The 576,716-nt window shown below is 39.1% G+C and overlaps 2 protein-coding genes across 12 annotated transcripts; both read right to left on the bottom strand.

The window, feature by feature from the left end:
- Positions 1-26,802: 26,802 nt before the first annotated feature.
- PRDM14 (PR/SET domain 14) lies at positions 26,803-44,651 on the bottom strand. The gene is made up of 7 exons (XM_049853559.1): positions 43,967-44,651; positions 43,312-43,365; positions 43,065-43,222; positions 41,779-42,049; positions 34,851-35,053; positions 32,478-32,579; positions 26,803-27,006 (listed from the first exon to the last, which is right to left on the bottom strand). Exons 1-7 carry the CDS (start codon positions 44,649-44,651, stop codon positions 26,803-26,805), a joined length of 1,677 nt encoding a protein of 558 aa, XP_049709516.1.
- A 58,538-nt stretch (positions 44,652-103,189) lies between these two features.
- On the bottom strand, positions 103,190-422,349 carry NCOA2 (nuclear receptor coactivator 2). 11 transcript variants are annotated; one of them, XM_049853543.1, is made up of 24 exons: positions 421,502-421,813; positions 309,097-309,153; positions 252,316-252,414; positions 212,497-212,601; positions 209,762-209,934; positions 166,614-166,717; positions 161,812-161,989; positions 158,688-158,876; positions 155,649-155,750; positions 155,204-155,347; positions 151,678-151,825; positions 148,686-149,955; positions 138,452-138,662; positions 135,678-135,884; positions 133,052-133,267; positions 130,002-130,131; positions 125,911-126,076; positions 121,860-122,138; positions 120,770-120,847; positions 118,473-118,707; positions 116,410-116,587; positions 114,941-115,139; positions 112,761-112,850; positions 103,190-107,006 (listed from the first exon to the last, which is right to left on the bottom strand). In XM_049853543.1, the coding sequence occupies exons 4-24, from the start codon at positions 212,580-212,582 to the stop codon at positions 106,995-106,997; spliced, it is 4,395 nt and encodes a 1,464-aa protein (XP_049709500.1). In that variant the 5' UTR covers positions 212,583-212,601; positions 252,316-252,414; positions 309,097-309,153; positions 421,502-421,813; the 3' UTR covers positions 103,190-106,994. The 11 variants fall into 11 exon arrangements, with proteins under 11 accessions (XP_049709500.1, XP_049709504.1, XP_049709502.1 ...); XM_049853547.1 differs by lacking the exon at positions 421,502-421,813 and adding an exon at positions 421,128-421,244; XM_049853545.1 differs by lacking the exons at positions 252,316-252,414; positions 421,502-421,813 and adding an exon at positions 422,300-422,349.
- Between the last annotated feature and the right edge of the window lie 154,367 nt (positions 422,350-576,716).

The raw sequence follows: 576,716 nt of genomic DNA, 5'->3' as shown, positions 1-576,716 counted from the left end.
AAACAGATATTGCTCCAAGTTCTTGTTATACAAGATCTTATTTAATCTGCACCAAAAAAAAAAAAAAAAACCTGTGTGATAGGAATTATTATCCCCGTTTTACAAATAGGAAGCTGAGCTCAGAGAAGGTAAGTATTTTCCCCAGTCACACAATTAATTAATTGTGTTTCTGTGACTATGTTCTTAATTACCATGCCACTCTATCTGAAACAGAAGGTGGGTTCCTCGATGTGTATAAGAAGGTAGAATTTTAAATACAACAAGTTTTAAAATCTCTAAGCCTAATTACCATCCTGAGTAGTATTGTAAGGCTAATATTCTGCTTACAAAATAATTATGAGTAGGGTTGGCAGAGAGTGGGACGTACAATGAGAATGCTGACTTTGCTTTCTATGTAGTGTATAATGTGTGTAGTAGGAGGCCTGGTGGTACAGTGGTTAGGAGCTCAGCCGCTAACCAAAAGGTTGGCGGTTTGAACCCACCAGCGACTCTGTGGCAGAAAGATGAGGCAGTCTGCTTCTGTAAAGACTTACCGCCTTCGAAACCCTATGGGGCAGTTCTACTCTGTTCTGATAGGGTCAGTACAAGCCGAATTGACTCACCAGCAATGAGTATAATGTATTTAAAAACAGGCAACTGTGAACAGCAGTAAAATAACAGAAATATATTTAGTAACAGAAAAACTATCACTAACTTTCAGAGAATCTCATCCTGAAAAATACCCAAAATTTTTAACAGAATTAATTCCCGGTCATAAATATAAAACAGAAATGTTATGCTATTCCTGCTTTGATAATCAGGTACCTCAAATGGAATATAGAAAATTCCAATTCCTCTGTTCTAAGATTTTCAGCTACAGGAATTCACGGGAGCAGCAGTAACTGCTGTTTCACTTACAGGATGCTTTCAGCAATAACGTGTTGTCCTCTTTTCTTCTCCTGCTCTGCATGAAGTACAGCCTGAAATTAGAGATTTCACAATGAGCACTTCCTAGACACCAATTTAGAGCGCTGACTTAGATTTTATTCCTCCTTATCATTCTTCTTTTATCATTCTACGTGATCTTGTCAAATAAACCCTATAACACTGTATGAAAAAAATAGTTACTTTTCCCTCTGACAAACATGCAGCCCTCCTAGTATCTGGTTGCTCAGTCTTCCCCTAGTTTGGCCTGGCACAGAAATTAACTTCATTTTACAGCTCATCACACTGAACATATGCTCCGACAAATGGATTCCTATGTCCGGAGACCAGTAAAATCCCTGTCTCCCTTGGGGATTCTGCTTCAACGTTTGTTCTAGGACATTAATGGATGTCCTAAACCAGTCCATGTTTTCAAAAAACAATGACAACTCAAGGTCATACTCTTAAAATGAGGTGGGTTCAATATAATGACCAGAAAAAATTGTACATATGGAGCACACAGACATTCCTGGAGTTGTCAATCATACATATTGCTTCTTTTTCCAATATGAAATTTAATGGGGATTCTCATTCTAAGAGGCATTTTAAAAATCAACAAATCAATTTCTAGTAAGAAGCCTTTCGCATGAGTTACAGCAAATGTTTCAATCAGTATCCAGTGTCTGCTCTGAGGCACAGTAGGGAATGCCACTAGAAATGTGCACAGATGATTGGCAAAAAAATGGTCAAGATCGCATGTTCTCTCAAAACGTATGCCCTGTTTACTCAGTCATAAGGAGAAATGAAGTCCCAATACGTGCTACAACATGGACGAATCTTGAAAACATTATGCTGAGTGAAAAAATCAGTCACAAAAGAACAAATATTGTATGATCCTACTCATAGGAAATAGGCAAATGTATGGAGACCAAAGTACATCAGTGATTACCAGGGGCAGGAGAGACGGGACAAGGGAGAGTCTTTGCTTCGGGAGCACTGAGTTTCTCTTAATGATGGTGGAATCATTTGGAAACCAATAGTGGTAAAAGGTACACAAAATGATGGATGTAATCAATGTCACTGAACTGTACCTGCAAAAAAGTGGAATTGATGAATGTTTCATTATATATGTTTACCACAAAAAAATGCCCCAAGACAAAAAAAAAAAAAATTCATTATAATCTCCACCCAACTAGTTTAAACTTTAGATCACAACTCGCTGTCAGAAATTCTCTAAGCAAAATATTTTCAGTATTTTGGGGTTTCTTGTTCAGTGAACTAAATCACTCAGTAAGACTGAAGAATGGATGTATTCCAGTGTGGAGGCTGTGATTTTACAAAAGAAAAATGTGTAGAATGGAGGGGAAAAGAAATAGGAAAGAAAAATTCAATTCTGAATTTGAGGAAATGTGCCCAAAATGTTGCACGGAAGGTTATTAAAAAACAAACAGCAAAACAGGAGATTACAGCAATAATTTTTGAGTGTGAAAAGTAGGCGAATAAAAATAGATCAGCTATCAGCTCTTTTAAAAATACAGTAGAGGCGAATATTCATCTGATGACTGAATTGGAAGGATGTAAATGATTTTATCCTATTTATAGCTTTAGCTAATAATGGATAGGAATAGAAAATTATACCCCATTTACAGACAAACTTCTACTCAACATAATTATTATCATCTAGCTTTCACTGGATGTCCATATTATTTATTAAAGATCATAAAAGTACACCTGCCTGTAGATTTTTCATGTGTAATTTTCACTTGAGACAATTCAAACCAGCATGAGATTTTAAAAAATAAAAATAGTAACAAGCACATAAAAGAGAGCTTATCAAAACGAGCATTACTCAGCACCAGTTAAGCTACCCTAGATTCTTGGGTGTTCCTGACACATGAGGAGTATAATAAAAGACAAAAGCAAAATGAAACCAAATTTTAAGAAAGGAAAGAAATTGGAAAAGAAAATCTACCAGTTAAATGCTAATAAATAGAAAACACTGCAATTTGTTTTTCAGACTAACTAGAATTCAAGACCAAAGTATTAAAAGGGACAAAAGGAATATTTTATATTCATAAAATGTTCACTCCACCAAGAATATTTAACTAGTTGGGAGCCTATATGTACCTAAGAACATAGATTCAAAATATATAAAGCAAAACCAGATAGCAGGACAAAGAGCTATCAATGAACCCACAATATAGTGGATTTTAACCTATCACTCAAAAAAAAAAAGATCAAATCATATGAAAGCAAGAATGTAGACAATTAACACAATCCAATTAACAGGCTTGAGTTAAGAGATATAAATAGAATTTTTACCCAACCAACAAACATTCATCCTTTTCAAACACTCATGAAACATTTGCAAATACTAGCCCTCTTTTAGGCTAGTAAAAAACTTCAGTGCGTTCCCCAAACGAGAAGTTGTACAGGTCACGTTCATTGACTACAATCTGCTAAAATTAGAAAAAATAACCAAAAAGAACACTCCTGCTAAAAACCCATCTTTGGATTTTGAATTTTTGTTCCAAAAAATTCTTGGTTTAAAGGAGGGAATTGCAAACTGGTTAGAAATTATCAATAATTAAACACTGAATGTAGCCAAAGTAATACTCAGAGGAAACCTTATAGCGCTAAATGTTTTTATTAGAAAAAACGTGGCTGAATATCTTCTGTTTGTCTCTCTATATTTTCTCCCCCTTTGACTAGGCATTGCTGCATTTCCTATGATAGTGAAGGTTGAAAACATGGGTCCATCAATAGGAAATAGGCTAAAGAAACCATGATATATCCATACAAGAGACTAATTATGTAGCCCTAAAAAAGAATGCTCTGATTTGAAAAGGTTTTGAAGGTATTTCGATAAATGAAAAAAGTTCTTATAGAAAAAAATGGGGAGATTCCCAGAGAAAATGGCCCTTCTGGACTGCATCAAAGGAGCCCTGGTGGTGTCATGGTTACAGGTCTCAGCTGCTAACCAAAAGGTTGGCAGTTCAAATCCACCAGCCACTCTGCAGGTGAAAGATGTGGCAGTTTGCTTCTATATAGGGTGGTTATAAGTCATAATCGACTGGACAGCAGTGGGCTGAACTGCATTAAGGAGCTCCCATAGCTTGTGGCCTCCAGTTGGATTCATCCAGTGTCACAGGCCCTGATGGAGGTTCAGAAGGAAAGAGGTGCAAAGGATCAGGTTTTTACTCCCAGGCCCCTCCTTAAAGGGTTGCCTCTGTTCTTCCTTCTCAGGCCTAAGGGTGGTAAGTAAAGTTCCCCAAACCCTGCCCTCACCTTCCTCAGTAGTTCCTTTAAACTCTCATCAAACAATCCAACTTCCCACTAAGACTTTGCCTGATACGAGACTGAAAACAAATACGAGTTTCAACTCAAGAAAGTCAGAAAAAGACCCACAAAATATCCTCCCTAATTAGGAACAGTAATTAATAAAGATAAAAACAAAAACCATTTATATAATAAGCTAAAATCCCACTATACTTCATCAATAAAACACAAGACCAATAAAGGAAAACTTTAAGTCTGGCATTAAAAGAGAAAGAAAGGGCTAGAGAATGAGAATAAGGGAGAACATGAAAAACATTAGGAGCAGAAGGAAGACATAACCCAGATGCCAAGAAGTTTCTTAATTTATAAGATAATGATGTATACAACTTTATACTAGCACATTTAAGAGCAAGGTAGGTCCTAGACCTTTTGTTTTTAATGTTTATTCAAAGCAAAGTAACGAAAGAACAGGATTTCAAAATCCATGTAGAGTTAATACCAATGTCAATTGTCTGGTTTTGATAATGTTCTATGGTTATGTAAGTATTATCATTGGATCAAAAGGAGGGAAATGCAGAACAGAATATCAAAATATCATGGAATCCAGACTCTCTGGAGCCATGGAGGTTGGATGAACCCCAGGGACTACTGCCCTGAGATAATCCTTAAACCTTAAACCAAAAATATCCCCTGAAGCCTTCTTCTTTTTTTTTTTTTTTAAATAACATTTTACTGTGTTTTAGGTGAAAGTTTACACAGCAAATTAGGTTCCCATTTAACAATTTCTATATTGTTCAGTGACATTGGTTACATTTATCACGATGTGTCAGCATTCTCATTATTTCCATTCTGCTTGGTCTTTTTGGATCAATCTTGCTTCCCTGTCTCTCCTTACATTCTCATCATTGCTTTAGGGTAAGTATTGACTGTATGGTCTCATATACTTGATTATTTAAGGGAGCACAGTACTCATGGGGAATATTGTTTATTTTATAAGCCAATTTATTATTTGGATGAAAGGTGACCTCCGTGAAGTGTTCTTAAAAACAAACAACAGTTTAGCTTAACTAGTAAAGAATGTCTGGCTTGAATGTTATCGTCTTTTAAGATCTATCTGTATGGGATCACAGAAACACACAAGCCCCCATGCATCTGTCAGTTTGTTGTACTGTGGGCAAATTACCCCAGAAGCTGGACTATGTGAAGAAGAATGGGGCATTGAGATTGGAGGAAGACTTATTAACAACCTGCGTTATACAAATGACACAACCTCTCTTGCTGAAAGTGAAGAGGACTTGAAGCACTTACTGATGAAGATCAAAGATCACAGCCTTCAGTATGGATTGCACCTCAACATAAAGAAAACAGAAGTCCTCACAACTGGACCGAAAAGCAACCTCATGACAAGGATTTCATTTTACTTGGATCCACAATCAACGCCCATGGAAACAGCAATCAAGAAATCAAAAGACACATTGCATTGGGCAAATCGGCTGCAGAAGACTTCTCCAAAGTGTTGAAAAGCAAAGATGTCACATTGAGTACTAAGGTGCGCCTGACCGAAGCCATGGTGTTTTAGTAGCCTCATATGCATGCGAAAGCTGGACAATGAATAAGGAAGGTGGAAGAATTGATGACTTTTAATTGTGGTTTTGGTGAAGGATACTGAATATACTATGGACTGCCAAAAGAACAAACAAGTCTGTTTGAAAGAAGTACAACTAGAATGCTCCTTAAAAGCAAGGATGGCAAAACTACTTCTCACATACTTTGGACATATTATCAGGAGGGATCAGTCCCTGGAGAAGGACATCATGCTTGGTAAAATAGAGGGTCAGCAAAAAGAAGGAAGACCTGTAGCAAGATGGACTGACACAGTGGTTGCAACGATGGGCTGAAGCACAGCAACGATTGTGAGGATGGCACAGGACAGGGCAATGTTTCGTTCTGTTGTGCATAGGGTGGCTATGAGCTGGAGCTGACTCCACAGCACCTAGCAACAACAACAACATATAGGATTAAACTGACAACAGCAACTCGAAAGATTAGATAGGAACCTTAGGGAGCAGTGAGTTCATACTAATGGGGGAAGTACAACTCAGAAAAAGAGGGTGAGGATGGTTGCACAACTCGAAGAATGTGATCAATGTCTATGAATTGTGCATGGAGAAACTGTTGAATTAGTGTGTTTTGCTGGCATATTCTCAACAACATCAACAAAAATAAAATAAATTTTTTATATATTATATATAAGATGTTATCATGGGGAAATCAGGTGAATGGTACATGGGAACTCTTTGCACTGTTTTTGCAGCTTCTTGTTATGCTTAAAATTTTCCAAAATAAGTCATTTTAAAATTCACATAGTTTTGCAAAGTTTACAACAAGAACAGCAGATCCTTGTCCTAACTTTCTCCATTCTGGATTTCTATTGTTCTTAAGGGAACTATCAACAATTCTGATGTTGTTGTTGTTGGGTGTCGTTGAGTCAGTTCCGACTCATAGCGACCCTATGCACAACAGAATAAAACACGGCCTGGTCCTGAGCCATCCTCACAATCGTTGTTATGCTTGAGCTCATTGTTGCAGCCACTGTGTCAATCCACCTCATTGGGGGTCTTCCTCTTTCCTGCTGACCCTGTACTTTGCCAAGCACGATGTCCTTCTCTAGAGACTGATCCCTCCTGACTTCACGTCCAAAGTATGTAAGAGGCAGTCTCAACATCCTTGCTTTTAAGGAGCATTCTGGTTGCACTTCTTCCAAGACAGATTTGTTTTTTCTTTTGGCAGTCCATGGTATAGTCATACCACCAAGAAAGCAGCACCGGAAGCAGAGCGGGTCCTTTGGACCTGAGGTTCCTGCACTGAGATGTTCCCAGACCAAGCTTATGACAAGGACTTTCCTCCAGAGCCATCAGAGAGGGAAAGCCTTCCCTGGAGCTGGCACCCTGAATTCAGACTTCTAGCCTACTGGACTGTGGGAGAATAAACTTCTCTTTGTAACCCCCATGTGTCTGTCAGTTTGTCGCACTGTGGGGGCTTGTGTGTTGCTATGATGCTGGAAGCTATGCCACCGGTATTCAGATACCAGCAGGGTCACCCATGGAGGACAGGTTTCAGCTGAGCTTCCAGACTAAGACTAGGAAGAAGGACCCGGCAGTCTACTTCCGAGAAGCATTAGCCAGTGAAAACCTTACGAATAGCAGTGGAACCATTCTGATAGCTACCCGCAAATTTCTAAATAACATGTATCTATTGCTATTTCTTTCCTTTTCAGATTTAACTGTTAACTGTCTTCCCAGATTCTGTATGTATCATCCCCTTCCCCTAGCCTCACAAAATATTCCTTTCAGTTTGATCAATATTAAGTGTTTGTTATTATGGCTGTAGATACCATCTGCAGCTGAGCCAGACAATGTACTGGCTACAGCATACTTTTCCTTTCTTCTACTGTTTCTTTTAATCCCTGGAGTGAATAACTACCTTCCTTTTTGGTTGGTTGGTTGCTTGCTTGCTTGGTTTTCTACAGATTTCTTCCTCTCTCCTCTCCCCATCCCTTTGGAGATGGCTCTCTTGGAGACCTCCATTCTGCTCTGGTTTGGACCAGTTGCTCTCTAGCCCTGTGACAGTTTTCATCCCGTAATTTTTCTTACTATTAATGTTGAGTGCTCACACATCTTTGTGTTGTGTCTATCCTGTTTCCTGAATCCTGTGGTTTTCTTTTTCCTGGTTTTTGCCTTCCTTTTAGTGAAACATCTTCCAGAAGCTTCCTGAGAAAGAAAGACTATGAAGAAAATTTTTGGGAACCTTCTAATTCCTGTTAATTCTGAGGACCTCCTGCATCAAACAATTAATTTTATTCTCTCCCACTTTGTACTTATTTGCCATTTTGTTCTACTTGCTACGTGATTTTCTCAGCTTCACTTTTTCACCCTTCCGAATGTTCTATTTCTTAAAATTTCTTGTTACCGTATTAATTTCCTAGGGCTTTTTTTTCTTATGTTCCTCTTTTATAACCCCTGTTCTTTTTTTATGTTGTGCTGAAAATATACACAGCAAAACGTACACCAATTCAACAATTTCTACACGTACAGTTCAGTGACATTAATTACATTCTTTAAACTATGCAGTCGTTCTTGCCCTCTTTTTCCAAGTTATTTCTCCACCATCAACATGAACTCATTGCCCCCTAAGTTTCTTCTCTAACCTTTCGAGTTGCTGTTGTCAGTTGGATTCTATATAGATAGTTCCATATAGATAGCAGCCATCCTTTACTAATTAAGCTAAACTGTGGTTTGATTCGGAAACCTTGGTGGCGTAGTGGTTAAGTGCTACGGCTGCTAACCAAAAGGTCAGCAGTTCAAATCTACCAGGCCCTCCTTGGAAACTCTATAGGGGCAGTTCTACCCTGTCCTATAGGGTTGCTATGAGTTGTAATCAACTCGACGACAACTTTTTTTTTTTTATTGTTTGGTTTCATTAAGACTTCAGGGGATATTTTAAGATTTAAGGTTGAAAGATTATCTTAGGGCAACAGTTTGCAGGGTTCATCCAGCCTCTACGACTCTAGAAAGTCTGGATTACATGATAATTTGAAATTCTGTTACTTATTTTTCCCCTTTGATCAGAATTCTTCCACAGAATTTTTGATCAAAACATTCACTAACAGTAGCCAGGCACCATCCAGTTCTTCTGGTCTCATGACAGAGGAGACAGTTGTTTATGGAGGCCGCACATTCCATTTCCTCGTATTCCTGTTGCTCCTTCTATTCTCTATTTACCTGGAGCAACAGGGGAAGAACCATGAGGTTTTCTTGGCTGTAATCTTTACAGAAGCAGATCACCAGGCCTTTCTTCCGAGGCACCTCTGGGTGGACTCGAACCATCAATTTTTCAGTTAGCAGCCAAGCACAATAACTGTTTGCACTATCCAGGGACTCCCTACATGTATGATGTTCACATATATACTTTTTTTTTTTTAATTTACCATACCTGCTTCCAGGATTTTAAAGATAAAGGGCTTTAGATTTTACAAACTGCTTGGCTTTTTTCTTTCAAGGTTCGCCACGACTTGAGTCAATCTTTCTATAACAATGTTCTAATGAGATTTCTTCCCTTTTCTTGAATATCATCCTTCCATTTCTTTTTCAAAATTCTCCTCACTTTTGTCTTCCGTGAAGATTTCCCTCATTCTAGCTGTGTCTTGTCCCAATCCTTCTAGCTCATTAGTTGTATATGGTTGCATAGTTCACGTTCATGTTACTTGTACATCTGGTATACTTTTGTGACTATCATTATCCCTTCACTTCCAATGGACAGTAGCTGATCAGAGAGAGGTGTTTTTCATTTTAATTAATTCATTCACTTGTGGAATTTGTGAGATTTTTGTTTTCTAATTTTGTGAGGAATGGTTAGAACCAATATCCCAGAGGAAGTGAAGGTTAAGCTTAAACTTAAAGGATGTGGAGATTATCTAGGCAAAGCAAGGCGACTCAAGCAGAGGAAATCATCTACCTATACGTCTTCCCACGCCCCAGTAATACTCAGGGGATAGTCCTACTGACGATGGCTCATATGGGAGTGCGCAAGAGATGTAGGACTACTGTTGCTGTTTCTAGCTATTTCACTTGCCAAAGCAGCAGTATACAAATGACAGATTATATATCAAAGATATGTATTCAATATACAAAAAAAAAAAAAAATACATTACTCTATCACTAAAATAAGAGCTAGTTCCTTGCATTCAAGAAGTTTATGAATAGTGTGGGATACATACAGGAGAATCGTCTTGCTAGCTGCTGTAGAGTCGGCCCTGACTCACGGCAACTCCACCTGTTAGAGGAGAACTGAGCTACAGAGGATTTTCTTGGTATCATCTTCCTGAAAGCAGGTCATCAGAACTTTCTTCCACGGTGCCGCTGGCTGGATCCGAACCGCCAACCTTTTAGCTGGCCGTTGTCATTAGTTGCCCAGAGTTGATTCTGACTCACAGGGATACCGTGTGTGCATAGCAGAACTGCTCCATAGGGTTTTTCATGGGTGTGCCCTTTTGGAAGCAGATCGCCAGGCAGGTCACCAGGCCTGTCTTCTGATGGGTGGGCTCCAACATCAACTTTTTGCCTAGTAGTCCAGCATTTAACCCTTAATGCCACCCAGAGACTCTCAGTGCAAACCTTTTTGCACCACCCAGGGACCCTGAATCTAACTTAGGGAAGGTGAAAAATGACAAAAAATCACAAATGCCAGGTAAATGTTCTGCTTCAAGTTTGGACTCCTTCACTCCCTGAACCAGCTAGTGAAACAAAGACAGGATAGAGGAAATAGCTGCCTGCCTGTTCTGATGCTTTCTGTCTTGCCCTAGCAAGAATAGTGAGCCCAGACCTCTCTGTTGTCCGAGATCCACTTGGGCAAAAGGAAAAACAAAAACAAACCAGTCTCCCCATTTCGGTGTGTAAGTAGAGAGCACTGAGTTAGACCCACCCTGCAAACTCCTGGCCTCTAGCTGCAGCCTGGGCAGCTCCCTGAAGTTAGATGAGGTCGGGCTCAGGCTCCGGTTAGGGCAGCGAGCTGGGCGGGCCAGGATGCACGGGGGGCCGCCGGGTGGAGCAGGGCCGGAGTAAAGTCAAGCCTCAGGTCTCGGTCTCGGAGGGTGCGCGTGTCTCCGGCCACGCTCGCCCGCCCCCTCTAGCCCGAGGCCAACCCTCGAGGCGACTTGGCAGGTCTCACTCACCCGGGCCTGGGGGTTTCGGCGGCGGCCGCGGCGGGTAGGGACTGGGGAGGTCTGAAGGTATGGGGTTAGGGAGGGAGAGAGGAAGAGGTTAGGAAGGGGGAGACTACAGCACCCCGCGGCTGGGAGGATGGCCATCTGTCGTCACGACCATTGTCACGACCTCCCTGACACCTCCCCTCACAGGGGTGGGGCAGGCAGGGCCCTAGGCTGGGTCTGTCTTCCCTACGGCAGAAACTTCTTGGCACCACTTATCCAGGTGATACCAGTGCCCCGTTTTATCCAGGGAACCACAGAAAAATCAATTATTTGGGGGGAGAAAAGCAACAGGGTAAATCAAGAAACGAATAAGAAGTACCGCTGAAGTCCCCGCCACACACCTGGGCCCATCTAGACCTTTCCACTCGTTAGCTGTTTGGACCCATTAGTCAGCGTCCAGAAATTTATTCGACGGAAAAATAATCAGGAATGGAGGCAAATATTTATCTATATGGAAGTTTAGCAAAGCTATTTATAATACGCACAACGTGGAAGTTATTTTAACAACCAACAATAGGCGACTGATTGTAAATCATGGTACTTTCTTTTAGTGGAATTTAATGCGCACGTTTAAAGTCATGTTATGAAATATTTATGATCGACAGAAAATGTCCACTGTATACTAAGTGGGAGGAAACAGTTTCTCTTCTAAAAAGAAAACATGTAGGCATGAGCGGGATGGACCAAAAAAAGCCAAACCAAACCCACTGCCGTGGAGTTGATTCCGACTCATAGCGACCCTGGACAGAGACTGCAAAATGTTACCTCTAGGTGGCTGGATGCTGGGCGTAAAATTTCCGAAGTTATTTTGGTAAAGATAGAGAAATTTTACCTAAAAAAAAAGAAAAATCTTGCTTCTGCTTCTCTCCAAATTCTGTCGCCTCTTTTGTGATTGCCAGGTTCGAAGAAGAGGCGGAGGCGGCGGAGAGGCTCTAGCCCCCACTCCCACGTGCTTACGAGGCGGGGGTCGGGAGAGGCGGGGCGCCCACCTTCCCAGAGTCCCCGAACTCGGCTGGGGCCAGGGGGTGCGGGGGAGGGTGGACCCGGGGCCGAGGCTGGCCGAACCCTCACCCTCAGGGGGTGGGGAGGAAGGAAGGGCCGAGGTTGTGGCGTCTGCACCCCATCCGGCCCGGCGCCCTTTTCAAGGCTGCGGGCGAGCTCTGCAGGCAGCGCGTTTTCCAAAGTGTGTTAAATTTCGAAATCGATCGGAAATTACAAGGCCAATTAAATGCCCTCGGATTTAGAGCTCTGATTAGGGCTGAAAGGCTTCAAACAGCCCTTTCAGGCCCTCGGGGCTCCCTGCCACGGTGAACTTTGGCGACCTCTCCCCAGAACCCCCCCCCCCAGGCGATCCTTGAGCATGGGTGGGAGCTGCGCTGCGACCTCCTTTCGTCAGGGGCTGGAGGGTCGGGACGGTCTTAGTGACTCAGAGCAGAGAGCTGACTTCCACTCGAGACCAGAAAACGAGGAGGAGGAGAATCAGGGGTGACTGCTTGCTCCCCTCCCCAGGGACGCTGCCCCCGAGAGGACGTCTTGGTCGTCTGCCCGCCCGCCTCAGCGGCATCTGTTAGCGCATCCGGGAAGCCGCGATCATGGTCCTCAGAATCTACCGTCTTGGATCCCCTGCCAGCCCTCCCAAAACAAAAAATAAACTGGCCCGCTCTGCGATTCTTTCCGCTTCGATGCAGCATTGGAGGTTGCTAACCAATAAAAACGCCCTTCTTGAGTGTTCCAGTTCAGCTTTGCGCCCCAACTCGGCCTTTGGAAATGCGGCCAAAAAAGAAAGCCTGGACAGCGGCACAAGTTAACTGAGACCGTGCGAGTCCTGCATATTTCATTCATAGAATGTAAGAGTCAGAAGTGGCCTATTTGACAGAAAAGGAAACTGAGGCCCAGTGGATTAATAGGCCAGTCGTGGGGGGGGGGCATAAATTTCAGTGCATAATCTCCCCTTAGGTAGCCCTGAAGGAAGTCAAATAGGGCCTAGGGAAGCCTTTTACAAGAGTGTCCTACGTAATTTCCCTGTCTAGATACTAACTCCTGGGAAATTGCACTTTGGACCTGAAGAGCTTTATATAAAATCTAAATAGTTAATACTAAGTGCTAGAGAGAGAGTTGGATTCTTTCTCTTTCTTTTAATTATTTTTTGGCTTAGCTTTGTATTGTGAGCTTTTTCTAACGAGATCAAAGAATTATCTGTATGGCATCAAACTTTTTGGCTTAGCTTAATATTGTGAATTTTTTCTTAAAAACGTTTGTCAGATTAATTCTAAGCATTCTTCGAAAAACCTCAGTTTTAGTAGCCGCCCAATATGCTACTATATGGATGGGCCACAAGCCCTGTTGCTGAACATGTAGGTTGTTTTCCGTTTTCATTGTCAGAAACAGTGCTGCTAAGAACATCCTTGTTCACAAATCTTTGCATTTCTGACTCTCTTTAGAGTCGATCCCTCGAACTGGAATGGCCAGACCTTTCTAAGGCTTTTGGTATGCAGTGCCTAATTGTTTTCTAAAAGGGTTGTGCCAGTCTGTACACTCAGCAGAATGAGTGTGCCCACTTCCTTTGATTATCAGTGAGCTTGAGAAGGTTTTGAGTGCATGAAAGCTACAAGGTCTAGAGGCAGCTGGATGGGATCTCCTAGGAAACTAAACCAAACCCGTTGGCGTTAAGTCAACTCACAACAACCATATAGGACGAAGTAGAATTCCCCAATGGGGTTTCCAAGGAGCAGCTGATAACAACCATATAGGACGAAGTAGAACTCCCCAGTGGGGTTTCCAAGGAGCAGCTGGTGGACTCCAACTTTGGTTAGCAGCTGTAAATCTTAACCACTGCACCACCTGGGGATCTCCTATTAGCACCTTCTTTGACTGTACCATGCACCCATTGTGCTGGGCATCTCCAGCACCCAGTACCATGCATGTTGTTAACTGGCTGTGTTCCCACCTCGCTTATCACCCTCACCCCTGTAGGTCACCACACCCTCACCCTCACCCCTGTAGGTGGGTCTCTGGGGTTGTCATCTTTCTGTGTCATTGCCCAAAAGCCTATTCAGTGGAAAGTAGGAAGGAACGCAAACTGCTCTTGTTGTTGGTTGCCACTGAGTCCACTATGACTTATGGTGACCCCGTATGTGCAAAGTAGAACTACTCTATAGAGTTTTCAGGGCTGTGACCTTTTGGAAGCAGGTCACCAGGCTTGTCTTCTGAGGCGCCCCTAGGTGGGTTCCAATCAACAGTCCTTCAGCTAGTAGTCAAGTTCTTAACCATTCGTGCCATCCAGGGACTCCACAGAGAAACTTAGCACAAGGCAAAAGAACACCTTTTTGTTGTCTTCCCAGTCCTTGTCTTTACATAGCCGTGGGCTCCCGTGTGTTCTTTTGCTTTGCGTCCCTGTCATCCACTCTCCAGGCTATCACATACCCTGGGTGGCTGCTGTCACTCTTACTTAGGGATATTTTGGTTCCATAGTAATGACAATAAAGGGGAAGGGAGGTCAGATCTTATGTTTCTTACACTTGTCCATTTAGTTATTCATTCAACAAATATTTATTGAGCCACCTCAATTTATTGTACGCTGGGCACTGTGCTTACTGGAGACACAGAAGGAAATAACATTAATATTTATATCTAACATTTATTGAACATGTAGTTAATGCCAGGCACCGCATTAAAGGACAAGATTACATACGTGATCTTACTTAATCCTTATCACAGCCCAGTCAGATATATTTTACAGATATGGAAACTGATGCCTACAGAAATTAAAGGTCACACAGCTGGTTACGTGGTGGAGCCTAATCAAAATCCAGGCAGTCAGAACTCCAAGCTAGATTCTAGAAGGGTGGGAAGTGTTCCAGGCAGAGGGAGCATAACATGGGAAGGCCCTGAGGCAGAAAGAAGTCTGGCTAGCTAAAGAAACTAACAAAGTTAGCGTGGCTGGAGCACAGATCTGTGAGAAGAGGAGTCCCAGGATGAGACTGGAGAAGAGGAGAGACCTTGTAAATCGGTGTTAAAAGATTTTGGACTGTGAACACAAAGCTCTTAAAAGGTCTTTGAGCAAAGGAAAGAGAACCGATTTGTGTTTTGAAAAGATGCCGCTGATTGGGAAGAAAATGACTTGGAGAGAGGTGTGAATCGATACAACAACTATAATAGTCTAGATCCAGACTTTGGTGCCTTATACCTTCCAGATGAATTGTCTCCACTGGATTTGAGGTGTGACCACCAGGTTCCTGGAATGGTAGACGGTAGTGCCATTCCTAAGATAGCGACCTGGAAGAAGATCAGGTTGGTAAAGATTTTGAGCTTAGTTTTGAAAGAGTCAAATTTCAGTTGCCTCCAAGACAACTGATTACAAGTAGGAAGTCACATCAAAACTGAGGAATTGTCAGTGTACAGATGGCAAAACTGAAGCAAGCCATGTTAGTGCAGCAGACAGCTTTCCACAAGACTGTCCAGGGACAGAGTGTGTAAGGAGAAGAGAATCTAGGACACCAAGCCAAAAGGATGTTGTTAGCTGCCCTGTCGCCTGACTCATGGCAATGTTGTAAATTGCCTTGTCGCCTGACTAATGGCAGTCCCATGCACAAAGAAGGAAGGAAAGGTTGCCTGATCCTGTGCCATCTCCATGATCAATTGCAGATAGGACCATTTTGGTCAAGAGGGATTTCATGGGCTGATTTTCCAAAGTAGAGTGCCAGGCCTTTCTTCCTAGTCCATCTTAGTCTAGAAACTGCTGAAACTCGTTCAGCATCATAGCAACATGCCTACCTCCACTGACAGACGGGTGTGGCTGTGAAGGAGGTGCATTGGCCAGGAATCGAACACAGGTCTCCTGCATGGAAATCGAGAATTCTACCACTGAACCACCACCACTGCCCAACACAGGTTAGATGCTTGATAATTATTCAATGAAAGAAGGAAGGAAGGGCAGAAGGGTGAAAGGAAAGAAGAAAGGGAAGGAGAGAGAGAAAGGAAAGATAATTCTTGCCTTAAGAGAGACCACAATTGGTGGTGAAGATTTACTTTAACGAAAGGGTTTTATCTCTCTTTTGGTAAAATGGTGACAATATAGTTATTTCATAGGAGTGTGGTTGAAAGTAAATCTTTGTGAGCTCTGGATCTAATAGGCATGCTACTATAAACTGCTTTACATGAGATGAAAAATTTTAAATGGAATAAAGGCCATGAATTTGTGCTCAAAATGAAAATATACAGTTAAATCGCCCAGCACGACTGACAACATACCAATGACAGCCGGTTTCAGCATACCTGCTTTTTAGTAGTTTATCAACCAATCGTTGAGTTGAGTCTACACCCAGAGAATGCTGATGGCAGCATTAGCCATAAATAAATAAGTTAATATGAACCATAGCTAAATGAATAGACTTTTCCTGGGTGTTTTATGACCTGAAAAGAATAAAGCTTTTCATTAAAGGAATCACTTGGAAATGTGGAAACTGATACTGCCACAGTTCAGCCCTCTCTGCTCATTGATGATGGACTCGGTGTTAGTTGTGGGGGTGGGAGACGATGTCCATTTACTTTAGCAAAGATTGTTATTGAATGAAACCTTTCATGGGGGCGTTTATGAACCCACTCAGCTAAGAGCTCCAGGCTGCCTTAGCATAGTGTTTCCCTCCACCTTGACAGCTATTAGAGAATCAATACAGGTAATATGTCAGTCGGTCGTCAGCTGTCCTGTAAGCAGAAAGGTAGAGCTGAAACGGAAACTGACAGGTAGCCACTTAGAGAGAGTGTATGGGGTAAACACTGAAAAGTGAAGCTTCTCTCGGAGTGTCCAGCCCTCCCCATTAGAGTCAGCACTGGGACCAGAAAGGAAGAGATGAGAAACAAAGACTAGATGGTGGGGGAGGGTGCATTCAGAGCTTCAGAAAGGCCTTCCATCTAGGTGGTACTGCTGTTCTTGTTGTTAGTTACCCCATGTGAGCTCAGTAGAACTGCTCCACAGGGTTTTCAAGACTGTGACTTGTCCGAGGCAGCTCACCATGCCTGTCTTCAGAGGCAACGCTGGGGGGGTTCGAACCGCCAACCTTTCAGCTAGTAGCTGTGAGTGTTTAACTGTTTGTGCCACCCAGGGGCTCCCGAGTGGTACTTTTAGGGCCTGAGAATTCACATGGTCTGTTTATTTGTAGCATTTTGTCATTTTTTAAACTCCAAATTTACTAATTCTTCTTCTTTCCTAAATAGCAAACCTTCCTGAGATAGTTGCAGCTCTGGTGGCCCAGTGGTTAAGAGCTTAGCTGCTAACCAAAAAGTCAGCTATTCAAATCCCCCAGCTGCTCCTTGGAAACCCTAGGGGGCAGTTTTACTCTGCAGAGTCACTATGAGTCGGAATCCACTCAACAGCAATGGGTTTTTCTCCCCCCGAGATAATCAGAAAATAATACTTGGGTTTGGCACCTCTCCAAGCCATCTGCCTGCCTCCCCCCACCTAGTACTTATCATTAAGAATATATACTCTGACAGTGGTATAAAATATCTTTTTTTTTTTTTATTAACTTTTATTGAGCTTCAAGTGAACGTTTACAAATCAAGTCAGACTGTCACATATAAGTTTGTATACACCTTACTCCGTTCTCCCACTTGCTCTCCCCCTAATGAGTCAGCCCTTCCAGTCTCTCCTTTTGTGACAATTTTGCCAGCTTCCCACTCTCTCTATCCTCCCATCCCCCCTCCAGACAGGAGATGCCAACACAGTCTCAAGTGTCCACCTGATACAAATAACTCACTCTTCATCAGCATCTCTCTCCTACCCACTGTCCAGTCCCTTCTATGTCTGATGAGTTGTCTTCGGGGATGGTTCCTGTCCTGGGCCTACAGGAGGTTTGGGGACCATGACCGCCGGGATTCCTCTAGTCTCAGTCAGACCATTAAGTATGGTCTTTTTGTGAGAATTTGGGGTCTGCATCCCACTGATCTCCTGCTCCCTCAGGGGTTCTCTGTTGTGCTCCCTGTCAGGACAGTCATCGGTTGTGGCCGGGCACCAACTAGTTCTTCTGGTCTCAGGATGATGTAGGTCTCTGGTTCATGTGGCCCTTTCTGTCTCTTGGGCTCTTAGTTATCGTGTGACCTTGGTGTTCTTCATTCTCCTTTGATCCAGGTGGGTTGAGACCAATTGATGCATCTTAGATGGCCGTTTGTTAGCATTTAAGACCCCAGACGCCACGTTTCAAAGTGGGATGCAGAATGTTTTCATAATAGTATTATTTTGCCAATTGACTTAGAAGTCCCCTTACACCATGGTCCCCAAACCCCCGCCCTTGCTCCGCTGACCTTTGAAGCATTCAGTTTATCCCGGAAACTTCTTTGCTTTTGGTCCAGTCCAGTTGAGCTGACCTTCCATGTATTGAGTATTGTCCTTCCCTTCACCTAAAGCAGTTCTTATCTACTAACTAATCAGTAAAAAACCCTCTCCCACCCTCCCTCCCTCGTAACCACAAAAGTATGTGTTCTTCTCAGTTTATACTTAAAATATCTTTTTAAAAATAACTGGTGTTTCCCAAACTTCTGATCGCAGAAATTATCTGGGTGCTCGTTAAAATTTCAGATTCATGGTGAATGTAATTAATGCCACTGAACTGTACATTTAAAAATGACTAAAATGGCAAATTTTATGTTATGTATATTTTACCACAATAAATTTTTTTTTTTGGTTAATGGACCACAACTACCACGGCCTCCACCAGACTGAGTTCAGTACAACTAGATGGTGGCCGGCTACCACCACTGACTGCTCTGGCAGGGATCACAATAGAGGGTCCTGGACAGAGCTGGGGGAAAATGTAGAACAAAATTCTAACTCACAAAAAAAGACCAGGCTCACTGGCCTGACAGAGACTGGAGAAACCCTGAGAGTATGGCCCCCAGACACCCTTTTAGCTCAGTAATGAAGTCACTCCTGAGGCTCACCCTTTAGCCAAAGATTAGACAGGCCCATAAAACAAAGTGAGACTAAAGGGGCACACCAGCCCAGGGCAAGGACTAGAAGGCAGGAGGGGATAGGAAAACTGGTAATTGGGAACCCAAGGTCAAGAAGAGAGAGCGTTGACGTGTTGTGAGGTTGTGAACCAAGGTCGTAAAACAATATGTGTACTAACTGTTTAATGAGAAACTAGTTTTTTCTGTAAACTTTCATCTAAAGTACAATTAAAAAACAATTTTTTTTTTTTTTTTTTAATTCAATTTCTCAGGACCTCACCTCACCCAGGACTGGGATTCAGTGGTTAGAAGAGGATCCTAGGGATCTGGTGTTGAATAAGCACTCCAGATGATTCTTATTTTTAAGCGACTTTGAGAAACATGGACTTCAGTAAAGGGGCATCTTTACTACTAACCAGAAACAAACCAGTTGCCTTCCAGTCAGTTCGGACTCGACTCATAGCAACCCCATGTGCGTCAGAGTAGAACTGTGCTCCATAGGGTTTTCAACGGCCGATTTTTTGGAAGTAAATCACCATTCCTTTCTTCCAAGGCACCTCTGAGTAGACTCAAACCTTCCATCTTTTGGTTAGCACCCAAGCACATTAACTGTCTGTACCACCCAGGGACTCTTACTACCAATAAGCTCCTTCTATTTGAGCATTAAAACATTAAAAACTTGATAAATGAGTGGCTGGTTGTATTCTACATATGAATTCTTGAGCTTGCAGTATTTCATCTATTATTAGAAAGTTAGAGGCTTGGCACCATCTTGGAGGTTACAGCTGTTCTCATTTTATACCTGAAATCAGTTATCGAGCCTAGACTAGTAGACCAATTGATGAATGACATGTGGGTTGTGGGATTGGGTTTCTCAGAGAGAATTTCCCCTATTCTGCATTTAAGTACTTCTGTAAGCCGGAATCAACTCCATAGCAACAGGGCTTTTTTTGGGGGGGGGGTTAATTAACATAATTCACACAGAGATCTCTATTTTTTTAGTGTCTCTTGACATTTTATGTCTTGTTATTCAAGTAATACGCACTAAAACCACCCATTTCTTTAGTCAGAATGGGGCTGTGGATCACTCAAAGGGGCTTTGGTTTTTGCATTTGAGCATTATCTTCAGTATGGACCTTTCCAGGCCTTTCAGCCCTTCCCTTTAGCAAAAGGAAAACACTAGAATCCCATTTCAAGCCTGTTTTTGGCTGCCCAGCCATAAACCTACTTAACAAGGTTTCAGGCCCTCCTGCTAAGGTTAATAGACCTGCCTAGGGCTTCACCAGGAGGGCTTTTGTGGCTGAAGGGATTTGGTATTTAAGAATTGGGAAATAGAGATAGGCAGCTCCCTTCTAAGGGAGAACCTGAGAAAACAACCTTGGAGGACGCCTTTCCCAGTACATAGTTTCAAACTTGAATTTAAGAGAATTTGGCCCTGGCATCTTTCAATCAAGGTACCCTGGTGGTGTAACAGTTAAGAGCTCAGCTGCTAAGCAAAAGGTCAGCGGTTTGAACTAATCAGATGCTCGGAGGGAAAAAAGACCCAGTGATCTGCTCCCTTGAAGATTACAGCCTTGGAAACCCTATGGGCAGTTCTACTCTGTCATATTGGGTCCCTATGAGTCAGAACTGACTCAGTGGCATCTAACAACAACAACCTTTCACTAAGATATCTAACAACAACAACCTTTCAATCAGATAGCTTGGGAGAGTGGAATTCACCAAGAGACCTCAGGAGGGCCTTCCCTGGTTCCGGGGTCCTCGAAGCCTTGCAGCAGTCAGAGGTTGAAATCAGATCACTGTCTCAGGTCCAGAGCCTCCCACCAACAGAAGAGAAAACCATGGTTATTTACAGGAGAGGAGAGAGACGGAGTACCGAATTGGGCCAAGAACACAACCCCTTTCCAATTCCTTCCTCTCCTAAGCGGGATAGAACATTTATGGGCATTGCAAGCCCCAAGCCAAATCCTCTTAAAAGAAAAAGGAAAAATCTCTCAAAAGAAAAAAGAGGAAAAATTTCACTGCCCTTGAAGACAAGCTCAAGATGATGAGTGAGTGATTTTTGTTGTGGATTGTATTTACCTACTCAGGTCTCTTGCTGTATCTAAATAGATGAATTGATGAAGACTGGAAAAATCACATATTTGATTCTAAGATCTTATCTAATATTTTTATTAGCATTTTTCAAATACCAGATATATAGCTACTAAATAAAATACACATAGAAGCAAATGGAAGAACACCTCACATTTTTAAACAGTTTGCGAAATTCAAGAATGGGATTCTAATCCCTTTGGTATGTTTGGTCATTAACAAACTGCTTTCAATACAAAACATTGTGCTAGAAATAAATTCAAAATAAATTTTACAAATCTATAAATAAAACTTACATATTAAAACACAATTTATCCCACTTTTTTATATGAGGTTTCAAGAATTGTAAGATAATTTAAGATAAAAAAAGAATTTGACAGTGAAAAGAAAATTTTATCTTGAGACCATATGCAAAAATAAAAATAAAACTACAATCTTTTCCCTTAACATCCTCTACCCTAGTTGTAATTAGGGCTAAACACTTAACTTCAAAATAATGTATTTCATCCAAGTTACTTAAAGCCAACAAAGCAATAAGGTGAAAATTCTTCTTTGCAGCAACAATTAGAAGCACCGTGTACTTTATATTTCCTGAATAATTAACCTCCTAAAATAATGTAGAACGTTCTGGATTCTACATGAGATTCCCATACTTTTATGAGAGCTTATCAATGAGGGAGAAGTTTATCTCTATTTTATACTACTATTAACACAATTTTTCTTTCAAAATAATTTTGTTTATTCTATTTTCACATGTCAATCAACAAAAAAAGTGCTGTGATATTCTAGTTAAATATTTCTTTTGAAAGAATTCAATGTATAAATTCATTCTCCAGAAACTTGGGTAGGGGTCATAAAATAAGAGTTCCGTGAAATTACTGTCCCTAAGAAGAATCATAAAGCATTCTGAAAATACTTAAAATTACCACGAATAAAATACTGTGCAGCCTGCCATGACTGTGGGAGAAAGGCAGTTCCACAAAAAGTCAAACAGAATTACTGTATATATCCCATTGCCATTGAGTCAATTCCAACTCATAGAGACCCCATAGCACAGAGTAGAACTGCCCTATAGGGTTTCCAAAGCTGTAATCTTTACAGAAGCAGACTGCCACATCTCTCTCCCTTGGAGCAGCTGGTGGGTTCAAAGTGCCACCCAGCCTTGAGCACTTAAACACTGCACCACCAGGGCTCCTTAGAACTACCATGAGGCCAGCAATTCCATCCTAGGTATACACCCAAGAAATCCGAAAGCAGCAATGCGAACACACATGTACACCAACGTTCATTACAGCATTATTCACAATAGTTAAAAGGTAGAAATAATCTAAACGCCCAACAACAGATGGACAAACAAAATGTGGTACATACACACAATGGAATACTACTAAGCCATAAGGAGACATGCAGTCATGATCCATGCTACAACATAGATGAACCTTGAAAATCTCATGCTAAGTGAAATAAGTCAGTCACTAACAGACAAATATTGTATGATCTCACTTACATGAAAACCGTAATAGGCAAATGTTGTGGTGCTAGGCTTAAAAGAGAGCCAATTCCAGAGCAGAGCACCAAGAGGACATGGGAGCCAAGTGTGTCTTGGATCCAGGAGACAGAGAGCTGTAACACTGCTGTAACACTGAAGACGACGGCGTGACAGCGAGAAGCAGTGGCAGAGAAACGGCAGCATCAGAGATAGCAGAACCAGGAGGCTAGCAGGAAATGACGTGGTGAACTTCCCAGCCTACAGAACAAGAAGCTAAGCACCTTCAGACAGGAGGCTTGCTGGCAGAGTGGGATGCCTATGGGCACTTACTGGAGAGCTAGAGCTTCGTAACCCTTGCCCAAGCAGGGCAGAGGCCTGGCTAAGGGCCAAAGAGAAACCTGCCTTCTAGCACCGCTGGGATGGGGCTGTCCTGATGGACAAACTGTTATCTTGAGTATTTTCTGATCCTGAATTGTAACCTGTTACTTCCCTACTAAACCCCATAATAGTATGGTCTGTGAGTTCTGTTCGGTTACTGCAAGAAATTATCAAACCCAGCAGAGTAGAGTGCTGTGGGAGGGACAGATGGTGTCAGAATTAAAAAGGTTGGGGGTGGAGGCACGTCTGACCTCCACTTCATAGGAATCAGCCTTCCCTTGTGAAGTAACAGGCAGTCAGATACCGCCCCCGCACCATTTTACAAAAGTATATGGACTGAAGTTTATTAATGGTTACCTGGGGCTGGAAGGCGGAAAGGGGGAGTTTTTGTTTAGTGTTTATGGGTGGCGGCTGTACAACATGATTAATAATACCACTAAACTGTACACCTGAAAATGCTGAATTGGCAAATGTTGTGTTATAGTATTTATAACAATTAAAAAACACTGGCGCACCAAAAGATGGTCTCAAACAGTAGTTGAGACCTAATTATCATATCATGAAAGACACTTCCTCCCAAATCCCAACCTGCCCTACCCTTTGCCTGGGTACAAACCAAGCTATGACTTTATGGTCACAATATTGAGGCTACTGCAGGCCCAGTAGAGGTCCCAAGCATCTGTCTACTGATAGCTTTGTTCACTGCAACTTCCCTGAGTCCTTGAAGGACACCCTGAGGGCCCATTAAGAGCTTCCAATACCAGGGAGAGCAGTTTACTCTTTACCTAGTTATTTTTCCAGGGTTCAGATATCTGTTTTTTATACTTTTTTTAACTCCAGGGAGTGAACAGATGGTATTTATCATCAGATGTAGACTCACGTTGGCAAAATAAGGGCAGAGAATATACTTTATGAGAAAGTCTCTTCCACTGAAAAGGCTAACAGCTGCAGGGTTCTATATTTCTAACAGCAAAATGACGAGACTGTGTTCTGTTGGTAGCCTTTATTCCCAGTAAGAGAAAGACTCTGCCTTCGTCCTGAATTCTGATGCTTTCTTCTAACCAATAATTTTGTGACCTTGCCAAGTCACATAACTACTCAGTGTAACCCATCGTTAGGTTGCAGGGGCTGGGAGGATGAATCAAAGTAATGTTTCTCAAACTCCAGTGTGCATCAGAATCCTGTAGAGGGGACTTACCGATAGATTGCTGGGCCTCTCCCCCAGACTTTGGTCCAGGAAGTCTTGAGTAGGGTTATACATTTTACAATTCTATTAAGTTCCCAGGTGATGCTGATGGAGCTGGCTCAGAATGTATGCTTTTCAGAACCACTGAAATAAAGCATAGCCTGTCTATCAATAATAACATTTGCAATAATTCTTTCTTTTGCCTTCACTGACAGGCTAAGGGAGTGAAGTAGGTTCATCAAGTATCACCAGAACAGTAGTTTTATCATTTAATCTTCACAACACCCTGTGATATAATGATTACATTATTTTATGGATGAGGAAATTAAAGTTCAAAAAATTAAATGACTTGCCCAACATTATACAATGAGGAAATGGTATACAAATAAGTTTGTCTGATTCCAAAATCTATGTTTATTACATCTTACTGCTTCCAAAAGTGTTCAGCCAGCATGATTATACTCGATGAGGGCTTTTATCTCATTCTACTTTCTAAATGATGATGTTTTCTACTTTAACTGTCTTAGTATGTTTTTTGGTTTGTTTTATTTTTTAAATTATTGTAAACTGGTTCAAATTAGTTTCAGAAATGAGAGAGCTATCCATTTTAAGTAAACAAACGTAAGAAAAATTAAGGTAATTACTAAAGAAAGATGTTCCCAAACCAAAAATTAAGAAATATAAGTTGATTGGTATGACCAAAACTTCAGGAATCAGGTCCAAATAAATGTGACTGTCAGAAAAGCGCCAAAAAAAAAAAAAAAAATGACCTTCTGTTGCCACTATTCAGGTTCAAAGAACAAAGTAGTTCATTTGAACTATTCAACTAGTGAAAAAATTGGCATCAAACCAGTTCCTGATGTCTTGCTTTTTACTGTTTGAGTTTAAAAATAAAATGTTCAGATTCACAAACAGTAAGCAAACGTTTCAAGTAATGTATTTTGGACTGTCAAAGAAAGGCTACCTAATTACATGATGAGCCCCAACCTTTTCAAGAGACCATTGTTCTGTCTTAATTAGCATGAACTGAACAGCGCTAATACAACAGAGCACATTCCCATAGGATAAATTACTCAGACCAAGTCAGCTCAGCCAACAATCCCCAGAGGAAGATCTGTCACTGCCTTTCCACCAGTACTACCTCTATTCCCTAAAGGGCTCTGCCACAGCTGGGTGCCCCCTTGTTGCGGGGGTATCTGGTCCATAGTGAATGTGCTCCATATTGAGGGCCAGGGCTGTGGATCAAGGGTGAAGACAAACCCTAGGCAGTCAACAGCTGCATGGCCAGGGCTGTGACATGTCCTTAGTAGCTAGGTTGCCCATGAAGCACTTTATTCTGCTTATTCTGGTGAATATTGGAAGAATGTAGGGAAACCCTGGTGTCATAGTGGTTAAGAGCTGCAACTGCTAACCAAAAGGTCAAAAGTTCAAATCCACCAGGCACTCCTTGGAAACCCTATGAGGCAATTCTACTCTGTCCTATGGGGTCACTATGAGTCAGAATCGACTTGATGGCAATGGGTTTGGTTTTGGTTTTAGCAGGGAACAATGGGATTAGTAGAAAAATGCCATTTCTTGAGCAGGATTCACAGACTAGAGCGTAGGGGCTAGTTAAGAGTCTGGGTGTGGGACCTGGGTAGACCCAGCTTGAGTCCTCAACTTCCCCAGCAAACTCAGTGTTACCATATTATAGGGTTAATGTGAGGACTCAGCTAGAGAATGCATATAAAGGCCTTGGCTCAGTGGTAGCAAGTAGTAAACGCTCAATATACATTGCTTCTCAATACTCATGAGTCTAGCCTGTTATCTCTGTACACTAGAAAAGATAATTTCCACAAGCTTGCATTTGCCTTTTTTTTTTTAGGTGTCTGGGTAGGTGTCTCTATTTTTTTTAGACTCTCTATACTAGCATGAACCAGCTACTCAAACCAGGAATATCATTATTTTTTAGCCTACCGCAATTCTTCAGTCTTTCTCTGTTAGGTAATAATTTTTCTTTCCCGATTGGTAAAGGTCACAGATGATGGGGTGAATAACTTCCATGCCCTCTAAGTGATTTTGTCTGGTGCTACTGAACTGAAATTATTAACCAACAGTTTTCTGTATGTGGTGGGGGGGGGGGGGGTTGGCGGGGAGGGGAGTGTGAGAACCAAGGTTTTAAAATGAATTAAAAAAGAGACAGGAGATTAATTTACATTTGAATGACTTAGTTATAATACTTAAAAAGCTCTAGTTTGAATGAATTTTTAAAGAATGTGTCCTATAAGATATAGTAACAGGTGATGGCCAAAGATAATATTACAATTCAGGGCTCAAGGCAAATAGTAGAGGAAAGGGAACCTTCCCCCCTACCCCCCCAATCAAGAAATCAAGACTATTCTCTTCATCCCTGAAATGAAGGGATTGGATTGGGCCTTCCATATAAGTCTTCTAGAAGGCAGGGACTTCTACAGTCATTTTCAGGGTTTCTGTTGAGTTTTCCAGACCCTCATACATGGTTAGCAATCAGCTTTCATGGTTTCTAGGTGAATTCACCGCACCAAACTCAATTCTTATTAAAAGTTGGGAAAAACGTTTCTGCAAAAGCTGTTAAAACCAGTCAGTAAATATGGTAAATTCAACAAATTGGCCAGCTCCATTTTTCTCATCTCAATATTACTATCATTTGCTCATGACATACCCAAAACAAGAAATATAAAGAATCTTAGTCCTAATTTTCACATTGCCCCCCAAACTCCGAGGGCTAGCAGAACTCATGAAACTTCATGTGGCAGTAGAGAGCCTCTTGATCTGAGATTTTTCCACAGACACAGAGAAGCCATGATCATCATCCTTGTGTGAGCGTCGAACATGGCTATCATGGGCAGCATGGGATGCAAAACATTTGCCACAGTACTTGCACTTGAAGGGCTTCTCCCCAGAGTGCTGCCTAATATGTGTGCGGAGGATGCTGGAGGCAGTGAAAGTCTGGCAAAGAAGAGAAAAAGCAAAACTCCATGAGCTGGATAACCAACAAAACAAGGTTAACCTCATTGTTATTGGTAACTTGTGTCAACCGTAGCTCCCCAAATGATGAACCTCGGATTTTAAGGCTAAGTTGCATTTTTGGTCAACAGCAGTTTAATGAGAAAGGACTTGATTGACTGGTTTTGAGTGGCACAGATATTAGAGAGGAATCCCTGGGTAGCATAAATGGTTAGGCACCGAAAGGTTGGTGGTTCAAACTCATCCAGAGGTGCCTTGGAAGACAACCCTGGTAATCTGCTTCCAAAAGGTCACAGCCTTGAAAACACCATGGAGCAGTTCTACTCTACACATATGGGGTTGCCATGAGTTGGAATGGACCTGAGGGCAACTAACAAGAAAATAAAATTAGAGTTCTGGCTCTTCAGTGCAACCAAGATCCCTTGGGGGTCTAGTTAAAAATGCAGATTCTCAGCCTCACCTCACACAGTCTGACTCAGGAGGTCTGACATGAAACCCAGGAGCCCAAGTACCTGGAGATTCTGATACAAGCGGCCCTACAACTACACTTCAAGACAAGCTGCATTACAGCAGAAACTAATGTTGGCTGAAGTAATATTCTTTGCATAGATCAGTACCTTATTGGATTTTTTTTTTAACTTTTTATTTTGAGGTTAATTATAGATTTACATGCAGTTGTAATAAATAATGGATTCCCTGTACTCTTTGCCCAGTTTCCTCCAGTGGTAACATTTTTGAGGAAACCTGTAGGGCGAACGGAAAACAATAGGTATTGGCGAAATTGTGGAGAAACTGGAACTCTCATCCACTGGAAATGTGAAATGGTATAGCCACTGTGCAAAAAGTTTTGACAGTTCCTCAAAAAGTAGAACACAGAGCTGCCATATATCCTGGCAAACCCAGTCCTAGGTTGTTGTAGTCATCTACCCAAAAAAATCAGTGCTGCTATAACAGAAATACCACCAAGTAGATGGCTTTAATAAAGAGAAATTTATTCTCTCAGCCTGGTAGGTTACAAGTCCAAAATCAGGGTGTCAGCTCCAGGGGAAGGCTTTCTCTCTCTGTTGGCCTTATCATCAATCTTCCCCCAGACTAGGAACTTCTCTGCGCAGGGATCCCGGGTCAAAAGGACACACCCTGCTCCTGACACTGCTTTCTTGGTAGTATGAGGTCCTCCTGTCTCTCTGCTCTCTTCTTTCTTTTATATCTCAAGAGATTGCTCCAAGACACAATCCAATCTTGTAGATTGAGTCCTGCCTCACTAACACAACTGCCGCCCATTCTCCCTCATTAACATCATAGAAACGGGACTTACAAAACATAGGAAAATCACACAATACTGGGAATCATGGCCCAGCCCAACTGATACACACATTTTTGGGGGGACATAATTCAATCCATGACATAGGTATATATCCAGAAGAAGGCTGGAATGCAAACAGATACCTGTACACTAATGTTCATGATAGCATTTTTCACAATAGCCAAAAGGTGGAAACAACCAAAATGTTCATCAACAGAAGACCGAATAAATTAAATGTGGTACATATACATAATGGAATACTACTCAGCTGTACACAGAATTGAAGTCCTGATCCATGCCACAACATGGATGAACCTTAAAGACTCATGCTGAGCAAAATAATTTAGTTGCAAAAGGGCAAATACTGTATAATCTCACTTATATGTAATAAGCAAAATGTGTATAAGCCAAAGATTATTATTAGTGGCTACCAGGGCTAGGGAAAGGGGGGCGGTTTGCTTAGGGGGCAATGGGTTTATGTTAATGGTGGTGGAATGATTTGGAAAAGGAGAGTGAAAATGGTTGCACAACTTGAAGAATGTAACCCATGTTACCGAATTGTACATGTAGAAATTGTTGAGATGGCATATATTTTGCTATATATAGTTTCACCACAACTAAAAAAAAAAAAAAAATCACTATAGCACAATATCACAACCAGGATATTGACATTGATAGTCAAAACACAGAACATTTCCAACAGAAGAATCCCTCATTTTGTCCTTTTTTAGCCAAAACTACTTCCCTGCTGCTCCTACCTCCTCCTTAAACACTGGCAACTCCAAAACTGGTACTCCAATTGTGTAATATTGTCATTAAAAGAATGTTATATAAAATGAATCATACAGTATGTAACCTTTTGGGGTTTGCTTTTTTTCACTTAGCATAATTCTCTGGAGATTCATCCAGGTGGTTGTATGTATCAATAGCTCATTCCTTTTTATTGCTCAGTAGTATTTTATGACATGGATGTACCAGTCTGTTTAACCCACTGAAGAGCGTATGTGTTGTGTCCAGTTTTGAAGTGTTATGAATAAAGCTGCTGTAAACACTTGTGTACAGGTTTTTATGTGGCCATGTAAGTCTTCATTTCTCTGGGATAACGCCCAGGAGTCCAACTGGATCATTTGATAATAGCATGCTTAGTTCTAAAAGAAATTTCCATACCATTTTCCAGACTGGCTGTATCATTTTAGATTCCCAAGTATTTTGTTGTTTTCACATATCTTTTCTTGGCCATTTCTTCTCTTTCTATTATTTATAACCTTTTCCTCATTAACTTCAATACTATGCCTAACCTTTGTCCCTTTCAGGTAGTAGTATTAGAGTTACAGTCGATTGTCATGATTCGCAGTAGTCATGTTCTATGTCTCTGTGAACATTGAATCAGCAAATACTGAACCATTCATTGCTCAAGGGGTCATACAGGATTAGGTTCCTGCAAATCTCTGGTCACAACCTTTTTGTCAACCGAACAATATATAAACTTGTTTTAAGTACATTTCTGTCTAAAGACACCTTATTTAATATATATTGTTGATTTGCTAACATTGAACTCATGGCCAAAGCCCTGTAACTCCTGCCTGAACAAAGCTTATCTTAACACATATATTTTCCCTGTAATGCATATCACAGCCTTTTTGTGCTTAGGACACTAGACAATAGATACTTCAGCACTACACTTGGGGGCCATTTTAAACATTGAAGTAACCAACAAAAGCACGAAACTGCAAAAAAAAAAAAAAAAAGACACTAAATAGACCTCCGGAAAGGAGGCTCATTTACATTATGAGAGCTGAAACAAGACGGCAGGGAGTTGCCTTTTTTGACTTCAGCTGAGAGAGGCAACTTGGGAGACTCAAATTTTTGCCTCTGTGATTCCTGCCAAGCCAGACAAACTCTCCACAAAAGTACAAGAGAAAGAAAACAGTTTTATTATGGAACAAGTGTTAAACCAGAATGTGATGTGCATCACTGGTAATTCACTAAAGAGATCACAAAAACAGAAACAGATTTTATCCTTTTATATAGACAAGCTAATGCAACCCCCTTCATACAAGTTCTCAAGATAAATGACAACTGGTCCTCAAGTTAAACAGCACCCTTTGTCATCCTGAATTCACCAGGGAGTTGGGACAGCCACCTGTGTTTGCCAGTTGCCTTGGCCGAAGAAAAAAAATCAGTTTCTCCTATCTTTTTGACTGTAGGTAGGTACGCCTGTTCTCAGGTGAAATCAGAACAAGGTGATGCTCACAATGTAATGAGTGTCCTTTCCGAGGTCTATTTAAGTGTCACTTTTTTTGCAGTTTTGTGCTTCATTGGTGACTTGACTGTTTAAAATGGCTCCCAAGTGTTGTACTGAAGTATCATCTCGTGTCCTAAGCACAACTTGGAGCCCAATCCCGGCTGAAGTTAGGCTCCTGTTCTCCCAGCAAACTGGGAGACAGGGGTGCTATCTTCCTTGACTGACTACTTATCAAAGAGATGGCTTTCGGGTCCTTGAGGAAACATGCCTGGGTTATAAAATTGGCAAGAGGCTTATTTAGCCTTTACAAAGGTTAACATATACTGCAAAGAGGCAAAGAAAGAACTAAGTTTTCTAGTGTAAATGCTCTTAAGAAACGGGTGAGAGGTCTTTTTTATTTTTCAATAGGGAGAATTAAGTTTCTCTTTTTTTCGTCTAATTTGTATTTGTCCTCACAGCATGTCCAGGAATGGCTGCAAGAGCATCATAAGCACTGACTTCGGGGTTACAAATGCATTTTAGTGAGAAATACAAACCCACTGCTACTGAGTATGGACTGCATGAGAAAATGACTTAGATCTTCTGGTCCATTGACAGTGATATAAAACACCAGCTTAAACTAGTGATTTCCAATTTGGGGGATTAGGAGAGAAACATGGCAATGGAGCATCCGGGAGTATTAGCCTGCCCCAACAAGACCTTTCAGGATTGGCACATTGGCTTACTCAGTAAAATGCACAAACTGTACTTGTGCAGAATACCCAGACATGATCAATCTTATTAATCTACTTATGGTCTAGTTATATCTCCCACCTCCATTTTTCTATGCTGATTGCCTTCATTCCATTGACACACTCTTCCTTTGGATTTATTAGTTTCTCTAAGCCTGGTAGACCCAATGTTTTATTGTTCTTTGGGGTTTCAGAAGTATTCTTGACTAAGACTGCCAATATTCCTTTAACAGCTTTATTTTTAAAATGTAAACGACTCTTGGTGGTAGAAACATAGTCTATACCAGTGCTATCCAATAGGACTTCTGGGATAATGGTAATATTCTGTATCTGAGTTGTCCAATTTGGTGGTCTCTGGCTACTGAGCACTTAAAATGTGATTAGTGCAACTGAGGGGCTAAGTATTACATTTTTATTGATTTAAATAATTGCATATGGCTAATGGCTACCACCCCTGGACAGTGCCAATGTAGATCATCAAACTAGGACAAGAAGGGTTTTGTTATATATTTCTAAGATAATGGTCAAACTATTATCTCTATTCCAGCAACCCTAACTATGTGTTTCTCTTTTTTGCAACTCAATATTCTGTATAACATAGTTAGATTTGGTGCCATTTCTGCAATGGCCCTCTAGAAAGTTGAATCAGCAGCATTCTCCCAATTTTAAATCTCTATAGATTAAAAGAGTAACAATAGTAGCTACCATTTCAATAGTTCTTACAATAAGCCAGACACTGTTCCAAGTGTCTTACGTAGTATATGAACTCATATAAATTAATGACTTTGTAAGGCAAAGACTACTTATTTCTCCCGCTTTACCAATGGGGAAACGAAACACAGAAGCTACTTGCTCAAGGTTACACAGCTAGATTTAAACATCACAGGCAAGATTCGAACTTTGCCAGAGTCCACATTCTTCAATACTATGCAATATTTTCTGTGATTATCAGATCCCTGTAAATTTGGGATGTGTTTCATTACACATGTCCTAACTGCCAACTGACCAAGCTCAAGCATATTTGAGGGTGATAATGGGGACTGGAGAGATGATAACGGATTAGCCTTTACCAAGAGCTGATTATAAGCCTACCATTATGCTTCAAGCTCTTAACCATGAACACCCAATCAGGGCTCAAAAAAGAAAGGCCTGTTAGAAGGAGATTTCCATTTACCTTTGTACAATACACACACTGGTACGGTCTCTCTCCAGAGTGGATTCTCATGTGTTTGTTTAGGCTGGAAGACTGAGAGAAACACTTCCCACACGTGGAACACTAAGGCAAAAAAGAAAGAAATAATTGAAACCACATCTTCTCTGACCAAGTTAATTCAACATTTTGACAGTCTGGGTGTGAAAAACTTGGCAGAATTATTGTGTTTATGTACTGGAAGCAGGACCACCTCAAGTTAGAGGACTTGAGGTGAAGAGTCAGGTGGCATGGGTTCTGGCCCAGACCCTGTCTCTAATGTTGTGATTCTGATAATTTGCCGAACACTTTTGAGTGGAAGCTGAACAGGATTAGGGTATAAAATAAAGAGCCTATAATTAGTCCTGCTTTATCAACAAGGACTATATGACTACAGCAAATCAGTTAAACTTGGACTCTTCGTTGCCTGACTTTCCTCATGGACAAACTCCTTCTCTGTCTCCTTCAAAGGGTTGTGATTAACTTGCAAGCACTGTACAATTAATTAATTTAACAAGTATTTATCGAGTACCTACTATGTGCCCAACGCTCCACTAGAGACAAGAAGCTAAAATATCTATGGGGGTAGTGGCAAATTATGTAAACCAAAATCGTGATTCAGAGTGGCAGATAATCTAAGAATACAATGTCGAACCTACGAAAAAAGAAAAGCACTCTGGGCATCAAGTGGAAGTGTGTAGTACAGCCATATTCTGTGAACAGTTCATGCTGTTTCTCTTTACTCTTGATGCTGCTCACTCTTCTGAAATCTTTCTCGGGAGTTCTGAACCAGGCAAAGGAAAATAGGCAAAACCACTGAGAGACTGGCAGAGAAAAAATGTGTAGCCTTTGGTTTTGATACCACTTTTAAAAGTCACATTTGCTAAAAAGGAAGAACAACTTTCCTCTTGGGGGAGCGAGGTGCACATGGTTCCCACGTGTGCTTATGTGTGCAGGGGAAGCAGGTTGGTTAAGATTTTGGTTGTATTTTAAAAGTCTTTGTTAATTTTTCTGTAGTGGTTGAAGTTTTACTAATAGGGATGCTTTATCTTTATTAAAACAAAAAAATAAATATTTGAGTTAAAAGGGTAGCAATTAGAAACAACCTGTTCTTGAAAATTAAAAATAAATGAAACGAGAACAAAAACAACAAAACACTAACTAGAAATACCGTACAGGCAGTTCCTGGGTTACAAATGTCTGACTTATGGACAACTCATACTTAGGAATGGACTGCCATAAAGCCTATTATATTCAAAATTTAAGTTAAACACAGTGGTTCATAATAACGAATGTACACATTACTTTGTAAGGCTCTTGAAAACAGTGTTGTTTAGAAGTGTTTTATATGCATAAAAAAAAAGTACTATCAAGTCATTTCTGACTCATAGTGACCCCATATGGTTTCCTAGGAGCACCTGGAGGACTTGAACTGCCGACCATTTGGTTAGCAGCCAATGCATAGAAAGGTAAAATACATACTAAGACAAACATTTGACTACCAGATGCTGAATAAGAACAGTATGTGCCCGTTCTGACTTACCTACAAATTCAGTGTTGAGACAGACTTAGGAACAGATCTCATTCGTAACCTGGGAACTGCCTGTACTCCCCAGTTTTCAAGTAGGGTAAAAAAGTGACGCTAGAAGGAGTTGCTCAAGGTTGCAGCCTAGACAGCTAATTCTGACAGGGCAAGGAGTCAAACCTGAGTCCATCCATACCTAAAGGCTGTTCTTTTTGTACCAAGGCTGCCAGATACTGGTCACCAGTATCTGGACTGGCGTGAACATGGTTCCCTACGGCCATTATTGCTCTCCTTCCTTAAAAATCCTTTGCATGCCATACAGGCCTGGCATTCTTTGGACCATGACTGTGTTTCATCCTCACCTACACCTATCAACACACCTGCATGGATGATGGAACAACCTGCAGTTACCTAAAGCCACGAGCCAGGTTTTCTCCTGCCTAGAATGTCCCAACACTTCCCTCTCCCCAACCAACCTTGCCTCTGATTCAAGACAGATAGCCCAGTTTTCCTTCAAGATTCAGTGCCAAGGTCACCATTTCCATGAAGCCTTTCAAAACCCAAGTGTGCAGGTAGCAGTGGGCACTCCTTTCTTGTGTTTTCCACTCTGCCCTGTGCATCCCAGCACCTTGCACCTGTCACTGCACCTGTTCATTTTCACCTGCTTCTTCCATAGCACAGTCACCTCCTTCAGAGTTCCTGGCTCATCGGCATTGTATTCCAGCACCTAGCACCCAGGTGGCCAGCTGTATGTGTTCAGGGGTTTGGAGAAGGAGTGCAAAAATAGAGGGGAAAAGTGGCAGTCCAGGACTGCTCACCTTCCTGAGTCTTACCTTGTAAGGCCGGTGCTTCTCATGAACATGAAGGACATGGATACGGAGCCGGTCTCGCTTCTCAAAGGACCGATTGCAGAGAGAACAGGGAAACTTCCTATCACCTTTGTCCACACAGGAGGTGTATTTGAGGTGCTTATCTTTGTAATATTTGTAGGTAAATACTTTCCCACATCTTTCACATCTGTAACCTTCTTCAGACTCTGTCAAACACAGGGGGATACATGGCAGTGGCTTTTTTAAGCTACCGTCCCTCAGGCTTACTTCAAACTTTTCATTACAGAAAATGTTAAACGTATACCAAAGTAGAAATAATCGTGTGATAAACCCTAAGGTACCCCATCACTGAACTGCCACAATTCTCAACTCACAGCTAATTTTGTCTCATTTATATCATTACCACTTCCTTCATAAGGGACTCTTTGATACTGATTTATTATTTGGTTCATAGCTACCTCAGACTGTTATCTTTAAAAGATAACGACTTTTAAATGGATTGTGGTGATGGTTGTACAACATGTAATAAAATTAACATCACTGAATTGTATGCATAAAAATCCTCAAAATGGCAAAGGTTTTGTTATATACAATTTATCAAAGTAAAAACAAAACGAACAAAAAAAACTTCTTAAAAAGAATAACCAAGGGCCCAGTGTCAGTTAAGTGGGGAAAAGATAGTCTTTTTAACAAATGGTGCTGGCATAACTGGATATCCATTTGCTAAAAAATGAAATAGGACCCATACCTCACACCATGCACAAAAACTAACTTCAAGTGGATCAAAGACCTAAACATAAAGACTAAAACGATAAAGATCATGGAAGAAAAAATAGGGACAACGTTAGGAGCCCTAATACAGGGCATAAACAGAATACAAAACATTACCAAAAACGACGAAGAGAAACCAGATAACTGGGATCTCCTAAAAATCAAACACCTATGCTCATCTAAAGACTTCACCAAAAGAGTAAAAAGACCACCTACAGATTGGGAAACAATTTTCAGCTATGACATCTCCGACCAGCAACTGATCTCTAAAACACAAAATAATAAATGTTGGAGAGGCTGCGGAGAGATTGGAACTCTTATACACTGCTGGTGGGAATGTAAAATGGTACAACCACTTTGGAAATCTATCTGGTGTTTTCTTAAAGTTAGAAATAGAACTACCATACAACCCAGAAATCCCACTCCTCGGAATATACCCTAGAGAAATAAGAGCCTTTACATGAACAGATATATGCACACCCATGTTTATTGCAGCTCTGTTTATAATAGCAAAAAGCTGGAAGCAACCAAGGTGTCCATCAACGGATGAATGGTTAAATTGTGGTATATTCACACAGTGGAATACTACGCATCGATAAAGAACAGTGACGAATTTGTGAAACATTTCATAACATGGAGGAACCTGGAAGGCATTATGCTGAGTGAAATTAGTCAGTTGCAAAAGGACAAATATTGTATAAGACCACTATTATAAGATCTTGAGAAATGGTATAAACTGAGAAGAACACATACTTTTGTGGTTATGAGGAGGGAGGGAGGGTGGGAGAGGGTTCTTTACTGATTAATTAGTAGATAAGAACTACTTTAGGTGAAGAGAAGTACAATACTCAATACAGGGAAGGTCAGCTCAACTGGACTGGACCAAAAGCAAAGTTTCCAGGATAAACTGAATGCTTTGAAGGTCAGTGGAGCAAGGGTGGGGGTTTGGGAACCATGGCTTAAGGGGACTTCTAAGTCAATTGGCAAAATAATTCTATTATGAAAACATTCTGCACCCCACTTTGAAGTGTGGCGTCTGGGGTCTTAAATGCTAACAAGCGGCCATCTAAGATGCATCAATTGGTCTCAACCCACCTGGATCAAAGGAGAATGAAGATCACCAAGGTCACAGGATAACTATGAGCCCAAGAGACAGAAAGGGCTACATGAACCAGAGACTTACATCATCCTGAGACCAGAAGAACTAGATAGTGCCCGGCCACAACCGATGACTGCCCTGACAGGGAGCACAACAGAGAACCCCTGAGGGAGCAGGAGAACAGTAGGATGGCAGACCCCAAATTCTCATAAAAAGACCAGACTTAATGGTCTGACTGAGACTAGAAGAATCCCGGCGGTCATGGTCCCCACACCTTCTGTTGGCACAGGGCAGGAACCATTCCCAAAGACAACTCATCAGACATGGAAGGGACTGGACAATGGGTTGGAGAGAGATGCTGATGAAGAGTGAGCTACCTGCATCAGGTGGACACTTGAGACTGTGTTGGCATCTCCTGTCTGGAGGGGAGATGGGAGGGTGGAGAGGGTTAGAAACTGGCAAAACCGGCACGAAAGGAGAGACTGGAAGGAAGGAGCAGGCTGACTCATCATGGGGAGAGTAAGAGGGAATATGTAGTAAGGTGTGTATAAGCTTGTATGTGACAGACTGACTTGACGTGTAAACTTTCACTTAAAGCACAATAAAAATTATTAAAAAAAAAAAAGAATAACCATTGACCATACCTAAAATATTAACTCTAATTCCTTAATGTAAATATATATGCATATATTAATTTAATTATTTTAGTCATTTGTTCAAATTAGGATTCAAAGTCTACATAGGTACATGCTTGCTATGTCTCTAAAGTCTCCTAAATTCTCCTTCACTTTTCCCCCTGCAATGTATTTGCTGAAGAAACCCTTCCTCCAGTACAGCTTAGGAGCCGTTCAATTCTGCAGTTCTTGACCATTCTTGACTGGCACTTGTGGCAAGCTTACTCTGCTGACTCTCACTTTAAAAATTAGTCCCAGCCACAGCTCCAACAGTGCACCCAGGACAAGGATAACCAACCACAGCTCACTTTCAGGGCTTCTCGTGAGCTGCTCCCTTTGGAGCCCATTTACAAAATTCTAGATGCCCTCTCAGGACGAGGAAACTGAGATGTTCCTTTGTAGTTCACTTCTCTAAACTTTGGGGAAAGATTCCAGAGCTAGAATCTTCATGTATAGAGTCAGGATGAAAATGTCTCGCTTTCCCTACCTCCCTGGGTGATCATGGTGATTAATTCTAACACTTAGTGAGTTTTTATCCATGTGAGGGATATTATCACTGAATGATAGAGATGACCCAGAAAGGCCAATTTGTTATTATTGGAGGAGGGTTGGGGAGGCGGGAGGTTAGAGAAGGTGAAGCCGGCTCTAGCAAAGGAGGTTTGGGGTTATATTCACGTAGGGGGAAGGGAGGAGGACAGGCCACCTACACAAAAGCACCCCTGCCGAGTACACTCTGGATTCCAGAGGATAAAGTGGCTTTGACTATGAATGCATCACTGAGACCTTTTTGTCTGCCCCCAGGGAGGGAGAGAAGGGCCAGGAGCATATGCATCAGGACTGCAGGGAAGCTGTCCATCAGGAGCTTTGTTAGTAGACAACTACAGTCCCAGCACGTTTAACAGGTGGCTAAGGAAATAAACCATTCATTAAGTAAATAACCAGGAGGCAACCTCCAACCCAACGGAAGATCCATTGCCCTGCTGTCTATCACTTTCATTGAGGTGCTAATATTCTCAGAACCCCCCTATTGGGATGGTTTTTGCTCAGAGCTACAATCTTCATCCATCAAAAATTCCTGGCCTTTCTGCTTCCTGGGGTGGGACGAGAGGGTCTGTATTAAAGGATCAGTAATCTTTAAAATTCAAAGCACTAAAGCCCACAAAAAACTTCAGAATAAGGGTTCAATAATGAGTTAGTGGTGGAAATAGCTAAGGGTTTGACTAGCAGAGAGGCTGGCAATTTGAACCCACCCAGAGATGCCTCGGAAGACTGGCAGGTGATCTGATTCCACAGGTTACAGCCTTGAAACCCTATGGAGCAGTTTTACTCTGCACAGGAGTTTGTCATGAATTGGAGTTGACATGATGGCAACTAACAATACATTAGCTTAAGAATAGCCATGTAGGCATAAATGAAACACTGGCCCTGTTAATCAGGCTTTAGCTGTGCACATTTTTTCCTTGGGCCTTTGGAAATTTTTCTTCTCTCCCATCTCATTCAACTACAATTTTCTAGTCAAGGGATTTCTCAATATAATGCTCTCTGCTGTGTCATAAACTCGGTTTGGATATAGTTTGGGAACCATTAAGAGCTGTCCTCCCATTTCACACCTCCATCCCCCCAAAACACTTGAGGCACGCTTGCATACTCAAACAATCCATCCACATAGGGCCCAGATCCTTCCTTCTTCAATCAGACCTTAAAAGGGAAGGCTCTTTAGTGTTCGGCCCTAGCCAAAAGCTTTTGTGAAAACATTTCTTCTGAGAGCAGAGGAATTTTGATTTTCCTTTCACTTTTATCATATCCAAAATATAGCAAAATAATTCATTTGTAATTCCTCCCCCAAGAGACTAAGTTTTTTACATCTCTCTTTCCAGACACTGTCCAAATATATGCCATTTTAAAGACGCTGCAAGCACTGGCTGTAATTTGGTTCAGAATTGGAACAAGAGGAACTGTGTGCTGGGTTTTTTCCCCCACAAAGCATTGAAATCCACTCGTTGGTAACTAACAAGTATCATAAGTCCTCATTCCTGTTGCTTAGTATACGATTGTGATCTCAGTTATCTGCGTACTATTCCATGTTACTTAATCATCCTACCACTGAGCACTTAGGTTGTAATTTATCACTAATATGGATGGTGCTATAATTAAAACCCCTGCAGGCAAAATTTTTCTTTTTGGACTCTTTCCTGAAGATAAAGTTTCAGAAGAGTATTCCTGAGACTAGGAACCCTGGTGGTGCAAGGGTTAAGCACGGGGCTGCTAACCAAAGGGTGGGTGGTTCAAACTACCAGCTGCTGTTCCACAGGAGAAAAGACTTGGCGATCCGCTCCCATAAAGATGAACCAAAAAACCAAATCACTTGCTGATTCTGACTCATAGGAACCCTATAGGACAGAGGCAAGGATGGCGAGACAGCGTCTTACATACTTTGGACATGTTGTCAGGAGGGATCAGTCCCTGGAGAAGGACATCATGCTTGGCAGAGGAAAGGGTCAGCGGAAAAGAGGAAGACCCTCAACAAGGTCAATTAACACAGTGGCTGCAACAATGAGCTCAAGCATAACAATGATTTTAAGGATGGCACAGGATCGGGCAGCGTTTCGTTCTGTTCTCCATAGGGTCGCTATAAGTTGGAAACGACTCGATGGCACCTAATAACAAAAACAGGACAGAGTAGAACTGTCCCACTGGGTTTCCAAGGCTGTAAATCTTTACAGAAGCAGGCTGCCACATCTTTCTCCTGAGGAGTGGCTGGTGGGTTTGAACCACCAACCTTTTGGTTAGCAGCCCAGCACTTAACCATTGTGCCACTCTAGGAAACTCTGTCCTACAGGGTACACTATGATTTGGAATCTACTCGACAGCACACAGCATTACCGAGATATCAAAGGTTATGAACATTTACTAGCTCGATATATATCGTTAGGTAAGTTTTAAAAAGAATAATGATTACTTTTTTGAGTTATTACTCATGTATTTTTCTCAAATTCCTTTTCACTCCCCCCTACCCTCCGCGCCCCGCAGAAAAGACTGACTTTGTTTGGTGCTACGTATGAGGCAAATTTGAGCTCCTCAGACTATAGAGAAACTACCCTTTCCAGCTCTACCCACGTCCCACCCCCACGTTGGGGTAGTAGGAAGACGGCTCACCAAAACAGGCGTGATAAAAAAAAAAAAAATTTCTACCTTGGGCTTTGCAAAGGGACTGCTGTTACATGCTTCCTAATCCTTGTTGGATCTTTACATGCCTTTGGCTTCACTACTCCCAGAGTCTGGATTGCCTTCCTTTTCTCCCTGCCTTACATCCTTTATTTAATCTAAGCAGTATTTCCCCACTCAGCTGTAACGTCTTCTTTTATTCAGGACACATCCGAGCCCAAGAGCAGGGATATTGCTCTTGAGGATCATTTCCTGCCCTGAAGGGTCTTGATGGAGCAGGGAGACATGTGGCCGACAACGGCTGTAGTGTGATGAGTACCAGTTTGCTTTGACTTTAACTATTACACACATTATTCATTATTGGGTAACAATCCATCCTTCTATCCTATTGCACATATTACTGTAATTTGCATTTGTCTTGTCCCACCTACTAGATCAGTAGTTTTCAAATGTTTGTGTATGTGAAATTTACTTAAAGAGCTTATTAAAAACGAGGCTCATATCCCTAGAGAGTGGAACGGGTCCTCTAGCTCCTCGCTACCCATATGTGGTCCAGGGATCAGCAGCATCGCTGTCATCTGGATGTTTGCTAGAAATGCAGAATCTCGGGCCCCACCCCAGTCCTTGGAATTAGAATCATCATCTTAACAAGATCCCCTGTTATTCATACCTGCATTAAAACTGGAAAGTTAAGAGCTCACAGTCAGAAATACATTTTATATTTGAGACCTAGCGTACAAATACTTGTCCTTTGGAAACAAAAGCTTTACAAAACAATGCTTCCTCTTACTATTGACCTACATCAATATTTTCTATTTCACTTTACTTGTATTCTTTTTCTTTTCTAGAATGCTGGTCTCACTGATTTCCCACCCCACTAAGATGCACAGCAGACCATTTGAAAGACACTGCTCTAACTCTTTGACTTCATCAGGTGTGTTAGCCTCAGCAGAGATGAATCAAACTGGCCCACCTAAGGCAGAGTTTGCATCCACTTATTTCATTCTCTGGGAGAGGGTGAAGAGGTAGAAGGGAAGGTGAAGGTGTTTTCCTCCAGCTGGGTTATGCATCCCTGGTTAAAGACACTCTGTTTAGTCTTTTCCATTAGCCTGTGGGAGAGAGGAGCTTACAGGTGGGGAGCTGGCTACAGGAGGGTTTGAGGACATGAGCCCAGAACTTCCATGAGGAGGGCTCCAGCGGGTGAGGCAGGGAATGCACTTACCTTCAGAGGGCCCAGGTAATGGCTTGCCCTGGTCTGTGAACCGAAGTCTCAAGGGAATGTCCAAAAACTTCTCATAGCAGTCTCCATACCACACAAGGAGCTCCTGGTTCTGGTAGATCTCCTTGCAGCTCTCATAAAATATCTGCCCTTTACACTGCACGGCAACTAGGTTCTGTTCCTCGGGGAATCGGGCACAGTTGACGTAGGACATCCAGTTCCCTGCACCTCCTTTTCCATCTACAAAGTGGCTCAACTGACCATCCTCAAAGATCTAAATGAAATAAGACATGAAGTTTGGAATGTACATCTTTTGCCTACCCTATTTTTTTTATACATTTATTTATTAGAAATGAATAACCCAGATCTCATACTTGAGTTCCTATGAATTAGATTTGACACCATTACAAGTAGTATATAAATTTACTTAGGCTTAAAGGCATCTCCATCAATGATGTGACAGATTTTTAAGGATTTTTCACTTTATTACTTTCTTGATTTCCAAATCTCTGTTGTACGCAGATGTTAACTTTATAATTTTATATATTAGTTTTTAAGGGAAACAAGAGAAGATTACATTTAATTCCAACACTTACAGACAACCGATTGTGTATTTTATTCCAACCTAGTTTTCATGCATATTGATGGGTCTGTAATTTAAGTCTTTCTCCACTCTGGGCAATTCCAATGTCTCTAATGTTTCATTATGAACAACCCCACGATTAACATCTTCTACATAGTCTGAATTTCAGATTACTTTCCTAAACTATATTACTAGAAGTAGAAATTCTGTGTCAAGAGGCTTTAAACACTGGAAGGTACTTGATCCGTTCTGATAAATTGTTTTCCATACAGGTAACAAATTGTAGACCCACCAGTATGTCCTGTCCACCTTTGCTAGCTTGAAGGGTATCAGTTTTAAAACTTCTTTGCTAACTGCATAGGCAAATACATATCAAATTTTAAAATTAATTCTCTCTCCTTTGGCATATTTTCAGCCATTTGGATTTTCCTATAAATATAACACAATGCATTAATTCTTTAAATGCATATCTGTTGGCTAACCTTCATAGACTAAAATGACCTAAGAGACCAGAGAACTCATAGAATTCATGCAAAGGTGCCATCCTCAAGTAGTGAGGCCTGCCATTTCTCCCCTTTATGTTGCAAAACAGCACAAAGAGAACTAACTGATTCAGGCCGGAACATTCCCTGAGGTGCAAAGGCCAAGATTTTCCCCCACCAGCTTCCCTCCCCATTTTCAGCAGTGCCACTAGAAATATATTTACCTCCCACATCAGAGAATTGTCTCCATAGGTCTTTATTTCACTGGCGTTGATCACTTTACCTTGAAAGGGCCCAAACCTGACTCCTTTGGCAATGAGGCTACTACAGAACACACCAAAATGTGGGACTCCACCAAATATCGTCCACCGTAGGCAGAGACCTAGAGAAAAATCAAGGTGGGAAGATACAGTGAGGAAGCTGAATCTGTATTAGCTCAGGAAAAGAAATTCAAGTGCAAGTCATGCCTACCTTCTGGTAGCTGAAGCGAATCTTTATCCAGACTTTGAGGAAGAGAATTTGATCCTATAAAAAGGTAAGGTTAAGAATTTTTTTCATACTTTTCATTAATAACATTATTATGAAAGGCTTTTATAAGGCATTTCCCTCCCTAGAGGTAGCCATGTTTATCCTTTATATTTTTACATTTTTCTGCTCTTTTTAAATGAGATTTTCATACACAGTTTTTCATATGAGGCTCAGAACAACACTTGCAAGGCTGTATAATAAGCCCCCTTTGTAAATTTAAGAAACTGGAGAATCAGAGGATGGTGCTGATTTTGATTAAGGTTATGGTAAACATCTGAGCTGGGACTTCAAGTGTAAAGTGCATGAAGATGTCATTGAGATACCGTGCATCTAGATAGAATCTGATCACAGATAACAAGTGGGCTGCATGAAGCATTTCTTTCCTGACCCTCACTTCTCTCAACTCTGACCAAAGCCTACCTTGGGAGTCATGTAAAAGTGAAGCCTTAGAATTGAGCTTAGAATCTTCGGGCTCCATTTCTGTTGTTAGTACACTCCTCAACCTGTACAGACTCAGCAACAATTTGAAGTGCCTCTTCCACACTCCCACCTCTAGTACCATCCAACCCAACTACGGGGTGATTTTTTCTCCGTTTACCAGAGCTGCTTGCAGGGACCGGAAGGCCAGAAATCGCATGATGCAGGTGGACTGGATACTTCAAGCTGCGAATGGCTCCATACAGAACTAAGTGCAGGTCCTCGGCGGTGAAGTGGTAATGAGTCGACTTCCCCTCTGGGCTCAGGGGTTTGGGGACATCCTCAGACCCCTTGCTGGGGATGCAGGATAACTGGAAGGTCTTCTGATCTTCAGGTAGCAGGCAAGCATCCACAGGGGGCAGCGGGATTAAAGTTTCAGGTCCATAACACTGGCCAGTGTTGCTCTGGCCACCAATGTGGCCGAAGTCTTCACTGCTGGCTCCTGTATACTCGCTTTTCACAAAGTGTGGCACCTCCCTGGGAAGGTGGGGAATTGGGTACCACTGTGGCACCTTGCCGTATCCGGGCAGATCATAGAGCAGCTCGGGCTGTAGGGCCAGACGCGAGATCAGCAGGGGAGCTGCCGTCTCGAAGGCAAAGGGGAGCATGGCCTGGGACTCCGACACTGCAGAGTCCAGCTGCCGGAAAGATTGGTAGTCCTCCTGGGCGGTGGTAAGGGTGTTCCCGTAGTGGCCATAGGGCAGAGAAGACGTGTAGTAGGCGGCCAGGTCCTCGGGGTTGCTCTGGAAAGGCGGGTAGTACACCTTGTCCTGGGGCCCGGCCTCACACAGCGGTCGCAGAGCCATCCCGGGGCACAGAGTGCTGCTGGTCTGCGGAAAAGCAAAGAGCGGATGAGTTCGCGTCGCGGGGCGCTGCCCGCGGCCCTCCTTCTGCCTGCCGGGTGTGATCCGAAGGCAGAGCGGATTCCTTCCACCAGCTAGTCCCAGGTCGATGGGAATTGGGTAAATTCGATCTCGCGGACCCTTCCGTGCCACAAACCAAACAACAGAAACAAAAATAAACAACCAAAAAATTCCGAACGAAAATTTGCCGGGATCGTGCCCGACTCCAGGCTCTTGCTTAGTGTCGCCTTTGCCTTCCCTCTCCAAACACTCCTGGGCCAAGCACGAGTGGTTTCCAGCACCCGCTCTCTACATCTGGCCCCCACTCTGGCTCCTGCAAAACCAGTTCCAAGGTCGGCGTCAGAACTCTTTAATAGGGTGGGTCTGCGCCACCGCACCCTCCCACCCCCGGGAATGGGGCCGAGGGCTGAGAACAAGGCCGTCCGAGGACTTCGGGGCACTGGGCTCCCAGCAGGAAGGGAAGCTTGAAGGGCCCCGGGTGGGACTGCGTAGGCCGAAGCGCGCTCCCCGAGCCCCCCAGGCGGGTCCGGGGGCCCCCAAACCGGCTGCGAGGCCGATGTCTGACCCTGCAGACGCTGACTGTCGGGCCGCCCCGGGTGAAAAGCAGCGCACTATCTCAGGTTTCCCCCAGAGCTCCGCAGCCTCCGCTCCGCTCCCCATGCGGCCCAAGTCCCACCACAGCTCCCGGGTCCCTCGGAAACTCCAGGTCACTCACCTGGAGAGGGCAGGGGCCAGGTAGGACAGAGAAGCCTGGCCCGCCGGTCGCACTCCCGGCCCCGCGCCGCAGGCGTAAAGGACGGCTTTTTAATGGATACGCTGCACAAGTTAACCACGGCTAAGGAATGAAGCCCCTCAATGAGAGCAAGATCAATGAGCCCGATAAGGAAACCCACAGGGTCGTGACTCAGAAATGAAAGAACACGGGGTCAGGAGAGAGGTCAGCCACGACGAACACATCTGCTGCTCTCCTCCTGAGACTCTGAAGGCGTCCCGCTCCTGGCCTCCCCTGACCCCAGGTATCTGCGACTTCGGGTAGAAGGCCACTTAAGGAGGTAAAGCCCTGGAGAGGGCGAAACGACCACCCCAAACGAACTGCGTCAGCTAGTACCACACGCGCTTCCCAGCTGCCAGGCAGTCGACGGCCCTACAGCCCGACCGTGCGCCCGGGCCGGCACCCACCTCCGAGAGCTTCGAGGGAGCCAGCAGTCGGCGGGTCGGGCGCCCTCCAGGACCCGGCGGGACGGCGCGGGCTGGCAGGGGTAGGCTTCGGGCGCTCCCGCGGGGCCGAGACGGGTTAAGAGTGCAGGCGGGCGGGCGGGGCCACAGGGATAGGGCGGGCGAGGGTGGGGAAGAGACACGGTCCACGCAGGTGCCCAGGCCCGTCTCCTCCCCGCCCCCACTGCAGCTACTGGCCCACGCTGGATTCGCCCCTCAGCCCCAGGGGAGAGGCTCGCTTAACTCTTCTTTTGGAGAACGTTTCCAAGCCCTCCTCGGGGCCCTGGCACAGAGCGCTCGCCGCCGGCTTTCTGGGGCAGTTCCATCTTTGCCTGGTGGGGGAGAAAAGAGTCTGAGAAGTGTTACCGAGGATCCCCAGATAAGCCCCCCGGTGCATACACCGACCTTGAACAGGCCTCGTGGGGTCGCGCCCCTGCCTCTCGGCTTCGAGTTCTCCCGGGCCGAGCCCGGCCGTAGGCAGCGTCAAACCCGCCCAGGGGCCTGGTGGGCGTTTGTCCTTGACACCCGTCGGGCTGGGAAGTGGGGCCGCGCGGGTCCGAGGTAGAGGGACCTGGGCACGGCTAGCTCGGCGCCACCCTAAGCTGCCGCAGTGCGACCCGTGGGACGTCCGGGGCAGACTCCCGAGGACCCGCCCTGCGAGGCTGTCCTTCCTCGGTTGAGGCTCAGGACCTCAGATGCGGGGCTCTGAAGCCAAGGTCCAGACCCATGCCGGGCGCTCAAAGACTGCAGTTATATATATATGTATGTGTGTATATACGTTAAAGAAAAAAAAAGCCCAAAACCGAACCCGTTGCCGCAAGTGGATTCCGACTTAGCGACCTCATACTAAAGCGCCTGGTAGAACTGCCCCATAGGATTTCCAAGGAGCCGCTGCCGACCTTTTGGTTAGTAGCCGAGCTCTTAACCACTGCGCTACCAGGGCTCCAAGCCATCCTAATGGGAATGAATTGATGCCTCATTGTGGTTTTGTGGCGTTGTGCATTTTTTCATGTACTTGTTGGCCATTTGAATATCCTCTTTGGTGAAATATCTGCTGAAATTATTTGCCTATTTTTTGATTGGATTGCCTTTTGGTTGTTAAATCGTAGACGTTAAATATATATATTTCGGGTATTAGACCCTTGTCGGCTATAGGGTTCCTAAAGATATTTTCCCGATCTGTAGGTTGTCTCCTCACTTTTTTGATAAAGTCTTTTGATGAACAACAACAAAAGTGTTTAATTCTTATGAGGTCCCATTTATCTGTTTTGTCTTTTGTTGCTCCTGTTTTCATGTAATATCTGGTAATCTTATCATTAAAAACTAGGCGGGGCAGCCAAGTCTCTATGTTTTGTTCTAAGAATGTCAGGGTTGTGGTTTTCACACTAAAGCCCTGGATCCATTTTGAATGAGTTTTTGTGTGTGGTATGAGGCATGGATCCTGATTTATTCTTCTGCATGTGGAAATCCAATTTTCCCAGTGCTTTATTGAAGAGACTTGCTTCTCCGTTGAATGGACTTAGCACACTTATGGAGAACCTGTTGACAGTAGATGTATGGGTTAAAGACCACATTTTTATTCTCCTTGCTAGCAACTGAGGTGTAGAGGAAGGAGCAAGAGAAAAGAGTGCTTAGGTCCATTCACATTCAGAGAGTAGACGTATGGGTTAAAGACCATATTTGTATTCTCCTTGCTAGCAACTGAGGTAGAGAAAGGAGCAAGAGAAAAGAGTGCTTAGGTCCATTCACATTCAGAGAGTAGACGTATGGGTTAAAGACCGTATTTTTATTCTCCTTGCTAGCAACTGAGGTAGAGAAAGGAGCAAGAGAAAAGAGTGCTTAGGTCCATTCACATTCAGAGAGTAGATGTATGGGTTAAAGACCGTATTTTTATTCTCCTTGCTAGCAACTGAGGTAGAGAAAGAAGCAAGAGAAAAGAGTGCTTAGGTCCATTCACATTCAGAGATGGAAGCACTTAGGGTGGGGGAAACCCTTGTTATGCCAGGTGACCTTGGCCTGGTTCCTCACCACCTCTGGCCGCTGCTTCCTCTTTGCAAACCTGGGAGAGTAATACCTGCCCTGCAGAGGAGGAGAAGGAGGAGCCAGGCAGCCGTGCCAATCAAGGCCTCTAATCACGCGGTGGCCGCACTGCTGCCTCTCTAGGAGGTGGGAGCGGTGACCCAGAAGCCCCCGCTAGGCCACCAGCCTCCCTCTTACCTTCCCTCCCCCACCCCACCCCCAGTTTTAGGAACTTTGGCAGAGTCTTTCCCTCAACGGAAACTCTGGTTGCCTAGTGGTTAAGAGCTACAGCTGCTAACTAAAGGGTTGGCAGTTCGAATCCACCAGGTGCTCCTTAAAAACCCTCTGAGGCAGTTCTACTCTGTCATCTAGGGTCACTATGAGTAGGAATCAACTGGAGAGCAGCGGGTTTGGGCGGGTTTTCCCCCAATGTTTCCTCCTTTTCTGATGTTCCAAGTTTTAGTAACCACCATTTCCTGGCGCAAATGGTTAAGAGAGCAAGGCTACTAGCAGGAAGGAGGTGTCTCAAAGGATAGGCCTGGCAATCTGTTTCCAAAAGGTCTCAGCCTTGAAAACCCTGTGGAGCAGTTCTACTCTGCACACGTGAGGTCACCATGAGTCAGAATCAACTGCATGGCAACTAATAAAAATAACAGTAAATAAAGCAAAGAAAAACTGCCTGGCCTAAAAGAATGCAAATGAACAAAGGACTGAACCTGCTCCCACCCGGAGAATAGGGAGTCACCAGAGCCAATGGTGTTCCAGGTCAACAGAACACTTGATGCCAAGGCCTTGAAGCCTGGAGGGAGTAAGGCTGATTCACAGAGCTAAAAAGATGCCTGTGCGGAGGAGACCTCCCAGGGGAGTTCGGAAAGTCAGCAGAGGCCAGTTCTTACGGGGTTACTTGCAGGGGAAGTAAGCCTTCATTGAAGGAGCAATAGGAAGTCATTGCAGACAGTACACTTCATCCTTAAATAATTTCAGAAAGCATATCATTATCAAAAGTCAGTATTTGTTTATGGTTCTTCTGTTTTTTTTTTTTAAGGTAAAATTTACCATGTGATGAAATGCAGGCATTAAGTGTACTACAAGTTTTGACAGTTGCATAACCCAGTGTGTCCAGAATCCCAATCAAAATATAGAATGCATCACTTCAGAAAGCCCTTCAAGCCTCTTCCCAGGTAATCCCAGGTAATCCAGGTAATCTGAGTGCCCCTTCCCCTCCCAGACAACAGCACCTGTTGATCTACCCCAAAATGCTTGTTAAAGGTGATTTCTAAAATCCTCAATGAATTTGCCTTTTTTTTTTTCTTCCTAACTGGATTGAGACAGGTCAGTCTCTACTCAACATAAATATTGCCTTCAGTAAGGATTATGTCACATCTTGGGCTTTCTTTAGTCCCTGTTCTGTTTGATGGATCTCAGGAATACATAGATTCTTTCCCAGGTTTTTCCAGTCAACATTTCCAGGCAAGCTTTAGCATCTGAAGGACCTATTGATACATGCACTAGTCAGGGAAACTGGGATTGGAGTTTCCGTGTACTAACCTAAATTCTAAGTTTTTGCATATTAATCATAGAAGACAAACCACTGAATATTAAAAATTTTGCTGCTTTTTTTTTTGAGTTTTACTCTTATTTATATATTTTTTGCCCTTTCCTTTTAAGGTGCCCCTAAGATAGACAATTTTGGTCATACTGAAAGTTCCTCAAAATCATCACTTGGTACATTGTATCATTTTGTAAGACATGTACAAGAATTTGAATTATAATGAAAATGCACATTAGAAACAGGTGTCCAGTCTGCGCGGACTGAGATGATCCCTTGAGAACTGATAATGATCAGTCAAATGTGTTGTTTATACACCTCTGACCTCAGGCCTCCAGCCAGAGTTTGGCTGTCTCCAACCACAGACCTAACAGTGGCAGCCCCTGGTGATGAAAGTTTGTGGACTTTTTTTTTTCTCCCAAATCAATTCTTATGGACACAAAGATAGATCAGAGGAGAAATAGACTTTGTAAGATTTTTAGATGGTTGCCCAAGGCAGGCTTCGTGCATTGAGGGGCACCAGCCTGACAAGACCTTAAACTTGTCAGTTCTTGTATTGTGGACTCAGTGACCATTTTTTGCTGTTTTTACCCTTTTAGCCAATGACAGTCTTTATAAGACAGGACAAGGTAAAGGTAAGACTGGATGGAGAACATAATTTCACCAATAATTTTTCTGAAGATAGGTCTAATCAGAAAAGCAGAGTTTCAGTGGGTGAAATCTAATTTTCCTGAGAAAGCATTGCTGTTCAGTGTGTGGGACCTTTAATGAGATTGGAGCACCAACCTGCTATGTGACTCACCTCTGCTGTGGGCCGGGATTCTCCAATGGAAGATTCATGAGGAGACCCAGGTTCAGGGGCCTGTGCTTGGCAGGAGGTCACAGTGGAGTCTCCAGGGGATCTCCAAATTTCAGAAAGCCTTCTCCTCAAATAAAGTAAGCAAGTGAATTGTGAGAACACCCTATATACAATTCTGAAATCGCCTCTTGTCAGAGGAAATGAGTGTAGGATTTTATTTCTTATAGGATGGGCTCGAAAGTTTCTAGGCTGGGATATCAGAAGTGGAATGACTCTTTGAATTGGTTGATTTCTTACGGTAAAGGCTATAGTAAGGTGAGATTCTTATTGAAAAAGGAAGTGTCACTCAAAGCAGAAGATGTTGTGCAGTTATAATTGCATTACTGACAGGGTTATGGTTTTGGTTCTGTCTTACATAACTGATGGAAGTGGTGGTTCTGGTTCATAACAGTGGCAGCCAAAGCCATAAGAAGAAGAAAAAAAAATTATAGCCATTGTCTTAGTCTGGGTTCTCTAGAGGAGCAAAAGCAGTGACGCGTAAATATAAATATATAGATATTGACTATCTATATATTTATATATGTTATCTACAAATATATAGATATTGACTTCAAGGAAATGACTCACACAATCGTAGAGGCTGGCAACTCCCAAATCCATGGTTCATGGGGAGACCTCTGCTGGCTCATGAGGTTTCAGGGGCTGGTAAATCCAAACCTGCAAATCAGGCAGCAGTCCAGAGACTTCTGCAGGCTTACATCCCAAGAGCCAGGCAACAAGAACAGTGGAGGGCTGAGAGACAGCAAGTTTTGCTAGAACATTTCTTCATATATTAGAGGCAGGCTAAGCCCCCAAGGAAACTCCCCTTTCAAGTGATTAGCAGATCACATCATGGGAGTTGATTATATTACATTAAGGAAGAGCACCCATTCTAATGTCTGGTCACGACCACTGAGAAGCCTAGCCAAGCTGACACATAAGATTAAACACCACAGACATAAATGCTTTTAGTATTTAAACTGAGTAGAAAATAAACAAAATAAGAATATGAGATACGAATCTAGAAAAAGAGCAAGTAAATAAACTTAGTGAAATCAGAAGAATTTACCAAAAAAAAAGTAAAAATAAAAATCGACGGATTGAAAACTAAAAATAATGGAATTGATAAATAAAACCAAGAGCTGCTTCTTTGGAAAGATCAGTAGACTAGACAAACCTTTGGCAAGCATGTCCAAGGGAGACAAAGAGAAAAATATACAGCAATAGGAACGAGGAAGAAGACATAGCCATTGATGAGATAAGATTAAAATAACTATTAGACAATTCTGTGTGAACTTTTATGTTCGGTAAAGACACTTACAGATAAAGAACTTATAAAAGCCCAATTTCACTTATGTTTTGTTAAGTGTCATCAAACTGATTCTGACTCATAGCAACCCTGTGTGCAACAGAACAAAACACTGCCCAGTCCTATGCCATCTTCACAATCGTTGCTATGTTTGAGCCCATTGTTGCAGCCACTGTGTCAATCCATCTATCGAGGGTCTTCCTCTTTTTGTCTGACTCTCTACTTTACCAGGATGATATCCTTTTCCAGGGACTGGTCCCTCCTGATAACATGTCCAAGGTACATGAGGTGAACATATATATATGATACGTATATCACGTATACATTATATGGTATGTATAAAAAAACCCGTTGCCGTCTTGTCGATTCCAACTCATAGTGACCCTATAGAACAGAGTAGAACTGCCCCATAGAGTTTCCAAGGAGCGCCTGGTGGATTTGAACTGCCGACCTTTTGGTTAGCAGCCGTAGCTCTTAACCATTACGCCACCAGGGTTTCCTATGTATAGGTGCAAAAAATGCAATAAAATGAGACACTAAAATCTAGCAGTGTATTAAAAATCTATTGTAAGGAATTCTCATAAAAAGACCAGACTTAATGTTCTGACTGAGACTAGAGGGACGCCGGAGGTCATGCTCCCCAGACCTTCTGTTAGCCCAAGACAGGAACCGTTCCCAAAGCCAGCTCTGCAGACAGGGATTGGACTGGACTATGGGATAGAAAATGATACAGGTGAAGAGAGAGCTTCTTGGATCAAGTAGACACATGAGACTATGTGGGTGGCGCCTATCTGGAGGGGAGATGAGAGGGCAGAGGGGATCGGTCAGAAGCTAGCCAAGTAGACACCAAAAGAGAGAGTGGAGGGAAGGATTGTGCTGTCTCATTAGGGGTAAGCAACTAGGAGTATATAAACCCAGTGCTGTGGAGTCGAGGCATATATAGGAAGGTGTATATAAATTTTTGTATGAGAGACTGACTTGATTTGTAAACTTTCTCTTAAAGCACAATAAAAAAAAATTTTTTTTAAATGTATCATAAGGGATTATCCTCCCAATTTATGAAGGATTAACTGCCACAGGAATTGCCCTCCTACTATAAGCAATAGAAAACTGGACAAAAAATATGTATTTACTTATTTTCAGATGTTGGGCAACAGGCAGCACAAGACTGTCATCCCTAAGAGAAAGGAAATAAAAAGATCAGTGTTATGATTGCTAAGCTTAATGTCCATAGGTAGTTTCCATGCCACAGAACGGGAAACGGAACCCAGACCAAGCCTGGTGGTCTCACTGTGTTGAAGAGACAGAGGTTGGAATTTTGATGCGCTGAGGTGGTTAGAATTTGTGGGGCAGAATACCAATGAGGAGGTTGCTGCACAGAAAGGGAGAGCTGGAGAGCTGCAAAGGAACTCCTTTGAGTCTTTGGCAGAGTACTGATTTTCACGTGCATGAGAGGAAACTACCCAAGGCCAGAGAAAGAACCACTAGAAAGTAGTAGGCCAAACGATTCCTGGATCTTACACAGGGCTGGGAATACTTTCCATTCCAACCAGCCACAGTAAAAAGACACACTGGGCATGAATAGAGTTCCCAAAAGAGTATCGCCTTAGTTGAACAGATAAGTTCTCTCTAAGTTAAAGGCTGCTCTAAACCTGCCGTAACAAAGCTTAAAAGCAAGCCTCAAAAGCAAGTGTCAAGTCCCACCCCATCTGGAGTAAAGTAGAATGAAGAAAATCAAAGACACAAGAGAAAGATTAGTCCGAAGAACTAATGGACCACAACTACCACAACCTCCACTAGACTGAGTCCAGAACAACTAGATGGTGCCTAGCTACTACCACTGACTGCTCTGACAGGGGTCACAATAGAGGGTCCTAGACAGAACAGGAGAAAAATGTAGAACAAAATTCACACTCCCAGAGAAAGACCAGACTTACTTGTCTGACAGAGACTGGAAAAATCCAGAGAGTATGGCCCCCGGACACCCTTTTAACTCACTATTGAAGCCACTCCTGAGTTCACCCTTCAGCCAAAGATTATACAGGCCTATAAAACAAACAATAACACGTGTAGTTCAACTATGTATGTGAAACAAAATGGGCACACCAGCCCAAAAGCAAAGATGAGAAGGCAGAAAGGGACAAGAAAACTGGACAAATGGAAATGGGGACCCAAGGTGGAGAAAGAGTGTTGACACATCATGCGATTGGCAACCAATGTCACAAAACAATTTGTGTATTAATTGTTTAATGAGAAAATAATTTGCTCTGTAAACTTTCACCTAAAGCACAATTAAGAAAAAAAAATTGTCAAACTTATCCTGAGTAGGTGAACTGCATGCTAGAATAAAGTTCAACAATCTTTGAAGAAGCACAACAAAACCCAATATGCAAGGACATAAAATTCACAATGTCTGTATCCAATAAAAAATTAATGGTCATGCATAAAAGCAGGAAAATGTAACCCAAAACCAAAATAAAAATCAATTAGTAGAAACAGAACCAGAAATGACAGCAATGGTGGAACTGGCAAAGATGTTAAAACAGCTATTATAAATATGCTTGATGTGTTAAAGAAAGTAAAGGAAAACACGAACATGATGAGGAGAGAAATGGAAGATATACAAAGGATACACAGAAAGCCTAGAGATGAACAATATACTATCTGAAATGAAAAATACACTGGGTCAAATTAACAGCACATTAGATACTGTGGTGAACCTGAATACATGGCAATATAAGTATTCCAAAATGAAGCAAAGCAAAGAAAAAGACTGAAAAATACTGAACAGGGTATCAATTAGCTGTGGAACAATATCAAATGGTCTAATGTACAAGTAATTGGAGTCATAGAAAGACTAGCACAGCACATCATAATTAAATTGCTTAAAACTTGGGATAAAAAACATTAAATGCCATCGCAGGAAAAAAAAGATATTACTCTCAGAGGAACAAAGATAAGAATGACAGCAGACTTTCCATCAAAATCTAAGCAAACCATAAAGGTAATGCCAGGTTGCCTTTAAAATACTGCAAGAAAAACCTATCAGCCTAGAAATAAAAAAAATTTTTCAAAATGAAGGTGGAATAAAGATTTTTCAGACCACCAAAAACAGAGATAATTCACAACCAATGAACCTGCACACCAAGAAATGTTAAAGGAAGCTCTTCAGGCAGAAGTATTAAATAATTACATCAAATATAAATGGTCTAAAAAAACCAAACCAAACCAAACCCATTGCCGTCGAGTCAATCCTGACTCATAGTGACCCTTCAGGACAGTAGAAATGTCTCTATAGGGTTTCCAAGGCTGTAAGTCTTTTTTTGTGTGTGTGTGTGCTTTAAGTGAAAGTTTATAGCTCAAGTTAGTTTCTGACTTTGTTACATGACCCTAGTTGCTCTCCCTATAGTGTGACAGCACACTCCTCCTTTCCCACCTGGATTTCCTGTGTCCATTCATTCAGCTCCTGTCCCTTTCTGCCTTCTCACCTCACCTCGGGATAGGAGCTGCCAATTTAGTCCACGTATCTACTTGAGCTAAGAAGCACACTCTTCACAAGTATCATTTTATGTCTTATAGTCCAGTCTAATCTTTGTCTGAAGAATTGGCTTCAGGAATGGTTTTAGTTTTAGGCTAACAGAGAGTCCAGGGGCCATGTCTTCCAGGGTCCTTCCAGTCTCAGTCAGACCCTAAAGTCTGGTCTTTTTACTAGAATTTGAGTCCTGCACCCCACTTTTCTCCTGCTCCCTCAGGGACTCTCTGTTGTGTTCCCTGTCAGGGCAGTCATTGGTGGTAGCTGGGCACCATCTAGTTCTTCTGGTCTCAGGCTGATAGAATCTCTGGTTTATGTGGCCCTTTCTGTCTCTTGGGCTAGTATTTTCCTTGTGTCTTTGGTGTTCTTCATTCTCCTTTACTTCAGGTGGGTTGGCACTAATTGATGCATCTTAGATGGCTGCTCGCTAGCTTTTAAGACCCCAGGCGCCCAGGCTGTAAATCTTTATGGAAGCAGACTGTCACATCTTTCTCCCGCAGAGTGGCTGGTGGGTTCGAACAGCTGACCTTTCTGTTCGTAGCTGAGCACTTTAACCACTGTGCCACCAGGGCTCCTTATTCAATAACTATATCAAATATAAATGGTCTAAATATTTCAATAAAAGATGGGTTATCAGATTAGATTTCAAAACAACAACAAAATTCAATTATAGGTTATCTATAAGAAACGTTATAAGAATCATGGAGTTGTACTTGTAAAGGGCTTGAGATTTCACCTTACTTGCCAGTTAGCCTGCCACAGGTTCATGGTTGCTGGCAGAAGACATGAGGATCCTGGGTCATCTATGAAGGACATTTTATTACTTGCAAAATTAGCAATAGCCAAAATCTCAGGACTTTTGTACGGTTCAAGTCTGAATCCCCACAGGGCAATACAAAGAGGGTCAGATGACTCCAGCACATACAGTGAGCTGCACTACAGGAGTGCACAGAATTGGGACCTTTTATAATTGGCAGTTATCATTGCCTGCCCTTTGCTCTATCTTCCAAGATAGTAACCAAACCTGCCTTTTCTCTGGAGGGAGACGTTGCCTGTCTTCCAAGATTTTTTGCAATAAAAAACATCCTTGAAAGCATAGTACAGAACAGGGGGCATCCTGATTTGCTTACAAGATGTGCAGACAGACCAATGAGAATTGTCTCCCAGCACCCACATTTTGGGAATCTGATGCTTCAGAAATGCATGCAAGGGTCCTCTCAGCTCTCCAGAGGAGGGATAAAATAATCGAAAGAAAGAAGTCCAGAACACTTAAGTACTATGTTCCCAGAATCTATTGATTTTTTTTAAAAACATCATTTAAAAAATTTCAACCTACTTTATGTAAGGTAGATAAGGAAAAGTACATGTCTATTTTCACAATTTATGAATTTCATCAATTTTCTTCTTACCTTATTTCCTCTTGATCATTTGTTCTCTTTCCACAGTGCTTAAATCTACCTTTATTTTTTTTTCTCCTTTTATTTTTAATGAGATAATGTACATAAAGGATGTAACTCCGAAGATGGTTAGATCTTTTCTCTCTTTTTCTAGCCTACCTTTAACACTCCATTTCTGTATACACTCTACTTCCAGGAACTCTCTTAATCTGGCCTTAGTTCATCTGTTAGTTTGGGAATTCAAGACATATGTTAATTTTTCTTAGAGAAACTATATAAGAAACTAGCATTTGTAAACCATCTCTCTTTTTATTAGCTCTTGAAGTTTCAATAATTTGTAACATATAGAATGGATCACTCCTGTGTACATTTTTCCCTTTAAAGAGCCAGTATTTTGTTTGTTTGTTTTTAGTACAGCTACAATAGGAGGCTGTTCTAACCACCTCCTATTCACTGTGTTGATGAAAGGGGAATCCCTGTCCTAAACAGAAATTCCTGGATACCTTACACCTGAAACTGGACAGATGAGACCAACAGCAATTTATTAGTCACAAATACTCAAAGATTCAGGGAGAATCACCTGCACGTCAGTCGGGCCCACATGGGATACACTCGAGGTCAGAACGAACCAGAAAGGGCTGTGGGGGGCAAGCTTTGTAGTGACAAAAGGATGGGGTGTCCCCTCATTCCTGTGAGAGAATGTGATTGGTTTGTTTGAATAATTCCAGACTGTTAGGTTGAGGAATGGGTGGAGTGCAGCTAGTCCAGCTGATAGGGGAACTAGCCAGGTAGCTTTGCTGGGTGGAGGGCATACCTGGTGAGAACTAGAAAACTTGCAGTTAGGCCTTTGGAGCCTTGTAAGGCTCAAAGATGTCAAGGCAGCACTTGAAATTCTAGGCTTCACAATACAGGAGCCAAACCAAAAAAACCAAACCCAGTGCCGTCGAGTCAATTCTGACCCATAGCGACCCTACGGGACAGAGTAGAACTGCCCCATAGAGTTTCCAAGGAGCGCCTGGCAGATTTGAACTTCCGACCCTTTGGTTAGCACCCGTAGCACTTAACCACTACGCCACCAGGGTTTCCAATATATAGGAACCACCTTTGTTAAGAAGTCTGTATCAGGCTGGAATCGACCAGGAGAAATAAACTATTGAATGAGGAAAGTTTAATATAAAGAATTATTACCTGTAGCAGGGAATTAGAGTGACAGATGCTTGTCTAGTAAGAAGTAAAGCTCTGAAGAATACAGGAATAGCAGATACAACATACAATATGATAGGAGATATATATAAAAAAAACTTTTTAAAATTGTTCTTTAGATGAAGGTTTACAGAACAAGGTAACTTCTCATTAAACAGTTAGTACACATATTGTTTTGTAATATTGGCTACCAACCCCACAACATGTCAACACTCTCCCTTCTCAGCCTTGGGTTCTCAGTCACCAGCTTTCCTGTCCCCTCCTGCCTTCTGGGCTGGTGTGCCCCTCTAGTCTCGTTTTGTTTTACGGGCCTTTCTAACTAACCTTTGGCTGAAGGGTGAACCTCAGAAGTGACTTCATTACTGAACTAAAAGGGTGTCTGGAGGCTATGATCTCAGGGTTTCTCCAGTCTCTGTCGGGCCAGCAAGTCTGGTCTTGTTTTTGTATTAGAATTTTGTTGTACATTTTTCTCCAGCTCTGTCCGGAACCCTCTACTTTACCAAGCATGTTGTGTTTCTCCAGGCACTGGTCCCTCCTGATAACATGTCCAAAGTATGTGAGACAAAGCCTGGCCATCCTTCCTTCTGAGGAGCATTCTGGCTGTATTTCTTCCAAGACAGATTTGTTTGTTCTATTGGCAGTTTATGGTGTATTAAATATTCTTCAACAACACCATGATTCAAAGGCATCAATTCCTCGGTCTTCCTTATTTATCTTCCAGCTTTTGTATGCATATGTGGCGATTGAAAACACCATGGATCTGGTCAGGTGCACCTTAATCCTTAAAGTGACATCTCTGCTTTTGAACACTTTGAAGAGGTCTTTTGCAGCAGATTTACCCAATGCAATGCGTCTTTTGATTTCTTGACTGCTGCTTCCATGGCTGTTGATTGTGGATCCAAGTAAAATGAAATCTTTTCTCCATTTATCATGATGTTGCTTATTGGTTCAGTTGTGAGAGTTTTTGTTTTCTTTATATTGAGGTGTAATCCAAACTGAAGGCTATAGTCTTTGATTTTCATCAGTAAGTGCTTCAAGTCCTCTTTACTTTCAGCAAGCAAGGTTGTGCCATCTGCATAACACAGGTCGTTAATGAGTCTTGCTGCAATTCTGATGCCCCGTTCTTCTTCATATAGCCCAGCTTCTCGGATTTTTTTTTTTTTTTCTCGGATTATTTGCTCAGCATACACATTGAATAGGTATGGGAAAAGGATACCACCCCAATGCACACCTTTCTTGACTTTACACCACGCAGTATCCTCTTGTTCAATTTGAACGGCTGCCTCCTGGTCTATGTACAGGTTCCTCATAAGCAGAATGAAGTGTTCTGGAATTTCCATTCTTCTTAATGTTTTCCATAATTTGTTATGATCCACATAGTCGAATGCCTTTACACAGTCAATAAAACACAGGTAAACACCTTTGTGGTATTCTCTGCTTTCAGTCAGGATCCATCTGACATCAGCAATGATATCCCTTGTTCCACATCCTCTTCTGAATCTGGCTTGAATTCCTGGCAGTTCCCTGTCAATGTACTGCTGCAGCCAGTTTTGAATGATCTTAGGGAAAATTTTACTTGTGTGTAATATTAATATATTGTTCAATAATTTCCACATTCTGTTGGATCACCTTTCTTTGGAATGGGCACAAATATGGACCTCTTCCAGTCAGTTGGCCAGGTAGCTGTCTTCCAAATTTCTTGGCACACACAGGTGAGCACTTCCAGCACTGTATCTGTTTGTTGAAATATCTCAATTGGTATTCTGTCAATTCCTGAAGGCTTGTTTTTTGCCAATGCCTTCAGTGCAGCTTGGACCTCTTCCATTGGTACCATCGGTTCTTGATCATATGCTACCTCCTAAAATGGTTAGATGTCAACCACTTCTTTTGGGTACAGTGACTGTGTGTATTCCTTCCATCTTCTTTTGATGCATCCTGCGTCGTTTAATATTTTCCCTTCAATATTGCAACTTGAGGCTTGAATTTTTTCTTCAGTTCTTTCAGCTTGAGAAATGCTGAAGGTGTTCTTCCCTTTTGGTTTTCTATCTCAACGTCTTTTGCACATTTCATTATGATACTTTACTTTGTCCTCTTGAACTGTCCTTTGAAGTCTTCTTTTCAGTTCTTTTACTTCATCATGTCTTCCTTTTGCTTTAGCTACTCTGTGTTTAAGAAGAAATTTCAGAGTATCTTCTATCATCCATTCTGGTCTTCTCTTTCTTTCCTGTCTTTTTATTTACCTCTTGCTTTCTTCATTTATGATGTCCTTGATGTCATCTCATCTTCAGTCATTAGTGTTCAGTACATCAAATCTATTCTTGAGATGGTCTCTAAATTCAGGTGGGATATACTTGAGGTCATACTTTGTCTCTAGTGGACTTCTAATTTTCTTCAACTTGAACTTGCATATGAGCAATTGATGACCTGTTCCACAGTCAGCCCCTGGCCTTGTTCTGACTGATGATATTGAGCTTTTCCATCATCTCTTTCCACAGAAGTATTTGATATGATTCCTCTGTATTCCATCTGGCAAGGTCCATGTGTACAGTTGCAGTTTAGGTTGATGAAAAAAGGTATTTGCAATGAATAAGTTGTTGGTCTTACAAAATTCTATCATGGGATCCTCTGGCATCATTTCTGTCACCAAGGCTGTATTTTCCAACTACCAATCCTTCTTCTTTGTTTCCAACTTTCACATTCCAATTGCCAGTAATTACCAATGTGTCTTGATTGCATGTTTGATCAATTTCATAGTGCAGAAGTTGGCAAAAATCTTCAAGTTCTTCATCTTTGGCCTTAGTGTTAGGTGCATAAATTTGAATAATAGTCGTATTGTCTGTTCTTCCTTGTAGGCATATGGATATTATCCTACCACTGACAGCATTGTAGTTCAGCACAAATCTTGAAATATTCTTTTTGACAATGAATGTGACTCCATTCCTTTTCAATTTGTCATTCATAGCATAGTAGATCATATGGTTTAACTCTGACTCAAAATGGCCAATACCAGTTCATTTCAGCTCCCTAATTGCCAAGGATATCAATGTTTATGTGTTCCATTTAATTTTTGATGACTTCCAGTTTTCCTAGATTCATTCTTCACACATTCCATGTTCCAATTACTAATGAATGTTTGCAGCTGTTTCTTTTCATCTTAAGTCATGCCACATCAGTAAAGGAAGGTCCCAAAAGCTGGTCTCCATCTACATCATTAAGATCAACTCTACTTTGAGGAGGCAGGATTTCCCCAGTTGTATTTTGAGTGCCATCCAACCTGAGGGGATCATTTTCTGGCACTATACCAAAGAACGTTCTACTGCTGTTCATAGGGTTTTCACTGACCAATTTTTTTCAGAAGTAGACTGCCAGGTCAGTTTTCTCTAGTCTGTCCTAGTCTGGAAGCTCAGCTGAAACCTGTCCATCAAGGGCGACTCTGCTGGTATTTGAAATATCGGTGGCAAAGCTCCCAATATCACAGCAACACGCAAGCCCCCACAGCAGGACAAACCGAGAGACACGTGATAGAGATGTAATACTACATAATTTTATATCTCTACAACCCGTCTGTCAGTTTGTCCTGCTGCGGGGGCTTGCATAATTGTATGATGCTAGAAGCTATGCCACTGGATCTACTTCCAAAAATTAGTCAGTAAAAATTCTATGGATTGCAAGAACACCTTTTTTTTTTTTTTAATTAACTTTTATTGAGCTTCAAGTGAACGTTTACAAATCAAGTCAGACTGTCACATATAAGTTTATATACATCTTACTCCGTTCTCCCACTTGCTGTCCCCCTAATGAGTCAGCCCTTCCAGTCTCTCCTTTCGTGACAATTTTGCCAGCTTCCAACTCTCTCTATCCTCCCATCCCCCCTCCAGACAGGAGATGCCAACACAGTCTCAAGTGTCCACCTGATATAATTAGCTCACTCTTCATCAGTATCTCTTTCCTACCCACTGTCCAGTCCCTTTCATGTCTGATGAGTTGTCTTTGGGAATGGTTCCTGTCCTGGGCCAACAGAAGTTTTGGGGACCATGACCGCCGGGATTCCTCTAGTCTCAGTCAGACCATTAAGTTTGGTCTTTTCGTGAGAATTTGGGGTCTGCATCCCACTGATCTCCTGCTCCCTCAGGGGTTCTCTGATGTGCTCCCTGTCAGGGCAGTCATCGGTTGTAGCCGGGCACCCTCTAGTTCTTCTGGTCTCAGGATGATGTAAGTCTCTAGTTCATGTGTCCCTTTCTGTCTCTTGGGCTCTTAGTTATCGTGTGACCTTGGTGTTCTTCATTCTCCTTTGATCCAGGTGGGTTGAGACCAATTGATGCATCTTAGATGGCCGCTTGTTAGCATTTAAGACCCCAGATGCCACATTTCAAAGTGGGGTGCAGAATGTTTTCATAATAGAATTATTTTGCCAATTGACTTAGAAGTCCCCTTAAGCCATAGACCCCAAACCCCCGCCCTTGCTCCGCTGACCTTTGAAGTATTCAGTTTATCCCGGAAACTTCTTTGCCTTTGGTCCAGTCCAATCCAGTTGAGCTGACCTTCCATGTATTGAGTATTGTCCTTCCCTTCACCTAAAGCAGTTCTTATCTACTAATTAATCAGTAAAAAACCCTCTCCCACCCTCCCTCCCTCCCCCCCTCGTAACTACAAAAGTATGTGTTTTTCTCAGTTTATACTATTTCTCAAGATCTTATAATAGTGGTCTTATACAGTATTTGTCCTTTTGCCTCTGCCTAATTTCGCTCAGCATAATGCCTTCCAGGTTTCTCCATGTTATGAAATGTTTCACAGATTCGTCACTGTTCTTTATCGATGCGTAGTATTCCATTGTGTGAATATACCACAATTTATTTACCCATTCATCCGTTGATGGACACCTTGGTTGCTTCCAGCTTTTTGCTATTGTAAACAGAGCTGCAATAAACATGGGTGTGCACATATCTGTTTGTGTGAAGGCTCTTATTTCTCTAGGGTATATTCCGAGGAGTGGGATTTCTGGGTTGTATGGTAGAAGAACACCTTTTTTATAATTTATTTTATATTTGTTGTTGTCGTTGAGAATATACACAGCAGAACAGGCACCCGTTCAATAATTTCTTCACGTACAATTCAGTGATATTGATTACATTCATCAGTTGTGAAGACTCCCTCACCCTCTTTTTCTGAGTTGTTTCTCCCCCATTAACATAAGCTCACTGCCCTTAGATCTTAAAAGAGCACAATGCTCAAGGCAGACATTCTTTACTAGTTGTGTTAGTTACCTAGAGCTGCTATAACAAATACCACACCGGGATGGTTTTAACAGAGAGAAATTTATTCTCTCACAGTTTAGGAGGCTAAAAGTCTGAATTCAGGGTGCCAGCTCCAGGGGAAGGCTTTCTCTCTCTGTTGGCTCTAGGGGAAGGTCCTTGTCGTCAGTCTTCCCTGGTCGAGAAGCTTCCCAATGCAGTGCAGGAACCGGGTCCAAAGGACATGCTATTCTCCTGGTTCTTGTTTCTTGGTGGTATGAGGTCCTCCTGTCTCTCTGCTCACTTCTCTTTTATATCTCAAAAGAGATTGACTGAAGACACAGCCTAATCTTGTAGAGTGAGTCCTGCCTTATTAACATAACTGCCGGTAATCCCGTCTCATTAACATCATAGAATAGAGATACAATTTACAACAGATAGGAAAATCACATCAGATGACAAAATGGTAGACAGTCACACAATACTGGGAATCATGGCCTAGCCAAGGTGATGTATATTTTGGGGGGATGCAATTCTATCCATAACACAAGTTAAGCTAAACCAGTGTTTGGTTTTAAGAAGACTTCACGGAATATTTTTGGCTTAAGGTTTAAGGTTTAAAGATTACCTCAGGGCAGTAGATTTAGGGGTTCATCCAGCCTCTATGGCTCCAGAAAGCCTGGGCTGCATGAGAATCTGAAATTCTGTTCTGCATTTTCTCCATTTTGATCAGGATTCTTCTATAGACTTTTTGATCAAAATGTTCAGTAATGGTAGCCAGGCACTATTCAGTTCCTCTGGTCTCATGGCAAAGGAGGCAATCATGGAGGCAATCAACCTCACATTCCATTTACTGCTCCTATTCCTGACTCTCCTTTTTCCTCTGTTGCTCCAGGTGAATAAAGACCAATTGTACCTTAGATGGCCACTTACAAGATCTTAAGACCCCAGAGAGTTCAAAACAAACTAGGAGATAGAACAGAGGCATTAAATATGTTATTAGGCCAATTAATTGAAATGTCATATGAAACCATGACCCTAAACCTCCAAATCAAGAAACTAAATCCCACGAGGTATTTGGTTGTACATAAGCAGCCTCAATAGCTACTCTCTCTCTCTTTTTTTTAATATACCTATCACAGAAGATTTGCTAATTCAACTTTTTACAGGTGTACAACTTATTGACAGCAATTACCTTAATCAGCTGTGCAACCTTACCTTTGATCAATGCAATCTTTTCCTAACCACCCTTTTCCACTTCCCTCCTACCCCTGGTAACCACTAAGAAACTTCGATCTCTATACATTTGCCTTTTCTTGTCTTTTTATATAAGTGAGGTCATAAAATATTTGTCATTTTGCGATTGAGATTTCACTCAGCATGAAGTCTTCAAGCTACATGCATATTGTAGCATTATCAAGACTTCATTTCTCTTACTGGTTCAGTAGTATTCCACTGTATGTATGTACTGCATTTTGTTTATCCATTCATCCATTGATGCACATTTATGTTGTCCACCTTTTGGAAAATTACAGTAAGTCCACAAGAGCCAAAGTACAACCTTGAGTATATTCCACCAGAATTTAGACACTATCTCAAGAATAGATTTGATGCATTGAACACTGATGGCTGAAGACCAGACGAGTTGTGGAATGACATCAAGGACATCATACATAAAGAAAGCAAGAGGTCATTGAAAGACAGGAGAGAAAGAAAAGACCTAGATGGATGTCAAGAGAGACCCTGAAACTTGCTTTTGAATGTCGAGTAGCTAAAGCAAAAGGAAAAAAAAAATGATGAAGTAAAAGAGCTAAACAGAAGATTTCAAAGGGTGGCTCAAGAAGACAAAGTAAAGTATTTAATGACATGTGCAGACACCTGAGATAGAAAACCAAAAGGGAAGAACACACTCAGCATTTCTCAGGCTGAAAGAACTAAAGAAAAAATTCAAAACTTGAGTTGCAATACTGAGGGATTCTACAGGGAAAATATTAAGCAGCACAGGAAGCATCAAAAGAAGATGGAAGGAATATACAAAGTCACTACACCAAAAAGAATTGGTCGACATTTAACCACTTTAGGAGGTAACATATGATCAGGAACTGATGGTACTGAAGGAGGAAGTCTAAGCTGCATTGAAGGCATTGGCAAAAAACAAGGCTCCAGAAATTGACGGAATACCAATTGAGATGTTTCAACAAACTGATGCAGTGATAGAAGTGCTCACTTGTGTATGGCAAGAAATTTGGAAGATAGCTACCCAGCCAACCGACTGGAAGAGATCTATATTTTTGCCTATTCCCAAGAAAAGTGATCCAACCAAATGTGGAAATTATCGAACAAGATCATTAATACCACATGCAAGTAAAATTTTGCCGAAGGTCATTCAAAAGCAGCTGCTGCAGTACATCAACAGGAAACTGCCAGAAATTGAAGCTGGATTCAGAAGAGGATGTGTAACTAGGAGTATCATTAATGATGTCAGATGGATCCTGGTTGAAAGCAGAGAATACCAGAAAGATGTTTACCTGTTTTTTTTTCTTGACAATGCTAACTGCGTGGATCGTAACAAATTATGGATAACATTGTGGAGAATGGGAATTCCGGAACACTTAACTGTGGTCATGAGGAATCTGTACACGGATCAAGAAGCAGTTGTTCGAACCGAAGAAGGGGATACTGCATGATTTAAAATCAGGAAAGGTGTGCATCAGGGTTGTATCTTTTTACCATACCATCAATCTGTATGCTGAACTAATAATCCGAGAAGCTGGACTATATGAAGAAGAATGGGGCTTCTGGATTAGAGAAAGACTCATTAACAATCTGCGTTGTTACACAGGTTACAAGGTGACACAACCTTGCTTGCTGAAAATGAAGAGGACTTGAAGCACTTACTGATGAAGATCAAAGTCTACAGCCTTCAGTATGGATTACATCTCAACTTAAAACAAAAACCCCCACAACTGGACCAATAAGCAACATCATGAGGAACAGAGAAAAGATTGAGGTTGTCAAGGATTTCATTTTGCTTGGATCTACAATCAACATCCATGGAAGCAGCAGTCAGGAAGTCAAAAGATGCATTGCATTGGGCAAATCTGCTGCAAAAGACCTCTTTAAAGTGTGGAAAAGCAAAGATGTCACCTTGAGGACTAAGGTGGGCCTGACCCAAGCCATGGTGTTTTCAATCAGCTCATATGCATGCAAAAGCTGGACAATGAATAAGGAAGACTGAAGAAGAATTGATAAATTTGAATTGTGGTGTTGGCGAAGAATATTAAATATACCATGGACTGCCAAAAGAAGGAACAAATCTGTCTTGGAAGAACTACAACCAGAATGCTCCTTAGAAGCAAGGATGGCAGGACTACATCTCACAGACTTTAGACATGTTATCAGGAGAGATCAGTCCCTGGAAAAGGATATCATGCTTGGTAAAGTAGACGGTCAGGGAAAAACTGGAAGACCCTCAACAAGATGGATTGACAAAGTGACTGCAACAATGGGCTTGAGCATAGCAACAATTGTGAGGATGGCGCAGGACCAGGCAGTGTTTCGTTATGTTGTGCACAGGGTCGTGATGAGTTGGAATCGACTCGAGGGTACCTAACAACAACCACAACATTTTGTCTATTGCGAATAGTGCTGCAGTGAAAATAGTTGTACAAGTTTCTGTTTTAGTCTCTGCTTGCTTCCCTTACCTTTTATCTCTTGTAAGATAAAAGGTGGCATAGGCCATACCCCAGGGAAACTCCTTTCACATTGGATCTGGGATGTGACCTTAATAAGGGTGTTACAATCCCACCCTAATCCTCTTTAACATAAAATTACAGTCACAAAATGGAGGACAACCACACAATACTGGGAATCATGGCCTAACCAAGTTGACACATTTTGGGGGGACAAAATTTAATCCATGAAAAGCATCTTTGGTGGCCAGTTGAATGTCCTGTTTGGTGAAATGTCTATTCAAGTCCTTTGACCATTTTATGACTGGGTCATTTGTCTTTATGTTGTTAAGTTGTCAAAGTTTTAATATATTTTGTTTGTTAAATTCTTATTGGCTATATGGTTTCCAAAGATATTTTCCAGTTGGTAGCTTGTCTTTTTACTTTTTTGGTAAAGACTTTTAATGAACAAAAGTTTTTAATTTGTATGAGGTCCCATTTATTTATTTAGTCTTTTGCTGTTTGTGCTTTTGTTATTATTTAGATAACTTGTTAAAAGTTAGGCCCAACAGCATTGCGCCGCCACTTTCTTGTAAGAATGTTATGGCTTTAGTTTTCATATTTAGTTTTTAGTCCAATTTGTATTTGTTATGATGTCAATTATGCATCCTGTTTCATTTTCTGCAAGTGGAAATTCAATTATTGAAGAGACTCTTCTTTTCCCACTGAATGGACTTAGTACCTTTGTCAAAAATCATTTGACCATAAAATTCTCATAAAAAGACCAGACTTAATGGTCTGACTGAGATTAAAGGAATCCTGGTGGTCATGGTCCCCAAACCTTCTGTTGGCCCAGGACAGGAACCATTCCCGAAGACAACTCATCAGACATGGAAGGGACTGAACAATGGGTAGGAGAGAGATGCTGATGAAGAGTGAGCTACTCGTATCAGGTGGACACTTGAGATTGTGTTGGCATCTCCTGTCTGGAGGGGAGATGGGAGAGTAGAGAGGGTTAGAAACTGGCAAAATTGCCACAAAAGGAGAGACCGGAAGGGCTGACTCATTAAGGGGAGAGTAAGTGGGAGTATGGAGTAAGGTGTGTATAAGCTTATATGTGACAGACTGACTTGATTTGTAGACGTTCACTTAAAGCCCAATAAAAATTATTTAAAAAAAAAAAAAGCATATGACCATAGATGTGTGGGTTTATTTCTGAACTCTCAATTCTATTCCATTGGTCTATGTTCTGGTTGTTAAACAAGTACCAGGCTGTTTCGATCACTGTAGCTGTATAATATGTTTTAAAATCAGGAAGTGTGAGCTTTCCTGCTTTGTTTTTCTCTTTTCAACAGTCCTTTAGCTATTCAGAGCCTCTTGCCATTCCATACAAAGTTGAGGATTGGATTTTTCATTTCTATAAAAAAGGCTGTTGGAATTTTGATCAAGATTGAGTTGAATTTACGCATCACTTTGGGTAGTATGGAACCTTCATGGCCCAGTGGTTTATAGCTTGGCTGGTAACTAAAAGGTCGGCAATTTGAGTCCACCAGCTGCTCCTTGGAAACCCTACGATCAGTTCTACTCCGTCCTATAGGGGTGCTGTGAGTCGGAATTGACTGAAAGCAATGGGTTTGGTTTTTGTTTTGTTTTTTGGGTAGTATTCACATTTTAACAATATTAAGTTTGCCAGTCCATGAACATGGAACATATTTCCATTCCTTTAAGTCTTATTTAATCTCTTTCAGCAGTGTTTTATGGTTTTGATTGTATAAGTCTTTCATATCCCTGGTTAAATTTATGCCTAGGTATTTTATTCTCTTAGATGGTATTGTAAATGGAATGGTTTCTCAATTTTCCTTGCAGATTTCTCACTGCTGGTGTATGGAAACCCAATTGATTTTTGTTTGGTGGCTTCTACCCTGTAACTTTGCTAAATTCTTTTAGTAGTTCTAGAAGCTTTCTTGTGGACTCTTTGGGATTTTCCAAGTATAGGATCATGTCATCACTGAATAGAGATAATTTTACTTCTTTTCAATGTGGATACCTTTTATTTCTTTTTGGGGTCACAATAATATTGCCAGGTTATAGTGCTGGAAAACGAGCCCCCTCAGTTGGAAGGCACTCAAAATACACAGTGGTTGCAACAGTAGGCTTAAGCATATCAACAGTGGTGAAGATGGCAATGTTTTTTGTGCTGTATCAATGAGTTGCTATGAGTTGAGGCGACTCAATGGAAACTAACAACAACAAAACTATATCTATTAGCCACACTTACCCCCATGGGGTGAGACCCAGACCTTGTTTTAGAGGACTTGTCCATGGGTTGCTGAATGGCCGAGAAGTGGCTGTAGTACTACACCGTGTGGAACTTGCTGGAAATCTGCCCTCTAAGTAGGCAGGGAAAGCTCTTCACAGGGAGATGTCTCACTGGAGGGACTCCATACAAAACTGCTTGTGGGGTTGCTGGGGGAAGCTGCTAGCTGCTGAGTGCTGCTGATTGCTGTGCATAGCAGCCACAGGGCACTGGAGAAGCTGTAAGCACTACAGGAGCTGGATGCACTGAAGAAGCCATACATGATCCAAGGAAGACCACACCAGAACCAGGAAACAAAACATTTTTCCTGCAATGTCTCTCTAGTGCCTTCTACTGACAAAGCTCCAGTGCCAGCAGGGAAAGGAAAATTATTTAAAGGGCCCAGATTCATTTTCACAGAGCAGTCAAACTGGGTGATCCAGGGCTGAGAGGCAATAAATCAATAACTGGCAGAAAGTCCGACAGGTAAGTAAGTCTAGGCCTGTCATTCATGCAAACCTAGCCTTAGTTTTCTTGTTTTTAAAATGGTGGTGGAAGGGATAAGGGGTGATGTAAAGCTTAGAGATTTTTTTGTTCTAATTTTTCACTATTATTTTGAAACCAAATGAACACGGAACTCCTTCACCTTTCTTGCACTTTTATTTCTTTAGCCGTATTTTCTCATGAGCATGTGTAAGCTTTTTGAAGGCAAATGTAGGTAAAATTTTGATAAGTCTGTGTTCATTTGATCAAGGCTGTTAGAAATTTGTGTGTGTGTGTGAGTGTATTTAAGTGTGGTTGGCCTATTGTAGTAATTTGTGGCCATTTTATGGGTCTCTAGTGGAGACAAGAAATAAGGTAAAAACAGTATATCTTCCCCTGTACTCTCATTCTCTTCCTTCCAGGGACCTACTTTGATTGCCTCTGGGTCACTTCCTGATTTCCCCTCATCTCCCCAAATAAACTACTCACCTGAGGCTAAGTGCAACAATTGATAGCTATCTCTTTGAGGGAAAATTATCCTTTTTTTTTTTGCTTTCTCTTCCTTACCTTTCCATCCCTTCACATTTCATGCCTTTACTGCCATGAGTAATAATAGTACTGATATTGACAATAGTAATACAGTTGATCTTCATTACTCACAGGTTCTGCATTTCAATTCGCCTACTCGGTAATATTTATTTATAACCCCAAAATCTGTATTTGTGACACTTTTGCAGTCATTCATGGATGAGCTGTAAGGGCAAATACAAAGCAGAGGTAAGAAATTAAACAAAAAGAGAGGGAGAGAGGCTTTATTCCCCATTGAAAGAGAAGGAAGAGACCCTCACTTTTCTTAGAGCAGTATTTAGAAAACTTGTCATTAGAAGTTATTTCCCTGCCTCCTTTAAATGTATGTAATTTTTTTTAAAGGCTAAATAAGCCCTGTGCCAATTTTGCAACCGAGGAATGTTTCCCCAAAGACCTGGAAGTCATGTTTAGATAATGTAATCAGTCAAGGAAGATAGTGCTCCTGCCTTCAGCCGGTGATTGGCTCCAAGATGTGAGCTTTTTCCAGTCATAAAGATATAAGAAATTAAATTTTTCTTTGGATAACAAACACAGGTGGCTATTCCAATTATATAGGATAAAATACATATGACAAATCGTGCTGTCAAGTCCTCTAACTTGAGGACAAGTTATCTTTTATCTTGAGAACATGTATGAAAGGGGTTGTAACTGCGTGTCTACATAAAAACATAAAATCTCTTTCTGTCTTTGCAAACTCGTTAGTGAATTGCCTGTGATGCACAGCACATTCGGGTTTCACACTTATTCAATAATAAAAATGTTTTCCTTCTCTTCTATTTTTGTGAAAATTTTGTCTGGGTTGGCAAGAGATTTTGTTTTTAATGTTTTCCCAACAATGTGCAGAGTGGTGAAAAATTTGAATTGTCTGATACACACGTTTCCAGCTAAGTTCAAACAAGGGAACACTTTGCCTTCCTGTTCAGTTCTCATACTGTAAAAGAGTGTCCTTTTCTCAGTCTGCTCAGTGCAACGTTTTTGCATTTTTGTTGGTGATTTAAAATGTTTAAAATGGCTCTCAAGTGTAGTGCTGAAGTGCTGTCTAGTGATTCTAAGTGCAAGAAGGCTGTGATGTGCCTTATGGAGAAACTACAAGTATTAGATAAGCTTCGTTCAGGCTTCAGTCACAGTGCTGTTGGCTGTTAGTACAATGTTAATGGGTCAACAATATATATTAATAAGGTGTCATTAAACATACATAATACAAGGTTATCTATAGATCCGTTCCTGAAAATATTGTGACCAGAGGCTTGCAGGAACCTAACCCAATATTTCCTCCAGGAACAGTGTTCACAGCAGCTTTATAGAGCATAACTACTAGGAATAATGAGCATCAACTCTATTTAGAGTTGTCTCACTCTACTTTCACTCTGTCATTTTGTAAGACATAGATACCAAGAGCTAGGAGGATCTTGGAGGACCTCGTTGTAGGGGTAGCTCCAGGGAATTGTTTGCTAAATAGGAATCTTGTTTGCACAGGGGGAGAGTCCCCGAGTAGTTGTCTTAGTTATCTAGTGCCATTGAAACAAGTACCACAAGTGGATGGCTTTAACAAAGAAAAATTTATTCTCTCGCAGTCTAGGAGGCAAGAAGTCCAAATTCAGGGCCCCAGCTTCAGGGGAAGGCTCTCTCTCTCTCTGTGTCGGCTCTCAGGCAAAATCTTTATCATCATTCTTCCTCTGGTCTCAGAGCTTCTCAGGCACAGGGTCCCCGGGTCCAAAGGATGCACTCTGTTCCTGGTACTGCTTTTTTGGTGGTATGAGGTCCCCTGTCTCTCTTTTATGTTTTAAAAGAGATTGATTTAAAACACAACCTAATCTTGTAGATTGAGTACTGCCTCATTAACATAACTGCCACTAATGCTACCTCATTAACATAGTAGAGGTAGGATTACAACACATCGGAAAATCACATCAAATGACAAAATGGTGGACAGTCACACAGTGCTGGGAATCAAGGCCTAGCCAGGCTGATATACACTTTGGAGGAACGCAATTCAATCCATAACAGTAGTGCAAATGGTTAATGCACTCGACTGTTAATGGAAATGTTGGAGGTTTGAGTCCACCCAGAGGCACCTCAGAAGAAAGGCCTCTCACTAGCTAAAGAAACGCGATCTACTTCTGAAAAATCAGCCACTGAAAACCCTGTGGAGGACAGTTCCTCTCTGACATCCATGGGTTTGTCATGAGTCGGAATCAACTTGAGAGCAACTGACTTTTTGTTTTGAGTGGGGAAACTCTCTTTTGGTTTCTCAACACCTGCGGCTCTCAGATTAAATACCCTAAAAGGATTCTCTGCCTAATCTGAGGGTAAGGGCCATGATACTTGGTGAAGATCCTAGGAATGGCAAAGGACTAATCGTGGCAAGAACAAGTACCTTAGCAAGAACAAGTAGTTTTATTTGTTATCCACCAGTTTTGGGTTAGTTCATTGAGAAGTCTGTCACCTACCTTGGATTAAAGGGCCAAGTCTGAGGCCAGCTGTTTCTGTTGCCTTCCTCCAGAGTCTGCTTACCTTTTGGAAGGGTATGGAAGGTGGCCTTTTGTCTTAGGTGGCTATTCATAGCCCTCCAGTTCCTTTCCAAACATGGTCCCAGAGGATTTCCCTCATAGTTAATTAACGAGGCTAGTAGCAATTGATTACTTACTTGGAACATGCCTCTTTCAACTCCTAGGTCTCAGTCTTGCCCCTTTGGAAACAGATAAAATGCTCGTTTTCCCATGAAACTTTCCAATGTGAAGTAGTGACTGTGATTCCTTGTATTTCAGTTTATTTCACTTGAGAGTATTATAACTTTGGGCCCTGCTTTAATAGTTGCTTGGAGCCCTGGTGTGCAGTGGTTAAGAGCTCGGCTGCTAACCAAAAGGTCAGCAGTTCAGATCCGCCAGCTGCTCCTTGGAAACTCTTTGGGGCAGTTCTACTCTGCCCTATAGGGTCGCTACGAATGAGAATCAACTCAAAGGGTTTAATAGTTGAATATGTTTATATCTTATCTACCAGGTAGACCAGTGCATTGGTTAAGAGTTTGGCTGTTAACCAAAATGTTGGCAGTTCTAATCTACCAGGAGCTCTTTGGAAACCCTATGGGGCAGTTCTACTGTGTCCTATAGGGTCGCTATGAGTCGGAACTGACTCGATGGCAACAGGTTTGTTTTTTTGTTACCAGGTAGACTAGGAGCACATTCATTTTTGTGTGTAACTCCCTAAGTGGCTTCTTAAATATTTGTTTTGTGACTCAGTGAAGGAATGAATTACACTGGTTCCCATCATTTTCTTCCCTTCCATTTTCATCGCAGTGCCCTGCCCTCTTCCCGGTTCCACCTCTCAGACAAAAAATGCTCCTGCTCTCTTTCCCACAGTTACATGGCTGTAGCCAAGCTGCCCAGCTAGACAGAAATGCCACTTTCACTATCATGCCCACAGTGTGGCATTTTCTTAAGTTTTTGCCAAGGGGTGCCCTCACTGCCTTAAGGGAAATACAGTTATATGCGGATCTGTCAGGGCCAAGAGAAAACTGGTGAGGGAGCAGAAATAGAGGAAACAGCTTCAAGTTGGGGAAACCCACACAGAAAACCCACACAATAACCAGAGAAGCGTTGGCAGCAGTGTGCTAAAGGACCCCAGAGTGTGAGCCTGTGATAATGCTGCTTGCAGATCAAGTGTTTACATACAATACATACAATGTCCTACCTCACCCTCACCCAAGTACTGTTAGAGCCTCTGCATTTCCTTAGGCCAGACCACAGGGCAGTGGGTGGTTTTGTGAAAGAGCCCCAAGCTGGGAGTTGGAGAGCCTGGGCGGATGTTTTGGCTCCATTACCCACTAGTTGTGTCTTGTCGGCTTCCAGAAAATCAAGGGAGCCAGTGAAGGAGGGGAAACAGGCTGAACTCACTTTTGGGCACCACAGATTCTGACAACAGAGTAGAGCGTTAAGGGTGGTCGGTGTGCTGGTAGGTATTAGAAGGAAAAGAACCCCAAAGGTGCTCAGGAACTCAAGGGTCAGAACCTGGACTGCTTGGTCACCTAGCCAGGGCCTGGAGTTTTGTTTTATTCAGAGATAAAATAGATTCAGCATGAAGTGGTCTCTCTTTTGCCCAGGGTGTCTGCAGTACTGAACTGCAGTGTAGTAATAGAAACACAACACCACCTTTCTACCTTGTCTGCTACTTATGCGTGTGCTTAGCTTGTGAGGCCTGTTAGACTGTAGGTTCAGGCATGGAAGACTGGGTTTTACCACCTCTTGGTCCCTGTTCTGCACATTGCAAGTCCCTTATATATCACATGTACTTAGTACTAAATATAAGTGAATGGAATAGAACTATGTCACCCCGTAGGGCAGTTTAGAACAGGGTGGATTCAGAGAAAGCACTTACTTTTTAGGTAGTATCATTTCTGTGTCTGTTTTGTTTTTAAATTCCTCTTGGATTGTTCGAACCAAACCAAGACCCTGAGGAGAGCTTTCCTCCATGAGAAACTATTGGCGAGAGGCTGTCAGCCTGAGTGCAGGGTGTCTCTTTGGACAAGGCAAGTAGACAGTTCACATCAGGAGGAAAAAGATGGCTAGCTTTTGGGGCAAAAAGAGATCAAATATTTAAAGTGAATGTTCACCATGATCTCTGATCTAGAGTGGGCTCTTGGGAACAATCGCAGCGGTTACTCCATCTTCTGGTAGGCCATCTCAGACAGTTAGCTTAGGGTTTGGGGCCCCCCAGTGGGGAAAGCAGTATGCTTTTTATGCACAAGGTGTGTGCGTGTTTCTGATTATAAAAGTAGTTCACGGTCATTTCCAAAAGTTAGAAAAGAGTTGAAGAAGAAAAGTTACTCATCTCATCAGCTTTTTATGCATTATGTGTCAAATTAATTAAGCTAATCCTGAACACATTTGCATTTGGGGAAACATTAAAAAACTCAAGAAGCGTTTGGCAGTTGTGTTAGTACATGAAGATTGTTTGGATAAATGTCTCTTTCAACTCATATAATTGGAGCCCTGGTGGCACAGTGGTTAAGAGCTCAGCTGCTAACCAAAAGGTCAGTAGTTCAAATCCACCAGCTGCTCCTTGGAAGCTCTTTGGACCAGTTCTACTCTCCTACAGGGTTGCTAGGAAACCCTGGTGGCATAGTGGTTAAGTGCTATGGCTGCTAACCAAAGGGTCGGCAGTTCGAATCCGCCAGGTGCTCCTTGGATACTCTATGGGGCGGTTCTACTCTGTCCTATAGGGTCGCTATGAGTCGGAATCGACTCGACGGCACTGGGTTTTGAGTTTTACAGGGTTGCCATGAGTCAGAAACAACTCAATGGCGACGGTTTTTTGTTTTTTTTTTATTGTTATTGAGAGCCCTGGTGGTGCAGTGGTTAAGCACTCCGCTGCTAACCAGAAGGCCTGAGGTTCAAACCTACCAGCCACTCTGTAGGAGAAAGATGTGGCAGTTTGCTTCCGTAAAGATTACAGCCTTGGAAACCCTATGGGGCAGTTCTGCTCTGTACTATAGGGTTGCCATGAGTGGTACTCTACTTGAGGGCAATGGGTTTTTTTTGGTTTGTTGTTAGTGGTGTTAGTTATCATTGAGTCACATGGCGGCTGTGTATGAGTTGCACTGGCCGGGAATCAAACCTGGGTCTTCTGCATAGAAGGCAAGAATTCTACCATTGAATCACCAATGCTCTCTTCTTCCTATTGTTGTTCTTGATGTTAGTTGCCTTTGAGTCAATTTCAACTCATAGCAACTCCATATGTGCAGAGTAGAACTGCTCCATACGGCTTTCAAGGCTGTGACCTTTTGGAAGCAGATTGCCAAGCCTGCCTTCCAAGGCATCTCTGGGTGGGTTCAAACAGCCAACTCTTTGGCAAGTAATTGAGAGTTTAACCTTTTTCACTACCCAGAGCTATTGATTATTGCTTACTTATTATGCTTGTGGTTACCATTGTTAGTGTCTCATCAATTCTAATGTGTTTCTGTTGATTCTCTAGGGTTTCTTGATAAACGATTATCTGGCTTGTATATGACAGTCATTTTGTTTTCTCCTTTCCAATAGTTATAAGACTCCTGCACTCCTCCTCAGCCATTGAGCGTTCACTTTGTAAAGCTGTAGTAGATCCTCTTGGGCCTAGTCTGTGGTTTCCTCTCTGGAAACAAGTTTGTGCTAAGTGACCCTGCCCTTTAACCACGATTCCTTAGAGGCTTGATTCAAGGTAGTCCAATCATATTTTTCTTTTTGGATAATCTGCATTTTGGAAGAAATTAGTTCGTAAATTAGGACATTAGAGCTGAATCACGGTAATGTCAGTGCTCCAGAGGAAGTCAGTGAACTCTTCCTGCAGTTCCACCAGCTGCCCTGGCTCCTTCCATTTTTTTTATTTAAGTTGCTCAACTCCTATATCCTTCTATCAAAGCTTTTTAAAAATTTTTATTGTGCTTTAAGTGAAAGTTTACAAATCAAGTCAGCCTCTCATACAAAATTTATGAACACCTTGCTATATACTCCTAATTACTGTCCCCCTAATGAGACAGTCTGCTTCTTCACTCTCTTTTCGTGTCCATTCGGCCAGCTTCTGACCCCCTCTTCTGTCTCATCTCCCCTTCAGACAGGAGCTGCCCACATAGTCTCATGTGTCTACTTGATCCAGAAAGCCCATTCTTCACCAGTATCATTGTCTACCCCATAGTCCTGTCCAATCCCTGTCTGAAGAGTTGGCTTTGGGAATGGTTCCAGTCTTGGGCTGACAGAAGGTCTGGGGACCATGACCTCCAGGGACATTCTAGTCTCAGTCAGACCGTTAAGTCTGGTCTTTTTACAAGAATTTGGGGTCTACATCCCACTGCTCTCCTGCTCCCTAAGGGGTTTTCTTTTGTGTTCCTTGTCAGGGCAGTCATTGGTTGTAGCCGGGCACCGTCTAGTTCTTCTGGTCTCAGGCTAATGTAGTCTCTGCTTTATGTGGCCCTATCTGCCTCTTGGGCTCATAATTACCTTGTGTCTTTAGTGTTCTTCATTCTCCTTTGCTCCAGATGGGTTGACACCAGTTGATGGATTTTAGATGGCTGCTTGCTATACTAAAGCTTTTTTTTGGTGTGTGTTTATTAGCCAGAATGAATTTCAATTGCTTGGCACCAAAAGAAGCATTAATATATAAAGTCAGCTGAAAACCTGGTGGGTTTTCATGCAACATAACACACCTCCATTTAAATATTCCTTTTCCTTGGAGTCCCAGACTTTCCCAGGCATTTTTCCAGCTCGGATTTCAATACCTTCCACAGCCCTAGGCTCCATGTTCCCAATTCCCTTCCAGAGTTGCAGAGCATGGACACTACACACAATCAAAGCCCTTACTCAAATATTCTGCTTTCCCTAAACTCTCATGTATCCGGCTCCAGGGCCAACCAGTGCAGATTGTTCAGAGTGGCCCTTGACCTTTTTAGTGTCTATTTGACTGAGACTAGCGATCTACAAGGTTTATCCACAAGTGACATTTCAAGGCTGCCACAATTCAAACAAAAACAAAACCCATTGCTGTGAAGTTGATTCTGACTCTAGCAATCCTACAGGACAGAGTAGAACTGCCCCCTAGGGTTTCCAAGGAGCAGCTCGTAGATTCGAACTGCTGACCTTTTGGTTAGCAGCCAAGCTTTTAACCACTGTGCCACCAGAACGCCATAATTCAATATACCCATACTTAAATCTATGGATATATATGAGTTGGAATTGGATATATATCTATCAGATATATATCTAAGAATCGACTCGACGGCACTGGTATAGTGTATCTGTGGAACTCTATTGTCCTTGGGGTTTATCCTCCTCGAAACAGTACTTGGATGAACTCCTAACCAGGATTCTTAGTTTATTTTCAGAATTCTCTTATCTATGAAGTTGTACTCTTTCTATTCCACCTCGATTCTATACTTAAGTTCTTCCAGATTTCATCACCCCTGCGCACCGTTATCTTCAATTGTAAGATTCTTAGTTTATATAGCGTTTGGGAGAAGTTCCACTTCCACCTAAGATCCAGAAAATGGAAAAAGCACCACTCTCACCCGAACAACAAGAGAAAAATGAGGGTAACTACAAAATCATAACTTTCCTTGAACCCATTAGAGAGCTGAGGTTGCAGGCCAGCCAAGTAGACTAAAATTTAAGGAGAGACAGGCTCCCTCCTGGCAGAACACAGAAGAAGGAAATGCCAGATGCCATACAAGTAGGTAAGAAGAATTCAGATAAAACTTTTTTTTTTATATCGTATTTTAAATGAAGTTTTACAGAACAAACTAGCTTCTCATTAAACAGTTAGTACACACACCCACACATTATTTTATGTCATTGGTTACCAATCCCACAATGTCAACACTCTCCTTTGTCAACCTTGGGTTCCCTACTACCAGCTTTCCTGTCTCCTCCTGCCTTCTAGTCCTTGCCCCTGGGCTGGTGTGCCCCTTTAGTCTTGTTTTGTTTTATGGGCCTGTCTAATCTTTGGCAAAAGGGTGAACATCAGGAGTGACTTCATTACTGAGCTAAAAGCATGTCTGGGGCCATTTTCCGGGGTTTCTCCAGTCTCTGTCAGGCCAGTAAGCCTGGTCTTTTTTCTTGAGTTAGAATTTTGTTCTACATTTTTCTGTAGCTCTGTCTGGGACCCTCTGTTGTGATCCCTGTCAGAGCAGTCAGTGGTGGTAGCCAGGCACCATCTAATCAGATAAAACTTTTAAACAAATTGCTATAGGTTGAGTGTGGGCTACTCTGAGAGAATAAGACCCTTAGGAGCTACCAGCACCAGGGACGTTCAGCCCTACCTGCAGGCGCTTCTCCATGGGTCTCCACTGGGTCTTCCCGAGAAAAGTTGAATACAGGGTGGGAGGCCAGAGCAAGCTTTTCCTAGAGGTGTATACTTGGAGGAGGGAAACAGCTGCTGCTGTAGAAAAGGCAGGAAACCCTGCCTGCATCTTGAAACTTCACCTGCATCCTTCTCCTTAGTAGAAAGAAAAGGTTTAAACCCCTGGGGCAAAGGGCAGCAAACAGTTCTGCCCCCATGGCACGGGTGAACACCCACTGTGGCTGGGGGAATCCAGTTGCCGTTGAATCGACTGACTCATGGTGATCCCATGTGTGTCAGAGTAGACCTACGCTTTATAGGGTTTTCAATAGCTGGTTTTTCAGAAGTATATTGCCAGGCTTTTCTTCCAAGGCACTTGTGGGTGGACTCGAACCTCCAATCTTTCAGTTAGCAGCTGAGCAGGTTAACTGTTTGCACTACCCAAGGCTTGGGGAAGGGTAAAGGAAAAACCCTTCAGCCTTGGGGAGAGTTGGGAAACAGCCCTAGGCTCAGACCATTAAAATTCTGCTATTGCTGGGAGAGAGGCAGGGACCTCTCATAAAAGGCTCGTCAAAGATATAAGGTAAAGTTTGCCTGCCATGGAGAGCAGGGACAGGATTACTGAGAAAGCCCATCTCCGAGACATTAGGGACATAGAGCTTCCCTAAGGCTGTGGCTAGACCAGGACAACAACCCCAACTGCCTCTCATCCATAGCAAACAAGTACCAAACATCAAACAACATCAGTTTACCCTGAGGAAGGGGTAAGAGCATGGCGAGAGGCCCCCTTTCTGATGCAGGCAAACAACATCTGCTGAAAGCTGAGGGTAGAGCACTAACACTGAAAAAAACCCTCTGTCATGGATTGAATTGTGCCCCGCCCAAATATGTGTCAAATTGGCTAGGCCATGATTCCCACTAGTGTGTGGTTGTCCTCCATTTTGTGATTGTTATTTTATGTTAAGAGGATTAGGGTAGGATTGTAACACCACCCTTACTCAAGTCACCTCCCTGATCCAGTGTAAAGGGAGTTTCCCTGGGGTGTGGCCTGCACCACCTTTTATCTCTCAAGAGATGAAAGGAAAGGGAAGCTAGCAGAGAGTGGGGGACCTCATACCACCAAGAAAGCAGCACCAGGAGCGGAGCGCGTCCTTTAGGCCTGGGGTCCCTGTGCCTGAGAAGCTCCTCAACCATGGGCAGATTGAGGACAAGGACCTTTCTCCAGAGCCGACAGAGAGAGAAAGGCTTCCCGTGGAGCCGATGCCCTGAATTTGGACTTGTAACCTACCAGGCTGTGAGAAAATAAATTTCTCTTTGTTAAAACCATCGACTTGTGGTATTTCTGTTATGGCAGCACTGGATGACAAAGACACCCTCCCTCATCCCAGTCCCACCTGTAAGCACTACCTCACCGTTGGAGGAATTTAAAATTGGTGGTCCACTGACAGTAACCATAGAAAACAAAACCCGAAGCCAGCTCAAATTCTGACTAGATGAATTCAACCCCCTACGCCAATGGCCTGACACAAGAAGAAGCACGCCGTTTTCTAGGCATAAGTACTATAAATACTACTTACCTCAGTCTCTACTGTCCCATATACAATATCTATCATTCAGTCAAAACATCTGACACACACACACACACACACACACACACACACACACAAAGGAAGAAAGAGATCAAAAGACGAATCAACAGAACCAGACTCAGATTACGCATGTGTTGGAACTAACAGATGGGATTTAAAATAACTGCGATTAATATTTAAAGACTCTACTGGAGAAGGTAGGCAACATCCATAGACAGACGAACTTCAGCAGAGAGATGAAAAGTATAAGAAAGAGTCATGTGAAAATGCTGGGAAAAAAACCCGCTAACAGAGAGACCTGCAGCGGATTCATCAGTAGAGTCAACACAGCTGGAGAGAGAATCAGTGACCTTGAGGGTATTCCACATAAATTACCTAAACTAAAACACAAAGAGGAAAAAAGGAGTGAAATAAGCCAGGGATCTTAAACAAAATCACAGAAAGAACTTTTTCTTCAAAGTCTTATATTCTTTAATCTGTTGCTTTACCTGCTGCTGCCTTAGCATTCAGCTTGCTTAAAAAAGTCTACAAAAATAAGTTACCACTCTTACCTGCTTTCAACTTCCAGTGTTTTGTTGCTGTTGTTTCTGCTCCTACTGTCCTCAGCTTTGTGGGTTTATGCCTTTATAAAAATCCCTTTATTGTTTTAGCTTTAGTGGGATTGGGAGAGAGCTGAGGTAAAGTCATGAGTTCAATTCCCTATTTTTAAACTGATCTCTCCAATAGCCTATTAACTGGTTTCCCCACAGATTCTTCTTTTCACAGTAGCTAGTCTTTTAAAAACATAAATTAGATCATATTATTCCCTTGCTGAAATCTCTCCAATGGCTTCCCATTGCCCTTAGAATAAAATACAAATTCATTACCTTGGCCTGTAATAAGACCTGATATGATCTGGCTGACCCCTGTCGACTTCCCAGTCCTTGTCCGCTACTGCTCACCCTATCACGTATCTTCTGGTCTTCTTGTCCTTCAGACACCCCCAGCTGGCTTCTGTCTCATAACCTTTGCATTTGTTGGAACATCCTCCCCGCCTAGATTCTTACATGTCATGCTTCCTCACTTCTTTGTGATCTCTGATCAAATATCACCTAATTGGCAACCCTGTCTGCTATAATAGCCTCTCTCTTCCCTACCTTGATATATCTCTTTATCCTGCTTTATTTTTATTTATTTATTTTTTAAGTACCTATCATTACCTGAAATATTATTGTTCTCTCTCCCTCCTTAGACCATAACTCGTATGAGGGCAGGGACTTTGGCCATCTTGTTTACTGTTGTATTTGTTATAAATTTTAAGAGTTGATTCCTTACATTTAGGGTTGCTTCATTCTTTTTTATTGGGTCCGTATTCCTCTGAATGTATGTATTTGTTTTTACCTAACAAGGTTCCTACTTTTGGAGGTTTAGATTCTTTCCAATATTTTGCTTTCACAAACAGTGCTGCAATATAAATATTCTTGTACATAAAAATTTATGCACAAGCCTGAGCCTATCTGTAGGACAATCTTGTAGTGGAATTTCAGGCATATCTCATTTTATTACACTTCACTTTATTGCATGTCTTAGACATCCAGTGCTGCTGTAACAGAAATACCACAAGTGGATGGTTTTAACAAAAAGTTTGTTTCTTCACAATCACAATAAAGTAGGCTAAAAGTCCAAATTCAGGGTGTCAGGTCCAGGGGAAGCCTTTCTCTCCCTGTCAGCCTTCTCGTCAATCTTCCCCAGACTAGAAGCTTCTCCACACAAGGACCCCGGGTCCAAAGGACACACTTTGCTCCTGGCACTGCTTTCTTGGTTGTGTGAGGTCTCCATTCTCTGCTTGCTTCCCTTTCCTTTTATCTCTTGAGAGATAAAAGGTGGTGCAGGCCACACCCCAGGGAAACTCCCTTTACACTAGATCAGGGATGTGACCTGATAAAAAAAAAAAATTTTTTTTTTACCTGGTAAGGGTGTTACAAAACCATCCTAATCCTCTTTAACATAAAGTTACAAACACAAAATGGAGGACAACCACACAATACTGGGAATCATGGCCTAACCAAGTTGATCCACAGATTTTTGGGGGGACATAATTCAATGCATGGCATTGCACTTCGCCGATAATGTTTTTTTACCAACTGAAGGTTTGTGGCAACCCTGTGTTGAGCAATTCTATCTGTGCCATTTTTCCAACAGCATGTGCTCACTTCATGTCCTTGTGTCACATTTTGGTAATTCTTGCAATATTTCAAACTTTTTCATAGTTATTATATCTTTATGGTATCTGTGATCAGTGATCTTTGCTGTTACTATTCTAATTGTTTTGGGGCACCACAAACCGCATCCATATAAGACAGCAAATTTCATCAATAAATGTGGCATGTGTTCTGACTGCCCCACCAACAGACCCTTCCCCCATCTCTCTCCCTCTCCTCGGGCTTCCCTATTCCCTGAGACCCGACAATATTGAAATTAGGTTGATCAATAACCCTACAATGACCTTTAAGTGTTTAAGTGAAAGGAAGAGTCGTATATCCCTCACTTCAAATCGAAAGCTAGAAATGATTAAGCTTAGTGAGGAAGGTATGTCAAAAGTCGAGATAGGCCAAAAGCTAGGCCTCTTGCACCAAACAGTTAGCCCAGTTGTGAATGCAAAGGAGAAGTTCTCGAAGGAAATTAAAGTTGCTACTCCAGTGAACACATGAATGATAAGAAAGCAAAACAGTCTTATTGCTGATATGGAGAAAGTTTTAACAGTCTAGATAGAAAATCAAACCAGCCACAACATTCCCTTAAGCTGAAACCTAATCCAGAGCAAGGCCCTAACTCTCTTCAATTCGATGAAGGCTGAGAGAGGTGTGGAAGCCGCAGAAGAAAGATTTGAGGCCAGCAGAGGTTGGTTCCTGAGGTTTAAGGAAAGAAGCCGTCTCCACAACATAAAAGTGCAAAGTGAAGCGGCAAGTGCTGACGTAGAGCTGCAGCAGGTTACTGGGAAGATCCAGCTGAGACAAGTGATGAAGGGGCCGCACTAAACAGCAGGTTTCCGTGTAGAGGAAATGGCCTTACGCTGGAAGACGATGCCAGCTAGGACCTCCATAGCTAGAGAGGAGAAGTCAGTGCCCGGCTTCAAAGCTTCAAAGGCCAGGCGGACTCTCTCGTTAGGGGCTAGTGCAGATGGTGACTTTAAGTTGAAGCCGGTGCTCATTTCCCATTCTGAAAATCCTAAGGCCCTTAAGAATTATGCTAAATCTACTCTGCCTGTGCTCTATAAATGGAACAATAAAGCCTGAACGATAGCACATCTGTTTACAACGTGGTTTTCTGAATATTTTAAGCCCGTTGTTGAGAGCCACTGCTCAAAAAAAAAAAAGATTCCTTTCAAAATATTCCTGCTCATTGACAATGCACCTGGTCACCCAAGAGCTCTGATGGAGATGTACAAGGAGATTAATGTTGTTTTCATGCCTGCTAACACAACATCCATTCTGCAGCCCGTGGATCAAGGAGTAATTTTGACTTTCAAGTCTCACTATTTCAGAAATACATTTTGTAAGGCTACGGCTGCCGTACATACTGATTCCTCTGGTGCATCTGAACAAAGTAAATTGAAAACCTTCTGGAAAGAATTCACCGTTCTAGATGCCATTAAGAACATTCATGATTCATGGGAGGAGGTCAAAATATCAGCATTAACAGGAGTTTGGAAGAAATTAATTCCAAACCTCATGGATGACTCTGAGGGATTCAAGACTTCAGTGGAGGAAGCAACTGCAAATGTGGTGGAAACAGCAAGAGAACTAGAATGAGAAGCGGACCCTGAAGATGTGACTGAGCTGATGGCAATCTCAGGGTAAAACGTCAACAGATGAGTTGTTCCTTATAGATGAGTGAAGAAGGTAGTTTCTTGAGATGGAATCTACTTCTGGTGAAGATGCTGTGAATGCTGTTAAAATGACAAAAAAGGATTTAGAATATTACATACACTTAGTTGATAAAGCAGTGAAGGGTTTGAGAGAACTGACTCATATTTTGAAAGAAGTTCTACTGTGGGTAAAATGCTACAAACAGCGTCACATGCTACAAGAGAAATCCTTTGTGAAAGGAAGAGTCAATTGATGCAGAAAACTTTAGTGTTGTCTTATTTTAAGAAATTGCTACAGCCACCTCGACCTTCAGCAACCACCAACCTGATCAGTCAGCAGCCATCAACATCGAGACAAGATCCTTCACCAGCAAAAAGATTACAACTTGCTGAAGACTCAGATGATGGTTAGCATTTTTCAGCAATAAAGTATTTTTTCTAGCCTGTCTTCTGGTATTTGTGTGTTGTTAGTTATGGTTTGTATCCTGTTTATGCTGTGTATTAAGGCCTCTAACGTTGACCCTATTTTTTCTTTTTTGATCTTTATTGTTTTGGATTTTATATTTATATAATATAAAATATATATTATATATATTTATAATTTTGATCCATTTTGAATTCATTTTTGTATATGATATGAGGTATGGGTCTTGTTTCTTTTCTTTTTTTTTTTTGTGCAGGTGGACATCCAGTTTTGCCAGCACCATTTGTAAAAAAAAAAGACTGTTTTTTCCCCATTTGATGAACTTTGGGCCTTTGTCGAAGATCAGGTGACCATAGGTGGATGGATTTACATCTGGGTTCTCAATTCTATTCCATTGGTCAATGTGTCTGTCGTTGTACCAGGACCAGGCTGTTTTGACTACTGTAGCTGTATAGTAGGTTCTGAGGTCAGGTAGTGCAAATTCTCCTACTTTATTCTTCTTTTTCTGTAGTGCTTTACTTATCCAGGGCCTCTTCCCTTTCCATATAAGTTAATGATTACTTTTTCCATCTCTTTAAAGAATGCTGTTGGTATTTGGATTGGGATTGCATTGTAATTGTAGGTTGTTTTGGGTAGAATTGACATTTTCACAATGTTGAGTCTACCTATCCATGAGCATGGTATGTTTTCCCATTTATGTGGGTCTGTTTTGGTTTCTTCCAGTAGTGTTTTGTAGTTTTCTTTGTATAGGTCTTTTACATCCCTGGTTAGATTTATTCCTAAGTATTTTATTTTTTTAGGGGCTATTACAAATGGTATTGTTTTCCTGATTTCTTTCGGGTAGTTTTCTTTATTGGTGTATAAAAATCCAACTGGTTTTTGTGTGGTTACATTGTATCCTGCTACTCTGCTGAACCTTTCTATTAGTTGCAGTAGTTTTCTCACGGAGTCCTTTGGGTTTTCTATGTAATACAGACAGTTTTACTTCTTCATTATTACCAATTTAGATGCCCTTTATTTCTTTTGCTTGCCTTGTTGCTCTAGCTAGGACTTCCAGCACAATCTTAAATGCTGTTGCTATTAGGTATTGTCTAGTTTGTTCCAGCTCATAGTGACCCTGTGTACAGCAGAACAAAACACTGCCTGGTCCTGCGCCATCCTCTCAATAGTTGTTACGCTTGAGCTCCTTGTTGCAGCCACTGTGTCAATCCATTTTGCTGAGAGTCTTCCTCTATTTCACTGACCGTCTACTTTATCAAACATAATGTCCTTCACCAGGGACTGGTCCCTCCTGATAACATGTCCAAAGTATGTGAGATAGTTGTACTTCTTCCAAGACAGATTTTTTCATTCTTTTGGCCGTCCATGGTATATTCAGTATTCTTTGCCAACACCACGATTCAAAGGCTTCAATTCTTCTTTGGTCTTCCTTATTCATTGTCCAGCTTTTGTATGCATATGAGGCAGTTGAAAACACCATGGCCTGGGTCCAGTGCACCTAGGTCTTCAAGATGACATCTTTATTTTCAACACTTTAAAGAGGTCTTTTGCAGCAGCTTTGCCCAATGCAATGTGTCTTTTGATTTCTTGACTGCTGCGTCCATGGGCGTTGATTGTGGATCCAAGCAAAATGAAATCCTTGATAACTTCCATCTTTTCTCCATTTATCATGATATTGCTTATCAGTCCAGTTGTGAGAATTTTCGTTTTCTTTACATTGATGTGTAATCCATAGTGAAGGCTGTGGTCTTTGATCTTCATCAGCGCGTGTGCTTCAAGTTGTCTTTGCTTTTGGCAAGCAAATATCTCCTTGTTTTGTTCGAATGACTGCCACTTGATCTATGTACAGCTTAGTTATGAGCACAATTAAGCGGTCTGGAATTTCCATTCTTTGCAATGTTATTCATAATTTGTTATGATCACACAGTCAAATGTTTTTGCATAATCAATAAAAGACAGGTAAACATCTTCCTGGTATTCTCTGCTTTCAGCCAGGATCCATCTGACATCAGCAATGATATCCCTGGTTCCACGTTACCTTCTGAATCCAGCTTGAATTTCTGGCAGTTCCCTGTCAATGTACTGCTACAGCTGCTTTTGAATGATCTTCAGCAAAATTTTACTTGCATGTCATATTAATGATATTGTTTGATAATTTCCACATTCAGTTGGATAACCTTTCTTGGGAATAGGCATAAATATGGATGTCTTCCAGTCAGTTGGCCAGGTGACTTCCAAATTTCTTGGTATAGATGAGTGAGCACTTCCAGCTCTGCATCTATTTGTTGAAACATCTCAATTGGTATTGTGCCAATTCCTGGAGCCTTGTTTTTCACCAATGCCTGCAGCATAGCTTGGACTTCTTCCTTCAGTACCATTGATTCTTGATCGTGTGCTACTTCTTGAAATGGTTGAATGTCGACTGATTCTTTTTGGTATAGTGATTCCGTGTATTCCTTCCATGTTATTTTGATGCTTTCTACATTATTTAATATTTTCCCATAGAAACCTTCAATATTCCAACTCGAGGCTTGAATTTTTCTCCAGTTCTTTCAGCTTGAGAAATGCCGAGTGTATTCTTCCCTTTGGTTTTCTATCTCCAAGTCTTTGTACATGCCATTATAATACTTTGCCTTCTCGAACCACCCTCTGAAGTCTTCCATTCAGCTCTTTTACTTCATCATTTTTTGCTTTGCTTAAGCTACTTGTCATGGACTGAATTATGTCCCCCCAAAAATGTGTATATCAACTTGGTTAGGCCATGATTTCCAGTATTGTGTGGTTGTTTTCCATTTTGTGATTGTAATTTTACGTTGAGAGGATTTGGATGGGATTGTAACACCACCCTCACTCAGGTCATCTCCCTGACCCAAGGTAAAGGGATTTTCCCTGGGGTGTGGCCTGCACCACCTTTTATCTCTCAAGAGATAAAAGGAAAGGGAAGCAAGCAGAAAGTGGAGGCCCTCATACCGCCAAGAAAGCAACACCAGGAGCAGAGCACGTCTTTTGGGCCCAGGGTTCCTGCAACTGAGAAGCTCCTCAACCATGGGAAGATTGAGGACAAGGACCTTCTTCCAGGGCTGACAGAGAGAGAAAGTCTTCCCCTGGAGCCGACAGCGTGAATTTGGACTTGTAACCTACCAGACTGAGAAAATAAATTTTTCTTTGTTAAAGCCAGCCACTTGTGGTATTTCTGTTATGGCCGTACTAGATGACCAAGACACTACTCGATGTTCGAGAGCAAGTTTCAGAGTCTCTTCTGACATCCATTTTGGTCTTTTCTCTCTTTCTAATAACCTCTTCCTTTCTTCATGTGTAATGTCCTTGATGTCATTCCACAACTCGTCTGGTCTTCGGTCATTAGTGTTCAATGTGTCAAATCTATTCTTGAGATGGTCTCTAAATTCATGTGGGATACATTCAAGGCTGTACTTTTGCTCTGATGGACTTGCTCTAATTTTTTTCAGTTTCAACTTGAAGTCGCATATGAGCAATTGGTGGTGTGTTCCACAGTTGGCTGTAGCCTCGTTCTGACTGGTGACATTGAACTTTTCCATCCTCTCTTTCCACAGATGTAGTTGATTTGATTCCTGTGTATTCTCTCTGGTGAGGTCCATATGTATAGTTGCCGTTTATGTTGGTGAAAAAAGGTATTTGCAGTGAAGAAGTTGTTGCTCTTGCAAAATTCTATCATGCGATCTCTGGCATCGTTTCTATCACCAAGGCCATATTTTGCATCTACCAACCCTTCTTCTTTGTTTCCAGCTTTCACATTCCAATCCCAGTAATTATCAATGCATCCTGATTACATGTTTGATCAATTTCATACTGCAGAAGTTGATAAAAATCTTGAATTATTTCATCTTTGGCCTTAGTGTTTGGGGTGGAGATTTGAATAATAGTCCTATTAACTGGTCTTCTTTGTAGGCGTATGAATATTATTGTATCACTAACAACATTGTACTTCAGGATAGGTCTTGAAATGTTCTTTTTGACAATGAATGCAACACCTTCTTCTCTTATTGCTCTAGCTAGGACTTCCAGTACAATGTTAAATAGGAGCTGTGATAAAGGGCACCTTTGTCTTATTCCTGTTCTCAAGAGGAATGTTTTCAGCCTCTCTCCATTAAGAATGATGTTGGCTGTTGTTTTTATATAGATGTATTTTATTATGTTGAGGAATTTCCCTTCTATACCTATTTTATTGAAAATTTTTATCAGAAATAGGTGTTGGACTTTGTTGAATTTCTTTTCTGCATCGATTGAGATTATCATGTGATTATTTTATTTTATGTTATTTATGTTGATTGTTTTTCTAATGTTGAACCATCCTTGCATACCTGGTATGAATCCCACTTGGTTGTGGTGTATTATTTTTTTTTGATATGGTGCTGAATTCTATTGGCTAGAATTTTGCTGAGAATTTTTTCATCTATATTCATACCACATATTGGTCTGTAATTTTCTTTTTTTGTGATGTCTTTGCCTAGTTTTGGTATCACGGTTATGCTGGCTTCATAGAATGAATTCGAAAGTATCCCTTCTTTTTCTATGTCCTGAAATAGTTTGAGTAGTATTGGTGTAAGCTTTTCTCTGAATGGTAAAATTCTCCAGCGAAGCCATCTGAGCCAGGGTGTTTTTTTTTTTACCTTTTCAATCTCTTGTTATGGGTCTGTTTTCAACTTCAGTTTGTGTTAGTTTGGGTAAGTACTATGTTTCTAGAAATTTGTACATTTCCTCTAGGTTTTCAAATGTGTTAGAGTACAATTTTTCATAGTATTCTGTTATGATTCTTTTAATTTCTGTTGGGTCTGTAGTGATATTGCCCATCTCATTTCTTATTTCGGTTATTTGCTTCATCTCCGGTCAGTCTGGCCAGTGGCTTATCAATTTTGTTAATCTTTTCAGAGAACCAACCAGCTTTTCGTCTTGTTAATGCTTTCAATTGTTTTTCTGTTCTCTATTTAATTCTGCTCTCATTTTGATTAAATTCTTTCTTCTAGTGCCTGAGGGCTTCTTTTGTTGCTCTCTTTCTATTTGTTCAAGTTGTAGGGATAATTCTTTGATTTTGGCCCCTTCTTCTTTTTGTATGTGTAGATTTATTGCTATAAATTGAGCTCTGAGCACTGCTTTCGCTGTGTCCCAAAGGTTCTGATAGGAAGTGTTTTCATTCTTATTTGATTCTATGAATTTTTTTATTCCATCCTTAATTTCTTCTATAATCTAATCGTTTTTGAGCAAGGTGTTGTTCAGTTTCCATGTGTTTAATTTCTTTTCCTTGTTTTTTCTGTTATTGATTTCTAGTTTTATGGCTTTATGGTCAGAGAAGATTCTTTGTAATATTTTGATGTTTTGGATTCTGTTACGGCTTGCATTATGGCCTAATATGTGGTCTATTCTAGAAAATGTTCCACATGCATTGGAAAAGAGAGTATACTTGTCTGCTGTTGGGTGGAGTGTTCTGTATATACCTGTGAGGTCAAGTTGGTTAATTGTGGCATTTAGATCTTCCATGTCTTTATTGAGCTTCTTCCTGGATGTCCTGTCCTTCACTGAAAGTGGTGTGTTGAAGTTTCCTACTATTATTATGGACCTGGCTGTCTCACTTTTCAGTGCTGTTAGAGTTTGTTTTATGTATCTTGAAGCCCTGTCATTGGGTGCATAAATATTTAATACAGTAGTATCCTCTTGTATATTGTCCCTTTAATCATTATATAGTGTCTTTCCTTATCCTTTGTGGTGGATTTAACTTTGAAGTCTGTTTTGTCAGAAATTAGTATTGCCGCTCCTGCTCTTCTTTGATTGTTGTTTGCTTGATATATTTATTCCATCCTTTGAGTTTTAGTTTGTTTATGTCTTTAAGTCTAAGGTGTGTCTCTTGTAGGCAGCATATAGATGGATCATTTTTCGGTGCATTTAGCCTCTTTATTGGTGCATTTAGTCCATTTACATTCAGTGTGATTATGGATAGGTATGAGTTCAATACTGTCATTTTGATGTCTGTTTTTGTGTGTTGTTGACAGTTTCTTTTTTCCCTTTAATTTTTTTATGCTGAGTAAATTGTGTTTTCCTCTTTTTCATTGTTGTTAATTTTGTTTTTGCTGAGTCTTTATGTTTTTCTTGTATTTGGTTTTGATGTGTAGGATTGTTAGTCTCCTTTGTGATTACCTTATTATTTACCCCTATTTTTCTAAGTTTAAACCAAACTTTTATCTTCCTATATTGCCTATTCGATGCCCAAATAGGCTACTCGAGTGACCTAACTTGATTATTGGAGGCTTTGAAGCACTAAAGTCCTGTCACGAGATGGCTAGAGCTGTTATCAGGTATATCAGCCTAGGAGTTCATTCACTATTCTTGTATAGATTCAGCCCAGGTGTCCAGATAGTCGATCATGAAGTGTGTGGTGTGGGCTGTCACCTACGATCTTAGAGGAGCAGTGGTGATTGGTGTATGCACAGGTTTCTGGTTGCAGCAGTGAGTCACACTCTGAGCAAGGCAGGGGGATGACAACCTTCCCCCAAGTGTCTGTGAGGAAGGGACATCCCTGTCCTCTAGAGCACACAGGTGGATGGGCTCTGCAGCCATACCATAGACATCCAATGTTTTTAACTGTAAGGACTGGGAGGCACCACTTATCCTTGGACCCCTGTCGCAGGCGGCTAGGTGGCATGGGTGGAGCCACAAGTCCCGATGTGGGCAGGTGAGGACCCTGTTTAGTAGGCAGAGTGGTATCAAACGTCAAAAACCCCGCCACTCCATTGCACAGCTGAAACACTTAAAGTCAGACCTCAGGCACGTACACCTTTGCAGTATAATGACAAGATCCTAGTTGCTGAAATGGGGCCACCTGGGTCCATGCAGGGGTGAAAGACAGCCAAAGTCTGTGGGCCACTTGTGCCTGGACTGGAGCCAGTTTTGCTCTAAATTCCCAGATTAGGGGAGCTGGCAGATTATTTTTCCCCCATTTGTTAATTTGCTCCTTCTCCAAGGCAGGGAGAATAGCTCAGGGAGCGCAGTAGGACCTACCTCGGGCCCAGAGAAATCGACTGTCACCGAACCTGGCAGAGGGAGGAGGGATCAGATAGATGGGACAGAGTTCTTTCAAAAGGAGGAGCTATTAGATCAGTGAAGAAAAATTAGACAAAATCACTTATCTTTTGGCAAGAACACTGTTTTTTCGCCAATTCTGGAGGGGTACATAGATTCTGTGCTGCTGGCTCAACCCCACCGTGGTCACACTAGGGGACCGGGGTTGTGCCAATTTACTCACCTTCTTTTACTGAAGTAACCACGGCCTGAACGCTACTGCCAGCCTCCCTGCCGTTGTGCCAGGGGACCAGACATGAGGGGTGCCGCTTCCCACAGAGTCAGGTCCAGCAACTCCTCACTGCTTCTGCACTGTCTTCCTCTCCCTCCCTTGTCACTCAGTCTGATTTCTTAACTTTGCCTTTGATATTTAGGGTTCCTAGCTTGTCATGTATATAACTGATTCACTTGTTTTTTGGGGGGTCTTTGTTGTAAGAGGGACCACTGGAAGCTTCTGACTACTCTGCCATCTCGGCCCGACCCCTCACATTTTTTGTAGTATAGTTTTTCATGATCGATTTTTTAATTAAGGTATGTATACTTTTTTTTTGACATAATGCTATTACACACTGCAGTGAGATTAATTACTTTCGTGTGTGGCCTTTCTAGTCATGGTCTTGTAAATCCTACCCAGGTGATTTGGCAGGACTGTGTGAAAGGGTAATTGTCACCCACCAAGGAGACTGGTCAGTTTTACCCTAAAAGAGAGCCAATTCCAGAGCAGGGAGGAGAATCTCACCACTTCCAAGTAAAAACAGCTAGGATCCACCATGTCCTTTGGACCTGGGATCCCTGTGCTGAGGAGTTCCTGGACCCAGGAGACAGAAAGTAAGCTGTAACCTTGAAGATGGTGAGAAGTGGTGGCAGAAGAGACCTGTCAACAGAGACCTGGCAGCAGGAAAGGGCACATTGGGCTTCCTGGCTCATGCAGAGAGAAAGCTGAGTGCCTTTGGGGAGAGCCCTAGGGCCAGGCAGAGGCGTGCCTGTGAGCACAGTTGGGAAGAGGCTATCCTGACAGAAGAACTGTATCCTGAGTTTTCCTGAGACTGAATTGTAACTGATATTTCCTTCATAAGCCCCATAATTGTGAGAACTGGCTGTGAGTTCTCTGTGGCCATTGCAGTGAATTATCAAACCCAGTGGAGAGTACTGTGGGAAGGATAGTTTGTGTCAGGTTTGGTAAAAATGGCAGAGAGAGAATGATTGTCTGACCTCCACCTCATAAGAATCAACCTTGGGCTGTTGATCTTGGTTCTCCTTCCCCTTGTGGGCTTGGAGGAAGTCAGACACTGCCCCAAGTCATTTTTACACACACTTAATAGACTACAGTATAGTCTAAACATACCTTTTATATGCACTGGGAAGCCAAAAAAAAAAAAAAATTGTGTACCTCACTTTATTGTGATATTCACTTTATTGTGGTGGTCTGATGGTCTGAAACCAAACCCACAACATGTCCAAAGTATGCCTGTATTGAGCTAAATGGTCTGACTTTAATATTTTAATATATATATTTCTGGGTTTCTCTTCAGAGATATTTACCAGTTTACACTCTCATTAACAATGTGAAGAATGCCTGTTTCCTTTCCTACATCTTCACCAGCACAGCGTGTTATCAATCTTTATAATATCTGCCAATGTAATAAGTGAAAAAAAATATTAGTTTGCATTTTATGATGATGAAGTAGAGCATCCTTTCATAAAAATCATTGCATTTCCTTTCCTGTTGTCTGTTCATATGCTTTGATCATTTTTAAATTAAATTGTTGACATTTTTCTTATTGATTTGTAGGACCTTTTATATTAAAAGAAAATTAATCACTGTTACAAATTTTTTTCCTGGTTTTTCATTATGTTGCATGTGTATCTGTGCAGAAGGGTTTGATTTTTATGTAGTTGGCATTATCACTCTTTTTTTTTTTAATGGATTTTTTGTTTTGTGTCATGCTTAGAGTAAGTAGCCTTCTCCATAAGAGATGATAAGAAAAAAATTTGTTCTACTTCTTGGAAAATGTTGGACAGGCCATCTGGACCAATCTCTCTGATGAAAATGACTAAAGAAGGCTGACTAAAAATATATTTTCTTTGAAGACTTAAGATACAATAAGATCATAAAGAACTGAGGAGTAAGCAGAGCATGGAAGCTGGCTTTTTTCTTAGAGTATTTGCTGATTCAAGTCAACTTGCACTTTTGTTTCAATGATCTCACAGGGCACAAAGCACAGAAGGCAAACCAGAGAGATTACTCGTGGTGAGGCATCTAAAAGAATCCTCCCTCATACTTTACTGGAATTCTAAAAGACTATGTCCTGAAGAAGGAGAGCCTTGTGGTATAACGGTTAAGTGCTCAGCTTCTAACTGAAAGGTTGCCGGTTTGAACCCACCCAGAGGCTCTGGGGGGAAAAAGACTTGGCAATCTGCTCCCATAAAGATTATAGCCTAAAAAAACTGATGGGCATTTCTACTCTGTCACATTGGGTCGCTATGAGTTGAAAATCTACTTGACGGCATACAACATGTTCTGAATGTAAGGATGCTTCCTCACCATGCTCAAGGGACCTCAAAGGAAAGTTGCTTTGGTGCTAAGCCAAATAGATAGATGGGGAGGAGAACTAATCTGTGAGAAGTTATAACTACAAGCTGCCTCCTCTTGCCTTGATTTGTACCCAAAATTTCATTATTCTGGGTGACCCAGAAAACTTCCAGCATTTAATTTGGCTTTAGTGGTCCTAGACTGGTTGCCTAAATATCTGTCAGAAACAATACAAATCTTCTCTGGGCTGTGAGTAGCCCATGTTTAAAAATAGCTAAGCACACAAGAAAACAAAGGACCATGAGTGAGAGCCAGCAGAAATAAAATACAGCAGAAACAGACTTGTTTCATCTCAGATATTAGAACAGTAAGACCCAGATTATAACACAACTGTGCTTACTATGTTCTGATGCTTACTATGTTTAAATAAACCTTGAAAATATTGACAGGAAAAAGGAAAGTATAAAAAGGACCAGATTTGAAAAAGAACACACAGAATTTAGAGTTAAAAAAAAGATAATAAATTAAAAATAGAATAGAGGAGTCTTGCTTCCATTGGAAACCCTGGTGGCGTACTGGTTAAGTGCTACGGCTGCTAACCCAAGGGTCGGCAGTTCGGATCCACCAGGCGCTCCTTGGAAACTCTATGGGGCAGTTCTACCCCGTCCTATAGGGTCGCTATGAGTCAGAATTGACTTGATGGCACTGGGTTTTTTTGTTTTTTTTTTTGGCTTGCTTCCATTAATAGTGGATTAGCTTATGTTGGATCAATCATACTGCATATAATAATTATAAACACTGGATAAAAACAAACAAAACAACTAGCTAAAGACTGGAGCATGACCAAAAAACAGATAGAAAATGAAGGAGAATCAACATGTGGAAAATGGGAATGGCATTGGATAAGTTCCCCCTTTTATGTTTTGTTTGTTTGTTTACCTGAGGGCAGGCTCCAGCCTGGAAAGGAGGGAGCCACAGAGGGAGAGTGCTAAATTTTGCCCAACTCACTAGCAACTACTGAACTCTATATTGCATGAGGCAGATGGCCAGCAGTGCAGCTAAGGCAGTAAAACTGAACATAAATTTTAGCTGCTGCCCACTAGTGGGGAAAGATAGGCTGGTTTTTTAGCTCAGCCAAGTAAATTGCCCTGCTAAAACAAAAAATTAATACTCTTCAGGGACACCTATCAGAATACATAACCCATTGTTGTCGAGTTGATCCAACTCATAGTGACCCTGTAGCAGAGTAGAACTGCCCCACAGGGTTTCCAAGGGTGTTATCTTTACAGAAGTAGACTGCCACATCTTCCTCCTCTGAAATGGCTGGTGGGTTCCAATCACCAACCTTTTGGTTAGCAGCTGAGCCCCTAACCACTGTACCACCAGGACTTCTACTAAACACATTATACTCTATGCAAAAAGTAAGGTCGGCATTTTTATTCTATTTCTCACTCTCTTCCACCTCCATTCATAATTGTTTTATAAGCAGAATATTGCCAAAGGTAAAGGGGGCCATTTGGTTAAAGGGTCAGTTTATCAAGAGGACATAGAACTGTTATACATGGGGCTAATAATAATGTTTCAAAACCGAAAACAAAAGATGATACAATGATTAAAAAAAAAAATTTTTTTTTTTTTTTGGAGAGACAAATGTAGAATCGTAATTGGAGACAGTAACACCTGTCTCAATAACTGATAGGCAAACCAAAACCTACTGCTGTTGAATTGATTCTGACTCATAGCGACCCTATAGGACAGAGTAGAACTGCCCCAAAGGGCTTCCAAGGCTGTAAAGCTTTATGGAAGCAGGCTGCCACATCTTTCTCCCATAGAGCAGCTGGTGGGTTTGAACCACGGATCTTTTAGTTAGCAGCCAAGTGCTTTAACCATTGTACCACCAGGGCTCCTAACCAATAGACAACTAGATAAAAATCAGTATGGAACCAATTACATGCTGTTTACAAAGTTGAAAGTAAAAGGATGAATAGTACAGGTACAACATGCAAAATTAATCATGAAGCTGACGTGCCTATATTAATATCAAGCAAAGAGACACCATGTCAAGGAAGATTCTCATTGTTGTTGTGAGGTGCTGTCGAATCAGTTCTGACTCATAGCGACCCTATGCACAACAGAGCGAAACACTGCTCAGTCCTCAGCCATCCTCACAATCGTTGTTATGCTTGAGCTCATTGTTGCAGCCACTGCGTTAATCCACCTCGTTGAGGGTCTTCCTCTTTTCCGCTGACCCTGTACTCTGCCAAGCCTGATGTCCTTCTCCAGGGACTGATCCCTCCTGACAACATGTCCAAAGTATGTAAGACGCAGTCTTGCCATCCTTGCCTCTAAGGAGCATTCTGGTTGTACTTCTTCTAAGACAGATTTGTTCGTTCTTTTGGCAGTCCATGGTATATTCAATATTCTTCACCAACACCACAATTCAAACGCGTCAATTCCTCTTCGGTTTTCCTTATTCATTGTCCAGCTTTCACATGCATATGATGCCACTGAAAATACCATGGCTTGGGTCAGGCACACCTTAGTCTTCAGGGTGACATCTTTGCTCTTCAACACTTTGAAGAGGTCTTTTGCAGCAGATTTACCCAATGCAATGCGTCTTTTGATTTCTTGACTGCTGCTTCCATGGCTGTTGATTGTGGATCCAAGTAAAATGAAATCCTTGACAACTTCAATCTTTTCTCCGTTTATCATGATGTTGTTCGTTGGTCCAGTTTTGAGGGTTTTTGTTTTCTTTACGTTGAGGTGTAAACCATACTGAAGGCTGTGGTCTTCGATCTTCATTAGTAAGTGCTTCAAGTCCTCTTCACTTCAGCAAGCAAGGTTGTGTCATCTGCATAACGCAGGCTGTTAATGAGTCTTCCTCCAATCTTGATGCCCCGTTCTTCTTCATATAGTCCAGCTTCTCGTATTATTTGTTCAGCATACAGATTAAATAGGTTTGGTGAAAGAATACCTGACACACACCTTTGCTGACGTTAAACCAGTCAGTATCACCTTGTTCTGTCCGAACAACTGCCTCTTGATCTACATAAAGGTTCTTCCTGAGCACAATTAAGTGTTCTGGAATTCCCATTCTTCGCAGTATTATCCATAGCTTGTTATGATCCACACAGTCAAATGCCTTTGCATAATCAATAAAACACAGGTAAACATCCTTCTGGTATTCTCTGCTTTCAGCCAGGATCCGTCTGACATCAGCAATGATATCCCTGGTTCCATGTCCTCTTCTGAAACCGGCCTGAAATTCTGGCAGTTTCCTGTCGATATACTGCTGTAGCCGTTTTTGAATGATCTTCAGCAGAATTTTGCTTGCGTGTGATATTAATGATATTGTTGTATAATTTCCACATTTGGTTGGATCACCTTTTTTGGGAATAGGCATAAATATGGATCTCTTCCAATCAGTTGGCCAGGAAGCTGTCTTCCATATTTCTTGGCATAGACGAGTGAGCACCTCCTGCGCCGCATCTGTTTGTTGAAACATGTCAATTGATATTCCATCAATTCCTGGAGCCTTGTTTTTCGCCAATGCCTTCAGAGCAGCTTGGACTTCTTCCTTCAGTACCATTGGTTCCTGATCATATGCCACCTCTTGAAATGGTTGAATATTGACTAATTCTTTTTGGTATAATGACTCTGTGACTCTGTGTATTCCTTCCATCTTCTTTTGATGCTTCCTCCATCATTTAATATTTTCCCCACGGAATCCTTCACTATTGCAACTCGAGGCTTGAATTTTTTCTTCAGTTCTTTCAGCTTGAGAAACACTGAGCATGTTCTTCCCTTTTGGTTTTGCATCTCCAGCTCTTTGCACATGTCATTATAATACTTTATTTTGTCTTCTCGAGAGGCCCTTTGAAATCTTCTGTTCAGTTCTTTTACTTCATCAATTCTTCCTTTTGCTTTAGCTGCTCGATGCTCAAGAGCAAGTTTCAGAGTCTCCTCTGACATCCATCTTGGTCTTTTCTTTCTTTCCTGTCTTTTCAGTGACCTCTTGCTTTCTTCATGGATGACGTCCTTGATGTCATTCCACAACTCGTCTGGTCTTCGGTCACTAGTGTTCAATGCGTCAAATCTAATCTTGAGATGGTCTCTAAATTCAGGGGGAATATATTAAAAAAAAAAAAAAATTTTTTTTTTTTTATATTCAAGGTCATATTTTGGCTCTCGTGGACTTACTCTGATTTTCTTCAGTTTCAGCTTGAACTTGCATATGAGCAATTGATGGTCTGTTCCACAGTCGGCCCCTGGCCTTATTCTGACTGATGATATTGAGCTTTTCCATTGTCTCTTTTCACAGATGTAGTCAATTTGATTTCTGTGTGTTCTGTCTGGCGAGGTCCATGTGTATAGTCGCCATTTATGATGGTGAAAGAAGGTATTTGCAATGAAGAAGTCGCTGGTCTTGCAAAATTCTATCATTCGATCTCCGGCATTATTTCTATCACCAAGGCCATATTTTCCAACTACTGATCCTTCTTCTTCGTTTCCAACTTTCGCATTGCAATCACCAGTAATTATCAATGCATGTTGATTGCATGTTCGATCAATTTCAGACTGCAGCAGCTGATAAAAATCTCCTATTTCTTCATCTTTGGCCCTAGTGGTTGGTGCGTAAATTTGAATAACAGTCGTATTAACTGGTCTTCCCTGTAGGCGTATGGATGTTATCCTATCATTGACAGTGTTGTACTTCAGGATAGATCTTGAAACGTTCTTTTTGACAATGAATGCAATACCAATCCTCTTTGTCATTCCCAACATAGTAGGCTCTATGATTGTCCGATTCAAAATGGCCAATACCAGTCCATTTCAGCTCACTAATGCCTAGGATATTGATGTTTATGTGTTCCATTTCATTTTTGATGATTTCCAATTTTCCCAGGTTCATACTTCATACATTCCAGGTTCTGATTATTAATGGATGTTTGCAGGTGTTTCTTCTCATTTTGAGTCATGCCACATCAGCAAATGAAGGTCGGGAAGGCTTTACTCCATCCACGTCATTAAGGTCGACTCTACTTTGAGGAGGCAGCTCTTCCCCAGTCATCTTTTGAGTGCCTTCCAACCTGGGGGGCTCATCTTCCAGCACTATATCAGACAATGTTCCGCTGCTATTCATAAGGTTTTCACTGGCTAATGCTTCTCAGAAGTAGACTGCTGGGTCCTTCTTCCTAGTCTCTCTTAGTCTGGAAGCTCAGCTGAAACCTGTCCTCCAAGGGAGACCCTGCTGGTATCTGAATACCAGTGGCATAGCTTACAGCATCACAGGAACATGCAAGCCCCCACAGTGCGACAAACTGAGAGACACGTGGGAGCAAGGAAGATTACCAGAGATAAAATAGGGTATTTATATGTGAAGGGGTTAGTCCACATGGAGGAAATGCATATGCTTCTAATGCACGTGCTTCTGATGACAAGAAGCAAAAATTGACAGAGCTTAAAAGGGAAAAAACTCAAAATCACAACTGGAGATTTTAATTGATTGATAGAAGATGACAAGATGTGTGGGATGTTGCTGAAGGAAATGTAATAGGAAAATGTATAGCCTTGAAATGCATATATTAGAAAAGAATAAAGGTTCAAAGCATGAACTATTCATACATTCTCAAGAAGTTGGAAAGAAAAAATCTCATCAAACTAAACCCAAAGTAAGTACATGTTAAAAAAAAAAAACAACAACAAAAAAAAACTCATTGCTCTCGAGTTGATTCCAACTCACAGTCCCACAGGGTTTGCAAGGAGCACCTGGTGGATTCAAACTGCCGACCATTTGGTTAGCAGCTGTAGCTCTTAACCACACCACCACCAGGGTTGCCTAAGTACATGTTAGGAAAGAAATAAAAAATCCATGGACTAATACAGAGGACACCCTCATAGATACTGTGGATTTAAAAAAATGAGACTATTTTGAACAGTTTGCCAGACAATTCCAGTCATATGGCTTCAGTGATGAGTTTTACTGAACATTCAAAGGAGAATCTTTTCCAACCTTACCAACCTTATACAAACGTTTGCCCTCGATACCAAAGGATTTATGTTCCTACCACCATCCAGGGATGTATTCGTGGCCATTACTAAGCTCTTAAATTTTGCCCAATGGATAGATGAAATATGCCGTATATCCTTATTTTGTTTGCGTTTTATTGATTACTCATGGTGTTGTCCATCATTTTAGACTTATTAGCCGTTTTTTACTTTCATTAATTACCTGCTCATGCTGTGTTCATTTTTCTATTCTTTTTCTCACTAATTTGTATGAACTTTATTTAACATCATTGTCAAAATTGTTTGCCGAGTCTTCAGCTTTTTAAACTTTTTTTTTAAATAAAATATTCAATTTTTATGTAGTTAAATTTATTCCTCTCAATAACTTTTTTTTTTTTTTTTTAAAGAATGCATTCACTTGTCACAGAATGTAGACATATCCTTCTAATAATTTTACATCTTGTCACGTTTAGGTCCTCAATCCATCAGGAGTTTGTTAATGTTGTGAGGTAGGGAGTTAACTTGGTTGTTTTCCCCTAATATGGTCATTTGTTTCAGCATTTTTTTTTTAAAGAGAACAGATTCCTACTGATTAGAAACGTCATCTCTATAATGTATTAAACTTACATATAATATACAGAGATCTGTTTTTGAACTCTATGCGTCTGATGTTTATCAATTTCTGTACCAGTACTGTACAGCACTGATCAATCCAACTCTAAAATATTTCGTTAAAGGCTCACATTTTTTCTCCAAAACTTCTCATCTATTATTGTACGTTTTATCTTCCAAATGCACTTCTTAGATTTTGATTGGATTATAATGAATTTAGGGGATGAAACAACGGTCTTACAATACTGGGTCTTAGGTTCATGACGTGTCTCCATTTATTCAGGTCTTTTATGTCTTTCAGTAAAACTGTATAGTTTTCTTCACAAAAACCTTTCACACTTCCTGTTGGGTATAATCTTAAAGTCATGGTATTATTGTTATTGTGAATATATTTAGAAATGTTTCTGAAATTAGCATGGATGTATTGATTTTGTTGATTCAAGTCAGCTTTTTTACTTATTCCAAGAGCCCGTCAATTGATTCATTTGTTTTTCCTATAGATGGTCAAATTGGCTGAAAATGTTTTCTCTCTTCTGTTCCAGTATTAATACCCCATTTCTCAGCATTGGTAGTGAGCCTCCTTGTTTTGTTCTGACTTCAATACTTCGTAATGTTTCACTATTAAGTAAGATGTTTCAGCAGGTTTGCATCAGATAACCTTAAACTTAGGACATTTGTTTTTCCTAGCAGTTTTCTCATGCATTAGGGGCTGAAGTTTATCCTATGCAGATTTATCAAATGGTATGTTTTTTTGTGTGTTTTTTCCCCCTTTAATCTGCTGATACAGTAACACGGATTTTTCTAATCTTTCATTTTTAGAATTGTATTTAATAACATTTCATGTAGTTTCTGACTTGCACTATCAACTATCAAATATTAACAGACCAATTTATTAAACTGTCATGAATAGTTCAGTGTAATATATAGTAAGCTAGTCCACATTAGTAAGCCAGAAGCCCACATTGTCATAAATGTTCTTGGATATTTGGGAATAGGAGATGGAACCACATGGTGAAAAGAGCATTTAGGACTCAGTGGACCTAGGTTCTGCCTGTATTTGCCATTAAGTTGTTAGACAATCTTAAACAAGACATACCTCCTCTCAGCTTCAAACTGAAAATCTATAAAATGAGTATATTGGCACAAAGGAAATGATGAATGCCAAAGGTGCGTGAAAAATATACGTGTTTAAGCAGTGTGAGTAGTGTCAACTACCATGTAAATGTAAGAAATTATCAAGTTACAAGTAAGGTACTTTTAATTTAGATGCAATTATGAAGATACAATATAAACACATTAAAATCTTTAAAGCCATAAAAGTTGTGTGACAAATATATTTACAATGATGACAAAAAAAGAAAAGAAAAACCTGCTGAGGCTGCTTATGTACAACCAAAAACCTCATGGGATTTGTTTTCTTGCTTTGGAGGTTTAGGGTCATGGTTTCATGGGACATCTCAGTTAATTGGTTTAATATGTTTAGTGCCTCTGTTCTATCTTCTAGTTTGATGCGTAGTACCCGGGGTCTTAAAAACTTGCAAGCAGCCATCCAAGGCACAATTGGTCTCTATTCATCTGGAACAAGAGAGGAATTGGAGGAGGATATGGAGTGTGTGGCTGATTGCCTCCATGAACAACTGCCTTCTTTGCCACGAGACCAGAAGAACTGGGTGGTGCCCAACTACCATTACTGAACATTTTGATCAAAGACTCCATAGATGAATCCTGATCAAAAGGGGGAAAATGCAGATCAGAATTTCAAGTTCTCATGGACTTCAGACTTCCCAAAGCCCTGAGGGTTGGATGAACTCCTGAAATAACTGCCCTGAGACGATCTTTAAACCTTAAATCGAAAATATCCCCTCAAGTCTTCTTAAAACCAAACACTAGTTTAGCTTAACTAGGAGAGAATTTCTGCCTTGAGCATTGTGGTCTTTTAAGAACTATCTATATGGGATCAAATTGACAACGGCAACTCAAAAGATTAGATAGGAGCCTTAGGGGGCAGTGAATTTATGTTAATGGGGGAGGAACAACTCAGAAAAGGAGGGTGAGCATGGTTGTCCAACTCAAAGAATGTAATCAATGTCACTAAGTGTTGTATGTAGAAACTGTTGAATTGGTGTATGTTCTGCTGTGTATATTCTCAACAACGACAAAATAAATCATATAAAAAAATTTTTTCTGAAGCCATGTAAAACCCGAAGGCATTAAAATTTATTAAATGATGCAATAACAACAGAATTCTTTATTTACAATAGCATTATTTAACATCAAATAAGCAAATAGCATCAGCAAAGCAATATTAACTTGCATAAATGTATTTAAAATTTCTCTGAATATATCTACTTTTGCATAAACTGCTCACACTAGAAATACAAACATCAATGCAGGTGAACAAAGTGATGTTCAGAATCAACTCCATTTTGAAAATAAATCACAACCTGAAACACTGTAAGCTTTCTCCTGAAGAACCATAGTTAATATATTGCTTAATTTTACCCTTGTATAATCTTTTCATATACACACATCTCAGATGCAACTTCATGAGGAACTGTACAAAGAAAACCCACAAATGACAAAGGGAAAAAAAGACAGTTAAATGTTTGAAGAAATGTATCATCATCGCTATTCAAGAACATGAAGGTTAAGCGATGATGCACTTATTCAAAAATTGTACACAATTCACTATACAAATATAATACATCAGACAGCTATGTAGGAATATACAAGACTTAAAAACAGATCTAAGGCATTATGCTAGATTTTAGCATTTTGAGGTTCTTGCACATAGCTTTTACCTGTAGTAAGAAACTTAAAAGATTTTGTTTTAGTCTATAAAGAAACACCAGGGAGAAAATTCTAATTAAAATCGAAGCCACTACAGTAATTTTCTTTTGTGCAGAGAATGCTTTGCTCTTAGGCAGCATACTACCATACAAATACTAGAAAATTTTAAATTCACACCAACAATTAATGGCTTAAGTTGCATTTCAAAATTGATTGTGTATCTTTGGGTTCTGCAAGTGGACCTGTGCCACCCATTGCATGTGTTAAGCCCATATGAACTCCATTTTAAACACAGATTAAAAATTGCATTATATAAACTGCAAAAACATTGCTTTCAATGATTATAGGCCAGAAGAGATACACATGGGGGAGGGGAGGCATTTTAATCTTTGAGTCAAACGAATTCATTGTAGTAAAACAGCTCACTTCACTTTTTTACTTACCACATTACATGAACACTTAAATGAGTTTTACAACCAAGTTAATGTATGCATACTTTCACATTATGTGTTTTTCACATTTAGTAATATAAGTAAAACACTGATTATTTGTTCTATTAAACAAAAACCAAGTACTCAGTCTAACAAATTTATTGTGTACAGCATGAGAAATACTGATAATGAAGGGAATTGATTTGGCTTTTGCTTCTACAGTGATCAATATGATCAGAGGCTTCCTTCACTGACTTTTCTTCTCCTGATTAGATATAAAGCAAAATCCATTACCTGATCTGGGCCGTGAGAGAACTTATCATCTCTTTTCCTTCAAAACAGTAACGATTGTGACATCATCTACATTACCAGGAATGCAGGTTTGTAGCTCTGTCTGAACTGGGATTCATGGTAAAACACAGTGGGCAGATGGATAAACAATATAGATATTTTTGGACAGTGTTTGCTAGAGTGAAAAGGGACTAAAAACTCCAAACAAAGCAAATCCAGCTTCAACTCCATTTCTCTGTTGTGCTGTGTAAAGTCATTCTAATTCACATCTTTCTAAAAACCAATGGAAAACTGGTCAGGTTAAATCGCTATAACGTAAGTCTCATTGTACCAGTGAGGTCGTGGAGTCCGGGGCCAACATCTGCTCATTTTTCCATCACAGTCGGGCAACCCAATGGTTTGGCTGAGGAAGTAGAGCCTTTTGAGCGGGATGTGTGAACTGGTGGCCACTGAGAAGTGCTATTCCTTGGCCACCTCCCTGTATTGAGATCCCTCTCAAGTGGAAAAAATATCGAAATGCAAATTTCCAGAAAATTTCTTTAGTATGGAGCAACACTTTCAGACTGTCTATTCATCATTGATCTTTGGGTTATATCTCTTTCTATACTTCCATAATCTGTACATATAGAGAGAGATATAAATATAAATAGGGGTAGTTTGTACATTTTTCACCCTGCCACAAAATAATCAGATTTCAAGGAAAAACCTCTCTGTTCCTAAAAAGCCTGGCTAATGAGATATTACAAAATGCTTTGCTTTTTAGACATCAAAAAGACATCATCTGGAAATTTAGGTAAGAAAGTCTGTGTATCAGGGGTCGGGGAGAAATAGCTCAAAAAACATCATCGGTTTCTTAGTATTGCAGTTGTCTGAAACCGATGCAATTAATAAAAGATTATTCCCCTACCAGAGCGGGCAAGAAAAACAACCAGAAAAGTGGCCTGCTTAGTAACATGTAGTCTTTCTAAGGTTCATTAAAAAAGAATATAAACATATAAAAATCAAGAATTGGTTCCTACAGCGGCTGCATATTATATAGATTAATGATTTATGAGCAGAATCACAAGGTTTAGAAAATAAAAAGTCTTAAGTCTACAAATTAGGTCTAGTCAAAGCATTGATATCCTTTACAAAACACCTTTAGGAGACGTTGCTATGAAGATAATCTAATTTAATACTGAAGTACCTCATTTTTGAGTCAATTCCACAATATGTATACCTCACAAAAATTATACAATTAAAACACTTAAGTTCTCAACTTAAATTATTGCTTGTTTACATAGAAACTGGATTTTATGTACCTTACAAAACTTCAGCTTAGTCAGCACTGCTAAAAAACAAAATAAAAAACACACGACGGTGGTTCGATCTGTAGTGATATCTATCTGCTGTCAATTTTAAACACGCTATTATTTTCTCCTGTTTTGTAGGCCCGAGCTGCTGGGGAACAGAACAAACATGCTTCCAAAGCAGGTATCCTTAGCTTGACTGGGATCGAGTAGTAACTTTGCTCTTCTCCTTGCCAGTAAATGCATTTTTCTGAAATTATTCAGTACTTAGCAACCGGTAAGTGGCTGGCAAAATAGTTAAGGAAATAAAGGGCTTACCTGGTTTCTGCTGTGTGTGTTACTTTAAAACAATGAACGAAAGCGGGGAGAACTGTAAAGACAGAGAGGGAATGGGCACACTGAGGGCCAGGTGGGGAAGAGGAGGTGCTAGTTCAAGCTGTCTGAATCAATCTAATGGGAACTTAATCTGGATGAAAAGTATTTCTTCTTGATTCATGATCTAAGTGAACTAGTTTGGTTTTCTTTAACAAAGAACCAGAGAAACAATCCTTGTTAATATTAACAGCCCTCACAGGCTCCCTTTTGATCTGTTCAATAAATGGAAACTCTTTCCAACCTGGTCTTTAAGGTCTTCTACAAAGAGACAACTAGGGCTTTATTGTTCTTCACTTATTGGGTGTTTCTGTATATACAACGCTGTCCATGGTGCCTGCCCTGCTTCTATTCCAAATGCAGGGTTTTGCTTAAAACACCTTAGGTTTGTATTTTTTCAAAGTCTTTTCTTTCTCCCAGATGCAATTTTACTCTTTTGCAGTAGGCTGATTAGCCAGGGAAAACAAAGCAAGAAACCAGTGTCTGGAACCAAACAGGAACAGAACAAGAGCATGGTTGTTTTCCTTAAAAATACGTACATTTAAATACATTCAATCTGACATGGGTATGAAATTTGCCTGTCAACATTTACTTTGCAGGAGAGATCTAAGTTGCACTAAGGTGAATGCAGTGAACAGACTGAGCAATTGTCTGGATGTGAGCTTCAGACTGTCAAGAGAAGAGGCAGCTTCTCCTGAAGCAGCCGTGTGGACTCCACGCTGGCGCAGAGCCGAGGCCTGTCTGTGGATCTCGCTCTGGCAGAACTGGCTGGCAGGTCGGTGGGTCAGAACAAGTGGACGCAGCTCTCCAGACTGCTAAGGGTTTTGAGTAAGTGGGCCCGGTCAGCTGAAGAAAGAAGCAACCGCTACCTTCAGTGTCAGCAGTATTTCTGCAGTAAAACAGAAAGTTGTGAGATACCTCTGGCTTTTTGGAAAAACCATTATAAAGCCGATCATAAAAACATCAAAATGCTTGGCTGCTTTAATTAATGCAAATCACAAGGCTGTACCTGGATGAGTTACACTTGATTTTATGCGTGATATTCCTAAACACAAACAATGTTTCCAAAGGGACAGGAGGAGGTAAACAGATCATATATGATGTTTCTCCCAGGACACAGACAAGGCCATGCCTCAGCTACAAACAGATGGTCAGTCAGTCTTTTTGAATGGCTACTTTACTACCAGGTACATCCTAGCCCAATTTCATCCCTCCGTCTTCTCAACAAAGATAACTAAGATAGCCAACTGCCGGACTGCCCTTGTTCCTTGATAGCTTCCAATCCAGAAGTGGCCTCGACTTGCCTGGCCCCTCCTTAAAATCATCCAGTACAAGCCCACACCCTAGAAATTCCCCCTACTGAGATACTCCCAAGATTCTATGGGGTGTGTGCTCCATGGCTTCAGCAAGTGAAATAAACTTGGGTTTTGACTCCCCATGAGTTCTTGCTAGTCTCTGGCTGCTATGCGCTGACAATCTGAATTACTAAACAGCAAGGAATTTTGTAGGAGGTGTTTCCTTGGTTAGTGCAACTATATCTGTAATAGGTTTTCCTTGATTACTGACTGTGCCTAAAACAATGCTCACTCATTTAGCAAATATTAATTGAGCATCTACTATGTGCCAGGTGCTGGGGATTAAAGACACTTCTAGTCACTGCTATCACAAAACTGCCGAACAGGCAAAGAAGACAAACGATAAGTCACAATAAAATGTGATCAGAGTTATGTGAGAGGAAATAGCAGGTACTGTGGGAACACAGAACAACAGTGTCCAGGATTTAGACATTTAGACCCAGAATTCTAGCACATTAGAGAGAGAGACCTGGTGTTAGTAAGGTTAGAGAGGAAGCCAACCCCCAAATTACCTATTTCACTTTAGATTAATCTAAGATTAATTAATAACCTACCACACTCTGAAAAGAGAATTCTGGGAAAACAACTGCCAAATGGTGAATTCTAGTGGTCAAGGGCAGAATGAAGGGCATCATTCCCCTAAGCTTAAAAAATTAGGGGAGTATCTGTGATTACATTTCTTCTTAGAGAAGAAGAGCTAACGCACTTTTCTCTACATTTCAACAGCTGAATAACATATATTTCTAATGTGTGTTACTGGTAAGATTTCACATGAAAATACTCCACAGTTCTGACCAAAATGTGGAAAAACCCCTCAATACTCCAGTTATTCTGGGAAAGAAACAATCTACTGAGAAGTATTTATTTCCTGTACGACTTATGGGCTTAGAAACTTTGCGGCAGCATTCTTTACCACAGACTGACTTCAAGGAGCAGGATCAGCCGGCACCGGTCTGTTAAGAGAGAGTATCAAGCTGGCGCCGATTTCAGGGGTGATGCTGGTATCCCAGCTGTGCCACTTGGGGGTCATGGGAGATTTCTGTACCTAGCACTCCTTGGGGTTGTTGTGAGGATTAAATGAAACGATGTCCATGAAGTGTTTAAATAGTTCTGGGTGATAATAAATGCTCCATAAATGTCATCACCATTTTCGTCATCACCTATGAGCTTGATCCAGGTTATGATCAGTTTCTGTAAACACTAGTAAATGAAATCAATTGCAACTATGCTCTCTTTATGCCAGAGCCATGCTGCTGAGCAGTAAACTCGATTTTAATATATTTAAATGTATGCCAAATATAAAAGAATACTATGATTAGTCCTTGTAAAACGAAGACTCTTGATTAAGTAAAATAATTCGCCTTCTCTAGTGCTTTTGGTAAATTACAGCTAGATATACTAGCTTTGCTTAAATTAAAGCAAGGTACAATTATAATCTGGAGACAAACAGGACACAGATTCAATTAATGATGGATTCACAGTGGTTTCTAGTTCAACAAATGGTACCAGATTACCAAGAGAAATTCTGAAAACAGTCCCTGATGCCCATCAGCAGCACACCGTGTCACAGAAAGAGGAGATGCAGAAGCCGCATCTATTCAGACATCAGCAGAAAGGCTGGAAATGCAGTGTGATCTCCAGTTATCGCTCAGGGATTAGAAAGGGTCTACTCTACATGTTATTCTCTGAAGGACCAACAGGAGTGTTTATGGCAGACGGTTCTGTGACTTAACATTCACCATGAAACAAAGCGCAGACCAAATTCAAGAGAGAACTGGGAAAAAAAGAGGAAGTGGGAGGCATGTCAATGGCCTGGGCTGGATAATAACAGAGGGAGTTCTCACCACGGATCCCTGAAGGCACTTTTGATGAAGAGAACATGCTGTATTTACTGCAAGTTGCTGTTTGTGATCCTAACTCTAACCTATCTTCAGTTTGGTGAGTGCCCACCAGGCGCCAACATGTGCGTTTAGGTAAATACCATGGGGTTCTGTCAGCCCACGGGGCCCAGCACCCTGCCCTCCCAGTCAGTGGAGCCCAGGCGGAGGCTCCTGACTCTGTGGTGCTCCCAGTGTTCTTCCTCACCCTCTCTCCTTCCCTCTTCTGACTGTGCTTGCAGGTCCACCCCTGCCATCCTGCCTCGTTCTCCCTCAGCTGTACTGCTCTTGGCCACCATCTCCCCAAGTCTTGATTCCTGTTCTTAGCTAGCTTTGCGACCTTGGGTAAATTACCAATTCCTTCGAAATTCAGTCTCCTTGTCTGAAAATGCTGGGGAGGCTTAGGTATCTATGAAGCGCCTGGCACAGTCCCTGGTGCACTAGAGACCAACAAGTGTTTCGTTTCCTTTTCCTTGCTTCCTCCCCGCAAAGCTTCAGTACCCACTGCCCAATTCTGAGGACTCTTCAAAAAATGTAGCCAAATCTTTACTCTCTGTCCCACTAGCAACTGTCAACGTTCTTCTCTTCCCTTCAGGATCTGAATAAAAAGCGGCAAGGGAGTGGCAACGATGAAGGAAATACTTTATTCCTTTCTGGATTCTTCCATTGTTACCTGCATAAAACCCTTAGAAAAATCTCACAAGAGCTCAGTGGTCTATTAAGGAAGGTGGGGAGTGGTGCACAGGGGTTAAAATGGCTCTTTCTGCAGTCAGCCTGCCTGGGCTCACGTTCTGGTGCTGTGGGACCCTGGACAAGCCATTTAAACTCTCAAAGCAGCAGGTATACCATATGGCTGTCGTGTGGATTAAATGACACAACCTAAGCAAAGTTCTCAGCACAGAACCAGGCCATGGTAAATGCTCAATACAGAGTTGTTTCTGTAATTGTTTAAAAGACAAAACATGGAGTCAACAAGTGTTCTGCTTTACAGCAGGCAAGTCTTTTCTTCTTGGAGGCTCATGGGAGCAGAAGAAAGGACATACAGGCAAGTTGACTCCAGGGGTCTTGGAAGAAAAGACCTGGCCCATGCAGGGCTTCTGAGAGGCAGACCTACAAAGGGAATTTCCAGGGCGCCTGCTCTGTGGAGTGCAGGCCTAGGTTGGCATCGTCACACACTGAAGGGGGATAGGGGTGTAGATCTCATCTTGGTGGATTAAGGAAGGGTAATGCTATCCTGGGTGGCACAAATGGTTTGTGTTTGGCTACTAACTAAAAGGTTAGCAGTTTGAACCTATCCAGAAGTGCTGTGGAAGAAAGGCCTGGTGATCTACTTCTGTAAAGATTACAGCCAAGAGAACCCCATGAAGCTCCATTTACTCTGTCACACGTGGGTCACCACGAGTCAGAACTGCCCTGACGGCAATGGGTTTGTTTGTGTTTGTTTAATATGATCCCAGCCTCCCAAATGCATTTTTTTCAGAGAGATGAAGTGCTCAGAGGTTAGGCTCTCTGGCACTTTTGGGTTAAAATGGGCTGTCCTGTGGGAACCTAATTATCAGTGACGTCGTCAGTCCTTTAGGAAAGGCAACCCAGGTTTTCAGCCTCTACTTTTTGCATGTATGCCATCACTTAGTTAGGTGGCTGCTATCTGCACAGGCTCGGTGGAAAGGAGAACAGAACTGGCAGCGGAGAAGAGTCCAGCCCTCTGAGGGTGCGGCACGACCGAGAGCCGTGCGGCATTCACACTGCAATCAACGGCAGGGTTACAGTCCAAGCACATGGTCAATAAAGAAATATATTCCATTTTGTGTTTGGCTTACCTGTTGCCGTTGAGTTGATTCAGACTCATAGTGACTCTATAGGACAGAGAACTGTCCCATAGAGTATCCAAGGCTGTAATCTTTACGGAAGCAGACTGCCACAACTTTCTCCCACGAAACAGCTGGTGGGTTCAAACCACCCACCTTTTGGTTAGCAGCTGAGCACCTAACCACTGTGCCACCAGGGCTCCCCTCTGTTTGGCTTACTATGTCAGTATGTCAACTGTTTAAATGAGCTCCTGTACACTGGTGCATATGAGCCTCACTCCACATCCACAGGACTCCCACACAGCCGGCAATCTCTGCCACCCGGGACTGTGGTTCTTTACAAGAGGAACCGTGTTTAAAAAATTAGCACAATGTGTTATTAAAATCTGGATCAGATTTATGTATTACTTTCTAAACTTGAATGCTAATATTAACAAAACTTTTCATGATCTACTTTTTTAAGGAAATTCAACATCAACCCTACGTTTTCTCCACTGAGAATGACAGAGTACTTTTCAAAAGAAAACTACCAGTCTCATCTACTGCTGGTGGGATTATGAAATGGTGCAGCTGCTGTGGAAAACGGTTTGGTGGTTCCTCAAAAAGTTAAACACAGAATTACTTTATAACTCAGCAATTCCACTCCTAGGTATATATGCAGAAGAACTGAAAGCAGGAACACAGGTACTTGTACACCAGTGTTCACTTCAGTACTATTCACAATAGCCAGAAAGTGAAAACAACCAAGTGTCCATCAAGACGAATGAATACACAAAATGTGGTAGATACATACAATGGAATATTACTCCGTCATAAAAAGAAATGAAGTCCACACGATGAACCTTAAAAACATTATGCTGAGTGAAATAAATCGGTCACAAAAGGACAAATGTTGTGTGATCTCATTTATAATGAAATACCCGGAACAGTCAAATGCACAGAGATCGAAGTTCACTAGGTTTACATGGGGTGGGTGGGAGGGGGAATAAGAGGGTATTGCCTAAGCGGTACAGGGTTTTTGTTAAGGATGATGAAAAATCTGGACATAAACAGTGGTAACTGCTGTACAACGCGATGAATGGTTAATGTCAATGAACTGTACATGTAAAAATGGCTGAAATGTTTTGTTACATATATTTCACCAAAATAAAATTAAAAAAAGAAAAGAAAGGGTTACGTCCCTTCCCACACCAGCCCACTTGCCTGGCTATATGCCACACGGCTTCCAGAGCCTCCCCTGTGAGACATCTGCTGTTGGGCACACAGCTTACGGGTTCTGAGTACTCATTATTCTATTGTTCAAGAATTGGTTGAACGTGGTAATACTGCTTTCCTTAGGACAAGTGTTTAAGGTAATAAGTAAGTAATACAAGTAAGACATAAGACTGTTGCCTAAACAGAATGAAATACTAAGAAAGAATAAAACATAGACTTAAGGAATAATTCTTCACACAAAACCATTGTATGCCCGGTGAAATCAGAAGATACTGTATTACAGCTATCTAACCTCCTGGTTAATGATATATCTATGCCAATTTTGGTCCATAAAACAGTCATGGTTCACTTTGCTACCATATTCACTTATTTCTTTGCTGTTTCTTACCCGTGATGTGTCTCCTTCCTGCTTAATCATATCCATTCCAGGCAGCTGGTTTGGGAACAGGTTGCCTCCCCTCAGAGCAGGATCATTAACCTGAGGGACAAGACACGACAGCGGCTACATTCAGCAGGTGCCCAAAAGCGTACTGGGAACCAACTACCATCAATTTTCCTTTAAGTATATCCACGGGAAAAAACCCCAAACCAAACCCACTGCTGTCGAGTCAATTCCAACTCATAGCAACCCTACAGGACAGAGCAGAACTGCACCCCATAGGGCTTCCAAGGAGCAGCTGGTGGATTTTAACTGCTGATCTTTTGGTTAGCAGCCTGAGTTCTTAACGACTGTGCCACCCAGGATCCCTACTGGGAAAAGGGACTATAAAAAAGACAGCTTCATCCCTGTATCATTTCCCCCATGTATATATTTTGGGGGAAGTATGGAGAAACATGAAAATAAATACTTGTAATAGACTAGCTGCCTGCAAAATTAAATTTATTTGCATTTGGTACAGAAATCAAATTTAACAGAGAAGCTAATACTTGGAACACTTTCATGAACACAAGTCCTATGTTCAGTTAGACCAATGACTCACATCTGGGACCCTCACGTCATCTGAGGGCTCCTGGTATCTTTGCTACTCAGACAAATTATTAATCAGTGAAAGCAAGTACGAATACCCAAAATGGTGCTGGATTTTGTGACTCTATTCTGATCACGTCAACTATTCATTAGCATTTGTACACTTATCTTACAAACTACAAAATAAACATACAATGCTAACAGGAATCATTTTGTCAGAAGACAAACACTGCAGTTGTGTTCGGGGGCTTTCAAATCAACTCTGGTATTGAAAAGGTTTAAATCCTTGCAAAAGTTTTCAACCAATCTCGATTATTCAAGATGAACCAATTTACTTCTCAGTAGGCTGGATGAAGACCCATGTTAGACCAGACAATCCCATGTACACTTTCCCTAGAAAGCAAAGCAGGACTTACTAGTAGCCTGCTTTTTGTAGGAAATTCAGTATTAGTCTTATATTTTCTCCAATAAGATACCCCCCAAAATCCTTATTTATGTCTGTTTAACTAATTTACCCAAATATGCGCTTACCCATCATCATTCAGCTGCAGAAACACAAGTTATTAGTACTATACACACACACACAAATATATAATATGTATGCACAGAAATTTCTTATATTGCAAAGGGCTTTCAATTTTTTCATCTTTCACTTTAAATCACTGAAGTTTTCCGTGCATCAGTTTCTCCATATGTAAAATAAGATTCAGGGTTCCTTGCCACATTTTAACTTTGTATGAATTACTGAGGATCAGTGGTCGAATGACAAGCATTTGGTGCCCTCTGAAAAATAAGATCTTCTGTAAATACAACTTGAAAATTATTAATCTTCATTGTTACTTCCAGGTCAGCCTACCACAGATTTGAAATCCAAGGCAGGCTACCTACTATCTCAAATGCTTTGAGTCTCTTTGCCACCTAGTGAAGCTGGAGTGTCCCTTAGGGCTCGCAGAATCATTCAGTGTCACTGACAGAAAAATCACAGTATCCATAGTCCCGAGGTTAAAATCAGACGGACGGTTTCTGCGTTGCCTGTGTCAGTTGCCTCACAGTGAAGCACCGTTTAGGGTGAAATGGACGGCAGGGGACTTAACCCTTGCTTTTCGACGCTCCTTGGAAACTCTATGGGGCAGTTCTACTCTGTCCTATAGGGTCACTAGGAGTTGGAATCGACTCGATGGCACCGTTTTTTTTTTTTTTTCCCCATCTGGTTTTGCATTTAGAAAAAAAATCAGTTCTTAAACTAGAAAGCCAAAACAAAGCTACTTAAAAAGCACAATTACCATGCCCTCTTCAGATACTCAGCTTGCACATTGCTGAATTCCGCAAATAAGAGAAAAACTTAAATGACAAGAAAGTTAGGAAATATTTTTAACAATCCTTCAGCAGTTAGGAGCCCGTTCAAGTTTATTTCGTCAGTAACAAGCATTTCTGTTAATCTCACTAACATGGGTTAAATTAAGGTGGTAAGACACTCTTCAAAATAAATGTGGGAGTTGACAGCAGATGTTAAGTACATGGAAAGATACATTTAATGCAGAAATAGGCACCAAGTCCCCACCAGAAGAAAAAAGGTTGCTTCTCATTCTCTGGGAGCTCACCTGCTCGGGCCCCATGGAGGACAGTCCTGATGTAGGCACAGAGGTCACTGAGGTCATGCTGATCTGTCCTGTCATCTGGTTCATGTTGTTCATACCACTTGTATTGGTTGCCAAGGATACATTGATGTTCATATTGTTATTGTACATGCTGGTGTTTGCTTGCTGCCCAAAGTGTGGTGGAGACTGCTGTGAAAACATGCTGTAACACATGGAAAAGATGAAAACACTCAGCTGTTTAATTTACAATGACAGCATCTAAGCTCAGTGACCCTGGAATGGAACAGTCAGCAAACAGTAAGATGGTAAGGTCTGAAACAGTATGGGAAGTGGTCACTGAAGTTGTAGAGGCAACCAAGCTCTTTTCTTTTTCTTAACAACACAGTGAAGGTCTGGAAGTATACCCCTTACTTTGATGTCTACATTGGACAAGCCTTTTGTTTTCGTCTGTTTTTTTTTTTTTTTATCACATGTTTAAGAAAGCAGGGCTTTGAACTGGTTCTACCCGGTTCAATCACAGCCAAGGAAGTGTCACTGGAACAGACTCAAATTTCAAAAATTTGGGTGACTCACCATAGTACCCAGAACAGGAAAAATTATGGGTTGCAGCCTAGCTAGAAACTTAATCTCCATCTTAGAAAACAAGGGTAGCGTACGCTTTGTGGAGCAACCAAATCTCTTCCCCTCGTATTGTGAGCAGATCTGGAAACAGTGCTGCCCTGCTCAAAGATGGCAGTGCCCCACTCGGAAATGGGTGTGTCACCCTCTACAGTCCTGCCAATAACCCAACCTCACGCATCAGGGTCCTGAAAGGGCTCGCTACAACTCTTCTGGGTCTCCCATTCCAGGGCTTCAACTTGTAATTTTTCCTCTTCCGGGTATCACGGCGAATCACCCAAATTGTTAAACTTCGGGGTCTGTTGCTGTTTTGCTTTGTTGGCTGTGACTGAACCAGTTCGAAGCCTTGCAATAAAGGACGGTTTCTAGGTCGCTGCCTTTCACAGTAGCTTCTATCATAAATTGGTTGAGTGGTACCTTTTAGGGTAGTTCCTTCCCCCAGTTTTACTCCCAGTGAAAAGGTATTCTACGAACGATATTAACAAGCACCAAAATGGCCTGTTTTTACTGAGCTTTTGTAAATTCTGGTGACTTCTGCCTTAGGAACAGTAAACTGGCTTACTTAGCATTTTACTTGCTACTGCTTGCTTGAGCAAAGAAATTAAGAAAACTATAGACAAGAAGGGGCCCCGGTGGCACTGTGGTTAAGAGCTCGGCTGGTAACCAAAAGGTTGGCAGTTTGAATCTACCAGCCTCTCCTTAGAAATCCTAAGGGGCAGTTCTACTCTGTCCTATAGGGTTGCTATGAGTTGGAATTGATAGGACAGCAATGGGTATAGAAAACAGACAGGTGGTTTATACAAAGATTCCCTGGTAATCATTTATATCAAAAACACATCAAAACATGGAGTTACCTGTTTCCACCCATATTCCCCTGTGCCCACCCATTCATGTCTGAAGAGGCCTGATAGCCTGGATTAGCTGGAGACTGCTGTATCATGGGACTCTGGGTATGTGCCATTCTGGGCGACATCAGAGGACTCTGGGGAGTTGTAGCCCCAGTGAAGCCTGGATCAGGTTGCTGACTTATTCCTTAAAAACAAAAAAACAAAAATCAAAAGGAGATCGTTAGTTTTATTTAGAGATTGGGGGAAAAAATCACATTTCAAATTAAATAGACATAATTACTTTGAATCGACTCAACGGCACTGGGTAGTAGTAGTAGTAGAATTACTTTCAACTACTCGATCATGTGCTTTTTACATCCATTTTCAAAAGACCCCAAGGTGAGATAATTAATATGTATGAAGAAAAAAATCTCCCTACCTTCATACTCTATAGTAGCTAGAGGGGTATCTAGGGACCATATTAACCATCATGGCTTAAGTAAGAGAGAGAAAATACCATTCTTTTCCCTATAAAAAGTCCCACTGCCGTGGAGCTCATTTCCACTTAGAGAGACCCTGTAGAACAGAGGAGAACTGCCCCACAAGGGTTTCCAAAGCTGCAGTCTTTACAGAAGCAGACTGCCAGATCTTTCTTCCACAGAGATGCTGGAGGGCTCAAACCACTAACCCTCCAGTTAACTGCTGAGCCCTTAACCACTGCAGCACCACTGCTCCTTTCTTTTCCCTATATCCCTCCTCAAATGAAGAACGGGTCAAATATGTATGTATGTTTTCTCTTTATGACTAAAATAGTCACAGTCTTTATATTAAATTTTGACATATAATTACAATTTGATGGTTTTAAGTGGTTAAAGTTCAGTTATATATAAAGTCAACACATTTGAATAATTTTTCATTAATTAAGTTGATTCATGATGAGACAGATACATTTTTGAAAAGTAAGTAACTGCATTCATGATTAGCTTGCTTTTGTCTTCAAAAAGGGCTCTGTGGTACTTTAGTGTTACCCAAGATTAGCAAGAATAAGAAAGAAAATTCAACGTATATCAAATGGCATTTTTGCCAGAAGAATGAATGAACTTTAATCGGATTTTCTAAATCAAAAAGGAAATAGAGGAAAGGAGTTAGAAAATCAAGGAGGCAACTTCTTAGAAAATTTCAGGGATGACATTAAGTTAAGCACACTTTTACCTAGAAGATTAGAAAAACATGCATATTTACTTACTTATATTAACTATAAAAGAAAAAAATTTAAGATCACACAGAAAGAAAGTTGCAAATTATCTTTCTGTTTCTATAAAGTAAAAGGAATCTTGAATTTAGTCAACACAAAGACTTGAAAATTATTTACAGATAACTGGCACAAGGCAGGGAGAATAATTTTGAATATAACGTTAACATAAGCACTTTTATCAATAAGTCAACTAGTAATTGAAGATGACATGCACTACAAATATTGACGTTATGACATTACACACTTGGTATCTATCTCTTAAGACTGACATTAAGCAACAAATCAACATGAAGAAAACGCAGAGGTCTTCCATTGTGGTTTACATGTAGCATGTCTCAAGAATTATCTACTCATTAAAGATTTGATATAATCCTTAAAGACTTTATTTTTTAAAAGTTGTTTTATATTAAATATGTCTTTCAACATTTTATATATACTGATTCGTTTCAGTCAGACTCAGAGGCTTTCAAATATAAACAAATACAAATACATATGAGCCTGTGTTAACAGAAATTGACATAAACATAATATTCACACACACACACACGACAGATAGATACAATATACACACACACACTTACTTCGGTCATTCTTAAAGTAAGGCCTGCACTCAGAGAAAAGGTGGTACCTGAGCTGAGAGACTGGAAGGTACTGTGCTGGACCTGGGGACTCCTGACAGGCCCCAACTGTCCTCCCAGGTTTCCTATCATCCCCTGGTTAGCCAGAGTCATCTGGGAGCCATGCAAAGAGCTGTGAGAGAGGAGCTGTGACCCAGGACTGGGGGACACTGGGGAGAAAGGACTGGTGAAAGGTGGTGGGGATGTAAGTCCAGTACCGTAGTTTGGAGGAAATGGAAACTGCTGTGCATTTGCCTGGGGAATCCGGGGGTTGCTCATAGTTGCTGGTATACCACCAGAAGCCACCATGCTTGGTGTCATATTCAACCCTTGTCCTCTCATCATCAAAGTTCGTTGCTGAACTTGCTGTTGCTGATGCATTTGTCTCTGTCGAAGATGCTGGTTCAGGATTTCTCTCTGTCTCTGGGCCAGCATCTGTGCATTAATAGGTCCCTGAAATCGAAGCAATACATGGAGGAAAACACTGGGGGTACGCACAGATTTAAAAACAATCTATCACAGACTGAATAACCAACAGTACTGTCTCATGGAAAATTATTTGGAAAGAACCTCTTAAACAACTGGTGGTCGAAAATGTGAGCTTCTGAGTTCTATAAAAATGATGACTATTCGAAACCCTGTTATGGCTTTCATGGTTAAATGTATTGTCAATTAACTTTGGACTAATTTTAAGAAGACACAGTTACCTAAAGGACCTCCCATAAACACCGTTCCTTTCAAGACTGTGATATAAGCCTTGAAGATGGCAGTTAGGGTCTCATTCAAGGGACATTCAGGTCTAAAGAGAAACAAATGATTGTGTCAAAAGGTGGCTTTGAGCACTTTAGCCAAGGCTGATCAGAGGCTGGAACAAAGAGGGGAGAGTGGGGAGAAGGGCTGGTAAGAATCTAATAAAAAGGCCAGGACAGAATGGAATGGCAAGGGAAGGAGGAAATGAGGGAGGGAAGGAAGGAGGGGATAACAATGCTGCTGTTTATGGGTCCTAACAATACACAGCCAATCTTCATTATTTATGGATTCTGTTTACAAATTTGCCTACTCACTAAAATTTATTTGTAACCTCAAAATCAATACTCGTGGCATTCTCACAGTCATTCGTGGACAAGCTCTAAGGGCAAATACCAATTAGAGCTAAGAAAGAAAGGCTAATTTTCTCTGTAGAAAAAAAAAAAGAAGAGGCCCTCTCCACTTGCCAGTGTTCTTACAGCATTTATTTTAGAAAGGTTGTAATTAGAAGTCTTTCTCGGTCTCTCTGTGATGTATGTAAATCTCTGCGAAGGCTAAATATGCCTCTTGTCAATTCTGCAACCCAGGCATGTTTCCTCAAGGACCTGGAAACCATCTCTGATCTGTAATCAATCAAGGAAGACAGTGCCCCTGAGTCCCAGTTTCCCAGGGGGACAGATGCCTGATTTCAACTGGTGCTTGACTCCAAGTTGCAAATCTACCTCCAGACATAAAGATATGAAAAATTAATTTTTTTCTTTGGTAAAGGCAATTCAGAAACACAGGTGGCTATCCCAACTCCCAGGTGAATTTAGGATGAGCTATGTGTGACAAAGGGTGCTGTCAAGTCCTCTAACTTGAGGACTAGTTGTCATTTACCTTAAGAACATGTATGAAAGGGGTTGCCTGAGCTTGTCTACATAAAAGGATAAAATCTCCTTCTGTTTCGGCAATCTCTTTAGCAGACTTCCTGTGATGCATATCATACTCAGGTTTGACGCTTATTTAATAACAAAACTGATTTCTTTCTCTTCTACTTTCGTGGAGAGTTTTGTTTGGGTTGGCAGGAGACTTTAATTATGCTTCCCTAACAATGCGCAGAGTGGCAAAAAATCTGAGTCGCCCAACGGTGCATGTTTCCAGCTGAGGTTGAATAAGGCAACGTTCTGCCTCCTTGTTTTAGCTCTCATGCTGTAAACGAGTCCTTTCCGTGGTCCATTTAGTGCTACATTTTCCACATTTTTGTGCTTTTTTGCTGGCAATTCTGCTTAGTGTTCCTAAGCTCAAGAAGACTGTCATGTGCCTTATGGAGACAAGCTTTGTCAGGCATGAATTACAGTGCTGTTGGCTGTGAGATCAATGTTAATGAATCAACACTAAATTAAATAAGGTGTCTTTAAACAGAAACACACATTAAACAAGGTTATGCATTTCTCAGTTGACAAAACGTGACCACCCTTTATCTCCCCCTAGAGTCGTGGTTCGGTATTCGCTAATTCAGTGTTGGCAACAACATCACAGAACATAACTATTATGAATAACAAGAATCGCCTGTACCTGGCAATAAATGGCAGTGTTTAGGAAGGACCTACAAAAGCGACAGACTAGATGCGTAACTAGATGACACTACAGGAGGTGACCAGATCTTGCGACCTACTGCGTTACTTTACTCAGGATATTGAGGAGGAAGAACGACAAGAGAAGTTAAATGGACACAATAAAGAAACAGAGCTTGAAAGCTGAGGCTGCTTGGTGTCTGCTCTCTTACCTGTGTTGGTACTCCAGGCCTCAGAGTCAAGTTCACGTTTGAAACATTGCTGATTTGATTCATAAGTGGCTGGCGATTCTAAATACATACACATAGGAATCAATACATTTTTTAACAGAACGTATTTTATTTCTAACTACGTTTCCCAAGTAACTGCCCTGCCTAAACCCCCTATCAGCGTACTGTTGGGTATTAAAATCACATGGTCGGTAGATGAGTTACCATTTAAAGCTAGTTATCAGCTTATAACTGGGAAGTTACTTTGGACTGTTCAGAAAACAGACTTTTTTCAAGGGATCAGAAAGCGGAAGACTAGAAAAAAGACAATAATCACTCATAAAAATGAAATCAGATTTTAAAGCTTGTAATATCATTATTTACAATATTACAGAAACCTGTCTAGGCCTGATTCAACGGGCACATACTTTCCCGAGCTAAACAGGTATTCCAGAAGGCAGCATGGCTCTGCCATGGCTCAGCTAACAGTGACTATGTGCCATCAGACAGGAGTAATGACAGTAGTTTTCCAGAGTACTCTGCTCTCACTTTGGGCCAGACGCTGTGCTAGGCCCTTTAAACATAAACGTATTGCCCTATAGCTGTACAAACCCATTTTACACATGTGAAAACTGAGGCTCAAAACGCTGAAGATTTGACAGCTAGTAAATAACATCCACTGCCATCAAGTCAGTTCCGACTCATAGCAACCCTATAGGGTTTCCGAGGCCGTAAATCTCTACTGAAGCAAACTGCCACATCTTTTTCCTGCAGAGCTGCTGGTGGTTTTGAACTGCTGACCTTCTGCTTAGCAGTCAATCGCTTTAACTACTGCGCCACCAGGGCTACTAAAACCAGGAAATAGAAGGATAGACGCTCTGTGCTGAATTGAGTTAGTGGAAAAGAAAGAAAGGAAGTAAAGTCAAAAGGAGTATTCAAAGTTGGAAAAATTTTCACCCTCCAAGAGAGGGGAGAATGAGACAGCCTTCCAAACGCCAGAGAGATTGCTATGCCATCTCACATTACTCCTCCCTATGTTCTTTCCCCAGCCATCACCGCCCTCGCCTTTCCAGGTAACAGGTGAAGGCCATACCTGCTGTGCTTGGAGGCGATGCTGAAGTTGAAGTCTCAGTTGATTTGGCTGGTTCTGTACTAGGCCAGTGGGCCTGAGGCCTGGTCTGGGTTGCATTCGGAGTGTGGCATAACTGGGTCGTTGTCCCATGGTGTGAAAGTTTGGATCTTGCATGGGGGTATAGCTACCCTGGGCCATTTGTGCCTGAGACGCATACTGCTGGGGGAAAATGGGGGCCTTCTGCTCCATCATGATGTTGGTATCCTGACTTGAGAACTGTTCTGGATCTACCGCTTGGCTCTGGAGAGAAAGCCCCGAACAACACATAAATAAAACCACTAAGAACAGCAAAGTATATATCAGGTTGTCTTCATTCACTGTCATATATTTGAAGCTTGTTACACCTGACTTACCTCACAAAGGTATTTTTAGGCTGATCCCACTTTTCTCTCTAGAAACGTTATTTGTTTAATAGAGCCAGTTACACAAGGAAGGCAGCAGGTGGAGCTCTACTCCCAGCAACACTTCTTGGGGGTGGGGGGGGGCGGGAGGGAGGAGAGGAAATGGCCCATGAATACCCAATGCCTCCTACACACTCCACCAGAGACTGACCCTAGGCTTTAAGATGCAAATATCCCCTAGAAGCCTTACTTTTTTTCCTTCATTCAAAAATTTGTAGGCAAATTGTTTTGTGACATTGGTTGCAATCCCGACAATGTGTCAGTACTCTCCCCTTTTTACTCTGGGTTTTCTACGTGCATTGGCCCAGTTTTCCTGCCTTCTCACCTTTGCTTTTGGCCAGGTGTGGCCCACTTGGTCTCAGACCAAAAAGCATGTTCCTCACGCGTGTGACTTTTTTTTTGTTTTTAGTCCTGTCTAATCTTTGGCCTAAAGGTAGATTTCGGGAGTAGCTTCAGTTCTGAGTTAGCAGGGTGTCCGGGGGCCACAGACTTGCGGGTTCCTCCAGTCTCTGTCAGACCAGTAAGCCTAGTCTTTTTTAGTGAATTTCAATTTTGTTCTTCATCTTTCTCCCGCTATGACCCTCTATGGTGATCCCTGTCGGGGCAGTCAGTGTTACATTTTTTGATGGATTATTCATACCTTGTACAAATCACTTTAATTGGACAACATCCTTGAGCAGTATTGAGAGAGTCACCATCATTATCTCCACTTTACAGATAAAACCGAGGCTTGGCGTCATGAAGCAAGCTGCAAGACAGCTATTCAACTAGTAAGTAGTGGGTTCCAATGCAGGTGTGTGACTGGGGACCTGGCTCCTTACCAGTATGGTGCACTGTCCTTACCTACTTGCTTCCTGTGGCCACCAGAATTTCCCAGATGCTCCACATTTTACCACCATCCTCTTATTACCTACTAGACACACTTAATGTGTTTGTCACTTTCGACTTAGGACTGGCTTATCTTTCTGGTCTGAGTGGGAAAAATGGTCTGAGTGGGAGAGGTGCACAAAGTCCAGAACTTCTACAAGGGGAACACTTCAGATCCAGGTGGCCGTAAATGTCTATGTGGAGAGGGGAAAAGGGTGTACCTGGTTTTTCTCCTTTTCCTTCTACTACTTCCAAAAGGAACTGTGACGAGCCTGACGTTATAACGGAAGGAGGGGAGCAGCAAAAACTCTCAAGCATTTTTCAGCCTATGGGGACCATGGTCTTGGAACATCTAGCTTAACTGGCATAACACAGTTTATGAAGAGAATGTTCTACATTCTACTCTGCCGAGTAGTGTCTGGGGTCTTAAAAGCCTGTGAGCGGCCATCTAAGATGCTCCACTTGTCTTACCCCGTCGGGAGAAAGGGGGAATGAAGAAAACCAAAGATACAAGGGAAAGATTAGCCCAAACAATTAATGGAACACAAGTACCACAGCCTCCAGCAGACCGAGTCCAGCACAACTAGATGGTGCCCCGGCTACCATCACTGACTGGTTTGACAGGGATCACCATAGAGGGTCCCAGACAGAGCTGGAGAAAAATGTAGAACAAAATAAGATCAGACTTGCTGGCCTGACAGAGACTGGAGAAACTCTCAGAGTACGGCCCCCGAACACCCTTTTAGCTCAGTAATGAAGTCACTCCTGAGGCTCCCCCCTCCAACCAAAGATTACCCAAAACCAAAGATTAAACCCAGCACCAAGATGCCCATAAAACAAAACGAGACTAAAGGGGCACACCAAACCAGCCCCTAGAAGGCTGGAGAGGGCAGGAAAGCTGGTAATAGGGAACCCAAGGTAGAGAAGGGAAGAGTGCTGACGTGTGGTTGGGGCTGGTAACCAATGTCACAGAACAGTACGTGTACTAACTGCTTAATGAGAAGCTAGTTTGTTCTGTAAGCGTGCACCTAAAGTACAATTAAAAAAAAAAAAAAAGAGATGTTAAGAACAGGGAAACTGGGTGTGGGGTATATGGAACTCTCTGAACTATCATTTTCAAAATTTTTGTGTAAATCTAAAACTGTTCTAAAAAATAAAGTTAATTAAAAAAAGAGAGAAAAAAAATTTCAGCCTAGTAACTTCTTGGGCCTTCCTCAACCCAGTTACCTGTGTTACATCAGGGGGTCTATGACGGTGCTATAAATTGTGGATGGAGCCTAGGCAGGGAAACTGTTCTTTGCTGAACTGCTATGATCACACACTACAAAACTATCCCAGAATTTTAAACATGTTTTTGTTTTTTACCCATTTTAGCAGAGAGAAAAGTTAATTATGAAAATTCACAGCTATTGAGTACAAATGAAGTACACCTCTGACTCTACCTAATAATATTTCAATAATTTAATATAAAATGAAAATAATACAAATGAAAAAAGGAGACTAAAAATATTAAATGATAAAATGACACCAGTTTTGATAAAACAATGTCATAAGTCACTCGGCAACCCCAACGATCGAATTGTTAAATGTCACCTTGACACACTGAAGGATGATAGTGAATGCTAAACCTAACTCATACTAAAAGCAAAGCAAACCAGCCACATAGGAAAGTTTTAAACTCCATTTTCCTTTCTTGATTTATTTCAGGTTATAGCATGCAACCTCAAGTCATTTCTTTCCGTTCTGCTGTTCTCAATATGAACTGTCGAGTCTTAACTCCCACTTGTGTCTGCTAAGCTGTGGGAATTATGACAAGACTATTCTCAAGGCTTCAGAGAAGTCTCCAATGACTCTGCATCACCCTCTCACAGACCCTGATGACACGTCATACATCCAAGAAGTAGATCTCATTACTTTTTGATAATAATAAAGACATTTCATGCCAAGTAAAGAGGAGGACAGTAAAAAAAAGGAGTAGGCAACAGTTTTTTCTAGGTTACTCTTTATACAGTAAACCAGGATATACTGCCTCACACAAACTTCACTATATATTTATGTACATTTTAAGAATGGCCAGATTCAGATAGCACTACATAATTCCATGAGGCTATATTTGGCTATTTCTGATATTATTGCTATGAAGTACTCTCAAAGTACTCGCAAAGGAAAATAAGCATGCTAAGGTTACTTCTTTACAGTCCCCTTTATGTTTCAATGCTCCAGCATTACTGTGGGCTAGACCCACACAAAGGTAAAATCATTAATAAGCCACAACTACCTCTAAAATAACCTCTGTTAACTTATGTGTAAAGTATCCTCTTGCACAACTAGGCCAAGGATGTAAGGACAGCACAGCGATGTTAGACTACAGAAGAGCATATCGGCTCCAAGAGGAACAAGTCGTGTAGGTCAACAGGTAGAAAGGTTCTGGTCTTCGTGTCTCTGTTCCTTGTTGGGCCCCTCCTGGGAGCCAGGTCCGATACTAGGTGACTGGACTCGAGTCTCTGCTGTCCTACTCGGTAACTCAAAGCAAATGTTAAGGTCTTTCTCAGTGTTTTCCATTCCTGGGCAAATGTTTCTGGGAGACTGGCAAGGAGAGTGGGAGAAAGAAAACAGGGCCAGACTATTACGAGGTTAAAAAGTATGCTAAAAAGCAGACTGCAGATTACCTGTGAACAAAAGAAAATGGACATGTCTGTGCCCCTGAGAACGCCAGGCCTAATTAGCTTCTTCACAGCACATACCTGGCTGACCAGCTCGGGTATTCCCAAAGCTCTATCTATCTCCTCCAGGCCATCGAAGTTCCTCAAGGCCAAATATAGCTGATCCAGGAGCGCCCCCTCATCACTTGGGGACTCTGACGCAGGATGTGGACACAGCAAGTCATCAGGAGAGCTGCCAAATGGCTGCCTGTAAAGAGACAAACAGTCTTGGTCCTATGAAAAAGGAAGCTGATTAGAGAACATTTTTCCCTTAAAAACAAAAGTATCACTTGGCTTCCAGGGTCTGATTTAAACTATTGTACCAGCCCAACTTAGAGCCAAATGACAATCTAAAATAATAGATACAACTTACTCAGTGCCTAAAACAGGCAGGACACAAATCTAGGAACCCAACATGATTTTTATTTTTATAGGCAGTCGCCGGGTTACAAACATCTGACTTAAACAGAAAACTTGTACCTAAGAACGGACTGCCATAAAGCCTATTAGATTAAAAATATGAGTTAAACACATTCGGTGGCTCTAAATAACAAACACATGCACTACTTTGGGGGATAAGTGGCTAGAAAAACTGAAATAACTTTAAAAGTGGTGGTAATGCTGTTTGTTCACACAGTTCTTCTACAGAGAAAACTGCCAGAAGCAACAACAGGAGAGGGCAGTGCTGAGTCACAGAAACCTGCTTAGCAAACCCAACAGCGCACTGTCAATGGACTATGTATAAATCTGGAAGTCTTCCATTTTTGTCTTAACAGAGCTTCCATCTGTTAAGGCAACACAAAAATCCTAACTTTAGGCCTAGTTTTCCCTAGAAACTAATCTTTGAAGTTTCAAACAAAAACAACTATCATGCTGGATTTATTTTACTACGCTTGTATTATGTACATGTTTCCATGGAAATGGGTGGGTTTTTAACATTTCAAACAAACATATTTAGAAAAAGCACAATATTCACTGACACCATGAAATCAGAAATCGGAAGGTCCTTGAGAAAATTATGACCTTTAAGTGTAATGACAAGGGCTATTTACATGCTGCCCTATTCCTAAGCAACTCCAGGGGTGGAGATTACACAAGCTCTCTGGGAAGCTAGTTCAGCAGGAACCACTTACTGCCTAAGGTTCCTCTTGTGTCTTTTCTTCCACCGCCTCAGAGAGCAGTCAGAGGTTCAGCTGTGGGCATCACCTGGGGGTTTGTCAGAAGCCCAGAGTCTTGGCCCCCATCGCCCTACACCTGGTGATGCGCAATCTCCACTTGAACAAGACCCTAGAGGTAGTCGGTTCACAGTCTGAGACACACTAGTCATCTGAATACGAGTGAGCGCCGTTCTTTATCTCTTTAACCCTTTCGTGCCCAGTGGTGCATACAGCAACCATGAACTTTTTCAGCCTCTGGAGTTTACTGGGAAGCTGCTGTACTACTGGCAGCGTGTGCTGCTGCTGCAAGGCAGACGCCACTATGACTGTATGAAACCAAAGAAATGGGCGTGTACACAAATTACTGTTTTTACAGGGTACTAAATGAGGTGTCTGAAGTTTTGGAAGGAAAAACAGAAATTTTGATTTGTTACACATATGTACCAGTAGACCCCAGTGTGGACTCTGGGGGAGAATTAGTTGTACATCATATGTACCAAGGGACACTCCGCGTAGGTTTGTAGGAGGAGGCAAGAAAAAAAAACATCCATACTAAAAAAAAAAAAAAAAAAATTTTTTTTTTCTACCAAAAATTCAGACACTCAGTGATTCAGCCTGTTTCCATTAATGAAAACACATGGTAACAACAAAAAATTCAAGGCAGAAAATAACTGGGTCACCAAAGGGTTGAGACAATTAGTAAGGAGTTCCTTTCATCTTCCTTTCCCGGAGCAAAAAAGTTCTGACTCCAAACCTTTCTCACATATCCTCATGTCGCCCCCACATTCATCTTCTACTATTTTGTTTTTTCCAAACTTCACTGAATCCTCTGATTCCTTTATCACTTCCTTAAGATACAGAAAGTAATCCTGAGCCTGTCCAATGCCGACCAAGACAAAGTGTCATATCCCAGAGTAGACTCACTCTGAAACCTGTGTTTTAAAATAAAGAAGAGGCTCTGGAAGTATATTCCGCCCTTATGAGATTTCAGAAACCCTTTAGACTCGCATCATTTATGAATTTGAGAACTTATTACATGATTACAGACTTGGAATAATAATCCCTGAAGGACAAAATTTTCATTAAGGCCCACACTGAGCCTCTGGTCCCAACTCTTTACATATGAGCCTCTAGGTCAAATTTCTTCAGCAATAACTGTAAAAGTCTAAGTTTTCTCATAAGTTTACTTCATGGAAAACATTGCCTGCACCATTTAAGTTCCCACACTGCCTCTTGCTCAGGCCCCTAATGAATTTCCCTGCCCTGGGGCTTTTGCCCACCCAGCCTGGCAGAAGCATTACCATCACTTAGGTCTCAATATCACTCACTGCGTTGAGTGCCGTGTAAACAATTATGCATACAACAATTTTTATTGTGATGTTGGGTTTGTAGGAAATTAGGGTACTCTCAAAGAGGCAAACAAAAACAAAACAACTTGAGCATCCACTGAGCCACTAACAACAGGTGCTTTTTTATCCACATAGCAGAAGAGAACTGGGGTTTGGGGCCACAGCAAAGTAAAAGAGCTACCTGCGTCTGCTGGACCAAGTTGAAGGAACCTGGAAAGAGGCTGGAGTGGACCTAGATTAGCAGTGACTGCTGCTTCTGGCAGAGACAACAGCAAATCCTCTCTGGAGAAAAGCATCCTAAGTATGAACTAAGTACGAACCCCTATGAAGGATTACCAAAATATGCAGGGAAATAGGCTACCGTAAGTGAGAGTAAATTATCAGATTCAGAACCACAAGTAATTCAGGTATTAGAACTATCAGATGAAGAATAGAAAATAACTATGAATGTAACTTTTAAACAACTATAGAATTACAAAAGTGAGAAAGCAATAAGAGATAATGAAAAATGACCAACAGAACTTTTAGAAATAAAAAATACAATTGGCTTAAATACAGTTAAAGAGATAATTAGTAAACTGGAATATAGATATGAATAAATTATCCTGAACGAAATACAGAAAGACAAGAAGATGGAAAACACATGAATTAAGAGGGGAGAATGAAAAAGAATCTAACATAGAAAGATAAGGTGTAGCATGTACTTAGAGTTTCAGAAAAACTAGAGAAAATGCAGGAAAAGCAGGATGCACAGAGATAATGGCTAAACATTTTCCAGAACTGATGAATAATATGAATCCACAGATTAAAAAAAAGCACAACATATACCAAATACCAAGGAGGATAAATAAAGAGTTCACACCTACACATACTGCAGTGGGACTACAACTCAGCAAGGGCAAAGAATATTCCAAAAGCAACTAAACAGAGAATACCACTTGCAAAGAAACAAAAACAGTTAGACTGACAATAAGAAAAGCAAAAACTTCATCAAGCTTGATCAAACACCATTTCCTTGTTCAAAAAACTTTTCTAATGGCTTAACAAAAAAAGTTTGAATTCCTCAGAGTCTGGTATTTAAGATCCCACATAATCTATTTTGTTACGCATCTACTCCTTCGGCCGTATCTTCTGATACTGTTTTACACAGGCCCTATCTATACTGGCTTACAACTAGATTTTTCCCTGTTACTCCAACACATTTTGGTGCTTCTGTAACCTCGGACCTTTGGTAATACTGCTTTTGCCAGCTGGACTGGCTTCCTGTCATGTCTGTCTCCTGAAATCATACCTTCTCTTCAAGGCTTCTCTAATGATCCCAGCTGGATGATCTCCTGAAACACAGTTTATTTCTCTTTGGGCATTTATACTGCATACTACCTAATATTCTGGTTATTAATGGACATATTTTATTTTCCAACTGAACTGTAACTTCTTGAGGGCATGTCCTAGGTCTTACCAAGTTTTGGATTTCTCTCTCCCCCGACTCCCTACCTGGGAGAAAATGTCATCTGAATAAAAGAACACTGGTCAGGCACCAACTATTCAAAAGAAAAAGATTAACCTGTAGCATAGGTTTAAATCAATTTCCAGAACTAAGGAACCACTTCTGGGTGTCTGGGCTCACCTGTTTTGGCTGGCAAAAGATGCCTGGTCAATAGGCAGGATGCTCTCCGGCCACGGGGCAGTCTGATTTGGAGGAGCTTGTTGTTGGCTATACTGAGGTCCTCCCATGTTCATCTCTAATTCAGAAGGCCCTAAAGTAGGGAGAAGAAAAAGACACAGAAACCTTACAATTTGTAATCAAGGAAGTATCTTTTTTCTGCTTTGTAATATAAAGTAAAATGTTTGGTTTATGGAAAATGAAAAAGATAGAAACAATGATAACCTAGATGGAAATAATGAAATAGAATACTTGTTCTGAAATAGAAGTAAAGGAAATAAAAACTAATTGCCCATTTTAGGGATTATCTAGACTAGTGGCTCTAAACTTTTTGCTCTTAGGACCTTTTATGCTCTTTAAAGAAGCTTTTGTTTATGTGGGTTACATCTTACTGCCATTTAATGTACAGGCATTCCTCAGATTGTGAACGAGCTCTGTTCCTAAGTCTGTCTTTAAGTCGAATTTGTAAGTAAGTCAGAATGGTTAGGTATAGATTGTATCTAACATCAGGTAGTCAAATGTTTGTCTTAGTATATAGTATATAGCATACCTTTCTATGCATGAAAAAAATTAAAGAAATACTTCCAAATACACTAGAATATCTATAACATAATAGAGTAGTAATAAGGTTTTGATGCACATTACGAAGTAATACATGTTTGTTATTATGAATCACTGCATGTAGCTTGAATTTTTAATATAATAAGCTTTATGGGGTTTGGTTCATAATGACAGGTTGTACGTTAAGTTGGATGTTTGTAACCTGGGGACTGCTTGTATTAGAAATTGAGACCGAGAAATTTCGAAAAATACTCATTTAAAAGTCATAATAATAAATCCATTACAGGTTAATATAAACAAGATTTTTAAATAAAAAAATGGAAAAACCTTTAGTGAGAAGAGTGGCATTGTTTCACATTGTTGCAAATTGTGTGAATGACTGATTTTAATGGAAGAGAAGGAGAACCTCAGATTCTTGTGATACTTATTACACAGCATAATGTAGACTTGTGAGAGAATGAGAGTGAAGAAGGCAAACAATGTCTTAGTATTACTCTGAAAATGGTTTTGGTTTCACAGATTCTCTGAAAGGATCCTGGGGCCTGGACCAGACTTTTGAAAAGTGCTGATTCTAAATTTTTCCTATACTTTTAACTGCACTTCATGTTAGTTCTTCCACCAGAGCATAGGCAGGGCATATCAGAGGCCCAGAGAACTCAGATGTGTTCTTCCTTACAAGTTCTTTTCGGATGTTTAAAGCTGAAGGACGATATCAGCTGTGTTATTACTATCATCATCTGTCTACCTCATTACCAGTAGATCACTTTCTGTTGAGTTCGTGGCTTTCTGGAGTTTATTAAAATCCAGAAAAATTCAGCTACACAATAAAGCCATATTTCAAGCTTAAAAGCCAGGTGCTCTTCAGTGAAGAAGTCTGAAGATAAATTAAAATTCTGACTAACTTTGCATATAAATTTACTGATTTTAGCATTTTTCATGCAACATTCAAACTACACGAATTTATGTTTGGGAACCTCTCCATTAATTCAAAGTACATTCAATGTAGAAAGGTGATATGGATGTCCTCTCAGAAACAATAAGCCAAAAGGTGCTGAGCAATTAAGTAAATAAGAAAACTGATGCTGCTTAGGATGGGAATTCTGGATTATTCTGTCAAAACAGTCCTAACATCTTTCCGTGATTTAGCGCTTACTTACTATGTTATCTAAGTATATGAAAAAGTGTATGTTACAGATGGAATTATGTGCCCCCAAAATACATGTTATAAATCGTAACCTCTATACCTGTGCTTATTATTTCATTTGGGAATGGGCTGCCTTCGTTATGTTAATGAGGCAGGATTAGTGTAAGGTGTATCTTGAGTCAATCTCTTTTGAGATATAAAAGAAATTAAATGCAAACTAGCAAGCAGAGATGGGGGAAGAGAGATGCCAAGCCACATGAAGAACTCCCAGGAGCAGAAGCTCAGAAGAGACAAGGACCTTCCTCCAGAGCCTAGAGAGAGAGAAAGCCTTCCCCTAGAGCTGACGCCCTGAATTTGGACTTCTAGCCATCTAAACTGTGAGAAAATAAATCTCTGCTAACCGTACCCACTTGTGGTCTAAGACATTACATAAACATTAACGTATCTGAATTATGCTAATGTACGAGAGGAGAAGAAAGTTAATATGCCAATGATTAAGAAAATAATCTCAAGTATGAGTTGTACAGACCATAAATTTTTTTAATGTAACAGCTTTACTGGGATATAATTCACATACCACACAATTCACCCATTTCAAGTGTATGATTCAGTGGTTTTTTTGAATATTCAGAGTTGCATAAGCATCTCCACGATCAATTTTAGAACATTTTCATTTCCCCCAAAAGAAACCCCATACCATTAGTAGTCACTTTTCATTTCCCCGGCCCTAGGCAACTGCTAATCTACTTTTTGTCTATTCTGGACATTTCATATAAATGGAATTATACAGTATACCAGACCATTAATTTTAATAACATGTCAACTGTATCCAAACAGAATTCTAGTGACCATCACGTTTTATGAGATGTTCTAGGAGACCCTGCACTTGCAGAGAAGACCTGGGAGAGTCTAATTCAATAGTGTAGGGTGGTGGCCCGGCAACCTGCATTTTTAAACTCCTCAGATGATTCTGATGAACATCCAGGTTTAGGAAGCACTGCTCTATTGTGCAGCTGTTTCTTTGTTTTTAAAATATCATATGACCTTTGTAGTACGATGCTCTCATTCACTATCCCCAAAAGGTGAGGTCTGGTGATTTAATGACAATAAAGCATCATAAAGGACTTCTCTTACATGCCTGGAAAACCTCTGAGATTCTATGTAGAAGCTCTGGTAAAATCCCATGAGTGACAGCTTAACACAGGGGACTGCCTAAACTACAAATAAGGGGCAAAAGCCTTGAAACAACTTAAGGCACTCTAAGAAATTATGAAAATTAAAAGCACAGAGAGCACTGGAACTACCTTACCTATGTTCATGACCTGAGACTGAAGCATCTGTCTTTGGCCAGGCTGGTTGTTGGGTCTCATGGGGATGCTGGCTGTTGGGTTCCGGATCATATCTCCTTGGATTGGCTGATTCATGGCACTGGTGGTAGTAGCACAGGTGACTCTCACAGCAGAACTCTGCGGTACCCATTCTCCAGATGGTATGGTGGGCCGGGAAGGATTACTACCAATCATGCCTGCATGCAAGCCAAAGAAAACTGAGTAATGCGGTAACTGAAAACATACTCAGCACGTATGAGCACCAGATGATCATACTCTCTACAAGACAATCGTTCTGTAATACACAGTCAGCGCAATAGCTAACCCCCTCATTTGGGCAGACGTGGGCCCTTGGCTCAAAAATACGAATAAGCAATTACTACAAATTTTTCACAACGTGGACTTGCCACTCTTTGTAGCTCGGAAAAGCTGTTAAAGTTGTTCCCATATGTAGTTAGAAACAGGTGCTGTGGTGTGTGGATAACCCCAACTTCCTTCCTCAGGAAGTGAATCACATTAGCTGATATACACGTCAATGCTTTACTTTCCAAAAGGGAGGTGAAGCTAAGAGGAACAAGGTAAAAACTGATAATCAATACTCTAATTATAAACCAAATTCACAGAGAACATATTATAAAACTATGCTAGACTTCTAAATCCTAGAAATCCCCTTCAGAATGTTAGAATTTGTTAAACTTCAGAACTGACCATGGTAGCCTCTAAGGCATGTGGGAAATATAGGATCTTTCCAATATTTACTATAGTCCTTCATAGGCAAAATAAGGGAAACACTACTTCTTCAATAAACCTAGATCACCACATTTGTGATTATTCTGATCCAAAATGGGTTAGGACAGATTTGTAAATATCTTTTTATAACCAAGTTATTAGCAATCAAACGACCACACAAAGCAGTAAGGACACAGCATTGCCAAGCAGAATCAAGGGCTTATTCTATCTAGCCTGGTCCCAGGATGCTGGTAATGGTCAAACATTTACTAAGACTTGATATCCTAAAGGGGGAAATCCGAAATGAAGTCACTTCATTTTGAAGTGTTTTATGATGGATGTATACAGGTTTTGCCTTCAAATACATGGCTTACTTTCATTTACTTTAATTATGATAAACAACTAAAAATAGGGTATGCTTAACAAATAGAGAAGACATATTGTGGGTGTTTCTTGTGAAATGAGAATGTGTTATATTAGAATGATTAAGGAAAAAAAAAAAAAAAAAAAAAACCAACCCAAACCCAGTGCTGTCGAGTCGATTCCCACTCATAGAGACCCTAAAGGACAGAGTAGAACTGCTCCATAGAGTTTCCAAGGAGCTCCTGGCAGATTCAAACTGCTGACCCTTTGGTTAGCAGCCGTAGCACTTAGCCACTATGCCGCCAGGGTTTCTGAATGATTAAGGGTGAAGGGTAATTAATTCAATTGAAAAAGTTAGAACAATGTTACATATTTTAAAAACCATTTTAAGATTAGATTTGACATATACAAAGATATTATGGGAGAATAGGCATTTTATTTCTCAAAATATCTATTTCCAAAAATCTACGTAATAAGATTATGGAGAGTCCAGGAAGCAAAAAAATCACTCATAATTCAACAATATTAATGCAATTATAATGGGTATTCTTTCACTCTTTCTTTTTTTCTTGAATGGAGTATAAGCATTGTACAGTCATCACAGTCCAGACACCAGTGATATATATAGGCTGTCCAGTCTAAGCTAAAACAATACTAAGAATTACAACATCCACAAATCTAAGTTCTTTTTATAATATCTATTTTTGTCTTCTGTAAACTGCAACAACTCTTCATTAGAAAACGTAGCATACTGCTGTATCTATAATAAACAGATGTTCTAGGGTATAGGACATGGTAGCAATAATAATCATTGTTGCTATAATGATTTCCGGAAGTTTTGGGATATGTCTGCTGCTTAACAGGGATTATACTTCGGAATGTGTCTGGGCAACGTGGTAGATACTTTAAATCGTAGCAGGTCAAGGTCCAAACCAGATCACAGGCAACTTCATAAATCTTCAAAAACAGAGCCGTGGACCAGATCTAAAAGTTGCTGTGAGACTATGTATGCTACTGTTTAAAGTCCTTTATTTTTACTTAATATTCTTCTGAATAAGAATTGAATAGTGAAAATATTGAAGGTTGGTTGAATTTTAAACTTTCATTCTGAAATTTTTCAAACAAAAATCACCAATTAATAGGATGTTTTGGGGATATCAGCAGATTATCACTGAGAAATAGCAATGGACAAATCTATTTTATACATACCACTACATTTTCTAGAAAAGTAATTGGAATAAAAGCAAAATAATTCGGCCTAGGCTCTAAGATTAATGATTAGAAACTTTTTAAAAGAAATGATCACAGAATAAAATGTTCAGCCTTACTGGAATATTTTCCAGTGCTTCACTTGCCACTCTCAGTGAAAATTCGTAGAATTTTCTTACTTTCAGATGTTAGTTTCTAACATAAAAAAAATCACCTGGAAAATCTGCTAGTTTGATGTGGATGAATACATCATTATCATTGAGTTAATAACCCACCAATAAAGAAGCAGTGCATTTGAGCCCTTACCTGTGCTACTGTTCCCTAAATTTCCTTGGTTTCCTATCATCCCTTGATTAACCATCATTCCTCGCTGAGGTATCATTGCGTATGGACTACTGTTTCTTATTGGTGGGAAAGGTCCAGCACCAGTTGGGCTTTGCAATGTGATATCAAGTGGTAAATTCTGGTTTGGTAATAACCTGCCCAGTTGCCCTGGTCGTGGGTTATTAAAAGCTAAGGAGAAAACAAATGAAAAGTGAAGGTTAATATAAGATAATGGAAAAGAATAGTAGCAGTAGTAGTGTTTAGGGAAATTTTTTTCTGTAAAAGAACAATATGCTTGTCAGGGACCAAATGCCTACATAAAACACAAATTAACAGACAAAAAATATACACAGTGCCAAAAAGTAAACTCGTAATCTAATCAACACATCTCTAATTCTTGAAAATTTATGGAAGAAAAAAAAAAAAGAGAGAGACCATGTAGATACTATTTGCCATATATTTTTCTCCCTAATTTGTAAAATTCAACTGTATTTTCTAAGTGAATAGTTAATATGGTTTATTTCTGTTATATTACTTCAACATAGGTGTACTACTTTCTCATAGCTATGAAGCGATCAATATTTCTTGCATGCAGCAACAAACCCATATGCATATGTTTGGATGTTAGAATATCACGTCTTAACTGGACACTTTCCTAGGATTAAAACTAAGTTAAAAGTGGTTACTCTCATTGAGAGTAGAATTTGAAGTGTAAAGCCTGCTACTTGAAGTCAGTATTAAGTTAAAGCTTTAGGGCCTTGTTTACTCTTCTAAGTACAGTTTCTTTAAATTCCAGATACATTTAGATTTGAAAGCAACATGTAAAAAAAATTGGCATAGTGGCACTTATACAATACCTTGCAGGGGAGGGCGCAGTTGGCAAACAAACGTAGGTGTTACTTGTGCAAAAAAACAGTATTTTATGGTTAGTTCATAAGAGTTTCTTGCATACTAAGCACTATACTAGTGCACTATACTATTATAGAGACAACTAGTAATTTGATGGAAACCCTGGTGGCGTAGTGGCTAAGTGCTACAGCTGCTAACCAAAGGTTTCGCAGTTCAAATCCGCCAGGCACTCCTTGGAAGCTCTACGGGGCAGTTCTACTCTGTCCTATAGGGTTGCTATCGACTTGACGATACTGGGTTTGGTTTTTGGTTTTAGTAATTTCATAACCAAACCAAAACTAAACCCCTCGCCGTCACGGCGCTTCCAACTGATAGCGACCCTAACAGGACAGAACAGAACTGCCCCTTGACTGGTAGATTTGAACTGCTGACCTTTTGGTTAGCAGCCGAGCTCTTAACTTTTGTGCCACCAGGGCTCCAATTTGATAATAATGATATTAAATTAAAAAAAAACAAAAATATTAGAAATTATTGAGCTAAGTTATTAGATATCAAGTGCTTTATTTTCTCTGAAAAATAAAAAAAAGTCTGAAATAGCACATTAAAAAAAGTTCTTAATAATAATAGAAAAAAATATTACGAAAAAGTAGGGCTGGGAACAGAAATCATGTACACGCTTAATCATGGCCTCCTCAGGTTTCCTTACCTGGTTACCACTCAATAATCTAAATACCATCGCAACTAAACAAAACCCAGTGCCACTGAGTCAACTCCAACTCACCATTAGGAGCTACAAATAGAGAAGAAATTCTGAGTTCCCCACACAGGCCTTCACTATCTCCTTGCTTAGTGAGAATAAACTACCCAGTGTGTTTCTCCCACTTCCACTCTGTGGTCTCCCATGGTTCCCAATTAACCCTCTACTCTCTAAGAAATAAGGCAGGTTTCAGAAATAACAAGCAAAAATTCATCTTTCTTTTGTCTTACTCTTTTCAGAGTGGTTAGGAATCACTCGAGAAGAGAAAAAAATAAAGATATTCTCTGACTTGGCTGATGGCTGCCTTTTCTGGTTTGAGAACAAATGTCAGGCATTGAACAGGGAAAAATCTTCTGCTCCAGTTAACACCGAAGAGGTTATCTTTCTATAAATTATGGCCTTGGGACAGAAAAGATATTTTCTTCCACTCAAACCATTGGACAACGTTAGGGTAACATCAAGTCGGTAAACTAGATGTTCACAGTGAAGAAAGAGTTCATATTAAACCTAAAAGGGTTTAAAATAAGAAGAATGCAAAAATGATAAAAATACATTTGCTTATAAATAGATGATGTAAGGTCTTCAAGCTTCATATTAAACAGCTTAAAATATACTCAGAAGACATTTACATGATAAAGTTCCATATAAAACTATGCTTACACGAGACTCCCTAAGGGACGGGGCAAGATATTTTTAGTGCGTATAGTAGCCCTTTCACGTTTAATGATTAAACATTTAGAGAGGAATCTTATTTTTAATAGTATGTTATCCTAAAAAGTTCACATAACTCCTTGATTTTCTATTTTTTAGGTATTCAGTTACATATTTAAAACACATAAAATCTATTTTAAACTTCATTTCTGAAGGCAGTAAAAGAAAGGAAAGGAAATACGGCAATTATCTGAAGAACGCTATCAACATGGGTCAGTTTCCTTCCCCGCTGATTAAATTATCTACAAGAGTGTGTGAGAAAACCTGCTAACTAGACTACATTTTGAAATGATGCTTCAAAGGACCAGGACAGTAGATGGTGCTATTTGATCACAGAAACCTTGAAGTGACTAAGCTGTTTGCATTAGGCCTAATAATCCGTTTCCGATAGTGATTATATGCGATTTTCTTGGCATAACCATCAATATCTCATACTCACTGCTCTGTGAAATTCGCAATGCTGTTTTCTGGGCTCCAACAGGTGTGACAGGGCTGTTTTCAGCTGTGAGTTGCATGAGGTCATTGATGATGGCTTGCTTGTCGACTGATCCAGCAGGGGCGCCTGGCCTGGTGTCTGGGAAAAGCTGTGGTAACTGACTATTCTGCAAATCATCCAAAATCTCCTCCAGGTTGTCCAACTCGCTGCCAGGCTGTAGTTAACAAACAGAGAGTTTATCCAGCCCCACTCCAGGCGGGCGGCGTGGTACAACGGCACAGCTGTACGTACAGACCTAACTGGTACACACGGCTATAAAGCACCACAGGCAGGAAAAAGATGCAGATATAGACAGCATACCTCAAGCCTAACAGTTAACTCGTCATCTTTCTAAAAATTAAACTGACAAAGGGCAAGTAATTTAATCTCTTGGTTCTCAATTTCCTCATCTGTAAAAAGAGAAATGGCTGAATTGAAAGAAAGCTCTCTTCTAGCATTGTGACCCATTGGCAATTTATAAATTCCTCTTTATTTTATGCTAACCATTCAATTAATGAGTGAGTATATTCTCAATTAACTATGAGCAGATATGGCTTACAGTCCAAGTCTAGTTTTTGTGGTTAAAACTTCCTATGAAATAACAACAATAACAATTTGCATGACATCAGTATTTTAGCAAATGAACATTTCCTTTTAAGAATTTTTTTTTTTTTTTTTTGGAAAGAGCTGGGATGGGGCAAGGCGGGGTGGGGGGGCGGGGGTTGGGAAACAAAGTAAGCTTGAAGCAACCATGAGCTAGCTAAGCATTGCTTTTTCATTCTGAGTGCTTTCTTTTCCTCTTACACTTTCAGTTTCAAATGACACTGGCTTTCTCAGTCACTCACCAGCTTAGGTGACAAAATGTAGGGAAGCAGGATAAAAACTGGTTGCTCCCAATCACACCACCTATTAACCTGATATCACAAAGCCATAAAAGTGTTTCTTACGGCTTTTTTACTTTTTTTATAATTTCATTTTTAATTACCACCATAAAAATAATAAGTATCACCACTATTTCATACTTAGTACTTTTCTTTCAGGAAGCTAAAATGATTTTATAGATATTCTTCTAAGTAGAACCTATCTATGGGCCAGGTCATTAAAATCAGACAGAGCCAACCACACAAGAAAATGACTAAGTCAAATGCTAGGATTACTTTCTAGTGAAGAAAGTGGTAAGAGTGATTCTTTTGATGTGTAGGTAGAAAAACATAAGTTAGGCAGCTTCTCCAAAGTCACTGGCATGAACTTTGAATCCTTGACCACAATATTTAAATAAAAGAACCCTTTCATTTACCCTGACAATTCCAAATGAAACTGTGTACTTCTGATACTAAATTACATTTAAAGCAAAATGGAATGGCCTACACTTTTATCCTATATACATATAATTCCTATCCCCCACGTGCAGGTTGGATCTGCAAAGATTTCTGTAATATACTGCAAATGTACTATCTGTATGGGATGTCCTTTTACTGAATATATTTCTCATGTTAGGAAGGACAGACTGAAGTGACATTTTACTTGAGTCTTTGCAGAAACAACTAGCTTAGCGATAACCTGGAGATCTATTTTCCAGGACTTTGTAATGAATTGTCAGAACAAATATAAGATTTTTTATCTGGTTAGTTTAGTCACCCTGAGCTTCTAATAAGAGAAGAGCATCAAATATGGGAGATTATCTAACTCAGGTAGGAGTTAGGTTCCAAAGTGAATATCCTAAAGTACAGACAGACAAAATGACCTTTTGAACTTCTCAGGAAGGCACCTCACTAGATATCTTCTCCAAGGGCAATCCAGCTAGTTTTTCCTCCAGAGTGGGAACAGTTACTATTTCTTTGGCTGAGTCCCAAATGAAGCAGTCCATACCGCACATGCACACAAAAAAACTTGCAGCTTCATAGTCATACTATTAGAGCCACCAGGGAACCAAATACCAGCAAATCCATGTCACACAGCCCATGCTCACCCAACCAGGGCATGTACTAATTGAGATGAATGGTGGGCAAAACTGCTCACACTATTTAAAAAACCGTTTAATAACCACTTCTTCATTTTTTTCCGAATGCATATAGTTGACTCTGTGTAAGCTAAATGTACCTGTACATAATCTACCTTTATCATGTTTTACTGAATAAATGGATGCTTTCAGTATAAACGTTTATTTTCCTCCAAGGGCAGTGCCTGGAAGGTAATATGCCCTCAGTAAACACAATGAATTCCTTTAACCACCTTAACCTATAATTAATTTTTTCCCACGTTGAACTAAATTTCTCATAAGCATTCCTACAACTTCCATTAATTTCTCAGAAATAACGTTTCATTACAGCGTGTGCTAAATATCCTTATTATTTCATCATGAAATAGCTCCAAAGATCAGAAAGAAGCTCTACTAAGCTGAAGCTTATCTCTGCCTGTGAAACAAAGTTTCCCGCCTGCAACGCTGCCTTGTCTACTGTGTTTTTAAGGAGTGGCCCTCCAAGCTCAGTACATGTGTGGGGGTGAGGGAGACGGGCTGTAATAAGTTTCGTCTTGAGAAAGCTTTGCAGATTGTCTTCGATGAGAAACAACTAAAATGAACAGGTTCATATAAAAAAATAATAAAAATACAGTATTTTCCTCAACGTATGCTCTTACATTTATAACATATCCCCCCCATCCCATATATGTGTAAAACAAAGTTTTTGTTTTTATTTTTTTAACATAGATGGACAATAGTCTAGGTGTAGACTCTACCTTTCCTTTTTTTTTTTTTTTGTGCAAATAAGATTATACTTTAAACCACCCTGGATGGACAGCAGAAGTTTTAAGGACTTCTAGTGACACTTTTTTTAGTGACATAATTTATGATCCTTCCTTTCTAATTTACTCCTGTGTTTAATGAGTCTGAGTTCAATATTTTATATATATATATATACACACACACACACACATATATACACACACATGCACGGAATGTTAAAGTATATTTGGATGGTTTAATTATTCTTATTTAAGGAGGTAATTTTAAAAAATCAATCCATTATTTCCTTTGGTTTACTTTTATTTTTGAAAAGCATGTATTAAAACTTTAGAAGGAAAAAAAAAAAAGAACATGTGACAACCAGGATGAAAATACTAGTACTGATACATTGTGAAAAATATAATCAATGTCACTGAATAATTTGTGTGTAGAAATGGTTAAATGGGAACCTAATTTGTTGTATAAACTCTCACCAAAAACACAATAAAATATTATTAAAAAAAGAAAGAACAGACACAGACACACAAATGGAAGAATGCCATGTGACGACTGAGGCAGAGATTGGAATTACACTGCCACAAACCAGGGAATGCTTAGGGCTACCAGAAACTGTCATCATTGTTTGTTAAATGACGTTGAGTCAATTCAATTTGATTCCAACTCATAGTGATCCTATAAGACAGAGTAGAACTGCCCCATAGGGTTTCCAAGGAGCGGCTGGTGGATCTGAACTGTCAACCTTTTGGTCAACAGCCAAGCTCTTAACCACTGCACCACCAGGGCTCCCCAGAAGCTCTAGGAGGCAAGGAAAGGATCTTTGCCTAATAACTTCAGAGAAGGCAAAGACCTGCTAAACCCCTAATTTTGAACTTCTGGCTTCCAGAACTGTGGCAGAATAAATTTTTGTTGTTTTTCAAAAATTCATTTTCAAATTTTGATCTCAGACATTTTAAGAGTAGACCTAATTCAACTGTGAGTCAGTCTAGCTCTGACAAGTAACAAACATTTATTTGTCATAAGAAAGCCATGAAGAATCTTCTTGATGCAACTATCAAAAACAAGTGGTTCTACAGAGACCAACAGCTATGGACACTATGTGAATTCATTAAGCTTACCACCTGACAAATCCAATATGAAATTTTCCCTACTAGAGATAGTGTTGATATGCCTGTGTTTATTCCTCATCAATTTTCAAAGTACATATTTAACAATCTAATTGTTGTAAGTTTACTTTAAATGTTCTTCAGGAGGTAAAATTCAGAATGTCTATAGCCCTTGGGTTGCTCAGCAATAAAATTTTATGACTATAGCATTTTCTTCTGTATTCAAAATTAAGTTCTAGAAGGGATGGATTTGGTTACATCAAGTTTCTGACCTTCAAACATTTCCTCTCCCCAAAATTTTTAAGCTTTAATTCTCACCAAAAGTTCTTCCAGTCCCTATTCACTTTGTTAGGCACAACTCCTTTGCAAGACAAAAAGATTAATAATGTCTTCCTTTAAAATGCTTTGCCAAGATACTTCAAAATTTTGCTTAGGCATCTATTTGAATGCTCAAATTAGCCACATCGATTTGAATAGTTAAACTATTTCGGCTAGAAAATGTGTCACATTATTTGCAAAAGTTCTACAAAATGAAAATTGAACTTGATTTCTTCAATTTTTCATTATTTTTTTTTTTGCTACTTATATGAATTTTTCATGTGTCAAGTCAACTTATTCTCTGAAGGAAATATAAAGAGCACATGAATATTAACAACGTAAGCATTATAAGAAATTACAAAACAGTTTTCCAAATTTTTTAAGTGAAAGTGTAATTTACCACATTTGCCTAAAATAAAATTGTTAAAAAATGGTAATACAATTCTACCACATTTGGAGGGAAAATGCCAAGATAGCTATTGGTTTAAAATATGGTTTGCCTTTCCAATGGAGTCAAATAACAAGAAATTCTCTTCAGACTATTGCCTCACCCTCATCATAAGTGTCCCTGAAGCATTAGAAAGAACAGAAGAGTATCATTTGGTAAGGTGTCAACCATGCTCCATTGTGCAAACAAATATATAACTTAAAAGTCAGTAAACATATTGGAAATATTTTCTGTTGCTGTTTCCTGTTGGTGATGAAATCCTGTAGAAACAAACACTGTTTAAATACTCTACCCAGTAAAGCATGCCGCCTGAGGTATCACAGTGCCATCGAAGTACTTCCTGTCTCTAATAAGTTGGCAATAGGTTAAACTCGCACTAAGTTAATGGCTATTCTCTGAATCGAAATAACAAGTCTATTAACTGTGCAGTTCAGGCCCGCTTAACAGTTTGTTTTATCTTACTATACAAACAATTTATTGTACTCCCTTGAAATGAAAGAAAAGTCTTCAATAAATGGGTGTAGCACTTAACATGGGATATAAGTAATCTGTATTTGGGAATAGTGAAGGAGACCAGGAGGTGAAAGAATCACTGTTTTTTTTTTTTTTCTTTTTTTTTTATTAAAGTAAGCCATTCTAACTTTGATCTAAACTTAGGTAATGCACACTTCCTGTGGTAACTTTTCAAGTTGCAACGTTTTTGATGTTAAAGTGCTCTGAAGCAATGTTTTTGGTGGAGTTTTAAATGGAAGTGGAGGGAGGGTTAGACCAAGGACTGGGTTTCATTATGAAAAATATACTGTACGTGTGTGCGTTTGTCTATACACTGCTTTTTGATCCACCCAGCATAACAGATTTGTGCCGATTACATTCCGGGCTTTATGTTTCCCAAATGAGACAATTTTGATGCGGCAAATGTTTCTCCTAAACAACAATTAGAAACTACAAGTGACTCAAGCACTTTTTTTTTTTTAAGTTATCTTCTCTTGTCAGTGTCTTGCCTGAAGTTAGTGCAATACAGGGCTAAATATAGAACTGCCGAACAGTGTCCCCCTTCCTTGACCTTCTAACCCCTAGGGCCACAGGCCTGGGACAGAAGTTAATTTTGTCTACGAAGGAAGGGGCCACTTTCGACACTAAGCTAAGGTGTACCTGATGGGTCACCATTCTGCCCTCTAGTGTGTGCGGAAACCTGAGTGACAGTATCTGTGCCTGCCATTTTGACCTGCCACTAACTCTACTAATTCTAGTGAACCTTAAGAGATTAAAACATTTATACTTGTCAATATGGTTTTATACTTCATTTTAACCTAAGACACTGGGATTAATTTTCTGCTGAGACCCTGACTCCCCCCCACCTAATGATCTTACAGCATTACAGAATAGCTGATACACAGAGCCCAGCATGAACATCTAAATTTAAGAATTAATCACCAAAGATCTTTATATAATTTGGCTCTGTTTTCCTTGCGAAGGGCACAAAGGTTTGAAAAATTATAGCTGCCTTTTAGGAATGGTAGCAGCTGTCAAGACATCAAAGTAAAAGATACAAAGGAGCTAAGTGCTTAGAACCATGGAAGGGGACCAGCTCTAAGAGCATGTGTGGTCTCAGCTTTCCTGATTATTGCTTTCGATCCTAGACCTGCCTCTGGGTTAGCCTCTGCTGACTCGGCAGACTTCAGAGTTACAGCAAAGGGGTGCCCTCTCTTCTCTCCCTACCCACACCTAGTCCCCGAGGACAGTGACACATAAAATATCTACTTGGAAAACAAATTTCAACAACAAATTAAAGAAAATTTTAAGTAGGAAGGCCTATACAGCTTCTTTACTTCTTAGCCAGTCATGGCTTGAGGAAAGATTTTGAAGTACAGGGCACGGATTAATGGCCAAGAGGCAGAGGTGATGGTGCAGGTGAAGTCTTGAATCATTAATACCAGCCAGTCAATTGATCCCCCCAGGAACTGCCTGATGTCAAGCATTATGGCAGTAATAACTCATTTAAAAAAAAAAAATAGATAAGAATATTAAACCCAGAAATAAATACAACCATCTATGAGCACCTGAAGGAGCCCTGGTGGCACAGTGGTTAAAGTGCTCAGCTGCTAACCAAAAGATCTGCTGTTCAAAACTACCAGCTGCTCCACGAGAGAAAGATGTGGCAGCCTGCTTCCTTATTAAAGATTTACAGCCTTGGAAACCCTATAGGGCAGTTCTACCCTGTCCTATAGAGTCAACCTAAGTTGGAATCAACTTGATGGCAACAGGTTTGGTTTAGCTGATTTTTGATAAGGGATTAAAGTCCATTCAATGGGGAAAAAGTAATCTCTTTAGCAAGTGGTGCTGCCAAAGCTAGATATTTATTTGCAGAAAAACAAAACAGGACCTAACACCATATGCAAAAACTAACTAAAAATGGATCAAAGACCTAAATGTTAAAGTGAAAACCATGAAGTTCCTGGAAGATAATACAGGGACAATATTATGGGACCTAGTTTGCTTCAGTAATAGATTACCAAACACAAGTATAAATGCATGAGCAACAGAAGACAAGTTAGATAACTAGGACCTACTAAAAATTAAATATTTATGCTCATCAAAAAACTTTATCAAAAGAGTAAAAAGAGAACTTATAGATGGGAAAAAATCTTTGGGAACAATATATCTGATAAGGGTCTAATCTCTAAAATGTATATAAAAAACTTCAACTCAACAACAAAAACAACCTAATTAAAATATGGGCAAAGTACATGAACAAACACTTCACCAAAGAGAACATTCAAGCAGCCAACAAACACATGAAAAGATGCTTGCAATCACTAGCCATTAAAAAAAAAAGAGATAAAAATCAAAACTATAACAAGATACCATCCCACCCCTGCAAAAATGGCACTGATCAAAAAAACAGAAAACCACAAATGCTGGTGAGGTTGCGGGGAGATATGAACCCTGCTCCACTCTTGGCGGGGTTGTAAATCGGTTCAACCACTGTGGAAAATGGTTGGTGCTTCCTCAAAAAGCTAGAAATAGAAATTTCTATTGATTTTATGATCAGGCGTGGGGTAGAAGTAAATGATCATATGATCCAGCAATCCCACTCCTAGGTATACATACCCTAGAAAACTAAAACTACGGACACGAACAGATATGTGCACACCCATGTTCACTGCAGCATTATTCCCAATAGCAAAAAGACAGAAACAACCTAACTAACCATCAACAGATAAATGGATAAACTGTGGTACATACACAAAATGGAACAGCATTCAGGCATAAAGAATAGTGACACATTCTCAAAATATACTAAAACATGGATCAATCTGGGGGACATTATGCTGATTGCAATAAGTCAATCACAAAAGGACAAACACTGTAAGATCTCACTGTTATAAAAAGATAAGAACAGATATACATACAGAAAACATTCTTTGGAAGGAGAGGGAGGGAAAGTCACTTTCTAGATAGTAGACACTTGTTAGTTTTGGTGATGAATAAGGCAATACCATATAAGGGTGAAGTCAGCACGACTTGACCAAGGTAAAAAATGACACTAAGAAGTACACAATAATGGACGATTTTGGTAAAAGCTTACAACATATACAATTTTGCAACAACAGTAATAACAACAACAACAACAAAAAATGTGTGTGGTTAATAGATACAGATGTATGCTTATGTATGTACAGTTAAGCACACATGAATATGCAGGTACACACGCACAGGTGTTTCTGTAGGCAAGTGTATCTACGTATTTGTGTGTGTTGCATATATACTCATACATGGGGGCTACAGTTATAAATACTTTCCGGACATAACCAAAAACGTTGGAAGATCGGGTTAGTGGTTTTGAAGACTTAGGACCATACTCTTGGGGGGCAACTTGGTCATCTGGCATCACACGGCTCATAAAGATAATGTTCTACATCCTAGTTTGGTGAGTAGTGTATGGGGTCTTAAAAATTTGCAAGCAGCCATCTAAGACAGAACTATTGGTCTCTATGCATCTGGAGCAAAAGAGAAAGAAGGAAACCAAAGATTCAAAGAAGAAACGAGTGTACAGAACTAACAGTCTATATGAATCACAGCCTCATCTACCTTGAGACCAGAAGAACTAGATGGTATCTGGCCACCACTACCAACTGTTCTGACCAGAAACACAGTAGATGATGGTCCCACACAGAATAGGAGAAAAACGTGGAATAAAACTCAAACTCCTAAAAAAGATCAGGCTTACTGGACTGCTAAGAGACTAGGGGAAGCCCTGAGACTATTGCCCTGGGATACCCTTTAAACTTGGAACTCAAACTACTCCCAGGGGTCACCTATCAGTCAAAAGACAGAGTGGCTTCTCATAAAATAAAAATCACCCGTGAGTATTTTGCTCCTCTTAACAATCATCTAAATGAGACCTAATGGTCAACATTTACCCTGGAGCAAAGATGAGATGGTAAGGAGGGACAAGGAAGCCAGATTAACGGACAGAGAACAGCCAGAAGGGAAATAATGAGCATCCTGACACATTATGAAAAGTGTTACCAATGTCAGTGAATAACATGTACAGAAATTGTTAATGAGAGCCTAAATTTGCTATGTAAATTTTCTCCAAAATCACAGTTAGGGAAAAAAAAAATTTAAATGGCTTTCTGTTTTTCCTGTGATGTCATTATCTCATTCGAGTACTGTAAAGAATGATTTTTGAACATCATTTTGGCTCTTCTGGATTTTTTTTTTTTGAAATTAATTTTTTAGACCAAATTAACAAATAATATAACTTATTACTCTGGTTTTGAACTTCACACACAATGGCTCAGATATATTAACATCAAGCCAAACTTTACCTCTCCTTTCCTACTATGCATTTCCTCTTAAATATTTTTTATATTTAAATTCTTCTGCATTCAGAGTTACAGCTGAGGATAAAGAAAGGCAGAATGATCGTCATTAGTTCTGAGAAATCAGTTAAACGTTGATCTTAAAAAGAGAGAAAAGTAAACAAATAACTCATTCTGACAAAGCTCATTTTCAAGGAAGTGACTAGCTCGTATTTGAGGCATCCTCTGTATCAGTGGTCAGCAAACTATAGTCTGAGGGCCAGATCTAGCCCACCATTTGCTTTGGTGGGGCCCGTGAACTAAGAATGGGTTTCACTTATTTTTATGGTTAAAAAAAACAAAATCGAAAGAATATTTTGTGACACATGAAAATTATATAAAATTCAAGTTTCAGTGTCCATACGTAAAGTTTTATGGGAACACAGTTACACTTGCTTGTTTACATAGTGTCTGTGACTGCTTTGGCACTATGAGGGTAGAAGTGAACACTTGTGGCAGGGACCAGAGGCCTGCAGAGCCATATTAAACATTACCATTTGGCTCTTTACAGAAAAAGTCTGCCAACCTCTGTTTTATACCAGTGTCACTATTCACTAAGAACATGTCGTTTCATTGAGAATTAACTGTCTTAAGGTAAGCAAGACAAAAAAGAAGGCTTATTTTTATCTAATCGCCTGGGGCCTCAAAAGGCCCCTGTGGAGAAAATCTTTGATGAATGTGGATTAGTACTCTTGGGAGAACATATTACAAAACTTACCTGGTCACTAGGCTCAAAGGTCATCTCCTCTTTCTCAGTTTTCATAGCTATTAATTTTGTGTTACCGGCAGGGTCTGTCTTACTGTCCAGTCGCTCAAGTTTGGGGGTTATTTCTGGTAAACCAATATCTTTAGTATCATCTTTATCTAGCAAATAGCGAAGTAGTGCATTCTCTTTCTTTTTGGGGCTCACTGGCTCCTGTTTAATAGTCACTTCTGAACCCGGAGCTGTGCTGCTGGACTCCTGGCTCAACTCTTTGCCTGTGGCTTCTGCGATTAACTTAGTCAAGTCCACAGGGGAACTGCTGTCCTGCAAGAGTCTGTGCAAAATTTTATGCTTCTCCTTGAGCGATGTTCCATGTGTTGACCCAGAACCAGGCAAGCTACTTGTGGAGTCCTTGTTTGTGTCCGACAAAGAGCTGGGTAATGGTGAAGGCTCCATCTGATCCGACTTGGTGGTCAGCAGCTGCAGGAGCTTGGTCTGTCCTTTGCTGTCATGCAGTCGGTTCTGTCCGTCAGGCCTCTCACTGCTCCCAGGCTGGGGCATGTTAGAATCATTTGTTTCCTTCTGCTCCCCAGGATGGCAGCTGCTCTCTGTTTGTCCAGTTGTACCTTCAGATGGCTCCCCATAAAGTCCAAAACAGTCTTTGGAGTCTAAGCTTCCCATCTTGCTGAGCGGGGGAGGATTCATATTAACTGGGGAGTTTTGCAAATTGCCCATTTTTAGGTCCGGTGAAGCCAACGATGACCCTAATGAGACCCCGTGCCCCTCACTGAGGGCCTGAAGTGCATTGAGGGAACTGTTGGTGTAACTATGGCTATTTCCTGTGCTGCTGCAAACTCCCACAGGGGAATGCAAGCTTCCTGCAGGGGAAAACTGACTGGGTGGGATTCGAGGGCTTCCAGCCACTCCAGGGCTCATGCGATGCCTTGGTGAGAGCATGGAGTTGGGCTGTCCTGGGTTCATACCAGGGCTGCTTTGTGAGGGACTGTTCATTTTGAGTGCATAGTTACTACCCTGAGGAGTGGTTGCTTGCATGCTTGACACATGGTTCATTCCCCCAGAACCACCAAACCTGCCCATGGGCATGCCCATCTGTTCCTTTGGGCCATTTATGGGAAAATTTATATTGCTACTGAGGGTCATGTCCTGACCTGGGTTCCCACTGCACATGGCCTGATGGGCAGGGCTGCTAGAGCTAATTGGATTCAATGGCTTCCCCATAGCTTGTCCAGTCAGATCCGGATTCATTACACACACATTCTGCTCTCTGTGTAAGTGAAAAAAAAAAAAAAAAAAAATTAGTTAAAAGGAAAAATAAAAAGTTGTCAGTAATTTTTAAAAAACAAGGTGGCTTCTTTCTTTAAAAGAATAGACTACATTTAAAGGAAAGATAATACTTTGATGAAGCCATCTGCAATTATGGACAAGACTGAACATGTACAGTTTTGGGCCAAAAGGCATGTTTTTCAGCCAACTCATTACGATGTCTGAGGTTTTAGAGAGGAGCTGTGTTTAAATCTGACTACTACTACGTTGAAATTGCATTTACTAGATAAGACATTAGGGGGGTTACAATTACATGACATATCTTTCTCATTAAACAGTTTATTACCATGAATAACTGAGAGCTTGCACCACCTTAAAGAGATGACCCAAACAAGTATCGCTGTATTTAATTACTTGCCAGATTCTGATCCCTAACAATAGACACATCTGTAAGTCTGGAGTGTTCTGTTATGTATCACGTGGCTCATGATGAAAAGCAAACTTAGGGAGAAAAACATACCCCTAACTATCAGAAACTCTGCAAATTCTAGAGCCAAAAAGTTACTAAAACTGCTCAGCGTTACAGTGCCTTGTCAAACAGATTTCCACTTACTTCTCCCCGTCACTCTGCAAGTCAGGGCATGAGCCTCCAAGACAGACAACTTGGCTGGGAGGCAAGTGCAGAGTGACTTTTGTGTGTGATTTTACTCCCTTACTCCTAGACAGCTCCCATCCATCTCCTTACTAATGACTAAAAGCAGGTTTTCTAAGCTAGATGACTTTCCAAGTCCTAGGAGCTCTAATTTACAGCCTTGGCCGTCACTTGTGAGTTACCAAATGTGTTCACAAACCCAAACAAAATCGATTTCACAAATTGTCAAACATTAGCTTCAAGTTAGGTGGGTGAAATTTGGCACATCTGTAATCACTTTCAAATTGTTTCAGTTTGAGGTCAGATTTATTAGCAGCTGGCAAACAGAGCTGCCAGTTTTTTTTTTTAATTCCCAAATAAAAAAGTAAATAATTGGGGAAGGTAATAAAATGGAATTCTTTAACCAGAGCAACTTTATATATCTTCTGATAGTACCTCATAAAGTTCTATATAGCACATACACAAGTATTTATATTAACTTGAAATTTAATCACCTTCCCAGATTTGTGCTCTAAAACAATATAGTTTATGACATTTACTTTAAAAAATCAACACTCAATATTCTTTACTTTCATTTTTGATGGAAATGTTTATTACCCTTCCATTTAAAGTAGAATATCAAGAAGTTAATTTAAACCTGAAAACAAAAATCTAAAATATTCCTTCTAAGTACATAAATTTGAAAGTGTTAGAACAGACATGACACTACTGGCTTCAGTGTTCCTGCCCTGCATGTAGCCCCACTGTGCACTGATTTGTTTCCCTTCTCCAGTGTAACTGCCAGTCATGGAAGTGCAAAGCTAATCCTGGCCTTGTGCGCTTCCGGCTGCATTGTAAAAATCACGAATACTGAGGCTAAAATTCAGAGGACAGCCCTACTTGGCCAGTTATTAGGAGTTGTCTTTTAGCCAACAGTTAATGGCAATTTAACTTTATATTTACATTTTACATTACTGGGGAAGATCAACAGAAATATCTAACAAGCCTGGAAAGCTCTAGGATGATTTATTGCTGTTGTAACATTTCCTCCTAACTTGGGAAGGGAAAATGAGTTCTTAGAACTAGGATTACCTGTGAAGCATATGTAAAGATATTACAAGCTGAGGTTCGTTAGTAGTCTGAGAACGGATGAGTTTGCTCTTCGTTTGGGCAGCAACAAGAGTGCCGTCGGACAAGGAAAAACGATAGATTTGACTGAATGCCAGTCCTTGTCTTAGCACTGCAGGCAAGCAAGTAAACAGAATGCATGTTTAGAAAAAAAAAAAATGAGGGGGGAGGGCAGAGACAATAACACTAGTAAACTTCATCAAGCGTAGTATTTTCCTACCAATATGTTAAAGAGTTGTAAGTAACACTTCATGCTATTAAAACATTACAGAATTTTAAAAGCACATTTACTTTTCATTATACCAACTAATTCAATATACTGTTTTTCATGAGGTCTGGACCCTCAAACGCTGTTCTTTTCCAAATTTTCAGTACCACACCAAATTAGAGTATAAACTGTTTATTAGCTCAAAACAAGCTTTTCAATGATTTGTTTAAAATGTTAGAAACAATACAATGCATAAACATGACACCTTTAGAGTGTACAATTTGTCTTTAATTTCCCCTTAAACTAATACAAATATTACAATAAAATATATGACACTAAATGTGATATTTTCCAAATATTCATCTAGAAGTTACCTATGTTTAATCCATCATTTCACATTACTTTCTACCAATTCTGTTTCTCATTGTATAAGAGGTATTATTTCTGTGGTTAGGACAAGAGGAAGTAAAAGATAAACAATCAGAATAATCTTTTCAGAGGAAAAAAAAAAAAAGCACTAAACAGAAAACAGGAACAGTAACAGTATGAATTACTCTCAGTGACATGTAACTCGTTTATTTTAATTTCTGAATAACTTCTGGATAAAGCGTCAGGTGCTGACACTTTCAAGACAAATAATACCAGAAAATATAACACAAATCAACTAGGCTAATACGTCTCTCAAAATAATTTTAAGAATTACCTTTTAAAACAACTTAAAAAAAAAACTGTCTAACACTGTACATAAAAAAGAACATTTCAATTCAGAAAAAAAGTGGCCATAATTCAGCTTCCTCTTGCACTGTCTTAGGCCTCCCTGGATGGGCAAACAGTTAAGTGCTCAGCTATTAATCAAAATGTTGGTGGTTCAAACCCACCTAGAGGCACCTGGGAAGAAAGGCCTGCTGATCTACTTCCCAGAGGTCACACCCATGAAAACTCTATACAGTGAAGTTCTACTCTGTAACACATGGGGTCGCCGTGAGTGGGAATCAACTTGACAGTAACTGGCTTTTTCATACTGTTTTAAGAAGATTGTCATGTTTCTACCACATAATCCTCAGCACCAATTTTGTGGGCTGAGTAGCTAGCCTTAAAGCAACCAAGCACATTCGCGATGCCCCAAAATTGCTGCAAGTGTGTGCGTGTGGCGGTGGTGGTTGGGGTGGGGAGGCTATTGTACATAATACATATTCTCATTTCTCAGCAAAATTTCATTTTGGGAAATTTGTCTATGAAATCCCCTCTGCTGCTTGAGTATTTAGCTGTTACTTCCTGCTATCAATTGTTACATGAAGTTACTTGAAAGTAGCAGTATCAGAAATGAATTACCACACATATATATGTATCTTGCTTTACATAATAAATATGTTACTAAAAGTGATATAAACAGAATTTTTATAACAGGACTCATATTTACAAAGGCATAAGCATAATTTTAGAATTTTATCTGGCCTTGGCTATGATCCCTGAAGATTTTTCGTTTCCATTTTGTCTGCATCAAACATCTCTACTAAGTAGATATCTGTAAGCATGCACTTGGATGCATTTAGGAAGCTCTCCTTTTAAACAAAGCCTTCCAGCAGATTGTTTTTCAATGGAAATGATCATCCCCTTCTTACCTATTTCATAAGTTTGGTTGTCTACTTGGTGTTTTCTCTCACTGGGTCCTATCTGTTTAAACTTAGCACGGTGCCTGGTACTTCTATATATACTCTTTTGTAAGTAAATCAGGAAAATTTTTAGAATTAGAGGGCCACAGAATTAAATGCAGGGCACTGTACTAGGGACCCACAGACAGTGAACACACTTGCTCACGTTGATTTCTTATTTTTTGTTGTTATTCTTTTTATTTTAAATCAGATGTAGTGAAATGGTAGGTTAAATATTGATTTCTGCCAAATATACTATTTGTATTTTTCCAACTTAAATAAAATGCTGGGAGATGCAAATTGTTGGGTGATGTGCTTATTTCTAGGAGAATACCACATGACTAGGATAAAGAAAAAGTAAGTGAATGGGAAGAAGAGTAATTTACTATGATTCGTGCTTTTTGGTAAGTGACCCAAAAGGTATAATGCTTAAATCTACAAATACTACAAGCAAAATGCCAAGGTCACAGTGCATATTAAACAGATGATGACAAATTAAAATTATAAGACTATATTTTCAATACTTATACAGAAAAATGTGGCAAGCTGAGTTATGAGGTACACTGCACTGCCCCTAGTTCCCAACATGTGGGCTCCTCGATAATTCCCTGGGACATCTACATATCTTAACCAAGTATATACCCTGTCCCGATATAAAACGCCTATGAGAGGAGAATCATAAGATAAGGAGAAAAAAGTGCCCTCTCGTGACACTGCACTTATTAAAGCAAAGGAATTATCTTTGTTCTCGATTCATTAACACACAACTGAAAGGAACATGAGAAAAAAGTGATTCCTGGAAAGAACTCTGGGAGCAGCATAGCAGAGTGACCAGGCCAGGCTTCAGACTAGCTCCCAGCGCTGCCACCTCCTAATGGGATGATCTTGAGCCATTCATTTTACCTGGCTCAGCTTACACACCTGTATATGGAGAGTTATAATGCTGACTTCAGAGGCTTGCTGCAAGAATCAATGAGATAATGTAAGGAAGGTGCAATGTCAGATCAGACTAGCAGCTCAATAATGGCTGCTAATTATTACTGAAATATGACTCTGACGCCTTGAGTTTAATTCTGGCTGTTGTATTAATTAATTATGTGGCCTCAGACAAGTCACTTCATCTGCCTGGGCCTTCTTGGCCCAAATCTCAGTAGTCTTTGTTAGTCATTACCTTGAAGGAGGCCTTGGCTCCCATGTCACCTCTACCAATGATTCACTTGATCTTGCAATTTTCATTTCATCTTTATTTCCAAATTTTCCTCATGATTCAGATAATGTGTTTTATGATATTAGATGGTACCTTCTTATCTTGCCTCATATATCCAAAAGACTTAGACTCAAAGAAAATGACCTCTTTCCCTTTTCCTTTTGACTGTCCGCATGAAATTGTCGTTTCTTAGTTTATTACCTTCAGCACACCCTTTTATCTTACAGGTTCACCTGTTAAATTTTCCTTCAGGTGGCTGCATCTTCCAGGTCAGATGACACAGGTACATGTGAACCACAAAGGGGGTCATGAGATCCAAGTCCCCAGAGCTGTACTTCAGGAATCACTGAGAAAAAGCTTTCATAGGAAGCAATAACTTAAGTAAGATCAACTGCAAGAGAAACAGCCTTTAGGGATGCTTACCTTCATGATGATGCCGCTTAGCATAGGACACGGATTCCCCTTCGTGCTGGGCGTGGAACTTCTGAATGCACCGTCTCACCAGATCCTCCCAGCCTGGTTTCATGGCGGCCCGCATGGTGCTGGTATCCAGAGAAGTGATCTTGCCTATTAAATAACAGCAGACATTATACTCACAGACTGTTAAGTTCCTTATGGAAATAACTAGATTTAAAAGACTTAAATTTATTTATTTAGAATAGGTAGTGCAAGTTCAGAGCACCAAAGGGTATGCAGTGAAAATAAGTGTCCCCCAACTCCTGTCCTCCAGCTCCTCGATACTTCTATCCTAGAAACAATCACTATTACCAGCGTCTTCACATTCTGTCACAGATATTTCTTGCATTTATAAATATATGAGTATTCTAAAATGAGTTCTCTGGTCTTCTTTCGAAAAAAAAAAATTTACCTTGGAGATCCTGGCGAGTAGTAAAACTTTCTGATGAGGGAAGAATTGGTCTTTCCTTCATGGGAACTCTTCTTGCCACACAAATCAAGCAGGACTGCAAATCTTAAATAATACATAGTTATGTTTATCACGTTAGGCTTTTTTAGTGATACAAACAAACCAAAACACATTTATGACAGCCAAAACCAAAAACCAAACCCACCGCCGTCGAGTCAATTCTGACCCATAGCAATCCTACAGGACAGAGGAGAACTGCCTGACAGAATTTCCAAGGAGCGCCTGGTGGATTCAAACTCCCAACCTCTTGGTTAGCACTTGTAGCATTTAACCACTATGCAACCAAGGCTTCCAAAGCCGTTGTCGTTGAGTTGATTTAGACCCATAGTGATCTTACAGGACAGAGTAGAACTACCCCATACAGTTTCCAAGGAGCACCTGTGGATTTGAATTGCTGACCTTTTGGTTAGCAGCTGTAGCTCTTAACCACTACACCACTATGCTACCAGGGCACAGCCTTCTAAATCAGTAAGGGAGAGAGTGGCAAAATATCATGTGCTGTGCTGCTTGCTGGCCTTTCTGTCTCCTCACCTCAAGTGGCAAGGGGCTGGGAAGTGGAGAGCCGTGCTGTGTAGGATGGGCTGGGGAAGCCACTTCATAAAATACCTGACAAAAACCTTCCATTACTCTATAGAGAATTATCAATCTGAAACCATCTCTCCAGTGAGGTTTGAAAAAAACAATCTTTTTAGTAAATGGCTGAAAGAAACAACCAGCTGAATTCCTAATAAAATCTAAAAATAATGAAAACTAAAACCTGATGCTCTACATTGTCAAGGGTTTGCTTCTTAAGTCTTAAGTTCCCTAGGATACAGGAAAACTAGATCTAAATCTAAGACATAGGAAAAATGTACCTTTTTCCAAAGCATATAAATAACCTTACAATGGCAATATGAAATTGAAAACAAAGACTATGAAGTGAGTGTAGACCCATATTTGGAGAACATACCCCACAGTATCTGGAAAATGCAATATGTGCCATAAACAGCCCTATTACAATTTAGAATCTTGGCCATGGCTAGTTTCTCACACAGCCAACACTAAGCATTTACTCCTCTCACCCCACTTCGATGGTTTTATACATCTGTGTTTACTTCTGGAGAGCAGGAAAATGTTTTATATATCTTTGTAACACTCAAAGCATATCATACAGTCCTTTGAATTTCAATAATGTTGGATAAAAGGTTATTAAAAAATAAAGGCAGTTCTACTCCGTCCTGTAGGGTTACTATGAGTTGGAATCGACTCGAAGGCGACAGGGTTTGGTTTCGTATCTTTTTATGTCACTCATTTATGATCAATGCAACTTGAATTAGAAAAGAGTGTCTTAAAACATATTTATTAATAGCTGGTACCACAAAATTAAAATGTAATCATCATCCTCAACACAGTAAAGGCTAAATTTTTTGAGCTTCTTCTATAAGTGAGGCATCTTTTGAGCAGATTTCAGGCTATAAACTCATTTAATCTCTTAACTCCTCTATGCAGCATTATTTCCACTTAACAGAGGAGAAAACCAAAGCACAAAGTTTAGGCAACTTTCTCAACATCACACGAAACTTTGTTGGAGCCAGGATTTGAACCAGAGCAGACCAGGCTCAGAAGTCCTGCTCTTACGCTATATTGTGTTAACATACAGAATTTTAAAGACACAAAAATGTTTAAATATAAAATACAAATTCAGACATTAGCTAAGGTGTACTTTTTTAATACCGCTTTAAGAATTTGCAGCAATTGCTGTTGCAGAAAATAAAATAAAATTGTTTGACACTCCATACTGAAGCAAAGCAAACCCTGGTGGAGTAGCGGTTAAGTGCTATGGCTGCTAACCAAAAGGCTGGCAGTTCAAATCTACCAGGCGGTCCTTGGAAACTCTATGGAACAGTTCTACTCTGTCCTATAGGGTCGCTGTGAGTTGGACTGACTCAATGGCAACGGGTTTGGTTTGGTTTTTTTTACCTAAGCAAAAACTTAATTTTGAAAAGCTAAGTATCATCTATAACAGTGCTAATATTCTTTCCAATAGGATTTAAATTTAAAAAAATCTACATATTTTAAATGTAAAACACATGTCAACCATGATTCTGGCATACTCTTTAAATTCTTACAGTATTCTGATACTGGTATTAGTGATTTCACTTGAAAATAGAGTAACCCGATGCTCAGAGAAGTCAAGTAACTTGCCCAAAGTCACAGAGCTGGCCTGTCTGATTATAAACTTGTGATGTGTCCACTCCACTAGTGTTCCTTTGCCATTTCCCTTCCACTCACATACAGAATATCCTCTCATATTGCAGAGGGGGATACTCAGCTGCGTGAAATGGCTTGCTTGGAGGGATGCACAGTGATCAGCATTTCTTTAAGGGGGCCAGCCTGTAAGCTTGCAGTTTGAGCTTCCATCCATTCCCCACTCCCATCTCGATCCTCTTAAGTATTGTTTCATTGCACCACATTCAGAATCTAGTCCCCATGGACATGCTATATGGAATCCAATACTCTGAAAGTATGTGAAAAATGTTTGTACCTATGTGCATTTTTCTAGGGCTATGGCGCGCACCTTGCATTAGATTTACAAGGGCACCCAGGATCACCAAAAGGTTAACCCCCAGTGTTACAGAGTTGTACTGATATGGCAGTCACCAGCCACATGTGGCTATTTAAATTTAATAAAATTAAAAATTTAGTTGCACTAATCTTGTTTCAAGTGCTCAACAGTCACATGTGGCTCGTGGCTGCCGTATTGACAATGGAGATGTATAAAATTGTTGTCACAACAAAAAATTTCATTAGACAGTGCTGTTCTGAAGACTTAAAAAATTGAATTTATCACAAAAAGCTAATCATCATAAAGTAGGAGAGAAGAATAAAGAAACTGCCTCTAAATTTTTCTTAATGTGATCGCGAATTTTAGATTCGGTGTGAAAGATATAGTACAGGGATGCATTCACAGATACAAAACCATTCTAGAGATTTCTGCCCTACCTTCTCCTTCTTCTTTGATGGACTTTGGTTGAGAAACAGCAAAGCACTGCATAGTTTCATATTTCTGATGTGCTTCCTGGTTATCATGACCTTCCTCTTCTGAATCAGGTAAAGGTTTTACCAGCATCCGACAATTGAAGGTGTGGCTGTTCCGCCTAGGAGGCTCACCAGTCCAAGATCCCCCATTCACTGAGAAAAGCCAAAGTAATCCAATAGTATAAAAAAGTCAACATCGGATTCACTGTTGCTGAATTACCAAAATGACATAGAAAATGTTTATTTTACATCTATGTACACAGTGCTTTCATACTTTCCTAAATAATTTTATAATCCAGAGGAGGGAAAACACTTGGATTAATATTTTAACACCTGGGAAAAATTCTTGGGATTTTCAAAATGTCTTCTGCACTTCTTAGTCTTCTTCATTCTTCTGGTTCAGGCTTTGATTATCTATTATGAGGTTACTGTACTATAGTTGTCTACTTTCAGGTCTTCCTAATTTTGATTTCTCAGAAAGTTACTTCAGTTTACTTACATTCTAGTTTTAGATATGTTACCCTCTTCTAAAAAAATCTGTAAGTGGCACCAACTGCAGCATGTGTTGAGTTCTTTTGAAGAATTTGAACTTGATGTAGTCAGAGTAACAGCATGAAGTCCATTCAAACTCATAATTTAAAAACTCATTAACTGGTCTCATCTTGTCCATCTAATCAGGTCTTTCACATTCCCCAACACAACTCCCCCATCTCTTCCTCCATACCCGCCCTGCGTGGGTGTCTTTACCCCTGCCACCCTATCTAAAAGGTCAGGCTACCTCTCTTTCTTCCTTTCAAAGGTACTCATGCTCTAAGGCCGAGCTCCTCAATAAAAACAAAAACAAAAAACCAAACCCACTGCTGTCGAGTTGATTCCGACTCAGAGCTCCTCAACAGCAAATACTAAATCAATTACTCTAGGTACCCCACACTGCCTCCTCTTACAGATCTTTCTTTTCTCAAATTCTACAGAAACATTAGTGTACACTCTGTAACTCAGCTGTTGCTGAATTACTGTTACATTCTTTTTTAAAATTGTTTCATGTATATTTCCTCAACAAGACTGAAAAATCCTTGAGGATGCACTGAAAATGTCATTTATTTCTTTTCGAGTGAAAAATGATTTCACGAGTCTTCTATTTTAGTATCAAAGCTAAAATATGCAACATATTAATTCAAGAAAGATAATGAAAGAAAAGAAAGATGGCATTAAAAAATGGATTACAAAAAACAATGAAACAAAAGAATGACTGATTTTGAGAATTAAAGGTCAACTTCCTTGTTTTATAGATGACTGCTAGGACAATGAGACAGGGGATCAAAAAAAGGACCGGTCACCTAGGAAAAGCAAATGTACTTTCAAAACTCACAGAAAACACTTAAAAAGACATCTGGGCGTTATGGTGAGCCAAATGTTAACCCCATGGTCACTTGGCCAAAAAAGAATAAAAAAGGAAACAAACCCTAGAAAAGAAAAGAAAAAAAAAAAAAAAAGTAAATATCAAGGTAACTACAGGAAATCATTGTAAAATCACAGAAGGAACCACAGATAGTTTTACACATCTCTGCAGACATTTGGGATGATTTTTTTTATCACCTGCATTTTTAAAAGCTTATAGAGAATGGAGACTGTATGAAGTCATCAAAGAGGAAAGAAAGAGTTCTTATTAATTCAGGTTAATAAGTTGAAAGTAAAAAAGGGTACAGTATAAAGTAAGGCAACGAGCTCTTTAGAAAAGTGCATTAATAATAGTGAATTAATGAGTATAGGTCCTTTGAGGTGGAAGTCATAAAATTACTGAAGAAATCTAAAATATTAGTTGAAATAAGAAATTCCATTTTCTTGTTCATTTACTAGAGAGCAGAATAAAGGAATCTCACACCAGTATTCATACATATGTGTTACTGTTAGTCACTTTGAACAAAGGGTTATCGCTATCAAGAAAAAGCTAGCAATAATGAAAATTAAAAACGGCCTTTTCCTACTTGGAGCCCTGGTAACACAGTAGTTAAGCAATTTGGCTGCTAGCCAAAAGGCTGGCAGTTCGAATCCACCAGCCAGTCCTTGGAAACACTATCGGGCAGTTCTGCTCTGTCCTCTAGGGTCACTGTGAGTCGGAACTGACTCAACGGCAATGGGTTTGTTTTTTTTTTCTTTTTTGGTTTTCCTACTTACTGTGGAAACAATAAGACCAGCTATACAAACAGTTTTAAGGAAAAGAATAAGAATCTGCTAATTCAGAACTTGACCTTATTCTGTACTAAAATATGCACTTCTTTTTATCTGTGAAGACATTCTTAGCATCATCAGTTTAAGTGAGAATATTAAAAAAAGAACTACTTAATAAGTGGGAACAATACTGAAGGGCAGCAACTGCAGTGGGCCCACGCTGTGAATCACCCACTTCAAAACATGGCCCTTAATAATCACACACACTTTCGGACAACATCTTCAAAATAAGGTGAAGAAGTCAGGAAATTTGACACAGGCAGAGCGGGTAAGGAGGCAGCACCTGAAGGTGGTTAACTGCAGAGCTGCAGGAGAAATGAAAGCGCCCACTGAGGGCACTGGGGCTAATAGCATCTGAACACCTCTATACAGCACTTGTTCCTTAACATTTTAACTTGTATAAACCCACATACACACTCTTCACACGTGCAGGACTCGAACTGAGTCAAATCTCAGACTTCTCATACCCTCTACTTTTTAGGTGGTCATAGAGAAAATGGACAAAAAGAGTCAGCTGGCATTGGATAGGGTGGGAGGCAATCTGGCACCTACTTAACACAAAAATACCATGAAAACTGCTGCCACGTGAGCACTTTCCACTTGAATTATTTGTATTTTCATTTACTCTAAACATAGAATCAAAATGATCATTCAGGATCAACATCTGAAGATGTCTTTTTTTCCCATGACTTCTAATCTGAAATTCTTAATACTAAATCCTAAAAAACTGTTCAGTTACTCTTTTCCCCGACTAACATAATATAATATAGTTCTAGTTTACCTACCTCCAACAAAACAATGTGTGTGTACGGGGGAGGGGGAGGGGTGCAAGGAGGCAGACTCAGAAGACAACATTTACCTATAGGCTTTGGCAGCAGGTTTTTGACAAATTCATTGTGGTCCCCAACATGAAGGATGCTATATACACTTTTGTTCATCAGCTCTTCTTGGTTATACCTTAGGTACTGTGTCACATTCTCTGAAACAAACACCACGTTGCCTTCCAGGTTCACTACAAAGAAGAACCCATCAAGGGCCTAAGGGAAAAAGAACAAACTGTTAGAAAGGATGCTCCTAAAGTCATGTGCAATTGTGAAGGATATGATCCTTTTAAGGGAAACACACAATTCACACTTGGATAGAAAAGAGATCTCTCTCATAGTTCTCAGAAACAATTAACACATTTTGTTTTGGTGAAATAAAGACTATTCCATCTCAGTAAGGGGGAGAGAGCCTAGATCAGGGCTTCTTGTCACAAACTAAATGACAAACACTGCCTCTGTTAACTTATCGGCAGATTATTGCCAAGTGCCAGTGTACAGGCATTTATCTGTATTTTCAAATTTTCAAAATGAGACTGATGTACTCCATATGGCCAAAATCAACTTTCACATTATCAACCTAGTACAAAGTAATTTTGTTCTACAGTTTTTCGTGTTATATAACGGAAGGAAGGGGGTCAATGATAATTTATCCTCAGTTTCAGGACAAATGCCCAGACAAAAAACAGAAAATTTGACTACCTTAAAAAAAAAAAAAAAAAAAGCTGCCAGAATTTAAATGAAAAGAATCACAGGTGATCTCAGACCTTCAAAGAAACACGAATCCTTTTTTGTTTAGCGTATATGGAAAAGGGGTCTGGGAAGTATACCTCACCATAGCACAATAGTCTTTATGGGGACCTCAGGCTTCAGCTTAGATTAAGGCCAGCGTGTCCTGACACCGGAAACCCTGGTGGCTTAGTGGTTAAGTGCTACGGCTCCTAACCAAAGGGTCAGCAGTTCGAATCTGCCAGGCGCTCCTTGGAAACTCTATGGGGCAGTTCTACTCTGTCCTATAGGGTCACTATGAGTCGGAATCGACTCAACGGCACTGGGTTTGTTTGGGTCCTGACACCAAAAAAGGGGCCAGAGGTTTTGGCTTATAACTGTGAGAACTGGAAAGTCAGCCAGTTGTGCCCTTCCATATTATTTGTTTTTCAAGCTGTTAAAACGCAGGTTCCTCGATCCCCTAGATTAGGAGTACTTTTCCTGTAATGGGCTCACAGCATCACTCTTTCCTGCCATTTCAATCTAGATTGGGAGAAGATGAAGAATCTAGGATAATTTTAGGAAATAAAGATAAAAACAATAGGTGTTGAGCATGTATGCCATACCTTGAACACATTGTCTCATTTTCCTTTGAACAACCCTGGGAAGGCATACTTTATCTTTCCCAGTTTACAGAGGAGGAAATTGAGGCTCACAGAGGTTAAGTAATTTGCTTAGATCTCACAACTAGTAAGTGGCAGAACTGGAATTTGAATCCAGGTGCCCTTGACCCCGAAGCTCATGCTTTTGATTACTATGTCGCAGAGGGTTCTACTCCAATTTATACACCCACCTCCATTTTCTAATCACATTCACATTAGGGATAAAAAGGCTGGGGGTTCAGTGGGTTTTTCTTAGTTGTCCCTCCTCTCCCCTTTTGATCTTTGCTTGTCAGAGTGCTGGTTTAGGGATCAGGTGGGTGATCAGGACTAGAAAAGGCTAGATACTGGTAAGTCATACCTAGAGCCAGGGTCACCTGGCCTAGCCAGTTTACACCACACAGTTTCTTCACTGTAGTTATTATTCTAATATGAATGCTGCATGTACGTACCTACACAGCAATGGGTACGGATGGGGCATAAAGTGTTTACTTTCCCCCTAATTTGTTTTCCCCTGAAGTTTTTAACAGGCTCCAACTTTGTGGGCTATCTTTGAACACCTTCCATCTTTGATTCTATTCTCATCACAAAACTAAGTGCTCTCTCAAATTAGAACTGACCACAAAGCAACAGGGGATCGCTTTAAAAAAAAAAAAAAAAATCATACCACTTAGTTTTAAGTTGTTCTTAAATACTCAGTCAGGTTTTCTCAATGGTATAAACAATATACCCAGGGTAAAGCAAACTATAGGTAATGGCCACATACTGACACTAACCCTTGAGAAATCTTCCTTGTTTGAGTGTGTGTATGTTCACACAGGTGTCTGGCATGGGTGGGGGGAGGCAGGAAGTAAGCCAGTGATTAGTTATGTACCAAGTATCCTCTTTAAACTCACTGCTTTAGATACACATTTGACAGAGATTTTCATAATCATATTACCCATAGTTCACTTCTGAAAGTACATGTTGCTTCCTACTGCTTTGTACCATGGTAAATAAATTGATTTGTGGCATAATAAAACTCAAAGATGAAGCTGTTTTATCTCATAATGCTGTTTGTGTTTTTTTTAAAGCTCAGTATGATATGCTCTGATGAAAAAAGCTGACACTTGGTTTCGTTGCCTAGCAACCACTATGCTATGATGCAAGCATGAGTGTGCATCTATGCCTAGGAATAGCTCAACAAGAACAAGTTTTTCTTTGTTTAAATTATTACATGTAACAGGGTTAAAGATTTAAATTCAAATCATAAATCACTAAATGCAAGCATTACCGCTCTAATATCCTGCCACAGAGGTACTTGCTCAATGCACTGAATTCTCAAGAAGATTATTCTGAAATCACAAAAAGGTTGGCTTGATTTTCTGAGATAAGATCCACTGATCTAGCAATTTGATCTCTACAATTAATGAACTCATTCTTAAAGTGCCTGAGTCACAGCCTTGTGGTTGCTCCAAGCATTTCATTTTAGAAGCCTCAAAAATCTTCTCAGGAAATTTCCACCCTACTCTAATTTTTTCCCCCAGATATAGCAATGAAACACCGATATATGGAAATTTCCCAAATGTAATAATTTAATTACCATAATTTTCAAATTAATTTTCTGTCTGTAATTCAGAATTTTTCCAAAGGACATTATCTACTGTCTTTCATGTAATTCTAAAGAGTTCATCTAGTTAGAGTTTTCATTATTTGCTTCTAAGAACCAAGCAGGAAATGGCACTCTCTGGCTTCTACTGCCTTTGTTGACTATGAAAAATCAGTTTCTGAATTTTTGCTCTTTCCCTGGAAATTGTAGTTGGATGTTTTCAAGCCAGTGATTTAAGAGAAGATAAGCAAGGGCAAACACAGGGTCATTAAAAGCCTTTTGGCCATAAGGTCCAGTCCAAGCCCTGTCACTGGCTAGCTCTGAGATATCCAAGGAATGAATTTTGTCATTTGTTAATTCAAAGACCGGGTCAGTGCTTTCTGTGCCTCATCCATTAAAAATCAAATCTGTTGCTGTCGAGTCAATTCCAACGCATAGTGACCCTACAGGTCAGAGTAGAACCGCCCCACAGAGTGGCTGGTGGGCTTGAATTGCTGACCTTTTGGTTAGTAGTTGAACGCTCAACCACTGTGCCACCAGGGTTCCTTTCTGTGCCTCACCCTCCTCGAATCATGTGGCAGATCTTCAAAGAACTACATTGTCTAAAAATAAAAGTCACCTTACGCACTGACTGAAAAAAAGAGGGGTAATAAGGTTGAGAAACTATTGGTTGATCACTGTTTTAAAAATTCTGATTTCTTATGTCTCTGTGGTTGTTGCAACAAGCGAACCAATTCTCCAACAAGGACACTGCAGAGCTTTTGGCCATGTGGTACTTTTCAACCTCATCATATCACCAGCAAAGTAAATTATCCTGAGAACTGACATAAATTTATGTCTCAGGGCTCTACTGCTTCTTGCTGTATATTCACTATTTTTTTTATCTTCAGTTTTAATTTTGGAACAGGTACAGCAAAGCACTTGGTATTTAATACTGTACTGGTTAATAAAATAGGAAAGCTGGGCTTTACAAATTCTAGGCAGTAGTCTGGTCATAAAACTTCTTAAAAGTATTAAAGAACAAGCAGTTAAGACCAACCCTTATACTTATGATCCTTATCTAAAAAGTTCCTTATGCCCATTATTTTAATTTTTATCTTGATCACATATATAAACTAGTTTGAAGTAGCACTAAAAAAAAGCATCAACCTAATCTCTGGTCCTCAAATGTGGACCTGGGTATACAAGCCATCTATATAACGAATATGTAAAATTTAAGAATTCTGGTAACATGTCAAACTAATTTTGAATCAGCACAGAATTTAGTAACACTTGTAAACATGGTTTTCTAAAATGGACGCTCAACTGGCAGTTGCAGCCTGCCAGTTTATATTCTAATGCAGTTTAATTTAATCTTATATTGTTAATATTAAAATATTACACATGCACACACCACACATATATACACAAACATACACACATACACTGGAAGCAGGAGTAGGAACATTTATATACAGATAGATAGATAATGGATAGATAGATTAAAACAAAACAAAATCAGCTGCTATCAAGTTGATTCTGACTCATGGCGACGCCATGTGTGTCAGACTAAAACTGTGCTCATAGGGTTTTCAATGGCTCTGATCTTCTGGAAATAAATTGCCAGGCTTTTCTTCTGAGGTGCTTCTGGGTAGACCACCAACCTTTCATTTAGTAGCCCAGTGTTTAACTGTTTGCACCACCCAGAACTCCATAGATGGATAGACAGAAAACAGGAAATATGCTGCTAAAATACTAGTAAGCTCATGAGGTCAACAGTACTTCAACCTTAAGAATGAAAATCGAATGTGGATTATCCTAAAATTTCATTTACCTAAAAATTAAATTTAATAATGTGACTATCAATAACATATTCAAATACCGAACCAAAATGAAGGTGTGCTACCTCCAGCATCATAGGCCCCAGCGCATCCTTGTCGATGACACTCTGCCCTGTGGATGATACATCTGACTTCTGCACTTCATCTATGTTGGCAGCCGCTGCTTTCTCTGCAACAGACATTAAGGGTGAATTAAATGGCAGTGTTATTTCAAGGACAGGGTGACACAGAAACATTTTTATTGCAATGATTTTTAAAAATCTCTAGTGGGGTCAGATGTGGCTACAAAAAAGTTAGAATACACCCCCGCTACCATTGCATGAGGGGTGGGAGAGGCTGCTGGAAGCGAGGGCCAGAACATTAACTTTTCATCTGAAGAACCTGTGGCTCAGATCCCCTTGTAGGCAGCTGATGAAATGAGTTTAATGGTTTCATGCTAGTCCCTTACAGGCACTTTTTTCTAGATTACAAAACTGCTATATAACATGGCACAGTTAGTTTCTACTCAATGGATTCCCCAAACTAGGGTAACAGAAGGCCTGTTGTTCAGCACTTAGTAGAGTACACAGAGATCATACAACTGTATGCATTTAAGGAAGAAATAAAAAGGAGTCCTGACGGGCCATGGCTGCTCACATGTGGTACTCTATAATGACTGTCTGACTCTTTTACCTGTTCCATTTCTATGCACATTCAAAGTAGACAGAAAGGTTTAGTTGCTGACTTGTTTCAAGATGCTTAATGATTTAAGGCAGAGAGAAGTGGCACCCTATCAGACACCCAGAGAATTTTAATGGCTGCCCTTTGGCCCAGTACCCCCCAAAACAGTGCATAATATGTGCTCCTGGACTGGAAATGTGCAAGGAAGCTTTCAGAGCCATGATGCTGGGGAAGATATTCCATCATAGAATGGGACTATTTTGTGAAAAACCTGCAGTAGAAATAGACGCATATTCAGCATATATTTATTTACATATACACATTTAGCATAATATGTATAAACTAGTTATTTGAAGGATACCAAAAGAAGTTCAAAGTTTAACACATACATATCAACAACTTGCTAGAAATCAATGCAAAAAACAATGTGCCAATTATATATACCTGAATAAATTATATCCTTGTTTACACTGCATGTTATCAATGTAATTAAATGCAAAAAAAGAAAACAGTACATCAATTTAGCACTCAGAATAGACCTAGTTTCACGACCCTAGTATGTATGCGTATACACACACACATTTTTTTTCTTTTGGTAAAAAAGATTTTACATAGCATTTTGAAAATCTGTAAAGCCTAATTTGTAGCTAAGAGAGAACCTAGGAAATAATTAGGAATTACATGGGTTCTCCAAATACTGCCATTCTAGAGAGCTTGCATGATGTATATTTATCACTGGGAAGGGGAAGAGGGCCTGCAGTTCAAATCCAAGCTCTGCCACTTGGTAAAAGTATGGCTCAGAGTCAGCCACATCAACTTTTTAAGGCCTTGGTTTCCTTATCATAGACTGTGTGTCAAGACCGTGTGTAATAATATGTAAAACACACTTTTCTATAAAGTGGTATATAAATACAACTTAATATTACTGTATCTGTGCTGTCAGTTCTTTCTTAAGGAGTTCCAAATGTAGCAATTTCTCTGAAGAGCTTATTATAAGCAATTGTATCTCCTTCAATAAGCACTACATTCCTGATTCACCTCCTTAGACCTGAATAATTGTGACCACCTATACATTTTTTATACATAGTGATATGACTTGTTGGTAGACGTTCTAACTCAGTATCATGAGTCGACGTATTTGTTAGTTCTCACTTCATTTTGTTTTTTTTCCTGCCTTCTCTAGCTCTTCATAATTGGGTCCGTTAATGCTTGCCATACCTGCAGGCTGCGCCTCACCCCAATTTCTCAGCCAGTCCTTACCGGGCCACACAGGATTGGCTCAGACAATTATAGCATATGACTCCCCTCCCATTTTCCTAGAATCTTTTCCATTGCCAAAAAAAATGCAACTGAGGATACTCTCTTTTTTGCCACTTTACTGAAAGGGTCTGTAGGTTTCTTTTCAGTTTCTGTTCATTTTCCTACCCACTAGTCCACAGACAGAATCCTTGTGGTGCAGTTGTTAAGAGCTACAGCTGTAAACCAAAAGGTCGGCAGTTCAAATCCTCCAGCCGCATCTTGGAAATCCTATCGGACAGTTCTACTCTGAGTCAGAACTGACTCAACAGCAATGGGTTTGGGTTTTTCTGGAGTTCATAGACAGGTCCCTGCTGCTTCATCTCATTCTCAGAGGACATTTCCCTATTTCCCTGTACTGGATGTTCCTGGTATGCATCAGTGTCCATGTTCTGCCACCCTTGGCTCCCATGCTGTGGACTGCCAGGCCGTCCTGCCTGGGGCCTACCTGGATGTGGACAGGGCTCACGTGCCTCTCTGAACAGCTTTGCAGTGTGAAGGTCCCTGCGTGCCTCAGGTCTAGGGACCCAAAGGTCATTATTAACATCACATCTTAAAAACCAAGTGATAGATACTACGTATTTATGTGGTCCTACTACAGTCTTCCTTTTTTTTTTTTTTGGTCTTTAGTGTGTGGCACTCAATGTGCAGGAACACTTGTGCTGACACTCATAGAATGAGTGACACGTGGCCTTTTCTCTAACTCCTAACTACTCACAGGAGGAACATGCTCCCATCAGTAACATCTTCCAGCAGCAGCAGGGACCCTGAAATTGGAATGGTGTGTGTAAGAAGAAAGGAGTCTGTCAGAATTTGCGGTGGGAACACACAGATCGAAAAGGCCTTCTTTGCATGCAATTCTGACACGTCTTCCTAGGATGGTATCCCCATCTTCCCCATCTCCTGCCAGGAGAATCACAGTCCATGAAATAGCACACTATGTCCACCAAAAAGTAAGGCTCATGAACGGGGGGACTGTGTCTGAATACTCAATGGTTGGCACTTTCCCTGTTTCAGAGTAGGTTTTTACCAGGTATTTGTTGGCTGACTGACAGGCAAGACCCACCACTTCAACTTAAGAACAAGTGGAGTCAAGGATGGGTCAAAGAGGAACTGATGTCCCCCTCTAGCCTCATTGGCCCTCCAGGGTGCAGGGAGAAAAATAGTAGCAGACAGGCAGGGGTCAAGACTAGGAGAAAAGTTTTCTTGAGGAAACCTGGCCATAACTAACGAATCATCTTGCCTTGCCTTATTAGCTTTCATACTCTCTCTGAGTCCAAGTTCTCCTATCCTGCCACTGTTACAACTGGTGGTTCCATGCATTTTAAAGAACACACTTCAGATTAACGATGGGGAGACTGAGATATGAAGCAACAGCTGGTAACCACAAAGGCAACACTGTAATTACAGTTGATCACTAGAAAACAATTTGTCATATTAGATTCTGATACCACAATAGTGACAGCTTATTGTTTTCTGTGGTTCATAATAATGCTGTATTTTAGGTCAAAGATGTTTGTGATAATAATCCATTTGATTCTTTTAAAGACAATCGCTACGCTCTGTGAGATGTTTACACATTGAGGCTCTGGTCATCATTCTACAGACCCCAAGTTTCCAAATTTCGTGTATTAATATTCTGTGGAATTAAAAAAAACCTCAAACTTTGAAAACTCAATCAGGCAAATCCCCAAACCCTGTTAAGTCCTCAAGTCGGGGTCTAGTAATATGCTCCAACAAAGAATTTTGGAGTTTTATATTAAGGTATATAGAATCAGGGTCAAATTTACACAGTATTTTATTTTTAGGAATCTATACGTCAGATATAATCTGAGATAAGGACCTAAAATCTAAATTAGGAGATGATTTAGATCTGATAAAAGTGTTTGGACACTGCAGGCAATCCTAGATAACAATATTTATTGCTGAAAAATCATTAATAATAATAAAACATGACTTTTTAAAATCTTTATAATATTCAACTGGTAAATCTTTAAAAGGAGAAACAGAAGCAGCTAACAAAATGCAAAAGAGAAATGATAGATGTATAGATTAAAATAATAGGATTGAGAGTCCAGAAATAAACCCATGCAACTGATTTTTGACAAGCAGGCTAAGTCCATTCAACGGGGAAAAAAGAGTCTGTTCAACAGATGGTGCCAGGTCAGCTGGATCTCCACGAGCAAAAGAATCAGGTTGGACCCATATCTCGCACCCTATACAAAGATTAATACATCAAGTATCTAAATGTGAGAACTAAAGCCATAAAGCTCTAAGAAAAAAACATAAGGAATAATGCTTTGGAACCTAGTTTTTAAGAACAGATTCTTAGATATGACACCAAAAACATGAGCAACAAAAGAGAAAATAGATAAACTGGACTTCTTCAAAATTAAAAACTTTTGTCCATCAAAGGACTTTATGAACCAGTGAATCTACTGCCCTGAGATAACCTTTCAACCTTAAACCAAAAATATCCCCTGAAGGACTTCTAAGTCAATTGGCATAATAAACTCCATTATGAAAACATTCTGCATCCCACTTTGAACTGTGGTGTCTGGGGTCTTAAATGCTAACAAGCGGCCATCAAAGATGCATCAATTGGTCTCAACCCACCTGGATCAAAGGAGAATGAAGAACACCAGGGTCACATGTTAACTATGAGACCAAGACAGAAAGGGCCACATGAACTAGAGACTTACATCATCCTGAGACCAGAAGAACTAGATGGTGCCCGGCCATAATCGATGACTGCCCTGATAGGGAGCACAACAGAGAACCCCTGAGGGAGCAGGAGAACAGTGGGATGCAGACCCCAAATTCTCATAAAAAGACCAGACTTAATGGTCTGACTGAGACTAGAGGAATCCCGGCAGTCATGGTCCCCAAACCTTCTGTTGGCCCAGGACAGGAACCATTCCCAAAGCCAACTCATCAGACATGGAAGGGACTGGACAATGGGTTGGAGAGAGATGCTGATGAAGAGTGAGCTACTTGTATCAGGTGGACACTTGAGACTGTATTGGCATCTCCTGTCTGGAGGGGAGATGGGAGGGTAGAGAGGGTTAGAAACTGGAAAAACGGTCATGAAAGGAGAGACTGGAAGAAGGGAGCGGGTTGACTCATTAGGGGGAGAGTAAATGGGAGTACGTAGTAAGGTGTATATAAGCTTATATGTGACAGACTGACTTGATTTGTAAACTTTCACTTAAAGCACAATAAAAATTATTAAAAAAAAAAAAAAATCCCCTGAAGTCTTCTTAAAACCAAACAATCCCACCCAGACCCCAGTGCCGTCGAGTTGATTCCAACTCATAGTATAGCTTAACTAGTAGAAAACGTCTGCTTTGAGCATTATGCTCTTTTAAGAATAATATATATGGGATCAAATTCACAATAGAAACTCGAAAAATTAGACAGGAAGCTTAGGGGGCAGTGAGCTTATGTTAATGACGGAGGAACAGCTCTGAAAAGGAGGGTAAGAACGGCTGCACAACTGGAAGAACGTAACCAATGTCACTGTATCGTACGTCTAGAAACTGGTGTGTGTCTTACTGTGCAGTCTCAACAACAATGACAATTAAAAAAAAAAAAAGGACTTCATCAACAAAGACAACAACCTATAGACTGGGAAATAGTTTTTTGGGAGTGATATATTGGATAATGTTTTAATATCCAGAATATATAAAAGAACTCCTATAACTTAACAACAAAAAAGGCAAACAAAAAAATGGGCAAAGAACTTGAATAGACATTTCACCAAAGATATACTAATGGCCAACATGCACATGAAAAGATGCTCAACATCATTAGTCATCAGGGAAATACAAATCAAAACCACAATGAGATATCACTTCATCCCCACTACGATGGCTCTAATAAAAAAATGGAAAACAACAGATGTTGGCGAGCATGTGGAGACACTGGGACTCTTATCCACTGCTCGTGGAATTGTAAAGTGGTACAGCCACTGTGGAAAGTCTGGTGGTTCCTCCAAAAGTTAAACACAGAATTACCATATGACCCAGCAATTCCACTCCTAGGTATATACCCAAGAGAAGTAAAAGCAGGAAAACAAACAGATACTTGTACACCAATGTTCACCGCATCTCTAGTCACAGTAGGCTAAAGGTGGAAACAACCTAAATGTCCACTAACAGAAAAACGGATAAACAAAATGCGGTAGCTACAAAGAATGGAATATTATTCATTCATAAAAATAAATGAAGTCCTGACACATGCTACAACATGGATGAACCCTGAAACCATTATGCTGAAATAAGTCAGTCACAAAAGAACAAACATATGGATCCTACTTATATGAAATATCTAGAATAGGCACCAAAAAACCAAACCCACTGTCATCAAGTCGATTCCAATTCATAGCGACCCCACAGGCTTTCCAAGGCTCTAAATTTCTATGGAAGGAGACTGCCACATCTTTTTCCCTTGAAGCTGCTGGTGGTTTCAAACTGCCGACCTTTCGGTTAGCAGTCCAGTGCTTTAACCACTGCACCAATAGAGATCAAAATTTATTAATGGTTACCAGGGGCAGATGTGTGTGTGGAGGGGAGGAGGAATCATTGCTTAGGGACACTGAACTCTGTCCAAGTTGATGGAAAATTTTGTAAACAGATAATGGTGATGGTTGAACAACATGATGGAAGTAATTAATATAACTGAAATGTATATGTAAAATATGTTAAGATGGTGAATGTTTTATTACATGTATATTTACCACAATACAAAAATAAATCAATAATAATAGAGAATACTGTGGCCTTCTAAGGGTCGACATGAGGAAATCAAACAGCAACGCTTGGGTCAGTTTAGCTGCCTGAGTCTCTGTGACTCTGTGATGGGTGCCATGCCTACAACAGAAGCAGAGTGCACAATCCTGGTCACCTGAGAGCTTATGCTTCAGCTGGGAGGTATAAACAATTCAAATGAACCTAATGAAAATAACTCAGGGCAAAACAGCGGGGAATCTAACCTTAAGTTCAAAAAAGAGAGAAAAATGGCTAGACATAGTTGAGAGTATTAAATATACCATAAACTGTAATTGAATTAGATTCTGCAAGATACTAGAATGGATGACAAAAGCAATGCCTAGCAAGGTAACAGGTAGGAATGAACGTGTGGCCGAAAATCCCTGACTGGCCTTAAAAAGCAGTGTTAAGGGATATTGGCAAAAAGTCTGTCTAAGCTAGAACTCTAGGAATCCCTGACTAAAAATGAAAAACAATAACATTTCTGACAAGATCAATTTCAAAATATATTAGTGGAAGGTATGATTTGAAAGAAAACTCCAGATGAGTCTCTAGATGAACACAAGAGTACTGGTAAAAACGTTGCAATATTTACACAGATGCTATATTAAGAGAACGGGAAACTTTCACTACTCACAGAGTAAATAAATGAGAGGCAAAAGGCAAAGAATTCAGAAATATTTACTTTGGTCCTCAGTAGAATGTTGTTTTCAGAAGGAAGAGGAGCAGGAGAAGGGAGAGGATGAAGAAGAGGAAGGAGAAGGAGGAATGTGGGGGGGGGCGGGTACAGGAAAAAGAAAAGTGGTCCTTTGAGATATACTATTATGCCAACTGGACATATACTGGTATCCTGATGGAGCATTTCAATAATGGGTATACTATTTTCTACGCCAGATATAAATAAGCTTAAATCCTTAGATATATTTATACTTCTATAAGTACACCATTACTATACTAAAACATACTATTTAATATTTTAAATTAGGCAACTTTCTCAGCGGTCACAGATTATATTTACTCTTCTATATTTTGCTCCCATTAACCAACAAAATACATTCTGTTACAAAAATACCCTTCGGTAAGCTCAGTAGTGGGAAGCTTGTCCCAGAGTTTTGTATGATCAAAACCTTATGAAGTCTCATTATTACAGATGGAATTTTTAAATTGGAGAAAGAGATAAAATTTAATTTTCAGAGCACAGAAAAAGATTTCTCCTCCATGCCCTGACTCATTTCTTCCTGCTGAATTTTAACCATTACTGTATTCTTTTTAGATAAAGACTATGATATAAGAGAATAACAATGAAAACAATGATTTTATATTTTTCTTCCTCACCTCCAAAAAAGATTAAAAAAAAAAATCACAAAATAGCTACGATCTTTTAATTACACAGTTTTACAAATGCAAAACCCAGACTGGAGAGACTGTCCAAGGATGCCTCTATTATCTGTCTCTGACTGTCCCTTCCCTACTGGGTCATGTTTGGAGGTGTAATCCCTCCTGGTTCCCACCTCCCTTTGCCTGCAATCCAGAAATCCAATACCAATTAATTAGATCTCACGTTTCAAAGCAAAGAACAAAACCCCATCTCATCAGGGACCATGTTAAGATGAGTCACACCACAAACTGGGGGAAAATCATTAATATTATATTCTATATGTCTTCTTTTTTCCATAAGTAATTATTATTGATGTTTTCTTTCAGAACAAAAGGAAAAGCGACAGGAAAGCATTTGCTCTCTAGGAGTGTAAGTGAATTAAAAATACAGGGAAAAGCAGATTTTTTTTTAAAGCAGCTGGATTAAATTGCTCTTTATCGCTGGCATCTCCAAGCATAAATTTGAAAGTAAAATTCCAGTTTTCTGGTGAGAGCAGCAACAGATCAGAAACTGCGATTCAAGCAAAAAAGTAATTTATCTTAAAAAAAGAATATAACTAGTTATTTTTAACTTATGAAATGGTGCTTTGAAAAAGCACCTTTACATGTTCTTCTGAAGTACCATTTTCTGATTTGTGGTTAACTTACTAAATCTCATAATATTAGGAAGTTTTTTCTGTGTATTAGGCAACTGATCTGAGAACATAAACTCAAGGGGCCTTCCCAAAAAACACTACCAGAACAGAGTTACCAGAACAGAGTCCTAGCTCTTTGAAAGGATGGTAGTAATGGCTCAGGGGACAGCCACAGACCTGTTCGAACCTTGCCAGGAGCAGTGGCAACCACCGCTGATTACTTAGAAGCCTAAATTCTGTAAAATGTCTGCCTATTATAGGGGAAGAGTAATACTGCCATTATTGTAGGAGTTTATACATTGTCACCTTTTTTTTAATCTGAAGAGACTGCGGAGAACTTGTGGAAATTAGTCTATCTTTAAAAAGTTAGAATTGAAACAAATGTAAGTTACTCTGTAAAACTGTGCCAACTAAAAGAAAACCCATACATAGCTTATTTACACATATATAGAAATTGTTAGCATTGCCCATGCTGAGATATCCCTGAGAAGTGAAGCAATTAAGAGTTTAAAAGTTATTTTTATGTTTGGTTGAGTATGATGATAGCTGCTTTTACTGAAGCTGTGTTATTTAAAGCATTAAAACCCAGTGCTGTCGAGAATCTTTAAATAAGATGGAACTTGATACTTTTGCTCTGGTTTTATAATTAATTCCATGGCTTCAAAATGAGTAAAATCACTCACCCAGAAATCTATCAATTTTTCAGTAGACTGACGTCAAACACAAGTCTAATCATCTCCACAACAAATTTTAAGACTCTAATGGGAAAGAAAAAGGAATATATCCACAATTTCCATCTTTTTTTGCATTCAGGAGCTGGATGCTTTCAGGTGAAGTGATTGTCAAATCTAGCAGCAGTGAGACCCATGCAGAGCAAAGAAGTCACTGAAACAATGACAGGCAGTTTCTGGCCAAGCACTATAGATGAAATATTACAGGAAAAGTTATGTAGCATCTCAAAGGTTCTAGAAGGTAAAAATGAGAGAATTATGCATCTGCACCCAACTAAAATTAGAAAAGCTGCCATATGGCTCTGTGAAGCCAGCAGCACATTCTTATTCATTAGGAAGCATTCTGCTAACATAAAAACACAAGGCCCTTCCTGTGCTCTCCAAATGTGTTTATCTTTTCAACATTAATGCACCATATATCATCAAGCTGCTGAAATCTCCTGCCGCGCATATTAAAAACGCGCAGCTGCACTTTCTTTAGTAGTGGGAGGGACCTAAGCCCAAGTTGCCTCCCTCTCTCTCTGACATTGAGCCTTCTTGTTAACAATTCATGGTTCCCTTCAGCGTGGAGAAACAGCAAAATTAACCAATCTCAAGGCCATTTCCACCCAGCAAAACCCCCTCTCTCTGTGCTTCAGAGAAAGCAACATACTTGGTTTCATTTTCATCAGTGGTAAGGCATGACTACTTAAATAGCACCAACAATTATGCCACAAGCTTGAAATACTAGCTCTACTTTTAAAATTAATGTATTACACTTACCAAGAGAGAGGACAATAACCAGAATAAACTCTCAGGATGACTGACTAGAAAATGCTTTTGTTCCTAAGAACTCTCTATCATTGAACTAGCTGTCGCCAATATATAATTTTATTTAAAACCCTATTTCACATAAAAAAAAATTCACATATTACCTATTAATATTCACATATTACCTATTAATACTAAATTACTAAGTGGACAGTAGGTAACATTTCATAGTAAGCCATGCCAGTATGTAATAATTTGTCCAAAATCTCTTTGTTTTATATAACCGAAGTTCCCCATGCTTCTCAGTTCAAGTAAATGTAAGAGCTTAAATCTAAAGACATATCACAGAAGAAAAAAAAACGAGCACATGGTAAACCACGCTGACAATGAGAACCAGTTATCAAGTCCATGGAAACATGGCTTCAAAAGTACTTCCAGTTAATCAACTGAAAGGCAGCAAGTACACATCATTAAACTTATGTCAGCACTCATTCATTCAACAATGTGGTGATGGTGTGTCTCTACTTGTCTCTTCTACAACTAACAACAACTGCTTGCATCTTCTACAAGCAACAGGAGATCGGGAGATTAAGGTAGCGTATACTCCTTGTTTAAATTCTAACTCACTGGCTCAGCTAGCTGGTTATATGAGTAAGGAAATGAAAGAATCCTTATTTGTTAACAAGGCCAAAAGGTGAGACTGAGACTAGATGAAGGCAGAAAAAACATCATGAGGTATGAAACAAACGAGGAGAGAGAAGAAGCTCTAATTCAGCACTACTTTAATACTTAGGGGCAGCCTGTCAAAAGACAAAAAAAAAAAAAGTTTTGTTTCTCTCAAATACATATATTAACTCAAACAAGGCCAACAAAACTACACTATAGCTGTTCCAAAAAGCTCACTAGAGTCGTTAGCTCCCCTCCTCTGTTTCTACAACACCTTGTTCTTATCTCTAACACAAACTCCACTCACTCTAGTGTTTTGAAATTATCTGTTTTCCTATCTGTCTCTTACTGCATTGTTGGCTCCCTGGCTGCAAGAAACGCCTTTTACTGCCCAGCCCATAATGGGTGCTCAATAATGTCTGTGCTAATGTCAAACATTTTCTCAGCTGGAGCTGACATTAATACAGTCTAGTTAGGATCTATATATCACAAACGCCTCCTTAGAGCGGTCTGTTTTGCAGAACTCTAAATGGAGGATTAAGACTCTGATTTTTGAGTCACAGTATCAGGTAGATGAAGAATAAGAAAAAAGGTCAGATTATATGTACATTATAAGAGCATCCGGGTAACACCTATGGTGTCAGGTCAACAGGAAGAGCGCTTGGGAGGAAGAAGACTTACTGATGATCTTTCCACACCTGAGAGATAAAGGAGGGAAGGAGGGGGAAGCAATCCAGATTATCATGGAAAAAGTTACAACTTGCTTTACTAAAAAAAAAAAAAAAAAAAAAGGTAGTTTGTCCATTATGGAAGTTTTTTTCTTTTATTTTTTAAAGTCATACTCTGGGATTTTCCCAGCCACTCACAGGTCTTAAGAAAATAACCTTACCACGGAGAAGGTATACAAATTGTCCCATTTGCCTGGGGATCCAGTATAAAACAGTGCTTTATCAGGTTTCTTGTTCCTCTCACACAGCAAGCTGGGAGAAGCCTTGGCCTCTAAGGATAAAGTTACCAAATGAACCAGGAGAACCACCCAGAAAGTCAAAGGTCTGAAATCCCTGGAGAGGCTGGGCAAGGTTCCTGTCTTATTCAACTTTGTACACTCAATGACTAGAACAAGGCTTAACACCATGTAGACGTCCAATAAAAGTACAAAGAAGAAAGGCACAGGGAGAGGGTGAAGAAAAGGAAAGAAGGTCAGCTCTCTATTTTTCATTACCGCCTGCTTTTCCAGTCCCGCCATTAACCCTCACTGCCTTCTGGGCACTCACAAGGGTTCACTCTCAGGTCTCCAATTCACCCCAAGGGTAGATATTCATAGGGGTGCCTCACAGGGGCAAAAGCCTATAGGTGACCAACAAAGGCATTAAAAGGACTGAAAATCATCCTCCCCTTGACCTTCATCTGCCCCCTTTTCTGCCAGTCTTGTATGCACAGGACCTCTGTCCTCCCCACTGCCCACTGCTGTGACCTGTATCTTGCTTTCCGATCCATTTTTGTTTCACCCGTCAGACCTGCTTGCTTTTCCCTCCTGTTTGTCTCCCAGCTGGATATCTTTTCCTTCCAGTTTCTCTCCACAGACATAGGGCCTGATGCCATCCTATGCAGACTGCAACAGCTAGTTGTGTACAAACTCTTCTCCTTTTTCCCAACTATGATTCTAACAGAAACCCTGGTGGCATAGTGGTTAAGTGCTACAGCTGCTAACCAATAGGTTGGCAGTTCAAATCCGCCAGGTGCTCCTTGGAAACTCTACTGAGCAGTTCTACTCTGTCCTATAGGGTCGCTATGAGTCGGAATCAACTCGACGGCAGTGGGTTTGGTTTTTTGGTTATGATTCTAACAGTTCCACAGGTTAAAACGTCCCAGTTTCATTTCGCCTACCATCTACCCCAATTCTCTCACTTCTAGCCTTTGCTTGAGCAATAAGGAGGACCTCACTATCATGCTTTTTAAAAAGCAGGTGCTCCCAAATTAAAGTACCTAATGCAGGAGTGTAGGATCACCCAATTTAGAGACCTAAAAAACGTACAATTATGCTCAACTAAATAGAGAAAGCAAAGCATTGATAACAATGCTGGAACTGTGCATAAATATACGCAACACCAAGACTCTGGGCAACAAAGAAGGCAGGGAGAGACGGGCCGAGGGGAAGGCCAGCTAATTATGGATCAAAGCAATCAGACATCACAGGAACAAAAGGAAGTGACTGTAAGCCCAGTACAGCCTGCACCCAGGGGAGAGCTATCTGTGGACAGGGACTACAGGGCGCCAGGGTGTGCACTACCTACTCCAAGGGCTATGGTGGTGGCTACCAGGGTTACAGGGAACATGGGGTTCCATCTCACGAGGGACAAGCTCCAGAGCATCTTAAAAATTCATCAAAGTCTACCGTAAGTGAAAATCTCCAGTGACTAAGAATAAGGTTCAGGCTAGATCAATGTGGCAGGTTAATCACTAAGACGAAAACTAGGTAATTCCTGTGTGAACATTTAGGGAAGAAAATGTCCACAAGAGGGTAGGTCTATTCTCTCAAACACGTTTCCAGCACTGTGAACAATTACAATATGTACAGTTTACCACTTCTTGTAGCTCTGTGGCTGCTATCATTCGTTTGTTTATGCTCTGCCCAGTTCATAAAGGACTTAGGTAGCTTCATTCCCACATAATTAAACAACAAATACACATACTCATATACAAATAATAAATTTTTTTTTAATAAATATACATATGCCAGAGAAATTCAGTTTGAGGAAAGGAAACGAAGGTTATTCTCTATGGCTTCAGGAAGAAAAGACAGAGAGAAAATTTTGCAATTCTGAGACCAAGAAAAGTTAAACAGTCACAGGTCTATGTTCTTCAAAACAGAACTCTTGTGGGAGAAACTACACAAAATACTGTTATGTCACAAAGAAACCAAAAGTTATTTTATTCAAATGTCTGAAATAGTTTTAACTTAATTCACATTTTTACACATAAAAGCATGTGTTGTTTTTTTTCTCTCGATCACCTTATTTCAAAATGGGCCTGGTCTTTATGAATTTGGGCACTAGCAAGGAAGTGCAAGGACCAGGGCTGCTCAAATAGAGCAAGGTGCTGAGAGGGACACAGGTGTTATGAATTATTCACCTTCTGCACTAAGATTACCAGGCTCTCTTAAAGAAAAGAGCTGTCACCTGCAGGTGGCATCTTAAGCTATCCATACAAGGTAAAGCCTGGTAAAATTAAGGTACTGATTTGTTTGAAGGCCAAATACATGCCACCCTACGCAACAAAGAGAAAATTGATTTGTCTTTGTAGATTTTCAATATCTGTACTCAAATTTAATCTGATTGTAGAGAATGATCACTGTATTTAGAGTAAGAGATGAGATACAGTAGTAAGTGAAAAGAGAAGAAAGATTGGGTAGCATGGAGAAATAATCCTAAAGTAGATCTGATCTTGATTTGCTAAAATGTCAAGTTTCTTTAATATCACAATATTCTAGCTTCAAAAAAACCTCCTGGAAAAAGAGTTTTTGCCAATTTTCTAGTCAACAGTTATTGCATTTCACAATGACAACAGGAAAAGACTTAAATCTTTAAAAAAAAAAAAAAAAACTTTAAAGAGACCCTTTAAATACATTACAGCATAAATTCTCTCCAATTTAAGCAGGAATGGCAGTGAAACATCAACCAACCTTCCATGACTATTTGGAGTAGCAGGCAATGAAACAGCAAACAAGGGTCAACTTCACTGGGAGATGGACATGCCCCAGCCAGGCAGCAGGGCAGGCAGTGCCTCAGAAGCTCGGGCACCTGCACATCTCAAAGCCCAAGTAAGAAGAGGTGGCCACAATTTGAAAACTGAGGTTGGAAGTAAAATTAACAAAGATCAACATTCACCAAGATTCCTCAAGTAGGTATCCTGATTAACTCTTCTACAACTCAAGCCTCTCCCTTCTTTATGCCTGGACCTGTAATTCTCCAGGAAATTTTGTCAATCGAGGGGGAAAATATTGTGATACCTCTAGCAATTTTCATCCGTTATGTGGTGTCAAACGTAAGGACCATTTTAGCAGTCAAATCCACTTCCAAAAAATTCAGAAAAAACATCGTATTTAAAGGCTTACCAAAGTTCCTTGATTTTGTTCTCCTATAAAGATTATGAAAAACTTTTAACACCAGTGATCACCATGACTATGTGATGCATAAATCAAAAAGAAAACTTCTCTGGAAGTCAATTATCATCATCCATATAGATCAGGGAACATACCACAATTCAGCATCTAATTATAAATACGGAAAAGACTTAATAGCAATCAAGTTTTTTTCCTGTCAAATGAAATGATTTAAAGTAGGCTGAAGGTAGTTCTGTTTTACATGTATTAGCCATAAAAGGTTAGTTTCCCCACCATTGTACCACCATTCAAATAATGAAATAAAAATCTTCATAAAACTGATTCTTCTTACTTTGAATTTTAATTATCCTACTTAAGCTTACAGATGCTGGATGATTTAGTATTACGCTGGTATCAATCCTTCAGAAAAGTTCTACCCAATGGCATTTCGACACAGCAAGTTTAGCTTCAACAAGGATGGACAGTTTGAATTCCAGAGACTCGCTTTGGAAATTCTGCCTGCCAAGTGATGGCTTACAGGTAAGGAAGATAAAGTTGCTGAAGATGACTGATACGACAACTGTGGAAGTCCAGTTTTCAGAGCCAGAGCAAGAATGCATGGCAGCCTTTCCTCTGTAGCCTTAATGCTTGGACTAGAGAGGAAGCTGTACTCAAGCCATACGAATTCTCCTGCTTCTGAAAGGAACAGAATACTGTCTCTGATTTGCTTTTTCAAAATGTATTGTTTGTTGTTTTTTTTATTGCATCAGTGGACAGTGGGCTTCCCAGAGACCAGAACGGGGGCAGTTATCAGCTTTGTATTGCCAAGGAAAATATTTGGCTGCATATAGGGTTTCACAAGTGCAAGTTACAAGTACATGACCTCAATCTTTTCCAAGCTTATCATAATGCCATAAGGCTGTGCTGATTCAGCAAAGCAATCTATAATCGCTTGCAAAATGCCCTGCCTCACAGGGATGTTATGAAACTTAACAAGATAATGCATGTGAAGCACTTTGAGTTCCACAGAAGCGCTAAGTAACATTGTTATTCTGCATTTATAATTACAAGCATCTTCCAAAAAATAGAATCTAATAAGCCTGTTCACAAATTACAAATAAAAACTACTTTAAATAATTTAACATAAATAATTGCAAAACAAAGAAAAACCTGAATCATTGATGTTTAAAAAATAGAATGGACAGAATTCATAAAGCTAAGTGAAAAGAAATAGAATTAGGTAAGTTTCTACTAGAAGTAAATTACATCCCTTTGTCATAAAACAAACTGAATCAGAGACTTAGAAGAAAGAAGAGTATATTTTCTTAAAGTTATCTTGAGACTTTGCTACTAATGAATTAAATTTAGTAATATTTCTATGGTTTTCCAACTAGTAAGTCAAAGTTTTAAATCAGTCAATACTAACAGTAATAACATTTCTTTTCTGCAATAATCAAGGGTAACATCGAAAACAAACTTTAACTCTCATTGAGATAAAACTTGTCTACCTTACCAAATGTAAATTTTTCTTTTTTAAAAATTTTATTGTGTTTTAGGTGAAAGTTTACAGCACAAATTAGTTTCTTATTCACAACTTTACACACACAATGTTTTGTGACATTGGTTTCAATCCCTGCAATATGTCAGCACTCTCTCCCTTTCCCTTTCCATGCTGGGTTCTCTGCGTCCATTCATCTACCTTTCCTGTCCCTTCCTGCCCTTCTCATCTTTGCTTCTGGACAGGTGTTGCCCATTTGGTCTCGTATACTTGACTGAACAAAGCACATTCCTCATGTGTGTTATTCTTTTTTTTAGGCCTGTCTAACCTTTGGCTGAAAAGTGGACTTTGGGAATGGCTTCAGTTCTGAGTCAGCGGAGTGTTGGGGGCCATAGTCTCGGGGGTTCCTCCAGGCTCTGTCGGACCAGTAAGTTTGGTCTTTTATTTGTGAATGTGAATTTTGTTCTACATTTTTCTCCCTCTCTGTCTCGGACCCTCTATTGTGATTCTTGTCAGAACAGTTGTTGGTGGTAATGGGCACCATCTAGTTCTTCTGGGCTCAGGCTGGTGGAGGCCGTGGGTCATGTGGTCCATTAGTTCTCTGGACTAATATTTTCCTTGTGTCTTGGGTTTTCTTTGTTCTCCTTTGCTCTGGATAGGATGGCCACTCACAGGCTTTTAAGACTCAGATGCTACTCACCAAAGTAGGATGTAGAACACTTTCTTTACGAACTATGCTATGCCAATTGGCCTAGATGTCCCCCATCTTTTTTAAACATTAAATCCATGTCCCCCCACCAGCCCCCTTTGTTGATAGCATTGGTCCCCAAGACGGGAAAATATCCATCTCTTGTCTCTCTGGACAAGCCCGACCAGAGGAACATGATGCATTAAAATCTACTTAAATTTGGACGACTCCAGCAGAGCAGGCCAGGTTGAATTGGCATCACTAGACTCTCTGGTGTCACTGGCTTTATGAATGGCGACTCAGGCCTTCATGGTTCTGGAGGTGTCATTCCTCCAGAAAATCGTCCACGAACCTCAGGTGCTCGTTTGTACTTCTCTAACAGTGCCATAATATAATTTACCACATCATATGGAAATCGTTTGATTCATCTGTGTCTCTTCAGGATTCCCTGAGGATTGTCAAGTCCTTCACACCAGAGATTATGTTTTTCTTCTTTGCATCCCCACCACTTACCACAACTGTTGACCTATGTAGACAATAAAAGTTAGTTGCAGTGATCCACACTCTGGAGAGAACAATGGGAATAGTCCTCAGGTGGTCCGGGTATGTTATACAGGATCAGCACACAGGTAGGACAAGAGTTTTTACTTTCAAATCTTGCTCATAATTTTGTTTTACAAAAAGTAGTACTTTATGTTTTTTAAGGAAATGTGGTATTAGACAGTAGGGATACAAAGATAAAAAAAAATTCTTGCACTCAAAGAACAGAAGTCTTATGTATTTTGAGGCACACTGATTAAGCAAATGCTGCAATAGGTTCAATGGAATATCTTTTCAAAGTGTTGGGGATTATGCAAGAGAAGAAAATTAAAAAACTTACATGCATTAGCAGGTTTTATTTGTTTAGCTAGAAGACGCAGCTTTTTTGCAGAGTTATGTTCATGAAACAGCACAGATCTGGATGCTGAATGGTGAGAAACTAATTATCCAAGAGTCTGACTAAGAATGCTTTCATCAGAGACTGAACATAGCAAGAGCTGATTACTTAACTCAAAATAAACTTCCATCAACACACCAGGAACAATGCATACACCTCAAGATGTTAACAGGGCCTAATTAGTTCTCTGCAGTATAGCAGCTCAAAAGAATTTTAGAAAATGAAAATGTGAAGGTTAATGATCTTTTGTATTATCCTCTCAGGAGAAACTCAATTGCCAAGGAAATTAGACTTACAGGTCTCATAAATTCAGGTTAAGAATATGCTCTTCAGGAATAAAAACAATTTGTCAATTTTCCCAAGTTAAACCTACTGGAGAGCTTAAAAGAAAAAAAAAAAAAAAAAAACTACAATCATTTAACTACAAAGCTACGGCAAGATGGGTTATATGGATTTTGTCCTAAGTACAGCATGAGTCACTGAGTCAGGAGAGAACCTAACACACAGCTGTATCTAGATCCTTTCTTTCACTCCTCCTAATATGGGATTATTGGGATTCAGGGGTTCAGTTATAAAACCCCAAAATGATATAAATGAGGATTTAGTATAGTATGTGGAAAGTACTTAAGTTCCTCAAATGTATATGGAAAAGAAGCAATACAGGGAAATGACAGTCATCAAATACCCATAAGAAGGAAAATCAAAGAAAGTTGTAAGGAAACATTCTAAGTGATTACGTTGTAAAAAAGAAAAACTGGGGGTGGGTGGGTTCTACGAGTCAAGGATTTCTTTGGGGATGATAGTTGGGTAAGGAAGCTAAAAGAGAAGGCCCTAATAGAAAAAGATCTAATTGAGAAATTGTTAGCTACATAACTCTAGCAAAAGAAACAATATTTAATATTTCAGATCTTTCCAAATCCTGATATTGGATGCATAATCTTTCAGGTGCCTGATGAACAACTTCCCTCATCCCCACTCCTGAGAGTCAATTCAGAAAAAATTAAACTGTTTACACTTTGTGTTTTTATTTTTATTATGAAAATAGCTTTATTGTGTCCTATAGGGAAAAATTGGCAATTAGTATGTTCTTACAATTCTGAACTTTTTACAATTCTGAGTAATTATTTATTAAGCAGAAGGACATCAAGGATAAAATTGCTAATTGCTTTGAAGCCACAAAAACAGGGATCAAAAGCTCAAATGCCCACCTGGTTGGTCAGGTAATGTATTTTCACTTTAGTGCTAAGGTAGTATTGAATATACTAGACTAATGCCAAAGGAAAGGCAGTAGATTCCTGCCCACCCTTCAAACTGCACAGCTGGCTTCTCTCATACATCGCGGTACATTCACTCAGAATATCCTCTGGCAAAGGGTGCTCCTAGAAGGTTAAACTGCGTTTTCCTCTGAAATATAGTCTCTTTTGATAGAATCTAAGGAGGGGCAGAGAGGAAGAGAGAGGAGGAAGAAGGAGGAACAGGAAAAAAGGAGAACAGACAAAGTGGGATACACTTCTTTATGGAAATGAGGGGCAACCACAAGCATCTCCCTTGGGATTAAAGGAGATAAATCTAGGGGTCTCTAAAGACTAAGGAAACCCTGATGGCGTAGTGGTTAAGTGCTACGGCTGCTAACCAAAAGGTTGGCAGTTTGAATCTGCCAGGCGCTCCTTGGAAACTCTATGGGGCAGTTCTACTCTGTCCTATAGGGTCGCTATGAGTCGGAATTGACTCGACGGCAGTGGGTTTTTTTTTTTTTTTTTTTCCCTAAAGACTAAAGTGGTGCAGTGGTTAAGAACTACAGCTGCTAACTAAAAGGTCAGCAGTTCAAATCCACCAGCTGCCCCGTGAAACCCTATGGAATAGTTCTATTCTGTCCTATAGGGTTGCTTTTGAGTTGGAATTGACCACAATGGGTCTGGGTTTTGGAAAAGCTAAAGTAGGGAATATAGAAAAAGATCAAAATCAGGCCTCACTTAAATTTCAATGAATATCTGGAACAAGATTTATTATGAGTTTTTATGACTTCCCGAAAGTTTGTAACATCTCCTTTGTTACTTTTACTTTATCTGTTTTACTAGCAGTAACAATCCTTAGACAATCCCAAAGAGTTGAATATTTACTTCAGAGACAAGAAGTGCACATAGAAATCTGAACTCTGTTTTGCAATAGACCAGGGAAGAAAAATCCCAGGTAGATGTAAAGGGAGTGGTTAGAGAATGACAGGGGGATGAGAAGTAGGTAGATTGTGAAGGAAAGGTAATTCTGTCCCAGAGTCACCGAAGATTTACTCTGCTGGTTGCAGTCCACAGTAACTCCTGGCTTCCCAGACTGCTTGTACCCATTTCTGGACCACCTTACCACTCATGGGCCTGCCTCCAGGTATTCTGCTTCTGTCATGAGTCTTAACCTGTGGCTGTGTAGCAAATAGAGAACTGAAGGGGAGGGGTCCAGGGCACCCTGCCAGGACAGTGGAGCAGGAAGAAACCATGCTCCAGACCTCTCCAGAAATCCAGAATAGATTTTCCCAGGAAATACTATGGATGTGGTGATTAGCCTCTAGCCTACCCTTTACCCTGTAATAAATACCAGGCCAGTGGTTTACAGCTTTTGGGGTATGGAGGCTCTTTTTAATATTAATAACATCCATGGAGCCTAACAAGGCATTTATACTTGAAATGATATATAACAAAGGAAAAGTTACAATATATTCAGTAATACTCCTAAAATAATTTGCATCTTATTTATCACTACACCATCTCTATATATTTGAAACACAGCTGTACATGCCCCATATATTTAGAACCACTCTAGTCAGAAGCAGTATTTATTACAATAGGCTTTATGGAACTGGTCCAGGAATCTAATCACACACACACACACACACACACACACACAAAATAGCTTTGTTTTGATGTAAAATATCCTTAGTTCCAAACAATTAACTTACAAATAAATCTTAGAGGAAAAATGGTCCTAAGGCTGAAGACTCTCAGTGTTTCTCTTAAGAAAGTAAGGCAGTGGGGAAAAAATGGGCTCACTTATTTTTTCTAATTTGACATAAAACAGGAAAAAAAACCAAACCCGTTGCCGTCGAGTCAATTCCAACTGGCAAACCTATAGGACAGAGCAGAACAGCCCCATAGGGTTTCATGGCTGTAATCTTTATGGGAGCACACTGCCATATCTTTTCTCCTGCAGAGCAGTGGCTGGGTTCGAACCACCTATCTTCAGGTTAGCAGCTGAGCGCTTTAACCACTGTGTTACCAGGGCTCCTAATCTGACACAAGGAATCTACAAATAGAAGATGGTCTATCAAAAGAAAAAGTCTTTTAAAAAAATATTTTACTGTGTTTTAGGTGAAAGTTTACATACCTAGTTAGGTTCCTATATAACAATTTTTATACAAATTGTTCCATGACATTGGCTACATTTTTCACAAAGTGTCAGTGTCCTCATTATTTCCATTCTGTTTGTTCTGTTTCCATTAATCCAGCTTCCCCGACGTTCCTTACCTTCTCATCTTTGTTTTAGGCTAAATGTTGACCATTTGGTCTCATACACTGTTACCGTTTGTTTTTTTAAGGCCTGTCTAATCCTTGGCTGAAGGGAGGACCTCAGGAATGACTTCAGTACTGACTTAAAACTTTCAAGGTTTTCCCAGTTTCTGTCAGACCAGTAAGTCTGGTCTTTTGGGGGAGAGTTTGAATTTTGTTCTACATTTTTATCCAGCTCTGCCGGGACCCTCCACTGTGATTCTTGTGAGAGCAGTCGGTGATGGTAGCTGAGCACCATCTAGTTGTCTGGGCTCAGTCTGGTGGAGGCTGTGGTACTGGTGGTCTATTAGCCCTTTGGACTAATCTATCCCTTGTGTCTTCAGGCTTCATTCTTCTTTGCTCCAGCTGGGGTGGGAACAGGGGAGTATCTTAGATGGCTGCTCATAAGCTTTTAAGGCCCCAGACTCTACTCACCAAAGTAGGATGTAGAACATTTTCTTTATAAACTATGTTACACCAGTTGAGCTGGATGTCCCCTAAGACTATGGTCTCCAACCCTCAGCCCAGTAATTCGGTCCCTAAGGAAGTTCGGATGTGTTCCAAATCCATTTTAAATGAAAAAATTTTCTCTCTTGGATAAACCAATGTATTTTTATTAGGTTACCACACTGAATTGGAAATTTCTTTTGTTCAACATGACAGTAATGAGAAACACAGGGCAAAGGTACCACCACTTCAAGCAGGTATGGATATCTAAAATTTTTATTTAAATATTTAAATGAATAAATCCTTTCTTCCAGGTGTAAGTTCATATTTTACATACTGTATTTTCAGAACATAAGACACGCTCTAACATGGTCTGTTAAGTCCTTTTGGATGAAACCTGCCCCTCAGATTCCATCCCTTTACTTCTGTGCAATAACAATGAATATGGGATGGTCACCGTGATTGTCAACAAAGTCCGTTTGCCCATAATTTATTTATCACAAGGGGAGAGAACACTTTCCTAACAAAGCCAGAACTCTTGTTTATCTAGAGGTTCCATGCACAAGTAAGATGGCAGATAATACGATGAGACAACAGAATATTCACTCTGACAGAAAATATCTCATCCGTTCACATCAGGGATGAAATGAATATTCTCAAACAGGCTTGGTATCCAATTTTCTGGCTAAATACCAAGAAGCCTTTTTTGGCCTAGACAGCAGCCTTCTATTTTCTTGAGATCTTTTATCATCATTCTTCCTGACAGAAAAAGCTGAGCTGCCTTGAAAGTGTACATCATCTTCTGAAAGAGGATCTACAAAAAACTTTCTTCCTAGTAACTAAACTTCAGTGTCTCAGTGTATCTTAAATTCCAGCTGATACCATGCCCATCCAATTCACTCCTAACAACTTCTTTCACATGTTAGGCAAACTAAGAGTAAACTGCTGGATTGGATGTTTATTCTATCTTTCACTTTACTGGAAGGCTCTGGCTTGGCAGCTACACAGAGATCTGAATCTGAATCCTAGTTCCACTGCTTACCAGCTGTGTGAATCTAGACAAGTCATTTAAGCCCTAGGTTCCTCATCTGAAAACTGGAGATAATAATTAAACTTGCTGCATAGGGTGTTGTATGGATGAAGTGAGGTAATGTGTATAAACAGCAGTGCCTAGCTCACATGAAGTGCCCCACAGGTATGAGCTCTCATTTTTACTGCTGTGGAAGATCCTTTTGCCTTTGACTTCGTATATACTATAGGCTTTACATAAGGACGAATCTATGTTCTGTAGGGCCTAAAGCTTACATAATTGGAGGGAGGCACTTTAAGAATACAAATTAAGTAGAAATGTCAATATGTATACAGAACGACAAAAGAAATCCCAGCAAAATACTAGAGCTTTTTAAGAAGATTCAAATTTCTTTCTTCTGAGATCTCTTTAGATAATTACCTGAAATGCTTCCGTAGAAATGCTTCCTGGTTAAAATGCAGCTTCCCTGCAGAATACGCTATAACTCCAAGCATTCTCAGGGACCCATGCACATAAGGAGCCATGAGTTGAAGGTCTGTTAGCTTTGTGATAAATCTGCTTCTGAAAGTATACAGTGTAAATTCTTATTTATTTATTTTATTTTTTATGTCACTCATCTGGATGGCTCTTGGTTTGTAATATTAATTATTTTGATATTCTATATCTTATCTTTGCAACTGGATTGCTAGACCTAAGTTCCTGATATTTATATGTCCCTTAAATAGAAATGGACATACGGAAATTGCTAGTTTAACTGTGCAGCCCTGGCGGCTATGGAAATCCCACTGTCCATGTCAGCCTGCTATATAGCCTATAACTTTCCTCCCAATAGCAGTCTCACCACAGTCCTTTCCATGGAAAGACAGCCAATTCATTCCCACTCCTACTGAGTGCCCCACCAGGTCACAGTCACCTGTGAGGCAACCTGCCAAGCAGGACCAGCTTATAAGGGGCACCATTGTACCCTCTTATGCTCACAGAAAACGTGAATGCTCAGGTTGCACACAGAATTCAGAAGGTTTTCGTGTCTATGGGAAATTCTTTTCATCGATAACAACACCATAGCATCTGAAGGGGAAAGGATGATAAGAAATATTCATCAGAAATCAAGGAAACCAGGTTAGAAATGTATAGGTATGTAGAACACACAGGAACTTGCTTAGAGACAACTATAACCAAGAGGTGCTATTTGCTGTAGTAGTTCCTCAACCTGTGATATTTCACAGTCCTTGTTTGCAGTCTCCACAAGATTTAAGACACTTAGTGGAACCATGTCTAGCTCAACGGCACCAAAATGTCTACTCAGAGCAATATGTACACAAACTACCCAATAATGACATAGCAGTGACTACTACAAATCTTTGTTTTGATGTTGAATGTCTTGCTTTTGGAATTTCTCTGTAGAACATTTTCTCTCATAATTAACAAAGGAAAAGTTGGAGACATTCCCAGAGGTAGGTAATGGAACACTGTAGGAAGATCGCAGGCTTTCGAATCACCAACAGACTGAGGTTTCAATTCCAGTTTGACACTTACTAGTTTTCAAGGTTCTGACCTTATTATTTCTTCTGCATGTTAGTTCCTTTATCTACGCAATACAGGCAACAATACCCACCCTGAAGAGTCGTGCAGTCACAGGTAATACATGTGCACAGTGTAGAGGACAGCTGGCTTCCGCACGGGATGAAAAGGTAGCTGAAAACAGCTGCCATTTTCTAAATAGGAAATAGTTCGTTTCCTGATTAAGAAAATGTGGGTATATTCATATGCTATTCTTTTAAAGAAAAAAATATAGTGTAATAGCCTTGAATTCAGGGCACTTGGATTCTTAATGTTAGACTTTATTTAAATATTATCCTAATACAACTTCAATTTTATTCCCTATCTCCTCTGTTTTTCCAGTTACCGTATCTGTATAATAGCACTTACTGATTTGCTATACAGGTACTCCCTGGCTTATGATGTATCTGAGTTAAGACAAACCACACTTATGACCCTCAGTGTATCTGGAACACTGCATCTTCCTGGGAGGAAATTACAGGAAAATACATGCAAGGGACATGGAAAAAAAATTGCTGAGTTGTGTGAACAAGCTCCAAGCATTTGATCAGGCTAATATAATGGAAGACATCTGGGGAAAAATCATCCATATGGCAAGGGCACTGAATTTAGAATCTGATACAGATGATGTGGAACAGGTCAGAGATCACAAAGAAGGGGGAACTGACAGATCAGGGCTTGAAGGATTCTTAGGAGGAAAGGAATGCTGAAGAAGCAAGAAATAATGAGGGGGCGGAAGGAGAGAAACTGTCAAAAAAATTTTACAGTGAAACAATTAGCTGGAATTTTTTCTAAACTAAATCAGGGGCTTTAGCTGCTTGAAAACATGACCCAAACACTGATTGTCTTGCTATAGTCAATAGGCGGATTCAGGAAACAGTGATATATTACACCATGAAATACATGAAGGAAAAAAAGAGAAGGACCATACAACTTTCACTAATTTTCTGACTAGAAATGCCATTCCCATTCCCAGGGATAACCCAAATGATTCTGAACCTTCCTTAAGTGGAGTCATTACCACAACTGACAAAATGCCAATGTTGTCCAACTCTACCGTCAGAGTAAATGTTTGTGATCTGTGTATTTTTTAACACATATATGTATGCATTAAAATATATCAGTACGTTTATATGTAATGTTTCCAATTCCCAAAAACAAAGATCAGATTTATAAAGACACTAGTAATAAAAAGCAGTAATAATGAAAACTAAAAAAAAAAAAAAAAAGTGGCATTCGACTTAACATCAGAACCAACTTATCACAGAGTTGTAGGAACGGATACAGTCGTGAGTCGGGGCTATCTGTAATTATTTCTTCCTTTTTATTAGATCCAAATATCAGTTTTATTACTTCTTAAAGGCAGTCACAGTCTGAGCTGGACAACCACAGGCCTCCCTCTAAGGTGAGCGCCCAAATGAAGGGGCAGAATCTACACATCGTAAGGACAAGCCATTCTTAAGGGGTTTTAACGACTTCTTTAACTTGCCTGTTGCCTGCACCAGACTGAGAGCTCCAGAGTCAAGGGACAGTGTTTTATTCCTCTTCATACTCACTCCCATGCCTAGCATAGTATGTGGCACATAAAAGGCATTTGGTAAATGTGTCCTGAATGTAAGTACAAATTAATGAAAAATCACCATGTCTAAGTATGCCAATTATGGCATGGTTGTTGGTCGTTTCCAGACAATACCACTGGAATTTAATTCATGTGCTGCTAGATCAAAATAACATCGGAGATAATTATGGTCCTTAAACGTCTTTTTAAAAATTATTCTATTCACACCTTTTTGAAGCACCTGAAAGAAAAAAAGCCTTGAATATCTTGTTGCTTTTACATTTTCTCTATACTCTGTATTTCATTTTATACAAATACTATGTATTTCTTACAAACAAGGCATCAAGGAAAAGGATATGAAACTGACTAAGCTATGGTTCCCTCCATTCAAGAGTTACATGGTAGTAGGGTGCTCTTCTTAAATTTAAACTGTGATATTACAAGCCAAAATTAAATACATATTTTATCTAAGATGGCACACAAGTTGTATAGTTACAGATTAAAAAGTAGTTAAGGCTAAGGTGAAGAGGCGGTTAAAGGATGAACAGTTCTGTGTACTTAGAAGCATAGCTAGATGCACACAGCAGGAGACAGCCCAGAAAAATCTGCTAGGCCCAGATGACAGAGGGTCTTGATGGCCCTGTGAAGGTATTTTATCCTGTGCAAGGGATGCTCATTGAGAACAGTACTGAATAACTTCTTAAGAAGTTAATGTTGATAACACTGGGCTGGATTAGAGAGGGTAAGAGCAGGGATGAGTTTAGGTGAGAAAAGATGTTTTCAAATAGGGTGCTGAAATTAAAAATGGGAAAACAAGAGGTAGGATATCACAGAACACAGTGAGGAACTGACAGAACTTACTGACTGACTGATCAAAGAGGCAAAGAAGTTTCAAGCCTAGGTAAGCACCAAACAGGTGATGAGTACAAGCTGGTAACTGTCACTAAGACCAAGAACACAAGGACAACTCATTCTTTTTAAGAGGCAGAGGAGAAAATGAATTCAGTTTCCGATATGATAAACTTAAGGTGCCTATGAGGCACTCCTGTGAAATGAGGAAATTTCCATGTAGCTAGACATCTGGATGGGTAGCTAAATTGCAAGCTGGAGGGGAGGGGGACAGGTCCTGATATAAGTTCCTCAATGAGTATCTGTGCAATGAAAGATGTGGGAAAGGTCAAGAGCAGAGCTTTAAAGTTGACATAATTAGCACAGACATGACAGCTGAAGGTGGTAACAGATAAAACTGATCAAGGAAGGAATTTAGTTGGGGTCAAAAAAAAAAAAAAAAAAAGCCATGGGCTGGCTGAGGCAGAGAAACCAGTGAACAAGAACGAATAACGTACAGACCAAAAGCAGAAGTGTTTTGAGGAAGGGACAGTCAACAGTGACAGAAGTAAGAGACAAGTAAGCAGAATATGAATTAGAAAAAGGCTTACTAGATGTGATCAAGTCCCTGCTGATACTCCAGGGAGTGGTGTCACTAACAAGAGGGTGGTATACAGGCCAGATTTTAGTGGTTGAACAGTAAATGAGTGTAGCTTATTTAATATGCTAAAGAATTTGGCAATAAAGGGAAGATAAAAAACCTAACAGCATGGTGAGAAGAAAACCACCACTGAAGGCATCAGATTCTGAGATCTTTCTTCTCTTGGTCCCACACCACATCCTGACTTCTCTCTGTTCACTCCTATGTGAGTTTTAAGGTTAATTACACCACTGTAAGCCAAGAAAGCAAGAATTGTTTAAAAGAAACTTTTTCGATGACTCATGCTATCAGGACTTTTGATAAGTATGAATGAATAATGTACATAAAATACATATATCTATTTATAAATTACTTATATGTACCACTGTTAATATAGCTATTAAGTATTATTAGAACTCAATGTTATGGGCCTTGGCTTACCTTTTCATTTCCAGCTGAAATGCCATGGATCACCTTCCATGAACCCCCTGCAAGATCATACACTTCCCAGAGCACACTGGCCCTACCATACAGCTACATTTAGCACTGCTCTTTACTTATCCACAGCCTATCTTTCCCACTGAAGACTCCAAGCTCCATGAGGACAGCAGTCAAGTCACTTGTTCTCTGCTGTATCCCCAGGACCCAGCACAAAGGGGGGTATTCCCCAGCTATTTTCTGACTAAGGAAATGAATGTATAATTTTGACTCACCACTAAACCAAAAAACCCATTGCCGTCGAGTTGATTCCAACTCATAGGAACCCTATAGGACAGAGCAGAATTGTCCCACAGGGTTTCCAAAGAGCACCTGGTGGATTCAAACTGCTGACCTTTTTGGTAAGCAGCTGAAGTCTTAACCACTATGCAGGGTTTCCGACTCACCACTACCCACCCCTAACCAGGCGACACAAAGGAGAACTGAATTTTTACTTCCTGAGCTATCTTACTGCTATGATAATAACAACAGCAACAGCCACAGGCCTTTTGACAGTGCAAGTGTCGTTGGTAGACAGAAGAAGAGAAGAGACAGAATAATGAATGCTTTAGGATTTCAAAACAACAGTATGGGATAGTTTAAATCTTATTAAAATTTCAATCTGTTCATCAAAATATTTTAAAATCCAATTAAAAAAAATCAAGTTGAAAGCAAATCTCAGGTTACAGTTAATTTGTGTTGTTGCCGTTGTTGGGTGCCGTACAGTCAGTTGCAACTCATAGCGATGCTGTGTACAACAGAAGAGTCGGCCCCTCGCCTTCTTCCAACTGATGACATTGAGCTTTTCCATTGTCTCTTTCCACAGATGTAGTCAATTTGATTCCTGTGATTTACATCCAGTGAAGTCCATGTGTACAGTCCCCATTTATTTTGTTGAGAAAAAGACCCACCAGTGGATCCTTGATGAAGAAGTCGTTGGTCTTGCAAAATTGTATCACGCAATCTCTGGCATCGTTTCTATCACCAAGGCCATATTTTCCAACTACTGATTCTTCTTCGTTTCCAGCTTTCACATTCCAATCACCAGTAATTATCAATGCATTTGATCAATTCCAGACTGCAAAAATTGGAAAAAATCTTCAATTTCTTCACCTTTGGCCTTACAGGTTAGTGCGTAAATTTGAATAACAGTCATATTAACTGGTCTTCCTTGTAGGCATATAGGATATTATCCTATTACTGATAGCATTGTACTTCAGAATAAATCTTGTAATGTTCTTCTTGATGGTGAATGCAACGCCATTCCTCTTCAATTTGTCATTCCCAGCATAGTAGACCATATGATTGTCTAATTCAAAATGGCCAATACCAGTCCATTTCAGCTCACTAACGCCTAGGGTATTGATCTTCACATGTTCTGTTTAATTTCTGATGACTTCCAATTTTCCTAGATTCATACTCTGTACACTCCATGTTCCTGTTATTAATGGATGCTTGTAGCTATTTCCTTTCATTTTCAGTCGTGCCCTATCAGGAAATGAAGGTCTTGAAGGCTTTGAGACCTACTCCATTCACGTCATTAAGGTCGACTCTACTGTGAGAAGGCAGCTCTTCCTCAGTTGTATTTTGAGTGTCTTCCAACCTGAGGGGCTCATCTTCCGGCACTGTATCAATGTTTCACTGCTGTTCATAACGTTTTTCCATCTTCTGGCACTGTATCAGGCAATGTTTCACTGCTGTTCATAAAGTTTTTCAATGGCCAATTGGCACAGAGAGCTTTTAATCAATAAGTACTATAAGCAAAACTGTAATTCTTGTATTCTGTGAATTATCCTCCAGGGTCACATTCTTAGGAGGAGCCCTGGTGGTGCAGTCTTTAAGCACTGGGCTGCTAACCGAAAGGTCAGCGGCTTGGACCTACCAGTGCCTCCACAGGAGAAAGATGAGGCAATCTGCTCCTGTAAAGATTACAACCTTGGAAACCCTATGGGCAGTTCTATGTATGGACACTGTGAGTTGGAATCTACTTGATGGCAATGGGTTTTTCCATCTGTTTGTTTTGGTCACATTCTTAGGAAATCTCTAAGAAAGTATGATTCAAGATCTGACATGCTGATAACTCTGGAGTAAAAACTGGGCTAACAATCATAATCTCAAAGTCCAAACCTGCAGAGGCCAATTTTTACTGGACTTTGTGGTAACAGCAAAAGCTCTAAGGGTCTCTATGTTTCTTACCAACAAAGCTGAAATGAAGAACCAATAATTGTTTTCCTGGAATTATGACTTTAAAAACATGCGGGGGGCAGGGGAGGGTAGGAGGATGGGAGGATTAAAAAAATTAACCCTTACGCTTTTTAACAAAGATAAATGACACAATGATTAGCAATAGGTGAACATTTTATGATTAGAAATGGACTACAATATTTCAGAATCAGCAATAGCAATAAGAGGGGGAAAGAACTGGGAATCGACATACATACTGCCTCTATGTGCCCACCCCAAAACCACAGAAAAACACCTAACGTGTATGATCCAGGAAGGTCATGCCCTTTACCTCTTACCCCTCTGTACCTTTCATAAGGAAGGCTAATGTGGTAAAAGCCTTTAAGGAAACATTCTTTAGGGGAACAGGAAAAATAGCCAAAATGAGGCAAGATTTCTAGAACGGAGATCTCAAAGCCACTGTTGTTTTTTCTCATTTTCCCATTGATTTCAGATTTTCCTTAAGGGATCCTCCTTCCTGCCCCTCAAAATCTCTTCCCCAAACTCTTGGCTTATCGTCATGTTCAGTGCCCTTAAGAAAACCCAGCTGCTGCTGAGTTGACTCCGACTCTTGATGACCCCATGTGTGTCACAGGAGAAACGTGTTCTCTTTGGTGGCTGATTTTTCAGCAGTGACAGCCAAGCGCGTCAGCCGTCTGTACCAGCCCGGCTACTCAACAACACAGGATGTGTTAACCTAGTCTGCAGTACAGGCACTATTATTCCTCTCAATATGTCTTCTTGGAAGGAACAACTAAAAGTCCCTCGTGTAACAGTTTATTGCTGTAATATTCATCTCAGTCTGAAAGTTAACTCCAACCTGAAGCCCACAAAAACAGTCACATTTTTCTCTTCCACATTCTACAAGTACAACTGCTTAGAAAAATAGGGCTATTCTTACTCATTTGTTAAAAAAAAAAAAAAAAAAACACCTAAGAAAAACGTACTTTAAACTGACGCCAATCAGGGAATGGCAATAATAAAAAGAACAATTGAATAGTGGTATTTGTGCCCTTATATTTTTTATTATTCATGTGTTTAAAGTACTACACATTAATCTGATCTTATTCAGGCATTTCTGATCTCTGATTCAGTGAATAAACCACATATGTATTTACACACACACACATCCATACACACACAGAGAATAAATTACAAAGCCAACGGCAACCCTTACTCCCTTCTCCCTACCACAACGCAAACGTTTAACTCACTTCTCAAAAATTACATCTTTCTTCAAATTAAGAAGAGTGAATTAGACGCAAACTCCACTGCATGGAAATTTAAACATATATGGCAAAAATCTTAGATGTGAGTTACTTCAAAAACAATCTATCTAGTAATTCCGCATAGCACTAATACAAAATGTGACTGCTTTCTACCTCTGATACATTCTAATCTGATACAATATGTTTATCTAAAATTTTAAGGGAAAAATATTCCATATTAATTAAAGATCATAATAAAAATAAGTATAAAAAACTATAAAATACTCCCCCCCCACCCCCAGGATTTTAAGAGTTCACCATCCAAATTTTATTTTAAGACACTAGGACTACAGTCTAGAAAATCCAATGGGCAGTTCTACTCAGTCACATTGGATCGATAGAAGTAAAAACTGACTCAACAGCACCTAAAAACAACAATGCACTTTTAGGAGGCAAACTAAAAATATTGTGAATAATGTTTATCACAAGAAAGGTTGCAATTTGTAATACTTGTACTAGAAAAGGAATTTATTCACTCAATTATCAGAATATGAATTTCAAATTCTTCAATGTAGAGTACTACTATTCACCAAAATAAAGTACAAGGCCGGATAAAGGTAAAATATTTGATAAATATTTCACGTTAACTAAGAACAAACATTGTGCTCAGCACTACCACAGGTGTGAATGATGAGTATATAGAATCTCTGCCACGAAAGAATGTGTCATCACACAAGGGAAAGATTAGTTCACAGGACTAATAGACAACTACCACAGTCTTCACCAGAAAGAGTCCAGCACAACTAGATGCTACTTGGCTACCACCATCAACTGCTCTGACAGGGATCACAATAGAGGGTCGCAGACAGAGATGGAGAAACCCCAAGAGTATGGCCCCTGGACACCCTTTTAACTCAGTATTGAAGTCACTCTTGAGGCTCACCCTTCAGCCAAATATTAGACAGGCCCATAAAACAAACAATAACACATGTAGCTCAACCATATATACAAGGCTAGTGGGCACACCAGCCCAGGGGCGAGGACAAGAAGGCAGGAGGGAACAGGGAAGCTATCAATAGAGAACCCAAGGTGGAGAGGGGAAGAGTGTTGACATGTTGTGGTGTTGGCAACCAATGTCACAAAACAGTATGTGATTAATTGCTTAATGAGAAACTAATTTGCTCTGTAAGCCTTCACCTAAAGCACAATAAAGAAAAAAAAAAAAAAAGAATTTGTCATCAATTGGGGAAGAAAAAGAAAGGTACACGAAAAATCTGAATAAGATTAGGTAATACTAGAAATGATAAGGAGATTCAAAGTAGATGAGTCCATAATGATTGGTAGATTAAGAAGTGCTCTGTAAAAACAAGCAGTATTTGAGACAGGCCTTGAATGAATAGCAGAGGTCTAATGGAAATAGAGAAAAACAGTAAAAGAATGGAGATATTCCCGATGGGGAAGAAGGAGTATGAATAATGGTATAAAAGTGAAAAAGCACAAGAATGTGTTAGGTACAATGAGTAATCTATTTTATGGTTAGGGTATACATACTGGTAAAATGGGCTGTAAGAATATAGCAGCAGGCTAAAATCATCAGACTAAGTAAGGACTTTGGTGAAACCCCTTGGCAGTGGACCTTCTACTATCATTCAATCTAGATTCTCTGTCAACTGTGCTCTACAGGGCCTAAAATTGTTGTGATGCTCCATTCTAATGGCCTCGAGTACCCCAGTGCTGACTGGAACCTGAGGCTATCACAGCCCCGTTAGCCCAGTGCTTTGATTCCCATTTGGGCCTCTTCTCTCAGATCCTGTAGCTCGGTCACATGCCCCTCTCCCCGACTCAGTCTGTTAGGTTCCTGTCCTGATTTACCAGACTGGTATATATCTGGGCACACCATTCCATTCTGTGGAGGTACCAGGGCCATGCTAAACCTGCCATACTGTCACGGGCCTGGAATTATTGGGAAGGACTTTATGCTAAATTTGAAAGGTGATGAAGAATCACATATTAGAAGCTTCGGAGCAGAGGGACTGGAATGAACAGCAGTGGGCTTCAGGAAGCTTAATGAAATTACAGTACAAGATGGACTAGCTCTGTGGCCTGGAAGATCTGTTAGAAGGCTATTTTGTCATTCTAGGTAAGTGATCTCGAGAACCTTAACTGTACATGTGACAGTGAAAATGAGAGAAAAGGGTTGAAGATATAGTAACTAACAGTGGATTAGATACGTAGGAAGACCCAGAAAAGGTTTAATGGCTTTAAGTCTGATAACTGGGTAGCAAAAACTGTTATTTGTGGGCAGTCTATGAAAACTAGAAGATAGTTTTCCTATTAATATCTTATTCATTAGTCCAAGATACACATTTTCCATTTGTTGAGCTGGCCTGTCTGAAATTGCAATGGACCATGTAAAAACCTTCACTGAAAGATGTATGTGTGAGCATATGGCTACATACTGCTAAGCCCCATGGCCAAGGATCTGATTTAATTCAACAAGTGTTGATTGAATATTTACTAAATGCCAGGCTCTTTGTTACTTTTTGTAGATCCATAAAACACAGTCTCTGCCCCCTAAATACTCCGTTTTTAGGGAGGACATATATGCAAACAAATAATTACACTATAGCAATATGTATAACCTATGGGTGAAGCAGAAAAGAGCTAATTAACTTGCAGGGTGGGGAGGCTGGCAGAATTCTTTACGAAGTATATAACTGCTGCTAATCTAGGTTTTTCAATGATGACTCACAGTTTGCCAGAAGGATAAGACAGGAAAGAATAGAGGCAAAGAGGTAGAAAACAGCTTGGTATATCTGGTAAACTTGTTTTCAGTGTGAGCATACCATAAAATACAAGAGGGTGAGAAAGCAGGGCAGGAGGGCTATCTTTCTCCACTAGTGAAAGGAAGAGGGAATATACAAATGAATTCCTATGTCTCAGAACCTGAAGATATGTTTTTCTTGTTGCTTTTTTTGTCAACAGTACTTTGTCAAACTCAAAATCCCTGGCCATTTAAAGCAACTTCACCTCTGTTAAGCTATATCTAGCTCGGTACTCAAACTAGTACCTGTATGCCTGAGCACACATTTACCTCAACCATTGTCAAAGAGTATCCTTAGCTATAGGTTATGTATACGCCGTCCCATCAAAGAGCGCTCACGTTGGAAATATGTGGGGGAACAATCTAAAACCCTGTGTGTGCACACGCATGCATGGTCATGTGCAACCAACCTACACCGCGGGGGCTGCAATGCAAATGCAAGGAACTTGTGGGCTGGGGCAAGGGAAAGTACGGCAGGACTGGGGCACATCACAGAGGAACTTGTACACTACGGTGAGGGTTCTCCTTTTGGACTCTGTCATACAGTCTCGTGGCAGTCGCTGAAATTGACGGGGCATACCACTAGCACATTCATGTGGAGGAATGGTGCAGTATCATCCCCCTGGGCACACTGGCTGATAAAGCTATCTCTAAGCCCCAGCTGCAGAAGAGGTAGGGGCAGGTGGCATATAACAAGTACCAAGGAGGGCTGAGCAGCCAAGAAGTGTGTGGGCACTCTTCACTAAAGCTGGGGTGGGGTTAGAACAGCAGGCAATAGCTGACATCTAGGGGGCCATCCTAAGGACCTCTACCCACACGTATGCCCATAGCTGCGAACTGACAATGCTTTCAGTCGTTAGTGACAATGTCATAAAAGACCGTAAAACAAGATGCTATATTTTAAAATTTCTGTATCTTTGTGTTTGAACTTGAACATGTGTGCACATGAATATGATTCCATCCTACTCTTATCTCTGCCAGGCTCTCCATTGGTCTGTCTTTGTGGGTCTCTTACTGCCTTTCTGTCTGTTATTTCCTCCTGTTCTGTCAACTCCTTCTAGGTCCTCTCAACCGTGTTATCAAAATGCAATGAATAGTTATTAAAGAACATTAGCCTCTCTTTCTCTATTGTGGAAGGAGCCCTGGTGGCACAGTGGTTAAGTGCTCAGCTGCTAACCAAAAAGTTCACTGGTTTAAACCGACCAGCTGCTCTGCAGGTGAAAGATGTGGCAATCTGCTTCTGTAAAGATTTACAGCCTTTGAAACCCTATGGGTCGGTTCTACTCTGCCCTACAGGTTTGCTATGAGTTGGAACTGACCCGATGGCAACTGGTTTGTTTCTACTGTGGTATGTATAAATTTAACAAAACAACTGCCATTCATAATTTTCATATGTACAGTTCAGTGACATTATGTTTACCATGTTGTTCAAGCATTATCATTATTGGTTCTCAAATTTTTGTCATCACCCTTAACAAAACTCTGGGTCCTCTAAGGGTTTCTTGATACAGATAAATAAACATTTTATATTTCTCTAAGCATTTGTTTTAACATAGTTTTTTCTTGTTGTTGTTTTATTGGCTACGTGCTCCAAACCCTTCCAGGAGTCCATTGCTTTGAATGAAAAAAGACATTTCCCATTCCTAGTACAGGGTTATCTCCAGAGTCTACAGACTACGGAAGATGGCTCCAAGTCAACTCTGTTGACGATGGTTGGGGGATTCTCATTTTATGTGATCTTTTCCAAATTCCTGTATTACGTACTGTCCTACTGCCTGGAGAATAAAGCACAAATACCAAGATATGATCTTTAATGCCCTCTGTTATCTGGCTGTGATCTGCCTTTTTCAGCCTTAGATCCAATACATATTACTCTGTAGCTAAACAGTCTGACTTGCTCTTTGCATTCTGCATGTCATCACCTGCTCCTGTGCCTTTGCTCAGGCTCCTCTGTCCTCACCTTCTCATCTATTAGAATCTTACTTCTAGAGCAAGGCCCAGTTCAAACACACCCATTCTCACTTTCTCATCCAATCATTACTTATGCCTTTGTCACTTATTTAATTTTATCTTCTATTACAGTTGTTTACACACTAGTTTCCCCCCAAACAGTGAAACCTCCAAGGAAAAGAACCACTGGATTCCTCTTTAGCAAACAACAGTATGTCTTCCGTATAGTATGTGCTCAATAAAAAATTAACTGAATGAATGCTTGCTCTTGAATGAAATGAACACAGACAGATGGGTGTCAGAATTACTTCTTTTCATACCAGTACAAAGTGATCAATAAAATAAGGGGTGCTTATTTCCTATTAGAGTATGGAAGCCAGTTTAAGTCTTGAAACAAGAACTGAAAGTCATAAACTGTTAAACTACTAAAGCATTGGAATACATAAATTATTTAAATCCTCTTCTTCTAAAGGCTGCAAAAAAAACAAAAAAACAAAAAAACACAAAACTGCCATACACTTAAAAAAATAAAATAAAAAGAGCAACCTAGTAGAAGACCAAGAAATTAGAATAGGAATTCCACTCCTAACCACTAATTTTAAGGATTTCATTAACAAGCATTGTTGTTGATAGATGCCATCAAGATAGGAGCCATTAATCCACACAGAAGTGTGTAAATGTGAATTACATGCAGATCAGTAGAATGAAAATATTTTGTCTTCGTTAAAAACTGCAATATCAAGAATATGCTGCTGCTCTGAAGTTAAATCAGCAAAACAGGGAAATAAGATTTGGTTTCTTCTGAGGTGCATACAACCATAATGGTTTCAGATCTTCAAGAGTTAACTGGGGCCAGATTCTTTTCTGTGATTCACATTCTTTTATAAATATTATTATAGTATAATATTTATTTAATAAGTATTATTATCTACTTTTTTACAGATTAGGAAATGAGGGACCAGACATGTTAAGACACTTGCACATGCTCACAAAGCTGATGAATCCAGATACGGGGTTCATCTGATTTTAAATAAAGGCCATGATCTTAGTAAGTTATTATACTGATTATCGTATGCTGCCAACTGGGTTTGGGGCTTGCACTGATCTATTACATAGTCTATTCTGTTTGTTCACTTTTATATCTAGCTGGCTGACTTTGGTTATTTAATTATCATCAGCATCTTTAAGAGAAGACACGGTAAGAACAAAGTTGGCAATTAAAATTCTAACTATATGTAGTTTTTTTTTTTTTTTTTAAGTTAGAATATGTCATTGTCCTTCTCCCATTCATTCCACAAATAATCAAGAGTTTCTGCCATCACATGTATTTGACCCGCGTCATGGCATCAGTTTGAGAGAATCTGCAAGAAACCCTGAGTTAGCTAGCCTATCCTTTCTAGTGTGATGACTCTGCCATCACTCTAAGGTTTCATTACATGGAACATAAGCAATCCCTGGAAGCATCATCCCAAAAGCCTGATTTGCAGATATCCTACCCCTGGAAGTGATCAGATATCAGAGCTATTTTTCTTACTTTGCTTGGTGACAGGTATTTGGTCATGCCTAGGCTTTAGCTCTGAATAAGTAACTTTGCATCACGAAAACCTTATGAATTTAACCTGGGGTGGGGGGAGGAGAACAGGAAGGAAAAGGACGATATTTATGGGCTTTGTATGTGCGTTTAATTTTTTTCTGGTATGTGCTACAGATAGGTTGTTTCTATTACTACTGCCTTGAATTTGTAAATAATTCTGTTAGTTTATAAGTTTGTACACTGACTTGCCTACATTTACCAATACATCCAACCCGCCCTTTCCAAGTGGTGTACTGAAAAATGCTTAAAAACCAGCTTTTTTGGGGGGAAAAAAGAATATATCATAATTTTATTATATATTTCACTGGCATAAAGAATGTGTAGCACACAATTTGCAAATGATAATAAAATATACAACATTCTGTATTGTCAATTCCATATGCCCAATGATTCTCAAATAATCCTTCCACTGATTTTCTGTCAAACTCTTGTATCATAGTCAACCTATGATTAAAACTGATGAAAGAGTACATTTTCAACAAGAATGTTGGCTGAAATTTTCATTTATTGCTAATGAACAAGACAAAAGTGAAACAATGAAGATGTATGTCATATGAGGAAATTCACTTGTCAATTCGTGAATGATTTTTTTGCTGAAATGGATAATACTGGAAGGCTATTTCCTCAGGTTTTGTTTCTGGTGCTAGTCGTAACGTAACAGCTACTTGATGCGATTTATTAACCGTTTCTCCATTACCTGGTTAAGTCTAGAGTGACAGTCAACAGAATAATAAATCACGCCCTGATGTGCAGTGTTTACTAACTTCTGTGGTACAAATACCCTCTCCAGGGCTGATCTCAGTCTACAGCCATGACATCACTGAATGTAGAGTTGAGAAGAGATGTGCAGTAGCCATGATTATACATTATATCTACCATATAGGACAGCCTCTAGAGTATACATACTGGTAAAATGCAGAAAATAATTAGGAGATGTGAGGTTTTTTTTTTTTTTTTTAGTGTTCCTTACCTTTGTTTTTTATGTAATTTATTTAATTGTAAGTCTATATGATTTTTAGTAATGACTGTTTAACAAATGACTTGCAAAATTCCTGTAAATGTTAACAATTGGCTCTCAGGAGCTGACACAAGTCGACTAACATACCACTGCCCCCCACCCTCTCTTAAAATACTTTATTTTTGATACTGTCCCCAATATTTGTGGAAATTCACATGTATGAATATGGAATCCCGATGTTCTCATACTGGCATTACATATCAAAATTATATCACTAGAATAATTACAATGACAAACCAGTGTGATCTTTCAGGTCGCCTGGTTCAACCACTGATCTCCGTCCCCGTTCCCCACCCCTGTTCTAGTTTGTACCAATACAGATTTTTGAAAGATGCTTTTTCATACTTGTAGCTATTTACTAATAAAGAATTCAAAAAAAAAAAAGAAAGAAAGAAAAGTTTGAGACCAATTCTTTATTAACTGATAGTATACCCTGCATTCAAATGTATTACACTAAAGTGGCTTTAAATGATGTGTCAATGGTTTTCAAATAATAAAATTAGTTTTAAATCACTATTTTAGAAAAGCCAATGAAAGGTATGGCTACATTTAGGGTAATGGAGGAGATATCACTTTAAACACAGAGCAGGGCAAATGTTTTAGTCACTTCACACTTCAATTTTATTCTTATAAAGAAACAGAAATCACCATATATTTTCCAAAGAAATTTTTATTTAAATTTCCAGCTAAAGAGAGTGAAATACTCTAGGATACAGTAATCCAAAATTAAAACATTTGTATTTCTCACACTACCTATGGTTCTTCCGTGGAACAGAAGCGATACTAGCGTCTCCAATAGGGAAAAATGGTTACTTGATATCTATGATTCCTGTCCGTGAGTTATATAAGCCAGAAGTTTTAAACATTTGTCAGCATCACACCAAATATGAAGAAACAGCATATTTCAATATCAAAAAAGTTGTGTGATGGTTAAGCACAGACTCTGGAGCCAGACTGACTGGGTTTGAATCCCTATTCCTTCACTTAACGACCACGTGACTTTGCCAGCTACTTACCCACCTCACGTCTCAGGTTCCCACACATAAAAGAAGAAAATATACCTATCTCATGGCATGTTTTGTGGATTAAATAGGTTATGACATACAAGCACTTTAAAAAGTGCCCGGCACATAGTAAGAATGATCCAGTTTTTCACTGGTACTAAAAATTCTCAAAAAAGAAATGCTTCTGTTAGTTTTACTAACCAAGGACCAATGAATGTGGGCCAAAGGAAAACTACCATCGTGCACAGATTTCCATATTTAAATGGCAATTGCACTGTCGGCATCAAACTCTTGTGTGTACTTGCTCTGATTCTACATGGTCCATCTCTGTGCAAATGCTCTTTGGCAGGCTGGCATCTACCAAACATGTGTCTCATAAAGTGCTGTGTACAAGAGAATGCTTACTAATTTAAATAGCTGGTAATTCCCTCTCCAAATTCTTGTCTGCCACGACATTAAATATCCTTTTTTCTCTCCTTTCATTTATAGAGTACGGACACTTGAGGAGCAGCTAACGAGGGAGGCTGACTTGAGGGAAAGAGTCTATCATGCCTGGCTGACCGGCCTTAGCTTCTGACACTAGAGATTTCCTTAAAGCCAAGCCCAGGTTTCCCAAATCTGTATTCTTTAGTCTGGGACCTCAAACAATCCAGTTTAACTTCTCTAGTATAAGTATTCAGACTTAAGGTACAATGGGCATTTCTCTTGCGCCACCAAATTTATTTTTACACAAGGCTGACAACTGTGACTAAGACAGAAATTAAGTTTGGATAACAATATAAAAATTATCATTTAATTTTACTTACGCTGACTGATAGAGGAACCAGTTGGGGGGTGGGGGGAGGTAGGGCAAGGACACAGTGAAAGAGAAGGGCTCAAGCCTGACTTATGCATTGCTCTTGAACCTTTGCTGAGTGCCAGCTGTCAAGAGAAGAAAAACTGGCCCAAATAGAGCTGTCTGGTGGACTAGTATGCATGGGCTGTGCAGAGTTCTCTGGCACCAAAAACATTTTACTTTCTTCAAATGACCTGTAGAGAGGATATTAATAACCATCCCCTACCATTGATCTCACTTTCTATCTGAAAGAAGAGCTCACTGTCGAAAGATCTTAGCATACGCAAAGGAAAACAAAGTGCCATCTTCTTAATATGGGCAAGAAAATTAGTATCTACTGAAGATTTACTTGCTGGGTTGTTCACATACCTCATAAATTCTTCGACAACCACGCAACCTAGGTGTTACTGTTAAACCCTTGAAAAGGAAACTGAGTCTCAGAGAGAGAAAATGATTTTCTCTGGCTCAAAAAGCTCTTAAGTGGTAGAACCAGAATTCACACCTAGCCTCTGTTTGATTTTAAAACCCACGCTCCTTTTGAAAAAATAATTCATTAGACAAACAATATTCTTAAACTATTAGATTAGTTGAGAACTTACAAAGTGTATTTCTGCTTTTCATTTTTTCTTTTAGCATTTCACTTTTCCTTCCCTCTTCAAAATACATCGCTTTTCAAATTTTAGGAACATTATTATAAGAATGTGACTGGGTATTTATTGTTGTTGCTTCTTGGGTGGCTAGGGTACGCAGACTTATGATTCGAACTACACTTAAGGTATGGCACAGTACCAGCACGACACAGCTTAACGTGTTTTATGGTTTGAAGGGGAGGATTACCAAGGTTTTGCAAAACTTTCAAAACTTGTGGAAGGCCCTGATATTGGTAAAAATATATCTAATTATCTTAAAAAGCAAAGTACTATATAGCATGCAACGTTCACAGGCTTGTACCATTCAAAATCTTTAGAAACCTAAGACAATAAGCTTAAAGATATCTCCACTGCAATGATATCAGCAACTAGAAACAAAGCAGCATCAAAGTACTATAAAACTTTAGCCAGTTAATTCTCCTAAGAGGTCTAGGAATATTATTTTATACATTTGCTGACACTGAAAAATGAGAAAATATCAAAATTGAGATTAGAACTGTTTTTTGATAACTATTGAACCCTAAATAGAAAAGAGAGAGAGAGATGAAGACAGACTGAGATAGGCACTGAGGGAAGAAACACCTTGGTTAAATGTTATGATGATATAATTTTGACAGAGAAACCAGGAAATAAAAACTGAACTTGAGAGTGGGCTATATTAAAAAGTGTGTTGTGCATGCTATGTACATCTTTAAGTTCTTAGAAAACAGAACTATATGTGTAAAAGTGTTTTATATAGAATTTAGCTCAATAGTATATGTATCAAAATGGACAATGCAATCATGACAATATACTAACAGGTAGCTAGGATTTTAAGATAGAAGCAGGCAGATTCAGGGTCATATACCTATAACCACAAGGAAGTAACATTTTCCTAAGATCAGCCTCTTTTGAATATTATATAAAAGAGACTAAAAAAATATGAAAGCTAAGAGTGTGCATTCAAAAACAGATTACAAGAGATAATAATCTCCCTAGCCCCGAAGGAAAACAGCATACAGATACTTCAAGAGCATACACTCGCCCTCAGCACCGGAGATACTGTTCATACTTGCCTAATAAAGGTTTTTTTTTTTGGCACCACAAAGTCAAATGTGTTTTTTAAAATACTATTTTCTTAAATTTTCCTGTAGGCAATAATATCAAAGAAGAAAGGCAGAAAATGATCTCAGAAAAAAAGAAAACCCGGGAAGAGAACTGTCATGTTCTGTATTTCAACCTCACAAAAGGAGTCTGACTACAGGTTAAAGCCTTCAAATCTCTTGTCACTCAGGATATGAGTGACATTCTAATCTGGTGGCGGCTAGCTGAAGCTCAGACTTAATCAAATATGCTGACTAGTTGAAACCTGAGGTGGTTCACTTCCTTACTTCCAGTTTCCATCTTTAACAGGGTCCTCACTTGCAAATTATGGCAGCCACTTGCTATGCAAGCTATGAGAACTCCAAGGTGGGGGAGGAGAATCCGTAGGCCCTTGATTTTGTTTTACTAGATGAAAAGTTACATCACCCTGACTTACCTCAGTCTCCTTGTCTTTAGGGAATGGTTGAATTTTATACAAAGCCTATTTATAAACCACTGCAAATGATACCTGCATTCATCTTGCCCTGTGACATCATTTCCTCATCAATAATTTAAGCATAAGAAACAGATTAAAGGGACTTCTCACACATGGAAAAACAGAAACCAATTCAATGTGCCAAAATATTAATTCAGTCCTCTTACCTTGTTCTTTGATCTGACGAATCTGCTTCACAGTTTCTTTTAAGATTGCACATTTGTCGGGCTTGAAGTTAAAGTTGTCTATATCATTAAAATTTGCAAAAATCAGCTCTGCAAGCTCTTCTATATATTTATTTTCCTGTTCACGATTACGTTTCTCAGTGCTCCTTTTGGGGCTACAAAGAAGAAATACGTTTTCATTATGAATATGAAAAAGAGCTATTATGGGAAAAGACAACCACTTTACACAAACTCTAATACAAAGATAGCAAACAAAATTATATAAACATAGAAGTACTTTGGGGAAAAAAACAATTGCCCTAAGTGTTGTATATTTTTCTTAACTGAACTTATCCCAGTTTGCAATCATATATTTACATGTATGATCATTTGTTCAATGTGTTTCATGTCTCCCACTGGACTAGAAGCTCCATGATGGCAGGGACCAGGACTACTGTGCTTAATACAACTAAGAATCCTATTCATTGTTGAATAAATAAAAGGATATTTTAGAATATAAGGGAGATTACCCTTATAAGTTTGTTTGTTTATCCTTATATACTTAAAAAAAAAATTAAGAAGGGAAGTTAACATAGTTAAAATTCAATCATTTTTGCTAAAACATAAAAACAAATCTTTATAATTTCAGACTTCTTTACGGTGTTAGTAAGCAAATCAAGGAGACTTTTTAGATAATACGAAAACAATAACAACAAAAACAAAAAAACTACAGAAAAATAAGTATAGCTAGAAACAAAAGCAAAACTGATTCAGGGTCTTTGTTAGCTGTCCAAGCTGAATCATGGGCAAAATACAAACAAACAGTCCAAGTCCAACTAAAGTTTTATGAAGGTAATAGAAGTGGAAAAAATTAAGTTGGCAAAGTCCTCTCATTTGAATTTGATAAAGCAGCATACTAAAAAGATTCCTTTTGATGATAACAGCATGCAATTATTTTATCAAGTGCAGTACAGGGCTACTGAAAGTCATTCAAAACAATACAACAAATAAATGAAAATATTTAATGAAGCCACTTTCAGTTTTCTGATGTAATTATTTATGTGTAATCCTAATTTTTAAAATTTATAACAGACTTCTATCTATTCATCTCCAAGTATTAGATTTACTTTCATAATCTAATAAACCTGAGATATAATACAATTTATCCACTTTATAGCAGTTATAAGATTTGTTCAAGATCATCCAGTGACTTACTGTCAGAGCAGGGGAAAAAATTAGTTTTTCTAAGTATGATTTTACCCCCAGCTTCCATTTTATTAAGTACAGGAAAGGAGGGAGTGGCCCGAATGCTCTGAAGAACCCAGTTCCTATCCTCAGCCCTGTGGCACAAGATAATAAATACATGACAAATAGGTGAGAGAAAGCGCAGAGGGTTTACACAGGTCCCTGACAGCACCAGGGAGAGGGCTCTGAGATGTGCCCACTCAGCTCTGGCACCAGCACAAAGACTAGGGAAGAGAACAGCCCCTCCCACTGGACTAGCTTCCATTTGACCAAACCCCACTTCAGGTAAACTCCTGAGTATTAAAGGCAGCCCGACAGGCAGAAGTCTTTGGCTTACAGGGAAGTACTCAGGAACCCAGAGGCAACATAGGAGCTGGGGGTCAGGGATTTGGGGAGCACAGGCTTAAAAAGCTTGCTGTTTTGCTCAGCAACTAGAGGAGAAAGAGCATTTCAAATATTGGCTTTTGGCCTTTCTTCCTTCTCTCCTTCCCTTGATGGATTTTCACTGTCCTCTTCCCAATGTTCTCCATCTGATCTTTTTATTGGCCATTCCTTAGAAGTTGCTGCTTTTATTTAACTTTTTGAGTAATTTATACAATTTGAAGCATCAAAAGAGCAAAAAGTATCTGTTAACCTTTATTCTCTATCTGCCTAGTTCACACCCCTCAAAATGGTTAACAATTGTTACTAGGGTTTTTTAATGATCCTAAATCAATGCAATTATAGATTCTTTTCTTCCCTTTTTTTTTTTTTTACAAATAGTAACGGCCCATGCACAGTTTTGTACACCTTGCCTTTTCTCTGTAATAATATCCTTATTTTCCGTACCAACCATCACAAGCGTCCTCGTTTTTCCACAGCTGCACAGCGTTTCAGAGCACGGATATGCACTAATTCTTTGCTATTATAAATAATGCTGTAAAGTAACCATGAATTTATAATTTTAATAGATATTGTTAAATTACTCTGCTTAGAGATTATAATAATTTAAACTTTGATCCATAATATATTGAGATGGAACTTGCTTTAAAATTATTTGTTTTATTCACTGAAGAGCCATAATCTTTGTCCTCAACTCAAAAGCAAGTGGGTTTAACATACCAGGTCTTGCTCATTAAAAAATATAAAACAAATAAAAATAAAACCCAGTCTAAAATTACCAGCAAATCTTTGTACTATGGGATCTTGTTGTCTTTATAACATTCCGTGATCTAACAGAAAAGAAAATGCTAAAAAACTCATTATAGAATAAACTGGTTTTAAGAGTCAATGACACAGCAGACATCAGAAGAAACAGGCAGCTTTCTAAGGATAATGAAATCCGTAACTGATCAACATATTCAAAACATAAAGTAAATAATACATGTGTAAAGGTTTAACTGTTAAGGAAAAAAATATTTGAATTGGGAGTAAAATCAATGCTAAAACATCAAAGGAGCGTGCAGTGGCAGTCATGGATACTACTGATTCCTTTTTCTCAGTAAGAATCTAACCTGGGTCCAAGCTGGTCAGGACATTCCTTGCGCTTCCTTGTCTCTGCCCTGGATGGGTCAGAGGTATTTTCTCCCATCCCACTCATCTTGAACACATATCAGCAACTAAAAACAGAAAAAAGGAAAACAAAATGAAAAGGGCTGATGGCAATGTGTCTGATCAATTTACCAATAAGAAAAATCAGCATTTTGACTGCAGTAATTAACACACTGTTTTGATTTATAAGTGTGTATAGTTTCTAATGAAAAAACTTTTTTTTTTTCCCTTTTTATTCTGCTTAAAGGATAAGTAAATGTAAGGGCTAACATTTCAAAAACAAACAAGCCTACCTCACTGGGTCCATACCCTTTAAGCAGGAGCTGTATTTCAAGAGGACCATGACCTGTAGTCTGTTAGCCCCAGCCTTATGCCACCAGCCTCCAGTTTCAGGAACAATCTCACACCATGTGGAAACTACAGGTTTTGTGAGTGGCTCCTCCCAGTCTCTGTTTTGGGTCGGCCAATGTGAAGCCTGTGCTGCAACAGCTCATACAGGAGAGACAGCCGAAGAAGAGGCAGTGCCACTCCACTGAGCTGAATGTTTCCAAATAGAGTCTCGTGAATTTGAGACTCCCTCCTTCCCTCAGCTCTCCCACAAGGCCCCTCTAAGCAATGCCCCTTGGGTGAAGGTCTGCCTGCCTCCGGGCCCTCCCTCAGTGCCATCTCCAAAGCAGCTCCGTCAAGTGCACTGCACAGTGGCTTCCTCTCTCATATCCTGCCGTCCCTCCCCCTCCCTCGGTTGATTCTAGCTGCTATCATAAAGGTCTTAAGATGCACCCAAGAAATTAGGGGATCTTTTCTGATCCTGATGGGGAAGACCATGACTGGCTCCTATAGAGTCACTATGAGTCATTAGTAGAAACAAAATAACACTGAAGAATGCAAAGAACAAGTGAGTGATAGAGGTTTAGGCCCTAGAAGAGCTAAACAGACTAACAAAGATTTTGAGAAAACCGTAGGTGATTGTTACTTAAGGTACTTAGTAACCACTTAAAAAAGACAAAAAAACAAAACCCTTTGGCGCTGAGTCGATTCTGAATCATAGCAACCCTATAGACAGAGTAGAACTGTCCCATAGGGTTTCCAAGGAGCAGCTGGATTGGAACTATTAACCTTTTGGTTAGCAGCCGAATGCTTAAGCACTGCACCACCAGGGCCCCAGGAAGACTACGTCAACATTTCCCAATCTCTCTCAGAGCTTCACTCTTGTTACTTTCCTTTCCTTCTATCGCCCAGACTCGTAAAATCCCCATTTTCCCCCCACTCCTTTAAATTGTGTAGGAGCTTTTTTGCCTTTCCGGATTTAAAGAATCAGAGAGAAGGGCAAGTCAAGAGAAGACCAAAGGCTTAAGGGAAGACTCCAGAGAGCAAGAGGTTCATGGAGACCAAGGACCAAGAGGCAGGTGGACACAAGAAAACAACACCTAAGACTGAGCACTTCATCACTGTCATATACCAGCTGCTTCACGTGACATAATCTGAGATGCTCAGTCTCAGTCTCACTACAATTCTCTTTCCTGGCCACTACTTCAACCCAAGGGGGCAGAGGAGTTAAGTTTTTTTTTAAGAGTCAAGTTTAAGTAAGATAAAGCAGCACTGTATCAGTTGAGAGAGGTTTCATAAAATATACATTCAATTCAAGAGGTCACCAGGGAGGATATAATTCTAAGAGCTGATGCCTGAGCTTCCTGCTGGTGGGAGCAATATAACCAAAACCCAAGGTGCTGTACAATATTGGCCTGGTAATAAGTACAATGTGTGCTTAGTTACTATTCATTTAGCATTTACGAAGAGCCAAGTGGAGCCTTAGTGACACAGTAGTTAAGTGTTCGGCTGCTAACCCCAAAGGCCAGCAGTTCGAATCCACCAGCCGCTCCTTGGAAACTCTATGGGGGCAGTTCTATGCTGTTCTACAGGGACACTATGAGTCAGAATCGACTCAATGGTAACGAGTTTCATTTTTCTGTTTTTTAGGAACCAAGCAATTTTCTAATATAATTGAATCCTCTAAAACAGGCTATGAGGGGCTGTGAAGCAGAGAAACTTAGGGCCAGTATTCATGTCCAAGCTGGACCACTTGGTTAGCTGTGTGCCCTTAAGAAGTTACTTTACTCTTATGCTTTAATGATCTCATCTTTAAAACGGGGAGATAATCATCAGCACCTACAACACAGGGTTGTTGAGATTAGCAAAGGGAGTTAATTTGGATTATATGCAGGTTTACACAACTTCTACTCTTAACTGTTACAGTAAAAGGTCCCTTCGTCAAATAACCCATTTCTCCTCTAATTACACAGTCACCGGTCAGTGGGAGAATCAGCTGGATCTGGGCTGTCTGGACTTCCGTGCTTGACTATTTTCCCCTCATCCGAACTTTACTCATTTAATGAAAACTGCCTGGGGCCACTGCACGTAAGGTTGGGTGCAGAGAGGAGGATGAGGAGGAGTGCTGCTCGTAAGAACACAACAGGGTATGAGGGGAAATAAATCTGTATATAATTATTACTGCAATAAGTAAAATAGGTGAAAGGTATTCATACAAATGCTATGTACTCCTTCATAACGTAAGATCTGAGAAAGAAGGATGCTGTACTGGTGGGGACGGAACAGGTACTGAGCTGGGCCTGGAAGAAGGTGTATGATTTTAAATGGTGGGGAGGGGAGCCAGGGCATTACAGGAGAAATAAAGGGATAGAGCTTGAAGCAAAACCCTGAACACCAGAACCCTCCTCAGACAATACCTCATGAACATTCATTTTCGATATTTCTCTCTGAACCTCAAAGGCCATTGTTTCATTTACGAGTATGTAAGAAAAAAAATTACAGATTAAATCTAAGTCAGCTTTCAACAAATGGTCTAGGGAATTTTTACCCTGGAAGCAGCTTTCGATAAATCGCAAAAATTTAAGCAAATATAACTCTCACTATATGGCAAAATGCCCTATAATACAGCAGGCATATGTGATAAGTTTTGTTGATGAAAATGGCTCCTCTCCAAAGTATCACCATGTATATTAAAAAGTATAGTACCCTCAGAAAGATCAGACGGAAAGCTTTTCAAGAGACAATTAAAATAAGTGAATGTTTTACTTAAAGTCATATATATCCAGTTTTGGGATGAAACATTAGCATCATAGTCATTCACTTCTAAGTTTTACACACACACACACACACACACACACTCTCTCTCTCTCTCTAATAATTTTAACTTTGCATGGAGACAGCACTCATGTTATTTTCACAACAGGACCTAAGGGAGATAAGGAGTGGAGCAAGGAGCTTACATTTTCTGGTTTAAGTACGGTAAAGCCATTTGAGCAGATTGTTTATATTTTACTTGTACCTACTCAAGGCTGCTCACAAACCACCCTATTTGTAGTTTTAAAACATCATTAATTTCCTCTTGAAGTATGTTATTTAAGTGCCAAGTTTTCTCTTTTATTATTATGTGTTGGTAAGGCAAACATATTTCCTCAAAATCTAAAAACTTCTGCTTTATAAACATGCTGGTTTCCTTATTTGTCTGTCTTCTCCGTATGTCTTCTTTTCTGAGCAATTTTCCTGGACTATGTGTCCCCAGCACACATTTTCAACCAACCTCTGAACCACCAAAGAAAGAAAAAAAGGTGGGGGAGGGGAATACGGAGTAATTCGCAAAGTCCGGAAAAGGCAAAATGTTTTCTCTTGGCCCACGGGAAGAAAGCAAGTTGGGCGATACATACCCCACTCTAGTGAGTTCCCATCAAGCTAGGGAAGCCCAGGAAGCGCCAACACTCAGGATTCCCCATCTGAATCACTGCTACTCACCAAGGGAAAACAAAAAGATTCTGAGAAAAGAGAGAGAGACCTTAAGGTTGTAGCAGCTCCCTCGCCTCTCTCCTGCCCACGGGCAGCTGTAAATGAATTCCTTGACCAGACACGGGGTTCACGCCTGCCTCTTTCGTGGATGAACCAAATAAGAACAGTGAGAATCACTAATGAGATGCTCTAAGAGAACTGTTCTGCCCTAAGTTGGAAGAAAGACCATCTGACATTCTTTTTTTTTTTTCCTTTATCTAGCATTTATTGAATACACTGTCATATATGCAAGAATTGACTGATATTCTTAAAGTGGCAGCAAATGATAGTATTTTAAAATAGACCATGTCGGTGGGACTAGGTGTGTCAATTTTCTTTACCACTAAAAATAGGGACAAGGCAGAAGTGCCACAAATAAAAACCAGAGATACATAGGTATACATATTGATACCAACATATGAATTACTTGTAGTGTATATTAAGCTCAGGAAAATCATCTAAAGTTAACTGCACTAATAGGTGAATTTAAAGCACATTTGTAGATCAAAGCTAAAAATTAATTTCCAATGAAAAGGTAGGAAGTGGAAAATACAGAAGGGCAGCACTGAAGGCTTAGAAATTCTGTTTTGTGTCGTTGTTGTTAGGTGCCATCAAGTCGGTTCCGACTCACAGCAACCCTATGAACAGAACGAAACAGTGCCCAGTCCAGCGCCATGCTCACAATTGTTAGGCTTCAGCCCATTGTTGCAGCCACTGTGTTCTGTTTTGTAACTAGCCCTAAATTAGCAGTTTCTCACAATTTTTGCATGTTTTCGACATTTGCATGAAATTAAAATTCTTGAGCAATTCACTCTCAGTTCTGAAGCTGTTCACTGAAATCAAAAAAACTAAAGTTGATACAAGTAAATTTGGGCAGTATCTGATGGTAATTACAGTCATTAACAGCAAGCCAGTCTCCGCCAGATGTTGGGGGTTGTAAAAGGACAAAACTGGAGGAGTTTCAGTCCTGTCAGTTCTTGTTATCAATAACCAAACAATGGTCTCTGCTTTTCCTGTGACAGTACATTCTCCCTTGCATCCTTTGACAGCAACTTGTATAAGCTAGACAGTAGAGGAATGAGTTAAAGCCACTAAGATTTAACTAAAAAAAAAAAAAAATACATATATATATTATTTAAAAGCAACTACATATTCTGGGAGGGGTGAACAATGCCAGTTAAGTCTGTAGCATAATGACAGAATACAAAATAAAATGTTAAATCTTAATACGACTCAATAAACACTCTTTCTTCTTTTGTGGAATTCATCAATATAGCTTATAACAAAGTTGTTGCTTACAACCCAGTTCATACCATTAAACCTAGCTCATCATCCAGAGTTAATGTAAATGATAACATGTATTTCATCTTTTATCAATACAGGCTATCTTCCACACTCGACCTGTTAAACTGTCAGATTTATCATATGCTGAACAAATTCAGTTAAAGAAAAAATAAGGATAAAACTGTTGCTAAAGTCTAAACATAATAAGTGATTAAACATCAGATCTCTATCGCTTGCTTCAAGCAATATTTTAAAAAGTTAGACCCTCTCTGAAATTCCTTACTTTGAAATCAAATTTACAATGAAATTTGTCAAGCTAGAGAGGCCATCCAAAAAGCTGCTTAAACACCTTATCTTGTCAACGCCTACACAAGGAGGATCTGCCCTGATAAATCATCTAGTTCTTGATACGACTCCAGAAAGGCTTCTATAGTTTCCAAGGCCCTCCAGGTTCTTCATGAACTGTCTTTTCAAGAGATATATGAAGTATGTGGTGTGACTGGTAGCCTGATTCTTCATAAACTTTTTAATGCCAAGAAATACTCGAGCAATATTTAAAATGTACATAAATCTTTATTTAAATACTTTTCCATTTTTATCCTACTCAACTGTGAAAGAATAATCTTTCGTTGCTCAAAAGCCCAACTGAACAGCTAAAGCTGTATTCACTAATTTTTTATCACCGATGAAAACATTTACTCATTCTAAACTTGAAACAGTTTCTCCCTTAAAGCATACTGTGTTCTATGAGGGATCCTTTTTTTTTTTTACAAAATCAAAATTTCTGGGCCATACTCTGAAAAGTCTAAGAAAACAGAGTACCTAATGCTTGAATAAGCAACACGTACTTTTAGGTGTAGATACCTGAGAAAGGTAGAGAGTGGGTAAAACTTGGGAAGTCAGTAAGGTGATACACAGGTAAAGACGTCGAACTGACAGAAGAGGTGAAATACCTCTTTACAAACAGTGTTAACTGGACAAAATTACCCAAATCTAACATTACTTTGGCACAACCTCAACTTCTGCTAATGGTGAAATAATCTATGCTTAAATATACAGACTTGTGCAAGGATATGTTGTTGAATCATACAAACAAGGAAAAACCACACATGCAAATAAAACAAATAGAAATACATAGATTTATTAAATGCAGGGATTAGAGCATGCAGAAAAATCAAACGCTTTCTTCCCACTGGCACAACAAGTAGTACACTAACCACAGAGATAGAGTACACTACACTATATTTCAGAAATAGAATTATTTTAGCTAGTTAGACTGCTATGAAAGAAATCAACTCAATTGCAACAGGTTAGATAATATGCTATTTTTCCTGATGTGTCATTACTCTTTTTACTAGCTTATAAGAACACTTTTAATCTCATCTTTACATAGCAGGATACTGTGCCTTGGTTTTTAAATAATAAAATTTTAATTTACCTCACATATTACAAGATTTATATACAGATTCAGACTCGTAAAATGGCACACTGATTCATACAGTGACTTCAATTAAGTTGCAAAGTTTTGGGAGACTCACGTCATATAAATCTAAATAAAGAAAATTTTATTTGGAAACAAATTCTCAGTTTAACTTCACTAGTTTAGGGCAACTTACTATGCATTTGACTTTTTAAATAACTGCAGTAAGCAAGACACAAACTACTAATACTAGTACACCATTTTTCGTTCCTAAAACACTAGTAGCTTACAGTTGGGTAACGAATTAAGGAAAATAACATATTCTACAACTACTCTTCTAAGTAAGACAGCTTCAGTACCCACCTTCTCTTATGCTGCTTCTTAGTCCGCAGAACAGTAATAATAGTGAATAAACAAATATTTAAGATAAAAATTCCCTCCTCCTCAGTGTGCTCTGCTCTTAGATTTACTTTTGTATAATGGCCTTAAAGTGGTATATTAGACAGTACCTAGAAGACATATTCCATTTTCTGACTGAAAGCCAATAATACTCATGAATTTTTTAGCTGAAAGACACTTCGAGATGCCATTGGGAAGACTGTAATAAACACATTAGGCCGCAAATGGGCAGCAGCAGCTCTTTAACACATGCTGCAACAATCAAATAAATGGCTAAAATTCATGTTCAGTGGCTACACAAATATTTTGCCGTAACATTTCCATCAGCCACTTCTCTCTTAAAGAAGCAGAAGACCTCTTTAAAATCTTATCTTAGCCAAATACAGTGCGTACTATGTAAGGAGCTGGGGAGCCGTTCTAAACTATCATTACCAACAAGGGGGGAAATGTCTAGTCTGACATCAGTGGCATAAGATGGTTTCTACTTTCTGAATTCTCATAGGCTAAGTTCCTTAATATAGCCAGTCACCGGGCTGCTTATATATCCGACGACGTCACCCGGTGCTAATATGGCCAGAAATAGCGAGACTAGGCTTTAATAAGGCCTCAGATGAGAAAACACTGCGGGAAGAAGCTGCATTCCATGCATAATGTGAGCATTTTCCCTCCCCGAAAACCAGTTTTCACTGAAGGTTTAGCATTCTGGAAAGAAGCTGCCAAGCTAAGAACTACAAAGCAGTGCTTGTGTTTGAGTTTCATAACTTCTCCAGATTAAAATTCAATTATCTTTATTCTGAACCACTTCAGGAAACCCTGGTGGCGTAGTGACTAAGTGCTACAGCTGCTAACCAAAGGGTCAGCAGTTTGAATCTGCCAGGTGCTCCTTGGAAACTCTATGGGGCAGTTCTACTCTGTCCTATAGGGTCGCTATGAGTCAGAATTGACTCGATGGCAATGGGTTTGTTTTTTTTTGGTTTGGAACCATTTCAAATTTATGAGAAAAAAAAAAAAGCTTCCTAATTTATGAGGAAAACTTACTGAAATAGCAAAGACAAGTTTGTATACATAAAAAGTATTTTGATAATTCCAGTTGTTAAAAAAAAAAACCTTTTAAATAAATAAATGAGAGGCCTTTTACATAGTATAACAATATTTTTTTTGGCCAACATTATGAGTTAGGTACTTTCACATATTTTCTTGCTTAAATCCCACATTTGGATAAATTTATAAATATAATTCCCTTCATATCATAAAATATGGGTCACTTAACAGACCTGTTTCCATAGTAATTTGCCCAAGTTACACAGATAAACAATGACAGGTCAGGATTCAAACTCAGGCATAATGATACCTATCATTTATTGAGCATTTACTATCTTGACAGACATTCTCTAAGTACTCTGTATATATGGACTCCTTTAGTTCTCATAACAATCTACTACAATCCCCATTTTACTAATGAGGAAATTGAGGTACAGAAGAGGTAAAGTAACTTGACCAAAGCCACTCAGCTAGAAAGTCTGAAAGCTAGTAAGTGAATCCAGACAAATCCTGTATTCTCAATCACTGTAATTAGAACACTAAGGTTCCCCCACTTTAACTGAGACAGAAATTTATAAATCCAGGTATACTACAGAAAGCAGTAAATTTATTTTAATAGATATTGAATAGTATATAATTTGAAAGTACTTTTTTGGGCTAAAAACGCGGTACTATCAATACAAAAAGCAAAAGTTAAAAAAAAATTTTATTGTGTTTTAAGTGAAAGTTTACAAACCACGTCAGTCTCTCATACAAAAACTTATACACACCTTGCTGTATACTCTTAATTGCTCTCCACCTAATGAGACAGCACACTCCTTCCCTCCACTCTCTCTTCGCGTCCATTTGGCCAACTTCTGACCCCCTCTGCCCCCTTCTCTCCCCTCCAGAAAGGAGATGGCAGCATAGTCTCATGTATCTACTTGATCCAAGAAGCTCACTCTTCACCAGTATCATTTTTTATCCCATAGTTCAGTCCAATCCCTGTCTGAAGAGTTGGCTTAGGGCTAACAGAAGGTCTGGGGACCATGACCTCTGGGGTCCTTCTAGTCTCAATCAGACCATTAAGTTTGGCCTTCTTACAAGAATTTGAAGTTTGCATCCCACTTCTCCTGCTCCCTCAGGGGTTCTCTGTCAGGGCAGTCATTGGTTGTAGCCGAGTACCATCTAGTTCTTCTGGTCTCAGGCTGATGTAGTCGCTGGTTTATGTGGCCCTTTCTGTCTCTTGGGCTCATAATTACTTTGTGTCTTTGGTGTTCTTCATTCTCCTTTGCTCCAGGTGGGATGAGACCAATTGATGCATCTTAGATGGCCGCTTGCTAGCGTTTAAGACCCCAGACACCACTCTCCAAAGTGGGATGCAGAATGGCAAAACACTTTTTTGTGTAAAAAAATACATACTTTAGATTTGACACCAAAAGCATGAACGACAAAATAGACAAACTGGACTTCATCAAAATTAAAAGCTTTTGTGCACCAAAAGACTTTATTTATTAATAAAGTAAAGGGACTACCTACAGATTGGGAGAAAATTTTTGGGACCCAGCTATCAGATGAAGGCTTTAACTTCCAGAAAACATAAAGAACTCCTTCAAACTTAGCAGCAAAAAGGCAAACAACTCAACTAAAAAATGGACCAACGACTTGAAAAAGGCATTTCACCAAAGAAGATATACGAAAGGCCAACAAGCAAAAGATGCTCAACCTTTAAGTCATTACTCATCGGTGAGACATAAATCAAAACAAAATCACAATGAGATGCCATTTCACTACCACCAGGATAGCTGTGACCAGAAAAACGAAAGAACAATTGTTTGCGAGAATATGGAGAAACCGAGACGCTCGTCAATTGTTGATGGGACTGTAAAATGGTGCCGCTGCTGTCTGGTGGTTCCTTAAAAAAGTTAAACATAGAATTGCCATATGACCCAGTGACTCCATTCCTAGATGTATACCCAAAAGAACTGAAAGCAGGAATGCAAACAGATGCATGTACATTCCAGCACTACTCATAATAGCCAGAAGATGGAAACAACCCAAGGGTCCTTCAACAAATGAATAGATAAACAAAATGTGGTATATCCATACAATGGAATACTACTCAGTCATAAAGAGAAATGAAGTTCTGACATATACATACATGAATGAATCTTGAAAACATTATGCTAAGTGAAATAAGTCAGTCATAAAAGGACAAATATTGTACAATCTCACTTATATGAGATATCTAGAATAGGCAAAGGAATAGAGACCAAAGTTTATTACAGGTAGTCCCCAGGTTACGAATGTTTGACTTACAGACAATTCAAACTTAAGAACAAACTGCCATAAAGCCTATTATATTAAAAATTCTGCGTTCAATACAATGGTTGATAATAACAAGTGCATATACTACTTTGTGACGCTCATGAAAACACTGTGTGGTTTGGGAGTGTTTCTTAAGTGTTTTACATGCACAGAAAGGTAAAATATGTATCATATACTAAGAGAAACATTTGACTAACTGATGCTAAAGAACCGTATGTACCTATTCCATGTTACCTACATTTCAACTTAAAGACAGACTTAGAAAGGGATCATGTTCATGACCCAGGGACTGCCTGTAGAGGTTAGCAGGGGCTGGCGGAATGCGGGGGGGGGGGGGGGGGGAAGAGGGAGTCATTCTTTAGGGCACGCCGAGTTTCTGTTAAGAGAGATGGAAAAAATTTTGAAATGGACAATAGTAATGGCTGCACACTATGATGAACATAATTAATGTCACTGATTTGTACATGTAAAAAATGCTGAAATGGCAAATACTGTTATATTTTTACAACAATAATAATTGAAAAACCCAACAAATATACTTTACATAATCATTCATCCATCCATTCGACAAATAATTAATGTGCCTGGCACTGTTGCAGACCCTGGAGATAGGGCAGGAAACTAAATAAACAAAAGTCCCTGTCTTCCTGAAGGTCACATTCTACTGCAGAAAGGAAATATTCACGAAACAACAAAACCTGCTAGGAATTTTCTCTGGCATACCAAGAATGCTGAGTTTCATTCAAAACAGTAAAAGTCTTCTCTTCCTATATAATAAGAAGTGATAATTGGTTAATTTAAAGAGTCAGTTATCAAGGGCAATCAGAGAAAATACATACTATTTAATCATTTCAATTTTAAACATATAAACATACATTTTAGTGTCAGTCTCCACTGGAGTTTCATATTGTCATAAAGCAAACCTATAATCAAGACACTATATACTATTTGCGATTTTTCCTTCTTTAAAATAGAGCTAGACATTAAAAGACGCTGATAAGCAAAAAAAATATATAGGTATAGAATATTTCCAGACTTTTATTATTTTTTACAGTGTTTTAGAGATGTGTTGCCTACACCTGTTTAGCAGCATTTTTTGTCCATTTCACTTTGAGTTTTTCTGAGCAATCATCTTAGTTTTCAAAGAAACAACTCTGTCTTTCCAAAGTCATATTTAATCAGCTATATAATATTTAATTAAATTATGTAATTATAATAACAAGCACAACTGGCATAAACCAGTTTGGAAACAAGAAGCTGCCTCTTGGTAGGCACACGATGTCACCACTGGTGGGGAAGTGTGGGGTGTACTGGAGGTGCCCGTTAACCTGGTGGCAGTGTCAGTTGGTGACTTACAGAGGGGAATGTGGATCATTTGGTTATTCCAGTCTAAGAGTTCAGCAGAGGTTGGTTAAGAAAACCAGAATTAACACAAAAGCCAAACAGGACAGAGGCCATTCAATCCTTCAACAAATACTACAGAGTATCAATTAAGTGCCAAGCATAGTTATAGGGATTGGGGACTAGGGCACTGAACAAGAGACTAAGTCCCTTTGTCCAAGGTGCTTATATTCTAGTGGGAAGGGAGGGAAAGGGTAGAAGAACAAATATTTACTACATAAGATGGTGACACGAGCTATTAAGTAAATACATAAGTAAGGTTAAGGTTAATATAGACCATAACGGAGGGTGAGGAGGTAATACAGGTAATCGGGGACATCCTCTCTGATGGTTTCTTTATAATATAACCATTACAATAAAATTTATGAAAAGCTGTACACTGTAGTGGCTAAGAGCTTATCCTCTGCTGTCACTCGCAGGAATACTACATATTGGTTACATGACCTGGAGCAAGTTATTTAGTTTACATCTTTGGGTCTTGGTTTCCTCATTTGTAAAACCAGGGAAATAATAATATATAACTTTATAGGGTTGTTGAGAGTGTGAAATGTAAAGGGGTATCTGGAACTATTGTTATTATTAACATGTGAAATTAATAGCATGCAAAATGTTTATGAAATAATCTAAACTAAAAAGTTAAAAAGTCCTGCTGGTGATAAGAGTTTAAGAAGGAATAGTAATTTAGAGAAAAAAAGCTGGAAGAGAATTCACCAAAATATAAGCAGTTAAAGTGTTTGCATAGGTACACCAGGGGTGAGTTAATTTCTGCGTTTTCCAATTCTTTCTCATTAACACATCAGACTTTTATATGAGAGAAGGAAAGGAGAGGAGGAAGGAAAGGAGGGAGGGAAGAAGAGAATAGTAAATAAATCTGGCTGTGCTGCTGGAAAAAGAACAAGCAAACCAAACAGGGACTCTTTTAAATACGCAGCTCTCTGGAACTCAAATTATAATTTTACAAATTGTTTACATGCATACTTTCCAGAGGAATTATTGCATAAATTGAGGTAAACCTATGCTATACTAAGTGGCACAAGGACTTTCTAAAGTGAATGAAGTAAGAAATTTGATCCAGTTTTCCTGGTGAGTATTAGCGATGAAATTTAAAGTGTAAATTATTTACTTAGGTACATCAGAGAAAATTTCTACAACAATTTCCAAACTACTAAAACCATATGATAATAAACTTGTACCTCTCTACATTTACCCTAACTTCTTCTATATGAAAAAGATGGAAACCTGCAGTCATTTTGGACTCATTCCTTGATCCTGTAGCCCTTAACTTCAGGAACTTTGGCATGTTTTTTCTCCTACTGATGTGACTCTTTTAGAGCAGGAAAAATACCTAAATTACAAGAGCCTTCCAGCTAGGTTACTAACTAAACTTCTCTTCCTTCTTCCTCCTCTTCTTCTTACTCATCCTTCAAGTTCAGCTCAAATGTCGTTTTCTATATGACCAAAAAACCAAACCAAACCCAATGCCTTCGAGTCAATTCTGACTAATAGTGACCCTATATAGGACAGAGTAGAACTGCCCCATAGTTTCCAAGGAGTGCCTGGTGGATTCAAACTGCTGACCCTTTGGTTCGCAGCCGTAGTAGCGCTTAACCACTATGCCACCAGGGTAAGGCTTTTGGAAACCCTGGTGGCGTGGTGGTTAAAAGTTCAGCTGTTAACCAAAAGGTCAGCAGTTTGAATCCACCAGGTGCTCCTTGGAAACCCTACGGGGCAGTTCTACTGTCCTAAAGGGTCGCTAAGAGTTAGAATCAACTCGACAGCAACGGGTTTGGTTTTGGGTTATATGAAGGCTTCTAGGATTCCACTAGGAAGAATTAAAAGGTGCCTTCTACTTGTTCCCTTGCCCATGATCATAAACTTAAAATAACACTTCCTTCTCCTCCATTGTGACTAGTTGCCTTTTCCCAAGACAGTGTCTAGGGTCTGCTCTCGGCTCCCACTATCCTCAGGGGCCAGCCCGTGGGCCCTCAGCAGGCTGCACTGCTACCTCATACTCCAGTTTCTAGGGGTAAGAAACGGGGCTTAGGACACTCATTCTTTCTTCCCTTTTTTTCCATCACCACTCATTTAACTTCCAGCCATTTTTGTGATTTCTTTATCTCCAACCAAATAGGAAAACAAAGTAGGGGCAATACTTTTAAAAATGTCCCAGGAAACAAGAGGAAGGCCCAAATTAAGTGCTTGTGGTTAGAGAAAAAATAAAACATACAGGTATAATCTTTTTTTGGCAGTTTAAATTATGTTTCTTTACTATAGTAAAGGTGTCCCCTGAGTGGTATAAATAGTTAATGCGCTTGGCTGCTAACTGAGAGGTCCACCCAGAGGTGCCTCGGAAGAAAGGCCTAGCAATCCACTTCCCAAAAAATCAGCCACTGAAAACCCTATGGAGCATAGTTCTACTCTGACACACATGGGGTCAGCTTGAGTCAGAAAACAACTCAATAGTAACTGGTAAAGGTGCTAGAGTAAAACCTACATGGGAGTATTTTTCTGAAATAATCTTTGTTTATCCTTTCTCTGTTCTCTACCACTCGTCTACAGAAGTGATAAATGAACGAGGAGGAAAAACCTGGTTTGGGAAGACCTCTGAGTCATTTTTTCACCGTGTAAATTCCTACAAACTTTCTTTTGGTCAGATCATTACAATAATTCTAAACAGTATTTGCTATGAAGCAATGGTTGCCATCATAAACAGAAAAGCTGCCATTAGATCTTATAAAAATAAGCCAAATTAAGCATTTTTATTTGCAAATAGCACATACTTACAGGTATGATTTACAGAGAATTACTAGAATTTAGAAAGTTATTTAAAAGAATTCAGTAACTTGAAAAGCATTTAAAAATTACCTAGGCACGTGAAAATGTGAGCCAAAACACGTTGGCCATTTTTTTCTCTTAAACATCAGCGTTTGGCAATCATCAGAACTAACCATACTGTAAGTTTTGAGAAATTTCTATTCCAGCTTAAGTTTAAAACTTAGGGCAGGCAAACATCGGTGGGCAGAAGCACGATCCTACCGCTATCACTGCTACCGCATGGCCGAGCCCAATTCTCCGACCGAGGTTCAGAGGCCAGCGAGCTCTCTAGTTCTGGCGGACTTTATGAAGAGCCTAGAATTCCCCAGGGGAGCTGTAAATGGAGGGTTCTCTCCTCTTTATATCTCCAGATGGAAAATTATTGTGCTTTGTGTAGCTAAAAATATAATCGGACTCAAAATGGTAGTTTCTAATTACCCCTTAGGTAGTTAACATGAATTTAAACCCAAATGAGCTTAAAGTGCTTTACAAATAATTTAGCGGACTAAATAAGAACAGTCACTGAAAAGATTAAAACAAATTCTGCCTATCTTAGAATGCGTTGTTCTCTACCTCTTTTTAAAATTAGTACTAAAATCTGTTTATACTAAGAGAATAAAGAACAACTGGTTTGCAAAACCCACACCTGTGGATGAAGATCTGTAAGGCTGTTGTACCTTATTTAGCCACAACTGCCAGGGAGTAAGCATGCAGTGAAACCGTAAAGAAATTAGATAATTGCCTGAGACCCCAGAGACAGCCAACTATATTACATTCCTTTCGTCTGGTACCGAAATCAAAGGGATAATTCATTAAGCTGAAGTTCAAACTCTGGTCCAGCTGGGCGAGAATGATGCGCAGAAGGCCAGGCCAGCTCTCAGAGCCATCACCACACATCATGCATGTGTTCGTGAGCACAGACACGATTTCTTTACTATGGTGTTTTCTTCTCATTTTACTTCTTTTTTTTGGCGGGGGGTGAGCGGTTAATCATTGTAACTTTTTTTTTCTTTCTTTCATTTTAAAGAGCAGTGACTATCACTTAGAGCAAAAACACATTTGGGCCCTGGAAAATTAAGTTTTCTGTAAGGTGCAGTTTCTAACTAATATATCTCTTTTTGGTATTAAAAATATAACCTAAATCATAGGCTTTTAACTTAAAAGCCTATTTGCATTGATTTCCCTCTGATGTCTGGTTTAACTGTACTGATTATTACTCAGTAGCTACTAACGGCAAACCATGGTGCTCTATACACACTGCAATGTAAGTAAGCAAGAAACAACCTGGTATCAAGAAATGAAAGACTCAGTGAAAAGAAATAACTATGGAATTAATTAAAATGGAGAGTAATATACATGAAAAATACAAAGCGCTAATAAAGAAAAGATTACTTCTGGTTGTGGGGAGATTTAGTAAAGTTTTCATGAAGACCTGAGCTGGGCTTTGAAGAATAGATAGAATTTTCCAAAGTGAAAATGGCATGGTGGTAAGGATCTGTGAGATATTCTCAGGGCACCAAGGTCCAGGGTATAAAACTGCCAGGCCAGGCTACAGTTGCTGAAATGAGACTGGAGGTTATTATGGCCATATGACTTAAGAACTTGGGACCCTGAGTCCTCCCCTCCTCACCCAGTCTCCCTGCCCCCACCCAGGTCACTGTTAAACCCTGGTTATGGTACTGGCTTCACCCTATGCCAACACAGCCCTAGACCATGGTTCTCAAAGTGTCACCTGGAAGCTTGTCAGAAATGTATACTCTCAGGCCCCACCCAGGCCTACTGACTCAGAAACTCTGAAGGTGGGGCCCAGTACTCTGCTTAAGAAGCCCTCCCTGTGATTTCCATTGCCCGAAGCTTTAGTGAGTAATTTTCTTGGCCCATCAGTGACCTGAAATTTAATTCACAGTAATTGTCCTCCTTTCTGAGGGAGGAGTAAAGGGAGAGACGAGAAAGAATATATTTCAATCGTTCAATTCATTTAACCACCAAATATTTATTAAGTACTTACTTCATAGAGCTGCAGTCCCTGGGTGGTACAAACAGGTAATGTGCTCAGCTGCTAACTCAAAGTTTGGTGGTTCAAGTCTACCCAGAGGAGCTTTGGAAGAAAGGCCTGGCAATCTACTTTACAAAAATCAGCCACTTAAAAGCCTGTGGAGCACAGTTCTACTGTGACACACATGTGTCACAATGAACTGACGTCAGCTTGACAGCAACTGGTTTTATTTTCTATTTTTTATAGAGTTAAAACATAGAAAACTTTAAATGCTGAGGTGAGTAGGAGTTGTTGTTAGTTGCCAACTGGTTCCCTGAGTGAATCAAACTAAGGACACAATGGAAAGTTTTAAACAGTAGGCGGTAAAATCACACTTCCGTCAGAAAAGATCACCATGATAGTGGCATCAATGACGTTTCAGGCAGAACAGGGAGGAGAGGCTGGACATCGGCTAATAAAGAACCCAGCGCCGTCGATTAGCTAAGAGGATACTGCAAAAGGCCACGTATTGTATGAGTCCATTTATACACGAAACATCCAGAATGGGTAAATCCACAGAGACAGAAGATTAGTGGCTGCCAGGGGCTAACGGTAGGTAGCAGGGGAGTGGGGAGTGGCTGTCAACGGGCACAGGGTTTTCCTCTGGGGTAATGAGAACGTTCTGAAATTACACAGTGGTGATGACGAAAAATCACACAACCATACGTTTCGAAAGGGTGAATTTTATAGTATGTGAATTAAATCTCAACAAAACTGTTATTTAAAAACAACACACAACACAAAAGCTGTTAAATCTTATGTTGATAACCTGGCAAAATTGTGGAATAGATAAATGAATGGTTTGCAAGTATTCAGAAAACACACTGCGATTATTACAAGCAAGCATGACTTCTCTAGGGACATTCACCTAAACTGACTTTCCTTATTATTTTTGCTAAAGAGATTAGAGTGAAATTTTAGTTTTTATTATAAAAGTAATACATGCACATAGTAAAAAAATTGGAAAACACAAATGCTAAAGAATAAAATACAAAAAGCATATATTCCTATCACCCAGAAAATAGTCATTAACTTCTAAAAAACTTCAGCCCAGAATTTAAAAATGCACTGCACGTGCATATACAATTAAGCTCATACTCTATATACAATTTTAAAGCTACTCTTTTTTTGATAGCCTGTTTTATAAGTTAATGTTATCCACTAAGAATTTTCCATGGCATTAAAAATATGTTCTTATATGTGTAAACTTCTATGATACTGATTTTAGGAATATACCATGGTATATTTAATAAATCTTCTACAATTAATTAGTGTGTCCAATTTTACTACTGTCAATAACACTGTAATGAGTATCTTTGCATATAAATCTCGATCCACATTTCTGATTAATTACTTACAATAGAGTCTTAGAAATATAATTACTAGGTCAATGGGTGTGACCATTTTTGACGCATCTGTTTTCCGGAAAGGCAGTATTAATTTACAATCACACCAGCAGGGTATGTGAATTCTCATTTGACTACAATTCACAACAGTATTAGGTATTATGGTATTTTTTGAAACCCTTCTAATTTGAAGCTGAAAATAGTATGCCATCGTTTTATAATTTAAACTGATTAATTGTAACTGAGTATTTTAGGAGTATTTGTAGCACTTCATTCCCACTTGGGTAGCTAAAAGAATAATGCTGTTGTGGAGATGACAACAAAATGTGGGTTCCATCGGTGGTTTCCAAACTCACCTCCTAATGAATCACTCATACAATTTTTACAAATACAGGCTCTCTGGCTCCATCCAGACAATCTAAACCCGACTCCCCTATAGAAGAACCCAGAAGTCTGTATTTATAACACACAGCCCAGGTGATCAGTTGAAGCCCGCCTAGCACTGACTGGAAATTAAGAGCAGCATTTGGAACTACTGGGCTGAGTAACAATGAAGAATTAGAGTCAAGGCTGTCAGAAAAACCATTCTTTGTGTTAATTAACTGATTATTATAAACCAAAGAGAAATTCTATAGTTACATTTACTTTTTTATCAGTAACTTTAGTAAACGCACTGTTTGTCATACAAGCAGATGACACAAAACATAGCTACCGTGTTTAAGGACAAGATCGATTTTTTTTTTTTAATCTTATTAGTAGTCTAGAAAAATGGTTCTGAACCAGAATAGTGACATTTTTAGTTGACATTTTTGTATTATTAAAAAAAATGTGAAAACATACAAAGACAAGATTAAAAAATAAATAAATAAACCCTTGCAATCCTTCCACTCTACGGTAACCAGTCTTAGCGCTTTGGTGCAGATGAACCTTCTCCACATCTGGATACCACTGTACTTTTATCCTCATTCTGTCCTGTGCTGCTTTCCCTGCTGTTGTTGTTGTGTGCAGTGGGGTCCATTCTGATTCATTGCCACCCTATGGGATACAGCAGAACTACCCCATAGGGTTTCCTAGGCTGTAATCTTTACGTAGCACTTGCTAATGAAGATCAAAGACTACAGCCTTCAGTATGGATTATGCCTCAACATAAAGAAAACAAAAATCCTCACACCTGGACCAATGAGCAACATCACGATAAATGGAGAAAAGACTGAAGTTGTCAAGGATTTCATTTTACTTGGATCCACAATCAATAGCCATGGAAGTAGCAGTCAAGAAATCAAAAGACACCTTGCGTTGGGTAAATCTGCTGCAAAGGACCTCTTCCAAGTGTTGAAGAGCAAAGATGTCACCCTGAAGACTAAGGGGCGCCTGACCCAAGCCATAGTATTTTCAATGGCATCATACGCATGTGAAAGCTGGATAATGAATAAGGAAGACCGAAGAAGTGTTGACGCCTTCGAATTGTGGTGTTGATGAAGAATATTGAATATACCATGGACTGCCAAAAGGAGGAACAAATCTGTCTTGGAAGGAGTGTGGCCAGAATGCTCCTTAGAGGCAAGGATGGCGAGACTGCGTCTTACATACTTTGGACATGTCGTCAGGAGGGATCGGTCCCTGGAGAAGGACATCAGGCTTGGCGGAGTCCAGGGTCAGCGGAAAAGAGGAAGACCCTCAATGTGGTGGACTGACACAGTGGCTGCAACAATGAGCTCAAGCATAAAAACGATTGTAAACATGGCACAGGACCGTGCTGTGTTTCATTCTATTGTGCACAGGGTCGCTATGAATCGGAACCGACTAAGGGCACCTAACAACAATAACAATCTTTATGGGAGCAAATCGCCAGGTCTTTTCTTCCAAAGAGCTGCTGGTGGGTTCCAACCACTGACCTTTGAGTTCGCAGCCAAGCACTTAACCATTGTGCTACCAGGGCTCCTTCACTTCTCCTCTGCCCAACCTAGAACAATTTTACTCCATCCTACATCCCTCCCTTGCACCTTTTGAAGTCCTTATTCTGTAGTAAACAAATTCCCCTACATCCTTAACCCAGTAACAGAATATTAATCCTTCTTGGCTCTTTCGACAGGCCCTCACTTCCCTGACTGTCCTCTTCAGTATAAGCTGCTTGTTCTCTCATTACACACATTCCAGGGACAGGAGGTAGAGTAATACACTCCTCATGCCTCAAAGCTGTGATTACGTTATCATTCCATTGAGGGGTGGTCTTGTGTAAAAATCTCTGCTCCTTTGAAACTCATGCCAAAGAATACCCTCTCTCCACTCACTTGTCTGAAATTTACCCATTTGCCACGTATTCCCCTACATTTATTGAAGACTTTAGCTTCTGATTAGTTCTTCCTCTCTACCCCAAATCTGCTCATCAACCTGTGTGATTTAAAAAGTCTATGTAGATGGGCTATCCTAATACCTATCCTCATAGGTCCTTTTCCATTTCAACCCCAACAAATTTCACCTCCGCTTCACTTCAGCCACTGCCTTCTATGATCAGACCCTGAACCTTGTTATCACTCAGGATTAATCACTGTCTGAAATCTTAAAACACCTGAATGTCTTTTTGCCTACAACCTAACACGAGCTAATATCCTCCCTCTACAGTAACTGTTCTTCGATGTATAAGGAACTCTTTTTCTTCGACCCATTTTCTCACCTTCTTTCCTTCCCTACCTAGCATCGATCTCCCTTCCCAGCACCCTCAGCTCCCTTTCCTGCCTCTCCCCTCACAAAATTCTTTCTGCAACAATGCAACAATACACATTCTCCACTCCTATAAGTAAGGAGCTGGGCACTGACTGGGGGGGGGGGGGTGGGGATCACACAGCTAGGCACAAATGCCCCCGACATTTCAAGGTCTCTAAACTCCTGCCTGCCAATCCTCATCCTTGTTCTCAGGTCAGCTCCTTCTATCTATCTCCATTATCTCTAGGTTTTACCACTCTCTTCAAGCAAAATAAACATACTATCTAGCAAATGGCCTTGCCTCTTACTTCAGAGAAAATTCAAGACATTCGATTTGATTCTACTCAACTTCCCTCTTCCGACTTACAAACATACCCACCTCTATCTTCACATCATTCCTGGTGTCTCAGGATGCATGATCCCTCCTCCTGTAAACACTAACTGTTCCACGCTACCCATGACACAACCCCTTCTGCTATTCCCCGCCTCACCCGCTCTGAGACCTTGCTCCGATGATAACAGCTTCTCTTTTGCAACTTCTCAGCCTCTCTCTGCTTTAACCTACAAGCATTCTCAAGTCATTTCCATCATTAAAAAAATTGTCCTTAGAGTCTGAACACTTCTCTGGCTACAATCCAATCACACAGCTTTCCTTCACATCCAGACCTGTCCAAAGAAGTGACTGATTACCCAAAACACTTGGGGGTGTATGTTTTAGAATTCACACACACGCATACACACAATTTTAGAAAGATAATACGTGGCATATACTACATTTCATAACATCCCCAGAGGGACCTGGGCAAGCATTCTGTAATCAAATTCAATAATACTTCTGCAGTAAAATGTATGAATATTCACAACAAGCAGGACAAAGACCACATCCATTCAGGTCAGGTTTTACTCCCAAATAAATGACAAAAACCTTTCCATTTTCAGAATTCACTGAATATTGCAGAGTAGAACTGCCCCATAGGGTTTCCAAGGAGCGCTGGTGGATTCTAACTGCCAATCTTTTCGTTAGCAGCCAGAGCTCTCAGCCACTGCTCCACCAAGGAAACACAGGCCCGTTCTATTCCTGTTCCCTGCTACTCACTCCTCTATCCAAAACAATTCTATTCTTTCCATCATCACTCCATTAAATCTGCCCTCACTAGTCTCCCATGACACTCACATGCCAAGCAAAAATTTTAACCTTGTTATTAAACCTTTCCACTGTATTTATCATTGGTGTCCACGTCCCCCAAGTGATTCCTCCTTGAATCTGCCTGTTCTGTGGCTTCCCTATGTAGTGCTCCATAGGTTCTCTACTTAACCTAATTAGTCTTTTTCCATCTTTTATGGGATCATCTTCCTCTTTGGACTTAGAAGGCCTCCATCTTGGCCTGTCCCCTCCATAGTTGTGTCTTCTTTTTTTTTTTTTTTTTTTAAAAAAAAACCAGGTTTACTAAGGAAAAATTCATCCTTTTAAAGTATACAGCTCAGTGATTTTCAGTCTATTCACAGAGTTGTGTAATCATCACCAATATCTACTTCCAGAACATTTTCATCACCCCAAAAGGAAGCCCTATACCAATTAAACAGTCACATGCCCACTCCCTCAAGCCCCTGGCAACCACTCATCTACTTTCTGACTAAGGATTTGCCTATTCGGAATATTTCAAATATAATGAATCATATAATATGTGGCCTTTTGTGTCTGGCTTCTTTCATTTAGCAAAATTTTCTCATGGTTCATCCATGCTATATATAGCATGTATCAGTACTTCATTACTTTCTTATGACTGAATAATATAGGGTCTCTATGAGTCGGAACTGACTCGATGGCATTGGGTTTGGTTTTCGTTTGGTATGGATAAATGACGTTTGGTTTATCTATTCACCCACTGATGTACATTTGAGTTGTTTCTGCTTTTCAGCTATTATGAATAATGCTGCTATGAACATCTGTGTACAAGGTTTTATGTGGATATATGTTTTAAATTCTCTTGGGTATATACCTAGGAGTGGAATCACTAAGTCATATGATAACTCTATGTTTTACTTTTTTGAAGAACTGCCAAAGTGTTTTCCAAAGTAGCTTCACCATTTTATATTCCCATCAGCAACGGACAAGAGATCCAATTTCTCCACATCCTCACCAACGCTTGTTACTTTCCTTTTTTAAAAAAAAATTATAGCCATACTACTGCATATGAAGTGGTATTTGTATTCCTCTAATGACTAATGATGCTTAGCATCTGTTATGGATTGAACTGTGTCCCCCCAAAATATGTATATCAATTTCGCTAGGCCATGATTCCCAGTATTGTGTGACTGTCCACCATTTTGTCATCTGATGTGATTTTCCTGTGTCTTGTATAATCCTATCTCTATGATGGTGATGAGACAGGATTAGCAGCAGTTGTGTTAATGAGGCAGGACTCAAATCTATAAGATCGGATTGTGTCTTGAGCTAATCTCTTACGAGATATAAAAGAGAGAAGTGAGCAGAGAGACATGGTGACCTCATATCACCAAGAAAGAAGCACTGGACCATAGCGCATCCTTTGGACCCAGGGTCCCTGCACTGAGAAGCTCCTTGACCAGGGAAGACTGATGATAAGGACCTTCCCTCCAGAGCTGAAAGAGAGAGTAAGCCTTCCCCTGGAGCTGATGTCCTGAATTTGAACTTGTAGCCTACTAGACTGTGAGAGAATAAACTTCTCTTTGTTAAAGCCAACCACTTGTAGTATTTCTGTTATAGCAGCACTAGATGACTAAGACAGTATCTTTTCCTGTGCTTATTCCGCCATTTGAGTATATTCTTTGGAGAACTGTCTACTCAAATCCTTTGGCATTTTTTTAATTGCGTTTTCCAGTGATTCTCTTTTAAAATTGTGAAAAAACATGTAACATAAAATTTTCCAATTTAACTATTTCTAAGTATAGAATTCAGCATTAATTATACTCATAATGTTGTACAACTATTACCTCTACAGTGATTCTTAACACCACTTTTCAGGGTTATGAATCTCTTTGAGATTTGACCAATGCCAAAATGTTTATGCACACACACATAAAATACGGTGCACAATTCTCCTAAGAAGTCACTAACCTACTAAGAACATTTATGGTAAGCGCCATTATTGTATACCAGAGGTCCTCAACCATTGCTGCACATTTAAAAATCACCTGGGGAGCATTTAAAACATACAACAGATAACCAGGGCACCACTCCAGATCCATTAAGCCAGAGGTTTTCAAGCTGGGGTATTAGCATCACTATTTTTCTTAATAGCCCTCCAGGTAATTTTAATGTTCAATTAGGATTAAGAACTGCTGATTTATACTTGCCCTCGGTGGTATCGCTTATTCCTATGGTTTTCCAAATATTTCTTTCCAGGCATCATCTTTCAGAGCTTCCAACTACAAAATCCATCTGCCTGCAGGGTGTCTATGGACAAAACTGAGCTCACCCATTCCTTCTTCCCAACACAAAGCTGCCTGACCTGCAATACTATCCACCCACTCAACATCATATTTAATCTTTACATTCTTCCTATCAAACCAACAAGTGACTTTGCCTCTTAAATATTCTCAAGACTCCCTCCCATCACTATGCTAATCACTACTGCTTCCAGATCAGCTATTCATCATCTCTCACTGGATTGTACCACCACGAGTCTTCCTTGTTGCTGCTGTTCTTAAGTGTTGTCGACTTGATTCCAACTCATAGTGACCCTATGTACAACACAACAAAACACTGTCCTCTCCTGCACCCTCCTCATGATCATTGTTATGGTCGAGCACAATGTTGTAGCAACCGTGTCAATCCATCTCATTGAGGTCTTCCTCTGTTTTTTTTACCCTCTGCTTTACCAAGAATGATGTCCTTCTCCAGGAACTGGTCCCTCCTGAAAACATGTCCAAAGCATGTGAGATGAAGTCTCACCATCCTTGCTTCTAAGGAACATTCTGACTGTACTTCTTCAAAGACAGATTTGTTCGATCTTCTGGGAGTCCATGGTATATTCAATATTTTTCATCAACACCATAATTCAAAGGCATCAATTCTTCTTTCGTCTTCCTTATTCACTGCCCCACTTTTGCAAGTATAGGAGACTACTGACGATACCATAGCTTGGATCAGGCGCACCTTAGTCCTCAAAATAACATCTTTGGTTTTGAACACATTAAAGAGGTTTTCTGCAACAGATTTGTCCGATGCAATACGTTGTTTGATTTCTTTACTGCTGCTTCCGTGGGTGTTGACTGTGGATCCAAATAAAATGAAATCCTTGACAACTTCAATCTTTTCTCCATTTATCATGATGTTGTTTACTGGTCCAGTTGTGAGGATTTTTGTTTTATGTTGATGTGTAATTCATACCGAAGGCTGTAGTCTTTGATCTTCAACAGTAAGTACTTCAAGTCCTCTTCAATTTCTGCAAGCCAAGTTTGTGCCATCTGCATATTGCAGGTTGTTAATGAGTCTTCCTCCAATCCTGATCCCACATTCTTCAGACAGTCCAGCATCTCAGATTATTTGCTCAGCATACAAACTAAGTATGGTGAAAGGATACAACCCCGATACACACCTTTTCTGATTTTAAACCATGCAGTATCCCCTTGTTCTGTCCCAATGACTACCTCCTGGTCTAGGTATAAGTTCCTCATGAGCACAATTAAGTGTTCTGGAATTCCCATTCTTCGCAATGTTATCCTTAATTTGTTATGATCCACACAGGTGGATGCCTTTGCATGGCCAATAAAACACACTTAAACATCTTTTGGGAATTCTCTGCTTTTGGCAAGGTCCATCTGACATCAGCAGTGACACCCCTTGTTCCATGTCCTCTTCTGAATCTGGCTTGAATTTCTTACAGTTCCCTGTTGACATGCTGCTGCAACTGCTTTTGAATGATTTTCAGCAAAATTTTACTTGCATGTGATATTAATGATATTGTTCGATAATTTTTGCATTCTGTTGGATTACCTTTCTTTGGAATGGGCACAAATATGGATCTCTTCCAATCATTTAGCCAGGCAGCTGTCTTCAAAACTTCTTGGCATAGATAAGTGAGCACTTTCAGAGTTGTATCCATTTATTGAAACATCTCAATTGTATTCCGTCAAATTCCCGAAGCCTTGTTTTTCACCAATGCCTTCAGCGCAGCTTGGACTTCTTCCTTCGATACCATTGGTTCTTGATCATATGTTACCTCCTGAAATGACTGAACACTGATCAATTCTTTTTGGTACAGTGACTCTCTATATTCCTTTCATCTTCTTTTGATGCTTCCTGAATCGTTCAATATTTTGCTCATAGAATCCTTCAGTATTGCAACTTGAGATCTAGACTTTATCTTCAGATCTTTCAGCTTCAGGTATGCCTAGTATGTTTTTCCCTTTTGGTTTTCTAGCTGCAGGTCTCTGCATAATTCATTTTAATACTTTACTTTGTGTTCCTGAGCTTCTGTTTGAAATCTTCTGCTTAGCTTTTACTTCCTCATTTCTTCCATTCACTTTAGCTATGCTCTGTTTAAGAGCAAGTTTCAGGGTCTCTACCAGTTTCAGTACCTTCCAAAACCTGAGGGGCTCATCTTCTAGCACTATGTTCTGCTGCTATTCATACAGTTTTCACTGGCCAATTTTTTTTAGAAGTAAATCTCCAGGTCCTTCTTCCTAGTCTGTCTTAGTCTGGAAGCTCCACTGAAACCTGTCAACCATAGGTAACCCTGCTGGTATCTGAAAAACCAGTGGCAAAGCTTCTACCATTAGAGCAACACACAAGCCACTATAGAACAACAAACGGACAGATGAGTGCCAAACCTGTCTCCTTACTTCCAGATAATTCCCTTGTACACAATTCTTTAGTGGACCACACTACCTCCAAAAGGAAGTCTACGTTTCCTCAAATGTCACATAAGGTGTCTCATAATCTAGCCTCTGTCATTCTCCATGCTCATTTCTTGCTCATTTTTGTTTGCCCTGTTAATGCAAACTGCACATGATTCCTCACCTGTCACTGTTGTTGGCTGCTGTCAAGTCAAGCCTCAACTCACGGCAACCCTGTACACAATGGAATGAATGCTGCCTGGTCCTGTGCCAGCCCCGTAGTCAAATTGGGATTGGACTGATGGCGCATGACTGTTGTGATCCATATGGTTTTCATTTGATGATTATCAGATCCAGCTACTAAATACTATCTCTCACCTCAGTTCTTTTGCTTGCTGTATATTGAATTAGCCATATATCTTCCCCTTTCTGCCTAACTCCTCCATTTTTTAAAAACCTAGTTCAGGTTACCCTCCTCCCAAGATTAAGTATCTTCCTCTGTCTTCCAACAGCCTATATATAACTCTCCTATTAACCATGTATATCATATGTATGTATATCTTAATTATTTATGTCTTTTTCCCTACTAAATTTTAGGCTCCTTAAAGGGCAGAAACTAAATGTTTTTCATTGGTTTATCCTAGGCCTTATTAAAATGCCTGGCACACAAATACTTAATGTTCACTGAATAAATTAAGTTATAACCTGCTATGGGTATGAAGCTATTTCACCTGTAGTGCAATGGATTGCTTTTATGTGGCCGTCTTGTCATGGTTTTGTAACTACCAACAAATGACTATGTGTGACTATGCAAATGAGGTTCTTGTGGTCCACCAAGTGGATTGGATAGCTTGCTAATAAAGTAAATAAGGTGCACGGCACTCTTTTGGGGGTGGAACCATGCAAATAAGGTGTATGGAACCCTAGTGAGGGGACTGGTCAGTTTTGCCATACCACTAGGCTTAAAATGAGCCATCCCAGAGGCAGACGGAGGGGCTCTGGCTACCACCAAGAAAGAAGAGTTAGTACGGCATGTCCTATGGACCCAGGATTCCTGTGCTGAAAATCTCCTAGACCCAGGAGACAGAGAGAGAGAGCTGGTAACACTGGAGATGGTGAGAAGCAGCGGCACAGAAATGGCAGCAGTAGAACCAGGAGACTGGCAGGAGATGATGCGGTGGACTTTCTAGCTCACAAGTGAGGTAGTGCTGTTGGGTAGGAGGCTTGCTGGTAGAGCAGGGCACCTCCGGGCACATGGCAGAACTAGACTCGCTGACCCAGGGAGTGAGAGAGCTGAGAATGCTGAGCGCCTTTGGGCCGAGGCTTACTGGTGGTGTGGGGTGCCTCTGGGCACTTATCGTTAGAGCTAAAGAGCTTTGTAACACTTGCCCAAGGAGGGCAGAGGCCAGGCCTGACAGGCCGAGGGCACAGCTGAGAAGTTGTCCTGAACAAGGAACTGTATCTCAAGTTGTTCTTGATCCCGCAACGAATTATCAAACCTAGCAGAGAAGTAGAGGGTGCCGTGGAAGGGATGGCTGGTGTCAGAACTGGAAAAAACGTTGGAGAGAAGAGGTATGTTTGACCTCCGCTTCATAAGAATCAGCTTTGGGCTGATGCTGATGATGATTCTCTCTCCCCCTCGAGAAGTTAGAGGAAGTCAGTCAGATACCCCCACCACACCATTTCTGCATCATCAAAATAGGTAACATCACTGAACATTTACTATGCTATAGTATTATACCTGTATTATCTTATTTGATCCTCACAATAATCCTATGAAGTAACTATTATTATCATTCCCTGATGGCGATGAGTAATGAGTGGCACAGAAAAATTAAGCTACATGTCTAAAGTCACACACAGTCAACAGGTGGTAAAAGTAAGATTTGAATCCGAACAGTATGATGCCAGAAGCTGCATGCTTTACTTCCATCGCACTGCCTGCCTGAGGTGTTGTTACTCTCCGAGGCATCCTTTTAGCCTATAGGTCATTAATTTGTCTTCCTACCTATATGTATCTCATCTCCTCAAGTAAATATTTCCTTCCAATATTTTTTCATTTTTTTTTAATTATCATCTTAATGCATAGTTTTTAATCTTTTATATTTAAGAAAGCTTTACCATGTTACTACATAAGACTTCACAGCCATTATGGTAACTACCACAAAGACAATGAGATCCCAGTGAGGTGGAAAAAAATCAACTGTCCTAAACTGGAGAAACCAAGATTATGGTATTTAGGTGAAAATAACCAGGGGATTTTAGTTGATCACAAGCTTAATATGAATCAACCAAATACTTGATGCTAAAAATAAAATATTGAATGTACCCTTAGGCTGCAAGACAAAGCAAAACTAAAAATCTTAGGCATAAGTCAATCTCACACTGGTTAGTATTAACAGGTATGAATAATATCCCATACTCTCAACTACGGAAAATATCTTCCCAAACCTGAGCATACCAAATATGAGTGGCCTGTGATCAAGGTTCTAACAGGTAAGGGTGATGGTGGGAAGAATGCAATCTGGTTAGGAAAAGAATCGCTCTGGCGATTCTTAAGCATTCTGCGGGTGGGGTGGGGAGGTGGAGGAGTCACAACAATTTTGAGAAACTAACAATAGTTTTTATATACATTTCTTCACACAGAACCTAAATCAGAAGCACTTAACTTTGAAGAAATATGGGAACAATTCTCAATTTCCTTAAGGGCCATCAGACAGAAACATGAGATTCCATGTTGCCCCAGAGGACAGAACTAAAAGGTTCATGGGCAATTTAGCCAATCAACATATACAAAGATTTATTTAAACAAGTGGGGATTTGTATGCATACATGTGTGTATGTATGTGTTTTTAAAACTGTTTGGAGACATGAAACATACAAGGTGAGAAAAAACACCAAGTTCCTAAGGATTGAAGGGATGTCTTACAGAGTAACAAGATACACAACTTGAAAAACAAAAAATAATAATATACTAGGTGTTCAGTAACTACTAGCAATTATTAAGCACTGGATACTGTTTTAAGCACTACATTATTTTATTTCATTCTTAAAGCTCTAAGAAACAGATATTGTCCCCCATTTTACAGAGAGGGTGAAAAAAAAAAAGATTCAGAGACGTTAAATGACTTGTTCAAGTTCTCATAGCTTGTAAGTGATGGCACTAGGCTTCAAACGAAGCTTTCGCTGCAATCCCACGTGCTTTCCACAGTTCCACATGTTCCTTAATAAAAGCCACTAAATATACCCTCTCCCCACTTATCAACACGGTTAGGTTCCAAACACCAGGTCATTATGTGAGAATGGAGGATAGCCACATCAGATCACAAAACGGAGGATAACCACATCATTACATAACTACCAAATTACATCATTACATAACTGCCAAACTACTGAGAATCACAGCCTAGCCAAGGATAACTTTAACTATCACAGCCAGTGTTATTTTTGCCTTGTACCTCAGTGCTTGTTACTGCCAGACACGTGTTGTTAAAATGCAAAACAGTCAATTTCTTACTATTGTCATAAACGCAAAATATCATATAATAAGACGGCTGATAAGTGAGGAGAAGGTGTACTTCAAAATACATAACAGAAGAGCTGTCGAGGATAGCCCAATAATCTAGGGGAAACATTATCAGAAAATATGAGCATGTCATCCTCAAAGTTTGTAGAGTGTTCAGCCCTGGAGGTCTTTGGCTGTAACATTAGGAGAGGGAAGGATAGTTTAGACAAGACTGCCAGATATGGACAGCATTACCACATGTTTCTAACTGTTGACTCTCTGATGATGAACTTAAACCCCAAAAGAGGAATCAAAAGCTGATGAATGCACGATGCTATTATATGAACAAGTCAGATATTTTGTTCTAGTTTCTCAGCATCACCAAGGAAATAAGTACTGCTGCCTTTCCCTGAATTTCTTTTTGAGTTTTTACATCACTGTGATGTGTGTATTTGTGCTTCTGTTTATTTCCAGCTCTCAGACCACTATCTGGTCTCTCCCCCTCCAGGTACCAGCTGTAGCAAACAGTGAATATAGTACAGTCTTTGCCTAAACCACAAAAGGTTTAGACATTCCAAACTGTATTAAAAAAAAAAAAAACTGTATTAGGCCTCCTAAATTCTTATAAACTCAATTGTGCCCCCATTTATCTCCAGAGTCACAGCCCAGACTCTGTATTCCAGTGAAACATCTGTTCTTAGTGTCTCACAATAACTGGGTCTATTTCTCTCACTCTGATGCCCTCTCCTTACAATAATCGCTGTACAAGAAACTACTTCCCACTTCCACCTGTTATCTTGCCTCTCCCCCCATCCTAATTGTAGGTACCCTGATAAGATTTCCAACCAAGTACATTGGAAAATTATGTTTCGGAATCTAATTCCAACTGTCTTGAGGTTACCTGAGAGTTGAAATAATCTACAGGCAATGAGAAATCAGCAGGGAGATCAGATGGGGCTTCTGCAATGGGCCCTTATAGGAATTCTATTTCAACCTTGGTAAAGGCAGCTGTATGTAATTCAACAGTAGTTACTTCTAATAAACATATATTCTAGCTTATTATCTAAATGAAAGACTAAACTCTAGAAACAGTAAAGTAAAAAACAGAGAATTTAAGTCCATCTAATTTTAGATGTGAAGAAACACTAGATCCAGAGTTCCACAAATCCTGGTAAATGTCACACAGATACCGTATTCTATGTTCATACCCTCTTCCTAAGGACCTAGCATTTGCTGTTAAGAGGCAGCTATTTCTCCAGCTCCTTTTTACACAGAAGACACCACAACAGCAGCAAGAGACACTGCTCCTCCCAGCAATAGCAGCACTTGATTCAGGGTGTCTAATCTACTGGCTGTTCAGAGGTCTGTGGGGGTGGCTTAGCACAAAAGTTTTATCCAGACAACAGTTAAGTGGTGACTGGCTGAGATCCTATCCTTGGAATATATGAGAAAAAGTTGTTCAGTGGGTAGAGAGGAAGTTGAAGAGACAACAGACGCTCCAGAAGCAAATGCAGAGAGTACCTTTGCCAGTATAGTCAACAAATACAAAGTGGGTCTCAACTTTTGCTCACAGTAAATCACCTCACATGTTCAATTCTTCTAGATTTCAATAGTTAGTCTATCACATAAATATGCAGGCTTTTGATTTCGGGGAATTTGTGACCTGTGAGCTGTAACTCTATCCCTTTCCACCAATGACAGAAACCCTACTGACAGTACGCCTATTGAACTGTATCCCCTAACTTGGACCTCCAGATAACGAGCTTTATAGTCAGATAAAGCCTGATACACCTTGTGCTTTTACCATTTACTAGCTGTGCATCCTTGGGAAAAGTATGTACTTAGCCTTTCTGAGCCTCAGTTTCCACGTCTTTAAAATTTTCGAATATTTACTTCAGAAGTTTATGTGAAAATGAAATGAAATATGAATGTACATCGCCTGGGCTACAGAAATCATCCCATAAACCTTAGCTGCCTTCACTATTACTGCCATTATTATCTGAAGACTAGCTCATTGTCAGTGCTCTACAAATAGTCCTCCCTTCTCCCTTTCTCATTTATCTGTAGCAATTCAGGAACTCTTCCTCAAGATCCGGATGATGTTAAAGTGTCTGATACCTCCAAACCTGGAACTGCTGAGGGTCTGCCTCATCTACCATTTTCATTCACTCATTCAGACATTTACTGGTCACATACCATAGGATGTGGATATAAAGGTGAATGAGAAATTGTCCCAGTCCTGAAGGAATTGTCTACCATAGGAAAAAGATACACGAACAGTTAGCTGCATTATACTGTGCTATAAAGGATGCAGTCACTATGTACAGTAATCAAAGTTCTTAGGCGGTTACTAGAGCTGGGAGGTGGAGGGGGGGAATCACTCTCTAGGGAGTAGACACTTGTTATTTCTGGTAATGGAAAAGGCAATACCTAATGTGGGTGAAGTGTGCCCAACTTGACCAAGGTTAATGATGACACTAAGAAGTACACAAGAATAAAGGATGTTATTGGTACATGCGATAACACAGACAATTCTGAAACAACGGTAGTAACAACCAAAAAATACATAAGTGGTTACATTGGTAGATATGTATGCATGTATGTGTACACCAAACCAAGAAAACTCAAACCCACTGCTGTCAAGTCAATTCAGACTCATAATGACCTTATAGGGGAGGGTAGAACTGTCCCATAGGGTTTCCAAAGAGCAGCTGGTGGATTTGAACTGCCAACTTTTTGGTTATTTGTGTATATACATGGGTATGTATGGGTGTATCCATAGGCATACACACATACATGTTTGTGTGTGCTGCATATGTATTAATATACATAATAAAGTACATAGACAGCATAGTCACACATACTTCCCAGACATAACAAAATACCTTGCAGGATTGGTTTAATGGGTTTGAAGGCTTAGGATGATACTCTCGTGGGACAACTTGGTCAACTGGCACAACATAGTCTATAAAGTTTATGTTCTACATCCTAGTCTGGTAAGTAGTGTCTGGGGTCTTAAAAGCTTGAGAACGACACAGTCATCAGTCTCTACTCGTCTGGAGCAAAAAAGAAGGAAACCAAAGACTCAAAGAAGAAACTAGTCGACAGGACTAATTGCCTGTGTGAACCATGGCCGCATCTATCCTGAGACCAGAAGAACTAGATGGTGCTCAGCTACCACTGCCAATCATTCTGACCAAGGACACTATAGATGGCCCCAGATAGAATGGGAGAAAACCATAGCACAAAACTCACTCTTTTAAAAAGGCCAGACTTATTGGACTGGTAGAGACTAGAGGAACTTCCACGAGTATGGCCCTGAGATACCCTGTAGACTTTGAACTGAAACAACTCCTGGAGGTCAACTTTCAGCTAAATACCAAATTGGCTCATAAAATAAACATCACCTGTGAGTACCATGCTTCTTTAATTTAAGAAAATCTACATGAGACCAAATGATCAACATTTACCCTGAGGCAAAGATGAGAAGGTCAGGAGGGGCAAGGGAGCTAGATTAATGGAAACAGAACAAACAGAACAGAAATAACGAGAATGTTGACAGAATGTGGAAAACGTAACCAACGTCACTGAACAACATGTATAGGAACTGTTAAACGTGAACCTAATTTGCTGTGTAAACTTTCACCAAAAAACAGTAAAATATTTAATGGAAAAAAAAAAGGGGGAGGGGATGTAGTGAACATATAAGAAAGTACACAGGTAGCAGTGATAAGGAAAGTGTCCCAGAATATGTCATATGACCTAAATCTCAGAACAGGTGTTTACTAGGTACACAAGGGGAAAACGTGCAGCAGAGAGCAGAGCAAGTGCAAAGAAGGAGGCGTCCGAGCTATTCATGGTAATGCGGTTACGTCATGGGAGTAGGAGAGAACATCTTGGGGTGACGCTGGAAGGGCAGAGTAAGATTATGAAAGGGCTTTTCATGTCCTCCCAAGGAATGTGGACTTCAAATTGATTCTAATCTGAAGTTACAGATAGGAGACTATGGGTTTAGGAAATGGCTACTGTACTACTGGGCAGTGAAGGCCTAGAGAGTCTTGTAACTCCAGGGCCCGGTGAACACCTTCCCAACATTCTCTTTGCTGCCTCTGCTAAGTGTTCCCTGATTAATCCTCTCCTCACCCCCAAACACAGTCAGTTACTCTTCTGCACTGAAACATCTAACAGAATCTTAAAATGAATAGTTGCTAAATAAATGAACAGGATGATTTTAAGCATAAGAATGAAATTAGCTTTATCCACATTTAAAAAATAAACCAACATGGAGGGACTGTATCAAGAGGGACCAAAGAAAAGCAATGAAGCTATATCCCTACTTCACTTCCCTACTCAAGAAGCCAATAACAGTGATTTATTGGGGTGAAATGTTTTCTCCTATGAATACCATATTTTTAATGTAAATAACACATGCCATTTACGTTTGTTTGCCAACTACACCCTCCAAAAACAATTAGCATGGCACATTTACGACAACACCATGCAGGGGGGAGGGTGGGTGTGGTTGGCAAACAAACACAGAAGGCGCTTGTTATTTGCTTAAAATATGGTACTGACCAGAAAGAGTGAAATCACCTAGGAATAAACATGCTGTTAGCCACTAAATTTGATGAAGTACAAAGAAACTCTATCCAAAAGACCCTGATAGAGATGAGAACTCCGCTGTACGGAACTTTACACGGATGTAAAACGAAGACCGAAGAACTGATGAACTTGAATTACGGTGTTGGTGAAGAATATTGAATACACCATGGGCTGCCAGAAGAACGAACAAATCTGTCTTGGAAGAAGTACGGTCAGGATGCTCCTTAGATGCAAGGATGGCGAGATTTCATCTCATGTACTTTGGACGTTACCGGGGGGACCAGTCCTGGAGAAGGACATCATGCTTGGTAAAGTACAGGGTCAGAGAAAAAGAGGAAAACCCTTGACGATATGGACTGACACACTAGTTGCAGCCATGGGCCTCAAATATACCAATGATTCTGAGGATGGCGCAGGACCAGGCAGTGTTTTGTTCTGTTGTACACAGGGTCACTACAAGTCAGAACCAACTTGACAGCACCTAACAACAACAACTAACAAAATGGTTTATGACACATTTAAAATTAGGCTTTATATTCCAGAGGTGCTCTCAACGTCTGAAAACAAGGATCTTAATTTGGAATTTCTGTGGTTTTTATACCTGAAAGCTACATCATAACAATGCTGTGAGTGAAGAACCTTGGAAGCAACAAGGTCTCCACTTGCCAAGGAAAAGGAGAAGTAGGTAAGTAAGAAAATATGTAACAAACATCTATCAAATCCCACAACTACAAGTCTTCTCCCACACGACTCTCATGGCAATTCATTATCCATCTCCTGCAGCAATCTCTGCTTCTCCCTTCTATTGCCTTCCTATATAAAGCACATTTCTGAATTAGCAGTGAGTTAATTTTCATCAATTTATGCTTTTTTAATGGAAACCAAACACCCTTTAAGCACTCTTAAAACGTGTTTGAAATAGAACAGAAGTTCATTAAAAGTACTAAAATCATTTCAACCTTAATATAGTTCTCTCCTAGTGAAAATACCCAAAGTTCATCCTGTGATTGCAAAATAAATTAACAACTCCAGTAACAGCACCATTTGAACCAAGTATACACAGAGCCCAGACTACGGACCAGATTGCCTGGGTTTCAATTCTGCTCTACTACTTACTAGCTGTACGACCTTGGACAAGCTACTTTACCTCTCTGTGTCTCAGTTTCCTCAACTATAAAATAGAGACTTAGAATAGCATGTTGTGAGGACCAAATGAATTTTAGTGTATATGGGACCTTAGAACAATGCCTGGCACATAGGAAGTGTGACATAAAGGTGAGCTTTATGGTTGACAACCATTAACACCGCTTTTGTTTTGCTAACATAATTTTCCTCACCAAAAGAGAGGCGGAAAGTAAAAGCAAAGCCCACAAAGTGTTATCTTTAATAAATGTGTAAATATCACATATAAAAATGGACATATTCACATACAGTATTCTAAAACGGAAGTGTGAAATGTGGAAAGGCCGATTAATAAACAATTAAAAATAAGGAAAGTTCTTTGAGAACGTTGTCTGATGAAATTTCAACATAATGACTATCGTTAATTTGGATTAAGATCTAAGGACTTCTCTGACAGGGATCACAGACAGAGCAGGAGAAAAATGCAGCAGAAGAAAAACATAGAACAAAATTCAAATTCACAAGAACGACCAGATTTACTAGTCTGGCAGAGATTAGAGGAATCTCCAAGACTATGGCCCCTGGACACCCGCTAATTCAGAAGAAGCCACTCCTGAAGTTCACCTTTCAGTCAAAGATTAGACAGGCCTATAAAATAAACAATAACACACACAAGGAATGTGCTTCTTAGATCAATCACGTATGTGAATCCAAATGGGTAACACTTGCTTAAAAGCAAAGATGAGAAGGCAGAAAGGGACAGGAAAACTGGATGAATGGAAATGGGGAACCCAGAGTGGAAAGGAGGAGAATGCTGACATATTGCAGGGACTGCAACTAACGTCACAGAACAATTTGTGCATAAATTTCTGAATGAAAAACTAATTCTCTCTGTAAGTTTTCACTTAAAGCTCAATAAACGAAAATAAAAACAGTCAAAAAAACTAAGGGCTTACAGAAATAAAACAAAATATATATAATTTAAATTTAAGCCTCGCAGTACACTTTATGACTTTTATTCTAGCCAATTAATTTATTATTATAATTTTATCTGACATCTAAAATGATGAATGCAAATCACCTAGCTCTTCTATCTCAATGTAGTTTTTCTTTTCTTTTTTTTTTGGACTAGTCTTTAAGAGGAAGCAATTGACTCAAAAACCAAACCCCAAACCAAAACCCAGTGCCGTCGAGTCAATCCCAACTCATAGCAACCCTATAGGACAGAGTAGAACTATCTCATAGAGTTTCCAAGGAGCGCCTGGCCGATTCGAACTGCCGACCCTTTGGTTAGCAGCCATAGCATTTAACCACTAAGCCACCAGGGTTTCCAACTGCTTCAAAGTCAAGATTATAGTATTTGGTGTTTCTCACAAAAATCGTTAATAAAACATTTATAGTAATAACTAATATCTTTAAAATTAAGATAAAGTAAATGTGTGTTTCTGTTATACTATGTTAGTGATTATTACACAACAAACTATAACCCTGCATGTGAGCTATGAACCTGGTGAAATGAGAGTATCATAGCTACAACTAAAATCCATACCAGAAACTGCCAAGTTTGACCTCTTAATGTTAAGGACTATAGCACTTCTGAGAAAAATGGGCAAGCCAATTGATTCTAAACCTTTCTCAGCATTTTTGAGTGATAATTTTTAAAGAGTAAATCCTATAAGAGGTACTCTCGACAAATTTACTGGCTGTTACACACTTTTGCACTTCATGAATTTTATATCCCCCTGGCTTCTAGAGAATTAAACTGTGTCTAAAATATAGGCCAGCACCTTAATCCTGGCTAAACCTCCCCAAATCTTACCTTTCTCAAAAAACAAAAAAGTCCTATCAACATATTTCACTGAGTTTTAGAACACTGAATACTAAGATTACCTTCAATTCTATCTCTTCTTACCTATCTTTCCTACAAATTAAAAATTGCTCAAAGAAGCATACCCCTTCAGCCTGGCAAGATCAGACCTGATTATAATACATGTGGTTAATTATTGTGGCTGGAATTCTGAAGTGCAGCAGGATTTGCAAGCTAGTCATCTGGCTTGTTTAGACACTACCCTGGGTCTCAAAACTTGTGTCTTTTACCTTTAATATTAAGATTGAGGTTCTTCCTCACTCCCCAGTCTCCAAACGCAGACATTTTTAGATAAAACAGTATACTGATCCCTTTATGAAAGTTACTTTAAGATTGTAACAGACTGAGACTTGATGTGACAGAAAAAAACAACCTATCAGAAACAAAAACTATCCTAGCTTTGTTTTTGTTGTAGCTACGTGACGTCGAGTTGATTTTCAACTCATAGGGACCCCAGAGTAGAACTGCCCCGTAGGGTTTTCTAGGCTGTAATCTTTACATGAGCAGATCACCAGGTCTTTCTCCTGTGGAGCTACCACGTTGGTTCAAACCACCAACTTTTCAGTTAGCAGCCAAGCACTTAGCTGTTGTGCCACCAGGGCTTCTTAGAAGACAGGAAATAAACTTCTTTCTGTTACAATACAAAGGAAAAGTGAACCGACACAGTTAAAGTACCACCGAAACCTGCTCGGGTGAAAAGTCATTCACAACGTCATAAGGAAAGTACTCTCTGAAGAGCCGGAAAAGTTTTACACAAAATTCCTTTTATCCATTGAAAATTCCCATCAGGTACAGGATAATTATATTTATCAAGGCTGAGTTTCAATGCCGGGTATAAGTTATCTGGTTGGATTAAATATCTTATTTGCCTTTGTTTTCCTATAGTGTTTCACTGAGTGTCTTGTAATACTAGATGCTCGATAAAAATAACTTGAATTATTTCAAAACTCTGGAATCACTCAAAGGTTTAGAAAAGGCAGCAAAATAAAATTTAAAAACAGAAACAAAGAAAGGCTTTAAAGTTTCTATTATTCAAAATATTTAATATACGATGCTAATGCCTTTTGGAATTAAATCAGTATGTAACTGTCTTTTATGTAGGTAGACTATGACCAGGTGCCAATGTTGTGTGTGTGTTTTTGTTTTTTAAGAAAATCCCTTTTAATAAGAGTAATGACTTATTTAACCACATTGTGCTAAGATATGGTTTGTAGATATTATAAGGACGGAGAATTTCCTGTACTTAGTATAATTAAAAATTATGTTTGAGCTGCTCTCACCATCTTTTATTGGAAAAGACAGCAAGAATTAATTCTCTGCAAATTGCCTATACATTTGCATGAACAGTCTAATAGGTTTACTATCTCCTCTGTTTTCAATTTCAAAAAAGAAACATCTACAATTTAGTTCAGTTTCCAAGTCACTTATGATTTGGAAACACACACACATTCAACTTTTTTTTTTTAAGTTGAGCATATCTGTTCTACAAGTTACGTGAAAAACAAATTAGCAAGTTTACTCCTCAGGAACACACTGTACAGTAATTATCCTTTTTCAGAGAAAGCTTATGGTTATCTTTCACTAACCTCAGATTTTTAAGTACTACACCTTCCTAGGACAAGAGAAAGGTACAGACTGTTAAGAGAATTAATAGCATTAGCGTGAGCAAAAGTGGACAAGCACAGTCTGAAGATTAACTGAATGTCATTTAGCTTTCTGCATACAGTCGCATAAAGATATAATAAATCAGAAAAGTTGGGCATTATACAAAACAATGACAACCAAAAATCATTCATTCGAGGCCTCAGCCAATAAAAGAAAGGTCTATTTATCACCTAATCAAAATTTAATAATTTTAAAATGTACTGCAAGGCTCCACTTTAAGCCTGGAGTTAAAAAGGAAAAAACTAAACACAGAGATACAAATATACATCTTATATTTATTCTTTAATGATTGAGATTTGTGTCGGATTCCTGTTCTGAATTTCCGAAAACGCTTACCAAAGTATTTCTTAAAGCAGGCATGAGACAGACTGTATTTGGCCACATAAAGAAACTGTAAGTAAACCTTTAATCACTAAATAAACACAAAAGAAATAAGGAACACGAAGGAACCAATTTGGGTCGCATGGTATCCATTTGTTCCTGAGAACATTCTCACTGCCTGGCTGTCAAGCTCAGCTCTCCCCTCGACAACACACGCACATCCAATCCACAAGCACACAGAATTCCGAGAACATTACCAAATATTAAGTCAGAACACTTCTGAAACACACCTTGTAATCGTCCACAGCCTCTGCAGTTCAAGTCAGAGTTCAGCAGCAGCTTCTCTTTATCTTCAGCCAGTGATGTAAACAAAAATACCATACACCACTCTTCAAAAAACAAAAACCCACGATTAGCAGTAAATGTATTGCCTCAGAGAGAAATCTCTTGTTAGCCCAAGCCCACATACGTCTTGATGTAAACCTGAGCACATGCTGCACACCCCACCGCTTATCTCCTCTATCGTTTGTCTCTAAGGAGAGCTGACAAACTAGCCACACAAATCCTGTTTTAGCTGCTGATCAGAGAGATCCCCCTTTGACAATCCAGCATGGTGGAACACTCGAAAATTCCTCTGGCTTCTATTCTATTGCTTGCTCTAAAAAGCGGTTTCCTTTTCATTGAGATAATAGCCTTTTCTGCAGTCACATGACTCAGAAGCTACATTAGCAGAGCTTTATGATAATAGACTGAGTAAGCCTCTACCCCCTCCTGCTATTAAGGGGATGTCTTTTTCTTCTCTCTCAACACACAGTCTCAGACTCAGTCTCTCTCTCGCTCTCTCACGTGCACACACATGCACACAATGCATACACGCACTCACATACACATGTCTAAAATTACTCTTTTTGGAATTACCATAATAAATAAAATGGTATACCCTGCGATGAAAATACAAATATTTTCTGGATCTGCTGCTAAAAATAAGTACTCAAAACAAACATTCTGATGCCTGGTCTTCCTTTCACCAGGACACAGCACAGGCCCTGAATAACTCGCTGTGAGCTGTAACATGAAGTGGGGCAGTTAGGAGGAAATGCGTGCTCTTTCGCTCTCTTGAGCTTTGCCCCTCGTGACATAAATCTGGTAAGTCCGCCACAACCAACATTTTGAAGACATTATAGCTATCCACAGAGAGTGAACTAATTCTCTGAATTAGTAAAACACATTCAGCACACATTTTAACACCAAAATGTATGTGTATGCTTACTAGGAATTTATGTTCTTTAAGTAATTTTTAAGTTTTTTCAAGAAGAAAACTACTCCCATGCCTAAAACAGTCTTAAAAAAAAATTTTTTTTTAAGTTCCCTTGAGTCTTGTCAACTTAATCTATTTCTAATGAACAATCACTACTCAAAACACGTATGTAAAAACATTAGCACAGTGTTGACACACAGTGGTTGTTCAATAATTTTTTTTTTTAATGTTCCCAGTAATAGGTTGAAGCTCTGGACAAAAAGACATCAGCAGATTACATTATATACCTGTTTCATTTTTAGTTATGGTTTGTTTCATATTAAAAATGTTTTTTAATCCTCCAATCAAGTAATTTTGGGAAGGAACGTAAATGCAAAAGTGTGTTGGGAAGTTGGAGGTAGAGAGAAAGGTGGGGTGAGGAGTTGGCCCCAGAAGAGAATCAAACTGAAGCACAACACACAATCAGAAGAAAGAACGCTCAGACTATAGTATGAGACGAACAGAAAGACAGAACCTCTTCATTTGAAGTCAACAGACTAACTTAAGCTACAATCTTACATTTCTTGGTTATAATTATTGCATTGGTTTCCTCACCTCAAAAATCGAGACCATGGTAAGAGTCTTCATCTCACACAATCATTTTATATAAATCACATTATTCGTGAGTAAATCAAGCCAAAGGTATACACTTTAATACAAAAAAATCAAGAATAGTTATAGATAAGCTACACTGAAGACCAAGATGATGAGGCTATTACTGCCATACAAAAATTATCTATCCCAAAACTTGTATAACTTCTTCAGATCTCAGACTTGAACAATTCCAAAACTCTTATTTCGGTACAGTAACTCAACATATTAATAACTCATAGGATGGAGTGCATGTCTACTCACTCTGTTAAAGTCACTGAAGGAACTCTCTTTTAAGGTACTGGAAGGAACTGTAGGTACTCGGAAGACAACACTAAAAACCACGAGAGCCTAGACTGATTAGAGAGGTGTCAGTGAACATAAGGACCCAAGCAAAGAAATTCAATTAGAAAATAGAATGTGGCAGATACTAAGAAAATAAATTTTAAATACCAGCACATGACAAGGCCTGATAAAAAAGCCAAATTTAGAATTTTAAAAGTAACTAAATTTTTAAAAAAACTTTTAAAAATTATGATTTTAATAGCTACTGAAATGTGTGACTTACGCACTTAAAACTTGAAGTCAATAATCAGCTCAGGGCATCTTATGAAATTAATGTGATGATTAGCAAATATGAGAATAGGCAGTTTTAAAAACACTAACATAAAAACTGCAAAGGGCAGTTTTGTGAAATCCCTCTATCGAAGTTTGCCCTCTTTCTGCTCACAGGGTCATCAAACTTTTAGTGATCTTACAGGTCATTTCTACATAGGCTGGACAAGGTCACCAATATTCTAAAATTAATACCATGTGTCCTTTATTAGCTAAAATGGATTTTACAAGTCATTTCTCAGCCAATTCATGGGCAAGAGCAAAATGCTGTACATTCCCCCATCAAATCAATCATAGTAAGAAAAAGTCTCCTGCCAAACACATCTAAGTGAAATGTCTTGATCCAGATTCTCTGCTTACACTTCAAGATGTACTGCTGTTAGCAAATCTGTCCTTCTGTCATATCTTCTGCTGGCACAAACAAATCAGTACAATTGTCAACTTCCCCCACGTGTGCAGAAGGTAGCAGATTTTATCATTAGCGATGTTAAACTCTTTAATTTACCAAGACAGTGGTGTTTACAAAGGAATGAGACTAGATAACTTCCACAAGTTGCTTCAAGCTTTGTAATTTTATGATGGTGGTTACATGTAATGGTGGCTCGTTTCTAAATCTGAAAGACTGGGGAAGGGTAAAGCAAGGATTCAACAGAGTAAATGCTTTATTTTTTACATTGAGGTACAATTTACATTCAGTGCAATACATAGATCTTAAGGATAGTTCAAGAGTTTTGACAAATGAAAGGACCTATGTAATCTACACTCCAATGAAGATATAGAACACTTTCATCAGCCCTGAAAATTCTCTTGTTCCTGTTCTCAGGCAACCCCCACCTCCCTACCCTGCCAGCAACCACTATTTTGATTTCTACTAGTTTAGTTTTGCTTTTTCTAGAACTTCAACTAAGTGAAATCACAGAGTAGGTACTCTTTTGCGTCTGGCTTCTTTCAGCGTAACGTTTTGCGATTCATCCATGTTACTGTATATATCAATAATTTGTTCCTTTTCATTCCTGAGGGTACACTTTGCTTATCTACTCTCCTGATGAGACAACTGTGTTGTTTCCAAGGGAGTTATGGTAAGGAAAACTCTAAGATTGCCCCCAAGATTCTCCACTCCCCGATGAACATGCTCTGCATATTACCCAGGACTGTGAATATGATGGATTTTACCTCCAAGATTAGGTTATGCTATAAAGCACAACTGGCTTAAGAGACAGAGATTATCAGAATGGGCCTGACCTAATCAAATATGGCAGAAAAGGAATTCAGAGACTTGAGGCATAAGAAGGCTATGATGCACTGTTGCTAGCTTGAAGATGGAGGGAATCACATGTCAAGGAATGGGGGTGACTTCTAGGAGCTAAGAGTGGCACCCAGATGAGTCTGCAGGGAAATGGAACCTCATCCTACAGCTTCAAGATGCTGAATTCTGCCAACAACAAGAACAAGCTTAGAAGTGGCTGTCCCCCCAGAGTCTCCAGATGAGAATTCATCCCAGGTAACACATTAACACATTACTTTGAGCAGAGAACCCAGCCATGTCATTCTGGATTTCTCATCTACAGAACTGTAAGCTAATAAATGGGCGCTGTTTTTTGTGGTAATCTGTTATGCAACAATAGAAAACTAATACAAGGAGATTATACACAAACTGCTACGAATACTCATTTACAAGTCTTTTTGTAGACATATGTTTTCTTTCCTCTTGGATAAATACCTAGGAGTAGAATTGCTGGCTCATAGATATGTATATTTTTAACTTTATAAGAAAGTGCCAAAACTAACTGTTTTTCAAAGTGGCTGTACCATTTTACACTCCCACCAGGAATGTAGGAGAGTTATGGTTGTCCCACATCCCACCAACATTTGGTGTTGTCAGTCTTTTTAATTTTAGCTGAAATCCTAAATCTGCTAGGCAGCCTTCCTACCTATGGTATAATCCTCATCGATTTTCTCCTTCGCTGAGTTTCTATGAACAGTTACAACGTGTACCACCAAATTAAGCCCTGTCTTATATTCTTTGTTAGTGTACCATTAGAGCATAAACACTTGGAGGGCAGGGACCATACCTTGTATTTTTCTGCATCCTCAGCAGCACCTAACCTAGTGCTGCTTCTGTATGTCACACGGTCAAAATTCACGTACTGACGTTTCTTTTTCCTTAAAAGTGACTGCATGGCAACATGAGAAAAGCTTTTGAAAGGCCACTTTATAGGGAGGAAAAAGCATGGCCTTTGAAGTTAAGACTTTAGTTTGAATCCATACATTGGATATGTAACTCTTGACCAAGTTACTTATCTAACCTCTCCGAGTCTTAGGTTCCTGATCTGCATATACAGGGAAAATGCCTACTCTACAGCCTTACTGTGAAGATTCCATGAGTTGCATGTAAAGCAGTTAACCCAGTGCCTAGCCAGGAGGACATCAACTGATGGCAGGTTTATCAGCTCTTTCTTTGGTATCGGGTTTAGATCGGTAAAATGAAGAGGGAAACAGTATCAACAAATTATAACCATAAGTAAGAGAATATATAACATGTTAAGAGTTGGATTAAGGCAGATGGGACCATAGTTATTTTTATTCTAATTTCTGAGCTTTTTAGTAATGTTGCTTACATAATTTAAAAATATGGCAAAATGTTGATAATTTCTGAAGCTGGATGGAGCACACGTGGGAGTTCATTATACTATTCTAAATTTCCACAGTACAAATACAAAAAAGCAAATTGAACCCACTGTACCAAGAGGTGGCAAATCTTTAATCTGCAAAGGTTTCTTGATACAGTATGACCACATACTTATTCATATGATTAAGAATGAGATAAACTCTGAAGGCGACGTGTTTAACAAGTGGCAGAGTGTAGACAAATTTTAAATGATTTATAATATTAATTCACAAACCCATCAGCATTGTAATTCTAAATTATAGTTAAATATCAGATTTTTAAAGCCTGATAAAATATAATGGAATAGTCCATCTATTTGTTAATTTTTTTTGGAAATGCAATGAGAATAAATTTCATAAGTATGATAAAATTAGGTCACGTGGCCTCTGACCTCCTTCCCCAAGAGGTGAGCGAGGAAAAGAGGAAAAGTCCTATCTGTGAATATTCTACTTATATTAACTAAGGATCTCTTGCTTTGGATGCATAGAAAAATGAGCCTTAAAGAAGGCCCAACTGTGCTAACCTACCACTGAGTGCTATTTTGTTGAATTATTTCTAATAAAAGCTTATGCAAATACCAGTACATAAATGTCTATGTTACTACTGCAGTAGATTTTACCCACACAACAGAGGGCTGAGAAGAAGGACTATAGGGTGAAATCAACTTCTAAATATAACTCTGCCAAGTTACCACTTCATGAAATGAAATAACATACAAATAGCACACTATATTTCCATCTCAGCATTTGTACTTCATTCAAGATTTTGGAGGCTTCCAACTACTGAGTAAGATTCTTCCCAATTAGTGCCTAAGTAAACCACTCTAAAGTAAAGAAATTTTAAAGGATACATTTATTTTTTGAGGTCACTGGAGTACCACTAGGCAACAAGTGAAATTCTTAAGTGATCTGTGCGCCTAAATTCATGAGAACCCTATGGCCTACAAGGGTTTATACCTTACATACTTTAACCAAAAACCAAACCCATTGCCACTGAGTCAATGCCAAATCATAGCGACCCTATAGGACAGAGTAGAACGACTCCACAGGGTTTCCAAGGAACAGCAGGTGGATTCAAACTGCCAGCCTTTTGAATAGCAGCCTGAGTTCTTAGCCACTGTGCCACCAGGACTCCCTTACATATTTCAGGCTCCCAAAAATGCCTGAGGGTGAGGGAGCAAATTGTATACCAAGAGAATCTGATTCACTGATTAATCCAGCCCTTTGAGTCTGGCATTGTTCCCTAATGAAAGTTTCCGACAAGACAGACGGTCAACTAGAACCTTAAAATCTTGGGGCTAAAAAGAACGTGAGAGCTACCTAGTCCTGGGACTCTCAGAATCATCCGTATCAAACCCCCAAACTTGGAATTCTACTCCACTGTCTCTAGTTAAGACTTTTTTCAAGTACCTAACTTTCCAATAACTTACAAATTAATTAAGGAGAAAACCTCAACTATTATTTTCAAAAAACCAGTTGCCAATTAGTCGATTCCAAATCGTGGAGACTCCATGTGTGTTGGAGTAGAAATATACACCAAAGGATTTTCAATGGCTGATTTTTCGGAAGTAGATCACCAGGCCTTTCTCCCAAGGTGCCTCTGGATAGACAAGAACCTCCAACCTTTTGGTTAGCAGCCAAACACATTAACTGTTTACAGAACCCAAGTAACCAAAGCCAGAAACTAGAACATGCTGCTTCTTCAAGATTTCAGGGATAAAACAGAAGTGCTATAACCTATTACTTAACTACGAAGGCTAATGGTGCTTACACACCTTCTTGCTACCCTGAACTCTGGTGGGCTACCCAAATTTGTTCTTTAATTGTATCATAAAGGAGCACCACACAGGTAATACCAGATTAAGGTGGTTATATCTTTTTTGACAACCTGTTTTAACTAAGGTCATACTCAAAGTTTTCATGTATTTACAAACTTGGTCAATCAAATAGAATTGTCAAAGTTAGGCAAAAAGCTACTCTTTGTGAAGACGCTATGCTTTGAGGCAAATGATTAACTCTTCATCTATTCCAAACTTGCACAGGTACGAGAGGCACTTGTGACCAAAGGTGCTGAAGAACATGTGCTCTGTGTTTGCCTCTAAGGCTGGATCTCTCACAGCTTAGCGCTGCTTCTTACCACTCTGAGCCAATTCTGACTCAACTTCAAGTGTCACTTGTTAAATGCTTTTGAATGAGTTTGATAATTTCTTCCACCTTCCCCCACATCAACACTTGGTTTGTCTATTTTCGTCTCCTCTCAAAATACTGAAATATTAAGATTACTATTGAGTAAGATTCTTCCCAATTAGTGCATAAGTAAACCACTCTAAAGTAAGGAAACTTTAAAGGATACATTTATTCTTTGAGGTCACTGGAGTACCACTAGGCAACAAGTGAAATTCTTAAGTGATTTGTACGCCTGAATTCATGAGAACCCTATGGCCTATGAGGGTTTATACCTTACATACTTTAACCAAAAACCAAACGCATTGCCACTGAGTCAATGCCAAATCATAGCGCCCCTATAGGACAGGGTAGAACTATTCCACAGGGTTTCCAAGGAACAGCAGGTGGGCTAATAGAGAGTAGTAATAACTAATCATAGCAGCACTGATGTAAAAAGAGGGAAAACATCATTAAAGGAAAAAAGAAATCTTTCTTTAAACTCCACAAGCCACAAAAATATTTTATAATAATGGAAAAAATATCTTTGATGCTTGATTTGATGTCTTTCAGTTCTATTTCTCTTTTTCTTTTTAAATCCAAGATTCATTTATTTCATTCAAGAAATGTTTATTCAGTATTCTAGTGTAAGGCACTATGTCAGGTGTTGGAGATACAAAGATGAACAGAACAAAACCCCTGGCCTCCAGGGACCCGTAATCAAGGAGGGCAAACAGAAAAGTATGCAAACCTGTAAACCATGAGAAATGTCACCTGACGGTCTGGGCTCTTACAGGAGCAAAGGAGAAAGCCTAAATTTGAAAGAGAAGGACAAGCTGGACTGCATTGAGTGTGTGAGGAAGGGTGGATGCAAGTGCAAAAGCAGGGGGCCAAGAGGGCACACTTCTCACCCAGGGCTCCAAGAACTCTCTACGAACACAGCACAAAGGTCCCTAGGAGAAGGTGGCGGGAGAAGAGGCTGGAGAGGTGGGCCTGGGCCAGGCTAGGATGAGCTGCGTCTACAGAGCTAAGGAGGTTGAAATTCATCCTGTACAGGATGGGGAACCCATGAAGGGTTCAGGGCAGGTGAACAACAGGATCAGTTAAAAAAAAAAAAAAAGTTTTTTTTAAAGACAGTTTACCCTAGATAGTTGCCCTGGCTGTGGAATTCAAGAAATGACACCAGAGTGGCTACGAAGCTGGAACAGGAGTATCAGTGAGAAGTGACGAGGGTGTATGTGAGCTTACTGTGTACACGTGTATTATAACCAGCTGCCTTAGAGCTGATTCTGACTCACGGCGACCCCATGTGGGTCAGAGCAGACCTGTGCTCCAGAGGGTTTTCAATGGGTGATTTTTCAGAAGTAGGTCTCCAGGGCTTTCTTCTGAGGTACCTCTGGGTGGACTCAAACCTCTAACCTTTCAGCTAGCAGTGGAGCACATTAACAGTCTGCACCACCCAGGGACTCCTAATCTTAAAAAAGTCTAATACATACTTTACTTGGGAAATGTGAAAAATGTCCTCCTATTCGAAGTTTTGCTTTTATTTTCAACATTTCCATTATTGCCTCAACCACAGAGTATTCCTTGTCAGCTGTCAAAATGGGAAAAACTTACTTTAATTTACAAGAAGAAAACAAAACAAAATGGAAGAAAATACCTTTAGACCATAGCAGTTAGACTGAGGAATTACCTCTGGCTGATAGGAAGGGAAATAGAAGGACAATGCATGTACATGAGTGCGCACACGCACGCACACGCGCACACGCGCTCCTTAAGGAATGAGATGTATCCCCAAGTCTGTTACAGCCACGTGGTACATGTCCAAGATTTCAAGTGTTTAACTTAGTAGTCCAATAAGTGAAATCACCCCAGAATTGAGGAGTATTTTGTATTAAACTTAAAAACAGAAGACCAAAACTATGTGTCAACTAAACAAGAGAAGTTCAAGGAAAAGGTTAGAGAGCAATTTACTTATTTCGGAATTGAGAGAATGAAGAATAATCTGGAAAATACATAAGCTTTTCCTTACAGCAAGCAAGAAAATCACACACAGGTAACTAACTGTAAATAGCCCAAGCGAAGAGATGATTCTTCACATGTATTGTGGCCGCTTGCATGTTGCTGTGATGCTGGAAGCTATGTCACCAGTATTTCAAATACCAGCAGGGTCACCCATCATGATAAATGGAGAAAAGACTGAAGTTGTCAAGGATTTCATTTTACTTGGATCCACAATCGATGCCCACGGAAGCAGCAGTCAAGAAATCAAACGACGTATTATACCGGGCAAATCTGCTGCAAAAGGCCTCTTTGAAGTGCTAAAAAGCAAAGATATTACTTTGAGGAGTAAGGTGCGCCTCACCCAAGTAATGGTATTTTCAACTGCCGCATATACAAGCGAAAGCTGGACAATGAGTAAGACCAAAGAAGAACTGACACTTTTGAATTATGGTGTTGGCAAAGAATACTGACTGTACCATGTACTGCCAGAAGAATGAACAAATCTGTCTTGGAAAAGTACAGCCAGAATGCTCCTTAGAAGCAAGGATGATGAAACTTTGTCTCATGTACTTTGGACATGTTATCATGAGGGCTCAGTCCCTGGAGAAGGACATCATGCTTGGTAAAGTAGACGGTCAGCGAAAAAGAGGAAGACCTTCAACAAGATGGACTGACACAGTGGCTCCAACAGTGAGCTCATGGACAACAATGATTGTGAGGATGGCACAAGACTACTGGGTAGTGTTTCGTTTTGTAGTACACTGGGTTGCTATGAGTCAGAACTAACTCGACGGCACCTAACAACAGCAACAATAAACGATTCCTAATTTATTTGTATTTTACTGTGGAATAAAGCAATAGGCATATAGGTAGCTCCTGGGTTACAAACATCCAACTTACGACAACTCATACTTAAGAAGGGACTGCCATAAAACCTATTATATTAAAAATTAAATACAGTTTTTCATAATAATGAAAGCACATACTACTCTGTGACATTCATGAAAACATTTGGGAGTGTTTTTTAAGTGTTTTATATGCACAGAAAGGTGAAATATTTGACTAACTGATGCTAAATAAGAACCGTATGTACATGCTCTGGCTTACCTACAAATCTGACTTAAAGACATACTTAGGAACAGATCTCTTTTGTAACCTGGGAACTGCCTGCATACTAATTAAGAGACAAAAATACTCGAATCCAAAATGAGGCTCCGAGTGTCTCAAAGCTGAACTCTATCACTGGATCCCATCAAAGTTATCAAATGCTTAACACATACGCTACCGTTACTCCCTCACCCCTTGCACAGCGGACATTGCTAATTAATCACTTCTTAGGCTGTGTGTGGCCTCACAATTCTTCTCAACACAGCACTCCAGGCAATCACTATCCTCAGTAAGAGCTGGCACAAAAGATGAAGGCTGCTTGCCTCCCCAGCACTAGAGAGTGAAGAGAGAGATTTGGGTTGCACACAGAGATCTAGTAGAACCTCTGTTAACAGAGAGGAGATGTCACCGCAACACAACATAAGGAAGTTGAATTTGTTCATTTGAAGCACTTACCTTTCTTTTCTAAGCCTATCTTTTTGTTGTTATTGTTGTTAGCTGCCACTGGGTTGGCCTCCAACTCATGGTGATCCCATGCATAACGAGATCAGACCCTGTAATCCAAAGGTTTTGACTGCCAATGTTTTGGAATTAGACTGCCAAGCCTTTCTTCCTAGTCTTAGTACAGAAGCTCTGCTGAAATCGGTTCTGCATCATAGCAACATGCTACGCCGAGGAGTACTGACTGGGAATTGAAACTGGGTATCCCACATTGGAAGGTGGGAATTCTACCACTGAGCCACCACTGTCTCCTAAGCCTGTCTTTAAAAAAAAAAACAATAGGAAACTAGATCCAGCTCAGTACTAAGTGATGTGATAAAACTCCTTGGTTCTTTCTGTATCAACCTTTTATCCCTGACAGGATTGAAGAACTGAGGGGTACAATACGGGATATGTTAGCAAAATGATTTACTAATAAAGAAAACCTTCTCTATCAAGAGGGGAAGGTTTCTAGATTGGCCAGCTACTCACCACCTGTTCCTCCAATTTTGCTGCTCCCTCCCAGTTTCTAACTCAAACTACATTCCCAACCATTCCTAGAAACCAGCTGGCACGATAGGGAGCCACAGAAATAGAGGTCAGGTTTGCAAATGACAATACCCACGTTTTTCAAAGACAAGATTTAAACCAACCTGCCCTTGCTACTGAGTGGATATTGACCATAATGGAGACCAAAGTGTGGCCTTTTTATTGTTGTACACGGAAGATGCAAGACCACAGCTACCTTACCCCATCAGACCATGAAGGGTGGCATTGTTATTTTTGCTAGTTTATTTTACTTTTCCCCCTAAACAAGGTCAACTTCATTATAATAGGGCCCCATTTTTTTTTTTAGTAAACACTTCATCTTATTCAGATTACATCAGGTAAAAACCACCTGTTGTTGTGCACCCTTGAGTCAATTCTGACTCACAGCGACTCTATAGGACGAAGGAGAATTGTCCCACAGGGTTTCCAAGGCTGCAATCTTTATGGAAGCAGACTGCCACATCTTTATCCTGCAGAGCAGCTTGTGGGCATGAACCACTGACCTTTCAGTTAGGAGCAAAGCACTTTAACCATTGTGCCACCAAGGCTCCTTTGGCCACTTAACAGGGTTAAAAGTGGGGGTGGGGGGATAAAGAAATGTTATTTCATTACTTTTTAAACAAGCACATTTACCACTTACTGTGTGCCAGGTACTGGTTTAAGCTTGTTACTGATATTTACATCTATTTTCCTCACAACAACCCTGTGGGGCTAGTGTTGTTATTTCTCCCAATTTACAGATGAGAAAACTGAGGCACAGTAACGTTAGAAAGTAAAAAGGTCAGGATTTGAATGCATGCAGTTCAAGAGTCTATGCTCTTAACCACTGAACAAAGAAGAGCAGAGGCTATGGATTGCCGGCTCTGCAGGCATTATGCTTTGTTGCTAGCTGCATCCAGTCAGCTCTGACTCATGCCCCGCCCCCCACCCCACTGCAGAGTATAACTGCTCCAAAACTAGCCAAGGGCTTTGTGCATGACTTCTCATTGGTTCCTCACAAACACCATGAGGTTGGTTTAAAGTGAGGCTCAGTAAGGTCTAGTAACTTACTCAAGGGTAAAGAAAGATTACAAAACACGAGTTATTTACTTGGGGTGTATTATGTGCCTGCCACTCTGATATGTGCTTTCTCTAATCCTCCTCACAGCCCTAAGACACAGGTTACCCTCATTTTACAGCTGGAAAGTGAGGCTTAGAGAGAGGTCTGGTAGTTTAATTAAGGGCAAATTAATAAGAAATTCAAACTCAGGTCAGCTGAGTCCCCAAACTGCTATCTTTTTTCCCCCCCTGCAATGCTGCTGTAAATAAAATTTAAACAACAGCTAAACAATATGTAAGGCATTGTTAGGGTTAAGGTTTCAGAAGTTTGTAGCACATCGAGGGAGAAAGGCCAGGTATGCAAATCACTATAATTTCCATGCATTTTTTCACTAAATATTCATTGTGTGCCAAAACCTGTTCTAGATATGGTAGATACAGCAGCAAACCAAACAGATAAAAATCTTTGCCCTCCTGACCTTACAAAGAGGGACAATAAACAAGATAAATAAGGAAAAGATACAGTATGTAAGATAATGATAAAAACTAAGTAGGGAAAAAGAGCATGCAAGGGGATTAGAAAAGTGTAGGTTGTTGAAATTTCAGACAGAGTAGCAGGGACTCCTTCCCTCTCTGGGGGACCTTGGTCAGGTAGCATGCCTTCAATCACCGTGACAGCCAAAACTGCCCCTTCACCTTTCCAAATATGCCATAAGGTCACTGTCCCTCTTGAGAACCTCGTATAAATCATATCGTCTCACCATCCCCTCAAGTATTGTACAATTTGGCCTCTCTGAGAACACTGAAACCTGGTCACTCTTTTTTCAGACCTTTTTCATTTTACTTTCTTTAGCTTTTTTCTGTGCTGACCCTGTGACCTACCACCTCCCTTCTAAAATAATCTTGTCCCTTGGTTTCAATGACACTGCACTATCATGCTTCTCCCTTTTCCTACCTCCCTGACCTTTCTTCTTGTACAGGATCCACTTCTCCCTGCCACCAAACCCCCAGCCCCCCAAAATAATATGGGCATTTTTTGAATGATATCCTTGCTCTGTTCTTTTTCTATAAAGTAACTCCTTGAATATTCTATCTGCTGATGCAATTTTGATTATACTATCTACATGTTGTTGTTGTTAGGTGCCGTCGAGTCGCTTCCGACTCATATGGACCCTACGCACAACAGAATGAAATACCGCCCGGTCCGATGCCATCCTTACAATCACTGTTACACTTGAGATCATTGTCGTAGCCACTGTGTCAAACCACCTTGTTGAGGGTCTTCCTCTTTTCCGCTGACCCTGTACTTTACCAACCATGATGTCCCTCTCTCCAGGAACTGATCCCTCCTGACAACATGTCCAAAGTATGTAAGATGCAGTTTCACCATCCTTGCTTCTAATATACATGAGGCCAAATTCACACTTTTATTATCAAGATTATCACCTTAGTACCAGTACCCAATTTCTAACCCCTCATAACATTTTTCCCTAAATAAAGATGTGTCCAAAATTAAACTCTTCACCTTTCTGGAAGAACTAGACGTCACCCAGGAAATTTTCTTTAACTCCTCTTTATCTTCAACCCAATCATCTTCTAGGATCTTTAGATTCTACTTTTGCAGTTTCTCTTGATCACATCATCTTCTTTCCAATGCCTCTATAATTACCAGGATTTCCTTACCTCTTGAAAAGCTTCCCCCAGTAACTTCTCCCCAACTCAAGTATCTTCCTTAGTCAATTTATCCAGTGATCAGTAGTATCACAGTACCCTGATGTGTAACACAGAGATAGAACTTACTATATAGTACTGATTTCAGGAATAAATGCGCTATTAAATGACTACTATAATTTGTAACACGTAGGAAGTATACAAAAAATGTCAGTTCTCTTTCCTTTTCTCTTAATCTGTGTGAAATTAAACAGGGATTTGGCATTTAGGAGCATGTACAAGCTGCCTGGTTTTCTAGCTCTGTCCACCAAATGTTCCCTTAGCTATATGTTCTGAGCTCTGGACAAACTGGTCTATGCACTGTTCTCTGACCTAGCCTGGCACTTTCATGCCAACACATATATGACCTCTCCTGCTTTTATCTTCTGCCTATCTAAACCTTACTGATCCTCTAAGATTCAGCACCTCAAGGGTCAACGCCTCACGAAGTCTTTCCTAACCTTGCATACAAATGAGATCTTTCACCTCTCTTACACACCAGCAACCATCACATCACTTTAATAGGAGCTTCCAGTCAATCTGTAAGTATGTATTGAGCCCATAATACGTGCCAGGCAGTGCATAAGGAAGTTGAGAACACAAAAGTATAAAACTACTATGTCCCTGTTATATCATAGTTATTATTTTGATTGTCTATGTACTTATTTCTACTCTAAGTATATTAGAAACTTGAAAGTGGACCCGTGCTGTGATTATAAGCTCTTTGAGGCCAGAGGCTGTGTCTTACTCATCTTTGTATTCTCCATTGCACTTTGTACAATACCTTGGCACATTATATAAATATACATTTGTTAAATCTGATGGCAATCACAATAATTTTGTTACATTTCAACATTTTATTCCAGAGATTCTTAACGGGTTTCATAGAGAAAAGTTGATAATTATATAACACATGTAAGGGAACCCACTATTATTTATAAATTTTTTAGATGAAAAACTTGATATCATACAGCAATTATATGCACAAAAGTTTACGGTGAATTAAATATAAAACTAGGGATAGAAGTTAAAGTCTTAGACACTGACCTCCAAACTTAAGGGCCTAAAGAATATGTCAAAGCAGTGAATTACTAAGAGTAAAAAGCACTCAATAAAACCCTCAATCTTTATGGTAACTTTTATTACAAACTTCCGTATTTTGTTATTAAAGGAAGAACTCCCACTTAAAAATTTATGACTGGCCATCAGTATGCTACATGTAAATGTGGAATTAAAATGACTGTGTAAAGAATAAATTCACCGTACTAGGTCCCTGACTCAGTGTTAAACATAAGGCTTATTAGTCAGAGGGATAAGTCAAATATAAAATGTGAAGAAAAGCTGACAGAAGCCGACTACTCTAACTCATCACTTCGTATTCAACACTTCTACCAAGAAATAAAGCTAGAACCGTAACTCTACAATATCCTTAATAAAGTTATCTAAAACAAAATCAAGTGAAAGTCAAATATCCAGTTGCTTAGGTATGAATATATGCTCAGAGAGTGGAAATAAGTCTTAACATGTCAAAAATATTTTTTCTTGGCTCTGATACTTCCAAGTGAGTGTTAATTCTAAATCAACAAAGTAGAGTTTAACCAGGATTAAGGGGCTACCTATGCTTCGTGCTGAGCTAGGTGGTATACTTAATCATTTGCCTTAAGCAAAATGAGGGGAAAAATCATTAGTTTAACTGTTCACAACCAAAATTAGAGAGTGAACTAAAAAATTATTGAATAGGACATAACACCCATTTCTTGCTTTTTAGATACTAACAGCCATCAGTTTGCTTTTCATAAGAAAGTATCACTCATTTTGGTAGGGAATCTATTTCATTAAAAAAAAAAGAGAGAGAAAGAGACCTTTAAATGAAATTTCTGCCTTTCTAAAAAATGATTAACAACTAAAAAATATTTACAAAATAGCTTACTAAAAGAGAAGAATCACTGTAATTACTGAAACATAAACTGGTAAGTAAACAAAGCAGAGATTTTACTGGGAAATGCCACCCTATCTGGGTATCTATGATAGGTGATGAGAAAGATAAAACAGCACCTTACATAAAAGGTGACTCTTCAAAGTTAACCTCACCCCTTGCTTACGTGAGTAGGCTTTTACAGAAAAAATGAGACAATGACAAACAAAATAATGGGCATTCTCTAGTTGAGAGGGAAGAGGTTAGAATATAGCGAATCTGATGGCAATATAGTGAAACCTGAGTCCTACTTTAGTAACACACGTAAAATAAAGTTAAATAGAAAAAACATCAGTGGATACAGCAGATATTATGAAATAATTATAGTAAAAGAATTTAGCAAGGACCTCACACTTTAATACCTCCTAAATACCAAAGCTTCAAATTAAAAGAATTTTAAGCACAGCTAGTATTTACTGAGTGCTTATTAAGTGTTACGCCTAGTGTTAAGCACTTTTCACAACCCTATGAGGTAGATAGATATTCACCATATACCCATTTTACAATACGTTTAAGAGCTTGGATTCAAACTGAATCTGGTTTGGTTCTTTACTATGGTATATACTGTGTGAATTTTTATGTAACTTTAACGATTAAGCACATACCCAGGATAATGAACATGCCCACAAGTTACATAGGGAGGAATCAAATGCACTGCCCAAAACTATTCATGTGGAAGTACTTTTATAAGGAGGAGAAGGGAGAGGCACAAGGAAACCTGGGTAACTCTCGGTGAAGGCCCTTGAGCTACAGCCCAAATAGGCGCATGGCTGGGATTGCTGCAGGAGGATAACACAGGCCCACACTGAGAGCCAAACAGTGGTCTTTTAATATGCTGAATATGCAACTTTAAAATCAGTTTACCCCTACTTCCCGGAAGGAGGAGGGACGAGGGGACAGTGGATGCAAGTGCTACTTATTAAAAAGACCAAAAAAAAAAAAAAAAACCCACACCACTGTTGCCACTGGGTTGATTCTGACTCATAGTGACCCTGTATGACAGAGTAGAACTGCCCCAAAAGGTTTCCAAGGTTATAAATCTTTACAGAAGCAGACTGCCACATCTTTCTCCCACAGAGCGACTGGCAGGTTTGAACCACTGAGCTTTCAGTTAGCAGCTGAGCGATGAACCACTGGGCCACCATGGCTCCTATCTAAAAGACAACCGGTGATAAATATGGGGAGAGAGAAGAGGATCTGAGAAGACTGACTTAATTCCTGCCTTGATCCAATAGATTGTATTTCTTTTATCCTTAAGGAAGTAGTGAGCATATAGAATGCTCATTCTCATATATATGAACATTTTTAGGAAAAAAAAAAAGCCACGTTTGTCTCTTATATAGCAATATTTAAGGTAAGCCTATAGTTTTGGCATTTCCATTTGTTCCAAAAACCAAGGGTCAAACAAATTCTTGATTTTGAATTAATTAGGGCTGTCAACTACACATGAGTCCAACAAGGTTTAGCTAAAGATCTGAAATTTTTACATGATTAATTAAAAACACTACTAATATATATGTGAATATCTATGCAACAGTTATACTGAACAACTTATCTAAAAGAATCAAAATATGTTTATGTTTATATTTTTAAATGGTATGGAGCATGATATACTTTCCTTTATCTCATTTATTTTGTCCCTAAAATATATGTAGAATGCTTTCTACGTATCAAATCTTATTTTCCTAGTGAATAACGTAACACTGGAGAAGTAAGCTTCCGTGAAAAAACAAAAAAAACACATTGATGGGCTGAGCTAAAAATCAGGAAAAGAGACATGACTATTTTAACAGTGGCCTGCCAGCCATCAGCTGAGCCCCATCGGTTCAAGTCCCTCACTTCTAAAAATCGAAGGCAATTAGAGAAGAGCAGAAGAACCACAGGTGTCTCTTAGCTGCCCCCTCTCCATCTGGAGGGAGAAAATTCTTCTTAGGACACGTTAAGTTCATGCAGCAGAGCACCACAGGCATGTGTTATGATACTCCCCTCTTCCCCTAGAGGAGGTCATTACTGAGGATCAAGGCTGCATAATCAGGATGTAGAAACTATTTTAAAAGTCCTCGTAAGAAAATTAAAAACACTTCATTGATTTATAAAATATACCACAAACTAATTCTTTAAATACTTGTCAGATATTTTTATTTTAAGTGCCAACAAGCTGCAACACTCACCAAAGGGTCTTCTTAGGTTCAACTGAACATTCAGACTTACAAAACTATCCTAGCAACATCTGGCACCGGTCTAGTGAGAAGGATACAGGGCCCAAACACTGCAGGTCAGCAGGGAGGCATCCGGTACTCCTTTGTGGAAGCACATGCCCCACAAAGTACATTTGTTCAAGCAGTAGCTCAGCTCAGGTGGAAGATCTACGCTGGGTGGGTGCAGCAGCTCCCCACTTAGGAGGTTGCTCTCCACAAGAACCAATATCTCTTTTAACAAGTTTCAGGACCCAGCAAGGGGTATGCTCATTAATAAGAGCCACTGAAGTCAGGGAAACCCAAAGCTACCACTGTGTATTTATATTTCATTTATCTGTCCATTCCAGATGTGGTTTACCAATCAGGGGTCATTTTTACCATAGGCAGTGTTGCCTAGAAACATAGTTAATATATGGTCTTACCAGAATACCAAAGGAACAGAGTTAGAGAGTAAACCAAAGGTGAAATTCTCACACATTGAGAAAAGTTTTTTTTAATTCCTTTACCTATAATGGCCATAATTCCCCAAAGCTTTTAAAAATTCCAACTTCAAGCATGTGGAATTATCAATAAATACAAATCAATATGAAAAACATTACCCAATAAAAAACTGGACAAAAGATATTAACAAGTAATTCCAGAAGAAACTACAATGGTCAGTGCATAAACTCACTAATAATCAGGAACTGTATATTAAAACTACAATAAAGAATACCATTTCATATTCCTAACATTGTCAAAAATTAAAAGTCTTTTTTTAAAATGTCTTAAAATACCAAAGTTGGCCTATCCTGCAGATTGTAATGGAAACTGGAGAATAAACTGGCAATATTTATAAAGCTAAAAATCGCATACTCTACAACCCTGCAATTATCCTCCTGGGTAATATCCTACAGAAACACTCATATGTGCAAAAAGTGACATGCACAAAAATGATCACTACTGGAATGTTTGTTATCGCAAAAAACAAGACACATTCTAAACATCCATTAAGAGACGAATGGATATTATGATATGTTCATATAATACAATACTACACATTTGACTGATCTGCAACTACATGGGTATTTCAGAAAAAGAAAAAAAGTTACGTGTTAAAGGCAAGTGGTAGAACAATATGGACAATATAAAACTAAGTTTTAAAACAGAAAATGATACTAAGTACTATAAATAACTAAATACACAGAGTAGAAGTTAAAAAAGAAGGCATGATACAATAAACAAATTTAGGATAATAGTTACCTCTGAGGAACTAAAAAAGAGAGTGGTATAAATAATCCAAAGAAAACGGCTCCAAAAGGAAAGTGTTATATTTTTTAACTGGTAAAGAAGAACAATTAAAATCAAGAATAGGAGAATGGCATGTCTTGGCAGCTCTCCGTCAGAACATACTAAAGACACTGGTTATTAGATAATTTTAAGACTATTATTATTGACAGAATACCAATAGAGATTTTTCAACAAACAGATGCAACACTGGAAGCACTCACTCCTTTATGCCAAGAAATTTCGCCAACTGACTGGAAGAGATCCGTATTTGTGCCCACTCCAAACAAAGGTGATCCAACTGAATGGAAATTATTGAACAATATCATTAATATAACATGCAAGTAAAATTTTGCTAAAGATAATTCAGAAATGTTTGCAGCAGTACATCAACAGGGAACTGCCAGAAATTCAAGTTGGATTCGGAAGAGGATGTGGAATGAGGGATATCATTGCTGATGTCAAATGGATCTTGGCTGAAAGTAGAGAATACCAGAAAGATGTCTGCCTGAGCTTTACTGACTATGCAAAGCCTTCAACTGTGTAGATCATAACAAATTATGGATAACACTGTAAAGAAATTTCAGAACACCTAATTGTGCTCATGCAGAACCTGTACACAGACAAAGAGGCAGTCATTCGCACAGAACGATAAGTGGTTTAAAATCAGAAAAGGTGTGCATCAGGGTTGTATCCTTTCACCATACTTATTCAATCTGTACGCTCAGTACATAATCCAAGAAGTCAGACTACATGAGGAAGAATATGGTATCAGGACTAGAGGAAGGCTCGTTAACCGTCTGCGGTATGCAGATGACACAATCTTGCTTGCTGAAAGCAAAGAGGACCTGAAGCACTTACTGATGAAGATCAATGACTACAGCCTTCAGTATGGGTTACATCTCAACATAAAGACAACAAAAATCCCTACAACTGGACCAATAAGCAACATCACGATAAACGGAGAAAAGACTGAAGTTGTCAAGGATTTCATTTCACTTGGATCTACCATCAATGCCTATGGGAGCAGCAGTCAAGAAATCAAGTGCCATATTGCATAGGGCAAATGCGCTGTAAAAGACCTCTTTAATGTGTTAAAAAGCAAAGATGTCACTTTGAGAGCTAATGTGCACCTGATCCAAGCTATGGTATTTTCAATTGCATCATATGCATGCGAAAGCTTGACAATGATTAATGGAAGACCGCAGAATAGATGCCTTTGAATTATGGTGTTGATGAAAAATATTGAATATACCATGGACTGCCAGAAGAAATGAACAAATCTGTCTTGGAAAAAATACAGCCAGAATGTTCCTTGGTAGCAAGGATGGTAAGACTTCATCTCACACTTTGAACATGTTATCAGGAAGGACCAACACCTGGAGGGCATTATGCTTGGTATGATAGAGGGTCAGTGAAAAAGAGGAAGACCCTCCAGGAGATGGACTGACAGTGGCTCCAACAATGGGCTCCAACACAGTCACAGTTGTAAGGATGGTGCAGGACCAGGCAGTGTTTGGTTCTGTTGAATGTAGGGTCACTATCTGTTAGAACCAACTTGATGGCACCTAACAACAACAACATTCTATTTGTAATTCTTTTTTTTTCTTTTTTTAGTATTAGGCTCCCCTCCTCCAAAACAATCCTAAACCAAGTTCTGACAAGCCTTCTTCTGGACGTCAGAGTCGCTCGGTCCATCTGAAATCTCATCCCCACTGTTCTAACCCAACACAGGACTTCTCACTGTTCTCCTTCCTCTTGTCTCTTCCTTTCATCTCACCCCCATTTCATACCGTGTACCAAAAGCAAATCAGTTCACATAAGATATCACTTTGGTAATGTCATTCCTCAACTCCTGGGAGTTAAAATCTTCAATGGTAATCATGGCCAATAAAATGAAAACTCCTTATGCTAGAATTTAAAGGCCTCAACCTCTGGCTCAAACCAGTACTTCAAACTGTACTTTCTACTCCTCTATAAAAATGGCTCCCTCTAGCCAAGTTGCTCTTTTCAAAGCCTTGAATTGTTGTTGGGTGCCCTCAAGGAGGCTTCTATTCATAGTGATATTCTGTATAACAGAAGGAAATGCTGCCTGGTCCTGCACCATTCTCACAATCACTGCTTATTAAACATGACTTGCTCTTTAGTTATATTGTGTTCCTTGACTGAAATTTCACCCTATCCATCACTGCCTTCTCTCCAAGTATCCAAATCTTAGCTGTCCTCTAAGTCCTTTCCACAAGTCTTACCTCTTCCATTAAGCCCTCCCTAACCAATTTACTTTAATTTGAACTCATTCATTCATTCAATAAATATTTATTGGGTGCCTACCATGTGACAAGACACACAGCTCTGGGGGCACTCAGAGAATGCCTATGTATGCCACTCACAAATTAAATACTTCTTTGGTCTTTTTGTTAATTTGTCAATTATAAGCTTCTTAAAAGGCAAGGGACTCATTTTTATCCCACAAAGCAACTAACATAGTACTTTGTACGTGGTCAGGGTTCAATAAATATTCTCAATCAAGTTAATACCTTAAATGAACTTTGAAATGATAGCCTTATTTTTTACCCCCAAATAACTAATGCCTCTCCTTGGGATTTTCAATAATTCCAACATTTGTGTAATAGCAGCAATGGACTTGGAGTCAGAAGACCTGTGTCTGAACCTGGGCTCCACTTTTTACTACTTCTGGCCATATTACTTTCTCTTTGTGTGCATTAATCTCCACAAAATGGACACATTTACACCAGTTTTAGAAGACTTCTACAACTGTTATGATGAATTAGTAAACACAAAAGAGCAATGTTATTGTGCTATCAGAGCACTGGTCCAAAAGATATTTACTTGGCCAGGCACAAATGGTGTCAGAATCTTCACTTCAGAAAAGAAGAGCTTAAAAAAAAGATCCATTCCCTTTTTCGCTGAGGCAGCTCTCATGGTGCAAATGGTTTACAATCAACTTACTAACCTAAAGATTGACGATTCAAACCCACTTCAGTGGCCTGGCAATCTGCTTCCATAGCCAAAAAAGCCATATGGAGCAGCTCTATGCTGTAACACATGGAGCTGCCATAAGTTGGAATCAACTCGATGCATCAGGTTTGGTTTGGTTTAGGAATGATGTCTTTGACTAATACGTGAAATAAATGGGCCCACAGAAACAGTCAATTAAAATATTTTAATTATATATTTAAATAACAATCTCTTTTAAAGGTTTCAAATATTCACTTAAAAAATGTGTTTTCCTATTTATCACATAAAGCACAAAAAGTAGGTATATATAGCCCTGCCAAAGCTCTAATAAAATTGGTATTTGGAAAATAATAAATTATCAAAATTGCTAATTATAATAAATGTGATCTCAAAATTAATTTCTCATAAATGAAATCTTCATTTGACTTCTTTTTGAAGAAGATACACTGAATTTTACCAGTGATTAACTAACTGGCCTATCTGGGTTTTCCAGGGGAATCATTAAACTGTTAACATAAATAAACCCCTGCTGTTCAATCAGGTAGAGTTGCCCACATGAGAAACAGCCACTCTCAAAATCAATTAGTGGAGTCTACCTTCTGACCTTCATTTGGAGATCATATTTTAAACCACTACATGTTCTCTGGAAACCCTGGTGGCGCAGTGGTTAAGTGCTATGGCTGCTAACCAAAACGTAGAGAGTTCAAATCCACCAGGCACTCCTTGGAAACTCTATGAGGCAGTTCTACTCTGTCCTATAGGGTAGCTGTGAGTTGGAATCAACTCAATGGCAATGGGTTTGGTTTTTTTTTTTTTTTTGTATATGTTCTCTGTTCTCATTGTCTTTCTACATAAGGTCTCTCTCTCCCAATAAACAGTGCCATGAATCTCTTTGTTCTTCCGTTTCAGCTTCCTGGGATGCTCACTGCCTATTCCTAAGACACCCCCCACCAAAGGTTCTCCCACTCCTCCTAACAACAAAAAAAATTGAAATAAAAAATTTGGAGCTACTCTTACTAAAGACTTGCGTTTGCTTTTCTGTTGTACAAGGAAACCTAACAGCGTCTGTTAAAGTAAATGCGCTTACATAGTAATAAAAGCAAATGCTGTACAAAATCATGCTTGAATTCATTTATTTGAACATACACCTATGAGCAATTATTTTAAAGATAAAGAAAAACTCAATGATGAATTACCCTACCACTCTATATTTAAAAGAGCACATTGCTTTGTAAGATTTTTCAAAGCAGATTACACTAAAAAAAAAATCTATGCATTTTAGGTCATTAATTTTTGTTTGCTCTGTAATATGCAGTAAAAGGCAGGGCATATATTGAAAATAGATCTTGGCCCATTATTAAAACAATATACAGGCATAAGCCTTTTTTTTTTTTTTAAACCAAGGAAGAGTTTTCGCTTTGCTATCTTTCAAACAAGTATTCATTTCTGGTCCTAATTATAAGCAAAATGCGGTACAACAAATGACTAATTTGCCATCTCTTGTTTTCAGTTAAGAGAAAATAATAAAAAACAAATTAACGCTTAAAGAAATGGGGGCAAGATAAGCAACAGAGTACCATCAAGGAGACTGGGTATATTATTGATTTTTTTACATGTTTTAACTGACTAAACATGCCTATCATCTGTTGCCCTGTTGGAAATTTAAAATGCTACGGTTCTGTGAGGATTGCGCAATCAGCATATATTCTTTTGCTTTTGTGCTCTCCAATAGGAAAGCTGAGAAGTTCTTTTAAATTAAATGCTTAAGTACTGATTTTTAGGGGAACAAATATTCAACTTTTTAAGTTCTAAATTACTAAAAGCTGCTCTAACTGGACTTAACTATGTAGAAATCACAGTGATTAAATGCTTTCCAGAGCTAACATTCTACTGCTTTCAACATCAAAGAGTAAAACTGGAATCATGTCAGTGCTCTGCTCTGCCAAGCTTTAGGCAGAGTCAGCACCGCCCAGTGTGACTAAGTCCTTGCCACTATTGAGACAGGCAGAAGCGCCTCAGCGAACTGAATGATCAAATTGATGATGTGCTTCTGATCCCACTTGCCTACAACATTGCTCACAGCCCAGGTTTGCAAACACATACTTCTACACAGTTTGTTGTTGTTAGGTGCCGTCAGGTCAGTTCCAACTCACAGCAACCCTGTGCACAACAGAACGAAAACGCTGCCCAGCCCTGTGCCATCCTTACAATCGTTCTTATGCTTCAGCTCATTTTTGCAGCCACTGTGTCAATCCACCTTGTTGAGGGTCTTCCTCTTTTCCGCTGACCCTGTACTTTACCAAGCATGATGTCCTTCTCCAGGGACTGATCCCTCCTGACAACATGCCCAAAGTATGTAAGACACAGTCTCGCCGTCTTTGCTTCTAAAGAGCATTCTGGTTGTACTTCTTCCAAAGCAGATTTGTTCGTTCCTTTGGAAGTCCATGGTATATTCAGTATTCTTCACCAACACAATTCAAAGACGTCAATTCTTCTCTGGTCTTCCTTATTCACTGTCCAGCTTTCACATGCATATGATGTGACTGAAAATACCATGGCTTGGGTCAGGCGCACCTTAGTCTTCAAGGTGACATCTTTGCTTTTCAACGCTTTAAAGAGTTCCTTTGCAGCAGATTTGCCCAATACAATGCGTCTTTTGCTTTCTTGACTGCTGCTTCCATGGCTGTTGATTGTGGATCCAAGTAAAAGGAAATCCTTGACAACTTCAATCTTTTCTCCATTTATCATGATGTTGTTTATTGGTCCAGTTGTGAGGATTTTTGTTTTCTTGATGTTGAGGTGTAATCCATACTGAAGGCTGTGGTCTTTGATCTTCATTAGTAAGTGCTTCAAGTCCTCTTCACTTTCAGCAAGCAAGGTTGTGTAATCTGCATAACACAGGTTGTTTATGAGTCTTCCTCCAATCCTGATGCCGTGTTCTTCTTCATATAGTCCAGTGTCTCAGATTATCTGCTCAGCATACAGACTGAATAAGTATGGTGAAAGGATACAACACTGACGCACACCTTTCCTGATTTTAAACAAATCAGTATCCCCTTGTTCTGTCTGAAAAACTGCCTCTTGATCTACATACAGGTTCCTCAAGAGCACAATTGAGTGTTCTGGAATTCCCATTCTTCGTAATGTTATCCATAATTTGTTATGATACACACAGTCGAATGCCTTTGCATAGTCAATAAAACACAGGTGAACATCCTTCTGGTATTCTCTGCTTCCAGCCAGGATCCATCTGACATCAGCAATGATATCCCTGGTTCCACATCCTCTTCTGAAACCGGCCTGAATTTCTGGCAGTTCCCTGTTGATATATTGCGGCAGCCACTTCTGAATGATCTTCAGCAGAATTTTGCTTGCGTGTGATATTAATGATATTGTTCGATAATCTCCACTTTCGGTTGGATCACCTTTCTCGGGAATAGGCATAAATATGGATCTCTTCCAGTCAGCTGGCCAGGAAGCTGTCTTCCATATTTCTTGGCATAGAAGAGTGAGCACCTCCAGCAGTGCATTCATTTGCTGAAACATCTCAATTGATATTCCATCAATTCCTGAAGCCTTGTTTTTCACCAGTGCTTTCAGTGCAGCTTGGACTTCTTCCTTCAGTACCATCGGTTCCTGATCACATGCTACCTCTTTGAAATGGCTGAATGTCAACTAATTCTGTTTGGTATAATGACTCTGTATATTCCTTCCAACTTTTTTTTCTTTTATATATATATATATATAAAATAATTTTTATTGTACTTTAAGTGAAAGTTTACAAATCAAGTCACTCACTTATAAACTTATATACACCTTACTACATACTTCCAATTACTCTCCCCCTAATGAGACAGCCCGCTCCCTCCTTCCAGTCTCTCCTTTCATGACCAGTTTGTCAGCTTCTAACCCCCTCTACCGTCCCATCTCCCCTCCAGACAGGAGATGCCAACATACTCTCAAGTGTCCACCTGATCCAAGAAGCTCACTCCTCACCAGCATCCTTCTCCAGCACATTGTCCAGTCCAATCCATGTCCGAAGAGTTGGCTTTGGGAATGGTTCCTGTCCTGGGCCAACAGAAGGTTTGAGGACCATGACTGCCGGGATCCTTCCAGACTCAGTCAGACCATTAAGTCTGGTCTTTTTATGAGAATTTGGGGTCTGCATCCCACTGTTCTCCTGCTCCCTCAGGGGTTCTCTGTTGTGTTCCCTGTCAGGGCAGTCATTGGTTGTGGCCGGGCACCATCCAGTTCTTCTGGTCTCAGGGTGATGTAGTCTCTAGTTCATGTAGCCCTTTCTGTCTCTTGGGCTCATAATTACCTTGTGCCCTTGGTGTTCTTCATTCTCCTTTGATCCAAGTGGGCTGAAACTCATTGATGCATCTCAGATGGCCGCTTGCTAGCGTTTAAGACCCCAGATGCCACACTTCAAAGTGGGATGCAGTATGTTTTCTTAATAGATTTTATTTTGCCAATTGACTTAGATGTGCCCTGAAAATTATGGTCCCCAAACCCCTGCCCTTGCTTCAATGACCTTCCAAGCACTCAGTTTATTCAGGAAACTTCTTTGCTTTTGGTTTAGTCCAGTTGTGCTGACCTTTCATCTTCTTTTGATACTTCCTGCATCGTTTAATATTTTTCCCATAGAATCCTTCACTGTTGCTACTCGAGGTTTGAATTTTTTCTTCAGTTCTTTCAGCTTGAGAAACTTCGAGAATGTACTTCCCTTTTGGTTTTCTATCTCCAGCTCTTTTCATATGTCATTATAATGCTTTACTTTGTCTTCTGGAGCCACCTTTTGAAATCTTCTGTTCAGTTCTTTTACTTCATCATTTATTCCTTTTGCTTCAACTCCTCGACGTTCAAGAGCAAGTTTCAGAGTCTCCTCTGGCATGCATCTTGGTCTTTTCGTTCTTTCCTGCCTTTTCAATGACCTCTTGCTTTCTTCAGGTACAATGTTCTTGACATCACTCCACAACTCGTCTGGTCTTCGGTCATTAGTGTTCAATGTGTCAAATCTATTCTTGGTCTCTAAATTCAGGTGGGATATACTCAAGGTCATATTTTGGTTCTCGTGGACTTGCTCTGATTTTCTTCAGTTTCAGCTTGAACTTGCATATGAGCAATTGAGGTCTTCCACAGTCGGCCCCTGGCCTTGTCCTGACTGATGATATTGAGCATTTCCACCGTCTCTTTCCACAGATGTAGTCAGTTTGATTCCTGTGTGTTCCATCTGGCGAGGTCCATCAGTATAGACACCGTTTATGTTGGTGAAAAACGGTATTTGCAATGAAGAAGTTAGTCTTGCATAATTGTATCATTCAGTCTCTGGCACTGTTTCTATCACCAAGGCCGTATTTTCCAACTACCAATCCTTTATTTCCAACTTTCACATTCCAATCACTAGTAATTACCAATGCATCCTGATTGCATGTTCGATCAATTTCAGACTGTAGAAGCTAAGAAAAATCTTCAATTTCTTCATCTTTGGCCCTAGTGGTTAGTGTGTAAATTTGAATAATATAGTTGTATTAACTGGGTCTTCCTTGTAGGTATATGGATATTATCCTATCACTGACAGCACTGTACTTCAGGATAGATCTTGAAATGCTCTTTTTGACGATGAATGCAACACCATTCCTCTTCAAGTTGTTATTCCCAGCATAGTAGACTATATGATTGTCCAATTCAAAATGGCCAATACCAGTCAATTTCAGCTCACTAATGCCTAGGATATTGATGTTTATGCGTTCCGTCTCATTTTTGATGATTTCCAATTTTCCCAGAGTCATACTTCATACATTTCAGGTTCTAAATTAATGGATGTTTGCAGCTGTTTCTTCTCATTTTGAGTCGTGCCACATCAGCAAATGAAGGTCCTGAAAGCTTTACTCCATCCACATCATTAAGGTGGACCCTACTTTGAGGAGAGGGGGTAGCTCTTCCCCAGTCATCTTTTGAGTACCTTCCAACCTGGGGGGCTCATCTTCCAGCACTATATCAGACAATGTTCCGCTGTTATTCATAAGCTTTTCACTGGCGAATTCTTTTCAGAAGTAGACTGCTGGGTCCTTCTTCCTAGTCTGTCTTAGTCCAGAAGCTCAGCTGAAACCTGTCCTCCATGGGTGACCCTACTGGTTTCTGAATACTGGTGGCATAGCTTTCACCATCACATTAACACATAAGCCCCCACAATACGACAAAGCGACAGACACTTGGGGGATACAAACAGTATTCATTATGTTTTCAGATCCTTGCTACTGAATCACACTGCCTAATAAAGGAAGTTCCTTCTGAAAACCCATTAGCTTTCCACTTAAAATACTTTTCTCAGGACAAAATTATATTAAAAAAAAATTTTTTTTTTATTTCTAGTAAATTATATAGGGAGATTGGAAAATTGTACGGATTCTGCACACATGTGATTACTGAAAGAAAAGAAAAAGTATGAATTTTCAGTTAACTGATTTCAAACTTAGGAAATTTTACTTACCAACTCTCTAACAACAGAGTTTTAAAACCACATTTTTTTTGGGGGGGTGGGGGTGGTATTTCAGAATGTGTTCAAACCTGACAGAACTTGTGGCATGTGAAACCATCGAACTTTTTCAATTTTCTTTCCATTTTTAAAATGCCTGTAAACTTTCATCACCAGTATTCTGCTACAGGTACAGACATGGCTAAAATGCATTGATTCATCTTACAAGGAGGGATGTTTACAGAAATTAAGCCAAATTCAGTCAAAGCAAAGCACATGTTTCAACATGAAAACCCTTCCCCCTCCTCCGGAACTTCCTTAGGAGCATCATGTCTCTTCTACTCCTCCCTTAATTTTATCCTGTCATTTTTTAATTTATATTACCATGTGCTTCCAGTTTTTTTTTTTTTTTTTCTCCTTTGATAAGAGTAATTTTAGAAGGCTAAAGAAAATTTTTTTCTGACCACAGATGTAATACAGCAGTCTCTTAACTGGTTGGTCTAAAAGCAGAGAATCCCTTGCTCCCCCTCCTAACATCTGTCACAGGAGTCAGATTACAAATCAACGAAATGGTGAAATCAAGAGGCGAGCATGTGAAGAGAGAATAGAAGGAAAAGGAAAGACTAATGGCCAGGGCATCAGGAGAAACCGTAATACAGTTTCTAATCTTTATTTGAAGCAAACATACAAAGGCACATCATGTTAGAAATAACACTACACAAATGCTTAAGGTTAAAAAACAGAACTTTCTAATTTCCTACATAAAAATCTTCTTGGAAGGTATAAAATAATAACCCCTTTATTATTGAATCTGTAGATATTTATTAAACACTTAAAATAATCATGACACATTTACAATAAAGTTAATCTTGCAACACCAGCTTTCTTTTAAAGTCATCTCTAATTTCATCAGAAATAGTAACAGTGAAGTTACATTAAGTACAAACCAAATTATATAATGGGATGTAGGCATGTCTGCATTTTCTAAGAAAATGAAAGCTTTATCTTTGATAGTATTTTTTTAAAACTGACCTGTGAACAGCTTTTGATAAGTGTTATGAATCTTCTCTGATTATTTCAATAGACAAAAAAATTAATGAGTACCTATTATATGCTGCCAAAATATCCTCCTTAAATTTTTTAAATGATAATAGCCTAAGGCAGCCAGTAGATATCTCAGAAACCTACCAGAGTTTAAACGGTTTTAACTTATAACCTCATGCCAAAAAAATACACATCAGGGAAATACCTAAAGTAACAATAAAAACTTCTAAAAACCTAAACTTTTTTGGGTGAAGGCACTTAACAGTTCTCTAATACATAACACAAAAAACAATTCAAATCCAACTTTACCCTATTAAAATATTGAACTTTCCAATGTGTATGTAATGTATGTAACCTGATCATAACTGCTGTGAAGGGTGACAGTATATGCTAACTCTTGCCATCTGTAGGTGCTTTCTACAACTCCAGGAGGTTTTTGTTTTGTTTTTTTGAAGTGGCGGATGGTTGTTATTGTTTGGGAGTAGGAGCAAAAGTTTATAGTACTTTTTCTTACCCACTCCATCACAAAATTCTTTTACTTTATGTCACTGTTGAACAATTCAGACACTATTTACTCATCATAAATTTGCTCAACAATATCAGCTCTATCCTCAAATTCATTTCAAACTTACATTATGGATACATTCTTTCATGAGAAAACAATTTTTATTTCCATATTTAGCAAAAGGATTGAGTTCCCCAAAATAATTCTCACAACGGCGCCGTTTTTTTTAGAATGTGGCAACCATTCTAAGACTCCTTTGAGAAACCACTGGTGGCCTGCAATACAGCAATCCACAGAGCATGTACATAAGAACTATACTCAGGACGTCAGTTTTGTTTTTAATAGGTGAACTCTACTATCATTCAAGATGCTCATTCACCCCCCTCATCTTACCGCTAGTATGCACAGCTGGAACAGCGCGCACAATTCAGATTCGAGACTGAACAACATCAGGTTAAACAATTTCCGGACCAAACTGATTTACACTAGAATTAATATATATTAAAATATGTGCATATAAAAACACATTCGCATTTAATAAAAAGGTCACTTTGCCCAGCCTGTAGGTTGATCTGATGATTTTAAATTAGCAGCAAGACCAAAACCAAAAGTTCAAAAACGTGCAGAGATATGCCGTTTTCTTAGTTTTACAGTTGTCAAACTTTACTTGCCAAACTCTGTCCTTATTTATTCATAGGAAATTGCCAGTAAATTGAAATCATCGTCATAAATTCAGTATGAGAATGGAAAAGCTTCTAAGGGTAGAATATATGCCTTAAAAAGAAATAAGAAAGCATAATATATAGTTGCAGTTTAGCTCATAAAAAAACTGTATTTCTAAAAATACTATAAAAATCATATAAATTTGAATCTTGTTTTTAATATACAAGGGAAATTTAATATTTAAAAGAGCCCTCTTGAGTTGTTTTTAAACTCTTTTGGCAGTACAAATGTTCAAATACTAATTAAATGATTATATACATACATATATATATATATATATATATATATATATATATATATATATATATATACATGGAGCCTAGGTGGCAGAGAGGTTAAAGCCCCCGGCTGCTAACCGACAGGTCAGCCCACTGGTTGCTCCGAGGGAGAAAGATGTGGCAGTCTGCTTCTGTAAAGGTTTACCTTTGAAAACCTATGGGGCAGTTCTGCTCTGTCCTGTAGTGTCACTATAAGTCAAAACTGACTCAACAGTAGTAGGTTTGGTACTCAACTCCAGAACCAAGTTCAGCAGAGAAGATATTAAAAAAAAAATTCTGTATTAACGTTTCTAATTAGCAAGGACTTTCACATAGACTTAAAATCAGATTTTCCTTTCCTGGTTAATTACAGCAGCAACACAAAGACCTAGGCTCTAATTGGCAGTTCTTTCAGAGAACTAGGATGAGACAGAGGAGACAAGCAGAAGAATACATATTCTCTAATGAAAAAAAATTGCACCGAAAACCTTGTGTTATAGATGGTGGTTCTGACGTATAAACAACTTTTGAAAAATACAAAGCACATGTAGTTGGTGGTATGGCAGAACTATTTTGGCAAAAAAAGAAAAGTTCATTCTGTTCAAAATAACACTAAATTTTGTAAAAAGCTGTTTGTCAATTCTGATGTAAGGTAAAATATTGACTGAAGAGACTTTTGAAAAGACCTAAAAAAGTTCCTCCTTTTCTTAATGATACCCTAATTATCAGGGACACAGTTCCACGTTTGCTGTTAACTTTAATGGAAGAATTTCACAATACACTGAGAGAATAACAGTTTCTTCCTCCAAGATGAAAAGAGGCAGGTCACTAATGTGAAATGGTTATGCCTAAATTAAATGAAAAGAGAGAAAGAAATTAAGGAAAAAATTGGGACAGGGCCCATAACAGCACTGCAATTAAAAAGATAAGGAATGGAAATTCTCAGGAAAGACAAAAAATCCTCCAGTTTCTAAGATGAGGGACTCGCTCTTTGGGAGGAAAAAAAGATTAACAATAACAGATAGCAAACTGAGGAGATTTAAGGAGCAGACTCAAACATATCGCAGCAAAGATTTCTGAACACCAAATATTAGAGACAAGTATACATATTAGAATCAAAACAATTTTCTCAAGTTCTGACTCCCAGAAAAACATAGACATCATCCATGTCTACATGACATTTAAAAAATTACCATGTCTGGTAATTTTTCATTCTTTTACTAGCCACTAACATTCTGTCTTACATTTTGTTGCCTAATTGTACAAGTAAAATAATTTCAGATTACATAATAAAAAATATAAATATACTAAAATCAAAATACTTTGTCTTAAAACAAATCTAAGATTCTCTCTGTGTAGAACTCAGAGAGGGCTTCTCCACCTTCTGTTTCACCCCTTAGTCCTCAATCCAAACTCATATGCAAGCTTGACAATTTCTCACTTTCTGTTGCCTCAACTAAAACAGGTTTTTTTTTTCTTTTTCTTTTCTTCCCTGTTATATCATGAAAACACAAGGAAAGAAAAGGGCCAAAGGCAATTTACAAATTATTTAGCACAATATTCCTGCAAAAAAGTATAGATGGCAGAAACCAAAACCAAACCAAATCCATTGCCATTAAGTTGATTCCAACGCAGAGCCACCCTATATGACAGAGTAGAACTGCTCCAAAGGGTTTCCGAGGCTGTAAATCTTTAGGGAAGCAGACTGCCATGTCTTTCTCCAGAGAAGCAGCTAGTGGGTTCGAACCACCGACCTTTCAATTAGCAGCCAACCACTTTAATCACTGTGCCACCAGAGCTCCTATAAACGACAGAAGTCACCTAAGAGTTAGCAGCCGAGCATAGTAACCCGCTTGCAGCACCCATGGACTCCTATGCTACTTATTAGCATACATGAATAACTCCTGTGTGTAGCTAGGACTTTTCTAGGATCTGGCCTTAAAAAAAAAAAAAAAATGCTGGTGAGGGAACACAAACCCTATCCTTGGCAGTGCCTCTATAGTATACCAGGCAACCCCCCACTGCCAGGTCACATGGTTCCTGATGGGATTTAAATACATCCTCCATGTAGCTCACTAGTGCAACCAGGGGCAGGTCAAAATGCTTGCTCTAACCCTACCACATCACAGGACTGGCTCAGAAATGAGCAGATAATCCAAGCTGGGCAAGTGAGAGCCACTGGTGTGATTTTTGTCGGAGTTATCAAGAAAGAAATGCTCTCTTTACAAGAGGATCACTGGCTGCTAAAATGAGCCAGAGGTGGAGTCTTAAAAACTTGTGAGCAGCCATCCAAGGTAAAACAATTGGTCTCCAAAGGAAGATGAAAATCAGGAATAGGAAAAGGAAATGGAATGTGTGAGTAATTGCTTCCATGAACAACTGCCTCCTTTGCCATGAGACCAGAAGAACAGAATAGTGCCCAACTACCGTTACGGAATATTTTTATCAAAGATTCTATAGCAGAATCTTGATCAAAAAGGGGAAAATGCAGATTTCCATATCCTCATGGAATCCAGACTTTCTGGAGCCACTGAGGCAGGTTGAACCTCCAAAACTGTTGCCCTAAGATAATCTTTAAACCTTAAAACAAAAATATTCCCTGAAGTCTTCTTTAAACCGAACAATAAGTTAGCTTATTTAGTAAAGAATGTTTGCCTTGAACATCATGCTGTTTCGAAGAACTATCTATTTGGGATCACGCTGAAAACAGACAGACAAAAAGCTTTGGGGCCAGTGAGTTTATGTTAATGGGGGAAGAACAATTTGGAAAAGGAAGGCAAGAATCTATGTCACTGAATCATACATGTAGAAATTGTTGAATTAGTGTACGTTTTGCTGGGTATACTTTCAACAACAACTAACTAACTAACTAACTAACTAAATAAATGTGTGCATAAAAAGCTGCAAAAAAGAGCCAGAGCTGCTGATGACCTTCGCTGCCATTACATAAGTTCCTAACTGAATAAATAAGCCAACACAGAGAAAAGGAAAGACAAAAGAGAGATGGTTCAATGGTATCATTTAAGTCCTTCCATCTAGCTGTGCCTAGAGCCAACTGTAGCCTTCAACTTCCCAGTTATATGAGGCAATATTAAACTCCAGTTTTTGCTTATACTGGTTTGAGTTGGGTTTCAGACACCTGCAACCAAAAGAGTCTAGGACTACCTAACTGGTTACCTTATAACCAGGCATCAAAATTAGCGACTATACATTTCTTTCAAGTATGTGCCATTTTGCATCAACCTTTATAAAGTTTAGGGCTCAAAGAATATGCCCTATCCATCCAGATACCTTAGTGGAAGAGTACCTGGAGTAAGAGAGTTGAGCTCCTTTGGTGGGTAAAACAATGCAAGTAGGTTGCCAGAGCCAGGACAGAGTCCTGAAGCCCCTGGAGATTGCGACATCTGAAGCTTTTAATCTGTAAAGGGGGGAATAAAAATCAGCACAAGAATTAGACCAACTGAGGGAAGAGCAGACTTTTGCGGAAATCCAGGTTACTCGTTTTAATCCTTAGACACTTTTAAAGTGCACTTTTAGCTACACAACCACAGGTAAATAAAAGTTTGTTTGTTTTATAAGGAATCAGTTTAGTGGAACTGAAAAATCATGTTTGGTCATGCAGAATTCTTCCCAATTTGATATAAAACCAAACTCACTGCCTCCAAGTCAATTCTGACTCACAGCGACCCTACAGGACAAAGGAGAACAACCCCACAGGGTTTCCAAGGCTGTAAATCTTTACGGAAGCATATTGCCACATTTTTCTCCCAAATTTGATATAAGATGTAGGAATACTGACTCTTTATACCAAGTCCATCAACTTCTTCCCTATGGGTGAAATAAACTGGGGTAGAGCTATACTTTCTGGATAAAGTATTCATGAAATGTTATAAAGCTGGGTGTTGATGTAGATTTTTTTCGGGGAGGCTGGGGAAGATATCGAAATTGAGACATCATCTGTGTCCTCAGTGATCAGTATATAAAGTAAAAAGAACAGCTGATGAAGAAAAACGAAAACTGGGTTTGAGTGCCAGCATCGACATTTTCATGCTATGCAGCCTTGGGGCTTTTCCTACTAATTATTCCCCGCTGAAAACCATCCTATGCCTTACTATCAGATTCTTATTACTACAAAGGATGGTTTTCCATATCATTCACCATCAAAACACCTTTGGTGGCTTCCTACTGCATATGGAGTATTAAGAACAGGCAGCCAGTGTGGGCTCTGTGGAAAGAATGCCACACTAGAGATGGATATTTGCAAAGGGAAATGTGTGGGGTAGACAGTGGTGGTACATATATCAGCCATTCTGACTATGGAATATTCTAAGGAAGAATGGTATATATATCAGCCGTTCAGGATACGGAAGTGTTTAAAGAAGACACTAACCAAGCATGGTGAGGCGGTCATTAACATTTAAGAAAAGCTGTATTAGAAACAACAGGTATGAAAAACTTTTTTAGCTGTTGTAACTTATGCCCTTTTCCACTAGGGAGCAGTTGGTAATACAGGAAAGATTATGCTTGTGGCCTCTAGTGGATCAGGGGAAAAGGTAAGTTAAGCACAAATGGCTAGGGAGTAGTACCTGAAAAGCCTGTAAACTAGGAAATTCATCAGTCCACTGGGTTTTCTTGGATGGTAGGAGCAAAGTAAAAACACGCAACAGAGTATGTGGTCTCAGAGGAAAGAGCCATGTAGCCTCTCCCCCCATGTGTTTGCCTTAACAACACACAGCAGTACAAGGCCAAGGCACAACTCACAACACACAGGACTGAAGCCAGCACTTGCCACCTGTTTACAGTGTCAGTTTTGAAAAAGCACTAAGCCTTTAAAATTTCAGTTTTCTTACCTACAAAATGAAAATTATACAATAACACCACTATGAATCAGAATGCTCATAAAAAGACAAGTTATAATTACTTCATTACCACAGCCAAAGTTGGTTTGTTATTATTCAAAAACCTCCTAAAAATGATCATGTTCTCCTTTTAGTAAACACAACACACTAAAGAGAATGTTGTCCTTATTCTTTGACTTAAGATCTTACAGTCCTTAAGACCATCATTTTAAACATTTGATTAAAAAAACCCAACCCAATGCCGTCGAGTCGATTCCAACTCATAGCGACCGTATGGGGCAGAACAGAACTAACTGCCCCACAGAGTTTCCAAGGAGCACCTGGTGGATTCGAACTCCAAACCTTTGGTTAGCAGCCACAGCACTTAAGCACTGCACCACCAGGATTTCCAAACATTTGATACCAATACAAAATATTGAGGCTTTGTAAGAGGTAGGAGATAACCCCAAATATCTGGTAACCCCAACAAATTAAGTGTGTGCATGAATGTGTTGTTTTTTAACTCGCTTTCATGAGATTATATTTAAGAACAATGTAAAGGAAAAAAGTATATTACTCGAGCATGCTACTATAGGGTTCATAGCAATCCAAATTTACTATATTCAACTAGATGCATAAAGATTATAAATATTAATCCAGGTATATTTGTACATTATCATACAAATATCAAGCACTACAGAAACACTTGCCAACAAAATAAAACAACTACAGGGGCAACAGGAGAACACTGTTTGGATCCCATCTTTGCTACTTATTAACTACATAAAATTAGGCAGGTCATTTACTGTCTTGGTTTGTTTTTCCCAATTGTAAGATTTCCCCCTCCAAAATTCCATGATTCTTTCAATATCATTAATAATAATGTCAGCGGGGTGGCAGTGGGTCAAGTCTACTGTTAAATCCAAGTGACGGGATCTACTTCTGATGTGCAATGACTGCTCAGAGTAATCCTAGTATCCCAGTTCTATATTAATGTACCCATTATGTGCGTGTGTATGTGTGTGTGCGCACTGGTTGTGTTGCTCTGTATGTGTGTATTCACCTAAAGCTGAGTTTTCATTTTAACAAACATCCGTCAGGCCTCCACTAGCAGATGTGTTAAGAACTGGGGATAAAACTGTGGCAAGGCAGAGCCCACCCTTCAGTACGTCACAGATGAGAGGGCTCTGGCTCATGCGGATTCACCTCTAGCTCTTCCTCTAGAGAACACATTCAGTGATTTGGTGGCAATATTCTTATCTTACTTAGTTTAACCATAAACTTGAGAGCTCAGCTGCTAACCCAAAGGTTGGCAGTTTGAATCCACCAACAGCTCCTTGGAAACCGTATGGGGCAATTCGACTCTGCCCTATAGTGTAGCTATGAGTCGGGATCAACTTGATGGCAAAGGGTTTGGTTTTTGTTTTTCCCATAGATATTCTAGGCAAAAAATAGAAAACTAGTGGGGAATTTAAATTTTGTCACAGATATGTGAATACAGTTAATTTTAGGAACTACTTAAACTACTATGATTTTTAATTTCTACCCTGAAAGTAGAGATGTTCATTCGTAACAGCAAAAAGACAAATATAAAATGGTCATAGAATTTTTTTGTTTAACTGCAGAGTCAAAATGGCTGTGTAGTCTTGCAGATTTTTACATACTGAGTTCAGGAAAAAGACACAACTTGTACAGGGTCTTACAGCTACCAGCCTGGGACCAAGCCAGTGCACTACCCATTGCTCTCAAGCATGTCTGTGTCACTTGTGTCTTTTCTGATCTAAGAACCTATGCTTAATGTTTTATTTTCTAAAGGAAATGGTAGAGAAAAATCAGTAAGAGATGTTTTTATTTGTCTTTATGTTGTCTATTTAGCAAAAATTCTAAATAAAAGATTACGCTGCTCCAACAGTATTTTCTGTAATATATCAAAATGGTATTTGTTTTCTTTGTGTGGTGATATTCTGAGTTATATTTCTTTCCCTTTTTCCAACCTTACGATAAATTTTAAAATAGAATGCTCAAATGTAGTCATTTTGAATAAATGAGCAGCTGCCCCGCCTTTTTTAAATCGCCCTCTCACCTCCTTACTAAATGACTGGCAACAATGGGAACACCTCCTGACAACAGCAAGGCACACGACAAGTTCGGTGAGAGAGACTGAGGCATACTGTTGAACTCTAATGGTCACATGTATAACCCATTTGCTATGAGTTGGAATCGACTTGATGACAATGCGTTTTTGTTTGTTTGTTTATACTTTCATCCTCAGAATCTCTAGATGGTACTCCCAAGTGAGAAGGTGTGCAAAGCTTTTGTTCGGAGCAAATTTTAAAACTAAATGTCCTCTTCTCTTTCTTATTTTTCTCTTGTTCCCCTAAAAGGAGGCATGACAGGGTGTAAGCAAGAAGAGATGAGGAAGTAACCATAAAGGAAACATGTAATAAAGGAAAGAAAGAAAGTCTAGAAAATGGATTGTTCAGGTGCTGACCATCACTGTTTAAAGATCTTTAGCTCTCATGATGCTATTCCTTTGCTCTAAGAAGGCTAGAAAGGAAAGAATATGAGAAGAGGCCTCAGTTCTCTCAAAGGCCACTCTACTGCATTTCCTCCTTCTCCATTCCAAACTGCCTAATCTGATGATTTTAAATACTTTGTAGCTAATTTATGTTGTTAAGTGACTGTATGTATGTATGAGTGTGTGTGTGTGTATGTTTTATGGAAGGTGACTTCCAATGACTGTCAGGTTGTTTTGTTATTCAGGAAAGAAGCTCAGCCTCTACCCTTTAGCAGTATGAGCTACGATAAAAAACCAAACCAACCAACCAGCTGGCACCAAATCAGCTCCCCGCTCGTGGAGACCCTCTGTGTGTCAGAGCAGAACTGCACTCCACAGGGCTTTCAATGGCTGGTTTTTCTGGAAGTAGACCACCAGGCCTTTCTTCCCACCCCTGGGTAGATTCAAACCGCCAGCCTTTCAGTTAGTAGCCAAGAGCATTGTGGTGCAGTGAATTACTTAATATGGCTCTTTCAGACATGCACAGTCTTGTGACTCCCACAAAATGATTGGATGAGGATATGCATAAGGTGCTTGTGGCCCACCAAGGCTATAGGACAGGCTAACAATGCAAATAAGGTGCTTGGAAACCCTCGGGTGATGGGACCATGCAAATAAGGCATATAGAACCCTACCGAGTGGACTGGTCAGTTTTGCCATCCTAAAAAAAAACCATTGCCATCCTACTAGGCTTAAAATGAGCTCATCCCAGAGATGAGGAGGGGAGACCTCACCACCACAAAGAAGAGACGAGAGCAGAGCGTGCCCTTCAGACCTGGGGTCTCTGTATTAGAACCTCCTCGACCCAGGAGACAGAGAGACAGAAAGCTCTAACAATGGAGATGATGGAAGACGGTGAGAAGTAGCGGCAGAGAAATGGTAGAAACAGAGCCAGAAGACCAGTGTGAGATGGTACGGCTGGCTTTCCAGCTCACAGAGCAAGGTAGCTACAGAGGGCATGCTGACCACAGAGCAAGAGTGTTGAGTGCCTTTGGGCAGGAAGCTTCCTGGTGGAGCAGGGTACCCCGGGCACTTGTTGAAACCGAGCTAAAGAGCTTTGTAATACTTCCCCAAGAAGGGCAGAGGCCAGGCTGAGGGTCCAGAGGCCAAGTGGCTGAGGGGCTGAGAGGCCAAAGGCCAGAGAGAAGCCTGCCGGCAGACAGGCTGAGAAGAAGCTGTCCTGACCAAAGAACTGTTATCCTGGGTTGTTCCTGATCCTGAATTGTAACCTGTTACTTCCCTAATAAATATTTTAACTATGAGTGTGGTCTGGGAGTTCTGTATGTCCACTGCAACAAATTATCGAACCCAGCAGAAAAGTAGAGTGCCATGGGAGAGACGGCTGGTGTCAGAATTGGTAAAAAGCTTGGACAAAGATGGTTCTGTCTGACCTCCACCTCACAGGAATCTGCCTTGGGCTGATGATAATTTTCTCTCCTTCCTCTTTTTAAAAAAAAAAATAAATGTTAGAGGTCTAAAAAAATTTTTTATTTTATTTTTTTTTCCTCCTCCTAATGTTAGAGGAGGTCAGACGCCCCACATTGCCATTTTTATACGTGTAAACTTTTCTCATCACACAGAGACTCCTACCACACAAAAGGGATGGGGAAAAAATTAGGAAAAAAAGACAGACACAGCAAGAGAGTACAGTATGTGGCCTGTACAACAGGTAGAGCTCAGATGGAAACAGTTGCTGACAGTTGATCTGAAATTTTCAGAAAGGTAACTTAACCTGTCCTAGGAACAGGAATCAGAGATGAGGAAGCAGAAAAGGAAGGGAAGAGGGGGCAGAGGAGGGAATTGAGGAAGATAAAAGCTCACTTTTAAAAGTTATTTTCTATGTTGTAGGCATTGTTCTAAGTGCTTTATATTAATTTTCTTAATATAACAAAACCACATACAAGAATACATGTCAGGGAGGTAGAGAAGTGCAATCTGAACAGGAGGAATAGATTAGACTCAAGCTGGCATCAAGAATAAAGGGGCCTCAAGGTAAGCTTCACTTTAGGTGCTTAGTAAAACTGGACACTGGCTTATTTCTGTCTTATGTGCCTGCAACTGACTGCTTGTAAAAAGTATGTGGACTTATAATATCCTTACATTTCTAATAGTTTTCATATCCTCACACTTAACCATTTTGTATATCTCTTCAACTAGAGTTATTTTTCAATTTGAGAATACACCAGACTTATTTATTAACCTATAGTAAGTAGTGAGCTGAAATTGACTGGTATTGGCCATTTTGAATTGGATAATCATATAGTCTACTATTCTGGGAATGACATCTTGAAGAGGAATCGTGTTGTATTCATCATCAAAAAGAATGTTTCAAGATCTATCCTGAAGTACAACGCTGTCAGTGATAGGATAATATCCATACGCCTACAAAAAAGACCAGTTAATATGACTATTATTCAAATTTACACACCAACCACTAGGGCCAAAGATGATGAAATAGAAGATTTTTTTATCAGCTGCTGCAGTCTGAAATTGACTGAACATGCAATCAAGATGCATTGATAATTACTGGCGATTGGAATGCAAAAGTTGGAAACAAAGAAGAAGGATCACTTAGTTGGAAAATATGGCCTTGGTGATAGAAAAAATGCCGGAGATCGAATGATAGAATTTTGCAAGACCATTGACTTCTTCATTACAAATACCTTCTTTCACCAACATAAACATCACCAGATGGAACACACAGAAATCAAAATGACTACATCTGTGGAAAGAGACGGTGGAAAAGCTCAATATCATCAGTCAGGACAAGGCCAGGGGCCGACTGTGGAAGGCCATCAATTGCTCATATGCAAGTTCAAGCTGAAACTGAAGAAAATCAGAGCAAGTCCACAAGAGCCAAAATATGACTTTTGAGTATATCCGACCTCAATTCAGAGACCATCTGAAGAACAGATTTGACGCATTGAACACTAGTGACCGAACACCAGGTGAGTTGTGGAACGACATCAAGGACATTATACATGAGGAAAGCAAGAGGTCATTGAAAAGACAGGAAAGAAAGAAAAGACCAAGAAGGATGTCAGAGGAGACTCTGAAACTTGCTCTTAAATGTCGAGCAGCTAAAGCAAAAGGAAGAATTGATGAAGTAAAAGAACTGAACAGAAGACTTCAAAGGGCATCTCGAGAAGACAAAGTATTATACCGACATGTGTAAAGAGCTGGAGATGGAAAACCAAAAGGGAAAAACACTCAGCATTTTTCAAGCTGAAAGAACTGAGGAAAAAATTGAAGCCTCAAATTGCAACAGTGAAGGATTCTATGGGGGAAAATATTAAACGACACAGGAAGCATCAAAAGAAGATGGAAGGAATACACAGAGTCATTATACCAAAAAGAATTAGTGGATGTTCAACCATTTCAAGAGGTGGCATATGATCAGGAACCAACGGTACTGAAGGAAGAAGTACAAGAAATATGGAAGACAGCTTCCTGGCCAACTGACTGGAAGAGATCCATATTTATGCCTGTTCCCGAGAAAGGTGAGCCAACCGAATGTGGAAACTACAGAACAATATCATTAACGTCACACGCAAGCAAAATTTTTCTGAAGATCATTCAAAAACGGCTGCAGTGGTATATTGACAGGGAGCTGTCAGAAATTCAGGCTGGTTTCAGAAGAGGACGTGGAACCAGGGGTATCATTGCTGATGTCAGCTGGATCCTGGCTGAAAACGGAGAATACCAGAAGCATGTTTACCTGTGTTTTATTGACTATGCAAAGGCATTCAACTGTGTGGATCATAACAAATTATGGATAACATTGCGAAGAATGGGAATTCCAGAACACTTAACTGTGCTCTTGAGGAACTTTTACATAGATCAAGAGGCAGTTGTTCAGACAGAACAAGGGGATACTGAGTGGCTTAAAGTCAGGAAAGGTGTGCATCAGGGTTGTAGTATTTCACCATACTTATTCAATCTGTATGCTGAGCAAATAATCTGAGAAGCTGGACTATATGAAGAAGAACACGGCATCAGGACTGGAGGAGGACTCATTAACAACTTGACTTAAGCAGATGACACAACCTTGCTTGCTGCAAGTGAAGAGGACTTGAAGCGCTTACTAATGAAGATCAGAGACCACAACCTTCAGTATGGATTACACCTCAACATCAAGAAAAAACAAAAATCCTCACAACTGGACCAATGAGTAACATCATGATAAATGAAGAAAAGATTGAAGTTGTCAAGGATTTCATTTTCCTTGGATCCACAATCAACAGCCATGGAAGCAGGAGTCAAGAAATCAAATGACACACTGCATTGGATAAATCTGCGGCAAAGAACATCTTTAAAGTGTTGAAGAGCAAAGATGTCACCTTGAAGACTAAGGTGCGCCTGACCCAAGCCATGGTATTTTCAGTTGCATCATATGCCTGTGAAAGCTGGACAGTGAAGAAGGAAGACCGAAGAATTGACGCCTTTGAATTGTGGTGTTGGCAAAGAATATTGAATATACCATGGACTGCCAAAAGAACGAACAAATCTGTCTTAGATCAAGTACAACCAGAATGCTCCTTAGAAGCAAGGATGTTGAGACTGCATCTTACATACTTTGGACATGTTGTCAGGAGAGATCAGTCCCTGGAGAAGGACATCATGCTTGGCAGAGTACAGGGTCAGGGGGAAAGAGGAAGACCCTCAACGAGGTGGATTGACACAGTGGCTGCAAGAATGAGCTCAAGCATAACAGTGATCGTAAGGATGGCTCAGGACCGGGCAGTGTTTCGTTCTGTTGTGCACAGGGTGGCAATGAGTCAGAACTGACTCAACAGCACCTAACAACAACATAGTAAGTAAAGTAGGCCCTGCGTGATGCAAAAGGTTTCACCAGCACTGCTGAAAAAAGGCCTGAAAATCCATAAGATTACAGCCAAGAAAACCCTATGGTACAGTTCTACTCTGAAATTCGTGTGGCTACCATGAGTCAGAATAGACTCAACGGCAAAGAGTTTAGTAAGTAAATTAAAAATCAACATGAATTTACTTAGTGCTTTGTATGTGCCCACATGTTATGGATCCCCAACTTATCATTTAGAAGGGAAATTTACAATCTAGTTGGGTTAAGGCTTGGAATGTAGTAGCCACCATTATAAGCCCAATTTTCAGACACTGTCAGCTAAGAATGCAGCCAACAACTACTTTCCTCTCCTAGTGGCACTTCTTGTTGTTAGGTGCCGTTGAGTCGGTTCTGATCCACAGCGGACCTATATACAATAAATAGAAGACAACATGGCCCGGTCCTGCACTATCTTCACAACCCTTGCTGTGTTTGATCTCACAGTTGCAGCCACTGTGTCAACCCATCTTGTTGAGGGTATTCATCTTTTTCACTGACCCTCCACTTTACCAGGCATGATGTCCTTCTCCAGGGACTAATCTCTCCTGATAACATGTCCAAAGTACTAGGATGAAGGCTCACCACCCTTGCTTCTAAGGAGCATTCTGGCTGTACTACTTCCAAGACAGATGTGTTCATTCTTCTAATAGCCTATAGTATATTCTATATTCTTCACCAACATCATAATTCGAATGCATCAATTCTTTTCTGGTCTTCCTTATGATTCACTGTCCAGTTTTCATGTGCATATCAGATGACTGAGAAATACTAGTTTGACTGCAATTTTTTTTTAGTGGTACTTAAGTCCCAACGACAACAAAAAATATCCAAACCCATTGCCACTGAGTTGATTCCGATCCTTAGTGACTATACACGGCAGGGTTTCCAAGGCCATAAATCTTCATGGAGAGACTGCCACATCTTTCTCCTGGGATCGGCTGATGCGTTAACTGCCCACCTTTGGGTTAGCAGCCGAGTACTTAATCACCACACCACCAGGGCTCCTTCCCCATCAACAGAAGATGTCCTGTATTTCTGAGTTTCATCTCTAGCTACTGCTATTATAACGATCTAGAACAGATTCTAGGGTTGCAGACTGTGTAACAGGATAAGCACAAGGCCAAGAGTGTCAGAAGACAGATAGCAATGGACCCAGTGCCCATTGCCCCTCCTACTCACTACACCAACTACGATACATTATTTTGCATTTGTTGTCAATATTGCTTTGTCATCCCACCATTCATGTAACTTCTTGTCATGTAACATGTTGGCTTGCCATTTTTCTTACTACATTGCGACACATGGGTGAAATACAGGCTCTATGGATCGCTTCTGTATACCTGAAACATGCCTACTTTACTGCGGCTCAATAAGTGCTCCAGAAATGAGCATAGTGTAAATTGAAAATAACTATCAGACTACTGAGGAATTAAAAAAATCAGGCTTTATCTGATGAAGAAGTTCCATTTGTATCACCAGAGGAGGTCCTATAACACAGACAAAATGATTTTGGGACTACACAGTCCCAGGTTCAAATACCAGATCAACCTATCTAGCTACAAGACCTTCATTAACTTTTCTGAGCCTTAGTGTTTGATCTATAAAATGGGGACACCCCCAAAACTGTTAGTAAGAATTTGATGGACTAGCACACTGCAGGTATGCAAGAAAATTAAGTTTCCTTCTTAAAACTCCTTTATATTCTATTTTACAAAAAAGTTACCTCCATACTTTATAAAGATGTGGTCAAGCCCATACTAGAAGGTATATGAAACAAAATTTTCAAAACAATAAGAGTTATGATATAAACAATCAAAGTCTTATTTTTCAAGTTAGATTTAACAAATGATTTAAGAAACAGCATGCATTACTGAAATACTGTCAGCATATTTCACAATACTAATTAAAACTTTATTATGTATATGCTTTAAAAGAAGAGAAATAAGAAAATGGCAGCTGTTAAGAAGGCAAATTTTAGGCTGTAGGTAACTAAAGCCTGTTTTTGTGTTCACAATGAATATTGTTATTTATGTAACAAAAACTCACAAGCAACTGAGAAAACCATGCACTGATCCTACAGAACACAGGCTTCCTCTGTATAAAAAAACTGGGGAAAATCTGAGAGGGAGGACTGCCTAATTGTTTCACATTTCATAAAAGGTAAATGCCAGGTCTGTTATTTAAGATCATGTTAATATACTCAATAACAAATTGAAACTTGTATGTCAATGTGATTTAACTTTTAGAAAAAAAATAATTGAAATAATTCTCCAGTCACTCACAGAAATACAATCTTTTCTAAACAGAATTTGAAATTTGCTTTTGAATTAAACATTTTCTTCTCTTTGCATAAAAAGGTTCAATGCAAGTATCTTATTATAGGAATTGGCAGAAAATTCCTTTTTAACTTTTTGTTAAATACAGTAAAACTTCTAAAGTTATTTTTAAAGAGAGGAACATGAAAAAGAAAGTGAGCTAGATCCATCCTTCTTTCAAAAGAAAATAACCCTTGTTAATAGGAAACCCAAATGTAAATCCCATTGAACACATTATTTGTATAACCTCATTTGCAGCCAAGGAACAGCTTCATATTTCTGAGGCCTGCATTTTGCTTTATTAATTAACGATAGATTATTGTTTCTGACATAACACACATTTTAGTGGCTTCATGGGCTTTCGGTCTTGTTCGTAGTGCCACACTGATACTGATATGAGCCAGCAGACCCTCACTGGGACAAGGGAAAGTCACACACAATGCTAACTAAGCCCTGTCACATCCTTACCTATATTTAGAGAGTCAGCTTCAAACTTTACTTTGTTTTGAAGTACTTTTGGGGGGCGGGGGGGGGGGGCGCTTTGAGAGTCTGCTTTTGTTTTTTGTTTTTAAGACAACAAACTTCCATAGAACAAACACTACAAACGCAATGTAGCTTTGTGATTAGGCCCAAGGACTCTGGAGTCAGACTGGGTTAGGCTAGCTAATTAAATTAGGTACATATCCTTGGGCAAGTCACTTAACCTCTCAGTGCCTTCGTGCCCCTGTCTTTAAAATGGGGTCATAATGGCAGCTACCTCATAGGTTTCTTTTGAGGATTATGTGAATAAATATGAAAAGGGCTTAGAACAGGACCTAGCACATGATATGTACAATATGCATGCTAGCTATTATAAATGATGTTTCATTTCCAAGAATTTCACATTCCATTTTCACTATGACTGAAACAGGAACTGTGTTGATAATACTTGGTTTCACATTCATGTCTCTATATTGAAACCACACTGTTGACTGGCCTAAAACTACAAAATTTAATCAAATATAAGTCAACTGTACATTTGAATAAACAGATGACAAGCTATGTGTCTATACTTGTATTCATGCCCTTCTCTTCCTACCTGTTTGGGGCCCCATCATGATCACTAATCTTTAGTAATATAGTAATCTCATTTTAAACAAAGAACATTTATTTAAAGGACAGGTTGAGGCATAAAATTTGCATGCACATTTATGGGGAACAGTTAATTTTTTAAATGTTCTATGAATAAAACACTGAAAAAAACAAAATATTAACTGAGGTGTGGCTGTATACTGAAAAAAAAATTTAATGAAGAAGTCAGCTTCACATCCCTGATTTATGATTACTGAGCACTTTCTTCTGACAAGGCTCATTTCGCAACATCTGATGGGATCAGTTAATCAAAACTTTCCTTTTCTTAGATCATAATTTTTTTTTCCACTTAACTAGTACAGAAGAAGGCACAAAACGTCTTTGTCATTGTTACATGATTCAATTAAAAGCAGATGAATTATAAGAAACAACGCTGTTTCACAATATATATTGGATGTAAAAATTGAATGCTTTGAAAATAAAAGTAGTTTAGTTTCGATTTCAAAGAGAATTTAGACACAATCAGAATATACCTCACATTCCGATGCAAAGATTTATCCAGAGTTTGAATTAACCTAATACACATGAAGGCCAAGAACAGTGTCTTGCCGAAAGTAATAGTAAATGTTTGTTTTTCCTCTTCTCTGTCTAACCATCAAGTTAACCTATATCTATCTCTGCTTTAAAAACACTTGTGAAAACTTTAACTACCTCATGAAACTTCATTGTGTTATATAAACAATCAGGTGTGTTATTTCCATAATCAGTCCTTGAAATTTTGTAGGAAACGGGAATCTTAATCAACAGAGGCTCTCAGTCAAAATAATAACTTAATTAAAAGGAATGCTGGTGTAGAACTACCGCAATAAGCTAACAATATCAAATTTATTAGAATAATGTCTCTTATTTGCTATATCTAAAATGAGAAAGGAGCCCTGACGGCGCAGTGGTTAAGAGCTCGGCTGCTAACCATAAGTTCGGTAATTCAGATCTATCAGTTGCTCCTTAGAAACCCTATGAGGCAGTTCTACTCTATCCTGTAGGGTTGCTATGAGTCGGAATTGACTCGACAGCAATGGGAGTACGTTTTTGGAGCACCGGTGGTGCAATGATTAATAGCTCAGGCTGCTAACCAAAAGGTCGGCAGTCCAAATCCACCAGTGGAATTGACTCCATGGCAATAGGGTTTGTGTGTGTTTGTTAAAATGAGAAAAGGATCAAGAAGTGAGTGAGTGTCGGCTCACAGAGACCCACAGGACGCCACCACGGCAGAATCTGTGAGGACACTGCAGCTTTTGGCTCAGGGACTGAACAGCTTTGGTAATGAGCCACTGTGATGTGAAAGGGGAAGGTATTTTATTTTTCCCTTTAAAAATAAGAAGATGGGAAGGAGACAGATACTGTGAGCATACTGCGGTTTAAAGTAACATGTTTCAGCATTTAAGATATGTTAAAATAAAAACGTATCCAAAGGATAACCATATTTCGTAGAAGACTCTCATTTTATATTTTCAAAAAATACTTTAAACAGAAAGTTTGAACCTGACCTTGGCATACAATATAAATGTGTCAGTGAGTAAGTTCAAAGAAATAAAAATTTAACTGTTTGACAATAAAGATTTTACAAAACTTTGTAGATATCATGAAGCAGCAGCAACATTAAAAAAACATTAAGAAAAATTTATACGTCCCAAAGCACCTAGCTACAAAGAAAATCTAAAATCTAGATTCCACTGGGTTAATAAAACAGCTTCTACTGTTGGATATCAGTAACAGACTCATGAAACCAAACTAATTTGTCTAACAGATGTTTAGTTAAGGAACTGTACATTTCTATTCTATTCAAACATAATAGCATGAATCACCATGACACAGTTTGCAAATACATTAGTTGAAAACTATCTTCCATTTTCACTCTCCACTTTATAACACAGGTAACAAAAGTAATTCTCTGGCCTGTAATAAAACAGCCATAAAAAAGGAAGAACTGAAATATAAAACAGCTTTTTTAATTACAAGGAACTGAAAGAAACTAAGAGATTAATTGTTGTCTTTCGCCATTATTCCCTCTATTCTAATTTAAGTCCTCAATTCAGTAACTATGACATAGTCGTTTCTTTTAAAGATCATCTGTTATAATTTAGGTAAAGATTTAAAACTCTCCATACTGAAGTATAGCATTGGTAGATTGTTTATGGGCTTCCCCATTCACCCTTCCCCTGATGTTCATCCTGGCCTTTCCCACCCCTGCTATCAGTCCGTTTCACTTCCCAAGGAGGCACAATACAACTATGCTGTGACTCCGTGAGACAGAAATGTAACAAACTTCCAGTCTTTAAGGTGAGAATACAAAATTTCAAGTGTACGGTTCTGCTTATGTAATTCATATAACTGCCACCAAAAAAAAAAAAAAGTGCCAAACTGTTGGTTTACAGAAAAGAGAGTCCTCAAATTAATTAATTCTGCTTTTTTAAAAAGTAGTAAAGACAAACAATTCTGTAGACTACGGCATCATAAAAGCAACCTTTCACAGAGACATGTGCTTAAGATCACGAGCGCCTTCAAAATTCGAATGCATATATTTGTACTCTATGTTTAACTTGTCATTTGGCCATTATTTACTTACTTGTAACTCTCCCTTGTTCTTTTTGGAGGGTAAGGCAGAGGTGTAGCTGTGATTGAGCCAAAAAATATAATTGATTGTAGACATGATTCAGGAAATAGCATTTAAACAACTATGGAATTAAGTTAAAATCACAGTTAGCAAACTTCATAGTTACTTCTCTGGTTTTCTCTAGTTATACAGAGTCTCAAACCAACAACAGAAGAAGACAGAATGAAAACATCTATATCCAAATGCAGAAGAATTAAAGCAAAAAAGAAAGAAATTAAAGCAAAATAAGAAGCTCCCGTGCTTTATCTATCCCTTACCTCTGTACGTTGTCAACAGTGGAGAACGACATATATGACCTGAGCTGCAATAATAAACCATGGGGTGGATAAAGGAAGATGCAAGATTTTATTTTCTGTTTCATCTTTAAGTGAATTCTGGCAAGGTCAGCTGACTCAAATTCAGCACGTGCCCAGAAAATAACATATGATCTGGCACTTTCTAAGTGATTGCTAAAAATCCTACTAACGGACCCAAATCAAACGTTAAAACATTTCTAAAGTTACTGTGGTAGCATTTATGAGAAACTCCCCTTATCACGGACCTTCTCCATGATGGCTCTATCATCCACATGAGTCCAAAAAACCCACTGCCGTCAAGTCGATTCCGACTCAGTAGAATATTCAAATTTAGACTGAAATCTAAGCATCAATAAGAAAAAAGGCAGAAAAATACACATTTTATTAGCAGTCTAAAAACTGCTTCTCACCACTACCATCCATCCATACTCCTGTTTTTAGCACAGAAAAGCATAGTTAGGAATGCATACCCACCATAACTTTCTCAAAAGATTTTTACCCCAGTGGTGCCTCCTCTGAGACCAGCTAACTTTTGATCTAGACGAGACACAGACTGGTAATGCTTTTCATTTTAATTATTTCCAAAGAACGCCAGCTATGCCAAAAGAAGTCATATTTAGAAACTTTCCAGTTTAAAAAAAAGTGTTCTTACAGTGAAATAGCTTTAAACAGAAACTCAACTTTCTTACTCTCCAAGAAACATCCTCATGAATTTTAAAAATATTTTTTAAATTAAAGCAATTCTAAATTGTCTTATTCCAGAATTTAAATTAACCAGAAGAATCAGATGCCTTCCCCCCATTTCAGGTATACTTTTGAGCAATACACTATGCTTACTAACAGCACTGCTCTTGTCTGTCCATATGGAAATCACAAGGCCACAGTTCTACACGAAGACTGCCTGGGCGCTCAGTGATTGTCTCGCCCTCACGAAGCACAACACACTTCACTTCATTAGGTGTGTTGCCTTGCCAAGACCACATTTTGAAAGCACTGCTAACTCTATGTCAACAGAACTGATGATGGACAGTTTTTCAGTTATTGTGGCTGTTGCCTTAACCTCTACTAATGTAGCCCAATTAAGTCTTTTAGTTTTCTGACACAACTCAGAAACCAACGTTTTTTTTTTACTTCCTAAAAAAAAAAAACCCAGAAAGCCAAAATTCAAGGTAAAAATATCAAAGAAATACAGAGCTAAACTTGCATTGGCATTCCATTTCTAGTTCAATAATTTTTGGTAATACAAGCATACCTCCCAATTATTCTTTAAACGTCCCACAGTACCCAGCACAGGCTACAGAATATTAACGAATATTTCTGAAAGAAAGAAGGATGGAAGGAAGGTGCAATGGAGGGATGGGCTGATGGCAAAAGAAAGAGAGAAGAGAGAAAAAAAAGTTTTAAGTGCTAAATGAATTTAATTTCATAAGAAAAAATAAGAATGTGTTCACATTAATGTGTACATGAAAAAGGGAAGAAAGCAGAATAGTGAAAATTTTTTTAAAACTAGTCTTATAAATGGCTTCCAACTGTGTTGGTAACACACATCAGAGGACAGTTTTAACCTACCATTAAGTCCATTTTGCCCTGAATTCATCAGAAGATTCTATCAGTAGGACTGAGATTGCATTCCAAATAGTTAAATGACTGACGGCATTCCGTCAACTGCCAAAAAATTTGTTATTCTCCAGATCATAGTGCCTACCATGCTGACATCTGAAGGAAATACTACGAAAGTACTATATAAGAAAATGTGGGCAGGTTTTACCTAAAGTAGAAGAAATACAATAAAATATTCTAAAATTCAGTTTAGAGTAATACTTTCACGGGAAAATGCTTGAAGCCTCAGATCTGTAGCTCTTATCAAGCTGTCCGTCTTCATGGAAATTTATACATCTCTCAGTTAAACCAGACATCTAATCACAAACCCTCTCACATTTATGAAAAGGGAATTCAAAATCCAACAGAAATTTGAAATGTACTTTCAACCATGTCATATCCAATACAGACATAATTCACTTTATCCTTTGACATGCTTAATACAATTTTTAGTAACTATAGGTTCACTATGAGTCAGAATCGACTTGACAGCACACAACTACAACATATAACAAGAAAGTGTATTAGTATTATGTGACATATACTATTATTTTACTGAAGAAAACTCCTTCCGTGTGTTAATGCTGAAAAGCTTGTCTCTACCTAGTATGTGGGAACAATTCTTTATCTACCCCTACCCTACCCTCTCACCCCAAACTCTCACCCCAAATCTTCCAGCAGAGAGAAAATGAACTTGTAAATAAACCAAAAACCAAACCAAATCCACTGCTGTGAAGTCAATTTGGACCCATAGTGGCTCCATAGGACAGAGTAGAACTACCATTTGGGGTTTCCAAGGCTATAAATCTTTACAGAAGCAGACTGCCACATCCTTCTCCTGAGGAACAGCTGGTGGGTTCGAACCACCGACCTTCAGGTTTGTGGCTGAGAGCTTTAACCACTGTACCACCAGGGATCCTTAAATAAACCTGAAGTATATACAAATCCAGTGATTTTAGCTTTCTAAAGTGAAGGGAAATCACATTTCAAGTCTATGTTGTCAAGCAGATTTATCTAACTCTTGCTTCTGTTTTGACTATCAATTCCAAGTAAATTTTATTGGCTAGCTTTAAAAATGCTTAAAATGTGAGGCTGGAATGGAAATACTGACTTAGCTATAGATTAAAAAGCATAGTTCAGTCTGTTAAATAAATTTAGTCTTTTTAAACTCAAACTACAGAATTCCCTTTTCCGTATGTTCAAATCTGGAATTTGAATTTCCACTCATACACATAACCCCTTTTGGAGAGTTTAAGAAAGTATAATTAATCATGTTTTCCAATCAAAAATTTAAGGTATATTCAATCAAGTTGCCTTCAAGAATATTTCCTCTGTAAAAAAAAAAAAAAAAAATTTTTAATATACATTAAAAACCCAAAATATATTTATAAAATATTTCCTACTCAAGCATCTGGGGTCTTAAAAGCTTATGAGTGGTCACCTAAGATACTCCACTGGTCCCACCCCATCTGGAGCAAGGGATAATGAAGAAAATCAAAGACATAAGGGACCACAACTACCACAGCTTCCATCAGACTGAGTCCAGCACTACTAGGTGGTACCCAGCTACTACCACCAACTGCTCTAACAGGGATCACAATAGAGGGTCTCCAACAGAGCTGGAGAAAAATGTAGAACAAAAATCCAACAAACAAAAAAAGACCAGACTTACTGGTCTGACAAAGACTGGAGAAATCCTGAGAGCCCCCGGACACCCTTTTAACTCAATACTGAAGTCGCTCCTGAGGTTCACCCTTCAGCCAAAGACATGGGCACACTAGCACAGGGTCAAGGGCGAGAAGACAGGAAGGGATGGGAAAGCCGATAATGGGGAACCCAAGGTCGAGAAGGGGAAAGTGTTGACACATCATGGGGTTGGCAACCAATGTCACACAACAGTATTTGCATTAATTATTTAATGAGAAACTAATTTGCTCTGTAAACGTTCATCTAAAGCACAATTTAAAAAAATACGCAAAGTACATAAATAGACATTTTTCCAGAGAATATCAAAAAAAGAAAAAATTTCCTACTCACCTTTGAACACAAACTGAATAAGTTATAGTTCTATTAAAACCAACTTTGCTCTACCTCGAGGCTGTACCATTTTATTTCTTAAATAACTGAAAAAATTTCCCCCCAAATATAAATTACTACATCTTGCAAGATAAGAGTTTTAAGTGATTCTATAGTCACTCTGGAAACTCTGGTGGCATACTGGTTAAGTGCTACGCCTGCTAACCAGAAGGTCGGTGGTTCAAATCCACTGGGCACTCCTTGGTAACTCTATGGGGCAGTTCTACTCTGTCCTATAGGGTTGCTTTGAGTCAGAATCAACTCAACAACAGTGGGTTTGGTTTTTTGGTTTTATAGTCACTGTATTTCATACAACCTGTTCTTTGTTAAAAAAAAAAAAAAAACAACAAACTGATTCATCCAACAAACCACAAAGCTAAAATTTCTAATATTGCAAGAGAGAAAGAATGCTGATTCACAGCATACCACGTTTCTAATGGAAAAAGCAATCCAAATGGTTTCCCCTGTGCCACCTTCCCAAAAATTAAGTATGAAAGTTCCATAGCAGAACTTTAAATTGTTTACGTAGTCAATGCATCTCAAACGATTCATTACGTTTCACAATTTGAAAAAGAAGTTAAAAGTTAAGACCCGTAATGACTTGCAAATTAATTTTGAAGTCTTCAAATATGAACATGATTTGAGTAACCCTACTGCCATAAATAAGGAGCCCTGGTGGTGCAGTGGTTAAGAGGTCAGCTGTTCTAATACATCAGCTGCTCCTTGGAAACTCTATAGGGCAGTTCTACTCTGGCCTATAGGGTCACTATGAGTCAGAATTGACTCAATGACAATGGGTTTGGTTTTGGGTTATTATTATTATTTTTTTGGTGGCACAGTGGTTAAGAGCTCAGCTACTAAGGTCGGCGGTTCAAACCCACCAGCGGCTTCAGGGGAGAAAGATAGGGCAGTCTGCTTCCACAAAGATTTACAGCCTTGGAAATCCTATGGGGCAGTTCTACTCTCTCGTATAGGGCCACTAGGAGTCAGAATCAACTCGACGGCAATGGGTTTGGGGTTTGTTGGTATTGCCGTAAATAGGAGGAGCCCTGGAGGTGAAAACAGTTAAGTGTGAGGCTGCTAACCGAAAGGTCAGGTGTTCGAATCAGGGTTTCAAACCCCTGCTGAGAATCTGAATTCTAATGAGCTCCTGGTTGGGAATTTGTACTGCCACCTTCAGATACACAATCAGGATCTACATTTTAACAAGACCCCCCAGGTGATTTTTATGTATAAGTTCCTGGGAACTTGTCAGAAGCCCTAGTTCAAACCCACCAGCCACTCCGTGCAGAAAGATGTGGCAGTCTGCTTCTGTAAATATTACAGCCTTGGGAACCCTACATGGCAGTTCTGCTCTGTCCTAACGGGTAGCTCGGAGTCGGAACTGACTCAACAGCAATGGGTTTTGGCTGTTTTTTTTTTTTTTTTTTTTTTTTTTTTTTGCAGGGGTTGTTATTGCCATAAATAGGCTTGTATTTGGGGATATTTAAGCAGAAAATGAAGCTCAGTAGTTAAGATCAAGGTCTTTGGATTGGCAGACTGCCAATTAATTGACATGTCCTTGGAAAAGTCACTTAACCTCTCTGAGCTTCAATTTCCTTATCTTTTGTTTTGAAGATAAATGAAAAGCACTTACATGATGCCTGACACAACACAGTGATAAATAAGAGTTGCTGTTATTAGTATTATCATTGAAATATCTTCAAGCTACATTTGTAATTAGATATGAATCAGAGATCGTTGTATAATTCTAAAATTTTACTTAAAAAAAGAATTAACAGGCTTTCTACAAATGAAATATTATGGTGGGAGAAGAAGAGAAGAATCTCTGAAGAAGACAGGACAGACCAGAAAACAAAAAGATAAGTGTCTAATAACAGCAACCAGTATCTTAGAACACTTGAAGAAAATTTCCATGGATACGGGGAAATGGATGGTCAGCTTTTAAATTATGCCTATAGCTTGAATAATGAGTTCAAGGATCAATACACAGGACAGGAAAATAACTAAAAAAATTCCCCCAATTCAGAGACAGAAAGCTAATTAGGTAAGTTACATTTTATATCCAGTGACAGACAGTGGGAAATTTTTACTTATTTGGTTAACAGAGACTAAAACTGGACAACTGTCAAATCTACTTTACTATCTAGAAAAATAATACCAAACATATCCAGTGTTAACGTGATCTGGTAAGGAACTGGAAAGCTGCCATACCTGCTTCAGGTTTTTTCTTTACTTGATCATAAGAACCTTCTGGCATAGCGACAAAATAAATGGGGAAGAGGAAGAGATATCCTCTGAATTCTACCCTCATTCAGCATGCTTGAATATATAAAGTATCGGACACAGCTTATTTTTTGTAAGATTTAAGAGCATATATTTTAAGTATACAAATATAATTTCATATCCAGAAATAAGTAAAAAGAACTATTTCTAGTTTGAATATACATATGCAGAGTTCTATGACTGTGAATGTAAATATATTCTTAATATTTATTACCCGGTGCCTAACATTTATTCAGCATTTACTATATATCAAGCACTATCTTAAGAGCTAAGAATGCTGTTTTGAACGAGACAGACATAATCCCAATGCTAGGGTGGTTATACTCTAGCAGGGGAGATGACAAAGAAATAAATAAAAATATACCATGTGGTAATAAATATTATGATAAAAATAAATCAAGATTACGTGATAAGGAGTGACTCAGAAGCTATTTCAGGCTGGGTAGACAAGAAAGGTCTGCTTATATTTTATGACAACTATCCCCTTAAGTCTGAGGTTTGCCTCCAACATTTAGAGTAACTCTTCTTTCTGACGCTTTCACTCTAATTTGGCAGGAGGTGAAAATTACTACTACCATTCAAATATTTTACATATAAAGATAAATGTGATCAATTTGCCAGGCTACGAAATTATAATCTGACTTATCAATGTATGTATTTAAAATAATGTGAAACATTTTGTTGCCTGTGCGTGCTTACGAAATATACAGTGATCACTAATAAATTGATATGGGCATTTTACCTTCTACTTTGAAATAAAAGTTACTACATTATAAACAGAATAATTTTTAAGAACTTGATTTTACTTAGAAATCCAAATATCCCAGTACAAAAGACTTCTACTTAACTCACCTGTGTCTGTACACAGTGCAGAAGATTTACAAATCTGTAGCCAAATCCAAGAGAAATCTGCAAAATAAACAAACGACCATCAATAAATTTTGCAGAATCCTGTTGGACTCCTTAAAGTAGACATGATTTTTACCACTGATATCTAACAATAATCATTAATTACCACCAACGTACAAGTAATGCTGTTGTTAGCTGCTGCTCAGGGGACTGCAACTCATGGCGACACCCCGTGTGCAGAGTGGAACTGCTGCACAGGATTTTCAAGACTGTGACCTTTCTGAAGCAGACTGCCTAGCCTCTGGGTGCATTCGAACCACCCAGCCTTCCACAGCTAGTAGTCCAGCACTTAACCCTTTGCACTATCACACAATTAATAATCGTTAATAATACCTCTCCATTAAGTTGCATGGTGGATCAAGAGGTGGACTTGCTGCATTACTTCTATTTGTACAAGATAATGTGAAATACACAAGGCCACAATTCCTTGTGAATTATACGGTGTCTACTGTATAAATTTTGAGTTTCCGTCACATTATGCTTCCCTGTAACTGTTGTTTAATCACTAGTCTTCCCCACCAGACGGAGGCTGGTGAAAGCAGATGCCCCAGTTGCCCCTTTCTGCACTGCATATCTGGGGCTTGCACAGCACCCACAACCAAGTACACACAGTAAATGGTTGTTGAATAAATACGTAAATATAATTCAAAAACTGATCATAATTTGCTGATACTGAGAGTTTACCTATATGGAATTTTACGCCTGAAATTATGGAAACGAAAACCTGTGTCGTAATTGCTTTAAAGAAAAAACTACAAACGTGACTGAATAATCTGTTATTTCAAGAAATGTCTTGATAGGAGTAAAATGACACTATCTATGAAAACCATAACAGTTTGCAAGAGAAAAGGTGGGTAAGAAAAGGAAGAATTGGACACTTTCACTAAGAGGACAACTGTTCACCAAGTTTCTTTTAGGTCTTTATCTCTGAGGGCAAAGAGCTTAACCAGACGGACTTGGAGCATTTTATCTGATTACTTCCACTGTATCAAAGAAGTTTGTTTTCAAACCTGTTTCTAAACTTCTTTAATATGAAGACAAACTATGTGCTTATGGTATTTCATATGCATTAATGTTTACCACACGTATATATTTTATGGACAAGAAAAACTGGTTGATTGCTACTAGTAGTGGTGCTGAGATTTTTTTTTTTTTGGACCATAAAATACTACTAGACTTAATCAGCTTCAAGGAATGTTTTTACATCTGAGCCACTAGATTCCCCCCCCTTCAGGTGGCATCAGTCAGTACTAATTTACACTTTGATTTTATTACCAAATTTAAAACAGTATTAAATCTTTTTAAAGCACTTTACTCTTTAGAATAATAAACAGAGCCCTAGTGGCACAGTGGTTAAGAGCTATGGCTGCTAACCAAAAGGCTGGCAGTTCGAATCCACCAGTCACTTCATGGAAACCCTCTGGCGCAGTTCCACTCTGTCCTATATGGTCACTGTGAGTCGGAATCAACTCAATGGCAACAGGTTCCATTTTTTTTTTTTTTTTGGTTTTAGAAGCAGGAAAAAATTAATTCAATTTACAAAGTACCATTTTGCTAGGGTAGTGGAAATATTTATTTCATACTCTAAGAGGTCTAAAGGGGAGAGAAATAGAAAGCTTTGTATTTTGATTTTTACCAGGATTTGCTCGGTCTTGAGATCATCATATGTAATGAAATATAGCTAGTCAGAGATGATTCATGAAAAACAAACAGGAAGCTGTATGCAAATAAGAAGTTATCACACTAAGTAAAATGAATGAATTCTACTCATGTGGCAGTCAGTAAGTAGTGTTCAATAAACTTATTTTTATTTTTATGTAATAATCAAACCAAAAAAACATTACTGTCAAGTCAATTCTGACTCACAGCGACCCTGGAGGACAGAGTAGAACTGCCCCGAAGAGTTTCCAAGGAGCACCAGGTGGATTCAAGCTGCTGACCTTTTGGTTAACAGCCGCGGCATTTAACCGCTATACCACCAGGGTTTCCTTTTATGTAACAGGAGTCCTCAATTCATTCTAGCACTACTCAGGTAAATTACGCACTTTTCTGGCCTACTTAAGCCCATTATAATTCTATACCAACAACAAATTCACTCAAGGACATCACACTATGCAACAATCACAAGCTAAAAGTTACACTGTAGGGATGATACTGAACGATTACGACTTGATCTATACTATTCTTATATTCATCGATATGCTAATATAGCATGAGGCAACAGTACCAATGCAGTCATGCTAAAAAAAAATGTATAGGTGACAAAAAGAACATTTTTTAAGTCCACAGTATAATACGGTATATTGGCGTGTAACATTTTAAACAAGCGGAATTAATAAAAGACAAACACAGAATAACAAAATGCTTTATAAGTTACAAGGGAAAATAATCAACGCTCTATAACAAATAAGCATCTCACTACTCTTTTATCAGTCTTGATGGTTTTCATAAAAGCCCCTCTAGGAATGGGTTTCAAAAGGAAGAGATAAAACGGACACAGCCCTGAGCCTGGCAGAGACAGAAGGCAAGATAGAAACTTGTTAGTAAAGACAGAATGGGGTATATTTAAGCATTTGGCTGCTAATTGAAAGGTTGGCTGTTGGAATCCACCAGCCACCTCGCAGGAGAAAGACATGGCAGCCTGCTTCCATAAAGGTTAAATAAACACACAAAAATGCCCCAAACCTACTGCCATCATGTCATTCCAATTCATAGCAACCCAAGAGGACTGAGAAGAACTGCCCCCTAGGGTTTGAAAGGAGTAGCTAGTAGATTTGAACCGCTGACCTTTTGTTTAGCAGCTGAGCTCTTAACCACTGCACCACCAGGGCTCCTGCTAAAGGTTATACTACAGCCTTGGAAAGCCTATGGAGCAGTTCTGCTCTGTCCTATAGGGTTGCTATGAGTTGGCATCGACTGGACAGCAATGGGTTCCGGGTTTTTTTTTCCCTATTACTACCACTGCATGGGATAAAAAGATATACTTCCTTTCCACACAGTACATTGTCACAAAGCTTTGTGGAACAGTTGAAATGAGCTAGGGTTTATCTTCATCAGATGGAACAGGTTTACCATATAAATGATACTGATGTTATAATATCGTAGCGGTAGCTGGTATGTGACACCTAGGGAATGTTATTGGCATTCAAGTATAAAATAAGGACAATATCCTCCTTGCAGCATCTTGGAAGTATTAAGTGAGATAATTATATAAAGCACCTGGTACACAGTTGGCATTGTAATTATGATCCTGCCAAAAAAAAAAAAAAAAAAATCCTCTTAAATGCTGCTGGCTATGACAGGAAACTCAATAAAATGCTCAGAAAGAGAAGCTTCAAGCCTACCCCACCCCAGAGTCCATGCACGCTTTTACCCAGGAAACTGTTATGGAAAGTCACTGTGTTGATAGTGATCTCATTTTACCAACTTGATGTGAAAAACAAGACTGCAGCGATGTGTTCGACCTGAAAACTACTTTCTGGAGGTTTTTAGTACAGTAACAAGGATAGCAAAATACAACACTCCTTCTGTCACTCCCTACATCCTACACTACTGGCAGACACCGTTAATGGACCTTAGCATTCTTTTTTGCTGAGCTTCAATGTGGCCTCACAATTTTCTAAAAGTTGTCACCAATCAAAGAAAACCACGGCCAACTGATTAGAAGTAGTGTTCGAATGAAAATATATTGGCCAACTCAACCAACTAACTCAATTTTTGATGGAAAGCTGAAAACATGGCACACACGTATGGATAGGGATTACTAACCAAAAGGGGAGCACTACAACTGCCATACTTTCCCTTCACGTTCCAACATAGATCCTACATCGGTTTTCTTGTTATTCAGCCAGCACCACCTGAGTCAACAAGCCAGTCAGGCAGCTTGACAAAGTGAAGTGGACACATGGGGAAAGCAAGAAAAGACTAAGGAAGAAGTACTGCTAAAATTACTTGAGATTTTTCAACAGTTCCAGTCAAGCACATCTGAACATACACCCTTAAGTGTGCACCCATAATGTATGATTAGTATAATAATTCACTTTTTTTTGTTCAAACAATAAAGCATGAAATACAGCTTTAACTCAGCATGTTTCAAATCGTATCTATAACCTCAAGAGGAATGCTGTATTTTCAAGACTTAACTTTGAGAACTATTTCAGATTATTCAACAGAATAGTCTAATTTGTTTTATATATGTGTGTGTATTATATATATATAAAACGCAAAAGTATCCTAAAATATTGTTCTCATATTACTTTTAATATTAAAATCTCAATGTTGTTGCACTGCAAAAGCCTTAATAGTGTAAATAATGTGAACCAGACATGCAAGGTAAAATTATTCCCCAATCATTGCGTTGATAGTGCTAAAAATAAGCGTCTAGGCCACAGAGAAGAACAATTTACAAGTTAATTAACTTCTATATATACTTCAGACAAGCTTACATTTTCTTTCTTTTTTGAAGGGTTATATCTTCACTGCAGACCATTAGTAACTCTCAACTAACGAAACTATTCAACAACCAATTTTCATTTTTCAAATTCTTTTTTAAGAGGGTCAGCAGTATCATGTCAAAAGCCCCTTAAATAACACTTAGCCCTTGTAACTTAAGTATAAACATCAGCTAGTCTTCTAATTTATTCTTTGTAACTACTCATTTTGTCTATTAATACATATAATCAATTTAACCAGAAAAATTTTAGTTTACTAAAGCTGATGATTAGAATTAATTGAAAGCACATCTTAAGATGTTCATTTTCTATTTTAATTCAATTTAACAAAATGCTTCAGCTAATACAATTAATCATAAGTTAAACAAGTAGAGATTTAGGTTTATAATTTCATCTAATAACTTTTCATGCATGCTAAGTGTAAAAAAAAAAAATCCTAAACCACAATTAATAGATTTAGAGACAGAAACATCAGTTGAAGAATTCCTACGCTACGGTTCACATATGTAATTGCATACACAATTGACAGGTGTGATACAGGAAAAAATAATGTACCCATAAAATTCACAGATCTCATTACGACCATTTCTTTCAACATTACCTCTTATCTACCATAACCAAAAACCAAATCCAATGCCGTCGAGTCCACTTCCAACTCACAGTGACCCTACAGGACAGAGCAGAATTGTCCCATAGAGTTTTTAAGGAGCGCCTGGTGGATCTGAACTGCTGGCCTTTTGGTTAGCAGCCACAGCACTTCACCACTACGCCATCAGGGTTTCCCATCTAACATAGTCACAATCAATACAGGAAAGCAGATACAGTAAAGCCCTAACTCTCCAAAGACTAGTATTCTTGATCAGAGACAGACCTAGAAGAAAAATGAATCTCGTATTTGTAGTTAAATGTACAAGGCTCGGATTTCGGAAACAACTAAAGATACCAGATTTGGAATCACTAACCTGAAAACGGAAACCCTGGTAGCACAGTGGTTAAGAGTTCGGCCGCTAACCAACAGGTCGGCAGTTTGAATCCACCAGGCTCTCCACAGAAACCCTACGGCGTAGTTCTATCCCATAAAGTTGCTATGAGTTGGAGTTGACTCGACGGCAACAGTTTTTAATCTGAAAATAGCACTGAATTCATAAAATGGTTAAGATCCTGCAGGGAGAAGATATAAAGAAAGGAGAGCTGGAAGTCTGAAACTAAGCCGTAAGGAGCTCCTCCAGATAAAAAATATGTAAAAAAGGAACAGGCCGAGAGAATGAGAAGAAATTATCTAAGAGGTAGAAGGAAAACCAGTACAGACAAGTATTGTAGCATCCAAAAGGAAATAATTCCAAGGAGAAGGTGGTCAACATTGTTCAATGCTACTGAAAATTAAAGTTTCTATTTGATTTTGTTGCTGTTGGGTACCGTCAAGTCGGTTCCAACTCATAGCAACCCTACGGACACCAGAATGAAACACTGCCAGGTTCTGTGCTATCCTCACAATCGTTGTTATGGTTGACCCCGTGATTGCAGCCACTGTGTCAATCCATCTCCTTGACGGTCTTCCTCTTTTTCGCTAACCCTCTACTTTACCAAGCGTGATGTCCTTCTCCAGGGACTGGTCCCTCTCAATAACATGTTCAAAGTACATGAGATGAAGTTTCACCATCCTTGCTTCTAATGAGCATCCTAGCTGTACTTCTTCCAAGACAGATTTGTTCAGTCTTCTGGCAGTTCATGGTATATTCTATATCCTTCACCAACACCATAATTCAAAGGCATCAATTCTTTGGTCTTCTTTATTAACTGTCCAGCTTACACATGCATATGAGGTAACTGAAAACACCATGGCTTGGGCTCAGGCACACCGTAGTCTTCAAGGTGATATCTTTGCTTTTCAACACTTTAAAGGTATCTTTTGCAGCAGATCTGCGTAATGCAATGCATTGTTTCACGACTGCTGCTTCCACAGGTGTTGACGATGGATCCAAGTAAAATGAAGTCCTTGGCAACTTCAATCTTTTCCCCATTTATCATGATTAATTGCTTATTGGTCCAGTTGTGAGGATTTTCATTTTCTTTAGTTACGGTACAATCCATACTGAAGGCTGTGTGTGGTCTTTGATCTTCGTCAGTAGATGCTTCAAGTCCTCTTCATTTTCAGCAAGCAAGGTTGTGTCATCTGCCTATCGCAGGTTGTTAGTCTTCCTCCAATCCTGTTGCCCCATTCTTCTTCCTACAGTCCAGCTTCTTGGATTATTTGTTCAACATACAGATTCACCAAGTATGGTGAAAGGATACAACTCAGATGCATTTCTTTGTTATGTTAATGAGGATATATCTGTGTAGGTTGTGTTCTAAACCTAATCACTTCTGAGTTATAAAAGAGCAGATTAGACACAGGAGCTAGCACAAAGGGGGCGTATGGGGGGGTGCTATATGCCATGTGAAGATCACCAAGGAACTGAGGAACACGGGGCTACCGATGCTGAAAGAGACAAGGATCTTCCCCCAGAGTTGACAGATTCTTCCCCCGTAGCCAGTGCCCTGAATTTGGACTTCTAGTCTCTTGAACTGAGAGAAAATAAATTCTATTCTTTAAAGCCACCCACTTGTGGTACTTGTGTTACAGCAGTACTAATAAAGTAAAACAACAAGTAAATGGAAAGAATGACTTAGACACAGCATGGACAAGGATAAGGTCTTATACATCTTTGGTTAAGAAGACAACATGCTTCTGGGACTAGTGACTTTTAAACAACTTTCCTGCAGAAGTTCTGGGGCTTTAATTAGGGTGCTCAGTCCAAAAATTTACACAATAGTAGTCTAACAGTTACAATCAGTCCTTCAAAAATATAAAGGCCCAACACACTATCAGTAGAATTTTAACTGCTTTTTCCTAAATAGTGTGGATGATTTTTGTCCTGAATGTCTCCCCTCATTTTCCTTGAAATAAGAACAACAGTTACTGGAGCCTACTTTATAGTCCAGAATAGTGGCAAAGGATTTTCATATATAATCAGTTTATTTTTCACAATAAACTAGTCTGTGAAAAACTTCAATTTTCCTTAATAAAATCTAGGCCCTCCAAATACTAACAATAGAGAAAGGATATGCACTTGGGAAGAGAGAGTAGGTCTGTGAATCTCACCCTCTAAGAAATTCACCTTTTCCTTAGGTTTTTCTCCCTAAGTACTGCTGTTAACGACCACTCTGACTGGCACAAAGTGCATGAGCACTTTGGACTTCATCAAAATGAAAATATTTTGTGCATCAAAGAACTTATTAACAAAAGAAAGAGTCAACCAACAGAATGGGAGAAAATATTTGGGAACCTGTAACTGATAAGGTTTTATATCCAGAATATATAAAGAGTTCCAACCTTCAACTCAACAACAAGAAAAAATCCAATTTAAAAAATGGACTAGGAATTGAATAGATATTTCTCCAAAGAAGATATACAAGTGGCCAATCAGTACATGAACAGATACTCAACATAAGTAGTCATCAGAGAATCACGATTCAAAACCACAGTGAGATACTACCTCAAATCTACTAGAATAGCTGTTCTCAGAAAAATGGAAACAAGCGTTGGCAAGGATGTGAAGAAACTGGAACGCTTCTGCACTGCTGGTGTAAATGCAAACTGTAACTCTTTTTGAGTTCGCTTCCTCTTTGAGGGCCTGCTTCTTCCCCAGATGATTGTCACCTTCAATCCCTACCTCCGGCAGAAGAGGTCACATCTATTCACAGTATATGACAACATCCAGATAATCATCAATTAAATAGAGTAAACATTCATTTTAAAAAAATACCCATGGAATATTTGGGAGGGTGTGAAAGGAGTGTCTCCTTAAAAGGAAGATGTTATACAATACTCATTTTATAACCATGAGGTAACATAATTTGTCTAACACCAAAGAACTTGTGATAGAGCTAAATGTCAAATGCAGGTCCATCTGACTCCAAGGACCCATGATTTTTCTACTTTTCCCACTAGGCATGAACCCACTAAAAAACAACAGTAACAAGAACCAAATTAATTAAAAAAAAAAGTTGAAAACAGCTCACGTGTGTGTATAATACCTGTGCTCATGGCTGAAATTTTACAGTACAGATAAACGAGTTATTTTTGTTTAAAAAAAAAATACAATTTCATACGATACAATTAAATATATAAATATACTTCAGATTTCTAGAAAGAAAATGCTATTCCAAAAGCAGCACCAAGGTACAAAGAGAAAGCTTTGCAACTCACTGTACTGAACAATGGGGAGCTTACTCTTGGAGAATGCAATTAGTACCTGTTCATATTTTTATGGTCTATCTATATGATTTTTCCATCTTGTTAAACAATTAAAAATGCAATTTTTCATTTTACTATGTGCCTAGATTCTATATTAGGGAATACAGGAGAAAATTGGATCTTATGGCAAAGGTTATTATTTTGAATAAAAATTTTAGAACTGAAAGAAACTTGGAAATCATCTATTTCAACTACTCAGTTTTATCGATGAGAAACTGAGGCTTCACTAATAACAACAACAGTGCTTCTCCCAGTTATGCTAGCAGCGTTTCTCTGAACCCTGGAACAACTATTATCCTAAAAACTTTAACCTAACCATCATATGTTAACCAGCTGCTACGGAAATCATCATCAAATATGTGTCAACCTTCTGAACTCAGAAGGGTAATATAACACAAAAGGTGTAGAAGGGGCTTGTAACTTAGTGTGAATCTAGGACTTAAGGATAAAATATCTAACGATAAAATTGATGTGCCTTCTGACAACTTATGATACAGAGTAACAAGTAGAGCTACCTTTTCTTAAGTTCCAGGTGCCAGTTACTCTGCTAGAAATTTTATTTCTAATATTTCCCATAGATAGGCACTTATTAATTCCATCTGGCAGATGAGGAAACTGAAGATCAGAGAGTCTAAGTAATTTGCTTAAGTTAAACCAGGAAGATGAAGAACTAACAGGTGAATTCAGGCCTGTCTGAATACAAGGCCTCTGCTCCTCCTCTGTCACGTCTATCCTAGGTCCCTTAGCCAGGCTCCACCCCTCTGCACTTCTGCTCCACTCATTTCATCCCTCTTCCCCGGAAAAAGGGATCTGACATCAAGAAGGCTCTTTTCTAACACCCAGGCATTACAAAAAGAGCCACAAACAGCAATTCACCAAGAGACACTATCAATGAATTACCCTAAAATGCTTTACTACCCAGAATATTCAATTCCTGGTTTGGATGCCTCGGAACAGCATGGCAGGCCTGGGAATCCACTTCCGAAAAATCGGCCATTAAAATCACTATGGAGCACAGCTCTACTCTGACACACATATCATCACCCTAAGTCAGAATCAACTCAATGGCAACTGGATCCTTATGTAAGCAAAGAAAACGGAAAAAATAATGATACTATAGGAATAAAGAGAAATGCGAAAAAAAGGATTGTGTCAAATGAGAAACTTTAACATAAAAAATTGCATTTAAAAAAGAAAATAAAACAATTCTAAAACTTAAAGTGGGAGAAAGCCAGGAAATCCATCTACGATGGCTTGATTTTTTTCTTCGAACTGGGAGTCCTCGTACATACACTCATATGTCCCTGCAGTATCTGTGAAATGTTCTGATTTCATATTTTCATTCTGATGACAATCTAGAACTATTTATTGCATACACATTCTGAATCATATGGATGACTGTTATGTAGATAACTTACTGCCATGGGATTTCAGTGCTTGTGTTAGAGGCTAGTATTCTTTTATTCCGTTACTATTAAGCCTTGAGAGATTAAGGAGTTGAGTGTTTCTAGAAGTTCAAGTGAAGAAAAATGATGGGGGAGATCTGAAGTATCTTCACACAGCTAACGGTAGTACATGCTGAACCCTATGAAACCTGGGCTCAGTACATGGTAAGCAGCAATTTCATTACAGCCAAACAACATCACATGGTGCTGTTAATTTAAATTTTATTGATTTGGTAGCTTTGTTTATATTTAGTTAGCAAACCTGTTTTCATTTTATAGGTCCTAATGAAGCTAAAAATCTTCAGCACTGAAAAAGAATCTAGTGACATATACTAAACTAGCTGCTTTTCACAAAGGCCATTACCCAAGTTAATTTTCCCCATTATTTACACAATAAATATGGCTATAAAACATGCATCAAAAACAATATTCGTACACAGGTTTTGTTTTTCAAAAATTCCACTGACAAAGTTAAGTCCGTATCAGTAGTTTCTAAAATATGTCTCCGAAGCGTAGCTTGAGAACAAAGTTTTTACAGGTTTAAACCTAAATGAAAAAAAAAATGTAGCGCTTCATTTTCCTATAAAGCTAAATTCATTAAATTTGAAGGATTCTCCTTTATTATGAGATTATGACCTTGGTACTAGAGAATTAAATTTTCCCTTTTTTTGTGAAATGGTGCTGCTGGTAGTGCCTTCTTGTATATTTTTCAATTTTTTTTCCACAAAAAAAGCTAGCCTTTCATGGACATAACCAACAATTCAGATCAAATTAAAACAAAGACCAACTCAGAGTGACTGAGAGTTTGAGTTCCTCGAAGAGGGGGAAGTAAAGATTGAATCAAAATCCTTCTAAAGGTCACTTGTAGTTTGTAGTATCTAACCATGCTTTTGTTAACTGTAGTATATAATAAAATGTATGGGTTCTCATTTCACACTATAAACTCAAGGCATGCGTAACTAATCCTTTTTATTTTTTCTTCATAAAATATCAGGCTAAAGGACCTTTTAAAGATATTATTACAAATATGCTCAGCAGATCTTTTCTAAGTACTGCAGTCAAGATTCTGGGACCTAGAGTGGGCAAAGCAAGTAAGGTCAGTAGTAAGCGGTTGTTTTAACAAGATTTATTTCTGTCTAGGTGTGCTACAGTTTAAACAAACACACTATTTCAGTGACTAAAATAATTTTAACTGCTTCTTTTATTAAAGCACGGACAATCTAACCTTTCATAATATTATTCTCAGGGTACTAAAATTATTCACACTTTTTCTATTTACAGCATTTCTCTATTCAAACTTCATATGATGCTGAAAAGAATACACATTGAGAAAATTATTCAACTAAGTATTTTTAAATACAGGAAAACGTTCGATCTCACATTATAAAAGACTAGAACGGTAAGTAACTATGTTTATGGCCTCTTGGGCAAAAGACCCAAGTTTATCTCTTAAAATCATCAGCACCGAGTATGATGCTTCTGTAGAAAGTACTAGCCAAGTGTTTGTTGACTGGTAACACATTCATTTCCCAGTTATTTTTTAAGTGTGGCCAATAAAAACAAGCAATGCTATTTTCTGTCTTAGTAAATACTTGAGGCAAAGAAAAGAGAATAACATTTAAAAAAATGATCACAAAGAAACAAACCTGTCCTTTTTATTTTCTCTTCAAAACATTAAGTGATATTGTGGTGGGGATACGTGTTAACAAATTCCATGCCTTAAACCTAAAAAAGGTAAATATTACTTAATAAAACAGTAACCTAAATTGTAAACTGACTTGTGTTTAACTTTTCTCTCGCGATTTCAATTTTAACACATTACATGGTAATTTGTTAGAATTTCTTTTTTAAAACATCACACAAAAGAAGAAAAAGTTATCAGTTTTCATTGCTAAAATGCAGCCCACTAATATTTTATCCATAATATACTGTGAAAGTCAAAACAGAGTACTAAACAAGGATATAATCAAGAATTTATAAATGCTAGTACTAACATTCCATTATAAAAGTAACAATTATCTGGGAGGATGATGGTCAAGGATATGTGGCTGAACAGACAATTTATTGTTCTCTTATACACTGGTGTAGAGACTGGCCCAGCATCAGAGCATTCGTCAGGGGGCCCCCACTGTCTTCCTGGATCATACTGTAAGACTCAAGTTCAATCACTTAACATTTCTAGGCCTCAGTTTCCTCAATGACTTAATGAGAGAGCGACACAGTTATCTTCAAATTCCTCTTTGGCTCTAAAAAAAATCTCCTATCCTCAAGAGCTATTAGCCTAAACAAATAAAAAAAAAATAGGGTTGCCTAATTAAGGTGCAATTATTTCCCTAATCTTACACTAAACACTTTACAAGTTTCTAACTCCCACAGATAAATTTTTTTCTCTTTATCTTTAGAAAAACCCTGTTAGGTAGCTTGAGTTTGTAATTACCATGCATATTAGGTAAGCGCCAAAGGAGAGTGGGGGCTCTACAAGGTTATGTGATTCGATTAAAGTCATCCAGCCAACAAGTCTAATAGTCAGATCTTCTGACCCTAACAGACTGTTCAAAAGAACTATTTTCAACATTCGTGGAGTAAGAAAACCCCATGTTCTTAAAATATTACCATATATCAGAGTTTCCTAAATTGATCTGTTGTTGTTGTTGGGTGCCTTCATGTTGATTCAGACTCACAGTGATCCTATGTGACAGAGTAGAACTGCCCCACAAGGTTTTCTTGGCTGTAATCTTTAATGAAGCTGGGTGGGTTCGAACTACCAACTTTTCAGTTAACAGCCAACCATTTAATACTTTGCACCACTAGGGCTCCCTCAGAAACTGAGACTTCAAATGTAAGTGTACAACTTTGTACGTAATTATCAAAGACAGATAATTTGGGAGAAATGTTCATCAGAGAAGTAAGATTTGAACCAGTCTTATGCTATTATCTCTGTCATCTAGGGTCACTATGAGTCGCAATCAACTCCACAGCAGTGGGTATGCTATTATAGGAATTTATGCCTAAAATCGGAACCAAGCCTTAACAGTTAAAGCGTAAAGGAAATTACTTACCCAACTGAGCCCCAGTTAACCTAAGAGTAACATGGCAGAAACTTTGTGGTTTTTACACTATTTATAAAACAGAAAACTCTGAGGCAAAGGCTAATTAGCTAATCTGAGTTTATCTTGTGTTCACGGTATTCTAACACTAGATGAATGTATTTAAATCCCAAAGGAATTAGACAACATTTCTAACTCTTCCTCCAGACTACTATGAGTTCTCTAAAAAAAATTAACCAAACATTTTCTTTTTACTTCCATTTAATAATGATTTGCTAGTCCAAAAATACTTTCAAATGGCTCTGAAAACGTAAGGCAGCTTAAAAACTCAAGCTGTTTTTAGTAGTGGTATTTCAGAAGTGGTATAACTTACCGCTTAAGGCAAAGAGGTATGACTTGTCACTGGTAATAGTAGTAACATGGGAGACAGAAAAGGGCTATTTTGAGAAAATAAGAGATCAAGGGTTCTAGACTCAAGCCTCATCCTTCCCCTCACGTATACAAAATTTAATACTTAGGTAATTCACAAGTCAAATTTCTGTTTTAAAATGAAAGAAATTATAGCAGAATAAATTATATATTGGTTATTAAAGGTACACCAAACAAAAATCTTAAGAACAGAAACAGTAGTGTTAAGTGGATGATTTTAGATATTTTAGTTACTTCCTAATGCTTATATGTTTACACAAGTTTACACAAGTCTCTCTCTCAATAACAACCATTTTAGAATTTAAAAGGTAATTCCATTAACCAGGCCATACACAGCTCTCAGATACAGAATAAATTTCTAAAGCCACTTCCTCATCCACAAATATAGGAAGAAGTCATATTTTAAAATAAAGTACAGAATACCACAAAAAGACTCACAAAAAGGTATCAAAGTATAGTATGCTTCACCAGACTATAGTTAACCTATTTCCAGCTATGGACTAAAATTATATAAAGCCAATTCTGTGCAAATGAGCTTAGACTCCAAGTGCTATTTTAAGGGATAATACAAGTCTAAAACCACTTAAGAAAATAATAACAAACAGCATTTTTTTAGAAGGTCACATTAAAAAGATGAGACTACCTAAATTCCATGATATAATAAGCCTCTATGACAGAAATAACTGAAGATATCTGCACTCTGTAGGCTGCTAAGCTGGAACAAAAACCCTGAAACATTTATGCACCTTCAGTTCACTTCAAGTAAGGCATTCTAAGTGAGGGTTTTGAAATGCTCTTTAAATATGGAGCTAGGCAGCACTTAGTTCCTAAATGTAAAATATAATTTAGAACAATAAGCCTGATGGAAAAGAGTCATACATTTAAGCATTCTGCAACTGTTTTTCATCAAAAGCTATGCTTATTTTTTTTTATCTATTAAAATTTTATTATTATATGTATGAAGAAGATTTTTGTCCTTCTCAGCTGTGTAAAAGCGTGCCTTGTAACTTTGAGATTTTAACCATTTCACACTAATGTGTTCTCCTAAGGCAGACTACAAAAGTGCAGCTCTGGTCTGTTATCAGTGTTTCCCAGAGGGCGCTTCCTCCCAGTTTTCTTTCATTTTATCTAAAGGAAGAGCAGAAATGATAAACACCAAAATGAACTGACACTATTCACCCCTACAAATCTGGGCCCTTTCATTTATTTGAATGCCCTAAATAAATCTCCCACATGTTCAATAAAACACTGGAAGGTAAACAAGTTTCCAGTGTGCTAAGAAGGGCAAAGAGTTGTATCTTATCATCACTTCTAGATTATATCTTACAGAAATGTTGTAAGATATCTGACACTGATTATAATAAGTTGACCACCTAGCTTGTTGATAATACAAAACTCCTTCCATCTTTGATTTCTTCCTCTTTTATTTTGACTATTTCTTTGACCATTCAACACCTCAAAGGAAAAGAAACGGTTGATAAAATGAGGAAAAATTCCAGTGTACGAATTTCATTCCCAGTTTAAAGCACTTAAGGAATCAAAACAAAGAGATAAACTTCTTAGAGACCTAAAAGAAAATACACTAAAACACTAAAGGTCATTGTGTGAGGATGGTGACACCTTTTATAACGTATCCAAATTATCAGGTTGGATTTAATACTAAGGAGTCCTGCGGCACAATGATTAAGCGTTCACCTGCTAACCAAAAGGTTGGCAGTTTGAGCCTACAAACTGCTCCTTAAAAGAAAGATGTGGCAGTGTACTTCTGCAAAGATTTACAGCCTTGGAAACACTATGAGGCAATTCTACTCCGTCCTACAGGGTCACTATTGAGTCAGAATCGACTCAATGGCAACAGATTTTTTTTTTTTTTTTTTAAATACTAAAACAATTTTAACTAGCCTGGGTCTATAACATATAAGACAAAAGAAAGTTGCCTCTATAACTTGATAATGTAAACCAGTACAAAAATATCTTGTAATTATTCACTCCTTCATTTTCTGTGTAAAAGAAGGAAGAAGGATAAGGGAAAAGAAAGCCATGAGTACACACTCATAAACCAAAACCACAAGAAAAATAATCTAAAACCAGAGTATAGAAGGCAAGAGAAAAGGACGATTCTTTGCCTAAGAACTGATTTTGCAACACTAATAGGGCAAACCCACATTCTTGCCACAAGCCACATTCAAAGCCTAGTGCTTTTAGACAGGCCACACAGTGGCTGTCTTGAAAGCTTTCCAGATAGGAACCAAGACAGTAAGAGAAATCAGGAGGTCTCTGAACTGAACTGAGCCCTAGTCTGATTCCAATGAAGCCCTGCCCTGCTGGGGTATAATACTATAGCACTAAGAAACTACATTAAATGAACAATTACAACTTTTACTTTAAAATCCTAAAGAAAAATTGTTTGACTGTGACCCACTGGAAACGTCCAAAGTACTGAAGTGCATGCTTTTTAGGGACCCATGACATAGGGAGTAAAATTTGCTATTGGTAAACTATGTCCGAGTGAACATCAAGAGTCCAGTTTCCAGTCGAAGTCAAAATATCATATGGTTCAAAAGACTTAAAGTCTTATTAGATTTGGAAAGACTAAACTTGGTTTACAAGGGTTCAGGAGTTGTTTAATGAGATGTTTTAAAGGCACCAAGTTTTTACCAAGCCCTGGGAGTGTCCCTTATGAAACAATCTTAACCATCTACAAAAAGCCAGACAGATACCTTCTTACACAAATCTCAAACACTCAATCATTAATCTCAATCCCCACAGAATTCTCTGAATCAGCACTCTGGTTTCGTTTTCGTATCATTCAAAAATGACACATCCAATGGAAATCTAAGTAACTGAAGAGCTGGCTGAGCTACTTCCATTTTCGTCCTTACAGAGGAAGTAGTCTTACTAAGAGGGTCTTCACCAAACAGAAAACAAAACAGCATTCTTGACTATAAATTTGAAATTCTGTTGTTGTCCCACTAATGCTTTTTTTTTTTTTTTTTTTCCTGCTAGCATATACTTGATAAATTAAATCCCTAGGTAATCCTTTCCTATGTTTTTGGCAAAATGACCAAGTGAATAAAACTGTCTACAAACCGCCAGTAAGCTGTTTGTTTATTTTATCACATCATCTGAATACAGCACTGGAAGAACCAGGGTTGCCACCAAATCCAGATACACTAATAACTTACAGCTCAAAGTTTCTGGACCTGTTCTTAATGAAATCTGCTTCTTTCAAAAAGGTCTAAGTCAAAACTATTACTACGAATTCATTCTTACACAGTAAGTCCCTAGGTTACGAACAAACTGCTGATTTATGGACCACTTGTACTTGCCCTTTAATGTTATGCAAAAATGCCCACACTTTGAAACTGCGGAACCAACGCCTGCTCTCGACAGACTGTTCATCACCATCACCTTCACTTGCTGCACATACAGCTTTTACATCACGGAAAAGCTTCAAACCTCTTCTTGCACTAAAACCAGTTGCATTGAATTGATTCCAACTCATAGTGACCTCACAGGACAGAGAAGAACTGCCCCACAGGGTTTCCAAGGAGTGGCTGGTGGATCCCAACAGCGGCTGAGCTCTTAATAAGAACTGCACGCACCTGTTCCGACTTACCTACAAATTGTGAAAGACACAGATAGGGACCAATCTTGTTCGTAACCTGAGGACTGCCTGTAACAAAGATGTGCTTATATTCAAGACAAACAGTAATGACTATTGTAATCTACATGGCATAGGTAAATGAGTTTCCTTTCCACTTAGAAAACAGTACTCATTCCAAGCAGGAAAACTGTGGATTTCTACATAAGACATCAATTATTACACGATTTTAAGCAATGCTATAACAGCAATCTGAGCATTTACCGGTATCGTTCAAAATGATAATAGCTAGTTCTAATATTTGGAATTTAAGGACAGTTTATCCTCCAGTATCCTCATTCTTGAGAATTATTAGGACAGTAAAATTCATGTAAGTTTTAGAACCCAAGAGATCATAGTTCGAATACTGGTTTCTACCATTACTCTATGTGTGATCTTGGGCAAGCTAATTAACCTCTCTCTGCCTTAGTCTGCATCTGTAAAGTGGGAACAATATATATCTTGTTGGATTTTTAAAAGGGTGTATGAGAAAACGCATGTAAAGCACCAAGGGAAGGGTCTGGTCCACCGCAGGTACGTGATAATGATAGCAATTACTATAATTACCATACTGAAGTTGGAGAGAACAGCCAACTAACTTCTACTAAGAGCCGCAGAAGTTAAATGCTCAGAACCTTCAGAAATATTTCACAGAATTTTTCTAAAGATTTTTTAGACTTGTACTTCTGGGTTATACAAATCCAGATAGCATCTTCTGCCACCCATGAGTTAGGCTGTGTTGTCAGACTCTTCTATCAGGTACTTCCTTAATGTTAGTGAGAGGCAAACAGATATTCCATCACCACTTCAAACACTACCAACCTAGGACTGCCAATTACTAAGAACATAAACTACTCAGGGAGGATGCATCAAATTATTTCAGCAGCTAGTCAGTATTTATTGAGTCTACTGGGTACGCTGTGTACTAAAAACTTAGCATACACATCGACATAATCCCTACCGTTAAAGAGTTTACCAACTAAAGGAAACAAACAAAAATAAACCGATAAAAATAAGAAGAAATTCACCAAAACTGTAGAAAAATGTTTTGAAGTATAATGGTTGGCTAAGAAAATCAGCTAATCAAAACCTGTGGATCATAACAGTCCAGGCCATAGCCCATCATGGGAATGGCATGCAGGACCAGGCAGCATTTTGTTCCATTGTGTATGAGGTTGCATGAGTCAGGGGCCCACAGGATGATAGCTAACAACAACAAAAGATGGTCAACCAGGGGACTGGTGGATAAATGATGTTAATTGGGAAAACTTCAGTGAGTCAGTTAATTTGGGGATGTTTTAAGATGGCAGAGAATACGAATGGATGACTAATAGATGAGAGGCAGTTACAGATATAAATTTTAATTTAGGCACTGAATACAGCAACAATAAGAAAGCACACTAACACAGAATAAAATATACGTAAGTTTCATAGTGAAAAGCAAAATTATTTGGGGTAGGAAAAGAACAAAAGTAGCAAACTTCAAAAAGGTTATTGATGTTAGGGTGATAACAACCTATATGGAAATTTAACAAAAATTTGAACACTAAATCTTTTGTTAATTGCTCAATCTAATGGAAAAAAAAAAATCATTGCCCAAGATACTTACTTTATTACCCAGATCAAGTTTCTACAAAACAATGGATAAATCAGGTTGCTGGTTACAGTTACAGCATTTCTCACTCAATATATTATCTACCAAACAAACTTTAACCTTTCTGTCGCTTGGTATAAGTCTATGAGCTTAACTTTTGGATCTCCTAGGATAAAATTTAAAAATACAAAAATTAAAACGGTCCAAAAAACAAAAAAAATGTCCAAAATTTAAAGAATACGACAGATATGGTGTACACAGCTGTTCAAGTATTACGTGGTGGCAAGCTAACATAGTATTCCTAAGGCAATTCTGATCTTCAGTGGGAATGAACATTCTCCCCTGAGCAGTTTGGGGTTCCACTTCCTAGGTCCAGCCCCCCACCCACCCATTCCTGGTCCCATACAGCACCTGAACTCACTCTCCAAATCTGTCTTAAATAATAAAGGATTCAATTTTTCAAGACCGACATATAACTCCAAAAGGATATGCTGAGGTTTATCTTGTCAACTTGTTTCCAAAATCTAGCGCAAAGTTTCATTCATCATTCCATATGAACTTATTAAGCACTGGGTGCCAGGGGGTGTAAAAAATTTGTATTGGTATCATCTTTATCCTTGCAGAATGTACTCTACAGATCAATAATTTCTAAATAAAAATCCTTTCTTACTCAGTCTAAGAAAATTTTGCTGTTCCCTCTACTTGTTCCATATAGATGTTAGAACAGGTCTTCTGTTTCAAAACCTGGCCTCATACCTGAAGTGGAGCTCTAAAATAAAGTCAATTTTCCTTTTTATACTTTAATGAAATTATTGTTTGCTCTGTTCTTCTTCACTTTTTTGTTAGGTTATAGAATAAATAAATAAATGTTCGTTGTAGAAGTTATCCAGTAGTAACTTCTGTTAACAGCTTAGTTTCTTTCAAGTGCTTTTCTACACATGCGTTTAAGCATGATTAGATGTAATTCTCTACGACAATTCAGTATTTAATTATTTTCCCCTTACCATTACCATCACTGCTCTCACAGGAAATATGGCATCATTTACTTAACCATTTCTTCCCCGTTAAACAGTGCTATTCCCAAAGTTTCACTATTTACAAAAGAATGTATGATAGTTATCTTTGCATTTTTTTCCATCTGTTTATCTGTTTACTTCCTTGAAACAGAATTATCAGGAGTGGCCATCCTTGAGTCAAAAGATACATGATCAGTTTTAAAGGTCCTGATATATAAAATCAAAGTGATTTCCAGAAAAGTAACAACCAATTTACACCATACCAGTAGTTTGTGAAAATGCTTTTTTAATTACAACCTAATTAACAAAGGGCAGTCTTTCATTCATGCATTCATTTTACTAATTTGATAGATATAAAATAGCATCGCAACACAAGTGGGGTTTTTTGTTTTTGTTTTTTTTTTGAGGGGGGTGTACTTTTTATTTAACAATCTAATCTATCCTTCATAGAGGCTAAGATGGGGCTTAGCTGTCCCCAGAATCTTTGACATGAGTGGCCCATTAACTTGACCTGGCATTCTGGTCTTGCTGGCCAAGGCTTAGTCACCTCTACCTCATCACCTCATAAATGGACGCCATTACCATCAACATTCTAAGCAGGTGACTGCTCTTCCTGGGGCACACCTACCAATCTAATGGCACTGACAGCACAAATGGAAACCAGTGTATACTACTTCTCACCTCCCCAACTGGCAGGACTATGGTTTAATAGACTCTCACTGAAACTCCTACAGTTCGAAATAATACTTTTCTCAATTCTTCCTACTACCCATATACTAACTCAATGTAGTATATATATAACTCAGTGTCGTGCTTTTTTCAAAGTAGCCTAATAATTGTAATACGAACAATGAGTCTGCTGGGTATATATGTGTATTAACAAAGTCCTTATGCTCTTACCCTGAATACTTAAGTCCCAGCCACATACATACAAGTCTGTGTGTATATATATATATATATATATATATATATATATATATATGCATACAAAATACACAGGCCCTCACCCTTATTACTGAAGTTCTCTCAATACACATATGAAAGGATATAGCAATTTCACTGCTATTACTAGTTCAAAATAGCGACAGCAATAAAACTAATGTAAACAAAGCCATAGAAAACTGACCCTTTTGTTTTACACGCATCCATATTCACAGCCATCTATGACTCCTAGAATTACACAGAGAACTTACAGTGATTTGAGGGCACATCTTCTATAAAATTATCTATAAGAAGGCTCACATGAGAAAAACTGATATCAAGTTTTTATGTTACTCACATATGATGAATCATCAAGACTGTTGGTTATAACCTTCAGTAATCCATTGTTGTGGATTTTAAGCCCAAAATCTAGTGAAGTGCCCTTGTCCAGTACGTAGATCACTCTCATATATAAAACAGACTGGTAGCTCTATTTTCCCAATCCTCACGATGCAGATGCATAAAAGGTGGAACAGGAAAGATGATGAGATATGTAGTTTTCAGCAATTTTAACTTTGAAGTAAGTTTACTGGTGATAGTCCATAAATTCAACACTAACTTACAAAAAAGCAGAAATGGCCTTAAGAAAACGAGAGACCTAGGCTACCTTGCTGTGAATCTAATAAATAACTTATTTACAGGATTTCTTTAGAGACTACACTCTTGGAGAGAACAATTAGTAACTTATTCATTCCTATCCTAGTAGCCCTTTGCCAGCAATTAACCTCTTCATCGTCTTTACTAAAACATTCCACTTGTCTCATCTCTTTCCTTGCAACACAGGCACATGTAAACTTCAAATGAACAATCTTCAAAAGAACAAAAATGTCGCCTTGTGTTCAATGACATTCTGAATAATGGTATTATTTAAAGAATATATCTGAAATAAATTAAGTACGCCTCAACAGAAAGCAAGACTGCAGCATGTCGCCCTTCTTCATAAGTGTGTTTCATAAATGAAATTTTCAAGAAATTGATAATATAGTATAAACCATACCAACTTTGTCCAAAGGATACCTTGAAGTTTGCTAGGTATCAAAACTGCTTTAAATATCTAAGCCTGACTGTATTTCAAAGACATTTTTTAAAAACTCTTCAATTCATTCTCCATTTAAAAAAAAAAAAAACACACACACACACAGTGGCATCAATCACAACACTGATAAAGTTAACTCAGTTAAAAGTCCACCAGTTAGACAAAACAGCAGCATAACCCAACAATATGACTGTGCCAAAACAGTCCTGCTAAAACAAAACCTATTAAACCGTAGAAAGAAATTTACCTGGAGTTCCAAAGTGTTTTTTAATCTTACTAGAGAAATCAATCACACAGTAGATATGACTAAACACTGATGTATTAAAATAGTTTAAAAAACAGAATGAAGATATTTTGATTGATAGTTGGTTGACTGATAGATAGATAGACAGACTTTTAAAGCTGCATTACCTACCAAGTGCTTCCAACAATCTCCAGTGCTTTGAGAGGCAGCATTTTAATGAACCAACTACATGCATCCCAAAGACTCAACCCACATTTCCTGATTTCTATGACAAAGATTGTCATTAACCTTACCAAGATCACCAGGAATGCAGTACCAGTGTAGCCACACTAAATAAACCTTTCATCTACTTTGAGCAAAACAAAAACATTATAAAACTGGTAGGGCAAGTTATACAACTTAGCACTATTATACGTTAGTTTCAGATGAGACCTTCTGACTAATCAGCGTACCTGAGGCACACGCAGAAAAGCTGAACACATATAACCTGCACTGAATCTGGAAAAATGAGAACTAATCAATTCAAGCAATTTTTAGCAAAATAATACACTGTGAGATTATGTAGGTCATCTAGTGAATACAATTCTAGATAAATTCATACAGATTATATATAACTGCTTTATTTTTGATGCAAAAAGACCTTGTTTTTCACTTATAAACGCCTTTACTGACTTCTTCTACAAGACAATTTGTATGTTGCTAAAGGGTCACTATGAGTCAGAATCGACTCGAGAGCAGTGGGTTTGGTTCTTTTTTTTTTTTTTTTTTAATACTATAAATTCTTGACAATCCTGGATACAATTTTTCTTGGTTTCTGCAAGTTTTCTTTGTAGACATCCTTTGTAAACTTGATTCCTTGAGTAAAGATCTTTACCATCTTAAATTCCTTAAATAAATTTCGTCAAAAATTCTACATTTAAAAAAATGGTTTCTAGAATATCAGACTTGTCCTTACTATAAGAACTTTGTTCATATCAGGGATTAAATGTTATGCAATCAAGGCCCACTTACAAAAACAGATATTAAAAAAAAAAATTCAAGACCAAATACACAAATATTAATCTCTATACATGAATACAAACATACTTTTCTCTTTAAATATTAAAAAAAAAACTTTAAATTTGCATTTCCCTGATAACGAGATACTCTACCAAAATAAATAAAACTGAAAGGACAGAAATGAATTACTAGAACTGACTATACCAACAATTAATGAGGTCATGGAGCAAGTAGAACTCCCGTACACTGCTGACGGGAGCGTAAATTGGTACAGTCACATGGAAAACTGTTCAGCAGTACGTACTAAACCCAACATATATTATTCCCAACACTCACCATTATATAACTACCCAAGAGAAGTCAGTGTTTTATGTCCACTAAAAACATGTAAAAAAATGTTTGCAGCCGTTTTATACATAATAGTCAAAACTAGAAATGATCCAAATGTCCATCAATAGGACAAATATGTAAATTTAAATATATTCATACAAAGCATACAACAAAAAAGAACAAACACTACATGCTACAACATGAATGAAACAGATGTAATGTTGAACAAAAGCAGCTTGACAAACAAAAGAGTACTTCCTATTTTATTCATTTTTACCAAAGTTCAATAGGCAAAACTAAGCTATGCAAGATAGAGGTCTATCTATGGGGAAAGAGGTCAGAATACAGGAAGCCCCAGATTACAAACCAGTTCTGTTCCTCTCTGACTTTAAATCGAACTTGTACCTAAGTTGCAACAAGTACATACGGTTCCTATTTAGCATCAATTAGACAAACGTTTGCCTTAGTATATAGTATATATTTCACACTTCTGCACATAAAAAACACTTAAGAAACACTCCAGACACACCAAAACATCTGTAACATAATAATACAGTAATAATAGTAATAATGTTTCGATGCATATAATCTGTATGAATTTATCTAGAATTGTATTCACTAGATGACCTATATAATCTGTATGAATTTATCTAGAATTGTATTCACTAGATGACCCACATAATCTCACAGTATGTTATTTTGCTAAAGCAGCACCCGTTTGTTATATGCACCTCCAATCTTTAATATCATAGGCTTTACGGGGGTTGGTTCACAATTATAGGTTGTATGTTAAGTCAGGCGTTCATAACTCAGGGATTGCCTGTAGTGTTATCTTCAGGGAAGGAGGACACTACTGAAAGGGGGCACAAAGAAGCCTTCTGGGGTGCTGGAAATGTTCTACATATTGATTTCTGTGGTACGTATAAAGACGTACGCATATTTATACATATATAAAAACTCATTTGAGTCATATGCTAGCTTACCACTTACTGGCTCTGTGACCTTGAGAAAGTTCTTCAACCTTGCTAAGCCCAAATTTCCTCCTCTAGAAGACGGGGGTAAAGTCTTTGACACAAAGTTGATATTAAAATTATGTTGCTGTTAGGTGCCGTCAAGTTGGTTCCGACTCATAGCAACTCTACAGGACAGAGTAAAACTGCCCCAAAGGGTTTCCAAGGAGCAGCTGGTGGATTCAAACTGCCAGCCTTTTGGTTAGTAGCCATAGGCTTAACCACTGCACTACCAGGGCTCCATTAAGATTATAAGATACTCAGTAAGTGGTTATTATTATTATTACCTTATTTCTTACCAGATGTATCAACTGAAGAAGATGGTGAAAGGATTTATGAATGTCAATAGTAAAAAGCAATAACTGACAGTGGGAAAAAAGCAAATAAAGATACTAAAATTTGGAGCAGTCTGATACCATGTAGTACAGAAGCAAAAATCTAAACATAATAAAAATTCATGTGTATAATATTTACTGAGTCATCATCAAGAAAAGGATAAATTATATATAGATAATCTTAAAAAGTATGAATGTGTGCAATACACTTAGAAAAGATTTCCAGTTGAAGTGATTAAACAAAAGCAATTTCTAACACCTAAGGGTTGGTATGGAGCCCTGATGGCACAGCAGTTCAGAGCTCGGCTGCTAACCAAAAGGTTGGCAGTTCGAATCCACCAGGCGCTCCTTGGTATGGAGCCCTGATGGCACAGCAGTTCAGAGCTCGGCTGCTAACCAAAAGGTTGGCAGTTCGAATCCACCAGGCGCTCCTTGGAAACTCTATAGGGCAGTTCTGCTCTGTCCTATAGGGTCGCTATGTTGGTTTTTAAGGGTTGGTACGGAGCCCTGATGGCACAGCAGGTCAGAGCTCGGCTGCTAACCAAAAGGTTAACAGTTTGAATCCACCAGCTGCTCTTTGGAAACCCTAGGGGGAAGTTCTACATTGTACTATATGGTAGCTATGAGTCGGAATCAACTAGACGGAAACCGGGTTTAAGGGTTGGTTATCTTCAGCTATCAGAAAAAGGCAGTTATGCAAGGCAAATAAATAAGAAATACAGTAAAGTTAATGGGAAAAAAGATCAGTCTTTTTCTCCTAAATGAAAACTTTAATTAGCTAATTTGTTTTAAAGCCTCTGATACTCGCATTTACTTAAGAACAGTCAACACAGAAAATAGTTCTAACACCAAGGGGTACTGGTATTTACTTACATTCCAAAATGCTTGCAACATTATAAAAAATCAAGCCAAGCCCATTGCTGCTGAGTTGATTCCGACTCACAGCAACCCTATAGGGCAGAGTAGAACCACCTCATAGGGTTTGCAAGGAGCAGCTGGTGGATTCAAACTGGGATCTTCTGGTTAGCAGCCGAGCTCTTAACCACCGCGCCACCAGGGCTCCTATAATAGTATAGCTTATAATTATAAGGAAACCCTGGTGGCATAGTGGTTAAGTGCTATGGCTGCTAAACAAAACGTCGGCAGTTTGAATCCACCAGGTGCTCCTTGGAAACTCTATGGGGCGGTGGTTCTACTCTGTCCTATAGGGTCGTTATGAATTCGAATCTACTCGACCACAATGGGTTTGTTTTTTTTTTTTTTTGTTTACAATTATAAAAATCAAACTCTGTTTATATTACAATTATATCAAAGATAACAGATTTTTAACATATTGTTTACTGAACTTTCTCATACAATAATGGTCAAAAGAAAAATTATACTAAAAAGAACAGAACAGAAATCTAACTTTTACTAACCAGTGTAGTGCCAGAATGCTAAATTAAAGTAAAAAGTTTAAAGTAACCTAACACAAGAGTTTAATATATATATAACCACAAAAGGTAATTTCAATCTTTGAATTTTTACTGTAGTTAATGAATGTTTGAATTTATTCTAACTCAAAATTCTAGCTTGTTCAAATATAAAATACTATTAAAATTTTTAAAGTACTACATTTGTATAAACTATACAGATGTATTTGCTCTTTTACAGTTTCCTTCTGTTCACTGAGAATTTTTAGCCAAAAGCAACTGAGATATTTCTTCCTTAAGCTAAAATATCTAAAATTACTACTATTATTAATTTGTGTCAATTAAAAAAAAAAAAGACACTCTGGTACTAAGTCTATATTTTTTTCCTGATATTAAACTGCATACTACTAGAGACATCAAAGTACAAATCAGACTTAAGCCAAATTCATTTTAAGCTAAGCTTTAATTTTCATTTAAGCTTTATCTTTAAATGCTCACATTTAAATTTCCTAAAGCAAAATCTCCTATTCAGTAAAACACGATCAAATATATTGTTAACAAAATCATTAAGATGTTACAGTCCTGGCAGAGGCAGTGTGAATAAATGCAGTTTTCACACATACGCAGACCAACTACAGTTTTAAACAATAAGCCATGACTTATATTGTGACAGGAACAGAGATGCTAAAATCATCTGAATGCAAAGTTCCCTAAAGGTCAACATGATTTTCTTTTACACTCATGTTACATAATCAAGGTTTCAAAAAACAATTACTTATGAAAAGCAGTCATTATGTGACGATGGAAGCCATTTTAAGACTTGTCTTGTAAATCAAATATTTTATAAGAAACACAAGTAACTAGAATTAGAAGGGGCTGGAGAAGAAGACAACTTAGCTCATAGTTTATACTGTAGTTAAAACTGGACAAAAGAAAATACTTTAAATTTTTAAATCCCTAGGAATTAAAAAAAAAAAAAGGCAAGTCCATTTTTTCAGTTAAAAAACACAACTACACTTGTGTTTGAGAAGAGAACGTCTGGGCCAAGTTCAGCCCACTGTGAATTAAAATGGCTCCATTTGTAAGCAAGTATGCTTAATGATTAAAAGAAAACCACCTACGCTTGAATATGTTGCACAATACCATAATACATTACAATATGGTTGTATTTCTGGGTCTATTTCAAGAACGCTGGTCTAATGAAAAAAAAAATTCCCAACTTATTCCTAATTCTAGATAGGAAAATAGGTCTTTTTCTGTGGAAGTTGACAGAAAATTTTTGCCAAAATCCCCTTTGACTATTTTAGTCATAAGTTTTGTTGTTGTTATTTCTGGGGAGTACAGGCTTTCTTTTCTTTTTCTTTTTTTTAAAGAAACCTTATAATGTATATGAACGTATGTGACACATGATGTATTTCAAGTAAATTTTTAATAGCAAATTTTGAGGCTTGTATCAAATTAATTTGCTCTATTTTAAATAATTCACACGTGACCAATGCTTGCTTTCTTGCACTGACGACTCTAAGCCTATTTAATCTTTAAAGATCAAACTCCAGGAGTCCACAGTTCAGAGAAACACACACTTTACAAAACCTGGGATGTGGCTGCTTAACACAGGGGGAGGAAAAGCACTGAGACCGTCATGTACTGGGGGCGGGGAACAAGTTATTTTATTCTGAGTGTAGTGCCTGTTCTTTATGTTCATTCCCTCAAGTCATCGGTGCAACGCTGAAAGGTAAATAGTATTACCTTGATTTTACAAAGAAACTGAGAGAATTAAGTTTGAACAACTCGCCTCAAGTCTTATAGTTAGTGGCAAAGCAAGGTTTCAAATTTATGATTTTGTATTCCAAATTCTATTCCCTTTTCACTCCACCCTTACCTATTCCAGTATTTGGCTGCAGCATATTTATCGTCGAGCTGGCTGGACCTGTCTTTTCCAACTGTTTGCAGGGCATTTTCAAAGACTGGGTTTAAGTTGCAGACATGAATGGATTAAAAGAATCAAAGTAAATTGAAGCAAATCAAGAAAAACCAGAAGCATGCACTATGACAGTGAAGCGTACCTGGGGGTACCGGTACTGTAAACCCATCCCTTCAGCACCACACTGCTATTTGGAGTTAGAAGGGTTTCCTGCCCCGCGGTGCTTTTCCAAGCCCTCAAGTATGAGGCAGTAAACACTGCTCCGTTCTCAGCACTGACCTGAGATTAGCCCTCTCGCTTAGCTCTTACAGTAAACATTCCCCAGCTCCACTACTTAAATAAGCTGCTCAGTTTGATGCTCTTTCAGACACTTTCAGAACAATGTGAACTTCCCTTGACAACAGAAAGTTTACAGAGAGATCAAAATATGACAGCACATCTCTGAAGGATCTGCAGTTCACCAGTGTGCCAAAGCATGGAGGTTTTAGAACCTCCGGCGGACAGGCATCCATAGACAGAGCCAACAAACCTAGTATGTTGACGGCAGCCCACATTCCCACTTCTAAGACTGTCTTACAAGCTAATTTGATGGTCCTAAAGCCCCTAGATGGTGCAAATGGTTAACATGCTCAGATGCGAACTGAAAGGTTGGAGATTTGAGTCCACCCAGAGGCTTCTTGGAAGAAAGGCCTGGTGATCTACTTCCAAAAAATCAGCCACTGAAAACCCTATGGAGCATAGTTTGACCCCGACACACATGGGGTCACTATGAGTTGGAATTGACTCCATAGGAATTGGTTTTTAAAAGCTATCTACACATAGACCAATGGAACAGAATTGAGAACCCAGATATAAATCCAACCACATATGAGCAGCTGATATTTGACAAAGGACCAGTGTCAGTTAGTTGGGGAAAAGACAGTCTTTTTAACAAATGGTGCTGGCATAACTGGATATACATCTGCAAAAAAAGGAAACAGGACCCATACCTCACACCATGCATAAAAGCTAATTCCAAATCGATCAAAGATCTAAACATAAAGTCTAAAACGATAAAGATCTCATGGAAGAAAAAATAGGGACAACGTTAGGAGCCCTAATACAAGGCACAAACAGAATACAAAACATTACTAAAAATGACGAAGAGAAACCAGATAACTGGGAGCTCCTAAAAATCAAACACCTATGCTCATCTAAAGACTTCACCAAAAGACTAAAAAGACGACCTACAGACTGGGAAAAATTTTCAGCTACAACATCTCCGACCAGCGCCTGATCTCTAAAATCTACCTGATTCTGCTAAAACTCAACCATGAAAAGACAAACAACCCAATTATAAACTGGGCAAAGGATATGAACATGTACTTCACTGAAGATATTCAGGCGGCCAACAGATACATGAGGAAATGCTCTCGATCATTAGCCATTAAAGAAATGCCAATTAAAACCACAATGAGATTCCATCTTACTCCAAAAAGGCTGGCATTAATCCAAAAAACACAAAATAATAAATGTTGGAGAGGCTGTGGAGAGACTGGAACACTTATACACTGCTGGTGGGAATGTAAAATGGTACAGCCACTTTGGAAATCAATTTGGCACTTCCTTAAAAAGCTAGAAATAGAACTACCATATGACCCAGCAATCCCACTCCTCGGAGTACATCCTAGACAGACAAGAGCCTTTACATCAACAGATATATGCACACCCATGTTTACTGCAGCACTGTTTACAATAGCAAAAAGATGGAAGCAACCAAGGTGTCCATCAACGGATGAATGGATAAATAAATTATGGTATATTCACACAATGGAATACTATACATTGATGAAGAACAGTGAGGAATCTGTGAAACATTTCATAACATGGAGGAACCTGGAAGGCATTATGCTGAGTGAAATTAGTCAGTTCAAAAGGACAAATATTGTATAAGACCACTATTATAAGATCTTGAGAAATAGTTTAAACAGAGAAGAACACATTCTTTTGTGGTTACGAGAGGGGGGAGGGAGGGAGGGTGGGAGAGGGTTATTTACTGATTAGATAGTAGATAAGACCTACTTTAGGTGAAGGGAAGGACAACACTCAATACAGGGGAGGTCAACACAACTGGACTAAACCAAAAGCAAAGAAGTTTCCTGAATTAACTGAATGCTTCAAAGGTCAGCAAAGCAGGGGCAGGGGTTTGGGACTATGCCTTCAAGGGACATCTAAGTCAATCGGCATAATAAAATCTATTAAGAAAACATTCTGCATCCCACTTTGAAGTGTGGCATCTGGAGTCTTAAATGCTGGCAAGTGGCCATCAAAGATGCATCAATGAGTCTCAACCCACTTGGATCAAAGGAGAATGAAGAACACCAAGCTCACAAGGTAATTATGAGCCCAAGAGACAGAAAGGGCTACATGAATTAGAAACTACATCACCCCGAGACCAGAAGAGCTAGATGGTGCCCGGCCACAACCGATGACTGCCCTGACAGGGAACACAACAGAGAACCCCTGAGGGAGCAGGAGAACAGTAGGATGCAGACTCCAAATTCTCATAAAAAGACCAGACTTAATGGTCTGACTGAGACTAGCAGGACCCCAGTGCTCAGGGTCCCCAAACCTTCTGTTGGCCCAGGACAGGAACCATCCCCGAAGACAACTCTTCAGACATGGATTGGACTGGACAATGGGTTGGAGAGAGATGCTGATGAGGAGTGAGCTACTTCCACCACGTGGACACTTGAGACTGTGTTGGCATCTCCTGCCTGGAGGGGAGATGGGAGGGTAGAGGGGGTTAGAAACTGGCAAAATGGCCACGAAAGGAGAGACTGGAAGGAGGGAGCGGGCTGACTCATTAGGGGGAGAGTAAATGGGAGTATGTAGTAAGGTGTATTATAAGTTTATATGTGAGAGACTGACTTGATTTGTAAACTTGCACTTAGAGCACAATAAAAATTATTTAAAAGATAAATAAAAATTTGAAAGCAAAAAAAAAAAAAAAAGCTTTCTAGGTCCCTCCAGCAGCTTGCTCTAGCTAAGATTTTGCATGCCCCTTGCCTGAGCAATACGGCATACCTATTATGTGAAAGTGGGTAATACTGGTCAGTTATATACTGTCATGTAATAAATGCTTTCCATATAAATTTTGCTTATTAATTGTTAATTTCCCTCCTTGCTTCCTTTCCCCATTCCCATTACTTCAAGTCAACCCCTTCTCCTATTTTGTTTCTGCTGCCACTACCCTAAGTCTACTACCATTACTAACCGTTGCCGTCGAGTCGATTCCAACTCATAGTGACCTTAAGTCTAGGTATTCATAATTCCACCCTTAATAGCCTTTTAACTAACTAACCAAACCAAAATGATGCTACTCGTGGCAACCTTGCTAAAACTAACATGCATCCATAATCGCACTGAGCTCTCTGCCTTTCCCTGCAAACAGCGCCCTGGCCATCCCTGGATCGATCTGTGTCACACTGTCCACCTTGGATCCATATCCCCATTAATGCTATCTATTTCATCTTTCAAGATTCTGGCTACTGCTCCTTCAGGAACCTTCCCTGGTCCCACCCCTTAAGAATTAGGATCTCTCTAGTCTGTGTTTCCACAAAACTTTCTTTCTACTGTTTATCAGGCTCTGTCTTGGATTTTAGTTATATTGGTCCACACAGCTTATCTCGCCTAGCTCTCAAAGGCAGAGGGAACTGGCTTGATCTTTACATCAATCCTATTAATCTCATTAACTCATAGGACAGTCCCTTCCATAAAATACTTATTTTAATAACTATCAATAAATGGAATGTACCTGGATCCTTGGCAGAAGCCATCAAATTCTCTATCTGATAGATATGAGAAACAACATATAAACAAAATTAAAAAATTTGGATTGTCAAAAAATAGAGACTCAGAAAACGGAGAATACTGACAGCACTATATGTATTTGCTTTACTCTGGTCGGATCAGAGCTGCCTCTGCCTACAAAAACCATGATCATTTTCTGTCACCCTGAACATGCTCAACTCAATCCTGTCTCCGTGATCTGTTCACACTGCGCCCCGTATTTGCTTTCCTCTTTCTTCAACTTCTACAATACGCTTTTTTCTGAATTCATATAAATACATCCCTACAATGTCTGTTATCCCAAAAGTAGAGCTGAGCTGGATGTTCTCAGCCACAGTATGGCAAGGTACCACCTGCTACCAGTAAGTGGTGCTTGTCAATTAATGCAATGCACCAAAACGGCTTACACCAAATCTGAAGGGCCTGTTTTGAAGTAACTCAAAAGTCACTAATGGAAGGGCTATATGGAGAGGGCAGAAGACAAGAACATCTCAAATGGAAAGAACGCCATCTTCCAAAGCAGCTGAAACGGAACAACAAGTACCTCTTATAAATACTGATAGAGAGACAGGTTTAAGCTTTAAGGCCTGGACCAGGAACCCTGATGCACACCTTTCCTGACTTTAAACCATGCAGCATTCCCTTGTTCTGCTCGAGTGGCTGCCTCCTAATCTATGTACAGGTTCCTCATGAGCACAGTTATGTGTTCTAGAATTTCTACTCTTCGCAATGTTATCTATAATTTGTTATGATCCACACAGTCGAATGCCTTTGAGTAGTCAATAAAACACAGGCACACATCCTTCTGGTATTCTCTGCTTTCAGCCAGGATCCATCTGACATCAGCAAGGATATCCCTGGTTCCACGTCCTCTTCTGAATCCAGCCTGAACCTCTGGCAGTTCCCTGTCCATACACTGCTGCAGTCACTTTTGAATGATCTTCAGCAAAACTGCACTTGTGTGTGATATTACCAGTATTGTTCCATAATTTCCACATTTGGTTGGATCACCTTTCTTGGGAATAGGCATGAATATGGATCTCTTCCAGTCAGTTGGCTAGGTAGTGGTTCAACCTGTATGTTGAGCAAATAATCCAAGAAGCTGGACCACAGGAAGAACGGGGCATCAAAATTGGAGGAAGACTCATTAACAACCTGCCTTATGCAGATGACACAACCTTGCTTGCTGAAAGTGAAGAGGACTTGAAGCACTTACTGATGAAGACCAAGGACCACAGCCTCCAGTATGGATCGCACCTCAACATGAAGAAAACAGAAATCATCACAACTGGACCAATAAGCAACATCATGATAAACAGACAAGAAGACTGAAGTTGTCATGGATTTCATTTTACTTGGATCCACAATCAACAGCCATGGAAGCAACAGTCAAGAAATCAAAAGACGCACTGCATTGGACAAATCTGCTGCAAAAGACTAAAGTTCTGAAAAGCAAAGGTGTCACTTTGAAGACTCAAGTGCGTCTGACCCAAGCCATGGTGTTTTCAATTGCCTCATATGTATGCGAAAGCTGAACAATGAATAAGGAAGACTGAAGACGAATTGACGTCTTTGAATGATGGTGTTGGGGAAGACTACTGAATATACCACGGGCTCCCAGAAGAACAAACAAATCTGTCTTGGAAGGAATACAACCAGAATGCTCCTTAAAACCAAGGATGGTGAGACTATGTCTCACATAATTTGGACATGTTATCCCTAGAGGACATCATGCTTGATAAAGTAGAGGGCCGGCAAAAAAGAGGACACTCAACACCATGGACTGACACAGTGGCTGCAACAATGGGCTCAAGCATAACAAAACCATGAGGATGGCACCGGACCAGGCAGTGTTTTGTTCTATTATACATAGGGTTGCTATGATTTGGAACCAACTGGACGGCACCTAACAACAATAACAGAGCAGGAATCTCTCGCTAAACAAAAAAAAAAAAAAAAATGCTAACATAAACTCATTAATAAATATTTTTTTAGGACTTAGTATGAACTGAGTATTGATCACTGATAACTGCAGGTGTAACACCTATGTATGCACACACGCACCTCCCCAACATGGCTTGACTCATTAACCATACTCAAATAAATAAATTCCTGCTGCTGCTGTCCTTCTGAAAAGCAGCTCCTTCAGCATTGACACTTGTGACGTTCAATTTGGAGCTCATATTTAAGGTATATTAGGCTTAAGGGGCCTAGCCACTACTTAAGATCATTACTATCATCAATCTATAATATTTTTTTCCATCAGGCAACAGTACTACCTCTCTCTTTCTTCCACAACCCTAGCCTCCCCCATGAACTTGAACACAACTCTCGTTCTTAACCCCAGACCTGCAGGTTAGTGGGACAAAATTTGTTCTTGATAGAAGAAAATTTCTATCACAGAATGAAGATTTGCAAACATTCGCTCACAAAGCCAGTTCAGTCAGAAACTGTGCCAGTGCCTAGCTCCCAAATACCTAGATGAGCAGTACAGTAAGGAGTAGCTGCTGCCAATGCATCCCTCCCAATACATCACTGTCTGGTCAATGAAAGCGTGGGAGGAAGGGGCTGACAAAGGAAAGAATCTGAACTCCAGCTTCCAGGAAAGTTCTTTCTGGATAGGCAGCAGAGCACAGTGGTTAAGAGCATAAACTCTGGAGGATGACTAGTGGGACTCTGGGCAAGTTACCTAACCTTTGCGTGCCTCATTTCCCCTTCATACGACTGCTATCAGGTTTTACGTAAATAAGTTAACATTAAGAGAACGCTTGGAATAATACCTGACTGATGGTAAGCACGATACAAGTGCTTGTTAAATAAATAAAAGAGTAGTTTAAGTTGTAAGAAAATGATTACCACTACAAAAAAGTCTGTAAAATCCTGGTGCCTCAACCAATTTTTAAATGCTTAAAAAAAAATCCATAACCACAAATTTAATTAACTATAGCTAAAAAGTAAAACTTTCTTGCAATAATGCAAGCCCAGGAAGAAAAAACACGCACCTTAATTGCTTTGCTAATTACTAATGAATTTGAACAAAAATGCTGCTGCTGTTGTTGTTAGCTGCCATCAAGTCAACCCCTGACTCATGGCAACCCTATGCACAATGGCAATGAGATTGATCACTCAGATCCAAAGGGTTTTCAATGGCTGATTTTCTGAAGTAGATCGTCAAGCCTTTCTTCCTTTCCTTGTTCATCTTAGTCTGGAAGTTCAGCAAAACCTGTTCAGCATCACAGCAACACGGAAACCACCACGAACAGAGGGGTGGTAGCTGTGTGCATGAGTTGCACATTGGCAGGGAACCGAACCCTGGGTCTCCTGCATGGAAGGCAAATATTCTACCACTGAACCTCCACTGCCCTCATTTAAAAAAGATAGGAAGACAGACATTACTCACAAACATTTCTATTTAGGACTTAAAATATTACTTGCTAGTTTCATACATTTTTATACTCCTTTAATTAGTGAATTCTAACTACAGATGAGGAATGAGAGATAAAACTACATGACTTCCCACAACACTGACAGATATAGAAGACAAAAGAAAGACCTTAGACTGAATTTTCCAATACTCAAATACGAATTCCATTTAACAGCTCATGTTAAATACCATGCTGTCTCCTCAATGTATTTTGTGCAAGTGCTACATTTCAATTATACAAAAACTTTTAATTCAATATGTATCTCTTTTTTTCCATGACAATAACTTCTGAATATAATGACAAAAAGCTCCTGGGATTTTTTTTTCTCTTGAAAAATTTAAATTACCAAAAAAAAATTTTTTGAGATGATGCTATGTTATGAAATGTAGCCCAGGTTTAGCATTTTCAAAAGTTTGTTATCTTAACTACTGGAGAATTCAACCAAATACTTCACATGAAACAATATCACACACATACATCATTATTCAACCAACTTCTAAACAATTTATCTGTTATGACAAGCAAATAACATTAAGTTCCTTGTAGTTTTAAAGGGGCCCTGGTAGCACCGTAGTTAAGAGCTCAGCTCCTAACCAAATGGCTGGCAGTTTGAATCACCAGCCACTCCTGGAAAACCCTATGGGGCGGTTCTACTCTGTCCTACAGGGTGGCTATGAGTCGAAATCAACTCAACAGCAATGGGTTTTTCTGGTTGTAGTTTAAAATACAAAATATCTAGAGTTTGCTGTTTTTTCAAATTTACCACACTAATGTAATCAATTTCAGGATCTTGAAAATTAATGCAAGAGAAAGCAAAGTAAAACAAAAGACCCTAAACCTGTCCCTTAGGGCTTGTAGAAAGATCAAAGCTTCTCTTACTAATAAATTACTTTGTAAGTCAATTTTAAAAATCTAGTCTTCAGAAAATTCCAAACTCTATAAATTAGTTCCCTCAAAGTTTAAAATACACAAATATTGCTTTGTGTTCTTCCCAATGTATGTTGTTGTTGTTAGTTGCTGTTGAGTCCATTCCGACTCATGGTGACCCCATGTGTTTCAGACTAGAACTGTGCTCCATAGGGTTTTCAAGACTGTGACCTTTCAGACGCAGACTGCCATGCCTGTCTTCTGAGGAGGCTCTGAGCGGTTCAAACTGCCAACCTTTTGGCTAATGGATGAGTGCTTAACTGTGTGCATCACCCAGGGACTTGTAATATTTACACTAACTCAAATAAAATTACTTTCATGTTAAGACATTTTTAGTTTAATACTGTTTTATCATTGCACTGACGGAAACCCAAGTAATTTGGCTTCTTTCTCTGATTCTACATCTACAGTTTTCATTTGGTCGTCCTAATACCAAACTGATGTGCTTGCCAAAGATTCTCATATGCTGACTTACTGCCAACCTCATACATTCGCAAATGCAGTAGATACTGCAGGTGTTTCAGAACACACATTATAATATCACTACATTCTTGCCTTACACTATTTGGTTTAAAAAAAAGATACAGTTTTCTCCCTAGCCCACAACTTCTGTACTTCTCTTCTCATGCAGTTACACACACATACCTACAGAGTTAAAAATCTCTTCTGAAATATTTTTTAGCCCAGAAGCAAAACTTAAGTAAAATGGATTTCAAAAGTACGTTTTAATACGTTAATAAGTGATGCCACTGGGTAGAGTACATGAAGACAGTATTTCACAAATAACAGCCTATAAGCCATTACCCTTAACTTATATTCTATTTCACTACAGGAACCAGGCAGAAAGAATATACATTTAGTATTTTCCTATGATCTATAAATTTGAATTATTTCAGCAGTCACTGCACATACAGTAGCAAATGCCTGTATTTATAACCCCATAGGTTAGTAAACAACTTTCAAGAGACAAAAACATTAGTAGAGTGGAAGTTTATTGAATGCCTCAGATCAAATATTCCTTCAAAATTATGCTTTTATAAATGAAGTCAGTTCGAAAATTCTACTAATGCCCCTTCTGGTCCTTATGTTCTATTCTGCCATTCATAGCATCCTTCCTAGGATGCCACAAATAACTAAAATATCGGAGGAATGTTTCCATACCATTACCATTTCAAAGATGATACAAAACAGAAGCAGTCAGTGCTGCTCTACAGCACTGGAAAATGGCTGACCAATACATAATTCGGAGGATAAAGATCCCTCTTTTTTCTTTCATCAAAAATCTGAGTCTTATTTGAAGCTTCAGTTTTGATTCAGGGTTAAGAGAAAGGAAAGGATTCTCTGCTCCAAAGAAAGAAAAAGTGAAGGAGAAGATATTCAATGTGAGTTCCACGGGCAGACAGAATTTTTCTTAAAAACGTGTTTTGAAGATCCATTTCAGGTTGACTGTTTGAACCTGGAACACTCATATGTTAGTGTTATAAACGATAATCAGGTTGCCCTAGACCAGTGATGAAACACTTTTTAGCCCACACATTATATATATAGGAACACATAAAAACATTTCATTGAGAAAATTCAGGATTCCAACGAGGGGTGAGACGCATCCATGGACTTTCCACCTTGCTGCAGTGGGACAGAGACAGGCCTTGGCCTCCCCCATTGCTGTGGGGCAGGGGTTTCTACAGGGCGAGAGGAAAAGCATGTTAGGGATGTAAGAAATGTTATAGGAAGGATGATGGGGCAGCGAGAGGTGAGGAAGGTTTGAGAATGGCTGAAGACCAGGACAGGGACTGAAGTCTGAGGGTAAGTACAAAGCTTGAGGGAAGCTGGTTAAGGAATCCTGAGTGCTGAAGCTTCAGTCAGCAGAGCCAACTAGTACAGATTTCTCAGCCTAGATCTGGCCTTCTGCTGCCTCTGTTTCAACTCAGCTCACCTGCTGCCTCTGCCCAGGATTTCTCTCAACCTCTGCTCCACTACAGAGTTGAACAGAGCCCTCTTAGGTCTCGGTTGGTCTAAGCCCTTTAAGATTAATGCAGAAAATCCTAGATCTCTAAGAATTTTACTGCTAACAACAACAGAGTATTAAAAGGGCCTTCTTATGCACTGAGGTTAATGGTGAGTCTTAGGTGTTCTTTTTGTTTTGTTTTGCTTTCTGAGGAAAATGAGAATATATTCCAGAAGCTGAACTGATATGGAAGTGGAACTGAGGAAAGGAAGGGTTCTACCTAACAGCAGGAGGCAGAGAACAAAGGAGAGAACTCCAAACGGAGTTAAACAAGTCAGGATTATGTAAATCGGGGCCTACTTATTAACAAAACTTCAAGTGTTCAAAAGACAAAACTATTTTTCAATAGTATTATAAAAAAATAAACCTTTAATTTTCTCAAGACGGTTAATTTATTTAACATAAAATATGTCCCAAGCAGAGTTAATATTAACATACTCTTTTCAACTGCTGATGCCAAACTGAAGTTTTGTAGTAAATTATAGTGTCCAAGATAATCTAAAAGTAATTTAACGTCCAAGGGCTTCGATCACATGTGGAAACATTTATGTCTGTCATCCATATATGTTAACAGTTAGGAGACAGGGCCTGTAGATTCACCACATCTGAAAAGTTAAATGATTATTTCAGACAACTCCAATGGATCACAAATACTGGAAGATGGTTACACCCCAGGGGTAAAAAGGCAATGCGCGACATATGGGGATGTAGGGATGAAACGCACCCCAAAGACCTGCACAGATAGTTTTCAAAGAATTTGTAAACTTGTCACACATGATTTATAATTTTTTTCTCTGCTCAGAACCAAAACCAAACCTGTTGCTGTCAAGTCGATTCCGACTCATAGCGACCCTAATTCTGAAATGTAATTTTTCAGTCAAATAAAATTTCAAAGCATTTTTTAGTAAGTATACTTATTGTAATTTCTTTTCTTTCTTTTTAGAGGATTAACAGCACATCCACCCATCTATCTTCTTTCTTTATGGGGGAGGGAATGCTATAAACCAGTAAGCACAAAAATGGTTAACAACGGCAGTCTGATAGTAACAAAACCTGGACTTCTAGAGATACATATAATGCTTGGACCAATTCCAAATACCTTGTAAAATCCTATTAAAATGATGAATCACTCATAATTTAGATTTGTTTTGGCCATAAAACCCTAAATGAGGCACAGGCGTTAAATCCTTCTCACAAAGACTCTATAATAAATGCCAATTTATTCTGCCTAGTATTTTTGGCTACTCTTTGTCAAACCACAAGTTTTTTGTTTTTTTTTTTTTTTAATTCCACACCACTTAAAAAAGCATCTAGTCCAACAGCCTCAAAAATTTTTTTAAGTAATTGAGGCAAAAAGAGTGCAATGGCCTAAGGTCAAACAGTGCCAGAGGATAAAACGAAGAGTTCACAAGGCCAGCTAGTAGAAGCAGAGGTGGGGGCTTCCAGGCAGTTAGAACCAGGGCTCCATCTCCAGTGGTCTTCCCACCACACTGAACTCTAACTCCCATCTCATCTCCACTACTCCCATCCAGATATAAAGAATGCAGTGCTTGCTGTTTTCCCATGAAATGACTCTACCCTTACAGGTCTTACAAGGGTAGAGTCATTTCATGGGAAAACAGCAAGCACTGCATTCTTTTGTATACACACAATTCTAACTAAGATGTAAAAACCCACCGCCACTGAGTTGCTTCCGACTCATAACAAGCCTACAGAAGAGAACTGCTCCGTAGGGTTTCCAATGAAGCAGCTCTACTCTGTCCTTAAGGATCACTATGAGTCAGAATAGATGGCAACAGGGTTTTTTTGTTTTTTTTTAACCAAGAAATGAGTCCCTGGGTGGTACAAATGGTTAAGCACTCGGCTACTAACAGAAAGGTTGGTGGTTTGAATCCACCGAGAGGTACTTCGAAAGAAAGGTCTGGCAATCTGCTTCCAAAAGGTCACAGTCATTGAAAATCCTACGAAGCGCAGTTCTACTCTGACACACAGTGGGTTTGCCATGAGTTGCAATCAACTTGATGGCAAGTGATTTGGTTTTGGGGTCCTTTAATCAAGAAATATAATATAAAATATAATTTATATAAAATATAAATATAAAAATTATATTTAAGAACACTTATTGGTATTCATGAACAGAACTTACATCGGTTTCTTCTGATTTTTTGAAGCTTAAAGAAATCTACAGACGGAATTCCAATTGTAAACGTTTAAGAATAAAATGTTTAATCGTAAGCAGAACATTTTCACACGCATCTCCTTCTTCAAAGCTGCAAAGACATGCATTTCTGGCCTTCACCCTGGCCAAGCCACCGAACCTGCCATTCTGATCTCTACAATGGCTTTTTAATAACTGTTTACAGGCACTAGGTGTAAATAAATATTAAAGTGCTTGCTGAACATTAATTACTTCTCCTTCTCTCAACATCCCTATTTATAGAGACAAGCAAATTGAGACTCCAATCAAGGCAAGTGTCTGCAACAGGTGCTGTATTTTCATACTGGTAAAGCTTAAAATTCTGATTATTACAGAAATGACTATCGACCTGAATATGAGTTGCCTGCCTTTTTCCCTTAAAAAGATGAACCCTACCATAAGAAATTATTTTCTTTTACAACATAAGAAATCTGTTCATTACACTTACCTATATCCTAAAAGCCAGGTGGACTAGAAGCTCCATGAGGGGCGGCTTCTTGGTCTGCATTCTTCACCACTGCATTGCTGGTTGCTAGCCCAGTACCTAGATTACATTTAGAACTCAAAAGATACCTGCGGAAGGCAAGGAGAGGGAGGCGTGGAAGCTACAGAACCAAGGCTGGGCTAAAGAGTCCGTCTCTGTACTAAAGCTATTACGTTGAACAGAAACCTAACTTTTACACATGGCAACAAATTAATGCTTGGTATAATTCTTCATGTGCATCTGTCTTCTGTACTCCCAAATCTTCTATCATAATGGAATCTTTAGTTTCCTGACAGGTTAATGGGGAAAGTATGCATGCTGTGGTTTTCACCTACAAGGGCATCATTTCAATATTTGCCAATACCATTCAATGTAAACCATACTGGCAGATTCACATTAAATTGACCTAAAATGGTTTTCTGTAATGTGAGTAAGAGTTAATCCTTTCTCTTTTAGCCATCTCCATTCTATCGATTAGGTGAGATATACTTCTTACATTTATAAATCCATAGTGAATTCACATACAATGACTTTTATCTTAAATTTAAAATATTATCAAGAGTTACTGAAATATTTTATTTAAAAGATATAATCAAGAGCTGCTATAAGCAGAATCGATCAATGGCTCTATAGTGATGCTTCCTGGAATCACTTCAGAGCAGAAGCCTCAGAACACTATAAAGATAACGCCTGCCACCGCAGGAACATGACCCATATACATGTAGCTGAATCTCGGGAATAAGCTAAGTTTACTGTGCTTCTATATTGTTAATTTGCATTGCAGTAGCTAAACTTCTTAGCAAGAGCATGTAAGAGATTTCACTGAAGTAAACTAAAAACAACTGTAATAATAAATCATCTTTAACCAATATTTCCTGAGTATGCTAATTGCTGAGGCAGTAGAAAAGCTGAGTAAGAAACAGTTTCTACTAGGAGCATCTGAGATATTAAGTAAATACACAAATGGCTATAATACAAACTGAGATAGGTAAGTGTCCTATACAGAACAAAGAACATGTTCTGTGGGTTACTAAAAAAAAAAAAAAAAAAAAGCCTAGCAAAGAATATAAGAAATTAAGCTTGACAAGCTTCTTTTCAGTAGGCAGAGATGGGGGAAAGGGTATTCCTTAAAGAGCAAACAAAAACATAAGCACTAGCAGACTAAAGCTAAATCTCTTAGGCTGGAATACAGGTACCCATAAGATAGTAACAGAAGACAATCCAAGTCATGTAGGTTTGGGTTATTATGGAAGACCCAGAAAGGCTAATGAGTTACTATTTACTATAGAAGGCTGCAGGGAGAAATGGGTAATTTTGGCCTAAACAGTGGTAAGATTACCGTGCTTTAGTATGTTTAACCTTACTTCAGCGTGGAGGATGAACTAGGCTCAGCCAAAAAGGCAAAGAGGTGTTACAGGAGTCCAGGTGCAAAGTGGTAAGGGTCTGAATATGGTGGTGGCTGACAGGATGGTCATATACACGTCTACCTCTGAGAAGGTAGAATGCACATAGGTTGGCAAATGAACACATGGCAACAGAGAAGTAAGAGTCAAAATGACTGATGTTTTGAGCCTGGGTGAGTGGCAGTTCCAATTAATAGAAACCAGGAAACCTAGAGGAAGAACTGGTTTGGGTGGAGGGAAGTAATGAGTTTCACTTTGCTGTGCTGCATTTAAAGTGTAAGCATGATGACCAGGTAGAAATGTCAAGCAAGCAGTTAAAGCTTAGAAGAAAGTTGAGGTTAGGGTCGTAAATCTGAGAGCTATCTAAATAAAGGTAAAGCCAAAGCTTGGATTGGATAAGATCACTAATTTTAAAAAAGCACAGTGGCATAGAAGAGAGAAAAACATGTTTGAAAATGCCTACCTGTGGAGGGATGGAGGTTGGAGGGAAAAGAGAAGAGGGAGAAAAGCTAACAATGGAAACACCAGGGACGTAAGAAAAGAAATGAAATCATGCTCAGTTCAGTTCAACAGACGGTAACTGGCTGCCTATTATATATGAGCATTATAGATAATGAAAGTAAAATGAAGAATAACAAACAGTATGTTTCCTACTTTAAAAATTCTGTATCAAGGAAATAAAGCAAAAAAAAAAAGTTGCATAAAGAACCCAGGATAAAATTATAGCTATCAGTACAGCTGACTTTAATAATCACATTAAAAAAAAAAAACTATGAACTTAATGCCAACTTTTAAAACATGTTTAATGGATATATTCTAGAAAAATATACATTATCAAAATTGCCACAGGAATAAATTAAAAACCTGAAATAACCATTAAAAAACAAATTTTTACCTGAGACACCCTAAGAGATAAAACAAGTAAAATCATATGACCATCTCAATAGATGTAAACTAAAAAAATTAGTTCTTAGCAAACTAGGTGTCTTAGTTACCCAGGGCTGCTGTAACAGAAATACCACAAGTAGACGGCTTTAACAGAAATTTATTTTCTGACAGTTTAGGAGGCTAGAAGTCCGAATTCAGGGTGTTGCCTCTATGGGAAGGCTTTCTCTGTCTGTCAGCTCTAGAGGACAGTCCTTGCCTCTTCTGAGCTTCCACTCCTGGACCATCTTCATGTGGCTTGGCATCTCTCTTCCCCCATCTCTGCTCCCTAGCTTTCTTGTTTAATCTCTTTCATATCTCAAGGGATTGACTCAAAACACAACCTATACTAATCCTGTCTCATTAACGTAACAAGACAGCCCATCCCCAAATGGGATTATAACCACAGGCATAGAAGTTAGGATTTACAACGCTTATTTTTGGGAGACATAATTCAATCCATAACACTAGGTATAGAAGGGGACCTTCCTTAACCTGATAAGAGTATCTAAAAAAAACTCTTCAGTAAGAATCATATGTAAACTTTAGAAACATTTCCATTTACTTCAGAAATAAAAGATGTTCTCTAACACCACTTTTCAAAGCTGCATTACAAATCATAATCAATGAAATAAGAGTTATAAGTATTAAAAAGAAAGACACAACCACAATGTGATACCAGTTCACATCCACAAGAATGGTTATTATCAGAAAAATAGAAAATAAGAAGTATTGAGTGAGGATGTGGAGAAACTGGAGCCCCTGTGCGTTGCTGGTAGGAATGTAAAATGGTACTGCCACTGTAAAAAAAAAAAAAACTGTGACTGTGACCAAACCAAAAAACCAAACCCGTTGTCATCGAGTGGATTCTGACTCACTGAGACCCTACAGGACAGAGCAGAACTCCCCCATAGGGTTTCCAAGGACCTCCTGGTGGATCTGAACTGCTGACCACGCCACCGGGGTAGTTAAACATAGAATTACCACATAACCCAGTAAATTCCATTCCTAGGTATATATCCAAGAGGCTTGAAAGCAGGGACTCAAATAGATACTTCCGCACCAATGTTCACTGCAGCATTATTCACAACAGCCAAAAGGTGGAAACAACCCAAGTGTCCATCGACAGATTGGTTTACAAATTGTGATACATATACACAATGGAACATTAATCAGCCATGAACAGGTACAAGATTCTGACACATGATACAACATGACTGAATCTTGAGAACATTAAGCTGAGTGAAATACATCAAGTATAGAAGACAAATATGAGATGATTCCACTTATTTGAAATAGCTTTTCTGTAGAACAAGCAAACGCACAGAGACGAAAGTTTGTTAGTGGTGAAAAAGGAAGGAGAGTTACTGTTAAAGGGGAACTGAATTTCTGTTTGGGGTGATGTAAAACTTTTGGAAATGGTAGCACAACATGGTGAATGTAATCAATGTCACTAAACTGTATACTTAAAAAAATGGTTAAAACAGGGAACTTTTTGTTACATATACTTTTTACCACAAAAAAAAAAAATTTAAAAAGCAGCAGCAGGTTTGGGGGGGGAATGACACAAATTGTACTTTTTTGCAGACGATGACCTACATAGAAAATTCAAGAGACTCTACAAATCATTAGACTTAATCAAAGTTCATCAAGGTTGCTAGATAAAATATAAACATACCAAAAAAAAAAACTGTTGGTTTGTCGTACTGTGGGGGCTTGCGTGTTCCTGTGATGCTAGAAGCTACGCCACTGGTATTCAGATACCAGCAGGGTCGCCCATGCAAGATAGGTTTCAGCTGAGCTTCCAGACTAAGAGAGACTAGGAAGAAGGACCCGGCAATCTACTTCTGAAAAACATTAGCCAGTGAAAACCTTGTGAATAGCAGTGGAACACTGTCTGATATAGTGCTGGAGGATGAGCCCCCCAGGTTGGAAGGCGCTCAAAAGACGACAGGGGAAGAACTGCCTCCTCAAAGTAGACTCAACCTTAATGACGTGGATGGAGTAAAGCTTTCCAGACCTTCATTTGCTGATGTGACATGACTCAAAATGAGAAGAAACAGCTGCAAACATCCATTAATAATCAGAACCTGGAATGTACAAAGTATGAATCTAGGAAAATTGGAAATCATCAAAAATGAAATGGAACACATAAACATCGATATCCTAGGCATTAGTGAGCTGAAATGCACTGGCATTGGCCACTTTGAATCGGACAATCATATGGTCTACCATGCTGGGAATGACAACTTGAAGAGGAATGGTGTTGCATTCATTGTCAGAAAGAACGTTTCACGATCTATCCTGAAATATAACACTGTCAGTGATAGGAAAATACCCATACACCTACAAGGAAGATCAGTTAATACGACTATTACTCAAATATACACACCAACCACTAGGGCCAAAGGTAAAGAAATAGAAGATTTTTTATCAGCTGCTGCAGTCTGAAATTGATCAAACATGCAATCAAGATGTATTGATAATTACTGGCGATTGGAATGTGAAAGTTGGAAACAAAGAAGAAGGATCAGTAGTTGGAAAATATGGCCTTGGTGATAGAAACAATGCTGGAGATCGAATGACAGAATTTTGCAAGACGAACGACTTCTTCACTGCAAATACCTTCTTTCACCAACATAAATGGCGACTATACACATGGACCTCACCAGATGCAACACACAGAAATCAAACTGACTACATCTGTAGAAAGAGATGACGGAAAAGCTCGATATCATCAGTCAGAACAAGGCCAGGGGCCGACTGTGGAACAGACCATCAATTGCTCAAATGCAAGTTCAAGCTGAACTGAAGAAAAACAGAGCAAGTCCATGAGAGCCAAAATACGACCTTGAGTGTATCCCACCTGAATTTAGAGACCATCTGAAGAACAGATTTGACGCACTGAACACTAGTGACTAAAGACCAGAGGAGTTGTGGAATGACATCAATGACATCATACATGAAGAAAACAAGAGGTCACTGAAAAGACAGGAAAGAAAGAAAACACCAAGACGGATGTCAGAGGAGACTCTGAAACTTGCTCTCAAACATCGAGCGGCTAAGGCAAAGGAAGAACTGATGAAGTAAAAGAACTGAACAGAAGATTTCAAAGGGCCTCTCGAGAAGACAAAGTATTATAATGACACGTGCAAAGAGCTGGAGATGGAAAACCAAAATGGAAGAACACGTTAGGCGTTTCTCAAGCTGAAAGAACTGAAGAAAAAATTCAAGCCTCGAGTTGCATTAGTGAAGGACTCTATGGGGAAAATATTAAGCGACGCAGGAAGCATCAAAAGAAGATGGAAGGAATACACAGAGTCATCATACCAAAAAGAATTAGTGGATGTTCAACCATTTCAAGAGGTGGCATATGATCAGGAACCGACGGTACTGAAGGAAGAAGTCCAAGCTGCTCTGAAGGCATTGGCGAAAAACAAGGCTCCAGGAATTGATGGAATATCAATTGAGATGTTTCAACAAACAGATGCAGCACTGGAGGTGCTCACTTGTCTATGCCAAGAAATATGGAAGACAGCTTCCTGGCCAACTGACTGGAAGAGATCCATATTTATGCCTGTTCCCAAGAAAGGTGAGCCAACCGAATGTGGAACTTGCAGAACAATATCATTAACATCACACGCAAGCAAAATCTTGCTGAAGATCATTCAAAAACGGCTGCAGCAGTATACTGACAGGGAGCTGCCAGAAATTCAGGCCGGTTTCAGAAGAGGACGTGGAACCAGGTATATCATTGCTGATGTCAGGTGGATCCTGGCTGAAAACGGAGAATACCAGAAGGATATTTACCCGTGTTTTATTGACTATGCAAAGGCATTCGACTGTGTGGATCATAACAAATTACGGACAACATTGCGAAGAATGGGAATTCCAGAACACTTAATTGTGCTCATGAGGAACCTTTACATAGATCAAGAGGCAGTTGTTCAGACAGAACAAGGGGATACTGAGTGGTTTAAAGTCAGGAAAGGTGTGCATCAGGGTTGTATTCTTTCACCATACCTATTCGATCTGTATGCTGAGCAAATACTCCGAGAAGCTGGAATATATGAAGAATAACAGGGCATCAGGATTGGAGGAAGACTCATTAACAACCTGCATTATGCAGATGACACAACCTTGCTTGCTGCAAGTGAAGAGGACTTGAAGCACTTACTAATGAAGATCAAAGACCTCAACATTCAGTATGGATTGCACCTCAATATAAAGAAAACATAAATCCTCACAACTGGACCAATGAGCAACATCATGATAAACGGAGAAAAGATTGAAGTTGTCAAGGATTTCATTTGACTTGGATCCACAATCAACAGTCATGGAAGCAGCAGTCAAGAAATCAAGAGACGCATTGCACTGGGCAAATCTGCTGCAAAGGACCTCTTTAAAATGTTGAAGAGCAAAGATGACACCTTGAGGACTACGCTGCGCCTGACCCAAGCCATGGTATTTTCAGTGGCATCATAGGCATGTGAAAGCTGGACAATGAATAAGGAAGACCAAAGAAGAGTTGACACCTTTGAATTGTGGTTGTTGGCGAAGAATATTGACTACACCATGGACTGCCAAAAGAACGAACAAATCTGTCTTAGAATAAGTACAACCAGAATGCTCCTCAGAAGCAAGGATGGTGAGACTGCGTCTTACATACTTTGGACATGTTTTCAGGAGGGATCAGTCCCTGGCAAAGGACATCATGCTTGGCAGAGTACAGGGTCAGCGGAAAAGAGGAAGACCCTCAACAAGGTGGAGTGACCTAGTGGCTGCAACAATGAGCTCAAGCATAACAACGATTTTAAGGATGGCACAGGACCCGGCAGTGTTTCGTTCTGTTGTGCGGAGGGTCGCTATGAGTCTGAACCGACTCGACAGCACCTAACAACAACAACATTATAGTAATAACCAATTAGAATACAAAACAGAAAACATATCGTGAGGGTCATGGCTAGCAGGTGCAGGACAATGTGGGTTCTCTTGACAGGCATTCCTCACAGGCCAAGAAGACACCAGCAGTGTACCCGGAGATGGGCAAAAACTGTGAGCACAAAAGTGAGTTTTAACGGTTCTACTAAAGTAATTAACTTCTCCAAAAGGGAAAAAAAAAAAATTGTGTTACCTATTATTATAAAGGCCGAGAGTCTGATTTAAAAAAAAAAAAAAAACACAAATCAGAACTAAACGGAAGAGAAAATAGTAGCCACTTGATAAAGAATTCAGGCTTGAAAAGACAGTCAGGGTCTCAGCAAAGTTACTTTGTGTTCCTAGCCTGGTATTCTACCTTCAGACTTAGAGAAGTTTCCCCAAGAGTGCCTATTTAGACTAACAACTGTTGATGTGAGTCATCTTAGAGAGCGATGAACACTCTTAATAAAAGTAATCACTAGATTAGAGGGATGTCTATGAGAAAATTAATTTTAGTAGATGAAATTAAGCTTCAATTGATAGATGACTAGATATAGCTTGCAAGCAATTGTCCATTGTATAAGACTTACTCTTGAAGAGTAAATTGAAGTAATAAAGTAGCTTGTCAAGAGGCATAGTCACTAATAAGTCTATGCCTCTTGACAAGCCTCTGAAGGATGGCGAATACATATCTACATCTACTTAGATTTGTTTTAAATGGAGTCTTACTGAGTAAAGCCTCACATTTGATAAATTCCATAGTGTCTATAATCTTCTCTGTGATTTTTGTAAAATCTGTTAGCAATAAACATACGGGCAAGAGTAAACAAGAATATAATGAACCAGAAAACAGCTGATACTGCTTTGTCCCAATATTATCATTTACACTAGCATGTTGCTTTCTATTTTATGTATAACCACCCACTACTCCCAAGAGATGGAACTAGAATTCTCTCTCTCTCTCTGTATGTATATATGTATACACACATACACAGGCCTCTAAATTAACATTTACCTGTTATGGGAGAAAAAGGAAGATAACAACAACAAAAATCAATACTTCAAATAAAACCCCTAAAATAAAAAAATAGTATCAAGTCATCTTTTCTCTTTAAAGAATCACAACTATCAAAGTTAAAAGAAAATGTAAGAAAAACTAAATTCCACCAAGCACCTCCATGTCACATTTAATGATTACAACATAAAAGGAGGCATCATTATCCCCATTTTTACAGATGGGGAGAGTGAGGCCCCAAGTGATGAAGAAGCATGCCCAGTCATTTTTGCCTGTTTTCATTTTTTCAAGGTACCAGAAGATCTATTAAAGAATGCTTAAAATAACACTGAACTTTGAACTTGACCAAGTTCACACAAAGAGCTACTAAAGTGGGATAAAAGCTTTAAGTTGCATTTCCTCATGTGTCAGAAAAGGTTTTTATACTTCAATGTGCACCACAGAAACTAAAGAACTGAGACGGAGAGTATGACTAGGCCTACAGCACTCTTTCCTTCTAGATTGAGCAAGGAAAGCTGAGGATATGTGGGAAAAGCAAAAACAAACAACCACTTTTCTTTACACTACGCTAATAATTTTCAGAGAAACTATATTCCTAAATTCTCTGTGAACATACAATGCAGGAGACTGAAATTGAAATAATACCATTCATAGGGCCAAAGTTTGTTCAACTGTGTGGTAAGAGTCCATGGAAAGAAATGTAAGCCCAGAAAAGTAGCTAGTTAAACACTCTCAGGTTTCCAAATTTCAAAGTTTCGAAGTCAAAAATTTAGACATGTGTACAACTTCACTGTATAGTTAATTTCCAAAAGAGTGGTAAACAAGAAGGAGAGAAAGCCAAAACTTAGCTCAATATACTGTACCAAGCAACCTGACGTCATTTCTATATCAATACTTAGAATTGCCTATTCAGAACAGTAGTGGCACGGAAACTGCCACAGGAGAGACTAGCAGAAGACTGCACAGTGGGCTGAGTGCCTTCAGGCAGGAGGCTTGCTGGGGGAGTAGGTGCCTCCAGGCTCTTGGTGAATCTAGGTTTGCTGACCCGTGGAGCTAGAGCTGGGCACTTTCAGGTCACCAGAGGCTTACTGCTGGAGTGTGGTGCCTCAGGGTACTTATTTAAAAAAAAAAGACGGTTGCCGTCCAGCTGATTTCAACTCATAGTGACCCTACAGGACAGAGCAGAGCTGGCCCACAGAGTTTCCAAGGAGCACCTGGTGGATTTGAGCTGCGGACCTTTTGGTCAGCAGTCATAACACCACCAGGGTTTAGGAATTTGGCAGAGCTAAAAGAGCTCTGTAACATTTGCCCCAAATGCCAGAGAGGCGTGCCTGTGGGCAAAGCTGAGAAGAGGCTGCCCTGATGGAAGAACTGTACCCTGAGCACTCCTGAACCTCAACTGCAACCTTCTACTTCTCTAATTCCAGTTGTGGGGATCTCAATTAGGGAAATAGGTTACAATTCAGGTTCCTCACAACTGGCCCAAAAAGCAACAATATGATAAGCAGAGAAAAGATTTAAAGTGGTAAAGGATTTCATTTTACTTGGGTGTGTGGAAGCAGCAGTTAAAAAATCAAACAACACATTGCACTGGGCAAATCTGCAGAAGACCTATTCAAAGTGTTAAAAAGCAAAGATGTCACTTTGATGACTAAGGTGTGCCTGACCAAAGCCATGGTGTTTTCAATCACCTCATATGCATGTGAAAGCTGGACAATGAATAAGGAAGGCCAAAGAAGAATCAATGCCCTTGAATTATAGTGTTCGTGAAGGACACTGAATATACCACAGACTACCAGAAGAACAAACAAATCTATCTTGGAAGAAGTACAGCCAGAATGCTCCTTAGAAGCGAGGATGGCATGACTTCGTCTTACATATTTTGGATATGTTATCAGGAGGCATGAGTCCCTGGAGAAGGACAATGAGATGGATTGACACAGTGGCTGCAACAATGAGCTCAAGTATAACAATGATTCTGAGGATGGCGCAGGACCGGCAATGTTTCATTCTGTTGTACACAGAGTCGCTATGAGTCAGAACCAACTCGACTGCACTAACAACAACTTCCGTAAAAAACCCCATAATTGTGAGTATTGTCTGTGAGTTCTCTGTGGCCACTGCAATGCATTATCGAACCCAGCAGAGAAGTTAAGAGAGCGCTGTGGGAGGGAGGGTTGGTGTCAGAATTGGTAGGAGAGAGAGGAAGCATGTCTGACCTCTGCCTTATAGGAATCAGCCTAGGGCTGTTAATCTTGATTCTTCATCCGCCTCATGAGGTTAGAGGAGGTCAGACGCCTTGCCCCAGCCACTTTTACAAGAACAAAACCAAGTATTAGTAATATCAACTGAATATTCAATCCCTCAGACCAACATTTCAATCTGAAGTCAAGAAAATAATCCCAACGCCAACACCTAAGCAATTTACATAGTCTTTCCTCTTCAGGACAAAGGCAGCTTGACTTTGGTTTTTAAAGTTCTATGAAAAGCTACACACGAAGAAGATGAAAAGGTGATTTCGTCTAGCCTCCCCAAGGTAACTCTAGGGAAAAGGAAAGGAAGAAAAAGAATAACAGGAGGAGAAGGTTATTAAACCTAAATTTACAAAGTACCTTTCATCAAAGAAGTTCAAAGTGCTCTATGCAAGATTTTGCCATTTATCTTGACAGTACTTTTTTGAGAGATACCCAGGTACTAGGTATCCCCATTAAACAACTCTGTCAGTGATAGGATAATATCCATACGCCTAAAAGGAAGACCAGTTAATACGACTATTATTCAAATTTATGCACCAACCGCTAGGGCCAAAAATGAAGGAACAGAAGATTTTTATCAGCTGCTGCAGTTTGAAATTGATCGAACACGTAACCAAGATGCATTGATAATCACTGACGATTGGAATGTGAAAGTTGGAAACAAATAAGAAAGATCAGTAGTTGGATAAAATTCAACACTTCATGTTTTCCAGGATACTCAAATCAGTGTTTTAAAATAATCACTAGTCTCCAAGTATGTTTTCATACCCTTTTAATTAAGTTAACAGACGTTTATTAAGCATCTACTATGTTACAGGAGCCCTGGTGGCGCAGTGGTTAAAGTGCTACGCTAACCAAAAGGTCTGAGGTTGGAATCCACCAGCCACTCTGCAGGAGAAAGATGTGGCAGTCTGCTTCCATAAAGATTTACAGCCTTGGAAACACCAGGGGGCAGTTCTACTCTGTCCTGTAGGGTCGCTATGAGTTGGAACAGACTGGACCACAGGAGGGTTTTATGTTAACAGGCAAAATAGTTGATGTTTATGAGTGATATCTCTATTAGTTATGAAGTAATTACTATGATTTTCCTTTTTAAATGAAGTAGTTGAAGCCCAAAGTGTCCAGTAATTTGCCCAACATCACAAAGTTGATATGTGGTAAGAATCGAAATTAAAACCCAGGTCTCTTTAACTGTAAATAGGAGGCTCCTCCTATCACACACACTGATTCTCAAACAGTGAGATATAAAGCTAATGAGACATGGTTCCTACCCCCAAAAAGGGCACAGACATGTAGTAAAACAATGTCAACAAAGCATGTCTATTCCATCAATTTTCCTAATGCCATTTTATGTTGAAAAGCCTGTCTGAATTTTTTTTTCCAATATAAGTTTACTAAATTAAATTTTGTGCGGTTAAATATTTATGGACTGCCTATTACACTGAATACGCCAAGTATAATGCTAAGCACTCAGGGGAGAGCAGACAAGAAAGATAAATAATCAGGAAATTAAGCATATGACAGTTATGTATACAAGCTCTTACAGAAGCCCAGAGGATAGGCACTTTTGTTTTTGTTTTTCTTTTTTGGGGGGGTTGGGAGAAGATGAGAATTTGGTACGGTTTCCTGAGGATGGTATTTTGGCATTTGAACTGATTTTTAAAACTCTGAGTAGGAATTAGCCTCTGAAGAAAGGAATAGAAGAAGTATCAGAAAGAGGGAGAAGTATGAAGCACAAACATCACATTACAAGCAATTTAATGTTCTGCAGCATAAAGTGTCAATTATGCAAAAAACATACCTCCAGAGCACTATGATCTTAATTTTCTTAAATTCAGATATAATTCACATACCATATAATTCACCCTTTTAAAGTGTACAACTCAGTGGTTTTTAGTGCATTCACTGAGTTGTGCAGCCAACATCGCCATCTAATTACAGACTATTTTATCACCCCCCAAAAATACCCATACCCATTCATGTCACTCTCCATTCTTTCCTCCCCCTAGGCCCTAGAAACAACTCATGTACTTGGTGTCTCTTCTTCGATTTGCCCTTTCTGGACATTTCACGTAAGTGCAGTCATACAATACAGTCTTTGTGACTTGATTCTTTCACTTAGCGTGATGTTTTCAAGGTCTGCTCTTGTTGTAGCATAATCAGTAGTTCAGGCCTTTTCACCGCTGAATAGTATTTCATTGTATGGACACGCACACCACATTTTGTTTATCCATTCTTCATAACTGCATACCAAAAAGCATCCTGTAAATTTATTTTAAAGCCATTTCCTAAAATCATTTATTCCATTCCACTTTTTTTTCCTTCAGGAAAAAAACTATTTCCTTAAGTTGTTTATCCCACTGACCCATCATTTCATCACACAAATAACTAATTCAAAAAAAGGAACATTTCTTGACCAGTGATGAGAGGAAAGTCATGTTTAAAAAACTAGTATCAATTGAAATTAGCTCAAAGAGGGTAAACAGTACATTATAAAAAACTCTTAAGTCTTCTTCCACTGCCATCAAGTTGATTCCAACTCACAGTGGCCCTAAAAACAGAGTAGAACTGCCCCACAGAGTTTCCATGGCTGTAATCCTTAAGGAAGCAGACCGCCACATCTTCCTCCTGAGGAGCAGCTGGTGGGTCAAACCACTGACCTTTTGGTTAGCAGTGGAGCGTTTAACCACTGAGTCACCAGGTTTCCTTAGTATCTTGAATGCTTATCATGGAAATACACTAAATTTTCTAGTATATGTATTTTTAAATGTTTACTTTCAAACTCCTCTCTATAAAATCCAGTATTTTTTGCATAAAACACCCATTTGTTTAATCTTCTCAAAACAGATGAAGCCAGTGGTGAATATGCTAAACTGAAAGTGCTGTTACTTTGTTGTTATTCACAGATCAAGTTCTGTGCCTCCTAGGAAAAGGGCTTTCAATTTTTTAGACCATGACCTACAGTTAAGAAATATATTTATATGAACTAACACAAATAATAGCTGAAACCAAAGTTTCAAAAATGTATATATGTATATATATGCACGTGTATAGACAGACAGACAGTCATATACTGATTTTTTCTATGCTCTTTTATTACATTTTTCTTAATGCTGGTCGTGACTCATTAAATTAATGCTACAACCCACTTATAGGTCATGCTCCCCAATTTGCAAAACACTGTCCTACATAAAACAGGCTGACCAGACAAAATCTATAGACTTTTGCTTCTCATTCTATTTGGTCATTCTTTGAAGACAAAGCTTTTACAGCGGACAACACCCATAAGGTCTTATTTTGCTACTATGCTTAGTATTATAACAATTCAAGCACCCTACATTTAATGTTCTCATATTTGAATTACTTCCGAAAATTACATTCAAATTCTTTCTAATTTGAAAATATTAGGTCATTAGATTCAAGCTATTAATGCAAACAAAAGTTCTAGTTTAAATTAAAAAAAAAAAACACAGCAACCAAAAAAACAAACCCATCGCTATGGAGTCAACCCCATGTGTTACAGAGTAGAACTGCTACATAGGGTTTTCTTGGAAGCAGACTGCCAGGCCTTAATTTCTGTGACATTGCATAACCCAGTAATCTGACTACATCTAGTTAAGAAAAAAAATTTTTTTTAATTAGCTATACCAATCTAGCCTAAAGTCATAGCACAATGGCAGCTACCACCTATAAAGAAAACATATTATGAAAAAACCAACTACCTCTCTTAAATGTCTGAAGAGAGCTAAACTATTCTGAAACAGTGCATTTATGTAAGTCAACTTTTTCTTTAAATTTTTTTTTTAATCTTGCTCTTTTTTTTTTTTTTAGCATAATGGATGGAAGAGGACTTAGGAATCAAAATGATCACACACTCATTTCACAAACGAAAAAAACCAAAGGCTCAGAGAGTTAAGTGATTTGGACAATGACATACAAATCCTTGATGGTAGAACTTGGACTAGAACCTGGTTTCTTACCTGTCAGTCCAGGGTTCTTTCTCCTTTCCTACACATTGTCCACACCTTACAAAAATCAGTAACTACAGCCAACTCCAATATTTCCCATATCTGAAATTCTAAGGTTTTACGGTTTGGCCTAGACAATTTAAGTATGCCTGGTTACCTAACCTTTGTGTATTGTCCTGTTTCCTGTGTTATGTTTTAACTCACCAATAAGACCTTCAGTTATGTCTTACAAATAAACTGACCCCATTAACTATTAAACATGGTAAGTATAATTTAGCCATAAAACTATTTGAAAATCAGTTTGATTTTTAATCTCCTTAATTGCACACAATGTCTGCCAAGACCTTAGCTCTAGATTCCGTTATAGTTTCTGTAACTATCCAATGAGAACCAATTTTTCTCTAAAACAAGAATCTCTGCGCAATCTACCCTCTTCCCAAGCATATGACAAATCCCCCAAAAAACCAAACCCGCTGCCGTCCAGTCAATTCCAACTCACGGTGACCCTACAGAACAGAGTAGAACTGCTCCACAGTTTCCAAGGAGCAGCTGGTAGATTCGAACTGCTGACCTTTGTACTTAGCAGCCAAGCCCTTAACCACTGCGCCACCAAGGTTTTATTTTTAAATTAATAAACTACAAAAAAAATGAAAGAAAGCCTCACTAACAATCTGAAAACTTAGGTCATTTTTTACTTTTCTTAAATTGTTAAAGCCTTGTTTGGATTGGTTCTTATAAAAATGGTTTAAATAGTTACTTTTTAAAAATCATCACTATATAACCAAGTGATATTTTAAAATACCAAATAATAAATTTGACTGAACTTTACTACTACTTCCTTTGATGTTGATATGGCTTTAGTTTAAGTTATCACAGGGGCTAGAAAGAACAAATTTCATATTCAATTACAAATCAATTAGAAGCCTGTGTCTTCTTATACAGGCTCTCCCAAAAGTACTGGAAAAGAAAATTCAGGGAGAGGTTACCTGGGCATTCGTCCCCTTTAAAGGCAATAACATATTCCCCAGAAAATATACGCTTTGAAAATATGTTCTCACAGAAAAATATATATATATATCCTACTATACAGCAATCTACATACAAAATTGTGTGAACATGGCCCTAATGAAACAGATCAGAGTTGAGGGATACCTGGCTTGCTTCTTTGACGAAACTTAATATGTTTCTAAATTCTAGTTACAAAATCTCTGGCAGTGCTTTCTAGCAGAAAAAATACTAGTATCCATACCTTATATGAATTAATATTAAAGAGTTTAATATTAAACTCTTTAATATTAATATTAAAGAGTTTAATATCAATGATAATTAAAATAAGCGTGTACTTAATATTAAGGAATTCAATAAAAAAAATTTGGCTAATAACAACCTTAAAAAGTAAATAACTTTAAATAAGCAAGAACAGAAAAAGGCATATACTCCTCACATAACACAGATTTTGAAGAAAGAAGCTGATGGTTTATTACTCTCAGAGATCTGAACAGTTCTAATATAATGAATTTACTTAAGGGAAAACTGAAAAGATCAAAGCCTACTGTAATTAAAGGTGTTTTGGCACAGATGTTGGTCCTCAAATATTTGTTTTGTCAGCTGTCTAATCCACACTCACATCATAGTAATTAGCACTCTGTCTATAATATTTTAAATACAAATTCAACAAAATTAAGCTATTATATATTGGGGAACAAATGCTGATCAAAGCTATCAAATGTAGTTATATCTCTGTTGCTCTAAGATGTCAACCATATGTGTGGCACATGGCCAGATGAATGAAGAACACACAGGAATATTCAAAAACCAGAAGAGAGGCTGTGCTGACCTGAGCTAATAAAAATACACAAACATCTACCTAAAAGGAAACAGATTCTGCTGCCCCTTTCAACTCAAACACAGGAATCAAACTTAGGTTCATCAAGCTTGGAAATCTCAGAAATACTATCTAAGACAGGTATTCTTACTTGTTTGACATTTATTGAGCCTCTACCATGTGTTAGTAAATATTCTAGGCACTGGGGATAGAATGAGGAAATAGATGGAAGGGAGAGTTTATACTCTAGAAGGATATAGCTATTCTAGATACATTCTTAATATATTTCAATGAACTTATATTCTAAAAGACATGCAAACAGGTTTTCTGTCACATGCTAACTCCAAAATGCTGTCTGAACCCTTGGTTGAAAAAGCTTCCAAGGCCATGTCCAAAATCGAACAGGAAAGCTATGATTTGTTAGCAATATCTGTTACGGACATGGTGAATGGTACAAGGCAGAATGAAAATTCAGATTTGCCATCCCCATTCTAAGGAATTTTATTTTCAGTCTTCTGTCCTACACAAAAGTTAAGCTTTCTAATAATAGAAAGTTCTTCATGTTTTGCATGGGACTGAATGATTATCTCCACTTGAGCAGAGACAAAGGAAAACTACATTTGAAAGAAATTATTTCTACACTTAAGGAAAGTATGTTCACATTTCTCTGACTAAACATAAAATAACAATAGTAATTTTGTACCTGCCTTTGTTAGAATTTAGAAATACTGTGGGGGAAGTGGGAAACCCTGGTGGCATAGTGGTTAAGAGCTACGGCTGCTAAACAAAAGGTCGGCAGTTCAAATCCACCAGGTGCTCCTTGGAAACCCTATGGGGCAGTTCTACTCTATCCTACAGGGTCACTATGAGTCGGAATCGACTTGATGGCAATGGGTTTGGTTTTTGGCTATGGGAGAAATGAAGGAGCCCTGGTGGCACAACAGTTAAGGGTATAGAGACCCAAGTTTATTAGTAGTTACCAGGGTAGGAACAGGGGAAGAAGAAATCATTGTTTAGGGAACACTGAGTTTCTGTTTATGATGATGGAAAATTTAACAATGGATGGCTGCACAACATGGCTAATGTAATTGGTATCACTAAATTGTATAGGTGGAAAACAATGAACTGGCTAATGCTGTTATATGTTTTTTTACAACAATAAAAAATAAAGAAAACCTTATGGAACGCAGTTCTACTAACACACATGGATTCATCCTCAGTCAGAACCAACTCAAAGGCAACTGGTTTTTATGGGGAGATAATGTCTCCATGTCTCCCTATTTAAAAAGATGATATTTTGTCCATTTTTCCTCCCAATGAACGTCCCAATTACACAAACGAAATCATTCCCTAATCATTTTTTTGAGATGCAACTACAGCAGCACCGGCACAGGAGCACAGTCTTAACAGCTGTACTCCTATGAAACTGGAAATTACCAACAATCGTACTGTAGGAACTATCATTCTGATGATTTAAAACGGGGGAGGGAGAGGATAAAGGCTAGAAGTTTCAAACTGCAAATTTCAATAATAATTGTGTTTAACAGATATAAGTAGTTTTTTTCCTAAGAACCAGTAGGGCACAAATTGCTAATTATCCCTTTAAAACCAACTAAAAAAAACTGATTTCCCCATTAGTCAATTATTATATAAATTGATGATATGAAAACTCACAGCCTAGGAGATCTTCACCTTACATTTCTAGAATGGTTTGCCAGCTTTTGAAGTGGTTTCACATTCCTTACTTCATTTAACCGTCAAAACATTTGATGGCATCACTAAAGAGTCGTTGTTCTCACTGAACAGGAAGGAAGCATCATTAATCTGGATTACGGTCATTTTTTTCTTTGCTTTCTCCCTATACTTTATTGTCTCATATCTGTTTTCTTTTAGAGTTATTATATATGCTTATTCCCCCAATAGAGCTCTTTAATGGTAGCTACTATATTTTATAAATCTTTGTTTCCCCTACTGCCCAGACAAAAAGGTAGTTTAGTAAATGCTTGATTCAGTGAGTTCCCTCTGTTTGAGATATACTCCTCCCCACATTATTCTGGTTATCAAAATCTATCATTCCAAATCTATTTTAAATGTCCCCTCTGCCTGACTCTCCTTTAAAAAAAAAAAATTATACCCTTCTACCCTCATAGCGCAAATGGTTAAATGCTGGGCTAACTGAGAGGCTGAAAGCTGAACTCACTCGGGGACTCCACGGAAGAAAGGCTACCGATCTGCTTCCGTAAAGATCACGGAAGTTCTACTCTGTCACATGAGGTTGCTAAGACCAAAACAACATGCTGGCTTGTAAAAGAATAAATCCTTATTTTCTAATCAATATTGTGCTAATCATTCTATATTTTATTTGCATTTCAAATGTCTATCTCTTTATTGTTGCTGCTGTAAGTTATCTTCCGAGTAGATTCCGATTCATGGCGACCCCATGCACGCAGAGTAGAAATGCTCCATAGGGTTTTCAAGTCTGTGACCTTTGGAAGCAGGTCACCAGGCCTGTCTTCTGAGGTACCTCTAGGTGGGTTCCAATCACCAACCTTTTAGTTAGTAGTCAAGCACTTAAATGTTTAAGCCACCCAGGAATGCCATACGTCTGCATCCCCTGCCTTAAAATTTTACTTTGTGTGTGGCTCATTTCATCTTGCCTAATTCTACAGTCAGTCCCTCTAGTCTCCCAGTTGTGTCCTTTTTCTTCCCCTTTCTCTCCCTTGGTTATAAACTTTGCTGGAACCATTTTAAAAGAGAAAGGGGTATAACACAGGTAAACAATTGCAGTAATTTATTTTTTATTTATAGCATATCAGCAGCTCACACTAAACAATCTACCTGATGTAATCAAGCAAATTTTAGCACATTTTTAATTTCTCCAAAATCACATCAATCTCAATGGGTCAACCATAGAGCATAGAGCCCAAAGAAAAACTATAGTAAATAAATATATAAGGAAATAAGAAACTTTGAATTATCCTTTTTAGCCATATGTTTAATTTTTTAGAAAAGCTAGTTATGATCTGAGAATTTAGCACATATTCTTGTAGTACATTTTAACGAAAACTCACTATTTATGCCTTCATATCACCTTTGAAGTTACTGAAGTCCCAAGACAAAACAACACATAAATTAAATGGTGTCCAACAAGTCTTAACTATGAATTTAATTAGCAGTGCAAACAGAACCCTTATATTTAAAGGGTAATTACAGTACATGAGATCTTAAACGAGGTCACTGGAAGATTTTATGTTCACGGTTACTTCAAAATCCCAACGAGAGCGTTTCTTTCAGTACACCTGTCTATAAGTCAGGATTACTACAAAACCATTCTTCTCCACATGAACAAGGGATTCAAAGATCTCCACCATTAAAAATATATTTTAAAAATATTGACCACAATGTGGCTTTTGTCAAGACACATCACCTAAATAACAATTTTTTTAAAGCAAATTAAAAATTTTTTTAAAAGGCAAAATTAAAATTCTATGCCCAAATCAACCCCTGCTAGTAACTCTGCATGCTAAATAAAATGACCCTGATCTTAATTTCTTAATGGTGTTTTGACACTAGCATTCTCGTAACAAAACTATGTCTCTAAAGAGCATTTCTAGTGAAAATTTCAGCGTTATGAAAATGACTAAACAGAAAAAATTTAAGGTATGTTTTTGAAATTTTAATTCATTTCAAGTACATGCATATAAATTCTAGGTCTTTATTATCTCCTACTATTATGCAAAAAGAATTGAATATACTGTCCCTGAAAATCTATTTTTATAATCTTGGAACAAACCTATTCTATTAGTGTAAAAATCTGAAATAATCCAATTATGTTGAATACATTTCTACATGTCCACCATTTGAAAATGGAAGGCTAATTAATAATACTTACAAAGTTCAACCATTTATCTAAATGGGCTAAAAAATTTAAGTCTATTCAGCGAAGGTTTAAAAGTGAATTAGGGGTTAACTGTAATCAGAAACCAAGCTCTCCTTAGGAAGGATCAAGAGGAAATGATAACTTTTGGAAAATCCCAAATATTTTAAACACAGGAACATATCTAGTTTTGACAAGCTATATGGCTATGGCATAAATGCTTCCATTTTCAGTAGCTGTTAAAACAAGCAGTCCTTTACAACTTTGACAGAGAACAGAATTCACCTCCCCTATGTGGCTGCATTGGTTCAAAGTCCGTTAAACATCAGTATGACAGGACTGATTTTCTTGGTGCACAGAAATTTGCTGTATTGCCCTAAAAGACCTGATTTAAAAATAAATAAAGAAGGTGTAGGGGGGAGGGGAGAAATGAAGTGAGGAAGAGCAGAGTCAAAGAAAAGAGGGAAAACAAGATAATCAAAACCATTATCTCTACATTTAATGTATATAGGCCTTTTTTTTTTTTAGGCATATTTAGATGCCCCTTTTAAAAAAGGTTTTGTTTTGTTTCATCAATGCTAGGCCAAACAGCCTTACCTAATTACATGTAAATTTGTTTTATGTATATAATATATACATAAGTCAAGGCTGGCTGAAGGCAGGATAATATCATAAAGCCAATGCTCAGAACAATCCATACAAGAAAAGTTTGGTAAGTGAAAAGGCAAACCACAGATTGGGAGAAAATATTTATAAATTCTATATGTGCAGAATGTAGAACTTACATCCTTGAATCTTACTTAAATCTTTAACAGATAAAATAAGAAACCAACTAACAGAAGAACGAGGGCCTGTATACTATGTACGCCCTTGCTGTTAGTTGCTCGAGAGTGGGCTCCAACTCATGGAGATCCCATGTGCGCAGGCAGAACTGCTCCACAGGGTTTTCAAGGCTGTGGCCTTTCGGAAGCACACTGCCAAGCATGTCTTCCAAGGTATCAATGGGCAGTTCCAGCTGCCAACCTTACAGCTAGTAGTCAAGAGCTTAACTGTTTATGCCATGTACTGTTTTCTATAAATCAGATTTCTTGATAGGAGGTTAAGATACATTATTTTATTTTAATTCTTATTGTAATCCTCAAGTAGGTAGCAAAATGAATCTCTTCACATTTTATAAGCCCAACCTTAATCTCTAGTTCAATTTATGCTCAAACTTTTAAAAATCCCATTAAACCAAATACAAACCATGCAAGCAATAAAATAATAACTCTGCCTATAATTATTAAGTGGGAGCAAGAAAGGATCCAACTCATCTACTGATCTTATTATTTAAAAATAAGTTATTTTCCTATTTTAGAAGTCAACTTGATGGCACACAACAACAACAGATAGGAATGGCAGATGTAGTTCATCTCATACGCCAAATCCTGCCTACAGGCAGTAGCTACCTAAAGGCCTATTGCAGTCTCCATAGGAGAGAGCGGGTGATAAATTCTCAGTGCTGCCACAGGTGTGGAACAGGGAAGAGTAGACTGCTGCTGCATATTTACCACCTGGAACTAACAGGCTGTGTTTTTCCCTGAGAGTACAAGCAAAAATTACATTTTTTCTTATCTAAAGGTACAATAACTAACTTCCTACTTGGAAAAATAAGAGAATCTGATATTTACATCTGATACACGAAGTCCCTTTTGATCGACCCTCCCCCCCCCCCCCGCCACAGTAGTCTCATCCCTGAAAACACTCTCATCATATGGACTTCTAAAATGTAAACATTTAAAGCTTATATTTTCCCAGGGTGCCCTTTTAGAATTACAGATATAAATGTTTTTAAGATGTCTTAGAAGTATTCTATACAAGAGGCACCAATGTTCTTTATGCCTATAGAAGCCACTGCTGGTGGCAAATGACCAGAAAACATTCTCTAAATTTTCTTCAAAATAGAAAGGAAAAAAAAAGAAATGAGTAAATATGACAAAGATAGAAGAAGATACATAAAAAGATGTAGAAAGATGAAATTACCCAGTAAAATTATTGGATGGAAGGGCCCTTAACAATCACTGGTGTCCAATACACACCTTCACATCATAACGACACAAGGTGGGAGGTGGTGGGGCAGAGAGTGAAATGAGCACAAAGTAAGTCTGAACGTAGTCTGGGACCAGGGCTTTAAACGACATCTGATAAAGCCATGAGCCATGTGCCTCTATTAGCAGCACCAAGTGAACTGTTCCCTGCCAAGCCTCCAAAGTGGCAAGACCGATTTCTGGCTTCCACGCCAAATCTAGGCAGATGCTAACGATCCTATGAGAGTTTTCTTACCACCACAATGCTCTGTGACCACATTTAAGGGAAAAAAAGTGTGGTAAGAGCAATTGAAAAAGGAGGCAGAGATTGTTATAAGTCTGCTGCTTCTAAATTGCTGCAATTCTAAATATCTAGAGTACGGGTTCATAGTGCATGAACTTCTACAATATATAGGGCCTGTAGAGTATGCTCTGCATAGTATCTAACACCAATTACAAATCTAAGAAATAATAATATTAAGGATAGTATATGTTTCCATGGGAACTGGCTCTAATATGCCTTACTCACAACCTAGTAAGACAGGGCTCAAGATCAAAATATTTAGTCCCGATATTCAAGCGCTTTGGGTGAAAAAAATTTTTTTTTAAATAATGATAGTTGTCAGGCTAAACTTTACAAATTGACTTTTCCATCTACCAAAACAAACCAACCAACCAAACCCATTGCTATCGAGTCGATCTAAGAGGTTTTAAATTCTCTATTATTTTGGCTTTTTCCCTAAGCATACAATTCAGAATGCATATCCACTGCCTGTGTGAGTACATCTGTAAAAAACATTCAAAAAACAAGCAGAAATTAAACAATTGAAAAACTACTCCACAAAATTAAACAGTTAAAAAAGTAAAATAAAAATGGTTACTTAGAAACTTAGAGTCCTTCCTGAATGCTTACTATTCCTTCCTAGAATTCTGATTTTAGGCTAAGGTGGAATCCCAAGGGAACTCTGTTGTGTGCTGTTGAGTCGATCTGGACTCACTGCAATCCTAAAGAACAGCGCAGAACTGCCCTATAGGGATTCCTAGGCTGTAATCTTTATGGGAGCAGATGGCCAGGTCCTTTCTCCAGAGAACCCCCAGTGGGTTTTGAACCACCGACACCTTTCGGTTTGCAGCCGAGCACTTAGCCATCGCATCACTGGGCTCCTTATGAGAACTCTAAAAAACAAAAAAAAACCCTAATTCATGCACTTTGGCAGAAAAGTAGTCGAAACTCTGACCTCATAACTCTGAGATAAAATACACCTTTTTTATCTCTAGATGTACCAAAGGTTCATAAAAGCAAAAGACTTATGTGAATAAGTCATCAGTATACTTCAAATCTACATGGGGCGTGACAACCTGTCACTAAACTAGTATGGACCAGAAGGCATTTTCTACAACTCTCCTAAAGGAAAATGAGCAGCCCAGTCATGTCTGACTTTATGATCTTCAAAACACCTGATAGCCATCCCCCACCCTCAGAGAGGGGGAAATTCTTGTTTTAGAAACAACGCATGTTGCTAGTAGCACAGATTCTCCCTTCAGTGGTAGATATCTCCTTTAACTCAAACTCCTACGACTATTCTCATTTCTCTCTTCTATAACGCTGACCTTGTTTCAGCTTCTGGGTTCACTAAAAGACACTGAATACTGTTTTAAAATTAAATAAATTCAAAATAACAGCATTTGTGTGATTAACGTGAAAACTTTTGTGCCGATTTCTGAAGCTCTCTGGGAATAATGGTATTAAGTGCTACTATTTTTTTCCTTTTTTCCCCAGGAGGTAGACTACATTTCCAGATACTGTGAAAAGACTGCCAACAGAGTAAGAGTTACACCGATAACATATATAAATAGGACTGCTGAGCATATAACATAGATTTCAGAGTTACTACACAGAGGGACCAATAATCACAGTACTCCAGCTTTTGGTAAAAACCCAGTTCACAGGGACAAATAGTTTCAATTTAAATGTTCAATCGCTGGTTTCCATATATTAAGCAGTACCATTCAAAATGTTTGAAAAGTCTCTGTAAAATTATTATTGCATACTTAAACGTTAAATATTTTTTAAAAGGAACCAAAGCAAAAAACTATAAAAATTCTGCTAAATAAAACGTATAAATAATAATAAAAAGACGTGCCCAAGCTGTGCCATGATTTTCAAGAACCTAGTCCCACAAATAAACATCTCCATGACTCAGTACCCTCAACTATAAATGACAGCATTTGACCATTATTTCTAGCTCTAAAAATCTACGGCTTTGTACATGCTATTTGTGTGTGTGTGTGTGTGTGTGTGTGTGTGTGTGTTTTAGGGTTTTAGTATGTGCAAAATTCTATTAAACAGATGTGGATGCTATAGAAATGAATTCAACACAGATTCAGAAGTAGAGGTCATGGGCCTCTGCTCTTAGGAAGGTCCCAAATAAAGACCAGGAAATGAGACAGATACATAATACAAGAGTTTAGTAATATTATAAAGTAATGCGAGGTATGACTACTTTACACTAAACAGGGGGTGTAGGGAGTAATGGCAATGATTTCACCAAAATGTGAGATAAAGGTATACGTGGCTTGGTCTGGAGAATTAAGTGGGGTGTAATCTTCTAAACTGTAAAACATGTGTTAGGATTCAGATAGGCAGAAAGAAAAAGAGCGTCACACCCAGGGATTAGTGGATAACAGCTGGCGCAGTCTGGCTGGAGTGTACGGCTTGCGTGGGAAGTCAACGGAGAAGAGGCTGTGAAAGTATGCTTTAACCAAAAGGCAATTACAAGGCACCGAAAAGTTAAGAATGAAAGGTAGTGTTTTAGAAATTTTAGTCTCAAGGAATAATGAGGGAGGGATTAGATGAAAGACCAAAAAAAAAAAAAAAAAAAAGTAAAATGGTACATAATCAAATATGATGCAGGGAAATACAGCCATTATTCAGGTTTTTTAAGTCAAAGAAAAACTTGCTACTGACCCTAAAGTAACGGGTTCCCTACATCAGTGAAAGTCCCTGCCTCCTCACTTTGCTTCCTGCTAAGTTCAGCTTAGATGGTTTACGAAAACCGGTCCCTGAGTTTCTACAATGCCATATAAACTATATTTATATAAAAATCCACTTTAATTTAGAAAAATTAGAACAGTTGGCATATTGGTCCTAAGCCTTTGAAAAGGAAATAAATTCTGCTTCATAGGTTCATTGATTCTCTTAGGCCATAAAGGTGCCATTTGGGGCACTGGCAGAAACCATTTATTGGTTAATGTAATTCCTCCCAAAACTGAACAATTTACTTTGTCACTTCCTGTGGGAGAGCCTAGTTTCTTAATGTATCCTGTCAATCTGCCACACAAAAACAAAATTAGCAATAAGAGAGTCACTGAACTTTTTCAAAAAGTCCCCCCCAGAAAAACGCTATGATTTCTTCACACTTTAGAGATCTGTCCCGTTATACATGTACTAATTTATATCACAACATTTAATACTATGCATAAAATAGTAAATGAGTCAATTCTAAATGTTTTGTAATTTTTGACTCATTATCAAAATACACAGATTTTGCTAGAAGTCACAGTTCATTTGGCATAACTTATTCTAAATAATTCCATACAAATTCAATTTTTGTAACTCAAAATAGTTTAAACATACCTTAGAAAATGTCCGTTTAAGGAAGCCTGTAGTGCAACTGGAAACCCTGGTGGCGTAGTGGTTAAGTGCTACGGCTGCTGACCAAAGGCCCAGCAGTTTGAATCCACCAGCTGCTCCTTGGAAACTCTATGGGGCAGTTCTACTCTGTCCTAGAGGGTCGCTATGAGTCCGAATCGACTCGACGGCACTGGGGTTGGGGTAGTACAATTAACTCTTTTATAAAACTATGAGATATCTATGTTAAGTGAATAAATCACTTCAGATTAACCAGGTTTCGAAGACTGCGTTTTCTTAAAGTTTGCTCTCCAGAACACTTCATTGTGCTCATGATGAACCTATACATAGGCCAAAGGTAGTCCATTCAGAACAAGGGCATACTGCATAGTTTAAAGGCAGGAAAGGTGTTGTCGCGGTTGTATCCTTTCATCATACTCATTCAATCTGTATGCAGAGCAAATAATCTGAGAAGCTGGGCTATATGAAGAAGAATATGGTAGCAGGACGGGAGGAAGACTAGTTAACAACCTGCGTTATGCAGATGACACAACCTTGCTTGCTGAAAGTGAAGAGGACTTGAAGCACTTACTGATGAAGATCAAGAACTACAGCCTTCAGCATGGATTACACCTCAAAATAAAACAAAAGTCCTTATAACTGGACCAATGAGCAACATCACGATAAATGGAGAAAATATTGAAGTTGTCCAGGATTTCATTTTACTTGGATCCACAATCAATGCCCATGGAAGCAGCAGTCAAGAAATCAAATGACATATTGCACTGGGCAGATCTGCTGCAAAAGACCTCTTGAAAGTGTTAAAAAGCAAGTATGTCATCTTAAAGACTAAAGTGCACCTGACCCAAGCCATGGTGTTTTCAATCACCTCATATACACACAAAAGCTAGACAATGCATAAGGAAGACCGAAGAAGAATTAACAACTTCGAATTATGGTGTTGGCAAACAACACTAAATATACCATGGACTGCCAAAAGAACAAACAAATCTGTCTCAGAAGGGGTAGAGCCAGAATGCTCCTTAGAAGCAAGGATGGTGAGACTTTTGTCTCACATACTTTGGGCATGTTATCAGGAGGGACCAGTCCCTGGAGAAAGACATCATGCTTGGTAAAGTAGAGGGTCATCGAAAGAGAGGAAGACCCTCAACGAGACAGGCTAACACAGTGGCTACAACAATGGGCTTAAGCATAAAAACGATTGTGACGATGGTGCAGAACCGGGAAGGGCTTTATTCTGTTGTACAAAGGGTCGCCATGAGTCGGCTGACTCAACGGCACCTAACAACAACAACAGATGGTGCTATAAAAACTGGCTTATAAATATAGTACTGAAATCACTCCCATCATAACATATCAGAGATACGTGATACATGTAAACTCAGTTTTCAGATTAATGAATACCTGATATTGGGAATCATGGACCCAATTAATCCACAGTGAGTTTCACTGTGTCTTGTTCCCTGGGAGCATGAGGCAGCACGATACAGCGGAAGGTACACAATCTTTACAATCATCCTTCAATCTGAATCCTGCTTCTGCCAGCAACTAGCTATGAGATATCTTCGACCTACTGCAAATGATGAATGTATGTACTGGAGGTGGGGGAATGCTATTCCCTGCCTCCTACAAATATTGTGAGTTTAAACTAGACAATCTGAGTAAAGTTCTGGCAACCGTAGGTGTTTTTCTATCCCAGGCCCATTGTATCTCCTATGCTTGGCTAAGGAGTAAAACAAGAAGCGCAAAGTGTTAAAGGCAGAATCAAGTCAATTCTAACTCATGGCAATCCCATGTTGTGTCACAACAGAACTGTGCTCCACAGGGTTTCCAATGGCTGATTTTTCAGAAGTAGATTGCCAGGCCTTTCTTCTGAAAGGAAGAATAGTGCCTTGTTAACCATTTTTTCGGTATTATAAACAGAATATTAAGGAACAGCAGTGCAACGAGTTTCTCTTACGTATGGTTTTTCTGGCCCTGGGTTTGTAATTCTGACAAAACGATTGGTTGAGCCATAGTCTGTCCTGTGATTGGTCTATTTTACTCACCTTGCATTGACTGGTCAGTTACTAGTTGGAAAGGTGGCGTGTAAAACGACCCCACAGAAATGAGCAATTTGCAGTCCACCAAGAGGACTGGTCAGTTTGTGATCCTGCTGGATGGCCAGGCCTTGAAACTGACAGGGAGTTTGCATACTTAAGTGGCCAACCCCACAGAGAGGAGAGGAGGAGGGAACCTCAAGACCAAGAATAGCCTGTAGCAGAGAGGTCTGGACCTAGGGTTCCTGCAAGGGGAACTTCCTACAAGAATCATAATACAGGTCAAGGGTTATAACATTGAAGAGAGCCAGGGGCCTGGAAGTAGCCTGTGGCACAGCCGGTGACTGACAGGCCAAGACTGTGACACTGACAGTGGCAAGACGTCCAGAGGGGCCAATCAGCAGAGCCAGCAACTGAGAGAAGACCTGCCCAGCTGAGAGAAGGCTGCTACACTGGTTAGGAGCAGAGCCAGTTAGCAGCAGAGAAGCCGCTGGAGGAGAGTAGCTGAGAGCTGTCATGGGTGGAAGCTGTCCTGCTAGAAGAAGGGAGGGACGTGCTCTCCACTTCAGAGGAGCCTCCTGGACTTGTCTATGTACTTCCTGATCCCATTCCCAAGTTGCTCCTGTTACTTCCAAACTGATCCTAATCCCAGGTTGTAGCCTGTTACTTCCCTAATAAACCACATAACTATTAGTATGGTCTGTGAGTTCTGTGTGACCAGTGCAACGAATTATTGAACACTGCAGAGAAATAGAGAGCACAATGGGAAGAACAGCTGGTGTCAGAAATGGTGAAGAAGTTGGACAGTGGAAGTATGTCTGATCTCTACCTCACAGGAGCCAGCTTTGTGCTGATCCTGATTCTCATCCCTCATAAATTCAGACAATTCATTGTGCTTCAATACAGAAACACACACAATGAAGAGGTGAGAGCTATGAAAAGAAAAACAGACAAGTAAAGAATATGATGTCAGAAAAGTTGAGGCTCCTTTTCACAGGGCTCTCTTGAACTTATTTCCCACCCACGTGAGAAATTATATTTTTAAAATTAACAATTATAAAATGGAAAGTTCTGTGGAAATTCTACATAAGTACATATCCTACTTCAAAAGATGCCTTTCTTGGTATATGATTATTTATATCTTTTCTACAATGGATGTGTGGTGGTTAAAAGAATGATTTAGACTAGACGAATCTGCTGGCTAAGTCTTACTTGGAGCACTGGTGGTGTAATGGTTAAGAGATGAGCTGCTAACCAAAAGGTCAGCAGCTCAAATCCACCAGCTGTTCCTTGGAAACCCTATGGGGCAGTTCTATTCTGTCCTATAGGGTTGCTATGAGTCGGAACCAACGCGACAGCACCTAACACATGTCTTACTTAGCCCATGTTCATCCAAACTCTGCCACTGCATTATGACTATGGATTTCATCCCTAGTCCATTACTTCAGCTGGACATGTTCTAAATGAGCATATTTCATACGTCTAAAGTCAAGTTTTCTGGGAAAAAAAATTAAATTGTCATTGGGAAGTAATGGATTTAAGGTGAACACACCTGCTTCTTTCACTTGTGCTGTTTATTGTGAAGAGGAAAGGAAAGGAAAAAATGAGAATGACAGGGAAAACAATTACCCTAAAGGTACAGAAGCTACAAGCAGCAGCTTGTAACAGAGAAAGAAAATGAGGAATGAGTAAAATAACTGAAGAAAGTTCACTAGGAATAAATGGTGTGGGATCGACTTTTAAAAATTCTAGATTAAAGTGATTTAAAATTAAAGAAAAATCTAAATAAACCTATATGTACTTTATCATGCTGAGTAATAATACTACATGTCCATTTGAATTATCTTAAAAAATAAAGGCAGAAAAAAAAACAAAGGGAGGAATTACACAGAAGAATGTTCTTCTACACTTAAAATAGAAGTATCAAATTTTTCAGTGTTCTCTTTTAACACATGTAACTTAATTTTATGAAAAAAATGAACAAAAAATTTCACTTATAAAGACAATAAACAAAAAAAAGTATTAAGTAATCTATAGAAGGCCCTGATACTCTGATAAAAGGATAGATATTTTACTATTCTAACCATCAATGCAAATTTTTATACTGTGGGTAGGGGGATTTAGAGAGTTTTTTGCTGTTGTTGTTTGCTTGCTTGCTTTTAACCACATAAACACAAATACACTACACTTGGAGAAACATATCAGTCCCAAAAGGACATAATAACACCCCTGCAGCCTTAAAAAGACACTCATAACATCAGTTTCCTCAAAACCCTGAAAAGGAAATTCCCTTACACTTCTGGCCAATGTCACAGGGACGTTTTAAGAGAGCTACTCTAAAAATGGTACTTTTTAAAAAGTTCATTATTAGATTACATAATGAAGTAGATTCTTTTAACACTGACCAAAAAAAACTACTAGTTTAAAAAATAAATTTACATAAATGTTTTTAAATTACATATGCATGTAATTTTTTAACTCTAAGGTATTAGGAAAAAACTACATTCAGCTTAAAAATCATGCTAGCTATGAATCATTTGCAAAAGAAAGATGGAAAAATTAATTAACTACATCACTGAGTTAATGGAGGAGAACAAAAACAAGAAAAAACAAGCATAAGGGTACATTCATTTTGAAAGCCTACAGACAAAAAAAAAAATTCCAGGCAGAATTTAAAACAGTATTCTTGGAAACCAAATCCTGTTCTAAAACTATAAAAGAGCTCAAAGGTCATCCACCCAAACAAAAATCATTACTAAAGTTCTCTCAGTTACTGGAGAGGAAGAAAAAAGGAATACTATGGTTAATATGTTAAAATGCTCGGCTGCTAACCGAAGGGTCCGCAGTTCAAACCCACCAGCCACTATGCAGGAGAAAGGTGTGGCAGTCTGCTTCCTTAAGGATTTACTGCCTCGGAAACCATATTTCGCAGTTCTACTCTGTCCTTACAGGGTCGCTCTGAGTCAGAATCAACTTGATGGCCATGAGTTTGGTTTTGATTTGATGTTTAACACAGAAATGAGGAATGTGTTTTGAAGTACTAAGATTAGTGCCAGGCTATGCAGAACTGAGCACACACAGCCTGGCTCTAGTAGAATCCTGCCACCCAAAAATATGACTCACTCCAGAGAAGTGCCACAAATTCAAATTTTAAATCACTGAATTATTTAGCCCAGTCAGATGGATCCTGGCTGAAAGCAGAAAATACCAGAAAGATGTTTACCTGTGTTTTTTCGACTACGCAAAGGCATTCAACTGTGTGGATAATAACAAATTACAGGTAACAATGCCAAGAATGGGAATTCCAGAACACTTAATTGTGCTCATGTGGAACCTGTACAGAGATCAAAAGGCAGTCATTCAGACAAAACAAGCAGATACTGACTACGTGGTTTAAAGTCAGGAAACGTGTGCATCAGGGTTGTATTCTTTCACCAAACCTATTCAATCTGTATGCTGAGCAAACAATCTGAGAATCTGAGAAGATGGACTACATGAAGAAGAATGCAGCATCAGAATTAGAGGAAGACTCATTAACAACTTGCAATATGCAGATGACACAACCTTGCTGGCTGAAAGTCAAGAAGGCTTGAAGCACTTACTGACGAAGATCAAAGACTACAGCCTTCAGTATGGATTGAATCTCAACATAAAGAAAACAAAAATCCTCAGGACTGGACCAATAAGTAACATCATGATAAATGAAGACAATATTGAAGTTGTCAAGGATTTCATTTTACTTGGATCCACAACCAACACCCATGGAAGCAGCAGTCAAAAAATCAAATGACATATTGCATTGGGCAAATCTTCTGTAAAAGACTTCTTTTAATGTGTTCAAAAGCAAAGATGTCACCTTAAAGGCTAAGGTGTGCCTGACCCAAGCCATGGTGTTTTCGATCGTCTCATATGTGTGTGAAAGCTGGACAATGAATAGGGAAGACCAAAGAACTGACACCTTTGAATTACAGTGTTGGCAAAAAATATTGACTATACCATGCACTGCCTGAAGAATGAACAAATCTGTCTTGGAAGAAGTACAGCCAGAATGCTTAGAAGGATGGCAAGACTCTATCTCACGTACTTTGGACATGTCATCAGGAAAGATCAGTCCCTGGAGAAGGACATGGTGCTTGGTAGGGTACAGGGTCAGCGTAAAAGAGGAAGACCCTCAGCAAGATGGACTGACACAGTGGCTGCAACAATGGGCTCAAGCATAAACACTGTGAGGATGTTGTGGGACCAGGCAGTGTTTGTTCAGTTGTACAAAGGGTCGCCATGAGTCAGAACTAACTCAATGGCACCTGACAATAACAACAATGTGGGGAATGCGGGGGGGGGGGGTAGAGAAATGGCAGAATTCACAGTCCTCTCAAGCACACCACCTCCAACATTAAAAAAAAAGCATCCAAAGGCATGGCTATACCAAAGCTTCCATTTTATGAAATATACTAATACGTGCAAATATGTACACAGCAAATGTATATACAGTTTGATGAGTTTTAAGAAATGCATAATAAGCGTATAATACTACCACAATCAATATATACATTTCTTTCCATTTTCCAGAAAATTCCCTCATGACTCTTTACAGTCAACTCCCCACCTCTGTCAATCACTTGTCTGATTCTATCACTATAGCTTAGTTTTTTCCTATTCTAAAGCTTCATGTAAATGAAATCATACAGCATGTTTATGGCTTCTTTTATTCAGCATATCTCTGAGATCCAGCCATATGGCTGTATTTGTCACTAGTTCTTTTTTATTGCTGATGGTATGCCACTACATGACTTACTATAATTTGTTCAACCATTTACTCTGTTAATAGACATTTAGGTTTTTCCAGTTTGGGGCTATTACGAATACAGCTTCGATGAACATTCATGTATAAGTCTTTTTGTGGACATGTGCTTATATTTCTCAAGATAAATACTGAATAATATGGTAAGTAATGGTTAAACTTTACAAGAAACTTTGTTAAGAAACTGCTGAGCTGTACCATTTCACATACGCGCGAGAAACGAGCAATCTAGTTGCTTCATATTCTGGCATACTGTCAGTTTTTTAAATTTTAGCTATGTTATCTGTGGTTTTGATTGCTTTTCCCTCATGATTAATGATCTTGAGGATCTCACCATGTGCTTATTGGCCATTTGCGTACCTATTTTTTGTAGAGTATTTGTCCAAGTCTTTCAAATACTTTTTAAATTGGGTTGATTTCGTATTATTAAGTTATAAAAGTTCTTTATATATTTATATATTCTGTCCCTTCGCGTTGTAAATATTTTCCCCAGATCTTAACAGTTTCTTTAAAACAGCAAAAGGTTTCAATTTTGATGAAGTCCAATTTATCAATTTTTTCCTCTCTACTTTTTTTCTTTTTTTCGTGTTCTAAGAAGTACTTGCCTATCCCAAAGCGGCAGTGTGGGTTGAACAATGTCCCCAAAAAAGATATGTTCAAGTCTTAATCCCTGGTGCCTGTGAATGCAACCTTACTGTCTTTGCACATGAAATCAAACTAAGACGAAGTCATACTAAAGTAGAATGGGCCCTGAAATTAACATGACTGCTGTCCTTATAAGAAGAGAAGAGACATGCACAAAGCGACACTGCCACGTAAGGAAGGAGGCAGAAATCGGAGTGATGCATCTATTAGCCAAGGAACACCAAGGAGAGCCAGCAACACCAGAAGCTTGGCCTTCAGAGAGTACAGACGGCCCTGCCCACGTTTTGATTTCAGACTTACAGCCTACAGAACTGTGATAGACTAGAAGCTGTTTTAAGCCACAGAGTAATAATGTTATAGCAGGCCTAGGAAATTAATAGTTGGTATAATTTGTCCTGTTTTCTCTTTACAGCTTTTATAGTTTTAGTTTTTATGGTCAGGCCTACAAGCCATTTCAAATTAAGTTTTATGTATTCTCTGAGGAAAATCAAGAGTCATTTTTTTCCATGCCAATACCAAACAAATCAACAAATCACCATTTCTTGATCAAAAAACAACAGACCATACATTCCCGTTGCCATCCAGTCAATTCCAACTCCTACCGACCTTACAGGACAGAGTACAACTGCCCCCTAGGGCTGCCAAGGAGCAGCTGGTAGATTCAAACTGCCAACCTCTTAGTTAGCAGCCAAGCTCTGAACCACTTCCCCACCAGGGCTCCAGACTATATACAGGTATAGGTATATTTGGAGCCTCTTTTCTGTTCCATTGACCTACGTCTATCATTATGCCATCTTTATTCCTGTAGCTTTATAATAAATCTTGTTATAAGATAGCACAGACCTCCAACTCTGTTCTTCGTTTTCAAAATAATTCTAGCTATTCTAGGTCTCCAAATTTTCATGTAAATTTTAGTATCAGCTTTTTAATTTCTATAACTTCTATTCAGTATTTGGGAAAAGACCTAAATATCCAATAACAGAATTAGTTAAATAAGTATGGCAGTTCATATTGTGGAATACAATATCTACATTATTTTTAATAATAAGTATTTGGTTAAATGGAAGAACAATGATGACATATTGCTGAGTGAAAAAAGGTAGCTTGGCAAGCAATATTAAAAATATAATCCCACTTTGGCTAAATCAAATCTACATATAAAGACACACACATAAAAGAAACTGAAAGCATATACATCAATACGCAAAAAAAAAAAAAACTCTAAAGGCGTAACTACAAGAGATTATTTTTTTCTTTTTACTTACCTGTGTATTCTCCAAATGTTCTTTAACGGATGATTTTATTTAAAAAATGTTACATATAATTAATAAACATAAATCTATAGGATAACTTAAGTAGAAAAAAAGATGATGCTCAACCATGTTATTTCTCCATCCTTAATCTCACAAGGCAAAGAAAAATCTGAAATGGTAAACTCCCAACTACTAACTGTTCTCAGGAGAGAGGGACTGGTGCAAGAAGAATGGAGGAGAGATTTTCACTTCGAATCCGCAATTAACACCCATGGAAGCGGCAGTCAAGAAATCCAAAGACGCACTGCATTGGGGAAATCTGCTGCAAAGGACCTCTTTAAAGTGTTTAAAAGCAAAGGTGTCACCTTGAAGACTAAGGTGCGCCTAACCCAAGCCATGGTATTTCAATCACATTATATGCATGCAAAAGCTGGACAATGAATGTGGAAGACTGAAGAAAAACTGACGCCTTTGAATTGTGGTGCTGGTGAAGAATACTGAATACACCATGGACTGCCAAAAGAACGAACAAACCTGTCTTGGAAGAAGTACAACCAGAATGCTCCTTAGAAGCAAGAATGACAAGACTGCATCTTATATACTTTGGACATGCTGTCAGGAGGGATCAGTCCCTGGAGAAGGACATCACGCTAGGTAAAGTACAGGGTCAGCAGAAAAGAGGAAGACCCTCAACGTGATGGACTGACACAGTGGCTGCAACAGTGGGCTCAAGCACAACAACAGCTGTAAGGATGGCACAGGACGGGGCAGTGTTTCATTCTGTGGTACACAGGGTCACTATGAGTTGGAACCAACTCCACGGCACCTAACAACAACAACATTTGACTGTTTTGTTATCATGAGTACATTTTATGCAGTTAAGTAAAAATTTAAACATTCATCAATAAAAATAAAATATATGTGTGAGTATATGACATTAGCTGAACTGAAGGTCTAGCACTGATAAAAAGATCACTCCGTTGGAAGGCTATCCAATTCCACATGCCAAAAACTCCATTTGTCATTTGAATTTTGAGTTAGAGAAAAAAGCTTTCGCTTGGCTAGGAATTTGTCTATAGCCTCAGGTGAGGTAGCTGCCTCAGAAAATCCAAAAGAGATTCATCATGTGTTCATGGGAATGAGAAGAAAACAGAATATACTATTTCAATAGCCCCTTAAGATAATCTAGAAATAAAAACTGTTTCAAAATGTTTGAGACAGTATTGTTAAATATAAGCAATACTCCAAGATTGTGATGCTGCTATTGGTACTCAGCCCATATTTTGGGATGCTGGTGCAGCCTTAGGGAATGATCGATAAATCAAAGTGGACCTGTTACGGATTCTTACACACCCAGAAGAGTTCTCAAACTTGTTCAGGTGTCAGACTGCCTTAAAGTCATAGTCCTTTTGTAGGAACATGGCCTTGAAGAACAGTATGAAATGTTCATATACCTAATTCCACTATACGATCAAGAAACCTTTTACTAACATAAAGTAAGACCATATTACACACATCAAACATGAAGCTATTGAAAATTAAGCACGGTGGCTACGTTTTCCAAATATTCATTGGCTCTTTTCACTTTCATTTCATCATCTGACAAGAAATAAGAGTCACACTAGTTGTGACACACTGGGAAAAACTTTAAATTGAGAAACTGTATCCATTAAGGCATTATTTTTCTAGGATTTTGGAAAATACTCTTCTATTCAATTCTAGCAATGAAAAGTCTCGGTCCATGGGCACATTGTCTGAGAGCCAGTATTCTATACCAACAGTAAAGAAGACCTAAGAATAGAAAGAGGGCAGGAGTAGAAGTAGTATTTCCAAGTACAGAAAGCAGTGACAATTCCACGAAACTCACCAGATGGCACACTATCACTTCCTATTTTAGAGATAAGCAACCTCGAAACCTGAATAGGCCATTAGTCAGTCACTCTCAGGGACAGAAATATTATCAAGTCTTTCAAACTCTGAGTGCAACCCAAATAAAATAACATTTTCCACAGTAATGAAGTACATACACACACACCTTTTACACTTGCCTATGCTTTGTGCAATGCGCTCTGAATTTTTTGTTATATTCTCTTTCTCTACTTCTTTTAGAAAAAAAAAAACAAACTGGTCACAACCTAACAAAGTGATTCCAAGACTCACTAATGGGTCACGACCCACAGTTTGAAAATTTTTATTTAATAAGCAAGACAGAAGGATGTGACTAGAGTCAGTATTTCTGAGTTGTAAGATTATGAAATTAGTGCAAATGTAACGATATTGTTATTTTAAAGGTCTATGATTGAACGGTTTACTTTATACTCAACTTTTATAAAAAACAGACAATAAAATTCAGTTTTACAAAGGCAAAATCTATTCGCCTTAGCCCAAGGCAGCAGTACCATGGATAAACCCAGCACTTATTTAATACTATTTCCTGTCAAAATCTTATTCAGGTCCACCTTTCATCTCAGCCAAGAAGCTCAGGGCCCACACTGGGGAAGAGCAGCCTGAGACAGTCAATCTCATACTCACTGATGATACAAGAGCTCAGCTGGCCTGCTCCTGACCCTGGAGCATCCCCCAAGCTCCAGGTAACACTGATGGCACACGATCATCAATCTAAATTTTGAAAAATATATATTGATTTTCCACAGATGATGATGATGGCTTTTTCCGCAGTAAATGTGCTTATACAATGTTTTCTTTTTCTATACATCAAGACTATGATCAACACAAGGAATTAAAGAGCGCTTTAAGAAAATTTTTTTTTCTTTTTATGTGTTAAAGACCTATTAATCAAGCTCCTTTAAGCAGTCAAAATCCATACCAAAATGAATATCATAATAATAAAGTACTTCTAATAACTCTTACATTGTTGTTTAAAAAAAAAAAAATCAAGTCTATCTTTTTAAAGAAAATCCTCTCTCATCTATTGGAAATCTCTTTCAATTCTAATACATTGATACTTCCTTAAAACGACTTATTTAATTAAAAAGGGAATAGTAGCCTATAGGAAATTTAATTAGGCATAATCAATTATTTAGTTTTTTATAGCATACAAAGTACAAAAGACTAATTCTCTTAACATTTTCCTTATCTTTGATCAGTTGGACAATTCTTAGCCATCCTTCTAAGCAAAATAGTTTAATAGCTTTAAAAAAAAAAAACTTTAACTGCATATTTTCCAATAAAACTGTCGTTCATGCTATTGCCTGATGATCTGGAATTTTTAGTCTAAAATTCCAAGCACTGAATTGAGAAAAAAAAAAAAGTTTCTCATTTCCTTAGTACTGCAAATGGGAATGTGTAAATTAGTTCACGGCCAGAATCATTAATTTAGATAAAAAGTAAAAACATATTAATTGAATACCAAAAATGTGACAGTTCCTGTACAAAATGTAAAAACAGACAGCTCCTGCCACTGCAGCTTGTAAACCTAAATTAAATGGGCAAAAAAGCACAGAATTTTAATTCTTTTTTGTTTCCCAAGGAAATGACAAGCCTGAGAGTCAGTGTTCCATCTTTAACAATGATCAGAGTCTGCCTTCCACAGGCTAATACTTGCCTAGTTATCAGTGCCAAAATTATTGTTTGGGTTTGAGTAAAAAGTAGGAAAATTTGCCTGTACATGGTACCACAAGGGATCAGGCAAAATGGATCCCCCCTGGTTATCTACTTCCTGAAAGATTTGGGTCAGTAACACAGCCTGAACAGGTAATACTGCTTATACCCCGAGTCAACAGTCTTGAATAAACAGCCACAAATTGATTCTAAGTAAGAGCCAATGATTATTTAATCACAATTATGCATGCAGACCTTCAGTCTTGTTATTACAAAACACTTAAAAATAGTATATGTTAAATTTTATTTATAAAATATTATACATATTATAAACACATAAAAATTTTAGTGCTGAATATCTGACAAAGAAATTTGGCTCTAAGTGGTACAATTATGTGTAGAAATGAGAGGAAACACCAGTATTTCTGAACATCTACCCAATGTCATTATAATGTAAGAGATCCTACACAGATGGCTGTAGTAGTAAGCAAAATCAAGTCTGGGTTGCTTTTGGGAGGGGAGGGGAGGTCCATTTTTTCAAGGGAGATAGTTCATGGCTTCAGTAGATTCTCTCACTTGCAGCTCTCAATGTGGCAAATCAAAAAATAATTTCATTGACCTCTTAGTATAATGTAATGAGGTATTATTTCATTTTAAAAACAATGAAATTTAGACTCAACGAATTTAAACAGTTTTCCCAAGGTCAACAATTAGTAAAATAGCAGATGAGAATGCAAGTTATACTAGTCCCAAAGCCCCTGATCTTCTAGCTGATAGGCTTAAAAAAAAAAAAAAAAAATAGCATAAAACGAAAAAATCATTATTCACTCAACTTCGCTAAAAGCAGCCTGAGGATGCTGACTATAATAAGTAAAGTCTATGCAGCAGGCACTGTTGTTAAATGCTTCATTTAATCCTCACAACAACAGAACCTAATCACAGGCAATATTATTATGAACCTCAGGTAGCACCTAAGGAGCCATGTTGGGTTTCCAACTCAGTCAGGTCTGGCTCTCAGATCTAGGCCCTTAACCACTATACATACTACCTCTGCCTCCCGTGAGGGCTTGAATTAAGGGATATGGATAGAAACTGTTAGAAGAACAAAAAGTTATTTTGAGCTTTTCCTAGATAAATTTCTGGATGTTTTACACAGGATCTAAGAAAATAATTATTATACGGTAATTCTTATTTTAGTGAAAATGTAATACCACCTAAGCATTAAGTTATCATTTTCTGATTCCTAAAATATTTGCCTAAACTCAAAGCACTACACCTACCTCCTATCTAGGAAAATCTTTTATCATCCTCTATTTTAATATTTCAACAAGTCCAGGAGAAACCCTATGTTTCAAGAATGTTTATTACACATAGAGCACATTGAAAGGGAAGGAAGAATCAAAACTCCTCAAAATTCCTAGAAAAGATTTACCATGTGGTTTCACACAACCTTTTCAGTTCCCTAGCAGAATTATCCTCTTTTCTATGAATGGATTTAGGCAAATGCATTACTGCCTGGTGGCATCATCAAACAGTCTAGCCTCCACGTATCAGAGGTTCATGTTGTTGCTGCCATTTTATCTGCTTCTGCTACAATTTTAGTTTACTGGGGACAGTAGCTAGAAAAAATGAACTGCATTAGACAAACTGGTTATATACAGCACATCCAAGAGAAAAAAAATCTCTTTGCCATGTAAAAAAAAAAAATTTATTACATATAAAGTTTAGCAACAGAACAGTAGTCTTTAAATCTGAATAACTAAACTTCTGACTCTATGAACTGTTTCCTAATGATGGTTTACCGATGAGATTGCACACCAACTAAAACTCATATAAAGATGACCAATATCTGTTTACAGACTGAGATGCCCTTTTCTCACATTAAATTTACCACTAAAGGACATAAAAGCGTCAGTAATTACAAGATTTATAAATAGCTCACTAAGGTTCAAAAAGAGGCAGTCAGATCAGTTCTAAGTGTTCTGAATATGCAAACATGAGTACTTAAGATACAGCTTAAGTCTTCTATAAATAAGGCAGGAAACAAGTGCCATGCATAACGTAGGAAGAAAACTGAAAATAATTATCAGTAATGCCATAAGTCAAGTGCAGCCTAAGAATGAATAACTGATTTCATATACAAGCTTTAAAATTATCTTTTATTCTGCTTTATTTAGTAGAGTTGCATGAGTTGCTTTTCACTTACCTATACAGTTCACACACTTTCTTAAAACCAGATCCTACTAGGGTTCAAGAACTCGGTTATAGGGCAAATTTAATTTTCTCTCTCGAGGCAAATTCTTATTCATTTTCTCTTCCTTCCTCTTCCTCCCCCATCCTACACACACTATAAAATTCAAGTGACATTGAGCACAACCAACAAGACTCACTTCCATCAGAATTTCATTTTTAAACCATTTTCTTTTTGTTTATTCAACAAATAACTTAGTGTTTACAATGTTCCAGGTATTCTGCTAGGCAAAAAAAAAAACAAGAACCTTGCCCTTGGGGACCATGGTCTTGTGAGACATCTAGGTCAACTGGCATAACACAGTTCATAAAGAAAATGTTCTACATCCTACTTTGGTAAGTAGCGTCTAGGGAATTAAAAGCTTGTGAGCAATCATTTAAGATACATCTACTGGTCCCATCCCATCCAGAGCAAAGGAGAATAAAGAAAACTGAAGATGCCAGGAAAATATTAGCCCAAAGGACTAAAGGACCATATGAACAGAGACTCCACCGGCCTGAGCCCAGAACTAGAGAGTGCCCGGCTACTGCCACCAACTGCTGACAGAGATCACAACAGAAAGTCCCAGACAGAGCAACAGAATAATGTAGAACAAAATTCACAAAAAAGACCAGACTTAACTGGTCTGATAGAGACTGGAAGAATCCCCAAGACTATGGCTTCTGGACACTCTGCTGACTCAGAACTGAAACCACTCCTTAAGCCCAACTTTCAAAGCTTAGACAGGCCTGTAAAGCAGTAACGCACAAGACCAAATGGGCCAACTCCTGCCCAAAAGCAGGACGAGAAGCCAAGAAGGGCCAGGAAGGCTGGGCAAAGAAACACGGGGAAACAAGGGTGGAAAAGAAGAGAGTGCTATCACGTCGTGGGGATTAGGATCAATGTCACAAAACAATATGCATATAAATTTTTTAATGAGGAACTAACTTTAGCTGTAAACTTTCACTAAAGTACAATTAAAAAAAAAAAAGGCCTTGCTCTCACACTCTTACACAGATTTAAAATTTTCTAATAATAGCTTAAAAACTCTTCGTAAACATACTTTTAATCACTACAAAAACAGAGCTTTTAGGAATTTCAGAAGCTGCATAAAAAGACAGCACAAGAACGACAGGGTACAACTCGATGCACTTTGTATTTAATCCACTATGGGACCTTTAGTCCTAGTGTTAACTCAATTATAAACATCACTTCCATTGTTTCAAACTGCTCATTTGTTAAACAGGAGGTAGTGCTAATTTACCTCATTGAAAACTATGTTAGGACTGCGATAAAAAGTTATTAAAGAAACCCTTTTACAAAGGTACAAGTACTAAAATGCTCTATAAACACTATTCAATCATGAAAAAGGATTTTCTTTTCCGTCTTAGAGGAGGTGAATTGGGGTTGTTACTGTAACACTAACTATACAATTGCTAAAAGGAAAGTAATATCTCTGATTCTACTCAAGCTGATAGAGGTGATGACAGAAATGCAAAACTGACACTGAGACAATGAAGCATGTGGTTGTCATGGATTGAACTATGTCCCCCCAAAATATATGTCAACTTGGTTAGGTCATGATTCCCTCAGTACTGTATGACTGTCTGCCATTTTGTCATCTGATGTGATTTTCCTATGTACTGTAAATTCTATCACTATGATGTTAATGAGATGCATTAGTGGCAGTTATATTGATGAGAGCTACAAGATTAGTGTCTTAAGCCAATCTCTTTTGAAATTTTTAAAAGAAAGAAGTTAGCAGAGAGACAAGGGAACCTCATACTACCAAGAAAGCAGTGCTGGAAGCAGAGCGCATCCTTTGGACCTAAGGTTCCTGTGCTGAGATGCTCCCAGACCAAAGGAAGACTGATGATAACGACCTTCCTCCAGGGCCAACAAAGAGAGAAATCCTTCCCTTGGAGCCAGCACCCTGAATTCAGACTTCCAGCCTACTGGACTGTGAGAGAATAAACTTCTCTTTGCTAAAGCTGGAAACCCTGGTGGTGTAATAGTTAAGAGCTACAGCTGCTAACCAAAAGGTCAGCAGTTCAAATCCACCAGGTGCTCCCTGGAAACCCTATGTGGCAGTTCTGCTCTGCCCTATAGGGTTGCTATGAATCAGATTCAACTCGACGGCAATGGGTTTGGTTTTCTGGTTTTGTTCTAGCTGCCCACTTGTGGTATTTCTGTTACAGCAGCACTAGATGACTAAGACAGTGGTATAAAGATCAAGGGTAGAAGATTTTTAAAATATAACACAGTTACTTGACATTGCCCAAGAGTCTGTGAAGCTCTCATTTTAATTCACCGACTCATCTAGACCCTAGACAATTTAAGATATTGTGGCTATATTTAAACATGTGCCCATAACCACAGCAAATACTATTTGTGATAGCACTTTATAGGTTATAAAGCACTTTTCACAAACTCCTGTTAAATATTATTACCTGATAATATTTGTTAAAACTACTATTATGTGTATTTTTAGATACACATAACAGTACCTAGTTCACAGGGTTTTATAATGATTAGGTAAATTAATATATGAAAACCATTTAGACAAAAAAAGACCAGACTTACTGGTCTGACAGAGACTGGAGAAACTCCAAGCGTATGGCCCCCACACACCCTTTTAACTCAGGACCGAAGCCACTCCTGAGGCTCGCCCTTTCAGCCAAAGATTAGACATGCCCATAAACAAATGATAACACCTTAGCTCAGCCATGTATATGAGACTAAATGGGCACACCAGCCCAAGGGAAAGGATGAGAAGGCAGGAGGGGACAGGAAAGCTGGACAAATGTAAATGGGTAACCCAAGGTTGATAAAAGGAAGAGTGTTGACATGTTGCAGGGTTGGCAACCAATGTCAGAAAACAATATGTATATTAACTATTTAATGAGAAACTAATGTGCTCTTAAACCTTCATCTAAAGCGCCATTTAAATAAATAAATAAACAGAAACCATTTAGAACAAGACTTGGTACTGGCATATGTGCTGTTATATAAGGGTTAATTTTTTGGAGGGGGAAGATAGCTTATAGCTAAAAAATAGCTTTCATTTAGCATTGTTATTATGCTTTTTCTAACATACAAAAGGGAAAATACTGTAAGTTTTAGAATGAAGAGTTGTAGCTTACTGGCACCTTAATAAATGTTTCAGCTACTCTTTTTGATAAATATAAATATATACTTAGTAAAAGATCTGAAAGGATCTACACCAAAATGTTACTTTTCCTCCAAAGAGTGGAACTGAAGGATAAGGAGAAAGGAAAAGAACTTCCACTTAGTGCTTTAAACACTTCTCTACTATTTAAATTTTCTACAATTTTAAGAGCATTATAATTGTGGTAGACTAAAGAAGTTTGCGATTTTTTTTTTTATACTCCTCCCACTGAGAGGTGGGGCCAGGCCTTTTCCTTTGAATTTGGGTGAGCTCCATGACTGTTCCACCAAAACAACACAATGGAAATGACACTGCCAGTTTCCAGGCCTAGGCCAGAAGAGATTGGCAGCTTTCACTTCTGGTTTCTTGGAATACTCAATGTTGGAACCATGCCACCTTAATATAAAGAAGCCCAAGCAGCCCTATGAGTGGCCCACATGGAGAGAAACTGAGGTCCCTGGCTGACAGCCCCATCTGCGTTCCCCAGTGACAGCCAGCTTCAACTTGCCAACCGTAATTGAGCCATCTTGTAGACCCTGCAGTCCCAGTTGAGACACCCAGCTAACACCACAGAGAGCTGAAGTAAGCCATCCCTACTGAGTTCTGCCCAAATTACAGATACATAAATGACTGTTCTTGTCGTAAGCCTCTAATTTTTTGAGCAATTGTTACACAGCAATAGTTAAACAAAACTATAATTTTTTTTTAAATAATGGGGAGAAAAACACACTGAAGCATTTTAATCAGCTGTCAAAGAACAACTGCTTTAAAGCCCAGTTAAACATAAGACAAAATACAGACCTTTTTCCCCTGATTAATATATTTTCATTTTGTACCACACTTGTTTCATCTAAAATACAAAATTTCCTAAGATAGCTAAAGACAAATTAAATATTTCATATGCTTTCAACTGAATAATAAAGTTCATAATTAGTTAATGAAGACCCTAAAGATTTAGGAACCTCTACAGATGGGGCCCTGGTGGCGCAATGGTAAAGAGCTCAGCTGCTAACCAAGAGGTCGACAGTTCAAATCCACCAGTGGCTCCTTGGAAACTCCATGGAGCAGTTCTACTCTGTTCTATGGGGTCGCTATCAGTCAACCGACTTGACGGCAACAGGTTTATAGCTCTAAAAAGGAGCCCTGCTTGTGCAGTGGTTAAGCACTTGGCTGCTAACTGAAAGGTTGGCAGTTCAAACCCACCAGTTGCTCACGGGAGAAATATGAGACAGTCTACTCCTATAAAGATTACAACCTTGGAAACCCTTTGGGGCAGTTCTACTCTGTCCTATAGGGTCATGATGAGTTGGAATCGACCCGACGGCATTCAGTTTGATTTTTTGTTTTAAAAATCAAAAAGTCTCTGTCACCTTACTGACCAGAAACTTGAAATTTTAGAGGGATACTAGGTTGAAGGATCAACTAAAACAATGTATGTACAACCATTATGATGTGACATTTTTGAGCTCTAGTTTTTTCCTACTATTGGGGTAATACAGTCCACAAACCTGAACAAGTTCTCAAGCTTAAAGGACCTCACACTCCTAGCACCCTTTCTAAACTTAATCATCCAGGTTTTCTCCTAATTTTCTCTCTTCTCCTTTCTTACTCACTCTAGTCAGGTATGCGCCTTCTGGCAACTGCCTAAGTATTGTGGGTACCATCATCATTCTTCAATATTTATACACATAGCATGCTACAAAATACATTGCTCCCTCCCTCCCTTTAAGCAAGGAAGAAAGAGAACAAACAGATCTTAGCCCCGAAGTAACCAAAGCCATGGAAAACCAAGAAGACTAATATTTTATGTCAGAAAACCCTGAATATATGTTGGTCCAGGCCCACTAACAATGTCTAGAATATAAGCTGCAGCTATTAGGCATTGCTCCTCAGAAATTCCAGAAGCTCAAAGGAATCCATGAACAGGAGTCCATGAACAGATGAACCAGAGAAGGAAGTCAGCACAAAACTATTCTGAACGAAAATTACAGTTTATTTATAAAAAATTAATCTGATTCAAGAGCATGGATGTATTATTCTACATACCAAGAGGGTAAACTGGCATGTTATCAATTGATACATTGCTGTTCCAGAAGGGTTACTACAACTGTCCCGGAAAAGCAGTTTCTCCCCCAGAGGTTCATTTTCTCACCCTGACTCACTGTAGGATCAGCTGTGTTAATAATACTTTGCAATTTTCTATCACTTTTCCTGGTAAAAGCTCAAATATGAGTTGATATGGCACATCATCAACTACATAGATGGTACTCCACAGTTTCCACACCTCTGCCTGAATAGCTCGTTTGACTTACTAATAAGTGTTCCTACTGCAAGATTTAAAAGGAAAAGAAAAAAAAGTATGAAAAATTAAGGGAAACGGTACGAAGATTGTCAATTTTCCTATACAATTCGGTGGCATCTATATGAAAGTATAAACACTCGATAGAGTACCCACAGCATAACACAGTTCCTTTGGGTGCCAGTGCCCACAGGTAGATGCTTCCAGTCGAGTCCTGCCAAGCCACGAGGCAGCTGGAACATGAAGACGAGGCCAAGGCAGTGAATGAGGTTGTGCTATTTCCTATCAGAATGTGCAAAAATCAAACCTAATGGGAAAAATCCTCACTGAGGAGAAGCTATAACCTAGGAATTACCATCTTTAGTTTTAACCCCTTGACCTGTAACTACTCATTAGGGATAGACACGTAGGCAGAAACCTGACTAGAAGTAATGGTTATCTGTCTAAAATATAGAAGTGTTACTAACATTTATAAATCCTATTTAAACTGGAATCCTTTAAACACAGCATTCTAAAATGGTTATGTTCTTATACGTGGAGGTGAACTACAGCCACCCTCAAAAATTCCTTTACTGCTATTCACAAATTTTCTGCACATACTCTACTAATAAGGGAAGGCATTTATTCCTTTGAACTTCTAAATGTTCTTCTCCATAACTGTATCTAAATACCTCATCTCTCCCTCTGGATCAGGAAATTCCCCGTTAGGGAATTTAGTTAAGTAAAGTTTTGTCTGTCTTTGAGTAAATCAGTGCGCTTCATTTGTGCAGTAAATGTGAGCAAACACATGAATGTAAGCATCCTCCAGTGATCTGTAAAATGTGAATTTATCTTTGGAACGGACCAGATCTTGAAAAATTCAGAGTCAACTTTTCCCTGTGGAAAACAGAACTGTTACTGCCGATCATATTTAATTAAACTGTATGACAAAGACCACTTAGATGGAAAGCAGCTAAAATGACTTGCTTTCCTTGGCGATTCAAGTGGTTTTGTTGCCTGTACTTACGGAATTACATTCAACCTCCAAGACAGACAGACACCTGATTTTGGTGAATTACGTCCTACCCCTCTTAGTAAAAGCTTCGTTTTTTTTTTTTTTCCTGAAAAAATTATTGTATTTTAAGCCACAGTCTGAACTAGTCAAAAATAACATTCAAATCTTATGCAGTAATTTTCTCAAAAGAGAATGGGCTTTATTTTAAATTACCATCAAAAACAGTCAAATGATTTTAACACTGAAGTCCACTAGATATTTCCCTAAGAAATCTAAGCTACAATCTCTTTGTAGGGAACAACACTGCCCACTTCTAAGAGCAAGATTCAGATAATGTCAATCTCCCAGGTTAGGGAAACGTAAATTTTACAAACTTTATTTTTCTGGTATTTTTGATATGACAATTAAAATGTTGTGCCATCTGAGTAGTTTCTAATATACAAAAAAAAAAAAAATTTTCCCCAAAATACAGTTTTCACTCTCTTGATTTAAGTCAACTGGTGGTGCAGCGGTTAAGTGCTTGGCTGACAACCAAAAGGTTGGCAGTTCAAACTCACCAGCCACTCTGTGGGAGAGAGATATGGCAGTCTCATTCTGTAAATATTTACAACCTTGGAAACCCTATGGGATAGTTCTACTCTGTCTTATAGGGTCGCTATGAGTTGGAATCGACTAGATGGTAATGGGTTTGGTTTTTTTTATTTTTCTCTCAATCGTCTACATAAAGCTAACAACACTACCACCTTTACCTTCTACGGACCTACATGGATGTGACAGGGACAAGAATCATGACAGATCAAATGACACACCAAACAATCTTTGTCCTTCCTCTCACCCTCACCTCTGTTGAAAACCACTGAGTAATACCTACTAGGTGCTAACGTGTATGATATTAAATAATAAATATTCTGTTATCAAAAGAAGTGGTAGCACATTTCCTCTGAACAGCTGATACTTACACAAGTTTATTATGTACCCTTACAGACTCTACAAGATAGAGTGTTGCATGACACTTTACATTTCTGAAACATGCATTAATTGTCAAAGAAAAGGAGGCTTAAAATACACTTGACCACAAATAATCTTCGTGGTCCTAGTCTTCAGGACTAACTTCCTCAATAGTTCTCTGAAACAACCTGTTTTCATTTAAAATAACCTGCTCTAGTTTGCAATTCCAAATAACAATGAAGATTTATTGAATACCAACTATGTGCCAAAGAGTAGTCACTGCAGGAGATTCAAAGTAATGATAATAACAATAGTGAACATTTAACAAAATTGAGGCTCAGAGAGATTAAATACTTGCTCAAGGTCACACCTGTTCAAGTGATGGAAATGAAATTCAATCCAGGCAATCTGGCTCTTAATTACTACACCCAACTGCCTTCATAAAATTTAAAAAAAAAGAAAGAAGAAAAACCTTTGCATTCAAGGAACTCAAAATTTTGCTAATACTAAATACATTAACATCTTCCAACAAAGCATTCCACAAATTTTTAGTAGACTCTCTGAGGAAGATTTGATAGTCTTTCTGCCTTTTAATGACATTAGCTTATAAGACCCCAAAAGATTTTACTTTCATTTTATCCTTGGGATTGAAATGCCTTTCCCAAAGACAATTCTGTAGGTGACTGTACATACGTCATTAGTTACTTCAATGTATGGTTTTGTCATCTTTGTTATTGAGAAATTTCTTAATACAGAAGAGTATGTGCTCAAATACTACATGTAACAGACAGTTATGCCTGGTAATCTCAACGCTAAAGGTCCCTAATCACCTTCCGCTTCTCAGGTTACTGGGGTTCCTAGAAGGAAGGAGGATTCCATCCCCCTCCCTCTGCTCAGGGTCTAGACCAGTAGGCCTCAAAGTGTGGTTCCCTACCACATTTATCAAGTCACTTGAAGGGTCTCTTAAAAAAAAAAAAAAAAAAACAGATTTCTGGAGCCACTCATACTTCTCTGAATCTTAATGAACGAGACCTTGGAATTTCCACTTTGATAAGTAAGTAGGTAATTAATGTACTCTAAAATTTGGTAACTCTTAAAAAAATTATTTTTTTAATTAAATTTGGTAACTCTTAGGCTAGAGATTTATCAGCCTAAAAACTCTTATTATCCATGCTCCCAGTATCTGAAAAAAACAGCATCTTTTAAATAAAAGAGTGCCATAATCTTTAAAAAAATATATTTTTATTTTTTTTAATCTATAAAATGGATCATCTGCTGAGCCAGCACCATTCTGGTCCTTTCAAAGGGGACTGTGTTAATCATTACTCATATCATGGGTGGTTTTCAGAGCTAATCCCCTAGAAATGTTCCTGGTAAAACAAACAGTCCAAGAGTGTATGTCTTATCAGTTAATCAAGAGTTCTAAATAACATTCACATGAGTAGGAAAAAATAATAATACAAAGGGGTCCTATTTCTATTTAAAGAAAATCATCAATTCTATAAAGAAAAAACTGCAAAGATTAATTAATGACCTACAATCCTCTTTATAGATAAACAGTGAATCCACTACCAGAAAATTATTTAAAATTCATCTAGTTCATTCTGGCTTCATTAAATAATAAAATTTCATCCTCACCACCTGTGAGCCAAACAAGTATCATCATCCACATTCAACAAAAAAGGAATCTGGGACTTGCCCAAGGTTAAAGGTCCCTCCAGAGGCAATATACACTTAATTATTAGTAAAATTCCTTGGAAAAAAATCAGAAAGTTCTTCTGAAGTTCGTCTAACTACAAACCCATTAGCTATACTTTAAGGGCATTGCCTTTTGTGGGGTTAATGAAAAGCTGCTCATTACCTCTCCTATTTAATCACTTCATATATCTCAGAAATAATAAATCCTCAATCCTCTTCTTATTTTAAAGGAAAAGACAGTAACGCTTTAACTTTTCTCCAACTTAGCATATGGCAGATGGAGGTTCCCAAAGGCTGTTACAACCTTCCATCCCACATGCTCATCTAATAATATGACTTGACCATTTTTCCCAAGGAAAGCTGGGCTCTTTTCCCTCCCCCTTGAATCTGAATCTGGGAAGGCCTGACTATGACTTCCAAGGCTAAGTCAAAAGGGAGATACAGCTTCCTTGGAACTCACTTTAGGAATCACAGTCTCCACGCTCTGACGAAGCCCAACCAGGTACACGAAGAGGCCATATGCAAGGTATTCTGGCCTATAAATGGCAGAGGTCCCAAACAAAAGCCAACATCAACCACTAGACATGTAAATGAACAAGCTTTTGGCTGACTCTACCCCAAGCCATCAATTCACCCCTGGCTTTTAGTCTTCCAAGTTGAGGTCTCAGACATCATGGAGCAGATAAGCTGTGTCCATTGTGCTTTTTCCCATCCTGACCCGCAAAATTTGTGAGCATAATGCCACCAAATTTGGGGTGGTTTATTACACAGCAATAATAAATAGAACTCCCAGAACAGAAGCAAGAAACAAAAAGGAGACAAGGAATAAAAGGCTTCTGCCCAAACAATCAAAATATCCCAAACTCTATGCAGTAAAGATCATTAGCTTTACTGATAAGAGTCTCTCAGGTTCTCACTCAGATCCTATTAAAAGTGCATGTAAAATAAGAGGAAACACAAACATACTACCTTTTCTATCTTCATCTTACCCATGTGCCTCTCTTTAGAATGCTCTTTTTCTTTTCTGATGAAACCTACCTTTGAGGCACAAATCGAACTGTTACGTTGTTGTGGGGTGCCCTCAAGTCAATTTTTGACTTACAGCAACCCCATGTGACAGAACAGAACTGCCCAAAAGGTTTTCTGGGCTGTAACCTTTACAGAAGATAGCCAGATCTTTCTCCCGAGGAGCAGCTGGGAGGGTCCAAACCACCAGCCTTTTGGTTAGCAGCCGAATGCTTAACCATTGTGCAACGAGGGCTCCTTTAATCAAACACGAAAGCAGCTAAAGCTTTTCCTCACTACAAAACAAACTATCTGCTCCATAGATACCTGTACAGCCCTCTACTCTAACATACTTTTCTATTCTAATGTATATATTGTCCTGCAATACTTGTTCGCAAGTCTTTTATGTTCCCTAAACAGTGAGGTATGGAGGGCCATTTCTTTTCAGTCTTTGTATTTCCAGCATCTGGCATATAGGATGTACTCATTAAGTTTCTGCTGAGTAAACAAACAAACCTGGTTATCTGGTTTCCAAACTCACAGCAGCTAAAAAGCAGAAAATTAAAGAGAGAAAAGAAACTGTTATTTAAAAAAATAATAATAATAGAACACATATTTACAAAAACAGATTAACACTAAATGAATAGAAACAGAAAAAGGAAACTCCCAATAGCTACCCAGAGTTCCTTACTGTGGGGTCTACAGGTTTATACTCATTTAGTGAAGAGACAGATTAGTGTCTTAAAAGTTCTCATGGACCTCATCGTATTTTCGCACATTTCAAGCTAGTTCAGAAAACACAGAAATGTTGCGCATTTTAGAACTAGCTTCTCCTAAATTTTAAATTTTTGAGTGCTTAAAGGAATAAAAATCACACCATCAAATAAATTAGAGACCTCATTTTCTGAAGGTTTTGTAAAGCCACAGTTTTACCATAATATCACTTTTTCTGGACGGTGTAATTTTTGTTGTTTCCCCCCCACCGCCACCACCAAATCTGAAGTTTTGGTTACATTTCAGAATATTGAAGTACTTCCCTCCCAGTTGACCCAAGCAGCTGCCATATCAGCTTGGGATGTAGCATAGCATCACTTAGAAGACCAACCACAATACTTTTTATCTTTTGTTGCTGTCGTTAGATGCCGTCTAGTCAGTTCCAACTCATAACGACCCCTACATACAACAGAAGGAAACACTGTCCAGTCCTGCATCATCCTCACAATTGATGCTGTGCTTGAGTCTATTGTCGCAGCCACTGTGCCAACCCATCTCATGGAGGGTCATCCTCTTTTTCACTGACCTGCTAATCTACCAAGCATGGTGTCCTTCTCCAGGGACTGATCCCTCCAGATAACACGTCCAAAGTACGTGAATCGGAGTCTTGCCATCCTCACTTCTAATGAGCATTCTGGCTGTACTTCTTCCAAGACAGATTTGTTCGTTCTTCTGGCATTCCATGGTATATTCGATATTCTTCACCAACACCATAAGTCAAAGACATCAACTCTTCTTCAGTCTTCCTTATTCACTGTCCAGCTTTCCCATGCATATGAGGCAACTGAAAATACCATGGCTTGGGCCAGAAGCACCTTAGTCCTCAGTGACATCTTTGCTACTTAACACTTTAAAGAGGTCTTTTGCAGATTTGTCTGATGCAATACGTCGTTTGATTTCCTGACTGGTGCTTCCATGGGTGTTGATTGTGGATCCAAGTAAAATGACATCCTTGACAACTTCGATCTCTTCTCCATGTATTGTAATTATTTCTTATTGATCCAGTTGTAACGATTTTTGTTTTCTTTATGTTGAGGTGTAAGCCATACTGAAAGCTGTAGTCTTTGATCTTCATCTGTAAGTCCTTCAAGTTCTCTTCACTTTCAGCAAGCAAGATTGTCATCTGCATATCGCAGTGTGTTAATGAGTCTTCCAACAATCCTGAGATCATGTTATTCCCATGCAGTTCAGCTTCTCACATTATTTGTTCAGCATATAGATTGAATAAGTATGGTAAAAGAATACAACCTGGATGCACACCTTTCCCAATTTTAAAACACACAGTATCCCTTTGTTTGGTCTATGTATAGGTTCTACATGACCACAATTAAGTGTTCTGGAATTCCGCTCTTTGCAATGTTATCCGTAATTTGTTATGATTCACACAGTTGAATGCCTTTGCGTAATCCATAAAACACAGGTAAACATCTTTCTGGTATTCTCTGCTTTCAGGCAAGATCCATCTGACATCAGTAATGATATGCCTTGTTCATGCCCTCTTCTGAATCCAGTTTGAATTTCGGACAGTTCCCTGTCAATGTACTGCTTCAGCTGCTTTTGAATTATCTTCAGCAAAAATTTACTTGCATATGATATTAATGATATTATTGGAAAATTTCTACGTTCTGTTGGATCACCTTTCTTTGGAATGGGCAAAAATGTGGCTCTCTTCTAGTCGACTGGCCAGGTAACTGTTCCAAATTTCTTACCCTCTCCAATATACCAATTTTTTTTTTGAAGCAGGGCAATACATACAAAATAAAAAGAACATGAAGGCTATCACCTAATAGGTCTATAAGACATTTTGGGAAGACTTTCTTAAACAAAAATCAAAACAGAATCTCTCAGTCATTTATTATTTTAGGTTCATAATCACCTTAAAATTGCCCAGATCTGTAAACAAAAAGGCCTAAAAACTATCTCATTATCTATTCTTGATGTCCCTTATCTGTCTCTTAAATATATGATTTCCCAGTTTAAATATTAATCTGATAAAAGAATATTCACATTATTCTTGAGCATTTTTTTTTTTAGGGGGTGGGTGGTGGTGGAAGAAGGTACTCATGGCTGTTTGCCTAACATGTGCCACCTCTTAAAGGATTACTTTGAGGAGGTAACCTCATTATTTTTTTTTGTTTTCCTGAAGCCTAACAGTTTCAAGCTGAGAGAATTATTCTGGAGTTACTTAAATTCTTGTGTTATTTCTTGTTGCTTTCTATGGTTTCTAGTACCTTTCCCACCCACACCTCTTATACTGAGGTTTTTATATCTTTTGTAATTAAGAATCTAATTACTACTTCTCCACTGGATTAGGCAGGTGAGGCTTTTGGTGTCTACTGTATGCCTTTGAATAATTTTTACCTTTACAATATTTTTTTTTTTTTCTTTTTTTCAATGTAAGAATCAACTCGATGCCCACTGTGATTCACGGGGGAAAACGAGTCTCTACTGTACTGTTAATGATGTTCTAAGGTAGCAAAAGGAAGATGGGGTTAAACAAGATGGGGTTAAACAGAAACTAAAGGAGCTGAAAATAATTTTAAGGGTAGGAAAAGTCAGCAGGGAGAACTGATAAAGAAATTGCAAAGAAAAAAGAAATAACAAGTTGCCCCAGAGTTGATTCCAGCTCATGGTGACCCCTTGTGTGTCAGAGTTAGAACCGCTCGGTAGGGTTTTCAATGGCTGATTTTTTTCAGTAGATTGCCAGGCCTTTCTTCCAAGGTACCTCTGGGCAGACTTGAACCTCCAACCTTTATAAACAACAACCAACAATAGAAGCCTTCAAATCAAATGTTCAAGAAACTCATGTTCACTCTCCCAAAAGTCCCAGAAAATTTTTGTCTCTATAATTCTACTCCAAAGAAGTACTATTTGAATAAAAGCTTTCTAAAATCAATGTCTCCAAACCTCAACGCCCTCCTTGGTCTGTGCCTAAAATGGAAATACACCACTTCCTTAGATTGTAAGCCTCATCTGAGCGGGTACTACCTCTTCATTTGCACTTCTCACAGCATTAAGTGAATTTTCTTATAATCAACTTGTAAAAAGTACGTCTAGACCCAGACCCAGAGAGACTGCAGAAGGATTGAGCCAGGAATTGACCTAGGGATGCCTTTATCTCAAACAGTAAGCTCTCAAACACCACGCTTTTTCAGCAATGACCAAACTCATTAATAGATTTAATGTTTTAACTTCCTAACGCTTCCAGAGGTAGTGAAGTCTGTACAATGAAAACACACCCAAATATTGATAAAGCAAGTATATCCTCTTCAGGACAATTGACTTGGACTCTTAAAAATCAATGTCTGAAAAAAAATAATAAACAACAATGAAAAAACAAAGAGAACTGTGTCATATTAAGAGACTAACGAGGTATGACCTAATGCAATGTGTGAACTTGATTAAATCCTGGTTTGAAAACCAAAGTTATAAACACATTTCGGACAGAACTGGAAAAATTAGAGAGTTTATATCCCACAATGTTAGAGAATTATTATTTTTCTTAAGTTTAACAGTGGTATTTCATGTGGTTACATAAGATAATACCTTAATTCTAAGGTAATGCACTTTATAAATAAAGTGTCTTACCTGTAACTTACTCTAGAATAGTTTATCCAACACTTTGGTTAGTCAATATACTATTCTTTCTTTCAAGCTCTCTGTGTTTGAAAATATTCATAATAAAAAAAATGGGACAAAAAATGAAAATCTTTAGACCTCTCCCAAACCACACATTTCTAACCAGTCGCAGCCAATAAGTAAAAATATTTAAGTACTGAAATAGTTGTTAGTTAGCCATTGGTTGTACCACGTCATTGAAGAATCACAGGAGCTAAGAAAAAGAGAAGTATATGACACCGCACATCAGAAAGTCAGAAAGCACCACTGTGCTTTCCACCTATGCTGTATATTGTTTCTAAAAAAACTACTGCTTAATATATAACTGGCTGGTGACAGAATGTGAACAGATAGCTTGATTTATTTTACAAACGAAATGATGCAACAAAATAAAGAATTATTGATAAAAGTAGAAATTTGGGAAGTAGGCTAAGAATTTTTAAAGGTATTATCACAAGTATATGTTAACGCATGGATTCAAAGGACTTTACTCTTAGATCGCTGTAGAATTTCATTACTTAACTGTTGAGACATCAGCCCTTCAAACGATGCTTTCATTCTCTTTATGTTATCACTTCTTCAATGAAAGTATTTCTGGTACAGTTTCTTTGCGTTTGGTTTTGTTTTATTACCTCTTCAGAACTACTGAATTTCCCCAAGGTTTTCTTTACCTTTTTCTCCTCTTTCCACTGTAAACTGAGATTATTAATCCCTCTCTTCACTATAGTGTCAAAATACTCTACAGGAGAAAATTTAATAAGTCTGGTTATGAAAAATGTTCAACTGTACTGAAGAGACAAAGACAAAAACTTAAGTCTTTACTCTTTCTAATTTAAAGGTAAATGGACTTCCTTTTGTTTCTTTAGAACATTTCTTGTAAAATCTGTAATCAATATATTAAGCAACTTACTAATAACCTTTGAATGTTTTTTAATTCCCTCTCTGTTTCTTTGGATTTTTTCTGGGTTCTCTGTTTCTTTAGGATATATTCCTAGGAGTAGAATTGCTGGATCTTAGGGTATTTCTAGCTTTTTAAGGAGGCACCGTATCTCTTTCCATAGTGGCTGTACCATTTTACATTCCCACCAGCATTCTGTAAGAGTTCCAATCTTCCAGCAACCTCTATAACATTTGTTGTTTATTTATTTATTTTTTTTTTTTTTGATTCATGCTAGTAATGTCAGGGTGATATGGTATCTCACTCTAGTTTTAGCTTGCATTTCTCTAATTGCTAGTGATAGCAAGCATTTCCTCACGTGTCCGTTAGCTGCCCAGATGTCTTCTTTGGTAAAGTGTCTTTTAATATCCTTTGCTTATTTTTTAATTGATTATTTGTCTTTTTGTTATTCTACAGACTTCAGAGATTAGGCCCTTGTTGGATATGTTGTAACCTAAATTTTTTTCCCAGTCTGTAGGTTCTCTTTTTACTCTTTGGTGAAGTCCCTGTTTGTCTGACAGTATACTTTGGTGTTAACTGAGACTGCTTATATAAATTCCCAAATAAGTTGAGCTTTATATCAACGGAATGCTTTCTAAAATTTAAAATAATTCATTAATTTTCTCTAAGCGAATCAAAGAGTATGAGCTCATATGGCTCAACGTATTAATCCCTGGATAGTACAAACAGTAAAGCGTTCAAGTAACCAAAGGCACCCTGGAAGTATCACCTGGCAATCTGCTTCCTAAAGGTCACAGCCTTGAAAACACTATGGAGCAGTTCTACTCTGCACACATTTGGTTGCTATGAGACGGAATCGACTCGAGGGCAACTAACAACAACAACCTGTTCACAGGAGGGCAAGAAGAGCCAACTAATATACAAAGGTTTGTGTAAAAGCAAAAACAGGGAAAGATGGATCATGACAAATCCATCTAGCAAGTGTTTGGGGATATCATTCTTTATTGTGCAGTGCCACCACTCTTCTGTCAGTTTGTAGCGTATGGTGGCTTGCATGTTGCTGTGATGCTGGAAGCTATGCCACCAGTATTTCAAATATCAGCAGGGTCAGCCATGGTGGACAGGTTTCAGCAGAGCTTCCAGGCTAAGACAGACTAAAGAAGAAGGACTTGACTTTCTTAAAAAAAAAAAAATTCCATTGAAAACCTTGTGAATAACAGCAGAACACTGTCTGACAGGGCAAGAAGACATTCCCCTCAGATTGGAAGGCGCTCAAAATACAACTGGGGAAGAGCTGCCTCCTCAAAGCAGAGTCAACAGTAATGACATGGATGGAGTCTAGCTTTCGAGACCTTCACTTGCTGATGTGGCATGACTCAAAATGAGAAGAAATAGTTGCAAACACCCATCAATACCTGGACCATGGAATGCACGAAGTATGAATTTAGGAAAATTGGAAGTCATCAAAAATAAAATGGAATGCATAAAGATCAATATCCTAGGTACTAGTGAGCTAAAATGGACTGGTATTGGCCATTCTGAATCAGACAATCATATGATCTACTATGCTGGGAATAGCAAAGTGAAAAGGAATGGCATGGCATTCATCGCCAAAAAGAACATTTCAAGATCTATTCTGAAGTACAACGATGTCAGTGATAGGATAATATCCATACACCTACAAAGAAGATCCATTAATACTACTATTACTCAAATTTACATGCCAACCACTAATGCCAAGGATGAGAAAATTGAAGATTTTTACCAACTTCTACACTCTGAAATTGATCAAACATGCAGTCAAGATGCATGGATAATTACTGGTGACTGGACTGCGAAAATTGGAAACAAAGAAGAAGGACCGGTAGTTGGAAAATATGCTCTTGGTGATAGAAATGCCCCTGAAGATCATAGGATATTTTGCAAGACAAACCATTCATTCATTGCAAATACCTTTTTTCAACAGCATAAATGGCAACTATACACATGAACCTCACTGGATGGAAAAATAAGAAATAAAATTGACTGCATCTACACAAAGAGACAATGGAGAAGCTCAATATCATCAGTCAGAACAAGGCTTGGGCCAACTGCAGAACAGACCATCAATTGCTCATATGCAAGTTCACACTGAAGCTGAAGAAAAATAGAAGAAGTCCAAGAGTGCCAAAGTGTGATCTTAAGTGTACCCCACCTGAATTTAGAGACCATCTCAAGAATAGATTTGAGACGTTGCACACTGAAGGAAGATCAGACGAGCTGTGGAAGGACATCATACGTGAAGAAAGCAAAAGGTCATTAAAACGACAGGAAAGAAAGAAAAGACCAAAATGGATGTTGGAAGAGACTCTGAAACTTGCTCTGGAACATAGAGTAGCTAAAGTAAATGGAAGAAATGATGAAGTAAAAGAGCTAAATAGAAGATTTCAAAGGGCCACTCGAGAAAACAAAAATATTATAATGAAATGTGCAAAGACCTGGAGTTAGAAAACTAAAAAGGAAGAACACGCTCGGCATTTCTCAAGCTGAAAGTACTGAAGAAAAAATTCAAGCCTCAAGTTAAAATTTTGAAGGATTCTATGGGCAAAATATTGAACAACTCAGGAAGCATCAAAAGAAGATGGAAAGAATACACAGAATCACTGTACCAAAACCATTTCTGGAGATATCACAAGATCAAGAACTGATGGTACTGAAGGAAGAAGTCCAAGCTTCCCTGAAGGCACTGGTGAAAAACAAGGCTCCAGGAATTGACGGAATACCAATTGAGATGTTTCAGCAAATGGATGCAATGCTGGAAGCACTCACTCATCTATGCCAAGAAATTTGGAAGACAGTTACCTGGCCAACCAACTGGAAGAGATCCATATTTGTGTCCATTCCAAAGAGGGTGACCCAACAGAAGAACACAGAAATTATTGAAAAACACCATTTACATCACATGCAAGTAAAATTCCTCTGAAGATAATTCAAAAACAGTTGCAGCAGTACATCGACAGGGAACTACCAGAAATTAAAGTCAGATTCAGAAGAGAACGTGCAATGAGGGTTATCACTGCTGATAACAGATGGATCTTAGCTAAAAGCAGAGAATACTAGAAAGATATTTACTCATTGCACTGATTTTTTTCCATCTGCATGTTCCTTACCTTTTCAGGCAAGGCTCATAACACCAACTGTTTCCACTCCTGATAGAGTCCTCTCCAGGCTTCCTTTATCTTCTTTCCAAATGCCTTTTCTTAATAAAGCACACACAGTATTAGAGACGAGAACTTCAATGACTGTAAGACTGCTATTATTATCAATTATATGAGATCTTTTAACCAGAGAAGGTTAATTCTCCTGTTTTGTTTTCCAATGCCCTTCAATGTCCAGGCATTTTGTTGACCTTTTTTAAATCACTGTCACTATGTTCAGTCCACCATGCACGTCCTATCATTTTCTTGTGTTATATCTTGTAGCTCAAAGGCTTTCATTCTATTAGTAAGGTTCACAATCTATTGCTTAAAATGAAGGATAGTACAGCATAAAAGATTTTACTCTGAGTCAAAATTTACTCAACGGCAGTGGGTTTGGTGTTTTTGGCTTTTATCTATTTATTTAGAAAAGACTCTGGTCCTGCAATACAATAAAATAGCACTTTTTAATGGAATAAATATTTTTATATCATAGCTTTATAAACCGCCCCGCTGCCTTCTAGTCGATTCCGACTCATAGCGACCCTAACGAACAGAGACGAACTTTCCCATAGGGTTTCCACGGAGTGGCTGGTGGATTTGAATTGCCAACCTGGTTAGCAGCTGAAGCTCTTACCCACTGCGCTACCAGGGCTCCCATAGCTTTCTGGAAAAGCCTTAAGGAAGCGAAACATCGATATTATTTAAAATAGCAACAAGAACACTACACATAGGGCTCATAATAGAATTAAAGAAATTGAAAATATAATACACTACCAGAAACTCCAAAGAAGCAAGCACTGCTAAGGAATGCTTTAGGAATTCCTTTAGGAATTCGGTTATAATTTTCACCAATCTTAAATCATCTTAGTATTTTCAACTTACACCTGTTTTGACCACTTTAATCTAATGACTGCTTTCAAGACATCTAACGTTATATTATCTGTAACAGTATCCTTAAATAGGGGGGAAATAAAATACACAAAACTGGGAAACGTAATATTCAATCCTTATTAAACAGCGGCTCAGCTCTAGTCTGCTGGACCACAATGTTGTCCAGCAACCAGCTAACTTCCAACAACAAATCAGCAAATTACTGTACTGTGCCTGTGTTAAGTGATCTGTTTTCAACCTAATGGCTTCCTTAACAAATAGCTGGCTGCTTCACTAAGTGCTGTTAGCACAGCAAATCTATTTGGTTAAGAGGGAAACTGTTACATCATGATCATACATGAAATACTTAATGATAATAATAGACTTCCCCCATAAACTTAACTGTAATTCCCTTCACCACCACCAATCTTTCATCTTTAACTTTAATAAAAAAATCTAAGAACATCAGGGAAAAAGGTAAAATGAGGCAGAGAAGAAAGATCTACAAAGATTGACACCAAAATTAAAGCAGTAGGAAGTTCTGCCATTACTTGTCATTCCATCCTCATTTCAAAGTTCTGGGCAGTGACTAGTCAGTTGCTAGAGCTTAGCCTTAATACACAGCATATCTAACATTACATCCAAGACAGGCTACAGGCACAAAACAGCCGGGACAGGAAAAGAGAATTGCCTCAAGCACCCTTAAGTCTTCCACTGCCTATCTTCATAGCTACCACCATCAACTTCTGTAATTTCAAGAAATGCTATTATGTTAAATTTGCAGAAATTTGTGGATTTCTGACACTCAGAATTTTGGTAAGGAATTTCTACATCCCTTACTTAGGAATACAAAAATATACGTGAAAGAACTCTCCAGCCATTTTGAAACAAGAGCCACTCGGAGGTGATTATCTAATAAACATTTCATTTTTGAATAATTCCATTTTTTAAATATATATATACATAAGCACATAAGAAATATACTTTCTTAATTTGTTATCCATGTAACTATATAAAATTTCCATTTGGTTTGGACTCCAGCGATGGCCTAGAAATAACTCAAGATACAGATTCCTCTAAGATATGCAATTTACATTTTGACAGTAACTGAAAGTGTTCCATTATTAGGCATATTAACTGGATTAGCATATTAATAGAATTAGAAATTTTAAGATAAGTTAACATTCAGTATTCTTAAAAATGTTACTGTTACACCAAAGGCAATGGAAGTCTTATGTTTGAATCATGAGCTGATTTTATAAGCCAGAATGATGTGCTGGAAAAGATAATCCTCATTTAGAAGAGTACTTCAATGGACAGAGATCAGTCAGTAACAACAGGTACGTCCAAAACTCACTCATGCTCTCCAACTTAAGCCTTGGAAGAGCTGGGGTCACATTTCATATGGACACACTAAAGGAATAATAGCAAACACCGTGCACTACATTTTCATCTGTGACAAGCCTTCAGTCCCTGGCAGCTGGAAGGTTAAAAGCAGTGCATGCTGATGCCCACACAGGTGAACGAGTGCACAGGTGAAAGAGTTCCCTGACAGCTCTCCCCTCTCCCTGCAAACAATTGAGCAGACAGAGAATTCCACAAATAGCAGAGCAGAAGTCAGATGACTGAATATATTATCAGCCTTCTTTCAGGACTGCAATATCTCAGCACCAAGTCCACACTACATGGATTGCAAAAAAATCTTCAAAACCTGCATCACACACTCTCCACCTATTACACATACTAGAATAAAGTATTTTAAAGAAATTAGATGTCAAATATCTATCAGTATTTCAATTTTTATAAATCTATATTCTCTATAGCGCTTTCTCAACCTATTTTCTACCTATCCCCAACAAATTTTCCTGAGCTTTATTTTCTTAGAGAACAATAAGCAACCTGGACATGCTTTTTAAAGCTGTACTCCTACCCCTTTTCCCTTTCACTAGGGGAGAATTAGTGATCTATATCTTCTCAACAAGACACATTCACATTATGCTGAGGGAAGTATAATCAAATAGCTAATAAGAACTGGGCTCAATCAAATAGCTAATAAGAACTGGGCTCTGGTAGCAATGTTTGTCTGGGTTCAAATTCCTCAATAGTCAAGCCATGTGACCCTAGACGGCTTGTTCGGCACCTCGGTGCCTCCATCTCCTGAGCTGTAAAAGAGGAATGGTAACAACAGTACCTACCTACCTCAGGGCATTACAATGAGAAACAGCTGAGATCATACAAGAAAGGGACCTTAACTCTGCACCAAGTTCTTAGTAAGCGCTCAATAAATGTTACAAAGGTATTACTTCATCCATTATAGTTCTTTGTGTGTGTATGAATACAGTAAGTCCCCCAGTTAAAAACAGACTGCCATAAAGACTATTGTATTAAAAATCTGAGTTAAATACAGTGGTTCATAATAACGAACACATGAACTACTTTCTGACGCTCATGAAAACACTGTGCGGCTTCAGCGGTTAGTCCATGGAGGAAGGAGAATGCCATCTGCCTTTTTAAGTAGGATCACGTTGCTGTTAACGCTGTGCTGAGTGTGTAACTTTGTATTTGGCTTCAATTTTCCTCGTATTTACCCTTGTAACCATGGCTCCAAAGCGTAAATCCGATGCAAGTGCTGACGATGCATCAAAGAAAAAGAAAACGATCGTGATTGAAAATAAAGTGGAAATAACCCAATTGCAAAGAGGTGAAACGCCATCACTCATTGGAAAAGCAGAAGAACTAACCAATAAAAACCTCATGGAACTTACAGCAGCAGATGATAGCATTTGAGGAAGAAGACCAGGACCTACAAACTCCAGAACCAAAAAAGTTTTTGACAAAAGAGTTAGAGGAAGCCTTTCGTCTCACTGAAGAAGGGATGGCAAAGTTAGAGCAAGGTTCTAATACAGAGAAGTTCATCAAAGTTTACCTTACAGTTACCAAGGGCCTGAGCTGCTACAGGCCATTTATGACGAGAAAAAGAAAAGCTCTGTACAAACCACCTTGATGGTTTGTACAAAAAAAAACAGTATCTTCAAGAAATTCACTCCAGTAATAACCTCCCCCCACCAGCAGCAGACTCAAACTCTGACTCTGTGCACCAGGCCCATCCCCTCCATTATCAGGCCCATGGTCTTCAACAGTAGCCATCTCTCCATCCTCTTCTCCTGCATCATCCAATTATCAATGTTATCATAATGTTACCTGATGAATGCCCCTTCTGGTATGCAGAACATAAATGAAATGAAAGCGCTAACCATTCTTTAATCATGATCCTTTTTTTTTTTTTCTATCTAAACTGCTTTTAAGAACTGTTTCGTTAATGTTTTTCTGTAGTACTATATACCTACATGCCCTGGTGCCAAAGTGGCTAAGAGCTCAGGCTGCTAACTAAAAGGTCGGCAGTTTGAATCCACCAGCCGCTCCTTGGAAACCCTATGGGGCAGTTCTGCTCTGTCCTATATGGTCGCTATGAGTCAGAATCAACTCAATGACACACAACAACAACATACACCTACACGTAAACCCTGGTGGCACAGTGGTTAAGAGCTCTGAGTCAGAATCAACTCAATAGCAATGGGTTTCATTTTTTTGTTTTTATATATCTACATACACACACACACACACACACACACACAGATACTTTCTCTTCAGTACAATACCATATGTAGTTACTTTTATTATAGTGTATTATTATCATGTACTGTTATTATTATGTTTAAGATATTTTAGTGTATTTTGAGGTGTTTTCTGTGCATAGAAAAATAAAATATATAATAAGACAAATATCTGACTAACTGATGCTAGGTAAGAATCATATGTACCTGTCTCAACTTACTTACAAATTCGACTTAAAAGACAGACATAGGAACGGATCACAGTTGTAACCTGGGGACTGCCTATACAGTAAAACCTGAGAAAGCTGGAACCTGAAAGGCAGAAACCTGTCAGAGAAGGAAAACAAATATTTTCCACTAAAACAAGCAATACGAATGTGTTAAGACTGCACCCTGTCAAAGGAAGAAAACTTGTGAGACCCAGAAAAACAAGAGAGTCCTGCGGTGTTCCAGCTCTCACAGGTTGCATTGTGTAACAAAACATTTGCCATCTCAGCATTTTTTAACACATACAATTCAATGACATTAGTTATGTTCATCATGTTGTACAACCATCACCATCATCCACTTCTAAAATTTTCTATCACCCTTAACAAAAGATCAGCGCCCCCTAAAATTCTTACTTCTTGAGAAAATTAAAAAGCAGGAAAAAAAAAACAATCCAATAGTTTTAAGAATTGTTAAAAACTAGACTGATAAAAGCTGAAGACTATTTGCAGGCCTCAAAATAACATCTGTACAGGTGTAGGTCCACCTCGAAGAAAGGGTTTGGGAGATGACTGCTGACCTAACTTGGAGAACTAGAACTATTCATATCTATTTATCCTTTTTATGGACTAGACCAAGAGCCTTATAAGGGCCTGCAATCACTGGCTTTATCAGATTCCAGGAGGACATTCTCAGAGGCACCATTCCCTCTCATGTTTCTCCTACTCACTGGTCAATTGTTTTTCCCTGAAGCTTTGTCCATAGGCATAATGACTTAATTCCCCTTAAGGTTCAGTTTCGTACTGTAAAATGGGGGTTACCTCTTTCATAGAGTTGTTGCAAAAAAGAAAGACTATAGCAGGATTAAAAACCCTACTCAGTGATAGCTGCTAGCATGATGTTGTTACCACTGTTACTCTCCCAATAGAGACATTTTAGTCAAAAGCTACACCTAGAAAAAGTAATCGTTAAACTCTCAACCACAGCAGAACAAGACTCTGCACAGGTGCAATTTCCCATCACTTAGAAACCCAGGGAGATAAGACCCAGACTATTTAGCCTTAAGCAGCAACAATGCACAGGCAACCCACAGAAAAGAGAGGTCCCTGATACGTTGCTCTAGCACCTTCAACCAATTAAAGATTCCCATTCTGACCACACAGGACACAAGCAAAGGGGCATGACATCATTATTCTACTTCATTCTCTGCAACAATTCTAGAAAACGTTCTCATATTCTTGGTGGCAGAGAGTGGCAAGTCCCCTAATAAATGACTGGGGCACGGGGGCTCTCAAGCATACGGAGACATCTAGAAAAAGATGTGCATTCTCAGGTGGGATTTCACTGTGTGCTCTCAGATGGGATCAGAGAAAATGAAACAGAACTAATTATAAATATTAGTATCTTTATTAAAGGAGCCCTGGTGGCACAGTGGTTTAAGCACTCAGCTGCTAACCGAAAGGTCCACAGTTCGAATCCACCAGCCACTCCTCAGGAAAAAGATGTGGCAGTCTCCTTCGGTAAAGACTGACAGCCTTGGAAACCCGTACAGTTCTACTCTGTCCCATGGGCAGTTCTACTCCGTCCCGTAGGGTTGCTATGAGTTGAAATCAACTCTACGGCAATGAGTTTGGTTTGGTTGGTGGCGCAGTGGTTAAAGTGCTCGACTGCTAACCAAAATGTCAACGGTTTGAACCCACCGGCGGTTCCATGGGAGAAATATGTGGCAGTCTGCTTCCATAAAGATTTACAGCCTTGGAAACCCTATGGGGCAGTTTTACTCTGTCCTATAGGGTGTCTTTATGAGTTGCAATCCAATCGGTGGCAATGTTTTTAGTTTTGGTTTTTTTAATAGGGTCGCTATGAGTTCGAATCTACTTGAGGGCAGTGGATTTTATTAAAGGAAATCTATTTAATCATAAGCTAACCAGTAAATGGGATATTTAAACAAACTTTTTGATTATAAATATTATAATCCTATTTTCAGGAAAAAGACACATCCCAAACCAAAATCAATGCAGAACTATACACACAAACAAACACACAGACACACAAGAATAGATCTTTGGCATCAAGGCAAATTGAGAATTAAGACAGGCATGTCCCTTTTCACTTCCTTCTCCCCTCAGCCCCCAAAAAATCATCATCCACTCTATGCTGTTAATCCCTTTTAACAGGATTTTTAATAAATAGTTTATACTACCAAAGTGAACTGCAATGCCTGGCTCAAAGCAGACACTCAAATACCCATCGAATGAATAAGTGAACAAGCGAATGAAACAACAGTTAAATGAGACAAGAGTGCAAAAACAAGATCAAAAAGTACAAAATGAGATTTAAGTTGGCCATGGAGAACCCTAGAAGTTCGTAATTGGCTACTTATAAGGCATAAATTCTGCCAAAATTAACAGGATAACTTCCTCAATCTCCACGTAGCTGTCAGCTGCTACCTAGTCAAAGTAAAAGGCGTGGGGGGTTTTCTTCCAGAAACTTTAATTTAAAAAAACCCCAGAGAACCTTTAATAAGTTGCCAATAACTTCTACCTATCAACAGCTCCCCTCTCCTTCTTACTTAAAATTAAGATTCTACATACAAATGCCTGAAGAACAGGCAAGTAAAACAGCACCAAAGGTTCCTTGCTCATTTAATTCTACTCTCCTCTTAGACCAACTAAAAACTGTCCTAGAATCAACCTTTCCACAATTGCATTATGTCAACACAGCCACCGAAAGCCAGAAATCTGGTCACATATCAACATCTCATAAATAAAATCTTTGCCCTAAAAAAAAGTAAAACGATCTACCTGCAGACCATCTAGTCTTTTAATTTCAGTTACCTTCATGGCATAAGTTTCCCTTTGAAATCTCCCTCCTGCTTATCATCAGTTTTGCCTTAGTTTTACAACAGCTAGGAAAACTACATCAGCGTCTGAAATATCCGCTAAAGTCATTCTCACTCCTATCTAGAAAATAACATATAGAATCCATGAAGTATGCGTTTTCTTTATGTTGTCTGGATTGATCTGTGACGTTAAAATTGTATTTCATAGCTTTTCAGACATTACTTTTAGTAGACTTCAGATAATAACATGACATAATATTCCTTCTACAGTTTGCAATCCATAAACCTTTTTACAAGTCTTTAAAAAAAGAAGTAAACAGAGAAAACTAAGAACATCTTTTTTGCTCAGAAAAGTCACAGAGGTAATGGAGCTTGAGATACTAAAAAAAAAAAAAAAAAATGAGATACTAGAGGGTACGAAAAAAGTGTTTTGTTCTGTTTTTCCTTAAACAGCTTTCATTATTGGTATGTAAATATGGTCTTATCATTATTTAACTAGGAGAAAAAGACCCTGATTTGCTACTGATTTTATTTAAGATTTACTGGAATATAAGACTAATACCTTAAAGCAGTGAGTTATTTTTCTCTCCTAGTCTCTTAATTTAAAACTGATAAAGTATGTAATAACATAAATTATCAAACAAAATTAAAAATATAGCACGTTCAAAAAAGCAGTAATTTCTTAAACAATTTTGCCATAACAATAGCTTAATTAATTATGCTTTTAAATAGAATTTCCATCATGACACAATAAGGATCAAAATATCAAATAAGGTCACACTGCTTTTCAGAAAATTAATCCTCTAGAATCACTGGTTAAATGGAACTTTTTTTTTTTTTTTTTTTTGCTATCCAACATCCTAAGAAGGACTGCTTAAAAGAATTGTTTTTAAACCCAATACACCACAGTTTTTTCTGAGAAATCCAAGCTGTCAACTCACAGGTCACATTTCAGCCTGATGTGATTTGAAACAGCTAAGGTACTGAATCCTTAAAATACAGGCTGTGTAGTGGAAGCACTGCTCATAGATCCTTGTTTCTACTGAGGCTTGGAAAGCTTTAATAAGATATAACTATAGATTTTACAGATAGAGGCAGCCCAGGAGCATTATCCCTTTATCCACTCTTAGACCCCCTGCCCAAGTTCCCATCCCACCTTTACAAGTTTGTTCCCAGTAAAATGCTCCTCTGACACTGAACAAGTCACCTGAATCACATTTAACCAAAGAAGGGGTAAAAGCAGAGCAAAACAATCCAAAATACATTCAATTCATAATTTCTGAGTTATTTTCTACCCTCTGCTTCAGTATCCTGACATCTAAAAGTCAAAGAACTCCTCTGTTAAGACTGAAATTCCCAGAAGGAGCAGGCTCAGATCCTGAGAGCACACAATGGAATCCCAGCTGAAGATGCACATCTTTTCCTAGATGTCTCCATATGCTTGAGAGTCTCCCTCCCCAGTCAGGCACTGGGGGACTTGCCACTCTCTGCCACCAAGAATATGAGAACATTTTCTAGGATTGTTGCAGAGAAAGAAGTAGAATAATGTGTTGCTCTTCAGCATACAAAAGAGAGGGGGATATGTCAGAGTGGTCATCCGGAACTAAATTTAAAAAACAGAGGGTTTTAAACGCTGCTTAATTTACATTACTCCATATGCTTGCAGTCCAAATGCTTGTTTTATCTTTCAGATTTTACTATTATACCTCTAAAATAACACCTCAAGGGCTACAGCAAAACGCAGTAATTTATGCCTACACAAATACTCAAAACTACACTGGATTTGGAATTCATACTGTAAATTTTTCGTAGGGCTTAGCAAATACTTCCCTAAAACTACAGTTCCCCTCAATTTTCTTAATAAATCAATAATAATAAAAGCTTAAGAAACCGGTATAGGTAAGATATATAACAAAGCACATAAAAATTCCGTCCAAAAAAAAAAAACTCCCAATATTAGTCAAATTCATAGGATATTTATCACAAAATATGAATGGATTCATTCTCAATCTAATACTATTCATTCTTTGAAGTCCCAAAGATTCTACAAATTCCAATTGGGAAAAGGAGTCTTCCTGCTGTCAGTGTGTACTAACCTCACCAACAAAGAACAAGAGCACACACACACAGAAAAGCATTGTAGCAGCTGCTGTCTTTCTAAAAGACTGCCATTCTGCAGAGCAACCTGTGCTCTTTATAGAGAACCGAAGACCTACCTTCCCCATTCCTAAATCAAGAGTTGAGAAGTCACTTGACTGGATGCCACAAACAGCTTAATACAACCAAAGATGTCTCCTAAGTTTGTTTAAACCAGAAAAGTACCCACACACTGTACAATTCAACAGTGTTTAGGAAGAAACTAAAATAATTCATTTTTAAGAATCTTTTGTGTAGGAGTAATCCGGCAACTACATTTCACTCAGACTTTTTTCTAGACAGATATTCTTTGACTAGCTTTGCTCCTTAAACACCAACACTTTGTTTCACAGCAATGCTTTAGGTCCTAACTTCATTTTGTTTACCCAAGAGCCAAAAAAAAAAAAAAAAGCATACCATAAACCACAACTTTCCTTTTTTTTTTTTTTTTTAATGTCATCCCCAAATGCCGAACTTTCAAGTGCACTTTGGGAACTGGTGGTCTAATTAAACAAGGACAGGAACCACTGAAGCCATCAGGAACAATGATGCTTTACACTCCCAATAATGAGTTGACGTAAGGCTACCCCGACGCCTTCATTCTCAGGGTACCCTTTCAAATTTCATCGTCCCCACGCTGTGTGGCCAGAGAAATGAAGACAAGAGTTAAACCGGTAACTTCTATGATCCTCAGCAGGTAAACCAGGCGCTAAGGTTCGGAACACGATCACTACAACATATGCCATTTTCGAAACAGGCCCGCGGGGGCGGGGGGTTGCTGCCACAACGTAAGTGGCTTCAGACTTCGTCGCGTCTAAGACAACGTCTCTTGTGATACCAGAGAAACACGGCATCTCCTGTATCTCTAGGTGTCGCCCTGGGTCAGAGCCCCTAGAAGTGACACTACCCTACAGACCAAGGAGCCGGTGACGAGGGATGGCAAAGAGTAGATAGCTCTTGTTGGCATCTCCATGACTCCCCCGCCCGGCGAGCAACTCTGCTCTAACTGGTCCGGAGAGGCCCCGCCCCCTCCCTTCCTCCCGTTCCCACGATTGGCTTACCGACACCCGGCAGGTCAGCTCCCCGCCTTCGATTGGCTCACTGCCCCATCAGTCAGACAGAGCGAGATTCGGGTCGGTGGGAGGGGAAGGCGTTGGAGGAGGAGTGGGAGTAGGATTAGAGGACTAGGTGGTGGAGGGTGATGTTCGGGCTTGGTCTCAGGTCTGGGAAAGTTTCCCCTACCCGCGACGGACCTAGAAGGCCTTAGGCCCAGTCCAGCCCCGGGCCGGTGGAACGGGGTGCCGGCCCCCGATTCCCGCCCCTCGGTCCCGCAGGCCCCGGAAACCACTAGAGGGAGGGGAATAGGGAGGGACCATTTAACCAAGGACCGACCCACCCCCGATCTCGGAAGAGGCGCCTCCGGGACTCCCCGTAGGGGCGGGGGGCGGGGAGAGCCAGCCCTCAGGGACGACCCCGGCCCCCTCCCCCAGCGGCCTCCAGAGGCCGGAGAGCGCAGAGTCTTTGGGGCCGGGCGTGACCATCGCGAGCTAGTCGGGAGGGCCCCTCCCGCTTCCCGCCTGGGGCCCTGAGGGCCTGTCCTTTCAGGGGCGGGGAGAAGGGGGAGAGAAAAGGGGGCGCTGGCGAGCCAACCCGGAACCTCCCAGACCGCCTCCCGCCCCCGGCCCCAGCGCGCCTCCTGCACACATGCCCGCACCCAGAAAGTTAAGTCAGGGGCGAGCCCAGCTCGGCGCCGCCGCAGCCCGGCTCCGGGCTCCCCGCCCCCACCGCGGCCCGGCACGCGCGGCCCGAGCGCGCCGCCTGCCCCGCCGCAGCTCTTTCCCGTCCGCCCGCGGCGCGCGGCGCCCCGCGCCCCCCGCCCCCAGCACTGACACGGGCCGAGCCCGCCCGCGCCGCGGCGCCCCTCCTCTCCGCCCCTCACCGCGCCGGCCTCCCCTGACACCCGGCTTCACCTTCACACACCCGCAAGCACTTCCCGAGTCCTGCCTCCCCTTGCCCGGCTCCCACCCTCCACTGCAGTTTTTCCGCGCTTCCATGAAAGAATGCACCTACTCCGGCTTCACCTTCCCAGCTCTGCCTCGCTACCCCGAGGGGCTGGAGCCTCCGCGCTCGCCAACCCCGCACGGGGCTGGAAGGCGAGCGCCCCGCTCCAAGGTAGGGGGCCGCACCCGCGCCCCCGGCCTCGCTGCCGCGCTTCGGCGCTCACCTCTCGCCTCTGCCGCGGGCTGCAGCCTCCGCTCGCCTGACGCTCCGGGACTCGTCTCCCGAGCTCTCGCAAGGCGCTGGAGCGCCTCCTTTCTCTCCCAGGGACTCCGCGTCTCCCCGTCGCTTCCCGCCCTCCCCAGCCCCCCAAGCCCCAACTCCCCAGTTTGGCGGCGCCTCGGGGATGCAACTCCCGCTTTCCGCGCACTCCAGCCGCGATCTCCACACACAAAAACAGCCCTCTCCGCCAGGCAGGGCTCTCCGGAGCTCGGCGTAGGAAGGGCAGGCACAGCCAGGGGTGGGGACCCGGCGCCCTGCGCCCCCCGCCCGCCGCCAGCCTCCCGCCCGCCCTCGCGGTCCCCGTAGAGGCGCGGTTACCGGCTCGGGTCGGTCACGCCGTCAGGTGCCGGCTGCCGTCGGCGCTGACCTTCGCTGCCGAAGCTGTGGCTGAGGCTGCGGCCGCCATGTTCCCGTGTTAATAACTGCTGCCTGGTTGTTTATTTCAATGGAGATCCTCCCCCAACTCCCTCCTCCTCCTCCTCCTCCTCCGCGTCTCCGCACTTGCGGAGAGACACAGACCGCGCGAGCTCGCGAGCAGGGGAGGGGGCTCGGGAGCCTGGCAGTCCCTCCCTCTGCCTCCCGGGCCGTGGCCGCAGCCAAGTCCTGTCACTGGGGGAAGGACGGGGCGGAAACTTGCCTCCCGAGCCCCTGGGGAGGGGGCAGAGGTGAACGGAGGGTTCTCTCGAGAGCAGACCCTAGCCGCGGGGTCCACAGCATCTCCGTCCGCAGAGTCCTCTGAGAAGGCGACCCGGGGAGAGGTGCAGAGTGAGGGGAGAAAATGGGTGACTGTGGTAGAGGGAGGGTGACCTATGGGTGACTGGAAGTGAAGGGAGAGTAAACAGATGACTCCATGGGAGGGCAAAGGGCAATGCCAAAAAAAAAAGCGAGCGGGTGGGACAGGCCGGGGCCGCGAGTGGAGGCAGTGGAGACCTTGGAGGCTGCAGACAGCGGGGAAGATGCCCCAGGACAAAGATCCGGGGGAACCAAGTGCTAAGTTCGCCCCCGGGAGGAGCGTCCTGCCACGCTCCGGCCGGGCCCCTACGCCAGCAGCCTGCACCCCTGGGGCGCACTTCCACGCCCGGGGTCCTACTGCCACTCCTCGGAGGCGCCCCTCACCTGTCTAGTCCCCGTCGCTCCTCCAAGGCTAGGTTTCTCACCTTGCCGTGGTATTTCAAGAGGGGGTGGAGGGGCGCGACGGTGAAAGCCGAGCTTGAAGGGGTGCCTCCCAGCAGTTACTGGGTAAAGCAAATCTGCATAGAATGTGTAAAACCTAAGCTGGCTGAGCATTCTTGGCACGACAGGAATCACAAAAGTTTTTATTGCGAAGTCCGCTTTCCAGACTTAAGTGTGGAGTAATATAGGGAAAAAAGCTGAGGAGCGTTGCACCCAAAATGTGAGGCAAACCCTCGTTTAAATGTTACTTGGATGAGTTTATGCTTTGGGAAAGCAAAGATTTTCTCCAAATTAGTCCCATAAAATGAGCAATATTTGTTTATGGGAAGAAAATATCAAAGGAACAAATTTCCTTCTTAATGAGAAAGATCACTTGTCACAGACAATAGTATTTACTGAACACTTGCTGTATGTCTGAAGCTGTGCTAAGTGATTTGTATATACTGTAGATTTTAATCCTCAAACCTTATAAAGTAATTACTGTTTTTTTTTATTACTTCATTAAAAACTGAAACTTAAAAAATAATTTGCCTCGGGTCACAGCCAGGAAGTTAGGATTTGAGACCAGTTTTTTTTCTGGTGGCTTCAAAGGCTAATGTTTTTAATCATGTCTTCACCTCAGATTTGTAGAAATACCACCAGTTTTACTTAGAAAAATAATATATAAATATATGTGTGATTGACTAGGCGTAGAAAATGTTCAGAAGGCTATAAGGAAGCTTTAGCACTGGGCAGTATTATAAGAGGTGGATGGGTAATGGTGTACTTCCACTTTTAATTTGTACACTTAAGCAGTGTTGGAAAGGTTTGCATTGAGCATGTATTAATTTTGTAAATTTTTAAAGATTTTCAAATTGCTTGGAATAATAGAATTATGTTCCCTGAAAACCCAAGGTGCTCCTCTACTGGCTCTTGACAAACTAGGAGAGAACACAGAAAGGGAGATTTTTTTATGGCCTCTCTTCTTTCCACTCCTCCTCCTCTATAGTGTTCCTACAATGAGGTAATAGTCACCTGAGGTCTGTCACGTTACTAGACTTTGATTTTCTTTCCTGTCCTTACCTCCACTATGAGTTATCAGGAGTTGTGATAAAGAAAAGATTCTCCTTGCTTTCTGTCGCTTTTTTTTTTTGGCAGAAGTCCAGTCCCTCAGTGCTCTGCAACAGTAGATTTCAACTTTTGAAAACTACCCATGATATCTGTGCAAATAAATGATTTCCCATTGCATTTCCATATTACTCAATAAAACTTATTACTACACACACAAGATATACAACTGTTTCTACAAAAAATAAAAAGAAATCTGACAGCATAATATATACTGTTATCTATGAGTCAGAATCAACTGAATGACAGTAGGTTTGGATTTTTAGGTTTTATATACATTAGCTCCATGAGCTACATTTCCAGATGTTACTCAGTTGCTTCAAATTTTGAGGAATCATGTAACTTCTGCTCTCTAGAACATTCTGTGGGCCCCCTCCACTCTTCATACAGTTTTAACAATATTCTGCCTTGTATTGGAGTTGTTTGTATATTTGTCTTTCTCTTTCACTAGATTATAAGCTACTCAGGGTCCAGGACCATATCTTGTCCTCTTTGTACCTTCTATAGCACCTAACGAGGTGCTACATAATGGTAATTGTTTAACTGAATCTATAAAATATATATAATACCCGGTGCCGTCAAGTCGATTCCGACTCATAGCGACCCTACAGAAGAGAGTAGAACTGCCTCATAGAGTTTCCAAGGAGCACCTGGCGGATTCCAAACCCTACAGAAGAGAGTAGAACTGCCTCATAGAGTTTCCAAGGAGCACCTGGCGGATTCCAACTGCCGACCCCTTGGTAAGCAGCTGTAGCACTTAACCACTACACCACCAGGGTTTCCATATAAATAATAGTATCGATATACTGTCATATAGGGTTGCTATGAGTCCACAACGAGTTTGTATTACATAGTATCCATATGCAGCCTTCCCCACCTCGCTCTCCAATCCCTTTCTCAGAAAATGTTTATAAAAAGTGTTTTCAGTGTTTCAAAAGTACATAAATTGCTTTGAGACCCTACAATAGTTGTTCAGAAAAATTAGCTATAACTACAGTGAATTGGAGCCCTGGTGCTGCAGTCATTAAGAGCTCCAGCTGCTAACTAAAGGGTGGGCAGTTCTAATCCACCAGCCGCTCCTTGGAAATCCTATGGGGCAGTTCTACTCTGTCACACAGGATCGCTTTGTGTTGAAATTACTCAACAGCAACAGGTTTTTTTTGTTTTTTTTAATCAGTGAACCTATCAGTGTGATAATATAGAATGCAAAGGAAGAAGAAGCTATAAATATGTTTACTTAATGACACAAATTAAAAAGAAAGCAAAAGGTATAGGAATGGATATATTACCAAGAGAGGACATCCCGATAAGGAAAGAACATGGGTACAAATTGTAAAAGGGGAAGGAAAATATTGAAATTTCATAGAAGCTGAAACATGACAGACCATGGATGGATAAGGCAAGGAAACAAACCAAAAAGAAAGATGTCAGCATTATCATAAATGAAACACAAAGTAGTGAAGAAAAATAATAATGTATATGTTTAACAATATACCTAGGAAAAATCAGAACATTGTGGGTACTAACCATAAAAAACCAAGCACATTGCAGTCAAGTTGATTCTGACTCAGAGTGACCCTAGAGGGCAAGAAATTCTGTTTTTTCTGCCATCTCTTCCCTAGTCAACTGTCAAGCTGCTCACTTCTCCATATGTATACTACGTAAAAATGGAAGATTCAATACCATTTTTGTGTTGTTAACACTACTAAGGAGCCCTGGTGGCAAAGTGGTTAAGAGCTCAGGCTGCTAACCAAAAGACTGGCAGTTTGAATCCACCAGCCGCTCCTTGGAAACCCTATGGGGCAGCTCTACTGTGGTATATAGAGTCACTATGAGTCGGAATCAACTCAACAGCACGCAACACTACTACCTTGTATCATGATATAGTGAGAGGTATGGTAAAAAGAGCTATGGAAGGTAGGCAAATAAACATGAATTAGACTCTGCTACCCACTATGTGACATTAGACGAGACACTAAACATCTCAATTTCTTTATCTTATACCTTATTGTTGCGAGGCTCAAACAAAATGATATAAAAGTAAATTCCTTATACAGATATTTAAAGAAATATTTACTTAGCAACAAAAACCAAATCAAATCACTGCCATCAAATGGATTCCAATTCAGCAACCCTATACGACAGAGTAGAGCTGCCCCATAGGATTTCCAAGGAGTGGCTAGTGGATTTGAACTGCTGACCTTTCAGCTAACAGCCAAGCTCTTAACCACTGTGCCACCAGGGCTCTATACTTAGCACAGTTATCACTATTTTGGTGAGTTCTCCTTTCAAATTGCAAGACCAAAACTTAATAAAAATGTAATCGTTAAAGGGGAAATCAGTTAAACCATTTGGCAATTTGATTATTGAACAAAACAACCGTTCAACTGACTGTTTCATTGTTTGCTTTCCTCGAATCCCTTAAATATTATAAGCACCGTAAATAAGTGCGTACTATGAAAACCCTGGTGGCGTAGTGGTTAACTGCTACAGCTGCTAACCAAAAGGTTGGCAGTTTGAATCCACCAGATGCTCCTTGGAAACTCTATGGGGTAGTTCTGCCCTGTCCTATAGGGTCACTATGAGTCTGTGGCAATGGGTTTGGTCTTTTTTTTTTTTTTTGGATGGGCCAAGCAAGGAGCCCTGGTGGTGCAGTGGTTAAGAGCTAGGCTGCTAACCAAAAGATTGGCAGTTCAAACCCACCAGCCACTCCAAGCGAAAAAGATGAGACAAATTGCTTCTGTAAAGATTACAGCCTAGGAAACCCTATGGGGCAGTTCTTCTCTGTCATATAGAGTCAGAATCAAGTCAATGGCAATGAGTGTTTTTGTGTGGGTCGAGCATATTACACATATTTTTATTTCTAGTCAAAGTAGGTATTGTGTGTATTATTATTCCCATTTTACATATGAAGACACTGAGACAGATAATTTATGCAAGATCATAAAGCAGTCATGGCTAATTGTGCTAAAATTCTGTTCCCCATTAGCTAATATCTCCACTATTCTAAGCAACACTATCTTCATTTTTATTGCCTCAACACATATAACAATACCTAGAACAAAATACATAAAATGAATGAATAAATGAATGGGCCCCCTTCACAGCATGCTGTAAACTATCACAAGATTTATCTTCCCACTTTTATTCCATTATTTTCTACTTGAAAACACATAATGATCCTTCATTGCCTACAAAATAAAATTCAGATATTTTACCTTATATTCAAGATCCTCTTCAGTATGGCCCTAACTACTTTTTCTGGCCACATATCCCTAATAGCTTACAGGGAAAAAATTAATTAAAAAAGAAAAAAAATATATGTGTATATATATATATATACAAAAACCCTGGTGGTATAGTGGTTAAGAGCTATGCCTGCTAACCAAAAGGTCAGCAATTTGAATCCACCAACTGCTCCTTGGAAACCCTATGGGGCAGTCCTATGGTGCCCTATAGGGCCCCTGTGAGTTGGAATCCACTTGATAGCAATAGGTTTGGGTTTTTGGTTTCTTTTTTTTGTATACATACATGTGCCATGAGTCTGTTTGTTGTACTGTGGTGGCTTGCATGTTGCTGTGACGCTGGAAGCTATGCCACCAATATTTCAAATACCAGCAGAGTCACCCATGGTGGGCATGTTTTAACTGAGCTTCCAGACTAACACAGACTAGGAGAATGGACCTAGTAGTCTACTTCTGAAAAAATTGGCCAGTGAAAACCTTATGACTATCAGCGGAACATTGTCTGATACAGTGCTGGAAGATGAGCCCCTCAGTTGGAAGGCACTCAAAATATGACTGAGCAAGAGCTGCCTCCTCAAAGCGGGGTTGACATTAATGACATGGATGGAGTAAAGCTCTTAGGACCTAATTTGCTGATGTGACAACTCAAAATAAGAAGAAACTGCTGCAAACATCCATTAATAATAAGAAAGTGGAATGTACGAAGTATGAATCTAGGAAAATTGACAGTCATCAAAAAAAGCTCAGGGGAGGCAGAGCCAAGATGGCGGAATAGACAGATGCTTCCGGCGAGCCCTCTTTACAACAAAGACCCGAAAAAAACAGGTGAAATGAGTATATTTGTGACCAGCTGGAAGCCCTGAGCTTCAAAGGTAAGCTGAGAAAACAAACTGAGGGGCAGGGGGAGGAAGAGACCATTCAGAAGTGGAGAGGAGTTACCGGACCTGAATCCAAGGAGTGTTCAGGTACCATTCCTGGAGCTGCAGCGGCAGTGGGCTGGTACTAGCGTTCAGCTGCAGTTTCCTCAGGGAGAAGCAGCCAGCCACACAGCCTACACACACCTCCAGAACCTGAGAAGAATAGCGCTGTAGGCAAAAGCTAAGTACTCGCGTATATTTTACCGCGCATCCCCCCATCCCCAAGTCACCTTCAGTGGCTGAATTCCCTGGGCCTGAGATAGGCCCTGATGAGCACCTAGAGCCATTCTCCCAGCCTTGGGGAAGGAAAAAATTTGCAACTGGGGGAAAGATAATTTGCTAACTCCACTAACCGGGGAAGCTCAGGACAGAAGCAGCTCCTGTCCAGGCATAAACAATCTGTGGACTTTGAGCACCTTTCCCTTCTGCATGGACCTGTGTGGGCCTATTTCGGGAGAATAGGCTTTTGTTGGCAAACTCCAACCGTTTCAGCTGTGCGGTGGAGAGGAGGGTGTTTGACATTTGAAATTGCTTTGCCTATTAAACAAGGTCCTCACCTACCCACATCAGGGACCTAAGGACTGGTAGCTCCACTCAGGTCACCCAGCCACCTGCAACAGGGGTCCAAAGATAACTGGTACCTCCTAGTCATCACAAGCAAAATCTTTGGGTGCCCATGGCCCATCTGCAGAACCCACCCACCTGCATGCTCTAGGGAACAGGGATGTGCTTTCCTCAGAGACACTCGGGAGTCAGCTCTCTGCTCCAGGCCTTGTTCAGAGCATGACCCCATGCTGCAATCCGATACTGGTATATATGCCAATCACCCCTGCCCTTCTAAGACTGTAGGACAGAGCCTGTACCACACACTTGATAATCAGCTACCTGGAATCCTGAGCTGAATTCATACAAGAAAACTGAATGGACTCCTAGACTGATATACCTGATAACAGCTCTAGCCAGCTGGGGACAGGATGTCAGAGCTCCAAAGGTGAAAAAAATCAAGCTAGCTCACTCAAGCAACCCATAGGGGTATACCAAAACAAAACAAAGCAAGAAGCTACGACACAGTAAGCAAGCATAAACTAATACAATAACTTATAGATGGCTCAGAGACAACAGTCAATATCAAGTCACGTAAAGAAACAGACCATGATCACCTCAACAGGTTCTCAAAACAAAGAATCTAGGGATCTTCTAGATGAAAGTGCATTCCTGGAATTCCTGGAATTAATTCTATTAATATATAGAACCCTTCAAGACATCAGGAAGGAAATGAGGCAATATGCAGAACAAGCCAAGGAACACACAGACAAAGCAATTGAAGAAGTTAGAAAGATCATTCAGGAACAGAATGAAAAGTTTAATAAGCTGGAAAAATCCATAGACAGACAGCAATCAGAAATTCAGAAGATTAGCAATAAAATTACAGAATTAGACAATTCAATAGAAAGAGGAGCAGAATTGAGCAAGTAGAAGCTAGAATTTCTGAACTTGAAGATAAATCACATGGCACAAATATATTTGAAGAAAAACCAGATAAAAGAATTTTAAAAAATGAAGACACCTTAAGAATCATGTGAGACTCTTTCAAGAGAAATAATCTACGAGTGATTGGAGTACCAGAACAGGTAGTGATAACAGAAAATACAGAGAGAATTGTTGAAGATTTGTTAGTAGAAAACTTCCCTGTTATTGTGAAAGATGAAAAGATATCTATCCAAGATGCTCATTGAACTCCACATAAGGTAGATCTTAAAAGAAAGTCACCAAGACATCTTATAATCAAACTTGCCAAAACCAAAGATAAAGAGAAAATTATAAGAGCAGTGAGGGATAAGTGAAAAGTCACCTACAAAGGAGAGCCAATAAGAATAAGCTCGGACTACTCGGCAGAAGCCATGCAGGCAAGAAGGCAATGGGATGACATATTTAAAAAATTGAAGGAAAAAAATTGGCTGCCAAGAATCATAAATCCAGCAAAACTATCTCTTAAATATGAAGGTGAAATTAAGACATTCCCAGATAAACACGAGTTTAGGGAATTTGTAAAAACCAAACCAAAACTACAAGAAATACTAAAGGGAGTTCTTTGGTTAGAAAATCAAAAATATCAGGTATCAACCAAAGACTAGAACACTGGGGAGAGCAACCAGAAGTCAACCCAAACAGGGAAATCCAAAAAAACAAAGCAAGATTATGAAAAAAAAAGCTCAAAACAGGGTAACAGTGATGTTATTATATAAAAGAAGACAAAATTAAAATAATAAACAAGCACTAAGAAATGTAATCATACACCTTCCATATGGAGAGGAAGATAAATGGTGATACAAAGAAATAAAATTTAGGTTTAAATTTAGAAAAAATATGGGTAAATAATAAGGTAACCACAAAGGAGATAAACTATCCTACTAATCAAAATAAAATACAAGGGAAAAATAAGGACTCAGCAGAAACAAAATCAACAACAACAAATATGAAGAAAGGACAATATATAAAGATAATCTACTCGGCACATAAAATTACATGGGAAAAAGAAACCGTCAACAATACACAAAAAAAGACATCAAAATGATAGCACTAAATTCATACCTATACATAATTACCCCGAATGTAAATGGACTAAATGCACCAATACAGAGACAGAGAGTGGTAGAATGGATTAAAAAACAAGATCCGTCTATATGCTGCCTACAAGAGACAACATCTTAGACTTAGAGACGCAAACAAACTAAAACTCAAAGGATGGAAAAAATATATCAAGCAAACAACTCAAAAAGCAGGAGAGGCAATATTAATTTCTGACAAAATAGACTTTAAAGTTAAATCCATCCTAAAGGATAAGGAAGTACACTATATAATGATTAAAGGTACAATACACCAAGAAGGTATAACCGTATTAAATATTTATGCACCCAATGACAGGGATGCAAGATATATAAAACAAACTATCGGCATTGAAAAGTGAGATAGACAGCTCCACAATAATAGTAGGAGACTTCAACACACCACTTTTGGTGAAGAACAGGACATACAGAAAGAAGCTCAATAAAGACACGGAAGATCTAAATGCCACAATCAACCAACCTGACCTCGCAGACATATACAGAATACTCCACCTGACAGCAACCAAGTATACTTTCTTTTCTAGTGCACATGGAACATTCTCTAGAATAGACCACATATTAGGTCATAAAGCAACCCTTAGCAAAATCCAAAACACTGAAGTGTTACAAAGCACCTTCTCTGACCCTAAGGCCATAAAAGTAGAAATCAATTAACCGGAAAAGAAATCAAACACTTGGAAACTGAACAATACCCTGCTCAGAAAAGACTGGATTATAGAAGACACTGAGGATGGAATAAAGAAATTCATAGAATCTAATGAGAATGAAAACACTTCCTATCAGAACCTTTGCAACACAGTAAAAGTGGTGCTCAGAGGCCAATTTATATCAATAAGTGCACACATCCAAAAAGAAGAAACGGCCTAAACCAAAGAATTATCCCTACAACTTGAACAAGTAGAGAGCAACAAAGGAAACCCACAGGCACCAGAAGAAAACAAATAATAAAATTAGAGCTGAACTAAATGAAATAGGAAACAGAAAAACAATTGAAAGAATTAAGAAGACCAAAAACTGGTTATTTGAAAAAATCTACAAAATTGATAAACCACTGGCCAAACTGACAAAAGAAAAACAGGAAAGGAAGCAAATAACCCAAATAAGAAATGACATGGATGATATTAGAACAGACCCAACTGAAATTAAAAGAATCATATTAGATCACTATGAAAAACTGTACTCAAATTTGAAAACCTAGAAGAAATGGATGAATTCCTAAAAACACACTACCTACTAAACTAACACAAACAGAGGTAGAACAACTAAATAGACCCATAACAAAAGAAGAGATTGAAAAGGTAATCAAAAAACTCCCAACAGAAAAACGCCCTGGTCTGCATGGCATCAGTGCAGAGTTCTACCAAACTTACAGAGAAGAGTTAACACCACTACTACTAAAGGTATTTCAGAGCACAGAAAAGGATGGAATACTACCAAACTCATTCTATGAAGCCACCATATCCCTGATACCAAAACTAGGTAAAGACACCATGAGAAAAGAAAATTATAGACCTATATCCCTCATGAACATTGATGCAAAAATCCTCAACAAAATTCTAGCCAATAGAATTCAACAACATATCCAAAAAATAATTCACCATGATCAAGTGGGATTCATACCAGGTATGCAGGGATGGTTCAATATTAGAAAAACAATTAATCCACCACATAAATAAAACAAAAGACAAGAATCACATGATTTTATCAATTGATGCAGAAAAGGCATTTGACAAAGTTCAACACCCATTCATGATAAAAACTCTCAGCAAAATAGGAATAGAAGGAAAATTCCTCAACATAATAAAGGGCATTTATACAAAGCCAACAGCCAACATCACCCTAAATGGAGAGAGCCTGAAAGCATTCCCATTGCGATCAGGAACCAGACAAGGAAGCCCTTTATCACCGCTCTTATTCAACATTGTGTTGGAGGTTCTAGCCAGAGCAATTAGGCTAGATAAAGAAATAAAGGGCATCCAGATTGGCAAGGAAGGAGTAAAATTATCTCTATTTGCAGATGACATGATCTTATACACAGAAAACCCTAAGGAATCCTCCAGAAAACTACTGAAACTAATAGAAGAGTTCAGCAGAGTATCAGGATACAAGATAAACATACAAAAATCAGTTGGATTCCTCTACACCAACAAAAAGAACATCGAAGAGGAAATCACCAAATCAGTGCCATTTACAGTAGCCCCCAAAAAGATAAAATACTTAGGAATAAATCTTACCAGAGATGTAAAAGACTTATACAAAGAAAACTACAGTACACTTCTGCAAGAAAACAAAAGAGACTTACATAAGTGGAAAAATGTACCTTGCTCATGGATAGGAAGACTTATTATAAAAATGTCTATTCTACCAAAAGCGATCTATATGTTTAATGCAATTCCCATCCAAATCCCAATGACATTCTTGAATAAGATGGAGAAAGAAATCACCAACTTCAAATGGAAGGGAAAGAGGCCCCAGATAAATAAGGCATTACTGAAAAAGACGAACGAAGTGGGAGGCCTTACTTTACCTGATTTTAGAACCTATTATACCGCCACGGTAGTCAAAACAGCCTGGTACTGGTACAACAGATACATAGACCAATGGAACAGAATTGAGAATCCAGGCATAAATCCAACCACATATGAGCAGTTGATATTTGACGAAGGCTCCAAAACAGATAAATGGGGAAAATAATGTCTTTTTAACAAATGGTGCTGGGATAACTGGATATCCATCTGCAAAAAAAGGAAACAAGACCCATACCTCACTCCATGCACAAAACCTAACTCAAAATTGATCAAAGACCTAAATATAAAATCTAAAACGATAAAGATCATGGAAGAAAAAATAGGGACAACGTTAGGAGCCCTAATACATGGCACAAACAGCATACAAAACATTATTAAGAATGCAGAAGAAAAATTAGATAACTGGGAGCTCCTAAAAATCAAACACCTATGCTCATCCAAAGACTTCACCAAAGGAGTGCAAAGACTGCCTACAGACTGGGAAAAAGTCTTTAGCTATGACATTTCAGATCAGCGCCGGATGTCTAAAATCTACATGGTACTGCAAAAACTCAACTACAAACAGATAAATAACCCAATTAAAAAATGGGCAAAAGATATAAATAGACACTTCACTAAAGAAGACATTCAGGTAGCTAACAGATACATGAGGAAATGTTTATGATCATTGCCATTAGAGAAATGCAGATCGAAACTACAATGAGATTTCATCTCACTCTAACAAGGCTGGCATTAATCCAAAAAACACAAAATAATAAATGTTGGAGGGGCTGTGGAGAGATTGGAATACTTCTACACTGCTGGTGGGAATGTCAAATGATACAACCACTTTGGAAATCAATTTGGCGCTTCCTTAAAAAGCTAGAAATAGAACTACCATACGATCCAGCAATCCCAGTCCTTGGAACATATCCTAGAGAAATGAGAGCCTTTACACGAACAGGTACATATACACCCATGTTTATTGCAGCACTGTTTACAATAGCAAAAAGATGGAAGCAACCAAGGTGCCCATCAATGGATGAATGGATAAATAAATTATGGTATATTCACACAATGGAATACTACGTATCGATAAAGAACAGTGAGGAATCTGTGAAACATTTTATAACATGGAGGAAACCGGAAGGCATTATGCTGAGTGAAATTAGTTGCAAAAGGACAAATATTGTATAAGACCACTATTATAAGATCTTGAGAAATAGTTTAAACAGAGAAGAACACGTTCTTTTGTGATTACGAGAGGGGGAAGGAGGGAGGGTGGGAGAGGGTTATTTACTGATTAGATAGAAGATAAGACCTACTTTAGGTGAAGGGAAGGACAACACTCAATACAGGGGAGATCAACACAACTGGACTAAACCAAAAGCAAAGAAGTTTCCTGAATAAACTGAATGCTTCAAAGTTCAGCAAAGCAGGGGCAGGGGTTTGGGGACTATGGCTTCAGGGGACATCTAAGTCAATTGGCATAATAAAATCTATTAAGAAAACATTCTGTATCCCACTTTGAAGGGTGGCATCTGGGGTATTAAACACTAGAAAGCAGCCATCTAAGATGCATCAATGAGTTTGAACCCACCTGGACCAAAGGAGAATGAAGAACACCAAGCTCACAAGGTAATTATAAGCCCAAGAGACAGAAAGGGCCACATGAACCAGAGACTACATCATCCTGAGACCAGAAGAACTAGATGGTGCACGGCTACAACCGATGACAGCCCTGACAGGGAACACAACAGAGAACCCCTGAGGGAGCAAGAGAGCAGTGGGATGCAGACCCCAAAAATCTCATAAACAGACCAGACTTAATGGTCTGACTGAGGCTGGGAGGACCCCGGTGGTCATGGCCCCCAGGCCTTCTGTTGGCCCAGGACAGGAACCATCCCCAAAGCCAACTCTTCAGACATGGATTGGACCAGACAATGGGCTGGAGAAGGATGCTGCTGAGGAGTGAGCTTCTTGGGTCAGGTGGACACTTGAGACTATGTTGTCATCTCCTGCCTAGAGGGGAGATGAGAGGGTAGAGGGGGTTAGAAGCTGGCAAAATGGACACGAAAAAAGAGAGTGGAGGGAGAGAGCGGGTTGTCTCATTAGGGGGAGAGCAACTGGGAGTATGTAGCAAGGTGTATATAAGTTTTTTTGTGAGAGACTGACTTGATTTGTAAATTTTCACTTAAAGCACAATAAATATTATAAAAAAAATAATAAAAGAGGATGTACATTAAAAGGAAAACAAAAAACCAAACCTGTTGCCATCGAGTTGATTCTGACTCACGGCAACCCTATAGGACAGAGTAGTACTGCCCGACAGAGTTTCCAAGGAGCACCTGGTGGATTCGAACTGCCAGCCTTTTGGTTAGCAGATGTAGCACTTAACCACTGTGACACCAGGGTTTCCAGTGGTGTCCCTGGCTGGGCTCTTTCCAAATTGATCTATAGATACAATTCAATATCAATCAAAATCTCAGATTGAGATGCTAATTCCAAAATTACCTAGAACAGCCAAGACAAATTTGAAGAAGAACACGTTGGATGATATATACTACTGATTTCAATATTTACTATAAAGCTACAGTAATTATGATAGTGTGGTGTTGGCATGTTGTTGTTGGGTGCCATTGAGTCAGTTCCGAATTATAGTGACTGTATGTGCAACAGAATGAAACACTGCCAGGCCCTGCACCGTCCTCACAATGGTTGCTATGTTTGAGCCCAATGTTGTAGCCATTGTGTCAATCCATCTCGTTGAGGGTCTTCCTCTTTTTTGCTGACCCTGTATCAGTGGAACAGAATAAAAAGTCTAGAAATAGATCCCCAAATTTACAGTTAAGATTTTTTATGAACTTATCAAAGTAATTCAATGGAGAAAAGGAAATCTTGTAAATAAAACGTACTGGAGCAACTAGGTATCAGTATGAAAAAAATGCCTATTGACTCTCACCTCATGCCATACACAAAAAATGAGTATACAAAGACTTATATAAAACTTCTAGAAGAAAATATGGGAAAATATCTTTACAATTTTGGGGTAGACAAAGTTTTTTTGACAGGACACAAAAAAGAGACTAACCAAAAAAAAAAAAAAAGATAACTTGGATTTCATTGAAGTTATAAACTTCTCTTGCCGGGACAACTGGATATCCACATGTAAAAATATGAAGTTCGATTCTTATCTCACATTATGTATAAAATTAACTTGAAGTGGATCAAAGACCTAAGTTTAAGAGCTAAAACTATAAAAACCCTTAGAAGAAAACAAAATTTTAATATCTTGGATTTGACAACAAAAACAAAAAGATGAATTGGACTTCATCAAAATTAAAAACTTTGGTGAATCAAAGGACTTCATCAAGAAAGTGAAAAGACAACCCACAAAACAGGAGAAAATATTTGCAAGTCAAATATCTAATAAGGATGTAGTAACCAGAATATACAAAGCATCCTGAACTAACAAACTGAAAGACTAACAACCTAATTAAAAAGTGGGCAAAGGACTTGAATAGACATTATTCCAAAGAAGATAATACAAATGACCAAGAAATACATGAAAAGATGCTCAACATCATTAGTCATTAGGGAAATGCAAATCAAAACCACAGTGTGACACCATTTCACACTCAGTAGAACGGCTACAGTAAAAAAGACAGACAATGACAAGTGTTGACCATGATGTGGAGGAATTGGACCCCATATCCATTGCTGGTAGGAATGTAAAATGGTGCAGTTGCTTTGGAAAATATTTTGGCAGTGCCTCAAAAAGCTAAACATAGAATTACCAAATGACCCAGCAATTCCACTCTTAGGTATGAACCCAAGAGACTGGAAAGCTGGCACTCAAACAGGACTTGTATACCAATGTTCATTTCAGCCTTATTCACAATAGCCAAAAGGTGAGAACAACCCAAATGCTCATCAAATGATGAATAAATAAAGTGGTATATCCATATAATGGAATATTATTCAGCTATAAAGAGAAATGAGGTATTGATACTTGCTGCAACGTAAATGAACCTTGAAAACCTTATGGCAAGTGAAAGAAGTCAGACACAAAAGACCACATGTTGTATGATTCCATTTATATAAAATATCTAGAATAGGCAAATCCATATAGACAGCAGATTAGTGATTGCCAGGGCCTGGGTGGAGGGGAGCGTGACTGCTTAATGGGTATGGGGTTTCTGTTTGGGGTAATAAAAAAGTTCTAGAACTAGACAGTGGTGATGGTTACACAATATTGCTAAGGTACCTAATGCCACTGAACTGTGTAATGCTTACAAAGGCAAATTTTGTTATGTGTATTTTACCACAATAAAAAAAAAATGTATAAGCTTTTTATAAAAAAATGCCACTATGGAAATGAAAAGATAGTCCACAGATTGGGAGAAATATATTTGCAATACACATATCAGGCAAAGTTTCTGTATCCAGAATTAAGAACACCTAAAGGACAAACAACCCAATAACAAATGAACGGAAGTTTTGAAAAGGTACATTACAGAAATGTATGAATTCACTGAATTCTACATGCAAACATTGTTAAATTAGAAAATGTTTTGTTATTTATATTTTTATCACAATAAAAAAGTGTAAATGACCTTTAAGCATATGAAAAGATGCTCAAAGTCAATAGTCAGCAGAGAAACAATACAGATTAAAACTGTAAAAGCTACCACTTACTTATCAACTAACCCGTTAACCTGTTGTTGATTTGGACTCATGGTGACCCGGTGTGTGTCAGAGTAGAACTGCACTTCTCAGGGTTTTCAGTGGCTGTACTTTTTACTCTTAAGGGAGGAGATCAACAGGCCTGTCTTCTGTGGCACCACTGGGTGGCTTAAAACTGGTAACCTTTCAGTTAGTAGCCGAGAGCAAGCATACCCACTAGAAAAGCTAAAATTATGAAGGCTGACAATACAAGCCTTGGCAGGAATGTGGGGCAATTGGAGTTCTCATTCATTGCTAGCAGGACTATATGCTCACTTTGGAAAACAGCGTGACACTTCCTCGTAAAGTTAAGCACACACTTACCTTACGATCCAGTGATTCTACTTCTGGGTATTTACCTACAAGAAATGAAAACATATATTCACCAAAAGACTGTACAGAATGTTAACAGGAGTTTTATTCGTAATAGTGAAAAGCTGGAAGCTAATTTCCATCAAAAGGATACATATGGAGGAACAAACTCTACAATGGAATAATACTCAACAATAAAACATGGTTGAATTTCAAAAGCATTTCACTGAGCAAAAGTAGGCAGACATAAAAGAGTACATTCTGTGTGGTTTTATTTATAGGTAGTATAAGAACAGGTAAAATGAATATCGTATTTTTATGCAAATAAGTTGCGCCTTCTACGCATGTTTGCCAACTACTCCCTCTCACCGAAAGGTGTTTTCATAAGTGTGCTTTGCTGATTTTTTCCACAGTTACATTAAAAAAAATGGGTATAGCGGCACTTCTGAAAACACCTGGGGGCGGGGGGAAGGGAGTATTTGGCAAATGTGGAAGACACACGTTATTTGCATAAAAATACAGCATTGGTTAATAGAAGTTGGAACAGTGATTGTGGACAGTGCAGATTACAAGGGAACAGAGAGAATTTTCTGGGATGAAGAAATATTCTTTATCTTGATCTAAGCCGCGGTTATTTTTTTTTTAATTTTTATTGTGTTTTAAGTCAAAGTTTACAAATCAAGTCAGTCTCTCATATAAAAATTTACACACACCTTGCTATATACTCCTAATTGCTCTCCTCCTAATGAGATAGTACACTCATTCCCTCTACTCTCTCTTTTCTAGTCCATTGGGCCAGTTTCTGACCCCCTCCGCCCTCCCATCTCCCCTCCAGACAGGAGATGCCAACATAGTCTCTTGTGAGTGATGGTTACATTTTGACAATAGTTTGTCAAAATTTAATGAACTATAAACTGGGGATTTGTGCATTTTACTGTGTATAAATTATACCTCAATAATGTACTGTTGACTTTTTTTAAAAAAATGGAATAGGAGGGAAATTCCCCATTGTGATTAAGTGTATACCAAAAAAATCAAAACCAAACCCATTCCTGTCAAGTCGATTCCCACTCATAGTGACGCTATAGGACAAAGTAGACCTGTCCTGTAGGGTTTCCAAGGAGCGTCTGGTGGATCCAAACTATTGACCTTTTGATTAGCAGCCGAACTCTTAACCACTACGCCACAAGGTTTTCCAAAATGTACAAAGGATACCAAAAAACAACTCATAGCAAACATCATACATTTTCAACTGCCGCCTGAGATTGGAAAAGAGAATTGGGACTAGTATACCCCCTATTTCATTTGTATTCAACCTTGTACAAGAGGGTCTAGCCAGTGCAATAAGGAAAAAAAGAGGAGGGGGACATAAAGATTGCTAAGGAAGAAACAAAACTGTAATTACTTGCAGATGGCATTGTTGTTTATGTAGAAAATCCAAAAGAATCTACAAACTATTAGAATTATGATCTTAAAAATGGAAGGTTGATCTACAAAATTAAATTGTATTTCTATATACTAAAAACAGAAAATGAAAGTTTGAAATGTAAATTGGAAAGCTGTTTGGCAGAATCTCTAAAGGTGAACATGTCTGCCTTATGACCCAATAATTCCACTACTAGGTATATATATATATATCTCCAGTGAATCCCTTGACAGATATATACACATATATTTTTATATACATATATATCTTCGCACTTATCTACTGTCTCATTATCCAACATTTCACATTTACGACAACAGTAAAAAATCTACTGGCCAACTATGTTGTGCATTAATGACATACATCTGGCAGTAACAAATGCCAAGATGCGAGGCAAGAGTAACACTGGCTGTGATTGTTAAGGCTATGTGTCAACTTGGCCAGGCCACGATTCTCAGTGGTTTGACAGTTATGTAATGGTATAATTTGACAGTTATGTAATGAATATAGTCATCCTTCATTTTGTATTCTGATGGAGTCATCCTCCATTTTTGCAAAACACCAATTTCACATAACGACGTGGTCTTTGGAACCGAACCACGTTGGTAGTTGAGGAGAGGGTGTTTATATTTCCAATGATTCCCTTGACAGAAGAACGAATAAATTAGAGTATATTTGCTCAATGGAATACTATACTGGAATGAAAACACACAAATTATAGCTCCATGTAATAATGTGGACGAACCATATCAATATGATCTTGAGTAAAAGGAGCCAGATGCAAAAGAACACCACTGTATGATGCTATTTACACAAAGGTCAAAGATAGGTGAGTCTAACCTATAGTGATAGATACCAAGATAGTTGTTACCTTTGTGGGGGTTGGTGGTACCTCTGAAGGCACACAAGGACAGATTTAGAGATGATGAGAATACTCGATTTCTAATTTGGAGGAGTTTACTCTAGCATGTTCATTTTATGAAACATTTTGTGTACAGTTCATTGAAGTTATACAGTTATGATTTAAACACCTTTCTGAACGTGCACTATGCTTCCATTTAAAACATGTTAATACGTGTGCTTTTACTGATGTCTCCTTAGCTAGACTGCAGGCTCCTTGGTGACAGGGATCATATTTTAGACTTTTTTTAGTCTCTTCACAGATTTTAACACAACTTCATAAAATATAATTTTACACAAAATAAACAGATACAGGTGCCAATAGATGTTTATTTATTTAGTTTTAGTTTAAGTATAAACAATAGTAAAACAATGTACATACATGTACGATCAACTTAAGAAGTACTGATATGTTTTCTCTAAACTCTCCTTTCTCTTATGTTTTTCCTCGAATAACTCCAGGATAAAGATCTAGATGTCTATTAAAAATAGAATCCAATAAATTAAGTGCAGAATGACAATCACGTCTCACTCAGGTACTTCAGTAAGCATGAATTGGTATGTGAATAGACATACCACCAGGTGCTGGCCTCATCTCACTTAAAAGCCCCTGGCTGGGGTGCTGTTTGGGGGTCCTAGAATAGAGACCTAGAACCTGAAACAGAAAGGGTGTGACAGGGCCGTTTTATTAAATGCATACAGGTTTCCTACATGAGTCCTAGATTTTTAATATTTGACAATACTGTGTCAGGGAACTAAATCATGCTAAGATAAAAAAAAAAAAAGACTCATTTGGTTAAAATCAAGAATATTATAAAATCCTAGGTCCAGAATTAGTGATCAACTATCACCATGGTAGAAAAATGTCTTTGTGAAACAGAGGGTGTCTGAATAAAGGCTTTTTCCTTAATAGAGGAATTATTTTCAGAAGAGTAATACACCTTTTGCTGTTTTTGCAATAGGCCTTTGTAAACATAGACCTACTCACCATAGGGCACTCATTCTAGCAATATTTCTTGAGCTGTAAAATATAAAACTGTTTTTATACAAAATTTTTACAGGATCAATCAACATTATTCATAATTAGTTTGTTACTTTTGAAGGTCAATTTTAAACATCCTTGATTATATGCCTAGGCTTCTGGTTTGTTCCCCAAGATGATTATGAGGTTCCAGTGAAAACACAGCTATCTGAGAGATTGCAATTTTTTTCTTGCCCCACCCCCAAGCCCTTTTAGATTATTAATGTTCAAGTTCTTAAAACTAAGCTATAGGTACATGGGTAATTGCATTATTATTCTTTAATCCTGTCTTACATGCTAGAAATATTTTTTATATATTCAATATTTAATAAGAATAATCTTAAAAAATTTCTTCTGTGATAAATATTTTACTTAAAAGTGCATTCTTTTGTTATAAAACAACAAAGGCTAATATTTAGATTGTGTTTTTCTTTTAGACTCAGTTTTAAAATAACTTACTAATGTTGGGAATTTCCTCATATGCTCAGTGTCTCACCTACACATAGTCAACTGTCATGGATTGGATTGTGTCCCCTCCCCAAAATATGTGTCAACTTGGTTAGGCTATGATTCCCAGTATTGTGTGGTTGTCCTCCATTTTGTGATTATAATTTTATGTTGAGAGAATTAGGTGAGACTGTAACACAACCCTTACTCAGGTCACCTCCCTGATCCAAGGTAAAGGGAGTTTTCCTGTGGTGTGGCCTGCACCACCTTTTATCTCAAGAGATAAAAGTAAAAAGGAAGCAAGCAGAGAGTTGGGGACCTCATACCACCAAGAATGCAGCACCAGGAGCAGAGCGTGTCCTCTGGACACGGGGTCCCTGCACCTGAGAAGCTCCTTGACCATGCGAAGATATATGGCAAGGACTTTCCTCCAGAGCTGACAGAGAGAGAAAGCCTTCCCCTGGAGCTGATGCCCTGAATTTGGACTTGTAATCTACTACACTGTGAGAAAATAAATTTCTCTTTGTTAAAACCATCCACTTGTATTTCTGTTATGGCAGCACTAGATGACTAAGACATCAACCAGCCAAGGTGCTTACTTCACTGGAACTCCCTTCCCTCTGTCTGTACCTAGTTTTCCCTCCCTCCTCATTGCTATTGACTGCCCACCAGTTTCTTCTCTCTTAATAGCAGTTCCTATGACAGTACCTCCATCCTCCATCCCATTTTCTCATATCTGAGTCTTTGCCCTCTCAAAAGTTTATTGTTTTTCTCACTCTGGAACCTTGCTGCCATCCCTAAGATAAAATACCAAGAACAAATGAGTTTGAGTATTTTTCTACAATGTAACTGGATCTTTCAGTTTTTTATTACCCCAAGACTCACCATTCAAATCTCTAGAGGTATGCTTCACAGCGTCTCCATTGAAGTACAGAAGAATAAGTTATACTTTTCCACAGAAACACACACATGATGCTTAGGTTCCAATGCAAACACCATGCTGTTTTGGGTGTAATAGGCTTTAGGAGGGCAGCTCTGAGAATCTAAATCCCTTGCCTAATATTGCTTCCATAAGAAGATACGTTCTGCCTCACAACCAATCAGTGGAAAAGTAAACTTTTGAAAAAAGTCCAGAGGATTGCCTATGTTTTTCATCTAAGACTTCAAAGCCTTTTACAAAGGTAGGGTTTTTTTTTTTTTTTAAGTCTTTTGCCGTAGCTAGTAATTCTTAAAGGAATTGTTATATTCACAACTAAGAAGCAGATATTAACAAACTTTGAGCAAGGAGTGCAGGAGATAACACAACAAAACTGTCATAAGCATTATTGGATGTTTTTCTTTCCATTCATTAATTCAGTGTGAATTTATTGAGTTTCTACTCTGTGAAATGTATTGTTTCAGCACTGAAAATACAGTACTGAGCATAACAGGCAACACTCCTATCGAAGTGGGATTTACAGTGAATGTAAATGGTGGCACACGCTAGGCGCTCAATAAATATTTATCAGATGAATGGTTGAATAGGCAAAGGAAATCATCAGAAAGTGATACTTAACTTTGGTAAAATTCAGTTAAATTAATGAACAAAGTCATTGCACCATGTAAATCAGACAGGGGAATTTGTTCCAACGCTCAAGATTAAAATACTTCCTCATTCATAATGAAGTAAAACTGGGTGGGAGTACTGGGTGATCATCAGAAGAGTAACACCTCTACAACCCACATGGCCCTTAATTTGCTGGGCGCAGGTTAGGAGACAAGTACTATCCTACGACTACCTCCACGCCTTTCTTGCAAATTATAACTTTGAGACCGAACTGTTTTTTTAATCTGTAAGTAATTCAGATGCATCGTCTTAACTCCAAAATCTTGATTCAGTTTATGGTGGCATGACAACAAAGGATACAATTTTACTAAATACAACATAAGTGCTTTTTTATTGTTGTTAGCTGTTGTGGACTTGGCGCTGACTCTTGGCGACCCCAGGTACAACAGAAGAAAACTTTGCCCCCGTTCTGCACCATCATCACCGTAGTTGGTATGCTCCAGTCCATTGTTTCAGCCACTGTGGATTCTGAGTGCCTTCCAACCTAGGAGGCTCACCTTCCAGCACTATATCCAACAATACCCTAAGTTTTAGTCTATAATAATTGAGTTGCATTTTAAATACCACCTTCATAGGTATCTGTAATGTATTTCTTTATGATATTGCTTACGATTGCATTGCTCCCCCCACCAAAGCAAACATTTTTGCTAAAGAACAGCATCTCTTTGCAACATTTTTTTAAAAAAAGAATATACAAGCCTTGGAAAATCAGTTACAATAATGAAACTCAAATTTCTTTTGTGACCAAAAACTAGTACTCTGTTGTTAGATGCCTTCAGGTTGATTTCCACTCATAGTGACCTCATGTGACAGAGTCTAGCTGCCCCATATGGTTTTCGAGGTTGTAATCTTTACAGAAGCAGATTGCTAGGTCTTTCTCTCATAGAGCCGCTAGGTGGGTTCAAACCACCAACCTTTTGGCTAGCAACCAAGTAATCTGTTAACAACATATTATTTTGAATAACTTGCTTGCAAAAAAGTCTTGCTCATAAATTACTGTTGGTGATAAGTGTACTATCATCAATATGATATATCTGTAATAATAAAAAAGCGAATGCTATATTCAGTATTTGTGCTTTCTATCAGTGTGTATAATGGTACGTCAGTATCAAGCTAAGAATGTTCAAAACCTCACAGGCATACTTTCAAGATGTTTTTGTAGTACAGTGGAATGTTGTAGGATTTTATAGAGAACTAGATACCCAGATTCTTTCCTGATCAAATTTTTCTTGGTGCATTTGGCTTGATTTCACTGCGGGATTTCTCTTGATTTTTACTCGACGGCAGTGGGTTTGGGTTTGGGTTATCATATGTTGAATTTTAAGTAGGAACATTTTTGCAATTCTTTAACAGGTTTTTATTTTCAGTGTGTTGACTCCTAAAATAATGTTTTTGAATGAACTAAAATCACATATTTTATATAGCATAAAAAAGATATAGCATACTTTTGGTAAATAGTAAATGAAAATTTATGTAGTAGAATCTGTTTTTAAATACTACCCTGTTATACATAATCTGTTACTTTTACAATTTGTAATTTTTTTCTCCCCTTTAAATATATCATTAACTTGTGACATTCTTAACTCCATTTTAACTTTATTTTGGAATGATTATACTTTCTTCACTCTTTTACTTTCTTTTTTTCACTCTTTTTTCCCTCCCTACAAATTGTTTCCATATTATTCTTGGCCTGTTTTATTGGCCCATTCTCATATATTCTTACTGCTTCTTACTTACTTTTAATCTAACACTGTAGTTTTTACTATTGTTTACACCAAATGTTAACCAGTTTTTAGTTGTCATTTTCAAGGCACTCTCAAATTTGACCTCAATTTTAAATAACTTCCCATTTGTTATTGATACAACTGTGGCATTTGGATACATCTCACTTTCCTGTGACTTCCAATTAAATATAAATCGCTATTTTTTTAAAAGCTCAATTCAGATACACCTTAGTAATATAGAAATATATTTTATGAATACACTGGAAATTAGATTTTAAAATGCCCTTTCTTCAGGAGAAGCCTGTACATGCCTCTATCATAGCACATATGGCACTCACTCATATTTACTGGATTATTTTTTCTCCCGCTGCTAGATTGTAAGCCCCTTGGAAGCAGGGATGACTTTTAAATCTGCAGTGCCTGGCACAGGGTAGTTTTAAATGAATGACTAATAAATGAATAAATGAGCAAATGAAAACCTTGTTGAATGATTTCAGTTGTCTTGTCCAAAAAGTACTTCCCCTATTAGCTCCAAATGATACCTAAAATTCTTTTGGAAACGTGAAATCTTTTCCTTTACCAACTGCTCTTACTTTAAAACAAAATTACCCTTAGAGAAACACACTCCTTTTAACCTATTCACCCAAAGCAGAGGCTCTCAGTCATGGCTGAAGATGACAATCGTGTGACCACCCAAGGAAAACTAAATTAGGAGCTTCCAGGTGATTCTAATGTGCTTGCAAGGTTGAGAACCACTGTACTTAAAGTGGGCAGCAGTAGATACTTGCCTTCCATTCAGGAGACCTAGGTTTGATTCCTGGACAGTGCTCCTCATACACAGCCACCACTTGTCAGTCAGGAGAGGCTTGTGTGTTGCTGAAAAAACTGGACAGATTTCAGAGGAGCTTTAAGACTAAGACTAGAAACAATGGCGTTGTGATCTACCAGTCAAAACCCTCTGGATCACAGTGGTTCAATGGGTCACCCTGAGTTGGGTGCCAGCTAGATGGTAGCTAACAACAGCATACTAAGACAGAAGTAGCTGGTAGTTGTGAAAGACCAAGGAAAGAAGGAAGGTGAAGCCTCTGATGCTTGATATGTGACAGAGAAGTTCTTGATTGGGGGCGGGGGGAGTTGAGAAGAGCACAGTTTTCCCTTCAGGAAGCCAGAAGGGGACATATTTTTAAAAGTATCTATTGTCTTAAAAAATTACAGGGACTGATTCTAAGTACCTTCTAAACAGGCAAGCTTTAAAGAAAAAAAAATTTAATTTAAATTTAAAAATGAGGTCAGAGATTCCAACAAATAGTTGTAAAAGAGCTCTTTGAGTTTCTGGAACTTTTTACAAAAATATTCCATAGGCAGGCCAATACAGCAGGTATGTTAGGTGTACAGACTAAGAGGAAAGCATAATGATGAATAAAAGTTTACATAGCAAACTTGAGAGAAGGAAAACTGCTTTACAAAATTAATCTCTCCATCTTTGTGTCTATATTATGATTGCACCAGTATAAAAACTGTATGTGAATATGAATGAAGGCCAGAAGAGAGAAGATTATAAGCGGTTTGCATTTTTGAATGTATTGAATGTGAAGCCTGGAGTTGGAGTTCCTACTTTGCTCCTAACGTGCTGTATGTCCTTAGACAGATATTTTCCCTTCTCTGGGGTTTAATTTCCTTCTCTGCAAAATGAAGGCATTGAAAGCTTCTCCCAAATTTCCAACCAAAGAGTAAATATGTGTATCCCCAGGGTCGGAGTAGGGGTCTCCTGAAGCACCCCACTGCAAGTCCAAATCTTTTTCGAAGTCTCATGTTTTGTCTTAAAAATTCATGTGCTGTGGTTGCACAACCTGATGTATATAATCAATGTCACTGAATTGTACGTGTAAAAATTGGTGAATCTGCAAATATTTTGTTATATGTATTTTTAACCACAAGTTTTAAAAAAAGTTCACACCTCAACAAAGCTACTTTTAAAAAGTTCATATGGTTTTTACTCATTATTCTTTTTGGGTTTTTTTCTTTTAAATATAATCAAGCCCTCACTGTACATAAAATTTTATATTCTGCTTTTTTCACTTAGTATTTTATTTTTCACATTTTATACATGTCATTGTTATGGATTGAATTGTGTCCCCACCCCCCAAATGTGTTGGAATCCTAACCCTGTGGGTATAATCTCATTACTTGTGGGTATAATTCTATTTGGAAATAGGATTGTCTTTGTTAAGTTGATGAAGTCATCGCAGTGTAGAGTGTGTCCTAAACCTAATCGCTTTCACTCTTAAGTTATAAATAAAAGAGCAGACTAGACACAGAAGAGTACACTTAAGTGGGAAGAGAGACACTATCTGATGACAATGGAGACAGATGAGTTTACAAGCCCAGGAACTTCAAAGATTGCTGGCTACTAGAACCTGAAAAGAAGCCCTGGATGGCACAAACGGTTAAGTGCTTGACTAGTTAAAAGGCTGGGAGTTCTAACCCATCCAGAGGCGACTTTGAAGATAGGCCTGGTGATCTGCTTTCAAAAGGTCACAACCTTGAAAAACCTATGAAGCATAGTTATATTCTGACACACATGGGGTTGTCAACAACAGTAACAACAGAAGTTGAAATAGACAAAAACCGTGAGAAAATAAATTTCTGTTCTTTAAACTGACCCACTTGCAGTTATCTGTGTTATAGTAACACTAGGTGGTTAAGACAGTCATGAAAAGCTTTGTTGTTAAGTGCCGTTGAGTCAGTTCCGTTACAGAGACCCTGCGTACAATAGAATGAAACACTGCCCAGTTCTGCGCCGTCCTCACAATCATTGCTATTTTTGAGCCTGTTGTTGCAGCCACTTTGTCAATCCATTTCCTTGAGGGTCTTCCTCTTTTTTTTGCTGACCCTCTACTTTACCAAGCTTGATGTCCCTCCTGATAACATGTGCAAAATACACGAGACAAAATCTCACCATCGTAGCTTCCAAGGAGCACTCTGGCTGTACTTCTTCCAAGACAGATTTATTCGTTCTTTCGGCAGTCCATGGTTTATTCAATATTTTTTGCCAACACCATTATTCAGAAGCATCAATTCTTCTTCAGTTTTCCTTACTCATTGTCTAGCTTTCACAAGCACATGATATGATTGAAAATACCATGGCTTGGGTCAGGTGCACCCTAATCTTCAATGTGACGTCTTTGCTTTTTAACACTTTTAAAGAAGTCTTTTGCAGCAGATTTGTCCAATGCGCTGCATCATTTGATTTCTTGACTGCTGCGTTGATTGCAGATCCAAGTAAAAGAAAATCATTGACAACTTTAATATTTTCTCCCTTTATCATGATATTCCTTATTTGTTCAGCTGTGAGGATTTTTGAAAAAAAAAAAAAAAACGGCACTGGGTTTTTTCTTTTTTATACTGAGGTGTAATCAATACTGAAGGCTGTGATCTTTGATCTTCAGCAGTAAGTGCTTCAAGTCCTTTTCACTCTCAGCAAGCAAGGCTGTGTCATCTGCAATTACAGATTGTTAATGAGTCTTCCTCCAATCCTGACGCCGTATTCTTCTTCATAGAGTCCAACTTCTCGGATTATTTGCTTAATATACAGATTGAATAAGTATTGATTCTATTATCTTTTTCGCTATCCTTTAGTCAAATCAAATCCTCACTTTCCTCTTTATCCAGTTTAAATTCCACGGTCAATCATGACCCTGACTCCCTTGCTTACACCTTCGAGCTTTTGGTTTTTAGCAACGAGGTGATACCATTAACTCTAATAGGAAACAAGAGAGAAGATGTGGGAAGACCCACTACATACCCTCAAGGGCAGCCCCTCCTATGGAAGCAATCTGGCCTGGTGGTACCTTCAGTGTTCTGGGCTTTACATGCTGCTCTGGCTAGAGAGCATCACTCCTGGGACTGTCTGCCCCTAGCCTAAATATGGAGTCAACCACTGACTCATCTGCCCTTTCATGCATCAAATCCAAGATATAATCAAGAGAGAATTTGAATGGAGCTCAATTTGCCAGAATTATCTGGAGCTCTGTCTCAATTTCCCTCAGGTCTTTCTGGTGTATTTTCTATGGAATAAATCTAGACACAGAGAGAGATCTAGGTATCAGATATACAGCAAAAGCTTCTCTCTCCATAGTTGGATAACTTGTGTCATCTGGGCTGAGAAGAGAGATGACATGGTACTTCCTACTGGGAAACAACAGGTTTGGGAATTCAGCTAGTGGTTCTGATCCATTACTATGGATAAACTGAACTAACACATTCTTAAAAACACTGCATGTATGCCAGACAAGCAAAATAAGTGATTTTCCTCACTAATAAAAACATTTATACTAAAAGACAATTAATCTGAGCAAATAAAATAAAACAACTTCTTTTAAACAGAGCTGTAAGACTGACAGATGAAGAAATGGCCTTATATTTTATATATTTCATTTTAATGAAACATTCACGTGGTTACATAAAATTGTACCTAGCAAATCAATTTAAATTGACTTAGTTAAGGGCACTACTATATAACCTAAGAAGTGACTAAAATGTTAGCAGAAAATGAGACCATGCTTCAAGTTAAAGGTGCCCACTGTGAGCTCTCTGATACCTGGCATACCATCAAGTCAAAAGCTGTAGTGAGCTGATCTTCTACCTGCCCATTCAATAAAGTGTCAAAAAGCAAAGATGTCACGTTGAGGACTACGATGCACTTGACCCAAACCATGGTATTTTCAATCGCCTCATATGCATGTGAAATTGCACAATGAATAAGGAAGACTGAAGAAGAATTGATGCCTTTGAATTATGATGTTGGCAAAGAACATTAAATACTATACCATGGACTGCCAGAAGAACAAATAAATCAGTCTTGGAAGAAGTATAGCCAGAGTGCTCCTTAGAAGTGAGGAAGGTGAGACTTCATCTCAATTACTTTGGACATGTTATCAGGAGGGAGCAGTCCCTGGAGAGAGATATCATGCTTGGCAAGGTAAAGGGCCAGCAAAAAAGAGGAAGACCCTCAATGAGATGGATTGACACAGTGGCTACAACAATGGGCTCAAACATAGCAAGGATTGTGAGGATGGCACAGGACTGGGCAGTGTTTCATTCTGTTGTCCTTAAGGTTAGCATGAGTCAGAACTGACTCAACGACACCTAACAGCGTTCAATAATATTTGATACAAGCTCTTGGAGGGAAGGGTCCAGCACTTAGGAACTTATTCATCTATTTCTGGTGTCTAGTACTGTGCCAGGCATGTAGTAAGTCCAAAAAACTTAACTAGAATGAATGAATGAATATAGTGACATGTCTGAGGCACTGCAATATTCAGAATTGGTTTTTGAACTATTCAAGAGAGATTAAATTATATTCAATATATGTTATACAGGCATACTTCATTTTATTGTGCTTCATGTGTACTGCATTTTTTACAAATTGAAGGTTTGTGGCAACCCTGAGTCGAGCAAGTTTATCAGTGCCACTTTTCCAACAGCACGTGCTCACTTTGTGTCTCCGTGTCACATTTTGGTAACTGATGCAATATTTCAAACTTTTTCATTATTATTGTATCTGTCTCAGAATCGACTTGACAGCACTGGGTTTGGTTTTGGTTTTTTGGTCATGGTGATCTGTGATCAGTGATCTTTGATTTTACTATTGTAATTGTTGGTGCAGGGTGCCATGAACCACACCCATATAAGATGACAAACTTAATTGATAAATATTGTGTGTTCTGACTGCTCCACCGACTGACTGTCTCCCTCTCCTCAGACCTCCTTATTTCCTGAGACAAGACGATATTGAAATTAGGCCAGTTAGTAACCCTATAATGGCCTCTAAGTGTTCAAGTGAAAGGAAGAGTCATATGCCTCTACTTTGAATCAAAAGCTAGAAATGATTGAGTTTAGTGAGGAAGGCATGTCAAAAGCTGAGATAATTCTGAAAGTTAGGCCTCTTGTGCCAAACAGTTAAGTCAAATTATGAATGCAGAAGAGAAGTTCTTGAAGGAAATTAAAAGTGCTACTTCAGTGAACACACTAATGATAAGAAAGCAAAACAGCCTTATTGCTGATGTGGAGAAAGTTTTAGTGGTCCGGATACAAGATCAAACCAGCCACAACATTCCCTTAAGTCGAAGCTTAACCCAGAGCAAGGCTCTAACTCTCTTCAATTCTGTCAAGGCTGAGAGAGGTGAGGAAGCTGCAGAAGGAAAATTTGAAGCTAGCAGAAATTGATTCCTGAGGTTTAAGGAAAGAAGCCGTCCCCATAGCATAAAAGCGCAAGGTGGAGCAGTAAGCGCTGATGTAGAAGCTGCAGCAAATTATCCCGAAGATCTAGCTGAGATAACTGATGAAGGGGCCACACTAACCAACAGATTTTCAATGTAGATGAAACAGCCTTATATTGAAAGAAGATACCATCTAGGACCTTGAAGCTAAAGAGGAGAAGTCAATGCCTGACTTCCAAGTTTCGATGGACAGGTTGACTCTCTTGTTAGGGGCTGATGCAGCTGGCGACTTTAACTTCAAGCCAATGTTCATTTACTATTCTGAAACTCCTAGGGCTCTTAAGATGCTACATCTACTCTGCCTGTGGTCTATAAATGGTACAACAAGGCCTGGACAACAGCACATCTGTTTACAACATGGTTTACTAAATATTTTAAGCCTACTATTGAGAACTACTGCTCAGAGAAGATTCCTTTCAAAATATTCCTGCTCATTGACAATGCACCTGGTCACCCAAGAGCTCTGATGGTGATGTACAAGGAGATTAATGTTGTTTTCATGCCTGCTAACACAACATCCATTCTGCAGCCCATGGATCAAGGAGTAATTTTGACTTTCAAGTCTCATTTTTTCAGAAATACACTTTGTAAGGCTATCTATAACTGCCATAGATACTAATTCCTCCGACTGATCTGGACAAAGTAAATACCCCCCCCCCCCCGGAAAGGATTCATCATTCTAGATACCATTAAGAACATTCATGATTCATGGGAGAAGGTCCAAATATCCACATTAACAGGAGTTTGGAAGAACTTGATTCCAACCCTCATGAATGACTTTGGGGTGTTCCAAGACTTCAGTGAGGAAGTAACTGCAGATGTGGTGGAAGTAGCAAAAGAACAAGAATTAAAAGTGGAGCCTGAAGATGTGACTGAATTCTTGCAATTTCTTGGTAAAACTTTACGGATTAGGAGTTGCTTCTTATGGATGAGCAAAGAAAGTGGTTTCCTGAGATGGAAGCTACTCCTGATGAAGATGCTACGAATATTGTTAAAATGACAACAGAATTTAGAATATTACATAAACTTAGTTGGTAAAGCAGCAATAGAGTTTGAAAGGATTGACTCCAATCTTGAAAGAAGTTCCACTGTAGGTAAAATGCTATCAAACAGCATCACATGCTACAGAGAAATCTTTTGTGAAAGGAAGAGTCAATCGATGTGGCAAACATCATTGTTCAGGTAATGGTTAGCATTTTTTAGCAATAAACTATTTATTATTATTATTGTACTTTAGATGAAGATTTACAGAACAAACTATCTTATTAAACAGTTCGTACACATATTATTTTGTGACATTGGTTGCCAACCCCACGATATGTCAACACTCTCCTTTCTCGACTTTGGGCTCCCTATTACAAGCTTTCCTGTCCTGTACTGCCTTCTAGCCCTTGCCCCTGGGCTGATGTGCCCCCTTAGTTTCTCTTTGTTTTATGGGCCTATCTAATCTTTGGCTGAAGGAGGAACCTCAGGAATGACTTCATTACTGAGCTAAAAGGGTGTCCAGGGGCCATATTCTCAAGGTTTCTCCAGTCTCTGTCAGGCCACTGAGTCTGATCTTTTTTTGTGAGAGTTAGAATTTTGTTCTACATTTTTCTCCAGCTCTGTCCGGGACCCTCTAATTGTGATCCCTGTCAGAGCAGTCAGTGGTAGTAGCCAGGCACCATCTAGTTGTAATGGACTCAGTCTGGTGGAGGCTGTGGTATTTGTGGTCCATTAGTCCTTTGGACTAACCTTTCTCTTGTATCTTTAGTTTTCTTCATTCTCCCTTGCTCCCAAAGGAGTGAGGCCAGTGGAGTATCCTAAATGGCCACTCACAGGCTTTTAAGACCCCACGTGCTACTCACCAAAGTAGAATGTAGAACATTATCTCTATAAACTATGTCAATAGAGCTAGATAGTAATAAAGTGTTTTTAAATTAAGGTATGTACATTGTTTTCTTACACATAATGCTGTTGAACACTTCATAGACGAAGTTTAGTGTGAACGTAACTTTGGAAAACCAAAAAATTGGTGTAACTTGCTTTATTGTGGTATTTGCTTTATTGTGGTGGTCTGGAACTGAACCTGCAATATCTCTGAGCTACTCCTGTATTCTAATTATTTGAATATTAGTAATGTGATATTTTGTTGAATAGACATTCTCAATTAAAAATAATACTCTTATTTTCCCACTCAACTGAAAATTTGAGTTTATTGTTATATTATTAGATGCCAGACTTAGTGTTAATTATTTTTGAGGCGACTTTGAAGCTGATAATGAATATCTGTTTTCAGTGTTCAGGGGGAAAAATGAAAAACATTTCATTAAAACAGGGAAGTTAATGAAATTAGAAATAAAATGAAAATTAATCTGAGACATTAATCTTTATATGTATCATTTTACTTTAAAAAGTATGATTAACTGGAGAACATTATGCTGAGTCAAATAGGTCAATCACAAAAGGACAGATATTGTATAAGACCACTACTGTAAATACTCATGAAAAGGTTTACACAAAAAAAGAAACAATCTTTGATGGCTACAACGGAAGGTAATGGTGGGGATGGAAAAACACGAAATAGAAGATGGATAAGTGGTAACTTTAGTGAAGGGTAAGACAGTGCATAATACTGGGGAAGGCAGCACAACCTGTACAAGGCAAGGTCATGGAAGCTCCATAGATACATCCAAACTCCATGAGGGACCAAACCACTGGGCTGAGGGCTGTGGGGACCATGGTCTTGGGGGAATATCTAGCTCAATTGCCATAACATAGTTTATAAAGAAAATGATCTACATTCTGCTTTGGTGAGTAGCACGTGGGGTCTTAAAAGCCTGTGAGTGGCCATCTAAGATACTCCACTGGTCTCACCCCTTCAGGTGCAAGGGAGAATGAAGAAAACTAAAGATACAAGGAAAAGATTAGTCCAAAGGACTAATGGACCACAACTGCCACAGCCTCTACCACACTGAGTCTAACATAACTAGATGGTACCTGGCTACCACCACTGACTGATCTGAAAGGGATCACAATTAGAGGGTCCTGGACAGAGCTGGAGAAAAATGTAGAACAAAATACTAACTCACGAAAAAAGATTGGGCTTACTGGTCTGACAGATACTGGAGAAACCCCAAGGGCATGGACCCCAGACACCCTTTCAGCTCAGCAATGAAGTCATTCCTGAGGTTCACCTTTCAGCCATAGATTAAAAAAAAAAAAAAAAATTAGACAGGCCCATAAAACAAAATGAAACTAGAGGGGCACACCAGTCCGGGGCAAGGACTAGAAGGCAGGATGGGACAGGAAAGCTTGTAATAGGGAGCCCAAAGTTCAGAAAGGAGAGTGTTGACATATTGTGGAGTTGGTAACCAATGTCACAAAATAATATGTGTACTGTTTAATGAGAAACTAGTTTGTTCTGTAAACCTTCATCTAAAGTGCAATGAAAAAAACAGTTAATTAAAAAAAAAAGCATGATTAAGACCTTCTTTGATGTAAAATTTTATCTTAGTCTAAATAGTGGCCCAACCATCAACATCTAACAATTCACAATTAACTTCCATGAAAGCGGCAGTCAGAAAATGAAACGATGTATTGCATTGGGCAAATCTGCTGCAAAAAAACTTCTTTAAGGTGTTGAAAAGCAAAGATGTCACTTTGAGGACTAAGGTGTGCCTGACTACCCCCCTCTCAAAAAAACAACAACAACAACAACAACAAACTCATTGCTGTCTAGTTGATTCCAACTCATTGAGACCCTAGAGGACAAAGTAAAACTGCCCCATAGAATTTTCAAATAGTGGCAGGTGGATTTGAACTGCCAACCTTTTGGTTATCAAACATAGCTCTTAACTTCCATACCATCAGGGTGCCTGACCCAAGCTGTGCTATTTTTAATTGCCCCATATATGTGGGAAAGCTGTACAATGAATAAGGAAGACTGAAGAAGAACTGATGCCTTTGAATTATGGTGTTGGTGAAGAATATTGAACATACCACGGACTGCCAGAAGAAAGAACAAATCCGTCTTGAAAGAAGTACGGCCAGACTGCTCCTTAGAAGTGAGCACGGCAAGACTTCATCTTTTGTACTTTGGACATGTTATCAGGAGCAACCTGTCCCTGGAGAAGGACATCATGTTTGGTAAAGTGGAGGGTCAGAAAAAGAGAGAAAGACATTCAACGAGATGGATTGACACAGTGGCTACAACAATGGGCTCAAGCATAGGAATGATTTTAAGTATGGCGCAGGACTGGGCACTGTTTCATTCTGTTGTACATAGGGTTGCTGTGAGTCAGAACCAACTTGATGGCACCTAACAACAACAACATCAACATAAGTAGTGATGTATTTACATAATAAAAAATGAGGAAGTAGTTGATACTTGTTGTTTGAGTGTTCTAAAGGCCTTTTCAAATGGTCTTAATGTTATAAGAAGTTGAATAGCTATTCCTCACACTAAAAAATATTAATTTGTGCAAGCAGGTATACCTTCCCTGTTCTATCTGTCTCAGCTTACTGGAAGAAACTGTCTATGTTCATAGTTTACTGTAAGAACAAAAAGATGCCGTGAGAGCAGCCTTGTGACACTAGATTTTGTGACATGCCATTTGCAACTTCTTTTATCAGAGTGCCAAACCACTGATTCACATTACATTAAAAAAAAAAAATTATAGGAGTTCAAATCAGGAAGTGTACAAATTGCGGTGTTGGGTTTTTTCAGCTTGATAACTTAGGTACTTTTAGCTGGGTATAGACAAATGTACAGACATACGCCACAAGATCAGTTTATATAAACCTGCCAATATTAAGACTTATTTCAGTGAAAAAAGAAAGTGTAAAATCTTTTAATGCTTTAAATAAAATGCACTTTGCTCTCTGATCATAATGACATAAAAACATGTACAAAAACAATAAGTACTGTCTTAGTTATCTAGTGTTGTTTTAACAGAAATATCACAAGTGGGTGACTTTAACAAACAGAAAATAATTTTCACACAGTGTAGGCGCCTAGATGTTTGAGTTCCTGGGGCTGGCTCTAGAGGAAGACTTTCTTTCTCTGTGGGCTCTAGGGGAAGGTGCTTGTCTCTTCTCAGCTTCTGTTCCTGGGTTCCTTGGGGATCTTCATGTGGTGTAGCATCTCTCTTCCCCCATCTCTGCTTGCTTCCTTCCTTCCTTGCTTAATCTGCTCTTTAATGTCTCAAAAAATTTTTTTATTTAAAACATATCCTACCACTAACGCTGCCTCATTAACATAACAAAGAAAACCCATCCCCGGATAGGATTATAACCACAGGTGTAACCCGTTGACTTCGAGTCAATTCTAAGTCATAGCGACCTTATAGCAGAGAGTAGAACTGCCTCAGTAAAAAACCAAAAACACTGCTGTTGAGTTGATTCCAACTCATAGTGACCCTATAGAATAGAGTAGAATTGTCCTATGGGCTTTCCAAGGCTGTAACATCTTTATGGAAGCTTACTGCCACATCTTTCTCCCTCAGAGCGGCTGGTGGGTTTGAACTGCTGACCTTTCAGTTAGCAGTTAAGTGCTTTAACCACTGCACTGCCAGGGATCCTTAACCACAGGTATAAGGATTAAGATTTACAATACATAACTTGGAGGGACACTATTCAATTCATAACAAATACAAATAAAAAATAGAGGGGAAATTAGTACAGTTCACATTGCAGGGTAGATAATATATTTTTCCTCTCAAAGTTTTCTGACAAATACTTTTATTGTTATATATAAGCAAACACACACTTTTTTTTTTTTAAGGGAAAATATATCAACATATCCTGAGATCTTTAATTTCCAGCTGTTCTGTCAATAACAAGGGGAGACAGGAACTTTGTTTAGTAATTGCCTGAAGCAAGGTAGCATAGCACTATTCTGTGGGGCAAATAGCTCAGCAAGCAATATGTCCTCAGTGTGGCAACATGTGCCATGTTGAACTCATTTGCTTAAAGTCTAGAGTAAATGCTCTGACTTCATCTCGGTTACAGATTGTGGGAAACCACTGTACATGTTTTTGCATGATTTTCAGTCTAATATAAGATTGTGGTTGATATCAATATTTAATCACTTTGGATTTTCTGTATTTCAAAACCTTAACAATTTCAAATTTGCATTCCTCAGTTCTATTGCCTTACACCAAAGCATGTTTGTGTGGGTCAAGTTAAGTACAAGGCACATCAGTTTATCTTACGAGAGTATAAATGCACAATTTTAAGATATTTTGCCACAATGTTCTATTCTTCCATTCATACTCAAAGCCTGATGAGAGGTGTATATGTATGGCGGTTAGGGGTGAGGGTGAGCACCAGCCTCTAAGATTTCTCCTACTAACCGAAGGCTATTTCTGCAGAGGGGACTGAGAGAGGCTGTCCCAGAAGGTATTGAGCCTTTCAATCAAGCAGAGCTACTTGGATATGTCCGTGAGAAGGTAGGGGTCCTGTAACTGCGTTGTAATTCCACTTAATTTATGTATCTTCCTTCCTACTTCTCTCCTTTCCTATCTTTAATCCTTTCTTCCGTTTTTATTTTTAAATTTGTGCTTCTTTCTAGAACAAAGGCACTTGATACACATGTGGTGCAATTTCTGCCACAGTTGTGACAGTTGTGAGATTATCCCTAAGAAGCTCATTTGACATCACACTCCCTTCTTACTATATGGAGAAAGACTTAGATTTATTAAATGTGGATAATGGGAAATACGAAGCAATCATAATTAATCATAAATGGGGAGTATAAAAAGCAATAAATGTGAGGCTTTAAATTTTAATTACCAAACTGAAGAACAAAAGGATTAAAGACCAAGATCATAAAGATATTTTAGCAAAAGATGTTTTGAATATTCAAAAACGATATATGATTTTAGTAGATTATTAAAAAAAAAACTCTTTTGCAAAAATTAATGATGGTAAGTTCCAGCAATGAATTATAATAGAAAGTGTCTTAGTCATCCAATGCTGCTATAACAGAAGTACTACAAGTGGATGGCTTTAACAAAGAGAAATTTGTTTTCTCACAGTCTAGTAGGAAAGAAGTCCAAATTCAGGGCATCAGCTCCAGGGAAAGGCTTTCTCTTCCTGTCGGCTCTGGAGGAAGGTCCTTGCCATCAACCTTCCTCTGGACTAGGAGCTTCTCTGAGCAGGAACCCCAGGTCCAAAGGACACGCTCTGCTCCCGGCACTGCTTTCTTGGTGGTATGAGGTCCCCAACTCTCTGCTTGCTTCCCTTTCCTTTTAGCTCTTGCAAGATAAAAGGTGGGGCAGGCCACACCCCAGGAAAACTCCCTTTACACTGGATCAGGTATGTGACTTGAGCAAGGGTGCTACGTGCCATCCTAATCCTCTTTACCCACAGGTAGAGATTATGATTTATAACATATAGGAAAATCACAAAATGGAGGACAACCACAGAGTACCGGGAATCATGGTCTAACCAAGTTGAACATATTTTGGGGGAACACACTTCAATCCATGACAGAAACTAAGTTAAACAACGCACAGAAAACTATGCTTGCCTTAGTTACGCTTTCCTAAAATTTCCAATGTATCTCGCAAATATGAGGTAGATAGACAAAACCCCTTACCTTCTTTAAGGTAATGGTATAAAATCACAGTCACATGACAATTATGTTTACCTTCAAAATTACTTTTGCTTTTATGAATAGTACGAATAGTATAAATGGCATGCAGTAAACTGTACCTAATTGAAGTGTAAAGTTGGATGAGTTTTGACATTTGTATACACCCTTGAAACCATCCCCTTGATCAAGATGATGAACATATCCCTCACCTCTGAAAGTTACCTTGTGCCCTTTGTAATCTGTCCCTGAGCCTCCTCCCCACACCACCCCATTCCTCGGGGCAACTTCTGATCTGTTTGCTGTCTCTAAAGGTTAGTTCAGCATTACTTTTAATAATCTAAACTAATTTCTTTCCCTCAATTGAAAAAAAAAAAAGAGTTGCTTTGTTTCTTAACTGGAAGGCAAAGTAATAATGCCAGAATGAGGAGAAAGACTCAGGTCACTAGAAAGAAAGAACTCTTGAGTAAGGATTTTGCAGGTTATTTTCCATACTTTACAACCCAATGCTGATTAGATTAAAGATTCAAGGATTCAGGAAATGAAGTAAAAGAGGAGGTGTGTTGACTTTAATAAATAGAGTTTGTTTTTTCCTATCTCATCTCTAAGCTTATTTCTAATTAATAAATGGATTTGAAAAGCCTGGCCAAAACTGTAGATCTCCACTGATAAATGTTCAAATAAGCTGTATGTTGGAGTTTCATGTCAATAATAAAATACAGTGAATTGTTGTAAATGACAGTAAAATGCTACCCAAACTCTACCAAAATACAAGTTTATTTTAACCTATTATTATGACATGTCAAAATTGTGTTGGCATATAACTAAAGATGGCCTGAGAATGCTAAAAATTAAAGCAGTTTAATTTTTATAGTTTTTGGAATTATGTGTATATTTTTATTGTCTTGAATTAAATACATATTTTTATAAGTACATGATAAATAATTTCTTTCTATCCCTCTCCAGTATACATTAGTCTATTGAGCTTGAAAATATGCTTCTGCATTTTAGGAGTGTTTCTGTAAGAGGGGATATCTAAAATGAACTCAATACTTCATCGTATAAACAGCACATTTTTCATTCTCTTGACATTACCAAGTGAAAATGCTGTGTATTGGAACATAAAACAAAAATAGACTCAACTTAGTTGAGAACTGTAATATATATATAATATTAGGCCAGGTATTCTACATAGATTTATTGGTATTAAAATTATCTAAGCATTTTCAAGCATTGAAATGCACATAGCCCAAAGAACTAATACTTCATTTATCACGAGAGACCAATTTGTTTTAAGAGAGTTTTATGCTACTTATTGATTACCAGAAAGGTGTTTGTTTTTGCTTTTTGTACCTCTTCCACTATAGAGCGAGAAACAGAAATACAGTATTTGTGAAAGGTTGTTGTACTAAAATGTTTTCACGTGGTGAATGCCTATCCCATATTCTCATGAAACAAATTGGTCTCTTGTGATAAATGAAGTATTAGGTCTTTGGGCTTTGTGCATTTCAATGCTTGAAAATGCTTAGATAATTTTAATACCAATAAATCTGTGTAGAATATATGGCCTAATATATACTTTATAGATGGGTTGGTATGTGAATTTTAATTAAAATTTGTCCCAGACAGTCTATTAGTTCCAACCACTGTTTATATAGCCTTGGGAGTTATGGCTGTGATTGATCTAATTTCACAATTTACTGAAATGGTTTTATTCATGTATACCTGATTTTAAAGATACAGAGGTATTTTCAAATTTATGTACATATTTGAAACATTTTTTGAGCACTCTGTACATGGCACCAGACTAGGAATCAAGGTGTATTCAAAAGAAATAGTAAATGTCAAAAGAGGTATATGCCTTTAAGGTGAGCACACGGAGTTAGAGATGAGGTAAACATAAACCAGTGATAGATAAACAAGGGTAGAAATGGGTATATAGATAAGTCCTATATCCAAAAAACAAAACAAAACACACAAAACAAAAGCCCAAACCTGTTGCTGTCAAGTCAATTCTGACTCATAGTGACCCTATACATATGACAGGGTAGAATTGCCCCACAGGGTTTCCAAGGAGTGGCTGGTTAATTTGAACTGCCCATCTCTCGGTTAGCAGCTGAACTTTTAACCACTGCGCTACCAGGGCTCTAAGTCCTATATAGGTACTGTAATTACACTACTTGCTGATACTAATAATTGAAAAGATACTGAAAATCTACCTTTACTAATAGTTTCTAATTTGTTAATCTTCCTGACAAATGAGACCAAAGTGGATGGTTTTGATTTACAAAGGAAATATTTCTGTGGATACGGTACAATGAAAAGTACAAGGCTTGTGTGAAAAATAAAACAAAGATCTGATGTATCTGCTCTACTGGATTTTGGAAGAGAGAGAGTCGAATCTAGACTGGTCCAAGGCCAAGTGATGGTCACCCCTTCTAAGTCAGAAAATCCTGGAATTCACCCACAAACAACATCTAAAAAGAAATGCTGGACTCTCAAAAATTGAAAGTATAAATTCTTTTTAATGAGAATTTCATATTTATACATATTTATATCTCCTGTAATGAGTTTAGATTTGATGAACATGCTTCAACATCATGGACAGCTATGATTCAATATACTTTTTTTTCCTTCTGAAATTGAAATCTATGTTTTGGTTAAAGCTCTAAAATTTTAGCCAAAATGGTTGATTTTCATCCATTTCTTTCAGAGATTTATGTGTTGCTTGGTAATCCTTTTGTTATATATTGATTAAATAAACTGAGAAAGCATGTCACAAACTAGCTTCAGCAATAGCTATATTTTTACATATCTGTTTTGGAAAAAGCTGGACTGTGTATCTATATTTTACCTACCAATATCTCAATTTCCTCAATAAGTAAGCCAGTAAATTGAATTTATAGTTTATTTTGTCTTTCCTCCCATCAAATTATACGAATAAGAAATACTGTGGTCTCATAACATAATTCTATTTCCAAGAGAAAGAACATGCAAGTCTGTAGAATAATAGTCAGTAGTGACTTTGACAAAATGTATTTATTGAGCATATACAGCGTGTAAGGCACTTAGGAGTGATAGAAATATATTTTGTCTGATGTCCTTGCTTTCAAGAAGAGCTCACTTTAGGTAGGAATCCCCATTTAGGCAAACAAAGACGGTGTTTTCTAATTTATATTTCAAAGGTAATTCTGTTAGATGCATATATGCCAATTTAGGGTCTCTTGATTTAGACATTCTCAAAGTCTAAATTCTAAATGAATTACAAGTCTCAAAAATTTAGGGTGTGAGTGGCGATGAGATGATGTACCCAATAAAGAAGACAGGTAGGCAGAGGTCAGATTATAAACAGTCTATGTTCTGTATGCAATGGGCAGTTATTCAAGGGTTTCAAACCAGGGAGCAGTTTTCCAGGCAAGAGGCGATGAGAATCTGAACTTAGGAACAGTAGTTTGTCTGGAGGGCCCTCAGTAGCGCAAAAGGTTAAGCACTCAACTAATAGCCAAAAAGGTGTTTCAAACCCACCCTGAGGCATCTTGGAAGATGGGATTGGTGATCTGCTTCAGAAAAGTCACAAGCATGAAAACCCAATGGAGTAGTTCTCCTCTGTACACATGGGGTCACCATAAGTTGGAATCAACTTTATGGCAGCTAACAACGACAACAGTTTGTCTGGAGTTCTTGAGTAGCACAAATGGTTAGGTGCTTGACTACTAACTGGAAGGTGGGCAGTTCGAACCCACCCAGAAGTGCCTTGGATGTAAGGCCCAGTGATCTGCTTACAAAGGTCATATCCTTGAAAATCCTATGGAGCACAGTTCTACTCTGCAACACATGAGGTCACCATGAGTTGGAACTGACTCAACAGCAACTGGTCAACTGGTGATTGGACTAGAGAGGAGGGTACAGATCTAAGAAACATTAAGGAAGCAGAATTGTCAAGACTTGGTCACTGACAGCACATGATGGGATGACAAAATGCTTCCAGGTGTCTGGGTTGGGTGATGAGGTAGCTGAAGCATGTATGGAAGAAAAATGTTATTCCCTCTGGTTATGTCGAGTTTGAAGTAATTTGGGAGACTTAAAGAAGAAACGTCCACTAGGCAGTCTATTTTTTAACTTTGGGGAAGAAATCTTTGCTAGGATTAAAGATTTCAGATTTATTACATAAATGAGACTCATTAACATATATGTTGTCATTAGAATCATGGAAGTGAATGAAATTGCACAGGGACCCAGTAAATATTTATGGGTTTAATGAATAAATAAACAAGAGATGAAGAGGGAGAGAACTAGGAGGAAGATGAAGATTTTCAAGGTAAGAGAGAAAGTGTTAAGACGAACTGTATCTATTCCATAAATTTTCCTAGAATTGTTTCTGGTTATGGAAACATAACTATGATGGTTAATTTTATGTATCAACTTGGCTAAGCTACGATTTTCATCGTTTGGCCAGATACTGGACTGGTTGTTGTTATGCAATGTGATGTAATGTAATCACATTCCATGGTGCCGATCTAATGTGAACAACCAATCAGGTGTTTCCTTGGGAGTGTGGTCTGCCTCCAGAATATAAATGGATATTCCGGCAGAGCCTGTTCTCTCTCTCTTTTGGCCCTGCACTCTTTGTGTCACTTGACCTACAGAAGTCTCTGATCTGCTGCCCGACTTACAGATATTGGCCCTGCCAGCCCCACAATTGCCTGAGCCAATCCTTTGAAATAAATCTCTCTCTCTCTCTTTCTCTACCACTGGTTTTGCTCCTCTAGAGAGCCCAAACTAAGACAACAACTAAAATTGGAATACAGACTGAAACAAAATGTGTATACAGTAGATGAAATTTTATTTGATAAATATATTATTGACTAATTTTTGGTGGCAAAAATAGCTATTTCGGAATTGATAATGTTTTAGCAGATTGTGAATCAACATTGTGATGTAGCTTATGAATCCACGTTAATAATGAAATGTTAGTGTTGTCTCTTCAATTTGTTCTCTGAGGAAGAAAAAATTGCATGAAGCTTGAGAGACATTATTAAACAGTGGTTAAGAGCACAAGCTCTAGATCAGTGTTTCTCAACATTTTTTCCCCATTATTGTACCCCCAAGAACACCCCACCACCCGTTTGTCAGTTTGTTTTATTGTGGTGGCTTGCATTTTGCTGTGTTGCTGGAAGCTATGCCACCAGTATTTTAGATATTTTAAATACCAGCAGGGTCACCCATGGTAGGAGAGGTTTCAGTGGAGCTTCCAGACAAAGATAGACTAGGAAGAAAGGCCTGGTGATCAACTTCCAAAAATTAGTCAATGAAAATTGAAACCTAATGGATCAGAACAAACATTGTCTGACTTGCTTGCTTTGGACATGTCACCAGGAGGGATCAATTGCTAGAGGAGGACATCATGTTTTGTGAAATGGAGGGCCAGTGAGGGTGAGAGAGACACTTGGTGAGATGGACTGGCATATTGGCTGTAAAGACTGATTTGGACCTGTTGGTGATTGTAAGGCTGATGCGGGACCACGCAATATTTTGTACATAAGGTCACCATGAGTTGGAGCTGGCTTAGTTGCAGCTCTCTATCAAGCAGGCTTTCTAGACATTTTGTTTTTCTAATCACTTACCCCTCCTCCATGAAATTTTAGCACTACAGATGCATTACTGTATATCTGTCTATGTGCCGTGGCCCATAGCTAAGATTTGTGATAGCTAAAATTTTGACCCCCTGAGAACAAATTTTCCTCCCGTTATGAACTATACAGTCTCACTGAGAACACATGTTCTAGAGAACCAAGGCTCAAAACCTAATTATTCTGCCTATTAGCTGGGTGACCCTGTCCAAGCTGTTTAACTTCTCTGTGCCCCAGTTTCCTCTTCTATAAAGTGAATGTAACAATAGTATTGTCCTGAGGAATGTTGTGAAGATTAAATAAATTCATACATGTGAAGTACCCAGCAAGCCCAGCATATAAGCATTAGTTATTAGTTCTTTCCTCCTTTTATATATATCTTCCTCTCTTTCTTCTATCTCTTTTATCTCCATTTTACCTTGTTGCATTGGTCTTTATGAATGATCACTTTGTGTTTGGAAATTTTGCTGCTCATAATTCAGAAAACCCTTTATTATTATTATTATTATCCATGACAGTTCTTCTCATTGATATTTAAGAATAGTTTGACTTCATACCAATTTCATTGAATTGTGTTTAATAAATGCATATTAAAAGAAAAAAATAGTACGCATATATATATATATTTTTTTTTTTTTGGTCAAAAAGTAGGTACCAGTATTCAGAGACTCTGATTTTATTTCCATGGCTCATACTATTTTTCTGTTTTAGCTTAATTCCTGGACATTGAGTATTTACAACTCTTACCAAAATTCTGGATAAAAACAGAATTATTTGTAGACTCTTTGTTTAACTAAAATTTTTAAATTTTGTCCAAATATTTAGTGTTATGTAGTCACAGTCCACTCCATGGGTGAGTGTTGGTAAGGTATAAAGTGAACGCCTGGCCTTAGAGATCACCTGTATTTCAGGATCACATAACACTCCCAAGAAATATCACAACACAGTAAAGGCTATTAGGGCTCATCTCATTGTGAAGTTGGACCCTGAACTATTAGTTATTTCGTGTTCCCTGTATCTGTGAGCCATATATCCAGTTTAGCTTAGAGATAGCAATGTTTTGCCATAAATTTCACAGTTTATCTTATATCATCCAAACCCTTTATGCATGGCATAGAACTACCATTGACTTTAACTATCAATTTTGATAATGAAGAACCAGTGACGCAAATTGCTGAACCTAATGAAACCAGAAGGGTTGATTAAACTCAATCTATTCAAAACATTTATTGAGCACTTACTGTGTATGTATGGAATACAAAGCTGAATAAGCTTGCATCCCTGACACTGAGAGGCACACAAGGGAGAAAGACATGCATAGAAATAACCACAATACAAGGCAGAAAGTGATAAACGAGGCAATACAGATATGATCAGAGATATTTGGAGCATAGAGGAAGGGAACAATACATTTAGGTGAAGGATCTGGGAAAGGAGTTTTGGAAGAGGTTGCATTTGAGAAGGGCCGTGAAGGATTTTGAAGACTTCCACTGGAGAACGGGGAAGAGCGTTTTAGAAGAAACCTCTTGGGACATGATGAAACTCCTTAACTTGGTTTACAAGGACCTGTGTGGTCTGACCTTGACTTTCTCTGTGGTGCCTCACCTGAGCCACACTCCTCCCCCATCCCTGGTCTAGCCACACTGGCCGGCCTCAGTTCCTGGCACCCTGTCTGTCACGTGATTTCTACGTTTGCTGTTCCCTCTGCCTGGAACACCATCTCCATCATCTCTTCACCTATTCGTCCTTCAGATCACAGCTCGATGCCACCCCCTCAGGGAGCCTTTCCTGACCTCCCCAGTGAGGTCAAATCCTTTAACATCGGCTCTCATGCATTTTGTTTGTGTGGTCACTGGATTAATGTCTGTGAGTCCCGGTGGATTGGAAGCTCCCTGAGGGCACCAACTGTGTGAGTGTTTTCACTTTTGTATTACCTGCGCCTAGCACAGTGTCTGGTGCTTCTCAGGTGCCCAATAACTAGCTGTTGAACAAATAAATGGATTAATAAAAGCCAATGAAAGGAGAGAGTCCTTGGCTGGTGCAGATGGTTAATGTGCTCGGCTGCTAACCAAAAGGTTGGAGGTTTGAGTCCACCCAGAGGAGCCTTGGAAGAAAGGCCTGGTGATCTACTACTGAAAGATCAGCCATTGAAAACCCTATGGGGCACAGTCCTACTTTGACATGCCTGGGGTAACCATGAGCTGGAATCAACTTTAGTGGCAACTATTTTTTTATGGAAAGCTGAGAGATGAAAAAGCATAGGGTGTGTTTGGACACCTGGTAAGAAGTGGTAAGAAGCCTGATGTGACTGCAGAAATAATAGTCATACTTTTGCTCTGAGACCATGATGATGAACAAGTTGTACAGAGGTATTTTTCTGGTAAAATTAAATGAAGGTTGTATTTTCCCAGTGCATAAAAGAAAAAAAATACATTAACAGATGAAATACTCTTTTTAAAATTTTTCTCCAGAATGGTTTTTCTCCCAAAATAAATGAACACGTAGCAAATACTTATTAGGAGAAAAAAGTTAATCATGATTAATTAGACAGCATGATTATTATGGACATGTGCTCGTGGATATTATGTTGTACCTACATATAACAGTCATATTTTTAATAAATTAACAAATTAATAGCAATTAATTATTGTTCCCAACTGATACAATACCCTATCTATTGCAAAGATGTAGAAAAGTTTGGCCAGAATCAAACATTCATAGGAAAAATATAAGTTTACTAAATCATCCAGAAAGCTTGAAATATTATAATTTTACAACTGTGTAGACAAAACATCTGGGTGTTTAGATGAATTTTTCATATTCCATCCAATTGTTTTAGAGTTATATATTCCTTCTATAACTCAGTATCATCATGGCGGCTTTACGCTATACACGCACATTTTGCTTTTGATATATATTATCAGAAAACAATTTAAGATGTAAAAATTGCAATTACAATAATTCCATTTATTCAAAGAATTTTCCTCTATTTTTGTGGCTTTGTCAGTTTTCCAGTGTTCCTGCCTATTTTCTAATCCATGGAATTTCTATTAAGAGTATATTGTAGTCCAAAGCTCTATCTAGTTTGTTCTGGGATTTTTTTGTCCTTTATATTTTCCTAAAGTATCCATTTTATTCATTTTTCTTCCTCTCTTTTATTTAATCATTAAATTACCTTATTTTATTTGGCTTTATACTAAAATAACCTAATATATTATACTGACCTCACCAAAGCTAGACATATGTACAACATTTACTTAATTGAACCTTTCTGGCTTGTCTTATTCTATATTTAAGCCTCCATTATGCAATGCTATTTACTTGATTTATTGGGTTTGGCTTACATGTTTTATAAATTGTTACTGTTGGGAAAATTTTAAAGAGATTGACTTGGCCTGACTGGGGAGTTTTATATTGAGGATTCATTGCCATTGAAACTACATTTATTTAAAAAAAAAAAAGGATACATTTTAGTAAAGACCTTGATCTAAGAGTGAATAACACTGACTTCCAGAAGCTAGGACAGAGGGTTTCTTCCATTATTAGTTTTCTCCCGCAGTATTAGGATTTACTTAAAGTCTTCACGTATGACTACACCTACGTGATACCAGACGCTAGGTTGAGAGGTTAGAAATCCAGTCACTGAGATGTTGCAGAGCACTAAGTTTAAATGGTTTTCTATGTTGCCCTCTTTCCATCCAGAAATTTGGGCTTCCGCCTAAGTCCTTTTCCTGAGGGCTTGTACTCCTTTTCGAAGCTACCTTTACGTAAAGTAAGTAGAGTAATAATTACTTCATTAACAAAGTTTAATGAAGATTACTGCGCCTAGGTCCCTTGATATCCTCTGGTGAAAGAGACTAATTCAATACAAAATATGGCTTTTGCAATAACTTCTGATTTGGATTTCTTATTTTATATGTTTTTTGCTATACTCAGTAATATCTGGAGTGCTAATTTGTGCCAAGCGTTGTACTATGTGCCAGGGAGCCAAAACTAAATTAAACACAGTCCCTGCCTATAAGGAGCTTACAGACTAGTGGGAGAAAGAGATCCGTGATAAACTGATGGGGAAATGTACAAGAAGGGCAGTGGGCAACACTACCTGGCCAGTGGGAAGGAGGATCAGGGAGAACTTCAGAGAGGAGGTTCCCCTTGAGCTGTCTTATATGACTTGGATCTAATCTGTCAGACAAGATGGGGAAGGCATTCCAGTGGAGGAAACAGCACACATGGAGATGTGATATTTCATCATCCATTCAATCATTCAACAAATATTTACTGAGCAAGTTCTATAAGACATGGCTCAGCCGAAAGAAGTGTACTGTCTAGTAGGGAAGGCAGGTTCAATAAGCAGATGGTATCAATACAGCCTAGTAACAAAGATAATAGAGGGGCTCACAAGGTGATACAGAGCAGAGAGGTAGGGCTCCCAACCCAGATGCCTCACCCAGTATGACTTCGGGCATCACTCCACTTGGAGAGTCCTGCTGCCTTGCTCCAAGGTGGAGCCTACAGGATCGAGCCTGAGTTGACTTTCTTCATCCTGACAGTAGAATTTGGTTGTCAGTGTTACCCCATCAGAGTGCTGCCCTATGCTGTGTTACTCCCCAGCCCTGACTCATCTATTCCAGTTGCCCAACATACTTTGTGCTCAGGACCTCAGAATTAAGACAACGTGTCAATCTTGCCAAAGACTTAAAGGCTTGGAAAAGCCATTGAAAGACCAATTGGTTTGTTCTCTCTGTACCAGTAGGATTCATCTCACCTGGAAGCTGGTTCAAATGCAGAGTATCAGGCCTCATCTCAGAGCCATAGAAACAGAATCTAAATTTTAACAAGATCCCCAGGTGATTAATGATGCCATTAAAGTTTGAGATACACTGGTCTTGCTCATGTATTCAGGTTTAATTTCATTTAATTCTAAAAGGATGGAAGTCTATTTTTGAAGGGCTAAGAGAAGATTTACCGACCTTCTTTGTTATGGTAGTCCTCTCTTGGATGCAGCATATCTGAAAGCCTATTTTTGTCTTTGTTCTAACCTCAGTGGAGATGAAAATAGATAGCCACCATTCTTTGTACATTAACCTTTCACATACGGTCTCCTTAGCTCATAATTAACTTGAAAAAGCTTTCATTTACACAGAAAGAGATTTCTTGGATTAGAAAAATTTTAAAACTTAAATAGCACATGCCTAATTGTGAATTACAAGGTCAAATTTTTCTTCTAAGCAGTGCTTACTTTCTTGTAGTAAAGTTTTGTTAATAGCTACTGACTCCTGGTTTGTGTAAAGGGTCTTACCTTTAGAGAGGATGCTGCTATCCTGATATACCCAAGACTTTTGCCCTGAAGTTATACCAAATTCTACTGTCAGGATTAAGAGAGTCAACTCAGGCTCGATCCTGTAGGCTCCACCTTGGAGCAAGGCAGCAGGACTCTCCAAGTGGGGTGATGCTGGAAGTCATACTGGGTGAGGTATCTAGGTTGGGAGCTCTACCTCTCTGCTCTGTGAATGAAGTAACCATTATGCCCAGTTGTTTCTGACGTCAAATGACTCCAACCTGTTGTATGGTCAGAATGGCTCTCCTTATATTTCTTCAGAGCCACCACTATAACTTGCCCGGCAATATCAAGATGATCAGAGAGAGGATTTCAACATCCCATTTTATTATCTTACAGTCCCCAAAATAAAAGCAGTGGCATTAACTCAACACAGGGCATTTATGTGAGCACCCATACGTGATCCATCCTATAAAAAAAAAGTGAAAATTCTTTTTACTAGCAAAAACATAGTAAATGTAAAAATTTTAGGCTTTCCTCAAAGACATAAAAAGTTACCACGATAATAAAACCAAAAAAACAAAAAAACCCAAACCCGTTGCCATTGAGCTGATTCTGACTCATACCCACCCTACAGGACAGAATAGAACTACCCTATAGTTTCCAGGGAGCACCTGGTGTATTCAAACTGTCAGCCTCTTGGTTAGCAGCCGTAGCACTTAACTATTATGCCGACAGTATTTCCACTATGATAATAGGCATAATATATTCTTCTATTTATTCCATAACTTAAAGGAATCTCTGTGTTTAAATAGCAGTAAATTTCTGCAAATTTGTATACGTTTTTGTTACTTAAAGTACTTGAACACTCAGTCAAATCCATCTCTTCATAGTTCCCTGAATCCATCATGAATGCTTAAATTGTGGTACATTCATACCATGGAATAATACTACTCAACAACAGCAACAAAAAAGTAGTGAACTACTGATACGTATAGCAACTTGGATGGCTCTTAAGAGAATTGTGTTGAATGAAAAAAAAAACCTTGAAAGGTTACATTCTGCATGATTCCAATTATATAACATCTTTGATATGACAAAATTACAGAGGTGGAGAACATATTTTGGTTGCCAGGCGTAGGGAGACGTGTGGGAGGGAGGTGGCTGTGGCTATAAAAGGGTAGTATGAGGAATCTTTGTGATAGAACTGTTTGTATCATGTGAATCTACACGTGATAAAATTTTATAGAACTAAGTGCACATACACATATACACACACATAAATGAGTGCATGTAAAACTGTTGAAATCTGAGTAAGATTGGTAGATTTTATCAATGTTAATTTCATGGTTATAATATTGTGCTGTAATTATGCAAGATTTTAGCATTGGGGGAAACTGGGTGAAGGGTATAGGGGCTCTCTGTATTTATCATTTTTATTAAAAAAATTTTGGTGAAAATATATACAGCAAAACATTCAGTAATTTTTACATGTACGCCTCACTGACAACGATTACATACTTCAAATTGTGTCACTGTTCTCCCCGTCTCTGCTCATACTCCTTCACCACCATTGACTTAGACTCTCTGCCCCTTAAAGTTCTCATCTGTGTTTTGGAGTTACAGTTGTTCATTTAATCTCATCTAGATAATTCTCTAAAAGAGTGTAATGCTCAAGGCAAACATTCTTTATTAAAACAGCTAAATTGTTGTTTAACTGAAAGATTGCTTCATGGCACAGTTTGGGTTCAAGTCTTAAAAGTTTCCTGTTTCAAATGTAACCAGTAAGTCCAGTTTCCAATAAAAATTTGAAGGCCTTTTCTGTATTTTTTTCTCCTTTTGATCAAGGTTCATTTATTGGGTCCTTGTTTTTTGATCAAAACGTTCAGTAATGGTAGCTGGGTGTCATCCGTTTCTTCTGGTCTCATTGCAAAGTAGGTAGTAGCTCATGGAGACAAATAGACCTGCAGTCTACTTCCTTCCCTGATTCCTGGATCTCATTCTTCCTCTGTTGTATCAGGCACATAGGGACAAATTGCTGTATATTGGGTGGCTGCTAGCAAGCTTTTAAGACCCCAGGCACTACTCACTGAACTAAGAAGTAGAGCTTATTGTTGTTGTTGTTAGGTGCCGTCGAGTCAGTTCCAACTCATAGCGACCCTATGCACAACAGAACGAAACACTGCCCAGTCCTGAGCCATCCTTACAATCATTGTTATGCTTGAGCTCATTGTTGCAGCCACTGTGTCAATTCACCTCGTTGAGGGTCTTCCTCTTTTCCGCTGACCCTGTACTCTGCCAAGCATGATGTCCTTCTCCAGGGACTGATCCCTCCTGACAACATGTCCAAAGTATGTAAGACGCAGTCTCGCCATCCTTGCCTCTAAGGAACATTCTTGCTGTAGTTCTTCCAAGACAGATTTGTTCGTTCTTTTGGCAGTCCATGGTGTAGTCATTATTCTTCACCAACAACCACAATTCAAAGGTGTCAAGTCTTCTTTGGTCTTCCTTATTCATTTTCCAGCTTTCACATGCCTATGATGCAACTGAAAATACCATGGCTTGGGTCAGGTGCAGCTTAGTCTTCAAGGTGACATCTTTGCTCTTCAACATTTTAAAGAGGTCCTTTGCAGCAGATTTGCCCAGTGCAATGCGTCTGTTGATTTCTTGACTGCTGCTTCCATGGCTGTTGATTGTGGATCCAAGTAAAATGAAATCCTTGACAACTTCAATCTTTTCTCCGTTTATCATGATGTTGCTCATTGGTCCGGTTGTGAGGATGTTTGTTTTCTTTACGTTGAGGTGTAATCCATACTGAAGGCTGTGGTCTTTGATCTTCAATAGTAAGTGCTTCAAGTCCTCTTCACTTGCAGCAAGCAAGGTTGTGTCGTCTGCATAATGCAGGTTGTTAATGAGTCTTCCTCCAATCTTGATGCCCCGTTCTTCTTCATATAGTCCAGCTTCTCGGAGTATTTGCTCAGCATACAGATTGAATAGGTATGGTGAAAGAATGCAACCCTGAAGCACACCTTTCTTGACTTTAAACCAATCAATATCCCCTTGTTCCATCCAAACAACTGCCTCTTAATCTATGTAAAGGTTCCTCATAAGCACAATTAAGTGTTCTGGAATTCCCATTCTTCGCAGCGTTATCCATAATTTGTTACGATCCAAGGAGTCGAATGCCTTTGCATAGTCAACAAAACACAGGTAAACATCCTTCTGGTATTCTCTCCTTTCAGCCAGGATCCATCTGACATCAGCAATGATATCCCTGGTTCCACGTCCTCTTCTGAAATCGGCCTGAATTTCCGGCAGTTCCCTGTCGATACACTGCTGCAGCCGTTTTTGAATAATGTTCAGCAAAATTTTGCTTGCGTGTGATATTAATGATATTGTTCTATAATTTCCACATTCGGTTGGATCACCTTTTTGGGAATAGGCATAAATATGGATCTCTTCCAGTCAGTTAGCCAGGAAGCTGTTTTCCATATTTCTTGGCATAGATGAGTGAGCACCTCCAGTGCTGTATCTGTTTGTTGAAACATCTCAATTGATAGTCCATCAATTCCTGGAGCCTTGTTTTTCGCCAATGCGTTCAGAGCAGCTTGGACTTCTTCCTTCAGTACCATGGGTTCCTGATCATATGCCACCTCTTGAAATGGTTGAATATCAACTAATTCTTTTTGGTATAATGGCTCTGTGTATTCCTTCCATCTTCTTTTGATGCTTCCTCCATCATTTAATATTTTCCCCATGGAATCCTTCACTATTGCAACTCGAGGTTTGAATTTTTTCTTCAGTTCTTTCAGCTTGAGAAATGCCGAGGGTGTTCTTCTCTTTTGGTTTTCCATCGCCAGCTCTTTGCACATGTCATTATAATTCTTTACTTTGTCTTCTTGAGAGGCCCTTTGAAATCTTCTGTTCAGTTCTTTTACTTCATCAATTCTTCCTTTTGCTTTTGCTGCTCGATGCTCAAGAGCAAGTTTCAGAGTCTCCTCTGATATCCATCTTGGTCTTTTCTTTCTTTCCTGTCTTTTCAATGACCTCTTGCCTTCTTCATGGATGATGTTCTTGATGTCATTCCACAACTCATCTGGTCTTTGGTCACTAGTGTTCAATGCATCAAATCTATTCTTGAGATGGTCTCTAAATTCAGGTGGGATATACTCAAGCTCATATTTTGGCTCTCGTTGACTTGCTCTGATTTTCTTCAGTTTCAGCTTGAACCTACATATGAGCAATTGATGGTCTATTCCACAGTCAGCCCCTGGCCTTGTTCTGACTGATGATATTGAGCTTTTCCATCGTCTCTTTCCACAATATTAGGTCAATTGACTTAAGAGGCCCTAAACCTTTGAACCAAGAAAAATGATCCGATGACATGTTTATTTGTACTTATGTGAACCAAAATGTCGGCAGTTCAAATCCACCAACCACTCCTCAGAAACCCAATGGGGCAGTTCTACTCTGTCCTATAGGGTTGCTATGAACTGGAATGAACTTGATGGCAATCAGTTTGTTTTTTGTTTGTATGTGGTATCACACAATATCATATGCAAGGAAATTTTGCTGAAGATAATTCAAAAACTGTTGCAGCAGTACATCAACTGGGAGTTGCCAGAAATCTGAGTTGGATTCAGAAGAGGACACGAAAGGGGGGATATCCATTGCTGATGTCAGATGGGTCTTGGATGAAAGCAGAGAAAACCAGAAAAATGTTTACCTGTGTTTTATTGACTATACAAGGGCATTCAACTGTGTGGATCATAACAAATTATGGATAACGTTGTGAAGAATGGGAATTCTAGGACATTTAGTTGTGCTCATGAGGAACCTGTACATAGACCAAGAGGCAGTCTTTCAAAGAGAACACGGGGATATGGTGTGGTTTAAAATCAGGAAAGGTGTACATCAGGGCTGCATCCTTTCACCAGACTTAATTCAATCTGTATGCTGAGCAAATAATTCAAGAAGCTGGACTATATGAAGAAGAACATGGCATCAGGATTGGAGGAAGGCACATTAACAACCTTGCTTGCTGAAAATGAAGAGGACTTAAAACACTTGAAGCACTTACTGATGAAGATCAAAGACTATATAGTCTTAGGTATGGATTACACCTCAACATAAAGAAAACAAAAATCCTCACAACTGGACCAATAAGCAAAATCATGACAGAGAAAATATTGATGTTTGGCAAGGATTTCATTTTACCTGGATCCACAATCAATGCCCATGGAAAGAGCAGTCAAGAAATCAAAGGATGTACTGCATTGGGCAAATCTGTGGCAAAAGACCTTTTAAGTGTTAAAAAGCAAAGATGTCACTTTGAGGATTAAGATGCGTCTGACCCAAGCCATGGTGTTTTCAATCGCCTCATATGTATACAAAAGCTGGGCAATGAATAAAGAAAACTGAAGAAGAACTGATGCCTTTGGATTATGGTGGTTGGCGAAGAATATTAAATATACCATGGACTGTCAGAAGAACAAAAAATCTATCTTGGAAAAAGTACAGCCAGAATGCCCTTTAGAAGCGAGAATAGCAAGACTTCGTTTCCTGTATTTTGGATACGTTATCAGGAGGGACTAGTCCCTGGAGAAGGACATCATACTTAGTAACGCAGAGGGTCAGCGAAGAACAGGGAGGTCTCAAGGAGGTGGATTGACACAGTGGCTGCAACAATGGACTCAAACATAGTGATGATTGTGAGGATGGTGCAGGACCAGGTGGTGTTTCCTTCCTGTTGTACATAGGGTCGCTATGAGTTGGAACCAACTTGAAAGCACCTAACAACAACAACAGAATCAACAGGTGCAGCCTTTTTTTTTTCTTTTCTTTTTGACTGCTGCTTTTGTTGTAAAATTATATATAACATTCTAGTTGCCATTTCACCCTTTTTTTCTTCTTGGTGTACAGCTTAGTGATATTAAGTTGTGTAGCCATTATGCTTACCATCCCATACCCTTTGCCATCAAGTAGAACTGCCCCATAGGGTTTCCATGTAGTGGCTGGTGGATTCAAACTGCCAACCTTCTAGTTAGCAGCTGAGCTCTTAACCACTTTGCCACCAGTGTTACTAAGTTGTCAATGTCAATTTTTCCATCACCATAGACATTCAGTATTTCCCAAAGAATGATTTCCCCTCCTCCCATCACATAAACACTAGTAACCATTGGTTTTTATATAGTTACCTATTCTTGTCGTTTCATGTAGGTGAGACCACGCAATAGTTGTCGTTTTGTGATTGACATATTTCACTCAGCATTATGTCTTCGAAGTGCCTGCACGTCGCGGCATGGATCAAGATTCCATTTTTCTTCAAGACTGGTAGCATTCCATAGTATGTATGTACCACTTTTTTTTTTTTTTAATGTATGTACTGCATTTTGTTTATCCATTCATCTGTGGAAGGGCACTTGGGTCGCTTCCAGTATTTTGGTATTGTGAATAGTACTATCACGAACATTGGTGTACATATGTCTGTTCACACCCCTACTTAGATCCCCAGAGTATATTTCTGAAGTAGCTCTGGTGGTGCAGTAGTGTTCAGCTGCCAAGAGAAAGGTCAGCATTTAGAACCCACCAGCCGCTTCTCTGGAGAAGCTTGTGGCAGTCTGCTTCCGCAAAGATTACAGCCTTGGAAACGCTATGGGGCAGCTCTGTCTTTTCCTACAGGGTCCCTATGAGTTGGAATCAACTCGGTGGCAATGGGTTTAGAGTATATTCCTGGGAGCGGGATTGCGGAATCATATGGTAGCTTTATTTCTAATTTTTTTTTTTTTGCAGGATCATTATACTGTATTCTTTCTTTAAAACTACATGATAATCTACAATTATCTTAAAATAAAGAGTTGAAAACCAACAAAAATACAGTAATTTCTCTGAACCTGGGGCTGTTTTAAGAATTAATGAGACAAAATATAGAAAGCCTATCTTTGAACAGCTTTCTTTATGTGTGTAAATCATTAATGTTATTTTTAATACTGAAGGGGGCCTTCTGCATTAGGTTTTATAATTCAAAATTATACCAAATTAACATGCCTAACCTTGATTCTACCCTTTAAATTTTGGAGATGTTGAGGATTTTATTCAGTTCTTTCACTTATTAATGTCCACTAGTTTTGTTAACAACCTCAGTCAATGTTTCTACTACTTAAGAGATTTTCTGTGAGACGTTGAATGCTGTATTATGGGTGCTATCTATAAATACTGTTTAAAATTAGATGCCGAAGACTTTCAATTTACATCCTGCCAACTGTTTTACCACACTTTTTTTTTTTAACCACACTTTTTTTTTTTTTTGCCTGTTTGCCTGCCATGTTATCCTCTATAATGAGTGAGTTACAGTAATTGTAGCTGGAAAAATCATCATGCAAGGGAAAAAAAGCTCAAAACCTGCCTTATTTTTAAATCAGTAAAGCTTCTGTCATTTTTTGGCTGAGTTACAGCTTCATAGCAGAGTCAAAGAGCCAGTAGAGTAAATGCCACGTGGGGAAAGGCTCAGTTGAAGCATAAATTAACTGTATTTCATTTTCCCTTAATAAAGAATTTCAGTTTTTCCACAGTTAACTGTATAATCAATTCGCTCCCCTGCTGGTTTGCTAACTTGCTGTTGGCTTTACTTCAATATTATTGAGCCGAGCCTGGAATGAGAGAAAGAGGAGGAGCAATCTCACTGAGAGGAAATATGGGACTCCGATAGAACATACAGTTTCTCCTTCCTGGAGTTTTGCTGGGCCTTTTATCCTGAAAGAGCCTAAACATGGTGCCCCGAGACCCCCGCCTCTTCTGGCTGTCTAACTTTCTCTTATGATACCTGATACGTGTGTATAGCTTCTTTAGTCATGTTTTGTTGATTGGGCGATGCTAAAGTTTTAAATTCTTCTCCGTTTTCTGCACCTTTGGCCTTTTCAGCCTTTGGAAGATTTTGTGTGTGTGTTTAAAATCATTTAACTGTGCAAGAATTTAGAGTTCTAAATGAGAAAGCATTTCAAGCAAAGTTGCTTCCATGAGTAAAGCAACATAATTTTAAATCAAATGCTGCAGTGGAATCAGCACTTTAATTGTAAAGTTACCCTACTGGAAGAGTTGGAGAAAGCACAGAAAAAAATACATTCTATCATAACTGCTGATTTAGTTCTTCTTGCCCTTCCCATCCCTAGAAATTATACCCTATACTATGGGTTTGTTCACTAACTTACTTGTAATTCCACATTTTTTTCCAGCTCTCTGGATTACAAGACACAAGTTAAACATGCAAGATAAACAAATATTATCTTTAGTCACAGAATCACCAGACAAAAAGCTCTTCAGAGCAAGCTGTCTCCACCCCTCCACATTGCTATTTCTGCTCCTCATTCCTAAAGCCGCACTTCAATTTGAGGACAGTACACTTGGTAGAACTGGGGAGTTGTGCACCTAAGCCAAGCCACCAACAGCCCCTTTATCAGCTTCAGGGCTGGGTGGCTAAAATTTGATTTGCTCCCCCGATAGTTTCATAGTCACATTAACCCCTAAGGTGCCTTCCAAAACGACTGTGGAAGAGTTTAAAAAAAAGAAACAAGAAAAAAAAAAGTTGCCTTCAAGTTGATTCTGAGTCGCGGCAACCCCGATGTATGTCCGAGTAGAACTGTGCACCATAGTGTTTTCAGTGGCCGATTTTTTGGAAGTAGACCTTCAGACCTTTTTTCTAAGGTGCCTCTGAGTGGACTCAAATCTCCAGCCTCTTGGTTAGCATCTGAGCATTTAATTGTTTGCACTACCTGGTTACTTAACTCAGCTAGTTTTCTATTTCACCTAGTTTTTCCATCTGAAGGGAGAGTCCATTTAAATTGATTTTCTCTGAAAGAAATGATCCTTTTTTGCAAGTTATACTAGAAAAAGTAAAAAGAAATAAAAGAATGAGATAATATACCATTTAACACAACTTTTGCCCCTCTGGAATCTTCCAGGTTTGATGTATACCCCAGACTATGCATAAAACACAACAAAGCGTTCATTATTGTTCTGTCATCTGAACGTAAATCTGAGACAGCTGAGTAATGCTAGACTTCCAGAATTTTTTTTCATTGGACTGACCAAATAAAAAATTAGGTTCAATCGTTTTAAAATCTGGGCAACACAGGAATATCACACATATTAGAGTGATGACAATTCATCTCTGTTGTAAAGCATTCACAAGAAAATTAATACGAAGATAATTATGACTGAATTTCTCTTTGGCTATTGCTGAGAATTACTTTTCGAGAAAAATGCAATTAAGAATGGCGTGTTTATTTGAAGAAAACGACCAACTAATTGTCACTGAAGAAGGATATTCTGGTTCAAGCAGTTCGAGCCCTCTCTCTGTCATTTTTCCTCATGATTTAGCTCAGACGAAAAGTACAGCCTCAATGTGATGAAGGTACAGAAGAGCTGGATTGAAGTTAAAAAAAGTTTGAAGACAGTTGTTTGACTGCTTTGGGACAAGCCATGACAAGCTTAGGCAATAATTTGAAAGAAACTTTTTTGAGAAGATCATGTACCAAGTTCCCAATTTAGAAAGCAGTGGGGATCATGTCCAGTCAAATAATGGTGGCCACACCCATTGTGCCCTGTCAGATGTCCATTCCAGAGATTCAGAGTATGACTGAGAACCCACCAAAAAGATGTTTGGCAAACTCTTCCCTTGAGACTGAAGTTTTTTAAAAATCTTCTGGTTCAGAGTGAATCTATATTCCTACTTCTATTTTTTCTTTTCAGAACTCGCTGAAATGGTCACCATTTGTTTGGTTTTTGATCTTTAGTTCAGTATTACTGACTGCTGTTTGACCGTCATTGATACCTTCATTCTAGCCAAATTTCTCTGTGAAAGAGTCTGCACGGGCATACTTGTTACTTCTAATAGACATTATTTTTAAGTTTATGGAAGTTATGGTATAAAGGGATAAAATGGAAGCTAACGCTACTTTTTTTTTCTTTCTTCTTGCCCTCAAGAAACAGAGAGGTAAGGGAATTGTTTATAAGGCTTAAAGAAAGTTTTATTGGTCTTTGTAGGGCAAATAATGATGGGTATTTAGCTTCCACAAGAGATCTAGTAGTCTTAAAAAGAATGTCTTTGCATAACTAAGCTTGAAGGTAAGAAACTCCTCTTTCTTTCGGGGCCATGTTGAAAATAAACACACACACACACACACACACCATCAACAAATCAAAACAAAAGAAAAATCAGAGTAAACAAAGAGAACGCAAAACAGAAAGAGGTAAAATTAAAGTTAAGATTTAGTGTACTTATACCACAAAAAAAAAAAAAAAATTTTTTTTTTATACCACAGGGCTTTTTCTGAACTATTGCTCTGTGATCAGAAACATTCAGTGTGGTGATTGGCAAACAAAGAAATCTGGATAATGACTAAGAAAGGAATCATGAAAAGTATAAGAGGTTTTCAAAAGGAGAAAAAAAACTACTTATTTTTCTCTTTCATATTAAACACACATATACACCACTTAAATTGTAAAATTTAAAAAGAAAAATAAAAATGTTCTTTGCTTCCACATTTACGTGCTTTTGCTTGACATACAGAAAACAATATGTGTAATTACTCTGGTGGCATGATAAAGCACATTTATCCTATAATGAGACATGATACCCGGCATTTTAAATTAAAAATAGATTTCCCAAATGAAGTCAACTTATACATTATGTGCAAACTGATGATTTACCAGTTTCATGGCCTTTATCAAAAATCTCACCTCTGCCCAAGTAATTGTCAACAGAAACAAGACGAAATGGAAGCGTCTGCTCCCCCCATTTATTCATTTATTAATTATGTAACAAATATTTGTTAAGCACCTATTAAAAGTATTGGGTACTAGGAGGTATTGTATCACCTAGGGTCCCAAGAGGAAACAGATGGCACATTCAAATTAAGATAGTCCAAGGAGAGTTTATTTATAAAAAGTACTAATTTCAAAGGTGTGGGTAAGAAAGAGTGTGCAGGAACAGGGCTGGTACCACCCCTAGCTTCTGAAGGGGCAAAGGAAGGGAGAGGGCAGAGAAGCCCAGGTGGAAATAGAGTTGTGAAGAGCAGAGTATCCCATAGGGAAGGAGCCAGGGGAATAAACAAACTGATCTCATTCTCCTTCCTCCTCTAATCTCCAGCCAGGACCCCCAAGCAACTGAACAGAGCAGGAATCTAAAGGCCTTGGAACCTGTTGACATCATCTATATAGACACACCGCCGGAGGACAAGAACAGAGTGAAGGAGGCTCTGGAGCGGTAGATGGAGGGCAGCTAGCAAAGGCTCAGAAAAGTAAATACGAAAGCTCCTGTCCTCATAGAGTTTACTTTCTTGTTAGAAAGTAGATATATTCACATATAGCAATAAGAGAATTAAGTGCTATTAAAAATTAGGCAAGTACAAACCAAGGGTCAATTTCCAATTGGGGAAGTATGAAATGCAAGGAAGGGGCAACAACATTGCTTCAATGTACTCTGAATGACTGCTATGTTTCTTCAAAAGTAGGATAGGATTTTTTGTTTGTTCTCACTATTTTTTTTAACTGTGGTAAAAGATATATGACATAAAATCTGTCATTTGAACTCTTTTTAAATGTACAACCCAGTGGCATAACTTACATTCCCAATGTTGTGCAGCCATCGCCATTATCTATTTCCAAAATTTTACATCACCTCCAACAGAAATGCTATGCCTACTATGCGATAACCCCTCCTTTCTCCCTTCCCCCAGCCCCTGTAACCTCTAATCTACTTTCTGTCTCTATGAATTTTCTTATTCTAGATATTTCATATAAGGGAGATCATACAATAGTTGTCTTTTCCTGTCTGGCTTATTTCACTTAGCATAATGTTTTCAAGGTTTATCCATGTAGCATGTATCAGAATTTTATTCCTTTTTATGGCTGAATAATATTTCATTGTACGTTTATACCACATTTTGTTTATCCATTTATTTGTTGACAGACAGTTAGGTTGTTTCCACATTTGGTTATTGTGAATAATGCTGCTATTGGTGTACAACTACGTGTTTGATTCATTGCTTTCAATTCTTTGGGGTAAATACCTAGAAGAAGAATTGCTGGGCCATAATGCAATTCCTTTTTTAAATTTTTGGAGACCTGCCATGCTGTTTTCCATAGTGGCTGCAACATTTTACATTCCCACTAGAAGTGTATGAGGGGCCCAATTTCTCCACATCCTCAGCAAGCCTTCTTATTCCCATTTTAAAATTATTATTATTGTAGTCATCCTAGTGGGTGTGATTTTGAATCTCATTGTGGTTTTGATTTGCATTTTCCTAATGACTAAGAGGTCAAGCATCTTTTCATAACTTTTGTTTATCTCAGAAAGTCTTAATAGCACCTACATTCTTGTAAGATAATTTTGCTAGGTATAGAATTCTGGTTGACAGCTTTTTCTTTCAGCACTTTATGTCATCTCACTGCCTTCTTGCTTCCATGGTTTCTGATAAGAAATCACTTATTACTATTATTGATGATTCCTATATATGAGGAGTTGCTTCTCTCGCTGCTTTCAAGAGTCTCTCTGGCTTTCACTTTTGGCAGTTTGTCTATAATGTGTCTTAATGTGGATTTCTTTGAGCTTATGCTGCTTGGAGTGCATAGAGCTTATTGAGCACATAGATTCATGTATTTTATCAGATTTGAGAGGTTTCTCTCTCATTAAAGATATTCTCTTTTTGTTCATACTTTGTTCTTTTTTCCTTTAGTTTGTCATCCATAGTTTCCATTAGCTCTTTAAGCATGCCTAATACAGTGGATTTAAAGTCTTTGTCTAGTTAGTCCAATGTCTAGGCTTTCTCAGGGATGGTTTCTGTCAATTTGGATTTTTTTTCCTTTATCTTAATTTAAAAAACTGTAACCAAAACCAAAATCAAAAAACTCAATATGTCCTGCTTTGGACAACTCCTTACATGATCACCCTATCCATAAGTCAATTGCTGGGTAGTAAATGGAAGAAAGTAAAGACTACAAAGTTGTGTGGAGCTGGGAGCTGAAGACTAGAATAAAGATATGTTTTCAAGACCTAGTTCTCTAAGAGACAGTCAGCATTACAGATTAAAGGTTTAGTTTTATATATTCAATCTGATGCAGTAAAACCTGCAAAAGTCAGAACCTGTGTAAGGCAGTAACCTGTCAAAGAAGGCTAACTCAAATATTTTCCTAAAACAAGTGATAGAAAAGTGGTGAGACTGCACCTTGACAAAGGTGGGAAACTTGCAAGACCCAGAAAAACAAGGTGGTCCAGTTGGGTTCCAGCTCTCACAGGTTTCACTGTATTATCCAGAATCAAGATCAGAATGAAGTTCCAGAGATTCTCTTGAAGAACAAGGATTAATACTTCTTAGTACAGAAGTTCCCCTACTTAAAAAACTTTTCACTTAGAACTTACATACAGGAGCAAAACTAGAGCTATTAGGCTACTATTCATTCAAGAGACAGCTAGGAGCTTGAGAACTTAAATGCTAAGCATGGCACAAGTGCTGCTGTTGAAACCTTGGTGGCAAGGCCCCACTAGTTCCCTACAGTCACCGTGAATTGAAATGGGCCCAATGCCAGAGTCAGTGGCAGGTAGATAGCAAGAAAGATTTTGTAGCTGCTGAGAGATTCCCTAAACTCTTGTAGAAATCATCAAAGAGAGAAATTGCCTTCTTCTTCACATGTGCAGTGGAGCACCTATTTTTCACAAAGATGACTGACTGATAGGAGGTGTACTTACCTGCTTCTAAAGCTTAAAAAGTGAACTCACACTGCTGTTCAGAGAGGATTAGGGAGCTAGAAGTTTATAAGCCTAGCAAAAGAGAAACTTGAAGATTTTTACCAACTTCTGCAGTCTCCAATTGATTAAACATGCAATCAAGACACATTGATAATTACTGGTGATTGAAAAGTGAAAGTTGGAAACAAAGATGAAGGATCTGTAGTTGGAAAATACACCCCTGCTGATACAAATGACACCAGAGATTGAATGATAGAATTTTGCAAGACCGACAACTTATTCACTGCTAATACGTTTTTTGAATAACATAAATGTTGACTATTCATGTGGACCTCATCAGATGGAGTACACAGGAATCGAATTGACTATATCTGTGGAAAGAGACAATGGGTAAGGTCAGTATCATCAATCAGAGCAAGGTCAGGTACCAACTGTGGAACAGAAGATCAACTGCTCATATGCAAGTTCAAGTTGAAGCGAAGAAAATGAAAACAAGATCACAAGAGCCAAAATATGACCCTGAGTATATGTCACTGAATTTAGAGACCATCTCAAGAACGGATTAGATGCATTGAATACTAATGGCCAAAGACCAGATGAGCTGTGGAATGACATCAAGGACATCATACATGAAGAAAGCAAAAGGTCATTAAAAAGACAGGAAAGAAAAGACAAAAATGGGTGTCGGAAGAGACTCTGAAGTTTGCTGTTGAATGTAGAGTAGTTAAGAAAATGGAAGAAATGATGAAGTAAAAGGACTGAATAGCAGATTTCAAAGACAAAGTAAAGTATTATAATGAAATGTGCAAAAACCTGGAGTTAAAAAACTAAAAGGGAGGAACATGCTCAGCATTTCTCAAGCTGAAAGAACTAAAGAAAAAATTAAAGCCTCAAGTTGCAACTTTGAAGGATCCTATGGGCAAAATATTGAACGACGCAGGGGGCATCAAAAGAAGATGGAAGGAATACACAAAGTCATTGTGCCAAAAGGAACTGGTCGACTTTCAACCATTTCAGGAGGTACCATATGGTCAAGAACCAATGGTATTGAAAGAAGAGATGCAAGTGGGACTGAAGGCATTGGTGAAAAACAAGCCTCCAGGAATTGATGGAATACCAATTGAGATGTTTCAATAAGGGAATGCAGTGCTGGAGGTGCTCACTTGTTTATGCCAAAAAATTTGGAAGACAGCTGCCTGGCCAATGGACTGGAAAAGATCCATATCTGTGCCCATTCCAAAGAAAGATGACCCAACAGAATGAGGAAATTATCAAACAATATCAGTAATATCACACCCAAGTAAAATTTTGCTGAAAATAATTCAAAAATGGTTGCGGCAGAATTTCAGGGAGCTGCTAGAAATTCAAGCTGGATTCAGAAGAGGACATGGAAGGAGTGATATTACTGATGATGTCAGATGAATCTTGGCTTAAAGCAGAGAATATTAGCAAGTTGTTTACCTGTGTTTTATTGACTATATAAAGGCATTTGACTGTGCGGATCATAACAAATTACAGATAACATTACAAAGAATGGGAATTCCAGAACGCTGAATTGTGCTCATGCGGAACCTGAGCATAGACCAAGAGACAGTCGTTTGAGCAGAACAAGGGGATACTGAGCGGTTTAGTATCAGGAAAGGTGCGTGTGAGGGTTGTATCTTTTCACCATACTTTTTCAAACTCTATGCTCAGCAAATAATCCGAGAGGTGAGACTAAATGAAGAAGAATATGGCATCAGGATTGGAGAAAGATTCATTAACAACCTGCGATGTGCACATGACACAACCTTGCTTGCTGAAAGGGAAGAGGACTCAAAGCACTTACTGATAAAGATCAGACTACAGCCTTCAGTACGGACTACACCTCAACATAAAGAAAACAAAAATCCTCACGACTGGACCAACAAGCAACATCATGATAAACGGAGAAAATATTGAAGTCGTGAAGGATTTTATTTTACTTGGATCCATAATAAATGCCTATGGAAGCAGCAGTCAAGAAATAAACCACATTTTGCATTGGGCAAATCTATTGCAAAAGACCTCTCTAAAGTGTTGAAAAGCAAATATGTCACTTTGAGGACTAAGGTGTGCCTGACCCAAGCCATGAAATTTTCAATTGCCTCATATGCATGCATAAGCTAGACAATGAATAAGGAAAGCTGAAAATGAATTGATGCATTTGAAGTATGGTGTTTACAAAGAGTATCGAATATTATACCATGAACTGCCAGGAGAACAAACAAATCTGTCTTGGAAGAAGTATGGCCAACATGCTTCTTGGAAGGGAGAATGGTGAGACTTTATCTCAGGTACTTTTAACATGTTGTCAGGAGGGACTAGTCCCTGGAGAAGGACATCATGCTTGGTAAAGTAGAGGGTCAGCAAAACAGAGGAAGATCCTCGACAAGATGGATTGACATAGTGGCTGCAACAATAGGCTGAAACATAGCAATGATCATGAGGATGGTGCAGGACCAGGCAGTGTTTCATTCTGTTGTAAAGTGGGTCCCTATGAGTCAGAACTGACTAGACAACACCTAACACAGCAAGCCTGTTCATTAATAAAGAGTTAAAATGAATCTGCTCCGTTTCTTAATGTTAGATCAGGGGTTGAGTGAGAGGCTTCCTTATTAAATAAAATCTTCTGAAATCTCAATGAGGCCCTTTAAGAGGGGCATCTATTCTGCCTCAATTTGTTAACACCGCCTTCTTGCTCCTTCTCTCCTTTCCTCCCTCCCTTTTGTTAAGCATGCTCTCTAATCTGAGTACTGTGAGGTACACAGAGCAAAGTACTGGATTTTTCCCTTAAAGACCTTACAGTCACGTTGAAGGGGGAAAAAAAAAATAGAAGTGTTTAGAAAATGCTAGATAACATTATGCTTTAAACAAGATCTGAGTAATACAAGATTAAACGCTAAATGAGTAGTCCAGAAATAAATGCTATGAGTTTAGAGTGTGAGATCACTGTGGGTTGAAAAAGATTGAGAATAGTTCCAGTTTCACTTAAGCTACTCATTTTGAAGGACTTCTAAAGGTTTTCTACTGACAATTGGAATATGTTGCTCATTGATCAGGCCTTGAAGATAGTTTTGTTTTATATCATTGTAATCAGATTTGATCTGTACTCTAAAACTCTAACACAATCTACCTTCCTAACTCCAAGTTGGATAGCCTCTTGACATTTGTGGTAACAGGATTTGACCTACAATACATTGTGTTTATATAATACCCTATATTTAGCAGCAAAAGAAAAAGTTTTCCAATAATGAGATTTTGGAACACAGTCAATTCGCAGGAATCAAATCATACTCATGACAGCTCAGGAGCTCTGAACTGTTCTTGAGAAGAGAGTGAGTGACAGGATGCAAAACTAGCAATTGTGTGAAGAGCTCAACGGCTCCCTTCATCAAAAGTTCACTGTAAACTCTCCTTATCATGGATTGCTTGGTTATTTGCATTCTCTCTGGGGAAATTGTCCTTGAGTCCCTGATCCTCCCACCCCGTCTCTCCTGAAAAACCTTTTGTTCTATCTTAAAGGTAGTTCTAGACCAGGAGCGAAATTATCTCAGAACATGGGCAGCCTCTAGTTTTTACTTGGACAATTGCTTCATTCCTTTCTGAAAAACCAAAAACACCCCAAACAAAAGAACAATATTTACCAACAGCACCACCATCACCACCAAAAACAAACAAACAAAAATCCCCTCAACAACAATAACAACAAAACCATGCCACGGGACAAAACTCCTTTGCTGACCCTCTCTTTGCAGGGATTTTAGGGACAGACTTTGTGAGCTCTCCATACTGAGAACGTTCCTGCAAAAAGAAATGAGAAGTTTTCCTGTTTCAGGTGTGGTTTTTAGTAACAGAATTTTCCATACTGAATTAGATCATTTTTCCATCAAGACCAATATCCTGCTTAGCTGACATGAAGTTAATGATGGTGAAATGCTTTGAAAACATAAGTACGAGCAATAATAAGCCTGCATACTAGAAGCTTTATGGCCCCAAGCCCTGGTTCATAAAAACTTTTTTTTGAAAAGGACATTGAATCTATAGAAGAGACAAGGTAGTCAGAGATTAGCTTCTTGCTTCTTTTTACATTATATGTGACTTGAGCAAATAAATAACTTTGTTTTCGTTTTTTTTAAACCCAGAAGTGTTCAGAGTTAAGGGTGTTGCCAGAACTGGCTAAGCACGTGTTTTGCGATATTCTTTATAATGTGGGAGTGTTTCTTGGGTCTGGCGCTGAAGGATTGAGTTGAACAGGTCGCATGTAACTGTAAGGCCCAGTGCCTAGAAACGATTAATTTGTTTTCTTCCCTCCTATTGAAAAGGGGACAGAAGGGACAGAAAGCATGAGCAGCTTGTCTTTCTTGAGTTGTATAGCTTTAAATTTGCTTAGCAAGAGGAACCATTTTTTTTCAGATCTGTTTACCTGCAGTTTTTTCAAGTTAGTTGATTTGTTCCTGAACTATGGGAAGAACTTTAAGATAAATTGAAAAGAACAGTGTTTGCTTTTTTACTTTAAGTTTTATTTACTGAACAACTCTTTATTGATTAACGATGACTACAGAGGGTTTCCGACTCATCAATAAATTATGGTTGCTTTATTCTCCACAAAGGCAGAGGGGAAAAAAAAAAATGACCCGATGAAGTCCTTTCTTCTCTCTGTTACTTTTAAAAAGGCATCTCAGATTTTCTGTTTCCAGAGTTTCCAGATAAACTTCCCTACTTGCTCTTTATGTAGCTGGGACTCGTTTAGATCATCAGAAGAACATTTGCTGTCTTAAAAAGTTCAGAACCATTAAAATTCTGGTGCTTTAGGAGCTTACATTTTTACTAAGATTCTAATTGAAATTCTATCTAGATTATCTCTATCTTATTTTTCCAAGCATTACTGAATAGCAGAGTTTAAAAAAAACTCAAAAAAAGACTGCCAAAAAATGCTTGATATTTCTATTTAGTTTCTGTCTCAAACACCCTAAAGTACTTTGCACATAAATATTTATTCTAATTTTATAGTTGGAGAAAGTTAGTGACCAGAATAATCATTGCAGCGTTGTGTAGTGAAAAATGTCCTCAGCTGAAAACAAGCCTTTTGTTCTAGTCTTCAGTGTGCCATCATAGGCCTGGCATTTAACCCTTTGGGTCTCAGTCTCCCTACCTATAAAATTAGGGGTTTGGACTTGGTATTCTGAGAAGAACACTAACATTCTATGTGTCTAAACTCAGAGGAGCTTTTTTTTTTTTTTTCCAATTGTACTTTAGATGAAGTTTTACAGAGCAAACAAGTTTCTCATTAAACAATACATATATTGTTTTGTGACATTGCTTATCAACCTGATGACATGTCAACACTCTCCCCTTCTGAACCTTGGTTCCCCATTACCAGCTTTCCTGTTCCCTCCTGCCTTCTCATCTTTGCCCCTGGGCTGGTGTCCCCATTTAGCCTTGTTTTGTTTTATGGACCTGTCTAATCTTTGGCTGAAGGGTCGACCTCAAGAGTGTCTGCATTACTGAGCTGTAAGGGTTTCTGGGGGCCATACTCTCAGGGTTTCTCCATTCTTTGTCAGGCTAGTAAGTCTGGTCTTGTGTGTGTGTGTGAGTTAGAATTTTTTTCTACATTTTTCTCCAGCTCTCTTCCGGGACCCTCTATTGTGATCCCTGCCAGAGCAGTCAGTGGTGGTAGCTGGGCACTATCTAGTTGTGCTGGGCTCAGTCTGGTGGAAGCTGTGGTATATCAATCCTTTGGACTAATCTTTCCCTTGTGTCTTTGGTTTTCTTCATTCTTAAACTTGGAGGAACTTTTTAACAGCAAGAGAAGAATACCAGCTCAATTTAATTTGTCAACCTGAGCCATGAAGGCGGTGGAAGGTGGTGGCCCTGAGAAGAGATGTTGTTGGGAATCAGGCTTCTCAATGCACCTGCCAAACAGTGGACATTGTTGAGAAGAGCACCCGGTGTTCTGAGCTTGCATGCACGTGTGTGTGTGCATACATTGGGATGTGCACAAAATTAAAAGCTCCAGTCAATTCACTGAGGAAAAATGGTTCAGGCCCATTGTTTCCAGCTGTACTATTAGTTGTCAATAGATTCCCAGAGTTCATGGTTTTGAAAACTTATTTTTAACTTGCTTTTCCAAAACCATCATAATTTACTAATAAATTCAAAGCTGTAATTGTATATACACAATGCCAAGCAATAAATTCAACTCTTTGAGCTTCCAAATTAACTGACACATTCAACCACGCAATTAAAATGTTTTTCTGGCTATAAAAGCAATAAATGTTTTACTAAAGAAAATTAGAAAAGGATTAAAAAAAAAAAAACTGTAAGTAAAACAAAGATCAGCAATAATGCCACCACCCAGAAATGAACAATCACCATAAACATTTCAATGTGTTTCCCTCCAAATTTTTTTCTATGGTCTACAGGCTTATATACAATTTTTGTTTTCAAACCTGGGATGACATCGTACATATGGCTTTAAGACTCCTTTTTCATATTAATAGTATATTGTGAAGCACTTTCACGTCACAAATGCCCTTAAGTAGTAAGATGGTATTTATTTCTGATGCCAAACATCTGGTTGAAAACAAAAAAGTCAGTCAATTATCTAGATATTCGCAAACACCCAGATGTTTGGCACCATGTTGACAGAACATTAAAATCCTTGACCAAAATTTTCAGCTTTTGTACAGATGTCTGGCATTATGTAGGAAAACTCTCTGAGCTGATTGGACGTTTTGGCAGTATAGAGACAGAGCATTTATTACACGCCTTGGGTCAAAAATGTTTTTAAAGTTTAACTTATGTGAATGGATAACTTTGTCAGTGTTTCATGATCAATCAACGGCACAAAGAAAACATGTAAATTTTAGAAACCTTAATCCATTACAGGAGCACTGGTGGTGCAGTGGTTAAGTCCACGGCTGCAAACCAAAAGGTCGGCAGTCTGAACACACTAGCTGCTCCACAGGGAGAAGATGCGGCGGTCTGCTTCAGTAAAGGTTTACAGCCTTAGAACTCTTATAGGGTAGTTCTACTCTATCCTATAGGGTTGCTATGGGTCAGAACTGACTTGATGGCAACAGGTTTGGTTTTCTTGTTTGTTTGGCTGTTTTAATCCATTACAATGAAAGTCTTTTATCTAGATTGTATTTTTGGTCACTTCTCAGCCTGTTGGATTGTTTGACCTCAAAAGCTTAGCACAAGGTTGTCATTCATTTGAATGGCCTTGGTAATGAGGATTTTCACTCTAGTGGGAATTTTGTGTTGTCTTTTTGCTATGATTAAGAAAGTTCTTTCTGGCTGACAATTTTATTAACAGATTGCTCTGAATATTTAAAAAGTCATGCTAATATGCCAATATCTCTGACAACACTACCTCTTAAAATATATTAAGTTTTTTCAAAAAGATGTTCTTATGTTTTTCCGATTATCTTGTCCCTTGGGTTGTAGTCCTCCTTTGAGCTCTGTTCTAGTCAATGTATATATTTCCACATTCATACCCTTTTTTTATTTCTTACAGGCATAATTGATAAACATTCAATGAAGTGTGAAGTGTGCACCATTGTACCATATCAAATCTTATGTACTTGAATACTTATTTATAATTACCTTTTAAAATTACAGTCCACTACCTCTTGATACTCCAAAATTTAGTTATCTTTCATTTTTCAAACTACCTGGTTTTCTTTTTGTCAGTGTTGCTTTTGATTGTATCTATTACATGCCTATTGGTATAAAAATATTTCTACTTCTGTTGCTGAAATAGGGGGAAAAAACTAAGTTATACCAAAGGGATCAATGTAGCTGAATGATTAAATGCATTAACCAATTAATGATGCTGGACCAAGTTCACATCTTGCCTCTCAGGCACACAGAACTGTTCAGTTTGTCCTCTATGTTCCCCTCGGGGCTCTGCTGCTAACTTGCTCAATTGCCACAGGCAGGACATTCACTAGCGTTGGGCTCAGCTTCTTTATCCTTCATCTATAAAAAGTAGGCATTCCCACATCGGTGTGTTTTGCAGGATAATTCACAAAGATTCTTTGACATCACAAATGGTCTACGCTATTACTGTTGGGTGACTTGAGGTATATGAAGAATTGTTTTGGAAAACCAGGTAGATGTAAGGTTTGTTTTGTTTTTTAATAGAAACCACTTCACATTTGAAGATTGACTGCTTTGTTTCTTGCAAGGCTCTGTAATCTCATCATTTTCAGCTTTAGCATCTGGTTCTATGTGTGTTGTTTGCTATTATAATTTTTTTCCCCAGAATTATTGAGTGCTACCTTACACTTGACATTCTTGCCCAATTGCGTTTTACTTACAATTTTACATTCTGGGTGCTTTGGGGTCTTTGCAGATCTAAGCAAGACAGTCATTAAAGAGGTGATATGCCATTGCTATTCTGGGATGATATGATCTTCACATGAGTTCTATGTTTATATGATAGGAAATCTCTGGATAAAAATGGAAACTTACAGCTACTTAGCTAGATACTTGGGAATCTCTAGATAGTTGCATTCTTTTCCTTGGAAATACTACAGTGCTGGACTCTAAAAACTAGCACCCTCTGACTTTAGCCCAGATTTCTTCAGTAGATTTCTACTACTTGGTTATACAGGTTGTATCTATAGATAGGCAGAAAGAGAGACATATAAGCATAAGACACACATAAAAATTGTTCAAAGAAATCTTAGAATTAATTCAAGCATTTATTCAGCAACTGAGGGTTGAATTCAGTCACTAATTGGTTGCCTTAAGATTAACTAGCTGTTGGACTAAATTCAGCTGTATCTTTTTACCTTAGTTATTGGGGTAGGCATATCCTACGTGTGCATATTCTTATGCAGCTGAATTTTAATGGGTATTTTCTGATACCATCTCCACTGCCATCAAGTCGACTTCAACTCACAGCAACCCTGTAGAACAGAGTAGAGCTGCCACACGGGGTTTCCAAGGCTGTTAATCTCTATGGAAGCAGACTGCCACGGTTTTCTCCAGTGGAGCAGCTGATGGGTTTGAACTGCTAACCTTTCGGTCAGCAGCTGAGTGCTTAGCCACTGTGCAACCAGGGCATTTGAGTTATGGTGTCGATGAAGAATATTGAAAATAACATGGACTTACAGAAGAATGTACAGATCTGTCTTAGAAGAAGTACAACCACAACGCTCGTTAGAAGCAAGGATTGCGAGACTTTGTTTCATGTACTTTGGACATGTTATCAGGAGGAAGCAGTCCCTGGAGAAGGACACCATGCTTGGTAAAGTAGAGGATCAGTGAAAAAGAGGAAGATCCTCAAGGAGATGGATTGACACAGTGGCTACAATAATGGGCTCAAACGTAGCAATGATTCTAAGGATGGCACAGGACCAGGCAGAGTTTCATTCTGTTGTACACGGGATCACTGTGGGTCAGAATCAACTTGACAGCACCTAACAACAACATTTTCTGGTATCTGTCAATGATAAGAAAGGCCAGATTCTTCTCTTTTTTTCTCATCCTTCATTCAATCCATCATTAAGCCCTGTGAGTACTATCTTCAAAATAGTTTCTGAATTCAACTACTTTTCACCATTTCCATGACTTCTGCCTTAGCCCAGGCTATTGTCATTGTTTGCCTGAACCATAATATCTTCTTGACTGGTCTCCTTCCTTCCAACCATGTGTGTCTCCGGTAGTATCTCTTCTCCCACACAGAAGCCAGAGTAATCTTTCTAATATGTGACCTGGACCATGTTAATTTTATGCTCCAAACCCTCCAAAGGGTTTCCAAACCATTCAGAATAAAATCTGAACGAGAAGACCCTATGTGATCTGGGTCCTACCTACTGTTCCCCCTATCTATCACTCCACTGGTCTTGCTGTTTCTTAAATATATGAAACTTGTTTCTACCTCAGGGCTATTGTATGGGCTGCATCCTCTGCCTAGAAGCTTCCTGCCTTGCAGAGTCATATGTCTCAGGTCAGTGTTTATTATCTCAAGTTCAATGTTACTTTAAGGTCCTCAGAGAGACTATCTTTTACTGTGTTTTCTAAATTAGGTCTCCTGTCTCTTGTCATTCTCAATACCCTTAATCTGCTTTATTATTTTTTTCATAGCACTTTTCAGTATCTGACTTTATATTACATAGGGTTGCTATGCGTTGGAATCAACTCGACTGCAGTGGGTTTTTTCCTAATATTTCTGTTGACTAGTCTGTTATTACTCTCTTCTACCAGAAAATAAGCTTCATCAGGGAAGAAATTTTGGACATCTTTTGCATAGTTATATCCCTAGCACTCGAATTAGTCTGGCACATAGTATGTGTTCAGTAAATCATTTTTCATCAACTGAGTGTCTCGGGGATGACCAATACAGGACCTTTATTCTCATGATGTATATCATTCCATAGTACTGCTCTGGGTTTGCAAATTATCATAGAAACATGCATATTCTTGGAGAGCACAATCATCAGCAAATAACGTTTCTTAAACAAACTATCTAAAGAAGTAAAGACAATGATATGAGACAGTTGAATTAGATCATTACCAGTTGATCAAGTACCTGAATTGTTTTTTCAGCTGTGGCGATAGATTCTGGGAGTCAAACCAGACATGAGTCCTCTTGGCTCACAGCATGATGGGGTTAGGTAAGTGCCAGGTATTGGCAGTGGTGCAAAGGGTTTCAAGAGCATGCTGTGCCCTCTTCACAGGCCATCCAAAGACCAGGCTTGCACACACACTCTATGTATTATACTCTATGTTCACCTCAGGAATCATCAAATATTCTGATGTAGTGGTAATTTCTTACGTTCTTAAAAGTATTCCCTTCCCACCTTTTTTAAAAATAGAAACGACAAAAGGTGATCGGAACATGAATGTTCAGTAGCAGCACTATTCACAACAGCCAAAAGGTGAAAACAACACAAACTTTCGTCAAGAGAAAAATGGGTAACAAAACGTGGCATATCCATACAAGGAAGTAGTATTCAACCATAGAAAGGAAAGAAGTACTGATAGATGCTACAACATAGACGAACCTCAAAAACAATATGCTAAATGAAAGAATTCAGATACAAAAGGCTACATACTGTACAATTTGTATGAAATACCCAGAACAGGCAAATTCATTGAGACAGAAGCAGCTTTAGCTGTTGCCAGGGGTAGGTGGTATGCCCTTGGCATGAGGTTTCCCTTTGGGGTGATAAAAAAAAGGTTTGGAACTAGATAGTGGTGATGGTTGAATAACGTGGTGAACGTACTTAATGCCACTGAATTGTACATTTTTAAATGACTACAATAGAATTTTTTTTCAAATAGTTTTAAAAAAATCATAAATACCTAAACACTTGAGCAAAAACTTCCCTTCTGTTAATACTTATGATTAGTCGTATAAACAAGTATGTGTTGAATTCTTTCCATGTGTCAAATTATGAGGTAGGGACTAAGAAAAAGCAAATGTAATAGCTTTTTCATTCGCATTGTGTTTTGGGGGGGCTTTTTGTAAGTTCTCATTTATTTCATTCAGAGGCTCTGCTCTCAGGAAGTTTTGTAATTGTGGCTAAAAAACAAACACATGTAAAATGATTAGAGACTAACACAAAATTATAGAATTAAGGCTTGGTTGGAACAAATATTGTAAGAATTGAGTGCTGGGCAGACGCAGACTGGACTGAGCCTTTCAGAGAGGCTCCAGACCGAAGGTTAGAGTTGATTCCCAGAGCTTTAGTGGATATCTCCACCGGATTGTTGCTTACGTAAATGTGAATAAGGTATAGTCCCTACCCTGTGTCTGTCAGGTTGCTGCTCTGTGGTGGCTTGTGTGTTGCTCTGATGCTGGAAGCTATGCCATTGATATTTCAAATGCCGGCAGGGTTACCCATGACGGACAGGTTTCAGCAGAGCTTCCAGACTAAGATAGACTAGGAAGAAGGACCTGGCAGTCTACTTCTGAAAAAATTGGTCAATGAAAACATTATGAATAGCTGTGGAATATTGTCTGATACAGTGCTAGAAGATGAGCCGTTTGGGCTGGAAGGTACTTGAAATACCACTGGGGGAAAGTGTTGCCTTCTCAAAGTAGAGTTGACTTTAATGACTTAGATGGAGTAATGCTTTCAGGGCCTTCATTTGCTGATGTGGCTTGACTCAAAACGAGAAGAAACAGCTGCAAGCATCCTTTAATAATTGGAGTGTGGAATGTATGAAGTAGGAATCTAGGAAAATTGGAAGTCATCAGAAATGAAATGGATCACATAAAGATTAATATCCTAGGCATTAGTAAGCTGAAAAGGCTGAGTATTGGCCATTTTTAATCAGACAATCATGTGATCTACTATGCTGGGAATGACAAGTTGAAGAGGAGCAGCATCGGATTTATCTTCAAAAAGAACATTTCAAGATCTATCCAGAAGTACAATGTCAGTAACAGGATAACATTCACACACCTACATAAGATTTATACGCCAACCACTAAGGCCAAAGATGAAGAAATTGGAGATTTTTACCAACTTCTGCAGTCTGAAATTGATCGAACATGCGATCAAGATGCATTGATAATTACTGGTGACTGGAATGAGGAAGTTGGAAACAAAGAAAAGGGATCAGTAGTTGGAAAATATGGCCTTGAGGATAGAAATGATGCCAGAGATCACATGATGAACTTTTGCAAGACCAGCAACGTATTCATTGCAAATATCTTTTCTCACCAACATAAGCGGCGACTGTACAAGTGGACCTCACAGGGTGGAAAACATAGCAAACAAATCAACTTTATCTGTAGAAAGAGATGATAGAGAAGCTCAGTATCATCAGTCAGAATAGTGCCAGGCAGAACAGATCATCAATTGCTCTTATCCAAGTTCAAGTTGAAGCTGAAGAAAATTAAAACAAGTCTACAAGAGCTAAAATATCACCTTGAGAATATCCCACCTGAATTTGGAGATATCTCAAGAACAGATTTGATGCTTTGGATACTAATGACAGAAGACCAGCCGAGTTGTGGGATGACATCAAGGACATCATACATGAAGAAAGCAAAAGTTCATTAAAAAGGCAGGAGAGAAAGAGATGACCAAAATCGATGTCAGAAGAGACTGAAACTTTTTCTTGAATGTAGAGCAGCTAAAGTGAATGGAGGAAGTGATGAAATAAATGAATCAAACTGAAGATTTCCAAGCGTGACTCAAGAAGACAAAGTATTATAATGAAATGTGCAAAGACCTAGAGTTAGGAAACCAAAAGGGAAGAACACAGTCAGCCTTTCTCAAGGTGAAAGAACTGAATAAAAAATTCTAGCCCTGAGTTGCAGTTTTGAAGGATTCTGTGGGCAAGATATTGAATGATGCAGGAAGCATCAAAAGAAGATGGAAGGAATACATGGAGTCGCTGTCTAGTCCTGCACCATCCTCATAATAGTTCCTATGTTTGAGCCCATCGTTACAGCCACTGTGTAAATCCATCTTGTTGAGGGTCTTCCTCTTTTCCAATGACCCTCCACCTTACTAAGCATGATGTTCTTCTCCAGGAAGAATGGGTTGGCATTCCATCATTTCAGGAAATAAGCATATGGTCAAGAACCGATGGTACTGAAGGAAGAAACAAACTGCACTGAAGGCGTTGGCAAAAAACAAGGCTCCAGAAATTGATGGAATACCAACTGAGACATTGCAATAATCAGATGTAGCACTTGAGGTGCTCACTTGCCTATGCCAAGAATTTTGGAAGACAACTACCTGGCCAGTGGACTGGAAGAGATCCATATTTGTGTCCATTCCAAAGAAAATGATCCAATAGGGTACAGAAATTATTGAACGATATCATTAATATCACACACAAGTAAAATTACTGAAGATAATTCACAAATGATTGCGGCTGTATATCAACAGGGAACTGCCAGAAATCCAAGCCGGATTCAGAAGAGGAGAAGGAAGGAGGGATGTCATTGCTGATGTCAGATGGATCTTGGCAGAAAACAGAGAACACTGAAAAGATGTTTAACTGTGTTTTATTGACTATGCAAAGGCATTCTACCGTGTGGATTGTAATAAATTATGGATAACATTGCAAAGAATGGGAATTCCAGAATACTTAATTGTGCTCATGAGGAAACTGTACATAGACCAAGAGCCAGTTGTTTGAACAGAACAAGGGGATTTAAAATCTGGAAAGTGTGTGTCAGGGTTTCACCATACTTAATCATCTGTGTGCTGAGGAAATAATCAGAGAAGCTGGACTATATAAAGAAGGTGATATCAGAATTGGTGGAAGACTCATTAACAAACTGTGATATGCAGATGACACAATCTTGCTTGCTGAAAGCAAAGAAAAGTTGAAGCACTGATAATGATCAAAGACTACAGCCTTCAGTATGGATTACATCTCAACATAACAAAAACAAAAACCCTCACAACGGAACCAGTGAGCAACATCATGATAAATGGAGAAAATGTTGAAGTTGTCAAGGATTTCATTTTATTTGGATCCACAATCAGTGTCCATGGAAGCAGAAGTCAAGAAATCAAATGACTTATTGCATTGGGCAAGTCTGCAAAAGACCTCTTTGAAGTATTAAAAAGCAAAGATGTCACTTTGAGGGCTAATTCACACCTGACCCAAACCATGGTGTTTTCAATTGTCTTATATGCATGTGAGAGCTGGACAATGAATAAGGAAGATCAAAGAAGAATCGACGATTTGAAATATGATGTTGATGAATAATATTGAATATACCAGAGACTGCCAGAAGAATGAATAAATCTGTCTTGGAAGAAGTATAGCCAGAGTGCTCCTTGGAAGCAAGGATGGCAAAACTTCATCTCATTACTTTGGACACACTACTGGGAGGACTAGTCTCTGGAAAAGGACATCATACTTAGTTGGAAAAGAGGAAGACCCTTAACAAGACGGATTGACACAGTGGCTATAATGATGGGCTCAAATGAAGTAACTGTTACGAGGATGGCGCAGGACTGGGCAGTGTTTTGTCTGTTGTACGTAGATCACTATGAATCAGAACTGACTTGACAGCACCTAAGCAGAACAAACAACAGCAAAAAAAAATAAATAAACTTAAAAAAAACCTCTTTTCTCGTCGAGTCAATTCCAACTCATAGTGATCCTATAGGACAGAGTATAAATGCCCCATAGGGTTTTTTCCAAGGTTGTGCATTTTTATGGAAGCTGACTGCCACATCTTTCTCCTGCGGAGTGGCTGGTAGGTTGGAACCGCTGGCCTTTAGGTTAGCAGCCGAGCACTGAGTAGTCGACAAACATAAAATCTATTTAATGTGACTCAGTGGGTTTGACCACGTTTTCCTGCCAAATACTATCCTGTAGCAAAACAGCTCCAAGAGCACCTTATTAGTTTCATGGATTTCAGGATGATTTCCTTGAGGACATTTTGACAAGCATATTGAAGGAAAGTTTGGGGATAGTTATTTGATCCTGTTTTGGAAGAGAAAAAACAAACTCACAGGAGTGATTATTTGTTGTTCTCTCTTTTCCTTGCAGTAAATTTTCTTGTAGCAAAACCTAGGGATTACAACTAATCACGGCCTGCTAGTGTGTTTGAGGTTCAGATTCATTCCCTCAAAAGGGGAGAACGGCATATGTTCATGTGAGAAACTGCCGGTTTAAGTGTCAGAAGTCACAACACGGGTGTAATTGGCAGAGGGCTGTAAGTGTGAATTGCTACCAGTACAAATCACTGTAAGGATTGCCTGTGTGGCTTTTTCTTTCTCCAATTTATCACTGGTCGGAAGAGACAGTAACAGGGAGATTTTGGTTCTTATAATCCCAGTAAGTAAATTGAAGGTAAAAATGCACAGACTCTAAGATTACTAAATTAGCCTAAAATAATCCCAAGTGGCAGGACTTCAGACTGCCGTTCTACAGGAAGAAATCATCAATTATCCTCTCAGAATCCAATCAATGTCAAGGGAAGATGGGTCTCTAATGATTATTCTCCAAATCTTTTGATACAATTCTGGGTTTTATGTCAAGCCAGCCTGTGTGACAGGACACAGGGAACAGTACAATGTGTTCCAATTCAAGGTAGGAAAATAAAGAAAACTACTCATCTAATCTTGCATTACATAACATTGATTTGGGAAAACGTCACGAATTAGCTCTGTCATTTTTGACAACATGATTTTTATCAGAGGACTAAAAGCTTGGCTGAATGGTAGAGGGGGGATTTTATTTCAAATATTGGGGAAAAGACCTTTGTATCAAAATTATTCAACTATCACTTGCAAATATCAATGTTCAAAATAACTCTTCTATAGCTACGTTTTTTTTTTTCCAGAACGCGTTCTCTTTGTCAGTTCCATTTATCTTGAAAGGCCCAGTTACTCCTTTCCTTGCTGCACAACACAACTCCACCAAAGCTGTGTTTATCTCTGCTTGTTTTCTAATCTAGTGGAGCCAAGGAAACAAGATGGTCAAGTACGATTTCTCCTTGAAATGGAAACTGCTGTTTACCTAGCACGTTGCAAAGCAGTAGTCTTGTTCTCAAAAAGTCACCTAAAACATTTTAAAAAGCAAGACGCTTCTCTTCTAAAAGCTGGGAAATACAATGCCACAAACCACCCTCTCTAAGATAAAGGGCCTGCTTTGTGGGGCACACGTTCTCCAGGAAGTAGAAAAATTGTTGCTCTCAGATTTTGGAAGTGGACAAGAGCCACAAACCCCCTAAGTACAGAAAAAAAAGGACGTGAAGCAGGGGCTAAAAATTGGTTTTGCTTTTTTAGTAAATACAGCTTTCTTCGAAGTGTTTCTTTTTGTTGTTGCTGCTGTTGTTAGGTGCTGTCGCGTCGGTTCCTACTCTTAGTGACCCTATGTACAAATGAAGAAAGCACTGCCTGGCCCTGCACCATCCTCACAATTATTGTTATGTTTGAGCCCATTGTTGCAGCCACTATGTCAAACCATTCCATCAGGGTCTTCCTCTCTTTCGCCGACCCTGTACTTTACCAAGCACAATGTCTTCTCCAGAGACTGGTCCCTCCTGATAACATGTCCAAAGTATGTGAGACAAAGTCTCGCCATCCTTATTTCTAAGGAACATTCTGGTTGTACTTCTTCCAAGACAGATTTGTTCCTTCTTCTGGTGCTTCGTGGTATATTCAATATTCTTCACCAACACCATAATTCAAAGGCATCAATTCTTCTCTGGTCTTCCTTGTTTATTATCTAGCTTTCACATGCGTATGAGATGATTGAAAATACCATGGCTTGAGTCAGGTGCACCTTAGTCCTCAAAGTGACATCTTTGCTTTCTAACACTTTAAAGAGGTCTTTTGCCCTATGTCCTTTGATTTATTGACTGCTGCTTCTGTGGGTGTTGATTGTGGACTCAAGAAAAATGAAATCCTTGACAACTTCAATATTTTCTCCCTTTATCATGATGTTGCTTATTGGTCCAGTTGTGATGATTTTCGTTTTCTTAATGTTGAGGTGTAAGCCATACTGAAGGCTGTAATCTTTGATCTTCATCAGTAAGTGCTTCAAGTCCTCTTTGCCTTCAGCAAGCAAGTTTGTGTCATCCGCACATCACAGGTTGTTAATGAGTTTTCTCCAATCCTAATGCTATCTTCTTCTTCATATAGTTCAGCTTCTTGGATCCTTTGCTCAGCATACAGATTGAATAGGTGTGGTGAAAGGACACAACCCTGACTCATGCCTGTCCTGATTTTGAACTGCACAGTATCTGTTTGAATGACTGCCTCTTGGTCTTAGGTACAGGTTCCTTATGAGCACAATTAGTGTTCTGGAATTCTCATTCTTCACAAAGTTATCCATAATTTGTTATGATCCACACAGTCGAACAGCTTTGCATAGCCAATAAAACACAGGTAAACATCCTTCTGGTATTCTCTGCTTTCAGCCAGGATCCGTCTGAATTCTGCTTGAATTTCTGGAAGTTCCCTGTTATATACTGCTGCAACTGCTTCTGAATTATGTTCAGCAAAATTTTACTTGCATGTGATATTAATGATATTGTTTGATAATTTCCATATTCTCTTGGATCACCTTTTGTTTGGAATGGGCACAAATATGAATCTCTTCTAGTCAGTTGGCCAGGTAGCTGTCTTCCAAATTTCTTGACATAGACGAGTGAGCAGTTCCAGTGTCTCATCTGTTTATCGAAACTTCTCAATTGGTATTCCGTCAGTTCCTGGAGCCTTGTTTTCTGACAATGTCTTCAGTGCAGCTTGGATTTTTTCCTTCGGTACCATCAGTTCTTAATCATATGCAACCTCCTGAAATGGTTGAATGTTTCTTTTTACCCCTTCATAACAGAAAGTAAATTCCTTTGAAACAAGGAGGCATCACTTTCAAGAACACCTTTACCTCCCTCAGCTCTTGTTTTCTCATCTCCAAACTCCAAACATTACAAGAAAGGGATTGAAAATTGGGAAATTGTATAGAAGAAGAATTAAATTGTTCGAAGAAGATTTAAAACAAACAAACAAACAATTGTTAAAAGTAGGAAAACTGGTATAAATGAAGCTTGAAATTCTAGAGCATCCAGGAGCACAAAAGAGACCTAAAGCCAGCCTTTAAATGGAATGGGCCTCACACAAATTTAAAACCTGTTTAAATGTCAACACACCTTGAAGAAGGACATAAGATCTTTAAGCAAAACAGTGAAACTCATTAAAAGGTACTTGTGAGCCTTAAACTGAGAGAACCTCTCTCAGGGACCTTCTTACACAATGGGCTTATCCAATGCCTTGTATTAAGAACATAAAATACTAACATCTGCCATTTATTAAGCTGGTATTTTGTGCCAGGTGCTTTACAGATCTAACTTAACTTGCATGTTGTTGTTGCTGGGTGCCATTGAGTCAATTCTGACTCATGGCGGCCCCATGTGTTACAGGGTAGAACTGCCCCATAGGGTTTTCCTGCTGTTTTTTTTTTTTTTTTTTTAATGTTTATAGAAGTAGATCGTCAGGTGTTTCTCCCTAGAAGCCTCTGGGTGGGTTCAAACCACCAATCTTTCAGTTAGCAGCCCATCGCCTTACCGTTTGTGCCACCAGGGCATAGCAACCCCATTTTTTTTCAAAGTTTAAATAGACTTTGTTGTTACAAGTGGGGGCCCCATTGAGCAGGGCCTTATAAACCAATATACATGGTCCCAGGATGTCACCATGGAGGCATGGAGAGGTCATGATTGCAGAAGAGGTCACTGTAATTGAGGAATAGGATCTAGGGAAGGCTGGCCAGGAATCAGGGGTCACGATTAGGATGGACGGGGGGTGATCAGGTCACAGGGTTAGGGAGATGACTGCCCCCTACAGTCCTGTTTCTTGTAACTTTCCAGTTATGACAGGACCCGGCCTAAGGGCACGGGGAAACACAGGAAGCAGAGGGTAGGGCTCAATGGCAACAACTATGGTCCCAGGTTTTTCCTGTGGTGGCTTAAGATGGATCTGGGTGCTCAATGTAAACATCCCCGGCCTGTCAGGTCCCTCAGCAGCAGTGGTATCAGCACAGACATGATGGCACAGTGCAAACTGCGATGGCTGTTAGCTGAAGCCCGAAGCCAGCAAGTCAAAACTCCCTATTTTTTATTATTATCTCCATGCTACCTCAAGCCACAGGCTCAGTGACCAGCCAAATTCCTTAGTTGGAATTTGAACCTAGAACTTTCTGTTTTTTCTGCTCCACCAAGTTGTTTCCCTCAAATGAAATAATCTAAAAAACTGCTTTGTAAGCAGTAAAGCTCTATATGGATGTAATTTTACAGTTAGAGCTTTCCTATTCTTTGAAGTCTGGCCAAAATTCAAAACAGAATACTGTTCAGCCGAGTGGGATTCACTTGGGTTCAGCAGTCACTCACTGCCTGGGTTGGACCTGCAGTGTGCCATGTTGTTTTCCTCTGTCACCCTTGATTGTTTTCATTTGTTAAATTGTAATGATAACAGCTACTTAAAAAGTTATTTTGAGAATTAAAGAAGAGATGTAAAATACTGCCTGGCACATAGCAGCAATAGCAGGCATTCAATAAGTGCCCCCTGTCACTTTCCTCTCATAAGTATTTGTCATGGATTAAACTGTGTCCCCCAAAAATGTGTGTATCAGTTTGGCGGGGCTGTGATCCCTGGTATTGTGTGATTGTCTACCATTTTGTCATCTGATGTGATTTTCCTAAGTGTTGTAAACCCTACCTCTATGATGTTAATGGGGTGGGGGGGGTGGGCAGCAGTTGTGTTGATGAGACTGGACTCAATCTACAGGATTGGATTGTGTCTCAAGCCAGTTTAATATGGGATATAAAAGAATAGAGCAGAGAAACAGGGAGAACTTGTACCACCAAGAAAGCAGTGCTGGGAGCATAGTGTGTCCTTTGGACCTGGGGTTCCTGTGCAGAGAAGCTCCTAGTCCAGGGGAAGAGAAAGACCTTCCTCCAGAGCTGAGACAGAGAGAAAGCCTTCCCTTGGAAGTGATGCCCTGAATTTGGACTTTTACCCTACTTTACTGTGAGGAAATAAATTTCTCTTTGTTAAAACTATCAACTTGTGGTATTTATGTTATAGCAGCACTAGATAACTAAGACACCATTCAAGAATGATAAAATGTGTACTCTATCCTGGTTAATACCATTCCCCATCTATTCAGTCACCTGAGCTGTAAACTTTGAAAGAATCACTCATTGAACCATTCAAAAAATATTTTTTGAGCACCATCATTATCACTAGCACTGTTCCAGGCACAGGAGAAATGGGAGTGAACAAAATAGATGAAGATAACTTAAATACCCTTTACTTCTCCCTGATCTTCCATCCAAACAATCATCACAGTCCTGTTGACTGTGCATCAGTGTATTAGAAAATCAGATCCCATCCTGCTGGAACGTCTTAAGCCTATCCCGTTCTATTCTTTCTCACTGCCACTGCCCAAACAGGAAAATGCATTCTCCTTCATCTATCTCAGACCACTGGTTTTCAAACTTCAATGGGCATCCAAGAATGACTTGGAAGGGTTCTTCAAAGCCAGTTCCTGGGACCCATTCCCAGGGAGTTTGATTCAGTAAGACGGGGGTGGGGCCTGAGAATGTGCATTTCTAATAAGTTCCAAGGTGATGCTGATGCTCCTAGCCCAGGAGCCACACTTTGAAAACCACTGACCTAGACTATTGCTCAGTTTACATACCACTCTCTGTAACAGTAATCTCACCATCTTCTAATCCAGGGGTCAAAAAACTATGGCCTCAGAGGTGGGGCCAAGATGGCGGAATACCCAGATGCTTCCTGTGATCCCTCTTACAGCAAACACCCAAAAAAACAAGTGAAACGATTATATTTATGACAAGCTAGGAGCCCTGAACATCAAAGGCAAAGTTAGAAAATGGACTGAGTGGCAGGGGTAGGAAGAGACAGTTCAGAAGCAGAGAGGAGTTGCCGGACCTGAAACACTGGGATCCCTCAGGCACCATTCCCAGGAGTGGCTGCTGTGGGCTGGTAGTAGAATTCGGCCGCAGTTTCCTCAGGGAGAAGCACTCAGCCACACAGCCTACTCACACCTCCGGAACCAGAGAATAATGGTGCTTTAGGCAAAAGCTAAGTACTTGTGTATATTTTACCATGCCCCCATCCCCCAAGCCAGCTTGGGTGGCTGTTGATTTCCCTGGGACTGAAATAGGCCATGCTGAGCACCCTGAGCCATCTTCCTGGCCTTGGAGTAGGAATAAATTCACAATTGGGGGAAAAGATAATATGACAGCTCCACTAAATGGGGAAGCTCAGGACAGAAGTGGTTCCTGTCCAGGCATAAATGGTCTGTGGACTTTGAATATCTTTCTCCCCTGCATGGACCTGTGTGGGCCTATTTCAGGGAAATAGGCCCTTGTTGGCAGACTGCAACCATTTCCACTGTGTGGTGAAGAGGTGGGTGTTTGATATTTGACACCACTTTGCCTATTAAATAGGGTCCTCACCTGCCCACATCAGGGACATAAGGACTGGTGGCTCTACTCAGGTTACCCATCCACTCACAACAGGGGTCCAAGGATAACTGGTACCTCCCACTCCTTACAACCAAAAGCATTGGGTGCTCATAGTTGGTCTGCAGAATGCACCCACCTGTACACTGTAGGGAACAGGGACACACTTTCCTTACAGACATTCGCAGGATGGTTCACAGCCCCCTGCTTTGTTCAGAGCGTGACCCCCTGCTGCAACCAGATACCGGTACCTACACCAATCACCCCTGCCCCTCTAAGACTGTAGGACAGAGCCTGTACCATACACTTGATGATCAGCTACCTGGACACGTGAGCGGAATTCATACAGGAAAAGTGAATGAACTCCTAGACTGATATATCTGATAATAGCTCTAGCCATCTGATAACAGGATGTCAGAGCTTCAAAAGCAAAAATAATCAAGCTAGCTCACTCAAGCAACCCATTTGGGCATATCAAAACAAAACAGAGCAAGAAGCTAGGATACAGTAAGCAAACATAAAATAAACTAATGCAATAATGTATAGATGGCTTGGAGAAAACAGTCGACATCGAGTTACATAAAGGAACAGACCATGATTGCTTCAACAAGCTCTCAAAACAAAGAATCAACAAATCTTCTGGATGAAGGTGCCCTCCTGGAATTACTGGATGCAGAATTCAGAATATACAGAACTTTTCAAGGTATCAAGAACAAAATTAGGAAGGAGATCAGGCAATACGCAGAACAAGCCAAGGAACACACAGATAAAGTCGTTGAAGAAATTGAAAAGGTTATTCAAGAATATAATGAAAAATTTAATAAGCTGCAAGAATCCATAGAGAGACAGCAATCAGAAATTCAGAAGATTAACAATAAAATTACAGAAGTAGACAACTCAATAGAAAGTCAGAGGAGCAGAATTGAGCAAGTAGAAGGCAGAATTGGTGAGCTTGAAGATAAAGCACTTGGCACCAATATATTTGAAGAAAAATCTGGTAAAAGAATTTTTAAAAATGAAAAAACCTTAAGAATCATGTGGGACTCTATAAAGAGAAATAACCTATGAGTGACTGGAGTACCAGAACGGGGAGGGACAACAGAAAATACAGAGAGAATTGTTGAAGATTTATTGGCAGAAAACTTCCCTGATATCATGAAAGATGGGAAGATATCTATCCAAGATGCTCATCAAACTCCACATAAGGTAGATTCTAAAAGAAAGTCACCAAGACATATTATAGTCAAACTTGCCAAAACCAAAGATAAAGAGAGAATTTTAAGAGTAGCTAGGGATAAACGAAAAGTCACCTAAAAAGGAGAATCAATAAAAATAAGCTCAGACTAGCTGGCAGAAACCATGCAGGCAGGAAGGCAATGGGATGACTTATATAAAGCACTGAAGGAAAAAAATTGCCAACCAAGAATCATATATCCAGCAAAACTGTCTCTCAAATATGAAGATGAAATTAGGACATTTCCAGATAAACAGAGGTTTATGGAATTCGTAAAAACCAAACCAAAACTACAAGAAATACTAAAGGGAGTTCTTCAGTTAGAGAATCAATAGTATCAGGTATTGACCCAAGACTAGAACACTGGACAGAGCAATCAGATATCAACCCAGAAGGGAAATCACAAAAATAAATCAAGATAAAAAATACTCAAAACAGGAAAACAGTGATGTTATTATGGAAAAGAAGACAACATTAAAACAATAAAGAGGGACTAAGAAATGTAGTCATAGTTCTTTCATATGGAGAAGAAGACAAGGCGATATAAAGAAATAAAAATTAGATTTAAACTTACGAAAGTAGGGGTAAATATTAAGGTAACTGCAAATGAGACTAATGATCTTACGCAAGAAAATAAATACAAGAAGAAAATAGAGACTCAGCAAAAACAAAATCAACAACAACAAATAAGAGGAAAAGACAATATATAAACTACTCAGCACAAAAAACTAAGTGGGAAAAAGGAACTATCAACAACACATACAAAAAGACATCAAAATGACAGCACTAAACTCATACCTATCTATAACTACACTGAACGTAAATGGACTAAATGCACAAATAAAGAGACAGAGAGTGGTAGAATGGATAAAAAAACACAGTCCATCTATATGCTGTCCACAAGAGACACAACTTAGACTTAGAGACACAAACAAACTAAAACTCAAAGGATGGAAAAATATATATCAAACAAACAACAATCAAAAAAGAGCAGGAGTGACGGTATTAATTTCCAACAAAATAGACTTCAAAGTTAAACTTACCACAAAGGACAAGGAAGGACACCAAATAATGATTAAAGGGACAATTTACCAGGAGGATATAAGCATATTAAATATTTATGCACCCAATGACAGTGCTGCAAGATACATAAAACAAGCTTAATCAGCATTGAAAAGTGAGATAGACAGCTCCACAATTATAGTAGGAAACTTCAACACATCATTTTCAGTGAAGGACAAGGCTTCCAGAAAGAAGCTCAATAAAGACACAGAAGACCTAAATGCCACAATCAACCAACTTGACCTCATAGACATACACAACAGTGCACCCAACAGTGGCCAAGTATACTTTCTTTTCTAGTGCACATGGAACGCTCTCTAGAATAGACCACATATTAGGTCATAAAGTAAGCCTTAGCAGAATCCAAAACATTGAAATATTACAAAGCATCTTCTCTGACCATAAGGCCATAAAAGTAAAAATCAGTCACAGAAAAAGCAGGGAAAAGAAATCAAACTGAACAACACCCTGCTCAAAAACTACTGGGTTATAGAAGACATTAAGGATGGAATAAAGAAATTCATAGAATCCAGTGAGAATGAAAACATTTCCTATCAGAACCTTTGGGACACAGCAAAAGCAGTGCTCAGAGGTCAATTTATATCAATAAATGCACACATACAAAAAGAAGAAAGGGCCAAAATCAAAGAATTCGCCTACAACTTGAACAAATAGAAAGAGGCCAAAAAAAGAAACCCTCAGGCACCAGAAGACAGCAAATAATAAAAATTAGAACAGAATTAAATGAAATAGAAAACAGAAAAACAATTGAAAGAGTTAACAAGACCTAAAGCTTGTTCTTGGAAAAAATTAACAAAATTGATAAAACATTGGCCAAACTGACAAAAGAAAAACAGGAGAGAAAGCTAATAACCTGAATAAGAAATGAGATGGGAAATATTACAGCAGGCCCAACTGAAATTAAAAGAATCATATCAGAGTACTATGAAAAATTGTACTCTAACAAATTTGAAAACCTAGAAGAAATGGATGAATTCCTAGAAACACACTACCTACCTAAACTAACACAAACAGAGGTAGAACAACTAACAAAACCCATAACAAAAGAAGAGATTGAAAATGTAATTTAAAAACTCCCAACAAAAAAAATCCTGGCCCGGTCGGCTTCACTGCAGAGTTCTACCAAACTTACAGAGAAGAGTTAACACCACTACTACTAAAGGTATTTCAGAGCATAGAAAAGGGCGGAATACTCCCAAACTCATTCTATGAAGCCAGCATATCCCTCATACCAAAACCAGGTAAAGACACAACAAAAAAAGAAAATTACAGACCTATTTCCCTCATGAGCTTAGATGCAAAAATCCTCAACAAAATTCTAGCCAATAGGATTCAACAACATATCCAAAAAATAATTCACCATGACCAAGCAGGATTCATACCAGGTATGCAGGGATGGTTCAACATTAGAAGAACAATTCATGTAATCCACCACATAAATAAAACAAAAGACAAGAATCACATGATTTTATCAATTGATGCAGAAAAGGCATTTGATGAAGTTTAACACCCATTCATGATAAAAACTCTCAGCAAAATAGGAATAGAAGGAAAATTCCTCAACGTAATAAAGGGCTTTGTAGCCAACAGCCAGCATCCTCTTAAATGGAGAGAGTCTGAAAGCATTCCCATTGAGATCGGAACCAGACAAGGAGGCCCTTTATCACCACTCTTATTGAACATTGTGCTGGAGGTCCTAGCCAAAGCAATTAGGCTAGATGGAGAAATAAATCTCATCCAGATTGGTAAGGAAGAAGTAAAAGTATCTCTATTTGCAGATGGCATGATCTTATACACAGAAAACCCTAAAGAATCCTCAAGAAAATAACTGAAACTAATAGAAGAGTTCAGCAGAGTATCGGGATAGGAGATAAACATACAAAAATCAGTTGGATTCCTCTACACACACAAAAAGAACATCGAAGAGGAAATCACCAAATCAATACCATTTACAGTAGTGCCCAAGATGATAAAATACTTAGGAATAAATCTTACCATAGACGTAAAAGACCTATACAAAGAAAACTACAAGACACTACTGCAAGAAACCAAAAGAGACCTACATTAAGTGGAAAAACATAACTTACTCATGGATAGGAAGACTTAACATTGTAAAAATGTCTATTCTACCAAAAGCCATCTGTAGATACAATGCAATTCTAATCCAAATTCCAATGACATTTTTTAATGAGATGGAGAAACAAATTACCAACTTCATATGGAAGGGCAAGAGACCCCGGAAAAGTAAAGCATTATTGAAAAAGAATAACAAAGTGGGAGGCCTCACTCTACCTGATTTTAGAACCTATTATACTGCCACAGTAGACAAAACAGCCTGGTACTGGTACAACAACAGATACATAGGCCAATGGAACAGAATTGAGAATCCAGACATAAATCCATCCACATATGAGCTGCTGATATTTGACAAAGGCCCAAAGTCAGTTACATGGGGAAAAGATTGTCTGTTTAACAAATGTTGCTGGCATAACTGGTTATCCATCTGAAAAAAAATGAAACAAGACCCATACCTCACACAATGCATAAAAACTAACTCAAAATAGATCAAAGACCTAAATATAAAATCTAAAACTATAAAGATCATGGAAGAAAAAATAGGGACAACGTTAGGAGCCCTAATACATGGCATAAACAGTTTACAAAACATTACTAACAATGCAGAAGAGAAAGTAGATAACTGGGAGCTCCTAAAAACGAAACACTTATGCTTATCCAAGAACTTCACCAAAAGAAGAAAAAGATTACCTACAGACTGGGAAAAAGTTTTTAGCTATGACATTTCTGATCAGTGCCCGATCTCTAAAATCTACATGATACTGCAAAAACTCAACTACAAAAAGACAAATAACCCAGTTTCAAAATGGGCAAAAGATACGAACAGGCACTTCACTAAAGAAAACCTTTAGGTAGCTAACAGATACATGAGGAAATGCTCACGATCATTAGCCATTAAAGAAATCCAAATCAAAACTACAATGAGATTCCATCTCACTCCAACAAGGCTGGCATTAATCCAAATAACACATTTTTTTTTTTTTTAAGTAAATGTTGGAGAGGTTGTAGAGAGACTGGAGCACTTATACACTGCTGGTGAGAATGTCAAATGGTACAACCACTTTGGAAATCGATTTGCCACTTCCTTAAAAAACTAGAAATAGAATTACCATGTGATCCAGCAATCCCACTCCTTGGAATATGTCCTAGAGAATTAAGAGCCTTTACACATACAGATATATGCACACCCATGGTCATTGAAACACTGTTTACAATAGCAAAAAGATAGAAGCAACCAAGGTGCCCATCAACAGATGAATGGATAAATAAAGTATAGTACATTCACAAATGAAATCTGTGAAACGTTTTATAACATGTAGGAATCTGGAAGGCATTATGCTGAGTGAAATTGGTCAGTTGCAAAAGGACAAATATTGTATAAGAACACTATTATAATAACTGGAGAAATGGTTTAAAGAGAGAAGAAAGTATCCTTTGATGGTTATGAAAGGGGGAAGGGAGGGAGAAGGGTATTCACTAATTAGATAGTTAGATAATTAGATAGTAGGTAAGATAAGAATTATTTTCGGTAAAGGGAAAGACAACACAGTACAGGTGAGGTCAGCACAACTGGACAAAACTAAAAGCAGTTTCCTGAATAAACTCAACATTTCAAAGGCCAGCATAGCAGGGGCAGGGGTTTGGGGAGCATGGTTTCAAGGGACATCTAAGTCAATTGACATAATAAAATCTATTAAGAAAACATTCTGCATCCCCCTTTGGAGAGTAGCTTCTAGGGTCTTAAACACTAGCAAGAGGCCATCTAAGATGCATCAATGGGACTCAACCCACCTGGAGCAAAGGAGAGTGAAGAACACCAAAGATACAAGGTAATTAAGAGCCCAAGAGACAGAAAGGACCACATAAAACTGAGACTACATCAGCCTGAGACCAGAAGAACTAGGTGGTACCTGGCTACAACTGATGACTGCCCTGACAGGGAACACAACAGAGAGCCCCAAGGGAATAAGAGAGCAGTGGGATGCAGACCCCAAATTCTCGTAAAAAGACCAGATTTAATGGTCAGACTGAGAATAGAAGGACCCCGCAGGTCATGGTCCCCAGACCTCCTGTTAGCCCAAGACAGGAACCATTCCCAAAGCCAACTCTTCAGGCAGAGATTGGACTGGACTATGGGATAGAAAATAATACTGGTGAAGAGCGAGTTCTTGGATCAAGTAGACACGAGACTGTGTTGGCATCTCATGTCTGGAGGGGAGATGAGAGGACAGAGGGGGTCTGAAGCTGGCCGAATGGACATGAAAATATAGAGGGAAGGATTGTGCTGTCTCATTAGGGGGAGAGCAATTAGGAATATATAGCAAGGTGTACATAAATTTTTGTATGAGAGACTGACTGGATTTATAAACTTTCACCTAAAGCACACACACACACACAAAAACTATGGCCCCTCAGGCCAAATCCAACCCACAGCCTGTGTTGGTAAATAAAGTTTTTTTTGAAACACAACCATGCCCATTAATTTACATGTTGGACACAGGGACAGTATGAGCCACAAAGCCTCAAATATTTATCAACTGGGCTTTTACAGAAGAAAATTGCTGACATCTTTGTTTTTATTGTTGGGTGCCATCCAGTAGATTCTGGCTTATAGTGATCGTATGTACAACAGAATGAAACACCTCATCCTTGGTATGTTACAAAAATAGTCTTTTCAATATAAATGCCATTCTGTCACCTGTTGACTTGAAAATGTCAGTTGGCTCCTTATTGCCTACACGGCCAAGCCTAAAGTGTTCTATGGTAGGACAAGCTGTCCAACCCTAGTTCACCAGGCTTTTGGTGCCTTAGTCAATAGTTTAGCTCTCCTGGAGTTCTTAGTTTGACCTGAACATTCCAAGATCCTTTCCTTCTGCCATGCCTTTCCACATCTCGTCCCTCCGTCTACCATACCCTTCTCCCTTTTCTTCACAAGATGGGCAACTAACTACAGCATATGTGAGTTTACTTTTCAAGAATTCAACTCTATACTGTAACAAAGAGACAGAAGGAAAAAGGGCAATTCGAACTGCCCGTTCTATTTAATGAGTTTATGTTTCTGAATGAACATGAGACAGAGGCTCAAATCTACTAGTCCCTGAAGTTGGCCTCAGATCCCCATGTATCTGAGGTGTTAGTGTGAGCATCTCCACAGAGGGTGCAATCCCAGTGTTTAAAGACAAGTGTTTCTCATACAACAAAGCCAATAAGCACAAGCCAACTTCGTCATCTGGTACTCAAGGAAGAAATAGCCATCTGTTCTAAACCTGGAGGAAAACCTGGCTATGCTGGGCTTACTGGATATCTAGATGCTGTATGGAGTCCCTTGGTGGTGCAAGTGGTTAAATATTCGGTTGTTCACCAAAGGAAAGACCTGGTCCTCTACTTCCGATATGTCACGGCTGTTGAAAACCTTATGGTAGTTCTACTCTGAAACATACCGGGTCGCCGTGAGTTGGAATTGACTCCGCGGCAACCGTTGTTTTGTTGTTTTTTTTTAAGATATTGTATATCTAGATGCTGTACCTTATTTTCTGATACAATTTTTCATTTATTCCTTTAATATAATATTTTGTTATCTTTGACCAGAAATTTTGCTTCCAGGGATTTATCCTAAAGAAAAAACTAAATTGGTATGTAAAAGTGTTCATACAAGGCTGTTCATTCCAGAACTGTTCATTTTATTAAAAAACTTGTACACAACCTAAATATCCAATAATAATGTTGATTAAGTAAATTTAGTTACATCCATGCAATTAAATATTATGCAGCCACTAAAATTAATGATGTAACAAAATATTTATTCCTATAAAAGATGTTTATGCTAGTTAAGTAATAAAAGTAGTTTACCAAATGATCCATATTGTATGACTCATTTTTTATGTGTATATATGTAGACACACACACACATAATAAAAAAAAAAAAAACACCCAAACTCGTTGCCATAGTTTCCGACTATAGCAATCCTATAGGACAGAGTAGAACTGCCCCCTAGGGTTTCCAAGGAGTGGCTGGTGGTGGATTCGAACTGCTGACTTTTTGGTTAGCAACTGAACTCTTAACCACTGCGCCACCAGGGCTTCATATGTGTGTGTGTGTGTGTGTGTATGTATAAAGAAAATAATGCTAGAAAAAAATATGTTAGAAATAATGCTAGAAGAAAATATGTTAGAAATTCATTAAGTTGTACAGGGGTTATCTTAGTGACATGATTATAGGTGATTTTTGTTCACATGTGATTTCTAATTTTCCTGTAATTAGAAAAACTGTTACATCAACCATAAAAATATTTTACTATAGCCGGTCAAATTTGGTGTTCATTCTATGTGATAGTCAATTCGTTTGTATAGAAAATGGCAACTACTTTTATTCTAGTTATTCTATAACCCTGTTCTCTCACACTCTTTCTGACTTTTTTCTTCTTTGTCCTTTCTCAGTGAAAGACGTTCTCTTATGCGAGCAAAACCACAGGTGAGTAACTTGACAAGGTCTCTGGAGCCCAAATGTGCCTTAAAGTCAAAAGCAGATAAAATGAAGAACTTACTGCTCAAGGGATCTGTCCTCTGATGCAAATGTTCCTTAGACTACTAGGAATTTTTTTTTCAATCTGTTGGATTTTAATGATTTTTAGCTTCAAATTTTCTGAGGAGTAGATTTCTAAGGGATTTAATTTTGTGAAATTCTTTTGCCTGGACCAGGGCATTGTAACCTGCAGGGGCTCTTCAAGAGTAGGCATCTTTAAGGCTGTGTCCACATAAGCAAAATAAACTGGAAATTGAGACAATTTTCCAAGGTCTCAAACTACTTTTCCCTGGCCTATTTGGATTTTCCAGACACACACCAACTTGTCCTGAATTATCCTGATACTACTACTGTCAGCATTTTACTTATTTCCAAAATGTATAGCCTGGGATTTCTCCATCCTGACCTCTTGTCAGTGGCAAAGCCAGCACCCTGACTTGGATAGTGGTAGCAGAGAGAAGTCATCACTCTAGGAGACACCTGGACTTCTTTGCGGCACTTGGTTGGACTTCTCAGGGAGTCCCTGGATGGTGCAAATGGTTAATATGCTCAACTGCTAACCAAAAAGTTAGAGGCGAGTAGATAAGAACTGCTTTAGGTGAAGGGATGGACAATACTCAATACATGGAAGGTCAGCTCAACTGGACTGGACCAAAAGCAAAGAAGTTTCCGGGATAAACTGAATGCTTCAAAGGTCAGCGGAGCAATGGCAGGGGTTTGGGGACCATGGTTTAAGGGGACTTGTAAGTCAATTGGCAAAATAATTCTATCATGAAAACATTCTGCATCCCACTTTGAAATGTGGCGTCTGGGGTCTTAAATGCTAACAAGCGGCCATCTAAGATGCATCAATTGGTCTCAACCCACCTGGAGCAAAGGAGAATGAAGAACACCAAGGTCACACGATAACTAAGAGCCCAAGAGACAGAAAGGGCCACATGAACCAGAGACCTACATCATCCTGAGACCAGAAGAACTAGTTGGTACCCGGCCACAATCGATGACTGCCCTGACAGGGAGCACAACAGAGAACCCCTGAGGGAGCAGGAGATCAGTGGGATGCAGACCCCAGATTCTCATAAAAAGACCATACTTAACGGTCTGACTGAGACTAGAGGAATCCCGGCGGTCATGGTCCCCAAACCTTCTGTTGGCCCAGGACAGGAACCATCCCCGAAGACAACTCATCAGACATGAAATGGACTGGACAGTGGGTAGGAAAGAGATGCTGATGAAGAGTGAGCTAATTATATCAGGTGGACACTTGAGACTGTGTTGGCATCTCCTGTCTGGAGGGGGGATGGGAGGATAGAGAGAGTTGGAGGCTGCCATAGTTTTCACGAAAGGAAAGACTGGAAGAGCTGACTCATTACGGGGAGAGCAAGTGGGAGAACGGAGTGAGGTGTGTATAAACTTATGTGTGACAGTCTGACTTGATTTGTAAACGTTCACTTGAAGCTCAATAAAAGTTAATAAAAAAAAAAAGAGAGAAAAAAAAAAGGTTAAAGGTGCAAGTCTACCAAGATGTACCTTGGAAGAAAGCCCTGGTGATCTGCTTCTGAAAAATCCGCCACCGACGACCCTATGGGCGTAGTCCTACTCTGACATACGTGGGGTCGCCATGAGTCAAAATCAACCTGAAGGCAACTAGAAAGATTTCTAATATCACTACCCCAAATTTGGGGTCAAAAGACAAGGATCAGGGCCTGGCAACTGCAAATGCTATTTGTAGCTCCTGTGTTTGGTTGAGGGGGTCTGGGAGAACCACTCATCCACTCATGCTCTCTGTACCTTAGTTTCCAAAAGACAAAATGAATGGCGTGACACTGTGGGCAGGGAAGCTGCATAGTTAAGGGCAAAAGAAAGAATGTCACAAACAAGGTATTCTGGGCAGAGCCAATAACGAAGAGAGAGGCCAGAATTTTTTCCTAGATTTTATCTCTGACCGGTTGTATGTCTCTCAGCACTTAGGCTATTTCTGTGGCCTCAGCCTTCTCATGCACAGACAGGTAATACCCTGTTCTCTCCGCTTTCATTATATGCGGACGGTGAGGATCAAATAGCTAGTTAATGAGATTTAGAATAAGAAGAAAATGTTTTTGAGGACTTTAAAGTACCCTGAGATTTTCAGAAGCAGATCCTGATTAAGTAGTGGTATTGCTATGAGAAAAATCCGTACTGTTCATATCGTACATAGAGCTTCTGTGAGTGCTATACTTATTTGACAATTTCTTTTTCCTTTCTGCACAAACAATGGAGGGAAAACAGAGGCAAAGTAAAATAATAAGACCGGGCGAGCCTGAAAACAAAAGCATTGCCGATCACGTTGAACCACAGACCCACATTCTGACTGAAGCTAGAGTTGAGCTTCCCTCTGATAGATTTAGAACAGTGCATTTAATAGGGAACTAAAATGTCTGTGCTGGCAAGCGTGTCTCTCACGTGGAGAAATAGTGCAATTTTATCTTAGAAAAGGGCTGAGAGCATATTTCTTGAACACATATAATATCGAAGGTATTTCCTGGAAAACCATTGACCTTTGCCTGGACTACTGCATCATGTAGAGACATTTGTGGCTCACTTAATAAGCAGCATAGGATCTGAGGCCAAGGTCTCACTTTTGCTCAGTAAAAGCAGGTGCCTGATCTAAAATGTTAGGCATTTTCCCATTTTTTCAGTTGGGAAAAAAGTTCCCCAAATTTTGTAGAGTCCTCTTCTATGTCTCCAATAAGCCAACAATTGAAACAAACCACCTTCTGAAGAAAAGAAATTTATTTAGTTGCTTCAGACTTTTAATGAGACCATTATTCCCCTGTATGCCTTACAATCTCTTGTTCTAAAAATATATCTAGAAAGGGGAAACATGCACAACAAATGCTAATATATTGCTACTGAACATTATGTTGCAAATATTTAGCTTAATGTGTGGACTCTGAGCAAAAGTGTTCTTTTCTAAATTTTATAAAACTCTGTGCTCATCCCCAAAGGACAAACCAAACTAGTAACAACGATCACCTTTTGTGAAGTGATGAGAAATAGGAGGGAGACTTCACCTTTTCATAGCTTTTGATATTTGCACCCTTAGAATTAGATAGATAGGTGATAGATTATAGATAGATAGACAGGTAGATAGATGATAGATAGACAGGTAGATAGACGATAGATAGATACATAGATAGATACCATCAAGTTGACTCCAACTCATGACAACCTTATGTACAACAGAATGAAACATTGCCTGGTTCTGTGTCATCCTCACAATTATTAGCATGTTTGAGTCCTTCGTTGTGGCTATTGTGCCAATTCATGTCACCAAGGGTTTTCCTTGTCCTTGCCTTCGCTGTTCCTTTATTTCACCAAATACGATGTCCTCCTTCAATGATTGAGCCCTCCTGATGATGTGTCCAAAGCAAGTGAGCCATACAGTGTTCTGTTGTGATCCATAAGGTTTTCATTGGCTGATTTTCAGAAGTAGATTTCCAGGGCTTTCATCGTAGTCTGCCTTAGTCTGAAAGCTCTGCTGAAACCTGTCTACAGTGGGTGACCCTGCTGGTATTGGAAATATCGGTAGCATAGCTACCAGCTATATAACAACCCATCCCAAAATTAAAGTAGTAATAAAAGAGTGCTTACTCTGGAGAAAGAAGTTAGCAGTGAAAAACGAGGACCTGAAGATATTTTATATAGAACTGTTACGATGTATTTGCATTTTTTGCAATGTGTATGAAAACTAAATGTGTACTTACAAATAAAGGAACAAACAATGGGCGGAAATCTAACTCGGTTCACTGCTCCACAAGTGAGAAAGGATGAGCCTCATGTTATTTCTTTACATACCTGAGCATCTTTTGCATGTGCCAAAAAGCTACTTCATGATAATAGGATGGCTACTCCACAGGATAAAGGGAGAGGTGAAAGCTCGTTCTAAAGTCCAGCCAAGTGGTGATGATGCAGCTTTCTCTGCAGAGACATAACGGGGCTGCACATTCACTGTGAAAAAGCTGCAGACAGATTACCCCAGTTGACTGAACACCCTACACAGAAACTTCAAAGCCATGTTAACACTTACTTCAGATGTTATTACATATGACAAAGTATTTGAAAGATCAACCAAATAAACTGTCCCTCAGAAATGTTTCTAATACAATACTTCTTGAATAATATTTCTTTTCTTAGGTCATTGGGAATTGAATTAAGACACTGAAACATAAAGTCAAGATGAAAACCTAAGCCTCCAGATATCCTCAAATCATTTTTTTTTGCCTTTTGTGTATAGAAAAGCTGAAGTAGATTATCTTCTTTACATTGAGGAGAATCTACATGTGGGTGTTACAAATGTGACAGATTCCAGATTTGATGCCATGTGACTGTATATCCATTTATCCATTTGTTCATTCATCAGTCATTTATCTTACTGTGTGTGAAGTTCTGCATAGGATGCTCTGAGGATATAGAAATGAGTGAGACTCAGTTGTAGGAGGGGAGGCCTGAGTTATCTAGCACTACTATAACAAAATACCACATGTGGGTGGCTTTAACAAATGGAAATTTATTCTCGCACACTTTGGAGGCCAGAAGTCCAAATTTAGGGCGCCAGCTCTAGGGGAAGGCATTCTGTCTCCATCAGCTCTGGGAAAAAGTCCTAGTCTCTTTTCAGCATGTGTAGGTGTGGCGTTCCTTGGCTCCTTGGTGATCTTCATGTGGCATGGCATCCATCTTCCTCCATCTCTGCTTCTCTTGACTGTTTGTTTAATCTCTTTTATATCTCAGAAAAGATTGATTTAAGACAGGCCCTGCACTAATACCGCCTCATTAACATAATAAAGAAAACCCACTTCCAAATGGGATTATAACCACAAGTATAGGGACTAGGATTTTCAATACACATTTTTGGGGGACACAATTCAATCCATAATAGTAGGTCAACGTGGAAATCAGAGATCACAGAGTGGTGTGATAAGAAAGGTGCTGTACGTCAAACACAGGTGTACTGTAGAGTCAGACAGGGAGGAAAGTAACCTCTCCCCTACGGCGGCCGTGAACTTTAAAAAGGTCAACGTATATAAAGCACTAAGCACAACACCTGACACATAATAAACAATTCATAAACATTAGCTATTATAAAGGAGTCCCTAGGTGGTACGAATTGTTAACATGCTCAGCTGCTAACAGAAAGGTTGGCAGTTCGAATCTCTCCAGAGGCTCTTCAAAAGAAAGACCTGGTGATCTACTTCCAAAAGGTTACAGCCATTGAAAATCATATGTGCAGTTCTACTCTGAAACACAAGGGGTCACCATGAGTCAGATCTGACTCGACTGCAGCTGGTTTTATAAAGGATGTAGTAGGGTTATGCCTAGAGTATTTTGGGAGCATCTGGGAGGAATGTATAACCTAGCTTGGAATTTGGGGAGAAAGAAAGGAGAATCAGGAACTAAGAGCGTGGACTTTAGAGCTAGTTGATAGTTTTTAGAACTGCATTAAGCTCATAAACACCAAATTATTGATTTTAAATCAAAGGAAGGCTGAAATTTTCTCATGAACTTGGGTTAAAGCAGGAACATTTCATCTACCATACTAGGAACAAAAGAGACCACAATTTCTCCAGCCTCAGCACCTATAGACATTTTGGGCTAGATAATTCTTCGTTTTAGGGGGCTGTGCTGTGCATTGTACTATGTTAAGCAGCATCTCTTGCCCCTCTGTCCAACAGATGCCAGTAACACCCTCCCCCCCCCAGTCATGACAACCAAAAATATCTCCAGACATTTCCTAATGTCCCTTAGGGGGCAAAGTTGCCCCCAATTAAGAACCACTGCCTTAGACTAAAGGTCATTTCATTAAATATTTATAATGTTTAGTTAGCTATTAAGCTGCAAATGGAAAATTAAGGTTGATAGAGAACCAACTTAAATATTTTCCTCTATTCCTATTGCTGCTAAATGTATTGTGATGAAAACTATCAAATTAACATGTCTGGAGACTGGTTTGTTCTCTTTTTCTACTTGCCAGTCATAACAGGATCTGAGACATAATCCAGGAAAATGGCTTAAATTTGACATGGGCACCATTAACTCAGAGAAGAGCTTAGCCTAGTTTCTAAATACCTCTGTTAAAACTAAGCCTTCTTTGCAGAAACTCTAGAATAGGATTCTTTAGATAATCAAGGACACTGAGATTTCCAGATTCAACGTTGCTGACTCTAGTTTCCTGATGCCTTTTCCTGGTCTATTGGCAGGCAGTCCTGGAGTGGTGACCTCTGCCCTTGATGGAAAACTACAGAAAGTGAAGATGTCCTCAAGATTGCTGAGAAATTTTCAATTTACTTGCTGGGATAATTCCATCCCGTCACTCACAGTACTTCTAAGTCAAGTGTCCCAACACCGTTTATTTTCCCTCTAAAGTGAAAATATCACTTTTATCTTATAGGAGTCCCTGGGTGATGCAAAGGTTAAGTGCTTGGCTACTAACATAAAGCTTGGCAACTAGTCCACCCAGAGGACTTGGCAACTAGTCCACTCAGAAAAAAAGGCCTAGTGATCTGATTCTGAAAAATCAGCCAACGAAAACCCTGTGGAGTGCATTTCTGCTCCAACACACATGGGGTCGCCAGGAGTTGGAATTGACTTGTTGGCAACTGGTTTGGTTTTGGCTTTTTAAATCCATATTTAGGACTATTTCTGAAGCCTCAATTTTGTTCCATTTATCATCTGTCTCCCTTCATGCACCAGTGCAAAACTGTCATAATATGTCTTAATATTTGCTTTTTGTTTCTTAATATTTTATTGTTATTTACTTATCAATTTCCGTCTTTCAAACTGTATGGGATTTTTATTCCTCATGTTTCAGGTATAATAATAAAGGTACATAATGTTAGGATACAGCATTTTTAGAGTGGGAAAATTTTGACTTTCATACTATTTGAAGAACCCCCTAACTCAAACAACTCAATGTTCAGCTCATTTTTATGGTCTTCCAATCTCTGAACGTTACTTCGACTCTTAACACCCAGTTTATCCTTGTTTCTCGTCTCATGTCTCACCTCAAGAGCTTGAAACAAAAATCTATTTACTGACTGCAGTGAGGATGAGAGGAGTTGTGACAAGAAGGGTCCAGGTAGTGACTGCTATCAGACTGAAGCCAGGTGGATGTGTCATCTGGGGAAGCTGCAGCTCTTAGGCATCGGTAGCCACATGGATATGGGAGAATACCCCAAAGCTCAGTACCCCAAGGTTTGACTTATTAATTATGGAGACCACAAGAACAAAATTGTCAGGAAACACAAAGGATTGTTTGATTGTATCGGAAGAAAAATGCCAGACCTGACAAACAGGATCCTGTACTGATTCAAACACTACAGAGCAAGGAGTACTGGGCCCTCAGGCAAGACCTAGACTTAAGTTGATTAAAAGATCCAAAGCACTCTTTAAAAAAAGGAAAGGTTAAATACCTTAAAAAAAAAAAAAAAAAAAGGCCGTAAATCAAACCACAAGTGTGTGTCGTGAGTCTTTCTGGTAGTCTTCCCCAAAGAGACACGACCAGGAGAGCTTCCTACTTGCCCCATGAGTCTAGAGAGGTCCTTTTAGATGAGGATACTGTGTGGACCTATAGGGTGATGTCTGGGGACTATCAGGAGAACCTGCAGAATCCACTGGGGTTTGGGAGCAAATACCTGCCCCATTCAACTGCCTTCTTCTCCATATGAGGAGCCCTGTTGGTGCACTGGCTAAGAGCTCAGCTACTAACCATAGGGTCAGCAGTTTGAATCCACCAGCCGCTCCTTGGAAACCCTATGGGGCAATTCCACTCTGTCCTGCAGGGTGGCTATGAGTCAGAATTGACTTGATGGCAACGGGCTTGTTTCTCCATATGAAAGAGCTCCTGTCTTGCTACTGGGCTCATGGGGAGGGGGTAACCTGCCAAGGCTCACATTTGAATGTGTCCAACATCGAGTGGATTCCAAATCTATGAGTTACTAGCTGTGTTAGCATGGGCAGGTGCTTAATTTCTCCAAGCCTCAGCTTCCTTTTATTTTTTTGTAAAAAAGTTTTTACAAAACCCGTAGTTTTACCTCATTGGATTGTCATGAGGATTAAATGAGTAAGGTGTATCAAATACCTTGAACGTGAACTGGCACAGAGTAAACCAGTAACCAACTGCCATCAAGTTGACTCCAACATGTGGCGACCCCACATATGTCAGAGTACAACTGTGTTCCGAAGGGAACTGGGGCTGGCAGGGTGGGCCTGGGAGTGGCACAGTGGGGTGGGGCCAGGGGTCCAGAGATTCATGCTGGTTCCGCTCAGGGGTGCAGTGTTTGGTGGGTCAGGGCTGGGGACAGTGCATGGTAGGGTTCGGGGGTCTGGGATTTCACACTGGTCCTGCTTGTGGGTGAGGTGTTTGATGGGGCGGGGCTGCAGGTGGCAAGGGGCAAGGTCCAGGGGTCCAGAAGTCTGTGTTTTTGATGCTTGGGGGTGTGGCACTTGGCGGGCAGTGCAGAGAGGCAGGAGGGAAAGGAGTTGATGTGATGTGCAGAGCTAGGTGGCAGGAAGAAGAAAAGAAGGAAGAGAGAGAAATAAAAGCAAAAAAAAAAAAAAATGGTGGCGTGGCAGTTGCTGGCAGACTTGGAGAAGCTATGTGCTGTTGGCTTTCTAGCCAACTAGTGCAGCACTGCCCGTAGAGAAGGGGCAGAGGTGGCATATGGGGCAAGGTGGGCAAACGAAAAGAAGGGAAAGAGAGAGAAGAAACAAACAAAAAATATGGCACTGAGGGAACCGGCCATTGGGGGTAGAGCGAAAGCAGGGTGGCAGTGAGCTGGTGTCTCTCTTGCTGGGCAGCATGGCGTGGCCTGTTAGGGAAGGGTGGAGGTAGCACAGGGAGCTAGGTGGGAGGGAGAATGAAAAGGGAGAAAGCGAAGGAGAAGAAAAAATATATGGTGCTGGAGATGTTGGTTGGTAGGGGCGGGGTGGATCCCAGGTGGCAGTGAGCCAGTGCCTCTCTTGCTGAGAGACCGTGGCTCATAGGAAAGTAGCAGAGGCAGTGTATAGGGCAGAAGTATGAAGGGTGGGAAAGCATATATCTCTGGTTACTGGGTGCTCTATCTCCTGCTGGGAGCTCTGTGAAGTTGCCTTCCCTGTACTCCCTGTCTGGGGTCATTGCTAGTTGTGCTCCAAGATGGTGAAGCTGTGCCATATTGCTGGCAGGGGACCTCTAGTTTGCAGCTGTCCTTGTTCTCCGTTCTCTGTCAGTTTCTTCTTCCATTCCATGCTTGATCTAGTTCTTTATCCCTTCATTTGATGCTTAGGGTTCCAGGATTGACATTTACATCTGTTTTTGCTGCTGTCTATAGCACCTTGTTGGATCCACCTCTAGAAATATTTTTGAATAAAAAGACTTGTAATCAAAACTATTTACTGGTTAAACCTCAGTTTGTAAGAAAATACTATGAAAGCATTCTGGTAAGAGAGAATCAGAACTTCAGAGAATTACAGAGCTGATTGAATCAGCTTATCAAACTGATAATAATAGTAATAATAGTAAAATGACTATTTTACAGATGAGAAAGGCTTTTGAGCAGAGCAGTTAAATGCAAGATCACACTACTTAACAGTGGCAAGGACTATGAGAGAGTGAGAAGAGTGACTAGGTTTCATTCTGAAATGGTGAAAGTTTCACAATGGAATGATGCCAACGTTTTAATAAATTAAAGACATTATCGTCATCTTTAAGGGATTGAAAACATTATCGGGCTCAGTTTTCCCATATCTTTCCATTCCAACCGCCTCACCCTCTGTGTATGTGTAGAGCCAACACTGTTTCAAAGTTTTAGCTGCTTGGACAGTTCTCCCCAACACACACCAGGGAGATTTTCCTGCCAAGAATGGACCAAATGTATTACAAACAGGAATGAAAGATCCACAGAACAAAGGAAAGAGGTTTTGAGGACATACATTTCAGAAAGCTGCCAACTTTGAAACTACCTGGAAATATATCAAGATATATAGATGGCCCAGGCAAAAGAGGGGCTTCTCTTGTGTGCTGTCCATGCAGGCTCCTAGTGCTTGTCTTTTCAGGCCTCAAACACAGCCCTATGTGTCTTGATCAGCTTTCTGCTCAACTTATCTTCCCAATTGCTCCCTCCCTAGAACCTCATTGGCAGAAAGTCAGCTGGAGCCTTGCAGAACAACACAAAATGCCTGGTACCCAACCTAGTACCTGACTTTATGTGTAGCAAAGGCTGACCTTCAGGGGGTGTGACAATGAGACTGAGACATCTGCTCTGTTTGGATTTAGCCAAACTTGTTGTTTGGTGTCACATAGCAAAACAATCAGTTAAATGACTGGTTATTTTTCTCCCAACTGCTGTGTTGACATTGTATCAAATTTTAATCTAGTAGTGCATTTTATTGAAGGCTTGTATTTGCAAGGCCACTTTTGTTTTTTTAACCATTTCAGGAACCGTCAGATTTACTATTTATTTGAATCCTCACAAACCTTGTGCAGCAGATACAGCAGCTAGTATTATCCTATTTTAATAAAAGATGGAACAGTGGTGGAGCAAGAACTAGAACCTCCTGTCTGTCCCCTGACTCTTCATACCAGTCTCTCCCACAATGCAGCACTGCCACTGCTTCACTAGAATCTCCTCTCTATAAACGTGTGCTCTCTAGAGACAAAGTTGCATATGTTTGCATTTTCAAATTGCAAATATGTCCAAGTATGTGTGCAACATGGGAACATTTTCTGACTGGACCCAATAAAAAATGTTATGCAAATTGTGAATACATTTTGATGAGGAAATTGATTTAAATATAAGTTTGAAGAGTGAATCAAGAGGACTGAAATCTATTTTAAAATCATTTCATGAGTCTATCAATTGTCTTTATGAAAAGATTTATATGTTAAAACAAAACCTAATCATTCAGGAATTTAGGACATTATTGTTCAAACTTCTGATTGTGGAAATGTTCAAACATATACAGAAGTAGAGCAGTATAATGAACCCATCACCCCACTTCAACAATTATTGACATATGGTCAATCTTCTTTCATCTCTTCCCCCGACTCCCTCGACACCTGCCTTGGATTATTTTAAAGTAAATCCCAGACATTATATCATTTCATACATAAATATTTCAGTATGTATCTCCAAAATATTGGCAGCCTCTCTCTTAAATCACAATACCATTATCATATTTTTAAAAGGCAATAATTTCTTAATATCATATAATGTTCAATCAGTGTTCAAATTTTTCACATTCCTGCCCCCTAAATGCCCTTTTATGGTTGGTTTGTTCAAACTGGGATCCAAACAAGGACCATGCACTGAATTTGGCTGGTAGACCTTTAAATCTCTTTTAATCCATAACATTTCTGTCAAGAGAATTATCTAAATATCTGCTCCTGGAAGAATTATCTGTCATTCAAGGAAATATTTTCATTTATACATACCATATTTTCAAATCTAAGGCATAATTAATTTTAAAATGTAGTATTATTTACCACTTAGAAATTTAAAATGCTGATAATTGTAAGATCCCACCAATTGTAATATATATTCCAATTTCAAAGATACAAAAATGGGGAAGACATGCATCCTAAAAATCAGTGAAATATGGTCATTTGAATATAGAGAGATCACATGCCAATTTTATTTCAACACAGGGTGCGGGAATGGCACATGGTATGTACAAAATATCCCTTATATAGAAACAGTTACTCCTATCCCAGAGTAGTTTCAGATTGAATAGTCATTTCCTTCCCTTGTTTTCTTGGCTTAACATGGTGAAATCCTTTCTCCTTTGAGTGCTTTGACTTCAGATTTGGTGTACAGCCTGAAATTTTTAGAGTTTTTTATGGCACATTTAATATATATCAGCACATGACATTTTTGCACAAGTTATGCACAAGGTCTCTGAGAAGGCAAGGAAATGCTTGCTCTTTCAATTGCACTGATTTTTAGGATGTTGGGAGGGTCCAATTTGAAAAATACAGGCCGGGGCAAGATGGCGGAGTAGTCACATGCATCTGGTGGTTCCTCTTACAACAAAGACAAGTGAAATGATTATATTTATGACAAACCAGGAGCCCCAAACATCAAAGACAAAGTTAGAAAATGGACTGAGCACCAAGGGGAGGAAGAGACAGTTCAGAAGCAGGGAGGAGTTGCCAGGCCTGAATCACTGGGAACCCTCAGGTACCATTCCCAGGAGTGACTGCAGCAGGCTGGTGGTAACATTCAGCTGCAGTTTTCTCAGGGAGAAAGAGCTTACTCACACCTCTGGAACCTGAGAAGAATGGCACTCTCGGCAAAAGCTAATTACTTGCTTATATTTTACTGTACCTCCAGCAGACTTCAGTGGCTGTTGATTTCCCTGGGCCTGAGATAGGTCCTGAAGAGAACTCTGAGCCATTCTCCCAGCCTTGGAGAAGGAATAAATTCACAACTGGGGGAAAAGATAATCTGCCAGCTACTCTAACCTGGGGAGCTCAGGATAGAAGTGGCTTCTGTCCAGGCATAAATGGTCTGTGGACTTTGAATACCTTTGCCCATTGCATGGACCTGTGTGGGCCTATTTCAGGACACTAGGCCCATTTTGGCAGACTAAAATTGTTTCAGCTGTGTGCTGGAGAGGTGAGTGTTTGATGTTTGACACCACTTTGCTTATTAAACAGAGTCCTCACCTACCCACATCAGGGGCCTGACACAGGTGGCTGTACTCATGTCACCCAGCCACCTGTGACAGGGGTCCAAGAATAACTGGTACCTCCCAGTCCTTACAACCAAAACCATTGGGTGCCCATGGTCCATCTGCAGAACTCACCCAACTGTGCACTCTAGGGAACAGGGACTTGTTTTCCTCACAGACACTTGGGGGGGGGTGATTGTCAGCCCCCTGCCTTGTTCAGAGCATGATCCTGCTCTGAACAAGGCAGTTACCCCTGCCCCTCTAAGACTGTAGGACAGGGCCTGTACCACACACTTGACCAAAAACCTGGATACATGAACTGAATCCATACAAGAAAAGTGAATGGACTCCCAGGCTCATATACCTGATAACAGCTCTGGCCATTTGGTGATAGGATGTTAGAGCTTCAAAGGTGAAAATAATCAAGCAGCCTATTTAGGCATATTAAAACAAAACAAAGCAAGAGCCTAGGATACAGTAAGCAAACATAAAATAACCTAATACAATAACTTATAGATGGCTCGGAGACAACAGTCAATATCAAATCACATAAAGAAGCAGCCATGATTGCTTCAACAAGCTCTCAAAACAAAGAATCAAGAGATCTTCTGGATGAAGGTGCCTTCTTGGAATTACCAGATACAGAATAGAAGAGATTAACATACAGAACTCTTCAAGACATCAGGAAAGAGGTCAGGAAGGAAATCAGGCAATATACAGAAAAAGTCAGGGAACACATAGATAAAGCAGTTGAAGAAATTAGAAAGGGTAATTCAAGAACACAATGAAAAATTTAATAAGCTGTGAGAATCCATAGAGAGAAAGCAATCAGAAATTCAGAAGATTAACAATAAAATTACGGAATTCGAAAACTCAAAAGAAAGTCAGAGGAGCAGAATTGAGCAAGTGGAAGGCAAAATTGGTGAGACTGAAAATAAAGCTCATGGCACTAATGTATTTGAAGAAAAAACAGGTAAAAGAATTTAAAAAAATGAAGAAACCCTAAGAATCATGTGGGACTCTATAAAGAGAAATAACCTATAAGTGATTGGAGTACTAGAACAGGAAGGGATAACAGAAAATACAGAGAGAATTGCTGAAGAATTGTTGGCAGAAAACTTCCCTGATATCGTGAAAGATGAGAAGATATCTATCCAAGATGCTCATCGAACTCCACATAAGGTAAATCTTAAAAGAAAGTCACCAAAACATATTCTACTCAAACTTGCCAAAACCAAAGATAAAGAGAGAATTTTAAGAGTAGCTAGGGATAAACGAAAAGTCACCTAAAAAGGAGAATCAATAAGAATAAGCTTGGACTACTGGGCAGAAACCATGCAGGCAGGAAGGCAATGGGTTAACTTATATAAAACATTGAAGGAAAAAAATTGCCAGCCAAGAATCATATATCCAGCAAAACTGCCTCTCAAATATGAAGGTGAAATTAGGACATTTCCAGACACACAGAAGTTTACGGAATTAGTAAAAACCAAACCAAAACTACAAGAAATACTAAAGGGAGTTCTCTGGTTAGAAAATCAATAATACCAGATATCAAGCAAAGAATAGAACACTGGACAGATCAATCAGATATCAACCCAGAAGGGAAATCACAAAAAGAATTCAAGATAAAAAAATGCTTAAAACAGGGAAACAGCAATGTCATTATGTAAAAGAAGACAATATTAAAACAACAAAGAGGGACTAGAAATGTAGTCATAGATCTTTCATATGGAGAGGAAGACAAGGTGATATAAAGAAATAAAAGTTAGGTTTAAACTTAGGAAAATAGGGGTAAATATTAAGGTAACTACAAATAAGACTACCAATCTTACTCAAGAAAATAAAATACAGGAAAAAAATAGAGACTCAGCAGAAACAAAATCAGCAACAACAAATAAGAGAAAAAGGTAATATATAAACTACTCAGCACAAAAAACTAAGTGGGAAAAAGAAACTCTCAACAACACACACAAAAAGGCATCAAAATGACAGCACTAAACTCAGGCCTATACATAATTATGCTGAATGTAAATGGACTAAATGCACCAATAAAGAGACAGAGAGTGGCATGATGGATTAAAAAAACATGCCCGTCTATATGCTGCCTACAAGTGACACAACTTAGACTTAGAGACACAAACAAGCTAAAACTCAAAGGATGGAAAAAACATGTCAAATGAACAACAATCAAAAAACAGCAGGAGTGGCAATATTAATTTCTGACAAAATAGTCTTTAAAGTTAAATCCACCACAAAGGATAAGGAAGAACACTATACAATGATTAAAAGGACAATATACCAGGAGGATATAACCATATTAAATATTTATGCACCCAATGACAGGGCTGCAAGATACGTAAAACAAACTCTATCAGCATTGAAAAGTGAGACAAACAGATGCACAATTATACTAGGAGACTTGAACACACCACTTTTAGTGAAGCACAGAACATCCAGAAAGAAGCTCAATAAAGACACAGAAGATCTAAAGGCCACAATCAAATAACTTGACCTCGTAGACATATACAGAACAGTTCACTCAACAGCAGCCAAGTATATTTTCTTTTTTTGCACACATGCGACTTTCTCTAGAATAGACCACTTATTAGGTCATAAGGCAAGCATTAGCAGAATCCAAAACATTGAAATATTACAAAGCACTTTCTCTGACCATAGGCCATAAAAGCAGAAATCAATCACAGAAAAAGCAAGGAAAAGAAATCGAACACTTGGAAACTGAAAAATACCCTGCTTAAAAACTGCTGGGTTATAGGAGACGTTAAGGATGGAATAAAGAAATTCATAGAATCTAATGAGAATGAAAACACTTCCTTTCAGAACCTTTGGGACACAGAGAAAGCAGTGCTCAGAGGGCAATTTACATCAATAAATGCACACATACAAAAAGAAGAAAGGGCCCAAATCAAAGAATTCTCCCTACAACTTGAACAAATAGAAAAAGAGCAACAAAAGAAACCCTGAGGCACCAGAAGAAAGCAAATAATAAAAATTAGAGCAGAGCTAAATGAAATAGAAAACAGAAAAACAACTGAAAGGGTTAACATGACCAAAAGCTCATTCTTTGAAAAAATTAACTAAATTGATAAACCATTGGCCAAACTGACAAAAGAAAAACAGGAGAGGAAGCAAATAACCCAAATAAGAAATGAGATGGGTGATATTACAACAGACCCAACTGAAATTAAAAGAATCATATCAGAGTACTATGAAAAATTGTACTCTAACAAATTTGAAAACCTAGAAGAAATGGATGAATTCCTAGAAACACACTACCTACCTAAACTAACACAAATAGAGGTAGAACAACTAAAGAAACCCATAACAAAAGAAGAGATTGAAAACATACTTTAAAAACTCCCAACAAAAAAAAACCCTGGCCCGGTCAGCTTCACTTCAGAGTTCTACCAAACTTTCAGAGAAGAGTTAACACCACTACTACTAAAGGTATTTCAGAGCATAGAAAAGGATGGAATACTCCCAAACTCATTCTATGAAGCCATCATATCCCTGATACCAAAACCAGGTAAAGACACCACAGGAAAAGAAAATTACAGACCGATATCCCTCATGAACTTAGACACAAAAATCCTCAACAAAATTCTAGCCAATAGAATTCAACAACATATCAAAAAAATAATCCACCATGATCAAGTGGGATTTATACCAGGTATGCAAGGTTGGTTTTTTTTTATGCAAGGTTGGTTTAATATTAGAAAAACCATTAATGTAATCCACCATATAAATAAAAAAAGACAAAAACCACATGATCTTATCAATTGATGCAGAAAAGGCATTTGACAAAGTCCAACACCCATTCATGATAAAAACTCTCAGCAAAATAGGAATTGAAGGAAAATTCCTCAACATAATAAAGGGCATTTATACAAAGCCAACAGCCAGCATCCTCCTAAATGGGGAGTCTGAAAGCATTCCACTTGAGAACGGGAAGTAGACAAGGATAACCCTTATCACCACTCTTATTCAACATTGGGCTGTAAGTCCTAGCTAGAGCAATTAGGCAAGATAAAGAAATAAAGGGCATTGAAATTGGCAAGGAAGAAGTAAAAGTATCTCTATTTGCAGATGACGTGATCTTATACACAGGAAACCCTAAAGAATCCTCAAAAAATGACTGAAACTAATAGAAGAGTTCAGCAGAGCATCAGGATAGAAGATAAACATACAAAAATCAGTTGGATTCCTCTACACCAACAGAAAGAACCTCAAAGAGGAAATCACCAAATCAATACCATTTACAGTAGTGTCCAAGATGATAAAATACTTAGGAATAAATCTTACCACAGACGTAAAAGACCTATACAAAGAAAACTACTAGACACTACTGCAAGAAACCAAGAGAGACGTACGTAAGTGGAAAAACATACCTTGCTCAAGAATAGGAAGACTTAACATTGTAAAAATGTCTATTCTACCAAAAACCATCCATAGATACAATGCACTTCCGATCCAAATTCCAATGACATTTTTTAATGAGATGGAGAAACAAATCACCAACTTCATATGGAAGGGCAAGAGATCCTGGAAAAGTAAAGCATTACTAAAAAAGAATAACAAAGCGGGAGGCCTCACTCCATCTGATTTTAAAACCTATTATACAGCCACAGTAGTCAAAACAGCCTGGTACTGGTACAACAACAGATACATAGATCAGTGGAACAGAATTGAGAATCCAGATATAAATCCATCCACATATGAGCAGGTGTTATTTGACAAAGTCCCAAAGTCAGTTAAATAGGGAAAAGATGGTCTGTTTAACAAATAGTGCTGGTGTAACTGGATATCCACTTGCAAAAAAATGAAACAAGGCCCATACCTCACACCATGCATAAAAACTAACTCAAAATGGATCAAAGACCTAAATATAAAATCTAAAACTATAAAGATCATGGAAGAAAAATTAGGGACAACAGTAGGAGCCCTAATACATGGCAGAAACAGTATATAAAACATTACGAACAATGCACAAACACCAGAAGAGAAACTAGATGACTGGAAGCTCCAAAAAGTCAAACACCTATGCTCAATCAATGAAAGACTTCACCAAAAGAGTAAAAAGATTACCACAGACTGGGAAAAAGTTTTTAGCTATGACATTTCCGATCAGAGTCTGATCTCTAAAATCTACATGATACTGCAAAAACTCAACTACTAAAAGATAAATAACCCAATTAAAAAATGGGCAAAGGATATGAACAGACACTTCACTAAAGAAGACCCTCAGGTAGCTAACAGATACATGAGGAAGTACTTACAATCATTAGCCATTAGGAAAGCCTAGTGGTGTAGTGGTTAAGTGCTACAGCTGCCAACCAAAAGGTTGACAGTTCAAGTCTGCCAGGGACTCCTTGGAAACTCTATGGGGCAGCTCTACTGTGACCTATAGGGTTGCTATGAGTCGGAATTGACTCGACAGCCCAGGTTTGGTTTGGTTTCATTAGCCATTAAACCCAGTGCCGTCGAGTCAATTCTGACTCATAGCGACCCTATAGGACAGAGCAGAACTGCCCCATAGAGTTTCCAAGGAGTCCCTGGCAGATTTGAACTGCCGACCCTTTGGTTAGCAGCCATAGCACTTAACCACTACGCCACCAGGGTTTCCTATTAGCCATTAGAGAAATGTAAATCACAACCACAATGAGATTCCGTCTCACTCCAACAAGGCTGGCATTAATCCAAAAAACACAAAATAATAAATGTTGGAGAGGCTGTGGAGAGATTGGAACACTTATACACTGCTGGTGGGAATGTAAAATGGTACAACCACTTTGGAAATCAATTTCGTGCTTCCTTAAAAAGCTACAAATAGAACTACCATACAACCCAACAATCCCATTCCTTGGAATATATCCTAGAGAAATAAGAGCCTTTACACGAACAGATTTATGCACACCTATGTTCATTGCAGCACTGTTTACAATAGCAAAAAGATGGAAGCAACCAAGGTTCCCATCAATGGAAGAATGGATAAATAAATTATGGTCTATTCACACAATGGAATACTACACATCAGTAAAGAACAATGATGAATCTGTGAAACGTTTCATAACTTGGAGGAATCTGGAAGGCATTATGCTGAGTGAAATTAGTCAGTTGCTAAAGGACAAATATTGTATGAGACCACTATTACAAGAACTCGAGAAATAGTTTAAAGAGAGAAGAAAATAGTCTTTGATGATTACAAGAGTAGGGAGGGAGGGAGGGAGAGGGGTATTCACTAATTAGTGGAAGAGAATTATTTTAAGTGAAGGGAAAGACAGCACACAATACAGGAGAGGTCAGCACAACTAGACTAAACCAAAAGCAAAGAAGTTTCCTGAATAAACTGGGCACTTCGAAGACCAGCACAGCAGGGGCAGGGGTTTGGGGGCCATTGTTTCAGGGGACATCTAGGTCAATTGGCATAATAAAATCTATTAAGAAAATATTCTGCATCCCACTTTGGAGAGTGACATCTGTGTCTTAAATGCTAGCAAGCAGCTATCTAAGATGCATCAATTTGTCTCAACCCACCTGGAGCAAAGGAGCATGAAGAACACCAAAGACACAAGGTCATTATGAGCCCAAGAGACAGAAAGGGCCACATAAACCAGAGCCTCCATCAGCCTGAGACCAGAAGAACTAGATTGTGCCCCGCTACAACCGATACTACCCTAACAGGGAACACAACAGAGAACCCCTGAGGGAGCAGGAGAGCAGTAGGATCAGACCCCAAATTCTCGTGAAAAGACCAGACTTAATGGTCAGACTGGAACTAGAAGGACCCTGGAGGTCATGGTCCTCAGACCTTCTGTTAGTCCAAGACAGGATCCATTCCCAAAGCCAACTCTTCAGACAGGGATTGGACTGGACTATAGGATAGAAAACGATACTGGTGAGAAGTTAGCTTCTTGGATCATGTAGACACATGCGACTATGTGGGCATCTCCTGTCTGGAGGAGAGATGAGAGGGTGGAGGGGGTCAGGAGCTGCCTGAATGGGCGTGAAAATAAAGGTTGGAGAGGAATGTGCTGTCTCATCAGGGGGAGAGCAAGTAGGAGTATATAGCAAGGTATAAATTAATTTTTGTGTGAGAGACTGACTTGATTTGTAAACTTTCACTTAAAGCACAATAAAAATTAAAAAAAGGAAAATACATATTCATCATGTCACTCTGGTCTTCAAAATGCTGTGCTAGAGAACAGTTGCAACTATTCTTCTTGGATTGTGTCATCCTAGATGAGTGCTTAGTGGGCAATCACATTCTTCATATCAGCTGGGTGGCTCAGGAGGACAAGGAGGCCTGGTTCAATTCTATTTGGCCTCAAGCATGGTGTTTTGGATTTTTGTATCTTAGAGAAATTAACATCACAGATCAGTCCCTGATAAGGTAAGTGTCTACTTCAAAGAGCTTGGGCTTCAACATGTACTTTTCTTAACATAAATCTCTTGATTAGGAAGGGCTGGGAGGTTAGGAAGGTACATAATTATACCACAGGTTCTAGTATATATAAAAATGGGCTCTGAACATTTTTGCTTCAGGTCACTTGGCAATTTTTGAAAGGCAAAAACCTTTGATTTCTCCCTGGATTCATTCCAACACATAGTTAAAAGAATTTTGCTTCTAGCTCTCTGTGCTTATAAGGAGAATCTGGGTTGTTTAGTTACCAGGTCTGAAGTTGTCCAAAGGCAACTCATTTCTATGGCTCTCAGAAACCTTTGGTACAGAAGTTAAAAAAGAAAAGAAACGTACAGAGCAGTTGTTTTTGTGTATATGCTTTTTTTGAGGAACAGAAATGGACTTGTTCTAGAATTAGCTTCCTAAGGATCCAGAAAGTTCTAACATGGAAGAGCATAAAACCAGGAAAATCTGCAACTCATTATTGGTGGGGTTTTTTTTTTTTTCTTACTTTGGTTATTGAAAGGAATATAGCCTTTGAATTTAGTCATACGGACTCTGATTTCGAAGATTATTAATCAACTTTTCCTTTCCACTATTTGAGTTACTTAAGTTTCAGTGGTCATGTGTGTTTGGAATGCTATCCTGAAGTTACTACTTTTCCACTTAAGTGACAAAGGAGAAAGAAGACTTAACTGTAATTTGTTGCTTTTAGTAGCCTGCTATCCTGAGAATTTACATCAGCTACTTAAAAAAAAAAAATTTTTTTTTTTTTTTTTTTACTTTGAGGTTGGATCTTGCCTTACCAGTAAGAATTGTTGGTGAAGGGGAAAGAAACTCAAAAGAGATGCATGTTAGTTCAAAGAATACATGAGACTAGGAGCATTAGAAATTTTGAAGATAAGCACTACTAGCTGGGAATAAATTTTAAAAGGGATAATTACTCATAATATTCAGAGCTTGAAACAGTGGCGATGGTCAACATACTTTTTAGGAATATCAACAATCAATACTAGTCTTTGTCAAGTGATAAAGCTCTAATCTTAAATTGTTAATTAAAAAAGAATTCAAACCCATATATCTTTGTTTCCAGTCTAGTGCCCCAACAAGGTCATCCTTTCAGTAGGGCCATACAACAACTGCTTGAAGAATAACTGACTATAATTTTATTCTTTGGTTTGTTCCTATCTATAAACTTTCACAGACATAGTGACCTTTTTTTTGCATGTGTGGTAAAAATGTATATAACAAAACATTTGCCAAATTTAACAATTTTTACATGTATCATCCAATGACATTGATTACATTTGTGATGTTGTTCAACCGTTACCACTATCCTTTTCCAAATTATTCTACCACCGTTAACAAAAACTCAGTGTCCCCTAAACAATGACTCCCCCCTCCCCCCCACCTTTCCCTTTCTCACCTACCCCTGAGAACCCTTAATAATCTTTTGTATCTATATATGTGCCTCTTTGCCCTTTTATGACTGAGTTATTTCACTGAGTATAATGTTTTCAAGGTTCATCTATGTTGCGGCAGGTATCAGGACTTCATTTTTCCTTATGGCTGAGTAATTTTCTATTTATGTATATAACACATCTTGTTGGGACCTTTTTTAGCAATGTTTCATTGAAGTATTACATATATACAGAAAGATGAACAAATCATAACTGTCCAACCCAAATGATTTTTATAAAATGAACACACCTAACTCAGATAAAGAAATAGATCATTACCAACATCACAGAAAGCCCCCGGTACCTCCCCAGCCACTATTCACTCCAAAGGTAACTACTATTCTGACTTCTTTCACGATAGTTTTTGTCACCGTAGATAGTTCTGCCTGTTTTTGATATTTACAAAAATGGAATTCAAAGTACACACTGTTTTGTGCCTGGCTCTCACTCAGCACTGTTTGTGAAAATCATTCTTATTGCTGCGTGTGGCACTAGGTTGTCCATTGCTATGCAGTATTCCGTTGTATGAAAATACCATTATGTATTTACCCATTCCACTGTTGGTGGACATTTGAATTGTTTTGAATTTTGAGCTATTATGAATAGTCTTGCTACATTCATAGGTATATGTTTCTGTTGGTTATATACTTAAAAGTGGAGGGTTTGGGTAAGTTCAGCTTTAATAGATATCGTCAAGTAGTTTTTCAAAGTTGTTATACCAATTTATGCTTCTACCAGCAGTGTATGAAAGTTCAAATATTGCTTCACATTTTTGCCAACATTTGGTATTGTCAGTCTCATAAGTCTTCGATCCATTTTCCTTTTGGGTTGTCTGTTTTTTTCTTGTTAATTTGTAGGAATATTTCATATAGTATAGATAAAACTCTTTTGGGGGGATATAGGTATTACAATATCTTTTCCCACTTAGTGGATTCCTTTTTCACTCTTTTAATGTCTTTTGATTAACATAAGTTCTTATTTTAATGTAGTCCAACTTATCAATCTTTTCCTTTATAGTTAATGCTTTTTATGTCCTGGGTAAGAAATCTTTGCCTACCTCAAACCCATGAAGATATTCTCATATATTTTCTTCTAGAGTTGGTATTGTTTCATATTTAGAATTAAGATTCATCTGGTATTAATTTTGTGTATGGTGGGGGGTAAAGTTCAAGTTCACTTTTTTTAATATGGATATTTAATGAACCCAGCATCATTTGTTGAAAAGATCATTCTTTCTGCTATGCCACTATAGTAGGTCTGTTTCTAAACTCTTTATTTTGTTCCATTGGCCTGTTTGTCTAGCTTTGTATCGATAACACACTTCTTAATTATTATTGTTTTATAATAAGCCTTTCAACTTTGTTCTTCACCATTATCTTGGCTATCTTTGCCCTTTTAAATTTCTAAATAAATTTAGAATCAGCTTATCAATTCCATTTTTAACAAAAATTCTGGAATTTATATTGGATTTACTTTACTTATCTAGAGCAATTTGGGAAGAACTGACATCTTTACAATGTTGAGTGTTCCAGTTCACAAACATGGTGTATCTCTTCTTGAATTTAGGTTTTATTTCTTTTTCTTTCAATATTGTTTTGTGGTTTTTATGTAGAGGTTTTTGCCATCTTTCATTAGGTTTATTCTGATGCATATGATTTTTTATGCTATATGATATAATTTTTAAATTTTTATTTTATAATTTGTTATTATAAAGAAATATTATTGACTTTTTTATATTGACTCTGTGTCCAGTGACCTTGCTAAATTCACTGCAGATTTTAAAAAAAAATTTCTACATGCTCAATCATGTCATCCATGACTAGAGGCCGTTTTGTTTCTTCCTTTACCATTTTTATAACTTTTAGTTCTTTTTCCTACCTTATGCCATTGGCTCTGACCACCAATTCAATGTTGATAAATATGGTGATAGCATCCTTGTCTTGTTTTTGATCTGAGAGGCGAGAGATTTTAATATTTCACTATTAAGTACGATGTTTGTTGCAGGTTTTTTTTGTATATGCTCTTTGTCAAATTAAAAATGTAGCCTTTTATTCCTAGTTTACTAAGAATTTTTGTCATGTATAAGTTTAGAAGGAAATTTTTAATCTATTCCCCTCTATTCTTAATCTCGACTGTGCCAAAACTGCTCTTTAGCTGAGATTACGTATTATTATAAAGACCAAAAAAAAAAAATTACTTTTTTTTAACAAAACATTCTCCTGAGAAATTTTACATATGCTATTATCTCCATCCAGTTTCCTCATCAGTAAAATGGGGATGCTAATAGTATCTACCAAAAAGAGTTTTGTGGGATGAAATAAGATATATAAAGTGTTTAAACAGTACATGACACGTAATAAGCATTTTATAAATGTTAACAATTATTATTATTTTCAGGAAAAGAAAATCGGACAGGGAAAGAGTGAGTGACAACCAGTGGTAGACTTGGTCCTAGAAACAAAATCTCTTGACTTTTACAACTTGGCTCTTTCCACTTAACATTGTTTTGCATTGAGAGGATTCTGTAGCCTCTTAACAGTTCTACATTAGACAGACTCTTCATCACATTAAAAGTTTTCAAAAGATTATAAAATAATGCTTAAAACTGTACTGACTAGAAAGGCTCTTGTGTAGATAATTCCAAGAAGCCAGTGTATTTAGTGTACGTACTGCCTAAGTATGTCTCAATAACAGAATTACTTGGGAAGGAACTTTTTGCCAAGTTCTTTTCTGTATAGACTTCTCTTACAAGTCAAGACAACCACTTCACTCATGGTTACCATGCAAAGAATCTTGTCTTCAATCAGCTCATTAAGGTAAAGATAGTGTTTTTTTTAAAGGCACTTTGCCAACTCCCTCAAACATAACTTTGCAAATGGACAGCAAGAAAAACATGGTAAATCACTTCCATATGGCTCAGGGCAATGAGAAACTTTCTTGATTAACAACACACTCACTACAATAAAATAACTTCCAAATCTGCTAGAGAGGCACTAGCTTGTCTGCTGTATCTGTTTTTCTGTTTGGTGTTTTGTTGTTTTGTATCTCCAAAAACCCTGCTAAACTTCCAGTTGGTTCATTTTTTAACAACAGCCTCTTCAAGGATGATCACCTGTTCCTATTTGTCAGTCCTATCAAGCAAATAGCTACTCTTAAACTTATTTTAGAACCAGCTGCTTTAACCATATGGTTCAAAAATTGAAGAAATGGTTTTTATAGACTCATCAGTTGAGACAGCCATTAACATGTCATCTGCATATGCAAATAGTAGTTTAAACATCTAAACTACACTGTTCCCTTCCACATCTGTCTAAATAGTAAACCAAGCAGGTTAGCTTTACATCATACATTTTCATCAGAGGGCCTGTAATTGATATATAAAGGCCAAAATGGGTACCTTAGCCTTAATGTTTTCATTGTCTGAATCTCTCCATTCCCCTCAGACAGAAATTAATCACATCATTTTCACACTCTCGACAAATTGAAAAGGTATGACATATGCCTGTACAATTTTAAACAATGTGTCCTCACGGATCACAAGCTTTTTGTTTTCTTCCTCCAAATGAAATAGAATAAAAATCCAACTGTTTTTTACTCAGTGCATTTTATAATTTCTCTTGGTATAAGTGAACCATCTGCCACCTCTGCCCCTTAATGCCTGGAGTGAATCAAATCATCCTCCTTGCAAACATTGTTAATCTCACAGTAATTCCTACTAATCGCTTTGTAATCAGCACTCAAAGGGGCTAAAGGTCCTTGATTCTTAATCACTATGTTTTAATCACCATTCTTGTGAGATGACAGTTAGCAATCCCCGAAGCTTGGGTTTATTTCTTCTCAACTTCCCAATTATTCCCTAGGACAAAAGAGAGGAGCTCTCTAGATATAAGAAACCAGATCTTTCTGGCTGGAACTGGTTAATGCAAACATGACAGCCCCAGGGTGTTGTTTCTGATGTCTCCCTGACCACTACTTTCAATTGTGGATACTGAAGACAGCACTTATTTTCATATTATTTTACTTTCTTTTTCTCTTCTTTAACCTCATTTCCTTTATTGCACTTCGTAGCAAATTTTTGGGTAACAATTTCTTAGTCCCCTCTGCATCCTTAAAAGGCTTTTGTTTCTGATTAGTACAATTTCTTTTTTTCCTTAAACTCTTTCGTATAACTTTATAATTTATTATTTCTTCTTTTCCCCCCAATTTTTTCCCCTAAAGAGAATGGAAGAAACTCATTACACATCTCAGAGCATCATGATCCAGGGATGGGTTACCTAATAAGCAAGGTACACACAGGCCCAATTGTGCCTTCCCACCAATCTGGAGAGCACAACTCTGTCTCCCACCACCACATCAAAGACCTGGTGAAACCCATGTGAAATTGCTCACACAGATTAGCTAGTAAATACAATTAAGGCCATTCGTACCTCGCTCAACACAAGCTGGTGCATACTGTGCTTACTGGTTAATCGGCCCTGATCTTCTGTAATTTACCTGAAAGCCTTGCTGCCTTGCTTTATACTGGTTATACCAGTTGTTCCCGTGGAGTTGACTCTGACTCAAGGTGACCACATGTGTGTCAGAGTAGAACTGTGCTCCATGGGGTTTTCAGTGGCCTACTTATTGGACATAGATTGCTAGGCCTTTCTTCCAAGGCACCTCTAGGTGAACTCGAATCACCAACCTTTTGAATAGCAGCTGTGTGTGTTAACCATATATTCACTTCTTAAGTTCTTTATTCTTAATTTTTTTTCTCCATCACCAGTTTAAGATTATGTGTTACTTTACCGTCTCACAATGCCTTTCTTGGCCATATTTACATAACATTTACCATCAAGTCTATTTTTATTCTTAAAATTCATTCATTTAATTCAGTTGCCTCTGAGTTGATTCTGACTCGTAGCAACCATGTAGGACAGAGTAGAACTGCCCCATAGGGTATCCAAGGAGCAGCTGGTGGATTCAAACTGTTGAAGTTTTGGTCAACAGCTGAGCTCTTAACCACTGTGCAACCAGGTCTCCAAGAACCTATGAGCCAGGCATAAAACAGGAACTCATTCACCATTTAGTCTGAGGCTCTACATCTGCTAAAACTCTATTGCCCTTAATTAAACAATCCTTTAAATTCTTGACCCTTAATTAAACAATTGATAAAATCAAACAATAGTTTAGCTTAACTAGTAAAGAATGTCGTGAGCACTGTGCTCTTTTAAGATCTGTCTATGTGGGATCCCCCCATGCTCCTGTCAGTTTGTCAGGCTGTAGGGGCTTGTGTGTTGCTGTGATGCTGGAAGCTATGCCACCGGTATTCAAATACCAGCAGGGTCACCCATGGCGGACAGGTTTCAGCTGAGCTTCTGAACTAAGACTAGGAAGAAGGACCCAGCAGTCTGCTTCTGAAAAGAATTAGCCAGTGAAAACCTTATGATATAGTGCCAGAACATGAGTCCCTGAGGCTGTAAGGCACTCCAAAACACAGCTGGGGAAGAGCTGCCTCCTCAAAGTAGAGCCTACCTTAATGACGTGCAGGGAGTCAAGTCTGGGGACTTTCATTTGCTGAGGTGGCACGACTCCAAATGAGAAGAAACAGCTGCAAACATTCATAAATAATTGGAACCTGGAATGTAAAGTAGAGAGTCAGCAAAAAGGAGGAAGACCCTCAATGAGATGGGTTGACACAGCGGCTGCAACAATGCAAGCACAGCAACAGTTGTGAGGATGACCCAGGACCTGACAGTGTTTCACTCTGTTGTGTATGGAGTTACTGTGAGTCAGAACCAACGTGATGGCACCTAAGCAAAAACCAAACCCAGTGCCATCGGGTCGATTCCGACTCATAGCGACCCTATAGGACAGAGTAGAACTGCCCCATAGAGTTTCCAAGGAGCGCCTGGTGGATTAGAACTGCTGACCCTTTGGTTAGCAGCCGTAGCACTTAACCACTACGCCACCAGGGTTTCCTGATGGCACCTAAAACAACAAATATGGGATCAAATTAACAACAGAACCTGGAAGGGTTAGATAGAAAACTTTGGGGCAGTGAGTTTATGTTAATGAGGGAAGAAAAGCCCAGAAAAGGAGGATGAGAATGGTTGCACAACTCTCAGAGAAGGTAATCAATGCCACTCAATTGTGCATGTAGAAAATGTTGAATTGGTTTATGTTCTGTTGTGTATATTCTCTACATCATCAACAGAAATAAAAAAAATTTTTTAATTAAACAATTGAGAAATAGTAACTTAAATAATAAAAATGATCACTAGAAAGTTGGCTCCTCCTTTTATGATCCCCTCTTCCTGGTCCCACTCTGTGGCACGTTTATCAATTCATCAAGTATAGATTTGATAACTAAGTATATTCTAATTATATTTCAAGGGGATGGACATGGAGCTGGGAATGAGATGTCTTCTTTTCACAAGTCTAGGTTTCTAATTGGTCTTTGTGCCCTCTGGTTCTCCCAACTCCAATGTAAATCTCCTTGAAACACAGCACTGAGTTGTTGCTGGTTTTTTTTTTTTTTAATTCAATAGTTTTTAGTATATTTTCAGAGTTGTGCAATCATCACCACAATCAATATTGCCACATTTTAATCACTCACCTGTACCCTTTAACTTTCACCTCCCAATTCTCCCATCTCCCCACCCTGTCCTAGGCAGCCACTGATCCACATTCCATCCATAGATTTTCCTGTTCTGAATATTTCATATAAATGGAATCATACATTATGTGGTCTTTTGTGACTGGCTTCTTTCACTCAGCATAATGTTTTCAAGAATCATTGATGCTGTGGCAGGTATCAGTATTTCATTTCTTTTTATGGCTGAATAATATTCCATTACACGTATATACTACATTTTGTTTACCCATGCATCAGCTTATGGACATTTGGATTGTTCCCACCTTTTGACTATTATTTATTAATGCTGCCATGAACATTTGTATACAAGATTTTGTGTGGACATGTATTTTCATTTCTTTTGGGTGTATATCTGTAGGACAATGGGTTTCTCTTTATATGTGGTCTTTCTGGCCATGGTCTTGTAACTGCCACAAAATGATTGGATAGGGCTATGCAAATAAGGTGCCTGTGGCCCACCAAGGGGATTGGTGAGTTTTGCTATCCTACTAGGCTTAAAAAGAGCCAGCCTCACAGCTTGAGGGGGAACCTCCAACAAGAAGAATAGCCAAGAATGGAGCATGTCCTTTGGACTCAGCTCCCTGTGCTAAGAACGTCCTAGACCCAGGTGACAGAGAGTTGTAACACTGGTGAGTTTAACACTGGAGGTGGCAGTGGCAAGGGACTGGCAGATGGCTCAGTGGGCTTGTTGACCCACAGAGTGAGAAAGCTGAGTGTCTTTGGGCAGAAGGCTTCCTGGAGGAGTTGGATGCCTCCAGGCACTTATCAGCAGAGCTAAAGAGCTGTAACGCTTCCCCAAGCAGGGTAGATGCCAGCAGCAGAGCATTGTCTGCCTGAGGGCATGGCCAAGAAGGAGTTGAGAGCCCTTGGTTGGAAGCTACCTTGATTGACAAACTGTCTCCTATCTCCTAAGTTGTTGCCATTACTTCCAAGTTGACCTGATCTTGAATTGTAACCTGTTACTTCCCTAACAGATGCCATAATCATGAGTGTGGTCTGTGAGTTCTGTGTGGCCATTGCAGCAAATTACCGAACTCAGCAGAGAAGTAGACAGTGCCATGGAAGGAATGGTTGGTGTCAGAATTGGTAAAAAGATGGGAGAATAGAGGTATATCTGACCTCCACCTCATAGGGATGAGCTTTGATGTGATGGTAATTCTCTCTCCTCCCCCAGAAGTTAGACAAGGTCTGATACCACCATTTTACAATACCTAGGAGTAGAATTTCTGGGTCATATGGTAAATACAGGGTCGCTATGAGTTGGAATCGACTTGCCGGCACTGGGTATGGTAAATATATGTTTAATTTTTTGAGAAACTTCCACACTATTTCACAAAGTGGCTGTACCATTTCATATTCCCATCGACAGTGTATGAGGGTTCCAATTTCTCCACATTCTTGCCAATATTTGTTATTATCTGCCATTATTACTACTGTTATTATTATTGCCAATCTAGTGAGTGTGAAGTGGTATCTAATTGTGGCTTCGATTTTCATTTCTCTGATGACTAATGGCATTGAACATCTTTTGCATACTTATTAGCCATTTGTATATCTTCTTTGGAGAAATATCCAAATCTTTGACCTTGTTTTTTTAAGTTGGTTTATTTGTCTTTTTGTTATTGAATTGTAAATGTTCATTATGTATTCTGTATAAAGTCCCTTATCAGATACATGATTTATAAACATTTTCTCTCATCCCATGGTTTTTCACTAAATGTCTTTTTTTATCCTGTCTTTTCACTTTCTTAATGGTGTTCTTTGAAGCACAAGTTTTTAATTTTGAGGAAGTCCAATTATCTATTTTTTTCTTTTGCTTGTGCTTTTGGTATCACATCCAAGAAACCATTGCCAAATTCAAGATCAAGAAGTCTTACCTCTATATATTCTCCTAACAGTTTATAGTTTTAACTCTTATATTTGGGTCTTTCACCCTTTGGGGATTAATTTTTGTCTATGGTGCAAGGTAGGGGTCCAAATTTACACTTTTGCATGCAGATGTCTAATTTTCCCAGCACCAGTTGTTGAAAAAACTATTTTTTCCCTCATTGAATTGTTTGGGCACCCCTTGTCAAACAGCAACTGACTGTGTATATGAATGCTTTATTCCGGATTCTCAGTTCTGTTTCATTGGTCTATATGTCTGTCTTTATGTCAGTGTCACGCTCTTTTGATTACTGTTGTTTTGTACTAAGTTTTGAAATTAGGAAGTATAAGTCCACCAACTTCCTTCTTTTTTTTCAAGATTGTTTTGACAATTCTGAGTTCTTAGAGTTTTCATATGAGTTTTAGGATCAGCTTGTCAATGTCTACAAAGAACAGCTGGGATTCTGACGGGGATGGCATTAAATTTGTAGGTCAATTCTCAGAGTGTTGCCATCTTAACAATAGTCTCTGATACATGAATTTCCATTTATTTAAATCTTCTTTAACACTTCTTTCAACAAAGTTTTGTATTTCTGAGTATAAGTTTTGTACTTCTCTTGTTAAATTTATTCTTAGGAATTTTATTCTTTTTTTTGATGCTACTGTAAATGGAATTGCTTTTGTAATTTCATTTTCAGATTGTTAATTTCAAGTATATAGAAAAACACTTAATTTTTGTGTATTGATCTGGTTTCTGCAAGCTTGCTGAATTTGTTTACTAGTTCTAGTTTTAATAGTTGTTTTTTTTTTTTTTTTTGTAGATCCCTTAGGATTTTCAGTATGTGAGGTCATGTCATCTGCAAATATAGTTTCACTCCTTCCTTTCAAAAATGGATGTTTTTATTTAATTTTCATGTCTAATTGCTGTAGCTAGAACTCAAATACAATGTTGGATAGAAGTGGCGAGAGAGGACATCCGTGTCTTATTCCTGATCTTAGGGGGAAAGTATCCATTATGTCACCATTAATATGCTGTTTGTTATGGTTTTTTTCAGGAGCCCTGGTGGCACAGTGGTTAAGCGTCCAGCTGCTAACCGAAAGGTTGGTGGTTCAAACCCACAGCCGCTGTGCTGGAAAAAGATGTGGCAGCCTGCTCCCATAAAGATTACAGCCATGGAAATCCTATGAGGGCAGTTCTACTCTGTCCTATAGGGTCACTACGCATCAGATCAACTTGATGGCAATGGATTTGGTTGGGATTATGGGTTTTTCTAGATGGCCTTTATCAGGTTGAAGAAGTTTCCTTCTTTTCCTAATTTATTGTGCATTTTTATCATAAAAGGGGGTTGGTTTTGTCAAATGCCTTTTCTGCTTCTATTTAATTAGCATGTGGTTACAGTTTTTTATTCTATTGTTATGGTAGCATTGATTTTTGAATGCTAAACCAAAAGGCATCCGACTATGTGGATCATAGAAAATTTTGAATAACACTGCAAAGAATGGGAATTCCAGAACACTTAATTGTGCTCATGGGGAATCTGTACATAGACCAGGAGGCAGTCATTCCAAATGAACAAGGGGATACTTTGAGGTTTAAAATCAGGAAAGGTGTGATTCAGGGCTGTATCCTTTCACCATACTTATTCAATCTGTATGCTGAGCAAATAATCTGAGGAGGTGGACTATATGAAAAAGAACTGGGCATCAGGATTGGAAGAAGACTCATTAACAACCTGCAATATGTAAATGTCCAAACTTGCTTGCTGAAAGTGAAGAGGACTTGAAGCACCTACTGATGAAGATCAAAGACCACAGCCTTCAGTGTGGATTACACCTCAACATAAAGAGAACAGAAATCTTCACAACTGGACCCATAAGAAACTTCATGGTAAATGGAGAAAATATTGAAGTTGTCAAGGATTTCATTTTACTTGCCTGGCTACCACCAATGACTGCCCTGACAGGGAACACAACAGAGAGTCCCTGATGGAGCAGGAGAAAAGCTGGGTGCAGAACTCAAATTCTAGTAAAAAGACCAGACTTAGTGGTCTGACCAAGACTGGAGGGACCCCAGAGGACATGACCCTGGGATTCTCTGTTAGCCCAAAACTAAAACCATTCCGAAAGCTAACTCTCCAGACAAAGATTAGACTGGACTGTAAGACATAAAATGATACTTGTGAAGACTGTGCTTCTTAGCTCAAGTAGACTCATGAGACTAAATGGGCAGCTCCTGTCCCAAGGTGAGATGAGGAGGCAGAAAGGAACAGGAGCTGGTTGAATGGACATGGGAAATTGGGGGTAGAAAGGAGGTGTGTACTGTCACATTATAGGGAGAACAACTAGGGTCACATAACAATATGTGTACAAATTTTTGTATGAGAAACTAACTTGAACTGTAAACTTTCACTGAAAGCACAATTAGATAAAAAAGAAAGGTGAAGAAAAGAATTGGAAATGGATAGCGATGATGGTTGTACAACATGGTGAATGTAATTAATGTCACTGAATTGTACACATAAAAATAGTTAAAATACCTAATGTTTTATTATATATATTTCACCACAATAAAGTTCAGGGGCATGGGAGAAGAAAAAAAAAGCTTTCATAATAGGCTTTTGTAATTATTTTTTAAAAATCACCTTAATGGGAACAGCCCCATTTCAGTCAGATTGGGACCTATTAGTTACTTTGGTAATGACACGTAACTATCAAATGCTATATGGAATCCACTGTGAACAGTATTTCTCTGTGAGTTCTTTTTCCAATGTCAGAATAATTAAAAAGAATTTTTGCTGGAGGAACACATTATGAATGACTTCTCTGTGTTTCACCATATTTCTGAGGAAAATTAGTCTTTAAAAAATTGATTCAGTACTGGGGGAGGTTCTGCATGCCTTTTTGCTGACTTTCCAAGTCTCAAAATAATGATCTTCACAGTAGGGAATCCCAAAGAAGCTAATGGCAAGATTAGAATGGTAATAGTTTTCTAAAAACTATTTCTTCTTTCAGTGCATAAGCTAAGGTTTTTCAATATTTTAAAGCAGAGTTATATTCCATTAAGAGACTGTATTGCCTTGGTAAATATAGTATTTTAAATACATAATATTGCTTTTCAAGTACAAAGATTACATTTCTTAATACAATTTTGAAATGTTTATTAGGGAATGAATATTCTGTAACAAATGCTCAAAACTCTTTTATGTTTTGCCATATTTTGAGGGGCTTACTACATGAATGATTTTGTGACAAAGTGAACATTGCACTATTGTAGTTTAATGTATTTCTGTTTCCTAGATTTCATTAGGATAAAGCATTTATTTTAGTGAGGAATGAGTCAAGAAGGAAACTCTAAGATAAAATTATCAATAGACACATGTCATAGGTCTATGCTATTATGAAAATGTTATGACTAGAGCCAAGAGTCCCTGGCCAAAAAGGTGGCAGTTCAAACCAACTCAGACGTGCCTCAAAAGACAGGTCTGGATGACCTGCTTCCAAAAGGTCGCAGCCATAAAAACCTTATGGAGCAGTTATACTCTGCACACATGGGGTCACCATGAGTTGGAATTGACTCAATGGTGACTACTGACTAGATCATATGTTAGCTAACTTCACCATATTGTCAGTTTTATCTCAACATTAGTCATGAAAGTATTTTGGTATAGACTCTACTATTATTACAAATAGAGAAAAAAATAACAGCATCCATTTATTGTCACTTATTCTGTACTGGACACAGTGCCAGGCACTTATGTAATCACCTAGCTCACAACAAACCAGCAAAGAAGTCGATTATATTAGTTCGGATTATGTTCATTTGTGAGTAACAGAAACCTAAAAAAAAAGTTTCTTTTAAATATTTTAATGTGTTTTAGGTGAAAGTTTACACGGCAAATTCGATTCCCATTTAACAATTTTTATACAAATTGTTCTGTGACATTGATTATAATTTTCACAATGTGTCAGCATTCTGGTTATTTCCGTTCTATTTATTCTGTTTTCATTGATCTAGTTTCCCTGTCCCTCCTTGCCCTCTCATCTTTGTTTTTGGGTGAATGTTCACCATTCGGTCTCATATAGTGGATTGCGTAAGGGAGCACATTTCTCAGGGTGATGTCTCGGAAGTTCCTCTAGTCTCTACTGGTCCAGTAAGTCTGGCCTTTTTCAGGAATTTGAATTTTGTTCTAAATTTTTCTCCCATTTTAGCTGGGACCTTCTATTGTATCCTTGGTCAGAATAGTTGGTAGTGATAGCTGGGCACCATCTAGTTCTTCTGATCTCAGGCAAGAGGCCTGAGAATCATGTGGGCTATTAGTCCTGTGAACTAGTTTCTTCTTTGAGTCTTTGGTTTTCTTCATCTGCTTTTGTTCCAGACGTGTAGAGACCAATGGTTGTATCTTAGGTGGCTGCTTGCAAGCTTTTAAGACCCCAAACACTACTCAGCAAGGTAGGATGTAGAACATTATCTTTATGAACTACATTAAGCCAATTGACTGAGTTGTCTCACAAGACTATGGTCCTAAGCCTTTTAACCCAGTAAGCCAATCCCACCAGATGTTTGGCTATGTCTAGGAAGTCCCTGTAACTGTGCCTTCTATGTACTTTACAGTGGTGTCACTAGGAGGATACGGGGATTGCAGACTGCACTGGGTGACACTGTCAGAGGGGATAACACCAAAAAAGAGTGTCTATAAAATTTTCATGCAGTATTTCAGCAGAAATTCATTATTTTTAAATAAAAATATCCCTTTACTAAGGCTCACAATAAAGGGTCCTGGACAGAGCTGGAGAAAAATGTAGAACAAAATTCTAACTCAAAAAGAAAGACCAGACTTGTTGATCTGACAGAGGCTGGAGAAACCCAGAAAGCATGGCCTCCAGATGTACTTTCAGCTCAGTAATGAAGTCACTCCTGAGATTCACCGTTCAGTCAAAGACTGGACAGGCCCATAAAACAAAACAAGACAAAGGGGCACACCAGCCCAGGGGCAAGGACTAGAAGGCAGGAGGGAACTCAAGGTTGAGAAGGGAGAGTGCTGACACGTTGTGGGATTGTTAACCAATGTCATAAAACAATATGTGTACTAACTCTTTAATGAGAAACTAGTTTGTTCTTTAAACTTTCATCTAAAGTATAATTAAAAAAAAAAACCTTTATCATTTGTGACCACTTATCTCTGTCCAGATTAAAAAAAAAAATTTTGGAAACAATGTAATCCAAACAAAGTCCTGAAATAAAGTAGATTCTGAGGGTGATATAAAACAGAAACTGACATCCTTCATCTCAAAATTGCACCTTCATAAAATTAACTTCATTGTTCTTATTAACTGGCTTTGTAAGAAGTAAATGTACTAATTTACTAATAGAAACTGCTTTAAAAAAAAAAAACCCTGTATTTAGTTATGACAACAAAACAATTTTTTGTAAGCCCAATTTACATGTGTCAATATACCTACAAGGCTACGACTCAATGCTCATTTACTTTTTGAACCGTCTAATGTGCTCCAATCAAAGCTGTCATTACTCAGTTACAGTAACGATTCGGGTCACGTGGTTTCATCTGCGCATGGTACAAACACATGCTATTGTTTTCGTTGCTGCCAATGTCTTTATAGTGGCTGATTTTGTCAAATTTTCTGGCGTTTTAACTACAATATTGTGGTAATTAGAATGGGGGAGGGTGACATCAACCCTAGTGAAGAAACTGGTGCTTTATTATATATATGAATATATATGCAGTATACACAAACATGTATATACATATGCCTACAGATACACCTATATATGTACATACATGTACTCACATATGCCTTCCTATACACATATATGCATACATATCTAGCTATGTAACCACACATATTTTTTGGTTGTTACTACCATTGATGCAAAATTGTACATGTTATAGCATTTACGGAAATTGTCCTTTATTCCTGTGTACTTCTTAGTGCCATTTATCTTGGTCAGGTCGTACAGACTTTACTCATATCGGATATTGCCTTTCCCGACACCAAAAATAACAAGTGTCTACTATATCCTGGTGGTGTAGGGGTTAAGGGCTACAGCTGCTAACCAATACATCGGCAGTTCAAATCTACCAGGTACTCCTTGGAAACTCTATGGGGCAGTTCTACTCTGTGCTATGGGGTTGCTATGAGTCAGAATTGACTCGACGGCAATGGGTTTATTATGTAGAAAGTGATCCCTTCTCTGTTATGGATTGAACTGTGTCCCCCAAAAATATGTGCTGTAAATCCTAACTTCTATGCCTGTGGTTATAATCCCATTTAAGAATGGGTTGTCTTTGTTAATGTTAATGAGGCAGGATTACTGTAGGGTGTATCTTGAGTCAGTCTCTTTTGAGATATAGAAGTAATTAAACAAGCAAGCTAGGAAGCAGAAATGGGGCAAGAGAGATTCCAATCCACATGAAGATCACCCAGGAGCAGAAGTTCAAAGAGACAAGGACCTTCCTCCAGAGCCAAGAGAGGGAGAAAGAATTCTCCTAGAGCTGGCACCCTGAATTAGGACTTTAGCCTCCTAACCTGTGAGAAAATAATTTCTGTTTGGTAAAGCTGTCCATTTGTGGTATTTTTGTTACAGCACCACTAGATAACTAAGACACCCTTCCTCCACCTCCCATCTCTGGCAACCTTCAAAGAGAGTTGCTTCCTGTGTATTTACCTATTCTTAACATTTTATAAAAGTGAGACCGCATAATATTTGTCCTTCTTTTTTTGTGATTGACTTATTTCACTCCACATGTCCTCCAGATTCATCCATGTTATATTTCACAGACTCTCCATTAGTCTTTATAGCTGTGTAGTATTCCTTTTTATGTATGTACCGAAATTTGTTTATCCATTCATCCTTTGATGAGTACTTAAGTGGTTTAAAAATTTTTACTATTAAAAAAGGGGGAATTTTATTTTTCCTGTATTGAAGTCCAGAGGTAGGCAGTCTAGAGCTGATTTGACAGTTCTCTACCAAGTCCTTAAGGACCCAGGCTCTTTCTCCGTTATAACTGGCCACCAGCTGCAATGCCAACAGAGAGAAAGGGAATGAAGAAGAAGGGGGCAAAGGTAATGCACCAGCTTCCTTAGGAAGGTTCCTAATACATGATACTTCACTCACAGCTCATTCATTGGTAAGAACTTAGTTACATGAACACACCTAGCTGGGCGGCCATGTGCCCAGCTGGAAATTTGAGGTTCTAAAACATGAAAAAAGGAGACATCAGATACTGGGTGATAACCAGAGCTCCTCTCTGCCACAATATTATTAATTCCATTCTATATATAAGGAACCTGAGCCTTCCAACTATCAATTAACCTGCTCAAAGTCACTTGGTGAATAAATGTTTGGCAGAGGAGTTAAAACTAGATCCATCTACCTAAAGGTCTATGCTTTAGGGGCAGGGGCAGCAAGGGTGGAAATGGAATTCTTTTACTTTAGAAGCCTAATCCATTGCCTTGGAGTCCCTGGGTGGGGCAAATGGTTGATGTGCTTGGCTGCTAACCCAAAGTTTGGAGGTTCAAGTCTGCCCAGATGTGCCTCAGAAGAAAGGCGTATCTACTTTTGAAAGATCAGCCATTGAGAACCCAATGGAGCATTTCTACACTGACATACATGGGGTTGCCATAAGTGGAAATCAACTTGAGGGCAACTGGTAGTATATTACCTTAAACATTGTTTCAGTTATTGCCATGTAACAAACCACCCCAAAACTTAAACAACAAGCATTTATGCTGTTCAGGAATCTATAGGTTCTGTGCCAGTTCTGGTTGACCTCTGCTTGGAGGTTGGCTAGGGGTTGGTTGGTCAGGAATGGTCTCAACTGGGGCAACTTGATGCTGCTTCACATGGCCTCTCCTCCTCCAGCAGACTATTCTGGTCTTGTTCTTATGGCACGGCTGAGATCTAAGAGAGAGGGCAGAAGTATGTAAAGCTTCGTAATTGTTCATAAAGTTCATATTTGGCTCAATTCCACTGCATTCAATTGGTCATAGTAATTAACAAGACCAGTCCAGATTCAAAGAATGGGGAAACAGATTCCATTTCTTAATGTCACATTGCAAAGAACACAGATACGGGAAGACTATTAATTGGGACTATCAATATAATCAATCTGCCATAATGCTTACAAAAAAAATGTTGATTTGAATGGGAACTAATAAAGATAATCTTCAACAAAACAACCAAATGTACTGTCTTTGTTTATCATGCCGTCATGTTTTTCTTCTTAGAGGAACTCAAGTTCTACAATAGATCTATTCAACAGCTGTAGACACACCCATGAAGTGAAACATAGAAAGCAGCCCTTGGGTCTTGGAATATTCTCTTCTGCTGGGCTGAACCTGGATTATGTCTAGGAAGGGATAAGAACAGAAAAGAAAGCGTCTGTGGCTGAAGATTTCTTCATTTTTCTGTGAAACCAATTTTTCCTGGATTGCATTTTTTCTCTGAAATATAATCTGTTAAATGTTGATAAAAAGTTGAGTGGATAACCTCATGTTTTTGAGAAAGAGAATGAAAAGGGAGTATAGTTTAGTTTTCTTCATTGTTTGGACTGGCTCGTTCATTCAGTCACTTAACAGCAATTCATTGAGTCTCTACCATCTGCCAAATACCATGCTAGGCACTGAGATATAATGATGAGCAAAACTAGACAAGGTCCCTTCCCTCATGAAATTTATGGTGGGGATCGGGGAGAAGAGCCATTAACTAACATAAATAAATGCATCATTATAAAATGTAAAAAGTGACAGGAAATAGGTTATATGGTGATATGAGAGTCTCTAAAACAAAGAGCTGATCTAGTCTGCGGCATCAGGAAAGATTTCTTGAAAAAGAGATGTTCAAGCTGAGATCTGAATTAAGCAGATAGGGATAGGCCATAGCATCTGCAAAGGCCCTAAAGCAGCAAGGAGCCCAAAACTTATGAAGGACAGAAAGAAAGCCATTGTGGCAGAAATAGGGAGAGTGAGAGAAGTGAGTTGTGAAATAAGACAGAAGGCCCAATGGCTGTCTTATTTATTTAGTGCTGCTATAACAGAAATACCACAAGAGGATGGCTTTAACAAACAGAAATTTCTTCTCTCACAGTTTAGGAGGTCAGTAATCCAAATTCATGGTACCAACCCCAAGGGAAGGCTTTCTTTGTCTGTCAGCTCTGGGGGAAGGTCCTTGTCATCAATCTTTCCCTTGTCTAGGAGTGTCTCAGCAGAGGGACCCTGGGTCCAAAGGAAGTGCTCTGCTCCTGGCTCTTCTTTCTTGGTGGTAGGAGGTCCCTCTCCACTCTGCTGGCTTCTCTCTTTTATATCTCAAGAGATTGACTCAAGATACAACTTAATCCTGTAGATTGTGCCCTGCCTAGTTAGTATGACTGCCTTTAATCATGCTTCATTAACATCATGGAGGTTAGGATTTACAACACATAGGAAAATCACAGCAGATGACAAAATGGAGTACAACCATGCAATACTGGGAATCATGGCCTAGCCAAGTTGACACACATTTTTGTAGGACACAATTCAATCCATAACAATGGCCATCAGATTTTTCGGGGGCCCTACGCCATACGAGAAACTTTGGTCTTTGTCTTCAGAACAAAGAGGATAAAGTGGAAGAGACATGAGCAAATTTGCTGCCTTTTAAAAGGTCACATTGGGGCTAGGTCCAAATTTGAATAAATAGAGACCAGTTAGGTTATTGCAGTGTCCGGGTAAAACACATGATAGCTTGGACTAGTGTTGGAGAAGATGGTAAGAAGTAAAGAGATTCAGGAGACTTGGGTGGTACAATCAATAGGCCTGAGTAAGGTGTAGGCTATGGGGAGGGAAGGAGAGGAAGGTGTGGTATATTGACTCTTTCACTCCAATCCCCATCCCCCTAGCCATCCGCATCCACACCATTGCCAAGATCTCGTCACGGGCAGAATTTGGACTTGACTGTCTATCCAATGACATAAACAGGTATGCCAGGGATTAATTCCAAGCCTAGGCCTTAAACATGTGGAGTAGAGCCACCTACAGAGAGAAGCAGGGCCACCCCAGCCACTGCAACCTAAGGTAGAGTTGCTCAACTGAGCCCAGCCTAGATCAGCCAAGCCAGCCAACTCACAGATTCATAAATGGTAACAAATGAATTTTTTTTAAAGTATTGAATTTTGGGGTTATTTGTTACCCAGCAGTAGCTGATACCAGAAGAGTAAAAAATGACTCTTGGCATATGGTAAAATGAGCCCAAGAAGCAGAAAGGGCAACATAAACCAGAGATTGGAAGAACTAGATGGTGCCTGGCTACCACCAAACACTGCCCTGAAAGGGAACACAACAGAGAATCCCTGATGGAGCAGGAGAGCAGTGGGAGGAAGATCTCAAATTCTTGTAAAAAGACCAGACCTGACTGAGACTAGAGTGACCCTGGAGGTCATGGTCCTCAGACCCTTTGTTAGCCCAAGACTGGAACCATTCCTGAAGCCAACTCTTCAGACAGGGATTGGACTGGACTATAAGATAGAAAATGATACTGGTGAGGAGTGAGCTTCTTGGTTCAAGCAGACACATGAGACTATGTGGGCAGCTTCTGTCTGGAGGGGAGATGAGAAAGCAGAGGGGGTCGGGAGCTGGTTGAAGGGACATGGGGAATACAGGAAGGAGAGGAGGAATGTGATGTCTCATTAGGGGGAGAGCATCTAGGAGTACATAGCAAAGTGTGTATAACTTTTTGTATGAGAGACTTTCACTTAAAACTCAATTAATTAATTAATTAATTAAAAAAAAATGACTCTTGGGTTTTAAGCCTGCAAAACTAAGTGGATGGTGGTATCATTCACTTTGCTTGCTTACTTCCTATCTCTAAATGTGCTGGGCCCAGTTTTCCTAGTTCTTTTCCTGGCAACTCTAGTCCTGTTACTGCCACTTAGGCTCTACAGCCAAAGGTAAGGAGGAAGAAAGGAAACGAGGATTTGTGTGAAGCTGAGTGAGTGAGAGGAGACGATGAGAGCGAAGCTGGGGAGGGGATGACAGCCCTTCTGGGGAAAAGGCATAGGCTGGTAGCACGTGGGCACGACCACTCGCTCAGGCACTATTCTGCTGCCATTCGCCTAGTCGGAGTTCAGACAGTGATCACCAAACCTTTTCTATTTGGTTATAGTAAGCAATCTCGAAATAATTGCACTTCCACAGTAACGTACAGGAATAGCAGGAACTTCCACCATGGAACTCACATGTTCTACTGTTCCTGTTATATGAACAGTGTAAAAGCTAATGCCACACCCTGCAGGAGCATCTCCCTCCATGTGAAGGCCAGCCTGTCTTTAAGGAATGAGGATGAAAAGAAGACTGAGGTCAAAGCTGGCTTTTCCTCCTGCCATTTCCTTTCCCCTAGCAGGGGCTGCAGATTGAAGGTGATTCACAAAAGAGGCTCCACAATCTTGTTATCTGGATTTGGTTTTCCGTTTCCATTGCGGTGAATATGCACTGCACCCACTGGGCACTGAGGAAGAAGTGGGGAGGTAACTTTATTAATCTCCTTTTGCGTCTAAAAGGGGAGATTGCCTAAAACTATCACATGGCACTTGTCATAAACTTACTTGCTGCCTTAAAAAAACACTTATGTTTGGTGAAAAGATACTCAGCTGATCATACACCCATTCAACATTTCTGCATGTGCAGTTCCGTGACGTCGGTTACATCCATGTTGTGCCACCGCTCTCACCATAACCTGCCGCCTTTTAAAATGAGACTTCCTTCTGTGTTTGTAGGACTATGACCAAAAACAAAAAACCAATCCCAATGCCCTGAGTTGATTCCGACATAGTGACCCTAAGGACAGAATAGAACCGCCCCATAGGGTTTCCAAGGAGCGGCTGGGGGATTTGAACTGCCAGACTTTTGGTTAGCAGCTGTAGTTCTTAACCACTGTGTCATCAGGGCTCCTGTACGACTATTACATGGCAAAAAGTACTATTAACATAGCTTGTTGTTCTTTGCTGACTAAGAATTTCATAGCAGTAACTATCGGAAGGCGGCAGTGGTGTTTCAGAGGTAGATTATTGCCTTCCATTCAGGAGACCAGGTTTGATTCCCGGCCAATGTGCCTCACTCTCAGCCACCACCTGTCTGCCAGCGGAGGCTTTCATGTTGCTGTGATGTTGAACAGGCTTTAGCAGAGCTTCCAGGCTAAGACAGACTAGGAAAAACAGACCCAGAGATCTACTTCTGGAAGTCAGCCAATGAAAACCCTATGGATTACAACAGTCCAATCTGTTGTGGATGGGGTCCCCATGAGTTGGGGGCTGATTCAGTGTCAGCTAACAACTATTGGAAAGCTTTGTCTTTGTCACCTTTGAAGTATGGCAGTTAATGGAAGCTGAGGGTCAACATGAGAGGGGCATCTTTCCCCCGAAGCAGTTCCAACTGGGTGAATTCCACTTGCGAAGTGTGTGTGTGTGTGTGTGTGTGAGAGAGAGAGAGAGATAACAGACAGAGACAGAGGGAGACTGAGACACAGAAGGGGAGACACAGAAGGCTGTTGTGGTGGGTTACTCGCATAGCTGAGCTGCTGGCTGATCTGGTTTTCGTTTACCAGTACTTTAACTGACATTTGACTCTGCGGCCTCTTTAGAATAAGGTCTTTTATAATTTCCTCCCTTTTTCCCTGCATGATTTCTGTCCATCATTGGGTAAAGCCGAATTATGCCTAATGGGTTTTTGATTTGTTCTTTGGAGCCACAGTTTTTAGTAAGCGCACAAAAAAACCATTCATTCACATTGCTACCTTACACTAAACGTTCTTTGTTAAGTTAAATTCTACAGGCTGTGCAGCATAAACATTCAAAGAAAAAAAATTCATTGTACCGTTGGTTCTAAGAATCTGGCACCAAACCTTTCTCTAATGTTTGTTTAAACAAGAAATGTATGAAAAGAGAGACTGGTTTTTCACAGTGATGATGGCCTCGGCCATGGAGGTCACATACTTGAGTGCTGGCCATTGCAGGGAGCAAGGAGAAGCCTGTAGTGGAAGCTCCTCCAGGGAGGAACCAAAGGGATTTCTTCACTGTGGAGGTTCTGTATCTTTTAGTTTTTCTAAGGCTAGGCTCAGCTTTTTTGGGCTTGTTGCTGTTAGTTGCTGTTATGAATTGAATTGTGTCCCCCACAAAATATATATGTTTTAAATCCTGACTTCTATACCTGTGGTTATAATCCCATTTGGGAATGGGTTTCTTTGTTAGGTCAATAAGGCAGTATTAGTGTAGGGTGTGTCTTAAGTCAATCTCTTTTGAGATATAAACGCAGCTTAAGCAAGGAAGCACAGTTTGGGAGACAGATGCCACATCTCACGAGATCTCCAAGGAACTAAGAAACAGAAACTGAAAAGAGACAGGGACATTGCCCCAGAGCCAACAGAGAGAAAAAGCGTTCCCCTAGAGCCAGCATCCTAAATTCAGACTTCTAGCCTCCTAAATGCTGAGAAAATAAATTTCTGTTAAAGCCTTCTGTTATAGCAGCACTAGATAACTAAGACAGCTGCCCACGAGTCGGCCCCCAGTTCATGGCAACCACTTGCACAATGGAAATAAATACTGCCCAGTCACAGATTGAACCATTGTGATCCGTAGGGTTTCCATTGGCTGGTTTTCAGACATAGATCACCAGGCCTTTCTTCTTAGTCTGTTTTAGTCTGGAAGCTCAGCTGAAACCTGTTCAACACCATAGCACTATGCAAGCCTCCAGTGACAGCTGAGAATCGTACTTGGATTTCCTGCATGGAAGACCCTGTCACTTTCCCTGTCACTGTGACCTATGAAGCCTTGTGTTGAGATGGTGGTAACACAAATGGTAGAACTTCTGCCAAACTGTGCCATGGAGTGACCATGAGGATCTGAGCCCCTCTGTTGACTTATAGGAAATAGTATGACTAAGAAACAAAATAAAACTATTATTTTAAGCCATTGAGATTTGGGGGTGATTAGTTTACAACAGCATAATTTAGCTTAATCTGACCTTAGTGCACTAATGAATAAGAAATACATACAGGAAACAGGTAGCTAACAACACAATTCCTAAGGTGTTAAAAATGGAAAAAATCTCTGCAGGCAAGAGTGGTTATAGAAGGCAATCCTGGTCAACTGGAATAATGGGACATAGATCGGATGGAATTCAGTAGAAAAAATTCCAGGTTATGCGCTTGGAGTTGAAAAGAGAACACGTTCAAAGGCAAGTTGCCAACCACTCAAAGGCAGTTGGCTGGAAAATTGAAAGTATAGCTTTAATGGATAGCCAGTTGACTGGGAGGAATTGTCACAAGCCCGCAGTTCTGTTGATTGAAAAAAATGCAAGCAGAGAACTGTGGCAAATGAAAAGCATGTCTGCATCATGAGGTAATTGCTACACTGCTCCCTGCATGGACCAGGGCTGTAAGAGAACAGGGCCAGCTCTGGTCTCTGTGGTTCAAAAGAGATTTACAGAATGTGGAGAGAGTTCAGAGCAAAAGCAAAATAGTCGTTCAATGACCGGTGAAGAAAGGCTAAAGGACCTGGGATTGTTTAGCTCAGAGAAGAGAAGCTTCAGAGGCACCTTAAGAAGTGTCAGCACTGGAAATAAGTTTTTCTTTCCACAGCAAGTAGGATGATGAATGTTTTTTGTTGGTAAGAAGACAAACCAAGAACAAGCTTATTAAGATTAACCAAAGGGAAGAACTTCCTGACTCCTAAGGCTGTTGAGGGGCAGTGATGGTTAGTGGTAGACTTCTTGTCTTCCATGCAGGAGACCCTGTTCAATTTCCACCCACCTCACCTCAAGCTCCCACCCGCCTGTCAGTGCAGGCTTGTGTGCTGCTATGATGCTGAACAGGTGTCGGCGGAGCTTCCAGACTGAGATGGACTAGGAAGAAAGGCCTGATGATCTATTTCTTAAAAATCAGTCAGTGAAAAGCTTACGGATCACAAAGGTTTGATCCACAATCAGCCATGGGGATGGCACGAGGCTGGGCAGTATTTAGGTCAGTTGTGCGGGGGATGACCATGAGTTGGGGGCTGATTGAATGGCAGCTAACAACAACGAGATTGTTTGGTACCAGATAGGTTTCGAGATTTCTCTCTGGTGGACTTTACAAATATCGGTGTTCCTTTGCATGTAATGGATTCACTGGGTCTTCCCTGAAACTAGAGGAGGGAATATTTTTAACTTCTCTTCTGCCATGACCAGGATGACGGATGGTGTCCACTGTAGACACACTCCCATGGGCATGCTAACACTTTATACAACTCTCAGCATCCTATTAGCAGCTGTGTTCCTTTTCCTTCCACTCAAGAAAACTTAACCAGAGAGCAAATGAGTGAGAGTGATGTTTTTATCTGGATAATCTCAAATCTCCTTTTAATAAAAGGTAAGTTGTCTTGTAAATGTCATTATTTTAACTATTGTTTGTGAAAAGTATCATTTATTCAAAATATAATTACTGAGCGAGGTGTATTGGGGGTGTCTAAGGATAAATCAATATGCGGTTACAATTCATATGATAAAAACTCTCTGTGGAAATATGATATGATGTGAGAATGTAGACAGGGCTGATTAGCTCTGACTTGGAGGCTCAGAGAAGACCTCCCAAACGAAGTCCTCTGCAATCTGAGATACAGACCACAAGCAGAAGAAAGGTGGTCAATAGAAGAGGTGAGGCAGAAAGGCAGAGGAGATACATGTGTGAGAGCCTGGAGGCAGAAAAGCCCAAAAAGCAATGTTATTGTTGTTAGTTGACATGGAGTTAGCTCCAACTTATGGCGACCCCACGTATAACTGAACGAAACATTGCTCTATGCCATCTTCATGACCGCTGGTATGCTCGAGTCCATTGTTCCAGCCACTAGTATTTTGAGTGCCTTCCAACCTAGGGAACTCATCTTCCAGCACTGTATCAGTTCATATTCTGTTGTGATCCAGTGATCCATAGGCTAATTTTCAGAAGTAGATCACCAGGCTTTTCTTCATAGTCTGTCTTAGTCTGGAAGCTCTGCCATGGGTAACCCTGCTGGTAGTTGAAATACTGGTGGCCTAGCTTCCAGCATCATAGCAACAGGCAAGTCACCACAGCATGACAAACTGACAGACAGGTGGTAAACATGGAGCAACACAGAAACAAAGATATCTTACTACAGCACTGAGGTAATGCAGGGAATGGCAGGAGACAAGGCTGGTAAGCAGGAGGTAGAGTGCCTGGGGTTGCACGGACCGTGGAACTGTTTATGCAAGACAGAGATTCTATCCGATTTGTATTTCAGAAAGATCATCCAGCTGCAGTATGAAACACCAGCTAGAGGGGCTTTGACATTCATCTGGCCTGGATTTGCGTCTTTTTTTCCATATTATTATTATTAGCTGTAAGATTTTGGACAAATTAGTTAATCTTGCCGAATTTCAGTTTCGTTGTCTGTAAAAAGGAGGCGATGATAATCTATCTCAAAGAGTGACTATGAGGTTAAATTTAAATAATATATGTAAAGGGCCCACAGACTGTCTGATACCCTGGTATAGCTGCTCAAGAGACTAAGCTCCCTTCTTTATGAATTCATAGTAAATGAGCAAATAAATAATAAATACAATTGACATAGTACATAATCAAATGCTTTTTTTTTTTCATTTGAGAGTGATTATTACATGGGTAGTTTCTACAATCCTCTGAAAACTCTAGAGACAAACTAGATTTTTCTTCAGTCCTTTAATCATCTTTGTGGTTCTTTGTAGAATCCTCTCCAATTTTTCAAAATTCTACTTTAATTGTGGAGCCCACTGCTAGATTGGTCACCGTAGAGAATTCATCTCAGATCAACACTGCGCAGTCACTCAGGCTGCTGGCTCTTCTATGTCTACCCAGCCAGCCGGCCCCCACTGACAAATAGGTTGTATTCCAGGAGTTCATTAGGAAGTTGGTTGTTTGGAACAAGAAAGCTCTTCCCCATAGAAACAGAATTATAGATGGTGGCTTGTTTTCTAGGCCACAGCACAAAAACCTGTTTAATGCACATGCAGCTGAACTAGGGCCTGGCAACAATACTCTGCCAAGCCCTTGAATTCCCTAAGTCACATGGAGCCCTGAGAACCTCTGAAGCTCAGATGTCCAACCCTGAGCCTTCTGAGGGTGCTGAGAAGGGGGCTGGCAGCTTTTAGAGTGAGGATTATTGGCAGAATTATGAAGAAAATTTCCTTGAAATGGTCTTTATATGCAATTATGCTTATTATATAAGTAAACGCCAAGAGCTACTTTTAATACACCTACTATATGCTAGATACCGTACCTAAATCTACCTAAATTATCTTTAACCCTCACAATAATCCTGTGAGAAAAATATTCGCAGTCTTCCTGTGTCTTCAGGTGATCATGTGTGGCCCAGGGACGCTCAGGTAGGAGTGGTGAGCTAATGTGTGTGAGCCCTGGCTTTCTGCCAGCCAGGGTTAGGATCTTTTCACTGCACAACACTGCCTCCCAGTGGAGTGTGCTTAACACATACCCTAGCATCACAAAACCAGTGATCATAATCTCCTAGTGAAATAACAAGTTATTCATTCATACGTTTAACAAAGAATCTTTGAGTGCTTCCAATGAGCTAGGCCTTGGGAACACAAAATCAAATTAGACTTGGTAGTTGGGAAACAAAACAAATAAATCAATGGCAGAAATCAAGGAGAAAAGAATACACTCAAGCTAAAAAAAAAAAAGGATTATGCAGAAACTAGACATCTTAATCAGACTAGGGTGGTGGGGGTGGTAGACAAGAGGGCTTCCCAGAGGAGGTGAGATGAGCTGAGTTTTGAAAGATAAATTGGAGCTTGATAAAAAGATAAATGACAACGGGTCAAAGAGTATTCCGTGCAGAAGAGACAGCATGTTTAAATGCACAGGAACAAGAAATGGACCAAAAATATGTGAAGCATTCCTTTGTCCCATCTACTTCTGTGATAGGTCATCACCGTGCAAAGACAGAGTGGCTTTCGGGTTAAACAAAAAAAACCAAACCCAGTTCCACTGAGTCAATTCCGACTCATAGCGACCCTATAGACAGAGTAGAACTGCCCCACAGAGTTTCCAAGGAGCGCCTGGTGGATTCAAACTGCCGACCCTTTGGTTAGCAGCTGTAGCACTTAACCACTAGCCACCGGGCTTTTGGTATAGACAAGTGAAAATATTTCAGTATAGTTTTAACTTATATTTCTTTGATGGTGAGGTTTTTAGATTCTTTACATACTTTTAAGGTCAATTTTTCTCCGTGGACTATGTATTTATTGTTGGTTTTTCAATTAGGTATTGATCACTTAAAAATTGACTTGTAAGAGCTCTTAAAACATTACATAATCATTTTACTTTTGATTTTTTTTATGCCCTTTGCCATACCAAAATAATAACAAGGTTTTATATAGTCTTCCTTGTTTTCACACTTTAAAAACATTCTTCCCCAACACTAAGATTATAAATAAAAATTAAATTCTCTCTTTACATGTGAGACTTTGATCCAGTTGAAATTTATTTCACTTGGTGTAAGGAATATGACTGTGTTCCATCTGCATTTCCCAGCCTGCCTTTAAGCTTTTAGTCCTCAGGGCTAAGAGACAGGAGCCAGACTCACTGGGTGAAGCTGAGGTGGAGATGGGGCACCCCCTACTGTAAAAGAAACCTAAAAAGCTGGAACCACACCAATGTTCATTGTAGCAGTATTCTCAAGAGCTGAAAGGTAGAAAAAACCAAAACCTTTGCCAAAAGACAAATGGGTAAACCACACGTGGTATACGCAACAATGGAATATTACTCTGCCGTAAAAAGAAATGAAGTCCTGATACATGCCACAACACAGATGAACCTTGAAAACATTATGTTGAGTGAAATAACTCAGTCACAAAAGGACAAATATTGCACGACATTACTAACATGAAATACCAAGAACAGGCAAATGTATAGACATCAGAGTATAATAGTGGTTACCAGGGGCGGGAGTGATTGGGAAAGGTAGTGATTGTTATCTAACATTATGTTTTTGTTTTGGGGGATGGAAAATTTAGCAATGAATACTGGAGATAGTTGCACAACATGACTGATGTAATTGTTGTTAGGTCAGTCCTATCTCATAGCAGCCCTACATACAACAGAATGAAACACTGCCCAGTCCTTCCCCATCTTCACAATTGTTGTTATGTTTGAGTCCGTTGTTTCAGCTGCTGTGTTAATTCATCTCATCTCCTCTTTTTCTCTGACCCTCTACCTTACCAAGCATGGTGTCCTCTTCCAGGGGCTGGTCTGGTCCCTCCAGATAACATGTCCAAAGTACATGTTATCTTTGAGTGCTTCCAGTGAGCTAGGCCTTGGGAACACAAAATCAAATTAGACTTGGTAGTTGGGAAACAAAACAAATAAATCAATGGCAGAAATCAAGGAGAAAAGAATATGATCAAGTTAAAAAAGAAAAAGCTTATGCAGAAACTAGACATTTTAATCAGACTAGGGTGATGGGGTGGTAGACAAGAAGGTTTCTTGGAGGAGGTGAGATGAGCTGAGTTTTGAACGATAAATTGGAGTTTGATGAAAAGATAAATGACAACGGGTCAAATGGTATTCCCTTTGTCATCCTCACCTCCAAGGAGCAGTCTGGCTGTACTTCTTCCAAGACAGACTTGTTAGTTCTTCTGGTGGTCCGTGTTATATTCAATATCCTTCACCAAAAACATAATTGAAATGCATCAATTCTTCAGTTTTCCCTATTCATTGTCTAGCTTTCGCATTTATATGAGGCGATTGAAAATATCGTGGCTTGGATCAGGGGCATCTTAGTCCTCAAAGTGACTGCTTTGTTTTTCAACACTTAAAAGAGATCTTCTACAGCAGATTTGCCCAGTGCAATACACTGATTTCTTGACTGCTGCTTCCGTGGGTGTTGATTGTGAATCTAAGTAAAACGAAATCCTTGACAGCCTCAATATTTTCTCCACTGGTTGTTGGTCCATTTGTGAGGATTTTTGTTTTATGTTGAGGTTTAATTCATATTGAAGGCTGTAGTCTTAGAGCTTCATCAGTATTTCAAGTCTTCTTCCTTTTCAGCAAGGAAGGTGGTGTCATCTGCATATTGCAAGTTGTTAACGAGCCTTCCACCAATCCAGTCCAGTTTCTCGGAAAATGTGCTCAGCATACAGATTGAAAAAGAATGGTGAAAGGTTACAATCCTGATGAATGCCTTTCCTGATTTTAAACCTTGCAGAATCCCCTTGTTCTGTTCGAATGACTGTCTCTCGGTCTATGTACAGGTTCCTCATGAGCACAACTAAGTGTTCCGGAATTCCCATTCTTTGCAATGTTACCTGTAACTTGTTATGATCCACACAGTCTAATGCCTTTGCATAGTCAATAAAACACAGGTAAACGTCTTTCCGGTATTCTTTGATTTCAGCCAAGACCCATCTAACATCAGCAATGATATCCCTTGTTCCGTGTCCTCTTCTGAATCTGGCTTGAATTTCTGGCTGTTCCCTTTTGATGTATTGCTGCAACTGCTTTTGAAATATCTTCAGCAAAATTTTATTTGTGTGTGCTATTAATGATATTGTTTGATAATTTCTTCATTCTGTTGGATAACCTTTCTTTGGAGTAGGCACAAATATGGATCTCTTTCAGTCAGTTGGCCAGACAGGTGTCTTCCAAATTTCTTGGTATAGACAAGTGAGCACCTCCAGCCCTGTATTCGTTTGCTGAAACATCTCTACTGGTATTCCGTCAGTTCCTGGAGCCTTGCTTTTTGCCAATGCCTTCAGTGCAGCTTGGACTTCTTCCTTCAATACTGTCAGCTTTTGATCATATGCTACCTCCTGAAATGGTTGAAGATCGGCCAATTCTTTTTAGTACAATGACCCTGTGGATTCCTTCCATCTTCTTTTGATGTTTCCTGCATCATTCAATATTTTGCCCATAGAATCCTTCAAAATTCCAACTTGAGGCTTGAATTTTATCTTCATTTCTTTCAGCTTAAGAAGTCCCAGGTGTGTTCTTCCCTTTTGGTTTTCTGACTCCAGGTCTTTGCACATTTCATTATAATGCTTTACTTTGTCTTTTCGAGCCACCCTTTAAAATCTTTGTTTCAAATCTTCCTCATCATTTCTTTCATTTGCTTTAGCTGCTGTACGTTCAAGAGTATGTTTCAGAATCTCTTCTGACATCCACTTTGGTCTTCTTTCTTTCCCGTCTTTTTAACGAGCTTTTGCTTTCTTCATGTATGATGTCCTGGATGTCATCCCACAACTCATCTGATCTTTGGTCATCAGTGTTTAACGGATCAAATCTATTCTTGAGACTGTCTCCAAATTCAAGTGGTCTATACTCAAGGTCATATGTTGGCTTTCTTGGACTTGTTTTAATTTTCTGTTTCCTCTTGAACTTGCATGTGAGCAATTCATGGCATGTTCTGAAGTCGGCCCCTACCCTTGTTCTGACTGATGATTTTGAGCTTCTCCATTCTCTCTCCACAGATGTAGTTGATTTGATTCCTGCGTTTTCCATCCAGTGAGGTTCATGTGTATAGTTGCCGTTTATGTTGTTGAAAAAAACGTATTTGTAGTGAAGAAGTCATTGTCTTGCAAAATGCTATCATGCAACATCTGGCTTCATTTCTGTCACCCAGACCATATTTTCCAACTACTGATCCTTTTCCTCTGTTTCCAACTTTCATATGCAATCACCAGTCATTACCAGTGCACCTTGATTGCATGTTTGATCAATTTCAGACTGCAGAAGTTGGTAAAAATCTTTAATTTCCTCTTCTTTGGCATTAACGGTTGGTGCATAAATTTGAATAATAGTCGTATTAACTGGTCTTCCTTGTAGATGTATGGATATTATCCCATCACTGACAGCATTATACTTCAGGATTGCTCTTGAAATGTTCTTTTTGACGATGAATGCAATGCCATTCCTCTTCAATTTGTCATTCCTGGCATAGTAGATCATATGATTGTCCAATTCAAAATGGCCAATACAGGTCCATTTCAGCTCACTAATGCCTAGGATGTTGATGTTTGTGCATTCCATTTCAATTTTGATGGTTTCCAATTTTCCTAGATTCATACTTTTTCCATTGCATATTATGATTATTAATGGATGTTTGCAGCTGTTTCTTCTCATTTTGAGTTGTGCCACATCAGCAAACAAAGGTTCTGAAAGCTTGATTCCATCCACATCATTAAGGTCGACTCTACTTTGAGGAGGCAGCTCTTTCCCAGTTGTATTTTGAGTGCCTTCCAACCTGAGGGGCTCTTCTCCCGGCACTGTATCAGACAATGTTCTGCTGCTATTCATAAAGTTTTCACTGGCTAATGCTTTTCAGAAGCAGACTGCCGGGTCCTTCTTCCTAGTCTGTCTTCATCTGGAAGCTCAGCTGAAATCTGTCTGCTATGGGTGGCCTTGCTGGTATTTGAATACCGATGGCATAGCTTCCAGCATCACAGCAACACACGAGGCACCACAGTACGACAAACTGACAGACTTGTGGAGGGGCAATGTGGTTGGAAGTACATGTTTCTCAGCATGTCCACATTTCCTTTATGTCCTTTCATATAGTTTTTAAGCATTTAACCACTGTGCCACCAGAGCTCCTCTTTCTTTGTATGTTGAAGAAAACTCCCTTTGAGTTTTAGCTGTGTAATTGTGATTTAAAGAAATACTGTTAATGTTGTATAGTAGTTTTGTAACTGGTGATTTTATTAGTTTATTATTATTATTATTTTGGTCATAAAAGTTTTTAAGCACATGAGTTCACCTCTGAGTATAGCTTTGTGGACTTTTATTTTTAGGTGAGTAGGGCTTAAATTTTTTTTCCAAGTGTGAGTTTTTATTGGTGTTATTGTAAATGAAATGTGTTTTATGAAGTTCTAGTTTTATTATTTTTAATCAGAGAAGGTAGTCTCTTCAATTAATGTTGTTTTAATTTTTTTAGTTTCTTTGCCCAATTATCTGATCATCTATTTATTTATTGTGCTTTTAGTGAAAGTTTACAAATCAAGTCAGTCTCTCAAACAAAAACTTATATACACCTTGCTATGTACTCCTAGCTGCTCTGCCCCTAATGAGACATCACATTCCTCCTCTCCTCCCTGTATTCCCTGTGTCCATTCAACCAGTTCCTCTCCCCCTCTTACTTCTCATTTCACCTCTAGACAGGAGTTGCCCACATAGTCTCATGTGTCTACTTGAGCCAAGAAGCTCACTCCTCACCAGTATCATCATCTGTCTTATAGTCCAGTCCAATCTCTGAAGAGTTGGCTTCGGGAATGGTTCCAGTCTTGGGCTAACAAAGTGTCCGGGGACTATGACCTCCGGGGTTCCTCTAGTCCTAGTAAGACCATTAAGTCTTGTCTTTTTATAAGAATTTGAGATCTTCCTCCCACCGTTCTCCTTCTCCATCAGGGATTTTTTGTTGTGTTCCCTGTCAGGGCAGTGTTTGGTGGTAGCCAGGCACCATCTAGTTCTTCCAGTCTCAGGTCGAAGTAACCTCTGGTTTATGTGGCTCTTTCTGTCTTTTGGGTTCATCTTTACCATATGTCTTTGGTGTTCTTCATTCTCCTTTGTTCCAGGTGGGTTGAGACCAACTGATGCATCTTAGATGGCTGCTTGCTAGCGTTTAAGATCCCAGACGTCACGTTTTCTTAATACATTTTGTTATGCCAATTTTAAAGTGTATTCGGATACTCATATTAAAGAAATGTGCCTAGCTAAAATTTCCATGACATTACTTATTTTAGCCTTTGGTATAGATTTTGTGATGGGAGTGTTAAAACATTACATGGTATTTGTATTTATATCAAGTCTTTGACTGATCTCTAAAGTTTTTGTTTTATGTAGTTTTGATACTGTATTATATGATGAATAAATGTTCACTGTTATACATTATGTATTCTGTTGATTATATCTATTAGAAATAAAAATAACAATATCCCATTGTCTAAAGTGTGAGTTGTCATAATAGTAAATGAAATAATATAAGGAAAGCTCTTAAAACAGTGTCTGGCACATAGTAAGTGCTCAATAAATGATAGTACTTTTCTAATTCTTTTATTTTTTTCCTTTCATTTTGTGCTAGTTGCATTCCCTTGTACACAGCAAATCACTGAACATTGTTTGCTAAATGCAACTTTTTATTAAAAAAATTACAAATATTCAGAAAAGTGAGTAAACGATAACATACATACCTCAATGAATTTTCACAAAGTGAGCAAAGCTGTGAGCACCCTAATCAAGGACATCCCAGAAATTTTCCTCTTACCTACTTCCAGTCATTAGTCTCACCAAGGGCAGACTCTTGTAGCAGCATACAACAGGTTTACATTGTTTTGAATTTTATATAAATGGAATTACATAGTGTATGCACTTCCGTGTCTGGACCCTTTGATTATCATTACATTTGTTAGATTCGTCTGTATAGGTGAGTGCTGCGGTAGTTTGTCTATTTTCATTGCTGAATAATATTTCCATTCTGTGACTATTACAATCTGTTTATTTTACTGTTGATGACAGTTTGGATATTTCTAGCTCGGGTCTGTTATGAATAGTGCTGCTATGAACACTGATGTATGTGTCTTTTGGGGAACTTAATATATGCATCTTACTTGGACTTATACCTTGCAGTGAAACTGCTGGGTCACAGTATGTGCGTATTTTTAGTTTTAGAAGATAGCGTTAAACAGTTTTACGAAGTGCCTGTACCACTTTACACTCCTATGGCATAAATTTGCCTTTTAATAAGACTTTTTAGGTTGTCATAATTTTATGACGTTATTTTGTAGTTTTGGTTTTCGGTTTCCTTCCTCTTCTTTTTGTATTCAATTTTCTTTTCAGTATAAACAGAAATTTGTTTCCTGTTGCTTTTCACAGTAATTTTGGGGTAGGAAAACTTTTTTTTTAGTTTTACTAATGGTTTCTAGAAAGCAATTCACACCTTTCTCGTAAGTCTAATTACCAAAATTAAAATAAAAACAGTTACTTTGACTCACTTTTTATGAAAGGGGAAGATTCCTGTGATCTTGCTCCTGCTCCCCTTCCTCACTTGTCTTCACAAAGTTAATGTTGACCTTGATTCCCATCATCCAAAATTTAGGTAGTGGTTAAGAGCTACAGCTGCTAACCAAAAGGTCAGCAGTTTAAATCCACCAGGTACTCCCTGGAAACTCTATGGGGGGCAATTCTACTCTGTCCAATGAGGTCACTGTGAGTCGGAATCGACTCGGTGGCAACGGGTTTTTTTTTTTTTTGGTATTCGCAATACTTGATATTGGTCCATATAAAATTAACCAAATGACATGATGCCATTGACCTTGAATGCTGTTGTAAGAAAAAACTGAATGAATCTCCTCATTGTGGCCACCATAAGACTCTGGTTTACTACGTGACCGAGTCATCTCTGGGAACCCAGCAAGACATTGTTCTCTCAGAATCAGAAATAGTGCTTTCCATGAGCAAGTGATTTGTTTTTACCTCATGAACATGGATGTTTCCCTCTTCATAACACTGCTCCTAGGAGATTTAGAATGTATTTTATCTCGCTATGTTGTTTACATCTTCTAAAACAGGGTTGAACCCTTTTGAAAACAAGGTAAAATACGAATCAACATGACAAGGCAGAGATGTCTTCCATCTGAACAGTGGTTATTTCCAGGGAGAGGAATGAGGCTGGGAAAGGTAAAGAGTAAAAGTAACTCTTCCTGTTTATCTGCCTGTATTGTTTGAGTATGAATTTATGCATTACTTATATAATTTTAAAAAAGAAGTCTATTTTTAAAAGATAGAAAATAAAGAAGATAATATTGAAGAAGTAAGAACAGAACTTCCTAAGTAAGACATGTGACCCAGAAACCATAAATAAATGACGGACAGGTCTAACTCAAAAAAATAAAACCTTCTCTTCAACAACAACAAAAAAACACCAGAAACAAAGTACAAGAACCAGTAACGGACAGGGAGACAATATTTATAACAACTATTCTAGACAAAAGAGTAAGCTTCTATAAATTAGTAAGAAAAAAACTATAAAAAATGAGCGAGGGAAAAGCTTCTTATCAAGAGACTTACCAGGAGGACAATGAGATGCATAATCTGCCCTTTCAATGTCTGCTGAGAGTCTGTTCTACTGGGTGAATTTAACTTACTCAAAGAACAAGTTTTATCTTTTAAATATTACCATATGTGTTCAGTGGTTCCTCACTTTTTCACTCCTTTTTAGGAGTTTTTTTTTTTCTTTTTAATCTACCATATAAATGCATTTAGGGTATATTTAGCTCATTGTCCAATTAAAAAAAAAATTCTCAAAATAGCTTCCAATTAGAAAAATTGAAACAGCTTGACATAACCAAAATGACCAGACTAGGCTGATAAAAGCAGAAGTAAAACAGCAACAACAAATAAAAAAATCAGGTCAAAAATGATGTGCAAGACAGAAAATAACAAATGTTAGAGAGAATGTGGGGAAATTGGAACCCTTATCCATTTTTGACAGGAACGCAAAATGCCATTTCTTTCTACAAAATGCCGTTGTAGAAAGCAGTGTGGCCGTTCCTCAAAAAACTAAAAGTAGAACTACCATATAACCCAGCAATTCCACCCCTAGGTATATACTCAAAAGACTTGAAAGCAAAGACTTGTGTACCAGTGTTCACTGCAGCAGTGTTCACAATAGCCAAAAGTGGAAACAACTTAAATGCCCATCGATAGATGAATGGATAAACAAATGTACACACATACAATGGAATGCTTTTTAGCCACTAAGAGAAATGAAGTCTTGATACAGGCTACAGTATGGATGGAGCTTGAACACATTATGCTGAATGAAATAAGTCAATCACAAAAGGACAAATATTGCATGACCTCACTTAAAAACACAAGAAAAAGCAAATGTATAGAGACCAAAGCTTATTAGTGGCTACCAGGGGCAGGAGGAAGGGAGAAAGAGGTAGGGGGTGTTGTTGCTTATGTAGTACTGAGTTTCAACTTACAGTGGTAGAAAATTTGCATTGATTAGGGTAGGGTTGCATAGCCGATTAACATAATCACGGCCACTAAGTTGTACAGTTGTAAAAAATTGAATTGGCAAAATTTGAGTGATAGATACATTTACAACAATGACAAAAAAAAAAAAAAAAACAGAGCTGCCGAGACTCTTACGAACAACCAAACATCTCATGGGATTTGGTTTCTTGGCTTGGAAGTTTAGGCTCTTGGTTTCATGGGACATTCCAGTTAATTGGACTAATAATGTGTTTAGTGCTTCTGTCCTACCTTCTAGTTCATCATGTAGTGCCTGAGGTCTTAAAACCTTGTAAGTGAAACAAGAATTGGTCTCTATTCTCTTGGATCAACAGAAGAAGAAGGAGAGTCAGGAACAGGAGGAGGAAATGAAATGTATGGTTAGTTGCCTCCATGAACAACTGTCTCCTTTGCCATGAGACCAGAAGAACTGATTGGTGCCCAGCTACCATTACTGAACATTTTGGTCAAAGATTCTATAGAAGAGCCCTGATCAAAAGGGGGGAAAAGCATAACAGAATTTCAAATTCTCATGGACTTCAGACTTTTTGGAGTCATGGAGGCTGGATGAATCCCGAAAACTATTGCCCTAAGATAATCTTTAAACCTTAAACCAAAAATATCCCCTGAAGCCCTCTTAAAACCAAATAATAGTTTAGCTTAACTAGTAAAAAAGGTCTGCCTTGAGTTCGGGCTCTTTTAAGATCTATCTATATGGGATCGAATTGACAACAGCAACTCAAAAAATCAAATAGAAACCTTAGTGGGTAGTGAGTTTATATTAATGGGGGAGGAATAATTCAGAAAGAAGGGTGAGTGGTTGCACAACTCAAAGAATGTAATCATTGTCACTGGATTGTACATGCAGAAATTGAATTGGCATATGTTCTGCTGTGTGTATTCTCAACAAAAATAAAATAAATTATTTAAAAGATAATTAGCAAGGGATATAAACAGGCAATTCACTAATAAATACAAGGGATCTATAAGTATAATTAAACTAATAATTTAAGAAATGAAGAAATACAATTCAAAAAGAAGGTTTTCACCTATCAGATTGGCAAAAATTGAAAAGATTCATAATGCCTAACTGGTGTAGGTGAGGAAGAAAAGGACATGCTATTGGTGGTTATCTAAAATATTATATTATGTAAAATATTATAGCATTTGGAAGAATAATTTGCATAGTATGTGAGTTAGCAATCCCAGTTCTTGGACTTTATTTTACAAATACCTAAAGATATATACGGTATTTTCAATCGCATCATATGCATGTGAAAGCTGGACAATGAATAAGGGAGACCGAAGAAGAGTTGACGCCTTTGAGTTGTGGTGTTGGTGAAGAATATCGAATATACCATGGACTGCCAAAAGAACGAACAAATCTGTCTTAGAAGAACTACAGCAAGAATGCTCCTTAGAGGCAAGGATCGCGAGACTGTGTCTTACATACTTTGGACATGTCGTCAGGAGGGATCAGTCCCTGGAGAAGAACATCCATCATGCCTGGCAGAGTACAGGGTCAGTGGAAAAGAGGAAGACCCTCAACAAGGTGGACTGACACAGTGGCTGCAACAATGAGCTCAAGCATAACAGCGATCATAAGGATGGCTCAGGAGTTGGCAATGTTTCGTTCTGTTGTACATAGGGTCGCTATGAGTCGGAACCGACTCGTCGGCACCTAACAACAACAACAAAGATATATATATATATCCTTCGAGTAGATTTTGACTCATAGTGACCCCTGTGACGGACTAGAACCCCCTCATAGGGTTTTCTTGGCTGAATCTATACTGAAGCATATTGCCAAGTCTTTCTCCTGTTGTTAGGTGCCATGGAGTTGGTTCCAACTCACAACGAACCTATGTACAACAGAACAAAATGCTCCATCAATTCTCCAGTCTTCCTTATTCATTGTGCAATGTTATACACACACGCACACACTGCAGTATTATTTGTAAGAATAAAAACAATGGAAATGACCTACATGTCCATTCACAGAGGAATCAGTGGATATGGAACACCCATATAACCAAATACTAAGATTTAATAAGAAAAATATGGAAGCTCTGTATAAACTGACCTGAAAAGATATTCACAAAATATGGTTAGCAAAAAAAACAAATTGCAGGTGAATATGATCTCATTTTTGGTAACCTCTCTCCCCCAGAAAGGAATCAGGATATAGGATGGACATGTCAGTAGAAGCAGAGAAAAACTTTGGGAAGGAAACAACAAAGTCTTGACAGTGGTTTCCCATGGGAGTGGAAATGGAGGGGCCGAGTGAGGGATGTTTCTTTCTTATTTCATAGAATTTCTTTTCATCACGTGGTGAACTTCTGGCTATTTGTTACCTGCTCTGATATGTTGTTCAGCAACCTCAGACACACTTACGGTAGCCTGGGAATTACGTCTTAATGTTAGCTTGTTTTTAACTTGTTTTTAGTGAGAAAACAAACAAACAAAACCTTAAGATGCAATAGGTGACAAACCATGTTCTATAATAAATTAGGTTACAGAATCAATTAAAGGAAGTAAAAATAAACCACTTCAGAAGTGTCTTTTGCAATATTTATTCAAAGGCACAGCAGTACAAAACTATAGTTTGGTGCATAGTAAGGATTTGTTTTCTGTGGTTTAAAGAGAACCACTTCAATGATAGGGAAATAATTGAAGAATGCCCAGTGCTGCATTTGTTGATGATGATGGCTATACACTACCTTTACTAACCGTATCAGGTTTCACCTGAAGGTGGTGGACTTCACGTAACTGACTCTCTGTTCTTTCCAAAGACAAAAGCCTCTTCTGGCCACATCCCTCCTCATGATGCAGAGCCCACTTGGCCAAGGGCCTGCCCGTTCACACCCTGTGCTCCTGGCCCCCTAGACCACACTCCAGGCATGTGAGACCCTGGAATTTGCTGCCAAAATTATACCAAGTTCACATCTAGGGAATAGGCGGCCCTCTACAATAAGTCTGTCCTCGCAGAGGTGGACAGCGCTGTAGGTATGTGTGACTCTAGGCTTGAGGCATGGCCAAGAAGCGTCTGTTTTCAGGGGTTTAGGTGTAGCCTGGACATGTGGGCCAGGGGCTGGAGTTGGCTTTCCCTCTTCCACCTTATTCAGGTGTGGAATGCCAAGGAAATTGAGAACTTTTAATTCAAACTTGACCTTTCAGGTTTTCATGACAGTATGTAAGTCAAGGTAGGAGTTTAGAACATATTTTATTTCACAGTTAATTAGCTTGATTTGTGTCTCTAAAATGTTTAGATATATAGTATATGGGTCTACTTCTATATTCTTGCCCTGGGCCCCACATATGTAGGGGGAGCCTGCTAGATAGAGCTCCTGTTAACATAAAAGCAAAAGAGCAAAAACCAAAAGGTTGGCAGTTCAAATCCACCAAGGCGCTTCTTGGAAACTCTATGGGGCAGTTCTACTCTGTCCTATAGGGTCGCTATGAGTCGGAATTGACTTGATGGCAACAGGTTTGCCTTCACTTTTTTTAACACACACACACACACACACACACACACAAATATATGTATATGTATGTAAATCCACCAAAATGTAGAGATTAACAGGAGGGACTTCAGAAAACAAAAGTTGGAAAAAGTGAGGGATACCTGGAAATAGATCAAATGGTGTTGTGAAATGAGATGGGACAGAGGTCACTGTGGTCTGACGATGCTGGGAGTGGCCCCATCTGAGTAGGCAACATGTCTGCCCAGAAGACCATCACAAGACTGTGGATGCTGAGATGGCAGGTGTGGTGGGAGTAGAGATAACAATGAGGCCAGAAACATCAGCACACAGAACAGTTTGAACTATTTTCTGGTTTCTCTTGTCATTTCTTATTGGATCCATGTGTAATGCTTACCTTCCAAGCAGTTGGGTGTTTTAAAGCTTATCTTCACGACTTCTAGACTAGTTTGGCTTGACCGACTACACTTTTAAAATCGGCACACTTCCACATAGCCCTCCCTCACCTCCTCCCCTGCTGATATTTCACCAACGTGCTTATCACCTGCTAGTAGACTATAGAGCTTTACTTATTTCTCTCTTCCTCCTAAAATGTAAACTCCATGATGGCAAGGATTTTTGTCTGTTTTGTTCACTGATGTATATTTTTAGTGCCTAGAAGGCACATAGTAGGTGCTCAATAAAATTTTGTCAAATCAATGAATGAATCATGAGTATGCACACCAAGGCCCACTTCCTTGTGCAATAAATTCAAAATAAAGGATGCATCACGTGGCTTTCAGACAATAAATCCTCTCTCTGTTGAAAAAAAAATTTTCTTTGGTGCAAATTTTATTTTATTAAACCTTACAATGAATGTTGTGGCGTATCGTTTTCCATTGTGTAACAATTCATTGGCTGGCATCTGAATACAGCACTTTTGAAAGATACACAATGAGAACTGACAAGAGAGAAACTAGTTATTTAGTGATCTATGAGGATAAAAGCAAAAACAAAAAACAAAAGATGATGACTGATTAGTTTTAGTTTCCTTACTATCTAACTCGAGAATGGTTAAAGTTCCAAGCAATAGTGCTGCTGTTAGAGTGTACAAGAGTGTGGTTATTATCTCATCTTGCCCACACAAGTCTGAGAAAATAAATTAAAAGGATTATTATACCTATAAATTCAGCCTAAGGTTTCTTCTGGGCATATGATTTTAAAGAGCTACTTTTCAAATATAATTTAAATATTCCCAAATCACGGTAGATAGGGTCTCTAAAATGTTATATATTAACGTATCACTTTACTAGTGAGCAAATGCTTAACTTCAAAACCACGGGAAAAAAAAAAAAAAAAACTCACTGCCGTCGAGTCAATTCCAACTCATAGCGACTCTATCCATAGAGTTTCTAAGGAGCGCCTGGTGGATTTGAACTGCCAGCCTCTTGGTTAGCAGTCGTAGCACTTAACCACTAGGCCACCGTGGTTTCCTTCAAAATTGTAAAGTGCGCTAAACTATCTTTTGCTGATGTCCTCCTTCCCCCACTGTGACTCCTCACCATCCAGTCCGGGGATGAAGATTCTACCACCTCAAGTGGAAAAGTCATCCAGGACACGGCGGACATTTTATCCACCCCACAAGTGCAGCTCTCCCCGAACCTCCATGCTGTCTTTCCCCTTTGCCACCACTGGTACCGCTGGCTCAGCAGTCAACCAGAACTGTTCCAAGACCATTTGCACAAAAGCCTACTTTGTGAAAAGGATCTTTATTCCTAAAGGTCCCTTTGGTTTACAAATATTCTGATAATGAAACTCCTGTATACTGAGAGATTAGAAGGCA

This window comes from Elephas maximus, chromosome 15 (genome assembly GCF_024166365.1).
Source record: "Elephas maximus indicus isolate mEleMax1 chromosome 15, mEleMax1 primary haplotype, whole genome shotgun sequence".
Taxonomy (NCBI): domain Eukaryota; kingdom Metazoa; phylum Chordata; class Mammalia; order Proboscidea; family Elephantidae; genus Elephas; species Elephas maximus.
This window is presented reverse-complemented; position numbering and strand designations above follow the sequence as displayed.

Coding starts and splice junctions, on each gene's coding strand:
- PRDM14 (XM_049853559.1), bottom strand. CDS start 44,651: ATGGCTCTGCGACCGCTGTGTGAGGCCGGGCCCCAGGACAAGGTGTAC. Junction 32,580..34,850: donor AGAAGCACCGGCCTTACAAG/GTAAGACTCAGG, acceptor TTTTTGCCTTAG/TGTTCCACGTGTGGGAAGTG. Junction 27,007..32,477: donor AGTGTGTGTATTGTACAAAG/GTAAATGGAAAT, acceptor CTTCTTTGCCAG/ACTTTCACTGCCTCCAGCAT.
- NCOA2 (XM_049853545.1), bottom strand. CDS start 212,582: ATGAGTGGGATGGGAGAAAATACCTCTGACCCATCCAGGGCAGAGACA. Junction 209,935..212,496: donor CCTGACCAGCTTGGACCCAG/GTTAGATTCTTA, acceptor TCTTCTTTGTAG/CCCCAAAAGGAGCACTGAGA. Junction 149,956..151,677: donor TCTTTACATATGCTTCACAG/GTAATCCTAGTT, acceptor TCACTTACACAG/AGAGCAGAATGTGTGTGTAA.